Source organism: Echeneis naucrates, chromosome 4, assembly GCF_900963305.1.
Source record: "Echeneis naucrates chromosome 4, fEcheNa1.1, whole genome shotgun sequence".
NCBI lineage: Eukaryota > Metazoa > Chordata > Actinopteri > Carangiformes > Echeneidae > Echeneis > Echeneis naucrates.
Window position 1 is genome coordinate 17,052,196 of NC_042514.1, and position 454,078 is coordinate 17,506,273.

At 40.1% G+C, this 454,078-nt stretch overlaps 15 protein-coding genes across 30 annotated transcripts; 8 read left to right on the top strand and 7 right to left on the bottom strand.

Moving 5' to 3' along the window:
• Positions 1 to 38,756: 38,756 nt before the first annotated feature.
• On the top strand, positions 38,757 to 44,482 carry LOC115042142 (alpha-2-HS-glycoprotein). The gene is made up of 7 exons (XM_029500193.1): positions 38,757 to 38,978; positions 40,023 to 40,133; positions 40,807 to 40,894; positions 41,627 to 41,793; positions 42,245 to 42,349; positions 42,871 to 42,957; positions 43,985 to 44,482. Exons 1-7 carry the CDS (start codon positions 38,757 to 38,759, stop codon positions 44,480 to 44,482), a joined length of 1,278 nt encoding a protein of 425 aa, XP_029356053.1.
• A 1,877-nt stretch (positions 44,483 to 46,359) lies between these two features.
• Positions 46,360 to 63,072, top strand: LOC115041812 (G-protein-signaling modulator 2-like). Of its 3 annotated transcripts, none has more exons than XM_029499619.1 (15): positions 46,360 to 46,566; positions 51,685 to 51,923; positions 52,270 to 52,405; positions 52,698 to 52,837; positions 54,206 to 54,329; positions 54,565 to 54,680; positions 55,240 to 55,395; positions 56,324 to 56,432; positions 56,659 to 56,824; positions 57,001 to 57,098; positions 57,618 to 57,803; positions 58,226 to 58,388; positions 59,032 to 59,217; positions 59,299 to 59,414; positions 60,563 to 63,072. In XM_029499619.1, the coding sequence occupies exons 2-15, from the start codon at positions 51,703 to 51,705 to the stop codon at positions 60,725 to 60,727; spliced, it is 2,082 nt and encodes a 693-aa protein (XP_029355479.1). In that variant the 5' UTR covers positions 46,360 to 46,566; positions 51,685 to 51,702; the 3' UTR covers positions 60,728 to 63,072. The 3 variants fall into 3 exon arrangements, with proteins under 3 accessions (XP_029355479.1, XP_029355482.1, XP_029355480.1); XM_029499622.1 differs by having other exon boundaries at positions 58,286 to 58,388; XM_029499620.1 differs by having other exon boundaries at positions 51,702 to 51,923.
• mcoln3b (mucolipin TRP cation channel 3b) lies at positions 60,961 to 67,088 on the bottom strand. Of its 3 annotated transcripts, XM_029499624.1 has the most exons (14): positions 67,007 to 67,088; positions 65,835 to 66,058; positions 65,572 to 65,739; positions 65,028 to 65,181; positions 64,829 to 64,904; positions 64,618 to 64,714; positions 64,153 to 64,252; positions 63,890 to 64,002; positions 63,473 to 63,622; positions 63,216 to 63,317; positions 62,763 to 62,885; positions 62,446 to 62,652; positions 62,215 to 62,345; positions 60,964 to 61,987 (listed from the first exon to the last, which is right to left on the bottom strand). In XM_029499624.1, exons 2-14 carry the CDS (start codon positions 66,054 to 66,056, stop codon positions 61,948 to 61,950), a joined length of 1,683 nt encoding a protein of 560 aa, XP_029355484.1. In that variant the 5' UTR covers positions 66,057 to 66,058; positions 67,007 to 67,088; the 3' UTR covers positions 60,964 to 61,947. The 3 variants fall into 3 exon arrangements, with proteins under 3 accessions (XP_029355483.1, XP_029355485.1, XP_029355484.1); XM_029499623.1 differs by having other exon boundaries at positions 60,961 to 61,987; positions 63,890 to 64,252; XM_029499625.1 differs by lacking the exon at positions 67,007 to 67,088 and having other exon boundaries at positions 60,963 to 61,987; positions 65,835 to 66,059.
• Positions 67,089 to 70,669: 3,581 nt separating this feature from the next.
• dnai3 (dynein axonemal intermediate chain 3) lies at positions 70,670 to 85,698 on the top strand. The gene is made up of 20 exons (XM_029500811.1): positions 70,670 to 70,837; positions 71,278 to 71,382; positions 71,789 to 71,920; positions 72,091 to 72,290; positions 72,563 to 72,679; positions 73,009 to 73,205; positions 73,466 to 73,587; positions 74,305 to 74,394; positions 74,648 to 74,737; positions 76,242 to 76,361; positions 78,461 to 78,534; positions 78,923 to 79,070; positions 79,363 to 79,459; positions 81,227 to 81,351; positions 82,067 to 82,127; positions 82,295 to 82,425; positions 82,657 to 82,864; positions 83,414 to 83,505; positions 84,193 to 84,309; positions 85,588 to 85,698. Exons 1-20 carry the CDS (start codon positions 70,676 to 70,678, stop codon positions 85,696 to 85,698), a joined length of 2,499 nt encoding a protein of 832 aa, XP_029356671.1. The 5' UTR covers positions 70,670 to 70,675.
• A 9,154-nt stretch (positions 85,699 to 94,852) lies between these two features.
• Positions 94,853 to 136,908, bottom strand: syde2 (synapse defective 1, Rho GTPase, homolog 2 (C. elegans)). The gene is made up of 8 exons (XM_029500395.1): positions 136,773 to 136,908; positions 127,147 to 127,445; positions 126,658 to 127,048; positions 116,972 to 118,116; positions 112,373 to 112,499; positions 103,924 to 104,105; positions 102,754 to 102,985; positions 94,853 to 99,334 (listed from the first exon to the last, which is right to left on the bottom strand). Exons 1-8 carry the CDS (start codon positions 136,906 to 136,908, stop codon positions 98,637 to 98,639), a joined length of 3,210 nt encoding a protein of 1,069 aa, XP_029356255.1. The 3' UTR covers positions 94,853 to 98,636.
• An 8,409-nt stretch (positions 136,909 to 145,317) lies between these two features.
• Positions 145,318 to 148,483, bottom strand: c4h1orf52 (chromosome 4 C1orf52 homolog). Its single transcript, XM_029500549.1, has 3 exons — positions 148,193 to 148,483; positions 147,442 to 147,652; positions 145,318 to 146,964 (listed from the first exon to the last, which is right to left on the bottom strand). Exons 1-3 carry the CDS (start codon positions 148,481 to 148,483, stop codon positions 146,810 to 146,812), a joined length of 657 nt encoding a protein of 218 aa, XP_029356409.1. The 3' UTR covers positions 145,318 to 146,809.
• Positions 148,484 to 169,501: 21,018 nt separating this feature from the next.
• On the top strand, positions 169,502 to 241,427 carry col24a1 (collagen type XXIV alpha 1 chain). Of its 2 annotated transcripts, none has more exons than XM_029499408.1 (60): positions 169,502 to 169,812; positions 176,661 to 176,731; positions 181,136 to 182,475; positions 185,407 to 185,460; positions 187,799 to 187,852; positions 189,887 to 189,940; positions 191,484 to 191,537; positions 193,314 to 193,358; positions 193,956 to 194,009; positions 194,439 to 194,483; positions 195,277 to 195,330; positions 196,234 to 196,278; positions 197,051 to 197,104; positions 197,699 to 197,743; positions 201,405 to 201,458; positions 201,783 to 201,827; positions 202,155 to 202,208; positions 202,614 to 202,667; positions 203,273 to 203,326; positions 205,283 to 205,336; positions 205,412 to 205,465; positions 206,487 to 206,531; positions 207,004 to 207,057; positions 208,201 to 208,245; positions 211,273 to 211,326; positions 212,529 to 212,582; positions 213,554 to 213,607; positions 214,195 to 214,248; positions 216,188 to 216,241; positions 216,474 to 216,518; positions 217,342 to 217,386; positions 220,725 to 220,778; positions 221,396 to 221,449; positions 221,559 to 221,612; positions 221,869 to 221,922; positions 222,329 to 222,382; positions 222,797 to 222,904; positions 223,887 to 223,940; positions 224,128 to 224,235; positions 224,678 to 224,731; positions 225,674 to 225,727; positions 225,934 to 225,990; positions 226,773 to 226,826; positions 227,648 to 227,701; positions 227,900 to 227,953; positions 229,267 to 229,320; positions 229,610 to 229,717; positions 233,332 to 233,439; positions 233,543 to 233,650; positions 234,833 to 234,886; positions 234,983 to 235,045; positions 235,334 to 235,387; positions 235,527 to 235,562; positions 236,475 to 236,510; positions 237,054 to 237,080; positions 238,382 to 238,447; positions 238,664 to 238,832; positions 238,992 to 239,101; positions 239,500 to 239,754; positions 239,950 to 241,427. In XM_029499408.1, exons 1-60 carry the CDS (start codon positions 169,760 to 169,762, stop codon positions 240,094 to 240,096), a joined length of 5,157 nt encoding a protein of 1,718 aa, XP_029355268.1. In that variant the 5' UTR covers positions 169,502 to 169,759; the 3' UTR covers positions 240,097 to 241,427. The 2 variants fall into 2 exon arrangements, with proteins under 2 accessions (XP_029355268.1, XP_029355269.1); XM_029499409.1 differs by having other exon boundaries at positions 239,500 to 239,736.
• Positions 241,428 to 242,416: 989 nt separating this feature from the next.
• znhit6 (zinc finger HIT-type containing 6) lies at positions 242,417 to 266,137 on the top strand. 2 transcript variants are annotated; one of them, XM_029500455.1, is made up of 10 exons: positions 242,417 to 242,599; positions 243,509 to 243,574; positions 245,006 to 245,112; positions 245,274 to 245,359; positions 247,548 to 247,651; positions 256,487 to 256,555; positions 256,694 to 256,774; positions 258,741 to 258,821; positions 263,693 to 263,817; positions 265,417 to 266,137. In XM_029500455.1, exons 1-10 carry the CDS (start codon positions 242,484 to 242,486, stop codon positions 265,818 to 265,820), a joined length of 1,239 nt encoding a protein of 412 aa, XP_029356315.1. In that variant the 5' UTR covers positions 242,417 to 242,483; the 3' UTR covers positions 265,821 to 266,137. The 2 variants fall into 2 exon arrangements, with proteins under 2 accessions (XP_029356315.1, XP_029356316.1); XM_029500456.1 differs by lacking the exon at positions 265,417 to 266,137 and adding an exon at positions 264,082 to 264,634.
• Positions 266,138 to 273,941: 7,804 nt separating this feature from the next.
• Positions 273,942 to 283,143, bottom strand: ccn1 (cellular communication network factor 1). Of its 3 annotated transcripts, none has more exons than XM_029500076.1 (5): positions 283,137 to 283,143; positions 276,075 to 276,332; positions 275,401 to 275,745; positions 275,082 to 275,284; positions 273,942 to 274,962 (listed from the first exon to the last, which is right to left on the bottom strand). In XM_029500076.1, the coding sequence occupies exons 1-5, from the start codon at positions 283,141 to 283,143 to the stop codon at positions 274,660 to 274,662; spliced, it is 1,116 nt and encodes a 371-aa protein (XP_029355936.1). In that variant the 3' UTR covers positions 273,942 to 274,659. The 3 variants fall into 3 exon arrangements, with proteins under 3 accessions (XP_029355936.1, XP_029355937.1, XP_029355935.1); XM_029500077.1 differs by lacking the exon at positions 283,137 to 283,143 and adding an exon at positions 276,514 to 276,788 and having other exon boundaries at positions 276,075 to 276,389; XM_029500075.1 differs by lacking the exon at positions 283,137 to 283,143 and adding an exon at positions 276,514 to 276,787 and having other exon boundaries at positions 276,075 to 276,300.
• Positions 277,972 to 350,136, top strand: ddah1 (dimethylarginine dimethylaminohydrolase 1). 3 transcript variants are annotated; one of them, XM_029500079.1, is made up of 7 exons: positions 283,689 to 283,732; positions 283,855 to 284,184; positions 330,294 to 330,393; positions 332,565 to 332,638; positions 337,554 to 337,673; positions 343,518 to 343,661; positions 347,481 to 350,136. In XM_029500079.1, exons 2-7 carry the CDS (start codon positions 283,891 to 283,893, stop codon positions 347,595 to 347,597), a joined length of 849 nt encoding a protein of 282 aa, XP_029355939.1. In that variant the 5' UTR covers positions 283,689 to 283,732; positions 283,855 to 283,890; the 3' UTR covers positions 347,598 to 350,136. The 3 variants fall into 3 exon arrangements, with proteins under 3 accessions (XP_029355941.1, XP_029355939.1, XP_029355940.1); XM_029500081.1 differs by lacking the exons at positions 283,689 to 283,732; positions 283,855 to 284,184 and adding an exon at positions 277,972 to 278,176; XM_029500080.1 differs by lacking the exons at positions 283,689 to 283,732; positions 283,855 to 284,184 and adding an exon at positions 327,463 to 327,580.
• A 343-nt stretch (positions 350,137 to 350,479) lies between these two features.
• mpl (MPL proto-oncogene, thrombopoietin receptor) lies at positions 350,480 to 358,553 on the bottom strand. Of its 2 annotated transcripts, none has more exons than XM_029500009.1 (12): positions 358,372 to 358,553; positions 356,612 to 356,732; positions 356,318 to 356,487; positions 355,402 to 355,550; positions 354,812 to 354,953; positions 354,614 to 354,722; positions 353,932 to 354,086; positions 353,544 to 353,686; positions 352,712 to 352,871; positions 352,525 to 352,594; positions 352,249 to 352,336; positions 350,480 to 351,972 (listed from the first exon to the last, which is right to left on the bottom strand). In XM_029500009.1, the coding sequence occupies exons 1-12, from the start codon at positions 358,526 to 358,528 to the stop codon at positions 351,499 to 351,501; spliced, it is 1,938 nt and encodes a 645-aa protein (XP_029355869.1). In that variant the 5' UTR covers positions 358,529 to 358,553; the 3' UTR covers positions 350,480 to 351,498. The 2 variants fall into 2 exon arrangements, with proteins under 2 accessions (XP_029355869.1, XP_029355870.1); XM_029500010.1 differs by having other exon boundaries at positions 358,336 to 358,553.
• Positions 358,554 to 363,836: 5,283 nt separating this feature from the next.
• tie1 (tyrosine kinase with immunoglobulin-like and EGF-like domains 1) lies at positions 363,837 to 447,993 on the bottom strand. 4 transcript variants are annotated; one of them, XM_029501058.1, is made up of 25 exons: positions 398,486 to 398,592; positions 395,180 to 395,297; positions 378,899 to 379,195; positions 378,661 to 378,771; positions 378,099 to 378,254; positions 377,311 to 377,439; positions 375,854 to 375,994; positions 375,593 to 375,721; positions 375,020 to 375,165; positions 374,267 to 374,411; positions 373,970 to 374,128; positions 373,074 to 373,214; positions 371,997 to 372,299; positions 371,405 to 371,695; positions 370,637 to 370,830; positions 370,355 to 370,501; positions 370,180 to 370,243; positions 369,889 to 369,999; positions 367,793 to 367,983; positions 367,350 to 367,463; positions 366,757 to 366,827; positions 365,737 to 365,777; positions 365,303 to 365,399; positions 365,080 to 365,179; positions 363,837 to 364,809 (listed from the first exon to the last, which is right to left on the bottom strand). In XM_029501058.1, exons 3-25 carry the CDS (start codon positions 379,173 to 379,175, stop codon positions 364,738 to 364,740), a joined length of 3,330 nt encoding a protein of 1,109 aa, XP_029356918.1. In that variant the 5' UTR covers positions 379,176 to 379,195; positions 395,180 to 395,297; positions 398,486 to 398,592; the 3' UTR covers positions 363,837 to 364,737. The 4 variants fall into 4 exon arrangements, with proteins under 4 accessions (XP_029356918.1, XP_029356919.1, XP_029356917.1 ...); XM_029501059.1 differs by lacking the exons at positions 395,180 to 395,297; positions 398,486 to 398,592 and adding an exon at positions 447,950 to 447,993; XM_029501057.1 differs by lacking the exons at positions 395,180 to 395,297; positions 398,486 to 398,592 and adding an exon at positions 380,666 to 381,000.
• On the top strand, positions 395,885 to 404,424 carry c4h1orf210 (chromosome 4 C1orf210 homolog). The gene is made up of 4 exons (XM_029501066.1): positions 395,885 to 396,064; positions 400,847 to 401,448; positions 401,633 to 401,830; positions 402,714 to 404,424. The coding sequence occupies exons 2-4, from the start codon at positions 401,391 to 401,393 to the stop codon at positions 402,914 to 402,916; spliced, it is 459 nt and encodes a 152-aa protein (XP_029356926.1). The 5' UTR covers positions 395,885 to 396,064; positions 400,847 to 401,390; the 3' UTR covers positions 402,917 to 404,424.
• Positions 405,719 to 433,873, top strand: ap1m3 (adaptor related protein complex 1 subunit mu 3). 2 transcript variants are annotated; one of them, XM_029501064.1, is made up of 12 exons: positions 405,719 to 405,950; positions 413,180 to 413,336; positions 414,019 to 414,086; positions 414,718 to 414,848; positions 420,327 to 420,474; positions 422,267 to 422,393; positions 426,169 to 426,317; positions 426,904 to 426,975; positions 427,260 to 427,418; positions 428,788 to 428,913; positions 429,711 to 429,786; positions 432,510 to 433,873. In XM_029501064.1, exons 1-12 carry the CDS (start codon positions 405,909 to 405,911, stop codon positions 432,530 to 432,532), a joined length of 1,278 nt encoding a protein of 425 aa, XP_029356924.1. In that variant the 5' UTR covers positions 405,719 to 405,908; the 3' UTR covers positions 432,533 to 433,873. The 2 variants fall into 2 exon arrangements, with proteins under 2 accessions (XP_029356924.1, XP_029356921.1); XM_029501061.1 differs by having other exon boundaries at positions 426,175 to 426,317.
• On the bottom strand, positions 437,828 to 438,729 carry tmem125a (transmembrane protein 125a). Its single transcript, XM_029501065.1, has one exon. The coding sequence runs from the start codon at positions 438,524 to 438,526 to the stop codon at positions 437,828 to 437,830; it is 699 nt and encodes a 232-aa protein (XP_029356925.1). The 5' UTR covers positions 438,527 to 438,729.
• Positions 447,994 to 454,078: the final 6,085 nt, after the last annotated feature.

Sequence of the window (454,078 nt, forward strand, 5' to 3'; positions counted from 1 at the left end):
TGTGAGCCGACATTTATATGATGGGACAAAAGCTGGACCAAAAGCCGGAGGAACTGTCTATAAATACGACTGGTTTCTTGACACAAGAGTCAGAGCAGGCCTTGTTATCTCCATTATGTTGTTCTGTGCATTGGTGAAAAGTGCAACCATTTCAATCCACACAAGAGCCAAAACATTTAAATGATACACTTTTGGAATTGATCTTCATATTGAAGAGTCTGTACATATTAATAATATGGGATATTTATTTCCCATATGCTCATTTTTGCTTTCCCTTCTGCATTGGACAATTAATTATCACTGGAGTATTCGTGAGCTCTCGATGATTATCTTCCTCTTCCTGACTCATCACTGGAACAAACTTTGTAGTGCCAATGGCTGTGTCCAAAAAAAACAAAAAAAGGGAAAAAAGAGGTTTCATAGTGCTATTTTTTGTACTTTTCCATCCAACCATGAAAAGATAAACTCTCCCATGCAGCGAGCTAGCAAAGCCTGTCCTACTTAAAATACTTAAATGGGGGGAGCTCACAATGGATGATGTTTTACAATCAGCATTAATGCCCTCTGAGTAAAGCCAATTATGGGTCAAAAAACGGCAATATAATCAGATAAAGAAGTATTATACAATAGCAGTGTCACAACTTACTTCCCAAGCTCGGAAGGAAGGCAACTGCACTTTGGAGGAATAGAAGGAGAAATGGGAGCATAAGAGAGTGTGGGTATTGAGCCATTACCAGCTGCTGAGATGCACCTGTTGTGAATGCACTGCAGCAGCCAGAGAATGCCAAAAGACAGAAAAGGTATTGTTATCCAATGTTCTTGTGATTTGGCTGAAAAAACCCTCAGAGCTGACTGCCAGTCGAGCACCAATACAACACACGAACAACACCCGAAATCGCGCGTGTTCTGTGCACACATGAAACAAATCTCATTTCAGTCAGAACTTTATGGCTGCCATCCAGATGGTAATCATCATTCTACAGCAGGCAGGCGGACTGGCCCAATCTTTGGTTTTAGTTCTTTTCGTCTTTTTTATTCATTGGCTGGCGGACATGTCGTTGCTGTCAGAGTCTGTTTAGACAGTTACATTTCCCAGCTGACATCGCAGATTAATACTGTGGTGTCAGTTTCTGGATGAAGTGAAATGAAGTTACCGATACATATTCTCATCTGTGGACAGCAACCTTTTCAATGTCACGCCACACGCGAAATATATTTACGACCATCAAAGATTAATTCCTCAGACATGTCAGAGAAAATATGTAAGATAGTGAAACACAAAATGCAGGTCAAGAAGGAAATTATTGGGTTACTTATCATGGTTTATTACATAAGTGGTCTCAATGTTTGACTGAGTAGTCTTCACAAAATGTGATATCATGATGTCGGATCTCACTGCTGGAGAGATTTCTTTTATTTCTACACTGAGCAGATTAGTGGCTCTGAGACGACAGCAGACTCACGCTGCCCTCAGCCCAAACCTCTGGTCGCATGCGTGTGCACTCGTATCCTGAAGATTACAAGTCTGTAGCACCGATTGGATGTCATGATTTTATTTGTCATCCGCTGACGTGAAGTGACAGTGTTTAGTTGTTTGTTTTCAACACAACGGGTCCTACAGAACGACATGCTTGTGTTTGTCTCGCATGGCTGATCTCCACTGCGGGGATGCCCCAGTCTCTATTATTTGTGAGAGTTGTGACATTGAGAGCTCCGTGACTAATTTGGAGCCTCCAAACATCTCACTTTCTCCCAAAACTCAACTGGCAATTGCGCCAAGACCTGGAATTACATTTGTTGCCTGGCAACAATGGTTTATTGAACATTTTATCAGAAAGTATTGAGATCAACTGGGAGCGAGTCCGTAGTTCAGAGGCATAATTCGTTGTAAATAGATGCCTCTGGAAAAATTTTCAACGCTGGCTCGGGGGTTAAATAAAGATTGAGATGACTAGTGTGCCTAAAAGCTCTTGTTAAATGCTACCTTAAAAAAAAAACCACACAATTCATGCAGAAGAAAGGAAAGCTATCATGAAGCAGACAGGTAAAATCTGCAGCTCAATGTGATCTGTCAATTTTTTACTTTATATTTTTGTCTTCTGGTATTTAACAAGGTTAGATGTGAGTTTTTGGGGACATTTCACATGTTACTGTGTCAGTGTTTGTAAAAAAAAAAAAAAACCCACAAAAACAAAAAAAACAATGAAGGCTGAAAATGAAGTACAGCACGTCTTGTGTTTACATTCTACGGCAGACGTCTTTTGGTTTGAGCACAAATCTTCACCACAGAAACGATATCTCGATATCTCAGGAACACAATAGAATACGTTGCAGCGTCGGTGAATCCTGCACCATGTAGAAAGATTCATTGATTAATTAATCAACATGAAGTGAGTTCAGGGAGAGTTTTTAATTTTATTTTTCTTAAGTGCACACTAAAACTTAATTTCTCACGAAATAGAGCCCCTTGATAGAAATTTACAAAAAAAAAAAAAAAAAAAAACCAAAAAAGCTTTGAAAGTTCTTGTTTGTCTATGTGACCATAACTCTTACACAAACAAATGCAGAGATGCAGTTTTAGGTGGTGAGGAGTAGCCAGCGTTGATGCAATACCTAATTAAGGTCTGCTAGCTGGATACCTGGGCACTTCTTCTACTTTAATCCTTTCTTAGGGTTAGCCATCAGGCTTTTGGAATGCTTTTCTTTGTTTCTTCTCTGTCTTTCTTTACAAAGTACCTTACACTGAAAAAACAAAATAATCACCTTCCTCAAGAAAGTCCCCCCTAGAAACCTTAAAAGCTTTTTTTTTTTTTTTTTTTAAACTGCTCGACACACAAAAACTGTGTTTTAGAGTTGAAACTAAGCAGAACTATTGGCAAGAGATTTGGAGTAAAAAGGAAATTTGCCAGCCAGTGTTGACTCTGGTATCATAACGTGTGGTTGTTACTGGACAGTATTTCCTCTCAAAGCCACGCACAGCAGTGGCGGAGAAGCTGCCCAGTTTGGTTGACATACATCAGCACATTTATTAGCTGGATAAAGGTAACCTGAGGAGTTTTCTTCTTAAATGCAGAAGCGTCCCCTTCCTGCTACAGTAAATTGCCAAAGCCATTTTTGTGAAAATTTTATCGATACTATAAAATGGTCTTCTTCACTCAATGAAAAAAATCTTCCAGACCAACTTTTTTCAACTTTTGAATTTGTACTATATCTGCACTGGTTCGTGCTATCTATCTGATAGCCATATGCTTGCACTGTGGGCCCAACACCAACGCAGGGTATGAAACAGTTTACTTAATCGTGTACAGTATGTGCATATGGAAGCTTTCATTGCTGACATTGTTCAGGGCTACAAGCTCTTTTACATAAATGGCCCCCGCCAGTGCTGACGCCGGCTCTCAGACATGGTAACTGCTGTTTGTTATTCCCTGTACATGCCAACCGACAGCCCATATGGCAAATATTGAAGAAGAGACCACTGGGGAGCTTTGGGGCTCTTTGGGTTATCCATTTTCCAGACAGCCAGTAGAATCTCTGCTGCCTGCAAACTGTTTGGTATATCCACACTATTTTTAGTGTTGTTACAATTAATAATTGTATTGCATATTGGCATTGGCACTATGGGTGCAATGCAACACTTATAACACTGACTGACTTTGCTATTAAGTGGCAGGAATGCATATTGTGTCATTCACATATGTGTGCATTTCTAAAAAACTCCCTAAATTACTAGATAGAACAAACTCCACATGATACAGTATGAGATGGATTTGGCACACAGTTACTGCTCTAAGTTTATTTTTTCCCTTCAAAGATAATGTTACCCTTGGATATCAGTCTGATGTCTCTACACAATAATTGTCTTTCATTGAGCTCGATCGTTTTGTTATGAAGTGTACTATGACACTTTATAACCAGGTCTGACCTTGCTTCCTTTGTAAAAAAAAATGACAGCACTCCACGCAGCTCCAATGTGCTCTGCTCTGCTGGGATTACTGCAGATGGAGACAACTTTCCATTCTTTGTTGAATGGTGGTAAAAATGGCAGCTGCAGACAAAGGTGCTCACTCTTTGAATCAGAGAGACTGACATCAGAACCTGACATTTACTGCGGATGTTTGAGATAGAAATCTCCATTCAGGCTCCAGTGTAACAGTGCTGAAATATACCAACATGATGTCACATCATGTTTTACCAATAAAGCACAGGTAGGCCAAATAGACCATTAAACAGCGAAATGGGCTCAAAAGTGCAATAGGTGCGTCACCAGAAGCTCTGAGCGCTGAGAATGGATTTATCTTTTAATTGCAGTTATTTTCTGGAAGCTGGACCAACTCAGGCTGCTCCTCTCCTCTCCTGTTGCTCTGGTGTAATAGATACTGCAGGGGAGGCTGGAGATGTGAGGACTCAAGTTATGAAGAGATGAAAAAAGTGAAAGGGAATAGGTAATAGAGGGGGCAAGAGGAGATGGTAAGGATAGAAGAACAGAGAAAATGGAGATGTGGGTGGGGGTGCGAGAGGCAAAGCTCGCTCCTTGTGTTTGAATAAAAATGAGGATGTGTGTGGAGAGATTGCTCTTTCTCTTTTTGTCTCTCCCCGCTCTACCTGGATGTCTTCTTTCTTCTTCTAATGCCCACAACCTCTCTGTGCAACTCACTCTGCTTCCCGTCTGCATTTCCACTGTCTCCTGTGGCAGTTTAAAGGCAAGCAAGTGGAGAAATCTTTCTGTATTAGATGCACAATTTTCACAAATATTCTTAACTTATATACTGGAAAATTTTACTTCAGCAGAAGAAACAATCTGCAGCATTGTATTGTGGGTTTTCAGCAGAGTAGTAGAGTAGTAATCCCAAAACTCAAATTGAACAAGAGCTGCCGGATGGGTTGCCATAAAATGTTGAGATTTATGACACTAAAAAGATGAAGTTGAACAGATTTTGATGACTCCCCTGACTTTTTCCTCCCGCAACACCATGAGGCTGACATTTTAGTTTTTTTGTGAAATGTATAAATAACTATTGGATGGGTTGTCACAGACGTCCATGTTCCTGTCTAGGTGTTTTGTCATAACCTTGGTGTTCTCTCAACTTTTAACGTCACGCCATCAGTTACTAATTTCTTTCTCTCCAACACAATGTGAAAAACCAACATCACGCTTATAAGCCTCACCTGTTATTTAGCAGTTTAGTGCTGTTTAACGTGTTAGGATGCTCGCACATCACACTAAGATGATGAACATGGAAAACATTGTACCTGTTTGTCATTTTCAGTAATATTAGCGTTAGCATGAAGCTCAAAACACAGCTGAGCCTAAGAAAAGCCAAATAAAAGATACTAGCATGGCTGGAGACTCTAAATCAGACTTGTATCTCGTAAATATATGCTGGCAAAGATCTCTTCTACAAAAAAAAAAAACAGAAACCTGCTGTGTTTTTTTTTGTTTGTTTTTTTTATTGTGTGTCTGTGGGCTTTCAGAAGACTTTTTATCCCCCAACTGTGAACAGAAAAATCCTGCTTCTTAGCTCAAGTGTGAGGAGACTGATCTTTCATTTAACTGGTAATCTTTGCTCCATGTGTCCAGTCATTTAAAGTGTTTCATCAGACTAACTTGAGCTGAAACACTCAAGCTGTAAACACTCTTTGATTAGTTCATTTTGTTCCATGTTAATTTATTTGCTTAGCAATGGCTTGCCATTCTGTTCAGTATGTTTGTACTGTACAATTTCTCTTGAAAAAAGAAACGCAGCTCAATAATCGGCTGTAGTCTGCCTTTATGTTTACCTACAATACTGTTCTAGGTGTTACTGCTCATATAGTCAGAGCATCCCATGGTAATGTATTATAATACTGTAATATAATGTGAGTGTGCGCACGCCTGTGTTATGTTGTGTGTGTGAGTGTGCGTGTAATATAACGTGCGTGTGTGCTGTTTAGTGTACGGTAAAATGTTTGTACATGTGTGTGAGTTTGTAGCTGTTACCTTTCTGAATCTCACATTTACAATGCACTGTTTGTCAATAAAGAAGACAAATCAATCGAATCAGCTTTGCCAATCTGTGAACAATCCGAGGACATTTACAGTGATCCATTTTCGTGCCTGTAAAATCGAAAAACGCTGAAAAGAATGGCCCATGTGATGTGACGTGTGTTGAAGGAATAGTTAATTTTGGGGTCGGTTTTTTTTTTTTTTCGAGCTTAACAAGAGCCGAGTTGGAAGGGTTGACATCATTCATGGACACAGCCTTCCTTGTGTCAAAGAAATGTCTCCAACGCCATGTGGAAAGAATGATTTTGAGAGTGAAAGAGGAACCCAATATTGCCATGGTGTTCCAAATGAACTTGAGCGTGTACATGTGTTCGTCTTAGTTCACACAAATAAAAAATATTGAGGTTGGATGAGGTGCAGTCATCATGTTTAGTCTGTGCACCTACAGCCGAACAGTTTGTGGGACCCTGAACATCCATCCGTCCATCCGTCTTCTACCACTTATCTGTTTCCGGGTTGTGGGGGGTACTGCAGCCAATCCCAGCTCACGTTGGGTGAGGGGCGGGGCACAGCCTGGGCAGGTCACCAGTCCATCACAGGGTCAACACACAGAGACCAACAACCACTCACACTTTGTGGTAGGAGGAAAACTGGGAGGAAACTCACGTAAGCAGGGGGAGAACTGACAAGGTCCACACACAAAGGCCTCAATCCCGGGAATCAAACCCATGACCTTCTTGTTGTGGGGGCAACAGTGCCGACCACTACACCGCCATGATGCCCCTGTTTTCACACACTCACACTCAGACCTACAGACAATTTAGAGTCACCAGTTAACCCACCAGTGGGTCAGTGGGAGGAAACCCACACAAGCAGTACAGGCCAGGAACTGAACCTTCTTATTTTGGGGCGACAGCACTAACCACTACACCGCCATGCTGACCCTGAGCGGTGAGGGAGTAAAGTCAACAGAACGTGATGGCTGAAAACTAACTTCAGATACTGTTTTCTGAGGACACAGCAGATTAGTGTGTAGGTCATATTACTTATGGAAACGCTCAATATTCATTACTGGAGGTAACATCAAACCAAAATTTTATTCAAAATACTGTGCCAGAAATTCCTCTGTAGATTGGACAAGTAATCTGCATTCTGAAAAGTAATAAAGGTTCTAAATTTCCATAACGAGATCTCCTTCTATGCCAACACACTTCATTAATCATTCATGGGCGCGAGTCCTTTTTCAATATGGGGGGTGTTTTTGACTGCTTGACCGTTGATCGTTGGTAAAGTTTACAACCTGTGAGAAGGACTTAAATGATACAGCCTGTTTCCCCCCAGAGCATTAAATACAGCTGAGCTGGCAAAATTCACAAAAGCGCCCCCAAAAAAAAAAAAACACACACACAAAAAACACTTGAGGTGAGGAAAATTGAATCACATTTAAAGGCTAAATTCACTAATAAAGGAAATCCATTACCTGACAGCCTGCAGAGTCTGCTGCACTGTGTTCCTCAGAGTAGGAATGGGCCCCATCAATTCACAGGAAACAGATTAATAGCACAGGAATGATTGCAAATTGCTAATGAGTGCTGTGAATACATGTTAGGAGTATAATTGGCATAAACCTCTTTAACAGTAGTTCAGTCTTGGAAAATGACATTTTTATTACACAGTGGGGTCTTACAATTACATGTGATTGTTATGTTCACCATACGTTGGCCAAAAAAAAGGCCTGACATGCAACTGGCACATATAGTGCGTTACGAATGTGCTGCATCTCTTATTTCTCTGCGCCTCAGAGCTCCATCAAAGCCATGTGAGAGCCCCTGCCTTACCACAACAACCACAGTGTAGTTTATTTACATTCGCCGTCCTGATGTTGTGAGTAAATGAAAATGCCAATTGTGAATCTGCAGCTTAAAACGGTCTCCAACAAATATCGTTTACTCCTGCTAGAGTAATGTTTGCAAAAAAACGTGCAATGCCCATCTGTTTTAGAAAAATACAGAAATACAGTTTTTTGTTTTTTTTAAGACATTTCTGTGTGCTGCTTTCAAAGAATTATGTCTTTAATAGGGTTTCCCACATGGGTTTGGAAGACACCGCTATTTGACAAAACATGTGTCCTCTGATAATACCCCGACAAAAACAATAGTCTAAGTACTTTAATATCCTTTCAAATGAAATATTTATGTGGAGAATTCAAATGAGCCATTTCACAAATACACACACAAACAAAAACTGAAATTTATCTGCAGTTTATCCTGAAGAGCTTCTTCTTCCAGACTTTCTACAAGTCGCTGGCTTATTTAAATGTCCGATATGCTATGCTCAGTGTTTGTGGCTCATTCATATTTACAACTTATTGGACAAGAGAATATCAGAAGAGAAACTGGAACTCATCGTCTGTGTTTGCTTTTTATGTAAATTATCTGAAAAATAATTCTCAGTGCCATGTACAGTTTTTAATATCCTAGATGTATGCAGTTTTGGATTAGTCCATAGATTGTCTCCCACCATTCTTCGCTCGGAGCACACACAGACTCTCACAGATTTTTCAGATCTTTTTAGCATGAAAAATGGCTCATTAAAGCAAAAGTTAATGTCCATATGTCTTTTTAACTGAAGACAATAACTTGTTTGAACCATATAAACATCTTTCTTCCATATATCTTACAGCGAGCCTTGCACTGTCCCCATCTCAAGCTAAGCTCAATTAAGTTTAACTTTGCTGACAAAGCTTTGGGTAAACAGTTGACTACGGTGCATACAGCTGGCCATAAGAAAGACGGACACACTCTCCATTTAAAACAGTGGCTTTTTTCTGCACAATATTGTGTTGAGTTTGAAAAGCCAAAGTAGCCCCACCCTGTTTTTTGAACTCCAACACAACGCTCTGCTTTTTCATTAGGGCACAATCAAATATTTGCTCTGTATGTTGTTGGTACAGAAAGATAAATGACAGGATGGACTGCAGGTTTCTGGCCGTATTAACAAAGTAAAGCAGTTCTGGCCAATGGGTCTTGATTTTGAATCAAAGAAAATGACTTTATGAAATTGCCTTTTAGCGTTATTTCAAATGACAATAAGCAAAAAAGGCCAGAGGGGAACATTATGTCTACTTATTATTGAATAGACATCATATTAGAATTATAGCTTGCCTTAAAAATGAAAAATAAAATATTTCTGTTTACAGAAGCAGCTAATTAGGTCTGATTTGCATAGTGAGCTGTTGATTTCGCTGTTGAAGACAGCCCATTGGTCAATAGTGCAGCAGGTACTTGTGACACATTGTTACATTTTGTTGTTGATGTGACATAAATTAGCTGTAGTAAATAAGACAGAATTTGGGAAGTACTGATTTTAACCCAAATCACCATCTCTAATTCATTTTAGTGCCTAAGCATGATAAAGCCATGACTGTAATAGTAATAACTATGTGATGAAGGTAGATCTGCCCCACTTGGTGCTTGGCAGTTAATTATTTCAACCCAGACAACTAATATCCGCCGATATCCACAGAAGGCGCTCTACTTCAGCAATCGACTCCGAGAGGTCAAGGATTGATGTTTTACTCATTTTTCTCTTTATTGTATTTTCCAAAGCTGATGAGCATATCGTTAAAAATAAAAACTGAAACCAAGGAGCTTTGACATCTCTTTCATTATTTGACAAATCATTTGCTTCGCAAGAGCAAACTCTTAAAGAGAGAGTGACAAATCACCGTGAACACAATGAGGCATTATAATTCAAAGGTTTAGCACTTCTGAAGCAATTTTTCTTTTTTTGCCCCGAAGGTAGGCGTTACCATCTCTGTGAGTTGAAGGTGGTGTCTGTGTCTCGTTGCCTTTGGAGTTTTGAGAAGAAGGCCGGAGGGGCTAAAGGGGGCTCATATCTTATGGATGGTGCTGTGTGTGTCACTCCGACCGTCTGCATCAAGGGTTAATGCCTTTCACTGGTAACAGACCAAAGCCTGGCCAGCCGTGTTAGTGCGAAGCACAGCACTGGGCGTGGTCACATGACTTCATCACCAGCTGAAACAGTGAGTGACAGAATGAGGTTATGAGAGAGAGGTGAAATGGAGGAAGCGAGAGGAAAATGAAATCCAATAGACTTTTTTTTGTGAGCGCTTGTGTGTTTGCTTGTGTGTCACACACAATGAGTCATCTTCACAGGACCTCACCAACACAAATCTGTCTTTCCTCTCCTCCCCCACCAACCCCCTGGATAAATAATTGACTCGACGATGGTCTGCTGGTGTGAGGCATTTTGCTCTCTGGTCTTCATGAATTCTTTCTTTTTCTTTCCCTTTTCTCTTTCTCATTTATTCGCCTGTATCTTTCTCTAGCAGAGCTCTCTGCAGGAAATGATGAATAGAGTGTTATTTCTTTTTTTTTTGAGGGAATGAACAGTTATCTGTTATTGAGCAGCAGTCAGCAGACACTATCTCTATCTACTACGCTGCTAAAATAAATATGACACAGCATTGGAGAGATTTGCACAGATCTGAGCCGAGCCCTCTTGTGCTCTGAGCATTCAGAGTTACACAGTTAATATTTAATTTTATTGTTTTTCTGGCTTGTTTTTCGTATGTGTGTGTGTGTGTGTAGAAACATCACAAAAAAAATCAAGGATGATAAAGAGAAGCTGCCAAATGAATCTTTATTTCTCTTTGTATAAATTTTGTGCCAGATTCTTCCAGCATTTATCCTCAACATTTGTCCTTCTTCATTCACCTGATAACTCCTCAGCATGCACAACTGCCCCTTACTAGAAGTACGCTCAGATAACACTCATCCCTCGTGATGCCTTTCATCCGTAGCCTTCCAGCCTTCAACTTACGCCTTGCTGCCTTTGGACATTTTGAATCTGTTTATTCAGTTTGTAAAATGGCTGCTGAGTCTGGAAAAGTCTGTTTCACCTATTTTAGGACTGTTTTAGCCCTCTTCACCCCCTCTGACTCAGCTTCTGTTTGTTGTTGATAAAAGAAAAAATAAGGATTTTGTTGCTTTCACTGACTGGTTGCTAAGAATATGCCGCTCAGAATAGTGAAATATAGGGGCCAAGAGCCAAGTCAGGGGTGAGCTGCTTGCAGGTGAAAATAAGGCAGGATCACTACCTTGTGGAGTCGCCATCTGCGAGGCAAAGAGAGAGTCGGGAACAGATTCGTCCATTGCAGGAGCTGGCAGTGGAAAAACTGAAACGTGGAATGTCACCTCTCTGGGGAGGAGTAGTTGCAGCTGGTGTCAGGTTGAGCAGTGCTAACTTCATGGACATACAGTTAGATTCAGCAGTGTGCAATGTTGGCGAGGATACAGATCTCCTGGGACTACTTCGGAGTTGCAAACACATATTGCAGATGACAGGACATTTGATTTAAATTTATCGTTTAGCATTCATTTCAGCTTTAGTGATGCTCATGTTAGGAAACTTTTTTTATACATAATTTCACATTTTCACAAAACACAAACGCACAGATCTCTTTCTGCTATATTTAAATGAGGGGGTATTCTCTGGCTCTATGATTCAGAACAAAACATTAGCACGAGAACTGAGCTGAATAGCAGAGCGAACCAGAATAAAACCCGAGGGCGTCAGTGATGAGGGGGAAGACAACGGAGTAGAAGAAGAAGCATCAGTGACTATGAAAAAAAAAAAAAAAAAAGGCCAGTGGAATACAAATCAGCTGAGTCTGGTGTACTGACACAACAAAACCTATGTGACGGTAACGCAGCTGCCACCACCTACAGCTGATGAAGCTGGCACCCCAAGTTCAAGAATCCCCGTCCAAAGTAGCGACAGATCACCTGAAACAGGGCGAACAAGCTGGCTGGCCGTGTTTTATTGTGTTATTTCTTGCTGATTGTCCTTCACTAGTTCATCATTAGTTCTGCTTGGTGGGTCCACCATCACAGTTTCACAACCCAGCAAGTCAAAGTCCATACAACCAAGATTGGTGGTTTTTATGATGACTAGCATTGCTATTGTAAAATGCATAGCCACATTCAGCTCATTTCAGAAAGTCAGCTGTGGCTCCCTTTTAAACTTTGACCTTATTTGTCGCAGAATTAATGTTTTCAATTCCTGATCACAGCACCAAGACGCACCGTCCCTGCGAGCTTTGTCAAAGTCAGGCAGTCCTGCAGTGTCTGAGTTATCTAGTATAGTTTTTGACCTTTCAATTATTGCACATCATTAGGCTAATCACTTTAACTTGTAATGAATGCAGAATGAAGGCAGCACAGGACTCACTGCTTTAGTTCACAGTTTTACAGATCAGAAGGGTTTTTGAACACACTAAAACATGTTGTAAAGCCTCTTCATCTTTGAGAGTGTGTTTAAGCATGCTATGGACAAACAAACCTTGCATGCCTGTTTTTAACCTATTCGAATCTTCAAATAGAATTATGAAGGAAATTCCGGAAACAGCAGCAACAACAATGCTGTAAATCTTTGGTCAGAGTGGCAGTGGACCTCAAACACCTACTTTAAAAGCTTCCAGCTGCCATTTGTCTTAAATCACACTTGACCTCATCATGTCAATGCTTCACATTAAGGAGTTCAAGCCACTGATTCATGGGCAGAAAAACTTCTGTTCAGCTAACGTTAAACATATAAGCTGTGCGGCTTTTCCTCCATCAACATCACACATTCTTGTCAAGGTAAAGAAAAAGGAAGTAAAGAAAGAAAAATCTTTTTGTACCATAATTGGACTCATGCACCACTGAAAGCCAGAACACAGACAGTTGTGTAAGAAGGGGATTTTTTTTTTTTTTTTTTTTTTGAGTCCTGTTCATGTGCCGTACAGACGACTTTTTAAAGTCTGCATGCCACCAGATCACACATTTTCTGGGTGTTTTGCTCTTTGCATTTTAGTTAAAAAAATGTAGGTCAGTTGTAACTTTGACGCTCTAGTCTCCCTCGTCATCTGTGCCTAATGTCTGCTTCAATCATCCCAGAAGTAGATTCTGAAGCAAGATAAATAAATTCTGTCGTCGACCTGAGTCAATGCTGTGCACATTACCTGCAGTCTTTACTTCTCCTACTGAATCATTTTGTTGAGAGCTGTATCTAATATTAAAATGCTATTTAATATTTAAACCTAGAGGGTCTTTTATCTGAGATATTAGATATGGAAGCTAATTTGTCTTTCTGTGAAAGTGAAGATCCACGGATATCATTTTTTTTGATTATAATTCCAAGGATAAACCAAAGTTGGAATCAGTGTGAAGGTCAAAGGTCAAAACAGCATCCTATCTCTGCTCTTTTTGCATTTTTGAACTTCTCTCTTCCTCTTTCCTGTTCTTTCTCCTTCTCTTCTTCCTCGCACCTTACCACCGCCCCTCTGTACCTTCCCCATCCCCTGCTCTGTTTCCCACATCCCATTGTTCTTTCTACCCTGAAGCTTCTGAAGTCTAAATTTAGCTGCTGAGCCTTCTGGAGGGATCAGTGGTTGTGTTGCTTTCTGAGGATGCCCTCAGTGTTTGGAGGAAGGGGTTGAGTGTAATCTTGTTTTTTGTTTCATGTTTTTGGTGTGAGACTTCTGCTGGAATATTGCGTGGTTTCAACACCGTTCAAACCGCAATACGCAGGAAATTGTACAACCTGTTTAGGGTTTAGATGTCTCTCTAATGAGCCATCAGTGTATTCAGGCCAGGGACAGATTGGAGAATAATGATCAACAATAACTTCAATGGAAAACCTGGATCCTGGATGTATTTCTGGTTTTCTAAATGTCTTGGGGACACATTCAGACTTCAAAATCAATACTAAACAAAGTAGGTAAAGGGTGAGATCAACAGCCGCCACCGACCAGCAGCAGGTATCCAGCCATGCCTGCATGAAAACGACAGAGATGTTCTGTCCTGCTGAGATTTGCTTATCAAAAATACAAGATGCATTAAAAGCTCATTGTAACACATTCCACACCTTCATTCCAAACTTTACTTTAATAACTCTGTGTTCTGTCCTTTTGGCTGTTTTCCTGTGAATAAAAAACGTGCATTAATTCACATTTTATTTACATCTTTGCTTAAAGCTGGTGCAGCGTTTTAAATATTATACACACACCCTATGGCTATTTTGTTCAATGTCATCAGATACAATTTTAATTTGTAGCATTTTATTTGCCTTCAACCTCCATTTTTCTTTCATTCACCTCTTCCTCTGCTGATGACAGTGAGCTACTTCGGTGCTGGTCTGACCATCAGGAACAGTCTTGGTTCAGAGTCTTGCCCAAGGACACTTCAAAATGTGAACGGGAAGAGCTGGAGATCTGGATTAATGGACGACCTGCTCTTCCTACTCAACCACAGCCAACCACAAATGTATTTTAAAGAATCGACAGTTGGTTGGATTCTCAATCGTTTCCTGTAGCTTGTGGTCCTCAGCCTCAGGAAAATGTGTTCCTGGTAAAGAGGTTTTGTCCTCCTGTACCTCCATCCTGTAAAGTAAATCAAATCCATGTACATTAAATGCACATTCACCCTCGCTAAATTAACGTCTTCTTTTTTTTGTATAAAATCCAGATATTTTGGAGATATGGCGTCTTCAGCCCGCAGCAGCAGCGGAGCCAGTAAGTCCATAACATGAGATCACTTTGATCTGACTCATTCAGGCTCCCTCATTGTCACCAAACAAAAGCTACAAAAACAGCAGGAGAGGCAGTGGTGGGTAAGTCAAGATAACGTCATGACACACACACACACACACACACACACACCGAAAATTCTTGTGCTTGTGAGATTTACCTGTAAGAACCTGTTACTGACAAAATGGGCCAACTTCAACCACCATGACTGACTGCCTGACCCCCTAACCCCCAAACCCCACCGGTGTAGTGCGCTCTCTGTGCCCTGCCCCCCATTTTACCTGCCGATGTGCTCTGGGCTGAGCCTATATGTTGAGTTGATGATTTGACCATAACACAGAGACAGCGAGCGAGAGAGAGAGAGAGAGAGAGAGAGGAGAGAGGGACAGACTCAATTTGGCATCACTATAGCAACAGGGAACTGTGGAGAAATCTGATTCTCTCTCTTTTTAAATCATCTTTGAAAAATATGGGATGGCTGGCTGGCATTTTCTTTCTGTGTGTGTGTTTGCGTGTGTGCGTTTTTGTATGAGGCAGTGGCAGGAAAAGAAATACTCTGAGTGTGAGAGTTATTCTCTACAGTTATTGTGGCCTGTGTCTGTACCTTCACCTCATCATACTCACAAACACTCGTGCACACACACACACACGCACACGCACACAAACACACCTGACTTCTTTCTCTTTCGTCGGTGTATAGATTTTGTCTTCCGCTCTGGTCAACATCACTTCTCAGAATGCAATCAGCCGCCTTCATTTGCACGCTCTCTCCTTGTGTGCCTGTGAACGCCTCTGCTAGTTCAAGTTCAAACCTGCTTCCTAAAGCTGAGCGGGCTTCATTCGCAAACCAATTTAAATATTTTATTGGCTCGTTGTAAGTTGGCTGCTGGAAGGTGAGATAAAAGAAACAATCAAACACAGTGATACTTTCGTCACAAAAACGTTTTCGCGTAAATGTTCGTCAACAAATTACGAAAATCAAACGAGAGCTGATAAGGAGACGAAGTGATGATGACTAAAATGAAGTAAAATGTAACTGACAGTTTCGTCAATTAATAAAATTTCAACAAGATGGACAGAAAGAAAACCAATCAGAGTGTTTTTCTCATTTTTCCACAAAAGGCCTTCCAAAACTTTGGTCTGGGGGAAACCAACAGCAAGCAAATGCAAAAACGTCTTTGTGATCATTGATACCAAATGAGCAGACATCAGATTTTAAGTTTTATATTTTTTTTACTTGATTTTAAGGTCTGCCTTAGTCAGGATTGCGTTGACGACGCTGATTCGGTTCCAGCTGGTCTAATGTGCCACATGTCATCCCCCATTCTCTCTCTCTTGATCTCTGTCATAATCCAAGCTGTCCTGTGTAATAAAGAGAGAAAAGAATCAGGCGCATGTTTAACCTTAATGCCATTCCATTTTTACAGTTTAATGAGTGGAGATCCAAGAGCAGCGTAACCTTTTAGATTTTAGTTTAGTAAATCTACCGTGGATTTTGACAGAATGAAAGCATTTCAGAAGACTGAAATATGACTAAAACTAAAGGGCATTTTCATCAAAAGACTAAAAGTAAAATCAAATGAAAATTGCCTGCTAAAATTAACACTGATAAATACACAATTGTGTATGTAGAATTGAAAACCAATTTGCATCCTTCGTTGCATTTCATATAATCTTTTTTTTTTTTTCTTCTCTGCCATTGCACCGTTTCTGTCTCTCTTCTTCTGTTTCCCATTCTCTGGTAAACAAATGTCAAGTAATCTTGTTTGCAGTACAAAATGTGAATGTGGGTTTCAGCTTGCAGCATTTTGAAAAAGCCGACAATTTCGCTGATATGAACACCATTGTAACTTCTCAAGGGGCAGCCTTTGTGCTGGATCAGGGATGAATCAGTTCTGCCTCTGGTAACCCAAAGCCCGAGCATACAACCATCACAACCAACATGATTAAGGAAAATGATTAAAAATAGAGGAGATTCATACTTTATGCATATTTTTCTCTCTGTGTGGCGAGGTTGCAGAACTGTTGCATCATGACGGAGTTGATTTAACTGCTGATCTCACACTGAGTCATGCACAGCGGGGCTCAGAAGGTTACTTAAAATTATAATCTGTTTTAAATGACTAATTGATTACCTGCTTAACACTTCATTCAGCATAGGAATCGGTCGGATGGCGGAGTTCAACCATGTTGAAGTCATCAGACAAGTATTCATGCATTTCTTCTCTCTAAATTATATCATCTTTAGAGTTTTTATCAGCCTTTGGATTATCAGGAAATATGAGTTGCTCCTCTGTTTCCTTTCTGGCTTTTCTTTAATCTTGTACTTCTTTGTAGAAAGGTGTCTTTTCATGCAGAGGCCATGGCTGTGCAGCCTCTGCACGGTCTCAGGCCTTGTTAATATTTCACATGGTCACAAGCCAGAGCAGATGCCCGGTTTTCTCCAAAAAACAAAGAGTTTTCCTCATTTAATCTCCAGCACCCAATCTCCATGCTAACCAGCCTTGCCAGGAGCTTAACTAAAGACACAGAGATTGTTTCAGCTTGGCTCTGAGTTGTTAAATTTTCCTCTCCACCACCGTGCTGCACTTCATGGTCATGCAACATAACAGACGCATTGAAAATTAGCTGCCATTGATTTCACAGTTCTTCCTGAGAAACAAAAACGTAGAACTAATACTGTGAAGGAGCGTGCCGCTTTAAACACACATCACTGAGATCTGACTGTGTCAGTTACACTCCCACTGTGATCGAGGTGCGGAGTAGGAAACCCTATATGCTATCGTAAAGGGAACGACCGGAGCACGCATACAAAATTCCTTTTCTCAAATCTTTAAGTTTAAATCCTATTCAATGCCTAAAAAAGTCATACTCTTTTGGTTTTCAACAAATGTTTTCAAAAATGTTTGTAATTTCAAGTGTGTAATGACCAGTGTTGGACATGTTGCTTTAGAAACAGCAATTAGTCATACTTACTAGTTACTTCTCTCAGAAGTAAGTAAATAATTGAGTTGCAGCATTTTAAAACTAACTAGTTGCCAGGGAAAGTAGCTATTGCGTTACTCTTTTTGTAATGTACCGGTATCCAAAAGAATTAGATTTTTTTACCCTTGAATAATAAAAATTGAAAGTTATATATTTTTACATAAATGAGATGGAAACCTAATACAATCAATTATTAATAGAAAACATTGTAATGCGTATTGTGTTGTATTGTAATGCACTTCCTGCCCTTGAAGTGGCTCATCTTACCATTGTGTCCTGGTCGTGTGTGTGTATGTGTGTGCATGCACGTGTGTGCTTTCACCCCCCCCCCCCCACCCAGATCCTATCAGAAAAACTAAATACGCATTCTGCTATGTTATAGTGTTTTTCTCAGGCGTGGGATTTAACAATCAGTCACTATTGTGCACAGATGAGGTTGCCGGTGAAAGTTTTTAAAAGCCCAGCCAAGCTTGGTAGTTATCAAAACTGCAAAGAGATATTAGGGCAGTTTAAGCTATTAAGCAAGTTTGCAGCAGTATGTGAGCTGAAAAACTATCCTATGTTGTGTTAAGTCTGGGGTCTTGTGTGCTGTGTAGCAAGCTGTTGTCTAGCTATTAGTGATTCTGACCATTTGCTGATGACACAGACATAATATTAACCATAATAATAATAATGCATTTTATTTATAAGCGGCTTTCAAGACACTCAAGGACACTGTGCAATGAATAAAAACAAATAAAATCAGCATGTGTAAAAGAAACAAATGGGTGAGTGTAGTCGAAGTTAAAGTGAGTTAGCAATCTTAAACAGGTGTGTTTTGAGGTTGAACTTGAAGATCAGAGAGTCAGAGAGGCATAGTGCATTATGCATTACTTCATCGATGTGGGTTATCATGAAACTTGCAAATTATGAAACGTAAATGTAATGTCTGATTTTTTTATTTATTTATTTATTATTTATTTTTAATGAAAGGAAAACATGGGGCATGTGGTTTCCAGAGTAGATCTATACTGTCCTATTTAGCAGAAAACACCATGCAGGATATTGTGCTACATGGATCTTTTCCACTGCATTGATGAGTGAATCCAGCACATTTGGTGTGCCAGATTCAGCGCTCAGGTCCCAGGTGTGACATCACCTGCAGCTTTCCAGCACAACTCTCCACCCCAGCAGCCCAGCCAAATCTGGAAGTCATTCTTGGTTCAGAGTCGGCTAACTCTTTGTCCTGTGATGCGAAAGCACAGAAGTACGCTATCATTCAGCCACAACTGGGCTGATTCTGGCTGTTTTACCTCATATATTTACGAATAAAACCAATGAGAGTGTGTTCAGGAAGACTGGCAGTCTCTGCTGGATGCTGCTCTTCACTCTGTGTGCTACAGGTTCAAACTTGACCAGAGATTTTCTGGATCGCTTCATGACACAAACCAGGATGGGACTGATGGCCACTCAGCACAAAGGTTTTCTCACATGGGCAGATGGCAGGAGTGAAAAACATGGAAGAGATTTTTTCCGACTGTTTAATCTCCTCAGCAAAGTATAATAAAAAATATTTGTCTGAAGAGGCAACGCTTTTCTTTACTGGTAGGAAGCGAGTGCTTCCTTTAGAAAAGGTTTAGGGTTTATTGCTTAATGGAAGGGCAGCACGAAGAAGGTTGTGGATTCAGTTCCCGGGCCTTTCTCTTTGGAGTTTCCATGTTCTCCCCGTGCCTGTGTGGGTTAACTGCTGACCCTAAATTGTCTGTAGGTCAGAGTGTGAGTGATTTGTTGGTCTCTGTCTGTCTCTGTGTGTTGACCTGTCCAGGGTGACCCCGCCCTCACCCAGAGTGAGCTGGGATTGGCTCCAGCACCCCGTGGGTCAGAAACAGATAAGCGGCTGAAGATGAATGAATGGTATATGGGAAATGTTATCTTCACTTTAAAAAACATTAGCAGCGACAGCATCAGTGGTGTGAGGCTGGTCCCCAATCATCTTGACTGCGGTGTGATTTGTGTAACGTAAATTAAATGAGGGCACCACAAGCAGTTTGGAAATTATTGATTTGAACTACATCTAAATTTCTTCTTGTATATAAAGAGAAATTAAAGCCTCTTCATGAAACAGTTTCTTCTTTTTTATATTTTGAATTATAGCATCATTAGTTCTGTGTAATATTGTGAAGGGTCTGCTCACTTCCCCTCATCAGGCGGAGGGGGAGGGGTGGATGGGTGGGGGGGGGGGCTAGAACACATATTATGCAGACAGTTCGTCTTAATTCTGCTCTTCTGGGTGTAATGAGGACTCCAGGGATACTATGACTTCAAGGGTTAAACTTGGAGGTCAAAGATCATGGAAGGCTGCTCATCAGGATAATCATCTCACTTTATTATAATAGCTTATTTATGATTTCTGGGATGGATTTCTGTGACTCAAACACAAGTCTGTCTCTTTCTGATTACCGTCCAATCAGACGATAACTTTATGAATGCTGATGCATTTTATGGGGATTGGAGATATTCATTGTCAGGTTTGGATGGCGATGCTATTATCACCAGCTGTGACAGCATGGCTGGTATTGTTTTCACCTTGTGAGTCTGTGTGTGTGTGTGTGTGTGCGTGTGTGTGAGTGTGTCATTACAACTATTGTGGGAGGAACTACCACAGAGGTAGTGCTGAGTGCTCTGGAAGCCGTTTCATTGTTCACGGACAGATGTGACAGCATGACAACAGTTAACAGCCAAGACCTTTACCATGTGTTGATTTAAAATTTCTGAATGTCAAGGTGTAAGCAAAAGATGTTTAAATGTGATGTTTAAGTTTTTCCATTCCCAGAAATCTTTCTATTCATTTATTTTGCTTTCTAAATGATTTTCCATTCTTTATTAGCCTGTCTTCTGAATTGACTCACACACACACACACTCATGAAGCAATAATGAACCTGTCGATTTGATTAGGCTACTTAGATTAATACACTTGTCTTGAACATGCACATTAAATGCTGCAGAAATTATCAGCTGTCGCCAGAAATATGGCAGAAATGTATGTGGATTTGTGGAGGATTTATGGTCGTCATTTAGGAGGCGGTTTACAGTTGCTGGAGCTGGGGAGCAAAAGCATGGCTGATGAAAAATAGTCTGTCAATCTGTCTGCCCTGGGTAGAATCTCAAGCCCAGGAATATGACGGTAAGAATAAAATATTATGTGAAGTGTGAAATATTCCAGTGGAGAAATATTCTGCTCTGTCTGTCCTCATTATCCATCTCTCTCTGTCTGCCTCTCTCTTTTGTCTCACTTTCTTTCTTTCCCTCTCCTGACTATGCTGTCTTCATCGCTCTCTGCCCCCTCAGTCTCTGCCTTTCTGTCTTGCTCAGTGCTGCAGGGAGTTCCTCAGTGTCAAACTGGTCAAAGGTTTCAGGCAGACAGAAGGGAAGGATGGAGATAGACAAGGATGGAGTCGAGTCTAAGGAGAGGGCGAAAGGACACTTGCTCATTTTCTTCATACTTCAGGTGTAAGATAATAACTAAAAGGCTGAGAATGTTTTCACATCGCAACTCACTGAACAAGTCAGATAAAGGTGAAAACTCATCTATTCAACTGCATGTTTCAATAGAGAAAGCCCAGTAGGTGCCGTCTCAGAAACATTAACTAGACTCTGAATAGCAGGCAAAATCCTTTCTTGGATTTAATTTTGACTGAAAAGGAGGTAGAGGAGGATTGTATTTATTTAATTTGTTCGGCAGATAATTAGAATGACTCAAGAAAAACTAGTTATCAGGGCTATGATGGAAAATGAAACGATAAAAGTGGACTAAAAGGACGGAAATCCACATTTGGTCATTAAGGTCTGCTGTACATACATACATATAAAAAAGTAGCCTTTTGCTCTGAGTTAAAGTGCTTGATCAAGGCTCCCCTCACAGCTCACAAAATGTGTTACTTTGAATATACTGTATTGAAGCGGTGGCATAGTGGTTACTGCTCCAAAATCAAGAACGTCACGGTTCGGTTCCCAGCCTGGGGCCTTTCTGTGCGACGTTTGCATGTTCTCCCCGTGTCTGCGTGGGTTTCCTCCCACGTTTGTCTCTCTCTGTCTCTGTATGTTGGTCCTGTGATGGACTGGCAACCTGTCCAGGATGTACCCCGCCCTCACCCAGTGTGAGCTGGGATTGGCTCCAGCACCCCCGCGACCCGAATAACGGGTACACGGTAGAAGATGAATGAATGAGTGAACTCCCCCGAGCTGCCTCCGTGCTGCAGATTTACACCATTTTTTTCTGGAGCAGAATCTCTGCACCTGCTCGGGATCGGTGTGGGGATTAGTTTGGCTGTGAGGAAAGAAACCTCCCTTTAATGAATCTACTTGGACTAATTGGTCAAAAATGAGATGAATCCCAGCGATGAGGACTGAAGTCGTGGTGCAGTGAGCTGTCCATGGTGCTGATCGCTCACTGCAGCCAGCGCTGCTGACAGCAACACATTGATGCTTGGCTGCCTTTATTCAGGTGCAGTGCTCATGAAAGCACTTTTTTAAAACACCTTCTTCAAGCTTTTTTTGCTGATGTAATTGATCGCGTCACCGCTTTCCGCTCAGGGTGAATCCCATCCCACCCTCCAAAACACAAGATCTGCACCTGCCAGTCTGATCGACACCCACGCCCCATACAAATTAATTCAAAAGCTTGCTCCTGAAATAGATGAAAGATTATATTTGTGCCAATGACTTGAACCGAACATTGTGACACTTGATGCATCATACCTTTTTTTGCTGCAGGAATTTTCGCGTCCCATACACAAGTGCACAAAAATGCACCTAACCCCACCACATTTTTTGTAGCAAACACTCATCCATGTTCATGTACAGACACACCCAGACAGAATAATAAGAATATCTCCGCACTCGTGCTGAGATGAGAGCTTGCAAGTGGAAAATAATAACATCTATTGGGAGTCAAACACTCCTCTCTGTAACACACACAGATACACGCATAAATATGTGCACACAGAATTTAATAAATACATTAATTCTCCCGCTCACATTATGCATATTGGATTGGAACAGATCCGGCAGAATTTTCAGTTCAAGGTGGTTGAGTGTCTGTTTGGCTGGCACATAACTGTTGCTGCTGTGGAAATTAACAGGAAGTGTCTGCGTCACCTGCGGTACCTGATGTACTGCCGTGGCAGAGGTAGTTCTTGGCACAGGAATCCAGAGATGGTTGTGTTGCCATTTCTCTGAGTCATTTGCTGTGTCTACAAAATTGATCATTTTGAGAATTTCTATTTTAAATGTGAAGGGTTGTTCTTCATTGTATCACCAAAACATCTCTCATGATGCTTTTAAAATACCAAACAGAAATAATCAACAACTGCAAAGTAAAGATAATCATAGACTGCACACCATGTGATAATCTCCAGTCACTGTTTTATATTGCAGTTATACAGCTTAGACAGCATGTGTAATGTGCAATTTGCTGGCAAGGAACCTTGGTACTGTGCAATTTTCCAAATTATTGCACCTGAATAGGGATTACCAAGAATAGTGCAGTGGTAAAGAAAGCATAAATAAGAATGAGCTGGATGGGTTATATTATGGTCAACCAGAGGGGAGGAACTCTGAGTGGGTTTGAACTGCATGGCATTGCACCACTGCCCACAACTTTTGTCCCGGCTATTGCCTCTTTCTGAAAAACTAATGTCAGACTGAGGATCAGAGCCAAGCAAGTTAAGGCTGGTCTAGCTTTTGATGGAATACAAACATTAGCCAAACACAGCACGTTGTGGCATCTCAAGGGGACGGTTGTCCAACACCACAAAATGACACACGTTACTTCTTTTCCAATGATGTGCTGAAGACACATTATTCAAAGTTTAAGACCTGAGGTGGCAGAACAAAGGGAGACAGGTGAGTGCAGGACCACATGCTCTAGACAAGAGAAAATTAAAAAATTTGCTAAAAGTTTTCCATATTGCCAGTTGTTACCATTTTGGTGCATTATCCCTCCATAGCAAACCCTGGTGATGGGATTTAATATTGTTTACTGAATGGTTATCAAGGTCGTTTCAAAGTCTAGTTTATAAGTTTTAAGTTTATATGGCAGTGATAACTTCATAGAGTTGTAAAAGCCTATGTCTGGGTCAAACACAACTTTCTAGTGTTTTTCAAATCTAATAAGCCTTTACTCACTAATCTGTTCATTTCAATTGGCACTTCATGAACCAGTGTAAGTCGTAGCACTCTTTTGGTCGGAGCATTTGTGCATTTGTCCGACTGCAAACAGCTCGTCCTGTGCCACAGAAGACACCGTCACCTACAACTGTTTTCACGGGCAGGATCATTTGACCGATGTTAAGTAAACTGACCTTTAAATGTGAAAACTGTGGGTTCCTCAGTTATGTCTAAGGGGAATACTAACATAAAACTCTATTCAAAGGAAGAGCAGCTAGAAACCCTAAAAGAGATTTTTTGCATACAATTGCAATTAAGTAGCATCACCTGCGGTGGAAGAAGAAACTGAAGACAATGTTGATTTAAATATTTCAGTTTGAAAAACAGCTGAGGAAGTGGGTGGATATTTCAAAATATGAGCACTCGGCCATGATGAAAAATTTGAGGACTGTGCAGGAATTCAGTGAACAATTTCAATCAAATAAGCCATTAATACTAACCTCAATGACTGATGCAACCATTCTCCGTGTCTTTTTATCCCTGTAGCCTTTTCGAGTCAAAGTAGTAGCGAAGTGTGAATGGCTGTCATCAGCTTCTGCACGCACTATTGTTCCACAAAAGTGATGGGGGCTGTAAGAGAATTTGATTGCTGTTGATGGTTCAAGTTCAGCTATTGCCAACTCTTTGTTTGGCTTTTGTCAGTTTTTTCTTTCGACATGCCAGCCAAATTTGGATCTTCAGCCCTGCAGGAAATGAACAGTCTTCCAGTGACTTGTTGATCATGTTGCTTGGAGAGCGAATGTGGAGTTAAGGGATGAATATAATGAAATTGTTCACAACGGCAAAAGGACGCAACTGTGTGTGTGTGCATGTGTGAATATTAAAAATCAGGAGCCACAAGTCAACAACACAGTGAATTAACTAAGCAAATGAACCACCAAAATGAACAAACCAAGCAAAAAAAAAAAAAAAAAACTCCATCACTTTGTCACTTTGTCTCTGTATCTCTGTGTAATTGTCTTTATCACTCCTAATCAGTGTATTTGGCAACTTTAACCATTCAATCAAGTGTTTTCAGACCATGTCAATGTCCCACTGTAGTGCATGTTTGAGTGTGTTTAGGAGTAGCTGGGTGCAGCCTGTGCTCTGACTCAGCAGACAGACGAGTGGAACTGAATGTTAAAATGACTAAATGCTAAATGCCAACTCAGTAATGAGAAACAGTCTGAAGCTGTCAGTGGTGGCCTGGACCAAATGCTCAAGTTTGATTAAGACACCTATCTTCTGTGTTCCACAAACAAAAAACTAAAGTAAATAAATAAGCTGGGTGAGAAAGCATTTGTTCATTTACCCAGCTGTATTTCTGCACCTCACAAAGTATTCTAATGTGCTTTGATTGTTTGCAAATGTGTGTGTGTGTGTGTGTGTGTGTGTGTGTGTGGGAACAAAAGTTGATCAATATGCAAAAGGTGTCTGGGGTAGACTCATGTTTCCTTACATTTATACTGCTAGGCAAAGGCAAATAGTGACCCCAACCTCCAAACTCTCACTGGCCCATTTTTTTCCCCAGTAGAAATCTTGTCTTTGGACTCACTTAGGAGACAGGCATACTGAGAAGACAACATATTTCATCTGCCCTGGGAAAAAAACTACAAAATTCTGCAAGGGTGAAGGATATCTAAACTGCCCTAACCTTACCACTTTACATAACTAATAGTAAAAATAAATATAATAATAAAAAATATTAGACAAATATATAAATGTATCCGTAGTGTGCAAATGTATGTGTATGTTGTAGATATTTCATATGTAAACATATATACATATGTTGATATCTGTCTCAGAGGGACAACAGATAGGCATTCAATTTGTATACAACGTGTACACCATGCACACACCATCCATACAACGCATGTATATTCCACGTGTACATAAACAAATATACTATGCATTATATATGGTGTATATGCTCACCCACATGCAGACGTGGGCGAGGTGATCTGATAAATTCCAAAACAAGCATCAGAATGGCGGGGAAAAAAGGTGATTTAAGTGACTCTGCAAATAGCGTGGTTGTAGGTGCCAAACAGGCTGGTCTGAGTGTTTTAAAAACTTCAAACTGCGGTTTTGCAGGGAATAGTCCAAAAACAGGACAAAAATTCAGTGAGCAAGATTTGGCTGAAAAAGCCTTGTTGATGCTCAAGGTCAGAATGGCCAGATTGGTTCTAGCTGAAAAGAGAAAATCAAATAACCACCTAGGACAACTGAGGTATGCAGAAGAGCACGCAGCCTGTTGAAGCTTGAAGCAGACGGGCCACAGCAGCAGAAGACCACACCCCGCAGGGTTTTATCCTGCTTTAGTTTAAACACTGTTAGCACAGAAAGGTGAAGGACTCCTGTTCACGCCGCTCTACAGATGATACGGCCAAACAATGACAGTGAGTCATGCTCAGCATCATGCAATGTGTGTGTGTTACCGTCCCTCTCTCGCACACACACACACACACACACACGGTCCTGATGCAGTGTTTCCACACAGCAGTGAGTGCGTCTGCTGCCCTTGCAAACATGAACTCTAGAATTGAGTCCCACACCTCTCTACATCACGCTGTTTTATTATAATGCCTTCTTATCTCTAAGCTCTTGTCTGTATTACTGTCAGCTTTAATCTTTTATCTATGCTCATATTCTTGGGCACATCACTCTTTTAAATGCTTTTGTTTTAATCTCATGGTCTAATAACAAGGCATGCCAAAAGCCAAGGCATTTCAAGAATTGAATATTCCTGTGTGGCTCATGAATCCAATGCTGCTTTTGGTGTTTGTATTTTACATAATTAAGATGCTTGAAAGGAAGCTGGATAGGAATCACGCAGAGGTGTAAAAAGAGACTGAAAATGCCAGAATGCGTCTCTCTCCAACGCCGCAATAGTTCTTTCACTCACTCTGATTGCACCTGTCAGACGAGTCTTCACAACCTCCGCCATCATTATAGCTCAAGAAAATTACGATAAATCCCAAATCCCATGAAACTATTTTTCACAAACAGTCATTGGAAAAAACAGATGAGAAGACTCTCTGGCCTGCAGTGTCCCAGTAGAAGTAGAACAAAGCAGTTGGCACTTATTTCTAGCAACATTCTGCTCTACTGTTCAAATACAGTCTGAGAATTTACGATGAATTGTGAATCTGGTCCACTATGTTCTTGGTGCAAGCTGCGTCCACCCACGTCATCAAAGTAGTATGATTAACTACCAACTTCCATCATCATTAGATGCATTTTTTGTGCTGTCTTGAATTATTTTAAGAAGTACGTCTCCCATCAGCATCAATTTGTCGCCATCAATATTTCACTGAGCAAATAAAGAAAGCGTCCTAAATCTTTCACCCTTAGTTCTGGCAGCAAGGACTTGTTTCTATCCTTTCTAAGAATAACACTTAGTATTTAAAGAGTATCTCTCTGTTGCTTTCTTTCTTTTTGTGCTGTTATTATTTGAGGAATCTATAAAGACAGATCTAGATTTCTTCTGTCCAGTTCCTAAAATGATTCCTGGGAAAATTTCAGTAGTTAGAATAAATATTTCTGCAGTCAAATTGAAACCCAGGTGTTGTCGTTGAGTATTCAAGAAACATCTCCAGGATGCGCTGGGACACATCATCAGTGTTGTGACCCGGGATCATAAGGTGTTTCGGATCTCACAGCATACACTCTCACCCAGGCGACCCAGCCAGGGCTAATCAGGCCATGACTTGCGTCGCAGCAGCTACCCACGGATCAGCCCTCTTCAAACAAAGCTGCCCAGTGGCTTTTTCTGCGGCCTCACTGGCAGATTGAGCCGAGTGAGGACCTTGCAGAGAGAACGTCGTGCTAATCCTCTACAGCCAACTTCTACGGGCTCATAGAATGTTTTCCAGCCTCTGCCCCAGCACTCCTCCAGTAGTTCCTGTTACTTGGCACGTTTCTTCTCGTTGGTTTCCTCAGTGCGCTCTTCCCAAGGCACTGTGATTTCCAACATGATCAGTTGTTTTGAAGCCTCTGAGGTGATGATCATGTCTGGATGGAGTGAAGTCGTTGCAATGTGCTGTTGGAATGTCAGGAGGGTTTTCTCGCGCTTTCCCCAGATGTGGAGATTTGCTGGGCTTGGTGAGGGTTCATAGACTGCCTGCACCGGGAAACAGACACGACAGAAATCTGTCTGCATGATGTTTGACCAGGTGATCCTGCGCTGTGGACCCATCTGATCCATGCTCCCTGCTGCCAGAGTCCTACTGCCCAACTCATTCGCTCTTCTTCCACGCCTGCTCAGACCTCTTCCTGGAGAAGGTGGTGTCTCTCCTTGCCCTGGGCCTTGCCGACCTGGGTCCTTTGGAAGTAGCCCAAGCCCACTCTGCTGGTTGTCACAGTGCCCACCAGTGCCTTTTGTCTCAGGCGTGACTCTGCCACCTCTACTGCCTTCTCCATTCTCCACTTCCTCCCTGTTGTCACCACAATGCTGGCTGGCTTTTCTTTGAGATCACAGAATGGAAGCTGCAAGGTGTTGTCCCATACAATGCTGCGCTGGTGAGGCTGCGTGCAAAGCCCAGCCACTTACCTTCCTTTAAATCTACCAGGTAGACCAGACCTGTCAGACTTGATGAGCCAAGCACCAAGCTCTTGCATAGACATCTGGATGGCGGCAGTGTCTTTCATGCTTGCGTTGAAGATCGTCCCCAAGCTCTTGACCAGCTGCTCTGTGATGGATGGAATGACTGTTCCTGAGATGAAGAATCAGAATTTATCAGTTACATTCCCCCTTTTTCAGCACCATGGACCTTGACTTGGAGGGCTTAAAACCCACCCTGACCAAGACCTTGTACGATCCACCTGTACCCTGGGACTGACACTGTAGTGATGATGAAGTTGTCCATGTAGGCTGTTATTGGTGGCCGTCATACACCTGACTTGGTCAAGGGTACTCCACCTCAGCTGACTCGAGCACCATGTTCATTGAAAGGGCAGAGATGGTGCAGCCTGTTATTATTCATTTTCCAAGATGACACCAGTCTGATGTTTCTGATCCAGAGTTGGACCTCCACCTGAAAGTATTGTAATAATCCAGGATCGTATCCTTGATCTCACTGGGAAGATGGGGGCGGCACAATGCAAGCTCGACCAGCCTGTGTGCCATTGCTCCATAACCTTAAGGTTATGGCCACTGCTCTCTGGTGGTCCCCTACCTGTTCTTGGTTGTCACTCAGTCTGTTCCTTGGAGTCAGTGGCTAAGCCAAACTTTGAGTATTCAAGAAACATCTCCGGGATGCACTGGGATGTACATCTGTGTTGTGACAGTTTCAGTATTTCAGTTCTTAATGTCTGGGACATTTTATATTGCATATGTTGATTGTCTGTATTATTGTAATGTCTCAATGTTAATGGTAAAATATGCCGTCCTACATGTTCTTTGTGTGTCATTTCAGAGGCTGCAAACAAATGCCAGTCTTTGTCTGCTGCTGTGGTTTCATATCGTATTCCATCTGTTTTTGCTACAGTAGCATTGACTATTGATTAGTTGGATGCAAAACCTCTTTCTTTCTCTCTACACTGTCTACACTTTCTCTTGACACGTTGAGATTATGTTGTTATAAAAGGCTTTATAAATAAATGATACTGAAGTTGAACTAATTCTGTTCTGTTCTGTTACACTATACAGTCATATTTTATTCGGTTTGATGGTATTGTACAATGTCTTTCAATTCTTATTCTATTCTGTTTGATTTCACTAACCATCTGGCTTCAACCAGCACTTCAGTCTTTCCATGATGACCAAATAAGTCCCCTCTCTATTTTCTAACCTTTTTTTAGTCCAGTCGGTGCAGCTAGATACAACTATCAATGAGCGAATTTCGTCTGGGTAACCCAGTGGCACACTCCCACCCTGCTCGCCGCCAGGCTCTTTTATCAAAGCCGAGGAAGCTACTTTGATTTAGCAAACAACACAGAGTCTCTAATGATGTTCTCAGTGGAGCACCCCTCTAGAGTGATTGCAGCCACATTTGTTGCTGTTTAGATTTATTTAGATGCATCAATCTCGTCGCTGAATTGAGTGGACGCCTGCTGCCAATGCTCCGCATTCAAATTATCTTTCAGGCAATTAGTCACAAAGTTTACAACAAAAAATGGCTGAGGATGTGTGTCGCCCTTGGCGGAATAACCTGAGTTAGGTTTTCAAAGAATTAACACAAAACCTGTGACCAAAAGGCAGAAAGTCACCAGAGCAATCAGAGATAAAACTTTTGTAGAACTGGAGTTTACTTTTCACATCAGAGGAAGGGGGGTTTATTTTGGAGGGACTTTTGTAATATGAAGAATGAACACACACGCACACACCGACACATCCCCTCACTCCCAGACTAGAGTAGAAAAACCTCATTAAGATCAAAGGCTTGTTTCTCTTAATTACTCTGTCGCTGCAGCCCCGTCCTGCCCTCACACAACCACACGCTCACACACACACGCACACACACACGCACACACTCACTCACTCACTCACTCAGACTCACAGCAATGTAGACAACTAATTAGACAGTGGTTATTTTTAACTGAAACCTCTGTCTCAGAGTGTTTTCTGTGTTTATGTGTTCAGAACCTACAGTAACTTCACTACCTCAAAGTCATCGTTTGTCCTGTGAGCTAAAGGGCATTACACAATCATGGAAAGTAAGCAGTACAATTATCAAGTAAGAAACTGAATTCTGAAACTAAACAGAGTTGTAACGCACACACACAAATATAAATATATAAATATATTGACAGCAGAGCTTATTGTGTGTTTCCTACTTTGAATCTGGCCTAATTGTATTTGAAGTAACTCAAATTTGGACATAGCATCGCAAAGAAAAATCAAGCTTTTTGGATCACATTTACATCCCTAGAGGAGGAGAAAATAGTTCCATTTAGCTCTGTAGTTTTGCCAAACTTTTTTGTCTCATTGCAACCTTCAAAATAAGACATGCACACTGATCTATATGAGCCTGAGAGGAATAGTGACTCTCCTGCAATTTTTTTACGTAGTCTATTGTGGCAGTGCTTTACTTGCTACGTGCTGCGTATGTGTGGGTGTCTGTGCATGTGCCTAAATAACATCTTTGTATATAAAATACAATTCTGATGTGCTACGGGGGGGAGAAATTGTGTTAGATCAGGTCTTTCACACATGAGCAGTGAATCTCCAGTCAAGTCATTGCTCATCCCAGATGACTTGCACATGACAACTACGTGGGCTTTAAGCCTGTCTTTCTTTTGTTCATGAAAGCCTCTGTAACCTAAGATGCATGAATCTGATTATGCTCTTATCAAAAACAGTCCCCGAACACCAAAACGACAATGTGTATGTTCTTTGTACTTCCCACAGAAGCCTAGCTCTGTCTTTCATTCGCCAACATAGTGGAAGAGTGTGTGTGTGTGTGTGTCTGTGTGGCACATAGATGGCACACCTGCCACTTCAAAGCTCTAGCCAGATGTGAAAGCACAGGGACCGGCTACACAGGGACCCACAGTGGGAGGTACCCTCACAGTTCAGTGGCATTATTCACACATAATTATACAGGCAGCAACATAATGGCTGGAGCTCATTGCAATTCTGGAAAGCGTACACAAGCCTGGTGTCATCACCTGTGGTCACCCTTTGATGGTCAAATCTGCTGCATCCATTTTTGCGTTGCTTTTTCAGTGGGTTGGTATTTTTGTAGTGTCTTTACAACAAATATGCGCGGCAGTTTTAGTGTGTTTGTTCCACACGGACATGTCCCCATAGTCGAACTGGCACTCAGAAAGGTCAGCCGGTAATGTCTGCTTTTCTTTGCTGCTGCCTGAAAAAATATGACGGTAATCTTTACACTTTCATTGCAGTACATTATAGGAGGTCAATAGATGGTCGAATGTGTCTGAATTATTTGGTAGAATTTCTCATATTCATGTTTTAAAGATAGACCAAACATTTTATTTCAAGAAAATCCAGGAAATAAATGTTTTTGTTTCTGGGTTCATATGGTTTCTTCAACTTTGTTCAAGCACCCAAAAGATCATTTTCTGCATAAATAGTGTCACTGTCAGCTACAGAACTGCAGAAACTTGGGTGGACATAAAAGTCTCAGTTACAATATCAGAATACGAAAAAGTGCATTTGAAAATATCAGATTTGGCAATATAAATTCAGCTAAAAAGATCATTTATTGACCTTTATTTGCTGTAGTATACACTGACAATACTGACCCCAAACCTGCAATTACCCACTTGATAATGCCGTCAACATTTTTTTGATTTCCGTGCCGCTAAGTTGGCTATTTATGTAACTACGTTGCTGTTCTTATTTTAATCATATCAAAAATCCAAGTGTGATGTCAAAGCAACATATATCATTCCCTTAAAAATCTGCAGCACAGTAATGTATGTATTATGATACAGTGTATAATGTGCAAAGTTTTGATGTCAATTCCAGCTTTTTGCTCAAAAATTAAGCTGAAGTGATTAAAACTGATGATCATTGCATAAAGTAATTATGATTTAATTATCCAAGAGACTCATGTGTTTCCCCGAAACATTATTAGAAGAAACTAGTACCTCTTCGCACTTGTTTAGTAATGTCAGCTGAAAATATAGGCGCTAATGAAACAGGCATTCTCATGAACCAGATTGGTATACAAGCCTTTTTCCACTTCTGGCATCGGCCAAAGGAAGGCTAATGTCTGGACCACACTTATTCAACATGGGGGCGGGGTTAATTGGGTTCGCAGACATTTAGTTTGCCCTTTAGACACCTCTTTTCCCTTCTCCTTCTCCTGACCAACATCCAGCTCACCTTCACTTGCTTGCCACAGTCACATATTTCTTTTTAATACCACAAACCACTTCCCATTTCAGGGTTGATAAAGCTGCAGAACTGTTCCTCTCAGGAGCCACTGAAGTGTGCATACGTGTGTTTTTTGTGCGTGCGGTATTTGGAGTGTTTTCTTATCTATTAATACTTAATATCATTGGCAGAGGGCACAGCTCTCAATTTCCTCTCCCACAACATTTAAGCGTTGAAACATCTATGATTAAAGTGTTGAAATGACTGCATCATCATATTTCTCATGCTGCTCATGTGCATCCTGATTTGGGACATCCACTTCAGTAATATCGTGCCAGGTGTGCACACCTGCATCTTAAAATGGATTTCATGTTCAAACCTGAAATGCTATGTGCTGCCGTCAGACATGCATGTAAATGAGGTCTATATTTGGGGAATATGTGTGTGAGCTCGTGCATTGCGGTCTACATGAGTGTGAATGTGGCAGCATATTTATAGCAGTCCCATTTTGACTAGAACAACAGAGGTTTGGTATTCGTGCTGTGCATTATACTGTCACACGCAGGGTCTTATCCATTAAATCAGACAGGTAGAATACTAGAGAGATAGGAATGACATGAAACACACACATACACTCATGCACAACAGTTTCACACAAACAATGGCATACACACACAAAGTCAGTCATGCACACATGCGCAGACACACTTTCCTTGTTTCAGTCATTTTTTGGCTGGCATTTCCTGGGGTTGCTCTCTCCGCATGAGCTTTTCACACCTCCTCTCTCCATGGCTGTGAGTAACACTGATCTGATGGGCAGAGAGACACAGAGAGAGATAGATAGACTGACAGAGAGAGAGAAAGAGTGCAATCAGGCAGATAGTTGGTCAGAAGCAGCCAAGCAAAGAGTGGTAGTCAGACAAGGAGACAGACTGTGTGGGAGTGGTGCTGGGACCTGAATTTTTATTTTACCCTAACTAGCCATCTTCATTCAAACATCAAATCAGTATGAATCACGGTGAAGTGAAAGAAACAACAAGTCCTCCACGTTGGCTGTGCGTCCCTTCCTGCCTCTCATTACTCTTCACTTGTCAAGAAAGAGATATGCCACACATTACATATGCAATAACTACCCCAGTTATGTTGCAATGGTTTATGGAAGTTATATAGACTTCCATCTTCACAGTTACAGTAATACGCATGCAGTCATTTAAATGCAACCTTATCATTGTGGGCCATTTGCTGGAAAGAGCAGATGATAGAACAAACGGTGCTGACCCAAATAGGCCTCAACAGAGACTGGTAGCAGCTTGGTGCTCCGGCAATTAATGAACAGCAGCTGTCGATAAACGCAGCAACATCGCTACAAGTCATTTTTTAGCTTGCATACTCTGTGTAGCGTCAACGGACACATTACTCTCAGGCAGTGATTATGATGTATCGGGTTCTGTCTGTTTTATGGTGGTTTTACACACGACAGGGTTGTTATGATATACCAAATTTGCTCCCTCAGGTTCATCCTTTGCTGCTCAAAATTGTGTCTGCCTTTCAGTGAGATGCCGCAAATTCAAGAAATATTGCCCAGAAATATTTCATTTAATATATATATAAAAAAAGGCTTGTCATTATGCACTTAAACACAGATGATGAACTTACACATACACACACACGTTCCCACACATATACACACAAGATGAGACATCCGGCGCATCCTCAGCATGCCAGGCTCTTCCTCCGGGGTGAGTTAGTGGTGCTTTTAAGTGCAGACATCAAAGAGGCCCGTATGGGTGTATAAATAGGCTTTAGGGCTGAAAAAGTTTTAGTCGTCATAAGCTTGATACCCAGTCGGTTAGACAAGGTCATACATTGACTCAGTGACTTCTCCCTAACCCCTCTCTCCCTCTCTCTCCCACTCTCACACAGGCATAGGAAAACACATGATGCCACACAGAGAAGAAAGCATGGAGTCATGGGTGACCGCCTGCATATAAGTTTCCATAATGCTGCAAGTAAATACGCAATGAATCAACACATATTAAAACATGTGCACTTCCAATACTTAAGTACAAATATCAAGCAGAGGTTATCTTATTTTCCAAACAGCCACAATACCACTAGAAAATAATTCTTTTTCTGATAGCAGGACTGGCAGTGAGGTCCAGCAGAGTAATGGGTAGCAGGTGACGGTTCCTGATACATCTTAGAGCTGGCAGAGAGGTAGATGAGCAGTGTCCAATGCATCAAGAGAGACAGACTTTTGAGTACCACACATGGTACTTCAATCACATTCAGTGATTGAGCCAGTCTCTCATACTGAGCGTCATCATCCCAACTCTGGTTTTCTATAATACACCCTGACATGACTATGTTCCCTGCATCTTTTCTCTCATGCATTGTGCTTATAGTATCATTTACTGTAATGGCTCGACAGCTCATCCTTGTTTCGTGATGTCTTTATATCATTTTTCTCTGATCTCTGTCGCTCACGTTCACTCTCTCTGATTTGTTCCAAATTGACACTCTGCGAACAACAAGCTAAGAAGTTATGCTGTTAAAGTCCTTTATTTGAAGAGGTGTGAATGTGGGAACTAAAATATGACTCTTCTACTCTAACTAATACTTCATTTACTTCCAACGGCTGCAGAAGGGGAAGCTGAATACATGATGGGGAAATTAAGAGTCTAAAGCTGGCTATTTTATCCAAGAAAAATGACAGGGATTTGTGACCACAGCTGCAAAGGATGCCAATCAACTGCTAAAGCTTTGCTTTGCTAAAGTAAGCTCATGCCTTGACCAATTACAGTGAAATTTAATGGGTTTAGCATCAGTGTCCATGTTCTAGCCATAGACGTATAGGATCCAATGGTATAGGCCCTCCAGAAGGAGAAATTTTTCAAAACCAATTAACTGAGAGAATTATGCCTGTGCCTCTTCTCTTTTCATCCTAATGCCTTCCCCTCTCTGTGCAGACTGTGACAATAAGTTGAGAAAGAGAGAGGCAAAAGCTAGAAAAACTACAGTTTTAAATGAAAGCATGTGATATAGAGATTAGGAGGATGATATGCTAAAGCTAAAGGCTGGTTGCCATCTTATATAATATATAATATAATAATAATAATTTTGCTCTGTTTTTGCTGTTATCTGTGAGAGATGGACAAAGTAAAGATATAGGACAAAATGTAAATACTGTCCCAAACAAATCCCAGAAAGAATGGGATTAGAAAGAGAAATTATGGAGACGGCATTTTTCCCTTTTTTTCTCTTAAATTCACTGATAAAGAAATTGTATTTCTACCAGCGTTTCCACCAGAAATGTAATCTTGGCCTGGTGATAACGTCTGTGAAACAGAATGTATACCATGCAAGACTGAAATTTTCCACTGAAACAACAGACAAACAAGCAAACTTCCCTGAAAGAGCACCAAGACCATGTCAGAGTAAAACTTTCCAGCATGAGTGACTCTGGAGAAAATGACAAACTCCAACTATCACTGGAAATTTCTCTTCTCTTCTCCTCTCCTCTCTTCTCTTTCCTTTCTGTAGGCCCATTGCTGCACAAAGTGAGCAGCAGGAACCCCAGTGGCAGCATCCCCATCCTATCATGGCCTGGCCATCACTACATTGTGGAATCTCTCTGCAGCGAGCAGAGGAGGAGATTACTCTGTGCTCACATCAAAGGAGGTTTGTCTAACTTGGGTCTGGCGATGTGCTGGTGGAGCGAGTCCTTGGAGCAGCCTCTCCGTTCTTATCTCTCCCCCACAGATTCTTTCTGCTTCTGCTGCAACACAACAGGCTGCTGGTAACACTGACATATGCATGCGTGGCTCTGCACGGTCAAATGTGCACACTGACAAACACCAGCGCACATTCTCTTGTACGAAGACACACGCACAGGCTCACACAGGCGCATATAACACACACAACACTGATATTAGCAGAATTTGTTCTGCTGAGTGACTCTCTCTCTCCCTCCTCCATCGACTGTTGACAGCTGAACCTGATTCAGTGAATATTTGAAATGGATTAAATGATTATCCCTGGACAGAAGCTTGCAAAAGGAACCCACCACTTGAATTTCAATGTTAAATATTTTTACCAAACAAGGTGAATACTATAAACCAAAATATATGAACAAATTACCCACAACAAACCGATTAACAAAGAGTTTTTTTCAGCAGATAATCATAGCCTGAAATGTAATGAGATGAATTAGATTGAGGAAGAACAATTGTTCATAAGGAGTTAGTTTAGATAATCAGTAATTGACATTATCATAATTTCATTTCCATTGTTTTTCAGTTTAACTGTCTTCAGTACTCATAAACTAGCGAGTTGAATGTTTATTGTCGATGGTAGCTAATATTTTTCTACAGACTAATTCAGACATCTGTTCATATCCAGTTTAAATATCATCATCTTCTTCATGTTGATGTTGATGTTCATATAGATATATTGCGTAGAGGTGTTGATTTGTTCAAACAGACCTAATAAGCATGTCAAACAAGCTTCCAATAAATCCAATGATAGTGGTAATTATTGAACATTTGGAAGGAGAAAATAAGAAATATTTTGTGATAGTCTATTGGTCCCTTATTTCTTGTGTAGTTTTACCTCTTCCACCAAAGCTCTTTACATTACATTTACATTGGGTGTTCAGTCTATCTGAGTAGGCATGTGGGTGTGTAAATATGTGATTGTATGTGTCTTTGTCACGAATATTATATGGTGTTTATAATAATGGTATAATTGATATCACCCTAATGTCTGTATGGTAAGCTTCTGCCAGCAGACGGTTAGTTCATCTCATCACATATTGAAAAATTACAGTTTGTCATTTCAGAGGGGATTTCGTGTTGCAGTTACCATTGGTGACTCTGAAGTTTATGCTCCCCGCCAACAATCTGACACATAATCCCCTGTCAAACAGAAAATTGTCATTTTTACACTTTGGTTTGTGTATCAGATCTGCCAAATACCATTCAATGTGTTTATAAGTGAGCTTTTAAAGGAACCAGCCCAGCTGCTTCCTCCCATTTGTGTTAAACTACATTACCAATCTCCCAGCTGTAGATTTGGGAGTGAGTTGGGGCTGGTAGGGGCATAAATCTCCTCATCAACTTCCCACCAGTAGGTTGCACAGTGGCTTTGACAATCACATTGTCTTAGAGTACACCAAAAATATAAATATATTTTTTAATTTCAGTCAGTCATATTTTTTGTTTCACATGGCAAGGATTAAATGTGTGAAAATGTGTGTTTGTGCTGTAAAGACACAGAGAGTGTGCGTGTGCCTGGTCTGTATTCAACTTGCAGTCACAGACATTAATCGATCTTGTTGTGAACAATGGAACCAATCTGACTGCTTCAAAAGTGTGAACCCCACCCATAAACACATAGTGGAGCCTGGTTGCCCTATTTACTGCGCTGAAATACAAAAAAACCCCCAAAAAAACAATGTGCACTGCACACCCGATTCGTCAGACATTCTTCTGAATTGATTTTTGCTTGTAACGCACTGAAAAGGCTGAAAAATTATCAGCGTTGCTCATTTACCATGATGAAGTCAGTTCAGTGAGATTATAGGCCGTAGGACTTTCGTGAGAAATCAAGGCAGAGTACAAATATCTGAGTAATGAGGGCCTAAGACAACAGCAAGTGTAAGGCTGAAAGCAATTAACTAGATATCAGTGTATCATTAACCCAGTTCTGCCCAGTGGACAAACAGCTTTCCCTTCCAGAGCCGCACACAAGACTCACAGTGACCCCTAGTGGTACATGTCCAATATCACAAACACACTTAATGACCTATCATAGTGATTAGTTAGTGTTAGTGTTTAAATTCAATGAGGTGGGCAAGTTGGATTAAATTTCCGAACATATATCCCATATACATTTAAGTATCAAATTTGCACTGGGAATGAAAAAGCCTGGAATTATATTAGAGCAAAATATGAACATGGGAAAAGAATATAATGAGTTAAATCAGTCAAGTTCATTCAGTTTTTCTGTGAATGAACGGTCCTCTATTTAGAATCACTGAGACATTCATATATATATGTTGACTCTGTCACTCAGTAAACTTTGTCCTTGGCTCCATTCCAACATCTCTGTCTTGTTTTGATTCCAAAAGTCACTGCCTGCCGAGCGCAAACACAAGAGAACAAACTTGACTTTCCACCAGTTCTGTCTCTTAGTCCCCGTCTGAATCTCAGTTGCCATGGCTAAATCTATCTGCATGTTGGTGCTGCTATCGTCATTGCTGTCCGTTGTGTGCGGCGAGAGTTTTCCACTGGCACCAAGTGAACCTGCTCCCGTCCCCTGTAATGACAAAGCAGTAGAGAAGCTGTCTCGCCTGGCTGTCACTTATATCAATGAGGATCGCAACGATGGCTATAAATTTGCCCTCAACCGCATTGCAAATGTCCACCTGCATGCTCAGGTCAGTATGGAGACAAATGCTTGGTGAGCAGAGCTTCCTGGGGGTTATACATTTCTATCAGTGGGTTGTTTAACAAAGGAATTGGTGTGGAAAGGTTATTTTCCTTTCTGGTGTCGAAATACCCAAACACCCTTGTGAAAAATCTCACCACACTGATAGATTTAACCAGCCATGGCCAATTTTCATGTCAGTGATACTCTATTTGATAAGATCAATGTTTTGTTATTAGAAATGGCTCTGCACACCCAAAGTTATAATCAGAAATTGTACTCTTTTGCTGTCACAATGCTCTGACTCGGGAAATGATGATAAAATTATACTCTGCTTCCCAAGTACTCACTGGAATCCCTAGAGCTCTGTTTGGTAATCATTAGACAATCACTACATCAGAGACATGAAAAATAGCAGTGGTTGCATGAGGATGGGACCACTAAAGGATAAAAACAACAATAAATATTTGTTGTGTGCACTTTGCTGTGAATGACTGCCATCAGTGCACGTCATTTGTGATAAATGTGATGTTAAGACTGAAGGACCTAATTTTATGTTGTGAAATCAGAAGCCATCCAATTCCATGAAAAAATGTCTCCGGGACTGCACTGTCAGTTAGTCAAGTCCGGGTCAGTTTGGTCCAGGACTACTGGGACAAACCTTTCACAACAGCCTTCATGAACGTCATGCTGTCAGCTGTTGGAGGCTTTTTGTAGCCCGAGTGTGGAATAGATCGGCTTTTAAGAGGCTCAGCTCAACTTCATGACCTGAGAAAGTTGCCGTTATCCCTGCTCAAAGTGTTAACATTTGTTTTCAGTGCTACAGCGCAAATCGATACCCTACAAAGTGTTATCAGGAATTACACAAAGCATCTCATAAATTGCTCTTTTCAGGTGTAATGAGAAGGAACTGCTCTTAACTTTGACCATCACATGCATGCAGGAATATTATTTAATGCATCTATTTCATTATATTCCGTTGCAGCAGGAAATTCTAAATGCACATCTGTTTTTACCTCCTCTCTGCGACTTGTGTTTTCATCGTTCATGCCAGGGCCCAGCAGGTAATGTGTATTATTTGGACCTGGAAGTTCTGGAGACAAAGTGTCACATAGGCAGCCCAAAACCATGGAAACGTTGTGATATCAGACCCTTCATGGAGACGGTATACACACACACACGCACACATGCTTATTTCTATTTGTAAGCCATCTCAATTCATTTGCTACTTTAAAACAGCTGACTTAAAGTCATTAGTAACTATGGACTGTGCCGTAATTGTTAAGACATTTCTAATTAACTATGAAGAGTTTGGCTTATGCCGGTGCCTTGAGGTAACTTTGTTATGATTTAGCACTATATAAATGACAGTTGACTTAATTTGATTTGATTTAAACTACTGACTGCATCATATTTTTGCATGTTGGCAGTGGGGATGTTTCCAGTGCAGCACACCATGAAAAATGTAGTTCAGTGTTCATAATTAAAATTAGGATTTTGCTCACAAGCTGCCCTTTGAAGAAAGACGCAAAAAAGTCCTCACCCTCCACCAACACCCTCAGTCAGAGCACTTTAATTAAGCTCAATATTTTATTTGTAATGCCAATTCACAACATACACTACCTCAAGACACTTTACAAGGTAGGGTCAAGAGTTTTCAATGTTATAGAGCTGTCCAACACTTACCAACAAGCAGTACTTGGATATAAACTCCCCAATGGGGCTGTATTTTTCATTTTTACTGTTTGTTGCTGGTTGACTTTTACGGTTTGAGTTATACCAGACATTGCCAAATCTTTTTATTAATCATGGATGTGATACTGTTTTATTGTTACCAGCAAATCTCCGGAAACTGCAAAACCACCATTCTCCACACACCAGAGGGTTATTCCTACCTGTACAGCTACGATTGTACTTTAGTACCAGGTAACATTGACTTAGTTATATTACCAGTTTCACGCTGATTCTGCATCAGTTTGAGACCAACTGCACAGAATGGAAGTTGTACAAAAAGTGTCAACACTGCTGAGTTAAAGAAGTTATGTGAAGTTAAATTAGGGAAAATGTTGCACTAAATAAACAATAATTCAATTTATAAAGACTGTACCGTATTGTGTTAGTGATATATGTTTTCTTTATCAATAAATATCCCAACTTGTGCGTTTTCAAATCACTGTTGTATTTTTGTGAACAAAAGTACTATTATTAAAAATAACATAGCATTTTCTCACCATAGAAATTTTAATTTGTCACACACTGGTCTAAATAATAACATTAACGACAATTTCCTGAAACAGAGCCCTGACTAATGCAATTGCTTACGCTTTCCTGCCATAACAAATCTAATTGTCAGCCATGATAGCGATGTCACTGTAAATTTATAAAGTTATTTTTGGCTGTGTAGACCAGCGCTTAATTTGTTTTAAACTAATCTTGTAGCAGTAAATTAACCAGGGATATCAATTAAGCACCACCATACATTCCTGAGAGGTTCTAATGCATTTTATTTACAGATGGTGGAAAATTGTTACTCAATGTCCATGCATTGTGGCTCAATATATTATACATGCAGTAGCCTGTTAATTAATGATGCTGTTTCGTTCATTTATTTTATTTTTCGTATGCCTACGTCTCACGCTCTATTACTTCTTCTTGCAGATCCCCCCGAGAAACTCCAACAGATCTGTCCACACTGCCCCCTCCTCCTTCCCACAGACAGCCCCCAAGCTGTGAAAACCGCTCAGCTCACGCTGGCTTCCTATAAGAGAAAGTCCAAACTTGGTACAAGACTTGGCGTGAAGAAGATCACCAGAGCAGCAGAGCAAGTACGGTGTTGGATGGTTGAAAAAAAGCCTCAGGGCGGATTTCATTACACAACAATGTGTTGAAGGTTGTCTTTGTTGAAAAATTATTTTTATATAATATAGAATCATCTCTGGGTGGTCATGAGCAGACAGTACCCTGCACCTTTGAGAATCTGTCAGCTAGATGGAAACTATTACTGCTTCACAATAATCATAATGGTTCAAGAGTGTGGCAAGGTTGGAATGGATTATTGAGGGCACTTTAAACTCGAGATTTTGTTCAGGAGGCAAATGAGAAACTGAATAGTTCTCCTGGGCAATCAAGATCAGTGTATTGCAGCTACTTGCATATGATATTCTGTCTTTTTTCTCTAAATCCAACCTGACAGCCATTACATTACAGCCTAAAACCAGAACACTAATGTCTGTTTCTGATTGTTGATTTGTACAATTTTCTCTTTTTATAATAAAGGTTGTGCCAGTGAAAGCCAGTTTCGTAGAGTATACCGTCCAAGAGTGTCCAGAGGGAGTTACAGAAAGAGGAACCTGCCAGCTGACACTCAGCGCAGACACAGAGGTACTCCATAAAATACAGAGACAGTTCACATATTTGAAATATTGAACACACTTTTCACAACAATAAATAGTTTATTTACATTAACTGGAGCTGGCTAAAGGAGCACATTCAGTGATCATTTTGTTATGAAAAAGGTAATATTCTAACACTTGACTTTCATAAAAAAGGATCATCACATCACATGTTGTTTTTCATAATAGAAAAAAAAAAGAACTCACAGATCAGCAATATTGTACAACATTGTCAGAAGTGCTCTGTTAATTAAAAACAATCTGACACTGTCATGACACTAATAAATGCTCTGAACATTCACATGGACGTCGACCTGTCAGCATCTCGTTTAATGTTCCTGCAGCAGCTCCTGGAAGTGCTATTTGATGAGATGATGACTGATTTCTACTTTTAAATCTATATAATTTATTACTGCCTTTTAATAAAGATGGCTGACTGGTCCTCTCCCGTTATATATATAAATACACAGATACATATAATATATATAATTATTTGCCTTCTGATCTCAGACTGCAGGATTCTGTGCAGGATCTGTGCATGGAGACATAAAGATCAATCCTGAGGTCCAGGTGTCCTGTGAGATGTTCAAAATACAGGTACAAGAAACAGTTAAGAAATACTTACGAATTACAGACTGGTGAGAGAAAATGGCAAGATAACATGGCATTTCTTTTTTGATGATAAACATGGAAAAAAAAAATTATAATATTTTCTGTCAAAATCTGTGATGGCAATACATTAAAAAGCCTTCTTGAAAATAACCGAAGAGAGGTTTAGCACAGCAAGTGAAAGCAATTTTTGTTCTGCCAAAAATGAACATTCACTGAATTAAAGGAAACAAAATACGGAGTGATTAAAGTGCAAACACATAAGTAAAGGCCGAAGGATACGCCAATCATTTCCCATTGTGGTAGTGTAAGTTGTGTGACCTGGATTTGAAGAAGGTTTTATGCTGTAATGATTCCGATTTACTGAGGCAAACTTTTAAAATGATGATTTAACTTTCTTAGTGAGTGCCACTGGCCATTTAATTACTCTGTCATATCTTCCATGCGGGGGAACACAGCAGCAGAGTGGTTCGGTTCACAGCCTGGGTCTTTTCTGTGTGGAGTTTGCATATTCTGCCTGCGCTTGCATGGGTTTCCTCCCACTGTCCAAAGACATTCAGACATGAAAGACATGTCCAAAGATATGGTTAACACTCTAAATTGTCCATAGGAGTGTGAGAGTGAGTGGTTGTTGGTCTCTGTCTGTCTCTGTGTGTTGCCCCTGTGATAGACTGGTGATCTGTCCAGGGTGTATCCTGTTAGCTCAGTGTGAGCTGGGATTGGCTCCATCATCCCTGTGATCAGGAAACGGATAAGCAGTAGAAGATATAAGAATGATTGAATGCATCTCACATGCCCTGCATGTGTTTTCAAATGTGTGTTGTGCCTCTATATGTTTAAACATATGAGTGAGATTTCAAATTGTATGGTTCTGTACTATAATTACGTAGTCTTTTCACTCCTTTTATGAGATGTGGCGTACAATATAATATTGCATGACCGAAAGTCTTTGTGCTGTTAGTTGAGTGTGTCTGTGACTCATCATTTGGGTGTGATGATTTCTGTTTGTTTGCAGAATGTGGATGTCCTCAGACCACTGCAGCCTCAAATTCACAATCTCCCCCAAGACGCTACCATCACAACAATGCCCACTCCAATCTATGACCCAGGAAATGATCCTCAGCCTGTTCCCTCTGACCCAACATCCCACCCTCCTCTCCAACCAGCAACGGTTCCTCCCAAACCCATTCACCCTGTGCCCTTTGATCCCTCAGTTGAAGTTGATCCCTCTAAACCCCTAACCTCTTCTTCCAGTGAGTCCTCTGAGAGGCTAGTAGACCTGCAGCAACAACCACCAGTTGTTGGTTCATTCGATTCATCCTCAGAAGAGATTGGAGGCCCAATGGCGCTTCGTCCGCCCTTTAACTTCCGGTACCAGAGGCATGACCGCAAGAAACGGCAGGCTTTGATGGGGACTTCACCGCCATACAGTCCTGTCTTCCTGCATGATTTCCCCAGCGGCCTCTCTCCTTTCCGCTCCTGCCCTGGTCCGGCTCGATACACCACAGCTTAACTGGCACTGCTTAGGAGTTCATTTGTTCATGTTTAATTTATCCACACAGACAGGAATCCATGAAAGTGCTCTGCACCCTGTCGCTGGAGGCCTGTAATAATGTGTTCTAATGAGAGGAATGCCATCTCACTTTCACTGGTCCTGAGATGACCTCTCTGCTGCAACAGTTATAGTGCCATCAAAGCAATTACATACATATTTGAAAATGATGTCAAATATTTGAACAATTTGGATTGAACCTTCATTTTAATGTTAACTTCATAGACCTTAGTCTGGCATTTGATGAAGGGATAAAATTTCAATTGTCGAACCAAGTATTTAAGATAATCTTTCGCTAATTTATCAATGAGCCAATAGCCATTTTAACTATCAATTTATTGTACAAATAATTTATTGAATAAAAATGCCAAACATCTGCTACTATAATTTAATCTTTCAACTGTTATTTCAGCCTATCATATGTACTATATCTTTCTAAATGGAATATCTTTGTAGTATTGTTAAAATTGAGTTTGGATTGTTTTGGCTCTGGGGAAATTTGACATTATATCATCATAACAATGAATCGATTTATTAACAATAAAGGTAATATTTAAGCTGCAGTATTTGTGTTAATGTATTTCCTATGGAATTTCTTTGTCACTCATAACCTCAGATTCCAAATGAGAACTTAATGAACGTAATTAAATCTCACATATTTCAACCTGCTTCAGGACATGAGATAGACACTGGGAGAAAACTGTGAAAACACAAATGTCCAGACAAGCAACACAAAAAAACATTGTTTGTGGCTGTGAGACAAGCTAGGAAATGAAAAAAACTAATCTGAGAGTACACCCACCAAGTAGAGAAAAAGAATTTATTTTGTGTTAGAACTGAACAATTGAATTGGATGAGATTCTGAGATTTCTAAAGGTAAACATCTTCAGAAGGTCAGACCAAGCAATCTGTGTGATTTCTTCAGTTCCTTTACTGTACAAATATCTTTCTGATTGTTTTACACTGCGGTAATGTTTAAACCATACAGTTAGTCTTCCCTGTGGTGAAAGAGAACCAGTGAAGCAGATGAAAACTCTGACTTTATTTGAGCTGAGGCTGTGCCAGACTGCAAGACAGGTGGAAACATCTCAGCAAGACTTTAAAGCAAGTGGAGCTTTTAGAAAGAGCAGAGCAACAAAGAGGAGAAAATCGGTGGATATGTGATAAGTCTGTCCTTATGGGTGTCTGGAGCCTCGCTTAGGAGAATCACCAATAAACAAAATGTCTCAATGCAGTTCAGACGCTTGTCCTCTCAGAAGCCAAAAATAAGCAGTGGCGTTCAGTGACACATCTACAGACCAATACATCCAGAGAGGAAACATGGCCAAGGCGGAACAAACCTCACAGGCCAACATACAGCAACCTATAGGCCGGGAAGTGTGAATGTTTTGTCAGCTTGAATCGTTACTAGCGCAAATCATTATTATGTTATTGTTTATCAATTTTCCAACAACCAATCTTCTGCAGCGCTTACGATAACTCCACCGGAGTTTTAACAAGCTGATTATTTTTGTATCATCATAGATCTTCCTATGTCTCTGTTGCTGTTTCATTGCCTCTGACGGAGCGCAGTCGTACGGCAGGGGGCGGGCGAGACTTTCAAACGCAAGTCGGTCGGGCTGTAATCGCCACTGAGCTGACACGGACCATTTGCCACATCTCGCCGTCTAACTTGTAAACCTCCACCGGGCCGGACCTTCTGCGGCTTCCCCGCCCCCTTTCGTGAACGTCACACTTACTTGCCTTGTAGGGTTTTCCCCACTCGGATCGAGCGCGTTTTAACTCGCGATTCTGACATGACCGACCGCACTTGAAGGCAGCAGCCGTGGAATCCTAATTAGAGTCAGATTCTCAGGCAGAGGAGTGGCCTCTTCATCCCGACACAGAGGAGACACCCACCGGAGCTGGCTGACTGTAAACAGCTGGCTGAAGAGATTACTTTAGAATTCCTTTGAGTAAATTAGCATATTTTTAAAAATAAATATATATTTCTTTTCCTCGAGTTGGGGTCATGTCCGCCGTGTGTTCGCGCACTTAAGTTTGAGGTAGGTGAAACAAATACCTGAAATGTTTTTGCTGTTAGCCCGCTTGCTCTTCGATTATCTCTCTTTAGCAGACTTATTCACTCATTTCTTTTTTATTTTTTTTTATTTTTGAAAGTATTACGTCTTGAGCAACTAAACCGTTGTCCCCGTTGAGCTATATGTCAACAGTCAAGCTTGTCTCGCCACATAATTATCTGCTATCTTGGGTCAGACAACAAACATGTGATGGCATGTTCATACTATAGTGACGCATTTCTTGCTTTTAGTGGTTTGATTTCCCAAAGAGGGCTGTGTCATGAACAGGATGATCTGGACTCAGCTCAAAACATTACTTGCAGCTTCCTTATTTTTCCAAAAAAAGAAGAAGAAGGAGCAATCTTCAAACTAAAAACTTTTAGATGAGGGAAATCCGTAAAGTACCTTTTTAAAAGAAATTTGTATTCTTAGTGAAGTGCACTGGCGAGGAGAAAGGTCCTAACCTCAGATTTAAATGATTCAGAGTTGCAGGAGTGTCGAAGTGAATACTGGTTCTCTATGCTTAGTTTTGTGCAGACCTGTCCCAGACGACCTGGGAGATCTGGATGCTTCATACTGATCAGAAATGTGCTTTGGTTTGAATCTTGCGGTTAATCTCAGGTAAATAATGATCTGCTCTTCAATGAATGAGTGACGGAATAAGAAGAGTTGGTTCTTGATGAATCTTTTGTTTTAAAAGGCAGTAATTAGAGTTGCACTTAGTTATGGCGTTTCCCAGCTCCCATTTAAATTTTCCCATGAGCCATACAGGGTTGGGTTTTAATCTCCGATGATGGTTTCTCATAAGTGGCCTTCAAAGAAAAATAGAAAACTTTTGAGGGCACTTCTTAGAGAACAGCCAGGCATATTCATATTGAAGTGCTTATGGTTTGGGAGCCACAGTGGCCCTTTTATCTTCAGTATATGTCACTAAAGAACTGGAAAGCTTCAAAATACTTTTATACTTGCCTGGTTAGGTATTTTTCACATTAATGACTTTCTTCAGCCAAAGTACGAAAAGAAGTATGCCAACGGTAAAGTAGCAAAATCTGGAAAGACACAAGTTTACACCGAGCACAACAAAGCTGTGCCAACTCATTTGTTGGTAAAGGTTCATCCATTGACACATAATTGCAGTTCTGCTGTTATTTACCAAATCTTCACACATTTCCTTCTAGTTTTTCAGATGAATTATAACAAACTTGATATTTCCATTAAATTCACATTTGTTAAAATGCAGATGAAATGCGAAAGGGCAGTATTTGTATGTAATTAATCTTTGCAGCCAAACTTCTCACTTCTTGTTGAATTTGTCTTGTAGTTTCTGCATTAGCTATTGTTTGATTTATTAATTTTTTTTTCCATTCACATTAGACTTTTGAAACCACAATTTGCAGTCTTTTGTTGTGAAATTACCAGGCTAAAGTTTCAGTTTTTGTTTTTTGTTTTTTTTAACTCTCTTTACCCTGACAACTACAGCCTCAACCTACAAGTCTCAAAGACCACATGGATGTAAAGCGATTGGGAAGTTTTTGACAAAACAATAACTTTTTTTTTTTTTTTCTTCTCGGGAGCAAGGAGAGCAAGACTTGGTGCCTTTGAACATGGTGTGATTGTTCCTACACAATGTGGTCCCTGAATCACAAACAACTGAGCCCTAAAGCTTTTATTTATTTACGTTACTACACTGTGTGGAGCTCGCAGAGAATGATGCAATCAGTAAAAATTAGGAATTTGTCAGGACCTTTTGGACCAAAAAGCACTTAGTCAGTTAGTGAGTGAGATCATAATAGGATAGACTAATTCAGACCAACAGAGAGACAAACAAATAGCTCACTGCAAGGGCATGTGCAGAAGAGCTCAAAACAAAGACCTCACAGTTCGCACATGATCACTGAGTGGGTAAATGCTGTTTGGGCTGCTGAATTTTAAGTTTTTGTTTTGACACAGTTGTGGGATTTTGGGTGCAAACAGCTTGAAGCCTTCTTTCATTGTGTTAAGGTAATGGCTGCCAAGGCTGATGTGCAGTTTCTTGGCACACGGCCTGAATAGGAGTAGCAGGTGAACATCATTTGAATGCAGCAGCATGTCAAAGCATGGTTGGTGATGAGCCACAGTTGGCTGTTTTTGAGACAGGTGCTACCAGCTACAAAGTAATGGCCAATGTAGTATTAGATAGTATTGCATTGCATACAGCCTTAACCAGAAAGGGGAACTGACTAAGGTTTCAACCAATCGTTATGTCTCATAATTGATTAATTCACGATTACCCATGATTAATTCGATAGTCTATTAAACAGTCATGTAACAAGCACTATATATTTTTTTATATTTAAAAGATCAGCTAATACCAAAAAATGAATCCATAACCACCAGTGGAGGCTAGGAAAATGTTTTAGTTAGTTTCGCTACTTAAATTATGACAAATAAACAGAATTGTTGCCTGTCACAGTTTTATTTAAGTGTAAAGTCTCTGCATAATAGCATGCAGGTAAAGAATTATTTCAGCAGAAGAATTTTCTACCAAATAGGCTGCCTGACTGATTATTGCTGAGAGTGTTGAGCAAATAGTCTTCGAGTTCACTGGAGCCACTTGTGGCTATAATTACCATTGCGGTTTGGCCTAATTGGAAGTGACACCCACCATAAGGCGGCTCAGAAATACAGGTTACTGCTGGCTAAGTAATAGAGAAATACAACAGTCAGCTGAACTTTGCAACCAAGCAGGCCACTCTTTCTTTCTTCATTTCTGCGTGGTAACACCCTGGTGTTAATCTGTGTTGACCTAAACAAAAGGTCTCTCACCCTGGCACCTGACCACTGAAGTCGATGTGGACGCTGAGCGGATTAAGTCTTCATTTTGCTGTTACCACAAGTTAGCAGAGCCCTCTAGGGAAAGGCAGCGGATCCAAGGGAGCGGTATTCTTATGAGACTGAGACACGCCAGTTTTGTGCGTTATGTGTGTCCATATGAAGGAAGACAGGGTGGAGGAAGTTAAACTGAAAGGGCTGTGTTTGCTCTACATTGAGAAGCTTGAAATGTCTGTTGTATCAAACTGTTTGGAGTGCATCAGAACAGGGAGAGGCAACAGGTATGTGAGCTGGGTATTATTAAGTCACTTCTTTAAATTGACCAGAGATGTTGATTTGTCTAATTAGATGTCAGGAAGCTCGTTAATCTACCCACAGGAAACAATTAGCTTTAATCTTTAAAAGGTTTAAGAGTAGTAGCACATTCAAACATTTTCCACGGTTTTATAACATGCTTACAATCTTCCATTTAAATGCTGTCCAGAGAAAATATTAAACTTGTTTTAATTCTTAGAATCAGCTTTTACTTTTGAATGAAGGTTAGTAGTGTTGTGGGGATAAGGTAGCCATTAGTTCTATAAGTTGTGTATTTTTATGGGCGGGGTAGACCATAATCCAACCCATGAAATTGGAAGAGGCTTTTTTTTTTTTTTTTAGCAGGTCAGGAGATGGACAAGGAGGAAGTGCTGATTCTCTGAAAGAGGTCTTGCCTCAGAAGGGGGTCTCAAGAAAGGCTTAGTGGATGTAATCACACAGCCTGTTGAAGGCTAGGTGCTAATCCCTTTGTCGTGGTGCTTGATGTTACCATGTAATAAACCTGGGATTGTGAAAATGAAAATACATGCCCTCTGTTTTAATGTGATTGTCTATAAAACCTTGTCACGATTAAAACACAACCTCTTTCTTGCTTTGAATGCAGAGGAGTAGGGTTTTCTTGATCCAATTTTAAGATCAGCTGGAGTTGAGTTGACATTCAGCTCTTGAAATGCTTTATTTCAACTTAAAGCGGTGTCCTACTCATGAAGGAAACGTTTGTTATTGCTATTTTCAGTTCTGTTGTAATTCATCTGCATCCTTGCATGACTGGACATGACTGTTGCATGACTGTTTTTAAAAGGTTGTGATTTATTCTCTTGCTTTCAGTCACGTTGCTGTTTTCCTTTTTTTCCTTTGCTGGTGGCTTGAGGTTAAAAAAAAAAGGATGATCTTACCTTTTAGATTGGGTGTGGAGGTCATAAAAATCGTAGTCCTTACCACAGATACATCTGAGTTTATTTTATGAAAATGTAAGGCACCTACTTTTGTTTCAGGGTAAATATGGTAAGTGCTCGTGACAGAGAGGAAATGCTCCATCCTATTTTAGATTTACGGTTATTGTCTCTGCTTTCATGGGATCTGGACTCCATACTTGATATGCTGTTTCTTTTTCTCTTTCTCTCTCATGTGCAACTTAAACTTGTGAGTAGAATGGTGGCTTGAGAGAAGCTTTTTGTTCTTACTTATTCAAGTGATCAGTCATTTATTGCCTTAATCCAACACTGTTGATAGATGTACAGTGTTTACTACTACTACTATCTGCATTTTTTGTAATTTTAAGAAATGGCATTTCTGAAATGACTCAATTTTCCAAGTTGTGTTGAAACAATTAACATTAACTGGGTAGTCTTTCTAGCAATTAATCTTGTAAAAATACATTATTGTGACTCATTTAATTTCAGAAAACTTCACTTGTTCCAGCACTTCAATTGTGAGCATTATCTGAGTGCTAAAGAGATGCCTCTATAATGATAGGTGTAAAAATCCAAATGGTCCTAATTTCTTATACGTTACATCTCTCCTCCTGTCCTCACAGGACAGCTTCTATGATTATTCAATCAATTGTTATTTTGATCAAAAGATAAACAATTAGCAACAATTTGAACCACTGCTCTGATGAAACAAGTTTTTCTGACTTCATTTGCCCACTCTGTTATCTCTAAGAACACCTTGGCCTGTGGGAAATCATAATGGAGATTATTCACTATTACACTAAACAAATCAACAATCATTTATTTTGAGAAAATGAGCAGTAGCGGGTTTAGGGGGGTGTTCTGTGAAAGCCACTTGTGGCTGTGACAAATAGCCATAGGAAGTGCAATTACTTTTTGCAATCTTGTTTAGTATTCCAGGCTCATATATTCTGCCTCTGTGCAGCTGTTAAACTTTGTGTGCAACAGTGTAACATGTACAGTAGGGCCTTCCTCCAGGTGTGATGAAATCATAAAATGGAGTTCATTGTCACTTCTTACGTAGATCCCACTTCCCTGCAGGATGGAGTCGTCATGTCTGGACCTGGCTCTGGAAGGTGAGCGGCTCTGCAAGGCTGGGGACTATCGTACGGGTGTGTCCTTCTTTGAGTCTGCCATTCAGGTTGGAACAGAGGACCTTCAAATTCTCAGTGCCATCTACAGCCAGCTGGGAAATGCTTACTTTCACCTACAGGAGTATAATAAAGCCCTGGAGTACCATCGGCATGATCTCACACTTACGAGGTAAACATTTTCAGAACTGTCATAGTAACTTTTTCCAAAGCCATAGACTCCTCTCGAAGCTGGCCAGCCTCAAAAACACCTGTTTACTGCTCATGTGTTGCGTTGCCTGTCCAAAACAAACAAGTTAAAATATGTAGCACTATTCTGAGGAAACAGTAAAACTTTTTTAATCACTACCCCCCACTTTCCTCTTCATGATTAAATTGCTCGATGCAACCTGCGGTATATTGCTGCTTGCACTTTTAAATTACTTTCTTGCCTCTTGTGTTTTCATACCAATACAGTTCAGTTATTCACTAATATTCCAGTCTAATAAATTTCCTGCTGCTTCATTTCTCATCCCCAGAACAATTGGAGATGAAGTTGGTGAGGCCAAAGCCAGCGGCAACCTTGGGAACACATTAAAGCTTTTAGGACGGTATGATGAAGCAGTGGTTTGTTGCCAAAGACATTTGGAAATCACGAGAGCCATATATGATAAGGTGGGTTATGTTTTAGAGCAGTACAGCTTGAAGTAATTTAGGTGGAAGTAACTTGCTCCTTAAGGGAATAAATTATTCTTTTGTAAATAAAAAGTTTAATAATTAATTAAAATGCTCATTCATTTTGATTAAAACAAATTAAAATAGATCTTGATTTGTTGCATAACATGCTAAAATAGTTTGCCACTCCTCATGGAAACAAGCAGATCTGGTCACAATGTATTTTAAGTATTTAATTATGATGGTGGTCACTGTGGTTTCCATCTGTGAAAATCTTGTGTGCGTTCTGTAGGTTGGGCAGGCTCGAGCACTGTATAATTTCGGGAACGTTTACCACGCCAAGGGCAAGAGCATCTGCTGGACTGGAGCAGATCCAGGAGAGTTCCCAGAGGAGGCTAGGGTAGCCCTGAGGAAAGCTGCACAGTACTATGAGTGAGCTGATTCCACCCTTTTTTTGGGGTTTTTTTGTTTTGTTTTGTTGCATTTTAAATTCGGAGAAATGGTATGCTTCAGTTAATAATTATAGTAGCAGTGTGTCAAGGTTTGAGTCAAACTCTTATCTTGTTGTAGATTGCTGAGCATGCTCGCTAAACTTGTTTCACATGAGTGTTAGCCAAATGCTTAAGGTATATTTTGTAACCAACACTAACAAACTGGTGCAAAAATTAAATATGGGTAATACATTTTCACATACATGAATGCCACGCTAAGGCAAAGTGGGGATTAATCTTGCTCTCAAATCAGACTTATGCTCATGGAAACACTTTGACATACCTTTTGGTCAACAGCCATTACTAAACGGTATATTGTGGCTATGGCTGTAATACAATGATTAACTGATTGATAGTAGCCCTATAATGCTTGACCAGAGAAATAATGGACATAAAATTCTATTTTTGTTTTATTTAACCCTTGAACAAAATGTAAAAAAAAAACAAACAAACAAACAACATATTTGCCTTTTTGTTTATATCATATTTGTTACATTGGGCAAAACACCCAAATCAGGCAATAGCAAAGACTTTTCTCCTTGGTCATTTGTAACATCTGTATCTTTATATCAAAACAGCTTTCTTTTTCAATCAACTTTTCTTTTATTTTGCCAAGGGGAGGGTCTCATAAATGTATATATTTGGCCATTTTCCTCCGTCTTCTCTCATTAATGTGGTACTTTTTGACTTTTGATGAGAACATTAACATTAACTGAAGCAGTATTTGCATGATTTTATAAACTGAACTGCTGCAAATTGATAGGCAGGTGTCAAGGTGTTCCTAATAAAGTGCTCAGTGAGTTTGGAGTGTTCAGAAAAAGATGGTTTAACTGAAAACATGCTGTTTTTACTTGCTTTTTGGAGCTTTTAACTACATCTCACAGTCTCTGGCTGGAGTTGCAACGTTGCCATGCAGTTGATTGACTTGTCATCACAGGGGCTCATTTTGAAGGGAAATTTCAACCCCCATTTTGTTTCAAAGATGGTCTCTTAAATTTGTTGCAGTCACATTCTGAAGTGACAACCGGGGGGGGGGGGGGGGTGGGGGGGGGGGGGGGGGGGAATTATCCCATTTTTTAAATTTAACTTCATGTAATTTGTAATTTGTCAAAGATTAGACAATACGTATCTCAGTTATTTCATTACATTTGGGACCAAAAAAAAAAAAGGAACCACATGATGTGGGCTATTCCCAAAAAATCGACTGAAATACAATTGTACATCTATTACTTTCGATGCAAATGTTTGTGTTCATATATAAATGTAAGTAAACAGTTTGGTATGAACCCTTTGTTTTTTCCTCCCAAAGAGCAAACCTGTCCCTGGTGCAGGTTTTGGGCGATCGAGCAGCTCAAGGTCGCACCTTTGGGAATCTAGGTAATACTTATTATCTGCTGGGCGAATTTGAAATGGCAGTAGCTGCACATGAAAAGGTTAGTACTGACAAAGGTGTGTGTGTGCGTGTGCTTGTGCTTGTGTGTTTTGTTTGTTTGTTTTTTCCAAGCTTCAAAGCCATACATTATTATTATCAGACATTAGGCAAATTTGTGAGGATTGAAGTTTTTATCTGAACATTTTCTTGTCTCATGACTGAATGCTATTTTCTTGCTTTACCTCAAATTCTGACTTTAATAACTGTATTGTACACTTATTTGTCATGTTTGGCAGAGGTTACTGATTGCTAAGGAGTTTGGGGATAGGTCTGCTGAGAGGAGGGCCCATTGTAACCTTGGCAATGCTAACATATTCCTCAACCAATTTGAAGTGGCAGCTGATCATTACAAGTGAGTAAATCTGAAGCTCAGGGGCTCCTTAACGTCATAGTGCTCTCCAAGGGATCATGATACTTGGACTTGAAGCATGTGTGCCATTTCCATTTGATCATGGCTTTAACAGTCATATTGAAAATATTATTTGTTTTCTATGCAAGGTGAAAGCTTCAATTACATAAGCAAGAACAAATTATTATACTTATGACAATATAACTAAAAATCAATAGGAGAGAGGAATCAGATTAAATATAAATTAACTGAGTTTTAAATCTATTCATCATGCCAGATGGGTTTTTGGCAACAGTTTTCTTACAGGCCTCTTTTAAGCATTCATGTGTAGGTGATTAACATTAACACGCAACTGATTTTTGATGAGTATATGCAGAATCTTAAGAGGACATTGCAATTTTTATGTGAGGAAATTTTTGTTCATATGGTTGTTCAGATGCAGTAGTTGGTTGAGTTCAAAAGTTTTCAATCCCTTACTTCAGCAATCTTTCCAAGAAGATAATGATCATTCTTCCCACCCTAGAAATTCCTTGACCTTTTGCCTCCTCTGTTTCGCCCTCAGGAGAACTCTGCAGCTGGCCAGGCTTTTGAAGGACAGAGCAGTGGAGGCCCAGGCCTGTTACAGTCTGGGCAACACCTACACACTACTGCAAGAATATGCAAGAGCCATTGATTACCATGTTAAACATCTGGAAATTGCTCGGGAACTTAATGACAGGTCTCAGCTATAAAAGCCATTGTTCTGCCACATTAGTCTTTGAAGTATAATGGCCAGGCCCAGTTTAAATGTGAGGTGCCTTGGACTAATCAGTTGCCATAATGTGGTGGTGTTTCTGCTACCACCTATCAAAGTAGAGTAGGAACACTGATCAAACAACAAAACCAGAAAGTTTCAGTTACTGCAGTGTTGTTTTTTGGAAAAGGCTTGCAAAAGCATATCCCTACACATGTCAAAATGATTGTTATATTCAGAGAGTGCTCCCACAAGTTGATATACTTAGTTCAAGATGTATAAATTAATGTTCAATCTAATCTAATCTAATTAACTGTATGTCAGTTTGAAAACTTGATTGACATGTACTTTTACACAGAACATAGAAGTCAGTGAATTTGGGCTTGTCCTCTACTACTGCTCTGCTGATAAAGCAGTGCGCTAATTTGTAGTGTAGGCGTATTTTCTTTATTTTTATAGATGTAGGAAAAAGAAGCAGGATTTATGGGCGTATAAACTTGCACTGCCTTAATATTGTCATTTAAATCAGATAGAAGGCATAAAATGGAATGGAACAGAAGGGAAATTCCTAAACTCTTATAGACTATTGGTTTTTGAACTTTCTATCAATCCATTCATCTTCTACTGTTTTTTTTTTTTTTTCCCCCGTTTCCGGGTCGCAGGGCTGCTGGAGCCAATCCCAGCCAGCATGTCCTAAAAATCTCCACCAACAAACGGGATTCCTACATAAAATGGCACATAATTTTAATTGTTGTGAACTGTGACGATAAAATGCCAACTGTTGAATAGCAGTTACTGTATGCAAGCAAATCATTACCTTTTTGTGATTACAGTTGACAAATGTCTTTCCTATTCTTGCATAATCTCAAGCAAAGTTGCTCAGTTTTTTTCCCCTGTCTGTGTGTCATTGTAGGGTTGGTGAAGGAAGGGCTTACTGGAGTCTAGGAAATGCCCACACTGCCCTGGGGAATCACCAGCAAGCCATGTACTTTGCTGAGAAACATCTGGAAATTGCCAAAGAGGTGACTGTTAACTGTTCACTCTCTGAACTTAATCAGTAGCTACCATTGGGCAACACTTCCATCTGCTGGCTCTACACTGAACAGCAGAGAATAATCATCAACTTATTGCTAATCAGCAGCAATCAAAAAGAACCCTTGGCAACACTCAAGTCAACTCAACAGTTTTAGACTTGCATCCTTAAATTTAGCTTCACTTACATTAAATCTGTTGTTATCAATGGTGCAGACTGGAGACAAAAGCAGTGAGGACACCGCCAGGATGAATTTGTCAGACCTGCGGCTGGTTGTAGGCCTGAAGTCCAACTCCAACATCCATCCCAGCATCTTCCGCAATACAAATATCAACAGCCCCCTTCTGCCCCTAAGCTACCAGCATTACCCAAAGCTTTCAGGTATATAGTCCATTATTTTAAGACAAACAATCTATTTTGCGTGAATTGATTTTACTTCTAAATCTGTGCAACTGAAAATGTTTACCAGTTTAATTGTCTTATTTGTGACGAGAACAATGCCAATAATTATATAATATTTAACAATAGTGAGCAATATTGAATTTTCTGTGTTTTAGGAGTGAAATCTCCACTGAGGAGGAAAGGCAGTACAGAGAATTTGCAGCTGAAACCAACTTCAGGCACAAACCAACCTAGAGAGTCGCCAGCTCCTTCAGTATGTATAGTGTACAATAACTTAACTGGGCAGAAACACCAATGATATGAAGGTTTTTTGTTTAATGAGTTTGAATCCAGTTGTTCAGTCTGATTTCCAAACTTCTCGATCAAGTAAAATAGTTCAACTGTTAACTTTTATCTGCAAACAAATATCCAAATTTTCCATATTTAGTTTTTTTTACTTAAAAATCCAGTTTGTAGCATACAATGTTCCTGTAAACTTTTATGTAATAGTTATTGTTTGAAGAAAAGCAGGTTTTTTTAAGGTCAAAGCCTGAAATCCTGATTTTTAGTTCATATCACAACTGTCAACTGTCATGAAAAACCGATGAGGTCAGCCATTTTTTCATCTTATGGAAAATAAGATAAATACAGATTTTTGCAATGTAAAGTAATACATTTCTCTTCATCTCAATAACCTATTCGCCCAACCTTTAGTGTTAACATGTAAAATAATAGACCTCTGACATGACTGTTAAATTACAATTATCACGATGGATACACTTTGAAATTGCAGGACTGGGAGGAGGATGTATTCCCTGGGTCTTCGAAAAATCACACGATCAAAGCTTCCTCTAAGCTTTTCCTCTTCCATCGTTTGAGAAACAAGAAGCCTAAGAACAACAAACCCTCTCCTCAAGAGCAACAAAAAATTTGCCCCAGGACCATAGTCACAAAGCTGGATACATCAGTGTCTGTGAAGGTATTTTTAAATACACAAGATTCTTTTGTCCCTTCATAACCACATCGCCGGAAGCTAAACAAGGCTTATGGGCAATAATGATTCAATTTTAATTTATACATGTATGTTGTGACACAGCCTCAATTCAAATGTACGGTATTATGAATGTGGAAGGAAATTAGTTGATTTAGATATGTGGGATCATCATATCTGATGATATGATTCCAAACAAATGTCAGGCCCTAGTGAACGTAAAATAAAGTCAGTTTCAAAGTTATGAAAAGACAGACAATAAGACACTTGCCTTAGAATTAAACTTTACCTTTTCGTAACCTTGACATATCCAAGCTGTTTTCTTTCCCTCGTTTCATTACAACAATTGAGTGTTTTTTAATGTTATTAAGTCTATGCTGCTTGTTTTGTTTTTTTATATATATATATAGCCAGGATCACTGGACACGATTGGAGAGGATGGCTTTTTTGACCTCCTCTCTCGTTTCCAGGGCAACAGAATAGACGACCAAAGGTGCTCTCTACTTGATGACCAGAGCCCTCTCCCTGCCCATTCCTCTCCCTCCCACACCCCACCTGTAGCTGAAAGGAAATGTGAGTTGGTCCCCTTGTCTTTTTGTCTGTGTTCACACCATATCCAAATTGTAGCACTATTTTCTGGACTTGTAACGCTCTTTTTGTATTTCATGTTTTTCCTCTAGTCAAAATAAGACAATGAACTGATCACAGTGAGAGTCTTTCAGGATAGCCAGTTTCCAGTAGAAAGAGGTCACTGCCATCTCCCTTTAATGGTGTGAATGCAGCTTGTCCATGAATGTTTCCTTTAAATATTAAATGTTGTAAAGATGGCTTTAAAGGGTCCTCCACCAGAAATCTTTTTTTTTTTTTAAATCACTCTCTTTCGTGCTTGAGTTTGTATTGAAAGGTTTTTTCGTGTCATAATTAAGCAAGCACATTTTTCATTCTTTTTTTTTTTTTTTTTTTCCATCCAAGCAATGTGCTGTATTATCCATTTTCAAATTTAGGTGGAGAATTTCTTTAAAGTGCATAGCATAACTAAACCTGGAGCCTTTCGTTCTCTTCATAAACTTTTGTCGCTCATTTTCTTGTTTTTACCTTCTATATTCCTGTAAAATGCTGGGTAGAGTGAAAGGCACGACTCACTGTTCTCTGCTCAATCCACTTTTCCATTAGTTACAAATCGCACAGATAATTCACAATAATTCTTGCTTTCTAGCTATTTCAGAGTGCGAAACACCATTGCAGGATCCTGGTCATTTCCTGGAGCTGCTGGCCAGCTCCCAGGCCCGTCGTCTGGACGACCAACGAGTCAGCATGAGCCATTTTCCTGGCTTGCGTCTCAGCACCTCCAGCCTGCCTCGTACACCCTCCACCTCCAGCATAGACCAAGTCCCTCAAGAAGGTGATGAAATAGTAAGAAACATTTCCCAGTTCCGTCATCTCTCTCTAACATATTGACTGAGGCCTGTTTGTTTTCCCCAAGCCCCCATCTCCAATACAGATATGCCTCACACACACTCCCTGTACAGTCACCTCGAGGCAAGCGCTGAGCAGACTGAGGGGGACGACGTCTTCTTTGACATGTTAGTTAAGTGCCAGGTGAGAAAAAAATCTATTACACAACTTGTACTACTACTACTACTACTACTACATTATTGCAGATAGTGTTTCCAATATTTAAGATTTAAGTAATGTTTGTTTACTAATTTTATTTCAAACTGATTTATTAAGAGCAAATTAGATTTTTAATCACCATTCATTTATTAGAAACCCATTTGGATGGATAAATGAATTTTTTTTTCCTCCCATGCTGATGTGACCTGTTGTGCTCTCATTTAAACTCACTTAGTGGAAGCACACCAATTGAATCATGTTGCATATTAGTATTTCTTACTTTTCGTAGGCTACCAAAAGTTAGTTGGAAATTGCATATATTAAATGAACTTTTTCCTACATTCTTTTCAGCAATAATCCACCTATTGTAAATCCTTTTTGTATAGAAAGTGGAATGTTGGAGGAAAATTGTGCTCTAGGGTTCAACTGGCAGAAATTCTGAAGCACTATCTTTGTATCTTATTTAATGCCCAAATTGGGCCAAGCATTTTTTTTTTGTGTGTATATTGAGTAAATCCTGAGTGGTTACAGAGAAATCACTAGGAGGGGGGGCATTACCTGAGAACAGCCAAGTTTTCAAGGCCTGTAAAGAATTGATCATCTGGGATCACTGCCTATTTCACTGTAGCATATGACCTTCTATCCCAGGCAGAGATGATGTTGTGAACAAATTTATAGTGTGGGGTACTTCAGCTGCCCTCAGTGCATGATGGGAAGTAATTCTTCAGTCTGAGCCAAGAGTGAATTTATCAAACGTTTTCACGTTTCACTTTTTAGTTTTTCCTAAGCTTAGTTTGAACTATGGAGATTTTATCCAAACAATGGGGCTCGATTGATGATTAAAAATTGAGGGAAAATTTGCAGATTATCATAAATGAAAAATATATATTCACTGTTAAGATAATAAATAGCATGTAAAGATTATAAATTGCATATAAATTTTGAAAACTTTACGGCTACAGCTGATGATTATTGCTGTAAAATATATGAAAAAAAATGTGTATCTTCATAATGTCTTGTCTAACAAACAATTAGAAAACCCAAATATATTCCATTTTTATCTCAGTGCCTCTGCAATCTACTGGTGCCAGCCTCAGCAGTATCAACTAACATAATTGTGCTGTCTATTTTAGGGCTCCAGGTTAAACGACCAGAGGTGCACAGCGCCACCCTGTACAACTAAGGGACCGACTGTACCAGATGAAGATTTTTTCAGTCTCATCCTTCGTTCCCAGTCTAACAGGATGGAGGAGCAGCGAGTGCTGCCCCCTGGCATTACCCAATCCAAACCAGACTGACTACATGAAGGGATTTGTCATGTTATCTCCGGATACCAGCTGAAGTAACCAAGTCCCCCTCTCTTCCTTTTGCTAAACCAAGATTTTATTTTTTAAGCTACAAGACACTTGATGGGAATGCCCAGGTTGACAACATTCCGATGAGACTGCAAAGAATATAAGGAATGCTATGCTACTTTCCATTTATACACAATTGGTTGTTGTGACTGTGGAATCATAAGGGATTTCGGTTTCAAGACCTCTGGACTTGGTTTTTAGATAATTGACTGTCTCTGGGTAGTAGGTGCCTTTTTGTGGTGATGACCCCTGCTGGGCACTTTCAATCAGACCTCAGTAATGATGAGGGATGATCGTGGAATTGTTTAGACGGAAAGTACTGTAAACAAAGGACAAAAGCCAAATTGAAGGGACGTCTACTTCATATTGATGGACGAGACATTCTGTGGCCCTATCTCAGAGGCTCTTTTAGTTCAGCAGAGTAGACTTGGCTTGTTTCTTTTAACAGCAGTGTATCTTTAATTTGACTGACCTAACAATAATTCACCTCAGAGGTTGACATGACAAATTATCTTTGGGAAGATAAAGTTCACATACACTGCTACTACTAAACTGAGGACAAGTGGGGCCATTTTTGGAACCTGGGACATTTTATTTTATGATTTTGAAGATTTAAGTGAAATATTACTACAATGAACTGCAATGGGATTTTTCTTTCTTGTAACATGATTTTACAAGTAAATAACTAGTGTGAACAAAAGAGAATTTTTCTAATAGCTTTTATATTAATACTTCTCCTGATTGGGAGAAATAAAATCTCATACAATTTATTTAAACTTGAGTCATTATCTTCAGTACAATATTGGGATCATTCCAGGTGACATACAAACACAGTTTGAGTTTTATTATTTTTGTTGAATTATTTTTTTCCAGGGATATATATATATCTCAACATGAATAAGTGTATTCACTAAATGTTGTCCACATTAATGCGTCATAGAGACAAGACATAAGTGTCTTAGTCCCTTCAACTCTAACCTTTTGGACCATCGGGGTTCAATCTTTTCAGTCCTGAAAAACTGCCCCTTCACATTAAATCATTCACCTCAGCTAAGAAAAGATTAAGACCATCTGATCTGCTGCTGAGGAAAAGAGGAACATTTGTTTTTAGGTTTATTGTTTTGTCAAGTACTGTCTTCTAATATTGCCACATAAGAGGCCTGCTATGCCTCTGAAGTCAGCCGCTCTTCATGTTTCCTGCACCTGAAAAGAGAATATGGCTCAACTTGAATTCCATTCATGACAGGTGCATGCTGTTTTATGTGCGAGTAAGGTATACCCAAGTGATTTGCTCTGCCACATTTTAAGACGTTCACATAAAAAGGGTTAGGATACTGATATCACTCATCTGTAACAATGACACAGGTAATCAACGTAGCACCTTAATGGTGCTAAGGAGTAATTAAGATGGACTGGACATCTGATCTTACCTTTTGATACAGCAGTTGAAAAAGCAGCTATTGTTTTTCTCAAGTCTGTACAGCCCAGAGTTTGGGAGATCTTGACACACAGATAAGAATTTTTGCAGCTCTGATATAGGATTCCCACTCTGCTGCTGTTGCTAAATCAATTTAAGAAATTAACAGGTCAAATAGTTTCTTATAAGAGGACATTTTACCATTTCTGATCAAGTCAAGAAAATTGAAATGATGACTAATTACCTTGATGGTGTCATAGGTGTCAGTGATGATTGTAATGAAGAGACTAAGAATCATGTAGATGAAGAGTGAGACAAAGGTGTAGAGGTAAACCCTGCTAAAAATCCACACCAGGCTGCTCTTCTGCTTCATGTTCTTGAAGGTGGGAAACATGTCGTCTCCGTTGATCAGAGAAAATAAACACTCTGACACTGTGTTTAAGGTGCGGAACTTTAACAAAAAGGTCAAAGAAAGAAAATGTCAGGTGTGATTATTCAACTTGAAATGTTTTCTGTTAAATCCTACAAACCTTTCCTTTGCCTAATGTAACCACTACTTGCCTTTTCGTGATACGGGCCAAGGACGATCCAGCCACAAAAACAATAACTCAGGTAGATGATTCCAGCGCACCAGATGAAACGGATAACATTTGGAAAAGCTGCCCTGAGTGTCACGATGAGAATCTGAAAATAGCCACAGAACACATGGCAACTGAGCTGAAAAATGCACAAACAAGACCAGTATCTGGAAATCACATGATATAATATATTTTATCTTTGAGAATACATTCAAGCTGAAGCAGTTAGTACTTTGCAGTTAGGTGCAATCATCATCACTGAGCCTTATTTAAAAAAAAAAAAAAAAAAAAAAGTTCAGCAGAATCAGGCTACAGACTTTTGAAAAGCATGAACAGTAGTGCTACTACTGGATTTGCACTGTAAAACATCTGTATGTTAAGCGATGTTACACTTGTGATGTAGACAGCCTGTATTTGATAAACAATTTGGTCTTACATTATACTTTGAAAAATAGCCCATGTAACGGAGGACACCAATCCAGACAAACATGGTGCCTGTTCCAAGGAAAATGCTGCAAACATCATAGCTTGTGAGCACCTAGAAGAAATGGTGTATGATTAAATATCTCATATCTATTATGAGCTGAATTAATATGTCAGTCGCACCATAGGCAGATAATATTCTAATGAAGTTAGATGTAATGAAAGGCATTACAATTGACAGTGATTTGAACATGAAACAATCTCCATTACCTTAGTCTGGATCTCTATCTTCATAATGGAGCCAATGATGGTCAGTGTGTCACTGACAATGATCAGGATGTACCAACCATTGACAAACTCCAACTTGTCTGACATCGAGACGTCTTTACTGCAGTGTTTTTTGTAGTAGAGTGTATATTCCTGTTAGCAACAGAGGAAACATGTTGTAGTCAACTAAAATTAATAAAAGAGAAAAAGTAATGCACATCTTTAATTTGAAACAAATGAGAAAAAAAAATTATAATAAAAAAAAATAGTGACAATATCCACACCAGAACCAATACTTTCATAAAGCCTGCAATTCCTAAGCTCTTATGCATCCAACAAGCACACCTTTTGTTAGGTTTAGGGAAATGAATAGAACATGAAGCACAATTGTTTAATAACTATGATGGTCAGTGTACTCACAAACTGCAGCTGTATCCCATTGATCATTGATCGTGTGCAGAGTGTGAAGGATATGATGCACGTTAAAATGATGAGGCAATCGAGCGCTACAGTAAGGTATATGTTTCTAGGAGCTGAGAACAGGGAAGTTGATTTTACTTGAAAAAGAACATCACATACTGATTTTATATGCAGCGCGGAAACAAGTCTTTTATCAGTAACGATGAATCCAATCAATACAGATGATTTATTTATATATTGTAATATCAGGTTGGTAAACTTACTTGCTCCAGTTACTTTCCAGTCTCTGCATTCATTGATGTCTACATCATTTTCCAGGTCGATCTTTATCCTGCCGCTGTGAGCTTGGTTATTGAAAGTGATCTGTTTAACAGAGGGCAGAGTACATTTATTATTGGCCTATATTTGTATGGCCAGCACAAATAGCTTTACACTAACACAGGCTCTAAAGCTAACATTTAACTATATGAATAGCAGGTGATGTGCAAACATCCTTACTCACTAGACCTTTTTTGTTAGCGTCACTAACTAAACAGATTCATACCGACTCTTCATTTTTTTCACTATTATTTAAATTCATGGGTACTTTGAACAGTTGTAGGGTCACAAGGAATCACTTTGAGCAGAAATAGAATCAGATGTGCTGTATCAATGCTGGTAAAAAGAAAAAAGTCTTGTGTGATATACTAAAGTTTACAGAGCCATGAAGAACAAGTCCAGTGACTTACAATTACAGTGAAGTCATAGCAATCAGGCAGCTCTCTATGTCGTACTGTCTGTAAATTTATGGACTTGAGAACAAATGTGATCTTGACAGAGAGCATCCTGAAAGACACAGAAGATATATGAACTAACGGGGGATCTCGCATTAAATGCAACAACATTTTCATTAATGTGAGTTAAGACAAAAAAGACTAAAGTTGAGTGGCATGTACAAACCTTTTGAAATACACTTCAAAATGTGGGAGCAGTTCCCGTAAAGATGGTTTATACATCGGATAAACTTTCATGCAATCTGTTAAGCCACAACAACAAGAAAAGGGCAATGTAAACCAAAAATGATAAAATTTTTTGCCAAACAATTTCACTAAACTAAGTATTACATCTTTCATATATAACTCAAAGCAAGAAGCCATACCAGTTTCCACAATGGCATCAATTTCAAAGGTCTCATTTCCGGGGTAAATGCTGCCATTCCTGTAGTATTCCTGACACAGTGACAGTGGACTGTAGACGCCATCATTTTTCTCATATGCATTATTGCCTACTGTGATGTTTTGCAGATGTCCAAACTAGAAATGGCATATTAAAATCTAAGTATCAAGGTTGTTGACACTTTGGCAAGACTTTAGCATTGTGAAAAAGTCACTTGAAAAGGTGAGAAGCAGCAGATGAAGTTGATTAAGCGAACTCATTCAAGACAGATATATGTAGTCATAATCCACTAAGAGGCTGAATTAAATATGAGCAAACTCCAATCCCATGACAAAGCAAGATCTCATGGAAGCTTGTGAAGCTTACTAGCTGTATAAGCAGGTGCAATTTTAAAATTCTAACAATGATTAATGGAAACAAAAGGAAAAGAGCTGCAGCATCATATCACACAATCAAAATAAACTTCGTGTGCTCACATTGTTTCCTGCTACAAAGACAAAATAAAATGCTGGCAGTCGTTTTTTTACCTGTTTAATGATGTAATCGATGTGATCATAAACATCCTCCTGTCTGTATACAGCATACGTGTCCATGCCTCCGTCAACATAATCTTTCAGGAAAAGGTGCTTAAATGTCATCAGATTTTCCTCCTTGAATGTGACAACCATTTGGTTACTGAGCCCAAAAGACACCAACTGACATGGGGGAGGAAAATAAATAAATAAATTTGACATGAGGATAGTGAAACAAGAAAATTTACATCTGCTGAGCTCATGGCTGAGATAACCACCTGGATGGTAATGATGGCAATTTTAATGAGCTGCAGCACAAGTTTCCATGGTTTTCGCCCACGAGCATGATACTTCTCACACGGGTTCATAAAGTAATATTTGATCTTCCTTCTGAGACATTCCACATTGTCCAAATCTTCCAGACACTGATGCTGTTGGTCGTTCCAGGGAGAGGGGGCAGTCGTTTCATACACATCATAAAAGTTACTGGAATCCTCCATATCTGAAATTAACATATAGTGTGTGGCTTATTTAAGCACAGCATTAAAACATCACTATGGCATGAGGAAAAGTGTGGGCTGGGGTAACAACACAAAAAAAGGAAAACAGCTTGGTCATAGGTTGCTGTTTTTATTTTTACGGCAACTTGTACACTGTCATGCCACCAGATACAATTGCCCTGCAATATACTTTTCTATTAAAAATTTACAGTGTTCAGTTTAAATTTTGTCAGAATAATGCTGATTAAACTTAAAGACCTGAGTGTTGTTGTGGCAGTTCTATTGGACTAAATGCCACCTATATTGTTTTGCTACAATTTACATAGTTACATAAATGTTATCTCGAAACTGTGGCAATATATAGGAAAAAAATCCTGAATAAGCATCTGATCTACTGAATCGATTCAAATACAGGATTAATTGCTGGACTTGGCTGGATTCCTTTAGACAGCAAGGGCACACTATAAACTTTTAATAGGCTACTTCCTAGTTACTATTAATTAGCTATTTCTCATTTTTTTATTTCCCTTGAGCAACAGGCAGAAATTAGCCTCTAAAAAATAACTTAGGCAGACTTTTACCGATATCAACCTTGCCCTCACGACAAATGTTTAACTCCTGAGCCACCGTGAGGAATTGACCGGGCGGAATGAGGAAATCAGGCTCCCTGAGCTTTGGTGAACAACACATAGCAGCTCACGTCCTGAAAGCTCGATCCGCTTCCACCATTGGAGCAAACGATGAATTACTTATTATTTGACATGTAAAAGTTCAAATGGTATTTTCGACAGCTATGGGGAGCGGAATGAAAAAAGGTCAAATTACAGCCGGCTGCCCACCAAACGGCCCTCAGCAGATTAATCAGCTTCTGATTGCATCCACCTGTCGTCCGACTCCAAATGTCTCCGTCCTAATTAAAAATCGTGACTCTCTCTAATTTGGTTGCTTACCTTGAATGTTGTGACTGAAGTGATAACGTGTGTTTGAGCTTCTAGGTTTGTGTGTGTGTGTGTTGTCCTCTCGTCAATGTTGTGTTAGTCATGTGAGGCACCACAATGTTGAAACGTCATTTTAAAGCTCTGATCAGATTGGCGCTTGGAGCTGTCAATCATCCCCCCCTGCCCTACTCTGCTGCCGTAACCCCTGACAACCAAACAAAACTGTGCGGACTTCGTGCTGCAGAGGTTCAAACCGCCGGTAAAGTCTCCCTTTTCTTTCATAAACTCTTGAACAGAATAGCTGCATCTTCGTTTAAATTGACCCACCGATCAAAAAGATTTTTGACCACAATAAGGTCGTTTTTTTATTATTAGGTATTCCCAAATAGCTCGACAATTATGCCAGTTAACATTAGTTATCGAGTGTACTGCTAAGCTAGCAAAGCTAACACAGCATTTCATTAATTTTGATTGATAGCATTTGACTGATTTTATTGTGTTGATGGGATCCTGTGTGTTATCTGTCAGCCTGGGCTAAGAACTTTAGTTGGATTTAGTTGGAACAACCCAGTGATGCAAAGGATAGATAGTTTATTTGGGGGAAACAGCGAACTTTACAGGTTTTACATACAAGGCTATGTCTTATATTTTCAAATGCAAACCGTTTCTTTATTTTACCCCAAAGTTGCGAATATAAGCCCAGCTCTGAAAAACTACAACATTAAAATATAAGAACAATGCCATGCACATATGGCGCTTTGAAAGGGTCCAACCTGCACAACTCTTCCTTTAACATTGTGCGTTACACTTTAATAATGGACGTACTGAATTGCAGATTGTACTTGAAACATTTGAGATTTCTTTTTCTTTTTTTTACCAAAATGAATTATCTGAGAGTGCCCTACCACACTAGAAAGCCTATATTTAGGAGTATATGGTTAAGTTGCGAAGGCCAACAATACAATACAATGAGAGTTTATTCTAAAGTACAGCACTGCAGCACGCTGGGAACATTCAGTAAAACGACTTTTACATTTACATTTTAATAATATACATAATTCTGATCTTATTATTTAAAAATGACGTATACATTCACAAGACAGCGGGGCAAAGTTTTTATTCGCCTTTCCATATCAATAACTAAAACCTAGGCAAATAGAAACTTCAATTTCCTAAAACGATGCAAAGATTGCAAGGTTATTCACTTATTTCCCCACACGATGTCGCTAAATGTATGGATCATGACAGTTTCAAGGCTGCCGACCTGCCACTGTGTAACCTGTGTTTGAGTTCCTCAACGAAACTCACGTGTATAAATAAGAACGTGTGATTTGATGTTTTGACCATAACACTGTATGATACTTTGAGAGACTTTGTACTTCACTGCAACTATATTCCTGTCTTTAGTTCAACTGTACAAACAACAAAGATGCCACCCAAAAGATCAAAAAGTGCAACAAGCAGTAAAGGCAAAGGTGAGTTTGAGTGAGTGAATTCAAATGTTAACATGTTAATGTGTGTAAATGCACACAATTATGTCATAGCAAGATATTCAACACAAAAGAATCCTAGTGTATGGACTTAATGTCCCTTTCTATTCAGGGAAGATGATCCACTCACCTACTCCTGTTGAAAAGCCTGGTAAGACAGAATCAATTATACAGAAGAGACTTTGAAAAGAAGTTTCATATCTAACATTGCCGCTGGCCATTGTGTCGCTTGGCTGAAACTGATAATTATAATTTTAGAAGTCAGAAAAAAATTATATGCATCATTCTGATGTGAATTCTGAGTGTACTGTTGCATAGCCTTTGGACATTGTACGCAGCTTTTAGTCCTTATTGTCAAGGTTTGGTTTACATTCAACATACCAACCCTGAAAGCATGCTCTTCGTTAAATGCACGTCACATACAGTGTATCAGTGTATCAGTTTACTGTAGATTAGGTCTTGTGGTAGTGAATGTCTTTAAAATTACTCAGATTCAGATGGATTATTTACATTAATTATTTATCTTTTTTTCTACTTCCATGTTTTGCATCAAGAGCAAGTGTGTTTGATCTTGTAAATCAACACATCCAAGCGATATTGGTGTAACATGACCATATGATAGTGTCTGCGTGGTGGCTATTGACATAAACATGTCAGATTTTCTTCATTTCCTGTAAGGTTTATCCACACAGATAAAACAAGTGACAGGTAAACTTATAGGTTTGATTTATTTGCTGGTTTCAGCAGAGATGTAAAAAAGCACAGATAAAGTTTAAATACTGTGGTATACTAAAAATATATTATAGTATACGGTCAATAAATGCTAGTTTTGGGTAAGTTATGTACATGTAAGGGTGGCCAACAAATTTAAACCTACAAATGCAGTTAATTGCATTCTTGAGGGTTATGGCACATAGCACATCACACTCTTTTTCTTCTAAGCAGATATTTTCCATGAATACAAATTCTATAGTTGACACATAAGTCTGTGAAATGAGGGGTGTGAGTTAGGACTACAATGATTTGGTGTGAGGACTGTGTGAGTGGAAAAAGGTTGACACACCCAGCTGGGAAGTGGTTACTTAAGCTGTACTTGAGCATTCCCAGCGTCCCCTCACCAACCTTGTGGAAAGACTTTGAAGAGAGAGCCCACAAGCTGGATGAAAACTGTCATTAGGCAGAGCCTTGTTTACTGTAGTTTGCCCTGAACGTAGCCTGGCTTAGATATGACGGTGTCTGTATAGGTATAAAGAAAAACCCAGATGTGGTAATGGTGCAGTGCGGTGGATTTATATACTACCAATACAGGTTTTTTTCTCTACACATGAACAGCCTATGTCTTGAAGACATTCATTATTGATCTGTGTACAGCAAGGAACAGCATTCCTCCTACATATGGACATTGAGTGTAGGCTATTCACAAGCATTGTATTTCATCCTGTGATATTGTAGGGTGGGTCACCTGTCCCTGTAGGGAGGGGCAGATGACAGATCAGAGGCATTGCTGTATGTTTGTTCAGAAAAGCAGGGCCTGTGTCAGAGTCCACAGGTAATGGTAACTTTGAAGCATGTCAACTTTGTAACTTGACATTTCATTGTTGTATTTTTGCACTGTTTTCTATTTCTAAACCATTTTTGCTTTCTTTAGTGCAGTCCCCTATGTGCAGCAGAAATAGTACCTTGTCTTATCATTTCATACCAAACTTCAGCACTGACTTCAGTAAGAGTCTTTATCTCTCACGAGCCCAGAAGCAACACAGAATCTTCTTCCATGTGGCATTGTTAAATTTTTTCCTTTCTTGTTCACATGGTTTCAACAGAAATCTTTGTCTATTGTGCATTTGTACCAATGTGTTAGACCTAATATTTTCATATGATACACAAAATTATTTTAGATGTTATGTCAAATTTCAATACAGTTACATTTAGCCCTACTAATTAAACTACTTACATCTGTAACACTTTGAATCACAACTGAACTAACAAATATAATATATATAAATATATTTTGATTGAGTATTTCACCCAAAAACTAATAAAATCCAAAATCAAAGAATATCTAATAAAGCAGGGACACCTGTTTTGAACCTGTTCAGCTAATTCTAATATACAATTTCTTTTGCCTCCCGTCTGTCGTACCTATATTGATTGTCACCTATATCACCAAGATCACCCTCAGGATATCTTCCCCATGGTCCTGACATTGGCAACCCAGGAGCTCTTTGGCTGCTGTGCTGATAAGGATGTGACGGAGAAGAGCCCTTACAAGCTGCTGAAAAAGGACGACATCATACAGGACATTAAGACAAGAGCCGCAGTGTCCGATTTCAGCCCTGTGAAGCAGATTGTGCTGGTGAGGCTGATCCATTGTTATACAGATCACTCAGACAATACCCCTAAGACACTTTGATGATACACAGACCCCCAGTTCTGGGCTGTGGGAACAGACAGAGTAACCAGTTAAACCTAATTTTCTATCACTGTCTGGTCTAGATTAAATGCATCACTTTTACTTTAAGCATTCATGGCCATTGTATTACATTACTCTAATGAGACCATGGAGCACCATAAAGGACTCATCTCTTCTAAGTAATGTTAGCTTCCTTGTTTGGGGTGTAAGCCAGTCTTTAGTTTTAGTGGGATGTGTGTGGTTTACTACCCTGATCAAAGTATAGCTGTAAAAAGATTCCTCGCAGATGCCGGAATAGATTTATATGTACTACTTTAATTCTGTCCAAAGAAAACCCCTTAGCTGTTATAAATCTGACAGTGTTATCTCTCTTCTGCTGACAGGACTACCCAGAGGACGAGATTTTGTTAGTTTTTGACAGAGACTTCACTTACGGGCAAAGTTTCTACCTGATTGTGACACCAGAAGCTAAGGAGAAAATCCTAAGAGTAAGTGACAGGTAACTTTTGGTCATGAAGCAAGGTCCATATTTGTTTTTCCATTTCTTTTGTTCTTGCTACCCACAACAATATTTGTGTTTGATGTCATTAAATATGAGTCTGAATGCTATAGAATTTTCTGTATGGAGCAAAATAATCTTTTGTTTACTCTATAATTCACTTCCCTTGGAACTTTAAGGCTCTGTCTTAATGCTACAAAGAGTAATGAGTGAGATCAGAACTGTTACTTTCAGAAGAACCATTTTGCCTTGCTAGCTGGGATTGCTAATCATAATAAAAGCCTTCTAAAACAACTCCATGTTCAAAGGTTTTTGTGTCTGTGGGAATTGATTTGAAGTTTATTTTTCACTATAGTTTGATTATTTTTTCTCAATTTTCTGTCTGTGTTGTTAAGCCCCCAGAGCCACCTGAGACACCAGGAGTTTTTGAGCTTGACGTAAATAAAACCCCGGAACCAAAGCAATGGATATCTCTTGGTAGTGAGCTGGAAATAGAAGAAGAGTCTGTCAAAGAGTCGAGAGAAAAGGTAAAGCAGGAAAAACAATCACATTGATTTTTATATAAAATTGCACAGTACACAGTACCAGTCAAAAGTTTGGACACACTTTCCTATTCATTTGAGCGGAAAAGTGTGTCCAAACTTTTGATTGGAACTGTGTTTGTTTTATTCTTACATTCTGTTTCCTTTTTCATCAGCTGTGTTACAAGTTCTCTAGAGTGCGGAGCATGTTTAGGAGATCAGTCTCTTTTTCTGACCGCAACACTACAGATGCCAAGGATGGTTACCTGGAGTGCTCTTCCTATCAGGACAATAGGTTCAGCATCAAGCAGATGTTTAGGGACTATGGGATTCAGGCTGTTCCACGACTGCAGACCAGCAGTGCTCAGACACAGTGGTAAGCTAGTAAATCATGACACAAAAAATGCTTTTGTTCTACTGGGAGAAAAAATTATATACATGTTTCTGCCCATTAGGGTCTTTCCCATCAGTTAAAGTAATCTTGTCACTGAGAAAGACAAGCTTATACAGCGGTGTGAATCTTTTTCCATATATTATGTACACATTAGTTACACCATATGCCATATTTTTTTGTCTATTGTCTCTGTATTTAGTTATTAGTCTCTCTTCTGGATGTTTTTGTGTTGAACAATTATATACATTTTACAGGACATCTCAAAGGAATAACTTTGCCCAGTACAAGCCAAGAGAGTTACGTGTGGAAGAGATAGAGAGCATCCTCCAGGATGAGAGTCTAAAAATTTTTTTAAATACAGTCACTCCCAGGTAAGTTAGTAAAACCAAAAAAACCAAACCAGTGTCATACATTGCTATATCAGTTGTGTATACAATATTACTACCACAATAGAATATTCACAAAAAATTTCATAATGCTATTTCAACTGTACTTTCCATTCCACTGCATTCTGTTTCTATAGTTGCTACTATGTTTGTTATGGTTCGTTGCATCTATGTAAAAAGTGAGATAAGAGCACATAAGAGTCTATGTCAGTCAGCAGACATTATAAGTGTTAATTAAGCATTAATGCAACTATTGTAGCTGCTGCTTTGAAAAGACAATTGAGTTTTTCCTGTACATGTTCACTGTTCTGCAGGGTTTTAAAAGCACTTCAGCAGGAAGAGATCATGAATGTCTTCATTGATGATTGGAAAGCACTGGGGACAGGGCCTGAAGCTGGTGACTGGTCAGGGAAGGCTTCTGAAGGTTTGATGCTTTATCAGGCCTTTGCAGATCAGACGTACACTAAGGACAAGCGCATCAGCAGCATTAGCTGGCACCCAACTATCTATGGTAAATTACATGATTTCCATCAGGGAATAGCTTTATCTACCTCATTTGAACAATAAAATGTTGCCTTGCTATCAGCAGCCATAGATTAAACTTCAAACAAGATCCATAAAAATTATATTGGTGATTATATTGTGATCAGTGCAAATATATGGTATCAGTGGTGAGCCACATATTAGTAAGTTAAAAAAAAATGTGTTAACATATTTAACATCTATCTTCCTGTGTGATGGACTATATGCTGTGTTTTTTCATGTTTTTAGGCACCATGGCTGTGGCTTTGACAAAGAAAAAAGAGGGGGGTCAGATGAATGAGTCGACTAGATTTGATGTCGAACCTGCCTTCATTGTGTTTTATTGCTTCTCAGATCCCACTAATCCCCAGGTATGGAAAACACATGAAATGTTTTTGCTGAATAAAAGTGAGGAAAGCTACATAGAAGATCATATTTTCCAACTCTCATTGATGGCTTACAAGCACTCTCATCTTGGCTTAAATGTTTAAGGCACACTTTCATAAGAAATAGAAATTTGCTTTGTGCCGTTATTCAAGACTGTTATCTGCTTTAGAAAAATTTGAGAGTGTCTATTGATTTAACCCAGGCACTAAATCAATAAAACTGAGTGGCTGAATCACTCAAAAGTAATATGAGTTCCCTGTGATGTATGCCTTTACTGGTGTATGTGTCATCCTTTGGTTTCACTGTCTCCTGAAGCAAAAATCAAAGTAACAAAGGATACCGTGACAGAGAAACTGGAGCCATTATATAATTCAAAAAGATATATTTATTATTGCAAAGGACTAAAATTCTGTACTCTGGTGGTGCAGCTAATTATAAACATGAAAAGATTGAAACATCAGGCTGAAAAATGACTACTCTGTAATATTATCCTACCCTCCCTGGGTCTTTTTTTCCCTTCATGGCTGATGAAATGGAATCTGCTACATGCACTTGGTTTTGTAGATTAAAAGTTGAGCTTTGTATGGAAAGACTAGAATAAATAAATACTCTAGATGGCAAGCACCCAATATGTGAACATTTTTTACTTTGAAATATAATATTTCTGTGCTTTGTATGTGGGTTGTCTGTGTTTTTTGCAGTTGCTGTTGGAGTGCCCAGATGACATTTTTGCCTTTGAGTTCTGCCCCTCTGATCCAAATATTATCGTTGGCGGGTGCATGACTGGCCAGGTGCAGACTTTGACTCTCCTCAGCAGCTCTGCTAAACACTTGTTTTTTGCCTACTTTCTGACTGACCATTTTATCAAAAGAAAAATAGCAAATTTTCATATAAAAATTATGCCATTTATATAATTGCATATGTATATAACTGGCTCGCTATTGTTTCTGTCCTCAACATGTTTTATTGAGTCTTGTCATGTTTGAAAGTGTCATTTTCAACAGGCTACGATGTCCATTAAGTAATTTGAAGTTGCTGTTTTAGGTTGTGTTATGGGATATTTCTGCCCACGTCAAGCACATACAGGGAACACAATCTAGTGGAAAAAAGTCTTCTGTCAACACTGACACATTCGTAAGTACCCATATCCCGTTGCTAATTTGCACAATGTTGATACAATAATACATGGTCTGCTGTATCTGTGTTGGTGTATTACATGTGGTAACAGTTATCGTAATTCGTTGACTCATGATGATGTTGGCTTGGTTTTTCAAGCGTGTTTTATCAAAGCATGCATCATGTTTGCAGCAAAGACAGACTGTACTCTTCAGTGGTTGTGTATGACAGAGTCAGATGATGATACGTTGACTGCTGAGTTCTCTCCTCATCCTCACCCTTTCATTAGTTGGGAATGCAGTAGCCTAATGGTCCTTTTCAAGTTACCCTCAGTTGTCAAAACTAGTTATCCAAACTTACTAATGCTTAGAGTAAATCCAAAAGTGAGTTCATTACATGACCTGACTGCCTAACGATAGCTGGTTATTAAACTGCCTACAAACAGTTAGTTAGACTCACTGAATAAAAAAATCATGAAAGACTAAAACTTCAAAGAGGGTTTCTTATTTGGCTTTACAGCATATTAAACTAACAATTTCATAGTATGTCTGCCTTGTTTCAATGGTATTACATCTATAACAAAAAGGTGGAGAAAGAGGGAGGTAATGATGCACAACGAACAGGGTTCATGTTTAAAGCCACAACATAGCAAGTACATTAAATTCACCATAGTCAGTTAAAACATCAACTATTATTGTCATCTAACTATTCTTGTCCCATATAGCCTGACCTCAACTGACATCTTCTGCCCAAATGCTGTATTTAAATAGACACATATGCCCCTATCATTCAACCCCTATTTGCTTTGTGTGTTTATTACCACTACAGTGGAGCAGCTGTCTCCATCCCACTCCACGACTATCCACTTTTTTGCTTTTCCCGCCTCCTCTCATCATTCCTCCCTCTATTCTCTTTGCCCCTGTTTGCTCTTCATTTCCCAGAGTCAACAACATCAGTTCACATTCTCCAGCTGTTACCCATAGAAGATAAAACACAAGCAAATCAGTTCACTGCCGTCCTCAGTGTTTGCAGTGTAAACAATGGTAGTTCTAAAAGCTGTTTTATTTCAATATAGAGGGCTGTGAAACCTGCATTACACCAGCACCTTTTGCTAGCCTATCAGATAAAAAAAGAATGAAAATCCTGTCTAGATTTCTGCTTTGTTTACACAATTAAATCTCAGGTTTATGACAGAGAGGTTACATTGTATGAGTAAATGCTTTAATCCTGTGATTTCCTTGAAAATCATCTTAGCTGATATACAAACAAAAAGGCCAATGCAATGGACAAGGGTGCAACAGTTATTAAATACCCTCTCAATTTCTTTGAGTTTTTAAGAGAAAGCACAGAAATCACATAAAGTGAAACAAATGTTGAAATGCAGGAGATTATTAATCTGTGCTTCTTAACCTGTATTTCCCTTTTTAACATGCAATCACCATACAATGTCTTTATATTTGAATTAGTTAAGACTGAATTGCCACTGAACATGCTATGCCTCTTGTGTCTGACCTCCCACCAGGACCTTGATGACAACAAAGAGAATAAGGCTCCTGTTGTGCGCTTCTGTGCAGTGTCTGCCTTAGAGAACAGTCACAAAGCACAAATTACTGATGTCCACTGGCTGCCACCAACTTTTGAGGTACAAAGAGCTGAAGGGCAGAAGGTTTGGAGGGAATTGACAACTGCATATCTGACAAATTGTTATTCCTTCAAGTAAACTGAGCCACAGCTCACAAAGTTAATCAGTATGTCATTTAGCCTGTCTTAAATAATAAAATGTATTTGAGGTACTACATGGGAATGCTTTTGGCAAAACATTCCTGAATGTTTTCTTGAAGCCTCCTTTGTCATATCTAATATAAACACTGTGACATACAATGCTGGGAAAAAGTATTTGCCCCCTTCTTACTTTTTTGCACTTTTGTCACTCTTAGCTATTTCAGATCAAGCAAACTTAAATATAAGTTTATAAGATAGCTCACAAGTAAAAACAAAATGCAGTTTTAAGTTATTTTATTTATTAAGGGGGAAAAAAAGCCATCTGAATCTACATGGCCCATGTGAAAAAGTAATTGCTCCCTCAACCTAATATTTCAACTTTTGTTTCATCAGTCCACAGAATATTTTCCCAAAAGCTTTGGGGATCATCAAGATGTTTTTTGGCAAAAGTGAGACAAGACTTTATGTTCTTTTTTGTCAGCAGTGGCTTTGGCCTTGGATCTCCTTCTTATGGTTGAGTCATGAACTCTGACCTTTACTGAGGCAAGTGAGGCCTGCAGTTGTTTAACTGTTGTTCTGGGTTCCTTTGTGACCTCTTTGGTCATCATCAGTCATCACTGTGCTCTTGGGGTACTTTTTGTAGGCCCGCCACTCCTGGGAAGGTTCACCACCGTACCATGCACCTTTTCCAGACTGAGACATGTCACTTCATTTTCTTCTTAGCTGCTCCTGAATTTCTTTGGATCGCAGCATGATGTCTTTGGTTCAATATGGCCTACTTCACCTTGTCAGACAGGTTCTACTTAAGTGATCTCTTGATTTGAAAGGTCTGGCAGCAATCAGGCCTGGGTGTGGCTGTGAAATTGAACTCAGCTTTCCACAATAATATGATAAATCATAGTTACCTCATCATTTAACAAGGGGGCAATTACTTTTTCACACAGGATCATGTAGGTTTGGATAGTATTTTCCTCTTAACAAATAAAATCATCACAGAAAAACTAAATTTTATGTCTACTTGGGTTATCTTAAATTTAAAAAATTTAAATTTGTTCGATAATCTGAAACAGCTGAGTGTGACACACATGCAAAAACATAAAAGAAATCAGGAAGGGGGCAAATACTTTTTCACAGCACTGTAGTTCCCATCACATCAGATAAGGCAGAAGCAGACTCATTGTGCCAAAGTTTTTGACTGATATTAAAGCATTTTTTCCTAGTAAAGGGTTAGACCTCTTGTCATAAATATTTATAAATACAGTATTTACAGTATTAAGAGACTAAGGTTAAAACCACTTGAAAGCCAAAATGTATAACAGGAAGTTAAGCAATATTAAGTACAATGTAGTAGTCAGGGCAGAGAAAAAGCAATAATACAACATATTGAGGCTTTGATCATCAAAATTACAATTTCCAGCAAGTAGGTAGTTATGGGCCAATGTGGAATACTGTCAGATAGAACAAATTAATGAAAATAGAGCTAGTCAGAATAGAAAATTTATTTCACACTGCCACAAAAGAATGTGCACTACTCTATTGCTGCAAGCTGTGAGCAATCATTTTGGCAGCCCCAGCTCAAAAGAAAATCTTTTGAATGTTGAACACACACTAAATCAAGAAATATACTAGCCTGAAGGGATATTGCCTGCAGAGATATCACGGTGTTTTGTCAGCGCTGCGCTGTGCAATAACAAATATGAACAGTAAAATAAGTCCTTAAACAATTTCTTAAAGTCCCCAGAACCTATGCATATAGATCAGTGTTTCTCAAATATTCCTCATGAAACAATGAAAACATATCCCACTTGTTCCTGTCCTTCATCTTCACATTAACTAATAAATCATGGCAATTATTGGCACTCCTCTGGATATGTAGAAAGCTGGCAATCTTCAATGTGCCCCAAGAGGAACCGTTTTCTACCATATATATTCACAGGAAACTTCTTCACAAATCTGTGATCTTGACATTACTAAACCTGAAACAGAAATGTGTTAATATTGACCTCTTTTTCTAATTAGGTGACTAGGTCTGGCCTACCAGTGGAGAACAAGTGTAACATTTCTGTACAGCTTGTCACCTGTTCTCCTGATTGGTAGGTCTTCAATGTTTTGTTGTTTTGGGGTTGTTTTTTTTTTGGTTGTTTTTCAGTATTGTATTATAATCTGATTCATCAAGTGGCTAATGTATTCGAATAAATGTTGTGTTTTCAAGGCAATTTAAGGCTAGAAAAGGTCAAAATATGAAGTAGGAGAAAGTAGTATAGTTCTTAAATAAATGTGCTTAGTTACATGTTTTGTTAAAATGAAATTTATTGATATTAGAGTCATGTTGAGTTAGTTTAAATACAAAAGGAGGCATAAATTATTCAAGTTTAAGTTTAGGTTTAACATTCAAATTTATACCACTGTTAATATATATATATATATATATATATATATATATATATATATATATACGTGTGTCTCTGTCTCTGTGTAAAGCAACATAATGTTCTGGGATGTGAGAATGCCAAAACAACTGAACCAATCAGCATTAGACAAGAATATGGACAAGAAGGCCCAGATGACATCCTACAGTGTCCCTGATACTTTCAAGCACCTGGACCGTACATGGAAACCATTGTTTAGGGTACTACGGTGTCAGGAATGCAAATTGAAACACATTATATACTGTAAGAAATGTGAACTGTCAAACTTTCATAAATTAGCTCAGGAATCACACACATCACAATCTGCACAACACACAACACAGTCCAAAAATACTCTTTAAAAAGGGTTTTTAATTTTTTTTTTTTTTACTTTTTTTTACTTTGTCAAGCCATGACACATATTCCTGAAAACACACGTGCTTTAATATTTTGAACTTTGAACTGTCACTGCTTCAGATGTAAAACATTGTTATGTCCTTTGTCACGTGTCAGGTTACGCTGCCGAAGATGAAAAGCAGTGGAGAATACATTCCTTTGAAGTTCAGCTTCGAACCCTTCACCTGTAATGCTAATACAGATAGGAACACAGGTGAGGGATTTTACTTTTCAGGCCGACTCCTTGAACTTTTCTATTATGTAATTTTAACATTGAATTTGAAACTTTTTTTTTTATCGATGAATGCACTCACACTTACACACACAGAACAGATTGTCCAAAAGAGATATGTTTGATAATTTTCATAGCACTTTTACACATGGCAACTTAGATAGAAATGTGGTAACTCAGATAAAAATGTAGGCACAAAAACATCGGAAGTACACATAAAACTTAACATCAGCACTAAACTAAAATAACGGATGTAAGAAATGTATCCATTTCCTGTCTGGTGATTGTCAAAAGTGAGTGCATGACTACAAGTCTGTTTTTTGTGGGTCTTGGATTCATGAATTCTGCTTCGGATGGTTCAACACATTGGTCAGTGAAGCAAGGTCAACTTGGCTCTCATGTAATCTCTTTCTCTCCAAGTCTCTCTCTTCTCTACTCTGGTTTCATTGCACTTCATTAAATGATACTTCCAAAACAAGGCCCACATAGTTGCTGAGCATTAACCTTGCTGACTGTCAGCTCTTTGCAATATGCTGCTAAGGCTATTTGGGGGCTAGAAGATGATCATGTGTATCGTTGCTAGTCAAGAAGAGACCTATCTTTGTCTGACTGAAAGTCTGCCTTGGTAAACACATCTTTGGTCAGTGGTGGTTATAAAATGAATATGTTCACCAACTGAGGCATAAAGTTGCTATTTTCGCAACATCCCACAGGCAGTCTGCTCTCCAGATTTTAATGAATTTCCTTGTGATTAATACTGTGTTGGAACTTAATATTGATTCAGTCTAAACCATTGGCTTTTAAGTTCTATATTCAGTATTCTGTTCTGTGCCATTTTCCATTTCTGGTGTTGCCTGCACTTACACTACATGACTTTCTGGACCAAGTTCCTGCAGGAAACCCTTCAAGGGGATTACAGACAAATGTTGAGTGGCAGTGCAGTGTGATAAAAGTTACACAATGTCTACATCTGTAGTCATGTTGTATCATCTGTCTCATATCTTTACACACATCTTAACTGGGAGAGAGTGCATTTGGAAGATGTGCGGCGGGTAAGATGATCTTTCCTTCCTGAGTTAATCTAACAGAGTGAGACTGCGACTTGATTAGGAATGGTCCTCAGATAAGGGGGTGAGAACAGATAGTTCTGTTATGTCCCTGACAGACAGTTGGGGTTTTGTGATGAAACGCCTCTTCCATCACTGCCGGTCCTCCCTACTCCTATTCCCCTTTTGCTTTATGTTTCCCTTCTCACCACAACCCCTCTTCATCCACCTCGACTGTAACCCTCCTCTTCTCCTTTCCTTTTGTCCTTCTGTTGACTTGTTCGTGGTCAGATTACAGAATTGTTTCCACCAATGCCTCTCTTCAATCTCTCTTATTTCCTTACTCTAAATAAATAGCTGTTGTCACTGTTGCAAGAATTTTAATTTTTATTTTACTGTATTGTTCTTGGCATTCATTCACAAGACTCAAAATAGCTGTGTCACAGTCAGGCACTAACCAATGTGAGGAAAAAAAACAGCAACTGTGGCTTTGTACAAACAATGTATTAGACAGCAGCTGCTTCCTAAATGTTTTTCTTCAATGTTTTTAAAGTAGTATATTTTCCCTCTTCATGTTTTTTATGTTTTGGGGACTTTGCTGTCTCTTTTTACTGGCTGAAAATGCCCATGTGATTTTAAAATAAAGGTGAACTTTCAATCTCACTTTAAATTTCTGATCCACACCCTTTCCCTTGCCAAACAGGTGAAGCTGATGAAAATGATGACAGCTCTGAGTTCATCCCAGATTACAGCCAGCTCAGAGTGCCCTCAGCCAAAACACTCACAATTCTGCAAGATGTCAACACCAAGTTCTATATTGGCACAGAGGTAACCTTTGAAATGTACAATATCAACCAGCATTTTACCTAAGCGCAAAACTACTTCAAGGAAAATGGTAATTTTTTTAAACCTGCATTAAAAGAATAGTCACACATTCATATGAACACTGACACAGGATTTTCAATAGCTGTTCTTCCTGTTACTAGCCTGCTAAATCCTATCTTCACCTGTCACAGTACCTGTGCAATTATTTCGGTTTTCTGAACCTAACATGAGGCTTCAGAAATACAACTTGGTTCAAGTGTTTATTAATGACAAGTTCCAGGAAAAATGTTAGAAAATAGACACTGAAACCTTACATAGTTTTTCCTAATATCTTTACAGAGTTTACAGTTTGAGTATGAATCAGCAAACTGCACAAACTGCATAAAATAAGCTTTCATTGTACTACGAGAGTTTGCCTGCTCATTGATATTGACAATGAAATCAAGCCAAAAATTCATCAGCATTGGATAGCAATGCAACTATATATTTTGCACAAAATGAAATATCACCATGGGTTTTTACATCTAAAAATTCTAAACTGATCTTTCTTACTGTATCTCAGAAACTAAGATCCACTATTTAACTTGGTGCTGTTTTATTATTAATTAGATTATTAGTATTATATCATCTCCAGTGCTAATAAAACTAAGAAGAAATATTCAACATGCAGGCATATTCCAAATCCCTCTGACATGTTCCATAATGTGTACTGTACCAGGATGGAGAGATTGTTTATACTGACTGGAAGCTGGAGAAGGATGACTCTGGACGGCTATGCAGTGAGTATTCTGGTTTGGTTTGGAAGCCATGTTAAAGGTTTATCACCATTATAAATTAATAAATCAAGAAGAACAGAGAGAGTTAATTGCTACTTACATTGTCCTGGTGCCTCTGTGGAAGCCAATTATTGTCAAATAAAACAGTGCCCTTCTCTCCCCTCCCCAAGGCAACAAGCCCCTCCACAGTTTGAACATTCATAAATGGATGGTAAATACAGTACAGCGATCACCCTTCTTCAAAGACATTGTTTTGACAATAGGAGGCAATTACTTTGCGATCTGGAAGGAGGGAGTCATGGTAAGAACAACTGAACAACAGCAGCAGACACTACAGCCAGTTGAAATTGTATCCATGTGCTTTGATTGAACAAACATACATACATAAAAAGGGGATCTAGGTTATCCTTGACTCATTAGTCTTTCAGTCATTATGTACACAACAGGATGAAATGAATGATATATAAAAGAGCAGGTTTATTGCTTTAAAATTCATTGGCCATATTTGACTTTTTGTAAACATAACATTCAGGAGGGTCCCATCACAGTGTCACCAAGCTCTGAGCTGGTATGCACTGCTGGATGCTGGTCTCTGTCCCGACCAGCTGTCTTCTTCATTGGAAAAGAAGATGGCAGTATTGATGTGTGGAATCTGCTGGAAAAGAGCAACGAGCCTGCAAACACCTACGCACACATCACCAGCACTAGGATTACGTGTATGAAGCCCTGGAGATACTCCTGTAAGTTCTTCTTATATTTTTTACACAACAGGCAAGTATGTGCGGCCTTAATAACAAAGAATAACTTGATAATATTATGGTTCCCTCAAAAATTGTGTTAACTCATAAATTTGATTCACCAAAACTTTGAATACTGTTTTCTTATATGCCTGGAATATATACAGAAAGTTCTTAGTCACAGCTGCTGGAAGCACATCAATCCGTAATGGACCAGTGTCAGACATAGTGAAAACCTGGCTATGTGGTGGTTTGGGTCACTGTCAAACAAGAAATAGTTTTATAGAGAGACTGTGGCCCATTACATTTTATTGCCTGAGGTAGTAAATACAAAAATTTTGCAAAACATTGCAAAAATCGTGTACCAAACAAATAGAGGTGAGGTGGCCTCTAAGGCTGAAAGCACTGTTCAACTAAAAAAATCCCTCTGTTCCTGCTGTCAAAATAATGAGCCTCTCGCTTTATCTGTTTTATTTGTATCTTGACTGCCTTTGTGGTAATTTCCCTCTTGCAAGATTTTAGTTCATTTGATGGGTGGTTTTCTCCCCACAGCCAAGCAGCACTTTTTAGCTGTGACTGACAACTCTGGAATGGTTCGTGTTTTAGAAATCCCAAAGACACTCAACATTCCTTCAAGGAATGAGGTAAGTCCGTATATGCACCTCCTGTGTACAACCATTCGTGTTTTTTCAAAATAATCAGTAATGTGCTGCTGGTCAAGGTTGACAAACTCAGCTAACCTTACTGCATTGATATTAACTGGAACTGTGCACATTAACCAACAGTAAAAACAAACCTATTTGTAGTGTGAACAATAAATATGGAGACTTGGCCAAGAAACATAAGTAACAAGGTAACTCAACACTGGCCTCTTGTCAGAAGATTAAATCAGTCTCTGGTGGGTTTGTTAGTAATCATAACATGGGAGGCTGTTGCTATAAAATAAAATCAAAGTCAAATTGATTTCATGTAGTAGATGTTTTTGTCAATTTTATTATCTTGTTGTTGGAGCAGACAAACAACGTCACAGCCCAAGAAAGATATGTAGCGCTTTCTGTTGAAACTAGAATTGTCATTACATTTAAATTTTGTTGATAATAACATCTATCTTAGGGACATTTGATGACTGTCAACATGACAGATTCTTGGTAAAAGTCAAATCCTTCACATAGCCTACAGTACAGTGATGCGAGGTACCAATATACTACCACTAGAACATATTTAGTTTTTGCCGCCAGCTGGACTTCGTCCTTACTCATTCATTTATTTAATGGCTGCCCGAGCATAATCGGAAGTGTTCATTGGTCCCTTTCCCATGTTTCTGTGTGCAGACTTTGAGTATGAAGAAATACTCTGAACAAGAGGAAGAAAGGTTGAAGGATTATTTGAAAAGGGAGGAACTCTGGGTGAAAGAGAAAAAAGAGGCTGAGGAACTCAAGAAGAAGAAGGTGAGCTATGGACTAATTCCAGACCAAATTCACATTGGCTATTCAAACCAAGAATGTATGTAACAACAATCTTCAAAACAAATTGTGAAATTGTTCCCTCATAGCAACTAAACATCACAGAAACTCTTTTGCTACTTCCACTTTCCCACACATTTTCATGTGTACAACTAAGTGCAGCACAATGTGAATTAATGATTATCTCACTTTCCTTTATGAAGTTAAACCTTTCTGCTTTGAGTATACTGCAACATTCAGCAGCAGTGGAAGGTTGCTGCTTTGTGCAAATGCATGATGATTGCTATTTGTCAATATTTGCCATTTAAGGGGCCTTGAATGAAACCTTGTGTGTTCAGGCTACCCGCTAATCTCACACTCAGCCTCTGGTGTTGGTGAGAAATCATCTGCAATTAGGACACATAAGTGTTTTTTATTTACCCATTTAAAAGTGTGTACACTGGATCAAAGAAGTAAGAGTAAGAAAAGTAGGCCATTACTCTTCCCGGCTCTCTGTCTTTCTCTTTCTGTCTATTTATTCTCGCCCCTCATGTTTAATTCATTTAGATCGTTATTTGATCTTTTCCACAGGGGATAGTACAGTTATTGACAGCCAGTGTTTAGCAGTCTGTCCTGCCATCTATAGAAGTTAAATCTTTTAGTGGCTATATATTTCAGTTTTACACTGGAGGCAGAAAGAAAAGCAGATGAAGTTTCTTTTTATGTAGTAATCTTAAATTCATTTCTGTTTTTGTGGATGCTGTCTTCTTGCTCTTCCAAATAGACAACTATTTCTCATGTGCTCTGTTTTTGTCATGTGCCTCGTTGACATGAATACCCCAACTGAGAATTCAAGTTCAAATACACGGCAAGGACAAGACACCTCAGGAATTTAATACAAACAATAGCCTACTGTCTGGTTACTGTTATGCTATACTGTGGATGTGTAAGCAAGTCTCTGAGTATGTGAGCAAGTTTGTCTGGGATTTCAAAGTTATTAAAGATTATTTGAGAGTGAGTACACTTTAAATTTACATTTGACCAGACTCTCTGGAGTACAACAGCCAGGCATATCGATGTTACTAACTGAATTATGATATTAGATCATTGGTCATCTGCATGGTGCATAAAAGGGGTAAAAAGGTTATTTAGTTGAGTCCGTCTTTAAACTGACAAGATAATTTTAAAGATAGAAATGCATTTAACATGGATTGGAAGTGTCAAAATGTCATATCCTTTCCTTCTTATGGCTTATAAACAATTCTTCTCTGGTTTTGTCCTCAGGTGTCTGACAAGTCATTCAGATCCCTGGAGGAGGAGACAGAGTTGAGATTGAAGATGTACAATGATTTCCTGACACAGAAGGAAAGCATCCTGAAGGGCATGGGACTGTAACCAGCTGCTGCAGATACCTTAACCTATTTGTAAATTTATACAAATAAGGTATTTTGATCTTCAGGTGATTTGTTTTCATACATTTTATAGCTTTTTTGATTTGTCATGATCTATTTCACACAATGCCTGAGTTTGTGTCTGTTGACAATATCAACATGCAAATAATAATTGCTGTTATTGAAATATTTTATATATGCTACTTGTATGTAAAATTTGAGAACATTTTAGTGAATTGATTCTGCCATCAACATTCAGTCCGTACTTGGGTTGAAGCTTCTGGGTCACCAATAGATTATTTTCATTCATCCATCTGGGATTTAATTACTGGCTAATGGCATCCATTAGTACCCCCTTCATCACTGCTCCCTGAGGATACATTTTGGAATACCTTAAGGATCTGACCTTGGCAAGAAGTCATTACATGGCTCTTCATATTACATTATTCAGTTGTTGTTGCTGGAAAATCTTTCACAGTATGCAGTGTTTTAGTCATTTTAAAATTGCAGACAGGGACCATTGACATAAAAATACAATAATTCTGTCTCCAATGATCTAGAAATTATTCTCATGGGGAAAACTAAAGTATGTGTTTTGATGCTGGTGACAGTTCACTCTGTAATAAAAGTCCATCACACCTGCAGCAAACCCTCTGCTGTTCTACTGCTGTTACAGTACCTGGGAAGCAGATCGTTCAGTCCCCATCGCATTATCGGTTTTAAGAAAAACATTATGCTTTACTTAATTGATTGTTCTTCAGTTAGTCAGTTTATACATCAATTATATATCTGCTGCTTATCCGAGTCACGTTAATTCTATTAATTATCCATCCATCCATCCATCTTCTACCGCTTTTCTGTTTCCGGCTCACAGTGGAGCCAATCCCAGCCAACGTTCCGGGTGAGGGGCAGGGTACACCCTGGACAGGTCTCCAGTCCATCCCAGAGCCAACACACAAAGACGAACAGAGACCAACAACCACTCACACTCACACCTTCGGATTATTTAGAGTCCCTAGTTAACCCAAACATGATGTCTTTGGACTGTGGGAGGAAGCCGGAGTACCGGAGGAAACTCCGGACAGAAAGGCCCCAGGCCTGTCGATTAATTATATCATGAGGAATTCTTATTAAATATAATAAATTAAAAATACTAAAACAGTTAAAGAAAATGTCGTAATATATGCACCTTAGAACATTTTTCAGAATAATAGTGCATGGAAATTAATTGAAATAATTTTTGAATATGAGTTAGTAAAAAACACGACTGCATAACATTCATAACTGTAACGCTCACTGCAGCAGTCAGTCTTTTATGAACATCGGTAATTTATGAAGACTGTACTGTTTGGGCTTTTTTTTTTTTTTGCTTTTCTATTTATTCTTTTTTATATCATGCTAGTTAGCTGTGGTGGAAACACTTAAGTTTTGTTGTCACTGGAAAGTGTAACAAGCTTTTACAAGGTGGATTTGAAACTGTGAGTGGTAACAGGAATGATGGAACAACAGTGCACTTACCAATGTGTTGTTTATACCCACTAGTGGCTCTGTGGTGCACATGGTTTGCTCATAAATTTCAGTTCAACACTTTCACCTCAACAGAAACCTTTTCACAATTCTAACTTTTATTCCCGCCACACTTCAGTTTGCAGAATTAGTCAGACTCCTGTTTACCTTGCAGTGTGTTACAAACGAGTGGCCCTTCAGCTCTCTGGACTCCATTAGTTTCGCTCCTTCACAGGGATAAAATAAGGATGCCTCAGACTGCTGGGTCCACCTCAGGTCAAGAGCAGTCCAGCAAACCTATAGTCACAACTGACAGCCAGTACCCTGCCAGAAAAGAGGCCAAAGGGACAGAAGGAGGGGGGGAATCGCTGCATAACACAAGGGCAGCTGTCTATTGCCAGGTTTTCAAACTGTGTCTGAGATGCCTCAAAAGGAAAAAGAAGAGAGAGCTGATAGAAAGAACAGATGAACAACAGAAGCACAAATGGCTGAATGCTAAGTGGTTTGGAGAAGAAGAGAGTGAGGGGGAAGAAAAAGAAGATGGCAAGAAGTGGAAAACAGCATCCATCCCCTCAACAGAAGTGGGCCGGGGGCGACTTCACTCTAGCCATGACTCATTCACGTGGATGGTCCTGTCACAAAGTGAAGGGGGTGGTGGAGGGTGAAGAATGGGCTGATGTGAGGGCGAACAGAGGCAAGCATCCATATGGCCCCTGAGGCACCAATAAGGCCCGGGTGACAAAAAGGGGCCTCCTCAAACCTCTTTGGGAATTCTGTTTTGCAGTCCCTCTTTCCTCTCCAGAGCCTCTCACTTTCTCCCAGGCCAGCTCAGGAATGTGCCTTCTGGGGCATGTGGAGGGATGCCTTCTCCCTCATTGGTTAGTTATTATTGTAATGGCTGATGCAAAGAATGTTGTGCAATCAAGGAAGCTCATGTGTAATATAAACACTTCATTTGAAGCTGCAGGTTAAACTCTGCTGCTCAGCACTGAGCAATAACAGCATGGTCATCAAAGGGATGCATGATGATCCTCCTCCTTTCAAGTTCAAGAAATTTTCCAAGCATAAAAAAGATCTTAAACTAACTTTAACTCTCTATGCAGGATGGATCCTCTGCGGTCCAGATTTTATCACGAATTCTTAAAAGTTGTCAGGCCAAATCCAGGAAAACAATGTGGGCAGGTGCTGGGCAGGAGGGGCGTATTAAGCCTTCGCCGTGGCATTGTTCTCGTTGGCCTCTTAGCTGCTCCTGCTGGGAAGATTGTTAGTTGGGGTGTGATGGAGCGGCGGTCTGCTGCCTAAAGCTCCCAATATGGGGGCACGCTGCACATTTCACACGTCACTTTGACTCAGTTAGACCCCAGCTGCAGACAGAGAGATATAACTCACACAACAGGCAGTGCTGCAGATCGAGCAGGAGAAACAGATGTTTGACAAACAAAAACCACCGAAAGCAGTATTCTGCAGCCTTTTGTCATGCTCTCTTTTCTGTTTTCCTTCCTTGACCAGGACATGGACATCTGATGTAACAGATATTTAGAACAACAACATTTCCTTTTTGGTTCCATGAAAGAACTTAAACCTGTGGCCTTCGTTCAGCTCAAAGCAGCTTCTGATATACTGAAATAATCCCCGATGAAATCGTCAGGCTACATTTCATCGCTGTAAACCGCAAAGCTGTTTCTCCTTAAAACCTCTGAGAGGTTGGTGGTAGGTTTCATTAGCTGACCCTTGACCTCATAAGAGATCAGGTGACCAGGGCACTGCTGTGGAATGTTCCCTCTTGACGCTTTCATTTTCTAATTTCAAACTTCTCGACCGTTTGCATTCTTGTCACTTTACCAGGACCTCCTCAGGTCTCGAGCAGCCTGCACCTCTATGTGCATGTGTGTGTATGTGTATGTTCATATGTGTAATGCTTATTCAAATACGTTTACATGACAGCAGCTGACAAAGTCACAGCTGGTCTTGTGCAAACCACAAACTTAACCTTCCTGCAGGGCTTCCAATTGCTGCAGATTCAGTTTGTACATAAGTAATCGCAATTCGCTTTGATTTAAAAGGTGATCAGGTGTATCAGCGTTGTTTGCCGAACAATATAATCAATTAGTTTAAGAGCTTTTAACCAGAATCACGTTAAACGCTATTATCAACATTATCGACGTATAAAATGTGGGTGTCATATTTATCATGCAACGTTTTCTAATTAGAATTTAAACTTAAATTTTGTCACAGTCCTTATACGTCACCCTGAGAGCAATCTGTCCAATAGCTGCTCATATTTCTCAAGCAAAAGTCTATGAATTACCAAGAGCCAGCTTCATCTAACAATCCTTCCATCATCTATGCCTGCTTGATGGTGCAACCCCAGCTGGCGTCAGGCAAGTCAGGGGTACGCCCTGGACAGGTCAGCAGTCTATCTCAGGAGACAAACAACTAATCACAGTCAAACTAATTTAGAGTTCCAAATTAACCTAATCTGCATGTCTTTGGACTGCGGACGGAGGCATGAGCACCCAGAGGGTCCCCACACACAGAAAGGCGCAAGGCCCTCGGCTTCAACTGTTCAACTATGAGGCAAGGGAGCATCACTGTGCCACCCGAGTTATGGGTCGGCCAAACAAACACAGCATGAGCGTTGCAGGAATGAGTCCTAACCTTGACCGAATGGAACAAAGTATTCATTAACAGATCTTGAGTCAACACTATTTCTTGCGGCTGCATTTTGAATGTTTATCCGTTATTCAGCATATGTTGGCAAAGTTTTATCTATAAAGACGAGTAAATGTGAGATTGAAGTTGTGAGCCTTGGAAAATTTCAGTAAGTAAACCTGAACACCAGAATATTTGATGGGGAGTTTTAAAGAGGAACCCATGACGCTTATCATGTGCATTTTTGATTTGCATGTTTAACACATTCATAAGTTCTTTGAACATTTCAACTTTTAATTGTCAATTTATATATTATATTGTAGCATTTTTTACAGTGTCAGCTCTTTTTTAAAAATGTAGTGTGGTATTATTCTGAATGCGGACTTCCTCTCAGATGGGAGAGTCTCACTTCGCTGTGCTCCATCTGTCAACATGAACATGGAGTGACCTACAGTCTGAGTCACTTCAAAAAGAAACTTGTCAGCCAGGAAATATTCACAATATTTTCACCAAAGGAATTCAGGTTGAGGTGATGATATCACTGAAGATTGAGAAATGTTTCAAACAGTATCTTGCCATAAATCCCGACCAGGATGCAGTCCCATCAGAGAGAGATCTGTCATCTGAGCTATCAGTCCATCAGAGCGTACATATGGAAAATCCCCCAGGCCTTCTCTTATGATCATGAAAACTTTAATTTGTCTTCTCTGACATATTGGTGACTAAATGAAAGAAACAAACTGTGGAACCCAAAACAAAACATAATCTGTTCATAACACACTTTAAATGTGGAGGCATTAATTAATTACATTTTCAGTGATGAAACATTTTAATTAGAGGCCCGAGCTTTACATGCACAAGTCAGAAAGATTTGCTGGCTTTGGGCAGAGCAAGGATAACTTTTTCTACGTTTAGAATGTCTACGTATGTTTTTTAGATAAACTGAGCTAACTCACTGCTGCTTAACTTTATCTTTCAGACGTGACAGCGATCATCTCATCTAACTCTTGGCATGAAGTGAGTGAGTGTGTTTTCCACAACATCCAACCATTCGTTTCAGTTAAGGAGACGTCACCTCAAGCTGACAGGAGAGTACACACTAAAATACCTGCTGTATCACTCCACTTCCTTTGTTGAGATCAAAGTTGTCACCGGGACGATGATGTGATGTTAAAGGCTGGTCGGAGGATTAATCAGGCCTGGGGTGTGCCACCTGTAAGTTTATCAAACAAATGGGACTCAAATCTTCTCACCGGCCACAGCTGTTGTCAAGGCCTCTTTTCAGTCTCACCTTTCACATTTTTCTCTCCTGTCAAGCGAAGCAAAACCTTGCCCTCATCCCTTCCTCATGCTCAAAGGAGTTTGCTCTCCTCTGGATGAGCAGGAGGGAGAGAGGTGATGAGCAGCTTACCTCTAGGGGGGATTAGCTTTATTAAAATGAAATAGTCTAGTCCTGAGTGACAGAGCAATGGAGGCGGCGGAGGAAAGAGGCAGGGAGGACAGAGGAGAAGGCCCACGTTGTGTGAGGCCCGGCCCCTGAGGATCTAAAGCGCCGCTCCTCTGTGTTCTCCTTCCCTCCATTCTTCACTTTCACCCCCTTGTTCTTTCCTCATCTTCTCCCTCCTCTTTTTTCTCTGGTCTGCTCTCTCATCATCAACACTGATCTGTCAGCGGTGCGTCAAGAGATCTGCCCTGAGGCTCTCAGATGAACTGCCAAGTACAGGGGCTGGACCGCAGCGGAACAAAAGACTCCCCCAAAAAACACAGCAGAAACGCTGAGACCTTGGTAAAATGTGTTTAATAGCCTTCTCAATGAAGGCCGTTGCATGTATGGAATGTGTGGCCAGGGTCGCTGCGTAAAGGTTCCCAGCAATTACCCAGCTTAGCTCGGTCATATTTATAAAGAGTGAACGTGTAGTATGTACTGGAGACCAGGAGCAAACCTAAGCTTCACAGCATCCAGTGAAGGGCTTGGAAATGCTTAATATGACTTCGTAATTTGAAGCCAAATGCACGTGGACTTACCTAAAGCTGAGATTTTATTATTTTTATCAAGTAGATAAATACGGTGACAACATGGTGTTTTGGTTTTTTTTTTTCATCATCATTTATTCAGAGATGAAATAAACTCAGCCAAGCTGCTCCAGGTCTGTGCGGTTGTGTTTTGATCCAATTTGACCGGCATAAGCAAACATCACTCACTAACATTAACAATCAAATATAAAAATCAAGATCTGTGCACAAAAATACATATGTCCCAGCTGAGCCGGACCAGTGAGACGAGGACAGACAAGTGTTTTACCTTTGAAAGAGAATTGTTGGACCACAATTATATTGTGGCGGCAAACATAATCACTGGCTGCACTCAGGAAGTCCATGTGCTAAGCTTTTTGAATGAATGATAGTGCTCCATTAATGAATTCCAGGGGAAAGCGGTTGTAGGTGAAGGTGGTTGGAGCAATAAGAAGGCTAACAAAGCAGAGTGGTTTCGCTAGTTAATATAAATAAACATGTCTCCAGTCACTGTGAACTTTTTCCCTATTTAATTAGGCCATTAAAAGATTATAATAATGTTGCAGTCACCACTGAGCATATTTGTTGTGATATGTTGATTCAGGACGTAGTCTAGTCCATACCATATTCCCGTCCTTTAAATCTTACTCCTACAAAATGGTTGCATGTAAACATAATTTGTTGAGTTGGTTGCTAAACGAGAACGCTTGGTTTCTCGTTTTGATATCTGCCAACACATTGAACAGCCTCTAAACTGGTTATTCAGATTATCAGTGGAAATGAAACTGATGTGTTGCTATATGAAAAAAAAAAGGCCAACCTGTCTTTATTCTGTCTTATTCCGACTTGTTCTGGCCATGTTCAGCACAACTTTCTTAGTTCATTAGACTTAAATAGCTCATCAGATGAACAGCAAATACCAATCAGGAGAAATCTGTCAAAGGCAGAAGGTGTTTTCCTTTAACACCCCTGATACAACGTTATTGTGTGAAACACAGTTTCTTTATGATGTGATCACTGATGCGGACTGCATGTTACTTCAGCCTCAAAGAGCACACAACTAAATAAATCTTTATCAATAACTGTTTAATTGAAACTCACACAACATTACGTTGTAAAACGAGAAATGTTTATTTATTCAATGCATTCCTCCTGAAAGGGAAATTCAGTTCCACTAGTCTACCACACAACACATATGTTCACAATGAGCAGCAGGAAGCAATATGTCAGAGACAATCAATACATAAATCAGCATGCTGACTAGCACAAAGACCAAACAAATCAACAAAAACCCACACCGCATGACTCAGAGTTTATACGCTGGAAAGTAAATAAGGTTCTCATGGATGGGATGAAAAAGAAAAGTTCATTCCGAGAGACTGTTACCAAGGTTTAACAGGCTGACAGCAGATGATATCTCATCACCCAGAAATTTAAGTGGCAAAAGGTTAAATCTCCCCCAGACCTTAAGTTACCATTGTCATGGTTACAAGTACACAACTTGGAAAAAAAAAAAAAAAAAAAAAAGACAAGCGACAAAGGTGGCACATTTGAGTGATTGACTGCTTGGCCATGATACGGACGCAAAGGTCAGCAGAGATTAACTGAGCAGAGGAGGAGAAGAAGGGGAAAGAAGGGGAAAGGTCTGGTTTCACATGCAGGTGGCTGTCAAGGATGTTTGCCTAAAGAGAGCCATATCTCTGCTCTCTCCCAAATTAGAAATGGACAAAAGTTCAGTTCAGTTCACTCAGACAGACGGGCCGATATCAAGTGGCGACCCTGACTATCCAAACAGGCTCCGTGTTATTATGTCTCCTCTGCCTTCATATGGAATTTCACTCTTGTTTTAGTTGCGACTTAGAGACATACTTTGCAAGTCAAACGTGGATTATTATTATTTTTTTAAGGGAACTTGTCATGTTTAAATTCAGCGTCTGAATTTCAAAATTAAAATTATTTTCCAAATGTCAAAAGATGGAAAGGTATAACAGGTTGGGTGGATCATTTTCCATTTAGGTGTCAAGGCAGACCCAAAACACGTTGAGTGCCGAGAACAAAGATCTGCTTGCTTAAAATGATATGCACTTATAGACAGTCTGTAAATTATTAAGCTGTCTCCACACAAACTCCAGGCACAGGTACACATTTTTTGAGACTTCAGTGGAAATATAGAAGAGGGCTGCAGGGTGTGTGTAACTCTGTGTACGTTCTGTATTCAGTAAGTGTTCTCGTACCCGTGAGGAAAGCCATAAAAACTTGATATGAACTCACAGTAGTGACATCAAACAGGGCTGAAAACCATTTAGTGCTGAAAGGCCTGCGGCTCCTCTGACTTCTTGTGCCAAGTGCCAGAGATCTGTATCACTTTAGCTGCATTCGTTTGGGCACAGTTCTGAGAGCCCCAAGCTCATGTTGGAGACCACATATAATTAAAATGTCATTTAATTTTCTCAACTAAGAGCTCCTACTTGCGGTGCACATTCTAAATTTAGGTCCATTGTATTATACAGCACAAATGTTATTGGCAGTGTTCATTCTGAGAGGGTTAGGGTTAGTCAAGCTGCAGCCTTCCAGCATTTGATTTTACTAGATGGCTAAATGCAGCTGCATTTTGGGAATGTCCCTGAAGCTGAAAGTCATTCTGGGAGATTCCCACAAGCCAGCAAGGGCAATTCCCTGACTTATTTATCGGTGCTCTGCTAAGGTTGGGTTACAACCCTACCACAGCATTGGGAAGAAACTACAGCAAAAAAGTCTACTGTGTGGAAACTGAAGCAATCTTTTCCATCGGTTTACAAGTTAAGTGTTTGGGAGAGTGCAGCATTTGTGCAGCAACAGCTACACAACTGCTGAGCCACATGAAGGTCACCAGATTATGCACACATTTTTATTTTAAATGACTGAATTCCAGGTTTGATGGTTTGTGCAGGACTGAGAAGACTTTGGAATTCCTCTGCAGAATGAATAATTAAAAAAAGAGGCCTACGTGAATGTAAAATAATATACTTTATTATGACCATACATTTCTCAGGATCAATACAAAGCAATATTCAGTTTTGTTTTGCAATGCTTTCCACGTGGCATTTTCCCTCCAAAGGACAAAGTGGGCAAGACAGATGAAAAGCGATGCAGGTGTTTGAAATAGATTTATTCTGTGAGAGACAGAGGAATGTGTTGATGACGAAACTGGCCGTCACTCTGATATTAAAACCATTCATTTGGATCTTTGAAATGTGTGTTGGCAGTTTTCAGCCCCCCCCCCCTCAAAAAAAAAAAACAAAAAACTATCTTTGAGTTTCAACAGATGATCACATGGTCAAGGTCCAGCTGACATTGTAGGCTGACTTCTTTAAATGAGGCCCGATTTGTTTTAGTGCTGCTTGAGCGCACAGATGGTTTGAAAGGAACCCCACTGAGAGTCACTATCACCAGAACTGCTCAGGCTGACAGCTGCTGTCACAGCTTCCCCGTGATCATGGACTGATCATGAAGGAAGGCGGAAAATTGCATAAACGGAAAAAAGCAAACTCCCCACTAAATGCCAATCTTTATAAGTTTCACCTATTTTGCTGTTCTTTTGTTTTTGCTGCATCGGATAACATACAGTGGACTCTCACTTTAAAAAGCACAAGTTGTATTATATACAATTTTTATCCTCTAATAAATTTGCTACAGGAATATTTTGATTTTTAGGCAATACATCCTCAGGTGAAGATAGAATATTTGCCCATCTTTTCAAGCATAAATTCCCAAGTTCAAACCAAGTAAAAAAAAATATCTTGATCTGCTGAACTGTGGGCTGGAGCATTTTGAAGCTGAACATTTGGGGCTCAGTTGTATGTTTTCAAAAGTGTTCTTGGATTTTCACAAACCAGACAACTAATTCATTAAGTTACAGAGTCAGACCTGCATCAAACTGTGTCACTGTCTGCCTTTAAGTCCTCTGGAGAATAATGCAATTATCTGTCTATTGGAGGTACAGGGTGACAAACAAACAAGCATACATAACAAAATATTCTTTTTACACATAAATATCAAATACAAAGGCAGATGAGAAGGAGCCTTGTTTATGTCAGTAAAGCTTTTGACCATGCAACGTTCAGTACCTTAAAAAAGAAAATACACACATGAACACAGCGTAGTCCACCGGAGACACAAAACAATGTCAAATATATACACAATATAACAAAAATAACAATATCACTTTTTTCTGCAAGAGCACAATTTTATCATATATTTTACAGCTAAAGTTGTACCATTAGTCCAGCACATTAAGATGTGTACAGGTAGCTCGAAGGGAGGGAAAGCGACTACTTCTACAAATAAAAACTACGAGGTCATCGGAAGTATTTAAATACGCCATTGAAATAGAAGCTGTAAAAATATTATACTCCGAATACATTTATATAATTATATACACATACATATAGATTAAATACTGATCATTCTGAATCCCTGGATTGCTGAAAACGTTCTTTGCCGATTTAGGCAGCTAGCTAATTCACACTAACTGAAGCCCACTGGTAACGCTTCCCAATGCTGCTCTGAATATTGTGCTTCACATTTGGGCTCTCTATGGTTCATGGTTTTGACAAAAGCTGGGAGAAGCAGAAGCATTTTAAAGGAATAGTTTGATGTTTTGGGAAAAGGCTTTTTTGAGCTCTTGAGAGGAGTTCAATGAGAACATTAATATCACTCCTTAGTACTTAGCAGGAGCCAGAGTAACCAAGATGAGCATATAAATCCTGTAAAACATCTGATTTTATACTAATAAGATACAACTTGTTGAATTATTGGGAACTAAAGGTGCTGGAAGGCTGATTACTTTACATTTGATGAGGGTAGCCAGTTGAAAAAAATGAATCATTATGTACATGCACCTGTAACAGCAGCTGCTATCATTGGGCTGCTAATGTAAAGTCAAACTGGCACCTGGCTGGTTCGGCCCTAACAAAGCCAGATGCTTAAAACTCACAAAGGTAAATATAACTCAGAATGAACGATTCCTCAGGACTAGCTGAAAGACTGTCCACTTCTTATAGTTGATGTGTTGGAGGACACGCTTAATAAAGATATATATTTATTAAGTAAAAAAAAAACAAAACTGTAGGGTGTCTGCTGTATCTTCTGGCCCTTAATTAATTTTCTCTGTACAGTCATGAGAGTGATTCTGATCTTTTTGTTGTAGTGCGCACAAGAAAGTGAATAAAGTTTCCCAAAACATTGAACTATTCTTTTAAGCCAAAACTCAATACGATGCCATATGAACACACGCTTTATTTTTTCATTGCCTGCTTAAGATCAAACGCAGCTACACATCTACACCTCTTGAACAGCGATAAACAGAGATCCTACTGCGTATCCAGATCTTACAGGTGTGTATGAATGTAAATAGTTGTCTAGATGCCGGAAAATCTCGCGGAGTAATTATATTTTTCTGACTCCTAATTTTTCTTTTTTTTCTTTAAGACGAGGTGTCAGTGGCTGATTCTACCTCGATTCATTCCACAGCCAGAAGAGCTTTTACTGCATGATCTATAACGACAATCTAGACTACTGCCTGCCTCATAAGTGCATTATTGTTGTACATCATTTAGTGTTTCATACCTCAGTAGAAAAGCTTTCTGCTGCCTTAAACTAAGAAATCCACCCTGAAAGCATATATGCACAAGTTCCTCCTGTGATCTTGGTCTGTATTTTAATGCTGCCTTCAGAATTTCACAGAAAAGCAATATTACATTCTCATTTATGAAATAGTGAGGTTATATGATAAAAACAATAGAAAATAACAAATTGAATTGAAAGAAATAAATACTGTGAATCGTTGCATTTACTATTTGAGACTAAAGTTCTTGTTAATATCAGCGGGGTTCAGGAAAATATCGGAACATATTTCTTCCGCCGCCAAAAGATGGGTGGCCTTGACCAACAGGATGGTCTTGTTCTCAAAGCAGAATTCTTCTGAAATAAATGACATTATTATTGTAGGAAACCCATTCTTAATTGACTTAACGTTTCCCAGATTTTCCCCAGCACTGAGCAGATGTGTTCAAATGCTGCCTCAGATTCTGCCAAAAATTGGGAGAACTCTGAAAGCACCGAATGGAAAATTTAAAAAGAGGTTCAATTCACTGTATTCTATGTAACTTTACTCTGTTAGCGTCGACATCAAATTGACTATAAATGAAAAGCCACAGTACCCAGTGTCGACTCGTACCTGCTAATAATATATTCCCTGGTTACCTTTTTTTCATGTAAAAACTCTTCATATATCATAAAGGTTATCGTATTTTTTGCAACACTAAGTCAGGATCACAGGAGGGAATGCTTTTCATTCCAGGGTGGATTTTTATCCGAACATACCACCTTCACACAATTAAGGCACCTTTTAAACCCCTGAGGGGTCAATGGGTTCTTCTAATAAGAAGAGAAGCAACAATAACAACGTGGAACACAGAACTGGACTGAAACAAACCAACAATAATAACAACATGAAGTAAGACAGTCGACAAACTCATAGGAAAATAAGAACATTAGGAATGTCTATGGGTAAGGTACAAATGGAAGAAGTGCCCCGTCATGTTTCTTCTCTTGTCATCCTTTCTGGTTTCACAGCAGCACTGCACGCCACATTTTCATGGTGACCTCACAGGATCTCCATGGAAACACTGACTGTATTCTGAAGCACCTCCATAAAGAAGGTCTTCCCCAAGCGTGAGAGAGTGAATGAGTATGTGTGTGTCTGAATGTGTGAGTGAGACCATTGCAGAGTCAGTACCCCACATTGAGCTTGTTTTTGTTCAGCTCTCTCTCCAGGTTTCCTATCAGGGTGTCGATGCTCTCCTGCAGGTCTCTCAGATTGACTCTGTTGCTCAGCACAGGACTGATGTCTTGGATTTTCATGTAGGCCTGGTACGTGTGCTCTTTCGGCAGGCAAGGTGGCAGGATGTGGTCGCACACCCTCTCCTCTTCATCTTCATCTTCTAAGGGCGGCATGCTGCCCGAAGTGTCATTCTCTCCCTCCTGTTCTTTCTCCTCTTCCTCCTCCTTCACCACCCCCTCTCTTGGAGGTTGCTCCTGCTCAGCGGGATCATGCGTAGGGCTAGAGACCTTCTGTGCTTTCTCTTCCTCTGCACTCTCAGCCTTCTCCTCTCCATCCTCGACTGCTTCTGCATCCTCAGAGGGCACGTCATCATAATCTGCCTCCTCCTTGCTGGGTGGCAGCAGCATTTCAGAAGGGAAGTAGTTCTCACCACAGCCACTCCAGTCACCAGCGTAACGGTTGCTGGGGCTGTCCAGGCGGCCCGGTTTGGGCCGCAGAACTCCTGCCATCTCTGCTTCAGTGAGGTTTAGGACCTGGGGGCGCTCTTTTTTCCGCCGCAGAGGAGGAGCCACCGCAAGGTCTGATGAGGCTGGTACCAAAGAGAGTGCAGAGGGCTGGAAGGAGGACTGGCCTTGTGGGTCCACAACTGAAAGAGCAGAAAGGAAAAGAGATAAGCAAAGTTAATCAAATGTAAAGCACATAGGCAACTTATATCTTAAAGGAATGGCTCAGCATTTTGGGAAATATGTTTGTTCATTTTCTTGCTAAGAGTCAGATGACAACATTAGGAACCTCATTTGAATTGCTGTTTGGTGGATTTTGTTCTATCTTTGGAAAGAATATTTCCCAAAATTATAAAATATTCATTTCAAAACTATTAGTTATCCCAAATTACAAGAAAGAGGAAGACCGTAACATTGTTTCGACCCTTTTGAATGTCTAGCCATGCAGATATTTCAGATTTTGTTTGTACAAGATTTAGAGATTTCAGTCGCTAATATTTCATAATATTTCATATTAAGGGAATGTTTTTTTCTTTATCCTTTTTTTTCTCTGGATTTTTTCCCAAAATCTCAGAGCCACATATGTGAAAACATGGACATAAAATCTGAAAATATCTGCAGAGGCAAAGATCACAAAAATATACTGTTTGTTTTTTTTTTTTTAAACATAATTTTAAATGCAACCCCCCCCCCCCCCCCCCCCCCCCCCCACCCCCACCATCAGTAACTACACAATCCAAAATATGAACATGCCATGCCGTGCTCAAAGTCAAACACATGCAGAAATGCCATTAAAGTATTTTTCCAATTCAGCAAACTGAAATCCTGTTCGGACATTATGAAAAGATCATCTGACTGTGCTACAGAGAAGAACAGTGAGCACTCCACCACAACCAGCCCAGTCCAGTTACCTGTCTCTCTTTATTTCAGTGTACCTACGCTTGTTGACAGCTCTAGCTCTCCCTTACTGGATTGGAAAGGAACAAAAAATAAATAAATAGATGAAAATAAAAATAAAAAAAACACACAAAAAGTATTAAAAGTTAGGGTTTTAAGTCACATACAAATATGAAAAAAAAAAAAAAAAAAGTATTTTGTCTCCAGTGGGGGGTTGACAGAGGATTCATTTTCCAGCGGCAGAAACAGCTTTTCCAAAATTACATGAAGACAAAAAAAAAACAAAAAACTGCTGTATCACAATCCATGTAGACCTTTGTTAAATTCATCAGGAGTGGCAGGTGCTGATATGGTACTTCTCTGCAGTGGTTGCATGCTTTGCAACTCTCCCGAGGCTAAAGACTCAAGCAATTATCACTTAAAACAAACAGAAATTATCCTCTGTGAAGAGGCACAGTGTTATTTCTTTTCAGACATGATTCACTGATGACACGATTAAAGTTATTAGCCGTCAGCAAAGATAATGAAGGCAGAAATAAAAACAAAAATAATACACCTTGTGTTACAAAAGGAGCGATAGGCTTTATGTTCTTATTTCCTGTGTATGTGAAGTGATTACATGAAATGATTAAAAAGGCACTAAAATTACATATTTGTGTCTTTGGTATAATAAGCGAAACATTTTTCAATGATGAGTGAGACTGAATTTATGTTGAAAAATGGGAACCAGGCAATTGAGTAAGAGGGTATCCAAAAGCTAAATGAGAGAGGGCTGTGTTGTTGGTTGATTTTAAAGTGTCATTCTAATGCAAAGTGCAGTTGTGCTTTCACCACTACCTCATACATTCTGCCGTTTTTCCTGTTATTCAGCGTGTCTAACCACCTGCCCACATCTCCTTGCTCGTACACTGTGATATGCATAGTTCACTCTGATCTCAACCTCTTCACCACGCTTCCTGTAAAAACTAGCATCCATGGTTTTGTGCTGAAAGTTTTCAGATGACCCTGCAATTTCCCGAAGACATGCACGCTTGAGGCCGAAGTGACAATGCCTCGGGGGTGGGTTAGGTGTGTGCGTAAGGTGTGACGAGGCTGCTGGAAATATCCCATCATCATTTTGAATGTTGGGGTGAAGCCGCAGGGGCCGAGGGTTAAGGTTAAGACTGGAAGGCCTTTAATTATAGTCCAGTCATCCTATGCACGGAGCTTGGGAAGCAAACAGAAGGGAGATATCATTGAGGGAATAAAAAGAGGCCTGAACTTGGACCATGACCTGGACTTAAAGTTTTGCCAAGGTCATTATAGGCACTCCCTCCTTAATCTGCAGACAGGAGCTGAAATGAACTTCTTTGCTTAAAAACAACTTCCTCCCGTCTCTCCATTTGACCATCTACACTTGTATTCTAGCCTCGATGACAAAAATGTTGATGCACTTTTCTATTTATCTTCTTAAAATTACACTTGCACTCTACTTTGGTACCTGCAATTAAAGGATTCACAAATGCTGACTTATTAAATTTCTCTCCCTTTTTCTTCCCCAGTCGCTGTACAGGAGGGTGGAGGGTGCTCAACTTTAGTGGTTTGCACAGACGTGGGAGTTAGAGGGTGCAGTTAAATTTAGAGGCCAGACCAGACACAGTGTCAGTGCTTCATCCAGCATCGATCAGCAGCTCCAGTTAAAGCTGGAGGTGGAACTACTGCATGCATGTGCATTTTGAAAACTGTGTGCAGTTGGGAAACACTGAACCAAACTTAATAGCATATCACTGCACTTTGAAATATCTTTGTCTGAACTGAAAAAGAGAAAAACGGAAAAACGTTTATGAAAACGGTAATGACCCCTTGAAGAATGTCCGATAGTTTAAAGTAGGGTAGATCAGGCAACCTGCCAACAGCTGCACTCCGGGGTTTTGTCCTGATAGCATTAATACATTTTCAAACAGCAGTATGTCTTCAATCTGCATACAATAGAGCTCACAGGTCAATTTAATAATATTTTTATTCATTTCCTAGAGTAACTGAGACTTTAATAGCACAAAGCAGCCACTTACACATTGATCAGAGACAAAGTCATTTTGCATTAATTGTTGACCAACACAAATTCTAGAGACGACAGCTCTTTTCTATTACACTCAGCTCCTGAATAATCTGTGGATTCCTTCATGTCTCTCAGTGAACAAACAGCTGCAGCTGGCAGGGAGCAGCTGTGCAGCCAGACAGACGACCTGTGCTGAGAGAGGCTGGTGTGGGGTATCTGCCCTTGGTTGGTGATTTATCCTAAGGCTGGTGGGGGCCACGCCTCAAAAGTTTGGTTTACATTATGGTTTACTGGCTTGACACTGATTGGGTCAGTCCACCATGATGAAACAGTTTGTGGAGTTTTTCATCTCTGGGGAGCCAACAGATGGTAGCCAATGGCTATCAGCTGAATTTGCACCAGTGTTGGATGACCTCAATGATGAAAGCCGCACAGCCCCTGAACGGCCCTTTGTACAGCTAAACCACAGAGCTAGAGCTGATCTGTATGAGACCCCGAGGCAGACGGGTACACACACTACACAGTTGTTCCTTTTTTTTTTTTTTTTTATAAAACCATGACACCCTATTTTAAAATGTCAAAATACGTTCAATATTTCAAAGGAAGCGACAATAAAAAGCTAATCACCTGGCCAAAGCTGCAGCAAGTAGTGCAGGACTTCGATGTGCTTTTTGAAGTGCAGAGCGCTGGCCAGCTCCTCGGAGTCGATGAAGACCCGGTTGGTGTGGCAGGACGCCTCCTGACGCTGGCTGAGCAGGACTGGGCCGAAACAGACTGCCAGATTCTGACACGTCATCTTGTTCACTTCCTGGTAGGACGCCACCAGCTTCAGGTGGTCGAGAAGCTTCCGCAGTGTCATCTGATTCGTACAAGAGTGCGCAAACACAGACAAATAAGACATGTTATTATTATGATTAGTAGTTGTAGTAGTACCACTGGCAGCGGCAGCAGCAGAGCTCCACTGCAACATGTGCTTTAACATGTCATCAGTGGTGGTGAAAGCTGTTTCATGTAAGACATGAAAATAACACTTTTTGCATACAAAGATAAATGTTACGTTAACACTAAAGTGAGATGTCTGATGTCATGTGGACTCGGCGGCACGCTGCAAATAGTTACATTTGAACTGATTGTAACAAAAAAGTAGGTTAACAGTTCGGTTTTCAGCATTGCTAAAAACCTATTGGAAAAGCTCTGTAGCAAAGTAAATCTATTGTTTACACCTGGAGCCCCAAATCATTCACATTATTCCCGTAGCAGAGAGCAAAAAGACCCACAAAAAAAGAAAGAAAATACAATCAGCAGTTGAAAACCTTCTCTTTGTTAGAAATCATTTTGATTCTGAAAAAAAAAAAAATACTCAAAGGACCTTACAATGTTAGTATAAGAAAAAAGGAATATCTGGGTCATCCTGGTGGGCGAGGGGGTAAAAGTCTAGCTGCGCAACCTGGGATCGTTGTTTGTTTCCTATGGTTTCCAATTTAAGTTCTCTTTTCGTTTGGTATCAATTATTTTCTTGACTAGAACTTAAGTTTTACTTTCTATTATTTACTATTAATCTGAAAAAAAAGAAAAAAAAAAAGATTGATTTCAAAAAGAAATGGAGAAGAGGACATGTGGTCAGTGTACCACCATCATCCAAATGAAAAGCCTACGTAACAAAAATGAAATACAGTAATCTTAATATCATAACCATCATTATCTTTGCCATAATTATGCCTTTCACAACCACTTCTGTGACAATATGCCAGCACAGTGATGACATCCAGCAGACGATGTACAGCTTATCTTCCTCACCCTCTCCACCTCCGGCAGGTTCTCCAGCAGGCTGACCGTGTGCTCCGAATCGGCCTGGTCGTTTTCGCAGCCCGCTGCTCCCATACGCAAAGGCCTCACGGCCATGGACTCCAGCACGGCTTCATACAGCTGCTTGGTGATCAGAGGGTAGGGCAGCTCTCGTAGGTAGTCCTTCAGTACTCCTGAAGACCGGGGCACGGAAGAGAGAAAATACAGCATGAGAAAAGAGGGACGATGTCTCAACAAAACTCAACAAACGAAAAAACACTTTTTTCTCACACTTGAGAAACAGCTCTTTATTGTCCATGTTAGCAGATTTAATTCCAGACAAATCACTGACAAAGCATCTCCATGTCGTGCTGTCACTGTGAAATAAAAAGCTTTTACGTCCCCCCCGCCCTTAAACAAATGAACATTTGAGATGCCATTGTTTCCACGGGTGATCCTGTGGCGTCTGCCGGGATGCCTGATTCAAATCAGGTATGACTCCACAGCCAGACACGTCAGGGAGTTTGGTTTATGTGACAGTTCATTCACACCTGTGACCTGTCACACCCGCAGTTCAGACAAAAATCACAGCAAAACATGAAACCCATGCTGTCTGTCTCCACTAAGCCCCTCAAATAGCCCCAGCATGTCTTTTCATCAAAGGCCTACAGGAATAAAAAAAGGCTCCTGGCAGTATGACAGCTCTTTGTGGTGAGTATCTGCTCTCTTTTCTCTCTGCATGAACCAGGATCAGTTTTCAGAGAAGGCTGGAGGCTGTGTAATTAGCAATATTGGTTATCCTCTAAAGTAATGCACACTGTGTGTGGAGGGGAAGAAAAACTGTATTCCTAATTAATAAATGACTGAGCTTAAGCATGTTGTTGGTCAATTAGAAAAAAAAAAAAAAAAAAAAAACAGTAACAGTTATAATGATAATAATAATAATGACTTTCTGTTTTCCACAACCAACTATACACCATTGTGTTTTGGCCTGCAATGCAGCTGCTGCGCTGCTAAATTGCAAAGACAGTACAAGCTTCTGCAAACACTTGCTGCTGACTCTTGGACAGCATATTATAAGTAAGCTCACCTGGCAGCAGTCCAATCCCACTTCAATATGGCTTTGTTGAGGAATAATCAAGCTGCCACAGCTGCTGGTGTTCAGCAACGTTGTGTTTCAGTAACTTATCTTATCTACCGATGGGTTCAAACACGCACCAAGAGCCAGGACGGGAGAGTTCCTGTTTGTGATGTTGGCAATGTTAGACCGTGACGACCACTGAGATGTCAGAGGCCGCAAGTTTTCTACATCAGCTGCTTGTGCTGACTTGCTTATCATGGGATGTGTTGCTTTGTTCTGGGTTTGTGTTCTTGGTTAATATCAGTGAGGCTGCTGCTGCTGCTACCGATAGCTGTCCACATCCTACAGACCTTCTGGTTTCTTCATTCCATGTGTGTGCAGCACTTTGCTACTATGAATTATTAATCATCAACTAACTGGGCGTAGTCAGGCACAAACTCAATGCTGAAGGTTTACGCAGTGAAATATGGTTAGTCAATACTTAAATGAACGCATGAATGAATGTTTTGTGTTTCTTTGATATGAAACCCAAGTGAGACTGGGAATCATAGTGATCGATATGGTATGCACCCTTACTATCTCTGTTAGAAGCTAAGATATTCCAACATGATCTTTTAGTATTTGTTTTCTGTAACATTGGCTACATGCTAAACTTTCTTTATAAACGAGAGAAATATTCAGCCGCAAGCTTTATTCTTCAGCTTCATCGAAACACTTGTGTTCTCTGTTATCTAACTCATTTTGGATAAGTCGATGTTTACGATATTCTGCTTATCAACGCAGGATAACTTTCGACAAGATAGCCGTGATCTTTTATGTTTTGCCACCTACACTGCCTGCCCGCAGAGACATCATCAGTTTGTTTGGGTATAAAAGGCATTTGTATCTGTGTCAAACACCATCCTGTTCCTTGAAATTGCCAAAGTAGTGACAGAATCCATTGAGCTTTAGCGGTCGATTCTGATTAGGATTCTGTAAATAGAAGCTCCGCCATCATCACCTCTGCGTCGCTTGGATACTGAAGATGTTTTTCTTCGCCTCGCGCCTTCTATTTACAGAAAACTGCAATAAGATTGTCTGTAAATCCACTGACATCCCCTTAGGCCCAATGAGGAGAATGGAGGGCACAATTTAACACTTTAACTGTTTAATCCCTGTAAATCCCCACTCTGCTCTTTAAGCATGCCTGAGGCTTAAAGCTTTTCAATCTACTCCTCACTACAATTGTTGGTCTGTCACAGTGTCTCTGGAAAAAAGACAAGTATTTGAAAATGAATCTGAAATGTCATTAAATTTAGGTCAATGTCCTGTCTTTCCCAAACAGCTACACTGGCTTTGAATAGAGGATTAGAGAGGAGGAAGGGTCTAAATTCAGTTTAGTGTTACACTGCAATCAGGATTAGGTTATTAGGTACCTTCACGGTGACATTCAACACAAAAAAAGCCCTCAACACTCATCAGGAGAATGATCCACTGTAAACCTCAGGTATTTAACTTACATATCAAACCTTTAACAACCACAAGGCCACATCAAATCAAGAAAGTTGCTAAAAACCAACATGAATTACGTCACATTTTCCAAAAAACTAAATTTTTATTTTGACCAGTGTAAGATATCCAAGAAATGAAAGTGGATCAGAGTCCGCCTGGGGTCTTTTGTAGCATCAATAGGATGGCTTGCCTTGAAATTTGGTGCAAATGATTAGCCAAGAGTGAATCTGAATCTTTGACTTTTCTCCTTTTATCTCCAACAAAAAATAATTGGCTGAACACTCTTAGTTTTGTTATGACTTCTATGGCATTTTCATGGGAAATTGTATTATTGTCTGTGTTTTCTACAGATGAAAATGTCTTGTTGTATTTTGCTTTATTTTAAGTGAACATACACATGATTCATATACTACAAACACTTCAATTAGCAAAGACTGCAAATGCCGTAAGAAATTTTCTTAATTATCCTGTGATGTGTTTTTTCTTACTTCTGAAGACCCTTTACAAGTCCTTACTCTGAAATCGAGATTCAACACGTCCTGTCTCTAACAGAGGAACACACACACACACACACACACACACAAACACACACACACACACAAACACACACACACACACACACACACACACAAACACACACACACACACACACACACACACAGCATTCCTGAGGCAGTTAGTGTAAGCTCTGAAGAAAAACAAGCCATACTCCAAAAAGACATTGCCACACGATGTCAGCCCACCTATCTCAGGGAGCCAACGACAACTCTAAATCAGCGGGATTAGACTTTAACAGGGCTTTAGGCAAACACACATTTAAAACTATGTCCCTGCAATTAAGCACGTCCCCTGTGACCTGTGAGCCAGTATAGCCAATCTGTGGCTGTGACTATCCATTTTGTTTTAGCTCTGATTCCCCCTGATGAATGCATCTGTTATTTTTCATCTTCATCTGGGTTGGTATGAAATCTGGTATATGAGCATACTGAGCATACTATAATGTGATAAGCGCCCATAAACACAAGATACAATCCTTCTCCTTAGCACTTCCCTCAGCATGCTGATTTACAGAACTGATTACATAGATGTGCTTTGTGAACATCCTGCTGCTTTACCATTGTCAGTCTGCACCGAGATAATAATAATCTGCTTCATTCATTGCAGGGAAACAGGTTGCCTGGAAGCAAAAAGGAGCCATGTGGTGTTATCCTTATCTGTTTTTCTGTTATTCGAGTGTGCCAGTAAAAAATAGAGAGGTCCCACTTTCCTTAACATGTAAACTCGAGCATGGTAGACTCTGTGACCTTGTCCTGTGAGGCCGATCAACTGGAAACAACAACAGCATGGCTGCTTCATGTTGGCTTCAAAACAAAAGAAAAAACATTCCTCCCATGACATTTATAAAAATATCATGCACGTGGTTAAGTTCTTATCTGAATGTGCACGCGCACACACACACACACAGAGAGCTTGTGCTCGTCTGAAATGAGGTGAAATACAGCCACTCAGGTAAATCATTAGCCTTGTATGAGTCAGTGTTGGTGTTTACTTTACTGTCTTCGCCCCTGATCAGCGGACACACTTACACACATGCTCAGTGAAACGTGAACAGACATACACTCTCTAGCTCTCTCTCTTACACACACAGACACACGCACAAGGTCATGGGCTCAGGGGTGAACAGGTGTGCCTCCCCTGCAGGTGCTTCACTCTCTTTCGCAGCCAAGCTGACAAGCGCATGCTGAGTGTCTGTTCTCTCACATCTAAACGTTGGGGTTTGGCTTTACACTACACATACACACTTCTCTGTATAAATACCTACAGGCTGATAAACACTGAGTAGAGGATTATACTGTGTTGCAAAAATCCAAATCAGCTCGGCAACAAAGCTGGAAAGCGTGCTGATACGCACCTTGAGTACATGCAGTCAAAGCTACAGATGGCAGCCACCCTAAGTATTTTGATGTTAATAGTGTTCTTTATTATTATTTCAGACTATTTCAGTGTTTCAAATGTGCCACCAAACACTACAAGGCACACAATGCACTGGGGCATGGCACTACCTCTGACCTCTTGTTCAAACAAAGCGGAAGGTCACTCCTCTTGTCAATGCTGCAGTCAGTGCCTCGCCTGGAGAACAAACAGGGGTTTGTTCTCAGTCCTGCCCCCTCCCTGCCGTCCTGCATGCCCCCCACAGCACAAAATGGGGGGGGGGGGGGGGGCAAAGAAGAGATGTGTGTGTATCTATCTTGTCCAGTGTCATTTTAAAATTTGTATGTTTCAACTTTCCCTTGTCTTCCAAAAACCTAAAATGGCTAAAGCCCTTCTGAACTGTGGAAACAGTGGAGCTCTCATGCCACACATGGATTCATCAGAAATATATCTACAACTGGTTTTTGATCTTTGACCTGCAGTTTAAGAGATATTCTGACACCCACACATGCCTGGAGCTCTTTGTAAAGTGGTTGCCTGCCTCCCTGGTCAGCCCAGGGTTCAGCTAATCCCCCATGCATGAGCCAAATACCATCTGTGTTTGTTCGGCGACAAAGGGGGCACTTGTTAATGACTTTCCATGTCTTCACTGGAGCACCACCGAGGGTATGGGGGCAAAGTAGGGAAGTAGGCTATGGAAAAGATGAGTCAGGCAGAGTGGAATTTTAAACCACAAACTAGGATCAATAAACGTACCGAGCTGTCAACCAGCACGACTCAGGATACACTTGTTTTTTGTTTTTTTGTTTTTTTCCAGAGAACAAATAACTGAGCGTATGTCACATCACTGGATCACAAGGTTTTCTCTCCATACCAGAGCTCAGGACCAAAACCAAACCTTTTCACAATAATTCAAAGTTTATTTATTTTATCCAACCAGGATTATATGTAACTGCATGAATTCTAAAACAAACTGTGATTCACTGTAACGCGTGTTGTAAACATTCTGGTATCTGCTAATGTTAACTTTTTGCTGCTGTGGCAGCCGATGTCACAAAGAAAGATCTAAAGCATATGCATAATAAAAGGGCTTTCTAAGTGACATCCACTGTCGTGTCAAACTCCTTCTTTTTTCAGTTCTTGCATTCAATGTACACTTGATCTACCAAATATTTTAGCCATCTAATACCAGATTGTTGACTTTTGCATTGACAATGTCTAAACTTTCCGAAAACTAAAAATGTTAACACTAAAACAAGCAAAAGTTAGATAAGTAGGTAAGAATAAGCAGCATTTTCAATCTTTTCAATGTTAGCTTGTGATATAGTGGTGCATTCAGTCTTCAGCCCCTACACCTCATTGTAGCTCATTTGTTTAATATGCTTCAAATTTTAAGTGTAAAAGCGTCAATCTGTGGTTCTCTTCGAGGCTTTACTTTACATTACTACATGTCATATACACTTAAATGTCTCTTTCACTCCATATCTTAAGTAATGTAAATTCAAGTAGCTGAGCAGAACAAAGAGCCCCTTCAAATCTTGTTGGATTAAACTGAATACCCAACTATGATTGTGAGGAGTCAGTGGATGTTGTGTTCACTTTTCTCCAACCCCTTCTTGTCTGCTGTATTTCAGCTAATCTACAGCCCCACTGGCTCCCGCTCTGACAGCTTTCTCGCGAGTCATGTGTTCACAGAAAATGGAGTGAACAGATTAACCACGGAGTGGCTGCTGGAAACAATCTGTTGAAGAGAACACTGTTTGTCCTTGATTTTTCACAGCATGTTGCTCATGTTGATGACAAGTTTCTGGTTCCTCAAAGTGAGTTGTGATCTGAAACAAAGGAGTGTGATGTGAAACAATGGAGGGCTGCGCACTGAGCGTGTTTTGCAAGCTTTGGATTGAACCCTGACCCCTGGATAATCCCTTTCACTACCTCCATTTTCAAATTAGCTGTGTGACACGCCAGCCCTCTTAGCTCATCCATTTGCTGCTCGCTTATTAGTCCACAGTCTGACTGCACACTTCAGAGCCTCTTTTTAATTTAATATCATTATTACTGCACATCAATTATAATTCACATTCAAAGTACAAGGCATTTCTTGAAGCGAGGAGGTCAAAATGCTGGCAAGAAGTAAAATCATGACAATGAGCTAACAGGTATTTTACCAAAATGTTCATCAAAATACGTTTTACCTGATGATTACATGCTAGATTTTACTACCAGCCCCCCACCCACACCCCCCTTTCTCTGTCCTCTCCCATTCACTCAGGCCCAACCGCAACAGCAACTCGCTTGGCAGAGCAAATTTAAGCAGCGAGCAAAAACCAACAATCCACAGTGGTGCTGGCCCTTTTTTTCGAACCCACTCAACTGTTAACTGTGTTCTTTGCCCTGCCATGCAAATGCATGTGGATCAAAGCAGGCATGATAGGACGATGACTATATGGGGCCTCTGCCCAAAACCAACAGGAGTTCCTACAATGCCCAGAGGTTTCCATTGTCTTCCTCTTTTTGTGGAAGGAAAAAAATAAAAAATATCATGACCTAGTGATTTTCTACAGTTTTGTCCCCACCCTCGAAATCTGTCACCTGACTGGAGTCATCAGTCAATCCGGCGACACGGCTGTTTTTGTAAGCTAAAGGCTGTCGCTTCACTGTTGCCATTTTTAATTTCAAGGCAACAAAGAAGAAAGAAACTGCAACTGACTGCAGACTTGAGATGTGTCACGCTGTGTTTGGGGACGACCCCCCCAAAATAAGCCCTCAGCAATGACTAAAATATGACCTAGAAAGGACAGCATAAAGCATGTCTCAACCACAAACCTGAAAGAAAGAATGACCTGAATGTTTATGTGTGTGTGTGTGTGTGTGGGCCTTTCCCTCAGGCATGGATCTATACTGGTATGTTGACTGTTGGAATGCTTTTACTCCAAACGGCAGACTCACATACACACTCACAGATGTGGTGACCTATCTGCATTGGACACACGGGTCCATACACGTTCACTGGGGCAGTGGGGTGGATCAACGACAGGACGTGTGGGCTTCACTGGGGTACTGGCCCATTTGTTTAACCATTAACATAGATGTGCAGCACTGCCTTACTGTTAACTTTCTTCTCCATCTCTGTGGAGCATTTCCCGACTTGAGTTAACTCTCTATTTCTTACTGCTGCCCACTCCTTTTTACAGTCTCTGTGTTTTGAAACCAAACAAGTTTCAATCCTGTTTTATGTTTGTTTTGTTCTTAATTTTCTTTTATCTTGTGTAGATGATGTAAAAATATAACATATAGTTTAATAATGATATGATTATTTTTTGAGATATAACTCAGACCATTGTCTCTCCCTTTCCATCCACATCCCAAAATGTTTCATAAAGAGGTTCATTTATGTCAAAAAGAAAACAAATGTACTCATTCGCTGATTTGAAAAGGTCAAACCTGGACCTAAATGAGGCACGACTGGGCAAATATCTGGACAGCACTAATGGCAAAAGATGAACCAGTTCAACCTACTCAAAGTGACAAATGGACGCTTTTCTTTGTTGTCTTTGGTGGAGTTGATATGTTTCAGCTATGATTTGTTCTTTAAAATATCAAAAGCAGCGTGATGATAACGCCGCTTGTGGGCATTCTTCACAGGCTGAAATGATTAAACTTCAAAATAATGACAGTAATAATTTACCATGTTGCTGTCCTATCTGGAATTCACTGCTTTGTTAGTTTTAACGGGAAACCTGATGTTTTACCAAACTCCCTATACTCCATTATATAACTTCCTTAAAAAGTACAGGTAAGACAGCTTTTTGCAGATGTAACTTGAGATGTTAAGGATGCCAGAGCTATTTAGAAACGACCAGCTTGTTCACGTCCAATTCCTAATTACACAGTGCGTGTGGTAATCTTGTGCTTTTGTCAGCGTCTTATGTTCTCCGTTGCCGGTGCTCAGTTTACCTGTGATGACGTTGATGTCAGGATACGTGTTCTCACACAACTCCACGCTGTGGCTGTCTCTCTCAAACGCCTCACGTAGCTCCTTCTTAACTGCTGCAGACCCACACAGACGGTAGAGACCCACCACCTGGAAACACAGGCACGCGTAAGCCACGACTAAAGGACAGAGAGGCAGACATCTTTATAACGCTATGCATCAATGTTTACGTTTGTGCGCAAACAATGTGCTGGAACTACACAGAGAGCTTCCATACATTGATGCTTTGGATATCAGAATTTGCTTTTTCATGAAGGTAACAAAGAACCAGCAGCAAGCTATTTTTACTACACTAACCTTTTTTTTTTATTTTTTATTATCTAAATCCTGTATCTCCACATTGTGTTTCTACTGCAACTACTTGCCTACGCGGCACCTGCTGTGTGTGTGCATTGTAAAGAAAGCTCCCACATCAAAAATAAGATCTCATCCATCCCTTCATCCCTTTATTCATTCTATTCATGGTTTCCGTGCAGGTTCCCCTTATCTAAATTGAGGGCTTATAGCCAAAGATATTGCACACAATGTTGATGATGATGATGTTGCAAAGACACAAACTCAGGCATGACAAATAAAACTAACTTGGATAATATAGCGTCAGATAGCAGAGGCAACTCAGTGTCAGTTGAAATGGACTGTAGCAGAATAAGCCCTGAATGTGTTAAAATGAGCTATGGTACATTTTATTTCTTCAGTTGTCCAAAGAATATTGTCTTAAAAACATTACGTGACATTTGGGTATTAGATGATGACCATATCATAAGCTAGTGGTCAGACCACAACCAAAGAAAGCAGACCTTGTGTAACACTGATGTGTTCTCCTGATTGTAGGAGGAAGATTTGGCTCTTTCTTATTTCAACAGTTGTAATTTCACTTTCAAATCTTACACAAGATTTATCTGAAATAGTAGCATGTAGCTTTAGTTTTAACACATATGTGAATATAGTACATCATTTGACAGGCTGAAAAATGCCAAACTACACTCGGAGGTGTGACAGAGGTGTCAGGTCCTTATGAGGGAACAGATAAACTCTTCTACAAACCAGGTTGTCAGCTCAGCATTAAAAATGGGAGCGCTCAGCAATAAACCATTTATGTTTCTTCACCTACGCCTCCAGAGTGTGACCTGAGGGAACTCTTAACAATTTCGTTGAGACACTGACATTTGATCGTTGAAACTCAGCACCAGTGGTTTCTTTGTTATGTTGGGATTAGGGCCTGGCTACAGACATACCATAATTTCTCCTACATGTGTCTGTCTGGTATGTGGCATAGCAGGCCAACTGGTGTGGTTGCTCCGGCAACGTGTTAAGTCAGTGGGCTGTGAATGGCGGGCTGGGTCCGGATCTACACAGACACACACACAGCCACATTTGTGCAGACATACACGCGCTGCTGGCCTTTCCGGGCTCCAGCGTAGGAGCGCTATAAAGACTCCCCATCACGCCAAAGCAACTATTTGTGAGCTCTCCTCGTCCACTCGAGCAGTGTTTTCTAAACCTCACACGAGAGGGAACGAAGAGGACAGATTAGGCAGGGATTTGGCTTTGTGTGAGAGTAAACAGAAGTCACTGGGCACAATGAACAGCAAGTCCATTCAGAAAAAAAAAAAAAAAAGAGCCTCTCTCTTTGGGGGAGAGCCCGAGTGCAGGCGGGGAACAGCTGTTGGCAAAAAGAGGGCCTGCACTCATGCTCTTTGGCTGCCAGGCAACACAAGCATCACCAGTGGAAGACCTATTTGTAGAATAAAGCAGACACAATAACAACAAACCAAAATGAGCTCCCTTAACAGGAACGTGGATGCTCAGTGACCGTAGCAGCAATAATGGGATCAGTTCCTTTTTTTCTTTTTTGTCTGGGATCAGCTTAAGGACTTTATAGAAACATCAAAGGAGACGAAAGGAAAAAGCGAAGAGTTCATTTGACCGTACTAATGCTCCTCTGTGTTAGGACGAAATGTACTTCTTTTAAACCACACTCACTTTCTGGTAATCGTTTGTTATCATAAAAATAAAAACAATATCCTTTGTGGTATGACTCAAGGACTCTATACATATTACATATCATTATTATTATTATTATCTTCTCAGTGAGTCAATAGTGTCATTTTCATTTCTAAATATCTTGCTTTCTCAAATCAACCACTGGGTATTTCCTGAACATTTCCAACTCATTTATGATTGTACGCAGACATTGTTTTTAATCATTAAATATGAAAAAAGAAAATAAAATAACTGCACCAACACAGGAAATTTGTGTCATGATCAAAATGTAAAAATATGTTTTGATGCATTTTTGCCTTTTCAAGGTAAAACCACGGTGATAATCACACCATCGTTTGTACCAGCTGCTTATTGGACAGATATCCATCCACCCAAAAGACAAAAGAGAGTCTCTTTACCAGGCAATGATATTATCATGAAAAGTTATTTGGGCATTACTTTGACAGATTATTAAGATTAATCAATACTTGGAATACTACAAATGGAGACCTTTCATGTCACAACATGTGTTCATGCTTTTCTCTCGTATATGACAGTATGTAGGTCACTGGGAGAGCTCTTTTTAAAGTATTTTCTTTCCAATAGACAGAGTGCTCAGCTACATAACTCCAGTCTCTCTACACAGATATTATCTGAAGTCTTTTGAAAACACCCACACTGTCTTAAAAGCTCAGAAGAGCAGACTCTGAAAAAGAGTGTCCATGAAACATCCACATAATCATTGGTAAAAAAAACAAAAAAACAAAAAAAAAGGCACACAGCTACATGTCTGGCCATGCGTGCTTTAGTGACACAACCTGCAAATTCCTCTGAGATCTGGTGTCAACCCCGTCCTAACCCCTGTCTGCCTGCAACCTGGGGGAGCACTTATACTTGATCTCTGACTGATACCCTGAGCAAAGTCTACTTTACATCTCTGTAACGAAAGAAGGCAGCAAAACAGAGGAGCAGGGGTGATTAGAGGCAGCAACAGAGGGAAAGGAGACTGAGTGGAAAAAGGGGGGCAGACGAAGAAACAAACAGCGTGAGACAAACAGATGGGAATGACAATATGTCAAGACAAAGCAAAGCAAATTAGATAAACAGGAAACTGCGCAAACTGTGACAATGTTGTTAGTGGGGTAAAAGGTACAGCTGCCCCATGAAGAAGGCAGAAGGGTAAATTTGGCCACGGGACATTAACTTTGCCAGAGTAACAGTACTTTGAACCACACTTTTAGGAAGTGCATGATTCAGCCCATGCAAATACTGCATATGATGCATTGTTGCACAAATAAAGAATCAAGCAACCTACAGTGCATTTACAGGAGGGATTAGCTTCAACTGCAGACCAACAATCTTCAAAGGCACGGGGTGTTCAGACTACTTTTTGGAACGGTCTAATGTTTTTCTTTTGGCCTGAGGACACCACAGTCCCTGGCAAACCTCTCCCGACCGTCCTGAGTGATCAGGAGCAGTCGCCAGACACTTTTACTGCTGCTGTCTCAGTCTTCACTGGGAGAAACACCACAACCTCTTTCTGGGCTTCAAAGTACAGATAAAACATGGAGGGGGGAAGAAAAAAGAAAATGATCTCATGGATCTACTGCCTCATCATCACCACCATACTAGTCTTTCTCCTCCCTGAAAGAAAGGGACACCTCAGGTAGGCTCAGGGACATCATGACGGGGGGTACATGCTGTACAAGCTGCATATCTCCTGCATCTCTTCAGCTCATGCCAGTCACCCAGCATTATTACCGGCTGCAGGGTGAACACTCATTTCACGGTACACAGAGCTAATGCTCGGGATGAAGGCTTACTTCTTTCTTCTTTTACTTTCATGCAGAAATCCATTATAGAATTTTATCCTACCATGCATCTTTTCAAAGGAATCCACAGCTGTGTTGAATATGCCAAATAGAATTAGAGAGACTTTCATCAATATGCACTGTTCGAACAACCTTAGTAGGGAATTAACTGATGAACTGTGATGATTTAATGTCATAAATTCCAACGGAGATCTTAGGATTTCCCCGTTTTTTGTTTTATTTATTTATATATTTCATATCTTTTCTCGTGTTGTTCAGAAAAAAAAAAAAGACTTTTGAACGTGTCACTTTTGAAAAATTGCTCTCATTGGTTCTCATTGGTTTAACTATTCTCTCTGACCTAATTGAGAGAACAGTTGGCAGATTAGACGGTAATGAAAATAAGTATGTGTCAGCCGAAGTGCTGAGCTAATTTGTCAGTTTGACATTGATTAAGAAAAAACGCAAATGTGATAGCGATATATCAATCCTTAATAAAATTTGAAATATTCCCAGCTGACATCTTTTCAGTTGTGAGGGTTTGCTGCTCTTCTGTCTTTATATCTGTTTTAACTTCATACGGATGGCTTTACAGTGTTGGTCAGGAAAAAAAAAAAAAAAAAAACACGGCGTAAATTGTAACAGACCTTTGTTTGAATCAGGACCAAGACCTTAACCACCTTAGTCCTTGTTCACATATTGCTGATTGCAGGAGAATTTGGGCCTTTTGTCTCAAAGTCAAACACTTTGGTCCATGATCACACTCACCTGGCAGCCTCTCTTCTCAATTTCATTGATGCACTTGCTTATGAGCAGCGGCACCATCAGTCCTGTGTTCTCCCGGTCCACCACCCGCCACGCCTCCACGCCAAACACTTGGGGCTCCCTGTCTCCATCTGGCCTGCCGTCAAGAGAGTTCTGCCACTGCTCCATCAGGCTCAGCTTGACGTAGATCAGCCCCCTCGGCTCCAGCTTCACTGCCAGCTGGTGGCAGCGTGTCACCCGGAAGAGTGCGGGCAGGACTACTGTACCGTGGCAGCAGACACGGTTGCGTCGTGGCGTAGGCTCCCAACTAAAGACTACCAGTTTCAGGTGCTGGGCGTTCTCCAACTCAATGTTGAAGGTGTGATCCATATCTAGGAAGGTAGTACGACACGTGAGGAGAGCAGTGCGTGCTTTATTAACTGAGTCCACTTGGATTGCACAGTAAACATCTCGAGAGTCCATGCGTGGAGGTTTGAGATCCTCAGCGCCGTAAAAGTGCAGGCTCATGAGTCCAGAGATGTACTGGCTGCACTTGGGCTGCTCGGTGAAGCTGTAATGGCGGAAAGCATCAATGTCCAGGTCTGTGCCACTGAGTTTTGAGCTTCCGCCCACTTCCACCTCTTTGCCTTTCCCTCCCTTGCCCTCTGTGGAGCTGTGCTTCCCAGATTTGGCCACCAGCTCTGGTGAGTCACCATCACTGAGGTAGCCACCTTTGTTGGCAGACTTTGAGCTGCCGTTACTTTTCTTCTTGCTGAAGCTGTGTTGTGTGGATACGCTGCTGTCCAGGTGGTAGCGAGAGATCACATTACGGCTTGCATGACCACTCCCAGACGCTGCTAATCGAGGAGGGCCTGGACTCTGAGAGACAGCCTCGGACCCGCTCCCATTGATTCGTGGAGAATGGGCTCTTGGTTCCAACTGAATGCTTCCATTGCTGTTGTTGTTGCTGCTGCTGCTACTCGGGGTCCCCTTGACACTGAGTTTCCGGCTGAGCTCCGGGAGCTTCTTCATCTTCATTGAGATCTTCCTGACGGTGCGTGGGGACTTAATCTTGTCTGGGAAGGACCAGTTGATGGAGCTGCTCTTCTTGGCCGGGTTTGGGCTGGAAGGAGGAGAGAAGCTGACAACATTGGGCAGTTCCGGATCATCTAGAGAGGAAATAAGAGCACATGGGAAAAAGCTGGTTAAATGGGGAGAGTGACGCATTTTCAACTTTTTCGTTGGTCGGAGACTTGGTGGAACAATTTAAACATTTTCCCTGCCAAAGAATGTGCCAAGAAAATATTTAGAAAGCAACTGTTGGACCATTGACAGGAGCAATAGGGCACCACCAGTCACAAGTCTTTAAAGTCACTGCAATCACATTTCACCAGACAACCCACCTTACTGCTGTGATTACATGTGCCTCCTCAGATGTCCAGTGAAAACGGGGAAATAAAAGACTGAGGAACCAAAGGCAAGTGTGCATGAGCCATAATTTACAGTCTCTCAGAATACTACACCTCCATGGCACATCATCAAGTGATTAGGGTTACGTGTAACCCATAATCCACTGCCAGAGATACATTGAGTAGGCAACACTTCATATAAACACTTCAGCACTGTATAATAAAGTTACAGCCTATAGATGTAAACCCAGACAGCGTTAAGCTAGTTAATATTCCATTTTAAAAGGCACAAAAAAAATGTGATTGGTCACCAAGAAGGTCTTCATTCAATCAAACACCAAGGAAAGTGAAGTGGAATGTCATTAGCTGCAGTTCCAGGAAAACAGAGGTCTATAAGGAGGGAAATTTCTGCCAAGACACAGCAACCGCTTCAGGGCTGAGCTAGAATTACTTAGTCATTATTCATGTCCGTTTGGACTGGACCTTGAAAGCAGCTCTCACCTAACTAGACATCTACACCATGAAATTTCAGGGTCTAGATTTCAATGCAGGAGTGACAGTCATTGTTTAGTCTGCAGCAGAGGCTCTCAAACGTTTTCACATCCAGGACCCCTAAATGGACAAAAATCAGACTATGGACCCCATTTTATAAAATGATGTTTTTGTGTCCCCTATCTGATTTTGTTTTATATATGTTTGACATATTTTATAAAAGAAAGTCTAGCATCGTCACACACATTGCCATTGTGTTACTTATAAATGGAATTATAAATGATTCCCCTTTTGCAAACCGCTATTCTGGTTTTTATAGATAAAGCTGTAAATCTAATCCTGACAGAGTATCACTTAATGAGGCTGTGAATGCTAGCCTGTTAGCCATGTAGCAGCATGAGGCTTTATTTAGAATTGGAGCTGATTATGACAAATCTCCTTCATCTCATTTAGCTCCATTATCTTCCCCAGCTAGTCGCCAGTATTGCAGTCATTACCACCAACACTGGCTGTTCTGTCTGCTCTTTAGTGTAAAGCAAACATTGCCCATGGTTACTGCCAAGTACTTTTTGCCTGGTACCTACAGGTCTAGATTTTACACAGACAAAAAAACAAGACAGCATCAATGGCTGTGATATGAACGAAACGTAAATCAAGTCTATACAGCTACAGCCCCGGATGCCCCTGAATGCTGTGATTTCAGGGTTAGAAAAATCTGGAAAGGGATGAGAAAGAAGAAATTTGTTGACAAGGAGCCAACCACGATTTTAGTGCCTAAAGTGGAATGTGTCAAATTATGGGCATCCTGCTATTTGCTCAACAGGAAGTTTGAGCCTCTCTCAAACAGAAAAACAGCCATTTTCTCCGCCTCTGTGCTTTATAGTAAGATTTCCTCTGTGTCCGACCTGCATTTTTTTCTTTTCTTTTCCGTTGTACACCTTACAGGGAATCCCTCGCTGCATGAGTGAATAGGAGATTAGAGGTTGAACCATATCACTCATTAGAGAATAGAATACGCCTTGTGAGAGGTTTTTTTTTTTTTTTGATGAGATCTAAATATTAAATGAAACCTTAAGTTCATGGGCTTATGAGCTATTTTCAGATTTAATACATGCATAATTTACTGTGCTGGGTCTGGATTTTACATTTTCAAAAAAATTACTTTCTCTGAATGAATCTCTGAGTTTTTTTGTTGGTGAGACAGAAAAACACAGAGATACAAAGTAGAAAGGGGAGCGAGGGAGAGATTGACCCTGCCAATAGCACCAGCTCTATTTTCAGAGGGGACCTGCTGTGCTATTCTGGGCTGAAGGTCTGAGAGTGAAAAGAGGGAGGCAGAGGAGGTCCAACAGGATGGAGAGAAGGGTTAGATGGGGGGCAGGAACAGGGCAGGGTGCAGCCTGCAGATGGGGGACAAAGGCACCCCTTGTCCAGGCTCTCTAAAACCTGGACGGTTGACTAGAAGGCTGGCAAACTGGCTGGTGAATGTACAAATGAACACGGCTGTTCTCTCACATTCCTAACCAAACCATGTTTAGCCTCCTTTCCCCCCCGTTGCTGAGTAGCCTGCTCTGTCACGGCTTCCTGCCAATAATAGACACAGAGGTGTGCTGAGAAGAGACAAAGTGGGTGGAAGGCACTGGAGGTGCAAATTTACCAAACAACATCTGGGGAGGGGTCAGGTACACAGAAAGCGCTGGTCAGGCAGAAACTAGGTTTTCAGGAGAGAACCTCCTTTTTTATGAAGCACAGCTCGCAACTCGTTCTAAATTCAAATGAAATCCTAATTTCTGTACATAGTATGGTGAATGGTTAATTACTGCTACAAGAAGAAATACAATACTTATATAAAGTTATCAGAGCTGCAGCTGTGAGTGTTCAGTGGTACATGTTAAATAAAGAGCGCCACATTTGAAGAGACGTTCAGTGACCGTAGAGGATGACTGAAAACACTACGTTATGTTTGCTCTACTTTGGGAATCACATCATGCTGCTTACAAAACTTTTCTGTCCAAATCAATGACATAACATTACATTTGATTATAATCAACAACTGATGAATTTTGTAAGGGGGTATTACATAACAAGAACACAGTCAATCGTATCGAAGATAAATTATATTATTCAGTTCTATTTTTCACATAATTAGCAATGCTAATTGCTAATTATGTGAAAAATAATCACAATATGCTAATTTAGCATATTGTGATTATTTGGGACTGGTGCCAATGGAATACTTAAGTTTCTATAAAAAAAGAATACTTTAATCAATATCTTGGGGAATACAATCATGCTCTCTCATTATATGATTGGTGAACTCATTGTAAAGAAAAAACTTCAAATGTTTGCCGACAGAGATCTTCTCAATACTAATTACTTTCTTTCCCATTTATTTGATAGCCAGAATGAATGCCTTTTGACAAAGCTAATGACTGGCACACGCACACGCACGCACACGCACACACACACACACGCACACACACACACACACACACACACACACACACACACACACTTGCAGCTGGGTCTTCTGCAGCCTTTGGTCTTGTGGCAGCAGTCAAGAGAATAATGTGACACCTCGCTAGCTGAGGTTCAGGGGCAATGCTGTGACACCTAACCCTCTGGGGTCATGTTTCATAGGTCAAAGGGCAAAAGGTCTACATTCCCCTGGGTGACACCTGAGCTGTGTAGCTGTGTACCTGATTACTGTAACACAAGAAAGAGTGCATAAGGATAAACACACACCCTCCCTGACCCCATGACCCTCCTCAGGCACCCAGCCACTGACACTTCTTAACAAAGCCCAGTAATTTATAACAGCTTTTCACAATGCCCACACAAGACAGGTGCAGGGGGTGTGTCTGTGTGTGTGCATGTGTTTAACAAAGTCTTTATCAAATATGATTGGTATATATTTACAACCATTCTGCTGCACATGCAGTTGTCTAGCCAAATTGTCACTCTTGCCGATGCCAAAGTCTAGAAAAGGTCTACTGAGAGAGAGAGAGAGAGAGAGAGAGAGAGAGAGAGAGAGAGAGAGCCGGAGAGAGGTTGAAACAAAGAGAAAGCGAGATAGATATAGCAACTGGTTGTACTCTGATAAACCTTGAAGGGAGACAGTTATCTGCTGTCCCTGATTACCTTTATAAAGCCACTTGTATTCACTTGAATGGTAAGCGTGTGTGTCTGGACAAGCATGTCGGCAAGTTAAATGTGTCCTGTAGTAGTCAGTAACCGCGGCTCAGCTCTGTGCCACTTCTTCTCTTTTGCCCTCTAAATAATGCAGTGCAGGAAGGCCTTAGATGGGTGGCAGGAGCCTGGCCGTTTCATTACAATGGTTACAAAACCCCTGCTAATATATCCAAGCATTCAGGCCTTCTCACTAGCACAACATGGCCCCCTGCCAAAGCCGCCCTCATGTCGTCTTAACTCACCCACCAGTGGAGGCATTCCTGCTCTGCTGGAACTCAAGCGGCTGAGTGGCTGCTAATTCTGGACGGCTGCCCCAGCCTCGCCACAGCTTCACCGACCAGGCATAAGGTACTGATAGCAATACAATGATATGCTGCCAAATATTGTTTTTATGTGTAATAAAAATAACATTTTCAGTATTAAACAAATTAAAGGAGCTGCAGCTTGGAGAGTGACAGAATATGGGGGAGAGTGTGGAGAATGACATGCGGCAAACCACACTGACTGGAAAATCGAACCGTCATCACCAATGGGGACTTTGTAGCCTTTGGTTTATGGGGAGCTGGTTCCACCAATATTATATTCATCATTTATTTTTATACGTTAAATCAAAATACATTGCTATGTTCATCACAGTCAGTGAAGAATTTACAGTTTTATCAGTGCTGATATCATTATCAATACCTATTTTAAGTAGTCAATCGGCCCTCATTTCTTTTTGATAGAAAGAATTATTTTGGGATTATTTTTTAAACAATAATAAACAAATAATTTTGTAAATGCAATTATTTACATCTAACCATAATAAGATCTTACCACTTTAACTGTGTTACGTTTACCCCAATATAAAATCACTAATCTTCCTTGACAAAATCTGAAATGAAAATGATAAAATAAATAAACAAAATAAAATAAAATATCATTGTCATCACACTAATCTGTTTTCAAGGTGTATCCTTTAATGAAATAATCAACTATTCAAGGGTCTGCTGTTAATGTCACGTACTGGGAGGAGAGGTGTATTGATTGCTTTCAAATATGAGGGTTAATGCTTTTGATTGATGTTAACAAATTATCTTCTAAAGGAACAAAGGAATAATATTTCCACAAGCAACCTGCAATTATATTCTCTAATTGACTACGATAGAGATTTTTGTTTGTCTCTTTTTAGTTTAATTGAGGAATAAATTAGAATAATCAGTGATGAGCATAATTGTTAGTTGCATCACTGGGTGAGCTTGGGTCTTAAAAATATGAAGAGAGGAAAACATCTCATCAAACACGCATCACCATGATGCAAAGATACCGTTCATGACATCCAATTTGTGGACAAAGTCCTCCCTCCTGCACACAGATACATTTCTACGAACCTGGCGATAAAATAAAGAACAGACCAGAGAGAACAGGCCATGAGAAAACTATGTGATCCAAACATCACATCTATCGCCAAGCTATGGAATCTGCTCTGGTTTTGAAGTGCTGTTCTCACAGTGTTGCTCGACGGAGTTGTTGACTTCCTCCTGACCAAACTGTGCAATCTTTGGCTGAGATTAGATTTCAGGTTTGAAGTCAGAGGCTTGAACTCTCATGTAACTTTAGCAGCCAGGGGCCAACTCTCAAGCACGGCAGCCAGCGTGACCAAAACAACCCCCAGAAATAGCTCTGATCCCATTCTGAGTGCTGGCCAAGTCAGATTCCCTACATAGGCACTAAAGGGAACAAGAGATTGGAACACACCAGCCTCTCCACCCCCAAAGTCCATCAATCATTATTCCCCATACAAATAGAGCATTGAGATGGACAAAAAAGTCAGTCAATAGGCAGCACATGAAGAGTCTGGAGTGTATCCGGCGCAGGAAAAAGAACCAGCCAGCCGGACAGAGGGAAACTATAGTTGCAGAAAGTCATCTACATCTGCACTGCTTCATTAATTCAGCACACGCTCGTATTTGTGCTCAATCAACAAAAAGCCTGTCAAATTTTTGGTCTTGCAGATAAAGTGGACTTTGTATGAGCCTGCATTTATGAAGAATCCAAAAGAGAAGCCAGAAGCAATGGATCAAATACTGTAGAGTTCAACACTTGTTGTTTGACTTTGACTTGACTTGTTGTTGTTGTTTAGATCAAAGGCCATTATTCTCCAGGAGGTGCAGTTGCATTTCCAAAATGTGGTGAGGCAACCCATAATGTGGTATCCTTCGCACAGTAGATGTGGTAAAGATACGGCACTCTGTGGTGGAAACAGTGATGTTGCTAATTCCACAAGTACACACGTTTAGTGAGGTATAGTCTGGATGCATTTCTGTTTCTATTAGATTATTGACAGATCAGCATGCTGTACATTTTTTTGTCAGTGGGTGAACAGTATATCAACTGTCAGTATAGAATTGGCGTTTTACTCATAATCTATGGCACCAGTTCAGCCTCAGTCTGTGAGTGGAGTGAATGCCCACAGCAGGCTCTTGTCACCATCCCCCTATACAACCAACCAGTTATGAGGGGAGGAGTGCAGCGTCATTATGCAGCCAATACAAACTGTTGGCAGAAACAACAATATATCTGACTTATGTTGCTGGTTAAATTATATGATATCTTCCTGCCGTCCTTTTAGTACTTAACTGCTACAACATACACATATAACTGTGACACGTAGCTGGGCTTGCTGCTCTTTTTTGTTGCAGTGAATTGTGGGATGGCGTCGCCAAAACCCACAGGAATCAATTGCAAAGTCAACAGAAAGCAGAGAGAGAGGCAGTTCCGGAGCAAGAGGGAAAGAAAGAAAGAAAGAAAGAAAAAAAAAACAAAACACTGCTACTCCCACTTTCACAGCTTCCAGCCAGAGCACCAGTAAACCCACGCTATCACAGACCGCTATCACAGACCAGCTCCTGTTACTCCTTTACATGATGTAAATGAGGGGCAGAAAACAAATCACTTTTGAAACAGGTAGACAGCTGAGTGAATGTTAAATGAGATGATAACAAGATCGGTCTTCTTGTAAAACTGCTGAACGAGCCACTCCAGCCAGCAATTTGTGTCCACTCATCAGCTTACCCAGCGTGAATGGGCCCGATTGACACCAGCAAATTTTATCTGGACTGCAAAATAGGTCTGAAACTGTGGCGGCATAAATAGCCTAAATTTAATTAGCCCTGTGCACCGTGACTAGAGCCTTTCTTTGGCCAGGACGGCAAGATTTATTCAGGATGGGTTAATCCTAATCCTACAAGGAAAGGCTCTCAGGATGGATAGCTACACGTGATGTCAGCAGTTTGAGTCAGTCAATGAAGATCAAGGAGTTCATCTGCTGCCAATCAAACCTGTGTCCTCATTAAGGGCAAGTTAAGACTTTCTACTCCTCAAGATAAACTGTTTCTTTGTCTGTGCTGATTTTAAAATGGGGAGAGCTGCAGCTCAGAGCAGAATCTTCCAATTTTACCAACATTTCTCAGTGACTCGTGGTTCAAAATTTAAACCCTTCACTATTGCGGGGGGGGGGAGACTGATGTTTCTGAGCTTGTTTCCAGCATTCAGCGATGCAGTAAATATGCTGCTCTGAAAACTAAAGCTTATGTATTAGATTTCACTGAACATGACCAAACTATTCAGCCTCGCTTTGTGTTCCTACACTATGAATGGCTGTTGCGTGCCATAGAAGTGTTGTCAAAAGTTGTAATTATAGGCTCAGCTCAAGATGCGCCACTTGCTTCAAACTACCATGTTGCCACATCAGAGAGAACAAAAAGTCGGAAGTTAGCAAAGACAGACTGAGCTTATTAACAGACAGGGAGCCGTGTGCTGGCTGTCATTATTATGCTGTCCCAGTAGAGTTGTCAGAGAGTTGTCGAAAACCTCTAACAGATAAGTACATGTACATGTAAATGTGTGAGAGCACCTCAGTTCATTCATAGTAAAACTCGGCAGCTCACAAACCTGTATTTTTGAGTCAGCACAGTTTTAATGAGCTAGTTTTCAATGTGACAAGATGTTTATTTTACTGAGAAATAAAAACCCCTAAGAACACAGTCGTTCGTATGAGCTTCAGGCACACGTAACTGGATATTCTTTCCTCTGAGGAATACCAGTTCTGATTTCCTCAAAGCTAACGTCGATCTGAGTTTAACTAACAAGGGACACCAATATAGAGTGATATGATTTGAGAGCTATAGCTCCTTTCTGCGCTGCTCAAACAAAACATACAAGAAAATACTGAGCTGATACAGCTACAGTATATTTGTCACTGATTTCAAAAGGAATTTTTGACTTAAAACCAAGCTAATTTCAGTCTTACAGCGTCTAAATCCCCAATCTCACATACTTCCTTTATGTGTGAGAATTTCTACGGAAAGCCAGGAATGACTTGTTGCTATATAAGTCTGTTCATCCTTATATTTTGAAACATCTTCAACACTAACTATAATTAGTGTTCAAGGTGTGCAAGACCACAAAAATCTGCCCAGAGTGACTGGCTTGGAGACAAAACACCAAAGAATAATTGGCCCTTGAGCATCATTCCCAAAGAGAAAGGGTGAATGAAGAACTCGACAGAGGACAGGAAGGAAAGGAAAATGAGAGAAGGTGTGGGTGCCTTTCATTCACTTTTTTTTTTTGCCTCACCTGTAGCTCTGATGGTGGAAGGCCCCCCCTCTTCCTGAGGTTTGCACGCGAGCATCTGTCTGTGCAGCTGTGGTGCCTCTGTGGAATGTACAGCATTCCCCTGACTCCCATCTCCTGAGCTGCTGCCAAAGCCTTCGCCGAGCACCTCCAGCCCTGCGCTGCTGTTGCTGTCATGTGTCCTGTTGACCTGACCCCCATCCCCACCCCTGCTACGCCTTCTCTCTGGCTCCATTCGAGGGGGCACGAGCAGCCGAACAGATGGTCGGTGAGATATATCAGGCTCATCGTCCTCGGGGATGGGGTTGTACCAAATATCTCCTTCGTCATCCGCATCGTTTTCCTCAGCTGGGTCCACGCTCCGAAGGTGAGGAGACGCACTGGCTTGACCAACCTACATTAAGCAGGAGCTTGTTTAACTCCAATGAAACGATGGATGAGGCATTACATCGAACTGAAATATAACAACCAGTTGAATCTTGTATAGCTAACCTGTAGCAGTTGCTGGACCGGCCGCATTGGGGCTCCCTTTAAGGGTCTCCGGTGGTCTGGGGGGGGACTGGGAGGAGGAGGAGGATGAAGGGAGCCCTGACCACCCTCCTCCTCAGCTCCCAGCATTCCCTGTAGCTCATCCTTAGTGCAGTGATTCCTCCCAAGGGAGCTCTGCTGCAGCCAGTTGCGTTTCTTGGAGACGGTGATGGTGGTGAGCGGCTGCCTCCATGTCAAAGCCTCAGTGGCTCTGCCGACGTCACGGCCGTTAGCACAGGGGGTTTGGACATTGTCAATAAAAGCTAAGGGGGTGATGGAGACAGAGAAGAATGTAAGTGTAACTACTTCATCCAAGGAGACACATAAAATAATTTGATTGGCATTAGAAAGCAACTAAATCAACTCATAATCACTGTTATCTTTTTGGACCGAATTCAGTTACAGAATATGAACTCAGGATATTAATCCCTGTCAACTTGACGAAAACATCTGTATCAAAAAAGAAAAAAAAAAACAACTGTGTTGGAAGTGTTGAAATATTGAATAAATAGACTAGTGTCATATTGTTTGTTGGCTAACTAAATAACTAACATCACTGCTTTGTTTTGTCAGAATGTGACTTTTTTTTTTTTTTTGGATCGAATGTCATCCCATAAGTTATTTGACCGAAGGAGATCAAAGAGAGATTGATCATTTTCTATCACAGAAACTTGCGGACCAAAAAAAAAAGGAAAAAGATGAGAAACCTCTGGCATTACAGCTGTGAAAACAGAGCATGGGTGATGTTTGCGGAAAGCGGGTTGATGATAAGGACAGGCAGTCGTGATATGTGAGAAAAGAAAAAAAGGAAAAATGATAGAGGTGGGGATATGGCCCCTTAGTACAACAAAAGAGCGCCTGTATGGCCTTAAGCATGTTGATACATTGTGGCTATTTTTTACTCAGATAGTAAGTTGTTTTTTGGCTTTTACTAAAAATCAATCTGCAAATCATCTGAGATGCTTTTATTTTCACAAGATTTGATGAACAGATGCAAGCTGAGAAAAACAACCCATGTGTGTGTGAGAGAGAGAGACACGGAGACTGAGGTGCTCAGATTAGGGTCTTGCTCTAACATGTACGGCAGACTTGTGTAAAAGACTGTTTTGATCCTCAGCAGCTCCCAGACGAGCCCCTCCACATGCTATAATGACAACTTCTCCTTTCCTTAAGGAAATGCATTTTCATGCGCGCCAGGCTGCATCCACCAAATTACAGAGTTGAAAATATATTTTCAATTTACCAAATAGAATATAAACAGGGCCTCCAGTATGTGCATGCTTGACTGTGCCATTAAAAAGTGTGACTGGGTCAGAGTAAACTACAAGGTTTTTCTTGTATTATTAATCCACAGCAGTACAGGGAAGTGAACAGAGAGGTACATTAAAAATAAATAAATAAATAAATAAATCACATGGCTTCAACTGACATAACATCTACTCAGTAGATTGAGACTGAGGTACTTTTTTGCTTGGCCACATTCAGCTACAAAAGTGGCATAGAAAGCAGGAAACTCCACTGGAATTTATTTTTCCCTGGAAGTAACCCAGCCTCTCTCAGCCCTCTTATGAGCTATAAAGCAACTTTATAAAAAGACCGGCTGACTTGCAATAATTGCTGCACCAAAATCCCTTAAACACAAACTTTGTAGTTCTTTTAACCACAAAAAATTCGAACTTAATTCCTCTCGACTTATTTTCCACGAGAGAAATATGTCAAGTATGATGTGGGCTGAAATTGATTGTGTTTGGCATGCCATGCCTCTGCGTTCCAGCTGATTATATAAGATGGTGCTGGGTGTATAAAACAGCTTTCAGTGGCTAGAACAGAAGCCACTTTAAAGGCATCCCTAATCTACACATGGGAAAAATAACAAACAGCCTGAGCAACTAAAACATAACCAATCATAGCCTCTCTGTTGCCCCTTTTATTTGAGCTGAAACAGACCACTGCCATGATATACTGCCCATATTTATATATTTCATGGCTTCTCTTATATTTAACTTCCAGAAGTTTTCCAGTCACAAAGAGTGTTTGTATGACCCGAGCCAGCATCATGTTTGCATTAGCCTGGATTAAGGTTGGAAGTTGGGTTTAAAGACCTGGAGCTCAGCAGCTTTAGCATGTTCGACTCCCGAGTGAAGGAGGGAGGCATGTTTGTGGCTCAATATTGAGTCCCGTGTTATGTGTAGGCAGAAGATGGCAGGCTATAATAATCTACCATGATTTGTTTTCAGTTGTTCTGTCCTTTCAGTTCCTTATAAACCTGTGAACTCTTACTGGTTCTTCTGTTTGAAATAAGATGAGGGGAAATCACAACCTTCATGAAGGTAGGAGTTAATGCAGCACTATTCTACTGGGCCGTGTCAGTTGATGCCGATTCATTGAAAAAGGATTAAAAAGATGGTCAATTTAATGCAAAGACTACAAATGGAGCTAAAAGGGAACATTTAAGGGATGGAAATAAGATTGTATTAAATTAACTATCACACGTGTGAATGAGTAGGACTGAAATAAAACGTCAGGTAGGAAAGTACAAACAAACGTGACATGAATTCAGGAGGGGGAAAGACCTTTAAGACCGAGGCGAACCCCAAACGGCACACTCTGTCACCAACGCTCACTCTGGTAGCACAAGATTGAACAGAAGTGAGATGGTTACGCATGGAGTTGTTGTTAGCATGCCATCTAATTTGAGGGGTCTTTCATAACTGGAAGAGGAAGCGTGTCCTGACATGAACAGCATTCCAGACCACAGCTCCAGATTTACAGCCTCGCCAGTGTCACACTATTTTCACAGGAGCAACACCTTCCCCAGGAAACATCAGGCCACTGGCTTGACTTAATAACTGAGATTTTAGCCATTTTCACTGCTGTCAAGTGTCCTGCTCTGAGAGCCAGTAATTGTCTCCTTCTTTATTTTTAGAATGAACCATGGCAATATCAGACGGTGTTAGTATTGTCTGATGAAAAACAAATAATGTTGGGGTTGTTCTTCCCAAAAATTATCTTTAAAATGTAACAGAGTCATGTTTGAATTAGTTATTCAATCAAAAAGAAACTTTTCTTCTTTCCAACCTTTGTACGATTATCACATTCATCAACTGATAAAATGCAAAAGAGAAAGTTTCAGCTCTTCTGCTTTTCTTTGTCAGAAAGTAATTCAAAGACTTGACAATGAAATCATCTTAAAGAAATTATCTTGTGTAAGTTCAACAATTTTCTTAAATCTTTAAGATTGATTAAGTTACTGTTTCAATAAAATAATAAGCAGATTAGCTGATGAAAAAAAAAACATTAGCTTTGGTCTCTAGTGCACAGCCATTCGGACAAACTTTGTGGGAAACAGGATTCCTTAATGACCTTCAGACTTACAGACAACAGACTTACAGACAACAGACTTACAGACAACAGACTTACAGACAACAGACTTACAGACCTACAGACTTACTAAGTGCCTGTTATTAACAAAATGCTGCGCAAACATGTCAAAAAAACGATAAAAATTTCAAAACAAAGCTGGCAAATTCTGTGCTGCCAAGGTATGAAGATGATGCATTCAGTTCAGGGGAAATAAGTCACACCCCCTGACCTGAAGGTAACAGATGGCCAGAGCACATCATATGAGGCTGCACGTCTGTGCGAGAGGGAGGGCGGATGGGGAGGAGCATTATGTTTGTCTGAGGTGCTGAAAGAAATGCTAACTTAGAGAGAAAACTGTTTGTTTCCTGCTATGGGCCTGCACCATATGCTCCTGACAGTGAACCTAATTACATTAATGTCTAAATCTTCTCAGCGACTGAATCGTTTTCTCCTCCAAGACAACACTCGATCCACTTTCCCATAGGCTTCTCTTTTATTCCCTGAATTCCTTTTCCTAAATAGCAGCTCCTCTTTTGATGAGTGCAAAACACACACCAGCTATTTTCTCCTGCATACAGACAACACTTTTGTTGTGTATACAGACTTTCAAGACCCCTCCTCCCCAAGAAGAAATCTGCCATACATTCTTGTTGATACTCATTCAAATGTTAATTAGGGTTCTCAGTGTAGATTTTTCTTTTTACACCAGGGCAGAGCAGTGATCGTTCAGGGTTGCATCACATGTCAACACTTGTATCCCACTGAGGCGTCATGGCAGCGTGGCCTGCTAATATCCCTTCCTCCTCAGTTGGCATGAAAACCAAATTCTTTTCAATGTTGAAGCTCTACCAGTGGTTCCTCTGCCCTGTTTCATTGTTTCTGTTTTAAAAAAAAAACAAAAAAAAACCTTCAAGGTCAAAACAATCTAAAAACCACAGATGGGCTCACAGTTTGATCCAAGTTTGAAACACTGGTATAAATAAGACATATTACTCAAAGGCTTCTCAAGAAAAGCTCTGCATCTCCTGGCAAAATGTTTCCACCTGCTCATCAGCACCTAACAAACTGCCGGTGTTTGCCACATGCTCTTACCAAACACCACCCTGTGAGCCATCCACTACATAAACCATTGTGGTATGATCTCTGATGGCTCAAATTTCCCCTGTCATCTGATCTGCCTTTAGAGCCAGCATCCTCCTTAAATCTGTCCAAGAACAGTCACACCAGACAAGACAAATTATTGTGCTTCCACCGTCAGCCACGTGCATTTATGTGATGTGGAGGGGGGCGGCTCAGTAACAAGATTTTTGGCACAATACAGAGACCAAACACGACATCGTCCTGACATGACTTGACAGCAGTCGAGGAGGATTGTGTTACACCTGCACTTTCAGCTTGTAGCTACTTTGAATGCACTGAGCAAGCAGGAATTAATATAATCAAAATGTTGAGCAACACACTGCAAACCTGATCTAGAGCATGTCTTTAATTCATACTTGGTTGTGAGCGAAAGCTGTCGACATTTTTCTTGGTGACATAACCTCAGAGTTAGATAAGAAGATTCCCACCAATTCTGCCTCTTAGAATAAAGACCAGAAACAAGTCTAAGAAGTTAACATAGCCCAACTTCATTATAATAAAATCTACCAACCAGCGCCTCAAATCCTCTTGAAGCTCACTATCAAAATACAAACTAGCCTTTCATGTTTTGTTTTATTCATGCAAAATTTTGTGAGAATGATGAAGGAAATTAATATCATTGTGGTTTTAAGGGAGTTTAAGTTGTTTTGTGACCTGCTATTTCTTGTCCAAGACCAAATGCCAGGCGACCAGCAGACAATCGTGGCTGTAGCGTCATATCCTCTCATCTAACTCTGACAGAGTGTGAATTATTGTTAAACTTTTCTTATAGAAGCTGTTTTCTCAGATGCAAAAAGTAATTTTAAAGTATTTCCAGCAATGTATTCTGGGGATGATTAATCTCCTGGTATGAGCCTGAGGATTCCAAAGGACAAAGCTCTGTTAAAAAAGGGCAATAAAAGAAAAGACTATCTGCCTCTAGGGAGTAGCTCTCTCTGTTTGTGGTGTCTATGGCTCTGTCTCAACTTCAGGCTTGACTGACACAACACTCCTGTGTTCAGGTTTGGCCAAAACATAATGTTTGGGTACTGCCTACCTGCTGCCACACCAATGCTCTACCACAGCACAGCACTGCTAACACTTCATTTCTATAGCTGCAAATACAAACATGCATATACACAACGGTAATGTGCATATACGTGCTCACGTGCACTATGTCCCTTTCCTACAATTTAAAAGGAGTGACACATTCAGCTAAGTGTGATCATGTACATTTTTCTTAGAGCAAATTAAAGACAAGTCAGAACAGAAATAAATTAGCTCCAGTCTAATTAAGCCAACATTTTGCCCTGGGACTTCATAGCAAAGTTTAATTTCTTATATATAGTAAAGGGAATGGTTATTTTTAGAAGAGGAGAAATATACAAATGCTTTCATCAAGTAAAAGAATACCCATAAACTTAATAAAGAGTTTCAAGCTAATACAAGCAATTCACCGGAGCTTCTGAGAGCTTTGGGCCTTTCTTTCATTTTTTTCTTTTTTCTTTTTTCCCCTTTTTAAATAGGTCTTTTCAACGTGCTGAGAGGCCCACAGGGAAAAATAAACCCAGCCATGACCTTAATAAATACTTAATCACCCTTCATATTGTTCATTCATGGCAAGGAGTTAAGTAACACAACGTCAACAAGTTAAACAACAGGAATGGCATCCTAAATATTCAATCCAGAGACTCTTTAAAATGCAAGTTACCATGGAGCTGTTCAGAGCAAATGACTGGGGAGGAAGGCAACATGACAGCCGCCCCCCCAAGAGAATAGCTGCACTGGCTTCCCTCCTTCTGTGGATTCCTCTGGCCACAGCTGTGGAAAAGTTCAGTGGGGACAGGGAGAGGGGAAAGCTGAGGAAAATGGGGGGGGATCCGAGAACCAAGCGGTAGAGACCTTGGAAACTAATATCAAAAGGACTCTTGTCTTTACTTTAAAAGAGAGACAGCAGGGGCAAGATGTAAAAGTCCGGACCCTGCCATGCCGACCGCAACTGCAAGTCAAACACAGAGGCCTTCCGCTCTGCAGCCTCAGAGATCGCACTCTATTTCTAGTAGCACGGCAAACTGACAGTCAACAGCAGCCTGCGCACATGGCAGGTCATCTATTTACTCTGGAAAATGTCACCAGAACAACATGCACAGAGGCACAGGAGCTACATCCAAGCAGATATAAAACTGTTTCACAGTGCAGGAAAATGAATGATCACGAAAAAAGATAATATGTTTTTGATCCATACAAAAGGAAAGCATTTCCACATCCTCTAAAACAAATGCCAATACACTTTTTCCACAAACACATTTTCCAAATCCTGCTATTCAACTGGCTAACTGCCTCGAATGCAGTCAGCTTAGGTCAGCATGGCAAAACTGTGGTAACACTAAAACTGAAGACACTGCTGTACAACTTGCAAACAGTGATGCGGGTGATCAAGGGTGCAATGTTGGTACAGAAATTCCTGCAAAAGCCATTTCAAATAAGCAAATAGACCATATGACATAATTTTTATCAACTGCAGTTTACCAATATTACACATTTTGTGAGTTGAATAAATGAAAATTTGTATGGCCACTGTTGCATGGCGAATTGAACACTCCTCCTGCAGAGAAAAATGGGGACTATGATTGACACAGAAGAACAGCAAATAGATATTGTAGAAATGTTTTTGTGTGGCAAACTGAGTAAATGTATTTAAGACTAAGTCTCACACATCTATCTTCTGACTGTCTCAAATTTGAAATGATTTGGTGACTCCAAAATGGTTTTATGATACAGATGTTTTCTTATATTTAACCCCCATCACAAGCAGAACACATGAGCAAAGTCAAGATCATTTCACATTTTCAACATCATCAAATACGAAGTGCACACATACCCCACCACCAACACCACAAAAAAACAAAACACGGCAACTAGCAGAGAGTGAGTTAGTTGTTACTGGACTACACTGTGAGTGAGAGGACCTAGAGCTTGGTGTTCAATGGTGTTCAGTGTTAAAAATGCACCTAAATTAGTGTGAAGGACAGAACCCGGCACCAGTTAGAGAGTCTTAAAAAGAAAGCAAGGAGATCTGAGGTGACCCTTTGCTTTGCATCCAGAAGAGGAGAGCTGCAGGGTGGACCACCACCAAATGGAGATTACTATGAGTGGAGGAGGATGACAATCAGACGAGAGGAAGAAGGGTGAGAGGTCTCTGATTTTAAAGGATCCACGGGAATTGAGGCCACTCCGTGTGGCCTTCCTACCTGGATACTGCTGTCGAGGTGACTTGACTGTAGGTGATTTGGCCTTTGTAGGTTTAACTCCTCGGCTGGAAACCTGGACCACAGCTTTAGGCCCTCCAAGGTTAGATTGAGGGCAGGGCCGGTCCTGGATTTGACCTCCACCACGGGGCAAAGATGAGCCCTCTATACGCTGCTTCATCTCTGAAGACAGTAAGCGGCCCTTGTGCATCCACTCCTGCATCTTGTTGACAGTGACACCGTGGCCCTTATTGACAGAGTTGACCCCCTGCGCTTGGAGTCCGAGCAGCTCCTGCTTGTTGTCGTGACCCTGACGTGTTGTTGCCTCAGCGTTGCTGTCCGAAGAACCCGTGAGGCTGTTGACCGAGCCACTGCTGTCATTGAGCTGCCCGTCACACTCCTCCTTACCGCCAACATCTTGTAGCTGCTCATCACTGCCGATGGCATTGTGGTCTGACAACTTGCCTGTGACTTTAGCCCCTTCTGCCTCTTTTGTCACTACAACCTCATTATCGTTACTTATTTCTAAATTCTGCGTTCCAGGGGCCTGAAGAGAGACTGAGAGTCGTCCTGGATACCTGATAGCTCCGTCACTAGCAGACCGCAGTAATAGAGGCCTTATCTTGGTCGAAGTAAGGTTCACCATACTCTTACTGTTCAGCCTGCATTTGAGCCCTGACTCAGGGTTCCCACCAAGGCAGAGCAGCAGTGAGTCAGTGTCAGACACCTGCTGAGGACTGTGGTCTCCTCCTGAGGACCAGGAATCACTATCCATGTTTTTGGCAGATAGCCGTGAGCACAGGCTGTCCCTGGAGTGGCTGCTGCAGGAGGAGGCGGCCTGCTGCTCGGTTAAACCACCACTAATCTGCTGCACATCCAGGTTGATATCATTCATGGCGTTGATGAGGAGATAATAAGCCTCTTTCAGCTGGTTCCTAAGCCTGTCTGTTTCCTGAGCGCTGTTCCAGTCATCCAGCTGTCCTCTGTCCAGAGCGGACACCTCGGTGTGTGCAGCCTCGGCCCTTTCACCATCCCCTTTCACCCGGATGGTTTCATAGAAGGGCAGAATTTCATTATCATAATAATCGTCGTCCTCACTGTCTAACGGGTATCTCAGTGAGCCATCTGTGGCGCACAAGGATGCCACGTTAATGTCACATATCTCTAACTCTGTGGGGAAAAAGGTCGGGCTCAGGTCCCCTGCATACTCCGGCTCGTAGCTCTCCAGGTTTCGGATTAAAATGTGCTCTTCCGTGTTTCTTGACACGCAGTTTAAATGCGCAAGATTTGGTGAGTGTGTGTCTGAAGTTGGGTCGCTGTCAAAACTCCAGTTCGCGTTGTGTTCCCCCGCCATGTGCCGGGTCTGTCCTCTGTCTTCGGGCTCTGTCCCCTCGGTATCTCTGGCCTCTGCAGGTCTACCACAGCCCCCGGTGTGCGCCTCGACCCGTGCTCGGTGGAACAGGCGATGCGAAGTGTCCCCGAACCCGATTGAATCGCCGACGCTGCGCTGCCGCGGGAGCGACACGAAGTGTTTTCTGTTGGCGTGCGGTCCTCGCGGTAACGCGACTTTGTCGTCGGGTCTGGCCCCCCTGCGGCTCAGCTCTCTCTCCCTGAAGTGGCCTTCTCTTTGAAGAGAGACCCCCAGGAGCTCCTCATTAACCCGAGCCCTGCCCCCGCCGCTCCGCTCCTCGGACGAGCGACTCTCCCGGACTATTGCGACCCCCCCTGCTCTCACCATCCCTCCGACAACACAATTCTCGTACGTACTCATTCTCTCAGACGTGCAATCCGGCCCCGTGAGCACATCTACTGGGCGAGCCTCGTCCGAGTCTCGCCGCGTCTGCAAAACTTTTTCTTTACCTTCTCGGCCCCCGTTCGCCGCCGCCGCCGCCGCGGCTGCAGCAGCGGAGCCGTATCCAGCGCCGACAGTCGCTCCTTTCTTGGATTTCTTCCCCCGGAGTTTCGCTAATAAAGTCCTCCGCAGAGGATCAGCCATTCCTTTCCTTTGCCCCCAGTTTACTTCCCCCCCGCCCCCGCCCGCCCCGGTCGCTTTCAGCACTCTGGCTCCAGATGGGAAAGGCCGAGTGGGCTCTCCTCGCTCCCCATTCTCCGCTGTCACCTCCGCTCTGTCGCCTCACTCACTCCTGGATCGCTGGACTCTACTGCACCACCTCACTCACTCCCTCTCTCACTCACTCCCTCTCTCTCTCTCTCTCTCTCTCTCTCTCTCTCTGCCTGTGTGTGAGTGGCGCGCGCACACACACACACACACACACACACACACACACACACACACCTTCTCTCGCTCTCTCTTCCTTTCTCTCTAGCGCCTCACCTCTACCTTTCTTCGTATTTGCAGCTAAAGAGATTTGAAATAGGCTCCTTGCTCTAAGTTCAGGAACCTTGCACAAAAATGAGTAGTTTCTGTCATAATTTTTAAATATATATATATATATATATACAACAACTTCAGAGTCACATTATAAAAACAAACCTAATCTTCAGATGATTTCCTTGATGAATCTTTTGGTATATAAAAGGTTAGATATATATAGATAAGAGCCATTAACAATAAAGGCCAAACCAGGGGCAAAGTTTAGCAGAGATACATAAAGTAGAGATTTATTGCACATAAATAAAATAATACAATTTGTCAACTGAATTTAATTGCATCATATCGCATGGATAAATAACCGGTGATATTAAGTCATTATGAATCAAACATGGACTAATATTATTTAAACATACAGAGATGGCAATAAAAATATATTTTGATGCAATATTGTAAAATGGACCATAAAAGTCAAACCAATAAAGATATTGATGGCACCTCATTTGGGAATGGAGCACAGTATCAACAGTATAACCAGCACAAAAGCAGACATTTTGTAGAACTGAAAATGTGAACTATATGATTTTCCAATTCAGCAGCTATTTATTATAGCTGATAAATGAGTTCAGCCATGTTTCATTCAATGCTCAATTATTCAGGCTTCTCCAACACCACCATCCACTGTACGAAATTTATGTCTTGGTTTTTCAATTGTTGCTTGGACAAAACAAGACATTTTTGAATACCACAGTGCTGTCGTGGTTTCTTTTGTCAGTTAGCAGTGTAGCTGCTTCTTTTTTCACATAAGAACAACAACAATGGAAAAATACTCCACTGCAAAGTAAATGTGTTGCATTCACAAATCTACTTGAGCAAAAGTAAAAGTATATGCGCAAACTTTGGCTAAAATCTCAAACATTCATTACACACACTGGTCTCTGTGGTGGAGTTACAGTTATCATATACAATACTGAAATGTTATCATGTCATCAAGAGTCATCAAGTACTTCATAAACTTTAGGTTTGCTTGAACAGGATATCATATTTACTGGATTTGAGAGATTTGTGATGAGTGTTTTTATTTGAAAGGTAACTTTAGAAGGTAACCAAATGAAGCATGAAGCATGAGTAGTGTGACATGGAAATATTTCAATATAGTGTCTGTTATTGTGCTCAAGTAGGTGTTGAGAGAAATACTCATTCTACCAGTATATTCTGTGTGGTTCATACAGCATTACACAATAAGGGTAGGGACAGGAAGCGTTTCACTGCTGTACTGCACATCTGTAAATGTGATGTTGTAAGTGGAACCGTAGGTTTTGGTCTGGGTGATGCTGTGTGAGAGCTCCAGCTCTTCCATTGAAATTCAGCACATATTTGTCTGTGAAATGTGAATTAAATTCACTCGGGGAACACTGAGCCAAGACTTCAAATTACCACCTTCACTGGTAACTGTGAAGGCATTTCAGCAAACAGTGGGGAACACAACTCTCATCTCAGGGGAAAAAATGTGCTTGACCCTTTGCAGAGAAAGAGAAAAATGCTGGTCTCCAGGAGAAACAATGATGAGGATGGCAAATCTGTTACCACCTGGGCATGAGGAATCTGTCATATGTACATCTTCATTACGTCAAACACATGAAGCCTATTCGTAACCCTCCAACAAAATAGTGTAGCCGGTTACATGATAAATCACTGGCGATTATTGGACTGACACTTTTATCTGAAGTGTGTCTTGAGTAATCCTCTTCTCATTGACCTTGCATCTAACCCTTGTCCCTGCTCGCAGCACAGCCCGCAGCTTTAAGAGCAGTCGAGACGGCGGAGAAAGGAATGAAACATACTTCACTTGAACCTTAAGCCATTTGTTTGCTGTTGCCTCTGCTAGGAATGTGCAAGAGGGTAAGCTGTTGAAAAGCTTCAGAGGGTGTATGAGTACACATGCACTCTGTACACCTCCCCTCTTGAACACACACACACGCACGCACTAACATAATCTGAATCCATCATAACACTCCTGGCACAACTGTTGCTCTCTTTCCTAAGGTACAATGTCTACCCTTGATTGGCCATTTATTGCCAGGGCCATTCATAGACAGGGCCCTGACATGCCACATTCAGCCCCCCCTTACACACACAAACACACCACTGCTCCCCTCAGTAAAACATGATAAACATCTGCTATTGCTCTGCAGGAGCCATGTGGGCCCTGACGCCTCAGCCAGCCTCCGCGACAGACTGGTAGACCCCGTCTGGGCTGTCATTTACAGGTCAGAACCTGCAGGCTGCGTAGTGCATGTTTGTGTGTGTGTGAAAGCGAGAAAAAGGCCGAGCAAAGCAAAGTTGTGGGGGTCGGGCGTTCAGGAAGAGATGTGAGATGTATCAGGAAGAATACAAGCCTTTGGACTGTTCAGCACACTCACCGCAGGACACGACGGACCTGCTTTTCACGCATAGAATAAATGAGTGACATTTTTGTGCTGGTTATGTTTTGCAGTCTGACAATGAGACTCGCTATGTCACATGACACAAATCACGCAGTGATGAATATGACAACTTGCACAAAAATAGACTGTACCTCAGTGTAGCTTATCATATGTTATACTTGAGAACAATTTTGACCTGCCGACACATCAACGGCACTTATACAAAACATACACCATTACCTCACCCCTCCTTATACAGACCATTTATTTTTTTGCTAGAAGGTTACTGTTGGACTGAACGTTAAAATTCTCACCAATTTGTGGGCTTATTTTCCTCCTAATCTAATAATTAAATCGTTTTTTTGATTAGCTTGGATATCCAACATGTTTTCCAAGTTGCCCCTGGTTGGGAATCACTAGACTAAATATGACAGTATTCAAAACATCTTAAGTCCTTCTGGCTTGCACATCAATGATAAAGGAATAATGTAACTCAAAATAGTGCACTATACACAGGGACCAGTGTGCTGCTTGATTAGGTTCATATTTTTTGCTGACTGTTGAATCTGTACTTGTTGACTTTGGTAAAGGAGGTACATTTTTCACTGATTAACACGTGTCACGAGGTTGAATCATTTTTAATCTTACTGTCATTTGAGCCAAATATTTAGGAAGGTAATGGGGGAAAAAAATCCAATAAGTGAACAAAGATTAAAAAGAATGAGCACCGTTAGTGTGAGTTGCTGACTCAAGAGAAAATTAGGAAGTTAGTCTTCCTTTTCTCTTTTTTTTTTTTTTCTTTTCTTTTCACCCAGACAGTCACTTGTGCCCATTGTGAAGGCAGTGGCAGAACATCTGCTTAGTTGGCCCCCTTTCAGCTGACCTGGCCAGGGAGTGTATGAGGAAGAAGCCTGTGTGTGTGTATGCATGCATGCTTGCATCTGAGTGAGAGAAAAGAGACCAGAGAATAGCTTATGTGTATGTGGGTGTAGAATAGTGCGTTTGTATAAGTGTGTGTGTTGTGATATGGGGCTCGGCAGCTGTTGGGGTTCTCCTCCTGATGGCTGCCCATTGTTCCTCCTTTCTGTGTCTCCAGCTCTCTCTCCCAGTCCCAGCCGGTTTATGGGCCTTCCCTTTTTTTCAGCGCACACCACAACTAAATTTATGTCCCTGGACACAAGCCGTTCTCAGGGTATAAATTAGGCTGGATGATCCCCGTCAGAGTAGCAATGCCAAGAGCCTGCTGTTTTACATTCCAGAGTCACATTATTGTCATAGCCATTCACTCATATTTCACTACTAAAGAAAAAATAAAACCTAAAAAGAGCGCTTACTGTGGCTCACGGTATTTATGTCCTCAGAAAGTTGTGGATGTGAACATTTTAAACAATATTTTTAAGCTTTAAAGCCTTTTTAAAGACAATGTTTTGAGCAGATGTTGAAAATCTACTCTAAATTGGATTTTTTCCATACAGACAGGAGAAGAAACAATCCCATTCGGGTGCAAAACCCATTCAGACAATAATTAGACATTAAAATCCTTCCACAAAAGAGTTCAAGTTGATTTAAGATGGCTATTTAGAAAAAAAAGTGTAATTAAAGGAATAATAAAATATTTTGGGATATATGAATTACACAGACAGACTTAATGATCTCTTATCATGCTAGTGCCTTTTTTAAGTTTTGCACTGAATGTGTGATGGAACTATGTGATATTCCTCCTGAGACCCAGGGAAAATATAATTAAGTCTGTGTGTGTGTATAACACATGCACTGCAGTGGACAGCCAGATGTCTTTGGTGTCAAACATAAAACATTTAAACATGCAAAGAGGAAATCTCTGCATGTTTGAGTGTTTTATCTCTGCGTCAGGTGCGTCAGAAAGTATTAGAGGAATCAAGCAAAAACGAATGTCCAGTGCAGAGGGCAAAAATGAATTGCCGGGTCTCCAGAGGATATTGAAGGGCCGATATCAGTGAACTGATGCATCAACAGGTTATTGGGTATTTCAGTGTGAGCAAGCAAACATCATGCGCTCTCCTCTGGAACCCAGATAAGCTTTCATCATATAAATATAAATCTGACAGATACAGCTCGGATATTAACCCAAATATCCTGTTTCCACGTGTAGGCTGAAGCATGCGACCTCTGTGCAAAGATATACTAAAATGAAGAAAATCAAATAAGACCTGCTTAGCTTTAACATCTGGAAGAAACTCATGGAAGCTATATTGAGTAGTCTAATTCAGTAGAATCGTACATCATTCATCCTGTATAATGGTCAATCTGCATTGTGCCACTTTTGTTTTTTTTTTTTGCTGATTGTGTGACTTCAATAGAATATAAGAGAAGCTGTAGAAATGAAATGAAGCGCTGACTACGCTGTCTTTCTTTCATTATCAGAATCACAGCAGGAAAAGCAAAGATGCCATTTAAACATAAAAACTGAAGAGGCTGTATTCTTGATTGTCCAAGTATAAAATGGGTAAATGGCGTAAAATATAAACTGTCAAAAACCAAAACTTATAATAAAGTTGGCATATATTCAATTTAAACAAATTGTAAACAAAACGAAGGCATCAGATCTTTATAAACTGTGATTTTTTGGCATTTTATTAAATAAAATATTATACATACTTGGAAATCTGATCCTAATTCATTATATAAAATCATTATGAAATGATGATGTTATTGATTAATCAAGCACACATACTCAGCTGCGTTGTAGACATTCAGAACTTCACAGCAGAGAGAAAAACAGATCTGTGTGCACACACTTACACAACTCGTTTCACCCACGTAAACCTGATTGGGCCAAGCATCGGACAAGGGTCGAGATAACAGAATTCACAAAGATACTATCTCCTCCATCATGGACCAGCAACCAGGTTAGCTGACCATCGCTAGCTGATTTACAAACATCTAGGCCGTCTCTCTGTCTCCTCCATATCCTTATCAAGAGACAACCTGTGACATGTTTGTCTTGGCAGGAGGTCAGGCTGCTTGTCTCTTTCTACCGTTCCCCATCATCTCTGAACTGCTAAGGATAATGTTTTCAGAAACCGTTTCATCTATGTTTAAAATATCAACCTTTTAATGGTCAGCTAGGAGCTCTCAGCTTTGTTTCAATGCAATTTTAGCTTCTGCTCTGGGTTTTTAAATGCTTTATTCAACTACATTAAGGAGGAGTATTTTGTCACGCTATAGAGGAACATAGCATACGGTTTTCTTCACAGAGCAACATGATCTGACATTCTGTCTTGCCGGCATTTTTGTGGTTATAGCCATTAAATATAATCATCTTATATGACATGCCTAGAGCTAGTTTCCATTGATGCAGACAGAAGGAGAAAAGATTATCATTTGCCAGAAGAAATACATAGAGAGAGAGGCAGCCAGAGTTTACATTTTTTTTGGCTATCAACTAATAAAAAGAGATAGACAAATGAATCTGGATGGGAAATTCTTTACGGAGTACATTATTTAAAAATAAAATGTGGTCGAAAATCTAACTTTCCTTTTTTTTCCCCTTTTCTAAAAAGAAGCTTGTGTAAAAAAATTTTGAATGTTTTGATCATTACTTGACTGACTGCAGTTCTTTTCTGAGCATCTGATGAAACTCTTCATATGTTCTTGGGTGGTAAAGAGGAATGATAGTGGTGTGTCCACTTCAAACAAGGGGGGAATTATGGAAATATTCAGCTGCAATCATTGGTCAGTACCACATTGTTACTGTAAATTACAATATTATGTTGCTGTCTAACCATCATTTGGAAAATTCCACAACTCACTCAATTTGAGGCTGAGAGAAAAGAGCCATCACTTGTTTTCAGATGTAAGGCAATTTGGATCTTTTTTGTTTCTTCCGATATGATTTCAACACAAGAGCAAACATTCTGCTTTTAACATCCTTCAAACCTGGAGTGAAAGCTGAAATGTCAGATTACAGTGATCTGTCTGTTGGTTTTCGCTTCTGCATCTGAGCAGCTGTTTCACATGACCGGTTAGGTCATTGGTGTGAAAAGCAACTGTTTGCCTCTAGAAAACATCCAAGAATGAATGAAGATGAAGTCAACAAGCCATTGAATGTGCTGACATGAAACCAGCATCCTACATCAACACAGAGTGTATGCAACAAGATAAATTCAGAATTTCTTATTTTGGTTCAATAAATGGTCATTCCAGCCTGTAGAGAATCATTCAGAGTGAATTTCCCTCTTCTGCTATCATGAGGTTAACATTTTCTATTTCTAGTCTATTTCTATTCTTTGCATGAATGAAATATCTTGATACAACATTCACAGCATGCCAACGCAGCATTCATGGTCGCTTAAGGAGGAAGTCTACTGACATTGAACATTCTCTGACTTTTCATTTACCAGTTTAAAAAAAGGTTTGCTCAAAAAAAAAAAAAAACACTTCTAAAACACTGAAAGGATCTTTGGGTGTTAAGGGGGTGTCTTAGTGTTAAGAGCTAACTTAAATCAGTAACAGTATACTAACAAGCTAATCTAACGCAATGAACCTGGTATCAATTCAAAGCATTGCTGTGTCTTCAAGCTGGAATCGCTGCAGATTCTGCATCTTGTCCCCGCACACAACACAACCACAACTTAATTTACATACAAACTGTGACATTGCGCTGACTGTGTGAAAATGTCATAAGTCAGATACTAGCAGCTGTAAGCAGCCAGCTCAGTGAAGGTCCCTGAGCTCAATGGCCATTATGAGGTCTTGACCCGCCATTAAATATGTCACAGTGATAAATGGTTAGTGTGACGGACTTCTCTGAGTTACTGGCTGACTTTTTCAATGCAGTTAATAAGTTGCAGTTGTTTAGATCCACATGGTGATCAAAAAATATTAGATTTCATATAGAGGTTTTTCATTTTAATGGTTCTGATTTACCAGAGCCTGATTGGGACTTACATGACTGACACTGTATATATGCCAAGGCAACATAGTGAGATGAAGATGTTTTCTCTAATGAGATGAAGATAAAGTCAGTCATGTGTGACGATAAGAATGTTTTCCTCCGCCAACATGATCTAAAATCACTACAAGAGGCACCAGTCCAAGGAGATAGTAACAACTTGACACAACATAAAAGCTGGAATTTAAGAGTCACGCGATTCTAAGAAAAGCGCTTTGGAAAACATTACTTTTCTGGGAAATCTACAGTTAGAGGACTGACAAGAAGACAGATGCTTCAAAACTCACAGACTGCAATCAGTACAGGAAGAATTATTATTTGTTCGTAAACATGGCCGATAAAATCAGTCCGCTGCTGCACAGGACCAGGTACGTGTTTCAGACAAGGCCAGGCACATACCTGGAGGCTGGAATTTTATCAGAAGCATATTTACCACTATTTCATGTCTAACCGTGATGATAGATAGGCCAGGAATTCCTCTGATCACCTACCTGCTGCAAAGTGCAAACTTTTGGGATTTTTTTTTTCCCCAGTTGCTTGGAAAGCAATTGTAATTGCACCAATAAACTCATACAGTGAACAAATGCCTCTGGAAATATATGGTCAGATTCTAACAATAATAATAACAATTTTAATTGTTAATAACAATAATAATAACAATGATAATTTTAGAACGTGCTTTCAATGAATGTGAGACATACATTGAGATTTTCTCAAGTGAAATATTTTTTTATTGCCTGTGTTTTATGATGAATGCTTTGACTGGAAACAAGCATAGAAAATCCTTTCTATTTAACTGTTTACACTGAATGAGGGCACAGAAACATAAAACAGAACAATATTGCAATAAATCTTCAGTAATAATACTAAATATACAGGATGTTGATTTTGTTTTATTTCAGAATACATACAAAGTGTTGTAATACTAGCTACATGAGACTGACTAAACTGTCTGTATGTATCAAGTATCTCAAGAGAACTGAGATGAGACAAACTTCCGAATCGAAGATCAGCACTCCATAAGCACAACCCTGGTTGTGGTTCAGGTGGCCAACATTTACAGACTACAGCAGACTTAGCCATCAACATGAAGGGAGTGAATTCTAGTAAAGCTGAAGGCTGCCATCTAATGCCCAGAAGAAGGAAGGACAAGCACTTGTTGAAAGACCATTTTCTCAGAACACATTTTGGCATGTCACTTCAGGAAGGATACAGGTGAAAACTAAACCCTGTGTGACCATTATCACACACCTTTATCCATGAGCACATACAGTCATGCCTGAAAATAATAAAACTAATAATTGTGGGGTTCCATTTAGCTATTTTGGTTTCAGGATCCTGGTACGGCACAAGCCTGTGACACTGACATGATACAGTGGAATATTTCAAAAGAACAGCTCATTTTGAATGTTATTAATAACAACTTGGCTTTTTCCTACAGTCTCAAATCAAAATGTGTGCTGCAAAAAGGGCCTATTTCAAACGTATTCACTGTCATAATCGCATTTTTGAGGGAAAGTCACTCTATTAACACAAGCCAAGTCATAGATCAATGGTAAACAGACATTCAATACACACAAGACAGACCACTAACACAGAGCCAAGAAAAATGTCACACCATGTCATTGTTTTTTTGAGTAATTCCAACGAGAGACAACGCAAAATGACCAAACTAGTTGGATACATGCTCACTAATAGGAAAATTGCAGCGTTTAAACACAAATCAATTTACCATTTCGACCAGTCCAAACTACTTATTCTGAAGTAAAAACAATGATAGCAGACTGGGGCCAAATCTGCCTGATTGTGTGTTTGGTTAATGCCCAGTGCTCTCTACATGATCTACAACTTAATCTAGTGATAGCCCTAACTGCTTATCCAAGAAAATGAGCTGGGAAATAAATAATAAAGGATGGAGGATAAAGGATAAAGGAAAAAGCAAAATTCATGAATTTTCCTTTAACTTTTAAATTAGTCAGCAGGGTTTTGCCAAAATCTTAGGTGGCAATTTTTGCATGGACACTCTCATATCCTATTTGCTTGATAAGACATTCTCCCATAAAGCTATGATGTTTTTCAGGCATGCTGAATTGAAAGCAGAACATCCACTACAAATATTACAAATAACATTAACACATTGGTAAAATTTTGCAAACCATCTATTTAACCAGTGTGCCACTGGTGTGTTTTCCAGGCAGCTTAGACCTCACTCAACCTTTTGTCTGAGGATCCTTTTCTCCTCCTCTACAAAGTTCTTGTCAGAGGTGGCTTGTCCCAAATCCCTCTTCCTCTTCTCCTTCTGCTGGAAGGTCTCTACTCGACTTTTCTTGGCAGAGACAGCGGGTGTCTTTGATTCCTCATCTGATCGCCAGATGAGTGAAAATGGTTGGTTGGAGGATTTTTGGGGAAGGAGAATTGGGAAATAATAATGTTGTTGTTGTTTTTTTTTTCATTACTCCACAGTGAACAACTTAAGACATAACATGAGACAATTCAAAGCAGAAAATGGAATGTGGGTTTACTTTGGGTGTAATTCTGTCGACCCCAATATCTATTTTCCACCACAATGAGTGCATCGTTAGGTCCCTATAAAATTGTCTTTGGGATAAGACCAAGCATCCAGACAACTATTTGTAGCTTTACTTGAATCTGTGGATTACCTGGTATAGTTCATATACAACTATGGCCAGCAAGTCAAACATATCACCAGTTTCTTGGCGTTGTGTGATACATTCAAACACATTTTGTTAAAATAGTGGGGAGGTTGAAACGGATGATCATTTCATCCGTTTTATTGTCCCCCCCATACAAATAAGGCAGTGTATTTTGCATACGAACCTGAGTCTAATGGTTGCTCCTCTGCAGGAAGGAACCGGGCCTTGCCAGTGTAAGGCTGTGGCGCGTCTTCCCCGTTGTCTTCATACACATTGGACCACTTAATTGCCATGTCCATACCTGGAGGCGGTCCCTTCTTCTTCTCCGGCTCTGCTGTGTAGCTTTCAGGAGGGGGCACAGCATTTGTCTTCCACGGCTTAAACTCTCTGGCCGGCTTCATGTAACAGACGAGAAAGAGTTTGGAAATCTGACACCTTTCTTTTAATTCCCTTGTGAAGGGGCAGGATTGATGATTTTTCGTATATGCTTTAACTCCCTCTGTCCCTATCCCCACCCCATATGTAGTCCAACACAGACAATACTCAAGCTGTACACTGAAATCTCATTAACTGCAGTGTATACCGTACTGTCTATCACAGTATCATATATGGCAGTTTAAAATAATTATAGATTTTTACTTTACTAATCTTTACAAATTTTTTTCTTAAAAACAGTCTAAATCTACTGATTTTACGAGGATAGAAAACATGATGATACATATCAACATTTGAGAGGCCGCTTCTGGTGAATTCTCGCTCCGAAATAATTTGGAGAACTAAATAACTCTCAAAAGTATGATTCCCCTTCATTTCTTATGAATCAGTGGGTGAGTGGCTCACCAAACCAAAGAGGGGAGAAGCTGGCTAATCTCTGCGGTGGTGTGTACAGGGGAAGACAGTGAAAGTCTGTGGGAAGGAAGGCTTCGGATCTTTACCTCCTCGGGAGCTTTGACCGTCAGGCTGTCCCAGTCTATCTGCTTATTGAGCGGATTGTAGAGGAAAGCGGGCTTGGACACGGAGCTGAAGAGCTCGTCGGGCCGGGGCAGAGCGGCTCCGCCGGCCGCCCGTTTGGTCCCCCGCTGGGAGGACTCCGCTCCGCCGCCCGGAGCTTCTGTCGCCGGCTTCTTCTTCCGTCCGTCTCCCTCTTCGTCGGAGTCGCTGCTGTCGCTCAAATCGTCGTAGCTGGAAAAGAAACCCAGGGAGCCTGACTTCTTCTCCTCGGACATTGTGCCGTGGTTCTTGCTTTTCGACGAGCCGACCTCCGGTAGAATAAAAACCAGGTACGGATGAAAACTGAACTGCTCCGGTAGATTTCCTAGCTGTAGACTCTACTCCATTTTGAATCAGCCTCCTAAACAGACGTAAAGCCCGCAAGTCACGTCGTGACGATTGTCGTAAAACCTTTTTCATTAAAGGAGCAGACAGTAAAAACTCTACTGTTGTTTGTTCTGTTATTTCTGCCAGCATTAGTCTACTACTACCTGCATTCCCCACATTTATACACAAATATATGTACTTTCTACTCCTTACATTCTAAAAAACAGCCTCGTTACTTTTTCTTTTTCTTTTTTTTTTTAAACCTCCACAGATGACGAAATGACGTACAAGCATACGTAAAAGACGTGAGGGACAGAGAACTTGTACTGGAGCAGAAATTATCAAAGGATGTGTTGTGTTTCATTCACGGGATAAAAACCTTTTATACTTTTTACTTTTACTTTGAAAGTACATTTCAGAGACTGCACTTTCTTACTTTTACTCGAGTAAAAGAGTTGAATCAGTACTTCTACTTTTACCAGAGTATTTTTTTTTTACACATGTATCTGTACTTCTACTCAAGTACAGAATATGAGTACTTTTGTCACCTCTGATTATCAGCAATACTCGTCTATTAATACTACTGATAATATTATCACAGCTGCTACTATTACTGTGAGACAAATGGTTTGTACTTCACTGCACAACCATCCACCGCCTGAGTGAGCGTTTGTGTTCACTTATGGTGTAACTTCCAAGTATTTTGCAGGAATCAGGGTATTTATGCTGCTGCAGCAGGACAGGCACATATCAAGACAACGCTGAGAAAAACCGAGGGAAACTTTTGGGCCAATGCAGACCATCAGCATGTGGATCATGACAGAACAAAGAAATGTTTGGTTTTGGAAGTCACAAGAGAGCAAATATGTCCCCACCTTCAGTCCACTAGAGTGCAGTATAGCTACACCAATGAAACAACAAAGCAGCCTGTGGGGAAAAAAGGGACTAAGCATTGCAACTGTAGATAAAGAGCCACTTCAACTGGAAGTTTTATAGACCAATTTGTCTGAGTCAGCAATTCTTTTCATAATAAATAACTTACATTTACCCCTTGAAGGTAGACCGGGCACCCAGTCAGGATTAGCATTTCATTCCCGTAGCATCCGATCACTCCTCTAAAACCACCTTCTAAATGAAAAAAGTTTAGACCTCCTGTTCCTTCCTGTCACATTACCTCTCAGGAGGATTATTAGCTATTCCAAATACCTGTGCATAAAAGTATTCCTTTTTTTTTTTTTTTTTTTTTAACATCAGCTAGACTAAGAGGGGCCAGCCCGTGCCCTTGTGCACAGGTCAAACACCTACTAAAGTGCACTAGGTAGACAAGGGCACGTAAATCTACCAAATATACTACATTCCCTGCTTCTTTCTCTGTGATTTACATGTGTGATTTATAATGACAATTCATACGCTCCAAATGGTGTGTTCTGGGATTTTTAGGTGGCAGAAGATCAGATCTGCACAGAGATTTACTGGAAGTGCAGTAAAAACAGATCAAAAGGGGGAAGGTTAATGTACATGAAAACAGTGTTTAACATGGGGCTGAAAAACTCTGTGGTGACTGATTGTTTAATCACTTTTGACGGCATCTTCACATCCACCTTTGAACATTATTTTAGTAACTGTTAAAATAGTAAAAATAGTAATAACAATAAAGAAAAAACACATCTTGTAATTTTTTTATGCTATGAAATGATGATGATATCTGTGAAATACAAGTAGCAGGTTCTGTCACACAGTTTTGATATAATATTGACTAGGTGAGCATTTCTGCTAACAGAAATCTTTAAAAAAGATTCTGGGAACATTAGTGAGCTAAGAGTTGGTGTGACCGTTGGGATACATTTCATGCTTTTACAACCTGCATTTATGCCCAGTGGAGTTTTTACACTTATCATCCCATTTGTAATGATAAGATGTCAAGTTGTAAGTTTTAAACGAGCCAAAGACCGCTGAATCACATACATAGATATTCTGTTTTTGACAGCTGCTTGACAGAATGGTAAAGGAAGAATGTTGAACTTACACAGCCAATTTCGCCTCTCCAAAGTGTCTCTATTTTAGTACTCACATGAGTACGATGTTCCATTTTTTTTCTCACCAAAAAGAGACTTACCGAAGCCCCTTCGCTGTATGATGGAAGTTCTTTCAACAAATCCTGAAATATACCAATAAACTGTCTATATACAGCTATAAATTACTGGAATCAAACTCCCAGCGATTGCCCTTGGCCTTCGGTTCTTACTGCTTAGCTGTACTGCAATTAATTTACCTGAGTATGCACAAGTAATAAAAACAGACACTTAACAGGAATAAAATAGATCAGATTAAAACAACAAAACCTCTAACCCCTTAAACAACACTTTATCAGCTAGGGAAGACAGAACAATAAAATATGTCAAGGCATATGTTGCATAATTCAATACTAATGACAAACGCACCACTGCAAAAGACTGTAGACAAATTGCCGCAAGATTAACCATAATAGTACTGAAGTAAGATTTAATTTACCCTGCTTTGAACCTGAATATAAAGTTTATAAAAAGGGAGGAGAGTATTTTGTTTCCAACTTCTGGAGTTAAGATAGATATTCCCCGTGTTTCCTGAGGCTAAACAAAACACATTTTGTCTTTCCCGTTGTCTTTTTTTTTTAGGCATATATAATTTTAGAGTCAGAAATCTTATAGACAGATACAGTATTAGGATAGCATAAAGCTCAATTTTTTATTAGCTGAAGACTTTCTGTTGAATGCATGTTGGATTTACAATCTTTTTATTGGCTATGGACCAGCTTGGAGATGCATGTACTCTGAAAAAGAAATGGGCTCATCCTCTGGCTTTCTTCGATTTCCACTGAGGCTGACCATGATGTGAGAAATTCCCCACTGAGGTGAAAAGCCACACCTCGCAATGTGTCTGTTTAATCCACAGTAGCTTTTGATAATATTTGGGATGTCTTTATTGTATGCATAGGCTTAAAATCAAGACATATCTGAGACAGCAGAGAGGTGGGTGGTTCATCCTGTTTTAGGGTTGAGTAATGGCCACTTGTTTTTCACTGTTTAACATTTTTACAGTTAAATTTGAGCAAACTCTATATTTTTTTTTTCATATTAATTTTCAAAATGAATCATATTTAGATTTTATCACTGGTTTGTGTCCATCTAAAGGCAAATGGCAAGGGTGATTCAGAGCATTTTGGATTTTAAATTGTACAAATCCTGTTTACATTTAACATAATTATATCCCTGATCAGCATCTTGAAGTTACAAAAGAGCACCTGGAGAATATAAAATTGGTTTGGTGATGTGGTCATAAAATCCAGATGGAAGTGTTTGTGCTGTTTTTATACACCGGATACAATGCAGGGCATACACCTTTGTGATAGTTTGTTGCAACTTGTCTTGGTACAATCCAGGTGTTGTCACCAAGGCCCGATCATAGCTATCATATCAGCCTGGTGACTGCTTATTCAAATAATCTGTTACGGTCAAAATCACTGTGATGTTGCTATAATTTCAACCTAAAATCTGCCGAATGCAACTTTGGTGACCTTTGACCTCAAGCTTTGCTAATGCTTAATTTTATGAAGTTTTTTCAGATCCCAATCAATATTGCACAAAATAATCAACAAATAAAGTTTGAAGAAGCTGCAAGGAGATTTTTATTTTCATTTTGTGGACAACAAAGTGAAATCTGAATTCAGTTGTATGCAAGCCGTTTATATAGTACTGGATGTAAAGTTAATATTACTAGGATGCCAATACCAATGTCTTGTCTGTCTCATGACCCTTAAAAAATGTCACCTGTTATCTGTATCATGAAAGCCTCAGAAACTGTGCTTGATAGTGACAGCAGGAAATCGACTGGATGTGAAAGTGTGTTTGCTTTTAGCTTGGCTTATGATCAAACAGGCAGGCCTCTTCTTGAGCCATGCTAACAACTGTTATATGAATTGCTATAAAATTTGTACAAACGTTTGCTTTCACCAACACATATGTCTCATTCACTTTCGTGATCCTCTGACCTTGCGCCTGCCAGCATGTAAACATTTTCGCAATAACACAAAATATTTAATAAAATGCCACTGAATATTGGAATCCCCTAAATTTAGCACTACCATCAGGTCAGAATTTTAATTTTTACTTTGTTGGATACTTTGGTTTATGACTACATACTACATGCATCCCCCTCAGCCACAGCTGCTTCTATTTTTCAACTGTTAGCATGCTAACACGCTTAACGAAGATTGCAAGACTCATCTTGTTTCTGCACAGCCGGGAAAAGAGCAACTAATAAACATATCATGATACAGCCAGTGCAGTAAAGATGTATTACGTAATGCAGTCTTAATATATAGCTCTACAGCATTATGGTGCTGAACAGGATAAACATAATAAAAAAGATCATCTTCAGCTGTCAAAGCGGTAAATCAAATATTCATGCTCACATTCTCTTCCAGCATTACTTGCTATATATCTGTCCTCTTTCTTTTATCTTTTTTTTCCATTTGTGGTCCAATGTGATTACCTTTAAAACAGTTGAGGTGGAAATAACATGTGGTGTCATGACTTTTTTTCCTGAGAGGAAAAAAACAGACGCAGCTGTTTAAGCTGGAAGTGAAGAGGCGGCAATCATGTCGAAACATGCATTTTTATATTTATACATGCTCAGGGTACATGCATTTATAAAAATTGGGATACTCACTCCCCCTCGCCTTCTCTACTATTCCAAATGTTTTCTTTTTGGCCCCCTCTGACTGCTGTCCCCCATTCCTCTGCTTTTCCTTCCTTTCTTTCTGTATCCATTTGTGCCACACAGGCAAGAACACACAAACCCTCCACCACTGTTTTCTCTGGTCACTTAACACTCAGTGCGATTTCAAACCTACGAGGTGGCATTCTTTGGCTCATTGCATTAACTCGAGGCTCTGTTTGCACCACAGCCTGTTGGGGCTCATGGCTGGAGGCCGGAAAGGGATCCAACTGATGTGGCAAGAGAAGAGAAAGTGAGAGAGCAAGAGAAAAAAAAAAAATTCATGTGAAAAAAGGAGGGGGTGGATGTGAAAAGGTGTGGGACATCTGGGTCAAAAGGACAGTTTGCCAGTGAGAGGGGTGAGGTGTGGTGTGGGCGGGGGGGTTGTTTAGGGTGATCATCCCCATCACATGTTCTATGGTGTCCTGCGGTGTAGATGGCTGTGGGCTAAGCACACACAGCACACTCAACCTTGTGCCCTTCCTGATGCTTTGATTTTCACTGTTCCTTCTTCTGCAACCTCAACAACATGCCCATGCAGACACCGCCCACCATTATCATAACTGTGCGCTGAGAAGTTGATTCAAACAAACGTGCAACTCGAAAAGGAGCAGTCAGTGAGTATGTGGAGAGTGGGTGCACTGCTCTACAGCATAGGATAATAAATTTAAATTGTATAGGGTCTTTTTTCAATTATGTTGTATGCATGTTCAATTGTGTTAAAACATGTTAAAAAAAAAAAACCAACCAAATCTCACTGACTAAAGTGTCTTATATGAATCATTCACAGCTTATGAAGTGTAACCATATGAGATTCTCAAAAGAGTCTTCATTGTGGTTTCTTCCTCTTATGTTGGTACTCTTCATTCCAATTTTGCATCTGTGTTGTCAGACAATCTGTCTGCAGGCTGTGACAGTCCACATTGCATCTTTTAGCTGCTGGCTATCCATTTTCCCAGCAAAGCTCTTTGTGGCTGTCCGACTGCGTTGTCTGTATGGATTCCAGAAAACATGTGACATTTGGTGTTTGTTTTTCTTTTCCAGCTGTAGATGTTCTTTGAGAGTTACAATATTTTTTTGGGGAAGGTAACTGAAGGAAGGACAGCCTGGAGATTTTGCTGACAGACACGAGTACAGCAGGCCCGCTCAAAAACCAATGTGTGCCTTAGTGCTTCATTCATTACAAGCCAAATCCCTTTCTAACAGACAAGATAGAAACTTACACTGGAGTTGAGGAGGCACAAAAATAAACAGAGACAGACAAGAGAGCCTGCATGACCTTGTAGATGAGACTCAAGGCTGTCTGCAAAACAGGTTGGCCACTGCAGGGAAAAGCCTCCCTGTCTGTATGTTCTGCACATGTCACAGAGGAATGCTTTGAGCTGACGCCAGTGACATCCACTCTACGAAGGCATAATTCAAATGGGCCCATCCAGCTCAGTCTGCCAATCATCAGCAGAAAACAGCCAAGGAGGAGGAAGGGAATAGTAGTCTGATGGTTTGAGTCAGTAAAATTGCAGTGCTCTTCAATTGAGAATTGAAAAGTCTTTAAGACAAATCCTGTACTTGGAACTTGTCCATCACTCACTTTATTCAAGTTTTCAAACAACACACAAAGCTGTCTCGAGTTTGTAGCTACTAATCCATGAGAAAGCTCTCCAAAAGAGAAAACATCCTCTGAACAAAGAACTCTGTTTATGGAAACATAAAAGCTATTTGTTTCTTCTTAGTGGCAAAAAAAAGTCCTAAAAATAGGCAGAACAGCAAAGTCCAGTTTAAAGAGATATACAAGAATAGCAGAATAGAAAACTATGAACAGCATAACCCAACTCATGCCACCGTTGACTCAGTTAGAGGAAATTATTCACAGATCTTAATGTGATCTGTCTACATCAACAAAGAGTGTCCATTCCTTTGACTCACTCTAGGACTAAAGCTGTTTTCCTTTTATTTCATAATGTGTATTTTTCTGGTATGAAATTTCTTTTGAAAGAAGTGAAAATGGATTTTTCATATTTAAAGTGATCGTGAGTTATTATTTAGTGTGTGAATGTTAGTTTTGATTTTGCTGACTTTAGACTGATCATCTTAGGTCAAAAATGTCAAAACACAGGTATGTCATTCATCTCAGTTCTAATAATACTAAGAGTAATATATTTTACTTTTAGAGTGCTTTTAACAATACTCAAGGATGCTTTAAAGGAGCAAAGTTTATTCTTGTGAAGTCTCTTAAAGTGTCTAAGTATTTGAGGCTTTTAGACATGTTATACTGCCCCACTGGGGTTTATAAGGTCACTTTGTTATGGCTGTGGCGGCATCATCCAGCTATGCAGCTTTGATCCAGCGTAAATGCTAACAGCTTGTTGTCTTGGAATAGGAAAAGCTCACCTTTCAATCCGACTGAGATTTCTTTTTTTTTTTTGTTTGTTTGTTTTGAGTGTGTGGCAGCCAAAAACACATGAGCTGTGATGTTTTTGAAGTAGCTGGCAAACAAGAAAAACTGTTACACTAATAGTTTCTAATAGAACATTTCCCTTTTTGCTGGCTATCTAGAAGAGAAGTGTCAAGCTATTCCTTTAAGTATTGAATAATTCTTCTGCGTCTGCGGTGGCCATGTATGCAACCCTCTGAATGTTACTGTCTGTTCCCGTGCCAGTCCTTCTGCTGTAGGTCTCCTGTGTGATGGGGCATGCAGGAAAGGGATTGGGGGGCACATTTCACACCTTGGGGCCAGCTTGGTGAGGGATTGGCAGTGGACTGATGAGCACAGTGCACCTGGCTAAAAGGAGAGGTCCCTCAGCCTCAACTGTGGAGACATGGTTTACAGATCAAAGGGGTAATCCCTCCATCATCCAGACACATGCCACTCCTTCTCCTCCTTCTTCACCTACCGCTCCTTGGAGTCCCTGAAGTCGAAACGGCTCATGTCTCCAGTTTTTACTTTTTGTTCTACTTCTTTGGTAACCTACAAATTCAACCAAACACACCTTATCTTCACCCCTATATGCTTGAACTACCTGTTTCCCCAAGTACCCATGGTGAACCCTGGAGCCCCGGCTGTGGGATTTTCTGACTCATTAGCTCTGTTCAGTCAAGTGGAGCAGCCTGCAGATTCCTTCCAGCCAAGTTCGTCAACCCAGCCACTGGTTCCAACTGTGAGGTGATAAGAGAGAGGGGGTTCCAGCCATTGGACCCTGCCGCGACTTTGTTTAGTGTGAAATGAGATGAGCAGGGAGGGGGACAGTGAGGAGCAAGAGGGCAGAAGATGGGAGTGCTAATCAAGGCCTGCAGATGGGTTTGGATGCAGTGAGATTTAGGCAGCGGGGCAGCTCTGCACCGCAACGCAGTGCAGCGTATTTAACACAGCTTAGCAGTGTAGTTACAGGAGTGTTAACGCCTGTCAGTTACACGGCTGCTTGTCTTGGCAGCAGGTGTCTGTTTGACCCTGTTTCCAACGTGCAGATGGTGTCCTGTTGACCTGGACTTTTTGAAGGAGTACGATCAGCACAAGACAGCATGGAAAGAGGGGGGACATCTTTTCACACCAACATTCTCGAAAGGTTTAGCATTGACCCGAACTGTTAAAAAGATGTTGGCTGCTCTCATCACATGTTCTTTGACATTTTAAGCGTTGGCTTTTTGTATCCAAACTGTTCTGAGGAAACAGCGAGGAAATGATGTGTGTGAAGCGTTATCATCTTGATCTTTTTAAATTTCCTTCCAAGTCTGGTTTTAAAAATGATCTTCATGGCATAAAATAAAACAGGTTGTCTTCCAAACTGACCCACATGGGCATTTTTGCACTGCTGGCTCTTTTCCCAGAAAACATTTAGTGTCTGTTTTGGTGCAATGAAGAGCAAAGGACAGATAACTTTAACAATATTATCTTAACTGTACCATCTTATGGTGACATTAGAGTGTTCTGAGTTGTATGGTTACGTGGTTTTTATGCCCACCCAACCACCCGATCTCCTACCTATAGGAAGTCTGTGGTGTACAGAAAAACAACAGTCACACAAACAAACACACAACAGTCATAAATCGCATATCCACATGAGGTCCGTGAGCTAAATTGAAACATAGCAAGAGTTATTTTAGGCATCTGAACAATGACCACTGGTGGGCTGTTTTTGTGTTTTGTTTTTTTGGTGAGCACATGCCCTGCAGTCGTGTTTGAGAGATTTATGCTGACATATTTTTGGGCTGTGTCTTTTTGCCGAAAGTCGGTCACCACTCAGTCATGGGAATCCCTTATAACTTGTGATAAAGTCAAGCTGAACTAAGTTTAAAATTTTCAGACTAACCTTTTAAATCTGTAGCAAGTGAACGTTCAATTCTTAAAAGTTTAGAGAGACGTTGTTGGAAGATTTTAATCTTTAATTTTTCAATCACAAGAGAAAGTAGCCTGCTGATGTTCCTTCTAAGGTTACCCTAACCCTGACCTTAGAAGGAACATCAGGGCAGTTGTCAGGCTTGTGTTTGATCAGGAGATTCACAGAGCCCCTCTGTTGGACTCAAAGAACTTAGTTAAAAACTCCAGCAGCACAAACCTCACAAGCACTTAAGCTGCTGTACAGCGTGATGCTGATCAGTTAGGGTCAGTTAGGGCGGCTGCATTAGATTTCACAATCCCTTTCACAACAAACCTTCAACAAATGATTTGCCTTTCCTCAAAGCCATGAAAAAGGCACTCTAAAACAATACAAATAGAGTAAATACCGTGGCTGTTCAGAGAAATGGGCCAAGGTGCTGAAAAGATTAAATCTCATCCTACTAATGGGAATACTTGCCAGTTTCCTGCTTTGTTTTACCCATTTCTGGGTAAGTGTTCCTCAGCAATGCGTGCCTTATTTGTCTTGGTTCCGGAGCCATTTCTGTTTGAGGAAAACAATGGGGCTTAACAGATATAGCCCCAGGTAATAACAAGATCAGGTTTCCTTGTATCTGTGCCCTAAATAAATGCAGAGAAATTAGAATGGATACGTGAGAGTAGACGTCAGTCACTAGAAGGAGAGTTCACCGACAAGAGGGGCAACAAAAACAACACAAAGGAAATGAGTAAAATATGATAAGAAATTGATTTAAACATTAAAGCCTTGTACCTTTCATTACAGGACAATCTTTCAAATGGCCATATTGTTCCATTTAGGTGCAGTCCCTGTGATTTAGCTTTAATTTTCATTTGTGTTCTCCAAGAGAGAAAGCAGTTTGTAAATCTACCAGCAGGCACTTCACAGAACATGAGGGCTTAGATAATAGCAGGATGTCTTCACTGTGTGTTTTATTATATTTTTTTAGGTCACGCCACAGGCTACTCATTTAGAGGAAATTGTTCACAGATCTTAATGCAATCACTGTCTTCATCAACAACAAAGCTTCTTTTCCTCCAATTCACTGTTGCACATTGTCACTGACTATGCTGTTTTCCTCTTAACATGGACAGGCTTTATTAATTTTCCTGAAGAGTCGTCTTCTATTCAGTTTGTCTTGAGACAAGTGCCAGATGAACTTGAAATAGCTGAATTTTCAGTGAATACAGAGTTTGTTGTTTTGGACCATTTTACCAACCTTGGAATGAGAGCTCAGACATCAATGTTGATCAAGTGTTGATCCTCTAATTTAATGCTTGGCAAGTGAGTAAATACATTTCCCAAGATTTGTAACTATTCCCTAAAAATAGCTTTCCAGAACAGCTGGATAACATGTGGTCAACAATAAGATGCCATCAAGGTGCTATTATGTCTAAAATATTATCACTTTACACACCACAGCTACACATTTACCAGTCCTTTTAGAGAGGAATAAAAGAAAAGACTACTAATAAACATTATATTTTGACATTTAAAATGGATTCTGTTACTATGGGCATTAATTCTGTCTCTTTATAGATCATATTACATAATGTAACTGCAGCTGACATAACCTCTGTCTCAGCCTGTTTAATGTTTGGGTTTCCATCCTGTCCTGTGTCCAGCAGAGCATGTCTGCTCAAAACAGTCTGGGAGTCATGACACTCTTAACTCCAGGGGTATCTCAGTCTAGACGTCTCGGCTATATACTTTACACTCATTTTTGCAACAGGATGTCTTCTGAGAAAATGTCCATGCTGTTTTAATTGCAACTCTAGAAAGAAGAATGACAGCATGTGCTCAAACAATCTAGTTATCGTTCCATGAAATGAATGAAGACAGGTAGCGAGGTGTCCCGCAGGGTCACACGCGACGGAACACTTTAAAGGAGTTCCAACAACTAAAAATCTTTTGTCTTGTTGGAAAAATATTAGGATAGATTTCACCTGAAATTAAAACTTCTTAGGAGGCTACTGAGGTATAATGTCTGAAATTCTACAATCAGTCATTTTGTTGTTAGTAACAACGTACAAGGAAGAGAAGAAGCACCTGTTTGCTAACTAACTAAAAGGCATCTGTGAAACCTTTCATTTCTGTTGCTCATTGTTGCTCTGGGATTGATAAGTGCCCACAGTCATGATAACAAAGGAACATGTCAGCCACTAACAGCCTTATAAAACAGCAGTGATTATCCAGCTTTGACAAAACAGACAATAATGTGCAACATGATCAGTTTCTTGTTGGTACTGGCTTTTTCAAGACATTTGTTGATAATAAGAAAAATTCAAATTGGGCAAAGTTATGTGCACAGCACATGTTAAATAGGTCATAAAGGGACAGATTGATTAAAAACTTGGGACTGCTATATATAATGTATAAAGGACAAAATTCATTAAATGATTGGGCTTGGGCGCCTGTCGATTCAGACAGGATTTACATGTGCATTTACAAAACTGCAGCGCTGGCACTAGTTATTGAACACAGGGGGTGAGTGAGTGTTTAGGGGAAAGGCATTATTGTTTACTAGAACCACATCACTGGGAGAATTGTTGGCTCTAATTCAGCGGTGGACTGAAGTACACTTTTGAGGCTCTTGTAGTTGAGGATTTGAGCCAACTTTATTCTCATATATGCTACTATTAACCTACGACCCCTACTGTTTTTTATGTCATTATATCTGATAACTAACAGCTCCCCCTTAAAGATTCCAAGTTTAAACTTCTCAGACGGTTTAACTGGGCCAATGAAGTAAAAACATCCATGACTTTACAAAAAAAGAAATCAAAGACTGGAGGAAAGTCCAATAAATAAAAAATAAATAAAATCCTCTTCCCCACCTGTAATCATCTGACAACTTCTTTTTCTTCTTATCCTTTAAAAGAGAGATCCTTTAAAGTGATTTAACAAGATTACTTGTACTTTACTTGTATGAAGTACTAGCCTTAAAAATGATAAAACAACTGCTGTAGATTTAGGAAGCTACTGCAAATCATAGCAACAACCCAGTGCTGTTAATCAAGGCACATATTTAATAAGCTTTTGTAGGTTAAACAATTTAAGTGTCTTCGTATTTTGGAGCTCTTATCAGTCCACACCAATCATTTCATTCAACCTCATTCTAGATCAGCGTTTTCTCCCAGATGTCTCTGATTTAGGGTCATTGAGAAAGTGTATGAATAGAGTACTTTCAGCCATCTGACACACTGCCAGAAATTTGTAATCTCATGTCCACTTTAGTCCAAGAAGTGACCTAAGACTGTGTTCTTTTATGTCTATGTAGCGCTGCTTCTGGCAGACTGGGCAGCATGTACATATGAGGTAATGCTGATGAAGTCTACAGGTCAGCCACACCAAACCTGGCTGCAACATTGATAACAAACACATGAGGTAGTGATCATTGTCTATTTTTTTTTTTTCTTTTAAACTAGCATTCCGGTTGACAAGTGGTACCTCTTTGCTTTGACCCAGTGGACAGAGACGCTGTAGGGCAGGAAGCATGAGGTTCTTTTGGGTGACAGAGGAGGTTGACAAAGGCGGCTGATGGATAGGCATGTTCCACTGACTTCTTCCTGTGAATCCATGGGAGCCAATTTTATTTCAGAATCTGCTAGAAGCATTTCATATCAACAACGGATAAAACGGATGTGTGTGATGTGAATGAGGTTACCCATAGTGATAGTTGCCCCCAGCTCTACAGAGCTTTATAGCATTTTCAGCTCATTGTTTTGGCTTTGTCAGCAATAAATAAATACTCTTTTGGTTCACTCTCAGCACTTCCACAGTGGCGGGGGAGTGGAGACCAAAAATGGAGCTTAAAGAAGAATGAATTATATTGGACTGCTATTCATCAGGTGACCAGAAACAAAGCTCTAAATAATAGATGTTGTCTCTTGAAGTTAACGATATCAATCTGAAACACAATAATATTTCTAGATTTCATTTGCAGTTTGTTTCTGCTGCCATCAAGTGGCAATAAAATCAATTACTGCAAGTTGAAGGATTTATGCTAGGAATTCTGGAATTAAATTTTACTGAGTTCAAGAAGGACAGCAAATGCCAATAATCCATCCTATTGGAAAAAGAGTTTTTATTGATCTTTCTACTTCAGCTAAAAGTTCATGATATGAAATTTTTGTTTGAAGATGTTCAATCTCGTCCGCTTCGCGTTCCTTCTTGCTCCCTTCCCCTTGGGGATTTGACTGTGGAAACCAGGAATCACAATGGATTAACTTTTCCTGTTGCAATAAATGTATGTCTCCCCCCTCCCCCGCTGAAACTGGTAACAATTTTCTTTGCAGTTGTTTCTAATCTTCTTCAGAATGTATTGTTTTAGTGTGCTTGCTCTCCCACAAAATAAATAGTAAGTCTGTTTTTCATTGTTTTTGTTTGAAGTTTTAATTGGATGCACTTGGGCCTCACAGATGGGCCACATGGCTGTCGTTCCGTGAACAGGTAATATGAAGAGGTGAAGACACTTTACTGGAGGAGGATGAGCTGGCATTTCCCTCAGACAGACTGTCAACAACTGCAGGTAGAGAGATATGCATCCCAGAGACAGTGAAGTACAAAAAAACTGCTTTACCGTTTCCTGCATTTTCTCTTTTCACTGAAAAACCTTCCATTGAAACTTGTGCCAGACAGATTTTCAAACATTCAGAGTGCTTGTTGAAATCCATTTGGTGTAGCAGATGTGCGCTGTATATTCATAGAAATGTGTGTTGGCTTAAAATAGCCTCTAGATTGTCTAAGCTTTTGGAACTAACGCTGACTTCATAGTTGAGCAGGCTAAAGCAAAATCAAAGAGAATTTGTAAAGCCGGAGAGGAAGCACTAAAGGCCCCAGGAATGTTTCTGTTTCCCAAATCTTATAGTAGCATCACTTGCAACCTGATGGTCCTACTTCAGAGCCGTCATGCTTGAATTGGATGTTATGAAAGGTGTCATACCTTTATGATTTGAAAAAACAAAAAACAAAAACCTAGTAGCGCTCCATAGGCTGTTTAAAACATCTTAATCTCAACCTTGGAATCTGTGCGCTGATATGCCATTAGTCCTTCTTCAGGTAGATTTGTGGATTCAGAGTTGTTCAGTGAAAACGTAGGGGTCGATAAATTCCCTTTCCCAAAGCACCGTCCTTGATGAATGATAATCATGTAGAATGAGTGAAGTGGGCTTCACTTAAAAGGAAAAATGGGCCTGCGGTCAGAGTCGACCTGTGAAATATTTTTGGCACTCTTTAAGTGTGGCAGAGATGGCAGCGAGCGGTAGTGAAGTCTTTCCCCAGTCTGACACTTCCGCCAGCCAAAGTGGGACATGCACTGATGGACCCTGTTGTCTGCCAGCACCACCGAGGTCGTTGTTGTACAGCACTTCAACTCTTTTCTCCTGTTGTTGTTCGCGCACCTGTGTGATCTTCTCTGACAGCTACGCTCTGTCTGGAACAGGACCCAGCTACCCAAACTGTACTCCAATTTTCCGAGTGCAGCCCAGTTTAGTTTAGTGTTTGTAAATTGTACTTCAAGTATTTCTAAATATTATAAAATGTGTGTTTTCCACACTGTCACAGAAACTGTTTACCTGAGGAAACATTGTAAGAGTCATAAATCAAAGTTGAGTCCAGTAAAAGTTTCCACCCGAGCTGATAACAGCAACGGAGCTCTGGGGAGAAGTTCCAAATTATGAGGAAAAAACACTTTTTTTTCTGGTCATTCAATGAGACAGCCTCATTTCTACAGAACTAAACTACAACCAATAGATGTAATAAGACACTGGAAGACACTGCATTACATTTTCTATAATCATAAGCATAGATAGTTTTACTAATAACAAAGACATTGAGACTGTATATATAAATAAAATGTTCAAATTCAACACATTTGTTCTCCCAGAATGTCCATTCTTAAAGTATCATAACCACTTGTGGTGACTACAGCGTTGTTCAGCTTTTTTATCATAATGTTTAATGGCTTAAAGCGGAATGCCTATAACTATGTTTGCCAAAAATCACAAGACAGTGTGAAGTACTTTTGTTGCCTAAAGCTTATCTCAGACTGGACTTCAGATTAAAAACCCCAGCTTCAACTCCAGTGTTTATTGCCCTTCTGTTCCGACCTCCTGGTGAGTCAAAAAAAAAAAAAAAAGATTCTCCTCTGAGTACAATCCAGCCAGCTAGAAATTTCATGGTTATAGTAAATGCAACATTACATTTGACTCAAATACAGGATGTGTGATGATTCATTGGCCTGCGCTATATAATAATTTTCTTTGTAACTTTGTAGTTCGTCACAATTGTGCCACACTTTGTCCACAACTATAGCTCATTAACAGCAATGAGTTTGGTTCACACAAAGAATATTTGAGATAAGGCCTAATGATTTCTGAAGTTAAGAGAGGACATGCCTTTCAAGCCACTCTCTCAACTCTCTTGAGAAACTAAAGTGGATTTTGCATGAAGAACATTGCGGTAAGCAAGCATAAAGCCACTCTCTGTTCTGCAGCCAGCTCCTCTGAGAATCAGGAGGAGGATCAGCTCCAGAGGATCAGCTCCACAGATGAAAGAGAGGTCAAGGTGGGGGTTTTTTCTCCTCCTCCTCCCTAAATCAAGCTTCTCCTCATCGCCTTTCCTCCTCTCATCCCACACTTGAAGCAGACATGGGATGTGGAATTGTGCTGGCCACGTGGAGCCAGGCTGATTGAATGAAAGCACTGAACCACCCAGTAACACAATTGTGGTTGGATGGATTGATGGATGGATTTGATATAATAATTACAAGCATTTGCTTTTGTTTAGCTGTTTTCGTAGTTGCTCTATTTTTTGGATTTAGTAATGCAGTGTGCATAGGCAGCACAGCAGCATGGTTAGCGCTGTCGCCCCAAAATAAGAAGGTCACAGTTCGGTTGAAGTTGAATGAATGCAGTGTGCACTATTTAATGTCTTATTATATATATATTACAGAACAGTACATCTTCCCTGCTGTGTTGCTGTAGAATATTCTCAACATTTGAAGAGAAGTATTATAGCTCACAAACAAACAGAACAAATAGGATATACATTTTTTAAAATATATCCATATCACAAAAAAGTAGGCATCAAATACATTTTGTGACTTATTATCCAACTTTATGTTGAGAGTGAGATAAGAAAAACATCCTGAAATCTATTCACAAAATAAGAAAAAATACAACAAGCCAACAAGCAACAGCACGTCTGCCAACAGAAAAGCAGAACCTGTTATTTTTAGCTTTCAGGTCCGGTCATGTACAGATGGAACAACGGTCTGAGTTTTTAATTGCTAAAATGATGCTTGTTGGCCCTTTTTTGATTTGTAATAGTTTTTACACTAAGCAAAGCTAATTGCTAATTTCTAGCTCTATCCTACTGTGAGGTGCGAGGACAAAGTTCTCTTGTTTCACTTTTGGTGAGAAAAATGTCAACTTCTAATATTTTACCCATTTTCATCTGCTGAGTCAGCCTAAGACCGACTAATTTGTCTCTTTTTTCAAAGAAAATGTTTTATGGGTTTACACAAGAGTTCAGTACTTTCAAATCTAATGATTCACTTCTGTATTGCCCCCAAAGTCCATACTTAAGGTTTTAATGCCCACACAGTGGAGCCACTTCCCTTCAAATTTCCTCTGGATATTACATTTGTTACATCTGGAGAATCCACAGTGTTCCTCTCTTACTTTCAGTGAGAGAGATGGGAAAATCATCAAAACATGGTTGGATGTAGATTTGATTTCATAACAGGTGATTTTAGAGCCACTGTGGAACGACAGTAACATCCACAGTGAATGCATTTTTTGTTTTCAGTTTTTCTGTTGCTGTTGTTTTTTGTTTTTATCTAACTCAGCAGATTTCTTCTTTTCCTGTTTTTTTTTTCCTGTCAGACAGCTGTTTTGTTTTGTTTTGTTTTGTTTTTTTTCCGTTAGTGTAGTACTACAGCCCAAATGGTTTTACTGAGAGCTGAGTGTTAAGAATTAATGATGTTAAAGTAATCATAAATCAATAAACATTTATATTAAAATTAGTCTTTTATGATGGAAAAAACATCGGATTTTGACAAGATTTGAATGACAGATGTTTGTTTATGTATCATTTGGCTGACTCCTACGCAGTACGCGCAAACTGAATTATTCTGGTGTTGTAGCCAACAATAACAATGAGCCCACCTGTATTCTGCTGATTTTCTCACAATAAAACATGGAACATGTTAACGTATAAAAGAGCTCATCAACTTTCTGTGTAAGGAAATTTTGTTTGAGGATGCCCCCCTCCCTTCCACAGGCTTAAATAAAGCTAAAATTAAAAGCTAAACACGAGCACCTCCCTGTGCAGTGTGTGTGTTCCGCTTCTGTGCCCCTCTCCACCTCACATAGCCCCCAAAGGGACTTTCACTTTCCCTACACACTTCCAAACTTCCTGTCAGCCCAAACAACCCCTTCACCCTGGACCTCCTGGCCCCTTCACTTCGATCTTGCGCTGCAAACCGCCTCACCACAAACACACACACACACACACTTACATGGATCATTGTCTCAACTATGGACAGCTCTGTACTCCACCATCTGTTAAGCACTCTCCCAGCTGTTGCCCACACTCTCCATGCTCAGCAAAATAACAGCCCTTGGAGCTGGTGACACGCACACAGGACAGAAATTACACAGGACTGTCCTTTAATTAGAAGCAATTCTCGTGTCTAGCCAGAATGCAGGTTGAGTCAGCTGTCAACCTGGTCAACAGACCCATGTCATCCCACTAACCCCCCCCCCCCCCCCCCCCCCCCCAGGCCAATTTCATGGCACCCACTGACTGGTTATTGGTTATTAAAACCTCCTTTTGTTTTCTGCCCGAAAACCATTGAGGGTTCCCTCTTCCTGTTTTGTTTTGTTTTGTTTTTTTTGTTCTTTTAGCCAGCCTGGTTGACTTTGGCTTTGGTCTGGTCCTGTGAGGTTAAAAGTTTCCAAACACCGCACGTTTACAAGCTGTTACTGTATGGTGAAATGTTAATTTGAAAGGCAATATGCTTTCCAGCCAGCACTGCTTGGATTCAGCCCTTACAGTGGGAAACACTGGAGATTAAATCATCTGCAGGTGGAAATACGGACATGCAGCATCTGGGAATTTGCCCACCGAAATCTCAAATCAATGGCAGACTCCACTGAAGCAAATGCAAAGTTTAGTGTTTTGTATACTGAGCGTGTGAAACCAAACAAGGATGGTTCAACTGTGCAGCTAATCTAAGAGAAAAATCGCTCTACTTTACTTACTTGCATTTTTTATAAGCTGTTCTGATGGAGCAAGTTAAAATCAAATGTGCACGTGTTCTTCCTGCATTATGTAATATTTGGTCATATGGAAGGACTTTGTATGTGACCACATGCTGCTCTAATCACAACTCTGTCTGGCCTTCATGTACCTCAATAACTCTGCAGCCACTGTCCGAGAAAACTGGTCCATTGACTGCCATTGTGAATCTGGTTTGATTGCAGCACATTTATTGACCATTTGCTGGATAAGTTATAAGAGTAGATGAGGGGAATACCACATGTTTTAGAAAGGGGGGGGGGGCGTCAGTGTACACTCATCTGGATCTGTCCTTTCCCCAGAAAGAAAAAGGACCTGATTCTGATTATCGGACAACAGTTACCCTTTGGGCCCAACATTCTGGTGCTCAGTGCACAATGGACTGATTAATACACATCTGGACCTGTGAAAAAAAAAAAAAACAACTGCATTTTTTTTTCCTCAAAAAGTTTGCTGTAAATCTTGTGCATATTTGGCTGATGGGATTTTATGGTATAAAAGAAAAAAAAAGTGATGATGTCTTTGCAGCAGGAGAGGCCCTTTGCTGATAATTTCATCTGGGTTTCAACCAATATGACGCATTTCTAAATACAACAGTCTCCAAAGGTGTCAGCAAACAGCAAAGGTTCTGGTTCTCTAAGAGGGGTATTCATTAAAACTGCCAGTGTTTATGTCACGATTTTGCGACAAACTGATCATGTAATTCATTTGTTCATGATGTTGAATCGTGGCCTTGTCAAAGAACCAGTATCTGAACAATTTCGTTTCCTGGAAGTGGGAGAAAACATCTGTCTGAAAGTGCTGCATTGCAATCCCAAGATGCAGGCTGATGGCAAAGCGTCCTGTGCATATGCTTCCTCCCAAGAGACAACTGTCTTTGATGAGCAGAGAAAGGAGAGAGTTTGACCCACTCTTGTAGACACACACAGACCCCTGCAGCAAAGTGACTCAAATGTTTTGTTTGCAGGCACCATGAAATGAATGCTCTTCATTAACCTCATTGTTTATAGTGGCTGGCAGGCTTGCCTGGAGTTTCCATGTCAGTTTGACCTCCTGTAACAGCCCATGTTTGGGCATGGTAACCGTTCACTGTAACTTCAGATCACGAAACTCCGTGAGCTCCACCTGGGATTAGTGGCAGGAACTGTTCTGTCTACTCGTATCATCCTGCCAGTTCCCTAAGCGGCAAACCATATGGACTTCCTCTTTATGCAGGCTGAATGGAGGAAGCTTGCAGACATTTGGGGGAGGATACTGGTGCGAGATGGGGGGCCCATGGACCCACAGAGCTCTGTTTGTTCTGGGTTAATGGGTTAACCTGGACAGGGAGTGGTGGAAGTGGGTTAGAGCCTGTTTGTTTGGAAAAAAAATGATGAAAGACATAACGAAAAAGAAACGGTGTCATTTTCCAGGAGGAGACACGGCGGTGCTGTGTTCAGGCACAATTGCATGAAACAGAGGGGTTATTTTCAAAAAGCAGCAGTGACAAAGCACAGATGCTTGACGCTAAACTTTACCTGTGTTTCTGCTGATAGTAAATCTGTGTTTGTTTTAATGTCTTTACACGGAGCTGATGCACAATCCAAACCCTCCAAACTCAATGGCATGAACTTCAGATGTGAGCTCACCTTTAGATTGAAACGGCGGTCTGTGTCATTATTGTTACCTCTGTGAGCACAAAAACCACAGAAGCAAAGCCTAAAGGACTTATTCGTGGTTACTGTGCTGTTAAGTGAACAGGAGAATCAAAGTTACTTGTGCTGTCTGATCATGAGTGGGCTCTGCACCCCCCCTGCTGAGAAAATCTGTCTTGGCTCTCGGATGAGGGCGAACTATTAGGGATATTTGTGCAAATACTTTTTTGCAGAATGTTGGCTATGTTGTAAACTAGGCCCACTCTGAGTCCCTCTGCGCTGGAAGAACGGCTCCTCTTGGAGCCAAAACAACAGCTGCAGCACCGGGCAGATAGACTCATCAGCAAACAACATGAGGCTGCACCAGCTGATCTGGTCTATTTTTCTCTTGCATTATTTCAGCCCTCACTCTTTGTGTGTTTAGTAGTGTGTGTGTGTGTGTGGGGGGGGGAGAGATAAAAGGGCAACTATCCTCCTTGCCACTGAGATGTGCCCTCTGTCCTGCTGAGTGAACTCAGCATTGCACTGGCTTTTGGGGGCTAATACAGTAGTCAAAGCTGACAAAAAGGCATCGACGAACACAAGCCAGAACTCCATCCGTGATGTCACGAGTCAGTTAACTGGTGAAATCCAACACCACCAGCTGGAGCCGTGTTCGGGCTGAAAACGGCTCCTCTTACACTGCTGCAAGTCACGGCACATAGCTGAGACCACCGCCTGGAGGTGTAAAGGCGCAGAGCTGGATCTGCTGGTGTTGGAGAGCACTCTGAGAGGGAGAGAGAGAGCTCTGATCTCTCTGCACCACACAGGAGCAGTCGAGTCAAACTACCGCCGCGGTCGCTCTTTAAGCCAGCTTTTTTTTTTTTTTTTTTTTTTAATTCAGTGCAACTTGCTGCGCGTCCCCCACTTGGATAGAAATAGTCCGATCGCTGCGCGCCGCAGAGCGCAAAAAGGGGGCGCAGAGAGGTCTCTCCTCCTGGACTGCAATGCGATGAGGAAACTCTGAGGTGGCCAGTGCTTCACTCCGTCCACTTCACGCCTCCTTTGGCTGTAACCAAAGAGGTTAGCCCATGAACAGGTATCCCCTTGAGTGTGATTCTGTTTTCACCCAGATCTCTGCTGCCTGGACAAATGCATACAAATGCATTTAGGAGCTCAACGGACAAGGAGTGGACACGTTTCCGCGGCAGCAACGTAAGTGGCTGATTTGATTGGAATTGCAGGCCAGTGTTAAACTGCAGTGTGCCACTAGAACTCTTCCCTAGGCTGATTTTTTTCATTTAAAATGGCAACTGAGGGATTTTATTTCTGTTCTGGCTCTTTCCCTGACAGGGGCGCCACTTCACCAAACGTGGTCCCTGCAGAGACACTTTCTTGTCACTAAAACGTGACTGACATTGTATAGTATTTTTATTTAGCCAATAGGTGACATTTCTAGAGTTTATCAATCAGTTTCTCTTTTATGGTATTTCTAGTTCAATCAGTTGGTTTCATATTGCCTTTTCACTCTTATGTTCTGTATAATGAACATCACTGCTCACTGATGTCCAGCTTGAAGTTACATGTATCTGAACTCATGTTTTACTCTTGGGTTGGTCTTGATGAATGTAGCTGACATCTAAAGTCTTGGCTTTGAACTCGCTCTTGAGACATGCAGCCTGGGATCTCCAACAATATAATCTGAATAGCATGTGGCCCGATGAACCCCCTTCTTCTTATTTGCCTTTCACTCACACAGCCAAGATAAACTCAGAAAAAAACAGTGCATCAAGGGTGAAAGAGGTTGAATGAGGATGTCTCTGGAGCAATGATGCTTCCTGAGTGTGACTGTGATAAATCAGAGTTAAAGTATATAATGATACAAGCATTACACCAGCGGCCAGTGACTCAAAGACTGGCGAATGAAGCCAACTGGGCCAGTTTGGACTTTTATTGTAAAAAAAAAAAAAAAAAAATCTGTTTAGTGCCTTTAAACCTAAACATTCCTCATGGAAGTGTGTATTGTTGACATCTAGCATGCAGGTTTTGTTGTCCTGTTACATTCAGCTGGGACTGTCGAGCTACAGATATGTGTCCCCCTTCCCCTAAGGGCTGCTTAACTGGAAATTTATGATCGTATCTATATGCTAGCAGAAGTGAATTCAAATGATAAATCTCTTCCAGATGAAGGTGTGTACAAGTCTAAAAGGTTGAAAACAGATTTTTATTTTATCATTGAGAGTGAAAATGAGAGCCTAATGGTAAAATTGAGTAGACTGAGAACAAGTGTGGTCTCCCTTGAATTCATAGAGTGAGTCAGTGTGTATGCATCAGTGGTTAACTGGCTGCTGAGCCGCAGACAATCACCCACTGTTGCAGGCATTGCTGCTCCATTGCTGGAGGGGTTGAACTGTATAGCTCCAGAGACGAGCAGTACTCACATACTGTACACCTGACCGAGGCGATGCGTATCCTTAACACTGGCTGTCAGGTGTTAAAATGATTCACATCTCCAAACCAGAGTTAATATGAAAAGAAAAGTCAAGAGACAAGTCAGTGGAGTACACCAGCAACTTCTTGGGTTTGATTGATTCATCCACTGTGCAGTGCTGGCCATTAACTAAGCAATAATTCAATAACATGATTCTTGTAGTTCACGTAATGCCGCCAGAGGGGGTGATATATTGTATCCTGTTCCAAATATCAGTGGATGCTGAAGAAAGTTCCCCAGAGAAGGAAGCAAATGACCTCTGAGTTCACGGCTGCTGCAATGAAAAAGCTAGTTTGCATCTAAAGAAGCATGCGAACACTAATGCTCATGGTGTAGCACTTAACTGCGTACATGCTTCTATTGAGACACACTGACCTCTCTATGGAATTTTTCTGATAGCAAAATTTGAGTCCACTGAATATTCCATGGCTATTTTTTCATGTATCATCTCAGTCATTTATAAATCTTGTAAACTCTACATATTCAATTATACATTCTAAAATTTTACCATTTTATTTACTCAATAAAGTTATTCATTCATTCATTTTCTATCACTTATCTGGGGGGCAGTTCACTCTGGGTCGAAGGAGGGGTCACCCTGGACAGGCCCCCAGTCCATCACAGGGCCAACACACAGAGACAGACAGAGACCAACAACCACTCACACTCAGACCTACAGACAGTTTAGAGTCATCTATTAACCCAAACATGATGTCTTTGGATGGTGGGAGGAAACCCACACAGGCATAGAAAGAACATGCAAACTCAACACAGAAAGGCCCCAGGCCAGGAACCGAACCCACTTGTTGTGGGGCAACAGCGCTAACCTCTAAGCCGCTGTGCTGCTTTTACTAAAGTTACTTTCATTTTATTTTATATGCAGAAATGGATACGTTGTTTTTTATTTGTTTACATTCTAATTAAACAGCCTGTAAAGTAATACTTTATAATGGGATACATTCTGAATACATTATAAAAGACATGTTTGATTGGGTGTATTTGTCCCATTTTGCCACTGAAACTTGAGTAAAATTAAATAAAAAACACAATAATAAAATTCCCTCAACTGTCGCGGTAACCAGTTATGGTTTTATTTGTCTTTACGTGTACAACCTCCACCATGTCCTGATTACCAGGAAGGTGAATAGAATTACATTTGTGGGTGTCAAATGTTAGAAAACACACAAACCTTCACATTCGGAAGAAAAAATGTCTTTCCTGGAAGCATGTCCGGGTTACTCGGGGTAATAATCCACAGATCTCACATTTCATTAGTAGCTATTTATTTTCTACACATGCCAAAAACCAAGTCTGTTGTTTTGCTTGCTACCTTTTGGGAAAATTGCATTGCTGTTTTTTTTTTTTTTTTTTTTTTTTTTTTTTTTTCCTTTTCATTACAAATCGGTCAATCTGTGAAAAAGGTTTTGACGGTTTCAGGTGATATCTCCCTTGTGAGCTGGATTTACCTTGAAAACAAATGCATGGTGGGATCACAGGCTGTCCTCCTTGTTGCAGGGTGGCCAGATATCACTATCTCACCATCTCCATACTAGCAGCTGTAGGGACTTTGGCCTGTCTGTCTGAGTGACTGTGTTTAACCCTTTAAACATCTGCAGGTCCACCCGCAACAGGAAAAGGGCAAACTAATAAAGCCTGGTGGAAGTTTACTCACAGCCCTTTGTCCACTTGCTGTCTTGTGGACTAGGTCAATCTTTACTCTGGTCTGCAGTGACCTCTTGACACCAGATAGGTGATCTGAAAGAGCTCACAAACAGGAATGATGTCTTAGATAAGATGCATACAGACATGATTGATTGATCTTAGAAAATGGCAAGATAATTTGTAATTTTTTTTCATCAGGCTCTTGGGGTAGTTTGAAAATCAAAGGAAAAATATTTCAAGCCCCAGATAATGAGGAACTACGCGTTAGTAACTGAAACCTGGAAACTGTTGACCTGCTAATTTTCGCTGATGGCCATTTGGACAGCAGAGGAATACAAGCACCTTTACTGCTTCCATAATGAAGTCATTATGTTCAGGATACAGGTGCTAAAACTGAAACACAGCCAGTGGGAAGCGATATTGGCTGTAGATCAGTTACTTAGTCATGTCCAGGAATGCCATGGCTGAGATTGAAAAGTAAAGTATGCAGGAACAGGAACACCTGATGAGCAAGAAACTCAAATGCTCTCATTGAGAGAAACATCCGCTTGTTGAAGCATGTGAATACTGTGTCTGTGTGATGCTGTTTAGGTATTCGGGATCATCTCTGTATATGATGGATGTCATTTGTCAGATATTCAATTTATCACCTACTGTTGCACACACAGTTTCTTACAGCTCCTCAGAGTGATGCGTCTGCTTATGTTTTGGCACTAGTGGTGCTCCCCTCTGTTTTGAATTCCACCCAGTTTAAAACTTTTGCCACATTTTTGGCTAAGGGGTATATAACAGTGGAGGTTAGGCACATGTTCCAAGGTCAAGCTCTATAAACCTCAATTTTCTGAATAACAACTCTTCTTCTACAGACTTTCTACTGTGCTGATATCCTAAAGTCAACAGAGGGGTGGAAATGGATGGGTCAGGCCAGGTGACTCTCATCACCAACACAGCTTTCCCTAGCAATTTTAAAGATAACCCTTCCTCTTTATTTATTCCTTCAAGAACTTCAACATTTCAGATTTGCTTTGGCAAATGAGCAGCTTCGCATGCTTTGTTGTTGACTAATGAATTTCATAAGTGGCCTATCAAATGAGACATGTAAACAGCACACTGTGAATGTCGGAGCTCACAAAGATACCCCCTGACAGACATCAGTGATGAACGTAAGAAAATTGTTTCCCTTCCCTTATTAGGGCTGTAAACATAGCTTAAGTGACTTTGCTCCTGTTTGCCAAACCAAATTGAGCACTTTTCCTCAGCTGAATGAGCCATTGTTAGGTATCCAAGCTAATTTCGAGGGAAGAAATGAAAGATCTGTTACTCCTGGAATGATTCATTACAGAGGGGAGTTTTAAGATGTGATTATTTATAGTCTTGACATGACACCCACTCCCCACATAGTGGTATTTCCCTTAGTCAACACAGCAGTGTTTGGGGAGCTTTGTCTTGCTTTCAGCAGTCTTTTCCATTAACTGTGAGGATTGGGAAGTATGTCATAGTGTGCTGTCACTTATACAGGGATTTGCTGCAGAAATGTATGAAGATACGGTAAAAACTGATGGGAAGGCAAAATGTGGGGCACACCATGCAGACAGTATTGTAACCACGAGTCACTTTCTTCTTGTGTTCTTACAAAAAAAGAAAAAGGCTTTAAAAATGATAGACTCAAAGACTGTGAGTTTACATTGAGACTGAAGGAGAGCAAACTGGTGGGATTAAGGTTGTGGAAAAATCCCACCACATATATCTGCATCACTGATTGTGCTGATGTGCTGTTTCTTGGCAGAGCCTCAGGGATGCCCTAAATAGCGCAGCACTGTGAGACTGTGTGACAGACAGACTGAAAGAAAGAAAAAAAAAAAAGTTGTCAGAATCAGCATCAGATGGCCCCACATGACACAAAGGGAATGTGAAATGTTATATTTAGGGTTTTTTTTTTTTTTTTTTGGTCAGCTGTTAAACCCTGCCAACTTTTAAGCATAGCCACTTGCCCACTGGATTTACCAAGGCCAGATACAAGATTATATTCCTTTATCCCTCCATTCATTTCCTCCATTGACTTTTTCAGGTCGTTATGAAATAACGCAGCACTTTCTAAATGGGGAACAGGTGACAGACACACCTGTTGCCCATCTTTCACTCAGCCCTTTTTTACCAGTCTTCCTCCTCTTTTCTGCCTTCCTCTGTCTCTTTCTTTTGCTGGAGACAAAAAATGCCAAATTTTTCTAGGAAGCCAATATGGCGGCCTGCCTATGGCTCTCAATCAAACTGGGCCACACAAACACTTGAGCCTTTGCTGTATATATATATATATATATATATATATATATATACTGCTCATAAGAGGTGTTCAACCTGTTATTTTGTACATAGCTATCACACTCATGTCACAATCCCTGGGCTTCAGCTATTACAGCCTGTGATTGATTGCATTCTGCTTTCTTAAATAACTACACATTAAAATTGCAAGACTACTGTGTCATTGTGTCTTTTGCACTGTAGTATGTCAGTGCCATTAAATTAGTTGCCAAAGGCCAATTCTTGCTATGTTGGCAGCTGTTACTTGAACACGACTGCCAAGGTGATTGATTTCATTTGAAGCTGTAAATGACACTGAATTTATGTGAATTAGGGTACTGTTGTATACAAAATCAACAACTCCACAGAAACTTGCCGTGAAGCTAAAATTCTTCAGTTTAGGTATATGTTTTGTTTTTTTTTTGTTAATTTAACACTCAATGTACATGCACCCCATTTTAAACTAGTTTAAAAATGATTTACAGATGGAAAGCTTATATAAGTGATGTCAGTCTTCGCTATCTATATTTCTTGCCTCCTACTGCCGAGTGTGCACGTTGTCTCTGTTGCAGCTTTATGGTGGGCAGTGCCACCTAGAGGGCAGGTCAGTCAGGGTCAAAGGGCTAAGGTTCATTCACCATTAAAAAGGTCAATGATGATATCAATAGCATAGGTCTTTATCTTTCTGAGTGATCAGTGGTAGCTGAGAAAAAAACTATCCTGTATAATAAAGAATAGTTTTCTTTTTATACTTTAGTTTCTCAACTAACCTGCCTTTTTTGTAATTCCTTTTTTGTAATAATGTAGTTCTTCAAGTAGTTCTGACTCAAAAATAGGTTCATAAAAGGAAGGCACAATGCTTCACTCTAAATCTAAGCAACTATGGCAAAATTCATATTCACTGGAAACAATAAAACATAACACAAAAAAAGCTCTCTGCATGACTTTTCCCGTTATTTCCAGACATAAAATTTAATGGCTTCATTGAGAGTGGAATCAAGTTGCTTTTTAAAGTGTTCCAAGTGTTCCTGTTTTCGTTTTTTTTAATGATGCAACTGCTGATTCCAACTCAATAAAAAAAAATCTATCAAAGCAAAAAGAAACCTTACTTTCCTCATGATAAAATTCAGAGGAAGTAATATTAAAGGGGATGAAATCCCATAGTGTGACACATGAATATAAATGTTGAAAAATCATTGAGCTAAAGCTCCACACTTTTCTCAGTGTGGGAATACCTCAGCACTAGAGAAGTCTTGCAGAAGCTGTAACTTTGGACGCTCTCCTTCACCTGCTGCATGAGAGAAAACCAATGCAACAATATAACGAACTTCCCCGGACGCATCTTTTTGATGAACAGCAGTTCCTAGATTCTCTGGGTGTGCTCTCTTTCCTCTTGGATTCTTATCTTTTTAATTCAAGGACGCAATGTACAAGATAAAGTAGACCGTCTCGGTCGTAAATATGTATGACTATATCTGCATTTTCGTTATAATGGACTGGTAACTTTACCTGTCTACCAAAAGGAAAACTGCACACATGTTTAGCAGATTCCATGTCCTAGTTTTAAAACTAGGTAGTCTCTTATTTATTTTTTCTCTGTATGCCCCTTTAGGTGGAACTTTCTCCTGCTCCTGTCAGTATGCTCAGCAGTACTTTCTGGAGACGAAGACTACCTAGCTCAAGGTAAACAGCACAAACAAAGCATTATCAAGGTCTTTCTCTATATCTTCTTTTTGCCTTTGTGACCCTGACATTTAATTCTTTAGCTACGTAGCGTACTTGACCAGTTAGTTCTTTTTTGATTGGTTACCATATCAACTGATAAATTGAGGACTAAATTGATTTTTCCATTTTTTTATATTAACAAATTTAATCGAAGTAGGCCTGCGCAGTCTTATGCATTATCATAGAATATCAATCAGACTTCATTGTCCACACTAAATACAGTTTCTTCATCAGCTATAAGATTGTTTTATTTACCCCGACCCTGACCCTTACATCCTTATCATTCTTGTGGGTTTCATAAAGTAAGGTATACACATTTTGAATCTTGGATTACCAGAGCACTTATGTCAGATATACACTGAACACACAGACTTGGGTTTGGAATGGTGGCACTTGGACAGAAGAAGTCTAATTAGTGTATTGCCCTGAGGTGTGGTACTTTCTTAGTGCGCAGGGTTGGGCCATTTTTCAGAAAAAGATACAAAAAGATTTTGGAAGCACATGGATACCAACTCAGTTTCTACTGAATGTACACTAAATAGACATATTGAGGATGCGTGACACAAGAGCTCTTCTTCCTTCGCTCTTATTCCCATTTCTCTTCCCTCAACATGTCTCTTCTTGCTCTTCAGGCCACCGCATGCATGCAGAAGCAGCCAAAATAGCCCCTCAACCTAAGCTGACTCTGTTTAGGCATCGTGTTTCCTCTTTCATCTCTGGTTCATCACAGAAGAATTTATTTGTCACATGAAAACATAATGTGAAGTATGTACTAAGAAGAGCAGTCTGGGAAAGTGCATCAATTAGTCAGTCTAACAAGAAGTGGAAATGTCAGTTAAATGGGTTGCCTGTTTTTTGAGTTGTGGCTGAGCTGGACAGAAGGGGATAAGTGTGTTTTGTTTTTTTTAAACAAAGATATGATGATTAGAGGAGTCAAAGTTGAGAGGAACAGAAGTAAGAACTTTTGTTGGTAGAACCAGTTTAAGTCTTCATAGCTGTTGGTTGGTTGCAATCCTGCATATTCCGCCAGATGTGACTTCCATGAAAGAAGTTGCCTTGCTCACTAAGTCATGATCAGTTCTCTACACGTATGTGCATTGCTTGCAGAGTCTTCCTCTCCTTATTCCTTATTCTCCTTATTGCATTGTCTCCCTATGTATGTATAGTTTCATTGCACTGAAAGCAGGAGAAATCCATCATAACGAGGGGAGGTGTAATGCACAGAGCACCAGACCAGCTTGTCTTCACATATGAGACAGGTTAATTGGAATCTGGTCTGACGTTACCTCGGGCAAAGAATGTGAAGGACATCTTAGTGCATGCTTAGATGAGCTCGAGATAGATAGTCTTCTTATGTGGGCTGGAGAATTAGAAACCCTTCCAAACCACCTAAAGTACAACTGCCTTGATATGATATTTCTGATTTCAGGCTTTGTCATGTTTTCTAAATATGGCTTCCTCAAAATAAGACAGATTATTCTAAAACAGAAGTATACCTACAACAGAAAGAGCATTTGTGGGTTCCACAAAGTGCTACTGTCCCGACTAGCTGAATTCCTCCGATAAGTAATCTGCCTTAGAGACAAATATACTTATTCCTGCAAAGCGCATTTCTTTGATTGGCAATTTAAAATCCCAGTAATCTGCTGTATATTGGCTATATTTTAGTTGTTTTTTAAATGATGCAACAACTTGACTTGAGATCTCATTCACCTGTCTCAATCCTGATGAATCATACCAATGGCTGTCATGGCTTCCTGTTATCCACTCTACAATATCACTTACTGACACAGTTGTTATAGATCTGCACCACAGACTGTGTTATTGCTGATGTGCCTGATGACGTTGTAGTTTTTGGATTATTCAATATGATTTAAAAAAAAGTCCTGATGAAAATACAATTTGAAGTATATGGTTCTATACTTTAGTGATGCTGATACCTAAAAGCAGAGTACTGCTTGATAACTAGCATAATTTGTGCCCTTTTCCTATTTCTATTTAAAATCTTTATAACTCAATTAGAATGTCTAATTGGAATCATTAATGTTACATGAGACTATAATTACACAGCACTTGTTAAGTACAAATTAACACAAATTGTTTTGTTTAGGGTAAATTGACCTTGATGCAATGTCAGCAGTAAATAAAACCCAAAACAAAACTAAATCTAAAAAACCCAAAAAACAATAGAAGGTATTGGTGCAGTTCGAAAGCTGCTCTGAAAACACAGATCATTTGTTGAGTTAGAGCATTCAGTTTTGCCTCAGGAATGAAAAGTCAAATAACCTCCTAATGAAAGTTAGTTTATCTGATCTGGAGGCAATGATTTAACGGAAGGTGGTGGAACAGAACAGAGTAGAATAGAATATATTTGAATAAAACATAAGCTTTATTGCTATCATATTAACAGAGTGCATCAACATGACTACAATCAGTGTGTGTCTCCAGGTCAACGCAACAAGAAAGTCCTAAACTATAGAAGATACAGATCCTTGAGCTGAGGTAGTTGCATTTAAATAGGAGGATATTATTGCACGTGAGCCAGAGGGGGGTAGCAGCAGAGTAGTGCACAGAGTGTCTGTATGGCCCAAGGATAGAAACTATTCGTCGGTCTGGTGGTGGGGGCTTTCATCGACCTGTAGCGTCTGCCAGAGGGCAGGAGGTTGAACAGGTGATGAGCTGGATGAGAGGAATCTTTGAGATGGATTCGGCCCTGCTGAGTCAGCTGGAGCTAGGGATGCTTTCCAGGCAGGGCATGGGGCAGCTGATGATCTTTTGGGCCGTAGTGATGACCCTCTGCAGAGCCTTCCTGTCTGCCGCCATACTCCCAGCATGCCATTCTGCGATGCAACATGTGACAACACTTTCTATAGTTGAATGATTTAAGGACACCAGATGCTTGCGGTTGAGTTTGTAGTGTCTCTGTATTATTGCTGACTGAGTTTATTGCTGCATACTCAATGAACTTAAATGTCTAAAAACTCAGACATGAAATGACATGAAATGAACTTCCTGCTACGACCGTAGCTCTTCCAGTACCTTACCTTATCCATGTGCCACTGTTCATTTTATACAAGCTCAGCAATACTATAGTGTTGCAAAGCCTTTTCATTCATTCATGTAGGAATCGGGATGCTTATCCTTTAAGATTTTGGATCGATTCGTGAATTTCAAAAATCGATTTTTTTAATTAATTTTTTTGGTAACATTTTCCTCCGTCTCTCTGCGCGCCCTCACAGGCTTCCGTACATAGCATTGCAGCCAGCTGTGTTAAGCTAGTTCTCGTTAGCTGCTACAAACACAAACTCGCCGTCGGCACCATGGAGGAGCAAAAAGCAAGCGTTTGGGCTCATTTTGGATTTTATTACCTCCCTGGGAAGAATGAGCTCGACATGAAATGAAACTCAAACGGTACAAATACCCGGAGAATGTAAAAAATGTAAAAACACTTCTATTTTGTAATATCTCACAAAACATCAATTTATGTTATTTGTGCACAATTTTATCTTTGCCAGTTTCTGGGAGAAAAGGGCAGCTAGCCTGAGGTTTTATTTATGTAACAGAATTATCTCTTGTACAACTTTAACTTGTTCTTGAAATCACCGAAAAATACAAGTTTAGCATGAATAAATGTTACTCTTTGTTTGTTTACATCATTGGAATCGGTTGATTTTTGTTTTGATCAGTTGATGATTTTTTCAATTTTAAAAGTTACATTGTCTTATACAATATGTATTCTTATTTGCCATAATTTGCATAATTTGTATCAATTTGTGAATGGAATGTGAGATACCCAAAGATTCACATCCCTAAGGGTCACCAGCATCATGGATCGGCTGTAAGAGTGCAACAGCTAGAGAGACTTTTTTTTTTTTTTGCCTCAATCCTCAATTTTAGTGACAGATTTTTGAATTACAGTTAGAGTTCACTAAGAGGAATCAAACATTTTTCAACTGATTACACCTGCAGATGAACATCGAGAACCTTTTAAAAATGTGCCTTTGAGAATGGTAAATTTAAAGAATATTAGGGGAAAAAAAGACTCCTTTGGGACTTGAACTTGGCATTCCAATGTTGCTGGGTCTAAATTCATTTCCTTTCTAAAGGCATTCAGTGGATTTACCATCCTTATATTATGAAAAGTCCACTTATATTGTGAATCACAGATCAGACTGTTTTCCTCAATTCTTACTCCAATACATTTCCACATATTTAAACATTTTGGAGCTAATCTTGCAGGAAATTGACAATTTTAACAAACTTGAAAGACTTTTTGAATAAAGTACTACACATAAGTATTCCCACCTGATTGGTGAGCCAACCTCTTTACACGAATCTCTCAGTGTCTCATCTCTTTTGCAGGAGTGGATATCCTCTATCGACTGGGGCTTACAGCTCAAAGCGACAATCCCTACGAGAAGACAAGTTCATCTTCGACTCCGCACACCACTGTTCCCTCCCATTTAAATCTTCCTGGTTCTGGATATGGGGTATTGTTCGACTCAAACTCCCTCTATGAGGCTCCAGCAGACAGCCTGTTTCCACCAGAGATTGGAGAGGAGTTTTCAGTTGTGGTTAGTCTAAGCTCCTGGCGAGCAAACAATGCTTTTCTTTTTAGTGTTAGAGATGGCAGGGACAGGCTACGTTTTGGTATTCAGCTGCTGCCACGCAGAGTGGTGGTTTATACTGCTGAGAAAACCTCCATCTACTTCACCTACAACTGGCAGGATGGGCGCCAGCACCCTTTTGCTGTTGCCGTTCGTGCACGCTCAGTGTCCTTCTATGCAGATTGTGGCGCAGTGCAACAGCAGGAGCAAACCCTGGGAAGATCTCAGACCCTCAGTAGTCCTGGGGGTCTTTTCACTCTGGGAAGGATGAACTCTAAAGGAGCGCCATTCAGTGGTCAAGTCTGCCAACTCGATATTTATCCCTCAGCCCAAGCTGCCGCGCACTACTGTAACTACCTTAAAAAACAGTGCCGGTTGGCCGACACTCACCGATTGCCTTTGCACCATCCTGATGTGGCTATTAAGGCAAACGACCAGCCATCTAGTCCTTCGACTAAGCCCCTTGTTGGAATAGCAGCTACCCATCATACCCCTACAGACATCACACCAACTGTCAAATTTAATTCCAGGGGTTTGGTCACACAGAGTTCAGTCCTCGACCCATCAGTAGAACTTGGCCCCTCCACCACACCCTTGCTTCACCCTGAAAGCTCTAGCTTACCTGTCTCGAGTGGACAAGCAGCTTTGGAACTCATCTATGGTACACCTATCACCACTACCAGAAGTGTGTTGGTAAAAGGGACTAGGAGTCAGGGGGACAGTGATCACTTTGAAAACAGTACAGAGGAAGACAGCAGCTCTGGGAGCCTGCAGCCCTCAGACACCGCCCCAGGCCTGATTTCCCCAGTCAGGCAAAGTCGAGTGAAGGAAGGACTCAGGAACAACTCCCTCACCAGCTCCACGGACTCTTACTTTGGGTCAAGGCAAACTCATCAGCTTCTCGAGACTAAGCTGAAAGCCAATGGCACCACTTTGTACCGTGAGAATCAGGTGGACAACTCAGAACATCATGATCTGGATGGCAGCTATGATGACGTAGACATGGGAGGATACGATTATGGATATGAGGATGCTGAATTCTTCTACGACTATGAGGATGGTTTCCATGGCTCTAAGGGAGAGCCAGGTCCACCGGTAAGTGCCTGAATTCCTGAATGTATTTATGGAACTTTTTCTATTAAGTTGGAACACAAGTTAGGCAATTGCTATTAATCAAGTGGAAAATATTTGTGAAATCTAATTTATGGCTATTAAGGTTTCAGTGCTTTGTAAAATTTGGCTGTCTTGTAAACACACAACCCCCCCCCCCCACTACTGTAAATAATTCCAGCTACTTTTGCTCTTTATGTCCACCTCATCTGAAGTGTCGATGTTTGATCTGTAATATAACTGGAGGCCGTCTGTCTGGTTTGCATGAGTGAAATGTGCCAGGTTTTTCTATCAGACTTTTCTGCCTCAGCCAGCTTAGCCGCCTCTGAGTTGGAGAACTTTGCCATCATGTCTCAGAGTGTTAAGATGACAGTCTGAGCCATAAGGTAGTTCAACAGGTCACACTGACAAGTTTGATGCCAGCTTGTTTTTGTACCTTTCAGCTCCATCAATGATTCTTTTGGTGCAGGTTTGTTTTGGACACTGAGGGTCCTTGCCTCTGCGTCTAAACTTAAACCGTTTTACCTCCTCTGTTGAAGCATTTCATAGTTTTGAAGCCAAATAACATACAACAACAAATAAGAAAATATCTGTACAGATGATTTGTGATCTGACCAAATGTTCTCTGATTCAAATTTATTTGTATTTTAATTACTTAATTTATTCTTTTCAGTGTTTTATTTCAGTTTGGCAGCAATTTACAGTAAATTTAGTCTGACTCTTCAAATGATCTTTTTTGTCTTTTTTTTTGGAATTCCTTTGATTTGAGAGAACTTAATTTCCAGTTCTAACAGGTTGTTTCACTCCTAAATCCCTCAAAAAATCTGTATGACTAGAAAACAAGCAAACAATGCAAACTGATAATGCACCAATTTGACTTCTCTCTCTATATATCACCTAAACTCAGGAAATCTGCAGATACAATCACACTGCCATTTCTATACAAGACAACAGTGAATCAGTGACTGCGTTGCCGTTACATTTTACTGTAATTACATATTATACATTGACACTATAAAAAGGGGATTGGGTAAAAAGAAGGGGATACAATTGTTAAGGTAATTTTGAAAGCTTTACAATAATGAAATTGCCTCAGTGGTGACATTAATTGGTGTTTCAGACTGGAGTTTTATTTTAGTTTTGTTTGGTTTATGAAATTATTAATACGACCTGCTTAGCTCAAATTAGACAATTTGTGATTTTAACAGTTCTTCAGAGTTGAAGTGTGGACGACAGTCAGTCACCACCTTCATAACACATTTACCTTTATGTCTCTTTTGCACCATCTGATATCAAGATTACTCACTGATCACATTGTGAGTAACAATGCAGGGGCTATTGTGTGTTGATGCCATACATGTTCAAAACTTTCCAGAAATTTGACTTAACGCCATAGGACACTTGGCTCTTTTCTTGGCAGCTGAGAAGCATGTGAATATTATCATTTTACTGAATAAGTGACTCAGTTTCTTAAGACCCTGTTGTTGTGGTGAAGGCACTGGTGTGCTCACAGTTTCCATGTGTCCTTGTGTGTGGGAGTCCAGAGGAACAAACAGCTGCTTCTTTAGTCATGTCTCCCCCTGTGCCCATCTACTGCTCTGACAGAGGATAAGAATTCTTTAGAGCACCCCATTATAAGCTCTTGTGATAGCAGCAATATAGAAAACATAATTAATTAAAAGCCTGCTTTGATAGAAATCAGTTCCTTAAAGACAGAATGTCAAGATGGCATTTTGGAACTGCCTAAAAAAATTATTTTGTCGCTTCTTTACAAGTGAATTGACAGTCAACACAGTGACTGATTAGAACTGTTATTGTAGTGTATTCCAAGGCTGCCACAGAGAAATCAGTCATCTAGCATGCATCAGCAGCATGAATTATAGATGGAATAGCTGTTTCAAAAACCAGCATTACCCTCAAAGGCAGTGTTTATGTGGTACAGTAAGGTGGTCTTCTGACTGTGATCATTTTGAACAGGCATATAACAAAGATTACACCATTTAACAGTGTGAAACCACAGTAACACAAGCACAACCACTGGTCCCTGAACTTGTTTTGGTTCCAAAAATGTGTGTGATAAATGTCTTTCTGACACAGTTTACCCCTGAAACAGCTAATTCCTTTCACTGAGTGGTGCAGAATTGTTGTGTTCAGTTAAGATTTAAACTTTAAAAGAATGAAATCAAGCTCTTCGTTTTCTTTTTGATTAGACTTTGGTAGATCCATTCAAGCTGTGATTTGATTGATTGAGGTTGATTGATTGCCAGTTTATAAGTCTGATTTGCAATGTCTGACTCATTGATTTTTTTTGTTGTGTATTGTAGATTTGTCATCAGGGCTGATTGAATATTTTTGATATCTCCTCATTTCTACCACTACTTTTTTCTAAACTTCACAGGTATTGAAGTCTATAGTTCAAAAAAGAATTTGACTCAGTGTGATTAACATTGCGATGAACATTTTACTATTTAAAGTTGAGTTTGCATATTTTACTTTCCAGAACATGACATGCAGTTAGATCATATGTTTCATGTCATGTTTTTCCATAATGGGGGATTCTGTTAGTCCCAAATGTTGACCAATGGCTGCTGGTATCAATATCATCTTTAGAATGTAACTTGACTCTTGTGCTCAAGAGTTTTTCCAGTAGAGTGTTTAGTTGGGAACACTTGGCTCCTTTCTTTGAACTTCATAGCTCTTACATAAATATAGCACATACTCATCATTGCAGAGGACTGGAAAGTGAACTGCATGTTATTGCTTGCCATTAACATACTGTATCTTTCCTTTCTTTTTCCTCTTCCCCCAACCACCCCACCCTCTCTGTCTCTTGCTCTCTCTTTCCATCTTTCCTCTCTCTCTCTGTGAACAACATTCCCTTCTTTCTCTCCCTGTCCGGCTGTCTCTCTGATTTAGGGTCCTCCTGGTCCCCCTGGTCTACCTGGTCCTCCAGGAAAAAGAGGTTCTCGGGTAAGTAACAGAGAGAGGTAATGTTACACTGCAGGCCATGCTGTAAAGTGGGTAAAATTAATTGATCAAGAGGTGCCTTTTTCCTATCTGTAATTGTGCAATACATTTCAAAGGTAGTATTTTAGGGACCAGATATGTCTTTATCTCTGGAAAGCTGTATCTGTACCAAAAATGTTACAAGGTAATATTAAAAGAAAGAAAAAGAGAGCTGTGCACAAGCTGTGAGCTCACCTGCTTTGTTCACAGTGCGCACACATGAAGTCTCAACTCTTGTATTTTCATCTTCTGGTCTGCCAGTCAACAAGCACTATGTGTTTTTCCTCCGTATTTATTGTCATAATCCAACTGCAAGGGGAAAAGAGTGCTGGCGCACATGGTTGTGGTTAGAGTGATTAAGCATCTTGCTTTGTAAAAAAAAAGCACAAGATAAGTAAGATGCTTGATGCTTGAGGGTGCAGGCATCTTTGCTTGCTTGTCAACACCTTCGGATCATCAAGGTTTTAGTGCCCTAACAGTTCCAGATGTAACCAGCTGCGAGTAGCAGCCATAGCAGAGGTGCAGGCTGCGTCTCCACTCTGATCTCAAGACTACACAGCTGCCAAGGCCTGACATGATGCAATGCTGGGCTTATGCCACAGACCCTGAAGGCATATTTAAACAGTACAAGATACTGTTTTTTTTTTTCCTTTCTTTTTCTACAAATGAATGTGCTATGTGTTAGAACGAAGTATATTAATAGTTCTTTGTAGAATCTGTACCTGGTCCACTCACATTTTATGAGTGATGTTAGTGTGATAGAGTGTATTCAGAAAAATAACTTAAGAAATTGATTACTTTGTAACTTTTTTTCTGAATAATTACCACTGATAAGTCACTTAACATTGAGTGTTTCCTTCATGTTCATTAGTTTACATCAAGGAATACTAAATGTGTATAAACTATATTATTACATAACAATATTGTTTTCTTGTTAGTTTTAGGATATGACACTATAAAAGATGTTCATGCAATCTAAGCGAACCAGAAAACACTGCCTCGTATGCTTTAACGCTCATAGACAGAGCATGGCCCCACATTGTTTTGGCAGGGTCTCCTCCAACCTGTTGGAAGACAGACTTCATTAAAAAAAAAATCAGTATAATCGTAAGGCTTATGTTTTGCTGCTGTATTTTAAGGGCCACCATGGATGGCTCGCTAGAAGGTAGATGGATGGGAAGACAGGCTAGTAGACAGAGAGTGGTGGTAGATAGTAAAACATGTCTGCTGGAAAGCACATGGCTGATTCAGAACACACTCTCAAGCCCGTAGGTCATAAAATAAAGAGAGAAGGAGGCTTGGAAACATTATGTGGTGGGAAGCTGAGGGCAGTGTGTGGTACTGTGGTTATGTCTCTGCTGTCTGGGCCCAGAGCAGGAGACTCATTATATGACCTCTAATGGTTAGCGTTATCAGACTGTAACCCTATGAAGCAGGACATGCCATCTGGGGTGAGCATTTGTTGTGGAAACAGACTGTAACTTGCTTCAGAGTTCTAAGCTGCTCCCCAGAGATGAATTTTAGCGCTGAAGGTAGTGATTGATTATGCCATGCTTTATCTACGTAGGGAGAGAGCCGTAGTGCAGTGCTCTTCTGCCTTTTGTGACAAAGTGGATGCTGTGGCTGTGCTCATGTTCCACATGTAGAACCACCACACTTTTAAAATCCCTATTCCAACTCTGCATCTGCATACCTCTGAGAGGACATAACAGTGCTCCTAATGTGGGACAAAAATATGTGTGCTTGTTATAAGCATGTGTATGTGACACACTTTCTCATTCAAATGAATAAGAAAGTATGTCCAAACTTTTGACTCAGAGTATATATATATATATATATATATTTTTTTTTTTTTTTAAACTAATGCCTTGCCTAGAAATCTGATGCTGTTATCACTGGCAACATTCATTCATCTTCTATCGCTTATCCTATTCTGCGTCGTGGGGGGTGCTGGAGTCAATCCCAGCTCACACTGGACGAGGGGCAGAGTACACCCTGGACAGGTCATCAGCCCATCACAGGGCCAACATACAGAGACAGACACCAACAACCACTCACACTCACACTCAGACCTATGGACAGTTTAGAGTCATCAATCAACCCAAACACGATGTCTTTTGATGGTGGTGGAAACCAGAGTACCCGGAGGAAACCCACACAGGCACGAGGAGAACATGCAAACTGCACAGAAAGGCCCCAGGGCGGGAACGGAACCCGCAATATTATTGTGGGGAGACAGTGCTAACCACTATATACTGGCAACAATACTGAGAAATTTAACGTTTCGTCTGCTTCTGTTTAGGGTCCCACTGGTCCACATGGAAATCCAGGACAGCCTGGGCCACCTGGACCCAAGGTGAGTGGCCCTTCAGTGGGAGGCTTCAGCCGCTCCCTCAGACTGTAAGACAGGCTACTGGTTAGCATCTCTCTGTATAGACAAACCAGATGATTTTCCTCAGAGCAGGAGTCAGCACGACTTAGCTCAAGACACCAGATGGTCAAAATGTGTCCATACTTGCATTTATTTATTTGAGTGTTTTTGGTGCTGGCGACGTATTTAGTGTCTATGAATCTCAGCATGCCAAATCAAGCAACAGAGAAAGGAAAAGCTGACTAAATAATTTTTAATCAGCTGGAATATGTCCTAAGGGTAAATTATGGTTGGGCATTTTCCTATTTTTCTGCTCCACACCTATTTTATGGTGTTTGACATTCGTAATTATGTTTATTGGGAACAGAGCAATTTTAAACACTCTGGCCTTCAACTCCAGATCTGCTGGAACTGCTACTCAGCATGCCAAATCAAGCATGCTTGATTGAAAGTGCTGCACACACCATGCTCTTTACTAAGGCATGATGTTAGAAGTAAACTACCAGTCAAAAGTTTGGACACACTTTCCTATTCATTTGAATGAGAAAGTGTGTCCAAACATTTGACTGGTTGTGTATCCAGAATTTAATTTTTGAATGACAATCATTCTTGCAAATGGTTATCAACATAAAACAGACAAATTGTCATTAATAAAAAAAATTGATTTCGGAACAACAAAATCATGCAAAGGAAAAAAAGCACTTGCTGACAAGTTAATACCTGTTACTCAACTCTTTTGCCACAACTTTAGAGTGGACTGGAGTCCATGCCATAACAGGCCAGTGCTGTTTTGGCAAAAAAGGGGGGGCTACAGAATATAAGGTGGCCATGATTATAAGTGCCATGTAACACTAGCGTAAAAGGCTGAGGAAGTGATGGTTTGCTGTTGCCCCATGACATTAACTTTTGCCTGGATTTTTTGCTACCCTTGTTTTTACTAGAGGGCATAATTGTACTAGTGCTTTTCCTAGCATGGAACCAGATGGATGCATTTGTTCAAGTAATCAAGGATGTGGGCAGCTCCATCCAGCTGGTTGTGGTTGCTGTTGCCCTTACTGCTCTACCAGAGAATGATTGAATAGACAGTGCAGTCAGAGGGGGAATGAACATGCTATAGAAACAGAAACTATGGGCACAATGGGTTTTTTTTTGTTGTTTTCTCATATCTTTTGTCTTTTTGAATAAAATGGATAACTCCTCACGTGGAATTGTAGTTGCTACATATAAAGCCTAATATAAGACAAATTTATGAAAGTACTTTTTGCATGTCATCTCTCTGCCTACCTCACCCCACACATAAAGAGAGGAATGTGCTGTTCTTGGTTTTTTTTTTTTTTACCCATTGGTTAGTCAAACAGCACAGGGAGATGGATGGATTTTTGTCCTGTGTCACCTCTGACCTTGTGGGCACACATTTGACTGAGGGCCTTTGATTCGTTATTATGAAATACAAAGTTCCCTGCTCCCTGGCGGTTTCTTCAGCCTACAAAACCCACATTTGTGAGCACATGCAAACCCACCATCAGTGTATCTAATACCATAGTGACCTGAGTGAGTCAGCCTCACACCCCAAACCCCTGTACGGGGGTGGAATACGGATTGAGAAACTCTTTGTCTCGATTTGGAAAATTTTGCCTCTTGAATTGTGTTTGGTTGCTATGACAAACACAGAAGAGTATCATCCCAGGTGCTGAACTTAGTTGACATGTGTTTTAAGCACAGTGTGAAATGTTGTAACAGTGTATTTGCAGGATTTAAGAGACTTTCAGTGTGCTTCATGCACTGTTGATTTTTTTCTCCCAACCAGAAATAAACTATGGTTTTATAGTAAACTAGACTTTGCTATCTCACACCCAAATTTTTTTTATGCCTCACTGGCTGTCAATGAAAACTATGGAAATATGAGACGCATGTGCAATAGGTACAGGTGGCTAGGTTCTGTGTGTTCATGAAAAAGAAACTGAAATATAAAACTTTATATTATAGTCACCTCAACTGGAGATGATGTTGCTATTTCAGGGTTCAAAGGGAGACCCCGGGATGTCTCCAGGCCAGGCTCCACCAGGAGAGAAGGTAAGAAATCTACCAGCGCACTCACTCATATTTGCCCTCCTATACATCTGTGCTCTCTATTTATGCATCTCAAGGCTTTTTTATGCTTTTGCAGTGATACTTTTAGACATTTTTGCTGGGCCGGTACTGATGTAAATATCAAAGCCCTTTACATAGCAAGTCACATTCACACACAGTTTATCTTTATCGGTATAGCTGCTAAATCTTGTACCACATCAGTGCTATCATATCACCTCACTCAGTCTCACTGATTACTTTGTGTTCTGCTGTGAATTTTCGTAATCAGTAATTGGCACAAAATGCTCAGAAAACCATCTTAATGAAAGATTGGCTCAAGTCAAAAATGATCATCATCAAATTGTCCCTTTTAAATGACACAGTATCTTCCTCTTTCTTCATTCAGTCATCACTGCTTGATCTGGGGTCACCACAGTTGGTCCGCCTTACTCCCAAACAGCAAATAATATTTTTTTTTTTTTTTTTTACCGATTCTCTCTAAGTTTCAATGCACTTTGGAGTCAAAAAATCAGTTTGAAAAACTGTCTGGATTTCTCCTTTTAAATGCTTTTTCCAGTGCATCTTTCTTTCTTTATACCTCTTTTAGCAGATTTGCCTTAACATTTTCTCTGTATCGCCATTCATCCCCTCATTTCACATCTTCAATAATGATTCTTATATGAATTGAATTTGCGAATAAGCAATTGTTTATATTAGAATATCATCTGACGGTGATGTGAATCATCCCTATTGTGCCAACAAAGGATATTCTGAACAAACCTACCATTTTAAAGTGGATCCAAAAGCTGGATGTCACTGACCTGGTGCAGGTGCTGGTTGCGAGGCTCTGAACATGCAGGCTCTGCCCTCCGGGGAGGGGAACCAGGTTGGCCAGTACAGTAAAGAGTGCTGGAAAGTCTTGGCAAGGAGTGTGTGAGAAGGAGAGGCTTATATACTGACTGACTGGTCATCAGGACCAGCTGAGTGCAGCAGGTGAGGGGAACAGTCCTGAAGAGGAGCGAGTGGCAGTGAGTTCAGATGAGCAGAATCTCACAGAGACTGTGATTTTCAGTCATTCATTCAAAGACAAACAACCACTCACACTCACTATCAAACCTACAGGCATTTTAGACACACCAATTAACCTGAACATGATGTCTTTGAATGGTGGGAGGAAACCCATGCAGGCACGGGGAGAACATGAAAACTCCACAGAGAAAGGCCCCAAAAGACCTGCTTGTTGTGGGGCGACAGTACTAACCACTATGCCGCTGTGGTCTGATCAAAGTTTGTCTTGTCCAAATATTGGCCATTCATTCAGATATGATGATGCTGCCAGGTTGATTTTCTGCAGTGAAATAATTGGTGCCTGGCACAAACTACAAGTGGAGTGGAGTTAGACTGAGTCACTATGCAGTAGATACCCGCAAACACATGAATTTACTTATTAAAAATACCAACACATCTCTGTTTTACAAATATACTGTGTACATTGAATTCTTTCTTTTTTTTCTTTTCTGTTTTTTTCTTTAACTTGTTCCAATAGGGTGACAGAGGTCCACCAGGTCTGCCTGGGCCAGATGGATTTCCAGGTCCACTGGTAAGATTTAGCATTGCAAACTGTTGATTGAATTTTAAGTTGGATAGCCCACCCAACTCAACATCTGCACGTTCTGACTAATTCCTAATAATGAGAAATACTAATAGACATATATTCTTAAGGCCAAAAGTTTGGATACACTTTCCTATTCATTTGAATGAGAAGATGTGTCCAAACTTTTGGCCTGTACTGTATATATACATTGTTTTCATTTTTCTTTTTTTGCTTCATCTCTCTGCCACACACTGTGCCTTCTTCATCATCTTTGCATGTATCCGCATATATCTAATTTTGTTGCTGCCCTTTTCCAGAGCCTCAGAGTAGGCTGGATATTTTGCTGTCTCTCTTAAACCTGATAGGCTTTGAGGTCAATGTCGAAGGTCATCCAAAACAGGAAAGACACCCTGCTCACTGTCAGGCAGTCAATGACATGCATAATATCCTTTGCCCTCTCAGGTCAGCGGTTGTCTTGCCTAACTGAGAATTTCATGGATGCTGCTATCAATAACAATAGATCTGGCATTCTTCCTCTATGACCCATTTATCCACACACCTCTTCATGCCATTTATGTTTGCTCAGATTTCTTTTGGCACAATTTTGCTACTATTGTCTTGCTCCTCATAAGAATGACTGACTAAGTATGACTGATGCTGGACTTGACCTTTTAAGTACACAACAGACTGCGAAGACGTTTTTCTATAGTGGGCCAGCTTGCTGCTCACATCTCCACATAGCTGGCTACCACCTGCCTCCCAGGAGATCGTCTCAGTATTTGCTGTAGCTGAACCTAATATATCTAGCAGGGGAACTGTGTCCCATCAAGTATTTCCAGAGGAAATGACTGTTTCGGGCACTATGCTCTTAACCCCTATGTGGCCTTTTAGTGCATTTGAAGGTTCAAATGTCACCGCTTCAGAAGCATAGGACTGGATCAGCTATACTATTCAGAAAGTCTCTTTCTGCTCCAAAGACCTCAACCTGGTCCTGACCTGGTGTTTGGGAGCTGTTGTTGACAATTATATTCTTATATGGGGAAAAAAATAGCTTACGAGCAGAACAGCTCTAATTTACCAAACTGTAAATCCTGTTTATTTTACCAAAAGACATTTGGAATGAGCTTAATTCTCCTCATTCGTCTGTCTACTACCCATACCATTTGTCCATCAGGGTTGTCAGGTAGGCTAGAGCCAATCTCAGTTTGAGTGACGAACACCCTGGGCAGGTCCCCAGTCTATTGCAGGCTTGACATAAACAACCATTTACACTCACTTAGACTCAATTTAGAGTCACCAATTAACTTAAATGTGCATGTGTGTGGGCTGTGGGAAGAAATAGGAGTATCCAAAGGGAACCCACACAAGCAGAGGGAGGACATACAAACTCCGCACAGAAAGCCGCCCACAATGTTGTGAGAAAGACTTGACAGTTATTGGATGAATTGCCATCGGTTTGGCAATACTTTTACTACCCAATAAGTGCCATCAAAATGCTAAACGTGTACCTTTGATCTGACTTATTCATTCCCATCAGCCCTAGTAATCCTATGTTTGTTGCTGTCTAAGCATACTACCACGCTAAACTAAGATTGTAACATGGGAAACATATCTACAAAACATCAACATGTTAGCACTGTCACCACGAGTGCGTCATAATGCAATGCAAAGCACTACTTTGCCTGCATGACATACTTTGTCAAAAAGTGGATAGCATGGCTATAAGCTGTTTATTTCTATGGTGTTTTTGTTTTAAATATATTGTTTTAATCAATTTTCAAGGGTCCTAAAGGTTATCCAGGGCCACTTGGACTGCCAGGAGAACAAGTAAGTACTCTTTTATGTGTATAAGCAGGCAAACCATAGCCTTATCTCATCAGCCGTGATGGTAAATGCAAATCAAAGGCCAGATCCCTGAAAGTAGAAGATCGGGTTAGTAGACTTAGGGCTCATGAAGAGGGAAATTAGTTACAGTGATCAAAATCCATTTTTGTGTCATCACACATTTTTTTAGTTTCCTATTGGACAGTGCTGATAATAATGGGATATTATTAATATGGGAATATTTTATGGGCTGGAAGTTATTCAATTGTGTTAGATAAGAGTATGTAAGAATATGTAACTGTATATTATAATATTAAAGTGGAGTGAAAGAACAGCAGAGAGTTAGAGAGAGGCAAGGGTTTTTTTTTTTTGGGGCGGGGGGTGCTGCTGAAAGGTACAGTTAATGGACTAGGTTTTTCTGGTGGAAGTTGTCCAGAATGAACAGTGCTTGTACTATTCCCCAGTTGGCAATGGTGGTAGAGGTCTATGTTTCTCCTCTTTCACTTTATCCATCGATGTAATCTCCCTACTCTCCATTCTCTCGCTCTCTCTCTTTTTCTCTACTCTCCTCCCTCCCCTTCCTCTCTGTCTCTACTACAGGGCATACCGGGACCTCATGGGGAAGCAGGGGCTGCAGGTTACCCTGGCAGGCAGGTGCAGTGAAAAATACAAAAATATGCTCCCAGTTACTCCATCTCCACTCCTGAGATTCCTAATTGCTCTTATTGAAACTCCAAAGAATACATAAAAAACTATAATAACAACAGCACGATGTGCACAGCTTTTTTGCTCTACGATATGTATTACTTAACCTATTTTATATTAATTGAATTTTAGAAATCAATGCAATTTACAATTAAATGTGTAAATTTGGCTTCCTGATGTTCTTTGTGTGTGTTGTGTGTGTGTGTACGCACACAGTGCAACTTGAAGTAAATTTTTTTAGGTTTATGTTACTCAGCTCTATCTTATGTAAGCCTATTTTAACTCTGATGTGTTTAGGTTTGCCTCACATTGTTAAATCACTGAGCTTGTGTGTAATGTGACAATACGTCTTCCTCACCAGTCTTTGCTTTTTTGCAGGGCTCAGCTGGACCAGAAGGTAACCCAGGGCCTAAAGGTGTCCGTGTAAGTACCAGCAGCTGCCTGTTGTCATTCAGCCCTCTTTTCATCAGCTGAACACTTCATTTCCTGAAAGGATTAGACAGTGGCAGACTTGCTCCAGAGAGACTGTGCAGGGTTTGAGTTAAATTTCTGTCATAGTGTCTGACAGAGACATAGTACTTGATATGAGAATGCGTGTGGTGGCTGGTCCGGGCTCTGGGTTGTCTCTATGAAGACTGACTGGTTCTTCTCAGTATGGTTCATTCCTCAGCAAGTAGTAATGCCCACGCAGCAGGAGAACAGAGGAAAGAGAAGATGGAATACAAACAGATCCAGGTCCAATGGGCAAGTGAAAGAGGGGACTTAAGTGGAGCATTGCAGCCCACAGAAAGAGGATAGGTGGGATTAATGCGTTAGAATGAGGCATGAACTGTGAAAAAGAGCCACTAAGACACACAGCGTACTCATAAAGTAGGAGTGTGAGTTAAAGAGTGGGGCAAAACAGTAGGACAGGATTTCACAAATGGCCCAGCATGTATGGTATTAAAATATTCATGTATCTGCTATCAAAGTTGTTGTCATATGGTATGAATTATCATTGCCTGGGAATTATTTGATGGACCAAGCAGACATTTACTATCCCCAGCGTCAAGCCAATGTTTTGTTTTGAATAAAAGCAATCGTACTATAACTAAATGATTACATGCCCGTTTGAACAGAAATATTGCAATCACACATTATCAATACCACAGTGATAATAAACTGTTTCCTACGAATATTAGGCAACATTTTAATGTGATACTTTGCTGATTTCTAGGGTTTCATTGGGCCTCCTGGTGTTGCTGGGCCACCAGGGCTGGAGGGGGAGAAAGTGAGTGACATTTGCATACATAAAACATGCACCTCTTTAATCACAATTGCTGTTCTTTTCCCCCCACATCTCATCTCTCCCTCAGTTTTCGCTCCCTCATTGTCTCATGCTTGTTTCTTGCTTCTTAGCTCAAACTGTTTGCCTCAATATATATTACTCTAGGATATCTTGATTTACACCGATCAACCACAATGTCAAAAACAATGGTAGCTGAAGTAAATAGCACTGAATGTCACAGTGTAATGGCACCTTTAAGGGGTGGATAATAGTTGGCAGCAAGTAGACAATTGAGTAGGAACCATGTGCGCCTGTAAGGATCTGAGCAAGTCCCAAATGGTGATCAAAAGTTCTTGTGAGGTGGACTATATGAAGGAAGCAGTGGTCAGTACTCAGCCAACAGTGGTGTCAGGAAGGACAACTTATAAACAGGTAACAGAGAAATTCATGCCAAAGGTTAATGATACATGTGGGGAGAGGAAGGCCAGCATGGCTAATCAGAGGTCCCTTACTCACCTGGTCCACCAAAGGAAGCATAACCAGATGGATAGCTGGGTGACTGTGTGGTGTTAGATAGCCTGAGGATTCACTATTAGAAATGCACGAGCTGGCAGAGGCAGTATGATGCTCCTGCAAGCATTCTGCTAAATTTGTCAGATATAAATGTAGCCAAAGCAATAATAAATGTAGCTTCCATTTACAGTTTTAGAATTATTAGCTTGCCGAGATCCTCATGGCTTGGTTTATGCCAATGAAATTATTATTGTGTGTGATTAGTGTGATTAAACAGATATAACTGGTTTTCTTATTACTATTTATGGTCAAGAAATCTCTCAATGTACATTTTATTTGCTAAAATTTGTCCCTTATTTTAGATTTGTGTTAATATTCCAATTTCTTTTCTAGGGTATCCCTGGTCCTGTTGGAAATCCTGGCCCCAAAGGAAGACATGTAATAATAATAATTTTTCATAGTTACTGCTAAAGTCAAAACTATGTACCGCTGTCATCTGTCAATAACTATGAGGAGCCACTAGTCCAGGTCCCTTTTCCAAAAATCACTGTTTGTGTGCTGCATCTGTTGTGTATTTGCTAAAGCAGCAAAACACTGGGGTCCAATGGTTAAGCAGCGCAGAGAGAAAAAAAATATTACAAGAGAAATTACTCCTTTACAAGAAACAACAATATTCAGAATGTGCCAAGCCACACTAGAAATATCTTATGGCAGCTATCCTGCAATGCCAAGTTTATTCCACGGTGGCGATGAAAAAAATTACAGTTAGATTAAGACAGAGACAGATGGAATGTCTAAGTTGGGCCCTCACACTGTGAAAAGTTAATGTTGAAAAACAAGCCTTAGCTTCTCCGTGCTGAGGTTGCCAAGTGGGCAGGCAGCCCAGTGTCTGTTTTAGCCAAGGAGTTTTTTTTTTTTCTGCAACACTGAATGATGTTTGGCTAACTGGATCAAAGTCTGTGGGCCAAGTGCTGTTGTAAGCTAGTCTACAAGCTCACCCATACACTTGCTGACCTTGCTTCATTAAACAAGCATTATTTTCATACTACAACATGCTGTGCACAGCAGAAAATGTAGTAAACATAATAAAATAAAAACAACTACTGTTCACGCACCTGCATTGAGGTGCTATATCTTTCAAATTGAGGCTACATCCTGAAGTTGTTGCCACGAGTTTCTTAATTTGAACGTGGATTTACGTCTCCCATAGGGTGTTGTGGGTGATGCAGGGGAGAGGGGACCTCCCGGTCCTGATGGCAACGAGGTGAGAAGGTTTTCAATTATCCTTTTATTCTTATATTTATCGCCTCTACCTGCTATTTCCCCTTCTTCTCCTCCATCCACAAATAACTGAGTGTTCAAATGCAGCATCTTTTCATATATCTTTAGGCCTTTTATCAGCATTTTAAAACTGACATTATGTAACCCAAACACAAAAAAAGAGGAAATTAAGATTTTTTACACACAACACATTTACACTATTTTCAAGAAACTTTAGCTTTAAGTTGTTATCACAAAGGACTGACAAAAACAATAGGCATAGATTGTCTATTAAAACATACACATTCATCAATAGGTGTAATGATATTCAGTGGACCAGAGGATGGACACAGATTAGCCTGATTTTACTGAGCAGTTTAGCTTTTATATCAGTGGGCAGTTATATACATTACTGATCTGCCTCGATTAATCAAATTTAAGGTTATGGAAATGTTGAGATTATAAAATGCATTCAGGAGGTTAACACAACACATGGATACACTCACAGTACTTACAATGTAGCCTTGGGAATGAGGAATGTGCACTACTGTAAGTGTCCTGTCCTGTGTACTTAGGATGTTGCTGTGATGTTTCACAGGGGCCTGTTGGTGGTACTGGCATTGGCGGCTTTCCTGGTCTAAGGGTGAGTATCAGTTTAGCGTCTTTGTCATATTTATTAGTATGTTAAATTTCCCATCACGGTTGGATCTGTCATTCATTTGGCTCACAGCTCTACTTCCCTCTATCTTTGAGCTGTTTTTCAAAGTTGCTTGTCAGTCCACGCTTCTTTCTCTTTGTCTGTCTCAAGTCATTGGATTGGGTTTGGATGATTGATTGTGGGATGTGATGTGTGTATTTGGAGATGATCATTGTTCATCATAGCCAGCAGTGAACACTCTTAAATATTCTGGTTTTCAAGGATTACCTACTATCGTGTCATACACTTTCACAATTTGGCCTCAACAACGTAAATACAAATAAGTGGAATATAAATGGGATAGGATTTAAATGTAAAACATTGTGGCTGTACTTTATGCCACCATTACTGTCTACACGATAGTGTCTCATATGGTTGTAACTGTTGGTTCCTCATGTACAAAAATGGGTCAGCAATAAGATAAGTACATTTCGACTTTTTTTTAGTAGAAATGATACAATGAGTTGAACAAACTGAAGAACAGTGAACATCTAGACTAGACAACAGACTAGACTCATGACCAAGGTAAGCAACATTTTATTCCTACATAAAGGGCCCTGGCCACATTTGTGTATGTTGGGTCCAAATAAGGAACTAACTATAACCCTTTCTGTCAGTTTTGATAAACTAAGAGTTTGATCAGTAAAAACAAACAAAACAAAAAAAAAAACATGCAGGTTTTTTTTTATAAGCACGAACATGGAGGGGCTTTGTCTACTCGCAGAGGGAAAAAAATTGCCTCTGACAGGCCTTGAGATCTTTTTTTCTGTGCAGTGGTGAGCTGTTAAACGTGTCCATCTTTGCCAAATACATAGAATTGTATATGGGACCTTTCCTGCACCATAATTTTCAGTGTTTTCACTGGTTTGCTGTCCTTACCGCATGGGGATTTATTGGGGTATTTCAAGGGTCACACAGTGTGGCACGAGACACATCTGGATGGATGCCGTTTCCTTAACCCTCACCTTAGCTACTGGCTCTAAATCAAGTTTACTGCTGACACAGTCAGATGTGAAACATGGAGCATTATCTTGCAGGCTTGTTTTGGACAGTTTCATCGAGACACAGCACCGCCGATGCCTTACATTCGTACGTTATGGGACAGACTGCACACTTCTCTCTGTGTGCCTTTCATTCTTTTCTTTGAATGTTGGATTTAAAAATTCACTGAGCCTCCAGTTTGAAGTTGAAGTGCAAAGTCTCATGTCTGGATTTTGAACTCCTAACTGCTAATCCTTTAACGCTCTGAGCTGAGCCATTTGGTCACCATGCAGAATCCAAGTAGGCCATGGTGCATTTCAGCCATACAGTATGCCTATTTTCTGTGTTAAGCAGCTAAATGTCGTTTTCAAAATAAATTAAATAAGCTACTTGGGAACTGAACGTAAAAATAAAACTTTCAAAACAGCATTCTAGCATCTTGCACAGTTTGGTCAGACATAAAAAAATATAAAACTGAACAGATTTTTTTTAACAAGCTTTGAGGCTGTGGCTTTGATCATCAGGAAAACTGTCCCACTCCTGTATGAAAAAACTGGGGATTTGGTTTCTTGCCTGTATCCATTGTTAGACTTAAAAGTAAATCACTGGACTCTCAAGGTCTTGGCTTTGATTTCTCTGGGTCTGCTGTGAATCATGATGTCTAGAACCCAAAGCAAACTTTTAAAGGCTCTGTAAAAGGTGGATAGATGTGCTTGATGGCTGTTTTAAAGTTTGGCGTGCCAGCGAAATTTTAACAAGGTCCACCTCTTGGTGGCATTGTGGGTTTGGTACCATAAAGCAAAAGCGCTGCACTGTTTCTCTATCTGGACTGCAAAAACCAATCTAGCTGTAGAAAGTGCACCTGTCATGAGACATAGAGGTTGGATGGTTGATATGGTCGATCCTGTGCAAAGCTCATTTCTCCAAAATGCTGGCGTTTAATAAAGTCAGTTTATATTGCAGGCTATCATTTATTATTCACATTAGACTACTATTAAATACATCAAACACCTGTCCAAAAACAATTTGACCCAGAAATTCATCATTACTCATTAAAGCTGATTTATTGGTTGCTTGTATTCATATCAACAAATTATTGCGAGTAAGTACTTTTGATTAATCACACAAGTCGCGTATGTCAACCTCCTTAATTCGGTCTTTGATGTAATTCAGTCACTTTTCCAATTGACTGATTTTGACAGCTGATCCCAGAAAAAAACCTTTGATTTGACATCCAAAACACATTTTCGCTTCCCAGTGTCACTCACACCTTTATGGCTTTCGTTGTGCTCACTCACGTATTGAAAGGCAATTACACAAGTTAGGCTATTAGTTAGGTACTCAGAAAGGGAGCAGAAACGGAACAGCAAGGGTTTGCTCTGGTATGCACTTGATGTCTTTGCCAGTGTGTATTTCAACAAAATGTGATGTGGCCACAGCCTGAATTCAAAACTAAAAGGTGAGGTACAGACAGAAATAGTTTCAAATTTTATAGGGTGCACGTGTGCATGCAGGCAAGAGTCTGCATGTGAGGCTCTTTTTTTTTTTTTTTTTTTTTTACCACTCACCAGTTTTTGATCAGTTTCACATGGTTCATGGGGCATTTAACGTTTGTGTAACGTATTTGAAACACTATCACCATGATGCAACAATAGACCTTTTTTTTCTTGCCATCTTGAGCACAGAGAGGATCATGCTTTTGGATGATGTCTAATTACCTCGAAGTTGGACCTCATCTTAATGGCTGTTTGAGCAAAGACTCTGAGTGAGATGTGTACTTTGTCACTTAACTCAGCCGACTTTTTTTACCCAGTGCTTTTAGCATTAGGAATTCAGTACTTTTTTTTTTATATATTTAGTCATTTTTCATGTGTTCACAGTTGAAAACTATTTCTAATGGACTGCACATGATAATTGACTGTTCTGCTGTAGCACCAGAGGAGGAACATCAAACACTGGCTTTACAGGGTCCAGATGGAAACCTAGTGGAAGCCACATGTCCTTGATGAAACAACATTTAGCCATGTTCTCTTACGTCACTCTCCCACTTTTACTTTTATTTATAATGTAAAGGGTGACAGTTGGATTGAGATTAGAAGTTCAAGGTTTCTACTTATTATGTGTATTCTGTAGTTAAGCACAAGTCAGACCCTGGCTTTGTTCCTGCTTGTCTTGGAATAAATGCTGACATAGCTCTTTTCAACCTTCCCACATTCTCCTTTTGGCTTCCTACCGTGTCAATGAAAACAAATTACTCTTACTGCATTTAGTTGAATGTATTTGTGTATGGCTGTGGTATGTGATTGCTCATATTTAACACACTTCTTGGTGTCAACACATGAGCATTGCTACTGACATTGTTAAAACAGCATCACTGCATGCTTGTAAGGGGTATTTGGCTTAACTCCACACCTGCCTCTTTGAATTAGATCGGATGCAAAGGGCTGCCAGTGATCAGAAGTGAAAAGGCAGACCTACACATAACCTACAACTGGCTACTATGTCATCACTGTTTAGTTCTGTTGTTAGAAAAAGGAAGGCAATAGAAACAGCAGATAGTGTCTGTGTGGGGGTGTGGGTGTGTGCTTGTGATGCATAAATTCCACTGTGTGCCTTCTTCTCTCAGGGGGACCCGGGGCCTGACGGACCCCGAGGACTACCTGGTCAAGTGGGACCTCAGGTAGGCTAGTCACCGCAAATGCCCTAAGTCTAGGAAATTTGCTGTGCCATGCTCTTGGTGAAATTTGTGACGTATCTCTTTTTAGCTCCTTATCATTAATCTGATACGAGAATATATACGTTTTCTGACATGTTGAGTTATATGAAGATAAAAGTAACCTTCTACACTTCTGCCACAATGTCTTATCACTCATTAGACTCCATCTCAGTGACTTCACTTGATGTTCAGAACCCTTATTCAAAACAAAATTTGTAATTGATTGAACTCACCCCACCATCCCATCTAAGTCCTTCTATTCCCTTGTTCTCTCTGTCTGTGGGGCAGGGCCCAGCAGGACGAGCCGGCCTGCCTGGATTGAAAGGTGATAAGGTGATCTACATATTTGTATTATTGTTGTGTATCTGTATTTAATGTGTCAGTAGCCCAGCTCATGTAATTTGACTTTTTACACAAGATTGATTGCCTTTTTTATAAGCCACCATACAAACTTTAATTCAATACATTTGCTCTTTGTAATGTGGCCAGTTGTTTTCATGATATGTAAACCTAAGCTGTATTTTGAAAGTAGTTTCTGTATAATGTGTTTTACAGTAAGTAGGTGATCTGAACCTATAAATGTTTGATCTATGGATGTACTGTGATCATTGTGCCACAGTAGTGTTGTGTTATATCACTGTATGGTACTGTAAAATTTAGGGTGAAGTGGGACCAAGGGGCGAACCAGGAGAGATGGGGTACCAAGGTGATAAAGTAAGTTTCTTGATACCAACACACACAAACTTGTATGAAAAACAACAGATTCCATACCCACATCAGTTGGTCTGGCTTGGTAAAATCCAGACACAATCATCACGTTTTTTCACTTAACGACACTTTTGCAGCAGATGCATGATTTCATTTTTTGTAATTGTTCAAACATGTAGAGGAGATCTGTTTCCCTCCTGCTGTGACAAATAATTGGAGGATATATGGAGAAATATTTGCCCTAAATCAAAAAAAACTAAACCAAGAAAACATTGTGCATTGTGTGTTTGAATAAATACACATGCTGAATCATCAGTCATATGAAATCACTGCATAATATTGGTTCCATGTAAATATGAGTAAATTATCATGGAATTGAATGCAAAAAAAGGATGTGTTTGTATGTTTCAGGGTGCCGCTGGTACGCCTGGGCCGACTGGGCCAAGAGGAAAACCAGGACCACCGGTATGTTCGTGTGAGTGTGAATGTGTCTGTGCAGCTTTTATAGACAAAGCCATGTAAACACAACGTGTACCGCAATACGCTCTGGACTCCATTTGTGTTGGCTTGTAAACTGAAGTTCAGTCCCATTCATGGACCGTCAGCTTTATCTTGAACTCTGAAAGAAAAAAAGATGAGGAATACATAATTTAAACAGCTTACCAAAACTGATGACTTTGTCCATATTAATTAAATCAGTATGTCTGTCTGCTCATTTGTACTTTGTGGATAAGATAAAATAAAAATATAAACATTTTCAAACGTAGCAAGCGAACATAGTTGCCTATGAAGAGAAAGAGAGAGAGAGCACTGTTGAGTATTTGGGCTGTTGTTTGTTCCGTGTGAAGATAAATAATCCTTTGTGAAATCATAACACATGAAACACTTTTTTATAATGAAATAATTGGAATAAAAATACCAGACTATATGGCTGTGTTAGTTGTATTTTTGAATATGAAAAGCATTTTCCCAGTGGTGACAGAGGAACTGTTGCCAAAGTGATGAGAAAAATCGGACTCTTGAAAAACCCAATTACAATCTAATTTGTTTTGACCTTGCTTTTTAAACAGGGAAAAATTGGAGAGATGGGGATGCAAGGACCACCTGGGCCTCCAGGACCAGAGGTAGGTCATTAGCATGATATGTTTTAATAGTCAACACATCCGTGTATAATTGTTATCATGTTGTCTGAATTGAGGTACAATTCCATAATGTGACACAGTGACATTAACATTGAACAATACTTATAAAGATAAGTTTTAAAATTCTGTTAAAATACTGTTAATTAAAAGCATATACTCTGTCAGAGTAATATAGGCTCTGATACTTACATTACATTACATATCATACAAAAAGGGGACAGGTTTCATTCTTTTTCCAGGCTAAAATAGCCCATCTCCTTTTTTAATTATTACTCAGAAGGGGACACTGAATAATAAGAAATTAGTACTTAACCATTTGTGTGATACTTCACATAGCATATTGCGTGAAGGAATATTGCATAGTGAGCCAGCCCTAACACATATAGCGATGAAACATTATCATGCTGCTGTATCTTAACTTCCCCATCAGGGGCTTTGTAATGTTGTGGGCACAGAGCCCAGACTGAGACTTTTAAATTGATGCTCCCACTCAAGATTATGATCATAATAACAGTAAAGACATTAGAGTGATACAGAAGTTGTGAGGGTGAAAGTAAGAAAAATGCAATTTATTATACTGCATGTATCTTTCAGCGTGGGCGGGTTTAAAAAGTAAACATATCCAATATGGTTTAAAATAAATACTTTCACTACAATGCACAGCTTGTAGCTAAATATACTCAGTGACAGTAGAGTCCGAGTTTGATTATTTTTTGTGATTTTGATGTCTTGGGCTTCCTTTTACAAAGGACATATTGAAACCTGGTGACTTATAATTAATTTAATGCAGATATTCTTGCATCCGTATATATGGAGCTTTTGAAATTCTTAAATCAGATTAAATTACTTTTGCTTAATTTTGTTTTTTCTGTGGTTATTTGTGATTTGTTCCTTTTGTCAGCTCTAGGCCAGAACTTCCTCTCATACATCTCATAATCTAATCAACAAATAATAATAACATTTGCTGATTGCTGAATGATTCTAGGAAATGACTTTTCACTTAAGTCAGTAGAAGATATTACAGCCTCATAAGTGCAATAAGAGGTAATTGTCATGACATTTGCTGACCATTTACCTTTCCCATAATTGACCTGATGTAAACAGATCACCCTGAGAACAGCAAGATTGTGCTATCATTTCATGGGATGTAAAGACTTGAGGGTTTCTCACTGGAACCTTATACCTTTAGTCCTGTTTAAGTAATGTTACATTATACCATGCTACATAATGCATCATAATGAGGCAGGCAAATGGGAATTTTCATTGCGAACTCTCATCATACTTTACTAATAGAACTTGTGAGCAGTCAGACAGCAGTCAGGTTTTTTAACCCCAGATTTTTAAACGTTTGTGTGTTGCATCAAAGACAATCTCAAAACATTGTCTTATCCCTGACATCTCCTTCCAGGATGTCCATCATGTGTGGACGTAGAAAGCACCACTTTCATCAGAGAGATTGTTGTTGATGCTGCAAAATATGTGAAAAACAATTAAATGTAAAAGACGTGCTTGCGCTCAGGAGTGCAAAATGACCATAGGTCAGACAGGCCACAGCTAGCACGTGGGTTTTTCGAAAGACTGATTACATCTTGGCAGGTGTGCCTGGAGGTATTCAGCGTCTATCAGCTCAGCAGCAATCCATCACTATCTTTACATAAGTTTTCTCTAAGCCTATCTATACTCTCCAGAAAGACCCCGCCCCTGTACGTGCTTGATTTATGCAAACTGCCTCCAGTGATTTGCAAAGAGTTGTTGCAGCCAATCTGCACATAAGCAAGCCTACTTCATTCCATTTCGATCGCAGTACAATCCCACCCCTCTTGTAATGCCCACAAAGCTGTAAAGAGTTGATTGAATATGTGGGATCATGCACTTTACTCATGTGACTCATGACAAATGGTTAATATTAACATATCTCTCTGCTCTTGTTTTGGTAAGGGGTTTCCTGGTGACATCGGAGTACCAGGTCCCAACGGCCCACCTGGACCCAAGGTACAACCATATCTGTCTCCCACCATCCATTCATCACTTCACTTTATTGAATTCATGTATTTGGCTGTGTTTTAGGGTTTGCATGGAGCCAGAGGGCCACAAGGCCCACAGGGGCCAAAAGGAATACAGGTGAGATGATTTAACAACATTCTTGACTCATGAATACAGTTAGGTGGAAAGATTGGCTTCTCCATACATTTCCGTTGGTTCAATTTTCCATTAGTCTCATGCGAGATTAAGTAACACATTGATTCGTATTGAGCATCAAGTCATTTCTCAGGCAGTTGCAGGTTGTCTCTCTGGGCATGTTCCACGGGATGAGGACATGATTATCTGTATGATGCTTCTAAAAATAAGTCTGAAAGTTTTCCAGCCCTGGAAAAACGGCAGAGAAGCCTTTGTAATGAAAACACACACACACACACACACACACACATTTTTTCTGTACTACTTAATGTTACAGCAACTGCTGAAATATGGTAGATGAGAGTTGGCCAATGAAAGCTCATCTCTCCAACATTTTTTTGGTGTTGTATTGCAACACTTTGGTCAGACACAAAGCTGTTTTAAATTCTGATTAAAAATTATGCTGACTGATTGATTGTGAAAATAATCCATAATATAACTCTTATCAGTGTTGGTAAAATGCCAAAAAGGTCAAGAATGTCCAAGCATTTGTGCCACTTTGACTTGTGCCACCTACTGAACCACTGTTGCAAAGCAGGCAGATTCCTTCATTTCTGGGAAATTCTCTGATGGCATCTGTTTGTTCCCTCCAATGCTGCACACATTTATCTGGAATGTTTCTGAGGAACATGACTAAAAGTTTAGATCAAACATTGCAGGATGTAACAGAAAATAAGTCCAGTTCTTGCAGCTTTGTTGTTCACAGTCTGACAGAGCACATAGCACCTAGAAAGGTTTTGTGCAGTTTCTTGGTTTTGGATCATAGCTGTTTTGCATATGAAGTGATCATTATGTTGTGGTTCAACATTGTATATGTTTTCACATACCTTCTAAGTTTATGTTTAATGTAAATCTATTTATTATTTTAGTTTTTGGTTGCGCTATTACCAATACATGCTCTTTTTAAACCTCACTTTGGTAATTTGTTAAAGCCAAAATATGCATACCCTACTGTTTCGTACAGGGTGAAGAAGGACCACTTGGCCCACCTGGCAGTGCTGGACCTACTGTAAGAACTTCCACATTCTTTCTTTCATTCATTCATCTTCTACCACTTATCTGTTTCTGTCTCACGGGAGGTGCTGGAGCCAATCCCAGCTCACACTGGGTGAGGGTGGGGTACACCGTGGACAGGTCGCCAGTCCATCACAGGGCCAACACACAGAGACAGACAGAGACCAACAACCACTCACACTCAGACCTACGGACAGTTTAGAGTCACCAGTTAACCCAAACATGATGTCTTTGGACGGTGGGAGGAAATCGGAGTACCCGTAGAGTTGGGCCCACAGAAAGGCCCCAGGTCTGGGAACCGAACCCGTGACCTTCTGAATTTGAATGATAGAATTCACCCAAACTGAAAGCAGCTGGTTGTGACAAACCACAGATGTGATAAACCCATTGACAAACCTAATTATCCTGTTTTTGATCATTACTAACTTTGTGTGTGTCTGTCTCTGTCTCTCTGCCTGTCTTTTCAGGGAAGACCTGGAAGAAAAGGCTACATAGGCGAAGCTGGCCCTCAGGGTTTAGAGGTAAGACCATTTTCATCGCTCTACAATCGTTAATGTACTGACTGTAGCATCTCTGGTTTCATATTTACACTTGTGGCAATTTTATTTTTAGAAATGTAAAAATAAAATAAGTAGTGTCCTGTTATGATGATCACTTGTGTTCCTGAAAGACAGCATACTGGTTTATACTTAACACAGAACATGATTTTGCCTAAAGATAAAAAAAGAAAAAATAATAAAACATGTTAAATTCAATAATGTATTTTCGTTTACTTTTTCTTATTCAGTATTTAAATATCTGAATAATAAATTAAAATTAAGTGTAGCATACACTACTTGTTGCCCACATTACAGATTTATTACAGACCATACTATGTTCATATCCAATTTTAAGAATCATCTGAAACAAAGTCCAAAGGATTTGCTTGAACAAGCTTTTATTTCATGTGCATGTTCCAGTTGAACAATTTTGTTGTAAATGACAACAAATTGGTAAAACTTTTGCAATAAATAAGGAAGTTAAAATACTGCCTGGGAATGGACTTGCCTTTTTTCCTTCGCTCTTTGCCACTTATGTTGTGGACTGTTGAAGACTGTTTATGATCTGCAACATGAACGTTACTAGAATGGAGTAGCTCCATCCTCAGAACGCATTCACGTGCCATTTGGCTTATACTCTGCATTTATATTATTGAGCTGTCAGTTTTTTTGTTTTAGTAAATCACAGCCTACCATCCATGTTCCTTACTCTATTTCACTGGCTATAATTAGCTTTTTTACTTGCTCACAAATAAGGTGCCATGATTATAGTATTGATGCATTTTCAAGATTTTATCATTCTAAATTATGGGCTATTGCTTACCACTGAGTAACACTGTCTCCATGTTTGTGACCCACTTATAAGAAGGCTAGACTTGTTGTGCTGTAAACATGCTTTTAATTAAAAGAGAAGATTATCTCTTACACCATCGTTTGGTAAACCACAAGAAAAGCAACACCACATTATTCTGTCTCACTGCACTGTGTGTCTGTGTGTGTGTGTGGGCTGATTTAAACTTGTAATATCCTGAGAGTCTTGTTTGGGTAGTAGGGTGAAATGTTAAGGGAGATCTCTTTAATTACAGGAAGCCAATCATCACACTGTTTGATGTTTTTTGCTTACAGGGAGAGAAAGGGGACTTGGGAAATGTTGGAAAAATTGGTCCGCAAGTAAGTTGCTTTGACTTTTCTTTTCTTTTTTTTTTTTTTTTTTCCATTCCGACATTACTAACCCAAAGCTGGATGACGGTTGTTTTGTAGCTTCCAATTAAATCCCTCTGTAAGTGTTGAGGGTGCACATAGCCTTTATGAACTCCTGTTTCCTTAAATCCAGAGGGAAGGAATGGAACTCTCAGTGTGCCATTTGTGGAGGAATTGGCAGGAGCACTTTCTCGTGTCCTGCTGCCTTCATAACCCACTTTAAATGTCCCAACACAAACAGAAAAACAAGGTAGAGCACAAAGAGCACAGAGTCTCTATGGAGGTGACATATTTTGGGTTGCATGTTTGTTAAGATGTGTGTGAATAAGCACTAATCATTTATTTGTGTGCTGTCAGAGTACAGCATTTGGCAACAATAACAAAGCCACTTTGTTATTCAAATCAAAACAATATTGCAAGAACTTGACAATTACCACAAAATCACTGTTTATTTTGGCAATTTTTCCATTTGATTCTTAAATGAACGCTTTACTTTGCACAAATAGGGTTAAATGGAGAAATTTTGGGACATCTTTCCTTTTTGAAAATCCTCAAACACACAACTGCTTTCAGCATCCAAAGTATGTTCATCCTTCCTGGAGGCCCCTTAATGTTAATATTTGCATTCTGTGCATAGTGGAGGCAACCAAGCGGGCTATGTTGGACTGTGTTGTTGCAGTGCACATATGAGAAGTATTAAGAAGTTACTGAGTAAATGGTCCTTTGAAGCCATGTCTCTGTGCCGTGGAAAAAAAAACATATGGAAGTTCTAATGAATGGCATTACATCACTTTCCAGATAAATTAGACGTGTTGGAGACTGATAAAGACCGGGGGTCAATGTAGGTGGATTCAGCAAGGCCGTATGCCATCTGTCTTCAGAGGCCCCTTGTATCACCATTAGGCCTCCCATAAACAGTTTCAAGCTAAATTAAACCATTTTACAATGTAATATATTTCACTGCGTTTAGATTTGCTGCTGTCTTCCATTTTTAAGTCGCCCATGAGTCCACTACTAATAAAATATGTTTCAGTCCTAAATTACTGAAGGCAGTCCCAGGAATCCTGTAAAGTATAGCTCACATGACAAACTCTGTGTTTTCATCTTTATATCAGTGACTCATGAGCGCGAACCTGCATGCATGGGGTAGAGGCACGTCTTCTATAACTTTAAAATGAATGGTTTTATGTGTGCTCATGTAATCTAGGCTGTGTTTGGGAAACCAGATGACCTTCAGAGTTTACTGTAAAAGCTCCTATATCAAGGCTCTGGCACATGTAAACCCCTTTAAAACTGTTTCCTTCTGTTAAGTGATACGGGGTACCTTATGGTCCCACTTCATGTCCCAATTAAGGGATTTGAGGTCAATTTAGAGCTCTGGTTCCCATGCCTGCAGGCTGCATCTCTTTGTAGTCACTCACTGCTAATCTGCTGTTCAGCTGCTTTACTTCCATCCAACGAGATAATGTCCCTTTAGGTGACGATGCATGAATAACACTTGGAGTAACAAATGGAACAGACTGTAATGGTGTTCACTTTAGTGAAGTCTTGAGAGAGGGACAATAAAAGCAAAAAGAAAATAACCAGAATTCGTGCTGTATGATAAAGTGATGGAAGTGAGTAGTCATGTAGAATTGTGTAAACTGTTAACTATATTACAATTTCACTCTGTACAGAAGTAATGCTGCAATAAAAGCTGGCCACTGCAGTCAGAAGGCAGCTGTCTGATCACATTGGCTTTTATGGGTAGCCAGAATTGAAATTATGGCCTACAATTGGGCAGTAATATGACATCTTACAATAACACTAAAATTGGCAGGCCGGCGGCATAGTGGTTAGCACTGTTGCTCCACAACAAGAAAGTTACAGGTTTGTTTTCTGGGCCTGGGGTCTTTCTGTGTGGAGTTTGCATGTTCTCCCTGTGCCTGCGTTGGTACTTCAGTTTCATCCCACCGTCCAAAGACATGAATGTCTAAGTTAAATGGTGAATCTGAATGTGACTATGAGTGGTTGTTGGTCTCTGTCTCTGTGTTGGCCGTGTGATGGACTGGTGACCTGTCCAGGGTGTACCCCACCCTCACCCAATGTGAGCTGGGATTGGCTCCAGCACCCCCCATGACCCAGAATAGGATAAGCGATAGAAGATGGATGCATGAATGAATAACACCAAAAGTCTGTCAGGTTCACATATTGGCTGGGTCCTGGAGGCTTTTTGCATGTGCTCTGGTGCTGCATTTTTGCAATATGATGACTTGTATATTTTTTTTATGAACACACTAATGAGTTTCAAAAAGTTACCTTTACCACTTTTATTTGGAAGTTTGTCTTGTAACCTCTTAGTTCTGGTCTGAGTGTCCATTGGAGATACTGGCACAGGTCCAAACCACAGCTCCTGTCCCAGTTCTGGAAGTAGTTTAGCTCCTCTGATAATGCTCACATATTTACATGAACTATTGTTTTCCCCTGATGATCCCTTTACTAAATGGTGTCTTCTGGTTCCCATCTGTACAGGGTTATGTCCTGTAAAATCAGTGTGCCCCGAATAATTCCCAGTTATTTTTCACAACACTTTTTTTCCATTACATATTGATCTTGAAAACAGATTTTCTTTGGTTGTTTGTTTTTCTGTCTCACTGTTTCCTTTTTGACTTTAAGACTTCATACTATATTATAGAAACATTTCTTTTAAACAGAAATATGCATTTTATATCTACTATTATTATTACAATTACTATAATTGTAGTTGTTTTAATCAAAGTTTTAAGTTGACTAACTTCTAAGTGCTGGGAAATCATAGAGGTATTCATACAGGTTTCTCCTCAAGTCAGGAGCTCCTCCTTTTTTCTTACGTAAGCATTACATTGCAATCTCTGACCTTTTGCATTCCATGTGTCATAAGAGATTGGAAAATAATCCTTAGATGAATGAAGATCAGGTCTGCGCACATTTTCTTCTGACGTGTTTGTGCTGAATACTATTTCTCTTTCTACTCTCCAGGGTCCAGTTGGCCTGATTGGGATAGCTGGAGTGATAGGGGTTCCTGGTGAAAAGGTAAAGAGTGTGTTTCTCTGTCATTAGGCTGTCAGTCAGCATCAGCTGTCAGTGACAGGCCCCTATAATTAGGGCTGTAGTAAGCAGCCATTGCTGGAGGCCCCAGAAGGACAGAACACGTTTAGCTAAACACTCAACACTCTTACATTGACATCAATAACAATATTGTCAAAGCCATGTCACCGTTACTGTCCCCCAGCACCCTACCCCTTGTCAAAACCAGCAATTGCAAGGCAGGTTTAGTAGTTTTCAAATCCAAATCCAATATACCGGCCTATCACTCAAATAGTCAGAAAATTAATAGGTTTATTTCTGGTGGTGTGCTGAGCTATGTATTGTCCTATAACCCCTAACAAAGCAGAAAACACATGAAAAGGAATAGTACTATGAATAATATCACAATGTTCAAGATGAAATAACGAGAAGGCCTGAGGCTTTCTCCATGCTCAGCCCCCATTGGCTCTCAAATGAACAGAAAATGTTACAAGCAGCTCTCTCTTTTGTCACCTATTTCCATTGACCCCCCCCCTAATATATTCTCCCTCCATCCTATCCAGAAGTCTCCTATGTGTCAGAACATGCTCTCGTGTTCTTTTGATGAGAAACCATCTTACCTGCTTTACCTTGTCTTACACAAAATCCTCCACTTGATTTAATCGCTCAACGCCAACCACATCCTGAAAGCTGACATTCCTACATACAGTATGTGTATATATAAATATATATATGAACTCTATACTAACCCTCTGATTTTGACTTTTCATACAGCACCCTAAAACAATTTGAACAGTGCCCAATAACCGGGAAATAACTTGTCCATACACGAAGTTAAATGAAACGGTTTAAGGAGGATTAAAACCTCACTGACACAAATATTGGAGCTGATAGAGTGGAGATCCAGCAAGATTTACTGCTTATTGGCAGTTGCCTTTGCTTTGAGCAGAGTGCCACCAACTGGGTTTCAAAGAACCTGCTCACTTTAAAATCTACACAACCAGCTGTCACTCTAACCTTCAGCGTTTAAGAAGCTGCTCTCCAGTTTCATGGTTCTTTATTAGAGATGGTATATGTTCAGCTGTTTGGGGATTTTTTTTTTTTTTTTTTGGAGGCTTCAGGTCAAAGTTTAATGAGTTCTCTCTCTCTCACTCACTCACTCTCATTTTCTCTCTCACTGTTTTATTTATTTATTTATTTTTTGCCAGGGTGACCGTGGACCAACAGGTCCAACAGGTCCAGTTGGGGAGAAAGGGCCAAGGGTAAGTTCAGTCACTCAGGGTATACTGCAGAGCTCTGCTTCTTGTCTGTGAGTCAACACCAGAAAAGACCAAAAAAGACATTTGCAAAGCAACAAAAACCTATCAGAAGTAGAGGATATTGTTCCCGGTAAACTATTACCTGAAAATGGCAAACATAAAACACAAACTAAGCAAATTTAGATGTTTGATTTAAATGTAATTTTTTGAGGCAGTTTATGTAAATGAAAGCAAGCTCACAAGAGTCCAGTTCCAGACTCTCATGTTGAAACATTTGGCAGATGCAAATGCTTTTGGTCACCCTGGTTTTGGGTTTCCTAATCTAGTAATCAGACTATTTGTCCTATCGAAAACTTCTTAACCATTTGGTAATGAGACAACAAACAGCCCAAGGTTTCCTGTGTCTTTTGGGTAGAAAACAGAATGACTAATTTAGGAGCTGGTTGAAAAGTTATCTGATTTAATCACAGCTAGTATCAAAAGAAAGCTTCGTGACACACGTGAGGTGTTAGGGTGTCACAGGTTTTGAGATAATATTCCACATGAGTGACTATGGGTTCAATGTTAGTGCTTTGTGCTGCTTCACCCCAAATTACAATGATCAGCTCATGAAGTTCTGTTTCTACTGAAACAATGTTTCTGGCATATATAAGCCACTTTTGCCTTAACACACTTAAGATGTTATTCTGATATGATTCTTTAATAGATAATTATAAAAAGAGAATGAGAACCATAGCACCCAGCTGCTAGGAACACAAATTAATATGAAACACAGTCCAAGTGACAGTCTTATTTTGCTACTGTTCACTGTATACTGCAGTCTTACTCTTCACTAATTATTGTCATTTGCAGCATAATTTATTATACCCTTCAGTACAACAATAACAATATTAACTGCCCATGTGGTAGATGCCATTAAAATGTGGCATGAATTGTTCTCTTTTCTTTACTATTTATTTCTTTTCTGGCATAAGGGCTATCCAGGATTGCCAGGAAGTCCTGGAGACATTGGCATGCAAGGTGCACCTGTAAGTGTTGTTCCCTTATCATCACTCTGTCATGGCAAGAGGGATTCTTTACATTATGATGTCTGCGGGATGTCAACTGATTTTTACATTTGCTGTATCAAATTAAAAAGGTTAACTTCATTATGTCTTGAATAAATGTATACATTTTTTTTCCATAAACATTTTTCCCTCCATTTTGATTCATGTTGAAACACATTAGCTTTAAACAGATGGAGAAGATTGGACGCATTGAGTTTCATCATCTAACTCAATCAGTCTTGTATATAATAAATTATAAAAGTGCAGGATGGAAACATCTTACACTCAGTTGGGTGAACATAATCCTGATTTTTGTACATAAACACATAAAATTTAAGCGCAGTTTGATAACTTATTCTCTTCCCCACAGTTCAGTCTAGACGTGTGTAAATAGTATTTCTCAAGGTTATTGTTCAGAAGTTCTGCTGAAGGCTTTGTTGTATATCCATTAGACTTGTTTGACTTGTTATAATCTGGGTTAAAAAGATGGATACAGAGGTTGCCCTATTTGGTTTGCACAATTTATAGGTCTCACTGTGGCCTTCAGTCTGTCTTGTTCTTTCTCACAGGGTCCACAGGGACAGAGGGGTACTCCAGGCATTGCTGGGGTGAAGGGCAGAATGGTAAGAGCTCTCTTTAAATTTAGAACTCTAGTTTTGCTAAATGAACTTTTATCAATGTAAGCCCCCTTAATAGTCAATAAATGACCATAAAAGCTTCCCTTATCAGACCTTTGGTTGTATGTTTTGCATCGCAGCTCCATTCCCATGTACAAAACCAGTCATGACATTTAAGAGACATGGGTTTGCCCTTCCACTTGGCCCACGCTTTTTATAGGTGCATTTACATCAGCCTCATATAAGTTGAAAGACATAATGATATTGTCAAAGGCTTGCAGGATGGTGATACTGGTGGGGCACCATGTTGCTGTGACAAGAATGACACCTTCAGGTCAGAAGCTGGAATTGCGGCTTTAGTTGTGAAGCTTCCTGGTGCTGTCATGATAAATGTATTTTTATCTAGCAGCTCAGACTGTGTAATAGATCGACTCATACTATTCTGACTCATATTTCAATCGCCCGATCTGTCAAAATAATAACGGTTACTGCATGTTATGTCATGTTATGTTAAAAAGAAGCCTTGTGCTGCATTCATTGGGTTTGTGCCAATATGTATGCTCATGATATGTATTAGTTTACCATTTAAAAATTAAATCATCCACAAAGACACTGCAGCTTGATAATTTATTTGTTTGAGAACATAATCCAATCTGTAATTTGCCAATGACAATAACTGATTAATGAAATCCCAGAAATGTATGTTTGTGGCAAACGGCGGCCAAAACCTATATATAGGCTATTTTCATTGTTTGATGGTGCCAGCTACACTAACAGTACAACAGTCCTGCTTAAAAATGTCAAGGAAAACGCTAGAGTCTGACGAGAAGCACTAAAAAAACAACTGAATATATCCTATAACAGCACTATTTATCACATTGGTTCACTCATCTATAGCTCACTTGTTTTTATCTATCAACTTGTTTTCTTAATAATTCAAATTAATTGCAGCAATTACCCTGCCACTGCTTGTGTTATTTACCATAATCTGCACGTCAGCTTGGTATTCATTGCCTGCTTTGCTGAGATAAGATGCAATCTGTCTGTTGTCAAGGTATGAGATCCATCACCGACAGGGGAAACTTGCAACAGCCATTTCTTTTAACCAAAGTCAAACACTCTCATTCTGGCTTTAGTTTTTTGAAGAGACAGCTGCATGCATTCTCAATGCTGCAGTGTGTGGAATAACATCAGACATCAACATAAAGGAGTCAAAATGGAACTGTAGAATTTAATGACCACTCTCAGTAACTGCTTTTTAAGCGCTCCAGAAATCCTGTACAACTACTGTGTGTAATAATATGTTCTATTACTTACACTCAGATATTTGCTGAATTGCCATCTTTTCTGCTGCAACTGGTTACTCTGCATGGTTTAGGGCAATAAATGTTAATCCTGCTAATAAATTAATTATAACCAGCAGGTTAGCTTTAATCAGTTTAAATGAATCAGTTTAACCCTCAGAGTCAGGGTCCAGTACATGTGGTCGCCACATATGTGTGACAGATGAACTCCAGATAGGACAGATAAAGCTGTGTTTGTCTGAGTAGAATCAGATTAACCTGAGAAGAATGGGGAACCTGACTGGAAGCCAAAGGCTCGGGGCAGATAGGGTTTTCAAAGGTAAAGATGTCAAAGACAAGAGACGAGATGCAAACGACAGATTGCATGAAAGTGGAAAAATTTGAAAGAGTGGGCAGGAGAGAGAAGGGAAGAGTCTGGGGTTGTATTTAAAGATCTTAATCTGTCACCCTACCTGTATGGTGGTAAGACAATGCTGAGAAATCCCCCACATGTAGGCAAAGAATAGTGAGTAATTACTTTGTTATTGATTATTCAAGAGTTAAAGGCTTGTGTATGATACCCTGAAGATAACTATATCCCTTTACTGTTCAGTCTTTGTTGTGTGAAATTCAAAAGTGTGTCTCATATTGTTATTGCACAGGGGCCTCTGGGTCCAGATGGCCCATTAGGAGAACTGGGCCTCGAGGGCACCAAGGTAAACATGCACATCACCCTGTGTGAAAAAAAAAAAAAATCACCATGTGTATGTGACAATGTCATAGATGTAGTAAAATAAAACATCTTCCTGTATGCTAAGAATTAGATCTGGTGTGTTCTTCTTAACTTGGGCACACTGCTTTTATTGAGTTATTTGCCACAGACACTGAAACGTTTAATTCATTACTCAACTTGACAAAAACGTCCGTGCGTATGCTCTTTCTTTGCAGGGTGAAAAGGGTGACATTGGCCCGAAAGGAGAGCCAGGATTCATCGTAAGTAATCCTTCAATAAATGTACACGCATTCAATAATACCTTTCATCTTACACTCTGCTGTAGATAGCACGACAAAATTGTGAGCCACAATTATATAAATGTTAAAAGGACTTTTTATGTGTAACACATTTTGCTATGCAGGCTTCAGGCTTTAAGAAATGAGAAGGCAAATTTATGTGTACCCTCATTTATCCAAAGCCAAGAATAATCATTGTCATAAACCTGCTTCACCTGCAGCAAGTAGATCCCTCTTAAAGAGCATTCACTTCATGGAAAATACATTGCAATGTGCAATGTCAAATGTTACTGCATTCAGTACAACCCTGGGGTCCAAAACTTTGTGGACCTTTAATTATTTTTTATTTACAAAGTGGGATGATGTCTTCCTGTCCGTTTATTAGGTTAGACCAGGATGCAGTTACGATATAATCCTGCTAGCTTGCTTCGAGCAAAGCCGAGAAAAGCCTGCTGAGGAAAATTAGATAAAAGTAAACTTAATACTTATCTCATCCAGCTGAGTGCAACCTACTTGAACTCCAGCAATGAACTTTGAGGGGATGACAGTGGTGGCGTTAAATTTGTAAGATCTGTTTTCAAGATGCACAGTATCTGCAAATGTTTCCCCATAAAACAATTGGTGTTTGTGTTGCGTAAAATAGCTCACAGATGTCTTTATCATGACAAAAGTAGGCTACAATAATCATGCAGCGCAAATGTAAATTAATGGGATGTAACCAGTTATCTTAAAATAAACTGAAACAAATGGAGTTAGTTGATTCAAACAGCTTGATAAGCACTCATACTGATATCTATCTTTAAAGGGCAAGGCTGGAAGTCCGGGTGAAAGAGGCCCTCCTGGAAAGCCTGTAAGTAATGTTTCACTGCATTTTGTTTTTGTTTGTTTGTTTGGCTGCCCTGCAACAGGGTAAGCCCTGTAATCGGAGGTGTCACCAACTGACCAACTGACAGACAGAGTGGCTGCATGATCATATGTCCGCTATTGGTGGATGCCATGTCATGCCATTCCACTGACTAAGTTCCTGACACAAACAGCATCTCTGAGGGGCTATTTTAATGATGCTACCTCAGTACATTGTTGTCAGTTAATGTTCAAATATTTTGTATAAACCTAGTACATGGCTGGACTGTGTATGCCCTTATTATTGTTGGTCAGTCTCTCTGGAAATGCAAGGAAGAGGAGTAACTAAAGAAAAGTCACAGTGACTCAGAGAGCAGACAAATGGAAAGGAGATAAAGGTTTCCCCTCCTTTGCTAAAGGAACAAGCAAATCTAAATGAGATGTTAACAGCAGAGATGCCAATAAATGCAGATGGACAATACACTGATAAAAGCACAGCATGGAAACCCTGTCAAGAAATAAATAGTTTCTCTCCACTGAAATGCTGGAGAGCTTTAAGCACAGCAACTTTAACACGACAAACGAGTGCAACGGAAGACAAGGCTTTCAACTAAATACCGCTATGATTAATATAAATCTGCCTCAAACAAAAACGTCTTACCTTCCTGAGCTCAGGTAAATAATGGTTAACTTATTTTGGATCCCAGGGAGAGAATGTGTAATGTGGAACAGACAAAATAAGAAAGATATTTTGGCATTTTTAACTTTCTCTCTGGGATTTTTTTTTTTTTTAATTAAGGACAGCCAACATCACAGACCAGTCATTGTCCTTTATTTATGTGTGGTGATTTTGTTGTGCTAATAAAATCAAGATTTTAGCCTCACACTGGGTTTTGACCTAGTCCTGTCCCGCTTTAATCATGCCCCTCATTTTAGCAGGAAACATTACTATCCAAGGACAGAGTTGCAAAACATTTCCACATCCTCTTTCCTTCAAAATATATGATCAAAATATCAAACAAAGTAACCAAAGAGGAAGCTGTCACATATTAAAATAATGGCTGAGCAGTGGTGAGACTCAGATAATCAGAACATGGGTGCATGTATTCACTGTCACTCATCTGTTTCTGTTAAGCTTACAGCACTAAAGCTTTATTAGTTTAAAGATTTACAGTTGTGATGAATTTGCGTACGTACATCACTGAAACTAGATTAGATTTATTTATTTAGTGAGATCCCCGTTAGCCACAGCATCTTAACTGGGACTACTTTTCCTGGGGTAAATTGATGGATAATATTTCAATGACAGCAGAAACATCAATACACATTTTCTACATCTGTATTGAAGACATAAACCCAAATAATTATTTGCATTCTGTGTGAGGTTTTGGCTTTAAATGAGTCATTACTTTGTATCAATTGTTTCATTTAAACTGTCTTTGTATCCTATGACTAGTTGTCAAGCGTATGCCCTTCAATGTTTAGGTGATGTTGTGAGTCTGGCACATCGTTCCAAACATGACGCTGTGTAGTCAGTGCTCTCTGGTGGGCATATTATGTACTGACAAAACGTCTTCATTATTTCAACACATCTTTGGCATATCGCTAATATAATTTATTGTTCCTTACTCCCTGAAACCTTTGTCAGAAACAATATATCTTTCTGATAACAGTTGATGACATCAGCCAGCTGGTTCATTTGCCAGGCTTGGGTACAAGCTGCATAACCCTGAGGAGAAATTGTGGTTTCCCAGTCGCCAAGAATGGTGCACAATATTGACACTGCCACATCATACACACAGTAAAAATTTGGCAGCGCTGAAGGTGTCGAAGTTTTCCTGTTTTTACCATCAAGATAAGGACATATGGTGGTTTTGATATCCTTTTGAACTTGTTCAAGACTTAAATAAGTGATGTTTCACAGATGGTAGAAACATGCAAGCAAAAACTGAATCAAAAGCAGATCGATGTGAGCTGCGCAATAGTCTTTATTATCTACATCATCACTGTATATCATTTCCCAGTTTGTTTGATCCATATGTGGCATAGTTTACAGTGGATAATCTCAGGCTGGAAAAAAGCTTAATCATCCATATACTTAAGCAGTCATTTGGCTTTTGTTATTTTCCAATGCTCTCTACTTTCTCTGATTCTGTATTGGCTTAACATTTGACATTTTTATGTTATTAATAATTACTCTTTACAGACAGGAATACACACAAACACGTACAAGCCTGTGCACTCACTCTCACGTATAGCCAACCGTCTGTATACCCTCACACATACAATGCAGTCAAACACACACACACACACTAGTTGTGACCTGTTCTGACCTTTCCTGAATGCACAATAAGGTCCTAATGCGGTAAGTGTCAAGTGTAGTTCAGTGTTGAATGAATGAAAAGAGATTTCTCTCAGTCACTGTAGCTTTCGCCCAACCGTTGGTTATACATTAATCATCTATACCACCTCATCCTTCCAGCTTTCTACTCTCATCAGCCAAAAAGAAAAAAAGAGAAATACTGCATCTTTGGCTCCTAAGGGCAGGAGCAGTTTCATAAATGAGCTCTGAAGTTATACCGCCAACTTGTGTTTTGCATAACATTCTCAAAGTCCGTGCTGCTTAATTTTCACCCTTTTTATGTCCGACAATTAAAAAAATGTTTTATAGTTGTGTAAAAATCATGCTGCTATCTGTGAAGTCAGAGCCAGTTCATTTTGGCGTTTTCCTACTCAACGCATCAGTGATTGTGGTTGCTGTTACAGAGTCCTGTATTATAAAAAAGGAGCCATAAATCTTTTTAAAATAAATTCAACACTCACTTTTGAAAATTAAGTGATTTGTCTTCTAGTTTTCCTTTTGTTCTTTACTACTTTTGCTAGAGTAGATGTAATTTAAAAAAAATAATAATGACGATTAGAAAAGCTTGTTTTTTATGATGTATCACTAGTGTGTTGTAATATTTTAAAATTATTTTAAAGAGTTTCTTTCATATTTCTTATGTAAATGTTATATCTTCCTCTGTCAATACTGGACAAAACCCTTTTTCAGAATTGGGTCTGTTGATTAAATTGGCAACATAATGTTCAGACTACAACAATGAGATATTCCACCATGGACAAGCCAATCTGTTCATATTGCACCAATTAGTTTTTGTGTTGTGTCTGTAGGCATGAGGCAACACTGAAGCCACTTTTCATGTTTGTTGTTGGATTGGAACTGATGAAGTTGATAATGTTGAGTAGATGATTGTGATGAAAACCTGGTTCTCCTATGCTTGTCTCTGCGAGTATACAAAGAAATGGCTACAGCGACAATGAGCTCTTCATTGTGTTTGTGTCCAGGGTAAACCAGGTATTCCAGGCAGTAGCGGAGAGGGGGGACCTCATGGTGAACCAGTAAGTACTGCCCTCTGATTGTTTCAACAAACCACACATTGTGAAAATGGACCTGGAATTCACTGTAGCACACTTTCCCCAAATCATTCAGATTGTTTATAAAGTTTTCACGAAGAAGAAACTGTCTGAGTTACAGAATATTTTTCTGAGGAGATCTGATGCTGATTGTCATCAGTAGTTGCACTGCTTGAGAGGGATGGAATCTCTCTGCATTCCTCATGTCTTAACACTCCACGCCTTCTAACTCCCCTTTTGGATTAATCTTCAACTTGATTTTGCTGGAAAACCGCCAACCCCTCAGGGACATCAAGAATGTCAAACAATCAGATACAAGTATTTATTAGGGTGAGCGTTCTCAATAAGAGCATGGTTTATGTTATGGGTCTCATCATGCTTTTGGCTGGTCTTCAGCTTTACTCCAGGCACACAGTTTTTTTTTTTCTCTACAGGGTTAAACATTTAACTGTATGTGGTTGTTTTGCTATCACATGCTAGAGTTTTGTATAATATTGCTTCTGGCATTTCATATCTGGATTTGACGAATACAGTAAGATAACAAGATTCCTGCATCAATAAGCTGTTTATAAGGCGTCTTATAATGGTTATTTTTCTCACAGGGACCCAAAGGCCCCCCTGGAGAAGCTGGACCTGATGGAGAGCAAGGACCTGAAGTACTTTTTTTTTTAATATATTTAATATTTATTTTTAAAATAATTGATCAAACTGATATAAATTTAAAAATAATTAATGCCTTTTTTTTTCTCTGCCACATATTTGTAGGGCAGGCCTGGTGCAGAAGGGGAACCAGGTCCTATGGGAGAGCCAGGTTTAAAGGTCAGTACAACCTAGCTATGCTTTAAACCTGTTTATACCTCTTACCTCTGCATCTTTGAAAATATTTTTCAATTCTAACTTCAGCCGCAATGCTCCTCCACCAATGTGAAAAGCCATAAACCTGCTCAATCAATTTGTAGCCTTGAGTGAACAGCAGTTGTGTTGCACAGCCCCTACCATAAGTATTATCTTAGATGCAAATTTAAGTGTGTTTTGCCCTTCAGACAACACTGGTTTGTATTTTGTGCCCCTGCAGGGTGATACTGGGCCTCTGGGATTTGAAGGAGAGCAGGGACAGGATGGGATAAGAGTGAGTGACTGCAAATGAAATCGAGCATGTTCATACATACGCTGATAACCTCTGTAATTAAGCACATTCTAGAATTGTTCACCCAAATTACAAAAAAAACGATTGATGAATGCACTTTCAATAATGTCTAATAATGAAGATTATTTTAAGCGTTCAAGGTTTTAAAGTTTTAGCAACACAATATTCAGATGGCTCATTTCCTCGTTTGGAACAGTTAAATCTGGATGTTCAGCTTTTAAAATTGTATTATTTCACAAATTACATTATAGCAAATGAGATATCTCAGAATTAGGGCCACTATCGATCTGCCATCGCTGAAAAGCTAACTCTTTCACAATTCGCCTGTGTTGAGTTTTACATTTTTATAGGAGTGAAGAGGTTTTTTTTAATGGTGTTATATTTTTAGGGTCTACCTGGTCCTCCTGGTGAAGATGGCCCTCAAGGGAAAGATGGACCCAAGGTAAACATAGCAAAACCATATTTTATGACAGAGCTTTGAAGTGAACTGAACTACTGACCTGTACTAATGATATCAAACTAATTGATGGGTGCCTCGTGGATCATTATAGCGAGCCTTCAGAAGGGCACGTTCTCTGGTTTTTCAAACACAGTTTAGTGTCCTAAGTTTAGTGTTAAAGAAAACAAAATGTTAACTCCAAGTCAATGTAACCAGTAGGTTTTGAATAATTTGAACTGATTGTAAAACCTAATAGGGAATAAAAATAAATCCACTCCATTCCAGCCTTAAGTTTAGTACCGCAAGTTGTCTGGCCAAAATACTTCTCTCTGTTTCTAATATTGACTTATCAAAATTATCACTAAACTGTCTCTCACTTCTTCGTTGTCTGCCTGTCTTTCTCTGTTTCTCTGACAGGGGGAACCTGGTGATAGTGGACCAATTGGAGAGCCAGGTGATAAAGGGGTAGAAGGAGACCCAGGACCCCCAGGGCCACCCGGAGGGCCCGGTAAACAAGGCTTTCGTGTAAGCGTAAAATATGTTAAAGAACTTTAAGTACCAAAGATAACTATCTTTGGCATTGCTGCATATATTGAGAAGGCCCACTACCACTCAATTAAAATAAAGCTAGAGTTGAGTGAAAGGTCAGGTAAATTCTGTTTCTTTTTTTTTTTTTTATCTTTTATAAAACTTCAGAATTTTTAATGTCTACAACCAGTGGCTCAGATTATGGCAGTCCTCATAACCAGTTAATGCCCCTCTGTCCCAGTAGAGGTCAGTCTTCTCTTCATCAAAAACTTTTTGCCACAGTGACAGAAAAACGCACTGAGGTATAGATTGTATAACTGTCTGATAACAGTGCGTCAAAGTTTACCAGATCCAGATCCGGATCTAGTTATGGATGTTGAGGGAAAGGAATGGGTGTGCACCTCAGGGCATGTATACAAAGCTCAATGCGAAAGCATATTGTTCAATTTACCGAAATGCAAGCTGATATATCTGACAAAACTTTTGAACATTGTGGACTACATGCTATGAACCACTGCTCTCAGATAAGATGCTCAGTGTTTTCTAAAGGTACATTTTTTTTAACCTTTGTATAATGCGGGTTATTTTCTCTGGTTACAATTAACAGATGTCCCCTAAACAGCTCACATCCAGATTAATGATAGATGCAATCCAGGCATGTACAAACAAACAAGTCTATGGTCTCCCCACATACAACTTAGACAGGTGTGCGGCAAAAAAGTTTTCTGGTGTACAAGGTGTTGTAATATAATGCTAAAGTGATTGAACCTACCCAGCTTGGTCTCGATATAGCTCGGCAGATTGTCTGAATAGAGCCTACAGTCGGGAAATACTGAAATACTAAAATTGGATGCCAATTTGATGTCATCTGCCAGTAGAAGTTGGTGTTTATAAGATTATTATAGATTAAATTATTAATTATTCAAATAAGATTTTTCTGAAGAATTTTCTTTAATTTATTTGAATTCATCTGTTACAGGGGCCAGAAGGAAAACTGGGACCTCCAGGAAACAGAGGCCGACATGGAAAGAAAGTAAGTATCTTGTTCATGGCCTCTTTCTAAATATAATGCAACACATTTGTCCATGTGGAACAGTGGCTGGGGGTAACTGGCAGCAGCATTAAAAACAAACAGGCTAGTATATATTTGTTGTTTCAAAAGGGGCTAGATACTATTGTTGCTATTTTTCACCCCTCAATGACATTTTGTATCTTTTCAGGGAGAAAGAGGCCCTCCGGGTCTTGCTGGTGAGACTGGCACACGAGGGGACATTGGCCAAGCAGGCGAGCCCGGGCTGAAGGGTGCCAGGGGAACTCGAGGCACACCAGTTAGTTCCTATTCTCTTTTTTGTTTCAAGTTGTGTATAAACATAACAAATTTCTGAATCTGATCAAGGGGTCTTCAGTTCCTGCTATGAGATTCAGCTCTGTCTGATTTTTGTTAAAACACAATGTTTGTTCCAAGCTTGAGAGACAGAAGAGAAAGACACAAACAAGGTCAAGAGGAAGTCATCCACTCTTTTCCTCTTTATAGAAAAAGAAAGCCACCTCTTTAGCAGAACCACTAAGCCCATGTTGTGATAGCTTCGGGGAAAAGATTTATATCCCTGTCAGAATACAATTACGGTCACAAAATTCAAATTGCACTTGTGTCTCTTTGAGGCCATATTTATATTTAGCAGAGTCAGAGGGAAAAAAGCAAAACAACACAAGCATTAGGGCTGATTTCAAATTTCAGATTTCTTGTGGTGTTTTCTGCATCACTTCCAGGGTCAGCCTGGAGTCATGGGAATAGAAGGACAACCAGGACTGACAGGCTACACAGTAAGTTTTTCCTACCTGTGGTTTTATGGCAGGTAATTTAAAGTGTAAATGTGCAAACACATATACACACACAACAAACGTTTCCCAACAAAGATTGCGATGTGATGATGTGATTATGCTGATATTCCTGATGAGAAGGTTTATTCTTACATAACAAGTGAGAGAACTGACTGAGTATTGGCTCAGTACATCACATTATTTTTTACAAAGTGGGATTTCTGGGCTACCCACGTACCATAACCAGATCCCCCAAAAAGAGTTGTTCTTGGATCATTCATCAAATGTAAATCTGTACTTGACTTAACTTGACTAAATCCTTCAAATGCAGATTTCAACTGGACAAAGCTATTGAATGTTTTTGCAATCTAGCTAACTCTCTTTTCCTACTAACCTTTTGTTGCACACCTGCCATGTGTTAGACATATCTAGAGTTTGAGTCTGGTGGAGAGAAATCTACACTATACCTGTGACATTTTTATTCCTCCTTACTCTTCAACATTAACTATCCAAATTAAACCATAGGGCAGGAAAACCCTTTAAACGTGCTACACAAATAAATACTGAAGACAAAATGGGACTATAATGAAGTCCACAGGTTCATTTCTCCAGGAAAATCTACTGTCTTATCAATACCAACAACGTCTGGTTTAGGGTTTCAAATTCTTCAAAATACATTTGTGAATGTATGTGTGCATGTGTACAAAGTCTCAGTCAGTCTTTCACTCTGCACTCTGGTTGTTGAGGGATTTCTGAGTCCATGCCAAAACTTAAATCCTGAAGTGACAGAATGTAAGAGCTGCTATATAATGAAATGTATTTATAGCAGCTGCTCTGATAAATATGCCGGCAGCCTCACGGTGAAACTCATGTTTCTCTGAGAAACATGCTGCTGCCAGTATGGCAGCTATGTTAAGTGCAATAATCAGCTTTTGTTTTTTGTAGGGTCACCCTGGCAAGCCTGGGCCCATTGGACCACCAGGTCCTAAGGGTGAGAAGGTAAAATAATAACCAGTATTTGAAATAGAATTATGTCATTGCTCAATTTGCAAATTGATTCTATGGGACATATATTTTGTACATGCATAGATGTGTATATGTATATATATATATGTGTGTGTGTGTGTGTGTGTGTGTGTGTGTGTGTGTGTGTGTGTGTGTGTGTGTGTGTGTGTGTGATCCTGCATTTGTTTGTTATATTCCAGGGTTACCCAGGCGAGGACAATAAGACCCCAGGACCACCAGGGCCCTTAGGTGAACCAGTAGGTCTTGCTTTCCTTTAAACTCTCCTTTCTGGTCGCTAACACATCTTGCTCTGTTTAATTCAAAGCGAATAAAGGTCAGACTGACACTGTGAGTATCCTGATTTTAGATGTAGATTTTGAGATCCTGATCCTTGTTCGCTGTCTCCCTCCAGCCATATTGTAGATAGTATATCAGTGTTTGTTTTTAAATCTGTTAATAATGTTTATGGACCTGGTTATCAGCCTTCATGGCTCAGGTCTGTTCATCGCAGGCTGAGCATTTTCAGAAAATATTTACATATTAGGGTAGAGTTCAAATTACATTGGTTTGTGCTCATCAATTATGAAATTATGACATTATGAAATAGTGGCTTCATGACAATATTATGATGGACACAAATCTCTCCAATCATTGGATGCATTAAATGCAGTGAATGTATAGAAAACATTACTGTTACTGACAAAGGAGAAGGATTTTTCCTCATCACTTATGTCATGGATTACACATTTTCCACTGCGCTCAAGAAAGCCAGGTCTAAACAGGAATAGCTAATGACCTGCCACATGAATAGTGTTGCATTAACAAGTTGGGACTGTACTCTAGTACTATTCCTTTCCATTGCAATTCTGGTAAAGAGCCAGACTCGTAGTTCACGTCCATAAAATGTGTTTCAATGCCATTAGCCCTGAGAAGTGAGTCCGTCTTTAAGCTGCCCGGCTATGTCAAAGCTTTCTGGATATAAATTAAGGCGTGTGTATACAACATGTGCATTCATGTGTGTGCATTTGTGTCTACACAGGGGCCCCCAGGAGAACGAGGAGAGCGTGGTGAACCAGGGGATGTAGGGTATCAGGTAGACAAAACCATTAAATCAACATCAGACACAGTAATCCACACTAACCCTCCCAGTCACCACGCAGAGAACTTGCCTTGAGCATTGTTGTTCATGCTATTTTGGTGCTCAACTGAATTACTGCTTTGTCCGATAAATCCGACCACACACGTTGGAAATACTTTTCTATTTCTCACGAATAGGGCTGGAGAAATTTGGAATTTTTCTGTCACTTCATGCCCTGCAGACACCATAGTCTTCACGCACATGCATGACGTTTTTCAGATCACAGCAATATACCATTTTGATGCATTATCATATTTCTTCTTTTCCGATTAATCAAAGTAGTTTGACACTCAAATTACCTATAACTACCCCTAACTTAAGATCTCTGAGCAAGTGCTGCCAGGTCCTCTTAAGATCTTACTCAAGTTTACCGAATATGGAGTAAATTACTTTTTAATAACTGTAAGAGTATTTTTAATACATTGTGCCAAGGACAAATCTTAGTCATTGAATACTCTACCTCATATTATGTTCCAAATTGTCGGATAATTTTGTGTAACTGTTGTAGGCTACACTCGAGTGCACAATTTAACCTCAGCTACAAAACTGTAGCTTGCTGCTGAACATGCTCCGTTGCAGTTTATGGAAACGGTGCTGATGTGAAACGTGGTTTTGCACATGATGTAATTCCTATAGTGGAGATGAGCCACGGTTGAAGTGAGCATGACATGTACATGTTACACCTTGTCGGGATCTGTGCACTGGCAGGGATTGAAAAGCACAGGAACAAAAAAAAAAAAACAAAAAAACATTTATATGTCAAAATTGTCCTTCAGGGCCATATAGGTATGCCTGGATCTCGTGGGGCTCGTGGACCACAAGGACTACCAGTAAGTCAGTAAACGTCTCTAGTACTGACATGTAACGGGGTATATACTTCAAGTATGGTTATACATGTTTTTGTCAAATACTTTATCTCTTTATTATTTATGATTTTCTTTATTTATAACTATCATACTGTTTTTTTACTTTTGTTTTTGTTTTATTATTTTATTTTTTTTTATTTTTTATTTTTTTGCTCTGTTCAGGGATCACCAGGTCTCCCTGGAGAAACAGGCCCAAAAGGAGAGACAGGACCTCCGGTGAGTCCATGTAAATTCTTTCTGTTGGCATATTAATGGGTGCATCTTGTCATTTGTACAATATGAAGAGGTATAAAATGGAAATGTTGCCTACTCCCTGAGATTATTGCTACTAGGCTTTTCTTTTTGAACATAATAGAGTGTTTACTCTCAACAAAGCTCCTACATTGTTCAGCCACTGGCAGCAGGGTTAGGATTGGTTGGGCTGGATTCGTACCTGAAGCTATGGAAAAATAAAAAATCCTTCTGTTTGCTGTCAGATTTAGACCAATAACAGACTTTTGGCCAAAGCACCATTTTCACATTTAAGTTATATCAGAGACCATCTGGTCAAAAAAGGCAGTTTAGAAAGCAACCACAGACCATGTCCATTCATGATTCTAGTCTTCTAAGATTATTGATGTTCATCAAATTTCCTTCCTTCTTTGCTTTTTGACCATTAAATTACTTGCATCATAAAATTTGAACCGTTTGCCTGAAAGCAGATATGTTTTGGTAATCGAAGCTCTCCTGAAATAACAACTTTTACTTTTATAAGTGTCAAGTAGTTTTGAATGCTTAACCTTGTCAGAGCCCTTCAGATTATATAACTTCCATTTCCCCTGTGAACCTCCTTAATCAAGTTTTTGAAAAGTCAAGTATTCACAGGTTTCCAGATACTGCTCACTGTCTTCCACATGTGAAACAGTCTGTATGCAAGGGTGATTTTATAACCATCAAATTCTATGGGAGTATTTCAGTTAATTTATTCATTTTGGCTGGACCTGAAACTGATTTTAAGCAATATGTTGCATGCAACATATAGACCCATCAATTTAGAAACGTCAATAAATAAACCATGCCTGGAAACCTTCATGTACTGCTGTATTCCTGTTTCAAATTATCTGCATTGGTTCAGAAATTGTTTAGGGGTTTTTCTCTTTGAATACTCATACATAAGTTATAGTATTAGGGCCAATGTAAAGGATGGTTTGGGATGGTTCCGAAGGCTAGATGGAGGTTTATGTGCTTTTTGCAGATTTTTTTTTTTTTAACCTTGTTCATCGTTTTGATAGCTGCCATGGCTTTAAGCAAGTAACAGAAACATAGTTTATGACTACTGTGTCATTAAGGATAATTCTATGTCATGGCATGTACTGCTATTAAGCACAATTTCCCACATTGCTCTTCATAAAGCTCATGTAATGTTTTGAAATTTCTACTCCTCAATGAGAGTTGAATGAGATTGTATAACCTTGTGTATATATATATGTGTGTGTGTGTGTGTGTGTGTGTGTGTGTGTGTCTATAAATGTGTGATTGTGTTCCTCCAGGGCTCAGCAGGAAAGAAAGGAGCAAGAGGGCTGACTGGAGCTCCTGGAATTGAAGTGAGTCTCAAATAAAACTACAATTAAATATATGTATTTCAGTCTGAAATAGCAAAGTAGTACAATTAAGAATACTTAAGAATAATTAAAACAACTAAGTAGTTGCTTACCCCTACAGGCATATATAAACTAGGGTGGACAATAGAGATAAAAGCTGGCAAAAAACCTAAAAAAACCCATCAGCAAATATTTTTGGTTGAGGTCTGCAGGATTGGAGATTTCAAAGCAGGAATTTGGAATATGAGTCTGTAAATTGCTCCCTGAGCTGAGTTACACTGTCATTTTCCAGGGACCAACTGGTTTACCTGGACTCGTGGGAATGAAGGGTTACCCAGGGCCAGATGGTCCCCCAGCACTGCCTGGTTTACCTGGACTACCAGGGAAACAAGGACGTCAGGTAATCTGCAACATCATCATACAGGCAGCCGTACATATCTGAATATATTTCCAAACAATTTAAATAACATTTAATGTTGATAGGCTATTGGAAAGTTAAGAAATTATAATCTTAAAGGTGCTTTTATGCTTGCTGCATATGTTGTTGTGTTATTTCAGGCAAGGGCAGTGGTAGAATATGTTCAGTATTATCAGTTGAAGACAATCTGGACTGCTAATAGCAGAGGAAAAATGCAACTAGAGACAACTGCTTGACGTAATTGCTCATCTTTGATTCATTATACTACAGCGTAGCTCAGGAGACACTGTACAGACCTCACTAGCCTCACTACTTTTATTTGACTGCATCTGATGTGCAATGCTTTACTTGAACTGTTACTGTTGTTTAATGTGTGTTGTTTTAAGACATGCAACAAAGGGTCATCATTATACCTTGTTTGATTTGATTGGGGGCAGCACAGCGGCGCTGTCGCCCCCCAATGAGAAGGTCATGTGTTCGGTTCGGTTCTACGTGGATTTCCTCTGAGTACTCCAGTTTCCGCCCACCATCCAAAGACATCATGTTTGGGTTAACTGGTGACTGTAAATTGTCTGTAGGTCTGAATGTGAGTGTGAGTGGTTGTTGGTCTCTGTGATGGACTGGTGACCTGTCCAGGGTGTACCCCACCCTCACCCAATGTGAGCTGGGACTGGCTCCAGCACCCCCCGCAACCTGGAAACAGGAAAGGGGTAGAAGATGAATGACTGTTGCCAGTATAAGATCATGATGACAGCATCAGATTTCTAGGCAAGGAATTGGTTTGATAAGATATGGATGGATGATTTGATTGGCTTCTTCTCATTGCAAAATATGAGGATTTTTTAGATAAGTGAGCAACCAGAGATTTGATTTGAGATTTCAACCATGAATATCTCAGCCCTTTACGACAAAGAGGTTGAAAGCCTTGACTAAGTGTTAAGTCTCTTAAAATACTTCATATCATAAAAAAAAAAAAAAACTTTTCTTGATTTTTTTTTTTCCCCCTGAGATAGCAGGTGTACTATAGCCAGCAGTCCGATTTAGTGTTTTTTATGGTGCTCTTTTCCTACAGAGCTCCCAAGGCTATCATGACCAAAGAGGGTAGCACTTGGGCAGAGGTTCAGTTTCACACACATATTTCCATTGCGTGAAAAATACAATGAAGCTTCTTTCTGCAACTGGTGGCAGACAGCTAAACCATTTAAAAGAAGAGTCAAGTGAAAATAGTTCTTATTAACAAGCCATTGTATTTAGTGATGAGCATAGAGCATTGAAGAAGGTAGGAATAGCATGAATGTAGGGACACTGCTAGAAATTTTGGATGGTGATAAAACCTCAACGACACAAAAAACCATAATCTATGTCATGTTTTTGGGCTCATCTTCTGTCCTTTAAGTGTGTGCGTGTTTGTGTGAGTATGTTTTTGGACGAGTTTGATGGATCAGCCTAAAATAATGGATAAGTGCGGGGTACCACCTGGACAGGTTGCCAGTCAATCACAGGGCCAACAACCACTCACACTCAGACCTACAGACAATTTAGAGTCACCAATTGGACTGAACCCACGACCTTCTTACTGTGGGGAAACAGCGCTAACTACTATGCTGCTGTGCTACCTGGAACTTAGGAATATAGATAGATATTTGCTTTTCCATATGCAAGAGCTTTCCAGCACCTGTAGGTTGGAGGTTCACTCAGTATACCTAAACCGGTATATTTTAAACCTGGCCCCAGACTTTCTCCTCATGATGATTGAGAAATGAAAGCTATAAGTGAGGCCATCACCCATTCACTCTGTTATTCCAATATCAGTCGTCCCCTTCTGTCTCACCACACTGCTGATGGAGCAGGAAACCTCTGTGGTTTGCATTGACATCCTGTCAGTCAGGAGAGGCCAGCAGACTTGAACACTGTGGTTTACAGCTGACTGTGCAACAAATTTAGTGTTTGGAACAATTGAAATAGATGTTTACATTGAAACATTATGACTTCGAAATCAAACATTAATTCATTGATGAACTACTAAAATTACAATTCTGCTTCACAAGTTCTATTTCTTATCTTTGTTTTTTAAATGGCTATGTGGTTGTTTACTCTGCCCGAAATTATTTTGACTTAGCAGGGTATTTAATAGGGGTGTGCCAAAAAATCGATTTAGTTAAGAATCGCAATTCTCATTTACTACGATTCAGAATCAATTTAAAATATCCTTAAATCAATTTAAAAAAAAATAAAAATAAAACAAAATCTGCAGGCTGTCTGCCTCCATTTTGTATACGGGACATGCTGACATCACCATATACATGTTTTTTTTATGTTTTTAATTTTTGAGAATTTAATTTTTAGCGATTTATGCAAATTTAACCCCTAGACGGTGGTTTAAGTAATGAAATATAGACAATTTCTTCAGTTATAACTGAAAACTTTAATGCTTCCACACATTTAAGCAAAAACATAACAATAAAACAATGAAACATATGTCCCACAACTTTGGTGGAAATATTAACTGTAAACTTTTTAATTTTCTAAAATCTTCTAAATGTGTTGAGCTCAGTGAGTGACTCTTGTTTGACTTAGCACTCAGATGGCCGCTTCACTGGTGGGGGGCGTGCATTATTAGTGACTCCCTTCAATTTTTCCAACAGATACATCCGGGCTGGTCTATGGTCCAATCTCTGGATGTCCCTGTTCTAGTGTTTGGAGGGAGGTCCGGTGTCTTGTCTTGTCTGATTTGGTCTAGTCTCTACTCTCTGCAAGGGTCCGGTCTCTGATCTGGTCTAAGTCTCTGGGGACGTCCCATCTCGGTCTAGTCTGGTCCAGTCCGGTGTTTTGTCTAGTCTAGTCTCTGGTCTGGTCAGACGAATAATCTAATCTCTACTAGTCTGGTCACCGTTCCTTGCTGTAGCCCAGTCCATTACCCATGACCAATTAACCAATTAACTTACACATGTGCAGATGCCCCCACAGGGAATCGAACTGCACCCTTCTTATTGCGGGGCAACATCACTAATCACTACGCCTCCGTGCTGCTCGGGTCACCAGGTACAGTTACATCAAGTCACCAATTAACCTAGACATGTTCAGGTGCCCACACTGGGAATCGACACCGCCCACTCCGCTCAAGTCACCACATTTATTTATTCATTCATTCATTCATTCATTCATGGGTAGGGGGGCGTGAGATAGTAAAAGATTCCCACCGCTAGTACTTAAGTCACTAAATTGCCTACACTCTTTTGTGTGTTCCCATGAGATGTGTCCCCGCCCCAACTCCAACTTTAGTTTGATACTGTAAATGCAAATAAAAATATGATAAAATATGATAACAATATCACAAAAAACAAACAAACAAAAAAAACCCATGATAGATCAGAAAAGGCTAGAAGACCTCAAAATTCCATAATATACCTTTAAATGCCCTCGTCCTTTGCTTCACTCTTCACACTTTGTCATACCATGAAATTAAAATAAATTTAAATTAAATTATTTCAATTTTGGAGAAAATATTACAGTATTTATACTTTTGATTTGTAGTTTGTCATTTTTAATTGACATTGGCATTAACTTTTTTGGCCTAAATTCTTGTCCATCTGCAGGGTCAGAGAGGTTTAGTGGGACAGGAAGGACTTGCTGGACGTCCAGGTCCCAGAGGAGAGGTTGGTTTACCTGGACTACCTGGAGAAAGAGGGCCACGTGGCCAAAAGGTAAAAAAATAATAGACCTCTCATTAATTCTTAAATATTGACATATAGAAACACTTTTTTAAATTGTACTTTTGCTTTTAATTCTTGACCTTTGTTGGCTCAGGGGGAGTCTGGTCTGCCAGGAGATAGGGGGCCAGCAGGAATCAGTGGCATGGAGGGGGCTACAGGTGACCAGGGCAGGAAAGGTGATCCAGGCGCCAAAGGACAACCAGTAAGTATATACAGACATTTATGATTTTTAAGTTCCATTAATAAACTTTATTTCAATAAACTGTGTGACATTTTAGGGATATTACAGTAAACTTTTATTATTCGCTGTAAATGTTTCTATGTCAAACATGTACAAGTCAACTGGTCACATAAAAATTGATAAACAAAACAGGTTTGTATTGCAAGATAAATGAATGGTAAATTATGTGGAAAATCTTATATCCATGTAAATTTTATTCTCTGTACCTCCATGATGTTCCTTTCTAATGTTAAATCTTCGGTTTCATTTTTCTTTCTTTTCATGTTCTTTCAATGTTGTGTTTTTAACACGTAATGTAATACCATTTTGAAGCCATGGTGGTAGGAGGCCTCTCTTAAATTGATACCATCCCAAGGAATGTTGTCGTTAAGGAGCAGTTTTATAACTGAATGTTTTATTCTTCAAGACTTTTCTAAATATAACTCCAGTGGCTTAGGTAGCCAATCTGTGGTGCGGTTAAAAATATGTGCATCTGACACTTTTCCACCCCGAGTGGAGTAACAAATTATGTGGGTGAGACCAGGAATGGATACATTGTGCCAAGAAAGGCCAAGTTATGTAAGATCGTCACACTCCGGATGACTAAAAAGAGGTGCTCCACTTTGCTTATGTAACTCCTCAAAAAGAATTATAAAGAAACATCATTCAATCCCTCAGCCTACCCTCCCTCCACCAGTTATCTCCATTGATGCTCATGAAACAGAGAGCAGACTCAAGCCCTTGGGTCAGATCGCCTTCCACTTTACAGTGAATAGAGTTTCTCGGCCAAAGTTGCCGGGCTGAAAGCAGAGCTGTCTAGAGGATGTGGATGACTGGCTGTACAAACATAATGTCTGCTACTCTGGACAACAGAGAGCACTCAGACACAGAGCAGGCTGCAGAGACCTAACGCCACAGTGCGTGTGTGTCTGGGAAGATGTTTGAATGCGTTTTGGGACCACTTTATATCCAGACACAAAACCGTTTGTATGCACCCCAGTTTACTGGAAATGGACAAAGACATTTTTAAAGACACAGTGTCTCTCTTCTGTATCTGCAGCATCTTTGTGGCCAAACAAATTCTTCATGTTGGTTTTGAAATCCATCCTAAATGTTGATGTGTTCTGTGAAATGATAATGCTCCTCTGTTGTTGTTGCTTGTAGGGGGAATCAGGAGATCTGGGGATGGTTGGTTTACAGGGCTTTCCAGGGCCAAAGGTAAGATACTCAACAGCTATCCGTCTCTTTCGTCTATCGTCCCTTTATAATGACATGTATCAACTGACAGGAGCTTTTTCCTCCCCCTTCAATTAGGGACCTCATGGTGATTTTGGATTTACAGGCTTCCCTGGCCCTAAAGGCCCTATGGGTACTGTGGTAAGTTTGATAAAGAGAGACGCAGTAGGCACACCACAGTGCTACAGATAAAGAAGTCAAAAGTATGGAGTAATATCAAAAGGAACATGACATTAAAAAACAAAAGTTCAGTCCTCCCCATTCCCCCCATTTAAGTACATGGGTGTACGTGCCTCTTTAATTGTAATGAATCCACTTCACCTAATGTTTTAAGTTAACATATTTACACGTTTTAACCATTCTCTGTACAAGGCCGCTTTTAATAATCTATGTAGACCTATTTATCCTCAATCATATGGTTTGTTTCAGGGATTCACTGGACCTGTAGGCCCTGAAGGAATGATTGGCCCGATGGGGAAACCTGTATGTTTCTGTTTGTGTGTGTTTGTCCGTAAATGAGAATTGCATAATGACAAGACAATTATCACAACAGAATTATCAGGAATGTCTATAGTTTTTGACATAAAATGCTGTGTATTTCATGTTATTAATCTTTTTGCAGGGGCTAAGGGGTCCAAGAGGAAGCACTGGAGAAATGGTAATGTCAGATTCAAACTTCTAAACTAAAACTGAAAACATTATGATTATTATGATTACTCTAAAATTAGATTCCGCACTCACTGCTGCCTCAAAGTAACTTGTGAGATTTTATTTATTTATTTTTTTTGGTCAATGAGGAGGTCATGACTTCTACATCGAGTTCAGTGTCAGTTTTGTTAGTGTGCCTTAGGCTGGAAGAGATGGCAGATCTCTATGGCTGAGTCACAATGAAAATGGCTCCTACTTTGTGTCTCCCAGAGCTCACTGTGGGGCCTTACAGTGCGCACAGACCTTGTATAAACACTGTAAAGGAAATGCCTTGTCAAAATGTTAGCATGGCAAACCTCAGAGCAATCTGCATTATTCACTTGCATATCCCCTCTCCCAGTCTATAATGTAAACTGTAGCAAGATTATCAGTTCAGGCAATTCACACCACCACACACCAAAACACTGTAAACAATGAACCCTTCTTCTAGCCTTTTACTCAGAAACTGATGTCAGCTGTGATGTCATGTATGCGCTTACTCTCACTTACAGTGGGGTCTAAAAATCTGAGACCACTTTTGGACTATTGTGCATGAAACCCCATGAACAGGACCTAATAAGGTCCAGCTGCTCCTGATGTAATAGCTTCCACGGAACAGAGTTTGGTCCCCGTTCAGCCAGAGGGGGCAGTGTGTGACTGCATAGACAGGACAAATCCCACTGCCTAGCAATGCAGCATCACACAGAGAGGTGATGAGTCTCTTCCTTTAGTCCCATTCTGCTCACTGTGATGCTAAATTATCTATTAGGCATCATTTCCGAACCTTTCCACGAGCAATGCAAAAGGATGTTGAAGAATTCACATAACCACTCAATCAGATGTCTACACACTTGTATACCTGTTAATAAATGTCCTTTTTTAGGGGCCCCAAGGACCACAGGGAAGTCCAGGACCCAGAGTAAGTGTTGCATACTCATTAACTCTCTGTAACTACTCTGTAATACTCTGTAACTGCTTTTTTGTTTTTTAATCAACAGTCAAATTAGATAATATTGTATGGCATTTGTGTTACTGTTAATCTTTCACAAAGGGGTTCTGACCCACATCATACTATAATGATAGCAGTCATATCACATCCAGCATCTGAATCAGTAGTGAAAAGGAAAAAAAGTGGTGTCATTAGATCTCTAATTTATGAATCATCTTTCTTTCACTTCAGTGTAGACAGGCAACGTTTATTTTTGGTCAGTGTGTATAGGTAATTTGGGGTTATTTCTGGCATGGATATATGAACAATCTGTTTTTAATACCTATGCATTATAAAATAGTAAGGCTAAAAAACAACTCTAAATTTACTTAGCCCAGAGAAAACAGTTTTTTACTTGCATGCTATAATGTAGCTTTAGTGAGATACTGGCACAGCCATTGACTATAAGGTGAACTGACCACAACCACAATTGGCTCATTTTTCACTGTCTTATTTGCTTTCTTTCCATTCTAGGGACCCCCTGGTGCTCCAGGTCCAACAGTAAGTGCTTCATGTCAGTGATAAATAGGCAGAGGATGTTTTAGGAGCCAGGTTTCCTTTTCTGAGGTAAATTTAGAAGGTATTGGGGCCATAAAGTCATAGCCATTGTTCAGGGAATTTAGGTCTTTATTTTTTTAAACATATTTTACATTTCGTTAAACACAGTACCTCAGTCTTGTTATGTCTTCATCTCAGTCTGGTTGAAGAGTGATTCCGGTATATGATTTCAATCAATGGGAGAAAAGTCTCCCTTTTCTCTGACAGCGGAGGTACGTGAAGGCAGGACATGAATTCTTGCCGTTTATTTGCTACATTGTAGATGAGCCAATAATTCATCTAATTTGATTAGCCTTTTTTGATGCAGAGATATATGCATTCCTCATATCTATTATCCATTCATAGCTTCAGGATAAAGTGCAGCATTTTGCGATCTGAATAGTCTTTGCTTGTTTGAACAATTTGAAGAACCCTGTAATGCTGCATTATGCAACAACACTGGAATATATAATACTAATTTCAAATTCATTATGTACCCAACAAGGAGACAAGAGTGCTAACTGACCCTGACAACAAGTTTACACTTGAAAAAACATGATCACCACGATATAGTAGAGTAGAACATTTATTTTGCAGAAACGAACAACTGTTCATAGACAGAATAAAGTTTGTGTTAGTAACACAAACGTTACTGGATTGATTATTTGTTATGATACATGCTACAATGCTTAAAGTCAATGTTTTTGTGACGTTATAATGAGTTTTTAAATTACACTTGTTATTTTTGTGGTTTATCACATAATTCACCAAATTATTACATTTTCATTTAAAAAATTGGCACAATATTGAACAAAATATTACATATTGCATTCAGAATTTTTATTACAAAATGCAACAGATTATTAAATAATGTAGCATTATTAAATAATCAAGTAAAAATGTTTTACATTATCAGATATTGCAATACTACTACATAATACAGTGTTACAAGCCCTGAAAAACAACCCTGTTAGATTACTTTTTTGTTGTTACTTATTATGTGATAAGGGTTTTATGCTGTGGAATGTGTTAGTCTTCCCCCCTACTCAAGTCAGGAATGTAATGGTTTGTTGATGGAAGACTTATTTTACTGCTTTTCTCTGGTGTAAACACGCACTCGGATTTTATTAAAACTTTTTCTGCAAACTACAAGTGAATTGGACCATGATGTCCAAAGATCAATTAAAAACTTACATTTTAATTACGAATAGGATACTGGACCTGGTATGTTTTTCATTAAACTGAATGTGTGATTTTTAACCTAGAGGCAGATATATGATGACTTGGCAGTCTACAGTCTATCAGACTCTCATGCTGCTCTCAGGGCAGAGGTAAGAAACACAGTGCTCTCAGTGTCCTGCATGTAAGACTGCATGTGTTGGATGGATGGCAAATATGCTGCTAGATGGTTGGTTGAGCAGATGAGCAGACTTTAAAGTCCTTCTTAAATTCTACTTTGCACTTATATATATTATATTGAGCAGACTACATAGTGGTGGAGTTTATCAGTATTCACATTGTGACATTTCCTTCTCATCCTTGAACAGAGTTTCCAGAATACTGAGATGACCCTGCCAGACCAGAATGCAGAGATATTGAAGACTCTGCAATACCTAAATAGTGTGATTGAGAGCATCAAAAAGCCGCTGGGCACAAGGGAGAATCCAGTTCGCATGTGTAAAGAGCTGATGGACTGTCAACACAAACTCAAAGATGGTGAGACTTGTCTACCTGGCACTGAAAGACAGAGGAATGTGACTGATTTGTCTGATCTTGATTTTGTATGCCAACATTATATGTATACAGAAAGGTATGGATGCAGTTTTAAAAAAAAAACAACTCCTCCTTTTTGTGCTTTCAACCTGTCATTTTCAGATTGGTTCTGGATTGATCCAAATGTGGGCTGTACTTCTGATGCCTTCAAAGTGTTCTGCAACTTTACTGCGGGGGGACAGACCTGTTTACATCCACTGGCCTCTAATAAGGTAATACCGAAGTGTGAAAAAGATTCAGTTCTTAGTCCTTAATGAGCAAGATAAGGGGGAACTTTGACTAACTTCTGTAAAGTTAAACCAAAATAAAACGATGATATAACCAAGTGTAGAATCTTCTCATATTTAGGACAGGAGGAAGAGGACAGTATCTGTTGTGACAACCACCTTTTTATTCATGTCTGATTCTTCTTAAGTAATTCCAAGAACAGATTTTAAAGCATCACTGATATTTAACATCTAAACTTCACTGTGTATTTCAAGTGATTAGATTGATACAATCCCAATGTTTCCACCTGCAACAATCATTTTAATATTCATCCAAAAATATTCGTGACGTTCTGACTATCGACAGATTAGTCACACCACTGCTTTCCCTCTCTCTCCCACAGATGGTGTTTGGTATAGGGGAAGTCCAAATGAAATTTCTCCATTTATTAAGCACCGAGGCCAGCCACAGCATCACGCTTCACTGCCTGAATGACCCATCTCATGTCCAATTGGAAAGCTTCACCTCAACCAGACCCATAAATAAAGAAAACACCACCCTTCGGTTTCGTGGCTGGAACAAACAGATGTTTGAGAAAGACACACTACTTGAACCGCATGTGCTACAAGATGAGTGCAAGGTAACAGATTGGACTGAGGTGATTAAACTAACTTAAGTTTTGGCCTCTAGTCCATGTTTACTTCTTAGTGTAACAATCATTGATAACCGCTATGGCAGAATAAACCATCATGTTAATATTTTGCAAGATATATGGACAGTTTTATCAACTGTAAAAGCTGTTTTCTAACTCACATAACTTTTCTCTTCCTTTGCTTTCCCTTTCCTTTATTAGATCAAAGATGGCAGCTGGCACCAATCGCATTTTTTCTTCCATACTCAGGACAGTCGTCAGTTACCTATTGTAGACATAGATGAATTTCCCACATCACAGCCCAACAGTCAAAGACGGATAGAAATCGGCCCAGTCTGCTTCCTCTGACGACACATCACCATCTTGTGAACTACTTACATTAACTATTTAAAAGCAAACCTGATCAAACATGGTTACCTATCAAAGAATAGCTTGAATATCAAGCCGGAGTGAGTTTTCCACAGGAGTTCATGTTCATTGTAGTGTGTTATTGGGACTTTGTGAGAATAACAAAGGTCCAACATTCAGTTGAAGGCAGACCTTTGAGGAGGAACTTGAACTCTGTGGAACATTCAAGCCAAGAAGGCCAAAGGAGAACAATGCATACCAATATTTATCAAATAAATGTGTAAAATATGTTTTGTTTGTTTTAATTTACAGTCAAATGGTGCTGAGGTTAGGTATGGGCCCACATCAGTTCCTGATAACAGGGTCAGGCCCCACTAAGCAGCAGCAGCCTTTCAAAACGCAAACCTACCCCTGCCCCTCACACCCAAACACACCCAGACCATCCTACATAGGGGCCAAACCCGAAGGAGTGTGCCAGGCCTCTACATAGGAGCCCTGTCTAACTACAGTAAAGGTTTATATAAGTGCAATAGCATGTGGACAATGTGTGACTGCTTTCAATTTTCCAATCAAAGGCTAAATTTACATTGTTTTCATGATATTTTTGTCTTTGGTCCTTTCCAGTCGGACCTATTCATCTTGACAGATGCTGCTCTACCTCTACCTGCTCATTTGCTTTTTAGAATAGTTGCGAATGTCCAATTAGTCATTTTTGTGTTGTATGTACCGGTTACATCAAGATTTGTTATGTTGTACAAGTACTTATGTTAGTTTGGTCATTTCTAATTTATGAACCATTTTTTGATACACAACATATTTTTGTAGCTTTTCCTTGTATGTGGTAGGTTCTTCAGGGGAAACCTATCATTGGTGCTGCAACAAAGAATGAGTCATCAGTGAGTTTTTACATTTCCTGTGTATATATTGTTTATTTATATCCTTTTTTTGTTTTGTTTGTTTGATTTGTTTTTTGTGTGTGTTTTTTTTTTTTTTTTTGCTCACATCACTGTATCACAGTAAATTATACTCTCAGAGAAATATTTGGTCAACCACAACACAGCCTAAAGAAGTATTTATGTTGTAACGGTGTTTGTGCGTTTATACCTGTGACTTGTATGTTTATCATACTGTTATTTCAGTCCATTCAGTGGCGGGTTGGTGGACTGGCAGCTACAGTAGGCCAGAGTCAGAAAACACACAAAACATAGACTTTTCTTATTTCTAAGTTATATTACCTTGAACAAAGTGTAATTATATAAAGTCTATGGCGTATAAATTTGGATGCTAATTTGTAAATAATGAGTTGACAACAAATAAATGGAACATTTTATCCACAAGTGTTCCTGTGCTTTTAATGATTTGTTTTTAAAATAGTCCCTCACAATGAATAGAAATTTCTAGTTATCTCTTTTTGTCGTTGTTGATTTTTTTTTTTTTACTTTCGAATATAAACATTTTACTTGGGATCATAGATTTCACACAGTGACAATTCTGTGTTCATGAATGCCTCTGGACCTTTCCAGATTTTTCCATTCATTTTCTCTATTTTCCATTTGTTCACAACTAGAGTGGGGAGACGCTTTTCAACTGGTCTGAAAACTACCTGTTTAACTTATTTTTTCTTTATTTTAACTTTTTCTTTTTACAAATTTTATTCCTCTGAAGTATTTGTTCATCCATAATTGAAATCCTTGTATTTTTATTTTCCCACAATGCACCAGTGCCACAAAGGCACAGAGACTGCTCCGATCAACAGCTGACTGCTACATCTATTGTTAACTAGAAAAAACAAACAAACAAAAAACTGAAGAAAACAGGTTCATCGTTTTCAAAATCAATGTCCTATATTTCCCAAAACAAATCCTCAAAAAATAATTACATTTTCTCAGGTTCTCAACTCTCAGAGAATGCGAAATTTTAGGTGCACACAAAAATAAAAAAATAACACCAAATTAGGATTTTAATAAACTTTTTTGTGGTCCTCCTGAGTAACTGCAGATTTGAACTTGAAGATACACAAATAAACAGCTGCAGTTATTTAGTTAGTCCTACTGAGGTAACACACACACACACACACACAAGCATATTCGTATTTACACACATATGCGTGTGAATAAATAAATTATCTATTTCTGATTTTTATTTTATTTTATTTTTTCTTTTTGTAATTCATAAATAGTTTCATCATATTTTTCATGAATTAAATTCCAATCGGACGGTAATTGTTGGTTGTTGCTGTAATTCTACGGCATTAACATCGGAAGGCGCCACCGAGCCGGTTTAAACCGGAACTCCGCTCCACGTGCTTCCGGCCGACCGGAATACGGTTTGTTTTGATGCTTCCCGTCGTGTCGGGAGCAGCGGCGGCGTGATTTTTTCTTTCTGCAATGTGCTCCGTAATTTTACCGATAACAGACATGTCAGCAGCAGAAAGCCCAGCAGAAGTCAGCGGGCAGGAGGAGGGAGAGCTTAAAGGGACGAAGAGAAAGATGTCTCTCTCTCGGTGAGTAGTTTACAGAGACAGGAGCCAACTGCTGCTCCGCTAGCTAGCAGCTTCACTTGCCTTCGTATTTGTTTGTGTGGCGCGGCTTGAAATAAGTGTAACTCCTACCTTTTGGGGGGAATATTGTTTCTTAACAAACGCGAATAAATGACGCCAGCTAGCTTTATGCGTCTGCCTAAAGTGGTAAGGTTACAAAGTTAGCTAGGTAGCGACGCACGTGTCTCAGCGTCAGTTCATTCATTATTGTTAGATTATGTAAAGATAAATCTCCACCTCATTCATTTTATATGGGGAAGCCCTGCTAGACAGTGTCACTTAGTAGTTCGCCAGATTATACATGTTGTCATAAAGGGGAGAGTAGTAGTAGTAATAGTGGAGTGTGATTGGTCAGAAGAATATAATACATCCGCTTTATTGTCTTAGTGTACCTTTGCCCTACAAAAACGTAAATGTAAACGCTAACAAGTCCAACAACGAATAGTATTATGGAGCACTTTGATTGGTTGGTTACTTGGTTAATATTGCCATTAGCCAGTCAGTCGTGTCACAGCAGTGCAGATTGGCTTCAACAGGAGAAAACCCAGTTTTTACTCCTGCAAGCCAATAACATGCCATAAATAACCGAGTCTGTTTAAAAGTAAAGGATGCTGCTCGTGCCTCTCATTGTTCATATGACCACTAATGGTCTGTTTTTTTTAGTTGAGGTGATCAAATGTTAAAGATAGACTCACTTGAAATGTGTGTTTTAAATATGTGTAATTTCTTTAGGCCAAAATTTTCTTTATACTCTCTTTTTTTTTAATTTTTATTAATGTCTTTTAAGTGAGCTATGTTTTATATTTACCATCTTTGTAATTTATCTATTCATTGGCATTGGTCTACACTATGTTAACATGTTGTTTCCAACAGTTGTGGTATGTGTGGATCAGAGGAAGCAAAGTACAGGTGTCCTGCCTGTCTCGCGCATTCCTGCAGGTGAGATCGTGAATTTTAAATAAAAGCAAAGCAAAATAAGGAAAACAATAGCTTGATTTTGGCGCTGGTCTCCTGATTAGATTTCAATCCACATTCTAACATCAGTTCAAGATATGAAACAGTGAAAAGCAGAAAATTGGAGGAAACACCCCAACAACTATTAAAATTGTTGAATATTTTTTGGAAACCTACGAACTTTAAGTGAATAACTCTTGAAACTCTTTTTATGTTATTGCTTTCTATTTGGTGCACAGTGTGTATTTATCGCAATTTTTTTATCACTACCCATGTACATTCTAATTATGCCAGTTCTGTTAATCTTTGCTAGGTTAACAGGCATAGAGCATCATAAGACTACACTCAATTACCTTAAACAAAGGACTTTGGCTGCATCATTTTGTAAAGGTCAAGCTCTGATTTGGCTGAAATCATCTATCAAATCTTTATTGTAGGAAAAAAAGGTATTAACAATCTTCTCTATAATCTTAAATCAAATGATGCGAGCCAAACATGGGATTCACATTGTCTTGTCTTTAAAATAATTTGTGTGTGTTGGACAGTATACAATAGATTATATCACAAAAGTAAAGAAAGTGAGTTCAACCCAATCCCTTGGTTCACGCATTTAGTTTTTTTTGCTGTTGATTTTATTTGAGCAGTGAACACAGGAATCACAGCTATCCCACATAAGATTTTCACACATATTTGCACACAACTGTTGTTGGTTTGTTTGTTTTTTCACTACTTTAGGGACAATTTTGTAATTTGAGAATGGCTACCAGCAGATTTTTCCAGAACTTAATGAAAAATTACAAACCCTCTTTTTTTTTTTTTTAATTCAGGCATAAAATCTTGTTTATATTGTTAAAATTGCCATGTGATCATATAATTGAGATATGAGCTCTGTTTATGAGCAGATTTTCCTTTGATCCTCTGCTTTAACATTGCAATGAGCTCATTTAATTTCATACAACACAAAAGCTGTATTCCATCTGTGTCTAATATTACAAATTAAAACAAAAGCAATAGCTCTGTTTTTCCAATTAAAAAAAAAAGAGTAATCACTGAACTGTTATGTAACAGTATGTAGAAAAAAACTTGTTTATCTTTGCATGCAAAAATATAGTTTGCACAGAAAGGTAAAAGCCAGCATATTCAGTTAAAAAAAGACAAAAAACTCAATTTAAATTTATTTATTCATTCATTCATTCATTTTTTTTCCCGGTCCGATGTATTCACATATATTCTGTCAGCAGTTTGACTTGTCAGTGGACTAACCCTAAACCTGCCATTCTGCGTTTGACTGGTTTCTGTCCTGGGTTTCTTCTCTGCCCAAACTAAAATGCCACCAAATCAAATGAAAAACAAACAAACAAACCAAAAAAAAAACTGAAGCACAAAGAAATTAATTTGTCTCTGTAATTTTTTCAGCATGGCATGTGTGAAGAAACACAAGGAAAATTCTGGATGCAGTGGAGTCCGAGATAAAACTGCCTTTGTGAGCCTTTCGCAGTTTGATGAAATTACGCTTCTCAGTGGTTAGCATCCTCTTTACTCCTTTTTATCCTTTTTATTATAAGGATTTTATTTTTTCTTTTCATGTGTCAATTATAATATTTTATTAGTAAGTGACATTGTAAAAAGAAAGGTAACACTTTTACTTAGTGTATTTACTGTTTGTCCTTCACTTGCACTATAGACTATAGATATCTGGAGGACACTGGGAGATTTGCTGATGGTGCCACCAGGGACCCCCTCATCCGGAGTCCTCGTATCACTTCAAAAGTAGGTCTTAAATTCATAGATTTATACATCGTCTTGCATGCCTAATGTTGGGTAAAAGATGTCTGAAATACACTGTTAGAGTAGACTTTAAATTCTGAGCATGACTTAAGCCAGGTCATTGTTCTTGAGAGAATATATAGTTTTCATTATTGATTCAAAGCTCACAGTGTTCTCTTTAGCAAATCAAATAAAATCTTAAAAAAATGGCATGAATCCAGTTTTGTTTCCTCAAAGAACAAAGCTGCAATTCAACAGGCTATACAGTGGGGTCCAAAAGTCTTGGCCTTGTTTCAGTTAATTTGAATTGGAACAGACATACTACACCATTAGATAGGGGTTTTCTGAAGTAGTTGTTTTATTTCATTCAAATAATAACTCCTGTATTCAGTTGTTTGATACTTAACTAACAGCATATGGGCACTAATGTTCAGTTATAAAACATCTAAATTTCATAACTGTTCAGGCAATTCATCCAAGACTCTTAGAAATCTTAGTACCTAAATGTAAAGATAATATGGGTTCCCTTGAATGCACTGTTGAAATTTTCAAAAGCAGATCCATTTCTCCTGGAGCATGAACATGCAATATTAAACGCACCATCTAAAAAAAGATATATGGCACATCTACTGTGTTATACGAGTGCCATTAAAACCCTGTCCCTGAATTGGAGAATTCTACTGAGTTCTACTGAAGCCCTTGACTTGAAATTCGTATTACTCTCATTCATTCATTCATTTATTTCATAGCTGCACTAGCTGAGAAAATCACTGGCAAATGGCAGACAGGTGACAAATTACAGGAAAAACATAAAAAAATTGTACAGAGACAGGAGGGCAATGAGTACACTGAAGGGTTTGATTAGTGCAAATGTTTTGAATCATACACTGCTATAGCATCCAGTTGAATACCTATGGGAAAGATGACTGCTGTGTTAAACACCGCTCTCCCATCGTCATCAAAATGCAAAAGGAGTGAAAATCTTTTGGAATGTTCATCTGTCCAGTAGAGTTCAGAAACTCATAGAATTGATTCTGATGGGAGTGGCTCATGATGGCTTAACATTGAAGGAACTTGTTTTTGTTGTTTTCTTACATTTGTCATCCATCTGTGTTTTTGAACAGCAAGGCAAATGGCTGTAACTATAACAACATTTCTCTGTCAAATGTACTGGCACACCTAAAATCATCAAGTTTTTGTAGCTGCTGCTTGTGTGCTTTTACTGGGCAGAGCCATCTTTGCGTTTAGCTGTTTGCTTTAGTCAGTTATTCCAATAATTGTTAATTAAGAAAATCAAAGGACAGACTATATAGAAACCGATCTGTCAGTCCATTTTAAATGGCAGATGCACTAAACTAGCTGAAAATAACATTAATAAACATGTAGCTTTATGTGCCATTGTTTTATATTTTCTTGTTGTACGTATGTACTTCTATTAACTGAAACCACAGACACAAATTTATGACAGGTTTAATGTTCCTGCCAGGTGTCACCTGTTCTGTTGCTTGCCTGATATTTACTAGCTTGGAATAATGTGTGCTCGTTCTATGTCATCACAAATCAAACAGAGTAACAAAACTTAATCTCATTGAGAGGTAAATCTTTGGCGTGTGATGGCTTTTGAGGGTAGGTTAATTTCAGATTATTAAAAGTGCCGTACTCTTTCATTAGCATTGTATAGTCCTAGCATTTAATAAATCACTTTTACTGTTCCTCACTTATCCTCCAATTTGAAGTCATGAAGGAGCAACACGAATGGCAGAAAGGAAAGACTTGTCTGCTCAAATTTAGATGAGGGTAGTAAGGTAAAGTTCAGGTCATACTTACTTTAATTGTAATGAAACACACACAGCAGAACAGAACAGACGTCTGATATTCAGACCTATTTGTTCATGGAGATGATGTCTTTCCCACTGACTTTTCCATTGAACTTGGCTGTCAAACTGTCTGTGGCCACAGGAAATTAGTTCAAGGCTAAGAATAGGGGCTTCCTGTTACATCTTTTTACATTGATTTTGAATCCAAATTGGTCATCTCAGTTTTCTAATGCCTGTTTCTTTTTCTTTTTTTTTTTTTTTAACCAAATGGTGTTTAGTTTACTACCGTGGGTTGTCTATCATATGATCCTATGATAATATGCTCTTATGCTGTTCTGCACCATCCCGTACTCATTCACTTCTCTGCGGTCCAGGCAAAGAAGCTGGCAGCCAACGCAAGAAATATGAACATCACACTGAGGTTCCTCCCAGTCACCTTCACTAAGAGCAGAGAAAACTCCACCTTGTTCCTCACAAAGTAAGAATACTGTTCAATTGTACACAGTGCAATAACATTTTTCATGCCTAACGGTTTGGTTAATTTCGCCTGTTTTGAGCAACAAAAGGATTTACTAGTAGTCAAGGTTGCAAAGGTAATTTAGTGACACAAGTAATTAATTAATTCATTGTAATTAATTTTTGTTGGCTTCTAAAACTTCCCCTGTCTCATTGTTTTGAGAAGGTCATGACCGTAATGAAATACACAAATGATTATCTTATTTTTTGAATATCCTCTCCTGGGACTGAAGTACCATAGAAGACAAAACACAAACATGCTATAACAAACTTAAGTGACAGTAATATAATGGCACAGTTGTTTTGAGTTTCCATCTGAGCAGCAGTACTCCTATTCACCCAAACATTGTGAGACATGTTTATAACATGCTCAATCACAGTCAAAAGCAACACTCCATGACTTTTTTTTGCTGAATTTAAGTCCTGATGAAAAATTATGCTCTGATTAGCGATGTTTTCCATAACCACAGGATGGCACTCTTGTTAAGCCCTAACAGGAGTTTTATGAAGTGCTTGCTCTTCTCAGGTTAGTTACATGCCGACTGATGATGATGAAGCATTGATATTTCCCCATGATTGACAGCATAAAAAAGATAAGCATGAGATAGTTGAGTTATGACTGACACCCTTTAACAAACTGAGATGTGGAGAATAGTAGGCCACCCTTTTGATGGCCTTTGCCAAATGGCATCACTGTCGGTATGTTTACAGCTTTCTAAACAACACACACAAATATGCACACTTGCTGAAGAATTTTGAAACTGTCATCAATGCTGCAGACAATTCACAGTGGCTATTTTTGGTGGCATCCCCATCAGTGTGATTGTGGTCCAAGAACAACTTGAACTAGTGTAAGGTCAATAAAAATTGGTAAATTACAGGCTTTGATTTTCACATTCTATAATAATGTGTTATGTGGTTTTATAGTCAATTAAAATGGAGCACATTAAAATGATCTGATTATTATTTTACCTATCATCTCTGGCTCCAGCCTCTCAAGTTTAGATACTAGGACCAGTAGTTAAAAAGACCTGAAATGCCTAAAATCTTATTTACTTAAGATTTCTCACATTATTTTCATCTTCATATTCAAATAATGGCAAAAGATTAAGAAGTAACAAAGATAATTGTAAAATGGATAAAAAATTGTTTAATTGTCAATTGATCATTTAGATTTCATTGAACACAATAAAATACACATAGCCAACAAAGCTTTTGAAGTCTCAAAATTTTTTCCCTCCTTGGACACACTTCTGCCGCTGATTTTACCATTTCTTTTGAGGCTAAACCTTGCCTCTCTTATCCCACAGTGCGAAAATAGAATAGCAGCTAAGGGGGAAAATGAATATTGAAGTTTTACAAGTGTGAAATACCCAGGGACAATATTGGGTACCAATCAGCAAAGCCACTAAAAGAATCCTTTGTCAGTCCCTCCAGTTGGTTTATGTGGTTACTTTCCCTTTCACCACCCTCTTTTCCATCCTTAAAATCCACCACTCTGTCATGTCTGTCTCTGGTGTTTTGCAGGCACTTAAAGTTAAATATCCACGTCACATCTACGGATGAGGCAATATTATGTCAGGTTATAGTAGCAGATTCTGCCCACCTTTCAACTCAGTACTTCCCAATCTCATCTCAAATCTTGTCAAAGGGTGACAGGGAGTTTTTGTAGGATGAGACCAGTATGTCTGTGAAGTTTTAATAATTTAGAAATGTTCTGCACCAGGGAAATGAGCTCAATTCCCATAACTGCTCCAGCAAAAGACACAAGAAGACTCTTTATGCTCTTGCTATGACAGCATCCATAGAGGTATCATGAGCCAGCTGTGTAGTCTTTTTTTCTTTGTTTAGTCTAGTTAGTCGTGGTATGTCTCACTCTGAAGACTATTCAAATAACCACAACAGTGTACCATTCACAGAGCCACAAATGGACACAAGGGATGGGATGAAAGGTATATAATAAATTGAGGGATTGAGAGAGAATGTGCTTCAGAATGTACCAAGTACATAATATAAAAAGCAGATGTGTGAGCAGTGTGACTGCAGCTGGTTAGCGACATATTCATGCTACGCACTCACACTGCCAGAGAAGGATCATTACTGGCAGACGGCTGACTTCTGCGCTTTCATGCCTGCTGATAGTGCATGTGTGTGTGCAAGTGCGAATGCATGTGTGTGAGCGTGAGCATGTCTCTTTAATTAAATGTTTGAACTCAAAATAATGGCAGTGCAGCTACTTTCTTCCCACCTCTTGCCAGTGACTAATTTCAAAAACAAGGCACGAACAGTAAAGAGAGACAAAAAATTACAGACTACCTCTTAGTCCAGCCCTTGGAGGGTAAGTATATAATAGCTGGCATTTGGCAGAACATTGGGAGTAGTTGTATTAGGGTAGAATTATGTTTTCTACAGCCTCAGCCTGGCACGGCAAAGCATTTTCCTCATCAGTGACTTGAGTGGACTAACATATTGCATGGATAGTTACTGTGGATAATAGCTGAACGTATTTCTATAATAACTTCAGATCATTTGATGTATGAGATGGTTTGTATTTGTGCCATGTATGTCCCATATTGGGTATAGGACTCAATTAACCCAGATCTAATGGTTAAGGATGACTTATTTCACTTCCGAGGTAGTCACTGAAGACTAATGAACAAAGTTGGGTGAATAAAGAAGTTTCAGTTTAGATGTGCTCAGACAGCATGATGCTGTCATTTCACTGTAGTTTTTTTTTTTTAAATGCTGCAACTGTCCAGCTCTTGGGCATATTTTAAGATATCATGTTGTTGATGATGATGCCAGCTGTTTTTTCATTCCCACCTATGTAGAAATGTAGGCTAAAGATGAGTGGGGTGAGGGGTGCTGTGAATAAGTGAAGGACCTCATTCACGTTATCATTCATGTTCTAGCTTTAACTCAGTCATTCGTCAATGGAATTCCCAGGATTTCATGCAGCAGCAGCTGTGGCAAAGATGTTTTGGGCAGTTTTGCAGTAGGCTACATCAGAATCAATCCTATATTTAGCAGGTGGTTCAAAATAAGTAAAAGCCAAAGACAATGATGTATTTGTGACACATCATTGTCTTTTTTGCATTTACGGATAAAACATAGCTAAATAGCAGATTATTCAGTGGAAAAGCATTATTGTTATAGTGCCTTTATTTGCTCAGTTAATTCTGTAATATAGCAGTGGTTTATAGAAACCTGAGCAGTGTATGAAATATTATGCTATGCTATAATGCTATGAATAAATGCAGCAGTGAATTAAAGCAGACAGTGCCATATTTCACCACAGATTACATGGTGGGGGATGACTATTCGTCATTTTGCATGCTCAAATACATTACAATTCCTAATTTCCAAAAGATTATGTTAAAATTAAACAGCAGCAGCTTTTGTCATATGTTTTTCAGGCTTCTGGCTGTCATTGGCTTGATTAACCACTGGTGATGCAGAACAGAGTCAATGCCAATCGCCATCTGAGGCAAACCTCACATCAAAATGGCAAGCAGCAGTTTCATCAGTGTTGCATACGTTGTCATAATAATTTGCCACATAACCGTGTGATGCACACTTCTGTCTGGCTCTGAGAAATTCCAAACAATAAATTAACAAGATATTTCTGTACTGCACGAGCTCCAAAAATATCAATTTACCATGTTATCTTGCTCTGCCATGTTTGGTTGACTTAATTTTAATAATAAGTTTTCCATGTGTAGTTCATAGAAGAACTGTAGTGTTAATTACTTCTGGCCGTGGAAGTCACTTCTCTAATCCACAGTCCTGCTTTAGTTCCAGAGGTAGCTATTCATTAATTCATCTTCTGCAGCTTATCTGTTTATCAAGGACAGGGGGTTGCTGGAGCCAATCCCAGCTCACATTGGGTGAGGGCAGGGCACACCCTGGAAAGGTTGTCTGTGCTTCACAGGGCCCACCACACAAAGACAAACAGAGAAGAACAACCACTCACACTCACACTATGGACAATTTAGAGTCACCAGTAAACCCAAACGTGATGTCTTTGGATGGTGGGAGGAAACCGGAGTACCCGGAGGAACCCACACAGGCACAGGGAGAACATGGAAACTCCACACAGAAAGGACCCAGGCTGGGAACCGAACTCGCGACCTTCTTATTGTGGGGCGACAGTGCTACAATGGAATTCATAATCCCCAGATGTTAATTCTAATAACCTTGGGTATTAACTCCTCCTTTAACTTTGTACCTAGCATATTAAATAGTTCACATTTTGCCAGACAATTTAATGATTCATGATTTGATGTGCAAAGCTAATTACAGTTTTTTTGTTTTGTTTTTTTTTTTGCTACAAGTATGTCTCAGAGATACAAAGTCTTACATTTAGACAGCTATTGAGAGACCTAGCACATGATGGCAACTTTGTGTTTTTCAGAGAACGCAGACCTGACTTAATATTGCAGCATTTGCCCAAAAGCTAAAGTTCAAAATAAAGGAGTATACTTAAGATGCAGCATCCTATAATCTTTGTCTCCTCTTTCCCTTTCGGTCCATTAACCTCTTAGCCAATCTACCCTCTGAGGTTGTGGAACCATGCATTTAGATACTATATTTATTTGCTGTATATCAGTACAGATGCCCCAGATTCCTGTCCTCTCATCTCACTGACAAGCACTTACTACCTCAATTTTGGCATCTGCCTCTGATGGGTAGATACAAAGGATGCATGGTTTTATACGTAGCACCATTTTAGCTACATCTATCTTTTCTTCAATCCAGCTGGATGGATTTCTGTTCTGACTGCCAGACCACCAGTCACCACCAGTCTCTAGTGTTGATTGCATAAGCAACTCCAATAATGTCATCACCAATTAATTAATTCATCCATTCTCCTCTGGGTCTGCTTTATTTCTAGTGTCCCTCATTGATCATTGGAACCAAAATTGCATACTGAAATGCTTGAGGGTCCAGTTTACTTGAAAAAGTTTGTATAAAAGAGCTTGCCGCCTGATTATCTACAAGACTCTTTTGTGTTTTGCTTTTCTTTGTTGATTCAGTGCAATGAACAAAGACAAGAACAGCCTCTCCTTAAAGGCAGTCATGGTGATGCAGTTGTATACTCCAAGAATTGAAAGCAATAGTCTTATAAAGAAGACAATAAAACCTGACACATTCAAATAATACCTTGATTCACATACACAAACACACTTAGCCAGCAATACCATGAAGGATTGATTGTCAGATGATCTATTTTGGTGAGCAACAAAAAATATAATAAGAATAGTTGTCGGTTTTAACAGTGTTGTTAATTTTAAAACTGTTAATTTTAACAATTAACAGTTTTAATCCAAGAAATTACAGGAAAAAAGCCACCTGCCACCTATCTAAAATCAATTTATGACTGGACTACTGGTCATCGATCAGTAGCCATATGTGTCTTTACATGCACCCTAGATTAGTCAGGGCAGTTTATGATCAGTGGGTTCCCTTCTTGGACGTGAGCTGTGAGTTAAGGTTTCTGATGTTACTGGAAGGGGGCCTCATTTAACGAGAATGTCATTATTTGTGCCCCAAGAACCTGAACACCGGGCTTCGTGTTTATAAAACTTCCGAAGGCAAAAATCACTATTATAGATTTTGGTAGGAATGACTACATCTTCTGAAAAGCAAAACTGAACTATCCCTTTTGCTGACTTCTCAGTTAAGCTTCAGGACTTGACTAACCTTAGTTGCTATCTTGCATGTTGCATCTGTCTGAAAATTGATTAACTGAAATATTGTTGCTATTTATTTTTAAAAATTCAGCAACAGACCATTCCTCCCAAAAATCCAACAGCCGTACCTTAAATAGCCGAGTTTCACATTTTCTTTGGTGCAGACAAGGGATTCTAGCTGTTTTTATTGTTTAGGTTGTGCAAAGAAGAAACAGCAGTCACTTAGAAAGTAGGAAGAGATGGCTGCTTCAGTCCTCACTTTGCTACTCAAGCTGCTGAAAATAATTTAAAATGCAAAAACACCTTAGGGCATTTTTAACACTATCGTTTGAAGGGCAAATGTATAACTACAAGGCAGTGATTTTACTCTTCACTCTTTTCTGGCGATGTATGAATCCTATTTCCTCCAGTAAAGCTTACTTCTTGTGTAAGCTTTACTGTAAGCTTGTGACCCAACAGCTTGTTGGTAAGTAAACCTTAGTGGCTGTTGAGGATTAATCTCTCTTGAATAAAAATGCTAATGTAGCCCATGTATGGTGACACATTCTTTCAGTTTGGAATTTTGCTGAGGTTAGAAACCTTCCAATGTAATCTTTTAGTGATTGAAGTGTGTAACCTTAGGAAACAGTAATGTTTTCAGAGAAAAATGGTACAGGAGTATGTGAAGGAGCTGTATTGCATAGCTAGCTTTTTACCGTTAGCCACCATTCTCCCTTTTTTAGTTTAAATGTTCTCAAATATTAAAAATTTTCAATAGTTCAAGTTTAAATATTTTTCTCAGGGCCTTTAAATTTAAACGTATTCCACTGCAGCCCTACCTGAAATGATTGCATGCATCTTGGGGCAAGCCCATTTTTCATTGACAGACATAGTTTCCATTTGCCATAATAATAGAATAATGGCATCACACCTGGTGCTCCACCTTCATTGCCTTGTACACCTAAACACACACCTGCACACCTGTGGAAGTGCACACACACTGACTCACCAAAGAAGAAACTCAGCCAAACCTAAGTAAACACATAAATTCCTCTGACTCAGAGGTTAGAGGTGTTAAGTACCTCCTACAGTTACGTAGGGAATCCCCTCCCAGCCCCTTGTCTACACTCCCAAACAGTGTCTACTGCAACCTTCACTTCCTCCAGCTTTACCCCTTCACTCTTTCCTTACAAGCAGATGGAAACTTGTATGCATTTCTCATTGTTCTGCTTGTTTCTCCACTTTTCGGCTCCCACTAACCAAGTTGTGCAACTTCAACCACTGGTTATCGTGTTTCTCAGAACATTGAGTATTTGTAGTTCTAGTCTATTGTAGTGTATACCTGTTGATACAAAAAATGCAAATAGATGGGTCAAAGGTTAAATCACAGCTACCTGTGTATTATTTAACAATTGCTGTGTTCATTGTCCTGTAAATACATGTGAACACTCATATGCATTTGATATAAAGTAAATATTTAATTTTAGGTCCGCATATATGCACAAAAAGTATTCTGAACTCACAGTCCTCTAATGGGATTTAGCCTCGATGTAGCTGCATTGCATTAATGTTTGTCCTTACACTAGAACATCCACATCTCAAATAAATTGAAATACACTTAACGAAAGTAATGACCAGGGGCTGTTATCATCAGCGTTTAGTCTATGAACTGCCAAAACAAGCAAAAACATTCGTCTAGTTTTTTCAGACCCCAAGGTAACATGTCTGAGTGTTGTTTGCTCTGATTTAACAGTCCAAAGCCTAAATATTTTTATTCTGATGCATAAATTAGAGGAAAGCAACACGTCCTCACAGTTGAGAGGCTAGAAAATGCTAATAATTTGCATTGGTTCTTGACTAATGAATAAAATTATGAATAAATGACCAAAATGATTTTTGTGCAAGTGATTTTAAACAGATGGACCAATTATTAAACTACACACATTAACACAGCAAACATGACTAAATTAACACATATAGTTATGATTGTACTGCATCGACAGATTGTATTTATTTATTGTTGGTTTCAAAATAGGGTCAAATCTCTTTAACGTAACTAGATATCTACACAGAACTTTTTTAGATGAAGAAAACTATTTAGTATCAAAAGTATTAAAGATATCAAAAGAAACCTCCAAATCGTGCTCTAAATCACTCTTGGTGGTACTAAAGCCCCTAATAACAAGGCTTCTTGCTTGTGCCTTACAATTAAGCTTTGCGTCTTTCTGAGGGCATGTTTCATCTTCATTCCTCAGATCCATCAAGGCCTCCATCCTCTTACTCTGATGGAGTAGAGGTTGATGAGTCAGCTCCACCCTGTATATGGCAAACTCTGTGGTCTTGGTCAACACAACTCCTTGTAGTTATGCTCAGCACTCAGTATGTGGGGTATATGAACCTGGAGTTTGTGATGCCTTGCCAATGGCCTATATTCAGTTTCATAGAGGCAGTAACGGTTATACATCTATGATTAACGTGGGTTCATCCAAAGAGTAATCCATTTGTTGAGAAAATAGAAGGACAAATCAAACATGACAAAATGGTTGTCATGCTGTCATAGTTCAGTTCATCAGCAACTTATTGGTAGATATTATAATAAAAGATTTAAAAGGGTTGACTCAAGTCTTGTTATTTATGTCTACCAAACAGTTTCATATGACATTTTGTTGGCTATTACTGCATCATGGTGACAGTAGTAGGGAATAAATGTTTGGTTGTAGAGCACGCCCAGCAACCCAGAAAACCCAACCTCATTTAACAGTTACTGCCCCAAAGCATTACCCCAAAAGAGGTGATCATTATGTGAAATCCACCAGCTGCTGTCCTTGTATTGAGTGTATATTTAATGGTCTCCATGGAAACTCTAGTTTATTCATTTACACACACAAACAGGCGCAAACAGACACACAGATGGACAAGATCTTGGAACAAGCCAGGCGTATTGTCTTGGACAGATGAAGACTGAATTCCATTTTATGCTCAGAGTTTAGACAAAGGCATTTGTGTTTGACTGTGAAGGGGATACTGTGAGAGCACTGGTGACCTCATCCGTCTCTGTTGAAAGAAACCCATCAAATGCTTTGATAAGCTGACAATAAAAATGAATTTCTCTTTGTCTTATTCAGGGAAAAACGGTTCCTTTGGCACCTGAAGCTAATCTTTCCTCAAAGCAATACAGAGTTCAGTCGGATCAGGTGAGTTACATAACATTATTGACCAACTTCTTCTTGATTTAGTATCAATACCTGTCTCACAACTTGAAGGAGAACATATAAATACATTATGTGCATATACTGCACTCTGCTTCTGCCTGATTTGTCTTTTCGTTTCAGAGTGTCCGACACACAAACCGTGGAGCAGATTTTGACCCACTATATTCACCCTACAGAGTCAGACCCTGTGACACGACAAAAGTGAGGTTTGCCCATCTAAAACTTAAACTCAATGTAACTGTTTATTTCTGATTGTCGGACAAAGGAGAAACTGATTGAACTTCCTAATTTCATTGCTATTGCTGCCTATAGTACCAATCCAATAACACTTTTTCAGAGACATAGCAGTCACATAATAGAAAAAAACACTTGATAATTCTGTGAAACATATTCAGCCACTTCCCCAATGCTCCAATCTGCTGGTTTATAACAGCCAAATGGGAATGTATCAAGCCAATCGTATTGTTGTACTGACGCAAGCGAAACATTGTACACATGTAGTTGAAGTATAACTGAAAATGAAAATGTTAATATTATTATATTTAGTTTTATCACTGTGGTTTTAGTTTTTTGAGTTCATTTATTCCCACTAACCACAGTTCTTGCAGAAAAGATGGATCAATATGTTGCATTCAGTGGTAGACATTCAACCAGCCCACACCAGTGGTTTTATTACAGCTACTGTCATCACTGTGTCATGAATACAAACACGAACTTTCACAATGTGATAATGGATCTGGACATCAACACTGTTTTGATACATGGCTTTAAGGATAATGAGTCTCACTGTTTATTGTTTTCTCTTGAAAAGTTCAAATGAGCAGTTTTAGTGTAGGCAGCTGTGAAGTGTCTTTAGTTAGTGGGTTCTCTTGTTTAAAATGCTCATGACAATTCTTATTAAATGCTGCTATGATGAAATCTGCGCTTCAAGCAGCACGGCATCATACACCCTGACTCCCAACACCATTTACATTCATCTTTTATTGCATTGTAGTGCCTTGACAATCAGCATATGGGCCTTTTGTGTTGTTTAAAACTGTTTTGGCAAGATGCCTTAGCATTACAGATGGCTCTATGACAGTTGAGAAAACAAGAGTGGAAATAAAGGTTCAATTAACTTTTTTTTGTTTCTTTGTTTTTTGTATTTTTTTGTATTTTATTTTACATTGAAATTCTGAATTGATCAATTGATTATAATAATAGCTGTTGATTAATTTTCTGTCATATGACAAACATTCTTTGAATCCAGCTTCTTAAGTAGAGCATGTTGGTTTTCTTTTTTTATCAATGCAAGCAGGTTGAAATTTAAAGCTTAAACACCATGATTATTTTTCACCCTTTTCATCATTTCATAGACTTGGCAAATAATCACTTTCAGCACTTGTTACTTCACTTTGTCACAGTGGTTTCCTTAGGTTGAATTTAAATCTCCCATTCAATAGATCAACATGTTGAGTGGCCGCTTTTCAATGTTTTATTTTGTTTTTTTTTATATTCCATGAATGAATGTATTGAAAATTTTATGCAAAGGTCATTTCTATCTGGAACTTTCATATCAACTAACTTATTGGAATTTCACTCACACAGAATTAACTTGACTTGTCTTCATTTTCTGTCTTATTCCAACAACCTACATTTATCTTTGTAATGTTGCTGTTTTCAATTATTTTGTTTATTCTGACATCAATATTAGTCTTTCAAAAAGATAAGCTCTTTAATTGCAGAACACTAAAATCAAAACTTCTGACACTAAAGTGATCTAACTCTTCTAATCTAAACTTTGCATTGATAACACTTATGAGTGTTATCACTGCAAACCCTCACTGCAGTGACGGGTCTACAAAAAGGATGCTTATTGTAGATTGGTGTACTACTTTTGATCGAATCCTGGCTTAGCAGCCGTTCCGACACAGCTGGCCATCACTGTCAGCAGCCTGGCAGATTGTCCCTTACAAATATGAGCCTACACATGTATCAGTCAACACCCTAGATGAGTGTACGTATGGATCTCAGCTGTGCTACACTCAATTACCTCTCTGTTTTGACCTTTATTGTGGCCACCTTAAAGAACTACACAGTCAAAAACCCTCATCTTTTTTATACTACCTTTAGGTGAGATTGGATCTGAGTCTCTTACCCCTTGTGTTGTTGCAAATTTCTATTTCAGGTTGAAGATGTATGTGCAGGCCCCATTTGATCATGTGAAAGTCTTCATGAAAGCAGAAGGAAGAAAGGCTAACTCGCTGAGGTGAGATTTGCCCTCTCTTTTCATTGTTTTATTTCACATGATGTGCAATGTGATGTTTTCTTGATAAGCAGGGGACCTGTATGTTTAGCTTTCCCCCCAATCAATTCTTGAGTTCTCATCCTTTTCTCAGTTTTAGTGCAATTAATCAATAGGCCAACAGCTCATGGCAGTGGTGTTAATGCAGAGGATGGGATGTGAGGCCGTTGAAAATTGCTCCTAAAAAGTGAATAAATTAGTGTAATGAAGCTTATTGATGATAAGAGTACAGTTTCAACAGAGGATATTAAATATGCTTTATTATAATCTAACAATGCTATTGTTGCAGCTGTTCATTACTTAGGCATTCTGAGACGTGTGACTGTTGAATTAGTCTTTCCAGTCATGACTGGTTCATTCAGTGTATATGAAATCAGCATAATTTGTCAACATTACATCACACACTTGTAAATTCCTGCAAAGCTACATAACACTTGTGAAGTAAGGCCTAAAGGGTTTTAAGCATTCAGATGTGGCGCTTATCACTTATCTACTTTCATCCCTGCTCTCTCCCTCGCACTTACTGTCTCTATGATTTAAATCCTGTGTTCTTTCTTTTCCCATGTTATCTGCCTTTCATTTTGGTTTTTATTGTCTTTTTTTTCTCTCACAAGCAAAGATGTATGGTGTTGATTGCACCCATTTCCTTTACCTACTTTCAATTTCTTTGGATGCGCTCCATTTACACTTAGTCGTGGCGTGAATGATGAGCTTTGATTTTCATAATCATTACCCCCTTGCCAACTTGAGACATCACAAAACTTCCTATCCCATCATTCATCCTTGTAACACGCATTCTGCTTTTGTTTCGCTGAGCAGGCTGGGTCCACTCTAAGCAGATTAATTATATTTTATGGCAGCATAAAGAGCAATTACTAAAGGGCGAGGTTATAGGTGTGACAGCTCAGTGCAAGCCGAGATTTAACAGAAGTTTTCAGGTTTTCACCTGCAGCACTTTAATGAATTTAATTAATGCTTGAATGCTTCTTAAATGTTAAAATAACTTCAAAATGGCAACTTAACGATTATATTATAATAACAGTGTAAATCACAAGTTATTTTAAGGTATGACAAGGGATCCTACTGCATAGTGACAGGTTAATAATTCATACTCTTGAAGAGATGTTCCAACAGATTTTTAGTGTGTATATAAATGTACATTTTTGCAATCTAATCAACAAAAATAGAATAATAATAGAAAACAACTCTGCAGATGTTTCATGATTTTAACATTTGCCCACCGTTTGCTTCATTGATCAGGGCTTTATGGTAATGGGAAAGGGCAGATAGAAGACTCTCATTGAAAGAGAGATGAAAGTTTTAAGTTTGTATATATAAGCACTTGAAGAACCCACACTCTGAGAATAAAACATTCTCAGATCTTAGAAAGTACAAATTGAGCATCTCAGTGGTAATATTGTCCTGTGGTTTTAAACAGCACAGATAAGGACAACAGTCAAGATTAAGGGAAACAGCAATCAACATTTTTTATCATGCTTTCAGAGGGAAACATATTGTACATCTAAATTTAAAAGGTTTGCATTCGACTTTGCAACTGTGTAACAGATGCAAAAAGATAAGGGAGGGTTTTTACACACTACCAGCTACAGAGCAGAGAACCAATCGGAAGAAGGACTTTGTCAATGACTACAAATATTTTTTCAAATTTGTCCAGAGACAGTCAGCATCCACTTTGTCATGAGGATGCTGCTTTAAAATGGGGGCAGGCATCTACAGTGGCAACAAAAAAGTTGTTCTCATCATGCCTTTTGGTGATCAGTTAACTGTTCACAATTTTAGTTTTTGATAAATGAGTCGTAAGACTTATCTTCTATATAAGTTCTTTCCCATTTCCATTTAAATATTTTGTAAATGACTCATGTCAGCAATTAAACTGACAAATTAATTGTCCTGAAGAAAAACAAGTAGAGGAAGCATGTTTTGACTGTGCCCATGGCCCAAGTTATGCACTGAAATAAATTTTGATCTTTGGCCCACTTTCTCTTTGTTGCATAATAGAACCATGGCCAAGCTCTAATAAGAAGAGAGGCCCATCCAAACTGAGGTCACATCACTTTTTAAGGACTCCAAACAGCCAAAGCAGTAAAACCACAAAGTGGCCTCCACTTTCTGAATAATAAAGTCTTAAAAGTAAACCCCTAATTTTGAAGTTTTAACATTAGTACTATGAATTCATAGTCGGGTGAGCAGCCTCTAAGTAGCTATTACTACACCTAACACAAAGGATGACTGCATTGTTTAAGCCTAACCTAGTCAAATAAAAGAGTACTTTGTGTTAAATTAAACATGGATGTGTGACCAGTCAACATCCTCTGCCTGGAAATGAGACAGGCTGTGCATCAAGGGAACTATTCAGACCCTTTTGGATGTTTGTTTGTTTAATTAGCTTTTTTTTATTATTCATTCCACTCCTGAAATTCACAGGATTCCCTCCCCTCTTTTCCATCACTTTTCCTTTCATTGCCTGTTGATGAGTGTGAATTAGGGATGCTGGCTTTACCTTTTCCAGCAAAGAAGGAAACTACTGTTTCGACCTGTAAGGCACTGACATTTCTGTCCTGCCCTAAAGGTGCTTTCACTGTCATATCTGTGACAAAACCTTCTCCTTAGCCCTCCATGTCCATCCATTTCCCTCGGGTTATGCACAAGTTGGTTTCTGTGCCACAGATGCTTCCTTAGGTCTCCTGCATGTTGGCTATGGTTTGGTATGATTACTGAAATAGCAAGGCAATAAATTGTAGCAGGTCATATTTTATAATGTTTCTGATATTTCTCTGATCAGATTTGTGGGTATCCTTGTTTGATTAGGTTCCAGCATTATTCTGCCCCCCTCCCCCCAAATAAAACAAACCTTTCAGAAGCCATTCATTGTCAATTACTTCAGTGGCATATGCAGCTGAGGGAGGCTCAATGTTAGAGCAGTTATGCTGTCCAAAACATGAATCTTGGTGTATATAGTTCTCATTACTATTCAAGTGGTTCCAACAATGGGAAATTTATTCTATTTATACTATCACAATCAGCAAAGAACATAAACAGTTTCATCTTCATGAGAATACATAAATTAAAAGATTGAGAACTGGAAACAAGGGGTTTGGGTTATATATTCTAAATATTTAAAAGACAAACTTTTAATAGAATATTACTAGGAAACAATGGAAACCTTTTTGCAACCAGCAGCATCCAAAGATTGTCCAAGTTCAACAGAAACCAAAACAAGAGTATTTTTCTCCCAATATATTACAGTGACAAGATAATACTGGTATCAACCAAAAGATAGCTCTGTACAATTTATTTTCATGGTAGATTATCCCAAGATTTCAACACTATTATTTGCTATCACAATAATGTCTATTCAATTTCAGTGTCTCCTTGCTGCAGCTATCTCCCTATTGATGGGTCTCAGCAGTGGAGGGGAAAATAATAGGAACCTTCCTGAAGGACATCAATTTTGTGCTGTTCATTCACTAGAACACTATATAGAGACCAGATGTTTTTGTGTTCTTGGCTGAGCCATCCAGCTGTGTCTCTAGATATGGCCAGAGCTTTAACAATCCCATCGACACCACAGGGGAGTCACAATCTGCTTTGCCATCTACCCTTCTTTCTCTGTTGTTTACAGGCCCTTATGTTTTAGTTTAGCTTGTATATTCACAGAAATAAAAAACATCCCTTCATTTATTACAAGTTAGACATTAAAAACAAACGAAATGGAAACAGCATTTGCTGGGTACAAACATTCTAAGTGGATGCAGTCCTTGTAGACATTCTGCTTTTGCTAGCTGTTTTCTTTTTTATTATTATTATTACAAAACAAACTGGTCTCACATACTAACCTTTGACCCTATTTTTTGCCACCTTTTATTTTATATTACCCTCCTGCCCATGGGTGAATTTCTTTGTCAGCATACAGTATGCAATTGGTACGTCTGTCATGTAGAGCTCTCTCAGACCATTTGCTATAATGTGGGGAAGAATTTCCCCGCATGTATTTTGAGACCCATAAACTGTCACTTCTTCCCTCCATCCCGCCCTGCAGGAAGTAGAAAAACACACTGCCATTTATTTGTGGGATTATATGACATGATTTGAGCCCACCAAACTCATCCAGGAGGGAGAGCTGCTTGGGACCTTGCCTTACAGTAAAGACCTGTAAATGTCATATTATAGCTCTCTGAGTTCTTTGATTGGTTTCGACAGTGGGTGTCCTGGGCGCTCTCAGTCTGCTAGTGCTTTTAGCAAAACAAACAATGGCTCAATAATCTTCAGTCTCTCAGGGCTTTGACATCTGGTGGGGATGGTGCCAGTTACTGTATATACCCAAAATATATTCCTTGCATTTTGGTGATGACAGGCTCAGCTGGATGATTCTGAATCAGTTGAGTCTAGAGGCAATCCATGTCTCCAAAGAATCCAGTTAACTATTTAGTGATTTATGACCATCCCTAATGTATGACAGGAATACTTAGTGACAAGATTAGACTGATGTAATCTCATACAGAGAACTAGGGAGGGGTGAGACAGCAAAATCATATGACTGAGAGTGATGCTCTTGAATTTTAGTAAAGCTAGTTTCCATCTCCTGGGACGAACACAAACACCAAGCAGGATCTTAACTTTGCCAAGCCCTGACTCAAATATGCCATCAGCATGTCACAGGCAGCTATAAAAAAAAAAGGCAGGCTCAGGAGTTTCTTCTACAATAGCTACTTTTTGCACTGGCCTAATTGATACATAGCATCTACCAAGAGTGTTGTCATTATTTCTTTTAAAATCCTCATTGTTGTTTTTGTCTCTCAATTTTATCTGAAAAGGTACCACGAGTTGGATATTCAGAAGAGTTTAAGGGACAACCTAAGCTACAAAATGCTGATTGAATATCCGGTGCTGCATGTTGTACTCCAGGAACGTTGGAAAGACTATCCCCTTAAAGGACCAGGTACAAAGAAAAAAAAAAAACAAAACCCTTACCTAGTTTTCATTATACACTAATTTCTGCTCCATCACTAACATACTATCAGAAAAACTAATTTCTTCTTTACTTTGTCCAGCTTAATGTGCACCTTTTAATTTTTCCCTGATGCTGTATGTAACTAAAACGTGCCAATATATGTCAAATAAAAATTCTACTTAGCTCCAAAACATCAGCACATCTCCATCATGCTAATTCCAACAATATTGTATCATGTTCTGGTCGTTGCAGCTGAAAGAATCATGCTCCTGTATTTTTCACCATGGCAACATGTTACCCCAACCGAAATGAGTGTGTCCTGCACAGCATCATCCACACTGAGTTAACCTCGACAGCAGCCATTTCCAAAAACAGGATCAAACATAGCTTACTGTTGAATTGCGGCCTAATGAGTTGTGGATCGACATAAGATGAGAAGACAGGATGGCACCCTGTGCTTTTCTTACCTGTTCGTGAGCTTCTTCTAGCGTCAGATATTTAGAAACAGTGATATTCCTCTACTCGCATGTGGTCACACAATGCCTATCTAGTGTTAATATGGTTTCAAAAGGCCACAGTAGACGATTATTCTTGTGCTGTCAGAACAGATGGCAAGAAGGACAAATAAGGTAATTTTAGCCTGTGTGTGTGTGTGTGTGTGTGCGGCGTGTGTGTTTTCAGTGATAAGGCCTCTGTGCTGCACTGTTTTGCTATAATGTTAGCCACTGAAACATCCTGATAATTGCACATGCCATGGCCTGGGAAGCTTGTCAGGAAGCGATAACAAGCAATAGGACACAGTAGCAGTGGCGTATTCAGAGGATAAAGTAATGCTGAAGTTCTTGCAGGCTTCATGCAAGAAGCATGCAGTTGCTTAAACTACATTCACTCAGTTAAGGTTGACTCTTATTATGACGTTATGCTTCACACAGAGACAGAACAGGTCTAAAATAAAAAGTTGTATCTAAATATACACATAAATATATAAATATATACTTTTTTTTTTTTTTTTAAGCTGTTCTCCTTGTGTGAGTGCCCTCATATAAGTGATAAGAGGACCTCAAATTCTCTAAGTACTCATATGTGCCAAAGACAAAGAGTTAATATGAGATTGTTTTTTTAGTTGCTTTTCAAATTACAGTGCAAAGCTGTAAAGCTGAAATACATTAATCTTTCATATTACTGCCTCAGCTGTTCAGCCATTTTTAAAGATACAGGGGAAATATGACGGTCAAAGTGTCAAAGGTTTAAAGTGAATTACAAAATGGATGGATTGGATTTTTGTGATTAATATTTAAAGTTCAGTTTAAGGAATTTATTCTACAGCTTTCCTTTCACATGTTCTCCCTACTTGATTGCATAACTAACTACTTGGAATTCTGCGTCATCCTGCATGGAACTTATTAGTCATTCCCTGTCTGTGCCAGCCCTTGCTTCTTCGGCACTGTTTCAGCATGACCCCTGCTGTGCCTAATAATTTTTAAGCAAATGATTACGCCAATCAATTGTTAAGGTTTGAACGTACAAGAATTTGCTGTTGCATTAGCTGTTTAACCTTACACACAATTGGGGTTTATATTTTTTCAGCTGAGCCTGCATCAACCCAGAGTTGTTTTGCAAAAAAGGATCTGGACCAGGTTGCACCATCCCTACAAGGGTCTCTTAGCACAGGTGGAACCAACAACCAAACAGGAATCCATGACACCAGCCATGAAACTGAGCCCCCAGTAGACAAAAAGGCTAAAAGAGAATCAGGAGTGGAAGAACTAGAAGATGGAGAGATTGCAGACAGTGGTGAAGAAGATGAGGAAGAAAACATTGAAGAAAATGGCTTTGGTGATGGCAACAACCCTACTAATGACATGCAAGTGATTCAGGATGAACTTGGAGTCGATGTGGACATTACAGTTGATGGTGACATTAATGAACACGAGGACATCAGCAGGGATCAGTGTATAAATGAAGATCTTTCAGTTCTGAGGTCAGCATGACTCAAGAGAATGCACTGAAATAGTTGGGACCTGTTCATACCCATCACTGTTGAGATGAAAATGAATCTGCTGAAGCTGCTGACAGCTGTGGATTACAATTATAATACCCAGATGTTCAGGATGACATGAGTGAGGAGGCAGACATATTTCCCAGCAAGTCATTGGATATGTTGCAATATACAATGTTTTCGATCCCAGATTGTTTTAAATGACAAGGTTAGCAGTTTAACAAATGTATAATGGACGCTACAGGGAATGATTTCAATCTTGATCATTTTGGTTTAGGCCCAAACTGCCTGGAATTATGCTTTTCTTAAATAAAGACATTTTATGGAAATATTTTTAGGAATCTGTTTTTATTCTGCTGGACATCTGAGGCAGATGCTGAGAACTAAAATATCATTTTTTTGCTCAATTCATTTTCATGCCTCATTGCTTACCTTTAAAATTGACACACGCTATCATCTCTGAAAATTCTGTGAGAAGGTCACTTTATTAGGTGTTTGAGAGCTCTCGATCATCTTGGTTCAACCACATCTTTTTAGATGATCATGATGTTATTAAAACTCCATCCATCCATCTGCAGCCACTTTATTCCATTTCCAAGTTGTGGGGGAGTGCTTGTGCCGATCCCAGCTCACTCTGGCCGAGTGTGCGGTACCCCTGGACAGGTTGCCAGTCCATTGCAGGGCTTGATTAAAATTCCAAGAAATATAATAAATAATGTTATTGATTTGTCAATATTGCTCCTATCAATGTCCGAAGTGCTTCGCTAAAAAAGGAAAACGATGCATTAACTACTGCAAACCTTTCTGCTCAGGAAGGATGTGAAATATTATTGAAAACGGCCCGAAAAAAGACTGCCAACATGGAATAAATTTACCTTGAAACGTGATCGTTTTGTCATCTAAAATGTTGTTCACGAAACAAAGCTCAGTATTTGAAAGACAACTTTCATTATACTCTGAAGAACATATCTTTGCGTTTGACACTCATGAGGTAATGTGAGAAAAGAGAAACCAGACCCCTCTGTCAAGCTTCAGTGACCATTAGTCTCATTTTCCATCAGCTAATAAAAATTAAGGCTGTAGACATTCTCATCTTTCTGACACCTCTGGGGTATCTCCTTGTGTGAATGATTTTACGCATGTGATGCTTCAACATGTCGTCATCTTACCTAATGTTAGTTTATTACGACAACAGAGTGCCAGTAATAATCGACAACATAGCCCATTGGTGCGGCCTGTGTTTATAGATGTTTTTCTAACCCTTTTGGATGGTAACCCCTACAGATGTGCATCCTTTGATGTTTGGACTGTGATGACGCATTTTCCACCCTTGTGTAGTCAGGGGCAATAATCTCACATGTGACTGCATCCCTCTTGGAGGGAGATCCTGACTCATTAGCTCCCAAAATTAATGGCCATGCTCGCATTTTGCAAAACATTTTGGACCTTGCACCATTTATTATGGAGCTGGGCCTGTGACTAAATAAACATTTAGCCAAATTGTCAGCTGGAGAAGCATTGCTTCTGGGAACTTTCTCTTGAAAGAGTCAGAACGAGAACTAGGAAGAGGACTCAAATGCACGAGACCAGACGGGGAAAATCAAAGTTCAGTGTCCTTTAATCAAACTAGGTCGATACACAGAAGAGCAGTCAGATCACGCAGATGTATCCAAAAACATGAGGCAAAAGGCAAAAACCACAAGAGCAATCTATGAGATGAAAGCTGGAACGTAGCAACAAAGGTACGGCGAACTGGCACAGGACACAGGGAGGACACAAGGTGAAATATATGAAGGAAGGAGGGATGATGAGATACAGCTGCGGAGAAACCATGAGGGGGTAGGCATGCACAGGACATGGACCTGAAACAGACAAGGGCGAGGAACTTATCAAAAAAAAAATGGGAAGGCCAAGACAAGAAGAGTGAATGAAACACAAGAACGTGACGGAAACAGTCTTTGGAAAAATGTAAAAAAATCTAATTTTGACTATACAAAGGTTTCAACATAAAAATTTGGCATTGTGCATCTTTGCCTAAAATTGATAGTTCTCCAAATAAATTAAGGTACGTTGTCTAAGTGTTCTCCAGCATGGCCAGAGCTGGGACAGGCCTTTTCTTTACTGTTCTCTTTGCAGCGTGCTTCATTTAGTCATGGCCGCTGTACCTGCTGTCCAGTATGAAAAGTGACTAATATTAGTAGGTGCTGAATTTTGCAGAGACTAATAGATAGATAATAGAAACTGTAAAGTAGTCATCTCTGCCACCACATCTGTTCCATCTTTTGTCATGGCTTTGCCTGGGTTTCATTACCACTCATTTTATTTTAGCAGCTCTCTTAATTTTCTATCTCAATAAAGTCACTCTATGTGGCCACACAAAAGCCATGCTTTTGTTCCTGTTTACTGTTGAACGTAAATCAGTTGTTTTTAGTATGCAGAGAATACAGGAATGGAAATATGCCTTCATTTTAACAAAATTGGTCTTTGAAATGTCTGAAATTGGTTTGCACTTAATTAGCCCTCATTTGTTGGGCAGGGTACCATTGTGCTGTGTGCAGAGCTGGATTTTATGAGACAAGCTTTAGGACAGAGCTCTGCTGTTGTGGCCTTAATCCAGAAACTGGCTGATGGCAGCTAAATTCTCATCAAGACTGGCAGGTACTAAAGGGAAATATGTTTCCAGAACCTGATGCCACCAATCTTAACATAGCACAGACATTGATTTTCTACAACTTATCTGTTTCTGGGTTGTGAAAGGTGCTGGAGTCAATCCCAGCTCACACTGGGTGAGGGCGGGATGCACCCTGGACGGGTCTCCAGTCTATCACAGGGCAACAACCACTGAGACCAAAGTCAAACACTTTTCATCTTAAACCAGGTCTACAAATTTGCATGCCTATTTCAAATTGTAAATGTCATTCAGCTGATAATTTACTTGAATTTTCTGACCCTATATACTCCTAAACAAGACCATCTGTTTTTCCTAAAAAGACATGATGTCATGTGAGATTCGGCTATTGCAGTTTTGAATGAGGTTTTTATTGTTGAACTCATAGATCTATTCTAAAATCTTAAGTGTTTATTATTACTGCAAGTTGTCCTTGGTCAATGAGAATACAAAGTCTCAGCTTTCGTGGTTTTCCTCATGAATCCATACTCACTATCAGTAGGTCACTCACACAAAATCCCCAACTTTATACCAGGACTTTGGTTATTTATGTTAGTTTTTGAAATAAAACAAAATGACTTTATTAAATCAACCTTTTGGGCAGATTGAGGCAGAAGTCTCAAGATCCTTTAGTTGACTGAAATAATTGTATTTCCAAAAAAACAAACGTCACCACCACATTTCACACAGACAGTCCAGCCATGTTTTCATCTGCTGACATCTCAGGGACTGATCCTCAGTAAAATGTTAGAAGGAAGTGATTCATTTGTTCCCATTCGCCTGTCCTGTGTCAAGCTGACAGTCCGAACCAACGGAGCCTGCTGGTTGTCTGTGTTATTCTTCTGTCATCGACCATGAGTTATCACAGTAAAGTGCTTGCTGGAGCACCTTCCAATGTCATACACAGTGAATACTAGAGGACATGTAAATCAAGTCCAATCAAATCAAATGTATTTCTATAGCGCCAAATCATAACAAAGTTACATCAAGGCACTTTACACATAGAGTCTAGACCAAAGTCTTTATGGAGTTGTTAAACAGACCCAACATATCCCTCCAAGCTCTTGGCAACAATGGCAAGGAAAAACTTCCTTTAAGAGGCAGAAACCTCGGGCAGTACCAGGCTCGGGGGGGCATCTGCCTCGACTGGTTGGGTTGAGAGAAGGAGAGATTTGCAGGGGGGCAGAGAGAGAGAGACCTTGAGAGCAAGCTTGATGGAAAGGACGGGGGGACTCGGTAGAGAGATGGAGAGAAAACAAAAACAGGTGGAGAGAAGATGCCAGAGAAAATATACAATGACTGTAACCTGGTAGTTCTAAAAGTGCACTAGTAAATATTAGCAGTCGGGGAGAAGAGGAGGTCACAATGGGAAGTGAGTAGTAGTGTGTATTGATAACTGAGGGGAACTCCTGCAGCAGCAGGAACATGGAGCAGAGATGATTCAGCACCTGCAGGAGAGGGACGGGGGGGACAAAGTTAGAGACATGGGGGGGGGAGAGAGGTGCTCGGTGCGACCCAGCACAACCTAAAGAAAAAGAGTCATTTCAACACTCAAGTTGTTTCTCGTGTTCTATTTTCAGTTAAGTTCGTATAATATGACATTTTTCTTACTCTTTTTCACTTTTCCTACTTGTACCTAGCTTGAATGTCATCGTATGGCGCCATCTATTCCATTGACTACACAGGCATGCTAAGTGTAAGGCCTCCTTTGGCGATGTGGTGTGCATGTGCCTGTCTTCTTGCATTTTTATCGTTTTATGTGTTTATTTAATTGCAGTTTATGACAAAGGAGGCCAGCAGTGACATTTTTAGTTCATGATGCCTGCTGTCATAGTTGCCACTCATTATTTCCATGGCACAACCATAGTCAGCTCCACAGATCAAAAGATGCAGAAGAAATCAGAAATGGTGTTACAGGGAAAAGTGGTTGGTGATATAATGACTAAGGCCTTGCTAGCCCTTATCCCTTCACAAACGTGGAAACCAGGCTGCAATTACCCAGCATGGGGGAGACAAAGGAGTTGGAAAATACATCATTCTTGTCACTTAATGTTCCATAGGAACATCGGCACAATCTTGATCCTGAGACCCACCGCTGATTAAGAGTTCACATTTTTAAATGCTAACCAAGAAAATTGCATTTTATGAGACCCATTGTTGTGGTGGGGATGAAATTATTAAATTGACTTAAATTATCTGTAAAAGAAATTAAGTATATCTCCTCTGAAATCATGTGTCCCAGATTTGATAATGAGCACATCTGTATGGGCGATGTTATAAAAGGCTGTAGCACTCATTTTTGGAAACTGCTGCTAGCACTAACTGGACTTTTTAGATTCTTGATATCAATGCCATTTTCAGAAGCTATGCCAGTTGAATAGTCATACATGGCACAAAAGCATATAAGGTCATAGGGGATATTTGAATGTGATATTTTGTGTTGCAATTAATACTATATCTATATTCAGCTCTTAATATTGAGGATCGCTTTTAATATCAATATTGACATATCAGCAATATTTCAGTCATTTTTGGAGGTAATCATTACTGTCAAAAGAGCACAGAGGAGCTTTGTTGCTCTCCCAAGGGAACAATACGGCTTCTGATTATGTGACCTCTTTGGTCTGCCCATGCCAAACAATAATCCAAGTGTCAAATACCAACATTAGCTCAGCTGTTGATGGCATTTGCCCCCATGGAGATTATTCAGCCAACATTATGTCAATTGGGCAGAGATTCAAGACACCCAAAGACTGAGCGCTGCCGCTCCCATCAATGCTCAGCTTGTTTGAGCAAATAATCACTGCAGTAGCCAGCAGCCCTCTGGGGACTGACTGAACGTTCCAACAGCCTGGGAGGGAATTGACTATGATTCCCCTCTCGGCCTCCTCATCAGTTATACTCATGTAGCTGCAGATGGAGATCTGATGGGTGGGTCAGAAGACTTGAATCACACACTGATGTCTGTGTGTGTTCATCCTTATTGAAACAAGAGGGTCCCACACCCTATCAGGATTTGGCCAATGGATGTCCTTTGCATTACTTCACTACAGGGAGGAATGCAACTTGCAATTTGCAGACAGGCTATTAAAGTACCAATTATAAGATGCCAATTTCTTTCACATGTTTGATAACAATGAGTCTTTAAATTGCACTGACGTCGTCAGGTGTGTCAGCCAAGATAACAACCATTCACTTCACAGAATATTTTTTCCTCTTTTGTCCAGCAGATGGTGCTTTTTAAAACAAATACTTGCCTCTGTATTTGTTTTCGGTGACCAGCATCTAACCTCCCTTGCTTCTTGCCTCTGCTTTCTTTGCAACAGTGGATATTAACCTGAAGTTATACACAAGGGGGTTGTTAAACAGTTGACATCAGTGTTCAGCAGCTTCCAGTATGTTGTAATGACCACTCTTGATCCTGTTAGCTTCTGGTTCTGCAGCATTACGTAGTGCTTGATGAAGCTTTAATGCTAATGTCTTTGTCATATAAACACATTTTGGGTTTGGGGGAATGAGGTAGTCGCTGAGTGATTTAATTGCATGGGCGCCTGTGTGTGAAAGTCTTGTTTGCCTGTGTGTCTGAGAGCAGTAGTTTTTACAGGTTGGTGCTGTATTAGCTGCGGCACTCTAGTTTATTTCTCTCAATAAACTTAATCTCTGGGTTCTCCAAGGCAGCTAAAGCCGAGGGGATTGGGAGCCTCACTACTGTGCTTGTCTGTGCATTGTGAAGGAATGCTATGGCTGACCGAAAGGACTGATCACATAACATACAGTTGCCATTACATAACCAAGTTAGCTGCATTGTGTTAACAAGACAAATGACAGTTTGATTGCATAGCACTTTGCAAACTGTGAAGGATGGAGATGGAAATGTTCTTTTTCAGGAAGCAATAGGAACAGAGAGCAAAAACAGGTCTCCTTGAAAGTGTTTTGACTGTAAATCCAGGCTCCAAGGGGCAGCCACACATCTTTGTGATTAGGTAAACCTCAGAAGCCTTTCATGTGAGCAATCTGTAAAACCTCATTGGGTACATCCTGTGTGGCACACAGTTCAATCAAAGGCAATGTGTCCTGCTCAGCCTCTTATTAAATGCACTTGATTAAGACTTATTTCCAGCAGCCATGCAGGAATGTTGTGTCTTGTAGATTGAGATAGACAGCTTTTTACAGTTGTTTTTGAGAAGATAAAATGCCTTTTGTGGATACAAGTGAGTGCTCGGGAGTGTTTGTGTATATTTGGAAAATCTTCTTAGCTAAAGTGAACATGTTGCTCTGAAATATTTTCCAACATCTGCCGCCCATCAGGATGTCTGCTTTCTGAGCCACTGCTGCATTCCTGAGCCGCTCCCTCTACCTGGATCAAAAAAAGAAACCCTTCCCTGTCGTTGCCCCTGAGCTTTGCTCTCACTATTTCAGTTAAAACTGTGTTGTAGGTATTTATACCAGGTACAAGCATCTGCCATCAGGCCCTCTATCGAAAAACACAACAACCCTCAAACATGTATTTTTCAGACCAATACCTATTCCATTCTTATACATTTCATATTGCATGGATGGATTCATTTACCTTGAGGTTATAAGAGAGACTTAAAGGCAAACACGACCAATCTGAGCTAAGGTAAACATAAATAATGAGAAGTAGTCATGTCATGTTTATGTGACAGTAGCAACATACCATTTCAGTTGCTGGGAAACTGATTATAAAGTTTTCGATGACCACTTAAGCAAATATCCTATCCTCTTTTCCTGTCCTCCCCCCTGCTCTCCCTCATAATAGTATTTCTTCATACCTGTAAAAGCGAAAACTGGAAATTGAACTTAAGCCCTCCATACTCTGCAAAGCTGTTTACAACTCTTTAGCAGACCCCTGTAGTTTAAGAGCCCACAGAGGCCAATGCAGCTAATTCACTTTTAAAGGCAACTTCTAATGAATTAGGTCAATTTGATAGTGCTATGCCGCCGTGTGAAAAAAAGCTTACCCAGGAATGCATGCTTTGTGTATACCCCATTGTATACAATAATAGTCATTGTCCTTGCTGCATGGTGTCTAATCCCAGCCCATTCAGAGCAGCACTTAAGATTCTTGGCATACTCCCATACTCATTGCTACTCGTAGACTTAATCTTTTTTTCCCCCCTCTCCGAATCAGTCAAGTGTATGGCTTAGCCAGATCAAATGAAAGCAAGCTAGCCTACTTTAGAATAGCATTCCTAAATGCAGAAAGTCAGGAGAGAGAGAGAGCCTCTGAGGTTGTGTTATATAAGTACAGGCTGACCCTGCTCAGTGTCTGTCTGCGAATCTGCTGGGCCTACACAACGGTATAACTGGGAGATTCTCTCTGGAAGTGACTTTAAACGTCCCCCGCCTCTCCCCAATGTGCATGGCAGTTGTTTGTTTGTTCTGTCCTGCAGTGTGATCTGAACAGACTGGACTTCAACTGTGTTATATTTCATAAATAAATCAGTTTTATTCGTAGCATATAAAATTAAATCATTTTACAATTTATTCCAGTATGACACATAATATCCAAATAAAGTAGCTACATTTTTTCGATAAATAATATTAATAACAATAATAAAAACATTCATTCATCCGTTGACATGTTTCGCTTTGTCTTTGTCATGAAGGGAGTTCAATAGCTGCCACAAAACATGAACAATAATGCCCACGTCAGGAAGGAATGAAACCACACACTTGTTAAACAAGTCGAGAGGCTACATTTCGGTGTCTTGTTCTTAAGATACAGGATGGTATGCTAATTGAAGTTGCGTATGTGCATATCTACATATACACACACAAGTCTACAGTCTGGGTCATGTCTGATGTAAAGGATCAAAATATACACAGTGAATTGATAACAGCGACTAACATAAATGTACAAATATTAATTACATCTTGCTCCATAACGAAGCTACTTCAGATGCTCCATTAATATGAAGCAGTTCTTGTTAAGAATGCTGATGTAGTCACAGCAAACAGTGCACTTCATTAAGTCCTCATGATGTAAGCCCACAATTCCTTGGGAATCTAGTTACAACAAGAAGCTGATGGTTGATTGGTGGTCTATTTACACCCCTGCATTCATCTGGGCAGCCATTGGCCGCCAGCAATGCTGACAATCTCTTTCTCTTGTTAAAGGGGTTTGCATATTCATCACCAATCAGTCTCTGAATTTGTGGATGTCGTTGGAGAGGCGGTAGAAGGGATAGGAGGCTTCGTTGGCATGGGGACAGTTGTAGGTGCACTTGCAGGACTCGATCATCATGATGTTCTTGTTGAAGGTCTCGCCATCCTCGCAGCGGAACTTGACCCGGATGGTTCTGGTGTCGTGAGGGCTGCAGCAGCGCCCATCCACGCAGGCTCCGCAGTACTTGGGCCTGTACTTCTTCAGACTGGAGCAGCCGGCGTAGGTGAACTTCACCGGCTGACTGGACTTCTTGGTTCTGCTACACTTCTTTCCTTTCTGCAGAAGAATAGACAAAGAGGGAGATGGAGATCAGTTTTCCGCTTAGATCAGCTCTTTATGCTTTTTCAGTGTCTTGCATGATCCCATATCATTCAGTGATGATGGCTCAACCTTACCTTCAGACTGGAGTAAGGTGACTGGGTGCATGGCCGCACTTCACAGATCCTTGTCTCTTTGACCAGCTTGCACTCGTTGTTGTTGTTGGTGACCCTGGTGGAGATGCCAGTTCCACAGCTCTTGGAGCACTGGGACCATGGTGTGGTTTGGATGATGCACTTGTAGTTGCCAAACCTCTGGACTTCAGGTTGTGGTCTGTATGCTGTAAAAAAAAAAAAAAAAAAGGTTAGAAACTTACAATCTTACAAGTTTTAAGTTCTTTAATTAATGTTTCTAGAAAAGAAAAAAAAAAAGCCATAGTGAAAGACATCTTCTTACCAGGTAAAGACTTGAGTCCTCCTTTGACAATTTCAATGAGCTCATTCCTGTTGGTGAGTTCTCTTTCTGAATCATCAGTCAGTGTGTCCTTTCCAAAGATCTTCTCCAGGATATCTGTCTCCTTGCCATCATCGCACACCCACTCCTCGCAGCACTGGCCTGGAACCTTGACCAGTCTGGGGTTGGCACAACCCAGGTTGGGCAGGGAGAGCTCCTGTGGGCACAGTGGGACACATCCCACCGCCCCATCGATGCATGTGCACTGGTGTTTACAGTTGGGCTGGAAACTCTCTCCATTCTGGTAGATCCTGCTATTGTACTCGCAGGGTCTGCCCTCTGACTTGGCTGCAGCGGGGAGAAAAAACAGGAGGAAAGGAATGTTATTCTTTCCTGCTCTGCTCAGAGACGTCTGCTGAAGACATCACATGGCTGCCAGATAAGGATCAGTTAAACTGTGAAATTCTTCAGGCTGCCTAAGGAGTCTCTTTCTCTCCACAGATTGCTCTCTGTGCTTTGAGGTTTAGACTAAGTTTCCTCCTAGCAGCATTCCAAAGTGCTGAAATCACACAGGTTCCCATACCCCTGAATCATGCACCCTTACTTTCTCTTAAAAAAAGAACCTCATGCCAATTCCGAGGAATGCGCATCTGGAGCTGAATGATCTTTTCACATACCTCGGCAGATGCCACGAGTAGTAGCAGCAGCAAAGCTGGCTCCAAAGTTACACTCCAGCCCCTTAGTGTGGTCGCAGGGCTCGGTCAGGCTGCAGTCCTCGTTCAGCTGCCTGGCGCACACTTTGCAGCAGCCGCAGCCGTCCAGCACGACGCTCACGCCGGGTGCGCACTTTGGCATCTCCAGCGGACATTGACACACGGAGGGGCAAGAAGAGGAGGAGAGAACCTGTGCAGCCAACAACAACAACAAAAAAACCCCTTATGATTAAAGACTGAGGCTTTTGAAGTGATGAAGCCACACAGATTGTCCCAAACCTATCGAAACACACAGCATTTCATTCCTTTTTAAACAATACTTCACACACATTCTCCTCTTTAGGCTAAAATTGCAGCAGGTGAAAGGTTTCCCTTTAAGACAGAAATAGAAAAAGCAACTCACCAAGTTCAGACTCCCAAAGAAGGTGAGGACAACAGCAAGCATCAGCATCTTGGATCAATGTTCTTGTGCGCGTTCAAGAAGAATCCCGTTCCCGGTAAATGAAAAGTGGATAAAGTCTGTCTTCGGAAGGAGTCCTGTGGTATTCCCTCACTCAGCCGTCTGTCTCTGTTGACTTCTTTGCTGGTAGTCTCTGCTCTTAGAGGCTCCTTTTGGAGGAGATGAAGCTCTCGGTAAAGCGGTTGCAGTCTGCTGAGGTCCGGCCACCACCGGACTTTTATACCGTAGTGGGAAGCTGACGTCGTTCCTGGGCTGCCTGTTGAACTGTTCCCAAACTATGCCAGGAATGTTTCTCGGCGCATTTTCCATCCAAGACCTAAGCTCCACCCTGTCTAAGCCTTTCTCTTTTTTTCTTTCTCAAATGGATTTTTCCCCCCTGGATCCCATCTGAACACACTTTTCCGTCTCACATTTTTCCCTTCTTGTTTATGCTCCCTTTCATTTTCTTCCCCTGCTTGCTTCTCACATCTATCATCTCAAGCTCAGTGCAGTTTTTCTGAAGAAGTGGGTTTTATGTGCTTTTTGGAAGTCCCTTTTCTGTGTGTGTTAAAATAACACGTGGGCGGGATTGGTGTTTTTCCCACTTTTACACAAATAAGTGAAAGAGACGGTTTGATATGTTATACCTTTATGGTTTCAGCGCATCTGTTGACAGGTTTTGAAGTAGTCCTTGCCTACGTTGTGAATGTACTCATAATAAAACACGCCACCTAGAAAACATGCCAAAGTGTGTGTTTATTGTTACTATGAAGCACCATTCAGTGTCTTTTATGGTTTTTCTCCCAAATGACAATGAGACGAGTGGTGATTTTGTTGTGTCTGCTTTTGTTTCCTTGCAGCAATTTGTTCGATGCACTTTTAACGGTTGTTTTTGTGGCCACGTTTAAAATAGCTTAAAGTTTTGTGTCTGAGAGTCTTAGAGGTGTGGGCAGAAATACGTTTAACAGTGTCTATTTCTGGCTCTGCAAAGCCTTTATTCAGAAGAGCTAAGCATTTCCAGATGCGCACCAGAGCTCAGACGTAACAATATTGCCATATTTGGTATGGCAGTAGCCCACATTATTAACATATTTCTCTCCCTTTGGCCAGCAGACCACAAAGCATTCCTGACAGCTTAAAGGCTTGTTAAATATGTTCTTCATGCAGAGAAATTCCTTTGCATTCATTCCTTGAGGCAATTTGACTTTTCACGCAATCTGTCCATCACTTTTTTTGGGGAGGTTGGGGGAGAATGGGGTCCCGTTGTAGGTGAAGTGATCCAATTTTCCACAAGAGATGTTGTGGTTTTAGTGGTGTTCGTGAGGGGAGGCAAATACTTGGTCTTTGTCTCTCTCTTTTTTTTTTCTTACATCAGGGGTCTCAATAAGTCCCATTCACCGAAGTTTTCCAATTGATGAAAACAATGCGCAAAGACGCATCATAAACGTTATTATGGCCATGAAGGGCTTCAGAAGACTTTCAGCATGAGAGAAAATGTGTTTGTTTGTGATTATAGGAATCGGACAGTTCTCTGCTCCTCTCTGCCCCGTAGCCTCCTGTGTACACTTAACATAAGGTTACACACTGAGACAGCAGCACCGCACCAGACGGCCGAAGAGCCTCTCCGGTGAGTTTTTACGCTTCTTCTCCTTCTTCCTCGGCTCTTTGACGACTGCGAATCAGTGTTTACCTGCAAAATCCTGACGCACTCCCGATATGCGAATGTGAATCATAGCAGCTAAGGTAGATTGTTAAAAGGTGTTTTGGGTAAAGTAGGAAGTAAAAAATACGTGTTGATAGTTTTTCTGTTCGTGCCGTGCCAGAGGTTGACACTGCAAACTGTATTTTTTTTTTCTGCCCAAACTTTGGTTAGACAGGGTTTCTCACGCGGATGGTCTGAGTTTGACTTTTGTTTGTGCATTTCATATTTCCAGTTAAAGACACTAGATGGTGATATGTAGGGGATGAAGTTGAGGATGATGTGAGGAATAAACAATATCCAGCCGTGAACAATCAGAGCAGAATAGCTTACAGTCACACGATTGAGATGTCGATCTATGCAGCCTGTGGCTTGCGTGTGCGTGAATAGGAAGTTTACCTGAGTGTGTGCGTGTGTGAATGTGTGTATAGCCTGTTTGGGTGGGGGGTGTGTCTGTGTGAACACGTGTTTTTCGCTCTTCTCTGTACGTCTTGGCTTTGTGTGTGTGTACACATTTCCTCTGTGTATATAAAATGTCATATTCGAAAAAGACATTGTTGTTGATGTTAAACTTTAGCATCAGTTTCCACATCAAGATGCATCACTCAGCTCCTGAAAACAGTTGGAAAAGTTCCCGCATTGAGCCTGCCGAAGTTTGAAACTTTACCCTGGTAATGTCATCATCTCTGAGGATTTGACATGTTGTCTGATGAAATGTGTAGGAGCGTGTATAAGAAACTGGAGACGAGGAAAAGAAAGACTTTTATAAATCTCTTAATTGTGATGAAGAGCAATAGTATATTTTCTGAAATTCTCCTTTAATGTCTCTGGACTGTTTGGACAGGGGTCTTATGTCAAGTTTTGATTCATTGTCCTCCGCTGTGTTGACCTAAAATCTATCAAGTGTGTGTGTGTGCGCATATTGTACGAATCTTTGTGGATGTTATGGCAAGAGGAAACTGTGTTGTCATTGTGCGTCAATGGAGAATAACATTCATTCCATAATTACCCATTCACCCCAGGAAACATTCCAAATGCTAGACATGAAGCTCCACATTGTAATTGTCCTGGAATAATAGTTTCCATAAATGCTGTCTGAGCCCCATCATACATACATATATTATACACAATAGCCCCCCCCAAAAAAAAAACAATGAGGATGGGGTGTTTCCTTTACAGACATTGTGACTGGATTATGCTCAGAGCTCTGTAACATGGGTACCTGGGGAGCTTTGTGCCTTTTAGCTGAGGAGCTTATGTGATTTCACTGTTGTTTGTTTGAAAGATTGTGTGTTGTGTTGTGACTCAATGTAATGGAAACCTGTTTGTTCGATCCCACAAGGAGTACTTTCAGCTGGAGAGACAGAGTTCTCAGGAAGTCTGTGGCTAGCAGCCCTCAACTACCCCATTTACGTCTTGGTGACAGATGGAACAGAACAGGACAGCCCAGCACGTTTAGACAACAGCTTCCTTTGTAATATATTCAAGATAAATGTCATAACTGGTATGCAGTGTGTATGAGCAACACTTCCGTAGTCTGTCGGCTCGCAGGGCAGCAGGAAGCTGCTGACTTATGGGTCGATCTCATGTAAACCTGAGCAGCGATGAAGCCCCTGGCTAAAGCCAAAATTCTGAAGACATATAAGGAAAGACTGTAGGAAGGCAGAAGTGTCTTGATCAGAGTTGCATTAATTTTTTGTGATTTTTTTTTGTGTACCTTTTGGTGACAGGATCAGACTATAAGAGCAGAAAAAAACAATGCACAGTCCTGGCTGTGACCCCAAGAGTTAAATCATTTAGTCTCAGTTATCTTGGTGTAATTAAATGAAGGCTCTTTCATAAGAGTGAAATTTCCTCATATCCTGTATTGTGTAATTTCTTCCTCCAGGTTTATTTTGGGTTTATGCAGTTTATGACTTAACTTGAAGACTTAGTTTTCATTTGTACTTAAAAAAAAAAAAAAAATGCTAACTGTCCACATCTGTCCATGTACAGAGGAGAGCATGCAAGCCTTGTGTGTCGCTGCTGTAATGTTAAGGCCATTCCCCAGTAGGCTGGGGAATACTCTGCAGGTTGGATACACTCTTTTGATCAAACAAATCTAAACTTTTATCTAGCGGCATTAATGCTAACAAAGATAAATAGACTGTAGTTCGGCCAGGTTTGATCGCATGTGCAAAACATACTGGTACCTGTTGACTGAATTATTTCATTGTTTGACCTGAATGTCTTCATTCAGATCAGATGTAATATGCCAGAAGAATAAGATGTGAGAAACATGGAAGGACACCAGTTAACTTTCACACACTGTATGAACATTCACAAAGAATTAGAGGAATCTACTGGCCCTGTCAAAAATAACAAAAGAGGAGTGCGCGCGTTATCAAAAACCATTATCAGCTGTTCTGATTGTGTGGAAAAAGCATCTGCCGTTAGTGTCTAAATCAATTAAATGAGAGAAAAGTTCAAGGAAACATTCTCTCTTTGATACTCTAAAACAAAATCATCAATCTCTGAGATTTAGTGCATTCCAGGAGTTATTGTGTGATAGGCTGTGGTATGTTTTGTTATCCAATACCTGCCTTGTGAATTTATATTGGGAAATTATTTCCTTGCTTTTTATTTCTCTGTCACGGGTGTCAGAGGGATGATGAGAAAGAGGGGGGGGGGAGTCTGGCTGCAGTTATGACTAAGCCTCAATGCTACAAACTCTACCAGGTGAGTCACTAAGGCGACCCAAGAATTATCTAGTGTAGATACATTATCTATAATGCGTCACTTAAAAATACTTTATGTTTCATACTGCCAACAAATCTCACAAAAAGACCCAAGCCACCAGGCTGTTAGTGACGGCCCATCACAAATATGGAGTCCCACTTCACTTTCAGCTTTTCATAAAGGCTGGGAGATATACTTTTTGGCAAATTTTAATCTGAATGGAACAAATTAGCATTTTCTTAAAAACAGTTTCATCCATGGATTACACATGTATGTAAGTATGGCAGCAGGGTGACATATGTTGGATTTGTTCAAAAGAATTTACCTACCTATGCTATTTACTCCGTCTGTCATCTGTTTTGGCTTTGTTTCTGGCTTTACCTGCTGCTGTAGATCCTTCAAAACTTTGCTTTCATTCAGTTGTTGAGACGGGTGCACGCAAAGGCATGAACGCGTAGTAATGGATAGTGCTGTGTGATGAGCAATGTCCCCTCATCTTTTTCTTCAAATCAAACTTGTCTCGTCCGTTATTGTTGATTGTCAAGAGACTCCTTGGGAAACCTTGGGATATCAGAAAAAAAATTCTCTTAATCATTTCCATGTAAACACATCCAATTTCATCATTTCATCTCATGTCATTTCATTACCTTATCCCTTGTGATAATTCAGCTTCATCTGAATGGCAAATCTGTTCCTTTATAATCATATTTTTAAATTCTTTTGTCTTTTCTTGCCTTTGCACAGCTGGGCTTATCAAGATACATTTCACTGCCGGTGAACTTCCTCAGTTTGCTCTGTGCACCTGTGCAATTAGGCATGCCTGTGTCACAGCAGACATCTGAGATCTCATCAGGAGTCTAATCATTCCAAACAAATAAAGAGGTGCTGCTTTTGATGCAGCAGCTGGAGCATCGCGTCTGCTTTCACTCATTTTCTTTTATAACGCTACAATGTACCAGCCAGGTGTGCTTGAAGTATCAGGGCTTTCCTTCATCCAAAGTAACCCAAATTCCTCAGCACAGAGAGAAAAGAGAGGGTCTTTTCTTGGGCCACGTCCATCCATGAGGAGGGATGATGGAAAAAAAAAAAGAAGAAGCCTGGGTGGGGGGCAGGTGTTAGTGCTGGGAGGAGAGCACTGGTTGGTGATCCTGGCTGGATTGGAAGGAGGAATGTGGGGCTCCTGGAATGTTTAGAGCAGTCGGGGATAATTGAGTGAATCTGGAACAAGAAAAGACAGACCGAGGTCCCGCGGTGGAAGAATGTGCTTCTGGGACGTCTGAAGAAACATTCCATCCGTTCAGACAGCTTCGCCAGGCCCAGAGCTTCCAGAGATGGCACCATAGGGAATATAACCCCCCCACAAACACTCTTCCTCCTCCCATACACACAAATACATAGACTGCTCCTTCTTTCACTCTTTTTTTGCCTTACGCTTGACACACTGTAGGACGAGCAGAGATTTATACTCTATATGTACTTCGGCTTTGATGTTTGTGTAGATTATTACTTAAAGTTTGCTAAGAGTGAAGCACATACACATAAGCAGACCTGTGTTCTTTCTCTGCAGTAATCGAGCTGTATTTGAATAGCCCAGAGTCTACAGTTCTTACTCTAATGTCTTTATGCTTCTAAGATTGTGAATATCAAGGTATGATAGCATCTCTACTGGCTCCATTGATGCTGGTTCGTTTCTTTCGTTTCTCTTGTTTCCCTATAGCAGTGTTTTCATCCAAAAATCCCCAACTGATGGTCTGCTTTTACGGTCCACTTTTTAAGACTGCTATTATACTAATACTTAAACATTTACATTTACTGATTGGACCCTTTTATCCAAAGAAGGTCACAAGGGAGGAACCTAGTGAGTAAGAGTAAGAGATCTTGGTATGGTAACAAAGTATCACATCAATACATACAGCTCAACGATATCAGACAAGCAAATTCTGAGAATAAAAAAACGAGATGTAACATGTTGGGCATATAATAACGTACACTGGGCCAACATGTCAATCTTTGGAAAATATGTGAATGATTTGCTGCCTCACAGCATACAGCTGCAGAGTTATTTGAGTTTTCAATGAAATTATCGTTCTCATGTTCTTCCCAAACACTCGCTGTCTCCCAATGTCAGTGTGTTTGAAATTTTAGCAGCTGCAGAGGAACATGATTTCACGCCACATAAATCTTTATATGGAGGGCCATTTTCTGAAAGAACGTTGTAGTTATCCCAAAACAGCCATGTTTACATTTCAGGTTGCCTAACAAATGATTTTCTCATCAATATATAAAAGAGAGAGAGAGAAATTGTGAAAAATTAGTCCCCCCCCCCCACCCCACCCCATGAAGCTGTTAAGGTTTCTTGCTTTGTCTCACCAACAGCCCAAAGACAAAATATATTTCGTTTCCTATCACACTAAATCTTTGTAGATGCAGGACACTTTGCTGATCCAGTATCCAAATATTTCCTGAGCGTCTTCATTATCTAGAGTGTCAGCTCAAACTAGTGCCGCTAAATGTCAATAATATGCAACAATGAGTGGAGCCCTGCACAGCAGAGCCACAGTGAACCTGATCGAGTCCCTGTCACTTGTTGGGCTGGACGCCTCGCTGAGGGGCTGACAGACTCTGCCGCCACACGTGATTGTCGGTGCGCGTCACCGAAGCGCCGCCGCTGGAGACGAGAACAGGAGCGACTGCCACTGTGGCTACTGTAAATAAAGAATAAGCGCCCCCCGACCCCCAACCAGGGCAAACTAAAGGGGAGAACAAGTAAGACAGCCAGGAAGCATCGACTCCACTGATAGGAGTTTCCCTTCATTCATTTGCTTAGTTGTCAGTGAGGCTTTTTTTTTTTTTTTTTTTTTGAAGGGGGGGGTGTTTTTTTTTTCCAGATCTGAAGGTGCCAAGTGAAGAGGGGGAAGCAGAACATGGCTGCTTTAATGGCAGGTTTCGGTCAGTACACCCACGCCGTCGTCCGGGGAATCCCCGCGTCCCTGGCCAAAGAAGCGCTCCGGAGCAGCCAGTCCGAGGTGGACCTCGCCAAGGCACGGAGGGAACACGAGGCGTACGTCGAGGTCCTGAGGACCAGGCTCGGGCTGGACGTGGTCGAGCTGCCCGCGGACGAGTCGCTCCCGGACTGCGTGTTCGTGGAGGACGCGGCCGTGGTGTGCGGTGACACGGCGCTCATCACCAGACCCGGGGCCGAGAGCAGGAGGAGAGAGGTAGGGCAGGGCAAGTGTCAGCGCATGATCCGGAGCATGATAAAAAAAGAAAGAAAAAGTTTGATGGGAAAGTGGAGAAGAGGAAGCTCTCCACCCCTCGTCTGCAGGGATCCATGCAACGGTGATAAGGCGAGGTCATTATTAGCAGCAGGTCGGTGTTCTGAGAAGTCCTAAAGTCAATAATAAGATAGTTTCCTTTGACTCGTTAAACGCTCCCTGCATTTATACAGGCAGAGGAAATGTTGGGAAAAAATTGGATAGGAAAGTGGAGCCTCCATTATTCCAACAACTCTGAAAATCGCCAACTGTGCCAAATCAAGATCCCAATTGTGCACCAGCCAAAGGGTTAAGGTGATTATGCGTGAGGAGACGCCCATTTTGATGCTTGATTTTCATCGTGCTTCTGCCACATCATGAAATTTTATTAGTGAGGCAGTAATTTAATCATGATTTTTCCTTTTTTTTTTTTTTTTGCAACTTATAAAGCCTACACAATGTACTTTTTGTCACAATGTGTGATTAATAATCACGTTTGTCAGTTCATATTTTCAGGAGAATTTGTGGGATTCACTGACAAGAGCATATTAGGAGTTGTTACTTCTTAACTCAAACAGAAATTCCCTGATTAAAGCATGAAAAAAGCAACATGCTTAGGAGCTGTGTTCCTGGAGGAATGCGTGAATGCAGACATTTATTAAAACAAAACAACAGTATGAGTCCACTCAGTTGCCTAGTGAGGGTAGCTGTGTGTGTGTATGTGTGTGAATGACAATGAGGGAAATGGTAGGCCAGCTTCTGTGAAAGCCGCTGTCATTTCACATCAGAGTCACTTTACTTGGCCCACTGGTGCTAATGGTCCCCAGCCTCGCTGGCGGCGGGGTTATTGATTGAAAAGCTTCGGTGCTGCTACCTTCCGCCACCACATATCAGCCATGCTGAATGTGGGGCAAGTTGCATTTGCGTGCACAAGCTCATGTGCGCTTCTCACGTTAAAATTGTGAAATTTTTCATATTAAACACCAGAGCAGGCAGCACGGTTTCCTCCCACCGTCCAAACATGCGTGTTCAGGTTAACTGGTGACTCTAAATTTTCTGTAGGTCTGAGTGTGAGTGTAAGTGGTTGTTGGTCTCTGTCTCTGTGTGTTGGCCCTGTCCAGTGTGTGCCTCACCGTCACCCAGAGTGAGCTGGGATTGGCTCCAGCTCGCATGAATCATGTCACCTAACATGAAGACTGGTCGATCAAGAAAGCACAGCACTGAAGCTGTCAGTTATACTTGCTGCAGGTTCCGTAATTTTGCACCCTGGAAAGTAAACGAGTCTCACAGCCATTCGTCCAGACTCCCATGGGATTTATCTCCCACTGAAAGATTACAACAGCAGCTCAAAGTCCATCCTGTCTTTTTGTGCTTTGCCACTTTGAATTGTCTCTGCAGGCTGCACAGTCCTCTGCCGATGGGTCTGTGAGTTGTCATATGGCCATAATTCCATCAAACCTGATGTCCATGCTGTCTCAGGGAGGCAGATCAAATTACTCTTTAGAAAGTCCTCTCATGTGTGAGATTTGGTCAAATTTATTCATCACTGATGTGACATTTGACAGAGTAATAAGTGGGAGGAAATACAGCAAACCTCCAGCAGCACTTACAAATTAACTTAAAATTTTGATCAATTATTTAAAATTTAATAAATCCTGCACACGCCATTTAGTTCTACAGCAGAAGAGATCTAATCATGTTAGAAATGCTTTTAGTAAGACGTGTGAGCCAATTTTCTCACAAAATATTTCTCATCGTGCCCCGGGGACTCAAATGGCACCAAATGCTAGGAATGATTCAAATACAATAAGCATCCAGCAGCACTTGAAAAGGCACAAAATTAAATTGCAGATCAAATCAGAGTCTGTCAGAGACTGTGATTTAAGGAGACATCTAAGAAGATGTCAGCTGTAATTAATGAAAACTGCCAAACAATGAGGTTCGAGCACATTAATAGGATGTTTGCTAAAACTCGCCGATAGAAATCACAGTCATTCCAAAAAATGCATGATCATTTTTGTTGTCACAGGCAGAATTAGAAGCCATTCAACTGAACTGGACACTCTTGTTTAGTGTTAGATAAAATCACTTCTAAAAATGACATTTAATTATGATAGTTTTATGATATAACAGTGTGGCCTGTTGGAAACACTGCAACATCAACAAAAAACAAACTCAAGTGAGAATTACGGGTGCAATCAAAATCAATCAACCCCTACTGCAAATTAGGTTTATTGGTAAAATGTACAAACTAGCAGCTGTTTACAAAAAACAAATCAAACAAGAACAATTTAAATAGCTCAACACAACTAATATTCCAAGTGGTTTCTCCAAATTCAACACAAAATGCTACTTTTATTGAGTACTGCAGTCTGAAAATCATTCAACCCTTTCATGACAAGCATCTTTAGTACTCAGTAGAGCACCCTTCTGCTGTTATGACCTGCTGCAAATGTCATGCGTAGCCAGACACCAGCTTCTGGCAGCGTTCCTGAGGAATCTTAGCCCATTCCTCATGGACAAAGGCCTCCAGTTCACTAATTTTCTTGGGTTTGCGTGCTGCAACTGCCTTTTTCAAATCCCACCCAAATCCCAGATTTTCAGTGGGGTTCAAGTCAGGCGACTGTGATGGCCACTCTAGTATCTTCCAGGAATGAAACCAAGCCTTAGTGGACTTTGGGGTATGTTTGGGATCATTGTCCTGTTGGAAGGTCCAATGACGCCCGACCTTCAGTTTCCTCACAGATGGCATGTCATTCTCTCCCTCCACACGCTGCAGGCTTCCAGTGCCAGAGGAAGCGAAGCAGCCCTCAGCATCACTGAGCCACCGCCATGCTTCACTGTAGGCAGCGTACGCTTCATTCTTCCTCTTCCAGATGTACCGCTCATCCATAGGCCCAAAAAGTTCCAATTTTGTTTTATCTCGCCACAAAACAGAATCCCAAAACCTCTTTGGTTTATTTATACAGTTTTGAGTAAATCAGAGCCGACTTTTCTTGTGCCTTTGGGTCAGTAGCGGTGTACAGCTTGGATTTCGGGCCCTTACTGTGGAAACTGACACCTCAGTGCCTGCTGCCACCAAGTCTTGCTGCAGGTGTTTTGCTGTCCGTCGAGGTTTTTTTTTTTATTACCTGCCTCCTCAGGGCTCTTGTGGTAGCTGTTGATAGTTTTCTCTTTCTGCCACGTCCAGGGAGTGTAGCCACTGTTCCTTTAACTTTAAAAATCCGAACTATGCTTCCAACTGTATCTCTGGGAACATTCAGTGCCTTTGCTATATATTTGTATCCTTTTCCTTGTTTGTGCAAGTCAATGAGCTCTTCTCTGAACTTTTTGGACACTTCCCTTGACTTAGCAATATTTCTAACATGCAATGAAATGTCACCGTCAACAGTCCAGGTATTTGAGGGGTTCTATCTCAAGCACACCTGATGCAGCTAATGAAGCCCTTGATTGGTTGCATCTCGTGTGCTTGAGACCACATCTGATTTACAAATGTGTGCTCTCATGAGGAATTCTATTCATGGGGGTTGAATGATTTTGCAGATGGATTTAGTGTTGAATTTGGATAAAATCCTTGTAATATTAGTTTTACTTTACTATTGAAACTACTCTTGTTTAAGTGTTCGTTTATTGCAAAGACCTGAAAAATTGTAAATGTTGCCAATAACCCGAAAATGCAATCAGGGTTGAATAATTTTGATTGTAACTGTGACGAGACACCAGGATATGTTGCTGTTGAAAGTCTGACAGAATGGATGTTAATTTTGCTGATTTCTAAGTTTCTAGACTAGACCTGTAACAAATTCTCACCACTGTGGTCGTGATCACTTGGTTGTGTCTGGTATTGCAGCAGGTAAAGGTTGCATCCAAAAATTGCATTTCCAAAGAATTACATCTTCATAGGTGTTACAGAGTTAAAAACGTTTGCAGCAAAAACCTTCTGAAAAGCATCTTAAAATTTTTGTCTTGCCTGTTGTTTGGTACAGCTGCTATGGACACATATGGAGCACCTGAACTTCTATAACATATGGTCATACAGTTGCAATCAGAAATGCTTGATTCCTAACAGATATTATGGTGATGTGATGTATGTGGAATTTAATGAACATTGAGAACTCTCAGTAAACACAAAGTATAAATACTGAGGCATACAGTTTTGTCTTGCAGTCCGAGATGTGTTGAGCCCATTGAGGCACTTATTCCTTCTATGTTTCAGTTAAATTTGTGGATTGAATTTTTTTGGGGATTAGTATCTTGCTAAAGACAATGGTTTGGCATCCTTAAGTGATTTCATGAAAACGATCTTAGCAAATCTTAGCAGGTTTGCTGCTGTGCGCTAAATTTTGGATTTCTGTAAAAGTTTTTTTCTCTCTCTTTCTGCTGTGTTAGAAAGGTTCACAGTTAACTCAGGGTAACTGACATCATACTGTGAGTTAATCGTTACCTTAAGGTCTAAGGCCATCTGGGGTGGAATGATAGTGACTTGGCAGTTTAAGAAGATATCCTGGTATTCTAATTTATCACAAAATACTACAAGATAATAAGATATTGTCATAAATCTTTCTTTGGGAAGGGATTGATTATTTTTGATTGCTACTGTATTACACTGTGTGTCAAAAATAACTTTTTGCAATTGTTCTTAAGTCGTTGGTATCTTGGAAATACAGTAGTTCATACATTTAGAGCATGTGAGTGAGGCCCTAATCACCTCTCAGCAGTTGGTGCTCTAATTATTAGACAATTGCATCTTTATACTTCCATCTTTTTTACAAAATTCAACTATACAAAATGAGAAACAGCAGTTTTTGCCCTTTTATCAAACCGTTATGCTCATGGGGCTGAAAGAGAACTGGAATTGTGTGACCACTCGGTTCCTGTAGTCTCCACAAATATTTAGCTGTATGCTTCTGCTTGGACAGTTAGATTGATATTGTTTTATTTCAAGACTCTGATAAGAAGTCTAAGGTTCAAATGCCTGTCGTAAAATGCTAAACACCGGTTGATTCTCATCACTGTTGTGTCTGAAGTTTCAGTAGCCCTACATTTAGTCTGGGTGGCACTTTAACATCTTTCTCCTAATGCTGGGATACTCGTTCAGCATTGTAGGAAGTCCAGATAATTTGGTTTTATTCCCAAAAGCCAACGGATAACAGATTAATGACTGTCTATCAGGAAGTGACTTTTCTGTCTACAGTGTGTTTGGCCAAGGTTTTGTCTCTTCTCTCTGCCCTGATTCCCATATTTCAAATCCTCTGCATCTTCCATTTGTTGCTGTCAGTTTACAGCCAATTTTTATGAGGCAAGCTTCTGTCTGTTTCACTTGCAGGCAGCAGGAACAACCTGTCACTGCTTGTCCTTAACATGGCAAGTTACTGAACATTTGTTGGTCAGTTTTTTGTAATATAGTTAGTATAAATGATGTAAGGTTACATTACCATCTGTGTTTAAATCGGTAAAGAATCACCGTTGGAAGTTATAAGTTTCCAGTATAAGTTGGAACTTTGGAAAGTTTGATTAAAGAATAAAATCTTTCACTCGGGAACTGTGGAGGGCAGGTGTTAGTCTATACTGCAGAATTTGTGAGGGAATTCAAAGAAATTATTTGTAAGATCAGATACAACTTTAGTGTCCATCAGATTTGCATTTAATTGAAATTGGTCTTCAGAATTCTGGCGAAACAGTTGAAAGATACATGAAATTATTGCTAATGGCTTCAGTCCATCTTCAGTCCTCTGTGATTTAGTTTGATTTATTTGGTTCTGATTCTCCTCGCTTCCATTTTTCTGATAGCACATCTTGTCAGCCTTCATTGTAAAGGTTGAAACCCTTCTTTGTGATATTTTTTTTTTTTTTTTATAGATTATAAAGGTTTACGTTGTTCATCTCTTTGGACAATATGGGATGGAATATGTTGTTCATGGTTGGTCTCATCCATTAGGTTGTGGCTTAAAAGGCTTATTATCAGAGGAAATGCTTTTCTAAATGGATGGCCTTACTTTGTACTGCAGACTGCAACATTGTCTAAAAACATCCCAACAAAGAGCCAGAGTTAATTATTCCATTATACTGAAGATTTGTCTGATAAGCTAACGCTGTTCATAACGCTGGATGCAGAACAGCAAATTGTCGGACGACCTTTACTTTTGTTCTTGTGAACCCATTTATTCTTAATGAAAATGGCTCAGGCAGCAACTAATTGTTTTCATTCCATATTGAATTGCCAATGGTGAGCGATGACATTTCTCCAAATCCTCAATTCCATTTCATTTTCAATTTCAAGATCAGTAATCAGTGGTTCTAGATTTTGTTTTTGGTCCTTTTAGTAACAGTTCGTTATCCCATTTTTAGACTAGCGATGTCTAGTTTAGTCTGGCATCATTGGTCTTATTTCGTTTTTTCATCTTATTTCATAAGCCAGTGATATCATGAGTGATATAATCTCTATCATATCATATCAGTTTGCAATGTACCACACAAGGCCTCATTATTAAATTGATATACTTTCATAACAATTCAATTTAACACTAACTTGTTTAAAACTTACGTACTGGAAACTTTACATGCACTGAATGTATATTTGTGGTAAGATGCGACCTGCTTGCCATTTTGTTCCCCTATAGCGAGTTATTGCTTTACTGTGAGGTGAATTTTGAGGTGATTTCACTCTAAATGAGGCCCGAAGAGTTGAGTTCTTCACGATGCCTGTGGAGATGTCTTGCCATATTTGTCGTGTTGCCTGTGGAGTATGCTGCACGCACCTAACAGAGCTTGCAAACTGTAGTTTCCTTGTCAAGAGTGTTTGCATTGTTGACAATTTCCATGCCAGTGATTTCAGTGAACCAGGAGGGAGTTCTTTGACTGGTTGCAGATTGAAGTTAGAGCAGGTCACGTTGACTTGCCACTCTTCAACACGTGTGTTTTTTCCTGTAGACACACTTGCAGGATGTGACAGTTTATGAGTTTGTTTTTTGGATTTCTATTTAAACAATGAGACAACAGTGAAGGAGAGAGTGCATCTAGCTGGTGAATGTTCTGATTAGAAGTCCTGAAATATTCATGTTATGGCAGCAAGAAAGGAGGCGAGTATACTGCATGTAAGAATGTAATGAATTCAGAGTGAATTTTATTGCTGCACATTTTTGCAGACTGTTTCGCAGAGTATCGTCACTGTTACTTTAGATGCTCTGATGCAGGTTTTGAACTGCTGGCACTCCTTGTGCCAATCAAAACGCACATGTTTTTGCTTGCTTACATATTTTATTGATCGTTTTTCAGCACCAGGTTGGGTGAAGGAGTTCAGGTGTTTGTATGGCTTTGTGTTTGGGAGGATAAAATGGTATTACAAAACTCACATGTTGGTGGAGCACACAGAACGCTTTGGTTTAGTTGGGTTTATTAGTAATAGTCAGACTTAAGTTGTTTTTGTGCCTACACATGCCAAAGCCTTTTTTTAATGTTTATTTTGAATTTACAAAAGTAAAAAAACAAAAAGAAAACACATATTAATATAATAACCATCATCATCATAAACTTTAAACGTGTGTAGGCATGTGCACGCCACATTAGATATTAGATAATATTAGATAGATAATTAGATAATATATACATATATACTGTACTTATGCACACAGTGATGCATACACAAGGAGTAAGCACACTTGTACCAATGTATAATGTAAAGTTAATCCATCCATCTTCTACCACTTTTCTGTTTCCGGGTCACGGCGGTTGCTGGAGTCAATCCCAGCTCACTCTGGGTGAGGGTGGGGTACACCTGGGACAGGTGACAGACAGAGACCAACAACCACCCTGACTATTGCTAATGAACCAAACCGTTGTGTAAACCATACACCTGTGCACCTTACACTCTGCCAACATATGAGTTTTGTAATATCATTTTATCCTCCCAAATACAAAGCCGTAGAGACACCTGAAACAAATGGCCTTTGTGCTTGCTTTTGAAGGTCATAATGATCAGAGCAAGCAAATCATGAGCCTGACTTCAGGCCAAAACTATTCCTAAAATTATCACCCACAAACCTGCATAAACACAACGCTGGCTGTGCCATTTCCCTACCTCAGTATTAGCAGGTCGTCTTGATCACTGATATTGCCAACCATCACAAAATTAGACTTGTAATTGAGGAAAATTGCATTGCGACTGCAGCCATTCTTGAATGTTAATAGAGCCCAACAAAAGAAATTCTCAAGAAATGCTTGAGAACAGCAAAGTTGTGACAATTTGTTTTGACCAGATATGTTTTCATATTTCTCTTAATACTTAAATATCAAGGCAGGTATCTGGCAGTGAGACATTTTAATCAAACGTGTTTTGGACCTGTCTAGCTGACAGTGCCAATTCCACTTCACGTCATCTCTTCAATTATTGAATGTGTTGTCACAGTCTGCTTTTCAATGTGAAGAAGTGAAATGGCTTCAAAAATACTCTCTCCCTCTTTAAACTTTGGAACGCTCACTCAAATGTCAAAACTCAGCCTTTATTTTCCCAAACTCTCCATAGTAATCTCGTGTGGCTTTTTCTCACTCTCGTCAAGTTGTCGAGCAGTCTCTCAGTCGAAACAGTGAAATGAGACTTATTTGCCTAAAATGAAAACCATTTTCTCATTCTCCACTTGTTGTTTTTTATGCTTCTGTCGCTACTGTTACTGGAGCAAAGAGAAGCTCAACCGGAATCCACCATGAGGTGATTATTAAATTTGCCATCTTTAACTGGTCCTACTCACTGTGATAATTAAGTGTAGCTCTTCACTGTTCTATAAGTGCCAGTCCATAGGAGGAGTTACTGTATGTTAACATCCCTGAGCCTGTAAAATAATGGTTATTAAAAATTGCTAAAATCGGTCAGAACAACTGTAAAAGGATTAGCTGTCAATTTAAGTCTGGAGGCAGGATGGAAAATTCTGCTCCGCAGACACAATATTTAGGTCATGCTTTTATAGACGTAATATTTAGGTTCAGTCCTCCCAGTTTATGTGTCCATGCTGGCCCCTTTCCGGTTATGCCGCACGTAGCTGCCCCCAAACTAACACCAGACAGCACTGAAGCCTTGTTTTGACGAGACAGCCTGCAGATACAGATTCCTTGCTCCCCTCGCTCCTTCTTATTTGACTTCCCTAGCGGAACCGACCTGGTTTCCCTCAGGGAGGCTTGACATCCGCATGTGAACGGGGGAGGCGAGTGAGACACCTGGAACCCGACAGTAGTATGTGGGTTGGGGTCAACGTGCCTTCTCCAACTGTCTGTCACATTCCTAACACATTTAACCTTCCCTTCCCCTCGCTGTTTGTCTGTCTGACTCCTTGTCTCGTCATTCCACTGCCTCGCCCATCCTCTCCTATTCATTTTCTCACAGAGGATATTGTGAAGGTTTTCTAAGGTGTTGCTCAGGTTTATATGATTGAAAGTTTGGGTCATTGTTGCCATGAATCAACCACTCAAATAATGTTGATGATCTGTTAGTATCAATATTTTTTTGTCATCTTGCTATTGAACTCAATTATCTCCAATATTTTGGCAGTATCAGTTACAGTACCTGACACACATGGCAATGCTGCATCCTGAAACTAATTAAATTGAAACCGATTTCTAAAGATCCCAGTTTATCTGAGAAATCTAGGTTAGCCTACTTTCAAGTCAGAAAAAATAAATTATATTTCCAGGAACACAATAACAGCAATAATAAATGACTGTGTTGCCAAAATATCTTTAGTTGGCAAGAAATTGTGTTCACATTGAAAACCCATTGTGAGACACCAAGGCTTTATATTCCACTTTTGCAGGAAGACTTACTTATCAAGCCAGTTTCTAACGCTCTGAGTAGGAGCTTGTGTTATCCTAACTTTTACTCCACCAGACTAAATAACTGGGCTATAAGTAGATTAGTTAGAGGACGCAAATGGAAATACTGCAATGAAGGTCAAGACTGAGCGACCCTGCCAAGTCTCATCCTCTTTATTCTGAACCGCATTAACATTACAAACTTTGGGTCACACATTAATTCGATGGATGCATCTATAAAAACAAGGCCACCACAGTGTCTTTCCAAGAATATTTTACAGTTTGTAATATAGCTAATACTATGTGGCCTTGGCCATAATTTTATTTATCTTTTGCCATACATGTGTACATTCACCCTTCTGTTCTTGCCATTTTTTGCATTAGTAAGTCAGGAACCTGTTCACTTTGGTGTAAGCAGGAGCTCATTGGCAGCACAGGTAGTCAAGTGGTGAGCAGCGACCCCAGGTCCTATCTCATCAGGGGACGTTTGCTGTACGCCCATTTCGCCAATCATTAAATACTTTTAATGCATTTTATTGAATTATTTCAAAGCCTTTATTCAATGTAAGATGGGTCAGGATAATCTTGGAAGAGTTGGTGGAGGCATCCAACTGTGAGGTGGCAGTTCCGGTTTTTTGTTTGAGCATCATCATCACAGTGCATTCTGTATGGGTGGGCCAACACGTGCCAGAAATTTGCCTCTTATGTGTGTTACATAAAGACAGTCCTGAATGAACGGACCAGACAGCTCTCTCCCCAACCTGCGTCACCTTGGAATCCTGCCCCCTTTTGCCCCTGGGTTCAACCACCACAACCCCTCCAAGCCAGCACAATACAGCAGCCCTTGAGACAGCTGCAGGAGACTTGCAAACGGGAACTCCTCTCAGTCTTGCAGAATGACCGGGTCACACTCAGCCGTCACCGTGGGTGTGTGAAAGTCTGGTTTTGGTATGTGAGACTGAATGGTGGAAGACAGGAAGTGGGCCCGGCATGGTGGTGTTGAGAAGAGTCGTGCTAAGGTCAAAGAGGGCGCAGCATAATCAGAGAAAAAAAAAAACAACCTTTTTTTCATTTGAAGGCTTTGGGGTTCAAAGTATCTTTCATTTCATGAAAATGTCAGCTTTTAGCTGCTGTCTGAGTCTAAAGAATCAGAGGATGAATACAAGTAGCGAGAGAGGAAATATGGTCATATCGGTGAAGAGTCCTAGAGATTTACAATGACAGTGAGGATTTACCTTTTTCAGAATAAAGAGAAAGATATTTTGTGTGATATATACATAAATGTTTGTGTGTGTTTTGTTGTGTTTCTGCATGGTGGTGCAGGCTGCTTGACAGTGATAGGAAATGATTACTTCTAGCCTCATGCCGAATCTGGAACTGCACTTCTCCAGCTTTATTTCATACAGTCTGAAGGGTGTCATTGACCTTTGACTCTAAGAGTGTTGATGAGAGTAAATGTGTAAACCTCCCAACCATCATGTGCAATATACTCCAAGATAGCGCTTAAAAAAATTTCAAATTGATTTTCTTTCTCTATTTAAAACACTAAAGAATGAAAGCAAAGAACAGTGATGCGATACCAATTTTTTGTAATTTGTGCTTGGTGAGTTTCTTGGTTCATGATCATGTCTAAACCAAATGGATGATCAAACGAGATGTTTGTTTTTGGCAGAATACATATGTCAATTACTTGGAGCTGGATGCAGTAGGATTGTATCATGTTCTTAGTAGTGGCCTTAAGTTAACCTTTTAAACACTTCACTTTGATTGCTTCTGCCACATTTTGCTGCGGTACATTAAGCACAAACAGATAAATCTCTTAGAATGTTTCTCTTTAATTTCTCTGTCATTCTTGACTTCTCACTTGCTCCCCCTCCCTTTTGTTCCCACTCAAAAAACTAAAGACACGCTTGCCCTGAGAGGTATGTCAAGATTAACTTTATCGATTGCTGGAAAGGAAAAAGAATCTCTCATATCTTGCAGGCTGTAGCGATCAGTCCTGCCCGTCAGTCCAGTTGACAGTTGTGGCTAAATGCTTTCTCTGCCAGTAGACAACAACAGCCTTAACACACTCCATTTCATCCCAAGGAACGTTGGACTTGGCTACCAGCTCTGGTGGTAGAAATGAAATATGCCTGTGTCTGAGGAAGTTGTGCACGTCCTGCTCATACCAAATACACGTTTTGATAATATTCTGATCAGATCTTAGTCGGTCAGAGTCAAACTATTAATGGCACCATTTTTGGAGGCTCTGAGTCCCAGATTTCGCTTTGGAATGTGGAGTCTTGTAAAGGGAATGCTTCTCCACTTTCTGATGTTTTAAACGTTGTACAGTATATCAGATATTAATTGCAGCAGTGACATAGTTTGCCAGCACAATTTGTACTAGATGCTCATATCCTATTGTGGTGTGTTGTTTTGAAGGTGACAGCTTGTGTTAATTGGGGTGCATCTGTTAAGGTAGCCTTTGAATGTATTAATGGAAATCTTGTAAAGAATTGCAGGAGGGCTGGAGTAAGACGGGTCTTAAAAGCTCTGTATTATTCTGTCTGTAAGATTTTAAATCGGGGCTAGTGGTAAAAGTGGTTAAAGGCATAATCCTTACTTCCACATCCCCTCCCTTCAGGTTGTTTCTGAGCAAACTATCTCACTGTGCAAATTATAGACTCTCACATTACTTGGAGGGGCAAGGTTTTGTGTTTACATGTCAAGATTAAGCCAGCGTGAACTAGACCCCTGACGCACAATGACACACTGCTATGATGCCAATGGCCGTTTTAACACAAATCTTAAAATAGACCAGCCTTTCGCACCTGTGTAGTCACTCACAGTATAACTAGTCTTTGTTTAATTCAGAAAATGTGACATAAGCAGAACTAACCAAGTGGTATGCTTATGAATGGGTACTTACTGTATAGAAGAGCCCCAGCCATACCTTCTTCTTCTCTCCATCTACCCTTATTCACTGATATAGACAGCAGGCTGACACAGTAATCCTAATTTCATGTCTCATTGTTGGATGGTGTCCTGGGAGGACAAGCTAAAGCAAAGTTCAGTCATATTTTCTACATTGCTGTAGCGATGTCTGTTTGAAATGCTGAGCTTCCAGAGCACTGCCCAGGCAAAAGCAGTGTTTTCATATCTGCTCAGCTCTCAGAAAAGACAGCCAATATTGCCATAGAATTATCTTTCTGACTGAGACATGAAGTGATCTGTCTCTGCAGTACACTCTGTAGATCTCATTCCTGCTAGTTGTCTTCTTGTTTTTTCTCTGTAAAATGAACCTTTCTATTTCCAAGACAAATCTTTGTTAGTGCTGTACATGCATGGACATTTAACCCGACCAAATAAGGATTGTAACCACTAATGATAATATGATAACTTAGTAGCAGTGTAATCAGTATGTCTTTAATGCATGCCTCAGATGTCTTCATTTTTGGCCAATCATTCAAAATCAAATCAAATCAAATCAAATCAGATTTATTTGTATAGTGCCAAATCATAACAAAGTAATGGGGGGGTTCAGCTGCCTTGACCGGTTGGGTTGAGAGAGAAGGAGAGAGCGAGAGAGACACATGGCAGGGGAGTTGGGTAGAGTAGGGAGAGAATGAGAGCAGGAGGAGGGGATATTCAATACAGGATTCACAGCATTGAGTATTGCTGCACAAATAATCAAAATGCAAAAATGACTACTTCTGCTGAAATTGAATATCACAACAACATAATCACTATGATTTTCATTTGGCATATCATGCAACTCTACTCTGTATGAACATCTGCTCTCTGGCTCATTGCAATGGTCCACTCATTCGTCTTTGATGAAAGTGATACATCTCACAGATGTTATTTTCTGTCCAGAATCACTCTGGACTTTGCATTTTTCTCCGCTCATCATCCAGTCAGACTAACGACCTTTGCAGGGCAGTTTTTAATCATGCCCAAGTAAGTGATTCTCAGATTTGACTCATTTAGCGATGAGTAAATCTTGGCCAATGTGTGGAGACAACCTCAGCAGTTGAACAATATGTGCAGTCCTGTTGTAGGAAGTGTGTTCTCATGTCTTTGAACAGGATTAAAGTGCCCCCCCCCCACTATGCCCCTGTGCTTTGTATTCCCTAAAGAAAAATTACTGATAGACTCCTGACTCACTGAGCAATTTGAACTAAGTGGGATTAACAGGTGCTGGGCTAATGACCCAGTGATTTAGAGGATCCAGCAAGATGTAGAAGCAGTCATTATGCTCAAAGTGCTCTCTGAGCAATAATACTCATGGCTGGAGTGAATTGTTCTTGGTATAAAACTTCTCTCAAGCTGGATTACTGTGGTATTAGCAAGTATTTTATAATGTGAATGGATTTAAAAGCCTGTTACAAGCAAACAATTCAATTTAAGAACTAAATTATTGAATGCTGCATTCATTATTTCTATATTAACAATGCCCCAAGTGACACTTCCACAGCCAAAGAGCCAGATATTTTTTGGAGACCAAAAACTGGGGGAAAGGGAACATGAATACTCTACTTACACTTCTCAGGAGGCCAGAAAGACCAAATTAACTGGTGCTGCCAAGAATTAGTTACAGCAGCTTCGAAAGGTGTTGTGTCAATGGTTTATTCCGTTTCCCTCAAGTAACCATAAACAACAGAACTAGCACAACTATTGTGCTGATGGATTGTCCAATCGCCTTTTGTCAAAATCTGTCTCATCTTGCCCGTAATACACGTACACAACTAGCCTTGCATAGAAACCCACAGCTGGCTGGTGTGCCTAAAATTTTTCACTTTTGTTTCAGTGCTGATTGCCTTCTATAAAACACAGGAGCAGACAATGCTGTTTGTTGCAATGCTTCATCCACCATATGAGGATATTTTTTTGCATGTGCGTGTGTTAACACTTATGTACATCGTCATTCACACCAACATGCTTAATCTGTGTGCATGTGTGCACATGTCCATTTATTCTCATGTGCAGGAGGTGAGACTCAGGTGTGTAGTTTCCACACGAGGGTGAGTCAAGGCCCAGTATGTATCGACTGGGTGCCACAATGTTGTGAGAGTGTGAGGAGGAGGCTGGAGGCCAAGGGGAAAGCGCTGGTCTTTTGCATCCCTAGCACCAATGTGCAATTTGTGCATGTGTACAGTAGTTTCTCTCAGCGACATCTAATCTGTGTGTTGCTGACATCAAACAACCTAAATCACAAAAAGCATTCCATCCCTTACGTCCAATGAAATGAAGTCATGAGAGAAGTTTTGGCTTTGAGATGAACTAAAACTTTGCCCCGCTCATCCGTTAGAGGTGTATGAACTTCACGTTGGAATGAGTGTCCATTTGAATTAGTGTCCACGGTGGAAATAGACTAAAGAGGCAAAGCAATAGCAGGCTTTGAGAAACTTAAATAGCAGCCACTATTCATCCATCTGGCCATGTTCTGTCGAAGTGCTGCTCAATATATTGAGCAAAAGTCTGTATTCGCCCCTACCAACAAGCTAAATCTCTTGTCAACAACATGTATACACACCGTGGCAGGAGCTTGCAGCTTGTGGCCATTTGTAGCCATCATGGTGACTTGTAGTGATTTATATGCATGTCAGCACTGACATTCATGCTCAGTGGTTTAGAGTACCAATGTTGCCAAAACCTCTGACGTTAGACTATTTGTTATTGGTGAGGAGAGGAATGCTCAGACTTGAAGAAACCATTGCAGCCAAACTAATCAAGGACCATTAAGTGCATATTTTCTGAACTTTGATATGTCTGATTATATAATAATGAATTTTATATTAAGCACCTTTGGACATGTTCACAAATAATGACTTGTAGAAGTTCCTGCAAGTTAGCTGTGATAGCCAAAGAACTATGAGGAAAAGAGTTTAGCAGCCGTCTGTACATGGTAAGACTACACCTTGAACCTCTGATAATTGCAGTCTTATTTATTTATTTATTTATTTATTTATTTTTGGTCTATTTCTTTGGTGTATTATAAGATTGGTGTCGAAAATGTAAATTTCTACTCAATGATTTTAAATTCAGCGGTGAAAAGAACTGCATGTGTGTACGTATTCACACGTGTATGATGGGTAAGCTTTTGTGTGTGCAGGAACGTGTGGATTTGTGAGAGGTCCGGGGGGGGGGGGGCAGGAAAGGTAACAGAGCTGGGAGGTGTGTGTTGCCTCCCCTGTCTGCTCTTGGCTGTCACAGTGTGGTGTGATGTCCGCTGTCAGTCTGTTCTCACGCCAAGGATTGCACATGCTTCTTCTTTCCGAACCATTCTCCTCAGTTTCACAGAGCTAAGAAAAATATGTCATGACTGAAAACCTGTGTCATTTAATTCAATCATTATTTGGTCAAGTGATTTATGCCACATCTATCACTTACAGCCTACTAAATGTGAAAATTGCTGCTTTTCCCTCTTTGACATATTATAAATTGAATATATTTGAGGTTCTGATAGCTGTCTGGGAAAACAAATAGCTGTCTGAAAATGATGTCTTGAGCTGCAGGAGATACATGCATTCATTAGATCTGTGAGGCATCTGTAAAGATGCGTCTTTTTTTAATGATCAACAGCTGAACAAACAATTTTTGCATTTTTTACTTCCATTACGTTCAACAATATCCGAAACACAACTTTTAAACCATGTCTTGCCCATAGAGACAACTCACCTTTATCTGACTTTAACTTCTTGCATCAGATTTAAGAGCTGGTTAATGCCTGACAGAAACTGCTGACATATAATACTTTTTGTTGTCCGTGTACTGACCACATTACCATTCTGACATTCATCCAGCTGTTCGGATTACAAGAGAAATTTGTAAGTGGGCAATTCGTCCAGTGATTTTCCTCAGTTCGTGTTAATTTAATTCTTCTGGCTGCAGACAAATGTCTGCACGACAGCGTTGCATGCCTAACCATGTATCACAGCCAGCAGCCTGCGCTCCGGTGAGTTAGGGAGTGCAGCAGTGCTGGATGGGGCTGGCAGTGTATACATCAATGCAGCATTTATTAAACGACTTCATGAACACCTGACGTTGTCAATGACACCTCACAACTGTTTCCCTTGTTCACAAAACCCGGAGCATAGAAAGAGAAAACACTGTGTTGCATAGCAGGTGGATACAGAGTGAGGCTGAGGGAAGGGGTGTTTAAGTTCAGTGCCATGAAAACTCTTATATATGGCCACGGTATGACCGCTGTTAGTTACATAAGACCCCTTTCCATGTTTATTTGGCTTTCCAGGAAATGCGTTGGGAAAGAGGCAAATCTTGTAGAGAGACTCAAGAGGATACGCAGGCCTAAAAGGTGGAGTAGATGAAGTATTTTATTGGCATTGCAGTCGGAAAAGAAGACATCAACAGCTTTGGGAAACACTCTCGGGACTACATGGGGAGGTGCAACTTTTTCTTTCTTTCTTTTTTTTTTTTTTTTTTCATTCGCCCATTATTTGATTTGATATTGTCTCTGTTGGTTTCCTTTGAGGCTGTTGTGTGCTTATACCCAATCCCTCTGCAGCTTGTGAATGCTGAGAAACCTCCCATAGCACTTGGACAGTGTGGCTCAGTGAATATGACAGGGGGCTCAGGGTTGGATATTTCTGTTGTAACTGGCCCACGTTTATTCAAAATGCACGTACTATAATGTAATGTATAATGTATAATTAAGTTAAAGTAGCCCTGCACATTTAGCCGCTGTGGGTCCATCATTTCACACAAACATATCCCAATACTTCCAAGTCCCCAGCAGTCCCCCTTTACTGGATGAAAATTATTAAAATTGCCAGGCAACAAACACAATTGCCGCACGCAAGTATGTTTCCCTGCTTATCACCTAGCAACCAAATGTAGTTACAGGAAGTAAAAATAAAAATGACTGCAGGGTTCAGAAACGTTCCACTTCTCTCAACTCTTTTTTTAAATACCCCATCATGGCCCATGTCCACCCTTGGCAGCTCCGAGGGGTCAGCGTTTGGAGCGTGGGGGAAATCAGTTCTGACAGAATGACAAGCTTCTCCGCTTCTTAGCGCTTACCATAAACTCATCTAATTGCTGTGGGGCTCCAAACCCACAATAAGAACTGATCCGCTGGGGCCCAGAGCAGCGGGAGGCTTCAGCAGACTTCCGGAAAAATGGAAATTGTAGAAGAGGCACAGACATGTGCACACGCAGGGAGCCTCGAAGTGTATCTTACAAATCCCAGGTTTCTCTTTCTGCAACAACTGATGAATACTGATAAACCCACGCTTACTATTGGGTAATTCTGTTTCTTCTCCCCTCATCATACTGTTTGTCTGCTGTTGACAGAATAACATGTGACTCCTTCTGCGAATTTATATATGCACACCATTGTATTTTCGTCATAAGATCAGGTTAATAATAAAAGAACCACAGGGGGCTATTCACACGAGGCCAGTCTCTTACTGCTCAAGTTCACAGGAAACAGTCTTGGTAGGTGATCACAGGTGAGGGGCTGCAGGGTCAGGAGGCAAACTCATGAACTGTAATCCTGTTGGCCAGTAGAGGATGTGATCAGCTGGTTAGCAGACCGCATAAACAAATTAGCACTACATGATGCCTGATTGCCTGTATCAGCTTAACAGGTCACATCATATCTAGCTGTAGTGTGTGTCCCATGATTGGTTGTTGAACTGGGAAAACGAATGCAATCTTTTATTGATTTCTCTATTGTGCATTTAAATCAATGTAATTATTTGGTCTATAAATGAATAAAGCATTACAGTCCTGAAATAGACATCACAAGATTTCTTTTGTTGTACAAGGCAGAACTCAAACAGCATGATTTGGCACATCCAGGCTTGATGATAATACCACAATATATCTAATTTCAGCATCAGTAAATATTTTCCTTCATTCAGCAACCACATGACTAATTCTTTGGAATATAAAACCATGAAAGTTATTCCTGCTGATTTCCAGTCCATAGATGATAGCTTAAGATTATGTGTGTTTCTCACGAACAGTCAGGCATTTTAAATTTAAAGTAAGACAACTGAGTTTCAGGCTAATAGATTTAATGTTAAACGCCTGCTTGCTTGTATCAAAAAGCTTGTCTCTGTGGCCACCTGTCTAAAATCCAGATATGTTAAATAATGATTAATCATCCAAATTCTTGTTGATTTATTCCATCTGTGGAATAATTGAAAAGTCATGCATGATAATTACTCCAGAATGTGTCTGGAGTACATTTATTGGTCTGTTGACATGATGAATCACTGTATGCACGACTGCTGTGGCTGTCAGTGATACCCACCCTTATCATGCTCAGGCACTGTGAGAGTGAAAAGGCTCCCATGACTCAGGTAGATTTCCTAATGACTTGATAAGTGGTGATGCGTCAGATAAAGCCTAAAGCCAAACACACAAAGTTGGGCTTGTTGTGATCTTTTGCCCTATCAAAGGGTGCACAACTCTTTGCATAAGGCTGGGAAGGGTGAACCAAGGGTGGCCAAGTAGCTCCAGTAATGATTTGGAGACGTCATTTGGAGTCATTACAGGCAGGTTGTTAAGAAGAATCTGCCACCTTTTCCTCGGTCATAATGGCTCCATTTCCCTTTTAGCACACTCAGCTGTAAAGGTTAAAGCACATGGAAGTCATTGGGTGGAATAAATTTTAAATAACACCGTTGTCACTTTGTGGAACTAGTCTTAAGCCTCAAGTTTGCTCGACAGTTCCGAGGTAATTACATACTATTGGTTAGATGCATGGCAATAATGACTCTTACACCAAAATGTCAGGCATTGTTAAAGAGAGAGGATTTTCCTGCTGGTAGCTGCTGTAGCAGTCAGTCTTGAGTATGAATTTTCAGCTCTTCTACAAAGTCAATTTGGTTAAAATGGAACGCTGTGGAAGTTGCCCACAAATGCTTGTCTGAAGCTATCGGTCATATTGTGCAGTGAGACGTGTGTTCAGGGAAAACAACATGTGATGAAGAGGAGTGTGCAGGTCATGTTTTCGCTCTGGTTTGCTAGAGATAATGTGGACAGCACCCCTCCCCCCACCCCCCCCCCCCAAAAAAAAAAAAAAAAAGCGTTTACTTAGTGGTTTCAAAAATAGAACTATCAACAGTGCACAGCTTAATATATTCCAGCCCAGAATGTAAACAGATACTGAACAAAATTATAATCAGAACTACTTATAGATGGATAGATCAAGGTGATGTGGTGGTGAAGATGATTTGAGATGTGAGACAGTCCATTATGAAAGAAACCACTGAAATGCTGAAGAATTAAAGTCCATCAAACTCCCCAGAAATCCTAAGAAGACGGCATTATGCCAGTAGTTAACCTGCTGACATCTACGAGTTCACAGCAAACTGCCACTTAAAAGGTAAAATCCGTCTCACATTTCATTGTCAGTTTGCCAAGTTGTGAACAATTATTAGTTTATTCAAAAATCCTCCCCCAAAAAGGGAACATGCAACTCCACAGCAACATTATACCATATGATTACATCCACCACGATGGGAATAGCAGCTGTAATGGCTGATGTAGGATTAGCCCCCACTGAGGAGTAAGACAACAACATAATATTGTTGTTCATATATTAATAACTGTAGACTGGTAGACAAAACATTCCATCTATTCTAAAACTGTCACTGAGGGAGGGCTCTCCACTTTTAAATCACAGAACGGTTTGGGACCAGAATACATCTTTTATATGTTTAGACAATATAAGCTCATTGAATTTCCTTTGTGCCAGAAATGCACTATATAATAACCTTGCCTCGCCTTTAAAACCACTCAGATAGACTACACACACAATCCGGATATAAGCAGTCTGGAAGGAAATATTGAGAATGTGCCAAACTTGAGTCTGTGATTCTTCCTCTTCACGTGCCTTAGACCACCCTGTCACCCACCCAAACACACACACAGTCGCACACAAAGAGGCATTCAGATAAATACACAATGCGTCCAGAGCCAGACAGATACATGCATACAATTAGGTAAGAAAACAGACTGAGAAACAAAAGCCCAAGGACGGCACACATCCCCAAACTTCTCTCATACACTCAAAATACAAACCAGTACACACAAACATCCCTTCCAGACACACACAAGAGGGTGTGTCAGAGCATGCAGCAGTGAACCAAGCTCACTGTTTGTGTCCTTTTGGCAAAGAGCCACACTCGTTGTCCAGCCATAACAGACCGCACAGTTGCTCCTCATCATTGTTGCGCTCTGCTGTAATATTGATTGACCTTCTTTTTTAATCAGGCTTGTCCGGTCAGCTGTTGTTGACACTGTCTGTGTTGCACACGCTACTACACTGTAATCTTGGAACAGGAATTTATGTGATCACTTGCTTCCTATATGTTTCTGTCAGAGTTTTCGATGGATATACCCAGAGGCATCAGCTGCTTAATCTGCCCTCCTCATTAGCTCTGGCCATGTAAAGGCATCAGCTACAGTGTTGGATCTGGCCTTATACTGTAGAATGGATAATAATATAATGATCAGACAACCATGGAACAAGACAAGTAATATAAATTTGTATGCAATATACAACATGATCAAAATAATGATCACAGCAAAAACTAAGATTGCGTCCCTAAACAGTGGTCTGATTCACAGTCCCTGCACAGACCATTAGGTGTATATTCAGAGAAACATAGATGAGTGGGCATTCATTTGCAGCAACTGCACTTTGTATTTTGAGCCAATGAATTTCAGCCTAAAGTTTGCAGAGTATTTCATCTCTCGTTGCAGTTTCTGTTTCAACCATACAATAAAGCAATATAGGACAAGCTCAATTAAATAATTTCATCATCATTTTTTTTTTCAACATATTTATTTGAACATAAAATGTGGTGTTGTTATATTAAGTGTGTGATAGATTGCCATTAAAATTTCTAGAAATTGGCCATTCATAGTACACAGAGGATAAATGCTAATAATGCTCTTATTATCTGGCTAAGCGTATATTGCAGAATACTCAGAAAGCCACAGCATACCTGAGCCACTGTGTTCAGGCACCACTCAGTGCGTTAAGCCGACAGAACCACATAGAACTGACACAGTAACTGCTAGATGAGCTTGTTCAGGTGCTGTGTTGGGCACAGGCTCTACTTTGCCACTTCAAAATACATTTTTCTATATATCTTTTTGTGGGGATAATGAAGAACTTTGCTGTAGAGTTGATATTACAGCTATGACCAAGTGCGCTGTTGAAACAAGGCAATGTACAACATATCCCTTGCGTGTCCATTCTCGTGGCCTTAGGTCTCTAAAAAGTTTGTCACATGCTAAATTTCTGATCACCACAACATGATAAAACCCCCTGATGTAACTTTGCCCTGCCATTGAGCATTCACTTCGCAAATCCAATCTGAATGGTGAGTAGAGTAAAATGTTAAACTGAATAGCTTTGGCGTGGCTAAAAGTGCCGCATTCATGAATACTAAATGAAAACCAGCTTGTTCTGACATTTTCTGCAATTCAGGTTGTAGCACCAAACAATTGCGTTATTTACTGAGATGTTAATAGATATGGTCCTCTCTGACTGCTGGGAGTGAGAGCAGTGATCATGTCCATTTATCACAGCAAACCATTGGAACGTTGAGGCTCATCAAGCTGCAGGTTTTTCTTCATAAGGTCATGCAACTCAAGTCTGATCTTAACTCAACGCTAAAAATGAGGCAACAGGTTATAACACGTGCTGTGTTTGCCGTTGGTGGGTCTGTTCGATGTGCTTCAAAATAAAGGTCTTACATCAAATTACTTATCTGATCTTATGAACTACTTGGAACACACTCATTCATATACTTTCTTTCTCACACACACAGTAAAACATGTAATGACGTTTTTTTTTTTTTTGCACACTGTCATCCACTTTAAAGCCGTTCTCCGGCCATGCATACGAAGTGGAAGTCCCCGAAAGATATATCCACTGAGCCATTGTAATTTTAGTCTTTTCCTTTCTGACCTCTGCGACGACCCCACCACCCACATCTCCTCCGCCTCCATTATTCCCTCTCTGCTCCCACTCGCTGGTTGTTTCTTCAGCCTACTGTCTGAGAGGAAGATGACATCAGCCACATACTTTCGCAGTGCAGACCAAATATCCCTATTGTCACATAGTGTCCTCTTTTGCAGCTGACACAGAGGCTGTGTAAGCAGTTTGAGCCGAGTTGGCACAAGCTTAACGTAGTTTATATGCTGTGCGTGTGTTGAGTGTTAGTTGATTTCATGATGAGGAAAAACTAGTATTTGGTTTTTGAATTGTACAAATATGATCTCTGGATAGCTGCAAATGCTTTGTATGTGTTTAAAGGGAAAGTCTGTTGCAGTATGACTTTGCATGCAATGACGGTTTTTAGTTTTCTTAAAACTCTGACTTTTTTTTTTTTTTTTTTTAACTAACAGATTGCAGCATGTATCAAAGTGAAAATCTTCCACTGGGATATATGCAAAATTTATACAAAACTTAAGAACTGATAATGTGAAATTATATTATCTGTCCATTAATTCAACAAAAGGTGCAAGTAAAAAATATGAAGAGACAGTATGATATAAAATAATCGACCTCTTTGCGTTAATATAATTGTCTCTTGTTCAAATGTAGAAGAAAAAGGCAGTCTACCTTTAATATACATAAAATAATATTCAAACACTGTTTCAACACAATAACTCCTCTTTCAGAATAAAAACAATTGAAAACTTCTTTGAAGATGTTTTAAAAGAAGCTACATCTAATTTATTTGAAAGACAAAACAAAGGTGAGCTGTAAAATTATGGCCCAAACCAACTTGTTGTTCCACATAGCTCAGATTTCTTGTTACATAAGGGAATATTATGATATCTTAGGGATCATAAACTGTCAGTAGAGATCATTCTGATTTTGGCTTTTTTATGCTTTCATCAGTGTATTTCCTGCCCTATCGGTCTGATGGTGGCATGCTCACAGATTTTAGCAATCGCCTTAAATATAATGATCGATGAAGAAGTTTTCTTTATGTTTTATTAGCGGTCACTAAAATCTGAGGTGTTCAAATGTCAGGAGCTGCTTTGCCTACTTAATAGGGGAAAAAGGGTCCTCTTTTGTCACTTCTACTGTCTATTAGAAGATGGATGGATAGAGAGAGCAGGGAGAGTGATAGACTAAACTGACTGATTAGACAGCAAAGGGAAGTGGAAATAAACACAAATGAGAAGGAACTGGGGTCAGAAAGCTCTCACTGTCATTGCTGCTGCCCTCTCCTCGCTGTTTATGCCGTCTCTCTTTCGCCCTCTGTGGCACTAGTGTTGTCCCAATCACAGCACCTGCTTTCTCCATCAACTCCTTGTAGCCGTCCCACTCTGAGCAGAGTGAGTGCTTTGCTGTTCTACGGCCCGCTGACTTCAAACATGAGCTACTCCAGGAATGATAATGACAGAAACATGCCTGGAAAAATAGGATTCTCCTCCAAAAATACACTTTTGCTCTTTGTGTTGCTAGTCCCCTTTTTGTGTGTGTGTGTGTACCTGGCGTGAGCCAGTTCTCAGCACACACAGTGATTGATGGTTGTTCTTGTCTACCAGTCTACCAATGTTCGGATGTGACTGGATGGGTAAAGGTGGTAATATAAGATTGGCTGGGCAATAACAGGGATTGTGCTATCCCAAGAAGCACACCTGTCGTGCCAGACCTGAAGAGTTACACACACACACACACACACATGCACATGCCAGGAGCCTGTGAGACATTCCCACTGTGCTCCATTTCACATTCCAATCCTTTGACAGCACGTCTGCTTTTATATGATCATATTCAAGGTTTCTGCAAAAAAAAAAAAAAATGACACCTTCAGTTTAAAGGACTTGTTTTTGTTTGATGTTGTCAGCTGTTTGGAGAAAATGCTATTTTTCAGATAGATAACCAGCATTACTGTTAGGCAGCCTGTGCCTACATCAGTGTGTCTCTATTTATCCAAACACTGTTGCTGTTGTTAATTTTTTTTTTTTTATAAAACATTTTATGTTTGATGTGGCATTTCATTAGGTCATGCTCATTTCGTACTCGAAATCATGTGCAGGCTGATGGGGAAAATGGGAGAAAGTACAGTAATAATACACTGCAATTAAATGCACAATTTCACATTATGGACTCAAGCTCAATTACTTTTGACTCTTTTAGTGCATAGTGCAAGTCAGAATTACATAATGTCACCGTGGGCAAAACTATATGCTGCAACAGTTAAGTCAGTAAGTGTGATAAAGTGTGATAAAGATTAACTTGATTCCAAGAAGCAATGCTTATTTTCGCCATGTGCTCAGATCCCTTTTAATGCTCAAGGCTGAGCACAAACTTTCCACCTGTGGGACTACCTCCATGAATTTCCAGCAGTTTAATGTATGCTTTTCTGTGATGGGTCAAAATTGTTTGATACAGTGACAATGTCCCCTGTTTGTGTATTTAAGGGCATCTTTGCTTTTAGCTCTGACAGAATATTGGTGGTTATTTGACTCATGCAATATCTTTGTTGGCCGATGCTAAATAGCTATGAATGCTCACCGTCCTATGCCACACGAGCAGTGAACCAGCTGTTGGGCTGATGTTCTTGGCCTTTCTTATCTCATGTGTAAAATGAGCCACCCTATGCATGAGATTGTAATCCTTCACATGAGTAACTCTAGTTACAGGACTTCCTGCTTGCAGTCACTACAAGTCATGCCGTGAAACTGAGACAGAGAATTTTTCTTGGATGCCTTGACTTTACAGTATATAATGTGGGATGGATATTATATTTAGCATACAGAAGCTGCGAGCGATTTAGTTGATAAAATGAAGTGCTTAATCTAGAAATCGTGTCAGATTTAGCAAGATAAACAATTAATCCGCTCTTTGTGAGGGGAAGCTAGTTTGTCTAGTTTGGTATTGTCCAATTTATGGATGAAATATAAACTTTTACAACACAATGAATCACTCCAAATGTTTCGTGTTATAAAGAGACAGGTGCCTTAAATCTTCAGCACATAAACAGGTCTGTGTGGGTTTGTTGAAAAAGGGGCTAAAATATGCTGGAGGCTGTAAAGGGCTATGGTTTTCTCAAGTGAAGAGCTCAACACAAAAGTTGGCATCAGATGTCCTGTCATTGCGGACTAAACATTGTAGTTTCAATTTCCTTTGCCAAAAAGCAAGTAGAATCAGTTCAGTCCATCTGAATTACAAGATGTGGATGTATCAGATACCTTTCAGAGGAGCCCAGACAATGTGATGATTTCAGATATGATGATTATGAAAAGGTTATCTTGACGTCAAACATCATAAATGTGAGACCCCCCCCACCACCACTTTACGTCTTCATTTTTTTCATATTGACTCATTGGGTTAGGCTCAGTGGTAATGTCATATAGCAAATGCATGGGAGTCACACATATGGCTCACAGCAATGCTCTTTTCATGGCGCCGCAGCATCAAGGTCTCCTCAGGAATGTCACAGTGGCACTTGGCTGTCACCTGCTTGGTTCATGTTCATGACAGGTCAATGCATAAATGAACAGACTGACCATATAAGGCTCTGGTGCCAGTTTGGATCATGACTCAGTGTTGTATCTATGGACTCATCGTTTCAGTCATAGATTAGGAATGGGTAGAAAAGACACCTGCTGTTTCCTGGATTATTTAGTTTAGTGTTCTGCCATTTTAGCCCTTTGACCTCGTTTAAAAGAAAAATAAAAAAGCTAGCAATTGGATTCTTTTGTCAGAGGTTGCATATTTCAAAATACTTATTTTGTTGAATAAATAAAGAGTGTAATTAGTTGTTTGCCTGCATGCTGTGTTATCAAGCCTCCTGGGTTTGATTCCAGCCTGGGAACGATGCTGTAGGACATTCTCATCTCTGCCTCTTTCCTATTGGCCTGTATGCCACTTACTAGTTAAAATAAAATGAGAAAAAGTCCCCCTGGGGGAAAAAAAGAAAAGAAAAAAGCAAAATAAGTGGATGAAAAAAAATGTCAACATAACATAACTAACCCTATTAAGTTTTTATAGTTACAGGAACAGTGAAAAGTTCCCCTATTTGATTTCTTGGTAAGCCCTAAATGGGGAGGTCTAAATATGAAGCTGATGCCATTTGGAATATTTTCACATCCGGTCTGACCCTAAATAGTTGTCTTGTAAATCAGAAGTCAAGCTGGGCGGATTAAACCTGACAGGAAGAGCAAACCATTTATGGCAGCCAGCACATTGAGCAAAGACGCAACAGAGGAAGAGGATTTTTCATGGCTATATTTTGATGGATGCAATGTAGTGAAAACAAACATCAGCTTCCCAATTCTTGGAGTTTTTTCTTGCAATAGTCATGTCCTGTACTTTTAACCTCAGGAAATGTTGATGCTTTTACTGTGTTGTTTTTTGCAGTTAATATGTAATGGAAGTGGAATTGCAGTCATGAAACCGCCACATTCTTCCAGTTCTATTGTGATTCCCATTCAAGGAGAGTTACTAAATGGAACATAAGAAACCCAGTGTACGTCGGCTTGATTGTTCTGACACAGAGTGGCATTTTGTATGCATCCGCTTCCATTGTCTCAGAATTCATTTTGTTTGTTTCCTGCTGCCTGGAAGAGGAATCCATTTTTTTCTTTTGAGGAAATACAAATGCAAGGCTGAGGAATGGAACGATTTGGTATGAAGCCAAAATCATCTCCGTAAGAAGAAAGAGATTAGTGTGAAGCCAAATTCCTTGTAATTCTTCCCATAGTTTGTCAGAGAAATCCACATTTTCCTTCGGCTAGCACACAGTTCAGCTCTCCCACCATATGTGTAATCCTTTCAGATTGGGTCCATGACATCATTGGTGATAACAACATGAGAGCCATTGGCCTTTTTGGGGGGAACTCTTAAACAGATTGGGTAGGAAATCATAACAAAGTTTAAGGGATTTGGAAAGACTTTTCGATGATGTACGAATAGATTGTTCCTGTCAGAGCTTTTTCCTTTATGGCGCATGAGAACATTTGGTCCTGGTTTCCGATGCTTAGAGCAAAGGGATAGAGCTGGTCATACTGGGCCAATTAACTCAGAGGAGAAGTTCATCTTGGGTTCTTAACAAAGGGAGAAGACCCCCTAAGTCACCCATCGAAGCGTAGTTATCCCAGACAGTTTTCCACTCAGTCTGTTCCTCCTTCGTTTGAAGTCACCGGTTGGCCAGTTTATGAACTTCTAGTTGGTTTTACATTTGAACCTAAAAATGTTTAAACTGTTTACATGTGATTCCATTTCACTTCATCACATTGTAATCTGCATTATGCAACAGTTTAGCAGATTCCTCGAGTTATCGAGTGGGGGTTTTCGGGTCTGTGGAAATGATGGAATAAGTGGAACTGAAACAGTGGGGTCACAATTGGTCACAGACAAAAGCCACAGTTTAAACTCAGAGCCTCATCTCTTACAATTTCAGCAATCTGAATCCAGATCTGAATCAGATCCAGATCAGAATAGTTGGAAAGGAATGATAAATTGAAGATGGAGAGTACAGGGCAAGTCAAAAATGTTGAATTAATCCTGTGTGACAGGTTTCTTACACACATAGTCCCTGTCCAAAGAGATGTCTACATGATTGGTGCATTTTTCCATATATTTTTCATGGGCTTTCCTGTCCTTCATTGCACTTCCCCAGACCTCTGTCCCTGAGTCGCAAATAGTCAAGGCTACACTAACAGGACCTATTAAGCTTGTCCCGATGGCAGAAAGTGTATGACCTGTACAAGTTCGTCTCAGACGAGTGTCCACACCAATGATAACGCTGACTACAGGAGGCCTAGTCTGATATCATGGAATGATTTTGGCTGTCAGAGGCCAGTGATTGGGCAATATTCAGAACAAATAGTTTTGTATCATTACTCGTCTTATTTACAGCTGTTGCTACACTCCTCTCTTTGTCACTCCTGTTATGTGAAATGGATGACTGCTGGTGGGAGCACGCAAAAAGTGTGCAAAGTTTTTTACACCCTCAAGATCCTCTTTAGCCCAGTGACTGTGAGCTCTGACTAGAGGGGTAAACATAGCTTGGACCTTAAATGAACAGCCTTTGTTTCACACCACTCACAAAGGCATTTGTCGTCATGTATGGCTGTAAACTGTGCCTCTAAAATGAGCTATTACTCTTATTGTTGGCATGAGGTCAGCACTTGTGTATGTGCGCCTCAGCAGCTGTTGATAAGACAGCTAACGGTTGTGTGCACATGCACCGCTGAGTGAGCCTCTCCTGTCACTGCGAACTGCTGCATGTGTCCTCTTGACCTCGAGGGTGAACTTTGTCAACTTCTCCCTGTAAGGCAGAGCAGCGGTATGCTTTGCCCTCGCATGCTTGCCATGATGAGCGCACTTTAGGCTACTTGTTCATGTGTCATGCTTATTCAAAGGTACAGGCAACTTAATCAGTGTACAATTTCAGACATGCCGCAATGACTCAAGCACCACCATGATTAGATCTGAGATGCTGGAGTCAACTGCCATATGCAGCCACACAGAAATGACATCTGAATTATCTGATGCTTCTCACCTTAAAACTCTTTTTGCGGTTCAGAGATATTTTGGGGGATCATCTGTCATGTCACGCTACACAGTGATGATCAGTAGAAAGTCAGATACAGATAGCTGTCAGCAATATACCCCTTTTTTTGTGAATATTTTCTTTCTATAAAATAGGAAATAGGAAGGCATCACATGCAGGAAGAAAACAGAGTGTGATATGACCACATTATGTTATGATCAATATTTCCTCATGTATTTAATCCAAAATTACAATTTCACTGTTAAATCTTTCAATGTATAATGAAGACCAAAACCAGGACTTTAATTAGTACAAGCCCACAAACCTACACCTCCACTTCAACAAATACTAACTGGCTAAACATTTCCAAGTGGGGACTACTGAGCAGGACACCCTTTTGAATATCCACCTACAAAAAAGAGTGAAGCATGTTTTGAGAATGACAACCTTTCCCAAGATATGTGCCATGCTAAAGAGTTTTTCCCTGAATTGAGGTAGAGCAGACTGCAGTATATATTGGCCTTAATGGTGCAGAATGTTCAAGAACTGTGGAGAAATGGAGGATTTGGATCAGAGGTTACTAGAATTCCAACAATGTTCCAGTTCAGACCTACCACCAGGAGGTTTTCTGTGTTTGTGTTTTTGCGTGTGTTTGTACGTGCATCTGGTTGCACGTGTGTGTGTGTGTTTTGCTGGCATGGACTGAGGGAATGGAACGATGTTAGCTCAAGTGGTAACCGTGGAATTTTCTCCTCATTTGCTCTAAGCTTTCCGAAACCACCGCCAATGCTGCCAGAGACACCATTGCTAGATGACAACAAAGGCTAACCAGCTGTGGGAAATCTTCTTCCCAAAAACTTAATTCCTCTGTCATGCCTACGCGGGGAAGAACACATATACACACATACACACAATCTAAGGCGTAAAGTATTCAGACCCTTATAAGGTAAAATCGCAGGTCTGGTTAGAGTGAATCTGTTTTGCAGCGTCCTGGGCGAACTTTGGTATTTGTGGCTGGGAAAGGCATCAAGTATGCAGAAAGGACATCCTTCAGTGTTTGTTTTCTCTGCTTCCCTGTATGCATCCTGTGGTTCTGACTGACTGGCTGCTGGCATTACGTAAAGGCCAGACTCTGTGCTTATATATTTTTTTCCACCTCAGTTTTGGTAAATGATTCAGCAGAGCCTGACTAAACGAATGTTTTCAGGGCCTGGTTATGAGTATAAACAGCTTTCTTTTTCCTTTTTTTTTCGTTCTTTTTTGACCTGACGTGCTGATCGTTCCAAACTTGTGGTCTGTCTATGTGTGTGTGGTTTGTGTGTGTGCTGCAAATTTGAAGCAATGTGAATTTTTCAGTGTACACGTGCCATATTTCTAATCAGTTGCAGGTTTTGCCATTCATTTTATACAGTGTTGATTAACTTTGACGTACAGTCAAGCGAGTCGCCCACTATACACAGGTGCATTGGATCTTGTTTGTGTGCACATGTGTGCCAGTGCATACCTGAGCTTCCAGCTATGTATTTAATCATGTCCACCTACGGTCATTCAACGGTCATTCACTTAGTAGAAATGGCAACCCAAGCCATGGCTATCCCACAATGCCCTCTTCTCCTCTTTTGTATCACCAACTCATAATTATGTGCTCCAGTGAGAGGCATGCAATTCCTCGTTACACACAAGCACCAATGCAAACACACACACACACACACATCCATCGATGCACACCTGATTAGCAAACCAAATGAATCGCCTTGCTCTGTATTCCAACAACATTCCATAGAGCAGAGAGCCAGATAATTGCTTTCAAGCATCAGTACTGTGACCAGCATTACCACACAACAGCTGCCACTTCGTGCTCATCCTCCTCCCCCTCCTCTTCCTCTCGATTATCTCTACATGTACCCCCCTGTACCATCCTGGTCCTTACAGTATATCCCTCTCCTTGATAATGAAAATCAAACCTACATAACTTGATGTGTTTTTATGCTCACTTTGAACTCACTTACATTATTGTGGAAAGGGTTGCCCAAATTAACATTCACCCAACAGTAACTTTGTATAGAAAACTGCATGCCATGCCCTGGTAAGCTCTGACTATTCAAATGTTTACTTGTTTGCAAATTTTGCCAACAAAGTTTCTAGCATTGGTCTATCAAATATGAGCATATCTTATTCCACCAAATGCAAAACCTACAGTGGCGCTGGTGCAGAGAATCACTAGTAAAGAAGTGTTGTACAGCAGCTCCTTGCACACTAACAGAACAAAAGCATATGCACAATTCCACTGCAGAGGTTTTTACTTTAGTAAGTGGGGTGTGCAGGAAAGCTGAAGGGAAGACATGTGAGGCAAAGACTGTGCTGTTGTGCATGGGAAATTAGTTATTGTAGTTTGGGTGGTTGATTTGGGTCGCTAAACAATATAGTCAAGAGCAGTGGGTGTAACTCACAGCCCATGGAAGTAAAACTCAATGCCATCTGAACACATGTGATGCAGATATTTACATTTCCATTCATCATGGCTAAATGTACATGCATTTGTTTAGAAAATCTGATTTTGCCTGGCACAGTTTCTTTGTCAGTCTTATGCAGATATCTGCCAGTATAAACTGATCTCACTTAAATTTGACATTTGCACCTACGGAATAATCTTCACATTGAAGCGAAAACATGCCTAAGAAAAGATCTTGTTTTTGCTCACAAGTGTAGCTACAGTCAAGTTTGCACGTAGTTATGCATTCTTTGTTAGCTTATGTTTCCATGTTGAAGCAAAGGCTTGGCCGGGGGCAATTTTCCTACAAGCTTTGCTCACCCAATGAGGTCACACCATCCAGAATCCTGAGAATGTGAAGAATGGCAACGTTTAAGAGCTTCTCTACAGCTCTATATGTTATCAGATAGAAGGTGGCTGATGGAGAGGGGAACAGGGCTGAAATGTGATCCACTTCTATAACGGTGAAACGAAGGAGGGTGGAGGGAATGACACGCTTCTCCACCTTATAGCTTCTTCTGTAGTCTCCCATGCACCTATAGCAGATACCAACACTGCCTCATTTTACAGTGTTGTTTCAAATTTCATGTGGACGCCTGAAGGTAATTACATTATCCAGACACCAACAGGAGGCTTAAACACTGCACTCACCACGGGATGGATCAATGTTCTAATTCGTTGGAGACTAGATAGGGCTGCTACTTTGAAGTGATCAAAACCATGAAACAGTTTTCCATATCTGTCACCATTCAGATGTACGGTATTCATTCAAAGGTCAAAGGTCACCATGTGATTGAAGTTACAGCTCAGCCTCAATCTTGACCCATGGCTCATTTGTCTATGCAAAAACAGCCCCACTTTTTGTTGTTTTTCATACAGCGGGGCTAATGGAAACTAATCCTATGAGCAGCTGATCTGATAATTATTTTGTTAATTAATAATTTGGCTGAGAAAATGTAAAAAAAAAAAAAATTTCCCAGACACAATGGCACTTTTTCTAAAAAATATCATTTTTCTGTCAGTCATCTAAATATTTAAAGAACAAATCTTGGCTGCAGCAAAATGAAGCACCCCTATATCAGTCATTGGCATGTCAAGTATGAAGGCAATGCTCCCACAAACAAGAGACTTTGTGCAAAGGCTATTATTAGATTATTGGCTCATATATAATTCTGGTGACAACCATAGCCAACTCAGGTTTGTTTTCAGGGAATCTTTTCCATTCACATGGACTCAAAGATGAACTCATCAGATATTAATAGTCAAAGGTCACAATGACCTCATGGTGTTGTGAAGACAGTATATCAGAAATGTCCAAAGGCATCATCACATCTGGCACAAGCATTCACTTTGACTCAAGGATGAACTGATTTTGTAGTCAAAGGTCATAAGTCAAGGTCACTGGGACCTCACAAAACATATTTTGGCCTAGTGAATGGAACATCTTAGGAATGCCATGAGGGAAACCCTGCAAATCTGGCACAATAGTTACCTGTGACTCAAGGATGAGTTGATGAAAATCTGGGTGTCAGAGGTCATAGTGATCTCACAAAGGATATTTTCAGCCATAACTCAAGAAATTCATGTGGTAATTAACTGACACTGGACTAGTTGGAGGAGCCGTACAGCTGCAAGGGGATAATTCTTCTGTCTTCTTTCACACGATTTCAAATATCCTGGGACTCTGTGGGGGGTCTAAGTTATCACCCTGTGATTTATCTGGTGAGTGATTTTAGATATCGAATGCCAGTTCACGGCTGAATTAGGCTTTTCATTGTTTTTCTTACCTCTGAAATATCCTTTCACTTTAGGGTTTATTGTCTCTAATCATCATAATATTTATAACCCTCTGAGTTATTTCCTGAAAGACAAGATGCCTCATTGGCCAGATGGGCAGAGAAGGTGGGAAGGGGGGCTATGGATGGTAGACTGTATGTTTTTTTTTGACAGGATTCAGGTGGAGATGCTTGCTATTCCCTCAAGTGTCTGGAAAGTGTGCCGTTTCCATTACAGTCTGTCTCGTTTCATTGCAGCAGCGGTGATGTTTTTGCATGGAGGCCCCAGGGGTAAGAGGAGAGCTCTTTGGCCTTGTGAGCTGAGGCCTCAGCAGTGCAAGGTAGGGGAGGGAGTGCCTGTGGCCCTCCGAGATGCACACATGCGTTACATGTGCAGCTTCAAAGACATAGCTGGACGGGCCTGATTGCTGGCAGGCTGTTATCGCTGACAGGAAAGCAGAATCAGGCTGCCAGAGACTGGGTTCAGACTAGTTTTAGGTGATTGCCTTGGCCAAGCAGAGGGGCTCACAGTATTACTGGTCAGCTAAGATAGCAGACATACTGAAAGGCTAGCTGGCAAACATGCTTTGCTGCTGAGAGCACCGTCAATTATCAAGTTACAGTGCAAATGGCAAATAGGCATCAAGAAACTCTCTTTTGAGATTGAAAGGACGCAATAGCCTCTCAGCACATCTAGTAAAAATATCTGCCATTTTTAGTCAGCATTTTATCAGCTTAGTCATCCTCAAACGGCTGTAGCCTCGACAATGACATCAGTAGTTCTGTTTAAAAAGCTGCACCAATAGAGACTGACACATGGCCAACAGCCCATCTTAGCATAAAAGTAAATTGACGCAGTAATGGAAACCTATCAGTGTTCTAACATTAGGAAGGGTATAGAATATCAGCTGTAGTAAAACTGTCTGGATAGTAAGTATGCACAAGCAACTATATTCCTATCACCCATAACTGTCAAACACTGACACAGTGGAATCACCGCGGTTTGTTTTTTTGGACATGGCCGAAAATGACTAATTAATATTGTAATTCTGAGTTGTCTCTGCTGTTTCTCAGTTACATAACTATTAAGTTTTTGTACCAGTGACACTTGATCTGTCTTTAAAAAAAGAAGAGTGCAATCATATTCATGCTGAGGAGAATGTCCTTGATTTTAGTTGCTTCTGACACAAATCTCAGCAGGGTATGTGTCATCATCTGAACTGACTGAAGTCAGAGGGGTTCAGTATATTTACATTTACATACCCCGCTGTGAGCTTTGAGTCTTGCTTCCAAAAAAACAACTGGTGCGTTGACTTTTGGGTTTTAATATAACATTTTGGTAAAAAAGTGAAGAGCAAATGTTAAATTTAATGTTGTATTGTGAAGTGTGTCAGCGCAGATAACTTTTCTGATAGACTCGCTACATGGTTGATTTGTTTCATCTCGACAGGAGACATAATGATCTGTCGTGCCCTAGAAGTACCTGCCTCTTCTACCCTGGCCATCACCTTGTAAAGTGCTTAATTGTTGCTAAATTGACATCCGTCGTAGTTATCGATTCTGGCCAAGAAGAATCAGAACCATCAGAAATAAGCAACAGGGAATGTAAGTTTATACAGACAGATATCAAATCATATCAGCCAGCAAAGAAAGGCTTTGGAAAAAGATAAAGAAAAGAGACCATGCAGAGAATATTGCTAATGTATACAATATAATACAACTAACAAATATAACTTTCAGAAAGCAACTGCAGCTGCATCTTCTGTGTGTAATCATACTAAGGCATTACAGAGGTCCACCTGTATGTAAAGGATGGGACGAGTAATGAAAGGAATAAATGATGCAGTCATTGTGGCTTTTCTCAGATATGCGTGCATCTATATGCACGGCGACTGCTCAATTCTCCCAGCACGTCACAATGCAAAGTTAGTCTCCTTGATGCCATTTCTCTCCAGCATGCTTAATTCCACATACTTTTCTTCTGTTATACTTAAAAGGCGAGTCTCTGGGTTGAGCCCTGCTGTTTAACATTAGCAACTGACCTCTTGTTTCATGTTGAAAGGAGGAAAAAAAAGTCTTTCTGGGAAAGCCCTTCATTAACATTTATGGGAAACCCTTTGGCCCATCTTGTTTTTTTTCCCCTGACAAGATTAAAACACAGTCTCCTTTTCCTCATTTTTCCATACCAGTCCCTCCCATACATCTAACTTCACATGGCTGTTTTGGGAAATCCCTCATAATGGGCAGTTATTCTGTACTTTGTCTGGCAAATTCAGCCTTTCCCCCCTTTGGGAACACGTCCATTGCATACTTTGGAAAGCATGGGCGTAACCGTGTGGTATGACGGTGTTTTCTTTCAGCAGAACATACTGTGTTTCCAGGTTCTTTTTAGTTTTCCGGACAGAGCAGAGAGGAACAACCACTGGAACACCTCAGCAATGAGAAGAATGCAGATACGAAAGGACATTTTTTCTTTTCTTTTCTTTTCTTTTTTACAATCTAGACAGTATGTGTGGTATCAGCAGGTGGTCAAATACTGCAGTTATATTACCTCGCAGTCTAATTCTCGTTTGCTTTTTTGCAGATATTCAGAATATCAATGGCATAAACAAACATTATCAGAGCACATGCTGAGAGCAGTCCTCATATTCACTGAGGTCAAACTCTGACTCCGACTGCCCATTTTGCTCTCTTCACTGCTGTGGCTCCTCAGACCCTTTAGCCAGAGGTTCCTCTTTCTCTGAGCAGGCAGGCACCATACACTAAGAGGACTCCCTGTGTGGGAGGGAATAAAGAGAGAAGGGGAAGCCTTAAAAAAAAACAAAAAAAAAAAACATAGCTCTCCGCCTCTTTTTTAGACACATCTCATACCTCTGTGCTCTTTCCTTTTCACCACACTGAACGCCCCGAACACTTCTCTCTTCTCCCCTGGAAAAGGCCATGGTAGGTCAGTTTCTGGGCCACGTAAATTCAGCCAAACCTTCCTAGACGGTGGTCGGACATTCCGTTCTGTGGCACACCTCGGGCCTCACAAATGTCGAATCTGCTTAAATATGTGGGAGCTCTAGGTATTTTTACTTTGGCTTTCCAGAGGCCTCAACCCGTGGAATAGAAACAAACACAATGAAGCTTCCAAGTCGTTTCACTTGAATCATCTTGGTATACATGAGAGGAGTGCCATGTTTTGACTCTGCAGGGGTGGTTCACCGCAGCTCTCGGAAAGCCTGATACGTTATGGGAAATGAATTCTGGTGACAGTCATCAGGCATTCCTCTTTCCATTCAAATTTTGGTGATCATATCTACTTCCACAAAACCCAGCTGGGAGACGTGTACAGAAGCATTTTGCCATAATACATCAGTTCCTCCTGTTTCCAAACGCCATTCAGTATAGTCTGGTTTAATTGTTCAGCAGCAGCTTTGAGGAGTTTGAAGCAGCTGACATTTTCCTCTAAGCTTATTCAAAGACCACAGTCAAGCTACTAGGAGGGCTGCTATAAAAAGTTGCTGTCCTGCACGCAGTGTATTTTATTTTTTTTTTTTTTTATTAATTTGGGCCATTTATCACTGAGACCAATTCTAATAATTCAAGTGGGTTTAAAATTCATATCATTTTGGGCTTCTTTCCTCAGGTTCGGAGATATTCTTGTGTGATATTTTGGCCTCATTGCCAGTGCCTTCAGGGTAAATAATATCACCACTGTTTATGATAATCTGCAGAACACTTGAGCACAGTTTCCACTGGCAGTTTATCTCTGGTGAAGTAGTTCCAGTCATGTCTATGGATTATCCAGAGTGACTTGTTTCTGAAAGAGTTCTGCTTCGGTTTTCACTTTAAGTACCAGAAATGAGATACTGTTCACCTCAGCTGTATTGAGGTTGTTGCCTTTTGAGAATGTTTGTGAACATGCAGCAGTTTTACTATGTAAATTTTACCGAATTATGGTTATTTTCAGTAGTCTGACCCTCATCTCCTGATAATGATAAGGATGATTCAATTCAAACAACAACAAAGCAGACCTGGTGTTAAATGTGATGGATAACACAATAAAGTCTATGTATTTTTTTGTTTATACGAAGGGAAACGAGGAGCTATTCTTGGCAGGTTGGGAAAACACACTCATGTTCCAGAACATGATTTGTTTCGTCGTGGTTTACACAATTGTGTTGTGATATAGTGAATTGTTGTAAATCTGCTGAAACCTTTGTGGCCCTCCATCCATGCACAGACAGTGACTGACACACATATGCTCACCTTGAACTCTCAGCCTTGTCACCCTTTACTGGAGACGTGGGTGGTCTTGTGTCTGTCAGCCCATGTTGGGCCAAAGGTGATGGGGAGTAGAGTTTCCCACTCGGGTTTAACTTGAGGAAAAACAGAGGGAGGAAGAGAAAGGACATGCAGCTTCTTCTCTTTGTGTGTTTCCAACATGTAACAGTGAATGTCCTGACCTTGCTATAATTTTTAAATGCGGCTTTTCACTGAATTAGCTATTGTTCTTTTATTGCTGTGGATGAGAACATCAAGTCAATGCTTGTGCATGAATCATAGTTTATCAGGGAGAAACTGAAGAGCTTTATAGCCAGACTTCAAATCTTGGAGGAAATGTGGAACGACCTATAACCAAACCAGCACACAGTGCTCACTTAAGGCCTTCAGTCTTTGGAATGTTTCACTTTTTTTTTCCAGTTGATGTCATGAGGCACAGGAAAGCACGGTTGTAAAAGCAGGTTATTGGCATTGCTTGTCAATGGTGGAGCAAAAGGGCCTGAAGGCTGTTCATCCTGAGTACAAACAGAAATTGATGTCCAATCCACCTGCAGCGCAGCAGTGCTTCCAGAGGTTTCCAGATTATCTGTTCCAGAAAATCAACTAAACAAACATAAAAATAAAATCCGCATGAATTCATGGTTGTGAATGTCATGTGCAATAAATACCAAATTTTTAGCTAATGCAGCGATGTTTTTTTTTTATCGGATCAGTGTAGGTATGCAGGGGGGGAACTGTAATTCTCCTATGAGGTAGGTGAGTTTATTGGCTTTTCTCCCTTTTCTTGTTTGGGTATAGAGGTCCTGCCCATGGGGGTCAGACTCAATACACATGGAGTCAGTGCCAAGTGGAGATGTATTTAGTGAAGCGCCCTGTGTTTTTCCCCATGTCCATTTGTAACCAGGAGCCTCCATTCCTCTGCTTTCCAACAGTTCCTAGCCTGCAGCTCTCCTGTATTTGTGGAGCCATCACAGTGAGAGGTAGGCAGCAGACACATTCTTTACAGTCCTGCTGATTGGAGAGAGCACTTTATTTTCTCTGGGACAGACTTTAGACTTGTCAAACAGACTCATATTTCTGTTTATTTTTGCAGTACTCGGCTCTGCTTGGGTGTCTTTCTATGTGAGTGTGCACTGTACCCGGGGAAGTGTTACAGTACGAGATGTTACTGATGTAGCACTTTCTTGATTGACTTTCCTTCACTTTAACTATAAATAAAACTACATTTTTGACAATTACTTCCAATACCATGACGATATTTGCTGTCACATATCAGGATTGTTTGGTAAGCTTTAAATTTTTCAATTTTTCAGAAATAGATAGATATAGATATTTTACTGTTGTTTGGCTAATTACCTTTACTTTTGCTCTTATACTGTAAGCCCAGGACAAATTAAAAAAATTGTGAGGTCTGATTTTGGTTCTTGCTTTCAGTTTTGGATTTTCTTTTAGAAAAATAATAAAAGGACCAGATAACGATGAGCCAACAGAGCAGTGATAGGCAGCTTGTTAGTGAAAAGTCTTTATTCCCATTTTATGAGTTTCTGGACACACAGTCATCTGCTCTTTTAATGTGTTATTACGTGAAGAATGAAAGAGCCTTTCTCAGCTCTCTTCAACATGATCACCCCTCTCAAACACACCCTAAGGTTTTACAAAGCCATTGAACAATCAGAGCCATAATGCCCTGCACTTTCCCTTCCTTCCCTGTTCCCTTTTCAAATGATTTGTGTAATCCTGGCACTCCGGCTATGTCCACCATTCAGACAGCTGTAAATGTGTCCAAGCAGGACTAAAGCGTGGCATTTTCCTCCTAGGAGCCCTGATATCCTGGGAGCCCTAACTGAAAGCAGATTGGCAGTGCAGTGGGTTTAACTGAAACAGCTCTGTTACTGGGGCAGGATGCCAGATCCTTGTGGTCGATGTGCTGCGAAGGCCTCCAGATTTGCTACTGTTAACTGTGCACACCTTCACATTGACCTACTTCTCAACATTTATGTAATTTTAAAGCTGATGGAGGATTTTTTTTAGGGGGGGAGGGGTTGTCATGGTTTGGTTAACCACAGGTATGTTCCAACATAAACCAGGGATTTGTTTAGATAATGCAAGGACAAGCCACTGAGGGTTTGTTTTCTCTTGGCTGCTACTAAATGAGATGTTGTTATTTCATACTTTCGTTACAGGCTATGTCAGTGCAAAGTCTTGCAGTTAGCTGCTTTTAGGAATGTGCCATTTGAACACAAAGGCAACATTAAACTAGGCCCCTTTTTCCATGTATGCACTCACCTCATGTATAAGTGCTATGTGTGTCCTTTCAGATTACTTTTCCACTTTAGATTTTTCATATCATCCATCCATCCATCTTCTACCACTTTTCCGTTTCGGGGTCGTGGCAGTTGCTGGAGCCAATCCCAGCCAACGTTGCAGGTGAGGGGGCGGGGTACACCCTGGACAGGTCGCCAGCGATTTTTCATGTCAGAATTCCAGAAAATTCTATTTTTTTCTTTTGGCACATCCTTTGTGTGCTGTTTGTCTGTGTGTGTGAGAGAGAAAGAGAGTGTGTGAGTGTGCATTGGAGTCTAAGAGGTGTGTGAATGTAACAATAGCCATGTCAGAAACTCATTACTACATCTGTACACCCCCCCACCCCCCATGACTGCCATTTATTGAACCCTTCTGGCAGTCCTCCTCGAAACTGCTGCCTCTGGCAAATCTACAATTGAGCCATTAAATTCCACTTACTCTTCTCAGCAAACAATTGGAATCTTCTCCATGTTTTCTCCATGATGTCAAAGCCTTAATACCATAAAGGTTCAGATATCCTTATCCATTTTTGAAATGCAGTCATTATTCCCATTCTGTACTCCACAGGTCTTTGAACATTAGGCATTAGACCTCTGCTATCTGTTACAATCATCATCTGTGTCCCGGATGTCCAGCCAAAGCTTCAGCTATGACGCACAAGACTCACTGCCCATATGTAAATACATGTTTTTCACTTTTTTTTCTTTTTCTTTGTTTTTCCTCACACTCTGAAACTTTTTTTTATTGATTGTATCTGATGTTTTGGGGTTATTTCAGCTGCAGTGTGTTTATAAATATCAGCACTTTAACATGAATGAAGCAGATTCCTTTAAGGGATATAAAAGAGTTTACTCTTAGTAACGGACCCAAACTTGCAGGAAGTGGCTTGTTTAGCAACAATAAACAAAAAATACATAAATAAAATAGTGTAATTTACCAGGTGGCAGATAGTAAACACAGCTGAGCAAGAGTCCAGATTGCAACTCTGCTGCCAGACTTCCTACAGGAGTTGGTGGAGCCCAAAAATGAGATGGAAGGGAAGTAAACATATGACATTTTACATGACAAACACCAGAAACTGCTTGCTGACACATGCGGTATCAACTCAGTAAGGTGATAATATGTCAATGTCGTTTTTTACTGTTTGTAACTGTTTGACAGGACTTGACAATGGTACTCACACTGCAGCTGATAGCCACCATTTAAAGAGGCTAACCTCCTTGCGTGTGAAGCTGAGAGGAATGCTGTATCCCCATTATGTTGGAGCGTGGGACTCTGTTGCTTGGTGAAGGGAGGCTAGGATGACCTTCAGGAATGCTATTGTTGTGTAGTCTATTCCCTTTCCAAATGCACAGCGCTCTATCAGACTGATGGTCCTTTTTAGTAGAATGTGATATCCACGGGTACCAGGGGTGAAAGAGGGGAGAAGGGGTCCATAAAAAGCCCCAAATAAAAGGCTGTTCTCTCTGCTCTGTCTCCCCTGTCCTGTGCTGGAACGGCAGGAATGTGGCAGGCAGACCGACTGGCCCTCAGAGCCTTCTGCCCCTAATGAATTTTAAAAGGCCTTTTTCATTCAAAGCAGGGTGCTGGCTAACAGCATGTCGCCTGGCCAAGCACCGAGGGGGAGAAGAGAAGGAGGGTGCTGGCAAAGTGAGTTGGCACCGGGGCAGGATTGGGTATTGGATGTCCCTCACAGTTAGAGACAATAGGGCACTCTGCATGGGAAGCCGCTGTAGGAGCATTCCTGACCTTGCCATGAGGGTCTATAGGGAATAGAGGGAATGTGGGAGATACATGTAGAGAAAGAAAGTGAATGAAGGAGGAGAGGAAAATCAGAAAATCTGAGTTTAGGTTCTTTTCTTGGAAAAAAAAAAAGGTGATAATGTTGTGCTTGAACTGTTAGTTTATGGGGATTCATTTTGGAACACCCTCGTATGTGTGGCAAATGCTAATCTACCATTGGCAGTCAGCTGGTTTAGCACGAACACAGTTAGCTCGCTGATTTCCTGTACTGACATGAAAGTGATAGCTCACCCCTCATCTAACTCTTAACATGAAGTCTAATGTTACCGAAATGTTGAAACTGTTTCTGTCAAAGCTACCTCTTTATTTTCATGATGTTTCAGTGTTTGTTCTGAAAATGACCCTTCAGCTCAACAATGTATTGCTCTATACCTTGTGAAAAGATAATTAGATAATTTGATAATAATAGATGGGGGACAGCTCAGTGGCATACTGGTTAGTGCTGTTTCCACACTACAAGAAGTTTGCAGGTTTGGTTCCATGCAGAGTTTGCATGTTCTTTCTGTGCCTGCGTCGGTTTCCTCTGAGTACTCCGGTTTCCTCCCACCATCCAAAGACATCATATTTGGGTTAACTGCTGACTCTAAACTCTAAAGTCTGTAGGTCTGAGTGTGAGTGTGAGTGGTTGTTGGTCTCTGTCTGTCTCTGTGTGTTGGCCCTGTGATGGACTGGTGACCTGTCCAGGGTGTACCCCACCCTCACCCAGAGTGAGCTGGGATTGGCTCCACCAACCCCCGCGGCCCTGAAATGGTAGAGGATGAATGAGTTAAAAGTTAGATGGAGTACGGTGACTATACCCAGAGATTTGATTTATTTTCCTCAGAATGCAAAATTAACCACAAGATTAAGTTGCAGAACATTAACCGTAAATCTGCTGTAATTAGCAGTGAATTGGTGGGAAACTTTTTAGCCTTTGCACTGGCATCATAATTGTTTTCTTGCAATGGAACAACCAACAGTGGATTGTCAATCACGATTTCTGGACTTACTTCTCTGCCACAGAGTCCCACAAAACCCATAAAAAGGATTCATTTAATGCATTTATATTTACTGACACTGGGACTTTCCTACAACACAGTTTACAGTCATGTTGACAAAGACGTGTTCATTACAAGGGGAGTTTTGAAAATTTCAAAAAGAGAAGCTTGTGGTATCAATGATTACAGAGAGATGTGTCGGAACAAAATCCTTATCGAACCGTAAACTACACAAGACAATAGGAAAAATGTGCACTCCTGCCAACCATGTACAACTATACCTTATCTGCTCCAATGAACTTACTGTTTCTGTTACAACTGGCTTATGGTGGCATCAAAACGTGCTGTAAATAATGGGAAGAGCGGGAAGATAGCAGCATGATGCTGTCAGGAATGTTTTCTTGTCTCCATTTGTTGGAACACGATGATCGAAACACTGAAGTTGAACAGGTGCGTCCCTTTATGATCACTGTGGTCTTTTCTGTCCAAATGAGTTCTTCATGCATGAATGGGATGGGACATACAGCTATAGTAAGATGTTTTCAGTTGTTTTTTTTTACCTGAGCGGGTCTTGAGTGGTGCTACTCACTCTAAATTCCTAGATTGCACCATAGATTATTTAATTGACAGATTTGTTTTATTTGTTCTTACTCATACTCTCAACAGCTGTTTCAAGTCTGTGCCCAGAAAACCTAAACCAGTTTCACTATCATATATTTGACAGAACCAACTCTTGCACTGGTGTTTCTCACTGAGTTTCTGTTTCACCATTGCCATTCCTCTATGTCTCATTCTGAAAGTGAAAAAATGCTGTTTCATGTTCTGGAGTTGGAGAAGAGTGGAACTGTTATTATCTTGTAGTTATACTTGTTCCATTGCACTTGGCAGTTTGTGCAGTGTGCAAAAAGGCTATCGCTAATGCCATACTACAGGAAACAGTGCAGTTGGTTCTTCAGTGCGAGCACACAGCTGAGTCACTTTCAGTTTGACAGAGTGAAGCTCCACCTGTATACAAATATGTTCAATGAAGGGAACTGAAGTTGGCGTAGACTGAATTATGATATTGATCATGATGTTGAGATTGATGAGATGACCATAAAATATCTGCTTTAAGAAGTTGACAGGTGCAGTTTTTTCAGTATTTTTTGGGAATACTGAAGCAATAGCTTTCGTTTAAGCAATAAATACCAATTCAGTCTGTCTTACTTTTCTGTATTACAAAATATACAGACAAAATCACAACATTACCATGCTCAACCCTACTTTCCCTTAGATTTTTGAATCTCTTAGCTACAGTTCTTCTACAGAACCATTTTCACCTTTTAGCCTTCATTTTGTTTCCCATGCGTGCTGAATCTCTCACACTAATACATGAGCTGTATTTTGTGCATCCATGTGGACAGAGAGCTTAAACTGACGCTCTGCAGCACACATGAGCGCAGCAGACAGAGCAGATATAATATACTGCCGTCTGTCTTTAGGGGCCATTACATTTCACATTGAACGTGGAGGGACTAAACATCCTCTGGGTCACATCACCTCCAGTGATGTCACAGGAAATGCCAGACAGCTGAGATAAAAGGCTGCCTCACAGAGTCCAACAACTTTTTGGGCACACGACCGCTGGGATTGTGGAATCTCCAGAGTGCCACGCACAATTTAACTAAGCTATAAGGAGTCACTGATAATGACAGCATGGTGTTAAACAGTGTCTAACAAGCAAAGGTACAACTCCTCACACAGTTCACAACGTTTTAAGACACTGCTCTTCAGCTTTGCTTTACACTACTGGCCTCTCCTCTGATGGGCAGACACATTAAAAGGTGTCCAAAATGACTAATTAAGCTCATGGGCAAATTCTTGCCAATCATCTGGGTTCTTTACTAGGAAACCTGACTCACACTCTAATTTGCCATCTGACACATCTACAAACTGTACAAAATGAAAAGTAGTGGCCTAGTCACGCCTTGGCTTTTCTCAAGCAAAAGATGAGAGGGATTAAGTGTTACCTATGCTAAACAGGCTGGATGGTGTGTTGCTACCAGAGTTTTGAAGAAAAGCACTAAAGCATTTGTAAACCCAGTTACTTTTAAGGACACTGTGTTCCTGCTGCTCCTCCAATGTCTTACTGCTGGAACGTGAATAGACAGGAAAGATGCCACTGAAGTGGTGAACTCTGGCTATTTTAAATAAGTAGCTTGTATTTGTAATAGTTATATAACACCACTGTGTGTATATTTTGAGCCTAAACATGTGTGTCAGTGTGAGGAAAGGGACATTTGTGCATAGACAAGCCTCTATTGTGTCATTTTGGAAGTGCACAGCAGTCTACCTGGATGACCTCATTGTTGAGCCCTCCACAAATGAGGAGAAGCAGAAGCATTGTGTTTGCCAAAAAGCACAGCGAGCAGGCTGAGGTCATCGCAAGATAGGCCTTGTGGAAACACTGATGCTCTCGCTAACATGACTGCTTTTGGAAACTACTCCCGCAGGAACCCCAAAAACAGGACAGTAAAATCTCACTGGGCGGTCAGACAGGAGACCAGACCAGCCGAAGTTCAGCCAACAAAAAAATCTGCTCCTTTCTCAGGTGTTGGGTTCCGCAAGAGAGGACATGCAGGTGGAATAGTGGAGTTCTTGTAAATTTCCATCCAGTGAATGCATCTCAGAATATACACTAAAGTTATCTGGGTGGCAGCCATCCTCTGCACTTCCTGTCTATAAACATATGAAAGACAGATGACCAGGAACATGAGGACAGGAAGAGGCATTTTGTAGAGTTTGTGTTGGTCCTTCAGCGTACCTATTTTCCGTAGCCACTGGCTTGTAAAAGTTTTAACATACTTCCTCCAAAATGACATCATTTCATAGCCCATTGAAATGATGTCATCGCAACCTGTTGGAGAGAAAAGGTTTTGTTTCCCTGCTGTTTCACATTTCAACAACCGAGTACTGCTTAATTCTGTGCCATCACAAAAATGCAGTGAAAATCCTCAAGATGATTCTGACTAGTTTACAAATGATGATTAGAACTGGGCCGCATCATAATATTCCTGAAGATAGGAAATGGTGATGGTTTGGCTTATTTTACATCATGAGTCATGATTCAGACTTTTGTTTAATATCGGCAGATGTTTTGAATGAATCTTTGTGTTTCTTCTAGACGGAGGCAATGAAAGGAGCTCTGAAAGATCTGAATCTGAACATTGTGGAAATGTCTGATGAGAATGCCACACTGGACGGTGGAGACGTGCTTTTTACAGGTAGGTTAGACAGCAAGTACGTTACTACGCCAATCAAAAATCCATCCTCGCTCATCAGGCCATTTTGTTGCCATTTCAGAGACATCATTTGTTAAATACTCATCAGTATGAACTAATCCAAAAATATATAATATATATTTAATTAGCCACCGTATATTCCCACCATAATATATATAAAAAGCTATTCGACATTTTCAGTCTAATTCATATATGTGATCTTTACTGGTTTTACTGACTTAGGTTGATGGCAAAGGAAACGTCAAACTTTTCTTCCCCTCCCCCCCTGCCCCCCGTTTGTACATGAATGACAATGGTTAGCACCTTTGCCTTACAGCAAAGAGGGTATGTGTTTGAATCCAGAACCTGAGGCCTTTCTGTGAGTGCTTGCATGGGTTCACTCCAGGTGCTCCAGCTTCCTCCCACAGTCCCAAAGACATGCAGATTAGGCTGACAGGTGATTCTAAAACGCCAGTAGGCGTGTATGTAAGCCTGAATGGTTGTTTGTCTCTATATGTTGACTCCTTTGGCGGATTTTTGACCTACTTGCTATTGCTTATGCATTCAGTTGTAATCAGTCTACAATGAAAGTAAAGATTTTCACGTGGTATTTCAAACTCTGAGCCTTCATAGCAGACCTGAGTGTCCAGAATGCCACTGAATACTGTATGATTGTGTTTGATGGATCGAACAATGAGCTAAAGCTGTTTGCAGAAATCATACACCTGATTGTAACCTGTTTTAACCTGCAAGCAAGTAAGAAGCAGAAGAATTATTTGTTTCTTTTTGTCATGTTTTCACAAACATTATGCAAATGAACCTCACGAACAAAAATTTGGTTTATAAAAGCTGCAGGCTTCTAGCCTCATTTCCAAGTTGCTGTACTTATGACAATGAGCTGCCTTGAACAGCTTAACTAGAACTTTTTTCAAATGATCAGATTGTTTCATGTTGGAGGTGATGTGTTCAACTTTTGATTTTCTCTTTCTAGCCATAAGCAAATGCAGAAATGATCTGACCATTTCAAAAAACATTTCGCCTCACCAGTGTAGTGTGTTTTTCATATTAGAGCACTGATGTCTGTCAGAATCTTGTAAGAGGATGCTTTGTGTTGTGGCATTCTTCGCCTCTGTCTCATCTGTTATTTTAGCATTTCAAGACATGCAGTGTGTTATTTGTTACATAATACATTGGCATATGTCTCTTTTGTTTTAAATCATGGTAAAAAGGTGAAAGGACGCTGACCGGCCGTGGCTAAAGTTGAGTTTTAATGCAACCCATTGACTACATATAAGAAATTGTATTGAATTTAAGGAAAAATAAGGATGTAATTGTAAACAGGAACAACACTGGAGAGCAGTGAGATATTGTAACAGAGCCTGAGCCACTACAGCCACAGCTAACAGACAGTCTACTAAGTGAGCAGACAATTGTGTGTCTGTGTTTTGGGATCTTTCACACAAACATTCCTCTCAGCAACCTCGATGACCCAGTTCCTCAGCACATTGTGCTAAATTTCTTATGAAAATAATCTGCAGCTGAAATGTTTTGTACTGTTCTGCATGGTCCAGTCACATCAACGGGACTCTGGGCTTTCAGCGTGGGCCTGTTACTACTCTGGCATCAGGTAATAAATCCAGTGAAGGAGAAAAGCAGGAGCAGCATTAGATTTTCTGTACATTTTGTTACAGCTGTGTGGTGAAGTCAAAATGTGGGTCAGTGTCTTCTACATGGTGCAGGCGACTATGAAAAGGCATAGTACACTTAATTGGGTTCCTAGACACTGGCTCTGTGCTCCTGTTCCTTCCAGCTGAAATTGGTTTCACATGGCAGGGCAAGAAACATTTCCTGTTGGCAGGGCCCAGGCTAACGGCTCTTTTTATAAAGGCTCAGTAGCTAAATTAGAACCCTTTCCCTGAGCTCAGCGTGCTGTGGCCTCACCAGTCATTCAGGGCTCTGTCTGTTTGTGCCCCACCACACTGACCACAGCTGGCCCTTATCACAGGCATGCATAAAGTACACACTATGGCAGCCGCGGTGTTCAGTTACTGTAGCTCCACAGGCTTGGCCTATTGCTCATGTTCAAGAGTTTTGGATGTTATCACTCTCAGCATCTGGCTGCCTGTCATGCGTATGTTCACTGATACCTAAATGGCATCTGATTTGTTCTACAGGTCGAGAGTTCTTTGTGGGCCTTTCAAAACGGACCAATCAGAGAGGAGCAGAGATCCTAGCAGACGCTTTTAAGGTGAGCGGAAGTAGTGCACTAATATAAATGGTGACCAAATTACAGTTCATACTCAACTAAAAGTAATAAATTATTGCCTGAAAAGGACTCAAGTGGGATGTTACCAGCTCATTACATAATTTCAACGAACCCCTAACCCTAAATTATCTAAGTAAACTAATTGAATTGCACTTGCGTTAATTGATTGTCTTGGCCATGATTACAGCAGCCCCATATAAGGGGCCTTATGCTGCCAGCTGGTGTTCACAAACAGTTTCTTATTCTCGCATCCAGCAGAAATGGAACATTATAAGTATTTATTTCAAGTCAGGCCACCTGATATTAAAGGAAAATATCTTTAGGCTGTTTAACTTAAATCTTCCACTTTGCTTAAACAGCTACTTGCTAATTCCAAAAAAACAGGCTACCTGTGTTGAGCAGGTAGTGTGCAGATGATGATGTAGAGCTTTTTGGGCCTGCTGCATTTAGACACAACATGAAATAAAACAGTGACAGTGAGCTGAACAATAGCCTGATGGTGCTAAAGGTATGAGCAGACCTGAGTGGGGTTTGATTTTACCAGCTCAAAGGGCAATGGAAAATTAGGTGAAAAGCCATTTATATTCACTGTTATTTACTACACATATATTAAGTTGGTGTATATACTTATATGTGAGTGTATATGTGGGAAGTGTGGTGAGTGGTTAAACATGATAAAGAGCCACATGGAGAATGTCCTGAAGGCAACCAAGATGGCAGCTTTCACAGTGACTGGGTGCAAGCACAGCCAGCTAATTACCTGTGCCTGCAAGAAAGGAGCAAACAGGGGACACTCACTACCCTGCTGCCTTTAGTCTCCTAAATATTCACGAAGCACAAGCCTGCTATGAGCAATCAGACATTATAAAAATGAGAAGAAGGGATAAATGGGTTATCAATCTTAAAGGCTTTGTGGCAGGAAGATAAAAGCATCATCACTCCATTCATTGTGCTTTTTTCATTCTGTTGCACTTCCATTTGCCCCTCTAACCATGTCTGCCTCATTCCACCCTCTCTTTTCTGTCCATTATATCTACCCTTCATCCATTCTCCTCCACCTCTGTGTTTTTCTATTTTGTGTTCCCGCTCTGTTGCCTTTGGGTGCATGACTTTCATGTCTGCATCAAGGCTACACTGTGTTTGTGGATTAAATACATTACATGAAAATAGGAGCCGCTGCTCAAAGACGTCAAAACCCCTGGAAACATCCCGTTGGCTGTATACAGAATAGTAGAGTCCATATTGTAAGGTGAAACTAAATTAGGAGAAAATAGATTCATTTTGATCCATTGACGTAACTATAAGAGGAACATAAATCCAGGAAAGGACAGGAAACGTTCTTGTACTTTTTTAGATGTATGAGCACATTGTTGTTACTGATGAATGCAGCTGTAAATAGTCCCATTGGCAATTAAGCCCCAGCGTCTCTGGAGCCATTTTTAATCAGCTATTGAGGCCAACCTCTGCCACCTCTGTACATAGTAATCAATCAAACATTTGGTACTGATTAAAAAGGTGATTCGGGCGAGAAAACACCCTTCTTATTTAATTCTTTGACAGTTTCTCTCAGTGCTATAAGTAATGATTAGCCTAACTTGTTCATTAGCCTATTCACGCATCTTTACTAAACTGACAGACTGCTCGCTCTTCAAATGAAGAGTTTCCCACAATTTCCATTCATCACTAAGGAGTCCTTTATATAATTTAAACCAATTATCCTCAGTTGAATGAGATTGGCTGTAATTTGGGCAGCACGGCAGCATAGTAGCGCTGTTGCCCCACAAGGTTGCGGGTTCGATTCCCGGCCTGGGGCCTCCGATGTACTTCGGCTTCCTCCCGCCATCCAAAGACATCATGTTTGAGTTAACTGGTGACTCTAAACTGTCTGTAGGTCTGAGTGTGAGTGGTTGTTGGTCTCTGTCTGTCTCTGTGTGTTGGCCCTGTGATGGACTGGTGACCTGTCCAGGGTGACCACGCCATCACCCAGTGTGAGCTGGGATTGGCTCCAGCATCCCCTCTGCGATCCGGAAACAGATGAGCAGTGGAAGATGAATGAATGAATCATTGTGAATTTTGATTAATACATCAGCTCTACAACTGCTTTCAGTTGTGCCTATAACACATCCAAAAGGAAATATTTACAAAATAGAAAATAAATCCCAAGCATTGCTAACATAACTTATTTGATTTTGGGAGGATTTTAGGCATGCACTCTTGACATAGAGCCACAGTGTTGGTCACAGCGCAGATCCAGTCTGTCTTGTTTACTCTTTTTCTAATGAAGAAGTTTTATACTGAGGACTTTGTGTGTATGGCTGTCAGATTTGCTCTGAGAGACTGTTACAAAAGAGTAAAGTTCAGAGGTGGGTCATGGCACCAGGAGTTCAACACATTACAGTGACCTAAATGGCTTTATTGTAGTGCTTCCCATCTGTATCTGATTTGAATTCCTCATTATGGACTCCTGTGTTTTGTGTTATCTTTGATAAGATGGGACTTAATGATGCGTCTCTTGCAAATGACACAAGGAAAAATCACTTGAGCGTTCATTATTGTTTTTTCCGTTTTTTATCAGATCGATTCTTTCTATCACTGTTGTTTTTTCCTTTCATTATCAAATTAAGGATCACTTTGTTGCCATGTTTGTTTAGCACTCAACAACTGCGTACAGATGTTTAAGCTCTTTTTCCTTTATGGTCCTTGCAAAGGGTTTGAGCGATTGGTGCTGTTGCTGAAATCAGTTTGTTAAGTAATCTTGAATTCACATCACTTTTTTCCCAGTCAGAACTTCGAGGTGTCAGCTCTTTATTTGCACTGATCAGACTCTAACAGTCACAGTCTGGGCTCATCAGTAAGATGTTTGGCATTTACAGTGCATTTTGCCTCTGCATCAGTTCGTGAAAGGATTTCTCGTGATAAAGAGTAATGACTCATGTCAAATTTTACACTGAAACTTCCTGTTCACAGATGAGGACAGAATAAAGTCTAGACTACACAATCCCCAGTTTTCCTCCTGTATCTTCTAAACAAGTGCCAAGGAACAAACTCACATCATCAGGAAAACATCAGGGATTGGGGAATTTAAAGTTTTTCGAGTGATAACCTGCCAAGTGATTTTCTGTTTTTCAGTCACAATCACTACTTCAGTGAATCACGGCAAATAAATAGAGGTAATGAAGCCATACAAACATTGCTCTTAAAAGCGTTAACATACACTAGAATGGAAAATGTCACAATAGAGTGTAACGATGGAAAATGTACAGAATACTTCATGGGGTTTTTATGAACCCTAGAGCTATAAAAATCCATTCAAAACATATTATGTGATTACGAAAACACATGGATGTCAGCTGAATACTATATTTTCTTAGGCACAAACCAAATTTATAGTCATAAAAATGTATTCACATAGATTCAGGAAGGAAAGGTCTTGGAAAATGAGCTTAAAGCCTTATATCCTATCATAATTCAAATTATAGCTTGGTATCACTTCAAGGTTTATAGGTCTCAGTTGGACCTGAAACAGGCTTTAACAACTCTCAGGGCTTACACTCTGTCACCAACTGTGAGACGCAAATGAAAAGCTTAATCAATTGGCTTTAAAGCAGAAAGCTCTTCCAGTCCATGGAGTCAATATCAAAATAAATCCCTGGTAAAATAATGTTGTTTCAACAGAGTGTGCTGTAATACTTGAAATGTGGACTTCAAGCTTTAATTCTTGGAACAAGGAGGCTTTTAGCTGAGTTTTTAATGAAGGGGTCAGTCCAAAATCAACCTGTGGAGACGGAGATAAATCAAACCCTTTTGGGCCATTCAACATGCTGTGGGAGTCATCCTATCCTGCACCAAAATGGATTGTTGGTTAATGCTGCTTTTACCCATAGGTTCAGTGAATCTCTCAATCAGCCTCTCACTACAAGGAATGGGGTCCTACTGTGGTTTGAAATGCTTTGGTCATTTTCAGTGTGATCGTGATATTTCTAATTTTGTGGAAAAACATAATGTCTTCTTATCACCATGCTTCAGAATTTTGTGACATCTCAAACACTATGTGATGACAAATGTTGTGTTGTTTGTTTATGTTGCCATGACTCTCATCAGGCCACTCACTCATAACCCTAATGGAATGAGTTAATAAAGCAGCGTTAATTGTTGTAATTATTATGTAGTGGTAGTGTAGAAAACTAGCTAAGGTCTCCAGAAAATTATCAATGGCATTTACTAGTATTCTTCAACCTCTGTTTTTATAAGTCTTCAGATGATAACATTTGGTTTGCAAGACCCTGCAGCCAGCGAAAGCAATCAGACTCCTACAAGCTGCTCTATGATCTCCCCATGAGCCCTGAGCTCAGTGACATCATCCGCCAGACACTCCTGCTTTTTCCGCCCCTGAGCTACCCATTACTTATTTTAAAGGCCACTTGAAACTCTAATGATGTTCAATGATACTGCAAAAACCACTACAGTACTCTTTGTTATTCATATATAGTTTGTTGTTTGTTTTTTATAGAGGACAATAAACCATGGTTCCACTCAGACTGAGTGGAGCTGTAATGCTTGTGCATGGTTTAAACTGATTATAAAGCATTATCACTGACAAAGGAGGACTCCAGAGTAGCATTATACAATAATCCTACCTTTTGTGAAGATTATTTTATATGGAATAAATTACATGTATTGCTCATTGTCGATATGACTGATGTGTATATATTATGTTATGTTGTTGTGAAAAATCTTGGTTATATTCCGTAAAATCCAGTTTCACCTTAAAAAAAAAAAAAAAAAGAGGCGCCCTTCATTGAAGCTTTTTTTGTTTTTTGGCTACTGCATCTCTCCTGTGTTAATGAAGCTTATCATATTAGATTTGTTCTTTGCCTAAATGAATGATCTTTTTCAGGACTATGCTGTGTCTACTGTGCCTGTGCGGGAAGGGCTGCACCTGAAAAGCTTCTGCAGCATGGGCGGACCAGGCCTTATTGTCATCGGGTCCAGCGAACCGGCACAGAAAGCCCTCAAAGTATGAAGTTTGTGCTTGTGTGTGTTGTATGTGTAGTAAAAGCAGAGAGCTTTTTTCTGTTGCTGTAATCTTGGAATTGAATGATGATTTTTAGATGATTTAGTAGGGACGAAGCAGTTTGACTTTGTTCCAGTAAGGTACATAAAAATTAGAGATGCTGCACATAGTGTTAATCGCTGCACAGTTGAATTAAAATAGCGGTACTTGACCACTGGAAACCATTGACTCAGTGATGACATTGTTTCAATAACCATGACACTCAATGACACAGCAAATTTGTTTTATGCCCCTGTGCTGGCAGTGCTTACAGGTTGTTTCTTCCGCTTCATTCTCACGAGGGTGTTATCACAGGAATGCCTGGAGGTGATTTCGGTACATTTGATACACTCATTCAATTGAACTCACAGTACAGTGGTTAGAAATTGGTGGCTGTAGGTCAAAGGTCAAGGTCACTACACTAAAATTGAAAACGGTGAAATTTTAAAACCCAGAAGGCCAAAGGTCACGTTCACCATAACATCATTATTTCCTGCAAATCTGTCTGGATGTTACATGTATGCAAAGTGCAGCATGACTGGTTGTTTTCTCTCATTCTGCAAAGTATTCAGCAATAATAGCGCAGGCAGACAGGGCAACACACGTTTATTCAGAACAGGCTCCCTTCCTTACAGCTTGATGGCAGATTCTTTCTGTAACCACATTGGAACCACCTGTCACCTTAATCCTTTCTCATTTATTCATACTCTCAGCTAATCTCTGGGGATTGCTTTTGGTGCTCACACTCCAGCTTCATCTACAAAACTATTGTCCTTCCATTAAACAGCTGCAGTTCATTTTCTCTTCTGAATCGATCAAGCGTCATTGCATCAGTGGATGAATGGAAACCCAGGGGATGCTTAAGGACAACATGAAGAGGAGACGGTGTACCCTCTGAGAGAGACAGATTGTCATTCTCACAAAGAGAGTATTAAATCTCAGCCTATCCCTCTAAAATTCCCAAACATCATTATGTGATACGGCATGTGATCTGATACACATGCAGTAAATCTAATTACATAAGTATGAAGACCTAGGCGCACAAGCATGTACATGCTTGGCCTTGACAGATCCTCTCTGGAAGGGCTGTCCACTTGCCTCCCAGTGTGATATCGCCCCCTGCTGGCCAAGTGTTACTTGAAGTCACGTAAAACTCAACTCAGTGTATTCATCTCAGGGGTAATTAAAACCAAACCATCACACAGCACTTTAATCTTCTTAATCTTAATGAGGAGAAGTACTTGAGACAAACACAAGGTCAGAATTGTTGTTTTGTGACAGTGTTTGCGTTTGCTGAAGCGCACAGGAGAAACTCAAGGAGCTATGCATAAATACATGCTAATTAATTGTATATTCCATCATAGGTTTATTAAGATTCCTGCCTGTTTGATCACCTCAGTAATTAACTATTAGAGCGAGGAGTGGCCGATAGCAAGACTTAATGACAAACTGCTCGCTGCCTAATTACGGCTTACGTCACCCTCTCTTGCAGCAATCAGCTCCTGTTTTAAAGAGACTTTTAATGACCCTGTGTTGTAATTAGGTAATGTTCTTCTTTGTGGGGTGGATAAAATCTTATGAATGCAGATCTCATGAATGAAAAGTGCCTGTTTTGGATGTGGATGCAGCTTTCATGTATGCCCTTAGACAAAAATGTGTTTTACAATTCCAAGGTGGAGTCTATTGAATTAGGTTATTGAATTTTGCAGCTAGAAGTATAAGCTGATAAGAGATGCGAACCTGGTTTGTTTCTAGGGTTTAGGTTTAGTTTAGTTTAGTGAAGTCATAAAAAAGCTTAGTTCTGTAAAATATCTACAGTAGATCTGCCTTACTTTTAAAATGTTTTTGAAGTTTCGCTGTGTCCTTATCTGGGTTTCTTTAAAAATAAAAGGAAGGTCTCATAATTTTTACATTTGGTGGCCAGGTATAGTCTCCTGTTTGTGTTTAGCACTCCCTGGGATGAGAATACACCCTGACCTTATGGATTTCGTCATCCATCTGTTGCTGTCACTTCTGAGTCTCTCTCATGAAGTCATCATCCCGAAATATCGGCCCTGTCAAAGGAGGGAGCACCCACTCACAGTTCTCTCACACACACCATATCCTCGCTACATTACAGCGCACTGGCTCAGTTTGGCTCATGAGGTCATTACTCTTTACTGGTCAGCATTCAGTTGCCACCTCAAAGTTGTTTACATGCTTGAGTTTTACAGATAATGAGGCGACAGCATGGTGAAAGACATAAACATGTGATGGTCAAATTCTAACGACAAGTTCGATGCCTTATCTAGTATGTTGTAGTACCCATAAAAGTGCCATGTACGGCTTATTGACATCAGGTCCCCCTGCATATGGCGTGTAATCACTCATGTGCGAGTCGTGGAGTTGTTATAGTGTTGTAGAGAAACAGCTGTTGGCGTTAAGTATTCCAAAATATGCACATACTGAATCGTTTTATCCTAAAACAAAATGATATGTGTGAGGTAAACTGTTAAAATGGAACTGTGGTTGGTCATTATGAGTTATTGCACAAAAAGAAAGTAAGTGGCTTTCCCAATTATGTCGTACCTTTTCTGGCTTGTGGCAGTTTCCCAGCTCTGCCCGGTGGTATTTCTCATTTTCTAAATTGCTAACATCACAATGATAACACACACAATATTTGGGCACGTTAACATTTCAGAACTTAACAAAACTTGACACAATTATATTTTTATGTTATTTTATTGCAAATATTGTAAAAATTTCTATTCTCATCTGGTGATAGTGACGGATGGATTTGAAATCAAAGTTCAGAGGTCAAATTATGATGAAGAACTTCCGGGCCATGTAGTAATAGTTGATTTTTTTTTTTTTTTTTTTAACTGATGACTAAAATAACTGCGGCATCTTGCTGGTGGCACCACAGTCAGGTCAAAGGTGGGGGTTAGAATGTCTTCATAAAACTACGGTGATCCATCACACTGCTGCTATTCAACAGTATGTATCATATCAGGAAAAGAGCCATATATGCCCTTTAAGCTGTAAATTTCCTTGCTAGTGATGTTATCATTAAGTCCCTCAGTCAGCTTGCAGCAGATAATACATCACAGTTTACAGAAAATACTGGAGAAATGGGAAATCTGTGCCAGGAAAGATATATATGTATATATATGTATATACACATATATATATATATATATATATATGTATATACACATATATATATATATATATATATATATATATATATATATGAATATTATGAGAGATTTTCTTACCTTTTCTTACCTTCCTTCCTTCCATGTCTGCTGCCTTTGGATACGTCAGTGTGTGATCATACACTTGATTTCTCCATAGCAAGTGAATATCAAAGAACCACAAGAAACATTTATTGGATATTAACAGGAGACAATTTCAATCTCGTGTCCCCACCAGATTTGGAAGCAGATTTACTTGTTGCTGAAATAAGTATGGTAAAAAGTAAACAAGTTTGTAAGAAGGATTTATTCAATCAGCTGAGTACTATCTAGACTATGCAATGTGCAGGATCGGGTCCAGTATATTGCCGTTGCATTTTATTTAGTTGTAATTGTCATTCCCTTGGCGGTGGCGGGACAAGAGGATTTATTTCCTTCCAGTAAATATTTATTTTCAGCAGCTCTGACTGAGCAGATTTTGCTGCCCAGTTACCACTCTGTGAATTACCTGGACGACAGCCACTGTCCAGATGTAAGTTGCTGCTAATTGGCTCTTCAAGAACCATGATGACCATGCAGAAGCCTGATTTCTCTTCTCACGTAACGAAAGACATGCTAATCTGAGGCATACCAATGAGTGCAACACCAGCGAAAAGCTAATGTTGCAAATGAGATAAATATGCTTTAATTTTTTTAATTTTTCATTTTTTTTAAGTACTTCAGATCTGAGACTTAAAACTTATTTTTCAGAAATTAATAATCTTAATAACCTTTATATTTGCGGGTTGAGCATTCGGACAGTGAACAGAGGACCAAGTGTTCCTTTAGTCAGGTGAATTTTCAGGTGAAGGATTTCATTCCATTTCATGGATCAGAACTTCACACGAAGCAAGATGAGATCTTGCTGTAGGACATTTTCCTTACACGCTGAATAGTTTTGCCTCTCTGTTTTCACTAAGAAAACGAGATGTATTAGAGACAGAGTGAAGCGGGAACAACTGTGATCTTTGGTGGAGTCAACGTTTATTCTCCCCTCAACCACTCTTAATCCCCCTGTGTGTGAGAGACAGTGTTGGCGGTCACGCACATGGACAGTGTTTTCATTTAGGGCTGCTGCTATCACGTAACACACCCACAAGTGACCTGGGAATGTGTCTGGTCTGGTTACACACACAGACACACAGACACATCTACTGCTTGTACTCCATCCTGTCGCCCTGCGATCAGAAATGACAAAGTCAGTTCCTATAAAGTTGATTTGATTGATTATTGCCCTGTCAGTAACTCCCATCGCCGGTTAATTCACCGTTAATAAATCAAAGGCAAGCTCTTGGTATTAGATATATACATAAATATTGGTCACAGAGTCTGATGGGATGAGCTTATTCCAGAAAGTCCAGTTTCTAAATTCTCTATCCCTCTAACAATGTATCCAGTTTTGTGGCAGCTTTTTCCTTGTTTTATTTAATGATAGGATTTACTGCTCATACTAACCACACAATTGTTCTTCTCTTTATTCCCACCAAGCACTGGTATTGCTGCCAAAAACATAAAATGTGTCACTTCCTGTGTGACGAACAAATTTTCCCAGGAAAGCCCTTAGACTACTTAGAGCTGCACTTTTTCTGTTTTGCTGATTAAATTGGTTGTTTATATGACAAGTAATGCTTTTTAAGGTACGAAAGAGTGTGAGAATATTCACCTCATTAAACGAGTCATATACTGCAGAGTAATCCACATTTCTGCTTAACTGGCACAACGAAATACCTTTTCCATCTCGGTAAACACACTGGTCCTTTTCAGCAGACAGAGGGAGTGGGAAGCGAAACGAAAGCATCATCGACGAGAAATCCTACTGTACTCACAAACCGCACACTTTCCTCCCACAGGTCTGGTTCTGTGATACCACTTGTGATCCTTTCCACTCCTTTAAACCTATATATGCGACAAGCCAACGCCATTTTGAGCCCACAGTGATGTCATCTGGTAACACCAAAAAAATGTCTCTCATAATATACCGTTTTAATAATAACTTTATTTGACTTATAATTAATAACAAACAATCAACAAGTCCTAGTCATTATTTACAACAGAAGATAGTGACATGATCTGAGCAGTAGAAAAGTCCATATTAGGTGGAAATCCCACTCCTCAAAATATCCTTTCTGAATGTTGACACTTTGGAGTTTTGGTTAGCTGCTCTCCTCCCCTCCTTTTTGTCTCAGAGGTATCCGTCTGCAGATGTTCAGCTCATAAACATTATGAGACACCTGTCTCTCCTCTGGTCATAACATCCTCACCCCCCCCACCCAAACTTCCACTTGGCAACCCAGGCGTCTTCTCAGCCTCTCTAACTCCACCAGCCAGCCCACCTTCGACTCTTTCAGATTGCATAAATAACATGACATCTGCTGAGAAAGAATGTCTGTCTGCCTCCTGTGTTCTCGATTAAGGCCCCCCAGGCCCCAAGAGTGGTTTGGCAAGCAGGGAGACATGGTGCTGCCTTTGGTATTGTGGCCTTATGTCTGTCTGAAGTGTCTGAATAACCTGATCGCCCCGTCAGCCCTGTGAACTTTCATCAGTTGTGTTCCTTTTCCTCATTGTCGATCCTGTCTGTTTCATATTTGTGTAGATCATGCAGCAAATGAGTGACCATCGCTACGACAAACTGACGGTGCCTGATGATGCTGCTGCCAACTGCGTCTACATGAACCTGCCTAATAAGGGACATGTGCTCCTGCACTGCACAGTGGACGAGTTTCCACAGAGTGCTAAGGTGATAACCAGCTCATTTCATGTCCACAGACAGGAACATCGTCACACATTCATTTACAATCCTGAGGTTACACCTTTGGGAGGAAGTACAGAGAGTGGAGCCAGACTGGTTTAGTACCGCAGATTTAAAGAGCACTGTCCTTTGTTGCTTTTCATCCTGTTCAGACCTGGGAGAAAAACAACTGGCCGGAGAGGGAAACCCTGCGTGGTTTTTTTTTTTTGTTTTTTTCCCTTTTTTCACACACCACTGAAGGTTTACCACAGTCAGCACTGTTTACTGACAAAGAAACCTGCAGAGTGATGTGAAGTGGCCTTTTGTGAACTGACTACAGAGTAGGAGCCAGACACAGAGAAGAAGAGAAGAGTTTTTCTGAAAATCATAAACAATCATCACATAATATCTGCTCACCATCCGTTATTTTTACTGCTTATCCAATCAGGGTTACGGGGGGGGCATAAAGAGACAATCAACCATTCACAGGCAACTGAGAGTAATCAATTAACCTAAAAGTGTACGTCTTTGGTCTTTGGGACGAAACCACAGCACCCAGGGGGGGCAGTGTTGCTCCCACCCTAATCAGTACACCAACAATGGTAAGAATAACATTACATTGTTGTTTTGGTTTTACAGTCTTGCCACTCTAATCATTGCCACGACCATACACTGTATCTATATATCTTATAAATTATAAATCCACTGTTGGCTGGTGAAAACAGTGGAGCATTTAGTAGTTAAACAGGCAGGACTAGCTGGGGGATTAGACCAGATTACTTACTTACATCTCGCACTGTAGGAAGTATTAAGGAACAGCTGCATCAAGGAAGCTGTGATATTTATCAGCTTTATCACCGAAAAACATTGACTATGAGGGTCATTTCTTCCTCTGTATTTACAATTAATTATTTGGTTTGTTATGATGATGGTTGTCGTTTAAAAAGAAATTCTAGTGGCATTTACAATTGGGGAAAAAAATTGTTTTGCATAAAAATCCCAATAAAGGGGGGGAAAATATATTGTTGGATGGGCAAGAAAAAAAAAAAAAAAACATTTTATACTCAAGATCGGCTCTATTTCAGAGGCTGAAATGGGAAACCCAAGAGAAAAACTAAGGATCGGACCAATTCGAAAGGGAGGTTGAAGAGTTTTCTTTGGGTGCCCTCTTAAGAACCTTTCAGCATGGTTTATTTTTTTATTTTTTTATAAAACTGTAAGGTCCTATATTATGGCTCAGTATGCCTGGCTAGATTAATCTCCAACAGAGACGCACAGCAGACACATATATAACTGCATGGACACAATGAACCAGAAGCAGACATTCAGTAACCTTGTTCCAAACACCTGCAGGTTGTGCCTTTCACTCATGACACGTGGCTGTCGTTTTCTACAGTAGCTTGGTGTGAACGACATGTTATTGTCTCGCTGTGTTTGCCGGGTTTTGGAAAGACTGAGCAGCAGCTGTGTTATTTAGATGCTTTGGGGTCACTTCACATTACAAGGCTCCCTTCAGAAGAATTCTCACAGGATCAAAACCAGCATCCCTACAATCTGCAGAGACAGTGCCCAGACCTCAAAATGTACTCCGTGGTTAAACCCCAACCTCTGCAGCTATTTTTAGAACAAAGAATTCACTAAATTATGCGTCTTTGGACTTTCATCCATGGCGAAGGCTCTGTTTTTTCCAGGAAGATTAACTGAAGGAATTTAACTCTGGCATAATAAAATCTATTTGTGTATATAATGCTTCCTGCTTTGACAGCACCTTTTGGAGCAATATTTGTGAAACCTTTGTTTTTTTCGTGCTCTAGTTACAATGTTCAAACCAAGCAGACGTTGGCCTTGAGCTCAGTTATGATCTCAAACTTGTATTTAAGAAACAAAAACAGCTGCGATAGTTTCATCATTTGTAACCCTCACACCTTCTTCCATTGTATGTCCCCCACGGGAACTTTTTTGTTTTCTTTCAATGAGACGTGGCGATATCTCAACACAATCACAGACAGAGTCTGCGAGACTTGTGTTGCTTCCTAAACATTGTCTGTCCTAATCTCAGGCCTATTTTTAGTTTGTTCATGAAGTTACATAATAGTTCCACATTAAAAAAGGCAGGGGGTCATGAGAGAGGATTGGTAGGGTCGTAGGGGGTGGAGACGAGGTATCTGTAATGGTTAGCAGCGGTGACGGCTCAGTTTGGAGAAAAAGAAAGTGAGCAGACAAAAGGCTCAGTGAAATATAGCAGCTTCTAGTGTGTGGGACCATGCCACCTCCCGACCCAACATATGAATCCTTACCACGGTAATGAGAAATAATAAAAAAAAGACACTTCTTATTTGGAGATGCTATAAACAGCAGGGGATTAACTGCTTTGGGGGAGTTATGCAAAAGCACAGCCTCCCCTGAGTTCGCCCTCTGATTTTATGTGATGTGGTGAAAAGTACGTTTTTGAAAGTTGATGTTTTCGATTGCCGTGACACTTCACACACACACACACACACACGCGCTGATACTGCACAGACAATAAACACGATCTCGTCACAGCTATTGGATTGACTGCCATGATGTTTCCCACACGCCGTTGCCGTTCCACTTGTTTATTCTTAATTGAACTTATGGCACCATTGGATCAGAATTGATTTGTCTCAGGCTTGAGTTTGCAAAACTCCTGCCCATCAAATCATGCTTTAACTGCACTTCCTGTAGCAACTATTAACCTGAAAACAAGTTAAACTATGATGGGGATCATTAAACATTTACACCTTGGCATTTATCTCACAGCATTGCTTTGCCTGAGCATGGCAGTAGATTGTGACTATATAATTGGGAAGCTCTCATGGGAAGAGCACAAAACATGCAGTTGTCCTCAATATGATTATGTAAAGGCTGTGTGGACATATGCTTTAACACAGTTTTTAAGCGGTACAAAGGTGTTTCGTGAGAGAACAGTGGTGCACTGATGATGTGTAAATTATTTAAAGAGGGCCTTGACCTCTACCTCTGCACACATTCCACACAATGTCTTGGATAGAAAAGAAATAAGAATTATAAGGCACATGGTTGTGGTTTTTAACATGCCATCTGACTCACCAGAGGCTTCATCAGCTGTATTGCATCATGAGATAAGAATTTTGGTTAGTCTGTCCCTTTAGCTGTGCCGCAGGGCCTCTCTCTGTAGCACAGCAGGGTTGAAATGAGCGTTTAAGGAGAAAAATATTCTGGTTTGGAAGTCTGGTTGGAAAACACTGGTTTTCTTTTGGAAAATGTCCACAGAGTGACACACTACTTTACGAGGTTCTCTGGAGAATGTCGTAATAGTTCTCACTCCCATCTTTTATATATTTTGCTGCGAGACCAGGAAGCCTTGCTGGATGCTTGTTCTCCTATTTCACACTCTGTCATTCTCTGCAGGGCTTTTATATCACACAGCATTACAAACTGACAAATAAATACAGTGTTGCATAACCTCTGCTTCACAGTTGATCTTCTGCCTGCTGAGCTGCACCCTCAGCCTTACTTAAAGAGCTGTTGGTAGTCCCGGCTGGTCAATTTCTGCAACACTGGCTCATAGATCTGGTACCTGAGGGCAGCGTCAGGAGGCAGAGCAGCAACAGCTGTTGGCATGACAACATCTATTCTGTATTTCTTTAACATAAAGAGACATGCTTGTTTTTTTTTTTTCCCAACAGTATTTGGCAGAACACTGATAATCTGTTGAATTTCAGATGACATAATTGCATAATAAACAACAGTGATTTCTGAACATAACAAACTAAAAAGGCAGGATGTCAGTTTTTCCGATGACGCTATTGTCTGTGTGTCATGCAGGTGTTTGAGAAGTTGAAGGATCACATGTTGATTCCTGTGTCCAACATGGAGAAGGTCAAAGTGGATGGAGCTCTCACATGCTGCTCCGTACTCATCAACAAGAAGGGCACCAACTGAGCCAGCTCAGCAGGGGGTGCACAGTCACCAAGCAGCGGTTCTATCCAATCACCATGGATCCCAAGGTTTTACAAAACTATGTTGGCACTTAGGGGAGGGAAACTCAAGTTGTTTAAAAAAGTGGTTTAGAATTAGGACATTGATTTGCTCTTGATTTGGATACATTCTCACAACTTTTTACCTAAATGAAGCAAAACAAGCCCATGTTAAGCCATATGTCCCTGTTAGTATACGTTGTAACCTACAAACTGTTAAAATATTCTTCTAATTAACTACCATTCAAATGAACCTAATCATCACCTGCACTGGACCAAGAATACAAAATGGATGTGGCTGATTAATAGTTTTGTTGCTGTTGCAAAATCTTACCAAAATCTACCACTGTAGATTTATAAATTACATAATTATATAAATCTACAATAAAAATACATTCAGCGGGTTTCTATGGTTTAAATGCATCCATTTTAGCTGTGACCTACTTTTTGTTTGCTTCATCCCATTTAGCTAGTAGCAATGAAATCTTTTTTTTTTTTTTTTTTTTGAGAACAGTATTTTAGGCCAATGTGGAGGATGGGAGAAACAAATCTTGCTTCCTGCTGTAATATTGAAATGTAAATGTCATTGTTGCTAATTAACAGCTTTTTAAAGTCTTTTTGTTGTTGTTGTTTCGGGGTTGTTGTTTTTTGTTTTTTTTTTTGTTTTTTTTTTGGTGCGAAGGCAGATATTAAGATTAGCATTAATTTCAAAGCTACAAACTAATAAACCACTAAGTGTATTAGAAAGAAAATGCAGCTTTCGCGAAAGTTTCACAATTTCTTCTGAAAAATGCAGAAAAAGCTCATATCTAGCCAAAAGCTAGATATGAGCTTTTGGCATTATCACAGCGGTTAGGTTTTTTGTGATTCACACAGAAAGTATTGCCATCGAGACCTGAGGTTCCTTTATTTTCCATGACTATAGCGTAATTATCATGAACATTGATTGTAACGTACTGGAAGTGACTTTTGATTGATCGCTAACAGACACCACCAGCTCGAGAAGCTAACAGCAGTCAGTTAATGTGTTTTTCAGGAACCATCTGTGGCCATTTTTCTGTGGTAATTCTTTCTCCATACCTGGTAAACATTTCTTATTTGTGGTAGTTTGTGAGTTTAATCGTGCGTGCCAACCCTACAGAGGACAGATAAAAGCTGCTTCTGTTGGAAATTGATGCTTTCATTATTTTAAGATGAGCTAAGCTTTCATTTATTCCAACATAACACCTCTGCTCCTTTCAATGTGCAGTGCCTGTATGAAAAATCTGTGACTTTTGTTCCTGCTGACTAAATCTGAGGGCCCTGTAGTTTTCTCACACCACTGATTCTGCCTGTGTTGTTGTTTACACTGATTCTTCTTTTTCCTCTCTGGCTGTTTTTGCTCCAAAACTGACTTAAAACATGCTGTGAAACTAATGTTGGGCCCACTAAATCTAATAGCACCACCAAATGTGACTACAGAGAGAGAGAGTTTTGCGCTCAGCATGCAGAACAAGCTAACTGCCCGGCTGGTGTTTCCATGTGTGTTCACGATGGTAACTGCCAGCAAGCATTTAAATGGTGATGAGCTCAGTTGTAGCGACCTTGTCTCTGTTGTTGCTGCATTCATGTTTGAGGCCTTTAGATGTCACAGCATTTTACGTTATAAATACACAATATACTATATGTGAAAGCCCATCACTCTGAAACTATGTTGTCTCTCATAGTGATTGTAAGTGAGAGTTGTGGAAATGACATCAGGAGGTGATTCAACCTCGCTCCGTAGACTTTTGCGTATGGGTAAGCGGGCAGTGATGAAACATGGAAAGAATTCCTGTTGGGAGAGGCTCGTGCGCCAGTAAACACTGACTCTCTTAAAGCTTCTTTCTCTTGACTGTCTGACTCTCAACATTTGCTTCCTCCCACACTCTGCCGTTGCCGCATAGACGATTCTGGGCTAATTTATGGCCATGACATCATACAGTCTGGCAACCAATGTGGATGTAATGGCCTGCAATTAAAGTCTGATACTAGTAGTATATTTTACAGAAGGCAGCTGATTGGATGCAGGGTGATAACATAGTTGTAGAGCATCCAGTTGTGATTCTCATGCATGACAGAAGGCTGAGCCAGGCGGGGCCAGTCATACACTGTCTGATCACTTCGTGGCAGCCATTGGGTTTTTCACTGTCATCACCTCTCACCCTGCTCCAAACCGCTTCTTGGTTGCACAGCTCTGGGAAACTGTAACCTTTTCCTTCTGCTGATTTAAAATCAAAATTACATTCAAGGTATTTATAGGGTTGGCGAGGCTGTATGTGACGAACTGTTCCTGACTTTGTCCAAGCTTCTTATTTCACCTTTTACTAATCCCCACACTCATCCCAGTAGTCATGATGTTGTGATTGCACATGTTCCTACTCAAGTCTCTTGGTTTTCATTCAAGTTGTGAGTAATGATTATTTGAGTCACGTTAAATTGAGCTTTTTGTCCAATTTGTGTAATAAAGTGACATCTAGCATTGAGCTGTGTTGTATTTTTTATACCTTGGTTTCATAATTTGTATAACAGCTCTAGACAGTGTCTGTGGTGGCTTATGTTAAAGGACAAAATAGGTGTTCAAAAAAAAAAAAAAAGTTTTCTTACTCAAGTGGTGTGAAGTCACCACTCATCGCTTTCTGTTGATATGTGCTGCCACCTACTGACTCAAAAGTGGCAAACAGAAAAAACAAGTAGCGGCAGCTTTGGATGGAGGCAGAGCTGCTGTCTGACTGGTGTCCCTTTTCATGCTTGAGCATCTGCTCTCTCACAGTTTCACTCACCCATGAAGAAAGTGTAAATGTCTAGCTGTTTAGAAAAAAAAAGTGCACCAGGAAGAAAAAAAGCTTTTATTTTTTCCATTGCCAAAAATACAAATTCTCAAATTATAATATGAAATAAGACTTGAACACATGTTTCAGCTGTTATTTGGAGGGAGATAATAACAAAAGAAGGCTCAGTTCAAAGCTTTTAGGCTACATGTTATGTTCATGGCAGCCCTTTCAAATGGTATTCTGGGAAACATTTATCACAAATGATACATACAATATAAATGAGTTAATTAGTACATCGCCACAAACAATTACTGGCAAAACAATGGAGAAAAAAAAAATTCTTCTATTTTCAGATACATTTCGCTTTTAAAATATGCAAAGTGATAAAATATACAAATTGAGTGAAAGGAGATTTTAGAGGGAGAAGCATTTAAAGATAAGGAGTCTATGAACTTAAACTACATAGTTCCTTTCATGGCTTTTCAGCTTTCTGTTTTCCTATTTCTTTATCCAAGTTAGTCCTGTGCTTCCCTGATTACTGCTACATTTACTGGTCATACCGGAAAATACAACTTAACTTACAATACAAAGCAAAGTATCTCCCAGCCCTGATGTGGGGGAGGAAATCCTACGTACATACATAAAAAACTGTTACTACCACTAAAGTGATACAAAATGAACAGTGATAAAAATGTAACATACTTCTGTTTAAATGCTGATTAGTAAAAGTAAGTACTTTAGTTACAAATCTATGCTGCGTTCATGGTATTTCATTTCCAGAACACTGTATCAACAGTGATAAATGATGAGAGAGAGGATGCCATGATCAAAACCAAACCAATTGTGAATATACTTTAGGTCTAAACTAATGTCTCTAAACTAATGATTGACATTTTGTTTAGGCACAAAGTACATTGATTATCACATTCCTTTTTCTAAAGAGGCCTCTTACACACTTCAAAATGTGTGTGTAGATCTGTTTCAATCTATAGTGCGTTCTTGTGTCAGCGTGAAAGTGCATTATATTCATCAACTGCACCGGTGAAAACAAAGTGCATCTGTTGTACTCTTCATTTAGCTACATGGTAAGTTTGTATAGAGATGGCCAGCTCCTGTTGCAGCAGTGACTCTGTAGTCGAATCTGTCTGTAGCCTCAGACGGAGACATGTAGGAGTGGTTCAGAAAAGTGCTTCCTAAGCAATCCGGGACACAGACTGAGCCATCAGAACAGGAACACTGGCATTTTTGAAGAAGCTCATCTCCTACCCCTTCGACTCCTTTCTCCCCAACCTTCTCTAACATATATTTTTGTCCTTTTGGGCAAAGAACGACGGTGTCTTTATTCAGAGTCACATAGTCTGGGAAGCCGTTAGTCTCAGGGACGCAATCTACCTGTTCTCCACTGGAGGGGGTTCTTTCCTGTAGCAGGAGCTGATGGCTTGATTCTTTTGATGACTTCCCCACTTCTGAAACCTCCTCTTCAGACATTATCTCCACCACAGATGCAGTGGTTTCCTCAGGACACACCTTTGTTGTCAATGGAGGGTCCTGCAGAGTACAGACAAACGACTTTTAGCCTTCAGTTCCTGAGGGGGACTCAGATAAAAGTGCTCTAGCTTGCTTTTATTTCTCAGTTTTTTCTTTCTTTAATTGTTTGTGTTTTAACTATACTGTATGAAATATTTGAGATCTTGTACACACACACACACACACACACACACACACTTAAATGATGCCTGAATCTCTACAATATGTTTTGACACTCGAAAAAAGATGGTATAAGTTTTACCTAATGGGGTCTATTGTAACTGTTAAATAATTTACCCATTTCTGTCGGTTGATCTCTGTCAGAAAACCTTGGAGGACTTTTTCAAGGTTGGGTACTGGTGGCCAGAAATATTGCTTGATCTTACTATAGAAGCACACAAGACATGAAAAGCATTTAAAACCAACGTGGCTGAGAAATAATACAAGGACTGGCTAATTTCTCTGAAGATCACATGACTAACCTAAAATGATTTTTATGATAGAAAAATACAATAAGATGCGTAATCCTAATCTGTCTGATTACAGTATGAAGGAGTTTTGATAAAATCCTACCTGAGGTAAGTGTAAATGAGGATGGCAGGTATCAGCAAGAAGACAGGGAGGCACAGCATGAACAACATCCCTGAAAATATATTCGTGCTGCATCAAGGTTTGACCAGACCGAGAATCTACTAAACTGCTGCATTTCGTTTTGTCTAATATTATGTCATGGCTTCTCTGCAAAATAATGGGAGCTTACTTGGTTCAACAGGGTTGTGACCAGTCAGTATGTCTGACCAGTTACTCCAGTGACCTGAATAAATTAGCCCATTAGGTTTGGCTCTGACTTTAATGTGGTACTGGTTTCCTGTTGAAACATCCAGACATGTACCGGCCTCTGGTCCATCGAGAGATATCACCTGGGGGTAAAAATGCCAAAGATTTAATATTCAATTGTAAAACAAAAACAAACAAAAACACAACTGACAAAAACAACCCCGACACATCCTCCAACAAACAACAGAACAGAAGGTTTTGCAGTTACCTAAAATTTTATTTATTATTTTATATTTATTTTTTCAACGTAGTGTGCTTGAATGGAAATTCATCAAATGTTAATACATGGTTTTACACACCAAGTTGTCTTCCAACAAATGAATACTTATTCTGATTATTTCTTTCTTTGCACTTGCTTTGTCACTCTGTAGAACTGAGACGTCCTCACTTTGGCATAAACTAGTGGTTATGTCATAAACAACACTGACATTACTGTGTATAACCAGCAATGTTGTTTTTTTGTTGTTTTTTTTTTATCTTATGCCGTCACAATAATAAAAACACTATAATCACATTAAAAAGATGTACTTTCTATACTAAAGCAAAAATGTTGCCGGGAAATTGGGAAGGAATGCAAATGATTTAAGAAAACGTCCTAAAAATCCATCCATCCTAAAATCCTAACTCATATCTTTCTCATATATTTCTCATATCATATCTCATATCTTCATATCTGATATCTTTATTTTTATTACATTTTTATGACGTTTTTGTTTTGTTTTTTTAAATGAAAGCAATAAGAAATAACATCTTACCATCCATGCTTCACCCTCTTTGTTCTGGTAGCCGACTTCATACTGCAGGTGAGCTGACAGAAAAGGAGGAGGAGCCTCCCACTGCAAGCACAACTTATCTTTCTTCAGTGTGCCTTTCAGATTAGCTGGTGGGGATGTTTTAACTAAAACACACATAATTTGTCAACTGATAACGCTGTGAAAGTACACTTTTCTAAGTGCTGATAAAAAGCAAGAGAAATTACATATTCTACCACGTCCAGTCTACTACAAGTAATGCTGCCAAACTTATGGATACTGCTCATTGGTCACTGAAAGGCTGTGTTCAATATCACATACAATAAATTACTACATTATTTTATCTGACAAAAAGGGGGAAAAAAAAAAAAAAAAAAACTAAATCACTCACCAATCTTATTAAGAGTGAATTCTTCAGAGTAGAAGGTTCTGCTGAGAGGAGCTGGACTGCTGCTGACTTTGACTCTGACTTTACTGGACTTATTGTAGTTGAAATGGCACAGATCAGCATACCTCCAATCAGGCCGGCACTCCCTCCATTCTGGGCTGCAAGGGTCATGATATAGAGTTGAATCACAGCCACACAATTTGAACATAAAGAGTAAGTAAAAAATAAATAAATAGTTTCACGGTTGCAGCTGCACAACTGGTCAAAAGTTTTAAAACCTAAAATTACACTTTTTATTAAAGTCAGTGCAGTTTAAGGGATGAGTCTGCTTTCAGTTTGATCGAAATTTCCAATAATTCTTAAAACAGCATTATAACAGTTTATTCCATCACATTGAATGTACATATACCCTCTATAGCCTTCCAAATCTACAAAGCTATTCTATCCATCCATCTTCATCTTCATCAAGGGTCGGGTTGCAGGGCAAGCTATTCTAAAGCATCCGTTCCATACAGAGGATGTGGTCGAAAGCCAAAAGTTGACAGATGACAATATAGTGCCTTTGCTGCTCAAAGTAATGACTCACGTCTGGTCTTAACAGTGGAGTCTTTGTATTCCAACAAATCAATAACAGCAAGATCGGAGGAAACAATCAGTGATGGGATGTGGTGTGAATTTTGTGTACCTGAGACCTATTTTGTAGGAAAGGGTATATTGTTGGTCCAGTCTGCTCCCGTTCCACCGACAGGCGATATTTTGCAAGTCAGAGGTGTAGCACATTAGTGAAACATCATCTGAAAGTAAAACAAAATTACCACTGAGGTGCTGCCATTTTTGAAATAAGAGGAAGAAATATTTCCAACTCAGAACTCAGTAAGCACACCTGCACTTTGGGGAACCATGGCCCGCACTGGTTGTGACCAGCTGCTCCAGTGTCCTGCATTTTGGCTACGCTCACATTTGATATTGACCTGGACCTCAACCTCTTTACCTGGTCCCAGAGAATCCAGAGTGGCAGAAGTTGTCTGCAGAAATCACAAACATTATGCATTTTACAATAGTTTTTGCACAAGCTTCTTTTTTTTTTTGCCTTTTACACACTGTAGTTACTGATACAGACCTGCAGCTGAAGAAATGTTATTTCTAAATGAGGAAATGCAATTTCTATAGCCCCAAAACCAAGAAAGGGACAGTGAGATTATAATATGATGGGATACTGTTTGAGTTGCAAAACTTAAATGACTGTCAATAGAGAATGGCAAGAAATGAATTTCATGATTATTCATTTACAGTTTTTCTTAATACAGAGCAATTGCACTGTATTACCTAGTATGATCTTCCTCCTACAAGCACAAGTTTGATTTAATTTCATTTCAACTGAACCAAACTGGCTTTAAAAAAAAAAATAATAAAATAATAATAATATATATACACACACACACACACACACACACACACAAGAGTTCTGTGTACCTCTTTTGTCTTCTCACCCTCGGCGGAGTATCGGATCTGATTCTTTACATCTCCACAGTACAGTTTTACATTGTCTTTCCATGAAACCTGCAGCTGCCCTGCTTGTCCATTTCGGTGTAAAGACACATTGTAAGGCGGCTCAAGCAGATCTACATACAAAAAGGCAAGAAGAATAATAAGAAAAAGCTATTTACAAAATCCCCCACTCAAAATGATTCCTGAGTGTTGAGATGACGGGCGGTTGTCTTAGAATGACGACTTTATTGTTAGGGAGCCATGCACTGGAGGGACATGGACCAGACTGGGCTACTGATCAGCTAGTCCTGTTTATTTCCATTTCTCCTCCCTTGCTCCCTGTCTCACATACGTGTTTTTCTTGGAGCTTAGCTACTTCCAAATTGAATGCAAGCGAGATATACAAGATCAGCAGGAACGTGTTCGGCAGGAACACATGATGCTCATAGAGTTCAGGTTCATAGAGACAAGATTAACTAGCCTTTGTGGTAAGAATGTCATAGTGTGTTGACATGATTCAAAAAAAGCCCAATACTCATGGATTATGCCTGATACTCTATAATAAATGCTAGATTTGTCACCAGAATTATAGAGTGACTGAATGCTGAAAAAAGGTTCATTAGTAATAGTTATTTAGTTAGACAGTCTGTTTGTCCTCTTTAGGCTGATTATTGCCTCTGTTACTGTTAAGGAGAAAAACTTTGACCCAATTACTTTTAATGATTCATGAGGAAAAAAAGAAAGAATTAGAGACTTTAACAGCTGTTAGATAGAATTCCATAATGGCCATAATTCTCATTGTATGCTAACTTAAGCTAAACGTAAGATAGCAATCCAAAACAGGTGTTTAAAAAAAAAAAAAAGCGGTAATATTGTAATATTGATCAAAGAAATATCTTACAGTTGTCCTCTACATTGATGGTCTTGTTATAAAGACTGTTGTTGGTGTTGTGCTCCTTGACTTCAAGGTACATTGTCACATACATATAGACGTCTTCCTGGGGAAGTGTGCAGATGTGGATGAACGTTTCCTCTTCTGGTCTCTGGACACACTTTTGCACCCCTTGTGATCTTTTGAAATGGACAAACATAGCAGCACAGGTTTTGGTTTAACATGGCCAAGTAAGACTAACTGCTAACTACCTGGCCTTAAAAAAAGACCAAAAAACGAATCACTTTACCATGTGGAGCATACCTTTCAACTGTGTAGAGCAAATCATACGTCCTGTTGTCAGCAGTCTCAAAGAAGCAGGTGAAATCAGATCCTGTCCGGGTGAAACATTTAGGATCCGCCACGTCCTTTAGGAGCAAAATTTCTATTTCCGAAATGAAAAATATAATATGCAAGGACAAGTAAATAACACAGGTTCCCAAAGACTACTGTAGTAGTCAAGTTTGTGCCTTGGAATAAAATCTGTTGTGCAAAAAAATTTTGCTTTGTGAGAACGAAGCCAACTCATGTATAACTGAGGTGGGAATCCCCCCTCCCCTATCTGATAATTGATTTTACCTTTCTTCATCTCCCACTCCATCTATTATCCATTTATTAAATCAGTTACATTAAAAAAATAATAAATAAATAAATAAATAAATAATAAAAGGTGTAGATGAGGAGGAAAATGATGCTGGCCAGGAAACACACAATAAAACTGTAATGACATCAGAAGTTATTTCATTCTATTGTTCATGAAATGATCTGCAGTGTGATGACTAATTTTCTGAACAGCTACTGAGAGGGTGCTACTACTGTGTGAATGAAACACTATCTTATGGCCAACTCAAAGCCAAACTCAGTGCAGGGCCAGCAGTACAATTATCCAAGCAAGGCTGAAAGTGCAAATACTGTTATGCATGTGAGCACAGCAGTGTAGCCCGAGGTATGCTGTGGGCCCAGCATGTCTAGGAATGGACAAGCACCACTAAAATGACATTTTGAAATTGGTAACTTTCACTGAGTTAAATTCACTGAGTCTCCTTTACCACCACTGGTGTTTAGCAACATGGAAGTACGTTATATACTTGACGTTGGTCCTGGTCTAACTGCAGATTATTATGAATAAGGGGGCATTAAAGCAACATAGATGAGATTAGATCCTTTCACTCAGAGCATGGTTTGGAGTAGCCCAAGAGTCTGAATACGCATCTCTTGCCCTAAACCTCCAGGAGTCGAGGGTTAGGGTTATTGGCCAAATTGTTGAGCCAACCAGGCTTTTCGGATTCTTTTAGAAGAAGCATCACGTTAAAAGATTATTGACCCAAGAAGGTCTGGAGATTTTATTTCAGCAGAGCAGGCTGACCAAGGTCTTTGGACTTTTTCTAAATGTTTTAAATTACACACTGCCTTTAAGAACTAAGTAGGTGAACACATCCCACAAAAGAAAAGCAGGGAAAGAAGGCAAACGTTGCAATATCAATGGCGGACCTAGATGACAAGCAAAGCAAATCAAACAATTAGCAATCTTGCATGAAGTATACTTGGAAAAACTTGCTTTGAGACTTAAGGCAAACTGAAACAAGCTAAAAGTTTTAAATGATTATGTTTATGAGCCCATATGTATCATCACAGCTATATTGTAATCCCTATGGTCCTCTGCTCCACAGATATTTTTTTTTTCCTCATTGTTTGGTCTCAAAAACATTTATAATGTTCAATTCTCAAGTTCTTAAAATATAATTGCATGTCAATTTAGCTTGGTTCTAACAACTTCATTGCAGAATACAAGTCTACATACCCAGAGTAACTTCAGTATCATATTGCCAATTAAGGTGTCATCACAAAGAGAGCAAAGAATATTTTGTTTTTGCTACATAATGTTTTATTGCGCACAATTTTTGTCAGATCTAAATCATACATTATTCAACATAACGTGACTGTATAGGGGACATTGCAGATGTTCACAAGACTGAATTGAGATGTACCTCATCTCTGCAAAGGAAGCCATCCTCAAGCCCTACCTTCCCTTGACAGACGATTGTCACTTCCATCCTTGCACTGGATCCTAGGCACAAAACCTACTTGAATCCACAAGCAAATAAGCAGCATCATCCAACTGCAATGCAAATTCATCGTAGATTGAAATATCATTAGGTATTGTGCATCCTGAACAATCATATGGCACTTGAACTAGCACAGAACATGCTCGTGCATGAGTATTGTGAGTGGTCTGTTTGATATTATTTGGCATGAGCATGGGTGGGCGGGGTTAAACCGAATTTAAGGTTGGAGCAATGCCAAGCTGTGCTAGAGCAGAAATGTGCTTTGTGTGCCAAAAAAGGCAGTTTGGGAGGAGTGGCTAAGAATAAATAGAAGTTAAACGCCACTGTTCCATATTTTCAAACAGCAATAACAAACAGGAGGTTGATCTGATGATGAGTACTCAGTTGACTACAGCGCATTCAATATTCAGACCCCTTCACTTTTTTCACATTTTGTCTGTTACAGCCTGATGCCATAACCTTTTAAATCATTATTCCACACCAAAAATATAGCAGATGAGGAACAGCTGGGATTGAAAATGTAGATTTGGCTTTTCCTTGCAGCAAAATTCTGCTTCCCTGAATGCTCCCATGCACAGTTGTCCATAATTCTTCAGAGGAAGAAGAAGTGTGGCAGAATAAGGGACTCTGGATGCCAAACTGAACTACTAGGGAAGACGGCTCTAGCTGAGAGATGGGAACCCAGTGGTTACCCCAGCTGAACTTTGAGATGCTTTGTGAAGATGTGAGAAAGTGTAAACAATTAAATGCTTCCTTGAATTGAGGGGGAAAAAAAAAAAAAAAAAACTGAACACCTTCTCACCGCACTGAATCTGGCTGGGTTTGCAGTTCTTTTGTTATTCTAAAGAAAACGTTTCCACTCAGAGGGAAAAGGGTTTTATTCAAATGATATGGAAATAGCTAAATGATCAAGAAGGCTTCACAGGCTCATAGTGTCACACAGGAAGAGCATGTATTCATGACACACATAAGGAAACTTAACTCTGCTGATTATCACTACTGATTTACCACATCCTGTAGTACTGCACAACAGCTGGCTATACCAGCAAAGTGCTTTTCCTTAGAAATAACTCAAATCATCCAGTTGCAGCACATTCTTATTAATGAACAAAAGTAACACGAGTGACTAGAAATTATGATTTAGCATCACATGACAGCCCTGAACAGCTGCTTCAGACAGGAAACCAGCAGCAATTTAGAGTCACCAATAACCTATATTTGCACATCTCCGGACCATGAGAGGAAACCAAATACCCAATCCAGATAAAATACACACTGTATGCTATTTACAAAACTGTTGTAATTATTGTCAAGATTTTACTGTGCATTAGAAAAACTCACCAGTTCAAACCATTTTTTGATTTTTGGTAAGAGTCTCATGATCACACTACATGAAGGCTGACCGCAGACTGATATAATCTCTACCAGGACGGAGGGGTTTTATGAGCTGTCTGATCAAGACCTTCTGAAAGTACATATATGTCCCCGGCAGCCTGTCTGGGAAATCAGATTTCTAAAGCACAAGTTTAAAAAAAAAAAAAAAAAAAACCCACACAGATAAACAACCACACAGCTGGTGCTGCAAGAAGGTAGCCAATGATTGGTGTACTGATATACAGTGCTCAGCATAAATAAGTACACCCCCTGAGAGAAGTAACATTTTAAACAATATCTTAATGAACACAAAACCAATTTCCAAAATGCAGACAACAACAACATCTGTTTAACTTATAACATGAAAGTAAGGTTAAAAATATAATTTAGATTATACATTTTTCGGTTTTACTGAAAATTTTAGACTTCAAATGTCTAATTTAAACAAGAATCAACCAGGTGAGTGTAGATGTTCATGACACGGCTGTCCAGCAGACAACTGACAACGAAAGAAAACCCCTTCCCCATTTCATGCTGTCAGCAATGGCACCACATGGAAGAGAAATGCCACAAGACCTGAGAAAGAAAATTATTTCTCCACACCACAAAAGGTGAGGGCTACAAGAAGATCAGCAAAGCTTTACTTATCAGTCAGAATACTGTAGCAAAAGTGGTGCAAAAATACAAAAAAAAAAAAAAAAGATGGAACTTCAACCATCTCACAAATGTCCAGGTCGTCCACGGAAGCTAACACCTCAGCGGGGGCCTGCAAGTAGAAAGCCAACCTGGGGTGACTATTTCCCGGGACGCAATACGGCAGAGGTCTCCAGCTCCGGTCCTGGAGGGACACTGTCCTGCATGTTTTAGATGGTTCCTGCTCCAACGCACCTGATTCAAATGATCAGCTCGTCATCAAGCTCTGCTGAGCTCTGATCAGGATCATTTGAATCAGGTGCGTTGGAGCAAAACTGAAAAATATGTCATCTAAGTTATATTATTCACCTCACTTTCATGTTAAACAGATGTTATATAAAACTTATTCTTGTGAACATGTTGGAAATTGTTTTTGTGTTTATTGAGATTGTTTAAAATGTTACTTTTTGAAGGGGGTGTACTCATTTAGCTGAGCACTATATTACTGTATTGCTCTCATCTATATGAATGTTCATTCAAAAATGATTATGATCATAGGCTGGATAGATGAGCCTGAAGCAAATGAACCTAAAAATAAAAAAAAAACATAAATGGTGAGACTTCCTAGGTGGAGGCAATCTCAAAATTTAGGGACGACTACTTGATATCCTTGCTTGTTTTTCATCGACTGAGATTCAAAAACAGAATGCAAATCAACTAGTAGGTCATGTTTACCTTTTTTTTTTTTCCAGCGGGGGGGGTTATCCCTTTTATTAAGACAATAAGTAACAGAGAGGACAACAGGAAGCAGAGAAAAAGGGGAATGATATGTAGTTGACCTTGGTGTCGAACCCAAGACACTGCGATACGTAGCGTGCTCAACTACCCGCACTACCATGTTTACTGTTTTGAATGGTTAATTTTATGATGTAATAGAAATCATAATAAATTATCCATTAACTTTATTTCTGGGTCCAGTGGAGCCAGGCCCTGTTTTGTAATGACCCTGTCCAGCAAGTTAAACTATAAGAGACACATAACTAAGTTAAAACAATATGACTGCGCCAATTCATTCCATTACTCCGAGGAAAGTCGCCCACCTGGAAGTTTGAAGGTGGTTCTCAGAAGTGTAGCTTGTGTCTTGAAGGAGGAAGGTATCTGTCACCACAAGACAGATACCTTAAAATGACATCATGCTTCGATTACTGTTAACCTGCTTCTTGACTAGAAAAAAATTTAGAGGCAAAATTTAAATGTTCCCAAAGTTGGTGTGCCTAAAGGTTTGAATATGTTATTTAAGAAAAAAATATTTATACATACAAGCATAACCAGTGCCATCAAGACTAATGGGGCGTAACAGATTGCAGTCCTGACCTATTATCACTGCTAAAAAACAGTTCTGTCGAACAGAACAGAAAAGTTACATCAAGGCACTTTACATATAGAGCAGGTCTAGACCAAACTCTTTCTAAATTTATTTAAAGAGACCCAACAGATTCCCCGATGAGCACGCACTTGGCAACAGTGGCAAGGAAAAACTTCCTTTAAGAGGCAGAAACCTCGAGCAGAACCAGGCTCAGGGGGGGAAACCATCTGCCTCGACCGGTTGGGTTGAGAGAGGGAGAGAGAGAGAGAGAGAGAGAGTGAGACAGGCATTGGAGGGGGGGGTGTAGGCAGGAACATGTTGCTGCATGAAGTTCATGGAGTTGAGCTGTAATACAGAATTCATGAAATATGGGACCAGCAGGTGTTGCAGGAACATGGGATGGTGATGAGTCACCACCTGCAGGATGAGGACAGGGAGAGAGAGGAGAGGAACTGGGAGAGACAGAGACTTTGGCAGAACGTGGTTAGTAAATCCAGTTTAAATGCTTAAAACTGGGTGAAACTGTGTTTTTTAAGAAGGATGGTTCTTATCAACGCATGCAAGGGGGGAGAAAAGGAGAGTGAACGAGACGGAGGGAGAGAGAAAGAAGGAGAGGGTGAGAGAGAGAGAGAGAGAGAGAGAGAGAGAAGCTCAGTCCTTCCCCCAGCAGCCTAGGCCTACAGCAGCATAGCTAAAGAGTAGAGGACTTTAACTTTTTAACTATAAGCTCTGTCATACAGGAAAGTTTTGAGCCTGGTCTTGAAAGTTACTAAAGAGTCCGCCCCCCGGACCAATAATGGAAGTTGGTTCCATAGAAGAGGAGCCTGATAACTGAACGATCTGCCTCCAGATTTACTCTTGGAGACTCCAGGAACCACAAATAAACCTCCATCTAGAGAGCAGAGTGGCCTTCTAGGACAGTAAGGAACTATGAGCTCTCTGAGATACGATGGAGCTTGGCCATTAAGAGCTTTATATGTTAAAAGAAGGATTTTGAATTCTACTCTATATTTTACTGGCAGCCAATGAAGAGCAGCTAACACGGGAGAGATGTGATCTCTTTTCCTAGTTCCTGTTAATATTCGTGCAGCAGCGTTCTGAATCAACTGAAGGCCTTTTAGAGATTTGTTTGGTCATCCAGATAGTAATGAGTTACAGTAGTCCAGCCTAGAAGTTACAAATGCATGGCCTAGTTTTTCTGCATCATCCTGAGAAAGGAGGTTTCTGATTTTCCTAATGTTTCTCAGGTGGAAGCTGAGGAATCCACTTCTCTATATCTGTGCTCCTATTGCTCACTGCACTAACATTTCCTAGAAAATATTGAAAACTGCTTCCTAGGCCATTAGAGTGGTTCGCTACTTCCTTTTGTCACTGGTGTCCCTTGTTGTCCCTTGTTGTCCCTTTCAAATGTAAGATGAAGGTCGGAGACTACAGTTGGTGGTGCCATTGAATGCTGTGTTTTCATTATTTTGCTAACCTGTCCTGTGTCAGTGACAAAAATACTTTTCTGTATCATACTATACGATTCAACAACAGTGTTCTCTCAAAATTATCAACACCTCTTTAAAAACACATTTCGAGAAAAACTGAAGATTAGAAACGTTATGAAGTTGGGACGCGTTGCATGACTCTTGTATCAAAGTGTATTGTTATATTTCGATGCAGCTAATAATTTGGAATTAGTATAGGTTTACAGACGTGGGACTCAAGATGAATTGCACTGCACACTTGTTCCCTTTTTACAAATGCGTGTTATATAGCTGGTGTCCATGTGCCGGAGTCATCAGGAAGCTGGTCCACTCAGACCGTGTGTGACAGACAGGTCTGAGCCTGCGGTTAGTTTTTGGAGGAAACTCAGTGACAGATCAGCTCAGTGCAGCTGCAGAGATCAGTGTTCCTGAACTCTCCAAGGGCACTGTGGCCCCTCAGTAGCCTGGCCTGTGGTTTCCCACCACGCTCACTCGCGAGAGGGTCATGATGAACAACAATAGCATCATCATCAAAACAAACACAACAATGGGAATCTTTGCCGTAGTCATTGTCATCACTGTAAACTCTCTTGTGGTGATGAGTCCAGTCATCACACAAAAGCTTTATTCAAGGAACCAGTTAATGAAAATATACTGTACATTTTTATGTGGTGGATATATACCATACAAGGCATTAGGTTGCATAATGTTCAAGGTAAACTATAATGGTGGCAGCTGGTAGAGCTCCTTATTAGTGGCATTTTCCAGACAACACGCTGATCCTCTCTTGCTGTCTACTCTTTGCATTTCTATTCATCTTTAACAGGACATTTGAATAGGAGACTTTGATACATCTATATATTCTTTAAAAAAAAAAAGACACAAAATATGTACAATAGTAGTTACATTCACATGGCAGTGACAAGCAAATACTAAAAGAGATAGACTGTATGAATGAGGCTGGTTTTAAGTGCTACATTGAACGTCTGTTCTTTTCTGACAGTCTGAGAACCTGAACGTTTGTGAGTCACGCTGTATCTTTTAATATCATATTCATGTAATGATGTCCGTCTCCATTTAGAATAATAAAGAGAAAGTAAAGTCCAGCATTGACACCCCACAGACCCTGTGGTGTTTCTGCAAGTCACATAGCTCCTTATTAGCCACTTCCCTCAATACACAGAGATAAGGGTCCAACACTGTAACCTTTTTTATACCAACGGGTACAATGTAGTGTCATTTCCCAAAAGGTTCACTCCATCCCAGCCCAGCGAAACTCCACTTTACCTAATCCCTCTGATATCACCAAACTCCGCACAGTGTCCTTTCACAGTCCTCTCTTTATAACTGGGCGGTTTTGGAAGAGTGCCGGGTCCTTCTGTCTCGACGTTGGTCTGCAGGAAGGTGGCAGTAGCGTGGCGACCATCCTCGCGACTTCCTCTTGGGGCTATGCGGCATGCTAGGGTCTGGGGGGGCTGGTAGTCAGGCCTCCTCAGCTGTGGCATCTATCCCAGCATAGGTGAAGTTCTCAAAGAGGGCCATATTCACATAAGCCTGGAAGATAGAGGGGCAGCTTATGATTTCTTTCTTTATTTACTTTTTTTTTTACTATTTGTGGATTTTTGAAAATAAACAGAAATGTCGAATAATGTAGAAAATTATATTCCACAAGAACAACAAATATATCACCAAAATGTTTGCAACCCTAATACTGTGATACCAATTAACTGTCCCCCTTGGAATGATTTTGTCTCAAATGGAAAAAAAACAGGACATTTTTCTATTCTTCCCTGTTTGGCAGCATGATGTGAATCAAGTATTTACCTTCCTGGCCTCCTGCATCCTGTTGAGCTGGACTGAGATTTGGGAGAAGGGAGGTCTCTCATAAGGTCGATCTCTCCAGCACTGTTTCATCAGCTCATAGCTGGCATGGAAGAGAAAACATAATTGAATATGACTACGATATAATAGAAAAGAAGTCGGGGATGGTGGGGGGGGGGGTGAGCAAATCATTATAATGATTAGGTACAAGATGCTGAACACTTACACCTCATCATCACAGTTTTTGGGTTTCTCCATCCTGTATCCTTGTGGCAGTTTTTCATAAAGCTCCGCACACGTCATTCCACAATATGGTGTGCCACCTTAGACACAGAAATGAAATAAGGTCAAAGTGTTTTCTCATCATGTACTTGGTGATGGGTGTAGGCCACGTCCTGATAAGCATCGTCATTGTCGTATTTGCAGGAATCTAAACATTACCAAATGTGATCATGCAAAACAAAACATCAAGTTTTCAAAGTCAAGGTCTGCAGAGCTCTTAAGAACTGCTCTTTAACTGTTAAACATTATACCTAAATGTTGTTGCTGGTCTGTTACTGTGTAGATAAGTTGTTCAGTATTACAAATTTACACAAGAGTAATAGCAACGTTTTTGAACGGAAGGCCGACAGGTTCACTTCAGGTTACTTGCTCACTTACCCAAGCTCACAATTTCCCATAAAAGAACACCAAAAGACCACCTGGGAGAGGAGATACAAAGATGGCGTTTGTTAGAAGATGGAATAAAATCTAATAGTGTTATAATACTTGACTCAGCGTCACCTGGGAATCCCTTTGTTGATCATTTGTGTTAATATAAACATTAAAACAGCTGATGTCGCATATATAAAATCGCCTGATCTCCTCTCATTGAAAAATGAATAATACCGTCAGAACATTTTCAGCAAAAGCCCCAAAACCACCATTGTTCCTGCATTCTGATTAGCGACTGAATTCCAAGAAAAACATCACTGTGCCACATTCTGTGTGGTAGATTAGAAGAGCAGACAGCATCTTCTCTGTTTCACCCTGCCTCACATTTTGTTCTCTGTCTCACCCAAACACGCGTTTAGTTATCTTTAAAATCTCTTTGACCCTACAGGCAGCCTTCACACGCCTCTTCCGTTAGCTGTCTTCTGCTCCTGCAGCTTTTTTCTGCTGTGTATAAATAGGGCCCTAGTTGACAGTCCAACGTCTAAGTCTGCCTATTAAGTTGTACCCAAGGCTTCCTGGCTGTGCTTATCAGTAACACAGCACACTAATAGCACTCTACCAGTGACAGGAGGATTGATTTGTTGTTCTCTATGGTGAGGAACAAAACAAAAACTCGACTTGCACATGAAAAAGGTTGTAGTAGAGCTAAAGCTACAGATGAACAGATGAAACGGGAGTGAAGACTTATGATGATAAGTTTGATTAGTGGCCAATGATTATCAACACACGGTACCTATCTGACTCAGGAAGTTTTCATTAACCACTTAACCAATGTTTTCAAAATCTGCCATGACACTCATTGCACACACAGAGTGCTCCAAAATATTTTTTGCATGCAGGTGCAGCAGTTTCAGATACAGGCACTGAAGCGCCATCTGTGAGAAATATTCAAATATTCTCATACCTGCTGCAGTGAGTGCAGTAACCCAATGTTAGTTTAAAAGTCGTGCTCAAGCTGTAACTCACACATCACTCTTGGTGGTATACACGCTGTAGTTCAGGGATTCAATAGCCATCCATCGCACAGGTAGCCTCCCCTAAAAGCCAAGCAAACATGTTAACCTTTCACCCTCATGTGTCACGACATACAGCCTCAAGAAGAAAATATATAATGGCAATAAAATGACAGATTGTTGATATGGTGACATAAGATGGAGACAATGGAGATCCTGATATTGCCTGATATTTATAGTCTGAGACAGGAGATCTGTTGTCAAGCACCCAGTGCTTTCTGGGAACAGTGACCAGATAAAAAACTAAATCTCAACTTTCTTCTTGAGTTTTTGAATTGCATTTAAATTTGGTATATACGAATTACAAGCATTAAGCTAAAATGACTGTAGTGTAGCAAATGTATGTGCAGTAATCCTCTCCTAACCATCTGTCTGTGCAATCTGATCAACCGATTAGTATCTTGCTATTTCACACACAGACTTTAAAACTTTTCCACATCCTGTGAGAAATGTTTGCACATGAAATAAAAGCATTCAGAGGGTCCACTGACAGAACCAAAACAAAATCTGACTTTTTTGCAAGCTGTGAATGACCTCATTACTCACCATTGTCTTTTTAACGTAAACTTCCTCACCGCGGGACAGGCCAAAGTCTGCTATCTTCGCCACAAGGTTGTCTCCTACAAGAACATTCCTGGCTGCCAAGTCCCTGTGGATGAACTAACACCAAGAGAGTGAAAGGAAGGAGACTTACTTTTACGAGTAACAACACCAGGCCTAATGCATGAATCCTCTACATAGAGACATAGTAAGGATTATTAGCTCCAATATATCAAGCAAATTTAGTTTGTTTTGTTTGTTTCAGCAGTGCAGTAACATGCTTTGTAAATCTGGATTGTATATAATAAGCAAGGAATGAAATATCAATCTTCATGGATGAACGACACAAACAAGCTTTTTCAAAGTAGCGAATGCTGATGAAAAGGCTGTTGTAAGCGCTAAAAGATGAGAACTTTGCACGCACACACACACACACACGCTCCTCCTACCTGTTTGTCACTTAGGTAGTGCATACCAGTAGCCACGTCGACAGCAAACTGCAGCAGCTGTTGGGATGTGAGGGTGGAGGCAGTGCCATGCTCTTTGGCAAAGGCAGGGTCAGTCTCCAGCACCCGACTCTTCCTCAGAAAGTCTAGCAGGTTACCGTAAGGAGCATATTCGATGGCAATGTACAGGTAACCTGGAGAAGACAGAGGGACGGTGGGGGGTTACCACATTCTCCATGTTGGCATTGTAACCATCTGGTATGATGATGGTTAGAAATGTTATGGGAATCCTGGTGTCGTCCTGCTAATTAAAACTTCTATCTACTCAAGCTGTTGGTAGTTCAGCCAAGCCATCGCGATGAGAATGTCTTCTTCTTCCAGACCTTTTGCTGGCCTATCTACAATAGCCCAGAAAGTTACACCCAAAAAGAGCCGTGGCCATCGACAGTTCTGACAGGGGTGGACTTGGCCTTTCATGAAATCCTCCCCGACCTCAAGCAGATGGTTGAGCCTTTGGTATTTGATGTCATTTTCATGGCTCTCACAGGTCATGAGGCAGTTGTGATTGTTGGATGGTTCTCATGGCGCTTTCAGCAAAACCAGGGAGAGTCCTGACACATTTACTTGGTATTGTATGTGGAAGGAAAGAATAACAGGGAACTGGACAGACAAGTTCAGAACCTAACCTAATGATGTCACTTTTGAGCCACAAAAGGTTGTGTCAATTAGTACGTGCTGTGTTTCCCGCTTTAAATGTTTTCCAAAATCAACTCTTTGCTTCAAATGAACATATAGTTCAGTGAAATACTCTACATGAATTCTTGCAAATTTTAAAATACACAGCAGTTTTACCTTCTTTTTTGTCATGTAGTAAATGTTTGTCATGTAGCTGAGCAGACCAAGGTCTTATTATTTTAAGTTAATATTTTCTGTTATAATTTCTAACCTGAGGTCTTTTGCCAATTTTGTGTTTGAATCTTTTGCTCCCCTTGAAATCTGAGTGTTTAATGTCTGCCATGTTTATTTCCTTACCTTTCCTAAACGTTAATTTTTCTTTTGCCTTAAAATACTTCGACAGCCTCTCCCTGAGGAATCACCCTAAGTACATACAAACTGTATTCAGTCCTTGCTTCCTCATTGCTTTCCTTCTTCACTTCTTCCATTAGAATTTGCTGAATTTATTCCCACCGTTTCATTACTCTATCATAAAAATTCATTTCTATTTCAACCTCAAAGCATATTTTTAATTTTGTGCTTGACTGATGAAGATTCTAAGACGTTAAACAACAGATATAAACATGGCAGATAAGGGCCTTTTAGAGTTGGTGCTACTTGAAATTGAGACCAGTGTGGAGACACGCTGTATTAGTCAGGCAAAGCTGATTTGTTTTTTTTAATGGCCTCACTGATGTACTTTCCATACTGGACTTCCTCTCTCACATGGTATCAGCCTTTGATCAAACACAGGCAATTGAATAATTCACTGGAGAAGCCGTCAGCCACGTAGCTGGAGGAAACTGATACTTCACTGTAAGAACTAGGGCCAAGGAAACCTTATACAAAGACATAAATACATGCCACAGCAGTTTGCTTATGAGGCAGATGTACAAATGAAACAAATGTGATCGTGTAAAATGCTTCTGGCAGACTGGGATTATTTAGACTGGACAAGGTCATGGGATTTCCAGGTCCAGATGACAGAAGATCAGATAGGACAGGAGTATCTGTTTAGTTCTCCAGTGAGAGTAATTTAACTTGTTCAAGTGTTGTGTTGTGTACATAATGTTCCATTTATGTAGGATGTTTACCCAATGTATATTCAGATTATAGAAGATTTTTAACACTTATAACTTTCTGGAAACCATTTTGGCAAATTCCGCCATTATCCCTCATATGTCTGATGAAATATACAGGAGGCTAATGATGAGGCTTGCACGTAAGACTTCAAGGGAGGACATGGAGCCTACAGGCAGCCATTTGCATGACGCTTAATTCACAGCTTCGGATGGATACAGCGCTGCCTGTCAATATTTCTTCAACTCCCAACAATTTAGGAATAAATCAATATCTAAAACATCCACTAGGTGTCGCTGACTCACCTCTGTTCTCACAGGCCCCAATGAGGTTGATGATGTTTGGATGCTGGCCTAGTTTACACAGCACCTCAAGTTCCCCTGCAAAGTCTCTGTGGTCATTCTCTGAGGCAAACTCTGTAGGAAGATCAGCACATGCGGCATTATTAGACAAAACAGCGTCTTGGAAATTAAATTTTCACATCAGTCAGGCAATGCACTGCGCTGGGAATATATTTGCTCCATGCTTTTATATGAGATATCTGTACATCTCTGTGGAAATAAATGAGTTCTTGAATAAAGGTGTCCAAGAATTACCTTTCAGCATCTTGATGGCTGCACTCATCTTGTTACCGTCCTTCTTGATCATGGCTTTGATGACCTGATTTAAAAAGAGGCCGATGTTAACTTACATTTTTCTTGAAACATAAAGAAGGGGAACCACAGGAGAAGCTATTTAAAAATTTCAGAAAGTAGAATCACACTCAAATACCTGTCCAAAGTTGCCCTCTCCTATGACATCTTCAAACTTAATGTCCTGCCACTCAAGGATTGGATAGGTGAGGGGCTCTGGGGTGGGCTTGGGCCTCCGAGTCAGCGTCAGAGTGCCTGAGTTAAACTGCAGAATAGTTTCCTCACCCTGAGAATATAAACAGCCTTCAGCACCGTAGTAAACACAACTGTATTAAAACAGGATTTTCCAAACACATTTGTTCTGCCATGAACCAGAAAAATTGTGATGGAAAAGAAAAAAAAAAAAAAACCCTGGTCTTACTGATCCAGACTGGTAGGTGAATGTGCGTCGACGGTTGAGCAGAGTCTTGCGGATGAAAAAAAGAGCCAGAAGTGCCAGAAGGATAGTGACGCACGTAACAGTCACTGAGCCCACCACTGCCACCAACAGCTGGTAACTGTCCCCCGGAGGGCTCCCTGCCACACCGCTGGTGGTCGGGGTTAAATTCTGAAGGCCTACGGGGGAAGAAACCAAGTAGGAACACGGGGGTAGACAGATTGATAGGATTTACTATCATCATGAGTAAATCCTTGTCTCTTTGTGGGTGGTCTGATTCAGCACCACCTGGGAAAAGCACATCATGACCTCAAGTGAAGTTGAAATTTTTCACTGGGAGCTATTCTTAGCTTGGAAGGAAAATATATTTACATCCGCAAAAACCAGTATGCTGAACTACTTCATCATTCCTTTTGAAAAGATGAGCAAATAAGATTTACTTTACTACTGCTGCCCTTGTGTGCCAACTCCAATGAGAAAAGGCTTCCAACAAAGTTTCCTTGAACTTTTCTGGTCTGATATCCCAAATATAGTTTCCAAATATCATATAATTAGAAAACTGTCCTGTGAATTTGAATGGTCTATTGGGAGAGCTATTTCAGGCAGATGTGTGGAACTCCAAGTGTGTAGTGAAGAAACTCTGATCCTTAATGGTAAATGCCACAACGTCATTAATTCAGTTTACACAATATCAGCTCCTGCTGTAGGAATACAGAATGAAGCTGGTTGAGGAGACGACCAACTCCCACTTACCATCCCCTTTTGTCGCTGCCTGAACAAACTTGCTCCACTCTCCGGGTACTTTGGAGAAAGCCCTCACTCTGAATTGGTAGACCGTGCTGCCATTCAGTGCCGTCACATCTTTGGTAGTCTTGTTCCCGTCGTCTGTGTCCACCCAAGGGAGTGGACTGCCCTGGCCGACTGGCTGGTACTCTATAATGTATTTAATGATGCCTCCATTGGGGTCTCTGGGAGGTTGCCACCTCACCTGAATGGCCGACATGGACAGAGGCCAGGCTTCGACGTTGCGTGGAGACGATGGGCCTGAGACACAAGGAAATTGTCACTGTTTAGGTCACCAACTGTAACTCTGTTACTCTCTGTTCTTTATTAAATCAATGCTCATCATCAAGAGGCTTTCCAATTGTGGGGAAGCTTTAGATTCGCTGGATCTGTTCCAAAACTGTTACTACTGTCTACTAAGTTTGTGGGCAGGGAGAGAGAGAGTCACCAAACAAACTGACAGATCACTTGAGTCTATAACATAGCAGATAAAACAACAAACCACTGTAGGTACAATTTATCTAACAACTTGATCTTAACCAACAGCAGAGGTTTTAGTTACCCTGGCTGTTGATGCGGAAGAGGAAGGGCCTGGATGGTGGCCCCTGGCTGCCACAGTTGATGAGCCGCACCACCACGGTGTAGTCTTGCTGGTACTCCAGATTGTGGAACTTGGTGGAAAGCACATTAAGCAGAGTGGTCTCCTCCAGCAGTTTTTCATTGTAGGGCGGTGGCCCGAAGAGCTGCACTAAAAAGCCACTGGCAGTGCCGGCATTAATGCCACTGTTGGCAGGCAGTCGCCAGCGTACAGTGGAATTACGGGCTTCCACTGAACTGCTGTCAATCTCAGGCTGAACTGTGGGCTCTGCAGTGACAGACAACACACTGTGAGCTGAGGGGACTAGCAGCTCCTTGTTTAAATCCTGCTCATTAAGTCAAACTGACGAAATAACAGAATTTTGGTTTGCTACGGCAACCACGGCCTCAAACCAAACCTATCGTCACTTACTGATGCTCTTAAATTGCTCTGTGGTCAATTTCAGGATGCATACCAGATGACCGTCACATCCTCGGCTTGAGTCCAGCACATGGACCTTTTTTCCATGTCACAGATTCGCCTCTCTTTCCTCATCTTGATACTATTATAGATTGTTTGTAGTTGTGCAAGTGAACAATGCTCACTTTCAACAGATTTTACACATGGAGCTAGTCACACATTGCCAAAGAGTCAAACAGACTGTTGCACTGTTTAACTCCACAACAGACACTTTCCTATTTATGTTTTTTCCACCATCGTACTCCCTGACATGCTCTCTCCATCTGCACCACAAACATTGAGGAATGCATTCAAAGTATCTGGCATTTAAATACAGGTTGCTTGCACCCACTTGTTCTTAATTTTACAGTCAGTGGCCACAGATAATTTGAATGCACCAGAAAAGTAGTTCCTTTAGGCATGACCAAAGCAACAGCTCCCCAAAAGTGATAAGACTTCACCATTACTCTAACCAGTAGTTAAAACACAGTGATCATGAATATAGACATTTGCTCTCAGGAAAGGCATCCAGATAAATACAGTCGTGTACAATATTTGCTTTTTCCTTCTGAACTGGACAGTTCAGTTATTAGTAGGTCTTACCGGGACAATCAGTCTCCATGATGGCCTCTGGCCCTGGGTCCCCTTCTCCTCCTTCTCCAGGACGACTAAGCTGGACACGGACTCGATAGCGTGTTGAAGGCTCCAGGTTCATCAGCGTAATGGGCTCCTTGTCGCTATAGACTGAGATAATGTGGATGTTAGAATAGCTGATGACACAAAGCCTTTACATAGGCCTTATAATTAACAAAAGCATTTTTCTTAAAACATAAATTAAAGTACAATAAATACAGAGAAAATACATATACAATTTTGCATAATGCTGAGGTTTCATAGTGTGGTGTAGAAGAAACTCGGGTAGTTTGTTTCAAGTATGGTCTCATTCATGCTCTGTCTCTGCCAGCTTTTCCGTTTAGAATTTGTTTGAATTTGAGCAATGATTTCTCTCTCCCTGTGACCTTAGCTGATCTTCCAGTATGTTGAAATCGCAATAATGACTGGTTCAGGAAATTTGTGCTTTTGATTCTGCTGAGCAATAAAAAAGAATGTCAAAATAATCTTGTGATGAGCATCCATCCATCCTCTACCGCTTTTCCGTTTCCGGGTCGTGGGTGGTGCTGGAGCCAATCCCAGCCAATGTTCCATGTTGCCAGTCCATCACAGAGACCAACAAACACTCACACCTACGAACAATTTAGAGTCACCAATCAACCCAAACATGATGTCTTTGGACAGTGTGAGGAAACCAACGCAGGCACGTAGAGAACATGGAAACTCCGCACAGAAAGGCCCCAGGCCAGGAACTGAACCTGTGACCTTCTTATTGTGGGGCGACAGCGCTAACCACTACCACCTATCGCTGTGCTGCCCTGTGATGAGGATATTTTCACTAAATAAAAGTTGAGGTTGGATGAAGGATTACATCTCTGCCTGCTTACCTATAATGGAGGACCAAGAATCCCCATTCTCAACAGGCTTGTAAAGAAGCCTGGTGGACACAATGGGGCCATCTCCTCGATGGGAGTCCACTGGCATCACAAGCAGCTGCTTACTCCTCCTTTCCAGCAGTTTGGGAGCTGTGGTGGGCACCGGCGGCTCTGAGTGGGCACAGGAAAAGATTTCATTCACAAATTTGAGATTTGCTGCTGTGGTATGCACTCACTGCCCACTGGAAATCACAATAACACTGTTATCTTTCCCTCTCTGAATATTATTTAGGATCTACCCAGACAGACCTTTAATGGTGAGGTTGAACTTGCGAGAGTCTTGGCCTCCATTGGTGAACACCCTGCACTCCCACAATCCACTTTGTTGAGCACTCAGGCGAGAGATCTCAAACAGGGCTGTGCTCTTATTGGATTCAATGACAGTGCGGGAGGCCTGAGAGCAAAATACATAACACACAACAGCAAAGCAATGTACAATGAGAAATATATTTACATTTCCTGCGTCTATTTTTGTTTTCTTTGTTCTATTTTTGTAAGTATATCCTCACTATAAGGAATGTCTCTTTTCCTAAGGGAAATGTTTTTATCAGATTGTTTCTATTATCGAGGAAACAGCACAGAAAGAATAACACAAAAACTGACCGTGTGCTTATAAGCAGCATGTGGTAACTGTTCAGTGATACAGCTTTATCTGGGCAGGCCATTGTGTTGTTGACTTCTTCAAGACTTAACTCAGCCCTTTAAACACCATTTATGAGGTAAAACTCAGCTTAACTGTATATTGATGAGTTGCTTTATTGACTTTTTATAATAGCAGATTTCATCATCATTAGCACTTATTTACTAATTTAAGTCATAGAACTTAAATATACGGCCTTCGATTGCTGCGTTTTGTGAATGACACATAGATCTTGGTTTCAATCACATCTAATGAAATTAGATTGGATTTTTATATATTCAGTAATTAAAAGTTTTACTGCTACTTGTTATATGATATGGTAATTTGGCAGGAATTTTATAAGCGACTGCTGCACCTCCTACCTTGAGCACAGTGCTATCCAGCTTTCGCAGCTCAATACTGTTGTGGCTGGGCAGGGGGTTTCCTGTGGCTGAGCAAAGGATCTTGGGGTTGGAGTTGAGATTCCACTCTAAATTACTATCCAGGTCCAAGATCTGGGGAGCCCGGTCTGGAAAGGGAGAAGGGCATGGAACAGAAAGTGAGAGAAGATGGTCCAGGTGGGGCAGTGACCGGAGATCGTGATATGGCAGGAAAGATGTTTAGCTTGTACATGGAGAAACAGGAAATACAATTTGACTGTTTCAGATGCAGACACTTTCTCCAGACAAGCTGGCTTTGTCACTGGTTTAATGTTTAATACTGGCTTCACTAAACTGCCTTTGCAATTGTTTAAGATATTATTTATTAAATTTACTTTTGAGACGAGAGCAGATGGTGGTATCCCACAAGGAGGATGGAAATGGAAACGGAAATCTATCTAGTGATGACGACAAGGATTATATATCTCATTGCCATTCCACAAATGAAGCAGGATGAAATGAAAAAAAAAAAAAAAAAGAACGGATGGTTAAGAATGAAATGGTAATAATGCCTACCAGATTTCTCACAGTTCTGTCCTCTCCAACCCATAGGACATTGGCATCCACTAAAGCGATTGCAAGCTCCTCCATTCTGGCATTTACACCTCAGTTTGCAGTCTGGTCCATACATGTCATTATCACAGGCTGATAAGAGAAAAGAGAAAGCTATACTACATATGATGCCAAACAAAAGGGTCAAAGTAAACGTAAAAATGGAAAAAAAAAAAGAAAAAAAGAAAAGGAAAGTGTGGACAAATTTATGGATGGGTTACTTACCCTTTTCGCAACGGCTGCCAAACCAGCCGCTGGCACAGGAACAGCCATAAGGGTCTGGTAGGCAGAAACGAAGCCCCTTGCAGTTCAGCTCAGAGCCACATGACTCCTGGCAGTTTCGACCAAACATTCCTTCTCTGCAGGCTGCAAGCCATCAGAGAAAGATAAATTCACAAATGTGTTTCTTTGAATTCCTTGTGTTTTGATGGATCATGCTTCAATCTGCCTTGCAAAATATCTTAGAAGACTGCGTAACCACTGCTCCAATCTGATAGTCCTCGGATTTTGATGGCCTTGTTATATCTGATTAGGTTTTTTCACACACAGTTAAGGAAAGGAGGACAGTAGGTTACCGATATTAAGTGTAAACGGACCATATGATGATGTCAGATTCTGTAGAATCTGGCCAAGCCTGGCTTTCCAGAGCGGTAGAAATATTCAGTATTTGACATTTAAACACAGAAAGAAGCCCCTTTACTAAAACTGAACTGGCCACGCCAAGGAACCGCTGGGCCAGTGTACGGTATCACTGGTGCTATCCATGCATCCAAACTAAATACTGGTTTGATATATGCTGATATACTGTTTTTCATCCACAGCTGGTGAGGAGAGATAACCTGGTTTTTCACAGGTGCATCAACTACATCCCAGACGGCAACAACATGGTCAATTGTGCCCAGTTATCTTGGGCAGCACTAACACCGTGCCTGCATGTGTTCTGCTTTGAGCACTGTCGCCATTTAATGTCTCCCATCAGCACATGAGACTACTTATCGTGAGACACAGGCAAACCGTGAGCTCCGCAGAGGAATTCATGTAGGAATCAAAAACTTTATTCTCATATGTGTCTGAAACAAGTTTCGTGGTTATGTGTATATCGCCATTTGAGTGGTTGTGACACACAGAATTGTCCATGGTGTTGAACCTTACTTGCACCTGTGTACCGATCCACAGCCTTTAGACAGTAGCCCCTTCTAATGTACAGCCATTTCTTTTCTATTGTTGACAACAATTCTCTGAAAACATTCAGTCTGTCCATTCTGTCTACTCTGGATCAAATTGAAATATCTTGTCAAATAGTGTAAGTATTACTTAGGAATTTCGTAGAGATAGTCATGTCCCCAAGAAAAATGAATCTGCTCACTTTGTCAATCATCTGACTTCTCCTCTTCAGCTACCCCAGGGGCTACATGTGTGTTTGAGAATAAAATGCGTTTTATTCTGACACTGCTTCTGAGAATAATGATTGAAATCAGACTTTAAATATAATTCCTCTGTTTTCAATGTCTATATATATATATATATATATATATATATATATATATATATATATATTATTATTACTCTTATTAGTAATATAAGTAATATGTAAGTAATATAAGAAGGGAATGAGAAGGCTAATCATGTTCAAACGTGTACCATTTTACCTACGAGTACAGTCTAATGACTGCAGTACAAACCTGTCTCACAGCGTGTTCCCATGAACCCTGGAGGGCAGACGCAGTCTCCATCCAAATCATGACACACTCCTCCATTGAGACAGTCAGGGCAGTCTTCACAGTTAGGACCCCACTTCTTACTGGGACAGTCTGCAGAAAAACAGAGGTTTCTTTTCTATGAGATGTGCTTTCGGTGTAAGTTGTGAATTCTCGTGGAGTAAAAATGACATAAATCCTTGCATCCTTGTAAAATGAACATCTGGTGGGTGTGGAGGAGATACAAAAGCTCAAGGCTGAGCAGGTGGAGCGTGGAGATGCTGTTGACACTTGTGAAATCTCTATAACAATAGGGAACAGGAAATGAATAAAACACACGTGCTGTCAACTCATCTCTCCAAAAGGAGTAAATCTCACCAAAAATGTACAGTTGGGGATTTTGCTCTTATCAGAAATAAAATTGTTGAAATGCGTAACACGCTGGTCACGGATCAGCTTGTTTAAAAAAGCGAAACAGACCGGCTGATTATCTTAACAGGAGGTTTGGGGAACAGTAACCCAGGTTCTGTTCAAAGAGAGAAATTCATCTCATTTAAAATGTTCACTATCTTACTTTCTGACTGTCTCCTACTTGTGTTTAATCTGGACGGAAAACCCAATTTGTGGTAACGTGGGGGTCTACTTCATGGCCAGATGCAGTGACTTATCAAGTCTTAATGTCAAGAATTAGGTTTTACTTGCAGAGCAAATGCATAAAACACTGTTGTCATAGCCTTGGTGCAATCTGACCCTGAGTGTAAATTTCAACAAACCTCTGACAATGAGCCTCATCCAGGCCCCCTGGAGTGGACTGTCCCCCACGTAGCTGGCACTGTAGATGCCTTGATTGGCAAAAGCTGCGTTCTCCACTGTCAGTACGGCAGTGCGATTGTTCATGTCATTCCAGTGAGTCATATAATAGTAGTTTCCTACATAAAACACACAAAAAATACATAAGGAGTATAGTTATCCAAGTCCCACAAAGCAGCCATGTCGATACTTTTAAATCCAAGTTAAAAACTTTTCTTTTCTCATGCACTTATGGATGAAACCTGCACCGTACTTCTCGGAACTTATCCAAACAGCTGCATATTCTTTTAATCATTTTAATTCAATTATTTTATGATTTTATGACTTTGATTTTGTGCCTGTTACCGTTCTTACTTTTCTCTGTATGTATTTAAAGCTCGTTGGATTGCCTTTGTGTAAGAAATGTCCCATATAAATAAACGTGCCTTATTTGTTGAGCATCCTTCAATAGAGACAGTTTTCACTCATTATTTGTGAACAGTGTCTCAACGTTCAATTCCCTTCCTTCTGTGTGAGAAAGCTTACCGTTGTACTTCCAGGTCACATCTCTCTTTTGGGTGCTGTGTAGCTCCATGCTGAGGTTAACCGTCTCTCCTTTGTTGGCAGTCAGAGTGAGGTGAGTTGGAATGAAGTTTGCTGTTGAGCCCACACAACATCATAGTTATTAAAAATGACAATATTCAGGTTGATTCATAAGACATACATTAATCAGTTTAAAATTTTGGTGGTGGGCACAGGAAGCAAAACAAACTGCTGAACACACCTCCAGGAAAGTTGTTGATCATTGTGACTGTCTCGAGTGGGGCAGCTTCCTGAATGCATTCACAGTAGAAAATCCCAATATTATCCAAGTCGCGGAACTCTTTGACTTTCACTTCATTGTTCCGGGGTTTTGTCAATTTAAAATTTGGCTTCTTGGGAAATATGAGGATTTTGTTGTCTCTCTTGATGTCCAGCTCAAATTGGGTCGGGCTTCGCTCTCCATTGATACAAGAGATGGTGAAGTGATTGACACCGTTGACCTCTGCTGTGGAGATCATGGTTAAGTCGATCACCGCATCTGTAAAACAGATTGTGAGCCTCTTATGACCTCTGGTGCACACACACACACACACCCTCATACAGTAAGTTCTTCATTTACCCTGCTGCTGTGGACTGTGCTATTATCCAGCCTTTAAACACAAACCGGACAGGTTTTTTCATCTTGTCTAGCTCCTATACTGCAAAGATTTAATCAAATATATACACTCGGTCAGTGTAGAGTGATCTATTTGGTCTAGTAAGGTCATTATTATCCATTGTTATTCCTATTGTCCCTCTCATTGTAATATTATAGATCCTGATTGGATGTTTCTTCTCTAAGTGCTTATCCTTGTCCTGCATACAGTTTATTTTGCACTGGTTAAGCTCTTTTTTTTTTTCTTCAGGTGTTTCTGTATTTTTTCTGCGTCTACTACAAAGGACAGCTTCACAAATTGAGCTAATTGAATTATCCTGTCATGAGGCAGAACTATAACATCAGTATACACATATTTTAAATGGACATGGGAATGAAGAAGCCAGGGACTCATAACCACATGGCTCTTTTTTACTGACTTTGTTTCTGACCCATTTAGCCCACCCTTCATTGATATAAATTGGAAACACTTCTCAGTGTTGCAACATAATTTAACTGCTGCTACACAAGACAAGTAAAGTTGCATCAAAGCCTCTTTCAAATGTGTTCCACTAAAAGCTCCACATTAGAACCTCTGAGTTTTATAATATTGTTTCCATTATTTGACAGCATTAGTTTTAACTAGGGGGACCTAAAAATACTTGCAACAGACTATATATTGTTCATTCCATTCGCCAGTCCAAATGAATCCTGTTTCCAATATCAGCGGAGGTTTAACTCACATATTCCATCCTCAGTATGTAAGTCTCATTCCCTTACTAAACGAGAGGTCGTTTTAGAGACACAACTGTACTTCGTCTCACAAAGTACCGTGACAACCAGCAGAAGAATCTTTTATGGCTCACAGGAATCTGTCTCCATCAGCCCCACTGATAACGTGACTCTTTGATTCGCAGTGATTTATGCTGACAACCGAGAAAAGTGATTGACAGGCCGGCAGCACTCACTCATCTCTGTTCGGGATTTTTGTCCAAATACAAAACAAGTCTCCAAGGACGCGGTGATTTAAACAAAAGCGCCAAGCCTAATATTGTCAGTTTCTCCAGCATGCCTTTTCGCTAGTATCTAAGCCCCATGTCCGCAGAACAATGGCAGGAAACATGGATGAGCTCCTTTTCCCTAAGGGTCACAAGGCTCTGTACACACGATGGTCCTCTCCTAACTATCACAACAACTTTAATTTAATAGAATATGATCGATTATTTAAATATGCCAATGGATAGAATACTATAAACAACAGGCGAGGAGCTGCTCTTTCTTATAGCCATGAGTTCTTTTGAAAAACTACAAGGATTACATTTTTGCTCCGTTTAAAATCTTACCAAACAGCATTCAAAGAAAGAGCACACTTACCTGACAAATCAACGAAACACAATACAAACACCCACAAAATCCTCATGATATTTAAAAATCCTCGGTGGCGGATAGTTGTGTCACTGAATCAACTGCCAGCTCCTGAGAGCTCCAAATCCAAAACGGTGACGCTGCGTCACGAGGACCGGTGCGCTTTTTTACGCATAACTCTGCCAATAATCCAAAGCGCCAGTTCAGGTAAAAGCAAAAACAAAATAATGATAATAATAAAAAATAAAAACAAAAATAAAAAAAATATATGTATATATCTGAGATAACAGAACAGTGTCCGTTGCTGTCCGTCACACTGAGCACAAAGTTGGAGTTGCGGCAAAGCTCAGCTTACTCTGGGTGGGAAAGGAAGGAAGAGCGTCACCAGACAGCGGAGGACTGCTGGCGCTCCAGACCTCCCCTATCCTCTTAATGTATTTATGAGTTTAAACTTTGTCACTTTTTGTTCCAGTCGCTCCGATTGTCTCTACACACAATCGAATGTGTAATATTTTAAGAGTCTTTACTGGTATATCTGTGAAATCCTATTGTGCTTTTCATTGATTCGTGATTTTCTGGGGCGCCATTGATTTATTTACATTGTAACACATCATTAATTACAATGTTCATAGCTTTGTTGTATAAATAGTTTCGTCCTGAAGAAAATCACATTATGGAAAAACATAACGCTCTAGGCTTTATGGGCCAAACATTTCTGCATGCTATTAAATAGGCCTGCTGAGAAACCAGCCTGCGTTTGAGTGGCCAGGATCGATAATCTGCATGGTCCAGGTATACTCCAAAGGATAGCAATTTATTGCTGCCTCTGATTTTCTTTGTAGAGGTACCAGAAAAACAAATGCAGCAACAGCTGGTGTCATGTTTTGCCAAATGCAACAACGTTGTTCTTTTGCATCACATTTGTCACCCCCTTCCTGCATTGTTATCATCAGTCATTTTCAGGAAATCATGAACAATGTACCTGTTGTGTCTATCCTATCATATCTGACAAAGCCACTAAAAGGTGTCTTCGCCTCATCTTAAAACTGCATGCGCCTTTTTCTCATTTTCTCTGCAAAAACTGTCGGTCTGATTTGGTGTTTGCTTTACATTTCCTTGCTGCCTCAGACAATCAGCTTGCGCTTGACTCAACTTCTTATTGTTTGAGATTTCCTGTTTTCCATCTCACCAGCCTGTGTGGGTTTCTTAGGCCGGGAGGAATATTAAAGTCTCCACTGGATATCTAAAAAGAAAAACAGAGACTAAAATAACAGCTTTTACAAATAGTTGAGAAACTTAGGTTCAGTCTGAGTAAATAAGTAAATAATGGCAGGTACTCATCTGTGAAATTGTGACTGTACAAACTGAAAATCATATTCAAAGGTTCGCACTTTAATCTCGCTTTCAATTAGCTGAGAAAAAAAAAAAAAGAAAGGAAAGAAATCAAGTCCAACCCTACACCCAGGTTTGAATTGTTTCGTCTGCAGATCACAGGGTTTCCATTATGAGTCTTGGCAAACAGAAGGTCTTGGCGCCTAGAGTTGGCTCAGATCTGTATGATCCCTTTGACCTGTCACTTTGTCCTTTGTAGCTCAGAAGCCAGAAAAAGTTTTTATAGGACCCTCTCCTTTCCTCTGCAAAGACTTTAAAAACACCCGCCCTGGGCTTAACAATGAAAACGATGATACTAAATTGTCTCACGAGCAGTCTGCTAGATACACAGTTCTGGCTGCAGCCCAAGCTCATGTACAGAACAACCCAATTTATGGCATATAACAATTACAGTAACAAGCTGTCCTGTCTGTACTGCTGCCAAACTAAAACGCTGCACACTTTTTGAAATGAAGCTGAAGCAATTTCCCAGTAATTACTGCAGATTTTACAGAATTGCCCTTTTTTTTTTTTTAACTTTTCAGAAGCAAATGAGGAGGAGCGCATAGGAAGAAGTGCAAAGATAGTAAAGTGCTGTGGAACCTGTATTGGAAGCCAAAAGGGAAAAGCACGCAGGCTGGATTAACACAGTCGCCTCAGCCTCTGGCTGCATCGAGGTTTTCAGGAACCAGAGAGCAGGGATTAGAGTTTATGGATGTGTGTGCATGCATACGTATATGTAGACTTTTTGCATGCATACACCTGTATCCTGTGCATGTATTTAGAATGCCGTGTGTGTGCGTGCGCACTTGTGAACATGTGCATATGGTGAGGGAAATTATTTTGGTGGGGTGAATATTCAGGATGGAGGACAGTCTATGCCCCTTAGAAACTACCCATTGTGTCCAAATGTCTTTGCTGTCCTACAGTTATCACTATAACCGGTTTAGTGACGGCCTCCTGCTTTAAGACACCGCCAGATAAAAATATAGCTCGAAGTGTCTGCTGACCAAGTTGGTCAATATTACTTCCCCAGAAAATAAGCCTGACAATGACAGTGGATGGAGTGTTTCTTGAGATCAGGAGCGTAGTTACTGTTCTGTGGTGCCGGTGCTGTATGTGTTTTATACACTGGAACAACATGTGTTTGCCTCTTTGCATCTTTTAATTGAAGAGAAGCTTTAACAATCACTTTACAGTCACTTCTCCCACCCCCCTTTCATGACCGCATTGGAAAATGCAATTTCTCTGGTCAATCCTTTCCTACAATATTTTATTCTCTATCGGCTGCAGCAGTTCATCTTGCCACTTTTCAGAAACAGCATGTGGTCAGATGAAAGATTGTAGGGAAATGCCACCTAATTTGTGTTAAGCTGTAAACTAATAGCAGACCAGCTCCCGGGCATGTTTTAGTGGTTACTGACATTTTGTTGTGGTTATAGTGGAGGAGGTGGTGATGGTGAGGCTGAGGGGTCCCTGGAAGCGAGACCAGCAACAGAGGCGGGAGGTCTCTTAGACTTTGTGAGAAAGTTTGTATTAAATTCCCATTTCCCCTCATTGTGTGGCGAGCTGGCCCGGCTCCACACGCACTGATCCTGCTGGGCCCTGGGAGCCTAAGCAGGAGTGTCGCTCACACCTCTCAGACCCGTTACCCTACCCTGGCCCTCGAACCCTTCAGCAGCAGCACAGCACCAACCACTGACCTACATGTCAAATTACTTGATGTTTGATTTGGGAAGTCCGCTCTTCTCTTGAATCGTTTACACATATTCGCTGTAAGGCATGAGTGTGTGAGCAAAAGTGTTTTGAATAACAGAGCGAATGAGATGGTGAAAGGCAAAAAGACAGATTTGCACATAGTGTTTGTGTGGGAGCTATATTAGGAACATTTAAAGACCCCCGTCGGATTTCCCTCCAGATAAAAACTTATAAACTCCTGATAACTGTATAGCACACTGTTATCTAAGCTCTGAATGCATTAACACTCTATCTGACATGCTCTATCTGTCAAGTGTGTTTTCTTACACTGTGTGATGACAAACTGACAGGTCTGCAAACTCTTTACCTCAGCTACATTTCCCATTCAGCTTGATGAATTCAGGCAGTCAGCCAATCATGATCCAACAGACCTGAACAGTGTCCGGCTTTTGGCTTTTTTTTTTTGCTTTTTTTTTTTTTTTAATAATAAACTTTAAGCAAACATTTTACAAATATCCACATTGCTATGTACCCGAATTAAGCATGTCAGAGATCAGCACACATTGTGCTATAGAGTTCTTCAGCTAACTCAGATAATCTCTGTCTTTCCAGACCAAGGATGAAAATGGTGGAACTGGATCCCATCTTCCAAAACAACTCATTTATTTGTTCCCCCAAATATACATTGCTCTACAGCATATTCCACAAATTCAATTATTATTTTTGTTGTAAAAATATCTCATATCTCTGGAGGAATGCAACCTGAATTTCTGGATTCTGTATTATTAAAAAGGCTGATTCTGTTTCTTGTGGCTTGATTGAGACTATGGCTTCCAAATTATCCACAATGTTTTGATTGCAGTTGCCCACGAAAATGGGACCACAAATGGACAGTTTTGGTAAATTATCTGGAAGAAATACAAAATATACTTTGGTTTTTAATGAAATGTCCAAAACAGCAAATTAATAGTTTGCCATGAAATTTGGTGGTTCTCAGCAAGCACGTCACACCCATGGTGTATGGGGGGTATCTGACACCCCCACCTTCACTGACTCATTGTTTCATACCCCACCCCCGTTTTGCCTGACTGTCTTAATTTCTTTTTTTGCGCTGGCTAGTCACTTTGATTCAGCTCTACATTGGACAAAACTCATTGGCCAATTTAGATCAATTGAACAGCCATCCAGTTAAATCAAACCTATTTGGCCACCCGTCCAGTCCAAGGACTCCAAGCCTGGGAAACTGTTTCCTGGTAGCGGTGTGTGCCCCCCTCCCCCAACCCCCCAAAAATAAATAAATAAAAATAAAACATTTCTGCGCTCACTCTGGGCTCATTTGTCCCGCTTTCTGAAGGGCAGTGCTGGCCCTGGTTGTTGGTCCGGCAGGTTGACCTGAGTCAATATTAGGCCATAATTGAAATGTATCCACCTATATAGGTGGTAGGACCCCATCTGAAGATAGTAATATCACTTTGAGAGCGTGACCAGGATAACATGGTCAATGCCTAACAGAACTGTTTGTATGCTTGTAGACTCTTGGTTGTATTTAAATATGAAGCTGAGTCAGTTCCATCAAGGATAATTAGGTCTTAACTTAAGGAATGAGAACAGGACCGGTGACGTAGGGCTGTAGGGTTTGTGTCAGTTCTAGCTTTTTCTCAGCAGGCAAATATACAGATGTCGACAACAGGGACCACTGGGGACCCCGAGTTACCTCCTTACCCGAAGGATGAGGAGGCAGGAATGTATTAGACCTCCACAAATGTCAAGCTGCTTTTCAACCTTTGTCGCATGTTGTTTCCTTTGCTTTCTCATATTTCCTGTCACTTTCCACTGTGTACGTTCTCACAAGAAGAGCTGCCATTTAAGTAACCTCAAGGGGCAAAGGCCTCCAAGCAATGGATTGGCACATGAAGTGATGGATATGATTTGACAAGTCAGCATAGCCACAGAGTGAGTACTGTGGAACACACACAGCTGATACGATGTAAAGGAGCTTAGGACTGTGTGCTATGCATCTTATCATGCCCATATACACACAGCCCACCAAAAGAAGTAGCTTGATTTATACAAAATGAGTTACTCACACAAATGACTCCAAAATGATTCAGGTTTGAAGTCCCCTATGGATGGAACACTTTCCTTTTCATTCATCCCATTTGCTTCGGCTCTACCAGCAATCTCACTTTCTGATTATACGATGGTGAGCCAGGTCAGTGACTTGCTGTTTAATTTCAAGCAATAAAACATCCAAAATGAGTGGAGCTTAGAGAAGTAATAACCTAAATATTTGTCTGCATTACATCACATTTACTCACTAGGCGGGTGCTTTTATCCCAGGCGGTTTGATGGTCCAGAATGAACCAGCCTGTCTGGACTTTGTCGGAAAGGGTTGAAGTCTCAGTGCTCCTGACACCTAAGTGCTAAACATCAGAAATCCGATCCAAAGGCAAGGCAGAGTTTGCATTGCACCTAAATCTTGATAAACCATGTAATAAAATCAGTAATGAAATATGGAATGTAAATGAGAGAGAAGGCGTTAAGTCATGTCCTGAGTAGAAAGCACCAGGAAGGCCTACATGCTAAAGATCCCAAGTGAAACAGCCCCTAGAGGTAAAGAAAACGGGGAGGTGTGAGTTACAGTAACAGGGACAAAAAGAGAAGAAGTAGAATGATGTTGGAATAATTAAAACAAGAGATTGTAATTTCGTTTGTGAAACACTATGATGTCAAGCTGAAATTCATGTTGTTGTTCTGAAATCAGAAACCTATGTAACTGAATGGTAGCAGAGCTGGTGGCGGATTGAGCAATGATTACATTATATATATATATTATATATACTACATACACCATATTAGATGAGATGTCGAAAGAGTCTAAACACATACACTGATTTCAAGATTGTATATAATGAACACACACACGCATACTGATGGAGGAGAAGGTTAATACCTGGAACAGTGAGACCACATGAGTCCCCCCCCCAGAACTTAAATTTGGGAGATGGAGTCTATGAGTCAGAATGAGACCATCCAACGAGACATCATGGAGAACCCACAGATGAAAATATCAAGTCAGAGGAGAATACTTACTGTACTACTCCAGTCCAGCAGTGTATACACTGGAGCTCTGTGCGCTCGGGCTTGCTCGGCCAAACAGAAGCTGTGATCTACAATAGGAACTTGGCATCATATCCCAGATCTGAGAACAGCATCGTCTGAGGATAAGGGACAACGGTCTTGGCCAGCAATCCCTCCATTCATTTCCCCTCCACTAAATTTATGCATAAGCCATCCAGCCTCAGCTCTTTTTGGGGTTGTAATGAGTAGATTTGATTCTGGAAAATGATCAGTTGAGTGTTTTATGTTTAGGTTATGTACCACAGCCTTTCAAGATTGCAGTTATTAAATCCCTCCGCAAAGAACCTGATCTGGATCCAGATGTTTTGGCTAATTATAGACCCAAAACTACCCTCCTTTTCATTTCCAAAATTCTTGTAAAAGCAGTTGCAAGCCAATTATGTAAGCGTCTGCAAAGAAATGGCCTGTTTGAAGAGTTTCAGTTGGGTTTTAGAGTGCATCAAAGCACAGAAACAGCAGTGGTAAAAGCTACAAATGACATTCTAATGACTTCAGACAATGGGTTGTCCTCCGTACTTGTGCTGCAAGGAGCTGCACTAAGTTGGTTCAAATCATTCTGATCAGACAGATAACACATCACTTCATGTTAACAGTGATTCTTCCTCATGCATTTTAGTTAATCAAGGAGTTCCACAGGGTTCTGTCCGTGGACCAATCCGTTTCCCTTAGGCAATATTATCAGGAATCATATATTTTCGCAGTTATGCAGATGATACTCAGCTTTACTCACATTTCTCCTGTTCTAGCTTCTCTTCATTGGCTCCCAGCAAAATTCAGATTAGAATTGAAATCCCTCTTCTAACATACAGAGCTCTTAATGACCAAGCTCCATCATATCTCAGAGAGCTCATAGTTCCTTTTTGTCCCAGGAGGTCACTTCGCTCTCTGGATGTAGGTTTACTTTTAGTTCCTAGAGTCTCCAAGAGTAAAGGAAGAGGCGGATCTTTCAGCTATCAGGATCCTCTTCTATGGAGCCAACTCCCAGTATCAGCCAGGGGTGGCGGACTCTGCAGCAGTTTTCAGGATCGGGCTTAAAACCTTCCTTAATGACAACGCCTATAGTTAAATATTTAAAGTTTAATAAAAGTTTCTTTAGTCATGCTGCTATAGGCCAAAACTGCTGGGATTGCACTGGCAACCTCTCTCTCTCCCTCCCTCATACCTGTACATCACATCATTACATGTCTCTAACTTTGTCTCTTCTTGTAGTCTGTGTTTTGTCCCTCCTGCCCTGTCTCACCCTGTCCCTGGCCTACAGATGCTGAATCATCTTTGTTCCACGTTCCCGCTCAGTGCCTGCTGCTGCAATAGTTCATATCATTAGTTATCATTTCTCATCAGTTCTCATTTTTGTTTCTTCTGCTAAAAACACAATTTTCACCTACTGTTAATATTTACTAGTGCACATTTAATGGTACCAGGCTTCTATCCCCATTTACATCTGTAAATCTTTTCCTGCCCTCGTTCTCTCTCCACCCCTACTTCACCTTGATCATACAGCCATATGATCCATCTCAGTTTCTGCCCTCCTCTGAGGAATGTCTTCCAGCATTGCATCCCTGCAAACAAGGTAACCAGGGTGTTCACATTAATGGTTTCCAGATGGTATTCCATCTTCCATCTACTTATCAATTAATTGCTGAATTGCTTACTTATCAGGAGTAACCCTCTCTATCTTCAAAAATAATTTCTTCTGAGCGGCTCCTCTAACATGTCTAACCAGCACTTACTATGCACTTTTGTAGCACCATATCTGATCTACAACACGCCTTTAATGTATGCAGTACTTAATGCACCAGAACCTTCTAGTCATGCCTTCTTCTTCAGACTGTGTATATATGTTTATCGCTCTCTCTGTGGGTGTGTGTGATTGCGGGACTGAAGCCAGGTGTGTACAAGTCAGGTGCCACTCACAGCTAACGCCAGCTTTCTAGAACTGATTGTGGACTCGGTTCTTGCCTTTCCGGCCTTTTCCACTTGTGCAGTCCCAACCTGCATTTGTTGCCTTTGTAACAAGCTGTTTCCCTCTGCCTTGCACCCTTGTCCTGACTCCTGATGCCTGTCTTATGAGGTAATCAGTTTACATGTCATTGATGGTTGTCATATATCCCTGTCTTTCATCTTCCTGGTTAAAGACCCATAACACACACACTGACTGGACGATGGGAAAGATTGTCCTAGGATTTAGATCTAACCTGGCTCCGGTGTTCGGTAAACACACAGCTGGGTCCCTTCCTCCTCACCCACCCCTATAACTGTACTATGGACCTCCTGCCAGGAGCCCCTCTCCCAAGGGGCTACCACTACAACCTTTCCCAACCTGTTCCTAGTGGAACAGGTCGTCTTAGGCACGCAGGGAGGTCACAGAGAAATCATGCTTTTTGCCACAGGCACACCGTAAAAGCATAATGAAGAAATAGGTCATTCAATTTATATATGTTGTGATGATTGAACTTAACATTTCTGGTTTTAATTTATAGATTATTTAAAAAAGGCGCTGAGTCAATTTTTTGAGGATAAATCAGCGTAGCAGACTTCCTGCAGCAGCACCTGTGTTATTGTGCTGACCCGGCTGCTTTCTCATACTAATCTGCGGTGTGTGAGTTGGTATTCAGCTGCTCTTGCATACTTTGGGAGTTCATGTGCAGAGTATCTGAAAGGGCTAATGGCTCCCATGGTAATTTCCTCACCATCACAAGTGAGGGGCCACATACTTAACTTTTTTCAAAACCTCTAGAAAGTTACAACAATGGCTGATGAGTCTCTTGGACATAAGCAATGAGCAGTGAATAGTCAGTGCTCTAAACACCATAGGAACGAATAGCCGAGAAAAATGATGTGTGACTTACACACTTGCATTTTTTTACGCATAGCACTCGGTCTGTTTCCGATTTCTTTACAGATTTTGTCAGTGTTTCTTCGTCACTTAGACTGTGCTGCATGCACTTAAACAGAAGTTGCTGGGATGAAGAAACATCCGAATATTTATTTTTATTTTTTTGTATTAAGTGCCTGCTCAGTTCATCAGTCCCACAATGGAAATAAATATCTGTAGCTAAATTGAGACAGTGTGACCCATTGCCAACACCAGTCCCCTAAACTGCCTCCTGGGCACTGGCAGCGATCTGGGTCCATCGCCAGATGGGGAGCATGTTGGCCCTCCAGCCTGTAAGCAAACAAACCCTCCATGTTGTCAGGATGTTGAGGGATGTAGCTGTTCAGCCTTTATGACCCCACACAGGTAGATGTGCAGTACCCACAGACACACACCTCATTAATGTTGTTATGGAAAGTCTGCTCAGACAAAGGAAGCCCTAATCATAACAATAGTAATGCAGTCAGCTTCTAGTGCAGACTACTCCTTTCCCTGCCAGTAAGATCATTAAGGATAACATGATTTCAGAAAGTCAAGGCAAAATAGAAAAAAAAAAATTGTGTGTACATTTACCTGAAAGCTGGACCTTTTTCCTCACCTGTGCACATAAAATGAAATACCCACAAGAGCAAGGTTTGGACAATTGTATGTGCTGAAATCATTGAAAAGTCAAATTTTAAATTCAAAATTCAACTGTCAAATGAATTAAAGAAAATTATTTCCAAACAATGGCACACACATGGCATTTTTCCTGCATTTATTTCTATTAATCACGGTAAAGATGGAGGAGCTGCTCCTTTCATCATTATTATCTTGGAAATCAGGTCTAATCCTAATTACAAAAATAGAATATCTATCCCAACGGTACATGACTATAAAGGAAATTGTAGAAAGGGAGTGGTGCTGGATCCCGCCAACATGTCTCTGGAACATTAGAGATATTTTTAAGGAAGTTGAATAACACCCTTGGAGTGCTGGGCTGAAGGGTAAAGAGAAAAAAAAAGAAAAAAGAAAAAAAAAAGCAAGAGCAGAAATTGCCTTGAGACTCAAATAGCAGAGGCCTCGCAATTATGATTCAAAGGCTTGTTACCTGAGGAAATGGTGGAATGATAGGAGATGATAAGTTTAAAAATGAGTCTGGCGGTATGGGGGGGGGGGGGGGGGGGGTAAGAGTAAGAAGAGCAGACTGGGAAGAGAGGCTGGGAGGAAGGTGAGAGAGAGAGAGAGAAACAGAGAGACAGAGAGAGAAGCTGTTGCTGCTTGTCCACAGTGTCCAGAAAACTTGAGCCAGATCCAGGAAGAGGCACTGCTGCTGGAGGCTGATATGTGTGTGAAGGAAGTGGCGGGAGCACAGGGGCAGGAATCACCCTACAGGCAGGAAACGGCCTGTGGAGGTGATGGCGGGGGTGGAGGTGGAGGGTCTCGGCTCCTGTCTAATAGCTGTTTGCTCAACACTCTTGCACACGGAGGCCTGCAGGCCAGGCTTAATCTCTGAAGAGGACGGACACATATAGATTGAGCTAGATGGCTTCTGGTTGCAAAGCATGCATATACAAACCGAGGAGGAAACTGGTGTACAAACATACTCTTGCACACAACAGTGCTGCCATGAAGACACATGAAGTCTGCTCTTGTTAGAGTAACTGGGTTTTATTGAGAGAAAGAAAAACAATAAATGCAACACCATTTCTTTGGGTTTCTGTGGGCAAAGACATTTGTTTAAGTTATGTACTTGTGGATTTGGCATAGCTGCTCCCTCTTCAGGCATTTAAAAAGTTTCACAGTTTTTTCAGTTTAGGGCACAAATCACGTGATAAATGCCAGAATGTGGAACTCACAAGTGTATTTGAGTTGGAGAACAAGTGTTCATAAAGCCATCTGAAGGCTTGCTTTATAGCAAGTTATTGAGAGAAAAACAACACTGCTTATTCAAATCACAATATCAATCTTTTAATGTAGATGTGAATAAGTGAGACAGCAGCTGGATACGGCTGTGCATTGCTGAGTAGCAGAGTGGTAATGGGCTTCCTGCGTTGACCACAACAGGCTTTGCAGATAGAAACAACATGTTTTTTTAAGCTTTGTTGTGGCCTCCTTTCAAGAACCCTTGGTTATAAAACTATCTACTGTCAGCCAAAAGGCCAAAAACAAAAATGTGTGTATTCAACTTTATAGACAAAAACTGTGCATTAAATATTTAATATAGTTCAAATTACTTGAATAATTTATTAAATAATTTCCTTTCTGTTTACACATACTGGACACCTGCGTAGGGAATTGATGCATTCTGGTTTTGGAGGTGTACATTAAGCCATTACTGAATCCCAAAGAACTTTCAATGTACACATAAATATTCTCACAGCTTTCACCAAGGGATTGGAAAAATGCACAGTTGGATCCTATTAAAATCTGTTGACGTTTACATGAATCTCGCAAAATTTAACACGGTGAGCTGTACTCATAGGACATTCATTCATTCATCTTCTACTGCTTATCCATTTCCAGGTTGCGGGGAATGCTGGAGCCAATCCCAGCTCACACTGGGTGAGGGCAGGGTACAGCCTGGACAGGTCACCAGTCCATCACAGGGCCAACACACAGAGACAGACAGAGACCAACAACCACTCACACTCAGACCTTTACCTCCAGGCAATTTACAGTCACCTATTAACCTAATCATGCATCTCTTGATGAAGAACATGCAAACTTTGGATAGAAAGGCCCCAGGCCGGTAACCAAACCCATGACTTTTGTGTTGAGGGGCAACAGCACTACCCTCTATGCCGCTGTGCTGCCCGCTCACTGCACGATGACTGAATATTTTATCAGGAACACATGCACACCTGCCTATTGATACCTTTATCCATCATTAAAAACTCTTGTCAGCACAACAAAAGATATCTAACAGAGGTTGTGTCTCACTAAACTGAATGCATGAATACTGGAAAAATGTAGCCTGGTCCGATAAATGTGGATTTCTGTTGAGGTATCAGATTACAGAGTCATAACTTCGCATCGACAGCACAAATCCATGGACTCAACCTGCTTTTTGTCAAGCGTCGGGCACCTGGTGGAGATGGTGTGGGAATGTCCTGGCCAGTCACTCATTGTCTGATTGAGTACTGATGCTGGCCATGCACATCACTTTCTGTCACTATTAACCATCGTCTAATATCTAGGTTTACAATGAAACTGGTTTCATGAGTTCAGTGAACTTTAGTGCCTTCTCCATTCACCAGATGTAAATCCAGCAGAACACCCACGGGATGTGTGATAGAATGTGCCAGAATGTGCAGCTGACAGATCTGCTGAAATGATGTGAAGCAATCCTGACAACATGGATCAAGATCTCGAAGGAAGGTTTCCAGCATCTCCCGGAATCAATATTGAGGCTTTTTTTACCAAACAAAAGGACGCCCTACTCAGTTCTAGTCTGTTGTTGTGCTCTGTGCTTCTATGCTCACCTACTCAAAATATCCAAAAGAATCAGCAGCGTGATTAACGTATCATTTGGATGAATAATTACTCCCGCAGTAAGAGAATGGGGCTTTTTAAACATAGACCTGAATAAATTTCAGTGACTATTAAAGAATATGTAAACATCTGTCCTTACGTTAAGGTGTTTTAAAAAGTGGCACTGATTTGCCATAATGATCAAAGACAGAAACTGGAAGTGGAGTTATAAGTAGCCATTTCTCCTCTTTCTTCTTATACAGTATAATGCCTGTGAGAAGTGGCAGGAGTTCAAGTCAAACAAACAGAGACTCAGTCCTGTTGCAGGTTAGTGCCAGTGAGGTATGTAATGTTACACCGCAGAGCATATAGAATTAGGAAACTCTTCTATTAGATTAAATTAGATGAAATTTAAAACTCTCCATTGAAACTGGGTCATCGCCAAAGCAGAGAGAAGGGTGCAACAGAAAGTTTTTGTAAAAATTGTTGCATTAGTCAACCATTAGACTACAAAACAACAACAACAAAAAAAACAAGTACTTCAGTATAAACAATATAACTATGTCAGATCAAGATACATATAACAAAATATATAAAACATCAAAACATCAGCACAATGTCAATTGGCACTCTATTCTAGATCCACATTGTCCTCTACAACGAAAGATTTTAAATAAAATATCCTGTTTAAGATGTTACAGGTGATTGGCCTACTAATGTGTGTAGAAGAGCATTTTTCTTTATCATATTTAATATAAAAGTCATTACAAGGACACTTTTGCAAAATGTAAATAAAATTGCAGCTGTGGAATTCACAGGTTTGCAGATCTAAATCAGATGTGTCGAGAGTCTCACTCACATCATCATATTTCCAGATGGAGGCCATACAGTATATGGACAGACTCACAAAAATGAAAACAATGTGCAGCCATCACCTTGTAAAATTTAAACTTGGGTGGTTGCAGATCACAATACTGACAGGGAATTCAGTGAGACACACAAAAAAAAAAAAAACTATTGCTGCACCTCTCCTGAGAGCCATGGATTGTATTTTCTTGTTGCTTAATAGCTAGTGGGAGGTTTGTTTGTCACGTCGCTCTTCCTCCTCAAGTGCAACTGTCCATTGTTATGTACAGTGCGACACGTGTTGTTATTTCCCCTCTCTTAAAAGCCTGAGCAAGTCCTTTCCAATCTTCCACACAGAAAGGGCCATGACCTCAGGCCCCCACGACTTCACCAAAACGACAAACAATAAACATCCCATGGTAGCAAAGGTGGGGAAAACCCCTTGCTTGCTCCACAACTCCAAGACATTTGCATCTATAGCTGCTGCCTGCATCACTCTGCACAAATACTGTTCTGATTAGACAATCATAAGACTTTTATAAACACACAATTGTTCAGGATCCCAACAATCATGTACACTGTCAATCCCTTGTACTTTATTTTTTAAAAAACAAACACACTGAGACAGATGAAGACAGATTTGGCTCTATAAGTCAAACAGGCCAAATTGTTAAAATCTTGAAGACCACTGAAATAAACAAACAAAATAGAATGAATAAATAATAATACAAAAACTCACTAACTAAAACCAAAAGTTTGGTGTGTGCCTGTATGAGGCGTCCTTCTTAAAAGATGAAAGACAGGTGAAGGAGGACATTTTACAAATGAATTGTGAGCAGTTCTTAATGTCTGTCAGGTCATCATATTTCCCTTAGACTTAGTTAAAGGGAAAAACAGAAACAAAAGGAAAGGGAATACTGGCGCTCCTGTCATCTGGCTTGTTTCTGCTGACCCCAACTGGACAAAAAAGAAAAGGGAGGAACAAAAAACAAACCCATTTCTCATTCTCATTTACATCGCTTCTGGAATGACCCAGTTTAATGGATACATTATTTAATGCGATCTATTTTATGTGTCTTAAAGGCTTTGAAAAGAGAAAGAATGACTTTCATAGTCCAACAATCAACAGCAAACAATACCTTGTATCAGTGGTGGGAAACCCCTCCGGCTTCTTTCAGCTGATGCTGAGTTATCACTTCACAATCTCAGCCATTCCTCATCTCTGCCATCTGCTCCAAGGCGTGCAGCCGAAGCATCCTGGAACATATGGAGGGAGGCAGGATGATCAAGGAAGGGGGATGTTAAGATGCACCATGCACTGCAAAGTGACCGGGAAGCAGCCCTATTGTTTTCAGGGTCACCTCACTTTTCCTTTCAGAGCCACCAGAGTTCTACTCTCTCCCCCTAAGGCTGTTCATCTCAAATAAACAAAACTCCTTGTCACCACTGAGTGTATCTTGTCCGATTTCCTCCCTCATCAAGGACTGAGGGAAAGGGTTTACATGTTATATAAACAAAGCAAGTTGTGGAACCAGCAGAGCATGCTAAGGAAAAAACATTTACACATGCAGACAAAAGAAGAAGCAAAAGCTACAAAAAATAAATATCAAACAAGATAATCATTGGATGTATCTGCAATCTATATTCAGGCTCCACAGATTGTTTACACTTTCAGTTGTAAATATGTCATGGCTGTTGCAATGCAGTAACAGACATGTTACTCATAAGCCATATTCACCTCTTCCTGGTTTGACATTGTCTGAGTGACAACACTAGCAATGGCCAGGTCTGCTGTGCTATTGGGCAGTGAGGAGGAACAGTGGGCGGGAGAGAACACACCTTAGTCACAAAGTTAAATATTAACTTTCCTTCAGGGTACAGCTTGCTCAACCTTTGAACACATTTCTCCATTTTACAGACGTTGCAGTAGAAAATGCAGGGAAGGTAGGCATTGAATGCGAGAGTGGACACACACCAGGGGATCTCGCTGAAGTTGTAGGGACCCACAGAAAACAGGTGACCAGGTAAGACTTTAAATGAACAGCAGGTTGTCTAAATAAGAGAGTTCTGTGTCAATCTCTGTGTTAGACTATGTAAAAATCATGTGACTCTTTTGTTGATGTTGTTTTTTGAGTTGTACCTTTTACTGCCAACCACACTAATTACCAAATACCAAATCATGCTTAATATGACGAAGCACAAACAACGATGCTGATGGGACACTTCATGCATATCAATAAAACTAGTTTACTAAATAAGAACAACACGTAAACTTAAGGACACAGAGAACAAAACAGATTTAAAAATATATATAATCATGTGTAATGTAACAAATGATCATATGTCACATTCTAGATTGCTGACACTGCATAAGCCCATGCTTTCTCAACACAGAAAAGACCCCATTACCAGTGTTTACATTTCAGTGTCCTAGTAACCTGCACTTGGTGATAGCCTTATCAAGATGGGACAAACCGCCACAATGATTTTAGCCATTCAATTTGTTACGCAATATAATTTGTTACATAATTTCAGCATCAAAATTATTATTATAAATTATACTATTATTGCTGTCCATATCCAGAACAGTCATGTCCTCATGGCTACACCTTTGTTAGTGGCGTCGACTTACTGTTACAACCCAAAACACTGCTACACTTTTAATGGCTCACTTTCTTTAGCTCACACTTGTTCAGTCTTTCATACAGTCTTTAAAACACACATCTTTTTTTTCCAGCATTAATTTGATAAAGGATCCAGGTGCTACAGCTAACCATTAAATATCAAATATCAGTTTGTGTTCACAGTGGCTTTTATGTAATGAGTTGTTAATGAGCTTTAATGAACATTATTACAGGACTGGCAGATAAGACTAAACATCTCTGGGTGCATAAGCTATTATGGCCATGCTTCAATATATTATTTATTATTCAAAGGTAGTTTTTATACATATATATTCATGGTTTTATCTCAGCTTCAGACTGAGCTTAATTTTCAGTGTTTGACTCGAAATAATCATGCTCATTAACAATGACTTTTCCAGCTGTTTTTCTGCATTGTACCATCAGACCTTCTGCTTTATCACTGACAAGCAATAGCACTGCCTGACTCTTCCACACATTTTCAGAGCAAGACAGAAATACAGAACTTGGCAGTGAGATAAGAAGGAAAGAGGGAGTTCTGCATGCTGTTCTGTAGATTGTTTAGGCCAGGGTCAACTGAAGGACGGCTCTGCTATTATGTGTAAAGAATGAATGCCTGTGATTATTGCAGCCAGATAGAGAGGAAGAGAAAGAGATGTTTGCATGGTCAAGTATAATTTTTATCATTTGTCAAATGCAATTTGTGTTGATCAATTCTAGAAATGCACTATGATGTTAGCTTTTTTTTTTTTTTTTTTTGGCTTAAGTGGCACTATCAAATTACCAACCATGAAATAGCTCATAGTCAAATAGTCTGTTCAAAGGATTATAATCATACTGCTGGAGCAGAATATAAATTCAATGTTTAATTCAGTTTGATGACACAGAGAACATTTCACACCCTCTGGCCATCGTCAGTGTCTATAAACTGACACTCCCCTCACAAGCTGGGGCACTGAAACAAAAACAAACAAACAAACCGGACTCCTTTGTGAGTGATAAACGGGGCATGCAGACACAGACTCAAATGTAGCCTCTTACACATGCATGCACACATAAATACAAGTGAGTGTACAGTAGCACTGTCAGCAGAGCTCACAAACAGTTCCTCCCCGGCTTCCCTGCTATGGCTCCTGATCCAGTGCTACTTGGTGTATGTATTTTCTTCTCCTCTCTGCCTGTGTTAGGACAGAACAGGAAAAGATAAAGGAAGCCCGGTTGATGTGTTTACAGCCAACAATGCTGAAGAGAATAGCTGTGGAAGACGAAAGGGAAGAGAGCTAATGGCTGGTACAAAGCTGGCAGAACCGCCTGCCTTTCTGTGAAAAAACACCTTAGGGCCGAAAAAAAGGGAGGCATATTGAGGCATAAAAATTAATCTAGACCAAGAAAGCGGCAGCCACATTTTTGGGTGAAAATATGTGAGCGATTCTAAGTGACTTTCATGAATTGTTCAAAGCTGGGAGACATTATTTTATACGTGTGTGGCCAATTCTTTTTACCGACCCATGTTTACCTAGTTTGCGTTTTATTTGCCAAATTATTTCATACAAATATTTAGGTAAATAAGGTGACATCAACTGAAAACATGCCAATGATATACATTACATCAGTACATAATATTAAACTGAGTGTAGACAATTCCTCTTTTTTTATTCTACTGTAACTTTCTCAAGACATCTAGTCATCCTGAATGTATATTAACACTCCCTGTTGAGTTGCAGGACTAGAAATTATTTTCCTTTATGAAACTTGGACTTAAAATTATTTTTATTTTCGTGTAAACAACAAAGACATCATTACCTGTGTTTGTTATCGAAAGCCGTCTTTGAAAGGACAGTCCCAGCGTGTTGCATTATGGGTATTTCGTGCACCTGACGTTGCTCGGCGAACAGGTGTTCTGCCATTTTCCTTCCTCCCTCTGAGCGTTAATGCGCCTTAAGCCCGTGAGAACAGCGTCTTCCGGTGTCCACAGACAATAAGCGAAGAAAGACAAACATTTGGGAAATGTCAGCGTTAGACAAAATAACCAAGCGAGAGAGGAGCCGTCAACACCGGTTCAGCCCAGCGGCGTTCTTCTGTCAGAGAGAAAGCTGCACGCAAGTCCAGTTGTGTAGCCAAACTCAGAAATAGGTGGAAGATGGCACTTCGCATCACTCCATCACTGCCTCACCTGTAGGGCGATCATCCTATCAGGTCTATTCAAACCACCAAACCTGCCCCATTCATTGTTTTATTTCCTGACATGCTGCTGTTTTCTGCCTCTTTCAGCTCAGTCGTCTTCACAATACAGAGCTATGAGCCCATGATGTTTTTTTTTTTTCTGTTTCTTTCTTTCTTCTTTTCTCCATTATGTGCTACTGCACAGGTAGCTATTGCTATGTTTCCATTCATATTTTTAGTATGGATCATCCACCCCTGCTGCATTGTAACATGTATTTTAATATCCCTGCATGCAAAAAACTGTCAGAGCGTTAAAAATGTCCTAACATGGTAAATGTACCACAAAAGGATCAAGACACCCGCAAAGTTCTTAAAATGTGATTGTATTAAGGACTATACATCAGTCAATAGCACTTACATTAAAGTAGCAAACATGGAAGTGCATCATTGATTATAATAATCCAAAAATATGGTATGCAAAGATGGTTTGTATGATCCTTTTCCTTTTGCGGAAACATACATATTATACATGTGCAAAATTAGGAATTCAGGATTTAAACTTTTTTTGATTAGTATTTTGTCAGCATGTTGTCGCCATCAAATATTCTACCTTCTCTTTTCAATCTCAAAGGATCTTTAACTACTGTTGGAAACTATATTTTGGTGGTTAGGTAGCAAGTGAACAATGTGCTAATATGATAGATACACATAAGTCTCTAAAAAACCTTCACCTGGAATATCTGAAGCCAGCTTGTCAAACAAGAGTTACTGTAGTGCATGGATTAGAAGTTGTTGTGACTTTTTCCCATCTGAACTGTAAATATAGAAAGCCAACCTGTTGCCTCATGCATGCAAATGTCTGGCAAATCAGCGAATATCTTTACAGAAAGGTTTCTCTTTTCAAACAGAAGCTGGAATGCATGACAGGTTTATATTTGCATCACGAGCAACTATTGCAGTTTTGATATTGCTCTGAAAATGTAATGAATTTACAGTTAGACAAGGATAAGAGCAAAAACAAGGACAAAACAGACGGGGAAAACTGTGGAGGTTTGTAAAACATTAAATAACCTTACAATTTGGGAAATATGCATATTTTTATGTAGAGAGTTAATTGAGAAGGTTGATAACACCTTATACCTGCATTTTAAATATACAGCTAGCAGTTTTTTGGCTTAGCTTGCCATAATGACTGGAACTGGGGAAAAACACCTCCCCTGGCTCTGTCTAAAATTTTAGCTCTTTCTACCAGAAGCTCTACAGCTCACTAATTGCAATGTTAAATCTTGTTTTAGAGAAAAACTGAGGACAAAAAATGACATTGATATTATTGATCTGTTGATACGGTAGAGCCACCTTTTACTGTTTTTGTGTTAAGCTAACTACTTTATCCAGCATCACACTAATTAAACAAATTGAATAATGACTCTCACGCTGCCAAGATTAAATTAATTTTTCTCAGAATTTAAAACTAAAACCTAATGTGATTTGATGCAATACAGTCAGATTCTTTCTCTCTCTCTCTCTCTCACACACACACACACACACACACACAGGCAACTGCAACAATGAGTGATATTGCCAGTGCTATGTGTCAGTTAGACCTACGCAGGAAGGTCTTACAGTATGTGGGCCTTCCTGTTTGTGATACACTTTTCCTGTTGTGGATGATATCGTCACGAGTTCCTGACAGCTCATAGTCAGTTATGACTTCTGGATTTAGGGGACCCAGGCAGCATCTCTGCTCTATGATGACGCGCTCCTCATAGATACTGAGTGAAATATTTAGGTCATTTTATCTTTCATGTTCTTTTGTGTGGTTCACTAATTAAATATGCATTTACAAGAGTCCAAGAGAATTCAAAGCCACAGTGCACATGGGATATGGAAGCATTGTGGTTTAGCGATAGAGTTTATGTGATGTGTTTGCAAGCAACAGTATAAAATGAGAAGAATGTATGTACATTAATTTTCTATTTCTGTTTCTTAATTTCTCTATAGCCTCTTTTCGCTGGAACTAGAGGACTCTGGCTTGTATTTCTGCTCGCACATGGGATGACAATGCCGCTATCATGTTTTACTTGGTACTGAATTGAAGAATCCTGTCACTCAACATTGCCACCTAGTGGAGCTTGGAACTCCTTCCTGGGCAGAAAAAATCTTCCACTGAACTACTTCTCTCATCTGGGTAGATGCCTGTTCTGCAACACTTTTATCAGATTCCATTTATCCACTGAAAACAACAATAGCCACCACAAACCAGGATTGCCGTTCCCCAAACGCTGGTGGGTCAAGGTCTGAAATCCTACTCTTGAGACCCTGCTGGAGCTTGTAGAAAGAGAGCAGCTCTTCACTACCGCCTCACAGAAATAGCTCTTCTTCTGACATACATGTGAGGATACTCTCATGTCCCATGGTTTCCTGCAAGAGTTAATGGTGCCCCAAAGCAATAACAGGTCTTATCCAACAAGAAGCAAATTGAGCCACACAGGAGAAGTCACACTCCCATTCTCAGAAGAGACAGCACAAACAAGAGCAAAGCCAGATGGAACTGTTATCAAATGCCACACTCTCAACAACCACACCAACAGCAACACAAAATGGTAAGAATTCAGTCAGATACAATTTATCTGTCTTTGGTAAAGACGAGCTGGAGAGCAAAGTCTTGGGTACATCTCCTCTAAGTGCTTTACTGGGTTTGGGCATTTAGGTGTTTTCCATCGTGTGACTGCCTCACCACCACAATGCGGTGACTAAGTGGGATGTGATTTATTTATTCTGTTTCAGGTACTGTGACAAACCAGCCAGGCAAATATACCAGTCACAACTGGGAATTTTTGCTGGGCGTCCTGGTCACAGCAATTTCTATCTCCCTTCTAATTGCCCTTCTGGCTAAATGCCAGGTGGTTCGAAATTATTTTGCCAGCTACCGGCACACAAGGCTGAAGGAGGCAGACAATGTCAGCCACTGTGACCCAGAATCAGGTTTGCTTAGTTTTGTTTTATATGCACATTTTCTTTACACACATTGACCTCCAAGTAAATCAAAGTTGATTGTTGTTATATTTCCTAAACCTCTTCTCCTAAGGTTACAGAAAAGATTATTTATTTTACATTTTACAGAGAGAGGATTCATTCTAATTCTGGAATAAATAACAGAATATCAAAATAATAAAACGATTTCAAATGCATGATATATGAATCACTGGATTGACTACCTGATCTACTCTACCTGTCTAGAATCAAAGAACGAACAAGACAAAATTACTGATTATTCATTCGTTCATTCATCTTCAACTGCTTATCAGTTTCTGGGTCGCAGGGCAAAATTATGAATGGTAAACATAGTAGAGCATTGAGCAAGTAAATGACCAGATGTTCCTTCAAGAATACAACAACAGAGCAAATAATTAGAGATTATTGGTGACAAATATTATTGTTAGATGTGATTTATGTTATATCATACATGCCACACATTGTTTTACTTCCCCCCAAAACTAAACTAAATCCCAAATAATTTCACCAAGATGTCACTGCAATATCATCGCCAACCCTGTAATGATATAATTGGGTAAAAAAAAACAGAAACAAGATTGACCTGAAACAAAAAAAACTAAACAAAAAAAAACTAAACAAAAACAAATAAATGGTGCCATGTATCTATGACACAATCCCTGATTTTGAGTTCGTAAAAATAATCATTAAATTCTCATTAACTTGGTATAATTTCTGTCAAAGCTGGTCTGATCACATAAATCGAGTTGTACATCAATGTGATTACAGCTTTCCATGTCCTGCATCAGAATGAAATATAGATCTCACCTGTTATCACATTCATAATTCACTGCAACTCTCTTGTTTCTGTAAGTGCCTCGAGGCCTAGAGATGGAGTATGCCATGCACACTGGATGGCAAACTCGCATTGTCCCTCCTGTGAGTGAGGAAGATGATGATGGATTCATAGAGGACAACTATATCCCAGCCAGCGAGAGAGCGAGGGCCGAGAGAGCAGCGGAGAACATGGAGGACACTGAGGAAGAGATGGATGAGATTGAATTTTCCATTGCTTAGCAGGAAGTGTGTGTGCTCTTGCTTGACTAAACCACCAAATCCACTCCCACCTTCTCCTTAGTTTTCTGTTTGTTTGATTGAGATTTGTACTGTCAGTATAAATACCAGCTCTCCAGAGGGTCCTAATGTTACAGCAGCAGCAAAGAGTAGTTCTCATAGTGTGGCCATTTTACTCAGTCCCCACTAAAGGGAATTTTAGCATAATCGTAGGACATTAAATACAAATCTGGTTTATCGTGCCTTGTTTTTCAGCATACTGACAATAGAAACACTAAATATGTTATGTATGTATGTAACCCTAACCCTATGTTTCCAGTTTTGAAGTGATAGTCAAAAGGGCAAAGTTTTTCAAAAGAAGAGTGAAAAAGAGGTCAAGGTCCTGTGACTATAAGATATTCCACAATATGGAATATTAATATCAACAGTGTGATATCAAAATAGTTTTTGTATGTGTTGTTTTGCTGTACTGCCTTCGATCCTCATTTCACTTTTTTGCTCACCGCACATAACTAATCAGGTCAAGAATAAAATTAAAACTTGTTTGCTAAATACAACAAAATAAATCTCGCAGTTAAAAAAAAGAAATAGAACATATTGTACATAACATGGCCAGCATGGCGGCATAGTGCCGCCCCACAATAAGAAGGCCGCATGTTCGGTTCCCAGGCCTGGGGCCTTCATGTGTGAAGGTTGCATGTTCTCCCTGTGCCTGCACAGGTTTCCTCCCACCGTCCAAAGACATCATGTTTGGGTTAACTGGTGACTCTAAATTATCCGTTGGTCTGAGTGCGAGTGGTTGTCTGTCTCTTACTCTCTGTGTGTTGGCCCTGTGATGGACTGGAGACATGTACAGGGTGACCCCATAGCCCGCTGGGATCGGCTCCAGCAGCCCCATGACCTGGAAACCGATAAACGAATGAATGTATGTAACAATGTTCGGGTTGGGCTGTATTGAATATTTTGCAGTTGCCCCACTAACCAGTCACCATTTCATCAGTTCATCGGATTCTCCCAAGTTGTTTGATTTGTTGATTTTCTTGTACAGGTCGTGTCATATCTCTATTGTCGTCTTTTGTCTTCTTTCTTCAATTGATACAATCCATGACCAGTGTGTGCTGTAATAAACAGCATTTTCAATTGGTCACAGTTTATGGAGGGTAGTCAGGTGAGCAACAAAGCTGTGGTGGGATCAAGGTGTCACCACTGTTGTATGTTTCAGGGACTTTGACAGAAATTAATCATGATGTATCAAATTCATTACTGTTATGCTCTAACTTTTGAAGTGATTCCATAGAATTATTTTTATTTTTGTTGTTGGACTACAAGATGTAAATGTATAGAGACTGTAGATCTACTTGCAACTAGTTACTCTTCACCCTTGTCTATTTTAAGATGTAGGCTGGTATACATGTGAAATCAGGTTTTCTCAGAAAAACTCAAACTATGGTTTTGTCAATAAATTGTAAATAGGGTGACCTCAATAAAACTAGTTGAAAATGGAGCAGTCATCCGGTTCATCTGCCTTTTCTAAATGTATACATTCTAATGATGAATGCAACTTCAGAAAAGTACAGTTTTTCCACCGTGTGGCTGCATGCTTCATTGGTCTTAAACTAAACTCACCACACACACACACACACCTTTCTTTTTAAACTTCCCCAACACTGCAATCAACAACTGTAATTAAGCTTGACACCGCAACCAGAAAAGAAGCCCGGAGCGATCCGGATCCCCAGAGACCATCCAGCTGATGAGAGCGGTCTGACAGGTCTGTGTGAAGCTGTCAGACGAGAAGCTCCCACCCAAAAACAGCAACTCAAGTTCACAAAGGCGAGCCGGGGCAACACCGGAACAACCGCTCTACCTTCAAAATAGAATAACGTGCATGGCTGTTGTGTGTGTGTGTGTGTGTGTGTGTGTGCCAGTTCATCCAGGCTGCACATTAACAAAACACCAGATTTCCTTTTCATGGATAACAACATAACAGGGATTATATAGTATACATATGGATTCATTTTTAATTTAGAGTATTAGATGTAAGAGCTGCAATTGCTGTCATGTCGTGTGGTATTTTAACTTTGTGTTTCGAAGGGTTGTGGGTTTGTATAGCTTCTGTCTTGAGATTTTTTTTTTTTTCAATCATAAAAAATGAAAGGAAAGAGAAATACCTCAGGTGCCATATTAAATTCCACACAAAGGTTTTGTGTTCAAACTAAACTAAAGCCATAGTAGGAAAATATACCGAAGATTCAGCAGCCGAAGTTGACCCACTTATTAAACATGCTGTTCAGAAGGATATACTGTTATATAATATGCAGTGTTTGATTGTTACCACTGATACATTACATGTAAATGAATGGTAAATGTTTAAAGTATTTTAATATATTATTATCAACTATTGTGTATGCTAATACATCATATTTTATAGAATATAATATTTGATTAAATTAGTTACTCAAATGAAAGTAGGCTTATTGGGTAACTGGGCATCACTTTCCCCTGGAATAGTGTGAATTAGATCAACAACAACAACAACAACAACAACAACAAAAGGCAATGATTTAAGAAAATAAAAATCATTTTACAGGTAAATTCTGAATTAGAGTTTCCTTTAGATAAAAGTCGCGCTGAAAACAAAATGGATTAAGAGTATCATTACTGATCCTCTGGAAATTAAACCACAGTGGAGTTGAAACGTTTCAGAAATGGACGTTTCAAATCGAGCCAACATCACAACAAACGCCAAACAGCGCCAGCAGCTCGGAGCCGGAAGTGGTGTTTCTGTCATCACAGCCAGCTTGACGCGCGTGTCCGGAAAGGCAGGGACTCGGTGGAAACCGTCTCTGTAGAGACCGGAGGAGAGGAGGAAGAAGGATGATGGGAGCCAACACTACCGTCCACAAGTGACCCATTTCTCTCAGCAAGACACACATCTCACTTATTTTTATTCACCACAGCTAGTGATCGGACTCGAGTGTTCTTCTCTCCCAAGATGTCGGCGTCGGCGATATTTATCCTCGACCTGAAGGGAAAGGTAAGTTTGGGGACGACTTGTTGTTGGTGGCGAAGTTGACATCACGAAGCATCTGTTTCAAGAAAAAGAGTACTTTACCAAACACGAAAAAAAAAGGGGAGCCACTAAATTGACTGAACTGAAACAACTGTAGATCTATCCGGGTTGTATTTCCTCCTTAAAGGCCAAGTGGCTGCTGTGAACGTCCCTCCGTGTGAGTCAGGAAGAGGCTCGACCTGCTAAACTCGTTCGGCCGCTGTGTGAGCACACACGGCCGGGTTGTTCTTGTGCAGCCATGCGGCCTTTATCGCATGTGATGTGTCCTATTTCAAAGTTTCGAACTTCTCTCTGTGCTTAACATTCATCTCTAAAACGTTCAAAGCACTTTAAAAAAATGAAGATGACACACTGTAGATTTTTTTTCATCTGAAGCACAACAAACAAACACACGAGATAGTACATTGCGTCATCAATCAGCTGATTCATTCATTTAGTTACAGCTTTTTGCCTACGCTGCCTAATTAATCTGCTGAGGTTTATTTTTCATTCATCGGACAGTTGTCCACAAAATGTCAAGATGAAGATAACTTCCCAAAATCAAATTTTCTACAGCCCAAAATTGCGTGTTTTCACATTGCCTGTTTTCTTTGAGCCAAAGAGAGACAAAAGCATCTAATCTCCACAATCTGAGATACTGAAACTGGCAAATGTTACGCATTTCCCATTGAAATTGGACTCAAGCAAGTAGTTGATTCATTAATTTTCTGTTGATTGGAATTGGTCATTTTAAAGCAACAAATCAACTCCTTGGTTTTGGGTCTTTTGGTTTCAAATGTAGTCCTGCAATGAAAAATATAAATGACAATCATAAGCAATAATGATGTGCAGATTATTTGATTAGGAAAATAATCAATTATTGTATTTCTGACAAACAGTTTTTTCACTTGTATTCAAATTGTGGAAGTGATGTGGCATGAAAGTGATGATGATTATTATTATTGTTGTTGTTGTTATTGCTTTCTTGTCAGGGGAGTTGATTTATATGCAGTAGTATGGTTTGAAAAAAAGAGAACAATGAATTCTTCCTCTTAAGTTTCACATATAAACCTCACAGGGTAAATTTATTTGAAAGCAAGAAAAGGAATTGCTAAAGAAGTCTTATGTGCCTAACAATACTCGTCAGGGGAAAAGGATCAGTACCGCACAGCCTACATCTCTGATTGTACAGATTAAAGGTTTTCTCTTTTTCCCTCTCCTTCCTCCTCTGTCTGTCTCTGCCCTGAGGCAAGTCAGTAACTCTTCACCCTCGGTCCTCTCCCTCTTGTGGATGCGGGAAAAGTGATTAGAAAGAACTTAATGGAAATTCTGGAAAGGTTGAATATATCCAAACCCTCACCACAGATAAAAATAATTGCAATCAATAATCATGCACAGATAGATAGGTCACTCTTGTATGCACATTTGCCTGGGAACGCACAGTTACTCCAGAAGACAATTTCCACCTCTGCCCTTTATCGGCCCCACACCCCCCCGGCCTCCCTCTTCCCCTCTAAGTTCTAGCTCCTGGGCACCAGACTGCACACTGCTGGCTGCTGGGACCCGCTATGTGGACTGAAATGTCAGGCTATTGAAATCAGCATGGTGTTGTTTGTTCCCAGTGCTTCCCAATAGAATATTTAATAAGTGAACATGTTCAAACAGAAGTTTTGAGTTGTCATCGGTGGCATTGTATCTAGACAACTAGATTGATGGCCAATCGATTTGCGGCAGACATTCATGGAGCCCAGAGGATGAATCCTAATAGCTTTGACAGTCCTCTGGCTTTTTCCCGTGGTGCCACTAAGTTGACATTTGTGAGGCCTGGGACCTATGCTGCTGGTCATTCCTCTCTCTCACTTTGCTTCCTGTTGGCCTCTCTGCTAATTACTGACTGAAATAAAAGCATAAAAAATATAATATAATTGTTGGATGACATGACATTGAATTTGTTACAGAATTTTAATCCACCCCACAGAGTTAATTATAATAACTTTGTTGTGGCTGTAGACAATTATGCCATGTCCAAAGATGCTGCACATAATTTTATTTGTACTTCTGGGGAATGAGTGAGTAAATCGAGCCTCTGTATGTTCCTTTCAAAATGCACAGTGGAATAAGAAAGTTTCCTCGGTGCTGCTAACAATCCCACAATGCTTTGCTTTTGCGTTTTACGAAGGAAAACTCATGCAGCTCTCAATGAAGACTCTGTAATGAAGTGTCTCGAGGTCACCACTGGGCAAATGATCAAGTCTTGAAGGGAACGAGTGAGTGATTTTGGACACAGTCTTTTGTTGAGGAGATGACAGTATTTCTTTATTTTTCAGGGATATTGTACATCAAAATATGAATTTTGAAACGTAACCATAAATACACAGCATTTGCCTAATGCTTATAATTTGCAGTTCTCATCGGTTTGTTCCTGCTGCAATTACAGTGAGTTGCTAGTTATTTTAAAAAAGACACACTGTGCACACTGCACAATGTTAAATAGATGCAATTGATGGACCAACTCACTGGCGTCTTTTTGCAGTCAGTGTCATTATTTTATCCACAAGTAAGCCTCTGTCCATTTCTAACAGCCCCATCTCTCTTTTTCTGAGTCATGATTGAGTTACGCTTCAACGTTTGTGACGTGATTGTGTTCCTGACTTGTTGATACACACTGACACGTTTGGATTTTTGTCTCTTCCTGTTTGCCCACACTCCAGTGAGGCTTTTGTGGTTGCCATTTGACTTTAGAGGTCAACAGTGGTTTCTATTGATTTTGCTCTGATTGCCTTCTGTGCACCAATGACAAACTTTCCCTAAATCACTGCAACGATTTTCCCTTGATGATTTTTAAGTCCAGTGATGCTTTTAATAGAGGATATTCTGCAGTTGTTGTTGTTTATTGGGCAACTCTTTCAAAATATCACAAAATAAAAAGTTTTCTAGATTGAGCAAATGGTTGATAATGCCATTTTTAATTGTAACACAGTTCTTCATATTAACTTGTATAAAAGTGTCTCTGCCTTTAATTCTATGCCTTGCTTTCATCTTTTTCGTGTTCACCTAATTCTCATACTCTCATTATCTTTTAAACTAAAAGATAATGTCTATTTTTACCTAAAAGACTTTGAGCTACTTATCATATGTGAATGTCATGCATAATAAGGTTTCAGGGGTATGATGGAAGGATGTTTCAGTACAGTTATTTGTAGATGAACTGTGCTATGATTTTAATGGGGAAAGTATGACATTCACAGCAGACCTGGATTATGAAGTAGCTGTTCTCTGTTTAGGGGCATGAAATCTGTTAACCGTTTGTTCGAGGTCTTCTGTTTGATGTGCTCTGCCTTTACTGAATATACTATGCTATCTGATGTTTTCCTTTTTAAACTGAGTTTAACTGACACACATTCGAACCGTCACCACATGGCTGTGATGTGTTGACTCTTGAATATCCTTAAGGTGAATCATTCACTTATCAGCTACACAGTTGGCTGACTGAACCGACTCCCAGAAAGAAAAAGAAAAAGAAACCCGTAAAACTCAGTAAACTGGCAACAGGGAGTTGGAAGGAGCAGAATAAGAAGTAGAGGAAGCTGGTTGTGACAGCCATTACAGAAATATCTAATTTCATGTTAGGGAATGACTTAAACAGTTGCATAATGTTACTTTATGATAACTGATATGTGCTTTAGAAACGCCTATGGTGGTAGTGATTGCAATCATTTTTAGATTTAGATTAAGGACAATGTGGTTAACTTTGTGGCTGGGGTTCTTTTGGCACATTTTTCTAAGACCTGCAAACAGAATCGTGCCAATTTCAATGCTCGTAATGGAAATTCTGTGTAATTCTGTGTAAATAAATATATACATATTCAATTAAATTCACAATAAAGAAAAAATATTAAATGTTAAAATACGTGATAAACGTTATTGTTTTTCTTTCTTTTTTTTCAATTTAAGAGCAACATTTCTCACTTCACAATTCAAAAGAATTTAGGGATTTCATCATCTACAGTCCATAATAACATCCAAAGATTTTCTGGAAGAATCTCTGCATGTAAGCAGCAAGGCTGAAAATCAACATTGAAAGCCTGTGACCTTCAATTCCTCAGGTGGCACTGCATTAAAAACCAACTTCACTCTGTAAAGATCTTGCCACTTGGGCTCAGGGACATTGTCAGTTCACACTATTTGTCGCCACATCTATCAAGTGTAATTTAAAACTCGAGGCAAAAGCCATATATCAGCATCACCCAGAAACACTACCAAGCTCATCTGAGATGGACTGACACAAAGTGTGGTCTGATGTGTCCACATTTCAAATAGTTTTTCCAAATCACAGAGAGCCCAGATTGTTATCAGTGCAACCCTACAAATCCTCAACAATTAGTGTCTTCAGTTTCCAAACACTTACTGGGTCATGTTAAAAGGAAAAGTGATGCAACACAGTGGTAAATATGCCTGTGCGCTGGCTTTTTTTGGAATTTGTTGTAGTTTTCAAATTCAGAATGGGTGAATATTTGCAAAAAAACAAATAAACAAACCAATAAAGCTAGTTATTAGCAAAACATAACAGTATACAGCTATTCAAAAGTCTGTATACGCAATAGTACTGGATTGGCTCTGGCAAAGTGGGTTTCTGGGTAGGAACCTGGGGTCTTTCTTTGTGGAGCATGTTCTCCCTTTGCCTGTGTCGCTTCCCTTTGGGTACTCCAACTTCCTCCCACACTCCAAAGACATGCATGCAAGGTTAAGTGGTAATCCTAAACTGCGAGTAGATGTGTATGCGAGGTTGAATTTGGTTGTTGCCTCCAGGGCAACAGCTATCAGACATTTTTTTTTTTTTTTAATCAAACATTCTCTTCATTATTTCATTGATTAAAGCAATGGTATAAAAGATTTCTCTTCAATTCAAGGAAACATGCATTAATCATTCTTTGTAATTGAATCATGTAATTATTCGGATCACTCAAACAATTGTTTCAGCCTGAGTTAGCCATATGTTAACCCAGTGATAGACAGCCAATCAAAGGTGGGATCGTCTTCCGCTCCGCGATGTGTGTAATGGATTGATGGGTATTGCATTGGTACTTGGTACTGAACAGAGCCAAGCTCCGATCTATTCAGTTGTGGGAAGACAAACTGATATCAGAACATTTGTGTCTATCTGTTCCAATCTTTTGAATATGATGTCTGTTTGATGCCTTGAGGGATTTTTATTAAATATGTAGGCCTGCCATAGTTATTGCATGATCATCTGATTACGATTGTTTGAGCTGACCACAGTCATTTTACATAACTGTCACAATTTTTTTTCCATTCATCTGTATAAAAACAGCCGGATAAAACTAACAGCAATGTCATATCACTAATGAATCACTGTTTCCACGCTGTTTTCCACCATTTGAGCTTTGACTGGTGCTCTCTTAATGGCATGACTGGTTATTAGAATAATTAGTAACAAGAATGACAGCAACAGAGGGTGTGTTTGCTGAAATCTTCTGTTTGCAGCTCCTTTTGATGCAAAGATTTGTTTATACCTCATTCTCTGTCTCCGGTGACCTCTGAACTCTTTGCTATATGGTGTCTCTCCCGTTATAGAAGTGGAGCAGTGGCCTGTTGATATCCTCTTTTCTTCTGCAGATTACTTTACGTTCCTGGAATTTCCTCTTTTTTATTTCTTATTTCCTCCTGCCTTTGTTGCATCCGCACTTGTGTGACCCCCAGTGCAACACAGAGTCCTCTATTAAAGAAGGGGGAAACCTTTCCATCTATGTGTGTGTGGTAAGAGAGTGAGAGCGATCTAGATCCCTCAAGCATAGAAGCTTTGATCTCTCTCTCTCTTTTTTTTTTTTTTTTTTTTTTTTAACTTCACTGTGTGTGTCCGGACTCAAACAAGACTGCTGACTCATCTTTTTTTATGGGTATGTGTTTCCATTCAAACCAAGAGATGTGGTGTTTCTCAAGGCTGAGGCTAATCTTGTCATTTCTATGAACCACACTGCAGGCAGATGAGAGATATATTGGCAGTGAGTCATAAATTGTGGTGTGAATGTGTCTATTTTTGTCAGTACAGATAGAAAAAGTGCAATTTTGTCAACATGTCAAAGTCTGATTTTGTGTGACTGTAGTTTCTGGGTCTTCTGCCTTCCTTGTTTGGTTCTGTATTGTTCCTTTGTGGTGTGCTGTGTATTATTTTCAGTAGGTCTACAATGGAGTTTGCTTTACAAAAAGCTAGTCAGCTGTATGTTTAGTACATTTTTTGATGTCAGTGTCTTAGATTCGTATCTAAACTCAACCGTTTGTATTGATGGAGAATACCAAGTTCCCTGTTGAAAGTGTGTAACAGGTAATCATTGAAGGCTCAGTTTGTAAATGGGCAACGCTCCCATTACACACTTATTCAAAAGTAATTGACTTGCTAGCAATAACTGTACTGAATAGCTCACACACACACCTTTAACTGCATACGGGTTATCACTTTTTTGAAGAGGATGAGTCAAGATCTGCATAACAGAGGTGGTTTTATGGCACATGAACATTTATTTAAAATTTCTGTCACTCAGAACCAAAGTGGTAGACCATGCTGCTACGACGACTAAAAATAACAGCACAGCTTTGTTTTGCTTGGAGACACTGCACAACATAAATCCTGGAATGGACTAAATGTGACACATTAATGTTTTTAATTGCGTAGGATGTTTTTTCTTTACAGGTATCTCAGTTTTTTAAGTTAGTTTTTTTTTTTTTTTTTGATGCGAGGGGGGGTCGATTTGCAGCAGACAACCTTGACCTGCACTGATCAGGGGATTTTCAGTGGTGTATTTTGTGTTTTAAACCTCTAAAGATCAGGGACGACATGCATCATACAATATTAAACCAGCATTTGTGTTTATGAAGTTTGGTGTCATTTCAAGCCTTGTGGTGCTAAAGCATAAGCTTTGTGATACCTCTTCCTTATTGAGAGGCTGGTCATTCAGTATTCATTACCTGACATTCAACTTCACACATTTCCTCAGTAAATGAACTAGGAAATTCATCCGGGGGGAGGAGGAGGGCGGGGGGTTGTGCTCAGCCAGTGGTTGTTGAAGCATGTTTAAGGTTGAGTGCTCAGGTTTGGTACGTCAGCCAAAAACTATAAATATTTCATGTCTGGGTAGTGCATCCATAATAGCGTCCTCTGTCTTGTGTCTATTTTGTTCTTTCTGGTATATGTCCAGGTGCTGATCTGCCGTAACTACATGGGGAACATGGACATGAATGAGATTGATCACTTCATGCCGATCCTGATGAAGAGGGAAGAAGACTCTGAGATGACGCCGCTGGTCAGCCACGGCTCTGCACACTTCATGTGGATCAGACACAGCAACCTTTACTGTATCCATTTTCAGGTTATGCCTGAACATTGCACTTTTGTTGTGACTTGCAAAGCCACCTTTGATGCAGCAAACAGAATTTGAGTGAGATGATCTGTGAATTCAACAATTTACTATAGTAATTTCCTGGAGTGAGTCTCTTACAACCTTCCACGAGTGTCCATTATCACATCTGTGGAGGAATTAATGAATTTAAAATATAGGAGACACTGTAAAATATGTCATAAAACAGAAGCGCATGGAAGTGCTTCTGTTTTATGACATCATGTATCAGTCAGTTGAAAATTTTAGCTCACAATCACTGTGATGTGCTTTGCCCTGTATCTGTTCCTTTTTTCATAGCAAGATTGGGCAGTCAAACTTCCTTACACATTATTAATTCAGCATGATATTGCGGTTGTGAGAAAGTAGTATTCCCACTGCACTGAATTAGACTGAGCTCTTTTACTTCCCTGTGGCCATGTTTTTTCAATTGCTTGCAAGTGTGATGCATTCTGGTAACTTTTTTATTTTATTGCATTAATCTCACAACCATCTAGAGTATCTAAAAAGATACTCAGCACATGGCTACATCTCTGTATGTTTCTGATTCATATCAATTTGAATGTTTTCTGGCTCAGATTCTACACTTGCGGTTTGTTGATGTGAAATTCAGTTCATTTCCTTAACAGGCTTTTATTTAGTGGTGGCAATGACCAAGAAGAATGCCAACGCTGCTCTGGTGTACTCCTTTCTTTATAAAATTATTCAGGTGCGTCTGTTTTTGAGGCACAAGTGGCTGTTGGCTGTTGTTTCATGTGTGCTACAAACTTTGTATAGTCCCATCTATTGTCTCATTAGACTCTTAGCACAGGTATGAATTCAGCACACTTCCCAAAAATGAGGACTATTTTTGTACATTTGGACCATGGATAGGGACAGTTGTAATGCCGCCTCCTGCTGTTACTGTTGAAATTTGTCAACGGCCAAGTCTGCCTGGTTTTGTTTTTATTTTCTCAAATCTTTATCTTAAGTGGGCAGAGATGTGCTTCTATAGCAATAACTACATGAGAAACTGTCCAGATATAAAATGCAGTGGATAGTCAAGCCCTTTCTGCAAATGTGTTCATGCTCATTTCAGTTTAGCAGGGAGACAGCAGGTAAGCTAATGTATCTTGTTCAATCTTTATATGCATTTTAAACTGTTCATCAAGCATCCTTTAAACAAATGCATCTCCCCACAGCTTTTCGAATGGATTCATGAAGCCACCAGACAGATATTTACTTTGCTACCTACCATACACTGCACAAAAAATGAGAATTAATGAATTATCGATAAATGATGTACCAGTTTTGTAAATTTATGTACAATAATGTATATCACAAACTGCTTCTGTGTGCAGGTGTTTAAGGAGTACTTCAAAGAGCTTGAAGAAGAAAGCATCCGTGACAACTTTGTGACAGTGTATGAGCTGATGGACGAAGTCATGGACTTCGGCTTCCCTCAGACAACTGACAGCAAGATCCTACAAGAGTAAGAAAATGATCTCTCAATGCAATAAAACTGTGAAAGTTGTGCATGTTTGGAAGCATAAAATTTCAGCTCCGGTTGAATTTTATTTTAAAAGAACTTAAAAATGAGGCAATCATCATAGAACTGAGCTGACGTAAAGCAGACAAACCTTTGCTTCAGCTGAATCCGTTCTGTTGATACTGTGTTGTGGCATGTAAGAGTAGGACGAATCAAGCTGATGAGGGGATAAGGTTATAGTTTTAAACTCTCAAAGACCATAATTACCACACTCCAGTGTTTTTTTTTTTTAATGCATTCACATTAGTTAAAATGGCACCTTTATCATCCATTAGGGAATCATGTGCAAAAGTTTCACAGTGCGGTAACAGCTTCAGATTTTATAATGTAAGTGACCAGGGAGGGAGGGAAAGAGGGAATAAGAGCACATTATAATTCAGTTTGAAGTGCTATGGACCTGTTTGTTTTTTGTTTTTTCGTTATATGGTGGAGCTTTACTTTGTGAGTGAAATGAAGTGAAACTATTATTATTATTATTATTATTATTATTATTTAGATAATGGTTCAGCATTCAGTAAGGCTGCACTACTGCTGGGCAATGACCAGCTTTGCCTTCAATTCACAGTGCTGTAAATTGTACACTTTTAAATTTGAATGAATATTTGGTATTGCATGCAATTGGCTTTTTTTTTTTTTTTGCTAATGTCTGATTGATGTTTAATTGTGTGTGCAGTTTGTGCACCAAGGCTTGACTCTGTGCGTGCGTGCGTGTGTGTTCTCTTCTGTCTGAATAGGGCTGATAATTACCAAGCGCCAATTGGCACTCAAAACACAATGACACCATCAGCTGGACACACTTGAGACTGTCTGACAAAAAAGGCCTGCTCTTCTTTTCTCCAAGGAGATTCACAAAAGTGTCATTTCACTTCAGACACATGCATATGGACACACACAGAATGTACATGCACATGTTCACTGTGTCTCTGTAGGCTATTCCAGTTCTCTGACATTTTCATTCCCTGACCATCACAGAAATAGTCTTTTTTTTTTTTTTGCATTATAGCACTTTCTACCAGTTTGGAGTATCAATGGGATTATGTGTGGGTGGATGCAAGAGACTGGCAAAGTGCAACTGTGGGGATGCATACACATGTGAAGGTGTTCATGTGTGTCTACTTATAAACTTTCATGCATTTGAGGGAGAGAGGGTGTGTGTGTTTGTTGCGCTTGCTATTGTTATGCTAATCTGTCAGTTTTCTGCCAACGCTGCATCCATAACTTTCATTAGCATTTCTGAGGAGAATCAGGGCAAAACAGAACAAATGGCAAAGCAACACAACAACCGACCCCAAGCCCACTTGTCACCGTCTTTTATCTGTCAGCACTTCCAGACTTTTCTATGTGTCAACATCCATCCAAGTACCTCTGGGTGGGAAGAACTGGGACAGAAAACGAGGGAGAGAATTTTGCCTCAATCTGTCAATCAATCTAAAACTTGTTGGTGGAGCACTTTTTGTTGTTGACATTGGATAGGAAATGTAAAGTTGAGCTTAAAAGACATCTGCTTGTGTTCTGTTTTGTATTTCTTCAGTAGCCTTCACTTGGCTTCATGGGTCGTGACACTTGGCCCCTGTTCGCACAGTTAACTTATGTTGAACAAGAGCTGCATGGCTCATCAGGGACTGCATACTATGGATGAAATGGTTGACCACTGAGGTTTTCCACTTTGTATTTTCAGCAGTGTCCATTGCCTAGTGAACTTGACAAGATGTTTTGTTTTGCTTTGTCCGGTTTTTTGGAATTTTTAGAGAGAAACCCCTTAAATCTGACTTTACATTTACATTTTACAGCATCAGCCAGCAGACAGACACAGTTGGCAAGCGGTGTAGCATTTAGCAGCATTTCCCTAAGGGATGGTAGATAGCAAAAATAGAGCTAAACAGGGTTAACAACAGAAATAACAACTCAAACCCAACTCAAACAACAACTCAAAATAAATGATAACGTTGCTCAATAGCCTTTTGAAAAGTAGACAAAGAACTGTTCAAATACCAAGCATCTGTCCTCAGGCGCTATCCTCCAACAGGGTAACGGGTCATGTTGAATTGAGTAAATTTTTTTTATTTTGGCTGCTAGCGGGCTCAGTGCCATCTAGTAAAGGATCTGGAATGAGACTGACACATTATGAGTAACTGCCATGTTTGTCTACATAGCTACATGTTGGCCATGTCAACGTTAGAAGCTCTATACACGTCTTAAGTTGTACAGTCAACTGAAATGGTCTCACACCCTCATAAATACAGTGGATATAAAAAGTCTACACACTTCTGTTCAAATGTCAGTTTACATGATTTAAAAAAAGTAAGGCCAAAATAGATTAGCAGTTCTTGTAGGATTTTCTTGACATGAACTTAGTTCATGTCAACTTAGTTCATGTCAACTTATCTTAGAGCAAAAGCTATGGTCCTGAAAGAGGTTCATACGCATCAGAGAGATTGTTGAAAGGTATCGTCAAGAGGGTGTGGAAAATTTCCAAAGCATTATATATGCCATGGAGCACAGTGAATACACTTGTCAAGAAGTGATAAAATAATGTACAACAGTGACATTACCGCAAACTTAACACCCCCCTCCTTTTTGATCATATGCCTGAAGAAAAACTAGTCCAGAGGCTGTCAAGACAGCAACATTAAAAGACTTAGAGTGTTTTTTGTTTGTTTGTTTATTTGTTTGTTTTTTTGCCAAGTACTCGTTGTTTGTAACCCGTGTCAACATTCTGACATATTCTTCATATGTCTGGGCTATTGGATAGGGTGGCAATAAAGAAGTGTTTTCTTACAATGGAAAAAATCCAAGCCTGTCCATATTTTGCAAAAGCCTATATCAAATCTAAAAAAAAAAAAGCAGGTGTGAAAATGTGTTGTGGTCTGATGAAACCATGGCTGCAATGCTTGGCTGTAAGATATAATTGGTACAAAAACATGTCACATCCCCAAAAGAATACTGTATGCATGGTGGTAGCAGTGTCATTTTGGGCTTTTTTCTTCAAGTGGAACTGGGTCATCGTGGTGGAGAGAATTATCAAATGATAAATTTTGGCACAAAACTTTCAGGCCTCAGCTAAAAGGTGAATATGAAATATGATGAATTTCACCTTTCGGAATGACAATGACCCAAATCATAAATGTAGATTAAGAAAAGAAAGGCTTAGTTTTCAAGATTAAAGTTTTGGAATGGGCCAGTTTGAGCCGAGACCTGAAACCAATTGAAAATCCGTCCTGAAGAGGGCTGTAGTCAGGAGATACCCTGGCACTCTAAGCACTTCCTCAGTGAAGAGTGGGCAAACAATGCCAAGTCAAGCTGTGCCACTACCTAACCACAGAGACTGAATGCTGTCATGAAATCAAAAGGCGCCTCTGCATAGTATTTATTTAAGGCTGGTTATATTACCTAGTTACTGTACTTACTTACTTTTTTTTTTCTTTTTTTATCCCCATTAACAGATTTGTTTTTTTCAAGTGAATAGTACAGGTTATATTTCACATTAAAAGTGAAGATTTATTTTATGTAGCAAAAACCGGGCATTTTAGCCTTTTTATATCCACTGCACACACACACACAGCAACGACATAAATGACACCAGTGGTAATAGGCAATATTACTTTGAAAAATAAGTAGGTTCACCCCTCAAGGGCGGAGATGAAACTGCTCCATTGTGTGGGTTGGAAGCATGTCCTCCAAGAAATTCAGTGAGAATTATTGATTGGGTTAAAACTGAAAAGCTGAGCTAAGCTACCCAGCTGTGCAGTATCTCTATCATGTCCTTGTTTGATTATCAGCCTCTTCACAACCGGATTCATGTGCAGAACAATAGTACAATAGTGTTGCTTAACAAAGAGTATTAAATGCCTGTTCTTTGTTTTGCTCCTCTGCCAAAAACATCAGAAGTATTTCCTTTAATAGTTCATTCAATGGGATACCTTTGGATTTCTAATAAAAAAGGTTTGTGTGTGTGTATAATATATATATATATATATATATGTATATATATATATATATATATATATATATATATATATATATATATATATATATATATATATATATATATATATATATATATATATATATATATGTATATATATATATATATGTATATATATATATGTATATATATATATAGGTATATATATATATATATATATATATATATAGGTATATATATATATATATATATATATATATATATATATATAGGTATATATATATATATATATATATATATATATATGTATATATATAGACCCTATTTATTTTTATCTAGCTGTGTGTGTGTAAAGAAGAGAATAAAGAAGTGTTTTATTAATTGTTGATCCAAAATTTTAGACTTTATATAAAGGAAACTGATTTGGTTCAGCAAGGCAAGTGAAAAGGAAGTGGTGTGGAGCAAATGTTTGGGTAGAAACAATCCTGGTCACATGCTGTTTATCTAAGTACACCTCTCTTCTATTCTCATGAGAAACCATTATATCTCCCTGGACACGGAGAGGACTGGTAAAGCAAACCAGCTCTCAAACTTGTGAAACATAAAACTAAACCAATCCATTGTTTTTAGTAAAATCAAGAAATAACAGTTATGTATAAATTGTTTTTTAAAGTCAATAGTTGATCTACTGGAGATGCAAGGCAAGTGAGTGAGTCTTATTTTTAAAGCTGCAACATTAATATTTTCATACAAACCCAGAGACTTATCATTTGGCTGGATACTTTAGGGAGCGCTTGTTACTGTACGATACATGAACTGCTCAGCTAGCTGGTGATCTTGGCGGTAATATTATTATATAATATTGCATATTGGAGAAAGAGCGAGGAAATTAAAATTGAGCTAAAGAGTTTGAGAGAGAGCCATTAGAAACTCACCTCTATCTGAGAGTCCTCACTCCAGTTGTTCGACTTAACCAAAGTTATCTGTAGTTGGTTGTGCAGTATCATTTATTCATTCATCTTCTACCACTTATTGGTTTCCGGGTCCGAGGGGTGCTGGAGACAATCCGAGCTCACATTGGGTGAGGGTGGGGTACACCCTTGACAGGTCACCAGTCCATCGCAGGGCCAACACACAGAGACAGACAGAGATGACCACTCACACTCACTCTTCTTGTTGTTGTCTTGTTGCTTAAAAACATTTAAGCCAGTGGGAGATGGGACATTTAATGCTTGGCTTTAATTTGCAAAAACAACAGTTAACACTACAGTAACATCTAAACAGCAAGTTAAAATATTATCTGTACTGAATATACAATGGAAAATATGAATTATGTCAGTTATGTCATTGTTTATTTTCCTTTTGGAATTATGAATAATATTCATACCATGCAGTGACTTTCATTTTTTTCCACTCAATTGTAAAAAAAAAAAAAAAAAAAAATTTATTCCAGAGGTGTGATTTCTTTTTTTCCCCTATTTGTTTGTTCGTTTCAGATACATAACCCAGCAGGGCCATAAATTAGAAGTGGGGGCTCCGCGACCTCCTGCCACTGTCACCAATGCTGTGTCGTGGCGGTCAGAGGGCATCAAGTACAGGAAGAATGAAGTTTTCATGGACGTCATTGAGTCTGTAAATCTTCTGGTGAGGCCAACATCAATCATCCACTGTTTATGTTTTTTTTAGGGCGATATGCTATCTGGGAATTTCAGGTATTGAATAATCCAGTGTGTCTATGAATGCTTATCTCCAGCCTTACTCAGATTTAACTGTGCTGCTCAGCACAGAAGATGTTGCATGCAGGCTTATCACTCAGGTGCACTGCAGTGTAGAAAAGGGCTTGTTTGTCTTTTATCTGGATATTATTCATTGCTCAGTTATTGGGGTAGACTGGACAGGATGCATATGAGGCACATACTCTCAAACTGTACAACTGCTTAACTATTAGAAGAAAAGTAGAATTTACCACGGGCTATTCTGTGATGCTTAAATGGCACAGATTAACAGCTACTATGCATCATGTTACTGTGATTGTTCAAGGAATTTCAGTACAGCATTAGTTCTCCATGCTTGATGTATGATCATTAATTTTTTTTAACCCATCTTTTAAACTTGACAGATTCTCTTGAACAGTTGTGTTGAAAATAGATGATCAAAGTGTTTGTGAATGCTGAGAGTAACTGGTGGCGTCAGTATGGAAATCGTCTTTGTCAGAACTCTGACGTGTGTTGGCAGCTCCAAACACTTTGAACTGAATTTCTAAGGAAATGGTTTCTAATAGCAACGATCCTCCATTTTATTTCAGTGTAGCATGCTGTAGAATTCACATTTCTTCATTGTGTGGAGTGAGTGTGTATACTGGTCAGTATATTAGAAAATTTTGCATATAAATCATATCAGGATACATCTGAGACAGAATGAAGACTGAACTGCGGAACTTTTCCCACATTTGATGTCTCTCTCTTTAAGATGTAGTAAATGTTTTAAATGTGTCCAAAATCTTGGTAGAATGGAACAAATGCTGTTTTCATTTCATGGAAACGTTAACTTTCCTAAATGGTGTGGATTGGTTCAGCTAAAGATGCAATAATAATATTGATTCATGGTAGCAACATTTTTGCAATGGGAATAATCACCACCATTCAATTTAATAATTCGCTGATAGGGAACTGTATGATAAACACGCTTAAAAGTATATTTTGTATTTTTCATTAAGGAGGGCAGACAAAGAATCATATTTTGCTATTGAAAAATAAACAAAGCACATTTGTATACATGCATTTACATCTTTCAGTTTCACAAATGAGAAATAGCTTGTCCTCAAAACAAAATGTCAAGGGCAAAATAATATGTTGCAGTTGCAGTTTTGTTTTTTAGTTGAGTGGAGAGGAATCTCACAAAGTGTATGTGTTTGATCACACTTAGAGCACTGCTGCGACAATGTACCTTTTTTTTGAGCATGGACATAAACAATCATGCTCTTTCTCACCAGTGATGTACTTACATTTCTCATTCTGCATGCTGAGAGCTTTTAAGACCTGTCCCTCAGTCTGTTTATATCTGCTGAGAAGTTGTTCTGGGTATCGGTCAGTTTGTTTATGAGCTGGAGTCTCCTTGTTTCTGTCTCAGTGTCTGTAGTAAAGTTGCATGATCAATCAAAATATAATCCAAATCGCAATACGGCTAGCTGAGAAATTGAAATTCCTGGAGCTACAAAACTGACAAATATAAAACGAATTCCCCACAAAAACCATTCCAAAGCAATCTCACTATTCTTTTTCATATTCTGCAATCCTACTGTGTGTAGCACATTTACCTACATAAAGCACTACATTACATAAAGCAATGTAATAGGCAGCGTTAGACAGATTTGAATGTAAGGCTTGTATCAATGAAAAGACGTTTAATAGTGATTGCTATGCTTTTCTTCCCGTAGGTGAGTGCCAACGGCAGCGTCCTGCGCAGTGAAATAGTGGGCAGCATTAAGCTCAAAGTGGTGCTGTCGGGGATGCCTGAACTAAGACTGGGCCTTAATGACAAAGTGCTTTTTGAAATCACAGGCAGTAAGTAACAGTGAGTCTGTCTCGTCTTGGTAACCCCAAGTGTCGAAGGGCTTAAGTAAAACCGTCATTTACACAGCAGACGTCACATGAATGTCTCCAGGGATTGGGAGTGTCAGCGATGAGAATTACATTTCATTATGCTTTGAGCTGCAGGTTTTGATAAAATCTCAATTTCAATTTTGTTGTCAGTTGAATAAATGCTATTTAGGTTTGCAAAGTAATTGTGGTTTTTGATTGGCACAAAATACATCAAATCTCGTCATTAGAAAATAGCCTTGCATAAAATTCAGCAGCATAAGATTAGATAAAAGTTCAACATATAAACTCTTGTACCCTGTAAAAGTTTCCATATTTAATTGAAAGAGATGAGTGAATATGCTGCTGGTTGATGGATGCTTTCTCACTCAGTGCTCATAAACTCACCGTCATTTTTCCACCTTCACCTCCTCTTCTCGTCTTAACCCTGCGCTCTCTCAATCCTACACTCAGCTGCGCTTTCATCCTCCCTAATCTTGCTTCTCCCTCTACTTTTCCAATTTCTCTAATAATGCCTCCTGCTGCTACATCTGCTTGCGCATATCCTTGTGCCTTCTCCTCCTCTTCCTCCCCTCTCCCTCTGCCTTTCCACCCTCTCATTCTCCTATATTACCGACCCCCCACGGCTCTTCAGTGTCTAGTCTCTTTGCTTCAGAGGTAATCCTCACCCCAGGCTAAAGCCCTGCAGATGAAAGGTGAGGGTCTCCAAATATCTTGTATATGCAGTCCTCAATTCCCCTGCTGTGTGTTGCAGTCTGGGAAGTAACATATCCTGAGAAATAATGATCAGAAATAATGAGGCCACACTCCTAGAAACCAACACTCGTGCCAAATGTTGATACAAATATGAAAATGAATTTTGCACTCCACTTCACTTCAGCAATTCAACTTTTTACATATAATCTCCCAGTCATTTGGCTATAAACATATTTGATTGATGTCCACTTTTTATCATGGCTGAATGCATCTTAAGCAAATGTGTATAAATCATTAAACACTGCCCTCTGCTGGCACAAGTCCCACTTACAACAACAGTTTCTACAGCTGTTTGCACTATAATCACTAGTACTTCTCAGAGATGTTGTCTTGTTTCTTTGAATCTAATGTTTGTGGGATGCTGGTGCTGGGAGCATTTTTATGTTTCCCTAAAGTTGCCAATAGACATTTTAAATTTGTTCTCTGTACAGTAAGAGCTCAATATTAGCTGCTCGAAGTATGGCTAACACTTAATTTTTCATTTTCTCAGTTGCTGAGCATGTCCCTAGGACAACATAGACAAAAAAAAAAGAAAAAAAGGCCAAAGTGACATCTTCAGATTATTTATCCTAACTTTGTCTACAATGTAAACATTTTCTGTTTACAGTACAGGTTCTGTTTAGAGGCAGTATATGAAAGATTAGTTTAAAAATTACTCAGCTATCAACTATTATGGCATATTAACAATCTATCATAGTGCTAACCAACTTTAAGATTTGTCCAATTATCAAATTGTACAAAAAAGTGCAATTTAATTCTCCCTTAGCCCACACAAAGGTCTGTAAAATAGATCAATTCAACAAGTGTCACTTTAAAACGTGTTCTCTTGTCTTATGATTTTCTTTTTTTCCTGTGTGGCATAAGACAGAAAACAGATTAGGTTTCTCCTGTCTGCTGCTGTATTAACAGCAGGGAAACAGGTGAGCGCAGCTTAAAGGTGAACCACAGGGGACACTGCTGCATCTTCATTCCTCCCCTGACATGAACACACACACCTGTCTCTTCCTCCAGCCCCTTAGGTCCCAGCAATGACAGAAAGCCTCCCATTTGACCTTTGTTTCCTGTCTCGTCTTGATGCACACACAAGTGAGTGTGCATTGTGTATGTGTTTGTTAGTGACATACAGAAAGAGAGAAGCATTTATTAAGGCCTTCCTTGTTTTGCTTGGGTGTTGAGTTCTCTCTAGATCTGGCCTCAGCCAGTCCTCATTCGCACAAACACATGCATGCACACGCGCACATCAAAATCAATAGACATGGATCCATAAAACATGCTAACACATACACTCGAGAGTGTACAGGAAAGATGAATGAACAGGAAAGCTACCACAAACACACACATACATTTTGTCAGACAAGTTTGGTCCAGGACTGCATTCCAAGCAGATGAACTGGGTTTTGGATGTTGATTGGAGGATTTAGTTGAAGGCCCATAGGCCCCCAGTTTTTAATTTCTTGTGAGAATATCATCTTACAATTTTCTGTGAAAATCCCCTCTGTGTTTAGCATTCAAATTAATAGAGAGATACGGTTACTCTTGTCCATCGGCATGACTTGGACATGGGGAAAGACTCAAGACTTGCAAAGTTTTATGCTGATGTAAACTGATCACAATAATCAATATATATATATATATATATATATATGGTAATGATGAGCGACACACAAACATAAGCACACACATACAGCACACTGTACTAGGTATATATATATATATATTTATTTATTATATATTTTTGGTTGATTTTCACATCCTCTACTTTACACTCTGACCAGAGCTCATAGGTGAGTAATGATAATGGAGTCAGTCATCCTTTTGTTAGGGCTGGTACGTGTGCGAGCTCGTGTGTGAGCTCGTGTATGTGTCAGCCACAGCAGCACTGTCTCTGCGGTCAGGTAGAAGTAGCTCATAGTGGTACACAATGGCATCAGTAAATGTTCCCAGAGTGTTCCCACACTCAGACCTACAGACAGTTCAGAGTCACCAGTTAACCCAAACATAATGTCTTTGGATGGTGGGAGGAAAACCATACAGTCACAGGGGGAACACGCAAACGCCGCACAGAAAGGACCCAGGCTGGGAACCAAACCTTGTTATTGTGGGGCGACAGTGCTAACCACTATGCCACCGTGCTCCCTGACTTCAGTTGTGTGTGTGTGTTTACTTTTTTATTTATTTTTTATTTATAAAATATAGATTGCTTGCATAGTTATAAATGTAATAAACCATTCAAAGAGCAGATTATTTATATATATATAGATATATTATCTAATCTTACTCATATTCATATATCTCAGAAATAAACTTGACTTAACTCGGTCTTATTTGTGACTTGACCTGACCTGACTCTCTATAGTGCGCCGTAGGACTTGACTTGGGACTTGGACCCTGTGATTTTAACTAGTATGTGAACCTGGTCCCACCTCAGATTTCCAGTCACAGAACATTGTGATATCTCTTTGTAGGTGCCTATATAAGGCGTGTTTCAGTGTAGTATGTGGATTCCCATTACCCAAACAATAAATCGGAAGCTTTCAGCAAATCTATTTCTTTTTGACAGAGTAATGAAATAAACTCCCCCTTCAATGCACGCATACACTGAAAATGTCAGGAACAGATGTATGTTTTTGCTTGCAGGTGATGGCACATCACTTGCTTATGATCTAAATTTCTTATGTATGTTGGTACAGGTTTGAGTTTATTTGGGAGGCAGCTGAATGAGAATCAGCAGGGAGAAGGTTATAGCAGCATGTTTTGAAAGCAAACTTTTGGATATGCATGTCTGTGTACAGTATGTGGCAACTAAATAACAGTTCAATGGGTGGATGAGATGAGGGCAGATGGATTTGGTAAAACACTGTTTGTGTGAAAGGGACTGACTGAATGTTTGCCAGTCACTCTTATCTTGACCTTGATTTCCCCAAGGCTGTGTGAAGGCTCTCATTCTTTTTGTGTATTGTTTGTTTGTGTGTGCATTTGTGCGTATCAGGGGAGAAGAGTAAGACAGTGGAGCTGGAGGATGTGAAGTTCCATCAGTGCGTCCGTCTGTCACGCTTTGAGAACGACCGCACCATTTCTTTCATCCCACCTGATGGTGAGAGCGAGCTCATGTCCTACCGCCTTAACACCGCAGTGAGTAGGACACACTTTAAACATGTACGCACACACTCACAGTGAAAGCCTTTAAGAACAAACTCTTCATTTGTCTCTCAGCAAGTCTCAAAGTGCTTCTGCTCACATAAATCACTAGAATGTTCTTCCTTCTATCGTTTTTATCCTGCTCAGCTTTTCCATTAACTAAACATAATGGACTTGCAGTTCACCAGAAATGGCAACCAAATGAGTGATATTGTTCATAAGCAACCGTTTAAGTTAGTGAAATCAACTAATGTGAATGTGTGAGTAAGTCCCTCAGGAGGCAGCAGTACTCCATTATGGTAGCTTTAATGGTTGGAATTAAAAGATAATTCAATATCACTGCTTGCAGATTTAAAGGTGTGCAGTAACTGAGGTTGATGATAGCAGCAAGAAGTTCAGCAGTTGTAATAGTAACAGGCGTTAATCCTTCATTTGATGTTAGTCATTGTTGTAGTGATGATGCAGCGAGTAGGGATATTAGGTGAAGTCATTGCAGGGTCACTGCATGGTGATGTTTGTTGCAGTGATGCACTGCAGCTCCATGCTCACCCCTCTGACCTTGCTTCCCTGTCTCTGACAGGTGAAGCCTCTCATATGGATTGAGAGCGTGATTGAAAAGTTCTCTCACAGCCGTGTGGAGATCAAGGTGAAGGTAATGATGAGCGACACACAAACATAAGCACACACATACAGCACACTGTACTAGGTCCTTATTCACTCACCTTGTCCCTCTGCTGAAACGTATTTAGTATTTATGACACATGCATCTCAGGCGGATTACAGTTTCATGCAGCGATGGCCACATGCACACTCAAAATAACAAGTTGGAGTTTGCGTAGTTACAACCTCTTTGATAGGAAACAAGAAGCATATGCAGTTCCTTGTTGTAAAGGTCTCGGGTGACGTTTGACCTTTGTCCACTGTCACTTTCTGCAGGCTCGGAGTCAGTTCAAGAGTCGCTCCACTGCCAACAATGTGGCCATTATGGTGCCGGTGCCCAGTGATGCTGACTCACCCAAGTTCAAGACCAGCACGGGCAGCGCTAAGTGGGTTCCCGAGAAGAACGCGGTGCAGTGGAACATCAAGTCTTTCCCAGTTAGTAAGCCTGCAACACATTTAATACAGTTTGATGCCGTAGGACAATGCAGCTCAGTCTTGTTCCATAACTACCAGGCTTTAAAATCAGAACAAGAACATGATAAATCACAACTGAATAAGCCCGTGTTGACAGATAAGTTGTGTTTATTAGGCAACAGCACCTAATCACCCCCCACCACCTCTCTCTCCCACACACGCACATATTATTTTAATGTTCCTTTCAGACTTTCAATGCCATGCTCTGCTATCTCCTAAAATAAAAGTTACTCATAAGAAAATGTCATTACTTTTTTAAAAACTCACAATCCATTAATTCATTTAAGTTCCTTTATCTGTCAAGTTGCGATATTTCCACTGTAATTCATTACATCTTTAGCCTGTCAATGAAGGTTAAGAGCTGCCATTGCAGGTGGCACACTGTTATTCACCTTGATTCTCCAGAACACGTTTTCCGTCAATGTCAACCATTGAATTATGTAAAATTGGATATTGTCATCGGTAAAATCATATTGCTTGTAATGTTTGTGAGCGTGTTGAGGAAACAAACTTAAAGCAGCGATTTGTTGTGATAAGAGAGTGATAAACACGCCTATCTGTAGTCCATCAGAGCAATGTCCAATTCTCCTACAAACAGGGAGGGTATGAAATATATGCGTCTTTTACAGTCTTCCCTGCAAATAGGTACCAAATGGAAAAAGATAATCCATCTTTTCATCAGTAGATAAGCTATAATAAAGTTTATCAACCACAGCTGTATAAAAGCAGGTTAAAAGATATTTCAGCAGTAACTAAGCTAATGATTGTGTTTGAATGGAAATGTCGCATTCCTTTGTTATGTTGTGGTTGTTTTACTGTAACAGACAGGGCCTTGAATTAACACAATATTTTCCCATTACAACATTACAACAGTTGAGGTAATTTCTGTAAAACAATGATGTCAGTTGGTCGGTTGTTTGCTTTTATTACCAGGTCATCCACAAACCCACACTCATACAGTTATAATAAAACAGATAAGCTGCGCCTTCTTTTTACATAAAAAATTAATCTTGGCTGATTGTTGCTCACGCACAGAAATGCTGGCTTGAAACCAAACTGTCAAAGGCTCTAAAGTAAAAATGGCAACTTACTTCCAACAAGCAAAAATGACAAACTTACAAACTCAATGCTCAGATGATGTGTTGCACAATTGCTGGTAGGAAGAATAATTAACTTGTTTTATTATACTCGTTGTGATTATGCACATTGATCAGACTTGGTCATAAAAGAATTAATAAAACAAATAAGAAAAATCTTTTTTGAAATGCTTGAACAGAAACAGTAGCTCTTTTCTGTGTGTGTGTGTGTGTGTGTGTGTGTGTGATTATAGGGCGGTAAGGAGTACATCATGCGGGCACACTTTGGGCTACCCAGCGTGGAGAATGATGAATTGGAGGCAAAGAGACCAATCACTGTTAACTTTGAGATACCCTATTTCACTGTGTCGGGAATTCAGGTTGGGATAAGCACTCTATTGTTTTCCTGATAAAATCCTACTTCCTTGTGTAACCACAGTTTGAACAATGTGCCTTGTTTCGACTCATCTCAGTGTAAATCTTACAGGGAAGCAGAACTGAGGTGAAATGCTGATGAATAATATATACTATGCAACACTTGGGTTCCTTTCATCACTGTTCTGTGAAACCATGCATCTCCAAAATGAAACTTTCTTGGTTTCCAACACTGTTAGATTAACTTCCTTCTTTTAAATGGTTTATGTGAAAGTTTTCTGTCCAACTATACAGGCTTTCTTGCTGAAAGTATCTTAAACCATTGTCTTTATAATACACCCCTGAGCAGCACTCTGTCTGGAAAGCAGATTTGACGCTACATTGAGTCACTATTGGAAAATGTCAAGATGGACTAGGGTTGGCTAGTTAGAATGCTAATTTCAGTAGAAGAAGAGATGTAACAGAGACAAGAGGTAATATTGCCGTTTTCCCGTGCTGGAGACAGCAAGTAAAGAAATGAACTTTGATGCTGAGCTCCTAGTTTCCTCTAGACTGGTGAGTAAAAAGCTGCTAATACAAACATTTGTGGAGCAAAAGCATATATTTTTAATGCTTTATTTAACTTTAAAGAAGTAGAATAAGAACAATTAATCTATCGCTTTGGGAGAACTGTTTCTTTACAGGACAACAGTGATTGATGATAAGGGAGCTGTGGGGTCACAGTGAAGCACATGCAGTAGATGCAGTACAGCTGATGGCTTTGGGGGTGAAATAACAGCTTTACCCTGTCTCCATTCCTCAGGTGCGTTACCTAAAGATCATAGAGAAGAGCGGTTACCAGGCATTACCATGGGTGCGCTATATCACACAAAGTGGAGGTGAGAAAATAACCCATTGAATGACTTGGTGATGTTAGTTTGGGATTACATTTTGATCAAAATGTTTAGATCTTATGACTTTGCTCTCACTGTAACACTACTGATACCTCTGATACCTCTTTTCTCTACACTTTAAATCTGTAAAAAACTTTAACTAGTATGCGGAACTCTCTGCGATTTTTTTTTTTTTTATTGTTTTTTTCCGTGCAAGATGTGGTCAGGCAGTCTTCTATGACTCGTATGTCATACGAGTGTATTTATGTTTATATTCTTATTTATATTTATTGTGTGTAGCACAATTAAAAGAAAGAAATAAGAAATAAAAAGAAATAATAAAATAACCGGTTTTGCATTGAAGTTGTCCCTTGCTCACAATGTGTTTTTTATTTTTTTGTTTGTTGTTGTTTTTTTTTTTTTTTTGTTTTTTTAATTATTCTAATTCTTGTTTAAGCACAAGACAGTTTCCAGTCTAAACTCACCAGCCACTTGGAGGTTAGCCTGAGGTTCAATGTGATGCCCTCCTGGTGAGAGCAGTGTCAGAATCAGTCTTCCTTCATCACTATTCAGTGTGCAGCCCAGGAATGAACCCAGCTGTGCGGCATCCATCATATCCATTACCTGGCTCTATCACCATGAACCATGAACTCCAGGGCTTAGAGCGACACCACATAAGATGTGAGGGATAAAAGGGCTGCCAGTTCATGGCGCAGAATTCTTTGTTCAGGCCGGTGGAAAACGTTTGTTGTCCAAATTTGAACAGGGTTCTCACAGTTTGGAGCAGCGTTCAGAATACTTTAAAGTCTGGGTGGTCCAGTTTATTTGGCAAAGGTAAAGGTTTCTTTATATTAAATTTTTGCCTCAGGAACTCATCTATTTGCATCACATTTGTCAACTCAAGGGTGAAGAACAGGATGAGGACTTTCACCTTGAAAGAAAGTCTAAAAAGCAAGACCCCCCCTCCCAAAAACAAAAAAAAAAACATGCTTGATGGTTGGACAGACTTTTGCACATTGCCATATTAAAGCTCCAGTATATTGATGGGTCTGCAGCAAAATCCTTCTTCCCAGCTCACTGGGAAAATGGAAAGGATATGGAGATGAAGCCCAATGCTTCCACTGAACCACGGCCAGAAAGTTTCATATCTCCCATATACCTGGCTGGAAATGAACCTTACTCTGTTTCATGAATAATATCCTCTGCCTGGCTCTGTCAGGTGTGAGTCAGGTGCTGTGGAGATTGAATAATGCCACAGAGTGCCAGGTGGCTCCCGGGGTGGCACTCAGTGAATGCCAAGGTTACTGTCACCATGTAGAATGAGCAAGGAAATGATGGAGGGAGAGGAAGGAGAAGGACAAAAAAATGACTAAGAGCAAGAGAACAAAGTGATGAAGTTAGGCGGACCGGAGAGGAGGCTATCACCTTTCTCTCATTGTTACGATCAGCAGTACAGGGAGGGAGGAGGAGAGAGACGACAGCCATGATCGCATTTCGCTCAGCACTACACACAGACACACTCACTCTGATTGAACAATGCCCTGATACTGTAGACGGCCATGCTGACTTATTAATGAGGGATGAACAGACAATCAGCTGTACTGTACTGTGCGGCAGCAAGTGACGGCTTCACTGTCAGTGTCAGAGAGTGTCACTGTTCAGAACATGATCAGGCAGCATCGCACTCCAGCTGATATGCTGACATTAGCAGATGTCCGTACTGAATTGAATAAGCAGAACTCTGATGCTGAGTCATCAGTGTTTTTGTCGTAATACTGATCTAACTTGCAACTTTGCATTTGGATTTGGTTATATTTTCTTAATTGGAATCGATTTTAAGGTCTGTGTCCAAAACACTGCATCCTTATGTTTGTTTAACATTCAAAATCTCAAACACCATAGATGCTAATCTGCTGCAGCAGCCTGCACTCCTGTGGGAGGGCTTTTGACAAGACTTCAGCATCTGTGGCCACTAAAGCACAAGAAAGTGACTGTCATTTAGCACATCTGTCATCGGTGTTTCTGAAAAATAATTACCTATTCCTGGGGTTTAGTGCTCATATGCAAAGCCAAAGTGGCATCCACTACAGCAGCTATTAGAAAGAAACGCTCCCAACATGTTGGCTCGCATATGGGCTCCTCCTCTGACGAGACGTGATGTTTTGCTAAAAATCTGGCTAACCAAACAAACGCCAGCAAAAACAAAACAACCTTATCTCAACATTTGGCGCAAACAGCTGTTGAAAGACTTCAATCTGAAACTACACTTTTAGTCATTTGTGTTTTTCCAAATTGTGCCATTGCCAGTAAAGGACTCCTGTGCGTTGGCATTTGTCATGTTGACACAGGCAACATGTAATTGTCTAAAATACTGCTTTCATGTTCAAATCCCATTATATCCCTTTAATGTTCATGTTTGGGTACACAATGTGCGGCTTTATAGCATCAGGTGGTATTAAACAACTTTGGATGATGGATAGGCATTTTAATTATTTAATGCATCTTTTTTGACACTAATAAAAGCTCACATTCTTTTGTAAAGACTCTTAAGTCTAAATTATTGTATTAAATATTGGAAATATGATTTAGTTGAGTGGTGCTACAGCAAGTATTAGTGCAAATCTTGTTTGGGCACTTAATAGGGCTTATATTGGCAGTGATGCGATGTAGAGGGGTGATGAGTGGAAGAAAGCTGTGTGTTAATGCTCTGCTGTTACATTTCTTGGCAGATTACCAGCTCCGGACAAACTAAAGGGCACAGAGGCTGCTAGACAAATGGATATTTTTCTCTCTCTGTCCGTCTCCTCTCCTTCCCTCACCTCTCCTCTCCTCTCCCTCTTTCTGGCACCTTGTCTACAATGGACAACAGAGGACAAGCGCAGCAGGACACAAGACGTTTTCCTCCTCTCTGTGAGGAAGTGAGACATCCTCCCTTCATCTCAAGTCTAACTCAGCTCAGACAGGATGGGCTGGAGCAGCACCTCTGACCTGTGATTCTGTTTTTTTTTAATGGTTCCTCAGGACTCAAATGAAACATTCTACTATGTGAATAATGAACTGATAAATTTGTGAACCTGTTTGGTTCTGGCAAGCCCCAAATTCCTCACTTATGATGTGATACCCCCTCAAAGTTAATTTAAAGAAGAATTTAGGTAGCAAAAAAAAATGTATTGAATTTTCCTCAAAACTCCATAGCAAGGATTGAAGAAAACATTTTTTTTAAATTCTCAAAGACTCATGATGATAATGGTCAAAAGTGTTCCAATCTTCTACATCCAACTTTTTTTCTTTTTGCTTTAACCATCTTCAACCACTTATTTGTTCATTCTCGTCCTTCTCATAGGTGTATATCAGCACCACTACAGTATACATTCATTGCCAATGACACATCTCCTTTAGCAATGAACATAATCCCCAGTTCACTGCAATGAACACCAGCAACCAGATCAATGACTAATAAGACACAATATTGTCGGAGGCATTGGCAGTGTAACATAATATTCCCGACACACTCCCATGGGGGCTGTAACCTTGTCTTTGTGTTCAGAATCAGCATCAGGCAGACTGAAGGAATGAGCTCAGTGCAGACATGCAGGTGATTTTGTCATGTTATCTTTTTTTTTCTCTACTAGTTAGTTTCCAGTGGAAAATGTTTTAAAGAGTAGGAAAATTGGGCTCAGGAAGGGGAATGAGCCATAGGTACAATAACCTGGGATTTCTTTTCTTTGCATAAATCTCAGAATATGTACTTTTTTTTTGTTGTTGTTGTTGACATGTCGACCTCTGCAGGCCTCTGTTCTTTTTCAAAGCAGTTTGTGGCATAATTTAGTCCCTCTGTTGTGCATGCATTGCACCACATCGCTTCACCTCCACTGCCAAAAGAGAAGAGAGTCCTAAGTCATTTTATTGCGTTGCTGCTGTTTAAGAACAAAAAAAAACATCCATTACAATCAGCTAATTTTCCTGCGTGGGACCCAAATGAGAATTTTTAATATGTGTAATCATATGTTGTCATTTGTGTCATTAATTTATCAAGTTTGTCCAATGGAAGCAAAGGGATATATTTGGAAATAAAGAATCTTTTTTTACTGTGCTTTGAAAAAATGTTTTTTGTGGGGATAAAAAAACGTGACAGGAATTTGCTGTATTTGGTTTTCCTAGAAAGACAGCTTCACCAAATCTGAATGGATGAATAATACTAATAATGCCTTGTAATATAGAAGATTAATGATTTGTAATAATAACCAGATTCCGAACCAATATCCTGTGCCAAACGTCAAAAATAATAAATGCTAAAGCAAATAAAATGCATTATTCCGCGTTCCATGAAATGCTGTAAACCTCTTTTGAAGCATTGGAGTGCCAGACCTTTAAAGAAAAAACATTTTTGCGGAAACATTTGAGAGTTCAGCATCTTTAAAAACCACAAATGTATTCACCGATTACTGCCATGTTAAGGGAATAACATCTTTTATCACATATTATTATTATTTATATTTGACAGCAAGTGGAAAATTTTGTTTTCAAAATTGAGAGCCTTGCTGACTCCTGCCTACAATGGGCCCGCAATGAGCACATGAGAATCAGAACTGAACCACAGAGCAATGTCCAATAAATCCCATTTCCTCTCAGTGGGAACATTGTGGTGCTTTGGGTAATGTTCTGGGTCCTGGGAAAGTTTGGGTGATGCTATTTGTGTGGCTCTTGCTTTGACATACCACCTACCTAAACACTGCTGCAGACAAAGTCCACCCCTTCATGGAAATATGTCACGCTCAATGTCACGCTGCAAATAAAAAAAAAAAAAGGTCCAGGAAAGGTTTAAGGAATTCAAAAGTGAGCAGAAAGTGTTTACTCTTCCTTTCAATTCCCCAAATCTCAATCCAACCAAACATCTTTGGGATGTGCTGGACAAACAAGTCCAAACCAGGCCTCTTACAACTTAAGAGTTCTAGACTCCATCTACAGCAGTTGAGTGACCAAACTAAAACTTTGACCTTGCAGTACGCAAGAAATACTAGAAGCCATCACAAATATATTGCAGCATGGGAAGGAAAATAGATTTTCTGACTGATTTTCTTTTTACCTTACATATGGACTTACAGTTAGCTACGGCCGAACATGTTTTGTCTGGTTCATGTTCTTTGTTTGCACATTTTTCCGCTATCTTGGCCTGTCAGCAACGCTCTGTATCCTCCCCTCCCACACAGATGTCTCTCCCTTGTATCAGAACTGCCTCCCTCTTCGCTCTGCTCACTTCTTCTTTGTGTCATGCATGGATACACAACCTGCTATTGCCACAGTACACTTCAGGTCAGACGACAGATACGTGTAAGTAGGCATTACCAGATTTCTGAATGTGTTGAAAAAAAAGTACGAGCCTTCCTTTTTTCCTATTTGTGTGTGTGTGTGTGTGTGTTAGAGAGCGTGGTGCTAGTGTATGCCAGCCCCTACAGTTTGCTTCCTTGTGCATTGTGCCTTCAGTTTGCTGTCCGTCATCACACCAACAATGGTTAACTGTGTGACCTCTTTTGTCTCAAGGCAATAGGCTGTGCGTATGTGCAGACAGATAAAGCGGCGTGACTGACACACACACACAGAAATGAGACACAATGCAGACCTTTTCTGAGGTTTTTCTGTAAGGCAATGTGAGGAATTACTCTCAAAGGCTTTGGATAAATTTCCCAAACGGGACTGACCTTCACCTGCCACACTTTCTTTTTCTTTTCTTTTTTTTTCCTTTGCATCCTAATAGGGTTGATTATTTTTTTAACATTTCAAAATGAAAACAAATAAGACAATAATAACAATGCAGTGCTGTAAATTTATCTAATTCAGTGAAAGATAATTAACCACATTGACAACCCAGTTCAAACATTTGCAAGTGCGTTGAAATTCTATGACAGGCCATGTTGATGGTAAGGATTTAATTTCAAATGGTAATGTGTTGTGGTCTGCGGCAAAAATACATCCAGTAAATCAGAAGTGCTACGACTACAACCGTCACCTCCAACTACTGCCCCACGCTGAAAATAATGTTGTGTTTCCAGAAGTTTTCTTTAACATAATCCTTTAATAAAGTAGCAGCTGTGCACCTATTGTCCTTTCTCTTTACAGTTTCAGGGATCGAAATATATTTTTAATTACGCTCCCAGAAAAAAAAAAACTAACAACAAAACAAAAAACCCTCCAGAAGTCAGGAAAGATAGCTTGCTAATATCATGCATCATCTTTAAAACTGCATTACATGACCTTTACCAGGTAGGTGGCAAAAAAAAAAAAAAAAAGCTAATGATGACAGCAGTGTCCCATTATCACTGTCTTGTTGTTTTGTTTTGGCTCTTTGTCAGCACACATGCCACTTTATTCATAAAGACGGGGTTCACATCATCTTGTTAATTGTACGTCCTTTTCTGGCTGCATCAAATACAAGGAATTCTGTGCAACTCCATCACATTAGCGCGCCGCAAGATGTTTCCATAGAATGTAATCATGCTGGCTTCGCTTGACGTTGAACTACTATTGTTACAAATCTGAAGTCATGAAATTATAGACTCTGAACTGGCACACAACACATGACATGTCCATGCTCTCGGGGAGCAAGCTGCTTGCCTACTTGCACATTCAGCCAGCACGGGGCAACACAGGCATTTAGGAATTAGATTTTCCGCTTATTTGACAACGGTATAAGTCAAGTATTCACGCCCTTATTTTTGGTTATGCCAACTCCTGAGGAAAGTATTTTAGCTGGCAAGATGTTTAAATAGGTTCATCAGCTGCTCTGTAACTTCTGTAATTGCTGGGTATCGGATAGACAGTTGATAAAAACAATAAGGCTATAAGAATCTTTTAGTCTTGAAAAATTAATTGAAATGCAACAAAACTGAAGATTTGCAGTGTGTGTTATTATGTGTCATTATACACAGTCAAGTGATTCAATGTCAATGTAAAAAAAAATAAAATAATAAAAAATAAAATTGCAGGTTAAAGAAAACCAAGAATCACAGTCAAGACAATGCTGTGTTGACGCACAATTTCACAAATCCATACATCCTAAAGTGCTGTCAAAATTCCCCAACAATCATGTTGTCATGTGTACATTAAGCCAAATATTACAATAAGGATTTGACACAAACACCACAATCCTAGCCAAAGTTGCCAGTTGAACATGGACAGATCAAAGTTGGGAAATTATTTTAAATGATTTTAAAAGGATGACTTTTTCATATGTATATGTTGCCCCATCTATTCCCATCCAGCTGGTGCTCAAGTCTGTGACAGCACTTAGTGTTCAGAAGTGCGGTCAAAGGCCACTTTGACGGGATACATGTTTATCACAGATATATTAAACACATCACTTTGTAAAACGCCCCTTTAACCGCGACCTTGTGTCACCTTTGAGAAGGTTTGCAGAAACTCCATCCTGCTGAACATATCTGATAACAACAACATCAAAAGATTTCACCCCACTTTCCCTTTCTGGGTTAGGGTCTTTGTCAGCTATAATATGTGCTTTTAATTTGAAGGAATTTTCCTCAGTACCAATAAAATCAACTTTTTTTATTGTTGTTTTGCATGCTCCTGTGCCAGTGACCTGCAGCCTGGCACTGCCTCTATTCACTGCCACCAATCATTTGACATTTCATCTCACGTAAACGGTGCTTTAAAGTTTGTAAAAAAAAAAAAAAAATGCTGATTTATCTTTCATGTGTAAAATACACACCACTGTCCTCTGTGCTGAAACACTTTCAGCTGCACTTCAGTACCAAATATATCTATCCTCCAATCAATCTGTCTTCATCCATTTGTGATTGAAATTTGACTGCTCATTGACAAAATCATCACCAAGCAGATAATACACACTCAACTCATTTTACATTCAACTCTTACACATTCTGATCAGATGGTGGCAAAGCTGGAGACCGTAAGGAGTCAATCATGTCTGAATCATGTGTCTTAAATAATGGGGAAATTTAGCAAATTTAGCTGTAGCTGAATATTTTTGACATAAAGAGCACAGGGCCAAAATATGCAGTCTGGTTATATCTCAGATGAGGTTAGCCAGACTGGAGGTCGTCTCTCTGCGAGCCTGGCGGTCCATGTGTCCAGAAACGGTGAAGATATTCAAAACCCGGTCAACCAGCCTTCGTCCGTGCCTCGTCCTCTCAAGCAGGATCACGACCACAGAGTATATCCCAACACCCACAACTGCAGCCCCCCCTCCAGCCAGCAAAACCACTCCAGAGATGTACATGTCATTCAGGGCTTGGCCTGGCTTTGGCATGTGGTTCGCCAGCGCCAGACGTAGTAGAACCCCTCCACAAATCAGAAGTGACAGCCCGGTTATCAAAACCACAAGGAGGTCGGACAAACCGCCACTTTTTAGCATGTCAATCCGCCGCCGGCTTCGAACACAGTTCATGTCCTGCACAGCTGAGCTGAGAAGTTGTTTCAGGAGGACTCCCAGGGCGAGGAGGCAGAGGGCCGTGCCGGTGCCCAGGCGCCATTCGCTTGAGACGCTAGTGGTGGTGGAGAGAAGTCCAACTCCTCCCAGGCCGCAGCCCAGGATCAGGAGAACAGCCACGCAGTAGCAGAGCAGAGACTTCCCAGGATCTCTGAACCACCACAGCTCCACCTGCTCCTCCAGGATGCTGTGCTGAATTTGAGCGGGGTCTGCTGGTCCATTTAGGCCCAGTTCAGGGCCTCTGGGGTCCCTCAGGGGGGGAAAGTTATCCAGTTCTGGCATCCTAATGCCACTCCCAGCCTGCTGAAGAGGGACGCCACCACCACGATGTTCAGGTCAGAATATTTTAGTCCTTACACCCACCAGTTTTATGGCAACTGTTCCTTTTATGAAAATCTCAAATGTGGAAATCTTGATGGCAAATCTGAATGTAATGCACCAAATGTTCTAAAACATCCAGCTGAACTCAGCCCATTTCAGTTTTATCTGCTCTGTATACCAAGGTTCCACAGCACTTCACAAGTCACTTCAGGGCACTGGCTCCTTTGAGAATGAAAGTGCTTATCACTCAAGCTGACTGAATACAGACAGGAATCTAAATTGTCTGTACTCCATCAGCATCAGAAGAAAGGGATCCGAACACCTACACACATTTCCACTTTGGTTTCACAGAGTGTCAGCAGTCACCTGGAAGAGAGAATAGATGAAATTGTAACAGTTTGTATAGTATGATTTGTGTGATTCCAACATTTGCGCCTATTCAGGGGTGAAGGTTTGTTTGCTGTGTGAGTCTGGCGGTTCATAGGAGGTATGCCTGAGCAGATCAGTGAACACATATCAGTATGTCCCAGATCGTCACAACACGGTGCCCATGTGACTTTTTGAAATACTCTTGAAAAATTACGAGTGGCGCATTTTTGGCTCTGAATGAGTGGCGCAGCATGAAATTGTGCAATTTGCAAACTTTTTAGGCAACTACGGTATTTATGTTGTTTACAGTCTTTCAGTCAGTGGATTCAGCTACATAAAAACAAAATGAAACCTGCAATAGTCGAAGAAGAGAGTGAGCTGTTGGCAGACCAGTTTAGATTTTGTTTGTTAACCGGACAATAAATGGTAGCACACAGCCCGATGCAAGCCTTCAATCTAAAATGTTTCTTAACCCAGCACAACGCTACACAGCATGTTGCATGTATGCAGCATGTTTAACCATCCATGTCATTTCTTTCAGGCTAAAATCATTTACATAAAGTTTAGACACAGGCTGATCGAAGTTCAGTGCCAAGGCTTGGTAGTACAAGGAAGCAAGCGAGCCGTAATGACGCAGAAGATCAACCAGTTTGTCCACCATGATGTGAAGCAACACTGATCAGCTTGGTGTGGTGACAACAACAACAACAAAAAACTAACTAAAATCAATCAAATCAAATCAAAGATGCGTGTGAAGAAGCCAGAATTCTTTTCTTTTTCGCTACGTAAAAAACATAGCGTGTTGACACTGGCAACCTTTTCCATCTCTCATTACCACTATGCTAATGAGTTGCCACTACAGAGGCGGCTGGATAAAACAAGCATCAGCTGCCAATGGAATAAACAACGCCCAGCCACGCTAACACACACATGCACAGGCACACACTCACACGCACAATCAAAGTAATGCACAAACGCTCTCCCTATTTCCCTGAAAAACACAGAGTCACAGCAGCTCACTAGACGAGCCCCCACCACCACGGGCTGGGTACATTGTCTACACTGTTGTATGATTTATCAGACATCAGGTAAAGGCTGATTATATCTTATTTTGTTTACTTACGCCTTAATTTTACTTAATATTGAATCTGTCTAACGGAGCCTGTCGTCACAATTGTGTAAACAGACAAACAAACACACACTCGCAAACAAACAAACACCCTCAAGATTACAGCCGGTGACAGCTTGTCTTTAAAAACCTGTCAAAGTCAGCAGTGCGTGCAACAAGCCCAACGCCGAAAACAAGATGACAGGAGTTACAGCTTGTCCTCACTGGCCGTGGATTTTGCTCACACAAACGGTGCTCTGCAAAATAAAAAAATGATGATAATAATAAAAAAAAAAAAAAAAAAGAAGTCAGCCTGAGCATGTATAACATGATCTCGTATTCAGTCCAGAAACTCTGTGGCACCTCTAGAAGCCATTTCAACACCAGTGACAGAAATGTTTACATCTGACAATCTTTTCCTATTCCTGTTTATAAAAGGCTACATGCTAAATATAAGATAACTTTTTATATTAGCGACGGACAGACTCTGCCTAGCACGGTGACACAGAGAGATATGAGGTGCACCCACATGGTGTGAAATGAAGGGTGAGGTAATTACAGCAGAGGAGGAGAGGTGTTTATTGGCAACATGCTGTTCTGGAAGCTTTTCACAGCCTATGTTTTATTGATGATTGTGTACGTGTGAGAAAGGGAGCAGGAGAGACTGCTTTTTGAGCGTAAACAGTTGTAAATGAGTAATAAAAGGTGAAGACAAACATGTCAGAAGGTCGTGTTGATTGACTTAATGTACGCATGTGTATGTTTCCTATAGAGAAGGCTGCACGTGTGCATGCGCTTAAGAGCTCAAGTCACTAATTAATCCCAGCGGGTTTGAGCATGGTGTCATTGGCAGGTAGCTGCACAGAAATAGCACAGTAATTGAGGTGTGTATCTGTATGTTTTTGCTTGTCTGAGCTTTAGGCACCAAAAGGCGTTGGAGTGACAAAAACAATATGCGCGACTCTCCACTGACATCCAAACTGCTTTCTTATTATGGTCTGGAAAATATCCCCTTCCTTTGTACAGTACAAGTTGATGAAAGATCACCTCTGTTTCATTAGATGGCTCACACTGAAATCTAGCAGGGAAACAAGCGTGTGATATAGCGAGAGGCGATGGCGTGCAACAGAGATCATAAGATGAAATCGAAGCCGTAATGACTCCAGTATATCTTACTCCATGTTGTGTTTCCCACAGTCTGATCCCCACAGACGGGGCTGCTGGACTGTGTCTGCCTTTCCTCTTTTATCACTTATATGACCTCTAGACTCTATATCAGCAGTGTCATACTGGCCTCATAAATATCTTTACAAAAGCACTGACTCACTCTCCACTGTTCTCCTTTTAAGTAACAGAAAGCACGTATAGAGGTACAAACAATTCGCCCAACTCCACGCAACTCCGTTCCTCCAAGGGCCAAAGGTAATCTGGAATTCAAGTCACTGATGATCACTTTACACTGTGCCATATTTGGGCCGTCTGGCAAAGCTGGTAAAATCTTTGTCATTAAATACAAAACGGTAGTCTCTGATTAAAATTTTGGTTGCATCCATCTTGCAAAGTGTGACGAGCTGCAAATATCACTTGATTGGTGTGGAGTGAAGCTCTAGCAAACATTTCAGTCCTTTACACCAGGGCCCTAAAAAAAAACATCCCTACATTACATCTGACAATGAATCACCACATGCCTCTGCAGAACTCTGCATATTCACAAAATAGATGTTCACAACCCAATTTATGGCCCAATTATGGACCGTTGGACTGGCAATCCAAACTCGACATATTTCACAGGCTGAAGTATCTCACAGAAGCTATAGAAAGCTGAATGAGTGGTCATTATCACCTTTTATACGGAACATATCCTGAGAGCATCTGGAATGGTCTTCTTTTAAGGGACAGGAATAATAAATGTGTCCTGGATGCTCAACTCTACACTGAAAACTGAAGTGAGTGAAGCGTACGGTCCAGACAGTCTCTGTTATGCTAATGCACCGACAATAATGATGATAAATCCCTAAGATAATCATAAACCTCAGACATAGAGCATCATTCTGCCTCCGTTACACTCTTTGTACTTGCCTACCTCTTTGTTTCCAGCCTGCAAGGTCGCCAGAGGAGCTGTGCTTTGGAGTAAAAAACACTATACTGCACTCCAATTACCTGGGAAGCTTTGGGACTCCGGTATTCCCCCTTCAGTTATGTTGGCCCACTGAATTCATTTCACCAGCCATTAGTGTCTCATTTCATTGTTGATATGCGTTTCTCTCAGAATTGGTTGTCTGGCATTGTATTTTAATCAGAATGCCGATTGGCAGAGTGAGATGGAAGAAACGGCAACAACATCGAGTGGCGGCAAAAGTTCGGGAGAGATGTTCAGTCAGAGGAGCGAAGCTGCAGATGTCCCGACACGAGGCGGACGTTTTATCAGTTAGCAGAGGTGCAATGATGGACGCTCCAACTTAGATGAAGGTAGACCTGCACACCCAACATTGCTCTGACTGGAGCCTTGTGCGAAGTTCCTCTTTGCAGTCAGTGAAAAATCTTCTTCAGTTTTATTTGGGTGTGGAAAGCACAATGAACAAAAGTTGCTCGCTTACGGTGAAAAAAGAAATCCCATCCTGCTTATTGATTTGCATGTTAAAACAACATTGTTTTTGGAAGCGATTGCAGTTTTTCGGACTGTAATTCAGGTAGATGATAATGGGCCGAATAGAAAAGGATGTGCAGGGCTGTAGGATGAAACTTTTGTGGTGTTCTGAGACACTTAAGCAACACCTGAGAGTGTGGAGCGGATTTTCCTTACGCATTTTCTCGACCTGTCTTCCTTTGGATATCTGCTCCTTTGAAATGATTTCTATATTTAGTATTTTGTCAATGTTTGCACCTTCTCCTCAGCACACAAGCACAAAACAAGATATCGCTGCCAAATAATTAAAGTGAAAATATGTCAGGCACAATTTAGAAACAAAAGAGAGAGAGAGAGAGAGAGAGAGAGGTCCTTCTGGTCCTGCTTCTCACTTTCCTGCTGTGTGTGTTTTTAACCAAGGAGCTCAGGTCGGGCTGAAGGGGAGTCCGCAGGAGGCTGGGTGATGTGTTGCTGTGGTGACGAAGCAATACTTTCCTCCTCTCTTCTTCCTGTACCCCCGCCCACTGACATTCACTCCCCCCCCCCCCCCCACCCTTTCCTCTAGTCAGGCGTTGATTCTCTGTGCGTCCCTACAGGCAAAGAGTGGGGTCAGGGTTGGCTCCATCTGTCTGTGTGATGGGCATCAGTGCCAAGCACCACAGGGGCTGGAGGGAGAGGAAAGAAGACTTGTGTGGAGTGCGAGGGTAACGGATGTTTCTGAGCTGTCATCCGGGACAGTGAATGGGGCAGAGGCTGAGGATGAAGCTTGGCCTGGGGAGAGGGAAGGGAGGGTGAGAGCGGGATAGGAAAAAGGGGGCCAAGGATGGAGGGAAAGGCTCGGGGGCAGAGATAGTGCTGAGACCTCACTGCTGTTCTTCGGGTTGCAAATGTGGCGAGCACAGAGAAATGATGCTGAATAGGTCTTTACACAGACAAGCTGGATGTGACTTTCTTCTCTACAGCCACAATGGACCCAAAGGCACCCACAGCGAGGAGACAGAGCCCGAGTCAGTGTCACTGTCCTCACTCTGTCAGGGATCACAGGGAAAGCCTAAGACGGAAAGAGGCGAAGACAGACCTTTGCATGATTAGCACAGGCTGCGCTTGTAAACTTGCCCCCATGGCTCGCCTCAAGTGGGGCTTATCTACGGCGCTCCCTTCTGCCACTGAATCTTGGGTAATATCTGTTCAAGAGCAAGTGCTTCACTTCATTTAAATCTCAAACATGCCCCTTCTCAGTGTCGTTACCAATCTGATTTACAAGCACAATGAAAATAAGTCGCATACACACAGCAAAGGAAGGAGAGTAACAGATGGCCACATAAACTGTAATCATTTTATCCTTAACAGCCGCAGCCATTGCCGTTTTACTCACAAGATATGGATTTCTTTTGAGCCACATTAGGCGCATGGCTCCAGAGATGGAAATATTAGTAAGTCAGTGGCTCATTGGTACAACAGAGACAGTAAAAAAAAAAATGGACAAAGACTCTGGGACTGAAAAGCACATTAAACTTGAGCTTTATCTAACGGTCACCAGGGTTAACTCCACGAGCTGCAAAAACAAGTCAGATTGTATTGAATTCTATGGGGAAATGACCCTACTTCTTTTTTTAATTATTCTGTAAATTATAAGTTCATGAACTTAATCGCATGTTTCAAGTCTAGAGCTACACTGCTTGATGACAATTTTTAAAATGGTTCCATTGAGAGTAAAATAGACGATAAATGAGGTTAGCATTGCAGGTAAAATCCACCCCCAGATTTTTTCAGCTCCGCCTTATGTAATTATGCATTCTTCTGGTTTAAAAAAAAAAAAACAAAAACAAACGCACCATAGCCAGATTACAAACTTGAGGGATCAATGGCAAAAATCAGAAGGGGATGTCGCAATGGGTTGCTACTCTATCGGGAAAGAAATAACTTAGTGGTCGGTGACACAGATCTTCCTCTGGCTCCGGGTAAAAGGCTGCTTGAAGCAAAGCCCCTGTGGCATAATGCTTGCAAACACATACATATGCACAGTGTGCTGCACCTGTGTTTACATCGTTTGCTCAGCAAGACTCTGGTGTTATTACCTCCCCTCATTTCCTTCTGCATCCTCTCACCATCATCCCCAGCCATTAAGAATATGTCTGTTCGGCGGCCTTGGCAAAAAATTTTGACTGTTGTTCAACACATACGAACAATAGAAGCCCCGATATAATCAAAACATGATTTACAAAAATGTCTAGAAAACATTTTCACTCTGTTATCTAATACGGTATACGGCATTTCCTTCTATTTAAAATTTTGCTTCCTCCTCTCAGCATGGGCACAGACTGCTGTTGACAAAAATGTAGCCCAGCCCCATCTATCAGTTAAGCACAGACTGTGGACCTTATTTTATTCAACCACGTTTCTACAGCAGGAGCCAACTGGGGCTCTTAAATGCTGGGAACTATTCAAAATGGCCTGAATATCTCTGCTCCTGTCAAATACGATCCAAAGATTTTATTTTATTTTATTTATTTATTCATTTTTATTTCTTTTTGGGAAGTAGGAGGGAGATAACTCAATGACATGCATAATGACTAATCTGTGTGATAACCCCCCTCGCTGGCTGTAGATTAGAAAAGAAAAACCTCTGGGCAGCCAGTTGCTTTCCTCTGTCGTGCACAGCTGCAATATTAAAACACTAATCAAATCACCAATTAACATGCTAGTCCCCTTCTGCTTCAGTCGTGCTGACGATGTGAAAGAGGCTACCCTTCTTTCTTTTCTTTTTTTTTTTTGTCTTGGTTTGTTTTTTTTTTTAACCCTCATTCCTTCCTCTTGTGGGTTCAGAGGTGATATTCAGCATATTCTAATTTGATATTGGCTGTCTTGTGATAATGATTGGAATTAATTAGATGGCTGGCTCGCTGTCTGCCTATCCGTTTTATGGCATTTCCATATTGTACCAGCACCTAATGATTTCGACTGAGAAACGGGTGTTTTGGTTACCGTTAGCTGCCCAGATTGACAGGAATGTTTGCAATCATGTCCCATAGACAATGAAGCCAACTGACAACTTTTTTTTTTTTTTTGTCTACATCATAACCATGATATTTGTGGTTTATGTGACACATCTTGACAAGTATGTATTGGCTTTTCATTGCAGGATGCCCACAGGATGATTTGTAATAATTTTGGTGACCTTTGAGGAAATATGCTTATTCGCTTTCTTGCCAAGACTTGGATGAGATTGATACCTGGCAGCAGCCAGTACAGAGGCTGCAAACAAAGGGAAACAGCTAAGTCCATATGTAAAACAATATAACCACTGCCTGCAAAATTCAACTATGAGTGAAGTGATCATTGATAGACCTGCTAAACTATAGAAAATTAGTATTTCTACAATAAACACATTTGCATGCTAATGTTAGCATTTAGCCACCGCCAGAGTGAGTGACTACGGAGTCTTACAATATAAAAATTGAGCTTATAGTCATGATGGCCTTTCCTCAACGTGAAAAATGTATGTATATGTCACACCATCTCCCACAGCTGTGTATTGAACAGGTTGAATTGGCGGGTGCGTCCCATGCCCAGGTGAGCACATGGTCGTACTAGCTGCCATTGACAACATGCTGCATTCCTCACTCTGTGTATCTGCTGACTGTGAAACAAAACGCCTCTCTGGGATATTTAAGATCCCGCCCTAACTCTTTGCTCCACTCTGTGTCTGGCATCCATGTCACACACCTCGCAGCCACACAGCTCTCCTATTACTCCTCCACTCGTGCACGGTCATCCCAAAACTCGGCGATCACCGATTCACTTTGTTTGTCCCCTCCTGTTCCTTCAGCCGGCTTTTTGTTGACTTCAGGCTCTTTCCTAATGAGGTCTATCACATGTTGTTTTCAGCCTGAGTTGTTTTTAAATGCTAGACTTCTCAGAAGATCTTTAAAGTTGGTTTTGGCTCATTGAGGCTGACATCATCTAGCCTGCTAGGTGCACTGTCATGATTCATCTTTGGTCTTTAGATTATAGCTACAATCAGTATATAAGCAAAGTGGCACAGGGGGCCATGCCTGGACAGTGTATTGATCTGTTCCAATCCCAATAACTTGAATACGGTATCAACAACACTCCCCCGCTATGTGTTTCATGGATTTTACACAATGCAGCAAAACTGGCCCCGTCTACATGACAGTAACTCTATGAATTGATGATCTACAGTGCATGTGAGGCCTGTGCTGTGGCTGTGCACGCCTCATTCTGCAGGTACAAAGGTTGGGGTGTGAGACAATGTCAACATGTTTTCCGTCCCTGTTTCTGATGAAAACTGAGTAGCAATGCATTATTTTCCGAATAAAAGTCAAAGTTGAATACCTTTACTTTCCACTGATTCTGTGGAAAAAGGAGAACCTTTATGCAGATGCCTAATCTTTACAAATACACAATTTTATATTATATTTAAAGTCCCAATTAAGCTCATCAGGATTAGATGTGTTTTGAGGTCAGTGCCTCTGAATCCCAAGCCTGATGTACTACTTCCTCGTGATTTCATATTCAGTTACAGGTAAGACCATAACATAGCCTGCGTTTCGAGAGCAAAACAGATTTAAAATGTCTATTAATGTTTCATGCAGTTTACCCGCACAGCAATTTCATACAACCAACAAAGGCTGCTTTTCATTTCAGAGCTTTGGCGATGCGAAGAGGAATATGATAGGGTTAGACAAAGAAATACTATATGGGTTTCAGCCAGACAGCCAAATTATCTGCTGGCTGCAAACAAATAAATAAATAAATAAAAATGCCTACATACATACATAACACAAAAATGCAAAGAAAAAGAAGAAAAGTTACAATTTACTTTGCCTTTCAAGAGACAATAAATAAAAAAAGGGAAGCGAGACATACGCATGACACATACTAAGCTGGAAGGTATTTGGCAGCACTTAAAAAAGATCCTTTAACAACGAAAGAGAGAAAAGAAGAAGAAGAATTTTTCGATTGCTCAAATGATACAAATTCAATATGAACTCTCTCGGTTATGATGTGGAGCTGCATGACATTACTTTTAACAGTCTAATTCAATATAATCATTATTTTTTTATTTATACATATATTTCTATCTCTTATTATCGTTGACAATGAGAGATAAATTGGCGTATTATGGGCATAATCTAATCTAACTCTTAAAATAGGTGAAGGAATGATGAAGGAAAAAGGGCTTTTGACGAACACATTTCGGAAAAGTTGTGACGGGACAGCTGCTTTCTTCTGTGTCCGGTTCATCCGCCGGGCTTACCTGTGCGCTCAGTCCGGACTCGGTCTGCTCTGCGCCGTCCTCGTCTCCGTCCTCATCCCCGGCCCGGTTTCTCGCCTCCGAAGTCCCACAATCCGGATTTGTGGTGTCGGCTCTGCCTTCACGCCATCATCCTCCGACATGTCAGAGTCCCGTGAGCCGCCGTAAGCCCCTCTAGGTGCTCGGCCGAGCCGCCCTCCCACAGCCTCTCTGCCGCCTCACCGGACGGACTTTCCCCGTTTAATGCAGGTGTGGCCGCGCGCGGCGGCGGCGGCGGCGGCGGCGGGAGGGGGGCCACCGATGGGAGGGGACAGAGAGCCGGTGGATGGACCTCCGCTCCGCCGCGGGTCTCTGGTGGAAGCGCACCACATGACTCCCCATCAAAAAACGGAGCGCTCTAATAAATAAAGGCCACGGGGTGATTGTGAAGGAATGAGCCGGAGGAAACAAACAGGTAAAGGCATGATAGCATGACATGAGCAGTCGTGATTGGTCACCAGCGTGGCTGCAGTTTTGCTTCCTATGTAGACATATCACTGCAATTATGAGTCTGGAGATTGATTCTGGCCTGAAATCCTATTTGAGCTTCCCACTATGCTTGAGCACCTCCCGGTAGATGCAGTCTGAACGGTTTTCTTCAAAGTTTAAATGTTGCCAATCTCAATTTTCAGAGAATCTGCTTGGTCAGCTTTGTCAGTGGCACACAGCTCTTAACATCTGGCCTTTGTGTTCAACATGCAAATTCAGTCTTTGTGTCTCAAACGGAGACTCCTATCTTTCCACAACGCTTGTTTGGTTTTAACATGTTGGGGATCTGTGTTCGTAGTCTGTTTTTTTTTATTATTATTTTGATTGATATTTTAGTCCTCTTCAATCCAAAATTAGATCCAAGTGCTTCATTCACAGTTGGTCACTTGCAGATTGTGCTGCCACAGAATGGCGTGTGCAGGCATACAAGTCTTATTTATAGACCAAAGCTATGAGAACTGATCGGTGGAGTTGTAATGAAACAATACTATGTAAATGTGGGACTGGAACAGGATACAACAACTCTTTATCTTCATATTTGTACACAAGTTGATGCAGCATTCAGTATGCAAACCATAAACCCTTTTGGGAGAAAAAAAAATGGGTTCACGGTTCATTCTTCATCGTGATAAATGGCCTCCCTGTAGCATAACACATTGATCATGGCACCCATAAAGCCTGCTATTGGTTCATTTTATTTGATTCATTTACCTCTTCTGCAGTCTAGAGATAGCCATAACAGGGCTAACTGGGTATTGCCTCAAATAAATAGACCTGTAAAGAAAAGTTAAAGGTGATGAAATCCACAAAAGGAAGTGGGAGGAGCAAAGGAAATCATCCCCGTTGTGGTCAAACTATATTAACACTGTGTGCTAATCCGCTCAATGAGCCCAGTATTTCATCTGAGCTCAGTCATATCTTTAGTGTTTTCTCAGAGTACTTAATTTCCAATCATCGTAAATTTTTGACTTTGTTAACAACAGCAACATTTTTGTCGTACTTGGTAGGACACGCAGCATATCATATGATCCTGCTCTTTGGCCCTTGTTCTCTCAGTCTCTGTTAATAGCTCACTGCCTCTTGTGTTGCATGTGGTTATGGGGAGGAGGGGGGGGAGTCATGAAGAGCAGCTTCCCCTGCAAGCAAAACATGAGTTAATATCAACCCAAGATCAAGCCTTATTTGTGGGTTTTACAGCCTGTGGTTTAACATTTGCACACTTGTTAGTTTATCTGTTTTTTCAATGAACTTTTTTTTTCCCACTAACAGTTTGTGGCCTCATCTGAACTCAACAAAATATCAACAATGAATGATGAATGTAAAAAAAAAAAAAGAAAAGGAAAGAAGGAAAGAAAGAAATGGCTTCCATCAAATGGGGAAGCAAAATGTTACTCAGCAGTATATTTTAGCATATTTTATTCAACATGAAATTAAATAGCTAAAAAGGTCATGTTTCTGAAACACACAGAGACACACACACACTTCCAGGAACGTATCTCTTGTTGGACTGCAGAGTGGAAGTACTGAGTGGCGCTTATTGCATGTTTTTCTGAAAAGCAGCAAAGCTGGTATATGCACATGCACATCCTCACTCGCGTTCTCACCGACTTGCTAAAAGAAACAAATGTATTGTTATTATTTTGTTTTTGTTTTTTTTTATACTTTGAAGCTGACTGATTAAACCAGGTGTTTTTACCTTCACAGATGCAGCACGTAACTGCCAAGAGGTTGACATTATGTGAGTCTCGGTTACTTGTTTTTCATTATATTCCTTTCCAGAGCCAACAGGGCTGTTTCCAGCTGCTCCCCGTGGCTGGCTTTCTGTGTTTATCACACCTCTAGCTCCACCTGGGAGAGAGGGAGTGTTCTCATGAACAGATGTACGACAGGCTATAAATGTCAGTGGCACTGCTGTAAGAAAACATCACTTCTCATCTTTGAAATGCAGAGAGAACTTTTATTCGCATCCTTCTAACTGTTCAAAATTGTGCCAGAATATGAGTGGAACACATTCATCTTGGATTCAGCAATAAAAGCAGGCTCCCCGGCAGCAGAGTGGATTTAAGTTTGGCTTATCTTGACTTTCTTTAGGAGATAAGATGGTAAAGGTGGGGGGGTGAAAACAAAGAGAGGAAAAGGGAGAGGAGAAAATACAAGATGGCCTGTGACATTTCCTGATATATGAAAGCAGTTACTGATGCACGTGGGAATAAATACGGTCGATTCAATAACTCTTCATTTTATACACATCGATGTGCACACCTGCACACACTCTGCAATTTTCCGGCAATTAAAGTGTATAGCACTGGCACACAGGCACACACGCACACACACACACACACACTAAATACAACCATCTCTGACTTGGATTTATTTCCCGGTGACATTAATCACTACAATAAAATGACAAATCAAGTTTTTTAACAATGAAACTGAATTATTTAGCCTCTATGTCCACGATTTTAGCTCTTAATAGGAAGCCTCATCCTTATATGTGAATAACAGACTTACAGTGCTGTGAAAAAGTAATTGCCCCCTTGTTAAATGATGAGGTAACTGTGATTTATCATATTATTGTGGAAAGCTGAGTTCAATTTCACAGCCACACCCAGGCCTGATTGCTGCCAGACCTTTCAAATCAAGAGATCACTTAAGTAGAACCTGTCTGACAAGGTGAAGTAGGCCATATTGAACCAAAGACATCATGCTGCGATCCAAAGAAATTCAGGAGCAGCTAAGAAGAAAATGAAGTGACATGTCTCAGTCTGGAAAAGGTGCATGGTACGGTGGTGAACCTTCCCAGGAGAGGTGGGCCTACAAAAAGTACCCCAAGAGCACAGTGACGACCGATCCAAGAGGTCACAAAAGAACCCAGAACAACAGTTAAACAACTGCAGGCCTCACTTGCCTCAGTAAAGGTCAGAGTTCATGACTCAACCATAAGAAGGAGATCCAAGGCCAAAGCCACTGCTGACAAAAAAGAACATAAAGTCTTGTCTCACTTTTGCCAAAAAACATCTTGATGATCCCCAAAGCTTTTGGGAAAGTATTCTGTGGACTGATGAAACAAAAGTTGAACTTTTTGGAAGGAGTGCATCCTGTCACATCTGGTTTAAAATGAACACAGCATTTGATAAAAAGAACATCATGCCAACAGTGAAACATGGCGGTGGTAGTGTCATGGTTTGGGGCTGCTCTGCTGCTTCAGGACCTGGACGACTTGCTGTGATTGAAGGAACCACAAACTCTGCTCTCTACCAACAAATCCTGAAGGAGAATGTCTGGCCATCAGTTTGTGACCTCCAGCTGAAGTGCACTTGGGTTCTGCAGCAGGACAATGATCCAAAGCACACCAGCAAGTCCACTTCTGAATGGTTTAAAAAAACAAAACAAGGGTTTTGGAGTGGCCTAGTCCAGACCTGAACCCAATTGAGATTCTGTGGCATGACCTTAAAAAGGCGGTCCGTGCTCGGAAACCCTCCAATGTGGCTGCTTTAAAACAATTCTGCAAAGAAGAGTGGGCCAAAATTCCTCCACAGCGATGTGAAAGACTCATTGCCAGTTATCACAAACACTTGACTGCAGTTGTTGCTGCTAAGGGTGGTTCAACCAGTTGAAATCAGTAAGGGGGCAAATACTTTTTCCCAGCACTGTATTTCCTCATTTAATCGATTTGTACACATGATGACTCAAATATTGGATCAAGTTCAACATAGATGGACAAATAGATGCCCTTCCCTTCCTGGCCTCACACAAAGGTATAAAATATGCATCGAAAATAATGCAAATGTAATATTTTAGTCTTTGCAGTCTTGTTTTTTTGATCTTGTGGATTTCACTTCAAAACGCTGCGTGCATATTGAACTAAATACATGACTGTGATTTTAACACAAATTAACACAAACCTCATGCTAAACTGAAACTTAAGTTTGGAAACCAGGGGAAACTAGTGCAGAAGAAAAAAAGTGGCCAAACTGTTCCCATTCTCAAAAATATCCAATTCCAAGGTATAAAACTCACAAAAGTTGGACACTCTCTCTTACAGACACACAAGCTGACACAAACAAATACACACGCACACACAGATTTGGATGAGAGGCTGATCAGGTAATAATGACCTGATCGTTGGGTCTATACCGGGACCAGTGTCTCATTTCCATTTAAATTAAAGACCTCAAGTTGGCAGGACAGTACAGACAATCAGCAACAACGAGGGGAGCCAGAAAGAACTTCTCCCCCAATAACAGCGATAAAATGAGCTTCTGGGATCAATAATGCTTTGTTTTTGCTCTTGCTAATGATCTCACAGATGTTTGCGAAGAACCTGCAGAATAATTGGCTTTCTTTAGAAGTGGGGATGAGAAATTCTTTCAAGGTGAATCTAAATTATTAGCAATTTAAAGAAACACTGGTCATTTCGACTGGCTTGTAGTATTTTGAAAGATGCTTACATAGTTACGGACTGGAAAATAATAAAAAAAAGTCTCAATACTTTATCTCAGTGTCAGGGTTTGTGTCACCAGTTCCCCCATTCATTCACATTTTGCGTTCACATCTTAGCTTGTTGATACATCCTGAAAAAGAGCAATTAATTAATCTGAGTGTGGGCAAGAGTGGCAGCCCATATGTCCATGGGCCTAGCTACACCCAGTTTTTCAGTTTTTCAGTGGATGAATGGATGGACAGATCCAGAAGTGTTTCAGGCTAGATGAGAATGTCCAGCATATTCTGGGTCTTCCCTGTGGGCACCATTTAGATACGCCTGAAATATCGCCACAGGGAGGCATTCAGCGGACACCCTCGTCAGGTGCCAAAAGCACTCAGTTGATATCTGAGCTCCTCAGCCCTTCTCTAACCTTATCTCAGACCAAAAAGGAGGCAGCATTAGTGTGGACCTGTTGTTGCTCCGGTGAAACAGTGACAGAGATTCAGGAGGGCTGGTTTGAGCAAAGAGCACACAAAACACTGCAGAGGTTCCAACATAGAGGCTGCGTGCTCAGACACCCACAACTGCAAAAGAACTGGTCAAGATTCACCTTCAGGCTCCATTCTCACTTCAAACAGACGTTTTCTGAGTTCTTGAAGTCACTCAGTTATTGCCCGGCTTACAGATAGCCTTGTTTTGCTTAAGTTTTTTGAAAAACATGTTCCTGTTTGCCATTATGGATTTACACGGTTTTAAACTGGGCGTTAATGCACCTGAAAGGCTTTTTTGTGCATGTGTTTTGTTTTATCTCTTTGATGTTATCCTCATAGGGCTCAACATGTTTTCTTCTTTTTGTTGCTATATTCGAGTGCAACCTTAAAAACAGTTTGCTTTTTACTTATAATGACTCCTATAAACACCATTATAACCAAGAATAAGTCATAAACATTCATCTGAAGTGTGAGTGCACAAAATTGTGTACTTTATTTTTACTTCAATCGGGATGCATCAAATCAAGAGCATGCCAACAGAAAATTTGCTCTAAGCCAGACACTCTAGCGTGTCTAAATATTCAAAGTTTGGTTGTATTTTTGGTTCTCCCTCTGCAAAGATGATACGCCATGAAAGAGAATAAATATCAGCTGTATTTCACACAGCGGTTGGCAGGTCCCAAATCC

Excerpts from the sequence above, each read along its gene's own strand:
- LOC115042142 (XM_029500193.1), top strand. The coding sequence starts at position 38,757 with ATGGCTAAATCTATCTGCATGTTGGTGCTGCTATCGTCATTGCTGTCC. Across the intron at positions 40,895-41,626 it reads CGATTGTACTTTAGTACCAG|ATCCCCCCGAGAAACTCCAA; the intron begins GTAACATTGACT and ends TTCTTCTTGCAG. Across the intron at positions 41,794-42,244 it reads TCACCAGAGCAGCAGAGCAA|GTTGTGCCAGTGAAAGCCAG; the intron begins GTACGGTGTTGG and ends TTTATAATAAAG.
- LOC115041812 (XM_029499619.1), top strand. The coding sequence starts at position 51,703 with ATGGAGTCGTCATGTCTGGACCTGGCTCTGGAAGGTGAGCGGCTCTGC. Across the intron at positions 56,825-57,000 it reads GCATTACCCAAAGCTTTCAG|GAGTGAAATCTCCACTGAGG; the intron begins GTATATAGTCCA and ends TCTGTGTTTTAG. Across the intron at positions 58,389-59,031 it reads ACCTGTAGCTGAAAGGAAAT|CTATTTCAGAGTGCGAAACA; the intron begins GTGAGTTGGTCC and ends CTTGCTTTCTAG.
- mcoln3b (XM_029499623.1), bottom strand. The coding sequence starts at position 66,056 with ATGGAGGATTCCAGTAACTTTTATGATGTGTATGAAACGACTGCCCCC. Across the intron at positions 65,740-65,834 it reads TTGCCATCATTACCATCCAG|TTGGTGTCTTTTGGGCTCAG; the intron begins GTGGTTATCTCA and ends CCCCCATGTCAG. Across the intron at positions 64,905-65,027 it reads TGATGCCATTGTGGAAACTG|ATTGCATGAAAGTTTATCCG; the intron begins GTATGGCTTCTT and ends GTGGCTTAACAG.
- dnai3 (XM_029500811.1), top strand. The coding sequence starts at position 70,676 with ATGGTCCTGACATTGGCAACCCAGGAGCTCTTTGGCTGCTGTGCTGAT. Across the intron at positions 74,395-74,647 it reads GCGGGTGCATGACTGGCCAG|GTTGTGTTATGGGATATTTC; the intron begins GTGCAGACTTTG and ends TTGCTGTTTTAG. Across the intron at positions 79,460-81,226 it reads TAATACAGATAGGAACACAG|GTGAAGCTGATGAAAATGAT; the intron begins GTGAGGGATTTT and ends CTTGCCAAACAG.
- syde2 (XM_029500395.1), bottom strand. The coding sequence starts at position 136,908 with ATGGCTGATCCTCTGCGGAGGACTTTATTAGCGAAACTCCGGGGGAAG. Across the intron at positions 127,049-127,146 it reads CGGTCCAGCAACTGCTACAG|GTTGGTCAAGCCAGTGCGTC; the intron begins GTTAGCTATACA and ends TGCTTAATGTAG. Across the intron at positions 99,335-102,753 it reads CTTGCTGCAGCTTTGGCCAG|TTGTGGACCCACAAGGCCAG; the intron begins GTGATTAGCTTT and ends CTGCTCTTTCAG.
- c4h1orf52 (XM_029500549.1), bottom strand. The coding sequence starts at position 148,483 with ATGTCCGAGGAGAAGAAGTCAGGCTCCCTGGGTTTCTTTTCCAGCTAC. Across the intron at positions 147,653-148,192 it reads CGGTCAAAGCTCCCGAGGAG|CCGGCCAGAGAGTTTAAGCC; the intron begins GTAAAGATCCGA and ends TGTTACATGAAG. Across the intron at positions 146,965-147,441 it reads GGAGCAACCATTAGACTCAG|ATGAGGAATCAAAGACACCC; the intron begins GTTCGTATGCAA and ends TCTGGCGATCAG.
- col24a1 (XM_029499408.1), top strand. The coding sequence starts at position 169,760 with ATGCATTTAGGAGCTCAACGGACAAGGAGTGGACACGTTTCCGCGGCA. Across the intron at positions 191,538-193,313 it reads ATGGATTTCCAGGTCCACTG|GGTCCTAAAGGTTATCCAGG; the intron begins GTAAGATTTAGC and ends TCAATTTTCAAG. Across the intron at positions 235,563-236,474 it reads GAGGAAGCACTGGAGAAATG|GGGCCCCAAGGACCACAGGG; the intron begins GTAATGTCAGAT and ends GTCCTTTTTTAG.
- znhit6 (XM_029500455.1), top strand. The coding sequence starts at position 242,484 with ATGTGCTCCGTAATTTTACCGATAACAGACATGTCAGCAGCAGAAAGC. Across the intron at positions 242,600-243,508 it reads AGAAAGATGTCTCTCTCTCG|TTGTGGTATGTGTGGATCAG; the intron begins GTGAGTAGTTTA and ends TGTTTCCAACAG. Across the intron at positions 245,360-247,547 it reads GTCCTCGTATCACTTCAAAA|GCAAAGAAGCTGGCAGCCAA; the intron begins GTAGGTCTTAAA and ends TCTGCGGTCCAG.
- ccn1 (XM_029500075.1), bottom strand. The coding sequence starts at position 276,561 with ATGCTGATGCTTGCTGTTGTCCTCACCTTCTTTGGGAGTCTGAACTTG. Across the intron at positions 275,285-275,400 it reads AGGACTCAAGTCTTTACCTG|CATACAGACCACAACCTGAA; the intron begins GTAAGAAGATGT and ends TTTTTTTTACAG. Across the intron at positions 274,963-275,081 it reads CACCTTACTCCAGTCTGAAG|AAAGGAAAGAAGTGTAGCAG; the intron begins GTAAGGTTGAGC and ends ATTCTTCTGCAG.
- ddah1 (XM_029500079.1), top strand. The coding sequence starts at position 283,891 with ATGGCTGCTTTAATGGCAGGTTTCGGTCAGTACACCCACGCCGTCGTC. Across the intron at positions 330,394-332,564 it reads TGGAGACGTGCTTTTTACAG|GTCGAGAGTTCTTTGTGGGC; the intron begins GTAGGTTAGACA and ends TTTGTTCTACAG. Across the intron at positions 337,674-343,517 it reads CGGCACAGAAAGCCCTCAAA|ATCATGCAGCAAATGAGTGA; the intron begins GTATGAAGTTTG and ends ATATTTGTGTAG.
- mpl (XM_029500009.1), bottom strand. The coding sequence starts at position 358,528 with ATGATTGTTCAGGATGCACAATACCTAATGATATTTCAATCTACGATG. Across the intron at positions 356,733-358,371 it reads CAATCGTCTGTCAAGGGAAG|AAATTTTGCTCCTAAAGGAC; the intron begins GTAGGGCTTGAG and ends TTTCGGAAATAG. Across the intron at positions 354,954-355,401 it reads AGGGTGAGAAGACAAAAGAG|ACAACTTCTGCCACTCTGGA; the intron begins GTACACAGAACT and ends TGATTTCTGCAG.
- tie1 (XM_029501057.1), bottom strand. The coding sequence starts at position 380,711 with ATGAGGATTTTGTGGGTGTTTGTATTGTGTTTCGTTGATTTGTCAG. Across the intron at positions 378,772-378,898 it reads GATCAACAACTTTCCTGGAG|CAAACTTCATTCCAACTCAC; the intron begins GTGTGTTCAGCA and ends TGGGCTCAACAG. Across the intron at positions 367,464-367,792 it reads ACTACCTAAGTGACAAACAG|TTCATCCACAGGGACTTGGC; the intron begins GTAGGAGGAGCG and ends TCTTGGTGTTAG.
- c4h1orf210 (XM_029501066.1), top strand. The coding sequence starts at position 401,391 with ATGGAACTGTTATCAAATGCCACACTCTCAACAACCACACCAACAGCA. Across the intron at positions 401,449-401,632 it reads ACCAACAGCAACACAAAATG|GTACTGTGACAAACCAGCCA; the intron begins GTAAGAATTCAG and ends ATTCTGTTTCAG. Across the intron at positions 401,831-402,713 it reads CCACTGTGACCCAGAATCAG|TGCCTCGAGGCCTAGAGATG; the intron begins GTTTGCTTAGTT and ends TGTTTCTGTAAG.
- ap1m3 (XM_029501064.1), top strand. The coding sequence starts at position 405,909 with ATGTCGGCGTCGGCGATATTTATCCTCGACCTGAAGGGAAAG. Across the intron at positions 405,951-413,179 it reads TCCTCGACCTGAAGGGAAAG|GTGCTGATCTGCCGTAACTA; the intron begins GTAAGTTTGGGG and ends GTATATGTCCAG. Across the intron at positions 429,787-432,509 it reads CTATATCACACAAAGTGGAG|ATTACCAGCTCCGGACAAAC; the intron begins GTGAGAAAATAA and ends ATTTCTTGGCAG.
- tmem125a (XM_029501065.1), bottom strand. The coding sequence starts at position 438,526 with ATGCCAGAACTGGATAACTTTCCCCCCCTGAGGGACCCCAGAGGCCCT.